The sequence below is a fragment of the Larimichthys crocea genome, chromosome VII (genome assembly GCF_000972845.2).
Source record: "Larimichthys crocea isolate SSNF chromosome VII, L_crocea_2.0, whole genome shotgun sequence".
Classification (NCBI taxonomy): domain Eukaryota; kingdom Metazoa; phylum Chordata; class Actinopteri; family Sciaenidae; genus Larimichthys; species Larimichthys crocea.
In genome coordinates this window covers 25315681-25892396 of record NC_040017.1, presented here as the reverse complement: position 1 = coordinate 25892396, position 576716 = coordinate 25315681, and the positions used below count along the sequence as shown (strand labels likewise).

Here is a 576716-nt window from a genome sequence, read left to right as displayed (position 1 = left end):
CAATCATTTGATGTAGCTAAGGCAAAAACTGTCTTTGCTGCTGCCAACGTTACAAAACTGTCTTTGTTTTTACGTGGCCGAGCTTGTGACAGTACAGCGGCTGTTTGCGGAGGCTGATTGACTTGGGTGCAGTGTATTCTACCAGTCACCTCGGCCTGTCACGTGCATAAACCAAGCTCTGCTATTGACCCCCTCGACTCCGTGTTTGCTGCCTCAAACCCCTCCGAGTGCCCCACACAGCAGTCTCACGCTAAAACTTTCATAGTGTGATACATTTCTGTTTGCTTATTTCTTTATCGTTTGGCCGCTGAATAGACCCGGAGCACCATGTTAAGGTGAAATAAACACTAAATGGTCATTTTGAGTTTTTTTTTTTTTTTTTGGCTCCATGCTTTTAATGTATGCGACCCCTATGGGTGGTTTAAGCGGTTTAGGCAGTGGGTGCAAAGAGGAGCTTTTTTAATGACAAAGCTAATGTGATTATCTGAGTGAGTGTGAGAACGGGGTATTGAGGGCTTAGAGGAGGGGAAATCTGTTGGCAGAGATGAATGTATAAGCCTAATCCTATCTGAAAAGTAAGGAGAAGATGCTTTGGAGCAATTGCAGTGTTTTTTTTTTCACGGTATAAATCTTTGGTTGGACATGTCTGTGGCCCTCCTCATCCATCGACCACCAACTCCTCCCCAGCCTGCAGACAAAAGCCTTAGTAACAGACTCCACACTAGCACAGCTCCCCTCCAACCTCTAAACAAGAAAGCCCAGTTTTCTCTCTCTGCCTCACAAAGAGTGCAGAACAACAGCCACGGCCAACTCTGCTGCTGCTGCCGCTGCAACCATAACAACACGCAGCAAAATTACACAAAAAGCTGAAACTCAAATATTTATCATCCACGCTATTAATTCGGAGAAATAAACTGTGGTCACAAAACAGTCGCGAGGACAGGAAAAACCTTTAAATTTAACTCATTTAGATCGCTGGCTTTAATGAAATGGACGTTTTTTTTGTTTTCCCCTCTCGTGCCAAGATTAGAGCAATAAATTCAAGTTCATTCCAGGGAATTTCATATGCAAATCAGGCGCCACCACTTTTTATGTGGAAAAACACTTTATGGGCCACCAGAAAACAATCTTCAAACCCCGTAAACAACATGGATGTAAGAGAATGAGATATTTAAAAAAGAAATGCTGCTTTTTATCCAAACTGTGATCACAAGTGTTATTAACTCTAATGAATTTTCTTATTAACGTGTTATATTTCCAAGGCGGTGTGCAAGCATCTTGCTCTCGATTCCACTGTGTCTGACCACCAGCTGCTGCACGGTGTAGCTCAAGCAGCAAAGGTCTACTACAACTACACCGGAAGCTCCTCCTGTCTCAACACATCTCAGACCGCAACCGGCAGCCTGGGATTCCTTGGCTGGTATTACCAGGTGCAGTAACGCAGAGCCACGGGATCAGTCTTGTCATGCTGAATAAATCGCCGTACAGATGTGTCGTTGGGCAGCTTTACCTGTCACAGTGAATATGTGTTCAATCCCTCATCCCCCAGGCCTGCACGGAGATGGTGATGCCCATGTGCACAGATGGCGTCCAGGACATGTTTGAACCCGAGGAGTGGAACTTCCAGGCCTTCTCTGATGGATGCAACTTCATGTTTGGTGTCAGGCCACGGGCCGACTGGGCAGGCACGGTCTACGGGGGGAAGGACATCGCCTCTCACAGCAACATCATCTTTAGGTAAACAGGCTTAGGTGGAATATTTGTTTTCTGGGTTTGTCTCATGCGGTGATGGAGCAATTAAAGTGCAGATTCTGACCGGCTTTTATTGCAGACGCATTCAGAGTATCCATCTGTGTAGCCACAGGAGGTAGCCAGAAGTATGTAAAACTCTCAATCCCAAACACTGAGGTGGCTCATATCAGTTCCAATACCAATTAACAGCTTTTGTCAAGTTATAAAATAGTTTGTCAGTCAGAGATTTGAGAGCTGTCAAAGCAATTTCTAAAGAAGTCAAAACATTTGTCAAAACTAGTTTTAATTAAAGGTTAGAGGTTGGCTGATACTGACATACAGCCGCCGTTGTAGCAGCGTTTTCAGTTCACTTAAAAATTAAAGTTTTATTATTTTGCATGGAACATTTCAGGTGTTTTTATTGTTTATGGTTGTTTTTATTTATATTGTACTTTGCTGTCACACCGTGCCTTAATTGAACACCTTTAATATGTCGTATACAAGTATCTAAAGTTTCAGTGCACACTGTCTCTGCTGCTGTATTTCAGTAACGGAGGGCTCGACCCGTGGTCAGCTGGCGGAGTGACTTACAACATATCAAGTTCTCTGGTTTCCATTGTGATTCCCGACGGAGCTCATCACTTGGACCTCCGCTACAGCAATGCCCATGACCCGGCTTCAGTCCGTGCAGCCCGAGAGCTAGAGGTGAAGTATTTTCGAGCTTGGATCAAGCAGGCGGCTCGAGCTGCATCAGCCTAGAAACCAAAATGTTACAGGACAGAGACATTCAGGACTGCAGAGCTTTAACTTGTGTGACGAGGTGCGCTCTCTGTCGTTATACCAAAGTTTGTTTTAATCATCGTATTTTTTTTAACATTAGATTTTCTTTAATTTAAAAATTCCAACATTGCTTTTAATAGTTTCTTTAATAACTTAATTAGACACACTGCATTTCTTCAAACTATGAATTTCCAAGGGCTTGGACACAGAAATGTATTAAACATCTTTCTTTGCTCATGTCATCATCAAAATCATCCTCATTTAGTTTTTCTTGCCATGTAAAGTTTGCCAAAAACTCCATGAAGGCCTCTCTGTCAGTGTCACAGTCTTTAGATATGTTTCTGTATGTTTTGTTTTATAATTACAATTTGGCACCTCTTGAATTTTTTTAGGGTTGTTTGTCTTTCTTGTTGATTAAGCCATTGTTTTCAATCAGGTGTGCATCCTGCAAAATGCTTTTTAACACTTAAATAAGTCTCAGGAGAAAAGTTTGCATCAAATATAAGGAACCTCCAAACAAAAAGAGCAATATTAAACTCGATTGGTTCTTGTTCACAGAATAACGGTGCCTTCCTCGCTCTTTAGGTTTTCTATTCCTGTCTTATACCGCCTACACGTCTTCCAGTGAAACTGATTAAAAAGCTACAAACGATATTGTATTGATATTTTTGGCTTGTGCTGTTGCTCCGTCGAGCAGACTTCTTTGTCATGTGTTAAAGAGACTGAAGCGTTTAAGCAGGAACAATTGCATGTGCTTGAGATTTAATAAAACCCAAATCGGAGGAGGCCAATAAAGCGAGTGGTAGGAGGTTATTGCAGCTACGCCTGCTGACCTCACCCCTGTGGACCAACCTGTGGGATTCCCCCTGGCACGTATTCATTCACTGGCTGCCATTAAAGCTCTAACCTGCGGCACCAAGGCAGCCCACAGACCCCGGTTTGTTCCCCCCTGCCAGTTATATTATTAATACAACTCCTGGGGTGCCGGGGAGGTTGAGAGGGGTTGATGGAAGGTTAAGAGTGAGGCCGGTGAGTGGATGCAGGAGTCGGCTGGGACCAAGAAGTCTTTTGTAGTTCACCGTGAAGTCACAGTTTTTTCTTTTCTTTTTTTTTTTTAAATGTCAAAGCTCCGAATGTGACAAAAACACTTTGACTGGCAACAAAAATGCATCTTTTTAACTTTGTAATCTTCTTTGAACCGCTCTGGTCAATTCTTCTTTTAAAGCAAAAGTTCCCGACATGTCATGACTTTGTGAAGCAGATGGGGGAACATGTCCCGCACTGGTATGTGGGTTGATTTTCTACCGGGAGACACAAAGCCCCCTGACTTCTCGACGTTTTGTCACAGGCTTGACTGGATTTCAGACACCCCGGCAGAAAGAAACATAGCTAAACATGGGGGAGGACCGGGTCTCAGCCACTAAATGCTGTTCTTAAACTTTTCTCAGGACTTTGAGAGGTCATTAATTTTGCCAGCCTTTTCTAAGTCTCTGACACTGGCCATCAATCAAAGGTGTTATTAGTATTCGCTCGACCCCAAACTCTGAGTATGTCCCTGCTCAGACAGGGACCACACACTAGTAGGAAGAGATTAAGCCTGTGAGTGTGTCACATCATGTTGCACCGAGCCGCCCGCTCCCTTTCGGGTTGGGTGCTGCAGAATAAATACATTTTTAAGGACAGAGGGCGTGGTGGTAATAACATCTCAACAATATGGATGCGTGCACTTAACTAAAGTTGCTATTTGTGGGAAACAGCATAATGATTTTCTCCAAATTAAAATTCCCCAAAGCTCCAGGCGTATTGAGTTTCTAGAAAATACAATCGATAGTTTGACCTCAGTGATTAACACTAAAATAAACACTGGCCCGTTATAGGAATTTTAAAAATAACTGCAGAAACAATTAGCCTCACATTTAATGTCCTGAGAGTGGAAACAACTCTAAAGCTCCTCACTTGTGCTCTCAGTTCATATATTTTCTCCAAGCTTCTCTGCCACAGCCCATCCCCTCTCAACCCTCTCAGCCTTTATGCAACAATAGAAACTTGTTTCCGGGATCTGTGCGTCAGGCTCTGTGATGTGAATGACCCACCAGCACAAAAGCCAAAGCTCCTTGACTGGAAAAAAAAAAAAAGAAAGAGGGGATATGGCTGCCATGACTGTGATGATGTCACTTTGCCAAAAAGAGAAGGAAGCAAAATCGGTTTGGGCAGCCGTTAAAAGCTCGGTACTCCAACACGTATCACTGTAAGGACGTAAAATTCTGTATTTCTGAATAAATGCCATGCCTGTGACACTCAGCATTCAGGCTGTGCATGTTCTCATGTGAATTCTTGTTTTCTGGGTCATGACAGAAGGTCTTTCATGGTCAGCTGTACAAACAGAAAGTTTTTTTTGTCTTGTAACCATTTGTTGCTCATAGATTTTCTGCGTTTCTTTTCCCAGGCTTGTGTTGGGCCACACATAATTAGATCAGTGCTATCAGTTTCACTGTCCCCCTTTCTCCTCCGGAAAATTAACATAAGAAAGAATTTTTTAACGGCCTCACTCCCTCGCTGCTTCACACTTTTTCTTTCATCAGCCCGGCTCTTAAATAAGTCACTGCCTCACCTCAGCTTCCACTTTGTGTAAGAGTATTCTTTCAATTATTCAGCTGCAGCATCTTCTGACTTAAAATAAGAATATTAAACGAAGGTCTAATGTGAAGCAGACGTCTGCGTTGTGTGGTAAACAAATCGAAAATGATAACATTAAGTTTTATTTTTATCGCATAGTTAAATAATGCAACACTCCGTGCGCTTAAAAATCACTCGAAATTCCACTTAAATTGGGATAAGTGCTGGCAACGTAACGATCTGGCTCTCGGACACATCCTTCATTGTATTCGCTGCTGGCCAAGAAACTTCCTGTAAATACGTTATTGTTTACAACAGAAGTTTCATACCCAGGATTTCTTAAGGTCAACATTTCTTCTGGCACACTGAGCCTGAACTGCACTTTATTCCCCTTTAATTTAACAGCTCCGGCAGCTTTTCTAGTTAAATCGACTGTTCATTATTGAGACCCATTTTACGAAGGGGCTGTGAGGTGCAATTTAATGAATCTCTGGCACAAAGCTCCCTTTCACTGCCGGGCGAAGAATAGAGGCTATTTAGACCCTGTAGGGCTTTATGTCAAAGGCAGCCCATAATAGTTGTCAGGCCAGGGCAGAAATTCCCACTGGCCTGGGAATGCACTAGAAATCAACTTTTGCCATGAGCAGATTAAGACACAAGCAAAGCAGTTGGGAAGATTCTCCCAAATAGTGGCATCTGTTTGGGCACAAAGATTTTCCCACAGAAAGGAAGCCTTTCTCACTACTGTATAGCCCGTGTGATAGTAAGAGTTGTTTCAGTGCCTAAACGAACAGTAATTAGATTACAAGTTAACTTCCCGGACAGGAAACACGTAAATAAAAGCATGCATACAAAGAGATTTTTTGTATCGCAGCTCTGTTCGGCATAAATAATATATCCATCAGGGTTTTAAAGGCTTTTCTGCCCACTGTTACAGTGATAACATTCAGTTTCGTCGGAGCGGTTTTGGTCCAGAGCACACGTAAACAGTTAAAGCAGAGGGGGAGAGTTCTGATGGAGGTTATTGTCTTCAGCTCAGCAGGGAATTTCAGACAAATCCCTCTTAGATGCAGGTGGTCGGACACAAGCAAAGAGTTAAGTCCTGTGGTCCCTTCGCCCCTCCTCTTTGATGTTCTGACATCATTAGTCCGGCCCCCTGAAAGATCTCCTCGCTTTCCTTAGAGCCCGTCACTTCTACTCTGGAATGTTTACAGGAACTTCATGAGCAGCATCAGGACCAAGTGTTTGTCAGAGGAAAAAAGACATGCTCTGAGGAAACCTTCGGTTCAGGGATCACAGCGGATGCCACAGGTGTAGCCGCTGGGCTCAACAGAGTAATGGCTGTTCAGGCTGCGATCATGAACCCTCAGTTCATGAATTTCTGCTTCCCTGGTTCTGTGATGGAGTACGACATGGAGAAAAGTCTGGATGGGAGTCTCCTCGGTGAGGCAGAAAATGACGAGGACTACAAAGAGACCACTAGGGACTTGCTGAGCTTCATAGACTCAGCCTCCAGCAATATCAAGCTGGCTCTGGACAAGCCGGTAAAATCCAAGAGGAAAGTCAACCACCGGAAGTATCTACAGAAGCAGATCAAGAGGTGCACTGGCATTATAACACCAGGAAACATAGCAGAAGCCCCAGTTAAAAGACAAGGTTCCCCCCTGGCTCAGCCCAGCCCTTTGCAGAGCAAAATTCTACCTAAGCGAGACGGGGTCCAGGCAAACTTACAAAGCAAGAGCTTGGCGGCTCTCTTCAGCCCTGTGAAGGATATAAGGGGTGAAAAAGCCAAGAAACCACCCCTGAGGCATCGCAATCTGCCCCCTTCTTTCTTTACTGAGCCTGCCAACTGCTCCAAAGTCAGCTCCACATCTGGGATGACCCTGAAGGACTTGGAACGAGGAAATCCCGAGGCTGCAGAGTTCTTTGAGCTCTTGGGGCCCGATTACAGCAACATGGTCAGTGACCAGGACCTTTATCAAAGTATGCCTCTCCGGGTTCAGCAAGAGATGGGTGGCCCAGACCCTGCTTCCTACGATTCTCACCATTTAGTTGGTGGTCTCCTCTACTCCGAGCCCTGGACTAGCTGCTCAGGGGCCTCTAAGAAACTAGGGGGGAGTCTGCGTTCAGGCCCGGTCCAGCCTCCTGTCTACTGTCCCTCCTCTGAGGCTACTGGGCCCATAGAGGACCATGCACTGTGCACTTTGGCCTTCCCGAACTTCTTCACAGACTGCTCCATACCTCAGGTCACTTATGATTTAAGTGGTGGTTATAACAGAGCAAATTATTCATCTCTATGAGAAACTAAAAAAAAAACGTTGCTGTGACAAGTTTAACACTAGTCTAAGAGTCTGTGTTTGTTGGATGAAAACATTTAGTGTTGCCACCTCTCAAACTTTTCATAAAACATGTCCAAATCTTTTTAACTAACTGGATCCCGTGTTTCGATTTCTACACTTTTCTGTTTAATGTTGAGTTTGTTTCACGTGTGGACATGATTTTCTTTATCTCAGGCAATTTCAAAATGACATTTTGAATGAGTTACATCTGAATCTGGGTACGCTTCAGTTCTGTCACCATCGTTTGTTCATTTCTCAATGAAGAAATTTCATTCCGTCCTTTTCTATATTTTGCAAAAAGAATACGTAAACATTGCAGATATGGTTGTTGGTTTAGTCCACTAAACATCACTTTTTGCCTAGAAAATTATACCGTAGAACTGTTTGACAGAAACATGCTGCAACAATCTCTCAGCGAGGCACTTTTTCACTCCTGTTAGCGTCGGTTCTGTGTAGAGACATCGAGGGGGAAACTCATTTTGCTGAAATGATGATTACAACCTTGTGTGATGCCATGTTTGTTTCACAACATTTTACAGCTCGGAAATGATTTTCACCTGTATCCATTTGGTTGGAAAAAGCCTTTTAATGTATCTAAGACAAAATAAAGCTGGTCTTTATTACTGTGACAGCAGTGGTGGTTTCATGTTTGATGCTGATTATGGATGTTCATGTGTAATTATCAGAATAGGATACAAGAAGAAGGTGTATTGAGCTGTATTGAGAAATGTAATCACATAAATATTGCAATATGTGAATAAATAAATAAAGATATAAACTCCTGCATCCTCCTAGGGGGCAAATCTAAGCTTTATCTAATTGTTGTAAACACACACATTATGTACAATTCACTAATATATATATACTAATCTAAGTTAGATGAATACTGTAAATATAATTCTGAAGTCCTATAGCAATAAAACATGCAAAGCTCAGGGGGAGATAGTTACGAGTAAGGAAAAACAATTTTATCAGTTTAACACACAGAAGAAAGAATTCAGAGCAGCACGATTATTTTATTTTATGGGACAGAAAGCTGGCTGTGCTGTGGGATTAAAACTAAATAAAGTTCTTAATGTCGTTATTCTTAATTAAATTCTTAACATGTTCTTATTTCTACTGATGAGAAGTGTAAGATTTAAATTAAATGAATCATTTTTTTGGCTACCACATCACTCCACCGGTCCATTTGGTGGCTAAATGTCTAAGTAAAGACTTTGTGTTAATAACTGTTGATGAGTTAAGTTTAAACTTGAAACCTCAGAGAAGAGATTTGAACACCATGACCCTATACGAGCATATTATTATCTCCCTCTGCTGGCTGTTGAAGGTTCGTTCATTCACCTTCTAACATGGAGGCAAACATCATCACTGTGCAGAAATCCTGACTATTGAAGAAATAATCTTGGACGTACAGTGCAGGGAAAAACTATGTTACTTATATTGTATGGGACTGTGGCCTAAAAGATTTAGAGAGTCAGTCAAACTAAATCTGCAAACCACAGCTAATATTGTGTGAAAGCAATGAGAACATATTATAAATGGCACAAAGAGACTTTTCCTGTGATATCCAGCTGTTTCAGGAATATGAACACTTCATGCAACAGTTTCTGCACATGTATGATCTGTCTCAGCTCCTTACACCTTCACATGTTCGCACATTCACGGTGAGATCTGACCAGCAGTCTTCAGGTTTTACCCTCAGCTCAGATGGGGTTTACTGGGAGTTGAGTGCTTTGGGTTGATGCTGGAAAAAAAAAAAAGAGTAATTTTCAGTTTGTTTCCATGATTTATAGCTTACTCTGTCCCTCAATTTTCAATCAAGAAACAATGTAACACGGCAGAGAGGAGGTTTGTCAGTGCTGTGTCCTCGGGCGTGCAAGTGGTCGCTCATCAAACGCACTAGATGGCAGTAATGTTCCACGTCTACCACTCCCTGTTCAGACAAAGAAGGACTTGTATCTGATGTATGAGATTACATATGAAATCGTAACCTTGTGCGGTAACAGCTGAGTGCTTCTTCAGATCTTCACATAAAACAAAAACGTCCTAAATTTAGTAAGATGGAGGGGAATAAATGATTATAAACTTTATTCTCTAGTCTCTCTCAGAGGTGATTTCCACCCACCAGTGTTAGGATTGTTGTTCCTGTAGGTGTATTATATGATGGTGTATATATTCATTATAATATATGCTGTACTCTGTTGTCTTTTTTATTTTATTTCATTATTTTTAAACCTCCAGCTGGCTTTGTTTTGGAAATTGGTCAACACCACCTTATGTCATCCATAGGACAAAAACAATATCTGGCAATTTGCAATACGGCAAACTATACACACAGAAGGCATATGGATTTTCTGTCCCTGAGTTGACACCAGCTGATACATTCAGATTAGGCCCTAGTAACGGAGACACAACTGTATCCTGCTTTGATTTATGGCACGCTGGAGATGCGATGTTTGTCAAAGCGATTAACGAGATCTGTGTCGGCGCAGACCTGAATAACAAGAGCCAGATATCTAGGTAAACTAGATAATGTACAGCAGCTTTTCTCTGGCGTGGTATGTGATGTCCTATAATGTAAAATGATGCGTTGTACTGTATGTGTACACATACTGAATTCAAAAAAACTAAACAAAAACGGTCCAGAAATGAACTCCAGTGCAGAAAAGTTATACATTTTAGAGTTGTTTGCTTCCTCGTGCCATTCTTGAAATTGAGTATCCATCCATTCTTGCCCTCTCTGTGACCTTTCACAGCTAGTCTTCGTCTTGTTAACACCACCAGGGCGGAAACACAGTTACCTTGTGCTATTCACAAGCCTTTGTCGCCTCTCTCAGTGACATGAAACTTTCGTCTGACCTCATGTCAAAGAATAATTTTCACATTATGGAAATAAATAAATGCTATCATGGAAATAATTCACATGTATCCCAGTGAAGGGCGGTCTTACCGTTACCTTGAATCGATTGCTTTGCGGGAAAAATAACATGACTGCAGGTTAATGCTTGGCTCAGTAAAATCAGCTGAAAATTGCTCATGGTATTGCCTGATTATAGTTTATCTGCCTGTAATGATTATGTTAATCTTTGCATATTTTTCCAATATACATGCTAATACAATCTGTCATAACCCAATATTGGTCGATACTTACACCTGTGCTTCAAAGTCCAAATAGTGCCTTACTATTATCAGCTCACGTGGCCAATTCAAAGTCTTCAGATAGATCCTTTATTAACACCAAACTACACTTTAAATAATTAACTTTGGAAATGCTATTTCATCATAAAAAAAAGTCCTTTCAAATATCTCCCGCTGCATGTGTAGAGAGATTTGACCTCACAGTGCATGTCTCATATCTTGTATTGCAAGACTTCAACCAGCAGTTAGTATCAGTGGACATTTGATTTTAGATTAATAATGAATCCCTTTCTTGTCTACAGTAGTCAGATTTACCCCCAAAATACAAATCTGCTTACAGCACAGTATTTCTTTCCATATGAATTTCATGTCTCACCGCTTTCCATTTAAGTCTGCGTTCATTCTGATGCACTGTTTTCCTCCTCGGGATGTTGTGGGTATGCTTGCTTACATCTGTGTGTTTTTGTCAGTGTGATAACAATTGCAAGCTGTGCAGCTGACAAAAGTCTAGATTAAAGACAATACGACTGGAGATTTTTTTTTTTATTTCCAACAAACGGTACCCGTATTGACAGACACAGCTCTCTCATGCAAATCACATTAATAAATATCAGTCTGAAAGTCAATCCCACCCCGGATTTAATAGGTGCAGTCACTCCTGTTTGAATTGAAGAACTTCTTTTACATGGATGGGCAAACCTCGACTATTAAACGGGTCTACGAAAGCTAAATGAAGATGTCACTACAGTCAATTTAATCTGATGTCGAAGCATGTCTGATGATACACTCCAGTGATACTTAAGGATAGAACAATATTTTTTCCTCATGAGGTTGCATGGTGTCGCACTGAACACAAAAAACAGAATGATTAATTGAGTTGAAAGTGGTCTTATGTATTTATTTTTACCTTTATACTCTCTACTGAGTCTCTTTCATCCATCCATCTTCGTGCTGCTTATCTAAGTCAGGGTCATGCTTGGGTGAGCTGAGTGCCTAAGGCGTGTTTTACCCATGCAACTTCTTCAGCTCCCTGTCCTCATAGTTTCTAAAGCTCCATCAAAACCGCAGCTAGGCTTGGATCAGCTAAACAAGAAGCTTTAGCACGCTGAATTATTCCGGCTGTCGTCCCTCTGTGAGCTCCGTGCACCTTCCAAAGAGAGGTGACTCTGACTTCCCACTGAGGTCAGCTCTTATTGATGACCCTCCTCATCCTGTCAATTTCTGTCATTTGTCTCTGCCACTGGGTCGCCATTGAATGCATGTGACCACAGGTGTAGGTCAGCTGGTAATTCAAGAGCCTTGCATTGTGCTTCTTTATTATTCTCCCAATGCAGTGGTCATATTACTGTAGCCAATGCTCCTAAGTGGCAGTCGAAATCAGGTAACACTTATCTGAGAGAGAGTGACTCAGAGAGTGACTACTTTCTGTTGCAAAACTTACTTTGCAGTGACGTTAATTAACATTAGAAGGACAACATCATCTGCAAAACTGCAGCACAGCTTTATGTTAGCGGTTATGTTTGGTTGTTTTCCTTTTCCAGCACTTTGGTATTGGCCTTCTGCAGATAAATTAGCAGTGCAGGAATCCTCCAGACAAAACAAAGGCATACATTCGGCCATTAGATGCATCAGGAAGGTTAATGTTTTATCTTTATTCTTGCCAGATTTTTTAGGGCATTCAGAAAGTAGGGCAGCAGGAGTCAGCACCGAGCACAGAGATACTTTCAAACATAATAAACAATCAATGTATCTTTGAATACAATGCAGTCCAAGCGGCCGTGCACTGCCTGACGCCTCGCCTGAGCGGCTGCAGATAAAACAGATCATTGTTTGTTTTGTTTCTCTGCTGCATTCCGGCGTCGTGTGGCAGCTCTCGGTGTTAAAGGCATAAAAACTCATTTGAACGTCGGCTTGATGTCCATCGAGCCAAATTCCTTCTACATACTTCCACGAGCTACTGACACTGTTTACACGACATCCTCTGCCTGTTCTGTTACACCTTGTACATGCCACTTAAAAAAAAAAAAAAAGCCATTATAGAATAACGTTAAAGAAACATTTCCTCGGCTAATTATAATCCTGAGATGCATTTTACACACAGGAGAGAACACGTAACAGAGTCCTTAGCAGGATGATTGATGATAAAATCACTCTTACAATTATATCGCTCATTAATAACACTGGGTTATTCACATACTCTTCCTGGCTGCCTTTGTTATAATTCTTCTGAGCTTCTGAGTAATGAAACAAGCACTCATTATAATTGGCTGAGGCAAACAAAATGAACAGTGACACTTACTCAGCAACCTCTGACACGTACCCTGCAGCCATATTCAGTTTTAACCAGCGATGAAGTCCATTTACGGCTGCGTCGAATACCTGAGAGCAAACAACTAAACAAAAAAACATTTCCATTATTATCACTAACTGGCTTTAGGTAGGGACAGACTTGAGACACAAGATCTGCTGAGAGCCGGATATGTATAACCTGCATGTGGTAATTTAATGCAACCAAGTCCGCAACTTGCACGCGGCATGATAACACTTCTTTTTTTTGTGAATTCTGCTTGTCTCCATGCAAAGTGAGAACGTGAGTAACATTCTCACCTCAAAATAGACGTTACTCTGTGAAAATCGTCAAAATTGGCTGCCAACGAGGCCTACAGAGCTGTTCACTTCAGGAGCTTTTTGCCCCAATTATCTCTCTATTGAGTGTCTTGACTTATGACTCACAACATCCTGTAAAATAAAAATTTCTCACACAGCTACTGTCAGGTGCAAATGTTCAAGGATGTTAGGGACGGAAAAGGGATTGTGAAGCCTCTATGTCTTTGTATCATACCGAGGGCAGAATCAGATCTAAAGATATAAATGATGTGCCCATCATTTGAAAGAGAATAAGTTGTATTATACCACCTTGCACATCCCTTGAGAAGCATAATAATCTTTAAAAGCAGAGAAAATCCCATTACCTGTCACAGATTTCTTTCCTCATAATTGCTGGAGCCTCCCCTTTGGGAGGGATAGGAGGGTGAAGGACGCCAGACATGCTGATATCAGACTATCTTCAGGAAAAATCTAGGGGACATCTATTTTCGTCTTGTCATTCCCATAGCAAGGTTTGGCCTTTCTCAACCCTTTGAAAAAGGAGTTTTGATATAAAACATTACTGCAATGACACGGCTGCACCATCATCTGATGCTAAAGACCCACAAACCTCCAGGCTGTGTACTAACAACTACCACACTTGTTTGCATGTGTAAAATAGTGTCAGACTTGTCTGCGCGTGACATGACGGGGACAGTTTAAAAAAAGACTTGTTGAAAGATGTCAGTTAGATTTGGTGAACGGTTGAATGGTCACCTATTTTTAAAAGCATCTCTCAATATTGCAGTACGGTACTTTGACCTAGTTAGACTCAAATGGGATTTTATATCTCTAACACACCGATTATACGTGAATATATCTAAAATTTGTGAGTTAAAAATGAACGAGTGGTCATTAAAAGAGCCGATAACCCAAAAGAAGTATAAGATCTTTTTTAGTTTGAGTTTAATATGATCATACAGAGCCCGTAAAGTCATGTAGCGTGAGTTAATATCAGCGACTTCTCTTTAAATAATAAAAGCATCAAACATCTAAAAATACTTTATATGTATGTTTTTCTTAATCATTCCTTTATATGTTTATTACTATTAGACAAGTATACTCATCTCTTGACTGTAGTAACAGTATAGCAATAAGGTGATTTGACAGTACATGGTACTTTTAGAGGTGTATACTCTGACCAGTTTTTAGATATTTGATACTTTTATTATCCAGAGAGAAGGCTCCACAAAATCAACTTCTTTCAGAGCGTTCCTGTGCCAAGTGCACTATGTTTCCTCTTTGCTCTAATCGTCCAAGACTTTCCAGGTATTACCCAAGATATATATGGCACCTGCACAGGAAGACCTCAAGAAAACTTCTTGATCCAAACCCTGAACCATCTCATATGGCTTAATGTGAAGGAGCAGGGCTTCTATTCCAATTTCCTTCTGGATGCCTGCGAGTCTATCCCTGTCTCTAAAACTGAGCCCAGACATCACATGGAGTACTTTGACTACCGGTATCTACAATCTCATCTTCTTCTTCCTGTGGGAGTTGGAGGCTATAACACTTTCACTCAATATTTTTTTTTTACAGCCCACAATGCAAGACATCCACTGGGCCAACACCCAGTGCTGTACGGAGAAGCAAGTCCAACTACATCCACTGTGCTGGCAGTGGCACACATCTCACACCCACACACACAGAAAGAAATGTCCAAAGGAGTGAACCCACACATCACAGAATTTACAGTTAACTACAGCAAGCGAATAACAGGTGAACTTAATCACGTCGGTTCACAAACACTTTCCCCTCAGGAGAAGCATACCCCGTGCCAACATCAGAGACTTGATGTCATGCTCTCTCCGAAGATCACACGGTCCAGACAGTTGTTTGTTGTTTTTGCTCCCCCAGCTCCATTTGTTCAGCTTTACATCTAAGTCAACCCAGTTACAGAGAATTGAAATACCTGGGGTCTTCTTGTCCACTAAAAGGCTCTGGGTTTTTCTTTCCTCCCCTGACAAGACAATAAACAAGATCTGGTTGTAATTGAACAGAAACAAAGAACTGAACCTGTGGAAACTGAACGTGATCATCTGCGAAGCCTCTTTACATTTCATCAAAATATAGCAGAAATCATATTTGAGAATCTTCTCTCTTTCTGAGGTTTAAATTATTTTCTTTATCGTCTATCGGAGCTCATTTCTGTTGTGCGTCTAGCTTTCATCACTTAATCGTCTCATCTTTTTGGATGAATCGACTAATGTCCACAAGATCTTTCAGTCCAGGTGTATCTTTGGATGAGACTGCTTTGTTTGTTTGCCTTGTTATTTCCTCTGCAGCGTGCTGCAGGGTTGAGCGGTGCGATTCTGTGAATGATGGCATGCCCCCATTTTTAATGAACTGTTTATCTTGTGTCTGGTTCCTGGCAACGTTTGATGTTTGCTCATGGAAGAGGAGAGAGACACACAGAGAGAGAGAGAGAGAAGAAATACCCTTCTTGTGACATTTCAAATGTACAGATTCCTGTACACCTTAAAAATAGCAATAAAATATTAAAGAAGGAATGATCTCCAATAATTTATAGGATTCTGACTGCTGAAGACTCGGAGGGTATCAAATTGTGATTTAGTTTCTTCTGTGATCTCGCCTGCCAGTTAGTTCGACTGTCAATGTGAGACTGTGCAGCTCCTTCAGGAAAAGATAATACGATGAAATAAAGTTTACTGATTGTTGAGGAGAAATCAACAGCTGTAATAACTTCTTGTGCCTGCAGGGAAGTCTCGACTGTCTTCACATCTTTTAGTAAATATTTTAATGAGGTTAAAACTGATGTGAAAGATTTTAAATACACAGTATCACAACTTTAATTCAACCTTTTTCAGTTGTATGCAGGGACACAGTTCTTTACCACATAACTAATGTTAACCAATTATGTTTGTTTTAATATTTTGTGCTGTTTAACCCTCATACTACTGACTGTGTCACCCCAGAGCTTTACTTTTTGTCATATCTCACAGATGACTTGTTTCTGTTGGTTTTAAGTGACGCTGTTTAAAAACGACTAATGTAGAGGATCCTAGTCGAAAGCACCCATTCTTGTGTTCATATTTGCCATTTAAGGTACCAGACATTATCGGGTTGGCTCTGTCTGGCAGACACAGATTTTCTCATGTGCTCTGTCAACAAACCTAAACACTTCCTAAGGTAAGATGTTCAAAGTCAGAAAGTCGACATGTTTTCTGATAAAATGACTGATCAGATTAAATGTTTATGTCAGGATATGATATGTAAAATAGTTTTTCTTCAGACGACATTACTGTACAATGCTTTGACATTTTTCTGTGATGGTTGTTTCATATAGTAGTTTATTCTCTGGGTCCTCGGAGACTCTAGCTCGTAGTCCTATGTGAAATATGTTGGTAGCACGAGGGTTAAAGGGAGCCGTGTTTCTTCTGTAAATGTTCAGTCACATTTACTCAGTCATTACTTCCATCCAGAGTTAAAGCAATGAAGTTATAAAGACACGGTGCCTCTTGATGTCCTTGTTCGTTTTTGTGATATGCTAATGTATGCAGATTAAGGGGCCATTAGCATCTTTGTCCCAGGAGATGTCTGCATGTACTGATTGTATTTCTGGGGCCAAAAAATTCATAAAAACCAGCCAAGTTCTTTTTTCTCGTCTGGTAAATTGTTCCATTAGCATTCCCCTAAAAAATAATTCTAGGTTTTCTAAATAAGCAGACAGCCTATTCTCCAGCTATATCAATAATTATTTCTAGCTTCCGACAACACAATTGCACGTTGGAAAGATATGCTTCATGCAGTGCTCCGAGCTGTGTAATCTATTTTCTCTGAGGTGTGAGTAAAAAAAAACCCAACAGGAAATCAACTAATTTCTCTTTCCACCAGGCATTTAACAAGCAGAATTTCCTGCAGGGCACTATAGCATCCTCTCAAAGTTCACCACATATCAAAACAATGCCGCCTCGCAAAGCACGAGAGCAACTCCAAAGCAGATGTGTGCAATAGGTGAAATCGTCTCGAGCAGCTGCATTCAATGCCGGTTCATTGACCATACAAAGACAAATGACTAACAGCTGTGTTACTAGCAGCAGTCACATTCTCAGAAGGTGCGTTTCATTCTCACACTGTATCTCACGTCTGTTTCCCGCTGTCTAACAACAACAAGCAAGCCCATTCGAAACACAGAAACCAATAAACCGAATTGTACATCGCTATCTTAGAGGCTTAGATCACACTGAAACGATCTGGCATCGTATTTCTGAAACGTGTGCTTGCTAATATTAAGTAGAACAGGTTATTTTAGCATCTCACAAAATGTAAATAGTTTAATATTCAATATTATATATATATATATATTTCTTTTCCTGGGTCTTGAGAAGTAACACAAGATATAGAAAATAGTGTTTATCTGTCAGGACAGTTCCCTGATACAGAGCGGTACCTCAAACATTTTTTTTATTTCCTTCTGTCTCTGTTATTGATAGGGCCATTTTGTGCTGAGTCATCTACAGAATTCAGAAACAGTGCTGGAAATCAGCTTGGAAAAGACAAGTAGTTTGACAAACGTGTCAAAGATATATATCTACACCCTGCATATGGATACAGATATGCAGTATATATATATATATATATATATATACATACTGTGAGAACAAAGATGAAATTCATCGTCACCAGTGTGCGAGGTCATGTGTCTTCAAGACAACAACAGAAAACTGTTACAGGGGAAAAGAAAATGTAATAAGAGAAATACAATAGGTCCGATCTGAGGTTATTGTTGTAGTAAAACAACTGCCAGTCGAGACGTGATTCAGGTCTCAGATTTCAGCTCTTTTTTAATATAGTGAATCGAAAACAGATTTTGTAGTAGTTAAACTGGAAAATGAAACTAGTGTCTCATCTCAAACTTTGCAGTTTTTGTTTTGTATGATAAAAAAACGCAACTAACTCTAACGGATGCACAGCTTTACACCCAAAGACCTCACATATGGGTTCAAGGTGTGATGAATATGAAAAAATTGGCTATGAGGAGTAAATTTATACATGCACAGCATCAAGATTATTGACTCATCAATAAACCTTCACCCCGCACCAGTAAATCTGTCAAATGCTCAGTCAAATAAAATCTCAAACCAACAGCGTCTGATCCTCAACATGAGGGCGCATTAATGTGTTCTATTGACATTAACCGAGACGAGCAAATCTGCATACAAATAATGCAAAATTAAAGCCGAGGCCCACCTGCAGCATTCAGATGAAATATTCACATGCAAATATCCAAAACAGAAATGTTTTACTGCCCTGAAAAAACAGAGAATAGTTGAACAGATTACCTAAGATTCTTCTGTACACAATAATAGAATTATTTATGCTAAAGATAATCTTTGCTCATTAAATATTAACTGGGTAGCATCTTGGCTTCATGTGTAACTACTGCTCCAATTCTATCAATCAGGACAAATATCATTAGTATGAGTGTAGTCCTCTGTGACCTTTTCAGATTGCATTATGATAGTGAACAGAGCGAGAAGGTCAGCAAGCGTCCTCTCTGCACTGAAGAGGAGGCATGGTACTATGTGAGCTGCTCTCATTCAGGCTCGAGGAACATGCTGAAGAGGAGAGAACACACAGCACCGCTGACACGCTACAGAAGTTTGTTTTATAAGACACTTTCGAACCTGTTACATGCCAATTAAAGTCGGAAAATGTCAAGACAGACTTTACCTTGTACTGCTGCGTACAAAAAAGTAATGTAGCCTTATATTCAGCCTTCATGAGCATTTATGACTTGTAAAACAAAATTAGAAAAGGTTGAAAATGTTTTATTTCTGTTATAAGAAGAACATCCTCATCCTTAGTCTCATATTTTAATTTCCATGTTTCAGAAATTTTCCATAAGTGAGTGTGAAGGACTGCACAGCTGAAATGATTTCTGATCACTGACAGTTTATTTTCCTGCTTGTTTTTTATTGTTTTTAATGTGCAATTTTACAGTTTAATAGGCTGAAAACGTATCAAGATGGAAATCTGAGCTGTGACTCACCATCATCAGGTTCCAGCACCGATGTTCTGCCAGGTTCTTCTGCCGCACAAACACCTTTAAGTTTGCCGATCTATATCACACGCCGTGAGCTCTGACTCACCTTAGCCACTTAAATTCTAGTCAGGTAAGAGGCTGAACTCGAAACAACTCCGGGTTTTGACCTTATTAATTAATTTCTCTGGGACTCTCTATTGATTGAAAAACAGTGACTGAATAGGCTGCTGGTGTATGTTTGGGCAAATATAATACAAATATGGAAAGAAGAGCCTTGGGCTGTTGAAATGAATTTCAATGTGCCTGTCTATCACTGATACACTCAGAAAAAATGCTGTAACAGCTCGTGTATATGAGTTTTATTTTCTAAAATGATACGCAGAGATAAAAAGAAGACTATATGATGAGGATTATTGCATAGTCATCCCTCCATGTGCTATGTATGTCACCATCAAGTCTATCCCAAGACCCTCAGGCTTGATTCTCATGAAGGCACAGTAGTTAAAGACTGCAAATCAATTAGTACGTCCCAAGAAACCCATTCAGACACGAGCAAACCATTCCAAAATGTGCAGAAAACCAGTTGAGCTGGGTTCAAACCAAAGACCTTCTTGTCACATAACCATCACACATGTTTTTGACACCATCAAGTGTCTAATAACCAAGTTTCCAAAATGTATAATGCCTCTATGGTGAACACAGCTTTATTTTTCACTTTGACCTGCATGTTGATTCATCACAGCACCCGTATAAATCCATGAAGATGATATGTTCCATATAATTGGAATTAAAAATGAAATTTACAGTCAGATGCGATATTTGTTTATTTGACACTCTCTTCCTCAGCCAAGAAAAGCAATTACTGAGATACTGTAAAACGCAGCCATACATCACCGCCATTATTACACCATCTGCAGTGGGACGCCATCTGTTGGCCAAAGACTTAGTAAACAGTATCTGTGCAACTTCTTCATGACCTCGGGAGTGTGTCACATTTGCAGCACCTGCACTCGCCTTTCTTTACAGCATCAGTCATGTTTTTTTTTATTTACGTCTCCATTTGCCGGGATATGCATAATAAAACTCTAAAACTGTTATTTGGGAATATTCACACATAACACCTCGATGCAAAATGTTACATTTATATAGCAGTGAATTAGTGAACTTGCAAGAAAAGCACATTAAGTCGCTGACATTCATGAAACAAACAAAAAAAAAGGATTAACTGTACTGTCATGGCTGTATTCTGGCAGATACAGTCGAAGGTCTTATGGGAGCATATTCCACTGCTGTTAATTTTATTTTGAGACGTTTTTCGCTTGAACCTGAGATTGCTTTTTAAACTGAACCGAGCGTTGCCATCAGATTAATTCCACCAGTGTATAGGATGACTTGGAGATAAATAGTAATTGTATTGGTAAAATGTCAGCCTCATAAAATGAATATTTTCATAATAATAATAAATCCTTTGTGGTGCCTTGTTCTGTACTTGAAAATGTGATAATGTGATATTTGCACATTGACTATTCTCGTATTGTGTAGGTGTTATCATGACATTTAATGTCTCCACTAACAATCAAAGTACAGGCGGTGATAACAGAATAGCACTTGAGGCTTTTTTTTTGGGAGGGGAGGAGGTTGTGTGTGTGTGTGTGTGCTTACCTACCGTTTAATTTTGTAATTAACATACATGGATCTTAAGCTCATCTTAATTGAATTGCGTTGATTTTAATTAAGGGCTATTTTAAAAACTGTAATGAGACACACCGCTATCACTCTTTGTCTGATAAACGCAGGGGGCAGGGCAGGTGAACACGCCTCTCCTTTAATGAAAATCAAGAGATTGCACATCAATAACGTCTGTAAGTAGGAACTCAACTCACACGCTGTATTTCTGTAAAGTATTTCACTGCAGGTGATGTTTGACGTGTAATGAGCTACAGAAATATGATAAAAACCAATAAACATGACTTTGTCCTCCAGGATTTTGCCCGATCCTTTTTTTTCCTCATATCTTTTGCCACTCTTCTATCTTGATGGATAGGAATTATGCAGGTATAGTATACCTGTATTCCACTACATATTTCCAGAAATGGTAATAACAGGAAAGGTGCTTTTGTCACACAGATTTAAATCAAAGTAACAGCCCATTAGTGTTCCCGCACAAACCTCTGCTCCAGGAGGTGGAGACATTATCAGAGACGGACAGTTCCACTTCAATGAATTGTCCAAATACATATGACATTACACGATAATGAGCCACATGCCCCTGAATGTAATCATGGTGATGCACATGCTGTGCAGGCTATAGTAGATGCACTGTAATGCATTGCCACTGTACTGCTTCACCGTATGCTTTGGCAATGAGCAAGCAGGGAACACACACTGTGTAATATCATCTCAATGTCATCCCGGAGATTATCGTGAAATAGCTTTGGAGTTACTGATGAAACTGAAAAGCGTGAACTAATAATAGCATGAAAAAATAATGCTTCATCAACTCGGCAGATGAAAATGAATGATCAAGGGAACAGTCTCTGAGTTTAAATGAGGCCGCGTTACGTTGTTAGATATCGCCAGTTTTCGTGGAGTTCAGTGTGTTATTCTGCGATTGATAAAATGGAGTCTACTATTTTTAGCGAGCCCACTTTCCCTCATCAAGCCTTGTCAGCTTCCACTTCAGCTACTAACTTCACGTGGTTCTTGTAGAACTTCAAACAAGTGAACTTGTTATATTCAATCAAAGGTGTTTTGATGGGTTTAGAGTATAAATATAGTGTGTGATTGCAACCCACTCCAAACATATGGTCCTTTGGCTACACTGCATTCTGGTCTGCTGATGTTACTGTCAAATAGAGAAACTGGCATCTGCCTCATCTTGGATGAACATTGCTGCACAATAGTTAGACCAGGACGAGCCCATGACCCGGGATTCTGAGATTTTCACATTTATGTTTTAGTAAATTTAAAACTCTTTTATTATTAAATGAGAAACAAGACTGAAAAACGTTTTTTTTATATTCTATTATCTTTCTAAAACTGTGAAACACAAGGTTCTCATGGATCGTGGCTGCTGCTGTGATCCTGCACGACGTCCACTACGCATATTATTACTGTCATTATTACTACCATATCTATTACTGTAATAATTTTATCAGTCATTGTAACTGTACAATATGTTTGTGTTGATTTGTTCTGTACACGTCCTGGGAGAGGGATCCCTCCTCTGTGGCTCTTCCTGAGGTTTCTTCCACCTTTTTACCCTGTTAGAGGTTTTTGTGGGCAAGTTTTTCCTCACTCGAACCGAGGGTCTAAGGACAGAGGGTGTCACTCCCTGTACAGATTGTAAAGCCCTCAGAGGCAAATGTACTTTGTGACTTTGGTGCTATACAAATAAAATTGATTTGATTGAGGAGCATAGCAGATCTGTGTCACTACTGAACTCCACTCCACGCTAACCCCCGCCCTCCTATACTTGCACTACTGTCTGTATTTTGCACTGTCTGTACCTTTTGTAAATACTGTAAAAATCTGTACAATACACCTGTATACTTGTTGCACCATTTTGCACTACCTGACCATAATAATACTGTATATACTGTAAAAATTCGTACATCAACACACATAATAGATAATACACATTACTGTTAATACTCTGCATATACTTACTTTATATTCTACTGCTTGTTTGCACTTTTGGTTAGATGCTAATTGCATTTTCGTTACCCTGTACTTGTACGTGTGTAATGACAATAAAGTTGAATCTAATCTAAACTGCAAATATCTCAGTGTAAATTTACATCACATTTTCAGCACCCCCCCCAAAAAAGCGTGTACAATATCTGTGTTTTTAACAGTGTCCTCTGGTCAGAGGTGCCCTTGTATTCTGAACAGCAGAGAGACAGTGGGGAGGACTCGTGGTCTGCTGGTCTTCCCATGCCCTGCTGCTTCCTGCTGCAGGGACTGAGAGATGCTTTGGCATGATGATGATGATGATGATGATGATGATGATGATGATGATGTCTTCGCCATGGTTACTGACTGTTTGGAAAACAAATCTGTTTATTCTCACAAGACTAACACTAAGCCCTCTCGACTTGCTGAGGAAAAATGGAGCCATCGAGAAATTAGACTCGAGGCAAAAAAAATGGTTTATTATGTATTTCAAAAGGTTTGATTATCTAATTTAGTTAAATACTTTAATGCAGTTGATTTACTCAGTGGTACGCTCTAAACAAAAATCGAACGTGAAGTGTTCTTAAAGGCTGTCAAATATTGCACAGTGAGCAAATGCTCGTATACTGACAACAGCTGGAGGAGCTTACGGTAACGATGGGAGCAGACCATGGACCATTTACACTTTGCAGATAACTTAATGAAGCAGATGTGATTGTAAAGGTCCCCCAAAGAGAAAGTAAACTGCAAACAAAAAGTCCAGAGAAATTGAAGAAGATGTGTTTCTGGTGGTTTTATTTATCCAAGTGTAACAGCCCTTTTTTGTGTTGTACAATGCATTTTTTTTTTCAGCGTTTGTCCTTGCTGTAAACAGAAAATGTAAATTAGTTTGTGTTTTATTATAATCTCACACAAATCACATTCATGCTGTGTGTTCCAATTAACAGAAAATCTACAAGCTTTGCTGTCGGCTTGTCCTTCCCTAACGACTTAGCTTTTCTGAGGAATAATCTAGCTCTTGTTCTATAATGTTCTAAAAACAACTTTTATTTAATTCGACATATTGTACTCATATGGTCGTGATTTCCAGCAAACAAAACTTGGCTCGGGAAACACGACAGTCAGAACATTGTTTGCACAGTCTGGGTGAGAGAGTGTGCATGTGTGTGTCCATCTGTCATAACTTGTTCATCGCAGTTCTTTTTGCTTATTGATTTTCTCAATATATCTCTTCAGTTTCATGTTCTGTCTCTTTTCTGCTCCCTTGCCACTGATCGAACTGATTTCCCTGCTGACTTCTCGCTGGCTGCTCTTTTTAGAAACCTCCCCGGCAGCCGATCCTCTGTTTGTTTTGTGTTTATGGTCGCATAATGATGTCAGATCTGTAACATTAGAAAATGCCACTTGTCCATTATGCCAGGAAATCTGTGGAATTTTTACATTAAACCACATTTCATCTCAAAATACACAAACCTATATTATATGCCATTAAGAAAATAATACTTTTTTACCATCATACATTAGTGTTTCTTCTTCAAGATATTGGCTGGCTCATGCTATTCACACACACAGATCTGCTGAGCTACAATTTGGACCACTTGCTTAACCAACTGATTTATAGCATTGCTCTTAGATCTCGCGTCCTCAGTAAATGATTCACTTGCACGTTGCCCTGATACTCCCTAAACAACAATGCGATGCGTCTAATTACAACTCAATTATCCGAATTATCAATGTAGAAAATGTGACAATCTTACGTTTAAGTTTAAACACCCTTCTCAGAGCTTGGCATTTCTGTCACGATCACAGGGTTTGTAATTAAACGGGGTTTGTCTGCTCATGGATCGTTGCTTTCAGCTGATTAAGGAATGATAGAAAAGACTATATAAATCAAAGACAACTAATTAGCTATCCTAACCATTACATCCACTAACAACCGCTGGAGGTGGTTTCTCTTACATAATCAGCGTCATTATTAAGTTGTGTCACTGCAGCTGGTAATGGATCACGTCTGATAGTAGGCCAGCAAAGCATAGTGGGAGAAAAAAAAGCATATTGTGTCATCAAATCTTCTGTTATGTCACATTTGAATGGGATGCAGATACTGGGAGCTTATCAGAGCAGGTAGAAAACAAACGCACAGCTCGTTCCCAAGGGCAAACAGGGGCTGGTTCATTTCAATTACTGAGTCTGGTGAAACACTTGGCTGGCTCGATTCTAATTTGTCTTTATACCAATTAATAAACCTTGACAGCAACATTACATCAAGGTACAAACTATAAGTATGAAGGACATGCTGTTGTTTAATGGTTAAATTACAGAATTCTACATCGACATTATGTGAATGCAAAACAACTCCAACCCCCCCTCCTTGTGTGAGCAACGCTGAGGACACAAAAGCCAGAGAGATAATCCACTAACTGCAAAAAAAATCTGTGGCCATTTGTCTGCATTGAGTAAAGATTGTGCCCTCAAAAGGTTCACCTTCAGAGCGGGGCTATTATGTTTCTCCTGATATGGGGCTGATGCTAATCAGCGTGGATTGTATTTTATGCCTTAAGGCAGGAAAATGTGCTGATGAGAGCCCCACAATAAATGAACCTTATCACCTAATGGCATCTCAGTCCACCCCGCGACTTACTGAAAAAAGCCCTCGCTAAATGTCACGGGCAGGCCGAATGCACATAATTAGGGAGGAATGAATGATCCACAGATGGATTGGTCAGTCATCATTAATGCTGATAGCAAACTCAGGGGTCTCTCTTAGAGAAACACAGATTTCAAATACCGCCCTTCATTTCGGAGCAGCGGAAATATCTTGCTTAATCAGATGTAATGATTAGAAATGTAAACGTACTGGCACAGAGAGGAAACTTGAAAAGTCCAGCCTTGTTAAGATTAATTTATCCTGCATATATTTTGTTGCTCGTGGCTCTAAATCTACAATCTACAACACATAGCAGAGCTTTGATCACATTTCAACACCGGGTAAAAGCACTGATGTCCTGCTGTGTAAGGTAAATGTAGTAAAATGCTACTGCTGCAACATTTAACCTGAATCTTTTAAACAATAAAACGTTGCTGTACTGATTTTTTTCTTCCCTTTAAAACACTGAGCAGCAAAGTAGTTACTAATTGTACACACACCTTAAAGCCAGTGGCATTATTTTAGAGTGCACTGTTCCTGCTTAATGTCACGCTATGTATGTTGTCATTCTTGTTAATAAGTTCATTTGTAGAATGGAGCAATCTCAACTTATGGAGTGGAAATGCTAAGAGAGTAAAGCAGCTGGAGTTGATAAATTGTAATTGCCTTTGACGGAGAGATTGAGGACGCTGTACCTTTGATTAAATGTTGTCTAATTTAATATAATTATCTTTATATGTGTGGAGGGGGAGGAGGAGTTGTAAAAATGAATCATTAAAATTAAATACACAGTGCTACCTGTCCTATACCTGTCCATAGAAATGGATGTGGTTTGCATTTCAGGTGCCTCTATTTGAATTTTAAATTAGTTTATAGAAAGACATCAAAGTTTTATGGCAGTGCTACAAAAGCATGAGCAAAGCAAGCAAAGCATCAGCCACTGTCGCATCTTTGTATTTTATGACATGTCAAAACTTTCTATTCGGAATCACAGATTATGAAAGTGACAAGGGGATGATTGCCAGTGCATTGCAAAGAGGTTGTCCGTGAATTAATCCTGCATGGTGAACACACAAATCTTCACATGCAAATAAAAGCAGGTTTTTTGGCCCTATATGCACGCTGTAATAGAGTTAATCTCCACTTTGTGATATTGGAATTATCACTCTCAACCAACTACTTGAGTGTGCGAGCACTTTTAGGATGGAAACGCCCCGTAGAGCAGGGCTAAGCAGGCAATCACTCATTGTGAGTAACGGCAGAGGTGAAATGTAAGTAAACTCTGTGAATGTGCATGGCCACACAAGTGCCAGATGCTGAGAGCTGTTGCCAACATGGCATGTGAGTGACTCATTAAATCAGAAGAGTGGAATCCATTGGCCTTTCCCTGATGGCTCTGTCGCTCATTCAAACCAGCAGCACTTCTGCCGGAGACTTTCTTCGATCAGGGAAAGCAGCCAGCTGGGACTGTTCCTGATTCATTATTGGCATGGAAAAAAGAGAAAGACTTTAAAAAAAAAAATAGCATTGAGAATAGGACCATGGGGAGGCAGCTATGGTATTAGAGAAAGGAAAACAGTTTCCTGTAAGCAGCAGATTATGAAAACATTAAGCAACAATTACCGTAATGAGAGTTATTGAAGCGGCAAGGTAGCAGACAAGCTGTGTGCATCTGGTTGCTGCATCTGGTTGCAGTGGCAGAGCATCCAAAAGGGCCAGGCGGGAAGGCATTCATTTGTTATAGCCATTCCTTCCCTGTGGATGGAGAAATGGCACGTCAGTAATTGTCGCGTACTCGAAAATGATCTCACAGGCCGGTTGTTGATGCATGCACTGCTATGGCTACTAAGTGCTCTGTCAGAAAATTTTTGAAGATATCATTTAGGCTAAATTGAGGGAATGGCTTTCAGTGGGCAATCCGCGTTCCCCTCCCTCTGTGTTAAAGAGATGAGCACAAGATAGATATCATCAGCTGCCGATAGGACTCGAATCTTCAAAACAAAACAGCCGCAGAGAGCAGCAAAACATAACCAGGCATTAAACCTACGCAGACATCTTCCAAATGATGTAATCCAACTTTATTTTGAGCACGATGTCGGCTGCATTAAAACCACTCTAACTGGAATTTAGTTATCTAATGCACAGCAACAACAAGTGGATTTTCATACAGCTTATGCTTAATACCATAACCCTTGATTTGATAAACTGGCTTATCATCGCTATTGTCATTAGCATTTCAGTGCCTTCCCATCTGTTGATCATCAGGCTCTTCTGAATGATCCTCATCAACATTATACCCCTTATTTTGTGTTGCATCTTCAATCACACATTGCATATGATGATCACAATGAACTGACATTTTGTGCTTTGTTAATTTTGTGCTGCATGTATAGCAACACTTCCAGGTTTGTCACTGGCAATTTAGCGTGCCATATTGAATCCTGCCCTCATTGCACCCAGCGGCACATTTAATCAGGGAGTGGGATTAAGGCCGAGCAGCCCAGCCCAGACGAGACGTACAGTAACGTGACTCTCTACTAGGGGACTCAAGATGGATGTGCTGGGCTATAGTCTGGATGGAACGCCTCTATTGGGCCGTTTGGCCTGGTGGAGCCCATCAATCAGGGCGGCACCAGAGGTCTAGGCTGAGGCTGTGTAATGATGCGAACAGCATGTGGCCAAGCCATCCCTGGCTGCTCAGGTGTAAGGGTCTGCCCTGTCCACCAGTCCCTTCAGCTCCTTCGCCGCTATCATCCATCATATGCTGGCCGGATTCACGGCATGCAACAGATTTCAGTAGGTTTGACAATTTCAGATCGAACTGTAAAAGCTGATTTCGCATCAATTTGTTAGGTATTTTATTATGTCCCAGACCTAGGAGTCAAAAATGCCAACAATTAATCCCTTTTACCCTTTAATAATAATTAATGAGAGTTAGGCTTGCATGACACGCCTTGGTATTTGGATTTCTAATCTCTCAACTGCACAGCAGTGCAGAGGTGAAGACCAGACGGATCACTTTCCCTAATAGCAGTTGTACAGGAAGTTGCCATTAGCCATTTTTTATGTGCCCCATACTTACGTCAGTGTGGACGGTTCAATCTTTCCATAAAGTTCATTAAAGGACATATTTTATTACACATTATGTGCTTTATACCCCTCACACAAACATATTATGCTCCTGGATGAAGGTGGCCTTATGAGTCCCATAAAGCAGGCCTCATGAATATGATTGTAAAAAGCTGCTGCTCAGTATGGACTCAGTGTGAAGGGAAGGTCATTCGGCAGAAAGCATGCGCTACAAAAATGTATGCTTATAAAAGAAGCCTTTGGTGGCGTTTCCAAGCTGCTGAAATACATCTGCTGCAGCCTAATGGACTTCTTTCTCCCCACTGAAAGCGATATCTGGCTTGGATTTCAGTATGTTATGGGACTGAATTAAAGCAAACTCATTCTTTGGTCAAGGATTTGTTTTATGCTGTCATGAGGTGGGAAACGCTCAGCCCCTAAAGGCCCTGAAATTCCATTATAAACACAGTGTGCAATTATTTTTTGGTGCATTGCTATCATAAATTGACTGTGCATGTGACCCCACATGAAGGTAAATGAGAATTGACAAGTATTTATATATATATATGAATATATGAATGTATGAATGCTGGTCTTGTCTTCTGCTTGTTCGTTTAACTGCATCCAAGACCTTTTTGGTATTTGTATTTCCCAAAAATGAAGGATGTTGAATCAACCAAGCACTTTCCATTTTTCTTATGTAATCAATGTGGAATGATTTTTTTTAAAAAGGCAGCGTGTATGAATGGCTGATAATTGCTTTTTGTTCTTCGCCGATGATTACTAGGTTATAGAGGCATGGCAATTTCTGATTAAAACCTCAAATTGGATTTGAAAACTGGAATTTGCAAGGAGGAGCATTTCATGTTATGGATTCTGAATTCTCTTCTTTCTACCCAAATTTCAAGAAATTATTAAGAAGTATGCTTTTTAGAAGGTTTATTAATTTGATATTGATTGTTTCATTTACATGAAGAGGGATTTCACACCCTTCCAGAAATGAATGAGTAATATCCCCTTAAATCCTCGTAAGCCTATAAACCCCCAGAGAATGAATATTTCCTGATAGAGTTGCAGCACCTCCAGTGCCGATTTTTCTATGTCGTATCTCGTTAATCTCATCTGTATTTGGGCATCTAATCAGTGAGACCTTACTGAGTGAGCTTCGTAATTAAAGAATGCATTATTATTATGACTTTAATTACATAACTACGTAACTTTGTTTTAATTAAAAAATACCCGTCCCCAATGGGAGCATAGTTTGACTGGCTTTTGCGTGCAAAGGGTGCAAAAGCAATTTCTTCCCCTAACACAAGCTTGATTATTCTAAAGTTCACCAACCTGGATTTCACAAAGTACTCCATGACCTTGAAAATAAGTGAGTGGCAATGATGGTCTTGTGTCTCTACCTATCACAGCATGCAAATTGCAAAATTGTATGCTCCATTACTGTTTGTGGTCGACTCCAATCTCCTTACAGCGCTTCACATTTCCGATGCTGTGTCGAGGTAACTCTAATCTTAGGGTTAATAGCAGCCTTTTATAAAGGGTGCTGAGGGTGAACGTCCTTTTTGCAAGGGAGAGGGTCAATGTCCAGAAATTATTAAGATGTGTTGCCAAGACATAATGGGGTTCCAGCACATTACATACACCTCTCTATGTCATTAGGTTTTGTCAGGCATAAAAACACTCATTTTACTAATATGGACAAACCATTCTTCATTGGCAAGGTAATGATTAGGGAACTGAGTGCAGCCCAATCAAGTCATCACTGTGTCATGGATGACCAGACTCATTTGCCATGCCACCATAGATGGCACTGTTGCACTGCTGACAGGCTGACTGACAGCACGCTGATGTGCCAGTCATGGAGCACAGATTGTGGTGTCACTCCAGATCTGTGCATTTTGCTGAAAAGCCCTGTGATGCTACATTTGCCGTTAAAACAATTAATGCTGGGAAGATATCGTACAAATAAAAAACATTTTCTTTCTTTTATCTGTGTCTTCAAGAGAGAACATGTGATGTTCTAATATGATGTAATTAGATGGCAGACCACTCGAATGTTTCTGTGATATGATGTGGAAAAAGCAGAAAATGTAAATGTTGAAATGACAGGGACCGAGGCACTTTGTCTTCATTTCCAGTGAAGCATCAGGTGCTTATTTGCTGTGAATTATACGTGGAAATATGAGGTGTCATTCACCTTGACAAGCCTATTTTCTGCCCTGTCATTCCATCTGAGCTCAGTTAAACATAGTTATATACATGCATTTATTATAGCACGCGGCGTGTGTTGATTCAGTCCTCTTTTCTTGGATTTCATTTGTTGAATGTAGAAAAATTATTGTGAGATTCATTGCGGGGAAAAAAAAGTCAAGAAATGTAATTAACATTGGGTTGTTCTATCAAGTCAATATTATTTCCAGATAAAGCGTATCAGTAATATCTTATATTGAGGTCCATGGTGTTTTATAAAACCTAATAATATAAAGCTTGCGGGCACTTATTGTAAAATGTATTAAGACAGTAATTTCCGTTAAATGAACACTATCAGTTTTGACCCTGATTGGTGTAATAACAGATTCATCCAAAACGAGTTTTTAGCTTCCATAGATAAATACTCAGTGTCCTTCTTCGGCTGTGGAGATGAGAATTAGTTTCAAAAGGATATAAAGGCACAACAACAAGCAAGCACACGGCAGGACACACACAGGCCTTCACCAGGGCTGTGGGCCTGTCTGGTGGCTCTCCAATTTAACAGTGATGTTTTAATGAGCCTGGCTCCAAGGGACAGAAATGCTATTCTCATTTGAGCTCCTCGCTGAAGCCCTGAAACACCTGGTACTGAATAAATGCATGGTAATGACATAACTACATACTATAGCCTGCTGACGGAGAAAATCCTCCTGTTATCCCTCACACAGTTTGTCACAACTAAATCGAGCAAACATTACTTTAAACACAACGATTGTAGCGTTGCAGTTTGGTTTGTAAACAAAATAAGAACTGTAAATTGAATATTGATGTAATGACATCATGAAGCGTAATGAATTGCAATGAAAACATGGAGCTACCGTCCCTCTCAGTCTGGGTGGTAAGTATCACCTCCTTACCACAGCCATAACAGGCACATCAAGCAGGCGACTTGGCTCCAGTGCTTTTTTAGAGTATCTCTCCACTCTGATGTGCATGATCACACACAAGTGTGATGTGATGGGAGATCAAGTATGCTTCTTGCTCATACACTGTGAGACTGGCCTCATTAAGGCCAGAAAGTTCTAGTTCGGAGACTTTATCCATGCCACAAAGGGGTCTATGAATCCTCCTCTGAATCACGTCTGCTGGAGCCTGAGCACGACACTGTAAACATCAAAGATATTCTCTGTGCCGAGATGAAGACGCTGACCCGAGGTACCGTCATAAAGCAGCTGTAAGATCAAATCATTTATCGTAAAGAGACAAATATCTGTTGGCCAATTTTCAAACTTTGATATCTTTTGGGTTACTGAGGGCGTGTCTGTCGCTCTAAATGCAGAAACAGAAATGGAGAAAGACCTGTTATGTAATTCAACTCGAAAGCTATTATATGACTCTCGTGTTTTTACAGCCTGTTGAATAAAATGGAAATTCATCAGAGCACCACTCTGTACTATCTATCTATCTATCTATCTATCTATCTATCTATCTATCTATCTATCTATCTATCTATCTATCTATCTATCTATCTATCTATCTATCTATCTGTCTATCTTCCACACTGTTTGTTTTTCCACTAAACTAAATTCAAGAATTTGAATCTATTTTTTAATCCAAATGAAAATCTTCTTATCTTGTATGTTGAAGTGAAATATAAAATAATAATATAATATTACAGATTAAGATTTAAGTTCATTTTTATTTTTATTTTATTGGCTGGTCGTACAGGTGGCGTCACTTCCAGCTGCCATCTTTGTTTGGATTAGGAAAACAGGCGTGCAGGGTGCAAAAAAAAAAAAAAAAAAAAAAAATCATCAAGCATCCAGATGTTTGGATGAGACTTTGAGGATTTTGGAAATATTTTGTTTTATAACATCAGTGCGTGTCGTTAAACGTGAAGGAACAGGTGACGTTGATTTAACGGAGTGAGCTCACCTGACGCCTGCATGATCAGACACAGACACCAGGTGATGCACGGCTGCCAACTTACTGAAACTAAAAACTGTAGTAACTTTAACCTGCTCATATTTTTATATTGCAACTTTTTATATTTCATTTGGCCTCTGTCCTAATACACGTGTGTGTGTGTGTGTGTGTGTGTGTGTGTGTGTGTGCAGGTGATTTCAGAGGATGTGACATTTTGTGTTGATGGATAACATCCTGTCCACTTGCTGAGGTGAGTTTCTGACATGCAAATACATATCCGATACCCTACTGTAATCAGATTACTTCACCACATATCTCACACTAATATAACCGTGTTTAAATTGTATTAATCATTGTAGGTGGGATATATAAAAGCAATGTTCTCAACATCAGCTATGATCATTAAACTCACAAGTTTCATCACAATATGATTTTATATTGATTCTCTGGACAATAATACGATATTGACTGACATCCCATTGAATTTGATTCATGTCAGGTGTCTGTGATTCGAGATGATACCATCGACCCATTTATCACAATCAGGTTCATCCATATCAACTCACAAAGTAACTAAAATATGATCTGACAGTCGTATTACTCAACTCTTCTGGAAGTTTAAATGAGAAACAATCTAATCACCTCCCCCGATCCTCCGTGTATTTGCAGATTAAATATGAAATGGCAGCTGTGATGCTCTTTTTGGAGTTTTAGTTTCTGATGTTGAAGCTGGCGAGCAGGCGGCGTCTGACCTGTGAACGATAACACGAGGGTCAAAGCTGTGTTTCTCTTTCAGTATTTCATCTTGTAACGGCGTTGTTTGCAGATGTGCTTTGCCTGTTGACTCGTGTTTTCTCTGAAATACGTCCACGCTGCTGATTGACTAAATATCCTCCACATCTTTTTCTTGGCTGCTTGCCGGTATCTGCCTGGCACCGGTACTGTTCCGGTGTTTAAGAAGGAGGTGCGTTTGTACGGATTCAGTGACAGAGACGTGCGACGACAACGATGTTTTCGCTTTGCATGAGTGATCCACATTGATGGATCGTTTCACTACCGAGAGTAGAGTTACTCACAGCTGTCACTCTTCTTCCCCCCCCAAAATAATTTCCTTTCATTATAAACTATATTTCAGGTAGCAGTATCAGATCAGATCATTTTCTTTTTTTAATAAGGCTCCCTTGTCTTTTTGACAAAGTCAGCAAAATCTAGATGATGGGGAGTATGGTATAAATAATGTGAATTTATCTGTTACCACATTATGTTGAGGAGAAAAGTGTTAGATTACTGAAAGATCATTTGTCTACTTTATGATTTAGCAATGTGAACCCACTAAATAACTAAAACTAAAGGCAAGGCAAGTTTATTTGTATAGCACAATTCGTACACAAGGCAATTCATAGTGCTTTACAGAGGCAAGGAAAAACATTTGACATTAAGACAAGCAATAGCAATAGAAATAAAAAAATTAAAAAGAGAAGAAAATTTAATTAAAAACATCAGAATGTCATTTAAAATCATTAAAATAGCAAATTTGAAAACAATTTAAAACAATAAGCGAATCACTGGATTATGATTAAAAATTCTTTAAAAGTTCTTCAAAAGAGCTCAGCCATAAGCACGTGAAAATAGAAAAGTTTTTAACCTGGATTTAAAAGTGCTCAGATTTGGGGCTGATTTCAGTCCTGCTGGTAGTTGGCAGTTGTGAGCAGCATAACTGCTAAATGCTGCTTCACCGTGTCTGGTTTGAACTCTGTGCTCCACTATCTGACCTGAGTCAGTAGATCTCAGAGCCCTACTGGGTCTATATTGAACTAACATGTCATTTATGTATTGTGGGCCTAAACCATTCAGTGATTTGTAAACTAGTAGCAGAACTTTAAAATCTATTCTGTGGCTAACTGGGAGCCAGTGTAAAGACTTAAGAACTGGGGAAACTAAAATAAACCACAGATTTGAATTAGATGACGTATCATAAAAGTTTAAGTTCTAGTAAACCCATTTTTATGAAATTCTTAATTCCTTGAAATATGTTAACATACTCTCCCTCAAACAAAATTAATTATTTGCCAAATAAATGCCACATTTCATCATGAACCGATCTCATCTCCCATCAGCTTTTGTTGCCTATGGGTGTAACAACAAACTTCTGATCTATCCGGGCCAAGACGTCCTCTGCAGTCCGATCAGCAACACGCATTTCTGATCATCTCTATAAAGAGATAACTGCATATGAATGCAGATACTAAACTAAATTGTTGCGAGGTGATAGCTGATAGGTTCTGACATTATATTTGAGACAATTTGTTCGGCCTCTTTTGCTCTCCACATGGACTGTTGCACCAAAGCCTTGAGACGCCAACATCTTAGTCCTTCATGTACAGGTTCTGAATTCAAATGCAGATATCTTTTTATAACCAACATTATGTTACACTGCTATTTGGAGGACATGAACATAAAAATAAGGTCCCTTACATTGTAAAGGGGTAGAATCATGTTCTGAGTACAGGATGCCTTTTATATTTTTGTAGTGTCATGATATAAAACTGTAACCATACCGCAGCGTCACATGCTGCACCACTCACCATCACAAGTACAATCTGAACGTGTGGAAAGCGCAGGTGGTCGTCTCAGTGCTTCACAGAATTATTTGAACGTTTTCCTTTTTTTGTAAATTTGGGGGAGGGGGGGATCTCGAATGTCCCTCTCTGAACAAAAGTAATCAAATAAAGTGGGAGTGAGCATATCAATCATCTGGTATGTTTGAAGGACCACGTTTACTGCCAGAACACAAGTCATCATTCATTTTCAGCCAATTCACTTGATGAATAAACAGCCCGGCAGAGTGTTTGGCACCGTTTTTTGCATTTACATAAATCTAATTTCAGGTGAAATATTCAAAGCTCACCTTTACCCCAAGACAGCCTTCAGTTCTCGTGTTGTGACTGGATCAACCATCTCCACTGAGTGCTTAGCAAAGCGGACGACAGGGGGTTGGCAGGCTTTATTTGACTTCTCACGTACGGCGTTACCTTAATTGCTTATCAGCAAGGAAAGTTACAAAACTACAGTGAACAAAAATCGGAGACATTTCTGAGTTTGCAGTGATTTGCATGATTTCCTAAGATAAGTGGTGGTTTTCAAGTCGTTTTTGTGACAGTGCTATGATTATGCATATTTGTCAGAGGGCTACAAATTGGCAAGAAAGGATGGTCGCCGTTTGTTTAACTGCAAGATTTTTGATTTGATCGACTAAATTACCACACCACGTGAGGATATCGTTAAACTCCTGACATGTGAAATTGGTAGACCAGATTTCTATGCGGCTTTGAGTTGCGAATAGATTATTTCTAACTTTCAGTTAGAAGAGGAGAAAGCGTAAAAACTAGAAAGCGGTCAAGAGAGAGTCAGACCTGATGTGGAGTGGGAGCTTAAGTGTGTTCTGTTAACAAAAATGAGACCGCTCATGAAAGTAAGAGCAGGCTGTAGGTGGTAAAAAACGACACCCACTGTATTTCCATCGCATCACAGAGTGCCGCATGGACACCAGCTGCTAAAGAAATATTACAATGAATACATGTATACATGAATACATAGGAGGTGGAGGAAAAGCTATACATCTGAATTTCAGCCTGCCAACAGATAGATCTTCTTTTTATTCATACTCATACTGATGAAAAATAAAAAAGAGCATAGCAGTTTGTTTTTTTTGGTCGTGCAGGATTCTGGATATTGTTGCACTATAGCTCCTTATTAACACATTTCACGCGAAATAAGTGTTGAAATGTTTCTTTGCAGTATACAGAACATCCAAAGGCTTTTTTAATGAGATAGCTGTCAGGCGATCAGAAACTCTGCCACAAGGTAATTGCACATTTTCAGTCGTCAAGATAACAGACTTTAGCGTCTACGTTTGAATCTATCCTCTCTCGCCGTGAAACTGTCTATTAATTCCGACTTAACTGAGTGTGTTTACATCAGCGTGTTGGAATATTTACAAGTTATGATCACAATCACAGAGCCTGGCAACCTAAAAGTGACGAAAATACTTTGAAGGATGACTGATATGGCAATCAAAGGATTGCTTTAACATTAATTGCCGCCATGAGCTCTGCTTTGTGTCTAAGGTTTGCATCGTGTAAAATAGTGTATGTGTTCAACTTGTGCATTAACACTACTGGGGCACCATATTCATTTTAGATTACTCATATTACATGGCTGATTGACCATGACAGGTCCTCTAGCTTTTAGATTATTCCACTATGAGATGAAACTGACATTTTGTCACGCTCCCACAGAGGTTTGTCAGTCTTCCGATTTAACTTTGCATTACTGGCTTCTGATAAATGAAAAGAAACGTCTTCAGTCTCAAAGTCACCTTTGAGCTCTAATAGGGCCAGTTTTGTAGATTGCATGCAAGCCTGTGCTTTCAGACCGGCCGGCTTTATTTTTAGTGCTTGTTTTTGAGCTGGGCGAGTGGCTGTAAGGCACAAACCGGTTGCAGACTTGACTGAGACTCAAATTGTCATTTCGAAAGTGACAAGGTGCTGATTTGCCCGCCTGGCACTGAGCGATTGGACATCACTGTTGACAAATGGGCAGTGGAACAAAACTGGCAGGATGCTAGGGAAGACAAAATGCCTTCAGCCAGAGTTTTTTTTTCTATTTGTTATCACATGTGGACAACAGCTAGTTAAAATTCCTGAATTTACTGATACTATAATCGTTTTGCTGGCAACGGTTTCTGTGTCAAACACACCTCTAGCAAATATTCATCCGCTGTGCTGTTATCGTGTCTCGTCATTGTAAAGCATTTGTAAGATGTGGACTCTTAAAAATGTATATTGTACAGGATATACTGCTGTTCTTGCTTTTACACACTTACAATTATTTCATTTCAGTATTTATTTAAGTCAGTTTTGATGTATATAATGAAGCATTCATAAATAAACATTGCATCTCAAATATTTTAATAACTGTAAGCAGCTACAGCAGCTCCAAAAATGTGTTTTGCAATTAGCAGAAAAGAAAACATATACGGTTTATAATAAGAGTGTGTTAAAGAGAGTGGGTTAAAGATAATAAAGCAAAACTATGATTAAAACGTCATCATAACCTGAATTAAAACACTTCCATACAGGCCAGATAGGTGTAAATATGTATTATTTTATGAATTTACAGGTAAAGTTTTGTGTCAGGAGAGGAGAACAGGGTCATTTGTCCTTAAAGACAGCAGTTGCAAAGAGATGAGATGGAGATTGCCGTCTTTGAAGCACAGTGGGGAGTGCAGTACACTGTGACCTCTGGTGATGAACAAAAACTTAAATTAAGGTTGAGTTTGTAGGATTTTGTTGCATCTTGTGGTGAGGCTGCAGACTGTTGTCCAACTAGATTTTAAAAACTATTTCAGTTTTATTTCTGTCTATTTCTAGTATGAGTTACAAATTCAAGAGGTTTGGTTTGTTGTTATTGGGTTACAATCCCTGTTGTCAGCTGAAATATTGTTTTTACTAAACATACTGAAATGTAAATGATAAATCTTAAACTCCAAATCTTAATCTGCAGCTCACTAAATGTAGATATCACTCCAATAAGCAACCAGTGACATTCACCCAGGCTGAATCAGGCCTGTAGCCCCACCAGACATGACTTTGGCATACTGTGGATATCATCCTGTTGAGAGCTAATGCATTATTCAATCCTTGAGAGTAGGAATAAGAGTAGAACACCCATTCACATCCATTCGCCTAAGGTCTGATCAGATCTCGGTCCCTACTCCGACTTTTCAGAACTAATTCTGCAGACAGAACGTGACTAGGTACCCCACACAGGAAACCCTAACTGGATATATTTTGAAGACTCATCTTGCAGCGGTAATGCATTTCCCCTGTCTCTCTCTGCCTGCCTCTGTGCTTGCAAGAATTCAGTCTAATGAAAAAGGAGAGGAGGAAACATCTGCTGAATTTCCCTGCCTCTGAATCAAAACCAATCCCAGCTATGGCCAGATAAGACTGAACTTATAATTGGATTAAAAGTGAAGCTGCGGTTTGTAAAATATAAACTGTGTATTTTCTGTTACATACTATATTTCTTCTTTATATACAGGCTTATTTGTGTAAGCATTATGACTAATACTGTTGTTGTTAGTTATGAACCTAAACACAGGACTTCAATTTTCTAATGAAGTAAATTCCAATCCAATCATTGTCTGTCACTCGCATTGTTGTCTTGCTGTCAACAGATAATAAGCAGCTGGACCCCGTGCTTTAAATCTGAGGACATTAAGTGCTTCTGACCCACAGTATCTCACCTTAAACTTGTGAGCATGTGGTAGCAGAACAGCTCACACCTCCCATTAGGTGAGAGGTGAGGAACCAATTACCTGCAGATATGTCTCTGGGCCAGAAATATCACTGTCAGCTTGTCACATTGTGAAGAAATGGAGGAAAAAAAGAGAATTTTGACAAGTCGTAAGGTAACATGACAGATTGTATTATCTTTTAGTTTCCTCCCCAGATCTGATGGAACCAGACAGGAGCCATAAGCACAGTATATATGTACTATACTGTAACATCGCTTCACAAACTTCTGTGAAAACCTCTTGATCAATGAATGTTTGTTACTTTCTGTTCAGGTCCGACGCTTCCCTGGAAAAAAGATGCATCTACCGCAGCGGTGTGGATGCTTGGCAACGGGGGGAAATTAAACCAAGGTACTTGACTCTCTTAACACCACATTATCTACTCACAGCACATAATGGTAATAACAGTAATTCACATTTTGGTCACCAGAAAGAAGTTCTAAACACAAGAATGACTTGGCAAATAGTTTCTTACATGCACAACCGGCAAATATTGAGCAATATAGTATTGATTTGGAATATTTCAGGTAATAGTAAGTCCAGTATTAACTCTCCTTTTAGCTCCGGTTTTGCCTCCAGTCACTCCTGAGAGGAATAACTGACTCCTTTGTTACTAAATGTTCACCGGGGTAGTCTTGTCTCTCCGTCTGCTGTTCTGTGTTTAGGATACAATGAATTTTAAGAGCTGAGAACAGCTGCCTGTAGCAGCTACAACCAAAACAACGAGCTTTAAAGATATTGAGTTGCACTCTGGAGCCAGGTGATAATTCTCCATGGGTCCATCACTGCGAGTGCGTACACAATCATATGATCCATTGTTAACGTAGAAACATTGATTATAGCCTCTTTAATGGTTAGAAACACTGAGAAATAACTGATCAAACAAGATTTTATAATAATAAAACATGTCAGATTGAATCTAATAGTGTCACTGATGTCCAGCTATCATTCAGGAAGGAAGTTCTCAGCAGTAGAAGCGGACGCATCATTCCTCTGCTGACAGTAGCTTCAGTAGACCATAAGGCAACACAGACATAAGACATGATACGGTTTGAGTAAGGGATTCGACTCTTACTTTTTCCTCCACTGGAAAAAAAAAAAAAAATGTTGATCTCTTGCTCTCACTGTCACTGTCGCTACTGCTATCACTATCACCACCTACACACAACGCCCACGGCGGAAAGCAACAAGTTCACTGGAAGTCGTCAGCAGTCTGGGAAAATGTACGAGATCACTAACTGAAAGTAAATTACGACAGTTCATCACAAAATAAGTGCTGAAATGCACCGGACATCACAGACTGATGGTATGTAACTGTGTAAGAGTAGCTGCACATGGTTTTATTTTTATAGAGGGCTCGCAAAGGAAACAGGTCAGCCAGACATGGTTGTCCATTTGATAAATCAGTTGCCATGGAGCCTATAAATTCATCCTGCTGAGTCTGACTTAGACCCAATAATTTATTTTTTTCTATTTTACAAAATATTAATACAGCAGCCATGGCTACACCGAAAAGCAATGTCAGGAACGGGCTCATGCTGAACAGCAAATAAAAGCTATAAAGTCAAGAGTCTGTGTGGCCTTGGTGAATACTGAAAATGCTCGCTACTCCCCGCAGGCCCCCCTTTTATTACTGTCAGTGTATTTAAATTATGCCCTGCAGTAAGAGAAAGAGATGACTTCACAGCTGCCTAACAGTGTGTACAATCAATGTAAGTAGTGGTGATCTGCTCAGGTAACCATTTCATTTTCACAGGACATAAACTGATAGCAACAGCTGAGACTGACAACAGGATTTACACCCTGACACTGATATGTACATCAACTTCCCTTGAAAAACGGAATAGACGGATATGTGTCTGCAGCTGTGTGAAATCCACAAGAGGTGCACTTGTATTCCTGCGCTCTTTCTTCAACAGCCGCATATTTGTACACATCTTCGTGACACTTGAAACGAAGCAGATAGGCGTCTTCATAAATGAGACGTTGAAATGAAAACGCTGAGTCCATTCATCTTGTCACTAATGGACAGGACAGCCAATCAAGTCAGTAATGACCCAGTGTCATTGTAATGATGAAACTAATGTAACGTCAGAAAGTACTTAGTCTCTTGTCTTGTATTGTTACTGCGCGTGTGTGTTAATGAGGACGGGCTGTGCTTGGACCTCAAATGTTGGATATCTGCGTCCTGTCAGAGACTAACAGATGTTTTCATAAATCTGTCTCGACTGTTTCACCATACGTATGCAATAATAAAAGCAATTGTTAAAGGAGCCGGATGTAATTTAGCACTAATAAATAATTACTATATTAAGTTTAGGAAACACAAAGCAATATAAACTGAGCGGCAGCGAGAGGACCAGCTTCCTCTCCTTGTGATTTTTACACTGTGTCACCAGGTCAGATTTCACAGAAAATCTGCTGGATGGAATTACACCTGTTAACATGAAGCGAGTGCGTGAACTCAAGGCAAGGAGGCGTGACAGCGTAGTATTGAATGTTGCAGGCAAAGGACAGGCCTTTTGTGCCTTTTCTCCTTTTTCCTCTGCACATAACCCGAGTCTCAAGTCTGAAGTTTGCTTTCTACGTTTCCAATATAATAAAAGGGATTTATCATGTTTAGCGAAAAACATGTGCGGGTCATAAATCTTTACTGACCATACGGCTTATTTGCTATATTTCGTTGTGTGCAAACTGCATGTAGAACGTGTCTTGGTAGGACTTTTTTGGAGCAGGAGTGCACATTGGTTACAGATCTCTACGGTTACATTGAGGAACATGAAGCCGTGAAATGTAACCAATCAGCTCCTGCACTTTCTCTTTGATATCAGTGAAACATTATTCTTCATTAAATCATTCTAAAAGCACAAGGTAAGATGAATATATGCTGCATTTTGAGTTGAAGGAACTAATGCAGTAAGATTTTCCTTTTTCTGTTTGCTTTACCAAGAACAGCAAAGCTACTCATCGTGATTAATATTAACCACAGAGATGGAGAAACTGCACTTATTCGAGTAGTCATCTGCATTGGCTCAAAGTGCTGTATTGCATTAAGCAGTATCTCCCGCTTTTTTAAAAAAAAGGGGGTTTTTGTACAGGGGAGAGCACTCCGCTGTGCTGGCTACAGGATATTAAATGAACAGACTTTTGGTGGTTGTGCAAAATAATGAGTGCTTGAGGCAGGCATATTTTATCATGCACCAGAAGACATCTAGATTTTAGAGAAACTATCTTTCCATCAGTCTTGGTCGATGTCCTGTCATAGTGCATTTTTTAGTTTTACCAAAGTGTCTTTCGGGGATCCTCGAGCTTTGCTGACATAGTTCTTTGTTCAGTGGACTGCTAGATCAAAAAGAGCAGGATGTGGAATAATGCAGCTCCCTGATAGGTGAGCCTTTTAACCTCAACACAATAAAGGGAGGCATCGCAATTCAAAGGGCCGCTCTAGAGTCTGTACACAGTAATCTGTTCAGTCATGCGTCACTGTCACCCACATTCTCTGTGCCATCACATTTCTGTCCTGTCGTAAATACTTCAATCAAAGCGTGTCCCCCCTCGAGGAATAGCACTTTCTTGAACCAAAGCGGGGGCCGGGGCAGTTTCACATTCCAGCCAACAGCTCATCCATCAGATTGAGCAATAATGGCACCTTCTGTGTCCTTATTAAGAACAGTTTTCATAAGGCGCAGAGGACTTGACTTTGTGTGAACAACAACAGTGTATCAAAAGGTTCAGCGCTGCATGACGTGTGTCTGTAAGATCTATGTCAAATGAAAGACAACGTGAACATTGTTTTTTTAAGTGCGGCTCCTGTTGACCGTAGACCGTGCGTATGAAAGCGGACACAGCAGGGTGTGACTTCACCCATTAGTCTGCACTGTAGCTGGCTTGCGGCTTGTGGTCAGTGGCATCTTTTCCGTTCAGAGCAATGACTTTCCAAATAAAGACTGTGTGGGGTGTTTCCTTTCATGAGCTAGAAACATGCCTCAGACCAAAGCGAAGCCTAGCTGACTGAAAAGACTGGTCAACAGCTCCATATTAATATTATTAATAATAATAATAATAATAATAATAATAATACCGTATTTTCTGGACTATAGAGTGCACCTGAATATAAGCCACACCCACTAAGTATTACATATATAAGCCGCAGAGATCCAGGTTGAGAAATTAGATATTTACTGGATACACAGAAAGATTTTGTAGCGTAAATGTTTATTTATATACCTGAACTGATTGTTTCCGAACAGTCCCTGTAACACGGCAGTAAAAGTGTTCACCGTGGATTCATTAACGCCAAGCTTACGTACAGCAGCTCTATTTCCTTCCTGGATAGCCAGATCGACGGCCTTCAACTTAAAAGCTGTGTCATACGAACTTCTTCGTGTGCTTTCCATGATGAGGGGGTGAAAATAATTCGTTGTGCGTGTTGTGTTGCATGTGCTAAATAAAATCTAGCGTGTTCTTCTTTGCGCTGACTTCCCCTGTCTGTCTCGTTTTTGCACTTCCCGTTAGAGCGCCGCGTGGCGGCTGAAGAAAAATCAATAGAAAAGCCGCATGGTTCAAGGTGTGGGAAAAAAAGTAGCGGCTTATAGTCCAGAAAATACGGTAATAATAATAATAATAGTGCTTTTTAAACAACTTTCATGGGGACTTTTTCCAACATGCTTAAGTGAATATTTAATAATTTTTGGCACGACTTGCCTAAATATTTATAAATATAGTTTTTCTATAGTTTTTGGTAGCCATCAGTGGCAGTGCGCTTCACAGTACTCCCTAACTGTTTTGGCCTGGCTTTAGCCCGAGATTGGAAGTAGCCTCTTGCTGCTGGAATCACATTTAGCGGACATAATTTGGGAATATTAATGTTATAGTTACCAGTGATGCGTGGGTCCATGTTTGATCAACCTGCACCGACCGACGTTTTAAACTAACCCGCCCGAACTCGGACCGCAGCAAATAATTGTGAAATATTGTACCCAACCCGCTTCCTGACCCACATTTTAAAAAGTAGTCTATACTTTCTCTACCTCCTGTAGAGCTCGTGGCATCTTCACGCCAGTTATTCAGCCAATAAAGTCTGTGTATTTCACAGAAGATTTTGTCTACTACATAAATTAAAAAACTTTACTTGGCATCTTTATTTCATGACCCGACCGACCGCGACCCGAATATCATTAAAAATATTGTTTGGTGACTCGTGACCGCGGGCGAACGCTTAATTTGGATCAACCCGTGCATCACTGATAGTTACATACAAGTTAAATGCAACATAGAATAACTTGGACCCTTGAATCATAGCTGCACCGTGGCTCAACTTTATTATAAAAGGTTCTGCTTGACAGCGTCAATGCATTATCATTCGGCTCTCGTGTCAGAGCAGGGCGCTACAGATGAATGGCTTTGCATACACCAAAAGGTCATCTTCTCTGAGAAAGGATGGGACAGGACCGGGCAAAACTGCACTTTCAAAAAGAACAAATACAATTATTTGCATAGTCGCACTAAACAAATGAAGGAAGAAATCTTTGTCGACATTGTCAAGAGGAATAAACACACTGTAGGCATTCCTCATCGATTAATACTATGCCCCATAGTTATGTTTTAATTTTTATATCGGCACAATCAGCTGTCCTGGCTTCATTATCTAGAGTGCATGACAAAGATGTCGTACCCAACGTCGCTGCTTAATTCAAGAGACATAAAACTGACAGGATGTCTGCAGAGAAGAGTAGGAGAGACTAGATTGTGATGACGAGCGCTGTGTCAGGAGGAGAAGAAGCATTTGTGTCTCAATCACTCCTCACATTCTTTTTTATCAGGCTGTGCGTCAGCGGGATAACCTCCAAACAAAAGGGGAGTGATAAATCTCAGCGAACATGTGACTCATCGGCGTTTTGCAGCTCCACCGTTAGATCACAGCGTGAGATATGTCTGACCACGCTCAGAAATGATTTCACCCAAGGGTGTTGCTGTCTTGCATTACGCTAAATAGTCACTCCAATCATGTATGGTCATACCTGCTGTTATAGAAAGCATTTCGCAGAAAATAATATGAAGTAATTCAAATATAGTCATATAAACTTAATTTGCTGAGCTTGTAAAATCATAGAGAAAAGCACTTGATGCGTTTATGCTTCATGTTCTGTTGTCCATCCGGCTTTAGTCTTTTATTTGGAAGAGTGGTTGGATTAAAGGATGGAGGTCAGGAGCCTAATAACACATGGACAAAATTCCTTTACCTCAGATGACATTTTAATAAGATTTGCTTGTGCTGTGGCTATGCCCTTATATAAAGTCTACCTGTTTTATCAACAGCACGGTGGTGAGGACGTCACCTCTCCGTTAAGAAGTTTACCCTCACACCCCGATAAAACCAGTATTTGTATAAAACAAACTCCCAAGCTAAAGATTTAAGTAAGTGATTTTCCAATTTATTACACTAACATTAAGTGATCGTTCCCATTACAAACCCGATAGATAATTAATCCACATAAATAATGGAGCCTATCCCTAGGCCAATAATACGTTTCCTCAATCACACTTGATAATCATGCGTAGTCACAACTCGAGGGTACATTTTCTCCCCCCCCCCCCCCCACTGCAGTTAAGTCACTTTTCATTTTCCTCTGGGATTAAGTGGTCGGCAGCTTTATTTACATTGAATATTCTGGACCACTGCGCCGTAACACACATTTTCCGTTTTTACATGAATTTGATCTTTACTAGGTAAACAAGAAAGACTTTGACTTCCCTTGTGGCCTTCATGAGTAGATGGAAAAAAAATGAAGTTAATTAAAGTAAGTAGTCAGTGCTTTCTGTTTGGAAAATGACTTATTGTTTGCTTGTTTTCACGCTTCAGGGAGTCCTTTCTGCAGAGTTCTATATCTACAGACAGATCGGAGCTAAAATAGCTCCAGCGTTTAATGTTTTGTTTTTCCCTTTATACCCATTACATCAAAGTATTGTGATTGTCAGCTAATTCATATGAAAAGATTGTATATTTTCATGTTATCGATAATTACAATCCATTAATTGTTTTTAAAAAATGCAAATAACATAATGCACAAAGTCATTAACCGGTTCAAAGATAGTATGACAGTTTCAAAGAAAGACAAGCAGATGACCTTCGTTGTGTTTATTCACACACAGTTTGATGAAAGAGGTTTCCCATGCTCTGTTAATATCCTCTTTGACTGATAGCTTCACAGAAGACCACAGCTTAGTAAGGCAAAGCCTCTTATTTTCTTGTGAATTGCTTGCTCTGGAATTGATAACCTGCATTAAAATTCATTAGACTGCTAACAACGTAAAAATTTGCATAAATTAGTTTTTTTTTTTTCATCTGTGTTTGACCAGCAGTGCCTGTTTGAATGCAAAAAGCATAGAGGGAAACATTTGCATTTGCATTTTAGGGGGTGTTGCATGAGCTGAGTCTGTTCTTAGGTACAAAAAAAGGGCCATAATATGCAAGGAATACTTCATGACAAGTTAGTTTCCACAGTTTAGTTATGAATGAACTCTTTTGAATGGTGGTGAGGCGTTCAGGAACACGACTGGGTACACAACACGTGATGGAAATGAAACTTGTTTTTTGGAGAGAGAGGTGGAACAATTAATAAAACAAAAGCATAGAATAATAAATCCTTGTAAAAAACTTTTTTCAAACTTGAAAATCAGCCGTGCTGCAAAGTTAACACACTGATGCTACATGCCTCATGAAATTTCCTCTTCCTACAAAACAGTGAATGTTACCAGGGGAGCTGGATCTCACACCGCTCTCTGACTCAGCTCTGCTCTCGATGTAAAATCTCGACATGCATGGATTCAGCTGAAAGGTTGCTATGACCTCAGATATAGTTCATCCTGTTACACTGTTAACATTAATCGTGCGCTGCTATTGAATCATTAGATAACGTGTATCTATTTAACAGTCTGCACTCTTCTTCTTTTACATATTTCATAATCTCATATTTCTTACAAACCATTCTTGAATGACTTCAAATCATACTGCGCTTTTCCCCGTTTTCACGTAGAAACCTGAAATGCAAAATACTTATTTAACTCTTGTTCTAGTGATTATTGTAATGTTGTGAGTGAATAAAGGTCATTTTTATTTATAAGTGAACATGCGGCACATTCAGACTTTATGTGTGACAGAAATCAAACGCCTGTAATAAGAGAATGTTGAGTTCTGCTCACCACGGGTGGCAATAATATATTCTTCCACTTCAGAAATTCCTTATTTGATCTTGCATTTTTCATCCTGCAGCATGAATGGACTGAAAAAATAAATCGTATTCAGGTCACATTCCTCTAGACTGCAGGCATCTGTTAGGGCAGTTTAGCGACCCGTGTCCATATCAACATCATCTTATCATCTGTTTGGGCTCTGCTTGTCTTTAGAGGTGTAGGTGATACACTCTTTTTTTTCGAGGATATTTTTTGTTTAATTGGATGGATGACAGTGGACAAAGAGAGAGATGAGGATGACATGCAATAAAGGTCCCTGTCTTAATTCACATCTAAGACATGACATGGTGGTTACATGACATGTTCCTTTGACAACCAGGCCACCCAGATGTCTCTGTTAGGCTTTCGTTTCAGCAGCAAATTATATTATGTGGCAGGACTTTACTATCTATTAGGCAGCGGGGAAATTATGTCCTCTATTTCACAACACTGACACATACTGCAGTTCAGTGCAGAGGAGCGAGTATAAAAATAGCCTGTGACATCTTATGATCCAGTAAGTTCTGTAAAGTTGGATCTCTTGTTTGCTCCCACGTTTAGTGATTTTTTTTTTTTTTACAGTCAATTTTCGTAATTTTCGGTTCTATTTTTATGAAATAACCTGCAGCGTAAAGATAGCCTCACACAACACCGGTGTTATTACAGCGTCTCAGCTTGTTTACTTGCATCAAATGATTGACACGGTTTAATCCATGCATGCTTAAACCATCTCAAACATGCCCACTTCTGCTGGCAGGAGCTTCTATGCAAAGCTCTCGCACGAGAATTGAAAATGCATATGTAATAAAAATTAATTTTGGACATCATCATTTCTGTGAACAATGAATATGAAACGTCTTGTTTGCCTCTGTATGTATCAGTTCACACTCTGAATAAATTCCCTTATTAATAAAGTAATGTTTTCATTCTTACCCTGCCGTACATATGGACCAAAATTGAGTACTTCTCATTACTTTTGTTAATGGCACTCCAGTACTAATTGAAACAAGTAGTACTGCTGTTCACTTCATGCAGGGCTGTTAATGTTATTTGAGCGGAGCAGAGTGAAGGACGCACACAATCTCTGTGATTAGCGTTCATTATTTTTAAAAGCTGAACAAGCATGTACCAAAGTTTACGTGAATGCTGAGTTTTTTTTAATGTTAGGCAAATGGCTCTGTAATTTTTGCATTTTGTTAATCCTTCATTTTTTAATTTATGAAACACTCCAGCTCCGGCAAATATTTATCTATATTTATCATTTCCTTTTTACAGATTGAAGTGACAGACTTTTTTAGAGTTCGACAACAGCAACAGTGGATTATGACTGACTGCTCTTCTAATGTATATTTTTTCTCTTAATGTATGTTTCTGCATCATACCGTATCAAGTTGTTTCTTTTGTTTGGTCATGTAGCATGCTCAGTAGTATAGTATTTTTCTAAAGAGGGCATTCTGTCAGCCAAATGTCACGCAGTCAAGAGTCTCTCTGTGCTTTTTCATGGGCTAGATGCTTCTTTTTTTTTAATGTAAATTTATTGCAACAACACCTCGAGGTCATTTGAGCAGCTGCTTATGTAAAGTGCAAATGACCCTGCTGATGCAATAAGTATTTACTGAAGCACAGAACCACTAACCGAATTTGCACTCCACTGGAAATGCAATATGTAACAGTTGTCATTTCCAATTACTCAGACTGAGTAGGTGGCAGGTGATTGACCCTGTAAACATATTTTGTGCCTGAAGACGTGTGAAACCAGCCAAAAACAATGATAATGGACGGCTTGCAGTGGTCTGCCTCTGTCTGTGGATGCCTGTGCTGCACTGGAATGATCTGTGCTTGTGCGACCGCACAAGAATCTTAGTTAAATGTATTGTTGTGGGAGATCGTAGCCAATCGTCTGAGAGAGTTATTATAAGAGTAATAATATTAGTAAGTGTGAAAACGTTTTGTGAAAGCAGACCTTCATAACATATGGGAAGGACGAATGAGGTACCAAAAACAGTTTATGTGTTTGGCAACGATGGAGTGTGTCTGTTTTTGGCAGCGAATCACTAGTTTTTTGTTTTGTGCTTTTCAAAAATGAGAAAATGTCGTTTGTGTTTAAGATATTGTAGCATGCAGAGTACATGACTGCAGATCTAAAAGGCCTGCTTCAAGGAATTAGATTAGATTCGAATAAAAAAGAATGATTTCATATCAAATAATGTTGGCCTAATTGGATCATGGTATATCAGTACCCTCAAACCCTTTGTCCATAAAAGACAGACACCAGGCCTGGAATGGATGTAGTTTACTGAAATAAACTGCGATATTTTACAGGAACTGTCGGTTACATTTTTGAGCATCAGTGACCATACATGTTATGTATCATGTTTGTGTTAATTCAACTCAGTTTATGTTCCTGTTGATTATATTTGTTTTCTCTCTGTTTCCACCTTTTGTATCTCTGTCGAGGCATATGTTGTTTGTAGGTGGTTACACATGTCAGATAACGCTGTGGGTGGTGGGTTTCCCAATTTACTATTCTTTTTTTCTTACTGTATTCATAAAACATTACATTTAAATGAAATGAAAGGAATATGATTATGGAAGAATTATCCTATCTTTATTCAGGAGTGTAGATTTTCAGTTTTGAGAGCATGATTTCTGCTTCTCGTGCTCACATTTTTTGCTCGCACTCAGATTTCTGCAGCTTTCTTTTTAAAATATGCGCTTGGACTCAAAAATCACATGCTTGTGCTCACGTTTCTTCTTCTTGGACACACACATTTCGCTCGCACTCAAACGTGTCCTTGTGCACGCTCAGATCTAAAGTCTGCACGCTCAGATCTAAAGTCTGCGTCCTCAGATCAGAACTCTGCGTGCTCAGATCTAAAGTGCTCACACTCAGAACGAGCACGTCCTCTCAGGTTGAGGCGTCCCTCCCTGCACTTAAAATAGTGTGTTTCACCAGCCAATAGGGAGACAGCTAGAGTGTGGACCAATCTTGGGCGCGTTCCTTCTCCGTTTTTGAGCGCTCCGTAGGGGCGGGTATAAGGTCTGTTTGTAAAACTGCTTCTATCTTAAAATACACCGGTTTACCATACTAGCCAGCTATTTGAATCGTCACCTATTTAAGACGCCAGCTTATTTATGTATAATTAATCTTAAGTAATCCTAAAAAGAGTTATCGTAGTTTAGATTTGTTCTAATTTTATATTAGCGGGATATATTTTATATACTATAAATACTCTTAGTAGCATAGCAGTGTTAAGACAGTTGCATGGATAAATACACTGCTATCTATTGCATTTTAAACGGCTGCCGCACTCTTGCTGCATGTCATATTATGATTTTAAATTAATAAATTACTGTTACGGTAATAAAATCCGTGCAACCAGCTGGTTCTCCTATTGAAACTTAATGAATAGGCTGGGCTTTGTGATTAAAAAGGTATAGACAGATTTTTGCCTTATTTTCCTCAGGCGTGCCACTTAGCAAAGCAAAGAGCCTCCAGAAAAGTTGAGGGGGAACCTGTCATTCATTAGAAATCGTATTTATGAAGTTACCTTGCAGTCACTTTGGGCCCTCTGTCACTCTGCTCTACACCGCCTACTGTTTCTCTGTTGTGAGCACGAGGAGAATAAATCTGAGCACGAGGAGGAGAAATCATGCTCTCAAACTGAAAATCTACACTCTTGAATAAAGATAGGATAATTCTACAGTAATCTTATCCATCACGATATTGAAGTGCATGTCCGTGTGCTCCTGTAATCTCTGATCTCCTGCAATCCTTTCGTCCTGTGTGCTCAGACCTGAGCCCTCCTTATAGATAATTTATCAATGGAAGTGCTTCTCGCATCGGCTAAGAGAGTTGTGTCTGTGTGCACGCGAGTAAACGAGTGCATCCTCAGATACTATTGGCTTTCACAAGTTTCCTGATGGCTATCAAGAAACTTGGTGCTCTAATTGGTTTGGATCAGTTACAGCTGACTCTTGGTTGTCATCGAGAAGAAAGGATCAATATTCTAACGCATGCCAAGACGGCGGGTCCAAAGCATTTTGCATGTAAACTGTGCTGCAGATGTGAAGTAAGGCTACGAAAATGAGTTATATGCTCGTCAGATCAACACTTAAATAATATAAATGTCATTCATTAATGAGACAAAAACAAGCTTATTTTTATACCTTTGTGCCGTTTTTAAATATCTATTTTGTTTCCATTTTAATTACTAGTCACATTCATTTCAGGTGAAAAGAACCTAATGTGCTGCAGCACTGGCAGATGTTTGTCATTTAATTAGCATTTCTTGTTAGTGACAGCTCAAGAGGTCACAAATCTCCCCAAACTCCAACAACAAATCAGAAAACAGAAGTTGTCAGATCCTTGAAAGCTCTGGCCTCAGGTTTAAACTAGATGAGGATAATGCAATACAAAACATCAAAGAGGATCCATTATAGGTCATGCAGAAAGATATCAGAACACAACCTTAAATAGAGGATGTTGTAATGGATCACTGTCTGTAAGCAGTCACCTGTGCTTTGCCATTTAGTCCTGTAGCATGCTAGAGATGACTAACCGACAACACATTATGAATCTTTACTGCTGGGATCAAAGCACGGTCACTTTTTAACATAACATAAGCATCGCATCAAGTGGCACTCAGAAGTCATGTGTGCCATGTCACCGGGCCATCAGCAGGTCCAAACAAACACCAATCACATCGCGCCTTTCAAACAAGACAAGCTCATTTGATTTAAGCTGTGGTCTCCTCATATAACTCAACTTTTGCTGGAAGTGCCCAGGTCAAAATATAAACACTGAGGTGACCGAGCCTTTTCCGTTGCCGCCCCCCAGGCTCTGGAATCAGCTCCCCATCGAGATGCGTCTTGTTTCTGACCTGGGCCTCTTTAAATCCAGGCACTTATTTAGGATGGCTTTAAATACCCAGTAGTATGATGACACTTTTATCTTATCTTATTCGATTTTGTTGTATTTTATTGTTTTTATTTTCTTTGTTTTTACTTATTGCTCTCTTTATTTATTATCTGCTGTAAAGCACTTTGGTACACCGAAAGGACTGTTGTAAAGGGCTGTATAAATAAAGTACATTAACATTCACATATACCCATACAGTTCTGACCTGCCGCCTACAAGTGCACAGTTGTCCGTTGATCTTATGTACTTTTTTTTCCAGAATGACGCAGATGTTAGTCACAGATGTTCCACAAAGTCCTTGTGACTAAGGTCGAACAACACAACATGGAAGCAGGAGGAAATATTTAGCATAGTTTCATCGGCGTCCCCAAACATTTCTCAAACACACATGTAGAAACAGAAATGGAGGCATTGTGGATGTATGAGTATCTTACAAATTGAAGCACATGGATGACGCATGACCTGTCAGTGATGTGTTCACATTTTCACACCTTAGTATCTCGGACCAAACACAGTGGATGTGGATGTCTAGCTTTCTCGCTAATAAGGTAAAACATGTAAATTTAAACACATTTTCTCACATTTAATATGAGCTTGGACGCATGTGAGACGACAGACAAATGCGTTCCATGGATTCTTTGAGCGTTCTTTTAATAATGTAATTGTGCGATCGTCAGTTATCTCCTCTAATGAGATAAATATCTGAAAGCAATAAATAATAAGGACGAGTATCACAAGGGAAAGTAACCAACAGTGAATTGTCTGCATGTGAGTGATAATTACTGTTGCAGTGTTTCCCCATTGGACTCCTTACTGTGTGGCACATGCAACAGATGGGAAAGAAAACTGACAACAGGGGATTAATTAAGCCTAATCACATATATTACGTAATATGCACATAAGAAAACGGCATAGCCTACTGTTTTCATTTCCTCGTGACATTACCATGCATATAAACATATTTACAGGAAGGAGAGAATCAGGATCAGTGATGTCCACGCACATTCCCAGAGGTGACTGACTGCAGACAAAGCACAAAGACAGACAGGGCTTCTGTCTGAACTCAATTTATATTTTTGCACATAAACATATTCATTCAGAGTATTTATTCTTGGGTGTAGTGACCTGTTTTTTAACAGGTTTATGTTGCTCCCTTCCCACCGTGTTTGCAGTGTGATGCTTGTAGTGGTCTGCAAATACCAGGCCACATCTTTTTTAAGGTTACATCATGATGAGCTAACATTGCTAAGCAAGCAGATGCCAATTAGGTAACAACAGGTAACAGTGAGTGCAGAATCTGAAATGTGCTGTAGTCCACAGTTTTCATTAGAGACTATGACCGCTGTCGACAGTGAGGTCTGTGGTTTATGTTGAATGGAGGCACTGCTGCAGGAAGGCATCGGCTGTGAGGTTATAGGTTTCACCTCAGACGGCGGTCTGAGTTTGCCTCTGGCGAGAGTCCATCTTTAAATAAATGATAAAAATCAAACCATTGTAAGGACCTTCTTATTTTTTTAGGGGTTTCAGTTCTGAAACATTTGGTCTATGCTGCAAAGCAAATGTTTAAATGCTGAATGCAAACTAAGACAACACTGATTCACAAAAATAATCACCTACCCTTAGACTGACTACTGAACATGACAGACTTGTGTTTGATTTGCTGTTCACTTCAGCAGTACCTCCATTTCAGATCTACTAAGGTTTTTTAAAGTCCGGTGATCCACTGTCTTTAGATTTTCATTTGGACATTCTTGGCTTCTCTCTCAACATTGTTTTTATTGTCAATAGATTATGCAGAGGTATATTCTGTGTCGCCTTCTGCTTTTTTCTTTAGCTATTCACTGTAGTTCTATCTCAACCAATTTGGAAAACAATGATTAATGTCACTGTATTAAAGAGAGAGAGAAGAGAAGAGAGTAATCTTTCATTGATTCCAACGTTTATCTTTCAAATAAAATAAGAGTTTTTCTTTGAATCCTCAGAACTGTGGGTAAACCATTAACTGCTGAAAACCTGAATGACTTCTTGACAGGAAAATGTTCGGTTGTGGCCGACTTTTCTGGGCCAAAACTCTCGTCAATCAAATTGTCAAAGTTCCACTACCCTTCTGTTGGAAAAGTATGACTTTATTGATGACACTGCTTGAAATGTGAATGCAGTTATTGCACTATGTTTTGAATTCTGTTGCTCCAGCTAAAAGTGCAAGAGTCAAGCTGAGGACTTCACAGGCAAACAGACACTTCAAGTGTAAATTGCATGCTTCAGTCTTAAGATGCATGCGTTCAAGAATGCCCTTTTAAAACTGGTACATTCCCTTATCTGAGGTGAGAATGAAAAGCTTTGCTGACATGCTGTTGGCAATACATGAAACTAGCAGCACTGTTAGTACCCGTCCTGAATGTCCAGTGGCAGAGTCAGTATGTTTGTAGGTAGTGGTTTATTTTAACCAACCCCACCAAGCCAAAAACGCAGATACTTCCCGATATGATGTGTTGTATTTACCCTTACTATATTAGTTATGGAAAGTAACTATTAATGTAACAGCAAATAATAATAATCTTGATTTCATGCACTTATTACACACGTTTTAGAATAAATGTGGTCCCTCAGTCCGCCTACAATAAGAATGTGGTTGAAGATTCAGGACTTGGATCAGTCCAAATGCTGAGAGCACAAAGTATTTATTTCCAACAGGTAAATCTTAAATTGGGCATGACGGTGAGGTGACTTCCTCCCAGAATGGCCAGATAATTGACTTTAATGTGTTGTTGAGTCCATGGCAGCAAATTAGAGTTTCAAAACAATTTGACCTTTCCAGAAAACTCCTTTGACACTTAACAGCACATTATTTAAGAGACCATAACATTGTCGTTCATGTGTGACGATGGTATCAAAATAACTTTTGGGAAATTACAATTTTAGTACTTATGCCCTCAACTCTGTCGCATCCAGTTTTCTAATTAATGCTTACATTTGCAACTGAAATAGGCGGCAAACCTCAAGTGGAAGTGGCTGCACTAATGAAAAGAAAAATAAGGCTGCCACATCAACGCTCCAAAGGGGTTCATACTGCCTCTGCAAATTATAGTGTGCCAGTTTCACCATTTTTCATTGATCAACACATAAAAAAAAAGAAGAAAACTTCAGGGCTTTGTTTGTGAGGTTGTAGGGAGCAACAGAGTTCAAAGTTGCTAATTTTTCAAAGCAGAGTTTTTCATTTTTGCACCACTTTTTATGGATTTTTCTATCCTTAGGTTACACGAGGTCACGTGTGATAATAAGACATCAGAGGCTCCTGAACACTTTCTTCCTTCCTGACCTCACCATTGACCTTTGACTTCAGCGATTTCTCCACAACACCACTCAAAACCGAATGCAGGTAGTCCTAGTGCATGATGCATGTTTAATGCCCAATGATTAAAAGTAAACTGGCTTTTACAAATGGCTCTGTTTTGGTTTTCGGACCCACAGTTTTATTGTTTTGTTTCATTCTCACCACTGGCATGATGTTGTGTATGGCTGCAGCAGGCAGCTGTTTCCAGTAAAATGTTAAAATGTTTGACTTGGTTCACAGTGACTCAAGTGCCAAAAATCTATAAAAGTATTAAAAGAAATCATCAAGAAAGAAAAGCAAGCAAACAGCAAGTACAACAAAAGACAACACTGAAATGTGTTTCTCCAGTGATTTAGGATAAAAATGATACATTTTCTGATATTTAGTCAGAAGCTGTAAATCAAAACAAGTCGCTAATCTCGCTAATCAGACCAGCAGGAATACTGTAACATAACTGGTTATTTACAGCTCTTATCTGCAAAGGAGAGACACTTTTATCAGCATCAGGTCAATAAAGTATATTGATGTTGATAAAATCATAGAACTAGTATTTACTAGGGATTGGCGATATGGACAAAAACATTTGTACCGATAATTTCTAGTATTTATAACGGTAGCGATAAAAACTACGATAAATAAACACCAATTCAGCCTAATCTTTTTGACTATAAATCTATCACCAAAATAATAATAAAGGCGAGGGGGAGCTGGTGGTGGGCGTGTCTATATCTGCAGTGAAACAATCAGGAAATAACTTTTTATTTCTCTGATTAATAACAGCTTTATCGAGGCCGGTGCTCGCTCTGTTATTGTTGTCTGTCTGTCTCTCTTTCTTTTTCTCTCGTTCTCTCTCTAATCATCGGACACAAATCAAATTAAACTTCTTCGTGTCATTATATTTTGCTGCGTAAATTGCGAGTCGGACTCAGATTTAGAAGCTGGTGCATGAAATAAACAAAGTGAGATCACACACACAGGTAGATGTTCAGAGTTTAGTCCGTGAATCCATCTGGATAGTCTCTACTTCAGAGACATTTCAGGCTGTCTGTGGAGGTTTGACCGAGTATCTGATTGGCGGCCGGAGCATGAAGAAAGAGCTCCTCGCTGTGAGGAAAGAGCTCCTCACTGTAAGGAAAGAGCTCCTCGCTGTAAGGAAAGAGCTCCTCGCTGTAAGGAAAGAGCTCCTCACTGTGAGAAAAGAGCTCCTCACTGTAAAGAAAGAGCTCCTCACTGTAAGGAAAGAGCTCCTTGCTGTGAGGAAAGAGCTCCTCACTGTAAAGAAAGAGCTCCTCACTGTAAGGAAAGAGCTCCTTGCTGTGAGGAAAGAGCTCCTCGCTGTAAGGAAAGAGCTCCTCGCTGTGGGGAAAGAGCTCCTCGCTGCCCGGCGTATCTGCTCCACCTTCCGCCGTGTTTGTGTGTTGGGCTGCGAGTGTGTCGAGCACATTTATATGTCATCAATGGGAATTTGTCGTTTTCATCGTGGCATGACATATTCTTAACGCTGGGAACGTTTTTGACGATATATCGTGAACGACAACATATCGCACATCCATAGTATTTACAGGAAATGAATAATTTTACTATATTTTATTGAATATTTAGATGATTAATAATGTAATAGAGTTAAACATATCAACAGTATGTATATGAAAATATATATACCAAAACATTTGAACTGTTTTAAAAAAGCAAGGAACTACAGGATCAGGTGTTAGTTGTTGTTTGTGTGTCTGAGATGTGCACTGGAGAGACGTGTTTTTAGTGTAAGCTGAAAGATGAGTGCTGTTTTTAGTGTTGATGGAAGGAAGATTGAAATGTCATAAGAGAGATGGGAGTTGTGAGGAGAGTCTTCGGCACATCCATTGATTACTGGTTACTGCACGCAGAGATGTGCCAAGTGTTCAATTGCTGTAAACTACAGCTCACAATAGCAAGCATACAGGCGGTTAGAGTTTTAGGATTTCAATCCATTTATTCAAGTATACTGAATTTGATAAAATATACAGTGTATCTTAATAAACAGTTTTGGTTATTAATACTTTTGACAGCCTGCCAATGCAGGCAAAGTTCATGACTCATGTTGATGATTTTTGTTATTCCAAACCACATTGTAGACGGTCTTTCATATTTTACATACCGGGTTAATTACTCCAAGTTTTGGCATCGTTGTGTAATCAAGTTGATGGTGTGGGAATACAATATTTATATTATTTGTGTCATTCAGATGTAATGCAGGACTTTGTTCTGATTTAGTATGTTTATATGAGATCTGTTTGAATCTGCTGTAATTAAATAATGTTCAGGTTTGAAGAGCGTGTAAAAACCTTGGCTGTGTACCGCCAAATTAAATGCTCAGCTCTGAATTGGTCCTCGCTTTATTTTGTTTGGAGGACAGTCCATAGCTTTTTCAAGGCTACAGCCCAATTCCAGTGTAAAATGGCAGAATCGTGACAAAAAGCACATTGCCTTTAGCTCCTTTTGCTGCAAGGTTTGGAATGCATTTCAGTTTCTTTTCATTTTTGCTCCGTTGTCTCCTGCTGCCTCAGCCAAGCTGCGTGCACGCCCAATGTACTGTATTATCTCAAGCTGTGAGTGAGATATAATTCTTGACATGACAATGTTGACAAGTTGCCACGTAAGCTTAAACACAAGTTGCAAGTAGGTCATATGCCTCTGATCCGATTCTGTAACCATCTATATAAGAGTTTTAAAAAAGTGTCTGTGTAGTTTTTTTTGCTGTTCACACTAATTAGAAAACACAATGGCATCAAATGTGAGGGCAGTCAATTGCACCGCTTTGCGTTTGCAGCACATTAGGTGGCTCTGCTTATTTTGACATACAGCATCAGATTCTGTACAGCTGGCTCTAAGAGACAAAAAAAAAAAAAAAAACGCTGGTCCAATTAAAAGTAATCATTTTGGCTCACTAGTAAATAGACAACTGGCCAAATTGTAAGGCCGGGGACTTATTAGATGATGGGGCAACCAATTTGGCTGTCACATGGGAGTGTTCAGGATTGGCACATTGGAAGGATCATTAAGGAGCCTCATTGCCTCCTCCTGTAAGAGGGTTGGTCCCCCCTGGTTCCAGGCATTGTTTGGGACAACCTGATTATCATCAGAAATGTTTGTGTCTTTTGTTGGCAGTTGTTGTAGTGTGAAACAGACAATTTGTCATTTTAGGAAAGTCAAGATGGAAATTATTGTTGGATATTGCAAGCTGTCCTCCAAAAACATTGTTTGTGTGTCTATCATAAGCTACAACTATTATTTGGAATTGTTAAAGGTGACATGACTTCACCCTTTGGGGCTAATTCCAGTTCCTACTTTGGTTGTAACGATTGCGACGGTCATTCATTTAGTCGCTTCTTGTTTTAAAGTAGATATCCGAGACTCATGTTTGGTAAAATAATTTCAAAAAGGTTCTTAGATGCAGTCATATTCCTCTCAGACAAACCACAGTTCTCCCTGTAGTTGATCATTCATTGTTATTGCGTCACATGACATTTGTTGTATAATCTCCAGAATTATAGAGGAATCAAATCTGAGGTGTTTAGCATCCTTTTTGTCTAAGACTACAAGATCCACTGGGGTATTACTAACAAAGCTTCATGTGCACAATCTGTCACTATTCACATCATCTCCAACCCTGTGAGACTTCAATCCGCCCACACAATGCCATTTCCCAGCCCCAAAGAATTATATCCATACTCTACAATGCTCATAATCTATTTCATGTGTCACTTTTTATTCCGTATAACTACCTCATGATATGCTGATCGAGTGCACCGTTGGACAGTCATACCGTGATTACAACTGTAGACGAGATGTAGTATGTCATGCTGCCTGGATGCACCTGGTGATTGAATATTGAATGTATAATTATAGAATGCTTTGACTGTACCTCCCCAGCATACTAGACATTTGTGTAGTTCAATATATGAGAGGTCTTGCAGTCCTTGCAGTAACATGATGTATTCATTAAAATACAGAAATGTGAGGTGCCAACAAGAAAAAAACTGTCGTACGTTACTGTTTTTAATTAAAACCACACTTGTGTTTGTCACTAACTCCACCATCGTCATGCAAACAATCATATCTTAGATATAAATATGTTGTAATATTAGAGGTTGTTGTATAAAAGTGCAGAACTAAGATGTATGTAAACTCTCTCTGTAAAGTTTTGGCCACTTAATTATATCTACTGTATAAAATTCTCTGCAACACTAGTTATTCAAAAGAGCTTTGTAGTGCCAGCACACTGTGAATGCAACGTTTGCATGGGGTTCACTGTAGATCTGCAAAAAGATTAATGATATGATAAGTTAGTATTTCAACTCATAAAATATTTATCAATTGGGAACTGGGATCAGTGCTTGTGTTTCATTGTGCGTTCCATTCCTGATCCTACCTTGCAAGGATCCAGGAGATAAAAAGTTGTACATCTTTTTTTTTTGTTAATCTTTTTTTAGTAACACTTTAAAGTCTGTGACAGCCACCATCATGGTGAAGTTATTACTCTGCCAGCATTACAGGATATCAAAAAAATTATTTTTTTGTGTCCAGGTCACATGTCTGCTCTCCCCTGGCACTTGCATGAATAACCTTTTGCAGTTGGCAGATCATGAATAAGTATAAGTTCAATTTAACAGTTCAGTGACCACTAGGGGAATATGGGATTATGAAGTGAATGAAGCCACTGATGGACTAGATTGTTGAATTGTGAAGTCATTATTCCATTATTACAAACATGACTAAATCTGTGTTCGTTACACTTCTACATCTCATGCATGTAGAATACCGTGCTTGTGAATACTCTAAATCCAGGCTCTGTTCATTTGGCACCTCCGGGTTAATGTATTTTTGGACACGTATCCTTTTTGTATTGTTGGAGCCTTGAATGTCCTTCAACTTAGTAGATCCTTTGCTGCTGATGTTCTGTTGGAAAAGGCTGACACGTTGATGAGTTCGGCCTCTTTATCTGTAATGGGTCAGGATGAGCCTAGATGTAACATTAGCACCAACAAGGTCATAGCCACGAGTACAGAGGGGAACTTTCTCGTCATCCGTCATATATACACGCCAGTGCCGCCGAACCATTTCCTGCCATGCTGGTACGCTCGCTCTTAACAGCTGCTGGAAGCTGTGAGAATAGAAAAAAATCTAAAGATTCCTGTCTTCCATAAATATGTAATTTTTATCACTTTTGTTTTCTTATGCCAAGGTGTATGTGTCTACTTCTACTTCACCGCAGACATGCTTTATTTGACTTGGCATAATACTGCAGGAATAAATGAAATGACTTGGCATCAAACTCTAATGTTTCCCTAAGAGCAATAACAGCTTTTGACAAATTCAGTATTGAAGTATTGAATTATTATTCATTGGTAGAAAGGCTGGCTCTCGTACTTCTGCAAGGTTTCCATCCAAAAGAATAGAAGACAATTTGTTAATTAAATAACAAGTGTAATATTTAATATCTAGCTGAATTTATTAGTGGCTGTTTTATAGGCATTGTTACATCATTAATAAGAAGTAGCAGCATGTTCAGGTTTGGTTGCCATCATTTCTCTAGCGCACTAGTAGTTTTATAATAGATTAATTGGTGTATTCGTGCAGCTGTATGAAGAAAAGAACGAACAGAATGTGAAGGATCAAGGGAGGACATTTCTAAATGTATTTCCCTCTGGTCATCTGATGGGGAAAACAGCACAGAGTTTACTCGGGGGCAAAGCTCAGATAAAGATCAAATTTATTCTCCTTTCTCATCTAGATTTGTGTTTGGATAACAAAAGACCAAAAACCTGCTGTGATATTCGATCCTATGCATGACATTATTGGTTGTAAACACATAGAGAGTTTTGCTAACCTATAAACCTGTGAAATAAGATACTTTTGCTTGTGGCAGATTCCAGTTCCTGTAACTTTAGCCAAGCATGATGGGTTTGTCTGCAATCTTTACTGTAATGCGCCTCGCCTACTGTAAACACCAGCTGAAAACATTTGTAGAATTAAGAAATATCTCTTCCCTGATCCCATTAAATCTGCATTTTTCTTTCTGGTCGGATTTATATTTTAATTCCTGACTCCCCCAGTCTACTTGGAAGACTTGTTGGTGTATAGGTAGTAGTTTAAATACCATTTCACACATAAAACACGAAGCAATCTTGTATGGTACTTCTACTTTTGAAGTACCACAGTACCAGCAGTAAAACAGACTTTTCATAGTCCTACCAAAAAGTTTATCTTAGTGTGCTATTGTGAAATAATACACTCCACATGGTTTTATGTTAGTGGATATGTTCATGGAAGTAATTACGTGGGTAATCATCACTCACAGGCATAGACCATAGGCAGAGACATGAAAACAATTCCCCAGTTTTATGTTACACTGCCCGGTAAAACCCTCTGGTAGGACATATGAATAGTCTACTAATAGCCATATACACTGTTGCAGAGTAATTCATCTTGAAGTTATCAGCAATCTGAGTTAGCCTTGTAAGGAATATGAGAATCTATGAATAAACATTTCCAGACAGTCTCATTGGCTGGGAGAATTATTGATTAACAGTTCAAAACAATATTCCCCCTTATGAGAGAAATTGTTACACAGCTATTATAACCGTACATGTTGTGGCTACACATGACTGAGACAAAAATGTGCAGCCAGTCTAACCAGTCAGCTACAATAAAGCCTTCATTTGTTTTTATTCTGCAGCATCCAAACACAAAAGCTGAAAACCACAGTTCAGTGGTGGCAACATTCAATGCTGATCAGCAGCATCAGATGGCCTTGTGATATGGGTAAACACTGTATTTTTTTATTTTAATAATTCATAAGCCTAACTGTAAACAAATCGCTCAAGGCAAACTGGTGATGCATGTTTTAAAATCCCACATGAAGTTAATTTTTTTTACTTTGCATAGTAGATATCTGGCAGAGAGAACCTCTAGCTAATACATGTGTTTTATTGCCAGGGAGATGGAATATTTATTGACCCATCAGTGAATTCAATTGTCTTTCAGGTGTAGAGAAGTCGCGGAGATATTGTTTTGTATCTCCAGTCCCTGTTTGACAGTGCGTAAACAGTGGAAGTGCTGCAAAATTAAATGCCTCGCCAGCCAAAACCAACCAGGTCTGTTCTCATTTCTGCCCGAAAGACCAGCTTCATAATGAGATTAGGAACCTCGGCTTTGGAAGACATCTTGAGTTTCATTTTTATTTATCAATCATGCATGAGGTTGCAGAGATAAGACCAAGGTCAGCAAGGCTCCCTGGCAGTGGGACTCCCATTAATACCACCACACTGATCTGTCTCTCACACTCACGCCAACCGTGCACTACTTTATTGCAGTGGCTGCACGGTGTGAGGCTGAGGCCGTAAACAGACTAACCGCGCCATTACATCTGTGCAGCAGAACCCATTAACATTGAATCCTATTTTTAAGAAAATCTTGCACTAGATGAATATCTTAATTAGATTATTATACCTTAATAATTACAATATTTTTGGGGGTGAAAAACCCCAAACTTGTATAGGCATTTTTGTCAAGGTGGCCCGGTGCAATTTGCAAGATACTTTGTAAACCCTGTAAAATATCACTGCATTATGGATTTCTCAATATATGGCTGTGTGGTATCATTCTTCAGGAAGGGCTGTTCTCTGCCGAAAGGTGCTGTCACGCTAACAGAACAAACATAACAAGGACAGCTCATTGGCTCGATCAGTGTACAGAATGGGGGGACAGTTGGCCTGGCCCAAGTCTTGACAGGTTTTAACCTTCCGCGGAAGGAGGAAGCCCGATGACAGCCTGTCTGAACAGACGGTAATGTGTGCATACATTTAAAATAATATTATTCTCGTGAGAGTGGCAGCAAAGATTGCAAATGTACTGTGAGCCCTGATGATTTTCTCAATGGATTTAACTTCTCACAATACCTTAAGATCGCCTGCCCGCGGAGCTGAAATATGCCACATGCACAGACACTAAATAACTTTGACCATTCATGCAAAACAAGATACGCTCGAGGCAACGCTGTCTGAATTAAGAATTAGAACAACCTCGACTACATTATAATTTAGGGTATATGGCAGTTCTTTGATTGATTTGTTTATTTAGTGGCTTTGAGCTGTGAACCGAAAGCATTAGCACCAGCACTGATAAATCTCACCATGCAGAGTTATGACGTAACACCAAAAAAATAATAAGAAGATAGAGCATGCATCTCCATTCAAGTGACAGGGAATGACCATCACTGGAAACTAACGCTAATGCTGTTTTACACCGATGTCTATAGATACAGTCGTTTTAAACTTGTCCTAAGTATAAGGAGCTGCTTGTCGTCGTGTGTTTGTGTTATTGTACAACACCAAGGTTTTCCACTGTGACAGCAGCTCCATCAGAACTGAGCGAAGTTTCAGAGGTGAGGGCCCTCAATTGAAAGCCAGACCCGTCTCTACCTTTATTCAAGCAATTTCACCACCCGATTGAAGATACCTCCTCTGTTTTCCTGAAAGCTGCAAGGTTTTGCCCGCCATCAATTTCTAAGCCTCTAACACTGTCAATATCTCCGCAAGTCCTCTTCCCCCCCTCAGGTTCTGTTTTCTATCCATCTCCCTCTCTCTTCACCCCCTTTCCATCTCGTATTTGTGCTTTGGAAGTCACTGATGTGTCTGCAACCAACCAAAGACACTGCTGGTGATCGTTCTAAGCCACTGAGAAACAGAAAATCTTGAGATGGATTTTTAGATGTGGCCGAGACTGAGAAAATCGTACTCAGTATTCAGCTGTGACGCGGCAGCAAAGTGACCCTCAGGTACACACAATTATAAGCACATAATAATATGCAAATGCCCTCTGTTGTGCTGCTGAAATGAAGACAGAGCAGAATGTGTAGGCAGAGGGGATAGAGCTGAATGCTGAGATGGGAAGGTGGGCACGCACCAAAGTTTTAATGCAGTTATACTCAAGTAGAAGTATAAATCTGACACATCTGAGCCTTTACCAACCATTTTTTCTTAAAGGGTAACTTTTTTGTGTCCGAGTGACTAATGGGGACGAGTTTCAAACCCACAAAACGGACTACAACACAATCTTTGTGGGCAGTTGTGCGCAGTAGAGGTTTTCCTGGGTCTAAAACTTCCTAAATTGTTGTCCACAAACCAATGGGTGACACAGAAGTTTTACACTTGACTAAAGTCCATCCAGCTTTTTTTTTTTTGTGTTATTCCTCTGTTGCTGATTGAAACCATATGGCGAGTCCACTTGTTATTTCATCTTAAAAGAGCGCTGTGGGAATAAGATCACAGCACAGGGTCACAGCACCCACAGGAACGCCACCAGTCTCCCAGGCTTTGCCGGTTCACCCTCCTCTGCCTCGGCCCTCTCTCTCTCCTCGTCCACTCTTGTCTTGAGCTCTTCATCTGTGTACTCAAATAAATAGCCTGGCTCAAATAAACACGGGTAGTCATCCACATTGCCGAAATCAGCTAAATATTTAGCCATGGCAGTTATTTCTGTAACACTAAGCTACGATTTTTGCACTCAAACACAACATTACTACACTCACTGTTGTCTTCCAAGCTCTCACGAGATCAACAAGACCTCCTCCCTGAGTGAGACTTGGTTAGACACATGAGATCAGGTGAAAGGAACAGACAATGTTTGATTTCTCTGTAATTTTGTTGTCAGACACTTAAAATAATCTGAGCAGGCCAGTGGCATAAACAGGCACTTACTGTACACTGGATTACACTGTAGCCTGTTTCACGGCTGCAGACTGCATCACCCTCGCTCAATACTGGACCAGATTAAAAAAAAATTGATGTCCCTATCAGTCATAAAAACATCGGACAGTAAAGTACAGGTTGAAAAATATCGACGTTAGCCTTTTTGTTGCCATCGTCTAAAGCTTACCCTCCCAAACGAGAACAGCCTTTAATGTGATCACGGCATTTCGAGGAACTTCCAACCACATTTGACACAATGGTCCTGACATTCAGTCATGTCTCTTCACGGATGTCCCTTTTGCTCCTGGCCCTTTAATGTGATATATAAATAGAAATTCTTAAATATGGGCCAACAGTAGATCATCAAGACAAAGGTTGAAAAATCCATTTTCTGTCGCTTAATTACATTTCGCATCTGCTCTCTTGTATTTATTTCTCACTCTTTGTTCTGTGCATGTCTGTGTGGTCAGTCTAATAAACCATGGACTCTCTCCATGACCTGCAAGAACACAAAGTCCTAAATATATTCACAATGATCTATTTTGCATATAAAATAATTAAAAACAAGCTCTTCAATTTAACGTGCCTTTTAACTCCCCGAAGAGTTCTGCAATGCACTCACCGAAAAGAGCACTTCATTCCATGATTTTCATAGACAAGTGCATACTGTAGTATTTTATCCTCTCCGTCGATCAGTGGAGAATTAAAAAGTTTGTAGTAGTAGCCAGACCCAGTCACAGTTTTCCATTCAGTCTCCTTCCCATGTCCATTTTCTAGTTGGTTAATGTAGTCTTTTAATTTATGGATGTAGAACGAGTCCACTGACAGCAGTCTGACAGACTGAGAGTTTACCATATTTAATATAATGTAGCTTACAGGTGATATAGAAAAAGGCAAAAAAATGCAATGCACCATAGACCAAGTGCAAATTAGGTTAATTTACTAGCTAACACTGTGACTGTGTGCCTAGTGTTATGTGCATTTTAGTGCGTGTTATGAATAAAATGTGTCAGAAAAAAGTGTCTGTGACTGATTTAAATATCAGTCATGACAGCAGCAGGTGTTGCTCAACTCAAATGTGTTTGGATACCTGGCTGCAACAAAATCCCCCCCCCTGTTGGAATAGTAAAGTTTAATGTGGCTTGGCTTCTGAAATAACATTATGGTTATGTCGTCTGTACATATTTCATCTGATGGGACAGTGAACTTATTTCAACGTGACATAGGAGGGTGGGAATGTACTGATGACAGGCTGCCAGTCACAGTACTACCTAATATTGCAGCACATTATTATTATTGTTCCCCCAGTGTAGTTTCAGTAAAAAACATGCATACACATCGATACAGTTTTACTTGCAACAGTTTGGGGAATGATGTCATGTCATGTTGTAACTCCAAAGTTTCCAATTTATTTGTTTAATTTAAACATTTAAGTAACATACACCCTGTAGAAAAAATGTTTTTTGACAGCTGTTTGCTTTTCTTGTTCTGAATAAATACAGGGCTGAATAAAGAACAGGGTAGTTAGCATGAGGCGTGATAGCAACCCGAGCTGAAAAGAAAACAGAAGCAGCCTCGCTCACTCCACCCCCCAACCAAAAATACAAGATGACAGCCAGACTACAAAAGCAGATTTTTTGTTATTTATATATTTCCACTTTGGGTTATATTGTCTTCTTCCTGTTTTAATATGTTAAACATAAAACTGCCTCTGATGTTGCATGATTTAAAGAGTCACAGCCTTTTACTCCTCTGATATTTTTCCCCCTCATAATTTAAGATTGTGTTCCTCAGAGGTAGATTTAAACCGTCTTAAATCAGAGCCTTTATTATTCCAGCTGTTGGGGAAAGAGCAGGTTTGGACTGTCTGTCTCCACTGAAATGTTTTCTCAGCTGCTCTCTCTGCATTACACACACACACCTCCCCAGGCAGTGGACAAGAAGCAGGACCTACCCCCCCTCCACCCACCCTCTGTGTCAGGACGAGCCCCCGGTTTCCACCCGCGGGAACCACTCGGATTCAGGAGGCTTAATTCGACTGGTTTAAAGGATGTTGTATTTTCTGTCTGAGGCTAAAACAGCCTTGCACTCTCCTTGTGAGTTTGGTAACCTCCCGACTGACACAGTTTGTTGGGCATGCACCCTCCTCCTGATAGTTTGACCATATCATGCCTTTTTCTCCCCCTTCTTCTTCTTCTTCTTCTTGAGGGTGGAAATGTTTTTGTAACACTATAGGATTTTTCTGAGGAGAAGGGATAACCTCTCCAGGGAATGCGCTTGTGAACTGGTTATATTTTTGTTTTCCTCTGTATTTTTTAAAGCAACACCGCATACAAATGGAAAATTTTTGTTTTTCTAACACCCCAAGTTGCCAAGCTGTCGTAGATATGGGCCATTGTGCGCATGTATTTGTTATGATCACATTATTTATGATCAGAAACTACAGCCAAACATCAGGTGAGTGCAACAACACGAGACATAGCAGCCAGATAATGTTACTGACTAGTCCAACAGCGTCTCTCTTTCAGCCATGTATTTCACAAAGCCAGACTCTTGTCCTTCAGCCTCGTTTGGTCACTCACTCTTTTACTTAGCTTCCTCTGTTCTTCACACTTTTTTGCCACTGCTGTGATGTCCGTCGAGGCTGCTGAGTCCAGCTACATTGTCTGCTTGCCCAGCTCTAGTTCTGGCACAACACTTGCTCTGCTACCCAGGCCTGAAAACCTCCTCCTCCCCTGGTGGCCCCAAATGCCTGTGGTACAAACACTAACACTCCCCTGGTTCTCTGAGCTCACAGTCCGGACAGCTCGGCTAACAAACTGAGCTAACATTAGATAACAGCAGCTACAGTTTACTTTACTGTCCATCAGGAAACGCTGTAAAGTTGAGGCGGAGGGAAAACCAGAAAAATATGATGCAGTTTCACCAAAATCAGTGAAATAGTTGGTGCTGTGTGATGTAAAGCGTTATATACTTATGTACTCATGAGTGTGGGAACGCTATTTTTACCTGATTACACCTCAGTGCAGCTTCAAAATGATCTAAAATCTTTTTTTTTATAGTAGAAATGTTGCTTTAAGCTGTAGGTTAAAGTTATGGCAATACCCAGTTATCAGTAGCAGTGTTGCATCTGTGCACATATTGCCCTAGTGCCAGAATTACATGTCCATTAGCTGTCCAATGGAAGAGATATTTTGGATCAGTGTGAAAGGAAATATCATCCATATCTGATAATATTCCTGTTTTATTTAGTTTTGCAGTCAGAATGCTTCATTCAACTTATCAGCGTTTAAAAAATGCTCTTATCACATGAAGACTATTTCAGTACCTTAATTGGTTACAGCTTGCACACTTATTTTAAAGTTAGATTTGCAGTTCATTTTATGGGCAAGTAATTTACACCTTTAAAAAAAAATATATATATATACGTGACTGTCCTTCCAAATGATTGTGTAATGCCTTCATCAATATCACAGAACATTTATGTTTTCCGAAACCGACAGAAAAAGGTTTGAAAACAATTTCCTGGAGACCAATGAATGCTGGTGATAAAGAGACACCTTGGGAACAGCTGCAATCACTCCACCACACCTGTTTGTAAGAGGATGGCACGACCATCAACCTTTGTAGGCTGTTGTCAGAGGAGAGGGATTGTAATCGTGTTTAGCACATTCACACATAAAAAGATTTAAATTTTCAGCATTTCTGCACACGACGTTCTATGAAACATATCGATAATATCAGAGGGCAGTGGTATAGGTGCACAGTTTTGGTGATATCACTGTTTTAACTTGATTTAAGGGTCAACACGCTCTTGCATCAGTGAAAAAATGTACAATGCTCTCTTCTGTAAAATATTTAAAAGCACTGATAATAACTGAACTAACAAACATCAGAGAAATTATTCACTTTTTTTTTTTTTGCTCTATTTAATATTTCATTTTCCTTCAGAGTGCATATCTAGGGAATCTTCCTTAACTCGCATTCAGTGTGGAGTCACTGAAATGAATTTTTGATTCAAGACATGCATTATGTTGATGTTTGACAGAGTCCTATTCAGGGCACTAAAATTGGACTCGTACAGCAAATGAAAGATAAATAATTATGTTCAAAAAAAGCCACTTTAAATGCAAAAGCAAGATTTGTAAAGGACAAAATCACATTTTCATTGTTGGGAGAAGTAAGAGGTTTTTGTCTGTTTAGACAGTTTGTTCAGACGCGATAGGCTTTTTATCTTTTTACGTCTTGTTCAATCTTTGAAACTTTTTGTGAGGCGTTGAAGGGGAGACGGGAGAAGTCTAGTTGATGAGTTGCCTTTGAAATCAAGATTTCTCTTTTATGAATACATACAATCACCTGTACTTGTAAATCTGAATGTTAATAATCATGGCACGGTGGCTCACATACTTCATTTAACAAGTAGCTTTGCTTACAATACAGCAAGACCCTTGTCATTCACCTTCACTTTTATAACAGCCTTTTCAACGTGGGCTGTGAAAATCAATTCGGACATCATTGGATAAAGTATGAGATTCAGCACAAACCCTCTATTAGAACGGGGAGACTCAACCCAAGTAATGTTTCAAAATTAATAGATGTAAACTACCAAGCAGATTACTGTATTTATTATATTTCATTTATATTTCTAACAATTAGTTCACTCAGAAATCCAAATTTTAGCTCAGAGACCACGATTATTAGCAACTGTCGTAATGAGATCAGAGGTCAGAGACATTATTTTGTTTTATTATTATTACAGCAAGGGACAGAGGAAGGTATTGAAGAGGTGAAGAGGAGGATGTAATTTCAGTGCAGTTCAGAGAGCAACCTACCCTATAATCCAGCGCTCAGGTTTATTACTATGGTGGTCGAAGGACCCTACAATAAGGGATCATTACCCTGTGTTATTCTGGTAGCAATGATAATTATTTTTGTTTCGTTCTAGAGGCCTGAGTCACGAAGGATAGTAGAGCTATTGGGAGACACTTCATTATGCTATTATTTGGCCTCTGCATTAGTATTTCCACCGTCTAGACTGCAAACACAATGTAATCGGGTCTTTTTCCACGAGGTCCCTGTGGCTTTGGAACAGCCTGCTGAAAAAGATCTCACTGGGCAAATTAATATCTTCCTTAAAGTAATTTTTGTTTATGCAGACTAGCTTATTTTTCATAACTTCAGACTGATCTGGCTTGACCTGAATTCTTGTATTATTCTTGTGTATTATTTTACTTACAATGCTGTTTTATTTCACTGCATTCTTTTAGTTTCACTACCATATAATTCACTCATTCTGTTTTAAATGTCTGTGCTTGGTGTTTATTGTCGATGGGGGACAATGCAACATTTTCAAATGTGGCAATTAAACTGTCATAATCCAGCCCATAGGCCGTGACAAAACACAGAATGCCAATAAATAGAAGCTGTTTATTGTAATAAAGGAGATAAACTAAACTTCGGATGTGAGGTGTGTTAGTCAGGGACATCAGTAGCGTCCGTGTGTGTGTGTGCACAGGGCAGGTAAGGTGTTGTGGAGTTAAAAGTCAAACAAAGGCTAAGCAAAGCAAAAAAGGCTGCAGCAGGTGTTGGCAGGGGAAAGAGCGAGCCGTGCTGGAAGCTGGGACTTTTATATCCTGTAGATTTGGTTGGATATTGCAGTCAGCTTGTCTGGCACCTCAAAGGCATCATGGGTAGACCCAGTAACTGACACAGCACATGCACACACAAGCAGACGAAGCAGGGACTGTCACACTACTAGGTGTTGTAGGAGTACAAGTAGTAGCAACAGTAACTGTAGTATAGTATGAGGAGTATACGCTGCACAGGTAGTAATATTAAACTAAATTTCTGTATTAGAGGCAGTAATGGCTTTAGAAGAACCTAGTAGTACTGATGATACTCCTGGAAATGTTGCTGGTAAGAGTTATGGCAATAGAAATAATAGATTTTATCCTGTCGGGGTTTGCTAATAGAGAATGCAGAGGAGGAGAAACACAGTTCAGCAAAATCTACCTTTGTTGTGGTCATACTCAGCATGACTCGGCATTCATTAGGCACCACAACATCATTGCTGCAATCGACATAGGCTGAAGGATGTTACTATAACGCGCCCGAAAGACTCGACAGTATATGAACAACGCATTTCTTACATGTCATCTTCTAAGAGGTTTCTGCCAGGAACATTAATCGCATACCGGCCTCTCTTACAGATGGAGTTACTGAGTTACTTCAGCCCCGTACGGGAGATCGTGCACCCCACATTAAACATACAATGGCCTTGCTGTATTACCAGCAGTGATGACTCCTGGTGTGATTGATCAGACGTGTGGTTCCATTGCTGGAACAGCCTCTGTAACAAGGGTGGTGCGCACGGTGTGTCATGTAAGCTCCCAGCCATTATCTCCCAGCCAGTACAGAAGACCTCGCTGTAACCCAAGCGGCTCTTTTGACCCGAGGCACTCGGCTTGCCAGTGCCCAGCTCCCACTTGGAAATTAGTCACTCTGACAGGTGGGGATGGATGCCTGTGATCTTGGCCGGATTCATACTCTTTCTCACCCCCATCTATCATCACCCACAGCTCCTTTTGTCTCAAACTCCCTCCTTCACTATTCCATTTCTGTTATGGACTGTTTACTCTCTGGACACGATTTGATCACCACTGGTTTTGGCCCATGAAGTAATGAACACAAGAATTTTCAGAGATAGTGTTGTTCCTCGCCGTTATTTGCTATACATCTCTTCCTGTATTTACCTTTGTCCATCCCCAACCACATATAACTCTTATAGGTATCTAACTTTGAGGCTTCTCACAATATTATACCACGATATAATAACACTATGTGAAGCTGCGTGGGAGAAAGATTGTCAGAATCTGAGAGAACCGCCAAAATATATAAGCCAAGTATTCTCTGAACTCCCTAGTATGATGGAGACCGTCTGTTTTGCTTCGTGGTCATCACCAGAAGCGCACTTATGGTGTGCGTGTGTGGGTGCAGTCGTGTGTGTGAAACTGTGAATGCGAGTGGGTGTAAAATGAATCAAGTACAATATGAGTAATCAGTTTATTAATGAGATGTGTTTTTAAGTAGCTGAGAGGGATCTGTCATTTTCTGGCTCAGCACTGTGCAGTGTTCAGGGTGCATTTTTTTCTCCCACCTATGGCAATATTGCTCTTTTGAGACTCACAGTGTGTGGGCTGATCGTAAAGAATCGAGTGTTTCACACCCTCCAAAAAGACTTTTTCCCCTTAACATAGTTGTAATCAATCTGTGCCAAGTAAATACACAAAGTCACACAAATAAGACAGCAATTTCTATAATGTCCACGTATTTACGATTACTTTACTCACATTTATCGAATGCAGCATTTTTTAAATATGTTTTATTTACGTCTTGTTTAAGTTTGCCACACCGACAAAGCAGCCTTAAAGCAATATTCCACCTAGGGCTGCCACAAGCGATTATTTTGATAGTCGACTAATCACCGATTATTTTTTCGATTAGTCGACTAATCGGGTCATATGTAAATTGACTGTCCCGGAGAGGGGCGGGTGGGCAGGCGCTGTAAAGCTCGCGGACGGAGCCTTGAGCCACCTTCGCCCCAGAGTCTTTCCATGCCGACCCAGATCCGCTGACTACTAAATTAGTTGTCGATGATTTTGTTCGTCGACATAATCGTGACTAATCGACTAATCGTGGCAGCCCTAATTACACCCAACATTTATCTGTACACTAAATAATTATTAGTTTGCTACTGTGCTTCACAGATAATGCACATTTTCTCTCGATCATCAGGATCCATGGTGATCCATTGGTCCTCCATTGGACAGCGGTTTCGTCTTCGAAACATACATTTTGGCTGGACTGTTACTTTAGGGCTTGAATGGTAACACGTGAGGCAGAGAAGTCATGCGTTGGGATATGAATGCAGAGGCTCAGCTCAAAAGCTCAAAATCAAATGCTAATGAACTGGCACCATTAAAGACAGAGAACAGATTGCTTCTTTTTCACCAAAGGCCATTTAGAAAAAAGCGTTTTTTTGTTTAATTCACTCGCAGGAGCAATTATCCTAAAAATCTTGCTTTAGAGCGAAAAGAAAAACACTGCAGCTGCCTGGTTTTTAATCACCTGGTCTAGTTAGGAAGATGTAGTGAAAAAGAAAACAGAGGAGCCTAACCCCTTTGACTTAAAGACACCACGGATGCAAAATCTTCCTCTCCCCTCTGTCCTTTTGGTGCGAGGTTCCCTGCATCTTCGACCAATATTCACTTGATCAAAAGACAGTGACTGGCCTCGGAGCAAACTAATATGCTCATTAGCATTGACAAGGGTGCCTGGGAGCAGTTCATGTGCATTAATGAAGTAAAGAACCGAGCCAAACAATCGTACCCAGCTAGCTTTGGAATGCGCAGCCAGCCACACGCGGGACTCCCTAATGACCCGAGGATCTGAACTTGGGCAGAATTCAATAGGCCGTTGTAAAATGGCTTTGTTCAACAGCTCCGTGCTGTTATCATGTATAGCTTATGGTGCTTTTGTAAATCCTGTGAATAATGTTCAACTGCCCCAAGTTGGATTTTATTTTGAAATGCAAACAAATGAAAATAGAACAGACCCCCTCCCCTCCCCATAACTACATGCTGTTCCACTTGCAACGCTAAGAAAACACTGAAAGAAAAAGAAATAAAAAAACAATTTTCCCTGCATATTTAGATACGTTACCCCAGGGATATGTTTAATTTCCATGAATGAATTGCCCCTCACATTTTCCCTCAGTGAAGCAAATGAGTTTTCACTCTTTTTCTTGGGGACAAGGGGTCATTTCATTACATTTTCTATCAACACCATGGATATGCTGTGCTTACATTTTGTGGCTACGATTATTTGTGAATTGATTGACCACTGACATTTCGCAGTTGTTCTCTGTGATGCAAATTTCAACTGCAGGAGATGGCAAAAGGGCATCATTTTCAAAGTATTCACACCTGCCTCCTCCGTCTATGGAACTAGTCCAGGGCGCAGGCTGGCTACGGGGCCATAGCTTGCCATATGACCATTTGAAAGATGACATTTTATCAAGGCCATCTTCACTTGTGAGTATGGGTGAGTGGAGACAGCGTCCAGGTCAATTGTCCCCTGTGTCCATATGTGCTGCAAGGTGTCTGCACTGCCATACAAATTGCACTCTCCCTCTTCCTGTATCGCTCTCTCTCTGTGGCTCTCTCATGAATACATATGCTCACAAAAGCTGTATACATAGAGAGAAAAAAAAAATAGCATAAACAAGGAAGATTACAGCCCAGAAGCAGTGTGCAGGTATCGCCTATTTTCAACCATTTAACAATCCTACTCTGTGCTAAAGAGTTATCTTCTCCTCAAAAATGGGACGTTCCTTATGTTGTTGGAAGCAATCTTAAAGAATACCAACGTGTGTGAGGTGGTGTTTCGACTCAATGGGTGCGTGAAAGAGAAAAAGAAATATAGGCTATGTCAAGGAAAAAAGTCCTCTGCATGCCTCCAGCATCTATTGCTACTAACCACCCTGCGGGGCCTTGTTAGTCAGTAGCTACACCTAAGTGAAAACGGCACGCAACCTAATTTGGAAGACACACAGTGCACTAAATTAGATGCCTCCCTTATTTTTTTTTTTTTAAACCAGTGTTGCTTGAACCAACAAGTTTCATTTGAACTCAAGGTAATGGAAAAGGTCTGAACCAAATGATGGATTTTGGTTCCACCAGGCTGACCTCTGACTGAGGTTATCAGGCATTTGCAAAAAGGCGGCGTTGGTCCAAATTGAAATGAGAGAGCAGAATGGAACTTCCTCTAGCATCATGACCTTTGCTAGCCACTCCATCAGCTGCTCGTCAGCGCAGACTCATTTATCAGGCGCGCAGCTCTCTGAGGAAACTCACAGGTGCTGCCCCCGGATGGGGTCATATGACATGTCGGGTCATCTCACATGATCTTTGCTGGAGGCAGTGAGCGAGTGGGTGGAAACACAGTCTCCACTGGTCAATACGTAATAGAATAGAGCTCTTCTGCATCGGTGCTAATTTGGTACAAAGCCAGTATGATGGGAGCTGCTTTTCTATGTGGATGAAAAAAAGTAGTTTCTCAATAAAAGGATCTTTCAGTTGTTCAAATAAGCTGATTGGATAGTGAAAAGTCCCACCTCCTGACCTTACAGCTCGTCTGGAAACGCATATTATGACACAGCAGAGTTTGCTTTGAAAGTCATGTGAAAGAACAAGAACATACTGCCAGGACAAATTTATTAAACTGCAGGCAATGAAGGAACAGCAGTCAGTTTGTCACAAAGGGGGGATATTGTTTCAGTTTGTAATCTCATATAAAATACTCTACATATAACTGTGTCAGCCTGCCTGCTGACTGAGCATTTTACACTGTTTCTTAAATGAATGCGTCCGACCAAAGTGCACCACAGAATAATGTATTATGCAGGTTTGTAGTAGTGAGAATGGCTGAGCTTTGAATATCTCTGCATACCATCCATAATATTGATCATATATTATATCTGCTCATAGCGTGCTGGAATGTGCTTCTTCCTGGATAATTAAAGGTTAAACTAAAGTACAGTGATTCCTGTCGATGAATATTGAGCGTTTTGTTTTTCTTGAGTTACAGATTTAGTATGGATTCGTATGAATACAGTAAAACACTTAAGAGCTATTGAAATCAGCACCGCAGCATGCAAAAATCTGATCCTTCAATAGATATCTAATATCCAATCGATTGTTTTAAGTTATATTCATCATTCATACAGCGCTCATCCAGTACTCTTTTTAGAATGCTGTATATAAATGTCTGAAAATGTAATCGGACGTTTAACGCTCTGGGAAGAGCAGCACTGGAGGTGGTACATGGATGACCAGGGGAAAAATATGGAGTGATACTACGCTGAATGAATATGACTTGATAAACAAGCGAGCGTTCATTTAATGTTTCATTTAAATTCAACATAAGATGTTTAAACAGAAGCAGTCAAATCATCAGCCAGTTTTACTGAATGTTTCTAAATGTTTCAAGCATTTCTCCTTCATTGTATCATCTTAAGGTCTTTGAATTTCTACATCATCTGCTAATGTCAAACTCTTTATTAAGCTCAGACAATAGAGGACAGAGCTCCGTAATGAGTATTTTTGGCTGCAAGAAATCACTGACACGAATGACAATTAGCCCCTCACAGTTTAAAAGTATCAAGATATAAAAAGTGAAAATGGTAGTTAATCATACTAATCCATTTATTATATCTGCAGCTGGCTGCCTCGTGATGTTTAGGTTTTTCTTGGTGACACTGTATATTAAGTGATTCACACACTTTGTGAGCCACTTGATCTCGAGTGCAGCAAAGACAAGAGTCTCTTAGCCAAACCTTTTATAAAAAAGCTTAATTACTCCACTGAATGCTAACAATGAACATAATGGGGCAAGCTTGAAATTCCACTACACCCAGTCTGTGAGATCAACACTGATCTGGGGTAGTACTAAACGAATTACCAAGAATATATAAAAAGCTAGATTAACAGGGCAAGGACGAAATACCTTGCTTGGTTTCAAAGCATTCTCAAAGGCCATTTATTAAAATGACATACAGGTTAATTACAGGTGAAGAAATGATTCAGATCTTCTATATATTAGACGTGTCTTGGCTGTCTTTGAGTTATAATTCAGTTTTCTGAAAGGAGAGTCGAGTTTTACTTCAAGGTGCAGTTCTTGAAATTGTCAACATCATCAAACAGCTTGCTGATTGGATTGGCTGTAGCTGCTACCTGACTCTCACTTTGTGATTCTCTGTTGCGTAGGCTAATACGTCATGAGAATAACTGAATTTACAAGACATAATCTGCTGTTATACGATGTTCAAGCTGCTTTAGGCAAGACTTAAATGTGAACGTATCCATGTCTTGAAATTACTTTTCCCTGCTGTGTTGCTGGAGGTCAAAAAAATCAGCTGTGAGTCCTTGCAGAACCTCGGCAAAGTCTGAAACATACATGTTTTTTTGTTGTTATTATTAACCTGACACAGTAACTCTTAAGACACCAGCTGGAGTTTGCAGTTGGTGTCTATGGAGACTGTCGTCTAGGTGATGACAGTCAAAGACAGAGTAATTGCTGCTGTTGCTAATTTTAACGTGAAAAGACTCTAAGAATAGAAGCTGGTGATTCAACTATAAACAGACACGAATGTTTACAATTAATATTGAAAGCTCCCTGAAAGCAACGTTGCTTGAAAATATAGGATCTGTGATGATATGCGGTTGATTGGTTGCATTGGATTTTCTTCTTGTCCAATGTTTTGACAGGCAGGGTCGTAGAAATGAGGTGATAATTAATTATTACCTGTCATTTTCTGTCTTTGGATAAAAGCATCATTTTGTAATTTGATTATGAGCCATACAGCTTATTTAATTTTATTTTCAAAAACAACTCGGCCACAATAACAGAATACAGAACTCACAGGTTATGCATTTATTAGGACATGGAGACAAAAGATACACTGACCATGCAGTAATATTTCATGTCAACATCACACCATAGTCGAATGATTTTTGCCTCCTTGCTGTCACTTGCTCCGTCCATACAACCCAGTCTCCTAGAATATAAATATGCATATTACTAAGTTGTTTTCATAATTACATGCTGTCGACAGACATAATCCCTCAAAATGTATTTGCTCTTGCAAATTAGTTGTATATAAACACAATTTCTCGGAGACAGGCCTGTCCCATGACATTAGCTGCTGCATCCTGAGACACATAAATCCCTTTTTTTTTTCACCTTGTTTATCAAACACATCACAAATACTCTCCGGCTCTCCAAAGAAACTTCGGATGCGCAGCTGCTGTGAAAATGTGCGATAGCCAGCAGGCTTTGTAGCAGTTCGGGCTGCTGATGTGACGCTGAAACCAGCCAGACAACGTGGGTCTTGCGTTGGGATCAAAGACAAGACGACCAGGCAGAAGCTAATTAACATGCGCACTTGCCACCAACTGGACAGGGGAGTCTGCCACAGGTGGTCTACGTGTGGCTATTGACAGCGTCGCATGTGAATCACTCAGCATTACAGTTGAGCTGTCAAAATGATGGACGGCCTTCAGATTTTTCCATCATTGTTAAAAAAAAATGTGACGTGACAAATAACGTGTGGCTGCAGTGAATGAATCATGCTCGTAGGGGGGCACCATTCACATAAAATGGTAGAAATGGAATATTATATAAATAACTATGTTTTCATTTTATCTTCAAACTAAGCATTGGCATTTTCTCCACTGTAGTTTCTCCTTAATGCTAGAAAGGACATTATATATGTTATGCATGATTGTGACAAGAAAAATAAATAATCTTTGTTGTGTTGCCGCTCTAGTCTAAACTTTTCTAAGATGTACTGTAAGTTATGTCTTCCTTACATTGCACAAACTTGCCTCGGTATTGTGTTTTTTTGGAATGCATCTGTTCGTATTATGCATGCCGTGTCTACGGTCTGAGGCACCATAACCCATATGTTAGGCTGTGACTCAAATCAACCCCTGTAAAAGTAATGATGGGCGGTTCGTGACACGCATGAAGACTCTGTTACGCGCCGCACTCATTTACAAGGCGAGGAGCTCAGCTCCCCTCTACGCCAGTCATAACTCTGCCATTTTGTGAGGGACGGTGCAGTGGATGAGGTCAGACCACAGACGCTGCTCACTGGCTGATAATAGCTGATGGCTTTGAGTGGTCTTTTAGAGTGAGATCCAAGCAAAAAAAATCCTGATTACATTCATATTCAGACCATACACCATGAACTGATCAAGGGCTTTTTTCTCTAGCTCTGAATTAGGCAGCACTCTGCCTGGAGATTGTCTCTTTCAATTGACTCAACAAGGATCTAGTCTTTCTTTTAAGAAAATTGGATAAGAAAAAAAAAAAGTTTCACTCCTTTATGATGACGTATGTGTAAGTGTCCACCCCTGAGTATATGTAATTTATTGCAAGCTAAGCCTGCTTTATAATTCATCTTTGTGTTGCATCCAGCAGCATATTTGCATGCATCAGTGCATAAGCTGCTGTACTGTTCAAATAGCCTGTTTCTGAAGGTGTCTCTGGTGACATGTTCAGCTATTTTCTGCTTAGGGCCACATATTTAATAAATGTCAGTAGCGGTGAGCTGGTTTAGGCGTTGACTTAATGCACTGCTGAATCTGTAAATTGACCTTAGACCCTGACGCCACACTTCAGCTCATATTAAGACGACGCAGTCAGGGCGCCGAGCTGCAACTTGATTTTGACGGACATGCAGTCGTTATCTCTGTTGGTCGCCACTAATCATATGTTGCCTCCGTGGAGCAATGGCTCGGGTCACGGGGATGACAGAATTTCAAGGACAAAAGCCGGCGTTTCTGTTTCATAAGAATGAGTCAGCCCGTGCGCCTTCACACAAGTTAGTGTGAGCACAATGACACAAGTTGTAATAAGCTGCAACCTTCTAAAGTCAATAAATACATTAATAAAGCGCTTCGATGAAGTGAATCTATCCAGTGTTAATGACTAGTTGACACTCCAAGGTGCTTAAATGTATATGTTACGCTCCACATAATTACACGAGGCTACTGAGAACATCCTACCCTGTGGAAATCATACGTTACCACCTCATTTCACTTTATTATTACTTTATTTAGCTGTATGACCTCTAATTACAGGATTCCCACACATTAATCTAGACATGGACACCCTGCGGGGCAATAGAGACGACAGCTGACCATATGTGTTTCACATGTTTGAAGGAAAACTCCTTCATTCATCACTTCTTCAACCTTCATCTTAGAAAAATCTGTAGCAAAGATTCAGATTGTGATTGTGATTGAAAGAGCAGTTGTTCTAGATTCTGCTGTTTAAATTAAAGAAAAACTCTTAATATATAAGATCCATGCGCGCCGCATAACATAAATCAACCCTATATGTACTTATGCATGAAGGACAAAGCGAGGGCATGTGGGAATGCTCTTGACTGTGACAGCTTCGACGAAAAAGTTGATAATTGGGTTTGCGTAAGGCCATTTGTCTTCAATCAAGAAACTGTCATACGTTTCCCGAGGGGTTAAACAAGTATATGATCACAACAGCAGAAATCAGCATTATTATCACATCATTTCACAGCCGTTTGAAAGCTCACATTTTTTTTTCTCCTATTCTCTTCGCACTGCTATTTTTCCCCTCACCTCCGTGACCATCGCTGACACGAGTTCTCCTGAGGAAAGAGAATGGTCCGATTAGAAATGATTGCCTGCTTGTCCCTATCGCCACGTCTCTGAGACTTTCTCACAACCATTTCACATTATCGTCATTCACTGCAGTGATCCTCTCATCTGCATGGTGGCAGCCCTACTGCCAGCACAAGGACAAGAAATTGGACCTCAGCGGGGAGCTAAATGTGCCTTCAATCTCAACAATCCTTTTAATCTTTCATCAATCATGTGGAAGCAGCTTGGAGCCCTGATCCTATTACAGTTTGAGGGGAATAGTTCAGAATTGACAAGCATAGGAACTGCAGCGAAAGTTTGCCATGCAAGAAAGTTGTGATGGGAGCTGGCTTTTGGCAATTTGACGAGAGAATCCTGAAAACTGGTTTTGCAAAAAATTGAAAGCAAACAAACAAACAATTGGAAGTGGGATTTCACTTGCTGTCAACACAAGGATCTTGAGAGAATATCACAAAAAAAAAAAGAAGAAGAAACTGAATGCTCTAAAAATTGTTTTTTTTTCCAGCTGCACTCAAAGTGGCAGCAGGGCTGAATGAATCCAAACCCTGAACTGGGTTTGAATTTACAAAGTCTGCTTAGGCCAAGTTGCTCCTAAGTGGCCAATTTAGAAATAAAGCTGAAGATTAACGAGTATCACAGCTCAAAGTTTTTCTAATAGTAATTTACCAAACATTTTAGGACCAAACGCGCTCCCAAATCAGGACCAATGAACTGGAAAAGGTGATTTAGAGTAAATGGGGCTGTTCCTATCACAGGGGTGGTGTTGGTGCCGTGCTGCAGTGAGCACTACATCACGCCCCTGCTGCTCCAGGTTTGTATAGCGCAATGTAATTGAGATAATGGTGGTTCTTAGAAATCTTTTATTAGTTTCCGATATTGAACCATGAATATGAATTCTAAATCTAATCAGTAATAAGCGGCAATTGTAAATGTCAAACTTGTCAAAGTATAATTTGCCACTATTCTTAGATGCGTAATGGTTGCACACTTTTGTCCTCTCTTTGAGCGACACATGTGGTCGTGTCTCGGTCTGATGGAAACTGGGTTGTTGTTTTTAACAAAAAAACTGAACTGAGTTTTAAGTTTCCTGCTTATTTATTTATTTTAAGCGTCCTGTGTGATACAATATTTCTTCCAGCTCTTTAATACTGGATCTTCTGTGCAGTTGTTGTGCATCTGTATCATCAGTCTCCTCTTAACGAGTCTTCTTTGTTTCCTTCCTTATAGCCATTAAGCACAGTTGTGTTTATGACACATCGTTTTGGTCTCTGAATTGAAAATGTATTTGCAGCAGGAACAGCATATTGAGCTTATTTTGCTAGTCTGATACTGTTATTGAAATTCTTAAAGCAGCCACCACAGTTTGGACACTAGTACTAATACACTGATACTGAATCTGGCTCATAAAGAAGAGACTATAGGTACTAAGTGATTCAGGGCTTCAGTCATCAAGCTGAAGAAGCAATAAACTGAACATGCACAGAGTACTTAAGCAACATCGGAGCTAATGTATGCACCAAACATTAGTGTCTCCAACGAGATGTAAATATTTAAAAATGGTTTGGTTTGAGCATTCGGAAAAAGAGCAAAGGTGATTTGAGTTCGTTCAGGCTCAGCTAATGGTATAAGCCGCCACTCTTTGTCCTCAAATACGACTGAAAGGACACGAGAGACAAAATATCTAAATCATCTGGGCACAGAGCTGATGTTTTTCAGTCCAGAGTTTATATTTTGCTGTTTTGATTCAGCACTCACTGTGGCGCATAAATTACTATTTCTGAATCTGCACAGACTCAATTATGTGTAATTAGAGACTTTTCTCCATACACCTACACACCTGTCATTTTGATTTGGTCAGATGAAGCATTAGTTAGCTATGTGCAAATTTTTGTGCAAAAATATCTCCAATGTAGCTTGAAGTGCAGTGGAGCGAAAGTTCACGTCCGTCAGTATCTCTCCACGCTTCATAGTGTAACCAATATCAGGAATAAAGGACCCCACACAGAGAATTGTTGTGTTTTCTAATCATTTCCTTTGTTCATTAACAAAGAAATCGGAAACAGAAGACAAGGAGTGGGAGTACAGCATAGCCAAGCGTTCCCTAATTAGGAGTTTTATGGGGCATATAATTTGAGTTATAACACTAAACCTTCATTTAAAAGCAAACACATTTTTTCTTTGAATATTACACAGTGTTGAAGACTACTTAAATGTATTATATGCGAATGCACTATTGCTTTAAATAGTTCATAAGTTATACTGCTACCGCAGATCAAATCATTTTGTCAACAGTTTGATCTGATATTTGATACGTCCACTATCTAATGACAAAGCGATGGATCAGTGTCGCAGTTAAAAACATATTTCTGTGTATGCTGTCTCCATATATACGCAGCATGTTGTAATTACAGCGGTGATTATGAGAGCAGACGACCATGCACATTTACATTACATAACTGTCACTTCTTTGAACAGGTACTATATCTCCATCTGGAGTTTTGATGAGGAGAACAGCTGTACAGCTGTGATATGAATACATTTGTTGTTGAATATATATCCTCACTCTCTTTTTTTTTTGTATGATTTTGAAGCCGAGAGCAACAATTTTATACTTTTAGTGTATGAATTTATTGTAGTCTTAAGTGTCCACCTTGTTTGTTAGGGCTGTAGTTCTGGCTGCCAACAGGACGTCCTCAGATCCAGGTGTAGGACTTCCAATAGACAGTATATTTTGTAGCCATAACTACTGAACTGCTGAAACTAATGGAGATACAGACTTAATTCAAGATCGTAAGGGGATGGCCAAGAAATCAATTAAAAATTAAGTGACAGGAATAATGTTCAGTGTTGGCAGAGGTTTGATCTCTAAGTGCTTTCCAGTTTCTACTGTGGACATTTTATACTTCTTAAATGCAGTGCTGCTTAACATCTCTCTGACAATGGTGTTTTATTCTCTATTTCTTTTATTTATATTTTATTTTCTGTGCTTTTTCTTATTAATCTTTGCTGCTACAGTGACCCAGTTTCACCACAGAGATCATTAAAGCTTCATCTTACGTTGGACAACAGTTGGTTGTTTATCCATCCAGCAACGTCGTCATTCATGTTGGAGACCGGCCAATACGTCCAATATTAACTCTTTTAGTCTTGTCAACACCTTCAGGAAGTATCTGTCCATTTAGCTGCTAGATGTTTCACCATGTTTACCAGCTAGTATATGTGTCCGTCTGCCTTTTATGGATCTGGGCTGTGTAAGTTGAGTTTTAAAGGTTCTTTACTGAAAACATCCTCGTCCTTCCTACAACACTATTTGAGCAGTTAACCAACACAGTGGAGCAGTAATGAACTGTGCAATGTGGGTAATAATTATTTGAAGGTTCGTCACTAAGAAGAACCTCTTTCACAGTGTCAGATTGCTCACACGTTGATGTGATAAAAATAAAGATTAATGACAGGCTGACTGGAGATAGTTTTTGAATTAGTTTAAACAGCAAAGGTCCTGAAAATGTGATTTTGTAATCAGACTAAATTACCTAATTGGAGTTTGGCTGGCTGGATTAAAACGGCACAATTGGTGCGTCATTATATAATTAACATTATAGAACTCCGATTTAAAATATGTGCGCTTGATATCTGATATGCCCCCAATTATGTTTAATGGCTGGATACAGACTACCACGGTGAACTGCAAGATGTAACCTGCATCCATTTATTTTTCACACATGGGGCCACATAAAAAAAAGTGGTGCATGACCAGTGAATTACTGCCTAGCACCTGCAAACATGAGCCTGAATGCAGCTTCTTAAACTGAAACCGGCCCCTCTCCTCCTGTTGCCTGGGTCAACGGCAAATCTCACAGTCCCACAATGACACGACCACAATACCGCGCCAGACTTCAGTTTTACATTTGAAAGCATATTTAACTTTTCACTCATCCATTCACAGCCCCCGTGAGCAGTAAGACGCTGAGCCTGGCCAAGATTAGCTTTTGGCAGACAATGCAGTGAATTAAAGGCCACACATGGCCCCTCTCTTGTTCACTCGGTGACCAAACACACTTCCAGGGCCAGGAACTCTTGACCGGTCTTTTTAACCCACAAGGAGAAACTAGAATTTGGAGATAAGTATATGGCGCTGGATTTTAGGATCAGAACCTGGCAAGACAAAAGTGTTGTCAGAAGGAACACGACAGATGGTCTTTTTCCTCGCTAACCTTGTGTCAGAGGTTTCAGCAGAGACTTGGGCATGTTGTCAGATGCTGAAATCTTTAGCTGTGTGCTGGCACACTTAGGCTGTCTATGAGGACAGAAAGGAAACCTGTTAATATCTCACTGTGTTCATTCACTAGAATAAAACTCAACCAAAGTTTAAATAGAAAAACCTCACAGACGCTGCTGCTCCTTCTTAAATATTGATCAAGAACTCACAAACAAGTTAAACACTTAGAGCTGATTATACTGCTGCTACTATTTACCCTGAACATTTAAACTTGTAACTTAAACAATGTGAATAATTTAAAAATGTACAAATGCCAAAAACCTTCCCAATTAGTTCTTAAAATTCCAAAGAGCATGATTATTATTATTATTATTATTATTATTATTATTATTATTATAGATTTATAGATAGACAGATAGATAGATACATGTAGACAGACAGACAGATAAAAAATCAAAAGTACAGGTAACGTTTTTATCACTTGATATTTTCTGATAATCTGTCGCCAATAACGAGTCTTCAACAACATGCTGCTTATTACCTACTGCATTCATTTAAGAGGATTTCATCAATGAATCATCTACCTGATATTAAAACTTAATCATGCATATATAAATATATGTGTGTGTGTATATATTTTTATATACTTTATTTTAAAGAATAATTTACCACGAGAATTCCTGCTTAATTAAACCACAGGTTAATGATAGATAGATAGATAGATAGATAGATAGATAGATAGATAGATAGATAGATAGATAGATAGATAGATAGATAGTTTAAATGCTTCTTTATTGTCTCTAATTCTCAGTAGTCAATTAAAACAGTTCAGAGTATTCATAAAACAGACCAGAGAGAGTGATTTCACATGGTTCAGCTTCAGTAACACTTCATCACATCATGTGGTAGGACGCAATTACAGTAAACAACACTAACTTAATTTGGATTGATGGCGACTTAATAATTAGTAATATTATGGAATAAGCCAGAAGCAGATTACAGAAAGTCATTTCCATGTACAGACTTAATATTATAACAATATATTATATATTGAGTGGTTAAGTCCTAATTGTGACTGATTATGACCTTATAGCTGGTAATAATTACGCAATAGTAAGTCATAAATTTAATAGGAGGGCATCAGTCATGGTTGTGTTTGGGAGCCCCACTTGTTAGATAAAAATGTAGTTGTGTATTTTCCTCCACATGAAGGACAGGCAGCTTGCAGACAGGCAGACACATGCAGGGACTATAGCGTAGCACCGAAGGGGGCGACCACGCACAGCCGCGCACTCATCCCTGCTCCAAACTCGTAATTGTAAATCGTGAGGGACCACGCAGCCTGTCACTCCCTGAGCATATCGGCTGGCGTTGCCACCTTATATCTCTCTCTCTCTCTCTCTCTCTCACTGCGTGTCCGGGGACTATTTCACATATTTCTCCCGGAGGATTTTTTTTTTTGGTTCAATTAGTAGTGTGTGCGCGTTAATGGGCATCTCGGACGGCTGCCTCTCCCGTCCATGTGTGCCTCTGTGAGCAGCAGCAGCAGCAGCAGCACCTTGGAAGAGCAGAAGGAGGAGGAGGAGGAGGAGGAAGAGGATTTTTTCCCTGCTGTACCGTGTCGTGCAGTGGAAATACACTCGCCTGCTCTGGGTACTATCAAAACGAAAGGGAGGGAAGGAGAAGAAGACGGAGACCAAGTAGAAGCATAAGGGCTTTTTTATTTGTGGTGGTGGTGGGGGGGCACCCCAGACTATTTTTGGTGAATTGTCAACGGGACAGGCCTGCTACATTGGATCTTCAGAATGGTAAGGATCATTTTAGAGATTTCTTTTTTTTGCCAGTGTTGCAGAAAAACAGTCAGCTGCACGCACAGGGTTCATGCAGTAGCGGAGCAAATGCGGAGAACTAATGTAGGTAATGTAGGTATCCGCGATGCGTTTCTCTCTCTGTGCCTTTTCTCCACCGTGTGTTTGAAATCAGTCTGCCCGGCTCCGCCGCATGTTATTCCCCCGGACCAGGGAGCGAGATTAACGGCGCTCCGTGGACGTTGCAGCACGGCAGGCTTATACCTGCTCCTCGGGTTTTTTTTATGCATCGCACTGTGTGAATGTGATCGTTAGGAAAAGGATCAGAAAAGTCCAGTACAGCAGGATCGGGAGCAGGAATGGCTGCAGCGTGCCCTAAATGATGGGAAATAGGCACATAAATAACGCATGAGAAGGACTTGCTCTGTGAATTTAGAGGTGGGTTAAAGTGCTCTGCTGTGTGAGGACTAAATATCTAAATATATGCACTAACCTTGTCTTCTGTGACTAGAATAGGCTGCGAGTTACATTAGAGTAAACGCTGCTGTGGAAGAAATGTACATTTGTTCTGTTATGGGTGGATTTGGACTATAGCACCTTTTCTTTTCTTTTTTTAAACAGGTGAGTCCATATTCAACTTTGTAGTATCCTCTATGTCACAGTGATGGCAGTACCGACCCACTGGATTGTGTCTGTGTCTGGTGGTCTTGTTTTAAATGGAGCAAGGCTTGAAGAGGCTTAGGGGAAAACACATACCTGACATATATATATATATATATATATATTCTATAGGAATAGAATTTGTCCAAGAAATGTAAAACTAATAATAGGTCGTTAACTAATCATGGTCTTATTATTAAAGTGATATCAAATTACATTTTCATTTTCCAGATTAGATTAATTAGGCTCGCTTACATTTTTGTCCTATTATATAAATTTATGAGCCAAAAGAAAAATCTGCATCGTCACATGAGGTCATCATCAAACCAACAAAAGGTGAGGGCGGTAAATTAAGAAAGCTCTTCATTTGACCGTGCTCCAGTTCACAAACATCTCGGGACTGGAGGAGTGAAAGTGTAAGTTGGACCCCTGGGAGTCATTGTTGGGGCCCTACACAAAGCTCAGATCTGCTCTGCGCTCTGATTGGGCAGCTTTTAAACACGCACACACCTCTTTGAGTGTAGTGATGTAGTATAGTACTTGTGCTGGTAGTAGATGTTGGCCATATGCTTCATGCACACTAATATAGAATTCATTCAATCAGAGTTATTGGGAAAAAAATGAAACATTAAAGCAAAGCACATTTAACAGAAACGTCCATTAGTTAGCTATCGAAAAAGTCAACTGGTCCATTTTTATGTTTTTAAAGATTGATTTCAGATTTAGGAAACAAAATACTGCAGCAGTCTCTGTTAGTAGTCAAAGTTTTCCTAGGATGTGCTGCAGACATCAAGAAGATTAAGAAACCACTCTCTCTCTTTCTCTCTCTGTGTGTGGTGGGGATTTTTTTTGCACATAATAGAGCTCACAAGTGTCACCATTGGCCGGAGCTGGAAGCGTGACCTCAGATATTAGAGGTTAAATCCAAGAGAATCCAGGGGCCCGTCGTCCTCCATGGCAAGTGTTTCGTGGAGGCATCAAATGAGAAGTCTGAAGTTGTTAGGTCCCGCCGAGGTTAACCTTTGTAGAACAAGGCTGTATTCTCCCAGTTGTCTTTGTCGTGCTGATGAGCTGCGAGAAGCCGCCTCAGCACTAGTTCTGTGCATGATAAGAGGGGAAACAACCCTCCCTTTGTGATCACAAATGAAAAATCTGTTGCTTGTCTTTTTTTTTTTTCGCCTTTGTTGTGGTCTCATTGTGAACCGAACGCACTGCTATTCTCCCAAACGACAGATTGCTGAAAGAAGGATGACATGTAAGTTGCAGTTGGACCTTGTTATGTTCCATAAACGATTGTTGTGTTTGAACTAACGTTGGCAGCATTCGGGGGGACAGAACGATGACAGAGAGGAAACAATGAAATGCTTCTGTCCCTCTGGAGTTTTCCAAGGGGATATTGTGTATTTCAAGTCATAATTGTTGTGAGAACTGTACGGTCATCTAGGGAGGGGATGGTTGCATTTGAAAGAAGTTGATACTATGAATAGCGAAGAGCGTGTTCTACATGATCATATCTGGCACAGTGGGAAAGATTATGACAATAGAAATTACGTCTTGTTCGTTAAAAATAAGCGGTAATCGTCAACATGTATCTGCTTTGAACTGCCTAAAACATTTCATTTCAATTGAACTCCATGTCACTAAATTCGATATTTACATGTATGTTATACATCATGTTTTCCTGTTAATTTGTCACATACCTGCTTCACAACTTATCAGCACCGAGTGTAACAAAAGGAGAGCTGCGTTCTCCAGCCTGGAGCATTATGTTTAGTCGAAGCTGCAGTCTGTCATCGTGTGATTTATCACACATAGAACTAATGGGTAGCTGTCACAATTACACCACTTTATTGGACATGAAAGCTGGGCGCTGCACCACCCTCTCTTTCTTCTCTCTCTCTCTCACACACACCTATTTTTTCCAAATGTTGACAGGACAGCTCCAGACTTTGTGTGATAAGTTGAGGACACTGCTGAAATCAAAAAGCATGTGGCGTTACTGAGTGAGCAACTGTTGCAAAACCCTTTTTCTTTTGTAAATAATCACATGTTTGCTCCTTAGTACAGCTGCCTCTGATGGTCCATGTATACAAATGTAGGCAACAACCTCAGATTTGTACCGGCAACATTATATCAAATCTGTATTTTGTGCCCTGTATGTTGCGTCACTCTAATTGGACAAGCAGAGAATTGAAGTGGTTTTTGTGGCCATTGTCAACCTGACCTCTGTTCAGTTGTTTGTTTGTAGCACTGTGTGTGTGTGTGTGTTTTTGTGTATTTTGGCATTTTTAGAAAGCTTCGTGGGTTCCTTGTGAGACGGTGAATCAAGAAATTTAAAGTGACAGGCACCTATTTTAAAAGAAAATTTCACACAAAGGACTTTTTGAACAGCTACAGAGTCTGAAAATTATAATGCTGAACCTGTAGTATTCACCTTCGTGTCGTTTGCTCCAAAATAAACATAAATCGGGAACATTTGTACATATATCATTACATATCAAAGGAAATATGTATGTGTGCTGAAACCCCCGAAAACACCCGAGACATTGCTTTTTTGCTTTTTGATGTCGGATAACATTATATATCCATTTGGGTGGATGTCTGTTATCCTGGAGATTCACTCTTTCTCTAAGAGCTGGAATCACACACCTGTTTGCTGCTCTGAAAGTCAGAATCACTCAAACAAAGTACTTCAGGAGTTGAAATTATGCACTTGAGCTTCCAGGCACAGGGTAGTATTTCTCCTCCTGGGCACCCCACAACAGACTCCCCTTTGTGTCCGACATTTCATAGTACGCATGGAGCAATTTTTAAGATGACTCTCCTTGCAGAGGAAGCTAATGACAATCCGCAGGTGTGGTACTCATTATCCTTACATAGTCCACTTTGATATATTCGTGTCTGCAACACAGCAGAGAACATCCTATTCACATTTTTCCTAAAGTCTGTTGTCCTGTCTGTGTCACATTAGATAATTTTGGATCATTTTAGAATATTTAACTCGGAGTAGACTGGAGATGGACATGTCTACAATGAAGGCCATTGTTGGAAGTCCTCCATCAAGTTTTAATCCTGCATGTCGTACGTTAATTATGTAAACAGACCCTCTTATAGGTTATACAGAAGAGCCAGTTTTGTTTCATTTCTTAAGTAAAGTTTTCTACCGGTTGCCAGACTGTGCTGTACTGTGCCTGAGGAACAGAAATATGTTTGTTTCCCCCTCACAACACCTTCAAACAACACCTTCAAACACTTGATTTCATTTGTGAAAGACAGAAAAAAAAAAAGTCAGAGGTTGTTAAAGAAATATAACTTCATTGGCTACAGCTCCTGCCACTGGCTACTTGTAGCTCTATTGCCGGCTTCTCTAGGTGCAAGTGTAAACCTCCTGTAATGTTACTCATTGGTTTGCGGACAACCGTTTTGAAGTCTGGAGTTTGGCGTCTTGGCGTCGTGGATCAAGAAATGACCATATTTAGATGATACGTGGAGCTGGTGCCAGCCTAGTTTTTTGTCTGAAAACATTTGAGCCAAGAAAGCAGCAATGCAGTAACAGAATTGATCTGGATTGCCTAGTTTTTACTAGGTTTTAGTTTCTTGAGCCTCTATTACAGAGTAGGAAAAACTGGCAGAGTGCCTGCTCACAAATGTTCTTGTATTACAGCTAAACAGTACTTTAAAACATATTTTTAAAAACATTTGAAGCAAGATATCAGCAATGCAGTAACATAATCTGGATTCTCTGCCCTGCTGGCCATTAGAAAGAGTACAGACACTTCACTTGTGTAGGTCACATAAAGATGGACATTTCAAAATACTTTATGTGAATGCACGTGATTATAACAACAAGTTGTGTAAAGTAACGGCTAAACGATATTTCTACAGTTGCAAACAAGACGGATAAAAGCTTAACGTGTACGATTTAATGGTCGAGAAGCAGCATCAATAAAAGTATTCATTTCTATCCTTTTTTCAGTTCTCACAAGCAAACACAATATAACCAGCAACGTTCTGAAGAAGGCAAATTGGTTGGAACACATGATATGAGAAAGAAAGAAGAAAAGAAAGCAAGAGGGTCAGTAGTGAAAATGGACTTTAAACATGTGCTTAAAGAAGCTGTAGATACACATAACAAGATTAGTTTAGTTACTCAAGCACCTTGAAATAACTCCAGAATGAAATCAAAGTCCCTTCTCCACAGTCTAAGAAAAACTTCACAAAGCTGGTGCACAGAACACAAACACACAGTGCATCGCTGGTATACAGCAAGACCTTTACATTCGAGCACCCAAAACAAGTCCTATGGGGTGTTTAGTTGTTTTTGAAGGAGGTTTGGAGGTAGAAAGCATAATGGCGCCTTCCACTGACAGTGTCTCGTTCCCACTTTTAAACATGGTTCTGGACCAGTAATGGGATGGGCAGCCATCTCGAGAGGGTCATTAGATCTGATGGTTGCCTTGCACGCTTGTTAACAGCCAAATAATATGAGACCATTTCACAGGACCAGGTGCACTTAGTGGTGCCAACACTCTTCTCCTAGCAGATACCCATATTCTCAGATTATAATGATCCAGCCAAGCACATTCAAGAGTGTCTCCGTAACACTAAGATGCAGTCGGATAGTTTTCTTGACGGGATTTCTGGAATCCAGATATTTATTACAGAAGATGTAAAGCTTGACGAAAAAATAGTAGCAGTGTTGTCTTTGTCTTTTACTACCTCTGAGCACAGCATAAAATGTGGCTGCAGCTAAAAAGCTTCCTTTGTATACAAATATACATGTTTATATGCAAAAGGAAGATGTCTGTTAAAACATATATATCATATATCATATCAATTCTAGCCTGTGGCTGTGATGGTATGATCCCAGCTAATCTGTGTTTGCTTGCACAGTCTCTGTCTCTGTACATCAATGAAAGAGGCATCCGAGGAGGGAGAGCAGATTCACCCGTATTTTACATGCACGACAAAGACATAAATCAAATGTTGATAATCCTGCTACTGTGAATAATGAAAACAGATTTTGCCTAAATGTGCGAGTAAAATGGTAAATGTGCGAGAGACCCGCGGCATCAAATCAACTTAACACCGAAAGTCCAAAAAACGCTTCAGAAATTACACGTCAGAGTGAGCGTCATCAAACAATTTTCTCAAATAGAGCTGATTTGGCATCGCTGGCCTTACAAACCTTTATGTCTGATTGCCCATCACGCACTAAAAACTCTCCAGCGATGGACAGAAATTGAGGCTGACGATTTCCAACTGCTCCCAACTGCTGCTCTCAGACCGACTCTGCCCAAGTGTCGGGTCAATGTGTTACACCACTAGGGTTAAATGCACTGCAGCAAATTGGCCTACTCGCATTGTTGTATGTGTACTGTGGCCTGCTGCAACTAAAAAAAATGTGATGACTGAATCTCAGCTCGTGTCGAACTTGAAAAAGTGACGGGCGTCCTCACGGCGTTTGATTGTCACATTATGATGCCGATTTAGCTGACAGGCTTCACAGTCCTCGCAGCGATCAGACTAACAAAGTGGCATGTTATATTTTCTGCATCTTGGAATCCTCATCAGAACTGGCTCCCCAGTGGCATTTCATCATGACCAGGATAATCTTATGCAAGATAGTGAAACGGCAGTTAATTTGCAGGTAATTAAACCCTAGTGATTTACAGTTGGAAACGCAACATACTGTACAGTAAGGATGCCATGTCAGCATGGCTGTGTAATGTTTTGATAATATTACTACAGCCCTGTCAGGACTTTTCATTGTTTTCAATTAATGTATGACAGTGCAATTTTATACAGTTGTTAGGATTTGAATTTTTAACGTTGTGCATGTGGAATTTATTTATATCACAGCAGTGAGTGGTGGGTTTTATAAATTGCCATCATTCCTTGTTTTCAGCAGTACTCTGAATACTGTTCTCATCACACGTGCACGAGGGAGAAGTTTGCTCGCTTCAGTGCAGAAAGCCTTTCTAACACGTGTTTACAAGGGTTTATTTGAACCCAAACCACGATCTCGTCCTAAACCTAAACACGTAGTTATGGTGCCAATCAAACAGAACAGCAACTTGCAAATAAAAACAATAAACTAAAGTCAAAATAATAAATTAACGTTGGCTGATGGTTTCACATGAGACATAAATACTTTCTGGCAGAAAGCCCTGAAGGCAGCGTCACAGGAACATGGGATGTCTGAAATCTGATCTGTTTTTTTTATTTAGTACGTAACCCTAACAAAATAATAAAGTTGTTTGATTAATTAACTACTTTGTGTTCTTTTTTGCTGTAGGGTTAGTTTTGTTTGATTAACAAAATAAAACCATGTCATATATTCTAGTTATTTAAATCTTTGTAATATTTTGCAATTTAACTTCCCTTATTCAATTTGTAGGTCATTTATTGATTGTAAAAGTACAAACAACATGCAGTGTTCATACAATCATAATACGTTCCTTGCATTGCAAATCAAACAATTGTATGCTGGATAAGAAGGCTTTCAGTAGGTCAAATCATAAAAACATTCCTGTGTGTATTGAAGACATGACTGAGGGAGGCCTGCTAGAATTTGACTCTGCGGTATTACAGAGCATTTGTAAGGTTTAACTTCACAGTGCTTAAGTTCAGTGCAGAATTCCTGTCAGATCTCATGCTAATTTGTTGCTGTGAGTTTTAAGCTGTGATTGCTATGACAGAAGCATTTCTAAAGGATACAAATTAGGGGGCCACATTAAAGGAAAAGGTGCAGGACATTTAGAAGCTTATCATAGTCCCCACTGATTAAGCCCCCTAAGACATTCAAACATTTTCAGATCAGAGTTGTTGTTGTTTTTTTTTGAGTTGGTTGGACCCAATTTCCTGTCAGCATCTGTTAGCACCTTGCTTTCCAAATGGCATTAAAGTAATTTGAATTTCATATGCTTCTAAAAAACTGTAGTGAGAGTTAATAAGGAATGGATCTATTATATGCATTCACTCATGATTCAGTGGAACATTTTTGGGGAGTTGGTAGCTCTCTCCCTCTTACCGAGTTAAACAATTACAGATTTTTTCTTTATCTGAGTGTGCAGCTTGAAGGTGCTGTGAGTTAATTCAGCTCATGAAGCAGTTATTCTCAAAGGTAAGGAAATATGCCTGCTCCCATCCTGGGGGTTTGCTGCCTGTCCCTACCTGAATACTTAAGGAACTGACATAAGAAGGGCGTCTATAAATTTACCCCCCTACTCCAGCCAGCACCACCAAAAATCATGCAACGTCAACATCACAGGATGGTGTGCTCCGTAGCCTCATGAGGACGACTCTGGAAACGTTTATTCGGGTAAAAGAGTGATGAAATAATTTTGCGGCTCGTGTCTGTCTCACTAATCCAAGCAATCAGATAACAGTCTTCACGAAGGAAACCGAAGTGACATGCACGTGGACGTAATCAAAGCGTGATCACTTTGATTATGACCATGTGCACATCGCTTCACCTCAAAGGCTTTACGGCTTTATAAGAAGAAAAAGTGACATGGAGAGATTTATTTTTGTGCTGGATGGTCCTGGGCCAAACTTTTGACTGAAAACTGGCTCAAACTGGCTGAGCTGTGCTCGCAGACATCAGAGCGCTGCCAACAGGGCCTGTTCTTTTCCTCCAACCAGACACCAGGGTGACATCCATGACATGACGTCATGATCGGGCCTCTTTTATTTTTGTTGCTGTCAGTTCCGATTCTCTAACATGTTCTTCTCGATTCTTTTAAAACTAACTGGGCTTCCTCAGTTGTGCAACTTATTAAATCCAGTGTTCCTGCAGAAAACTGTCATATATATATATATTTTTTTTTAGACTTGCTGTGCATCTGCAGGTTTACAGGGGAAGGGGAGCGCTGAAAAGGAGTTGTCAATATATTTTTGCGAGTGTTCGGCAGCAAAGTGGAGCGATAGCACTCGAGGGGGCTGGCCTTAAGCTGTTATTCTATAAATATTAATAAAGCCCAATAGCCTGCCTGGAAGGAAGGTAACAGTTTGCTCGTGTCGCAGACTGGGCTTCACCGTGACAAGTTCTGAAAGGAGTGATGAGATGACAAAGAGGAGGTAAGATGACATTTAGTGACAGGCCTCATTTTTCAAACATGAAATGCCATCACTGGAAAGTGGAAGATGGGTCTGCTGACCTCTCCCTCGCAAAATTCTGACATCGCAAATAATACCTCCAGCGGGTTTTATGTCTTGTTTATTTACCTATTTATTTATTTTTCAGTCACCGCCTTAACAAAGACGTTGACATGAATTATTAGAACATGTCGCTAACACTGATTGATTCACTGATCAGTTCTGAGTGCGGCTGAAAGGAAATGTAAGATTATATTCAAGATGCTTTTGGATGCTCTGCTCTGCAAAGATGCACTTGTTGCATGCAGCATTGCAGCGCTTCACCATGCTAATAGACGTAGAGCATTTGCTTTGTTGCAGTTCTTCCATGATCCATGCAAAGATATTGTTTCCGTGAGAACTGACAACAACAAATTCAAAACCACCCATGAAAGCTGATAGTCCTGTTTGGGCTCCAGTTAGACCACCGTGCAGGCATTTACATCTAACCTACTGAAGTGAGTGAGACGTATCAGGGCCATAATCGGAGCCACAGAATGGTCAGAAACGAGCACATCATTGTATTACAGCACCTCAAAGGTGCTAAATGCAACTTTCGAGGGCCCTAAGTGTCTGTGTTGTTCTTCATTTCTCATCTTTCCTTGGCCAGGTTCCCCCAGCTCATGTCATTCATTTTGACAAGCTGTCCATCTGTCGACTTCCCCATCAGCAGCCCGGCTCACATGTAGCCACTGTACATGGTTTAGTGTGAAAAGTCCTCAAACATCTAATTTAAAGCAAAAAGTCACAGACTCACTGCATAATATGTTTAGTTATTGTTATTTTGCTGAGGACATTCATATTAAAAAGTCTAACTGTTGACGAATGGCTTATTAGTGTTCCTCAAACGTTCTATCACATGGCATATAATTACTGTATACATTTTAAAGACCTAAAATAAATCTACTTGAGGTGCCTCGTTACATTATGGCCTGAAATTGACTTCTTAATAACGCACCACATTTATTAAAAAAGAAAAGACGACAGTCATCACAAGCTGTGCATTAATTAATGACTTACATTTTTTCGATTTACCATTACATCAGTTCATTAGGCTTCAGCCCTGAGAAAACTTCGGTACATTTCCACACTGAGCGGATCTGTTTACGGAGCCCAGCTCTCACCGAACACCAAACAATGAATGCAAATTTAACAAAGCCACACTTAAGGATATTATAATATAATGCTCCATAAAATCAACTTTCAAAATCAGATTTCTTTCCACATTCCTTTCTCACATTAATGCTGATGATCTTTAAAGAGCGTTACCACTATAAACTGCATGCACTCATCATTTAGTCGCCCTTATCCAAAGATTAAATAGTTGCATTTCCGAAACATGGCTTCAATGTGGCGACCATTATGCAAAAGCTTGTTCTCCCAGCTTATTGTACCCACAGAATTTGTCTTAATGGTATTTCACACCAGTGAGGAGATAATTCCTGTGTGGTAAGGTGTAAAATTGAGCAGCTTTGATGTTAAGCGGTCTATTTAAGACTCAAGATGAGGGTGTTAATTAGTTGACAAAAATCTTTTTGGTTTTTATTTATTTATTAATTTTTCCTTAATCCCTCTGGCCTGACATCAGGTTGCTGCATTTCGGTTCAAAGAAAACAGATGATAGTTAACACATGTGTACGTTTTTATTAATAATCAAATCAGAAATACATCATTTTTACTATATTCATGAAGAAATGCATTTCCTGACGTGACTTGGATGTAAAAAGGAAATTGCTCACGTGGCTCTTTGTAACTAGGTTGTGGAGAATGAGTTTCTGGAGTGAGACATTTTTCACAAAGGCATTCACTGTCAAAGGTCTAGCATACTAAAATACTGTAGTACAATATATACCTCTATGCAGTCATCAAGGAGGCACTGTGAGTGGTACAATCTGTGCAGACCAACTATTTGTGGTCCTTTTGTGGATGGTGAAAAAGCTCAGTGAATCATGACAGCTAAATACACAGAAGGTCGAGCTGTGATATTTAAGAGCTCAGGGAATATTTACCTTGACAGGTTGTCTAGACAAGCAATTCCAAATGTGCTCTACAGGAGTACATACAGTACATGCCGCACCTAAATAGACGGGGAGAGCAGTTTTCTGATGGGATCCATGTAAGTGTGCCAGGCCCGACTTTTAGATAGAAAAGAACGGCTTGTACGTCAGTTATAGCGTCGTGTAATACAGTGTTCCATCTTTCTCTCCAGATAGAGATGCAAATGTTATTTTACAGTATATAGAGACAATACATGGTAAGATATCATCGCAGTCGCTGTAAATACATAGGACACAGACCCCATTTACACATGTGAAGCAAAGCAGTTTGAAAATATGGCCACATTGAACGTGGAACCCATTTTCTAGTGTACCCTCTCTCCCTTCTAAAAATTCTCGTGGATCCTCTAATGGCAGATATTCATCAGGCCGGCTCCCAGTACTGAGTCAGGCAGCGTGCAGCCGTGATCACAATGCGGACACAGCACTGCCGTTGTTTCCACTAAAAAAGGACAGCTTACTCGGTGATGTGATGAAGATTACGCTCGTTCAAACTACAATGATTCCCTGCGCTCCTTTCTGTAACTGCTGCGAGTGTCGTCATATTTCATTCTTTGCATTGTTTATTTATCCACCAACACATAAGTATCCAAATATATTGCATAAATATATAAAAACATAACCTACAACAGAATCATATTAAAAGCTTTCCAGTGATTTCGTCATTCGTTTTATATTAAAACGTTTAGAACATCTCAAATAGCTCGGAGGGACTCAGAAAATAACAAGAAAGATGCTACAGAAGTAAGAAGTGGAAATGTAGGAGTAAAAAACACAACTTGACTCCCACATTACGTTGGAGAAAAACAAAACAAAACCAAACAAAGCGACTAAAAAGATGAGTTCTTCCACCACACATGTTGTCAATACATTGTTCAAAGTTATCTACGACATTCACGGAGTTCGTTTGATGGCAAGGAACACATCACGGCTTGGCTCGGCTCCCAAGCGCTGTGTTGTGCGTCACCGCCTGTGCTTGGGATGGAGTGCAAATAGAAGCTGAACTGCAGCCGAAGCGTACGATATCATGCCAGTGGAAAAACAACATTACAGTTGCATATCATCAGCCACTTTCAGACTTCAGCTGCCAAGTTCTGATCTGGGTTGCATGCGAAGGGAGCAATAACGGGAAGCAGTAGTTGCAGAGCCAGACGGAAAAAAATTGGGAGACTTGCCTGTTCCTTAAAAATAAGAATAATACAAGAAAATGTGTCCAGACCTGTTGTTGTTTTTTTTAATGCCAGCTTTTGATGGTTTTCTTGTGACATGTTAACAAACATCTATTAGCTGCCGGCACTGTTGCTTAGTTTTCCCAGATCCAAATTGTCATTAGTTTTGTCAGTTTACAGTTAAAAATAGACATTCAGTTCTGTTCAAACAACATAGTTGCATATTTTGAAATATAAGCAGCTGCTCACAACAACAGTGTTGGTGCAATGTTTGCACATCAGAGTGCCTTTGTGTGTGTCTGTGTGTGTGTGTGTGTGTGTGTGTGTGTGTGTGTGTGTGCGCAACTGAGTAAAAACAAGCGATGAGGAGCAAGAGCGAGACAAACGGAGAAAGGGCAGCTTATAAACTGTTTGTGTCTAATTTGTACCTCGGTGTTGACGACGACATGACAGAGCTGGAGCAGGAGGCAATTCAAACAGGCCTCAGGGTCTTAACCAGCGTTTCTTATTTGGTGGGATTGAATAAAAACACTGTTACTGACAATCAGTGTTTTCCCCTCCCTTTTTTCACTAAATGCATTTACTTCTACTTCTTTCTGGTACTGCAGCATTTTCATCAGCCTTAACGTACACGTGTAATTTATGGAACAAAAATATTGTGCACCACAGTATTTAGTGACAGCGTAGTGATCTGGAAAATATTAAGAAAACACATTTAAAGATGTTGACATTTTGAGAGTTGTGCTGACATCTCCGTCTGTCGTCTCTGCTGAGATGATTTCACAGTGTGCTGTGTCTCAGCGAGCACCCAGGTGTTACAATGCATGAGGGTGATAGCCAGTAAAATAAAGATAGACCTGAATGTTTAGATTGTTTTTATGTGTATATATATATATATGAATTGCACCATGTGCAGCACAGTACTTCACATTGTAATACAGTGCTACAGTACAGCCGGGTGTTGTCAGAGGTTGAACAGACCACAACCCACAGATGTCAGCGCAGTGATGTATATCTGTCATGTTCAGTGTGAAGGTCCTGTTTAGATATGAAGCTAAATCATGCTTAAAGATAAAACTGATAGAGAGTTTCACCACCATTTGTTGCATATCATTTTAAAAATGTTAATATGAATGGAAGCGTTTGGCTTCAGTGGACATCAGGCCTTGAGTATTTCACATTTAATCTGGCATCATTTATTTTTTGGATAAAATCATGCAAACAGTATTTTTTAATATTTTGATTAATTGAATGACCTTTGGGCAGAAAACACTAATAAGCTGAGCGTTGCAGCTGAAGAAAGTTACTGAGCATAGAAACCGTTTGATGGTCCTCTGCACAGGCGTGTGACCTTTTACTCAATAATGCAATGCATTCTTGGATCACAGAGCATATTCTTAATTTCATAGCCAGCTTTGCGTTTTTCAGATATCCTTCTTGCATGTTCAAGTATTTTGTTTGATATGTGGTACATGTGCACCGTTGAATAAGTAATGGGGTTGCCACAGTACACATGCACCCACAGTGTGGATCTGACATGCTCAATGCACTTCAAAACCACCGACTCTCTCTCGAGTGCCCTTAACAGCCTTTTCCAGTTCGAAGCATCTGTTTTAAAGCCGCGCAAAGTATTTTTGTGTAAAACATACATACATGCAACCAATCAGCCTAAATCATAAAGTGGCACTGCAAAATAGAAGAGCCCCCAGCGCCCTCGTATACCAAGAGACTGGTAAATATGAATGATCTGTATGGAGCTTGTATGGATGCACAGGTACAAATATTATCAGTTATCGCTGCCTTTTAGTCCCACCGACGTTTTTTTAGATTTTAGTAATCTAGCTGTCCGACCTGCTCATTATAATGCTTCACTGGTGATGCTGTAATGTAAAATACTGTACGATGAGGTCTCTATAGGTCTTTATATTGAATCTGTTGTTGAAGTCACTCCATATTCAGCTGCTGCTGGTTGGAGGCTTTTCCAGCAGCACAGAGACACGTCTCCTCACATAACATGTCCAACAGAAGCTGATTTGAGAAGTCTGTTGTCAAAATGTCACATTGGAGGTAGACGTGTAAACATTAGCCAGCAGTTCATGCAGCTCCTTTCCTAGAGTACTTGTCTAGGGTCGGTTTAAGGTTAACTAAGTGAAGCAGTTTGAATGTTTTCTCTTTTTTTTGTCCCCTAAATTTTCGAGTACATGATAAAACGAACTGTTTTAATCAGGAGGAAAAGAGTTCTGGCACATCTCTGTCTTTCCCTCTTGCCCACTGTGCCACCCACACACTGCTTCATGTCTCTATTGCTCAGCTTCTCATTGTTCCATGCAGTGTTGTGTAAAATGAACAACTTGGTGGAAATGCTTCTTTGCTTTTTTTGGGCTCATCTGAACACAGGGATTTTTGCATTCCTCTAGTTTTTTCCTGGCTCCGTTCGGATCGTACAGTAATTAGAAGCAAACATGGAACTTATTAGTTATTATGCATGGTCCAACTGGGCTGAAAGCATGGTAAATTTGCTATCCCAGAAAAAAAAAAAGAAGAAGAAGAATGAATGCTCTCAGATTTCATCTGAATAGTGATGGTAATCAATAGCGATGGCTCTGATATATGCAAATAATCATCAAGGCAAAAAATGTCATAGTAATCATTTCGTGATGACATGTTACACAAATAATGAATTATTCCCTTATTTCCATTTCATCACCTGCAAGTAGGTTTTTCCACTTTAAATGTAAAACAGTTGTCAAATAATATAATGTTTCACGAGTCAACCAATGATGCATTTAATGCTTGATATCACCATGAAGTCTTATTTCAATATATCATTGTGACCTGATCTGGAAGACGGAGGCGTTCTCAATTAGGATCTGACCATGAGTGCACATCCAGTATTGTATTTTAATTTGAAGTTCTCTTGAAATGGATATATTAATTGTTGGGGTTATTCATTATTCGTTATTCACATTCATTTTTTTTTTCTTTTTGCATCGGTTTCTTGACTGAAATAACCCAAGGTTAATGTATTCTGAAAAACTTGAATATGTGGCGTACATCCAGAAACAATAAAGACCAGATGGTGCTAAGACGTGCACGTTTTCAAGTCGTTTCACAGCGCCGTATAGATACGATACCCAGGACTTTAGTGTTAAAGCCTGTTAATAAAACAAACTGAACTGCGTGTGAGACAGGAGATGGTATGAAAAGCGTCTGTGCAGACTGTATGCTGCTATGACTCAACGGCATGCATCGCCTGTATTTTCTTTCCAAGCCTTTAGTATTCAGGCCAGCTCTTTTATTGCTGTAAGTGGAGCTCTGCATGTGTATTCGTATGCGCCTGAGCACAGGCAGAAACACTGAAGGAGCTTACGTGATTTAGATCATGACTGGGAAGGCTGCCGTTGTGCTGAGTTAGAAGAATATCATAGTAAAGGAAACTGCTGTGCTATTCTACACCGCTTGACCCATACCGAGGAATTATTTATTGCTGTCACCTGAAAAACTCATAACTCCTGGTTTAGTTATTTATTTTTATTTGTTAACATCAGGTCAAGGACTCTGTGTTGTTCTTTGGGCTTATAACAAAAGAGTTTTTCATTATAATGCAATGCATGGCCAAACTTTGTTTTATCCTGAGTATAAAAAAAACAAGGTTTTAATTTTACCGATCCACAGCGTGTTTTGTGTTTTGTTTTACAAATGTGAGCAGGTAGGCCGAAATAATAAAGACGGCAACTAAACAAAAACTAAATAAAACAAGAGGAAGTTAAATTTTATGTGGGGACCTGACCTCCTTCTGCCAGCCAGGCTTGATGTGATCTGCTCTCATAGGAACTCCTACTTATAAAAGAAGTAGCTTTAATAAGCAGAAGGCTATAAAATCTCCCGCTTATAAAATCAAATCAATCATCTCGGAGAGATTGCTCATCTTTTTCGTACGAGGAGAGTATTATACATTATAAATCAACGGCAGTACTTAAAACATGCTTAAGATAGCTATCTTCCCAAAAAAAAAAAAAAACACACACATTAACATCGGCCTTTCATTCGATCACGTTGCCCTGGAAATGCTTAAAAAACAGAATCTGGATCATGTGAGTCTGGTTTAGCAGTTTGTGGTGCTAAAGAAGATTTGTAGTCATATTAAGTGACAATAAATCATTTTGTAAGCAAAGTATGTAAGTACGCACTGACAACCCAGCACATGTATTGTATATTATATATTACATACAGAGTATACTTAAGATTTAGAGCAATACATCATGCTCCATTATGAGGATTTAGATGTTTTCTCAAGCTTGTGATTTAGCCATAAAATTGGATTTTTACACTAGTGTCTCATCCACTCTGATTTATGTTAATGTCGCCTAATGACAGAGCAAGATAAAAAACATTCGTTATTAATCAGCTGTAGGAAATGTTGGTCTTAAATCATGAGTAGTTGATGTGTGTTTCTTTATTTGACTACAACCCCTATTCAAACAGGGGTATTGATCTCTGATCGTGGTCTTGCCTTCGTTCATCTTGTCATTTTCGTAATGACAGATCTCTCTGGACTCATAAAGTCTGGATCAGCGGATGTAATTTTCATTCTGTTTTCTTGTGATGAAGGTCAAAGACCCAAATGAGCCAGCAAAAATAAAAATATTAACATTGTTCAACTTCATCAAGGTGGCAGAGAGGATGTCGAGTGACTGCTACGTGTGTTGTGGTGGTCGTTGTTGGTGCATGAGTAACAAAGGAAAAGGTTCAACTCTTTAAATTTAATTATCCAGCCAAGATCTTCTCTGAGGCTCCTTTACCTAACACCTGTCTATTGTAGCTAGACAAAACTTGTATGTAAAAATAGATCAGAGTCAGACAATTCATAAAGACTTGACTTTAAAGCATAATGACTGCTAGTCTTGTCTGAACATGGCTGTAGACTAAAGGTTAGATAATGTACGCAGGTTTATGTAACGGTATTTTGCCACACTGTGCTTTTTGAATTAAGGCGGCGCCAGGTGTTCCGTCTGGCTGAAATTGTTTCTATTTCTGTCTGTAGTCTGAGAAATAAAATGTTTGTTTTCAAGCCTTCATTGTAGCTCTGTATTCAAGTTTCGGACCCTATGCCTGCATGCTTCCACGGGAAGGTTTACTTCTAAATGTAAATCAGTGTAATTAAAGTGGCTGGCTAATTTTGAAGGAACCAACAAGCTCATACTGGGACATGACCCAAAACTAATGTTAGTACAATTCTCAGCTGTGGCCTCAACTCTCAAACATTTAAACACAATGCTGAAGACGCTCCATGAATGTAAAAGACGCTTTCAGAGATGCATCATCGGTCAGCGTGTTTCTTCCCTATTTTCTACAGGAGTTAGTAATGAGAGATATCGATGCGCAGCATATCTCAGACATTCAGATGACAGAACGAGTGTGTTTCAGTTTAACGTGAAGCAGCGCGGGGGAGAAAGACGAGGCGTAAACTCTGGGATTCTCTCCTGCTGTCAAGGAGAGGTGAAGCAGCCTCCAATGAGGATTTGAAGGAAACCCCTGCTTGTTTCCAAACTTGTTAAACATAGAGATGGTGTTAACATGCTTTGTTCCAGCACTGCTGCACAACCCCCACCTCCATGCAGACACACACACACACACCCCTCCTCCGCTACCATACCCAAACACCCCCACCCCACCCTTTCGAAGTTGAGTAAACCTGCAGAGGAGCAGTGGAGGGAGCTTGGCCCTGATTTCAGTGCAGTGGAGGAGCCAGGGGGCCCAAGGGACACTCGGGTTACCAGCATCGAATCCTGCAGTATTAGCAGGGCACAGTGAAATAACAGCCTGCCATCTGGAACCTATGTTAAAGCCATCCTAGCCTTGCAGCGTTCAATCACACTGACCTCAATTAAGTGTTATTTGTTCAGTATTTTTATTCACTTCTTCCTTTGCCTCCAGATCTCCCTGTCTCGTGCAGTAATGTATGCCCTAACGCACGGTATCAGATCCAAAGCAGTGGCTAGAATTTAGTTTTTTTTTTTACCAGGTCCTCTGCTCTGTTTGAGCTTTCCCATTAAACTTTAAACAGTCCACCTCATAAGAGGTTTCAGCAGAGACCACCTTAAGTGCAGGGGGATAAAGCTTGTCTTTGTGCTGGAGATGCTGCGTGGTATGCCGGGTTAAGAGTGGGTGTTTTTTTGGTGAGGCTTCATGCTTATGACTCAATGTGGTCTTTCTTGACCCCACTTAAACAGGACACAATGAGCGCGCGTGAGCAGGTCTTTCCTCCTTTGAACCTTGATGCTCTACACTTTCTACACTCGTAACGGGACGATTTGACTACGCCATTCATCATCAGCGCGCTGTGAGAATGTTTCTGGGAACGGCTAACGTCCTCTGAACAGCTACTAAGAAACTTGGCAGATGTAGACTCGATTAATTTAAAGATCAACTTCCCGTTCCATTTTATGAAGTGCTCATTTATCTTTTTCATTCCTCCGGTCGCACTATATTAACTTTTTTTCCAAATGACTGGTTGGACTTAAATTGAAAGATTTTCTCACTGATTGAATGCGAAATATATTTCAAAATGAAAGCTAAAGAAAGAAACTTTTTAACAATTTGTATTTGATGGAAACATCACTGGAAGATGTTTTATTTTAGAAATTAAATTGATACTGGACTGTCATTTATTCTGACTTGATTTGGTTCAATCGAGCCAGATTTGATTATGTGTGAAGTCGTTTTTTTGTGTGTGTTTTGAAACATAACTTGGGACTAAAGCAAAGTTGGTCGCCGATCTGATATGAATTTAAAACATTGTGCACGGTACTCAAACTTTGAATTGGTCTCAGTGGCTACGTTAAGCCTGCAGTTATTACACTTTCAAAAAAAGTCAATTTTAATGGCAGTTCCTTCCCACTTAACTCCTCACAAATTGGATGTGGTCTTGTGTGGCAGTCTTCTTTCAGTAATGGTTTGATTCCTTTACAAGCTAAGCTGAGGTTTGCAGCAGTTTCCGTCCAGCAGATTTCATCCTTTGATAATTTGGATAGGATTGGCAGCATTATGTCTTATTTCGGGTCTATAATCGAATTTTCAATGTGAGGGGATTTATTCTTTGTGTTAGAAAGATGCCATGTAATGTCAAACATCCTGAACAAAACAGGACTAAGGAAAGAGAAAACAGGAAACAGTTTGGATTGTATTTCTATTTTAAGCTCAGTAGTCTACATTTACAGTGACTGATACCCACACTCCTCCTCCTGTTTTCGTCACTCTTTGTTCTTTAGTTTTGTTACTTAAATGATCAGTCTGAAATATCCAAACTTTCATAAAACAAACTGGACGAAAGAAAAGTGAGTAATAGATAATTATGACAAACTAAACCGAAATCTTTCAGTCAGGACTCGGTGCATTCTTAAAATTCAGAGAGAATCAAGAAGAAAATGTGTTTGGAGAAGACACTAAACTGCATCTAATGTAACAGCAGCCTTGGTTGACTGGTGACAGATCTTTTCCATTTTGTGCACGAAGCGATGTCATAAATTAGAATTTTTTTACATTGCAGCAAGCACCAACATTATGCAGAACTTTTCACTAAGGTTTTATCATTCAGATTTCATAGTTTTATGCTTTTCAGGTTTCATACTTTCTCACTCTCATAAAAATTTCATCGTGGCTCCAGAGGTCTGGTTTCTTCTTGATGAAGGCAAAATATGCAAAAAGTGGAGAAAAGAAAAAGAAGCTTAGGGGGGAAGAAATGTTGCTGCTATGCTAATGGCAGGGAGATAACGTGGAGGGGATTATTGGTAGTGTAGTCCATACTAGTTTTAGCCCATGCCCATGAGGAAAAAAGGTATTTTCAACCTGATGCAAGCCATACAGATTTTATTGTATTTTTTTACATTTGAACAGTGTCTATCACCTGCGCCACACTCAAAGCATCTCGGCTTGGTCCGAAAGAAATGAGAGAAACTATCAGGCTCTCTCTTATCTGTATTTACCTTTTGTGATGAGTGAGCACTGGTCAAAAAAAAAAAATGCTTGGCGCTGTGTGTGCCACACTTGTCAGCATGTCACAGTGCTGGTTCGATGCCAAAAGATGTATGCCATGGAGATACAGGCTGCAGAAGTGGCATTTTGAATTCTCTACTAAATATCCCCTGCTATCAGTGACAGGTATCAACAGGAGAGTACGGCTTTAATGGCCGCAGAGACACATCTCGGTGGAATTCCCAAACAGGTGACACAGGGAGCGCTGCGGGTGGCGTTTCAGCATTCTGTCATTTCATAGTGCTTTTTTGTTTGCACAGATTTTCTCTGTGAAGCACAGGGCGTCATAACTACTCCGACATAGATGATGTGTTAAAAAATGTGTAAGTCAGCGGGCGCGAACCTCTCACAGATCCATCAACAATGAATAATTAAGTGTGTTTTATCATTAAAAAAAGAAAAAAAAAGAAAACCTACCTATGATTTTGTTCCTTTGCTTTAATTTAACATCAGCTCAGAAGAGAAACTTTCTCCCGGCCTATGTTGTTAGCATATACTAAACAAGAATTTCAGCTCTGAAAGCAGTTTACCCCGTATCCATTTGGTTAATAGATCCATTAAGGAGCATGGCGCGAGTGGAGTGCGGCTGCTGTGTGGAGCGCAGGATGACGTGTTAATTCTGGGTAATTTATTACCCTGGGTGTCGCTGGGCAAGGAGCTCCTGACAGATCCTGTCTCACTGGGATCGTCCTCAGCCAGGCTTCCACGGGCATCGCCTGCTTAGCAGTGACTCCAGCATGCGGTGCTCACATCCGCTGATGCAAGTATGATGTAAAAGCCTTAGTGCAGGAAAACAACAGCGAGGATGCACATAGTGTGGCATTATATCAGACTGGCAGTCTTTGAAGGTAGGAGGCTAAAAGCACACCTGTGGAGAGAGAGAGGGTAATCAAATTTCCCCCCAGTGTTATGGGCACTTGCTGGCTCTCATATGGTTTTTATTTATGGAAGTATCCTTTTCTGTCTAGGGCCGGGCCTTGATTAGATCATGGATGCTGATTGTGGCCTAGAGCTGTGGTGATCAATCCTAATTTACTTGGAGAATTAAATTTATATATAGGAGGATGCTGTGCCCTGCCCTGATAGATGAAAGGACATTTCCCTCATATGCATCAACAATCAAGATGACAGAAGAAAAAAAAAAAAAAGACATAACACATATCTTGATTTTGTTTTGTGTTTTCATAACATGTAACACGGCGGCCTTCACCGGGGAATAAAAGCTGCATTAACTGTTAGTAGATAAGCTGAAGAAAGGAATTGCACAGGCATTGCATAAGGGTTTTTTTACAAGCCTCAGCACTGTCTAATGTTCAGCCATTGGGATCAGAGAGAGCAGCCCCCTGGTGCCTTAGAGGCAGAGGAAGGGGGATTGTGCAGGTCAACACAACACTGCCAAGCGCTAAGCGTCAGCCATTTCATGTCATAATCAGTTAGGGGCAAATCAACATACTCCAACTCTCAGAGCCTCGGGAAAATCCTCTCTTGCACGGAAAAGATGGCAAAATGAATTTCTCTTTTTGCTCTTTTTAAAAATGTGATGTTATGATTGTGATTATTTTATCTCCGGAAAAAACAAGTGTGTGTGTGTTTACAGTAGGACACTGCAGCAGCCGCGCCTTCTAGACATTACATCTTTACAACCACTTCTGTCATCCAGTCGATGATGAAGCTACAGAGTGATTAGCCCCACCCAGAGGCTGCTGAGATGGGAGATGTGGGAGGTGTGTGGTTGTCAAAGCAGGGCTTGCGGAGATGACTCAGTTAGGCACTTAGAGTAAGATCATTACCATGCAGGAACCCTCTGCCTAGCTTTGCTGTGCGTGCAGCTTTTTTTTTTTTTTTTACTGTTGATATTGAACAGCCGCTGGTTTTATTGTCTCTAACAACACAGTTGTGCCTGCTGCTGCTTGTCGTGCATGGGGTTATCACATGGTTCTCATGTTCGTATCTTCTCAAGTCTGCCATGTTTGCTGATTCATTTTGCAAAGCCCAGCTAGGATCCATATTATTGCTGTTGTGAGGAAATCTAATTAGTCCAGTTTGTTTGATTGATGCTTTTATTTTAAATGAATACTTCCCTCTGTTACCTAGTTTACTTTGATTGCAGTATATACAGTATATATTGTGCTGTATCATTGTGCATCTGATGGACAGTCAAACCGATACATATTTTCATTTCCTGGCAGAAATTATATTTCCTTATAAACTATATATGATGTGATATTTCACATGGAATTGCCAAATGTGAGGATATATAAGAAAAGGAAAGTCTAAAGGAAATTTCTCCAGAGGTAGGAGCTCATGATGGTGATTGTAAGACCTGCAGTCTGTGATCTTTGCAGTCCACCTTGCTGTTACGTGTCATGAGGAAATATCAGCACCCCCATGGTGGAGTTCTTCTGCTCAGGCTGTTCCTTAAGAAGAACACAGTAGTCATTCATTGGCCTTGTCTTCTTAACATGGCACAAAAAGAAAGAAGTGTGGGGTTCCCACCAGGCAGCTTGGTGGTGGTATCCATGAAAGCCTGTGGTCCTGTTTACACCTGGCATTTTTACGTCTTGGGTGTTCTGATCACAAGTACACAGCTCTGAGTAAGACACATTGAGGACGCACCGGGATCTGATCGTTCAGATCTCATTTGGCAGTGTGTATGCAAATGTGTCCCGAGCCGCAGTGAAGGACCGTGTACTCAACTGATGTCCTGTAAGTAGTACACTCCAAACACGCTGTCTGATTTCCATTTGGTTCAATGTTCTGCCAAGATAAGCAGCAGATGTTTGTGAGCACACTGTCTGTTTCAGTTGATTTCACCATTGACTGGAAGGGCACTGGAAGAGCGCAGACCCCCCGCCAAGGTGTTTTGTTTGTGCAGCGATGTTTGTTATTTATTGTTGTGTACGTAGTTGCAACACACTCATTCATTTTAATTATGTCAGGTTTATGTACGCGTTATGGATTCATTTCGCCATAGAAGCCGGCGTTAATTTGTGAGCCTGCGCTGAGATTTGGGTGTCTGCCAAAATTTAATGCTACACCTTTCCACCAAGTCTCATGAAGATCCGTAATCCTGCTGACAGACAAACAAATAGCACCAAAAGCATAAATTCCTTGACAGAGATAATAATCTACTTGGCAGAGCTAACTAGTAATTGAATATCCCCAGATTCCCCTTTTTAAAAAATGCACAATTTTGAGAGTTGTCGAGTGAGGAGAAACTTAATAAAGATCATTTTTAATCATTTGTGCCTTCTTGTAGATTTGGCATTAAATTCAATACAGTAAGTTTCTCCCTCCTTCTAAAAAACATTGTTTCACTCTGTGTCTGCAGCATACCTCATCTGCCATCCAGTATTTAGCAACTAGGTGTTTGAATGAGTGTCATTAAATGTGCCCAATTTAATAAATATAGCAAACTAATCCAATAAAGGCTATTTTTATTTGTCCCCAGACTCCCTTCAAAAGTCACACGGTTTGTCAGTCGTTGAGTTAGGAAACATAAATAAATAAAATCAGCAAATGTATTTCATTAAGTTATTTCTTTTTTTGGTGAAAATCATTGTGTTTTGTTTTTTTTGCCCCGGTGTGTTTGCTGCTGCCGTTAAAGATTAAAAAAACAGCACATTTGGTCTCTGAAAATGGAAATGATGCACATTTGCATGCAGAGTGGGGAAAGTGAGATCTGATCTCAAGTGGTCACTCGAGATGCATGTGGAGAAGCATTCTAATGCCAGGTGTGAAGTGACGTGCTTAGAGCTGTCCACTTGTGATCATATCACCCATGTCAATGCCCCGGCATTAACAGGACCTGCGACTATGATCGCACTCTGAAGAAAGGAAAATGTGTCAGGTGGTCTGATTACAAGTGGACAGCTCTAAATCACATTCATATCCAATATGCTGGAGCCACTTCAGGAGGATTTTAGGAATGCATGGCAGCATGCTGTATGTTGAGTACAGGCTTCATCTGTAGTGAGTTCTTTCTGGCCCACAGAAATGGAAGTAATTCACATGGTTATTTGCATATTGAGCCGGGAAGTGAAATCCAAACACAAGTGGTCACTTGAGACACATTTGAGACAAATTCTGACGCCATGAGTCAACTGAAATTTGTCACCATAGACACAGTCAGAGTCTGTTTTTGATTTGATGAAGCTTTTTAGTTTTTTTGTGTGTGTGTAGGACATTGATTGACAGATTTGTTCATGATTTATTTCTGTCTATGTTTGCATCGATGTCGGTTACAAAAGAAAACACATTTATTTGGAATAAGTGGAATTTTTACGCTTGTATTTCATGTGTTACACAACTAAGCACAATTCATGCACCATCGAGTAAACTGCACGATCATTAGTGGCATTAAGGTGCGATAACATCACTGACTCATTTTGTAAATATTGTATTTTCTAAGAAACTGCAGACATTTAATTTTAGTGTCTGAATGCAGTGTCAATAGCACACGAGTCACCTGCTTTCATTTCTGTAGCGTTAGTACTCTTCAGGGTCTTTTAAATTACCCAGGCAGCTTACTCTCAGGGTTGAATGGAAAACTAATAAAATGCAGGAGAAAAAAAAACAATAAACAATAGCTCTCACCTTATTTTGCATCCTGTTAAGGGGCGACATCAATTGCATGAATACTTGTGAGGCCAATAGAAAACAGGTCTGTACAGTGGAACCAGTTATTCTATAATGAGACCAAAGCAAGTGACATTTGATAAAGCTGTTGGTGATATTAAGCTCTACCAAGGTAAGGACTTTTTTGAGATGCCAAGCCAAGTGGAAGAGCTAGTATTACATTTAAATACAATGAACTATTATTTGAGAGGTGTTTGTTCAGAGTTATGATTAAGCTACAACTGTGTTCAGATCCATTCAGAAATATTTTTAGAGGAAGTAAAAGTTTTAGCTCACCTCCTGGTGTTACACGCACAAAAAAGTTATTAATTAATGGTCTGCTAAAATGTGTTCAGGGGAGTGAGTCATACATTTAGAAATTTAATCATCTGTTCCAAGACTGTTTCTAAATCGCAGAGGACCTTCATTAAAGCTCATAATCTAACCTGAAAGAACTCGGCTGAAGCTGGTCTTAGAACAGAGGTCAAGATGATGTATGTGGAAAAGAGGTGAAACATCTACAGGCTGTCACAGCATAGGCTCAGAATAATAATTTATAATAATAAACTTTTCTGATTCTCTTCCTTACCTCTAAATTTTGGGGTGTTACAGCTTTGTTTTTTACCTGCTAAGACTCTTGTGATATGTGTCTCTTTGCAGACGGTGGAAGTAAATAGATTTTCGCTTGTCGACCTTTTTGTGTGACAGACATCGCTGTCAATAGTTTTCAAAGAGAGTGTCTTATGTAAGGGAAGAAGTTCTAAGTGTTGACGGCATCGTCTGTCGATTTCTCAAAAGGGTGCACCTTTGCTTCTGGAAAGATATTATTTTTAAAAATGTCTTTTCTTAATGCTGTGGGCACCAGAACTTAAATTCCATTCACCTCCATTGTATTCAGTGTTTGTGGCTGAAATCTCACCTGGCATATGAAGTAGACGCAATTTACATGCAGTGAGAAAATGTGTTTTTCACTTGTTTGTTTTTCCGCCGAGCCGACCCTTAAGGCTAGGCAACAGCACATGAAATATTTCTGTTCAGAGCATAATTTATTTGGGTCCCATAGACCTTCCTCAGGCTACAGCTGCAAACCTCAAACATTTGTAACAGTAACTTTGACAGTAGCAAGTTTACAGTAAGTTGATTATTGCTTAGCTGGTATTAGGTTTAGTTTCACCTCGGGACAAACTATAAATCAAACTCAGGTCTAGCTTTGCAGGGTAATGAGCATTAATCGCAGACTAATGAGTGACAGGTCACAACCAGGGTGACCCACGCACTCACCATCCGTGCTTGGGAATAGAAGCACTTCAGCCTGGTGGAGAGGTCCTCCTTCTAAAACTGCAAGAATTTCAAATTGATCTCATTGTTTCCTCAGGGCTTAATCGTGAAGCTTCTGAGTCCAGATGACTTATTTTCTTATATTTCACTTTAGGATGTGTAACCGGATCCTTCCTCACATATTAGCCTTCATGTTCACCTATACTGTAGCGACAAGCCAGCGAAACGCACAGATGTATTTTGTTGTGGTTCAGCAGAAATATTGATAATGGATAAGTGAGCATCTCAGCCTGACATAGCACTGCTAACATTTTGCTGTATTTGGCCAAGGTCAGGGTATACATCAATGCAGCGGAGTGATTGTAAATAGACTGCTTCACCCTGTTATTTACTGGGCTGGTTTAAAGGCATTATTCCATTGCCTGCTCCCTCTGTCAGGACTAAACCTTGAATTGCTTAGAGTGATTAGCAGCAGGGAGTGTGCTGCAGCAGCAGTCCCGGGCTACTTTTGTTTATGTTAAGGCTTTTACGCATTCTGTTTTATTCGCTGGTGGGTTTTGCTTTTGATCCCGGAAGGAGGCGGCCGCTAAGATGCAACCCCCCCCTACCTCCATCCATGCCCTCTCCCCTCCCCAGCTTGCATTAGCACTACAGAATTCATGTCTGTTTGGCAAGCCATTCAGTCCCCCCACCCCTATATACCCAGATCTTTTTTCCTCTATTGAAAACACACCTTTCTGTTGACCGAGGAGGGTTTTCTATAGAGCCCAGGCATGTGAAAGATTTCCAGAATAGAAGTAAGTGGTGCCTGTATGGAGCTTTCCTCGCTCTCAATGGACCTCGTAGACAATGCTCTTGATATCTGCCCAAATTTCCTCTCTGTTGCACGACAGGGCTGCTTTTGTGTGTACAGGTTTGTCTGCAGGGTTGTGAGCTAACTATCACTAATCCTTTGACTACTTGAAAAAAAAACAACAACCCAGAAATACACAAAGAATATATTTTAAAATTGGGTTGGATTTGTTAAAAGATATTATTATTAATGAGTCCAAATGTTTTGTACTAAAAAAAAAAAAGCTCCAAAATTATTATTTTTTGGCTCATGCTCTAAATCTGCAGCCATTTGTCTAAGAAATGTCATCACGAATCAGTAACACATTATGTCTCAATCTTAGTGGTAGTAATTAGTAATAATAGTAAGTAATTAAGTGATTTCACAGACAAGTAATCTGTAATCATCTCATATTATACTCCGAGGGATTTGTCGAACATTGTGCATGTGTGTTACTTTGGCTGTTGCCTGAAAATGTCCAGGATTCTGCATGTGAAACCTACGACATGTAAAGAGCAGCAAGCGGTTAATTATCATGGAAAACAGGGCTGTGTGCAGAGTGAAGGCTAGATTTATATGCAGCAGCACTGAATAGCAACTCTCAGCACACTGCTAATTGTTTGATGGATAGTACAGATCCATTTGCATTTATATTGTACCCCAAACGCCCCCTCCCACGTATTTAGATCCCATATTTAACCAACTCCTGACACTGGAGCAATGGTCACAACGGTCTACCCAGCAAAAACCTCAATGAGTGTTTTAACAGGGGGCTTCTGCAACTGGTTATTCACACTGCGGGTGGTATGTTTTATGGCTTGGTTTGACAGATTTTGTGTGGTGCAAGAGGCTACCATTGCATGAAGATACAAAGTTTTCAGCCTGGTTAAACATTACTTGGTTTTGGGGAGTTAAAAAGTTGCGGGAACAACAATTTTTGAAACTGGTCCAGTATTGAGCAGTTGAGTGTTGCAGCCGGCAGCTACAATGTGTAATCCATCGGGGCACCGCTAATGCACGTCCACTAAAAGTGCATGTTTTGCCACTGACAGGCCTAAATAGTTGTTATTAGTGTCTGACAGGATTATGGATGTTTAAAGACCTTAGATTGTTCAAATAACACTAACCAATTAAAGCAGCTGTAGGCTATCACTTTGTTCTGCGGCGTAAAATTACAGTTTTTTTGTTTTTTTTTTGCGGTGGAGTCTGGTGGCTTTAAACAGAGCTGCTGCAGGACGGCTGCTTTTGATTAAACAAAAAGAATCTTACTATTTAACTAAAGTGTCTGTCTGTGTAGATGTCACCTTGGCCTCGGAGAGAGAGCTTGTGATCGGTATTTTTAACTGTGACAAGGTCAATGAAAATAACTCTTTGTCGCAGCACTTTAGAAATGTCACATCTTGGGTCTAACAGGTTTAAGAGCAGTACCACTGCTTATCTGTGGTGACCAAGATGACGGTTTTAACACAAAATTGCAAAAGGTAAAATTCAGGGAAATAATGGCCTTGGTTTGGAAAACAGGCGGACATAGCTGGCCAGCCTGTGTGTTTAGAATCCAAAGTGTGTATGTGGTTGATGGTTGAGGTGCTTATTTATCTTCTGACACTGGCAGCACTTTTAAGGTTTTCACTGCAGCAGCATAAGCTCTGCCTTCTGTCCGGTATATTAAACTGGTTTTAATCTTTGATCATAGGCTGTGAGATCAGACCCTGTCAAAATCAGACACCAGACGATACGCCTGTGCCTCTGCAGTATATCTACATACACTGTACATATGCTGTCTGTAGCAGTTTGACTCGTAGTCTATATACTGTGCATCCACTTAAGTGTTAATAGACCTTTTCTTGAGCAGCTTCAATTGTTCGTGAACAGAACAACCAACTTTTCTTGGGTGAAAACCGTTCACACCATCACACGTACAGTAAGCTGTGCTACCAAGGTTGTTGAGCTCTTTAGGAAAAGGATCTTTTTGTCGATCACGTTGTTCATAATGTTCCAGTCTGCACACAATACAGAACTCAACATATGCAGCATCACTTCAGTTTACACATTCATAGTTCATGCGACACTTCCTCTGCAGGAACACATATACATTTGCTTTGCACCTACACATGCACCTGACTCTACCATGAGCAACTGTGGACGATGCAATTGAAAAACGTAGCGTGTGCAATTATTTCCAAGGGGGAAAAACAGACCATCCACTGTTTCTTTTGTCCGTCCAGAGAGACCTCAATTGATTTTGGATCATTGCATAGATATGCAGTTAGTTTCTTTTTGGCACTGCGGCTCGAGCTTTAGAGGAACTTTGTCTTTGAAATAAAAGCATGTGATTGTTATCTTTGTTTCGGAGATTTCAATCCATGGCAGTCATTTTTCACTTTTCTAAGCGTGTCTTTGTGAATGCACCCTCATTAACCTTCTCCTTCAGAGTTTCAAGCTTCCACTTTAAAGCGCCCTGTGTCTTAGCATGAGATGATGATATTACTTAAAAATAGTCCTCTTATCACTCTTTGTTTTTAAGCGTTTCTAAATCATCTCGGTTGAATAAAACCTTCAGTTTAATATCTTCACGTACCAGCGCAATAAAATAATACAACAGTGGCATTTTCTTTGTTTTGGCTTCTTCTCCCAGGATTTAGATGTAGACAGATGAACGCGAACAACGCGAGCTTTGCTCTTTGGCGCTGAAGCACAATGATAATGCCAGATGTAGCCTCTTTATGAAGAAGAGCGCTTGTTTACTTTTCACAATTTGCTTTTGTGTGAGAATTCTGACGGTTGTAGTCAAGGTGGACACATTTCTAGGACCCAGATTTGCGTTCTGTATCATCTGTCGTCGTCTATGGCCTGTTGCTTCTTTGTAAAAAGAAGCAACTGGGTTTCCCATGGCCTCAAAGGTACATCTCATTGCATACCAGCCGATTAATAATGAGGAGCAAGGGCTGTTACAGAAGAGAGATGGTCGGAGCAATGAGCCCGGCTCTTTGGAAACAACAAAACAATGCTTTTTAAAGAACATTCTTGAAACTTTTAGAAAGCTGCTTGTTCTATGCTCTCTCACATTTGCATAGCGTCAAGGATCTTGAGCAAAAAGGTAAAAATTAGCAACCCATACAAGCGGCATCTGAAATCTTGGGAGCAGCTGAAGTGCTCTTGCGGCTGCAAAGTGGGAGCATTTTCTCCCCCCCCTCCATGTGGCGGAGGTCCTGGTATTGAGGCCCCAAGTCATTAATCACTAGGATCCTTTCAGCTGTCAATACATACAAAAAGAAACCCCCAAACCCAACAAGAGCGTCTTCAAAAAAAAAGGGATTTTTTTGAGGCCGGGGCAAATATAGTTCACTAAGGATTATTGTTTACTGTTCTGTCCGGTGCAAATCTCATACAGTATTCATAAAGAGCTTATCTTGTGGAAAATCCTTGTCTGAACAACACAGGCATATTGTCACTAAAAAAGTCCTGGATTTGCCAGGAGTAGTTTTTATCTCTTTTTAAAAGAGCTGCACTCGCTTATCCAGTCGCTTGCATCTCATTCTTATAGTAAAATAAGTACGAGCGTATGAGTGAATGGTATCGGAACAGAATCCTGCAGCATTAATGATATGGATTTCAGCTCATGCTGTATAATTAGTGATATATCATCATGTCATTGCAGTTGGAAGAGAAGCCTGGAAATACATTATATCACTCCAATGTATGGCTCACTAATTCTCCGTGTTCAGTAATTGAGTCTCAAGTAAACAGTGGCCAAGCCTTTAATCAAGTTTGTATCCACATTGACATTTGTTAATCCAACTCAATATCTTTAAACCATGTAGTCGCTTTGAATGAGCTGTTCGCAAAGCTTCATCTAAGTGCTGAAATATATTACACGTTAAGTTGTGTAATTTTGCACTAAAACAGCAAAGTCTTTTTTCCTTCTATCTCTCAAGAAATTATGTTTGAATCCATTAAAATACTTCCAAAGCAAGTTTCTTCATATTTTGCTTCAACATTTTAAGGCATGGAAATAAAACGTGGCACATAGCTGGATGCTAAAATTCCCTCTCTCTATTGATCTTATGCTCGGTGCGCTACTTTGACAGTTGGGGTTTTATGTTTCAGATTTTAATCATCTCTGCTGGTTCAGTGTAGTCCTAGATTTGTTTGGCTCCTCAGTTTTCAACTGGTGATGATTTGTAACATATAAACAACACAATTCATGGAAGGACACCTGCCACTTTTACAGATGCTGGAGGCCCAGTATTTCTATGTGGCACATAAAATAGAATATTTGTGGGAGACTTGCGCCGTAAACTTTATAGGTGCAAGATTTGTTGTGCCGTATTTTATTAAATCTAATCCTGGTGGTTCTTCATGCTCTGCCTGTGTGTGCTGAGCCATGCAGACGCTGATATTCGGACACGTGCATTTGCATTTTATTTATTTCCACAGTTCTTTTGCATTTGTGTGTGTGTAGACAGAATCAGATTATACCTTTTGGTGATCATGGTTGCAGGTGATGATGTGTTTTTTGGTTTGTGTTCTTCTTTTACAGAATCACTCAAACTAAACCGGCGTTCTAACCCACATTTGATGTTGAAAATAGTGTGGACGCAGCCATGGAAGTGAAGGAACGTAGACCTTACCGCTCACTCACTGCCCGGCAGGACACCGAGCGCCGTTACACCAGCTCCTCAGCAGACAGCGAGGATGGCAAACCAAACACCAAATCCTACAGCTCCAGTGAAACACTCAAGGCCTTTGACCATGACTCAAGGATGGCCTACGGGACCCGCGTCAAAGAAATGGTTCATCACGAAGTGGACGAGTTCAGCCGGCAAGGTTAGCCTTTATCTGTGCTAATATTAAATGTCATTGATATCAGTATGGTTTATCTACAGAGTGTAGTAAGTTAGCAGTGCACAATGACATGAACATTATGTTAAGGGCACATGATTGCCGGGTCTCAACATATGCATCATTGCTTTTTAATGAGGAGTCTCCTGGTGATTCACATTCAGTCGCTGTGGAGGTCATTCTGCATTGTTTGACGATTACCAGCGGTGGCCAGGGATTTAACCCACCATGCAGGAGTTAAAACCGCATGGAGGACATGCATACCTGCACACATGCATAACTTCACCTGCTCGTTCAGATATACAGTGGTCCCTCCTTTATCGCGGGGGATACGTTCTAAAAATAACCCGCGATAGACGAAATCCGTGAAGTAACCAGCTTTATTTTTAATTAAAAAATGATTATACATGTTTTAAGGCTGTAAAACCCCTAACCACACACTTTTATACACTTTTCTCAGACAGGCATTAACATTTTCTCACATTTCTCTCTTATTTAAACTCTCTCAAAGTTCAAACTTTCGCAGATTTAACAAAAATAAGTATCAATACTGTATTAGCAAATGAAACCAAAGATCAAAACCTGTTTTCAAGCCCAAACATTTTTAACACATTTAATTTTAATCATCAATCTACGAGGTTTGACACATAAGAAATTATTACCAGTAACTCACGTGTATTTCACAGTTCCTCTGACGGTGCCGAACACAATGCGCGTTCATACTGTACAGTACGCTGTAAAAAAAAAGCAAATTTACACTCTGCGAAACAGCGAGGCCGCGTTATAGTGAGGGACAGCTGTACTATCTTCAAAGTTCAGATCAGATGTGATGGCACTGCCTTAAATCCAGCTGAGGCTTAGGTCTGCCATTTCCCTCAAACATTTATATTTTGAATCATCAAGGACACGTCCTCTAGGTGGTGCAGCGAAGGAAATAAACAACCTTTTTAAAAAAAGTTTTTATTTTTCAGCAGTAACAGAATCTAACGCCATCCTCAAACCATCAAGGACTGCTTTACAAGTCTCCTCCTGACTCACGGTGGTAATTCTAATTACCTCGGTGGAGAATTTAGGAGAGAGAAAATTGAGAAGGATGTCTCATTTTTTCCAATATGACATTTAAAGATATAAAGGCTGTTGTCATTTGAAAACTGTCGCTTTCCTATGAACAAAAGACAAAACATCAATTGTGTTTGTTTCAAAGAATGTATCGGATCTGAAAGTGACATAAGTCTGAATTAAAGATGCTATAATCACATAACAATAGGGGCTTTAGATACTAACTGTACCTGTGTCTTCATATAACTCGTGTGAAGGCCAAGATATTACTGTCATCTCTTTCTGCAGTGAATTCAGTTCATTATGTTAAGTGATGCAGTTAGTGACACATTTAATTACCAGTGCTTTGTATTTATTGGCTTGCTGCAGGAGCAGACTTTTCCCTTCGAAACCTTGGCTTTGGAGAGGCCCTGCCGTCCCACGTAGCCACATACAGGACTGACCTGGGGCTGTCGCACCGTGACTACTCAGTCAGCGTGGGCTCAGATGCAGACACAGAGACAGACGGCATCATGTCACCGGAGCATGCGGTCAGATTATGGGGCCGAAGCAACACCAAGTCAGGCCGCAGCTCGTGCCTCTCCAGCAGGGCGAACTCCAATCTTACTCTCACCGACACTGAACACGAGAACACAGAAAACGGTAGGAAAACTTTTCTCTTTCGCTTTTCTCTGTAAGGCCTTTTTAATTTTACACCTCTTTCCGTGTGGATTTGACTTGGCTGTTGAAATGGAACATGACAAACAACAAAAAAAAACACGCTACTATGTTGTGAATGGTACAATCTAAGACCGCACAAGTTTTTGACAATGTTCAACTGGAATGCATACAAGATATGTTGCATTTTTTCTGTCCTTGTAAATGTTTTGGTATGCACGGTTTCAAGTCGGACCAAACTGAACATTTTTATTAAGCTCTTTAAATCTCTGTTTGGCTAAAGACCAACATATTTAGGATCTGACCTCTTGATGAAAAAACAATTACCAGCGTTCCAGTACAGCCAGACGTTTGGCATAACTCTGCTGTTCTTCGTTCCCAGATCGCTTCATTTTTTTTGTGTGTGAATCATGCGTGGACTGGCAGGTTTCTTACTGGAATTAGTGCCAGGAAGTGGGAAGCCATATGTATTATTGAATTCATCTTTTCTGTGGCTTGGTGTTTTCCCCCCAAGGGCCAGATGAGCCCGCGTGCTTGTTCAGAAGGTCACCTGAGCTCAGGGAATATGTAACTATGAGCCATGTCAAGTGCCTGGAAAATGCTAAGAAGATAATAGCAGTCCTGGTGGAAGATACTCTTATTCAGATTGTAGATTAGTGTGCTGTAAAGTAAAGCAGAAATGCCATTTGGAATCTCAGCTCAGTCCCCCCCCCCTCCGGCGCTTATTTGTTGGTAAACTCAGTTACACCGAAGTAATTGCTTACATAGTGTATACACCGAGAGAAAAAGCTCTCGGAGTCGGCTAAATTCAGTGCAGCATGGAGGCAGTACCTGACAGACAGGTTTCCTTTACTCACGTAGCCCCTTTGTGTCTACAGTGCCTAGGTCTTTCTGCATTTGTTTACCTGATTTTCCACCAAAATGGATTCTTCTCCATTTCTTGTAGTGCAGCGCGGTAAAAAATAAAATTTAAGTTCTGTTTCACATTATGCAAAGTTAAACACAAGCCTAAATCATGCATATTAACTGGCAGATTTATGATACTGTTCCCAGGATACCTCGGAGATTGAGGAACTCATCAAGGGCCTAGTGGCAAAATTCTAATTGCCCCTGCACAGCCTTGCAGAGAACCTTGTGAATAGTTTTGCATTTCAGAGTGTGTCACATTATGTATTAGCTTCTTATTATAACTGACAGAAATGACTCTTGGAAGTGGAATCCATTTGCCCGAATGACTCAAGGAGAGAACGTGGCATCCCTCTGCTTGATCATCTCAGATACCAGGGGACTTGAATTGGCTGTATTGTACATAATTAAACAGAATCTCCTCGGATGGCTGCAGGCCAGGGGTTGGTATGCTGGAACATATTCACAGCGCCCCTGTAACTGCAGCATCATGCGCTGTACATACATCTGGGAGACTCAATCGAGATTCTAAGTAGCCTTTTATTCAAAGCACCCAAGCAGAAAGAAGCACTTGTATTCACCATTTAATTCAGTAATGCCTGATAACATACAATTTATATATGGCAAGTTAATTAAAATCCATCGAGCAGGCCTGCTTGTGTGTGCTTTAATCTCTTTAAATCAACAAACCATTTACTCTGCTTTAATGTATTCAAGCTGCTGGGTAGTTCTCCCCCCTCTTCACATGCGACTTACTTGACCCTGGTTTTAATGCATACAAATCAGCGATTTTGGAACAACGTTCTCGACGCTCAAGTGATTCAGAAGCATTCCATATATACTGCAGAATAAAACCCCATTGCTGATAATGATGTGCTATGCTGATTCATATAACATGATGCTAAAATGAGTATGAGTAAAGTTGAGGACTGGATTTCGTTGTTAGGTGAGTGTTGTGGTGACACCTATAGATGTGTGTCCTGTGCATGTTTAGCATTCAGGGTGCATTCATGCGGCGTGTACAGGTATGTGTGCGTCCTACCCAGCATGCCTCTCATCCCTAGGCAGCCCCTTGAGGACACTTCCAGCAGCCAGCGACTGCTGAGTCATTGCACATCCTACAGAGGCTGAACAGCGAGGAGGCCAGCCCAGCCTGCTGGGTTTGGGAGAGGGCTGCTGTTCTTTGGGGTTTTACCCCCATCGCAGCTTATCCAGATGTGTTCTCTAATCCCAACTTTCCCCCACTGTCATGGTTAGACTATTACATTTCTGTAACCATGAGGATCGGCAGTGGCCAGGAAGGCCTGCTGAGGAACTGTTGTTATTCATGTGTTCCATAACCTGCAGAGAAAAATAATTCAGCTAAGGCCTACACAGTTCCTGTTGTTGTATAAAAATGCTCGTGTGACTGACACTGGTATTTTTCTACGGACAAAATGTAATTAGTTCCAGTGGGTGGTTAGTTGTATACTGATTTGTCTTCCCCCGACTCCATTCTCCTGGGAGATCTGTCCTATATTGATTAAGGATATATATACTGTATATATATAGCCGAGCTTTGATCTTGCTCTTAAGGGCAATATAGCAATGCAGTTTGTCAGTTTACGATGTAGTATTATTATTTACTTGTACAGTTTGATTTAAATATTCGTTAAGTATTTTTTTTTTATACAAGTCAATGGCAGAAAATCTCATATGTGTGATATTTAGTTTTTGAGTTTGGAGTTATTTTTTATCATTGCTCATTACTCAAATTCTCGTAGCTGTAGGCGTCGCTTCAGGGTAAAGCCTCTAGGAACAGCAGTGAAATCTGCATTTTGATTCTCGACAGCACACGAGCAAAGACCTCCACACTTCAGAATCACTAAATCAACCCTGGTTTCATTTGAATTAATTAAAACAGCCTTGGCTGTTGGTTAGTTGGATACTACTACTACGAATAATAATATTAATAGTAATTAGTAGCAGTAGTATTAGTTGTAATAGTGTCCTGACGTGGCTTTTAAAGCAGAATGTCACATAAAAACAGCCAGTGATACAAAATTAGCAGCCCAGATGGCAAATGTTATCTCTGTAACCATCGTAACAAAAGTGCTGTATAAGTGAACACAGTATCGATGGATGGACCTGGACCTGGATCCATCTGTGCTTTAAAAGTACTCAATAACATCTTAAGCCTGATTCAGAAACTCTCTCAGGTATCCAGAGAAATGATGCACGGACTGTGTGTGATGCAGTCTTGTTTATTCTCTGGAGTGAGCATTATGATCTTGTGTAAAGAGAACTGCATTACACAAAACGCAATTAACAGAGAAATGATAATTTCCAAGTTTTATTTTGACGACAGAACCGGTTTGATCTTGGAAATTCTGTAAAACTGAAAAGAAGCATGTTTGTTAAAAATGGTATGATTATTATCAAAAATATATTGGTACTGTCTTTTTCATAAGCCTGTAGACTTTATGAAAAGCTTCAAATATTCAGTTTGTCCATGCTTTTTTTTATTGAATTTCAAATAGCCATGTCTTTATCACACCAAGCAAGCATGGGAATAACAGACTTCTGCAGCTCCTGCACTGACTAATGAGTTGAAGTTGCAGAAAGCGGGACTCGGAGATGAATGATGGTCGGGTTTCTTAATTCAATTCTGTTTTTTGTTCTGCATGATTAAATACGAGTCATCAATCAGCATTTTTTTTTTTTTTACCTTCAAAGCACATAGTGGCTAATGTGCTGATGTGATCACGCTTTTAGCCGGAGAAGGAGCAATCTTCATTGATGTGGAGTTTTCAGATGATCACTCTTTTCATGTGGATTCACTATGCACAGCCAGTTTCTGCATTTTCATACAGATTTGTGTGCAGCTGTTTGAAATAAGATTTTTTTTGCTGATAACCTTAAATTTTCATACTGAGATATGAAGCGCCGTACTATTATTCGTGTTAAATTATGATAATGAAGCTGGTCTGCTTTGCACACAATAACACAAATCATAAAATTACTAATAATAACTATGGACTTGTAGCAATACTCCACTCCATATATACTCTCCTCCAAGTTATAATTACTACTACTAATAGTTCTAGAACTGGTAAAAAAAAAAAAAGTATAAGTATGATACGAACTTCTTGCAGTAACTCCACACTGATGACGATTTATTCCTTTGCCACCTGTATCAGATACTTTTGGTGGGATCAAGACTCTGAAGAAACTTTGAACTGTTGAAAGATTGAGGTTAAGAGCTGCAGGGTGGTGCTCAGTTACTGAATCTTTGAACAGAGCATGACTGTCTATGAGGGACAGGTGTTCCTCGTGGAAACATGTCACAGCCCCAAAAGGCTGATGGGCTTTGAAAAGCAAACCTCCCGCAGATTTAAACTTGAGCGGGTAGTGCATCAGCCTGTCCCCCTCACCAAAGGGTGTTTGTTCAGTTCTATTCACTCGTTATTTTTGGCCCAACCCTTGCATAGAAAAGCTTCTAGTGAGAATATTTATTGTCAGGAATTGAATTCTATTAATGGTCCATTTTAGAGTCAGGCAAAGTGAAAACCAGAGTTTGCACAAGTCAAAGAAACATTGTGCTGAAATATCTAAATGAACATTGTTTTGTACACTCCAATCCGGCGTGACTAACACAATAATTTGTTAGCTGGGATTTCTGTGATCATTTTTCACTGGACTATATCAGAGTGACAACAGAGGAATGAAAATAAGGAGTCGCATTACAAACATGCCCTCTGCATAATGCCGCTTTTTCTAACAAGCGGCATTTTCACACTTTGATACAGGCCTCTTAACCTTTGACCTCATAGAATATGCATGCTTAAAATGCTGATGGCCACGCCCCCCCCGAGATGAATAAGCAAATATCTTTGATATCTCAGATGTGTTTAATCTTTGAACTGATTCCCCGGAGCTTTGCTTCCATATCAGGAGCCCGTGGGGGTGAAGTGAAATCAGACGTCCAATTAGACAAAATGTTTCCTGTAGAACAGGCCTGGATTCATTAGGGCATGTTTTACAGCAGTGTGGTAGGACCACAGAGATGGGGTTTCTCATTGTGACCTTGGAGTAGCATATTTGTGCACATACACACACAAACACACACACACACACACACGACAAGGTACGTGCAGAGCAAATAAGGGAGAAGATGTTTTTTTCTACGTGAATATGTGGACAGGAAAATCAATTCATATACGAGAGCTTGTTTTTTTGTTTAAAATGAAATTGATTAAAAAAAAAGAATCCATGCTTTTTATTTTAATGATGTATTTAATATAGCCAATAAAGCCTTTCTTGTTTTAATGGTCATTGTTTTTATACAGAAGCGTTTTATGATTAACATAAAACTGTTTAATGTGATGGTTTTATTTTAGTCGATGAAAAAACAGCATACATTTATAAAAGTATGGCATTAAAAGTTGTGTGCATTCCTCTGGACTGTAACTGTGCACATTGAAACTAGAGTAATTATAAAAAAATTTAAGGACATATTTTGAGCGTGATGGCTTACTTTAAATGTTTTAACAGAATATATGAAGTGATTCTCTTTACCTTGCATCACTGCCCTGTGAGGTTTTTTATGACTGTGATCTGGCTTGTAATTCTCTGTGTGCTACAGAATATTAGTCATATTTCATGCTCACTTACAGTAACCTAAAACTTTATTTTTTTTCTATGTTAATGTCACGTTGCAGGTAGCAACATTAACAATGTGAAAGGCTTGAATTCAGAATTTAAACGAAATACTCAATCTTTTTTATAACAACATAAGTAACAGAGTGAATATCTTTACCTGCTAATTGTTATTGTAACTGTTTGTGATAGTTCATTCTATTATTAATAATTATAAATGTATGCTCTTGCTTTACAAAAATTTGAGGATGCTGCTTCAAATAAAAAGAAAGTAAAACATCCAGAGGTATTAATACAGACGTCTGTGGCATTTGCTAAGTAAAGTATAACCGGCTGTGTTTTTAAAGAACAATTAGAACATTTATACAGTCAGGATCTGTTTTTTACTGCAGACACAAATATAATCACTTTTGTAAAAGAGTGGTGTTTTGATGCATCGTTGCCTTTTGGCATCTGTAATAGAGACACAGAGACTGTGATCGTTTGCTGTGGGGGACAATGTTTTCTGTAATATTGCGATCTGTAATTTCACTGTATCCACATCGAGCACAACATGAGGCGTGTGCTGAAATGGTCACAGGCGTCGCAGCAGCAGCAGCAGCAGAGTATCAGACGAAATGATGCTTCAAAGAAATCACTAGTGGCTTCCCAGCTCACAGCCGTGGTTATTTTCCACCCCCAGTATTTCTTATGAAGTTATTTATTTGTTTACTTTTTTGGCAGAGTCTCTGCTCAGATCATGGATTAGTAGAGATATTCTCTGGCTCATTTGCAGGCTAATTTGCTGGGTCTTAGAGGCCCATGTGGACAGTTTTGGTCTGTTATCTGTGGACTTGCATACCCCGCTCCCTGCCAGTGCCTCTGACAGTCTAAACCAACAGCCCATCAGGGCCCATCTTACCACCAAGGCTCAGGGGCCTCAGTTGCAGCTCAAAGCACGACATGGAGCAGGATGAGCCCTCCTCCATGGAGGATCATCCTAACCAAGTCACACAACTTCTGTCCTGCTATTCTGTAGCAATATCCGTTTTAACGTACACTCAGTCGTCTGTGCTCATGTTATATTCATGTTAGGCTTTAGGAAATGCTCTCGCTGATTAAAATGGAATACAAATAGTCACGTAGATATTTAATATTCTGGATCTATATCAGCGAATATACTAAGCATATCACTGATCTCACCACTTATATAGTGCTGTATAGTTAGGTTCTAAATTAAACATATTTTTAATTTAGAAGGAAAAAAGCTCTGGGATCAGATCAGCACTCAACATCTTACCTTATCTAAATGATCCTGTTTTATTATGCTATTAAACATTGCACTGTATACCAGTCTGTTACAGACAGCTCTGAATGACCAGTTATCTCTAGTGTAAGCAATTAGCAGTTGTTACTGATGCTCAGGAAGCAGAGATCGTAACGTGCTGATGCCCTAGTATGAGATGGAAATAATTAAACTTCCATGCTGAGATTCCTCTCATTAGTGGTCACCTCTCATATGTATAGAGTAAGTCTCTGCAAATCCAGGGGCAAAACTTTCAGAGCAGCAAAACACCAGCTTCTGGTAATGTACATGATTAAACTTCAAGTGACCTTTTAATACTTGTTGGTCCATGTTGTGAGGTTAAAACAAATATTATCTAACATTAAAAAACACATCTTCAGCTGCAGATGATAGACATCCATGACAGTAACCGCAGAACATTTGTGCTTTTTTTTTTTGATCCATGTGGAATACAATCGTCTGTGTGATAACTCGGATGATCGTCTGTATGATTAATTATTTGCAACATTCCCGCTCTTGCTCTCAGGGTCTAGCACTATTAAATATAGAGTTAGTGCACACGTAAGATTTCCACACACATAAAGACCCTGCAACTCCAGAATCTTGTTGTGCTGGACAGCTCAGGTTCTTCCTGGATTATTTTCTGTCCTGGTGAAAGTAGCTCGGCACAGTGAAATTTCACAGCCGGTGCATGTTGAAGAAAATAGCTCAGGACATAAGCTTTAGATTTTTTTTTCCTTCGGCTTTCAGTGGTTCCCCTAAAGTACCGCTGTCACACTGGAAGCACTAGTCTTATCTCAGCTGTATGAATTGCCGGCTTCTGCAGCAGGTCTTCAGACCTCGATGTTTGCACTGTGTGAATTACCAATTTTCTTTTTTTTTTTTTTGCAGAGGCATGCTTCGAGCTTATTTAGATGATTTAAACTTATTGAAAGCTGAGCACTAATAATGGTTTACAGTAGGTGTGACAGTTTGAGCATTTAATTAAGTGCTAATGAGAAATGTAGTCCAGGACTTGCCAGACATATTCCCACACTAAGTTTAGGAACGGATGACAACGGAGTCGGACAACTTAATTCAGGAAACAGAAAATCCATTTACGCCTGTCAGTCAGCTGCCTGATAAACAGTTATTTAAAAAAAAAACATACATTGCTTGTATGACCTGAGAATACAGCTGGTGCACGGCTGTGGCAACAATATTCTAAGTCTTTTGCAGAGATTAACCTGGAAAGTGAGTACAAGAGATTATTTTTTTCCTGACCTTGTTTATATTGGTAAACGGCATTAAAATGATGACCCTGATTTCCCTAAAGTCTGGAAGTAATTTGGACTTTGTGGGAGTTTTTTTCTCTGTATATTTCACCGAGCAAGAAGCTGCAGGTTACAGCTTGTTAGTGTACATCACTAATTGGATGCTTGGCACTTTCGATCCTGGGTCAGACTTTAATTGTTGTGGTTTTTTAATTGTTTTCAGTTGCCACTTTGTAATAGATTGCGTCGTCCTTTTGATGTCGATATTCCCTGAAAGACAGCGAAGATGCCGCACTGAGAAAAAAGCAAAAAAAAGAGGAAGGGCTTGTTACCCTAATGCAACCTTGGACTCAGTCTGTGATGATATATTTTTAGCTAAAATCTCTGTGGTCACCAGTGCACAGCTATAAAACGTGATTTGATTAAGGGTCACAACATGCTGCTAGGCAAGGATGCTTTTCATTCACCTTTATTTAAACAGGACAGTCCAATGAGAGTTGTTGTATGGGCACTCTGTGTACACAAGACAATAAAGCAGAGGTATTACATGTTGCATTTGTAAGAAAAATGGGTATTACAACATAAAAGGCGCATTTCGATTTAAATATGAAAAAGAGAGGTTAAAAATGAAAAAATGTTTATGCACCCTCTGCTTTGCTCACAGAATACACATCCAAGAGATATAGTATGGATATTTTTCATGACATAAAATTCATTTAACAAAGATACATTTGATTGATGTGTAACCGGTAACAATGCAACTCATAACCAGAATGCAATAAACAAAGGGCTGAACGAGGATCAGGATTCTCATAGCTGCTACTGATCAATTTCAATTGATTGGCTTCAATCCTGATCCTGCAGATCAGCTCAGGGTAACAAAATAACAATAAAATTCATGTTCAGAAAGGACAAAAACAGACAAGTAAGAACTGCGTTGACTGAGTTAAGGAGTAATGAGTTCAAAATCCATCTAAACACGTTACAATAAAAACATCATATTGCGGCATGTTGGTGCTCCGGTAAGTATTTTAAAATGATCACGCTGAAGAGTTAATGTTCAGTATCCAGCGGTGGAAAAAACACATTTGAAATTTGCATTTCACGACTAGTTAGAGTGTTAAAGGATAATTCTGGTGTTGTTTTCTATATGCAGCTGCTAGGACTGCATCAGCCCCAGGCAACTTCATTTCTATTCATTGCCTCAGTGGAAATTTGGAATTAAAATTGGCTTACCTAGTTCTGACCAAAGTCTCTACAATTACTTTCTTGGAAAAAGGTGTTTCCTTTCTGCATAAGTGAGCTTTTTTATTTTTATTTTTTATTACATTCTTCTCACTACCATTGTGTTGAACGCATACTTGGATTTCTTTCAAGAAATATAATTAAGAGATGTACCTAAACTGTTGCAAAAATGCTGATACTAGCACAAGCAGAATCTACAGTAATAATAGAATGATAGCACACAGCTTGGCGATGGTATAAAATATATGTTACTTAAACAAAGTGAGGACATTCATCAAAAAGGCACCTCGCTTACAAGAAACACGACTAATTAACTCGTAGCCGGTTGTTTTAAAATTATACTTTGGAAAATACCTTTTTCTATAATTCATTTTTTTAATTCATGAATTCATCATTACATTAAAACAAAATATGATAATTATGGCCAAACAATTGTAATCATAAAGGTCACATCTCCTCCAGTTTCTCTCCAGACCAGAACTTTAAATCGCCCCAATTAGCTGTTTGCAGATTCTGCAGGCTTCTGGTTTCATCCAACAAATATGTTTTCCATTTGAGCTTGTTTGAATTCTTCATAAATATCACGACTTCATACTTTCTGAGCTCACTTTGCCACTTTCTTTTCGGCCTCTGTTCAACAGTTAGTTTCCACCAGCTGGTGTTGTTAGACTTTTGTTGTGACCCAGAGATAAGACTCAGTATCTGCTTAACCTGCAGGACCCATGTCGATGCATGTACACCCGTACAGCCTGAGCAAATGGTTGTACAGTATTCCTCTTGAATTTAGTTTCTTTAATCAGATTCCTCTATCAACCAATAACTCTCTTTTTAATTTCTGTCCAAGCATTATGTTTCCCTTAAAATTCTTGTAACTACTTCTGGTATAAACAAGCCATATTTGCCATGTTGCAACCTCTCTTAAGTTTTACCCTGATATAAATGATATAAGCACTTAGTAACACAAGCCTCTTGGCAGCACGTATATTTTAGATAGCCTTTTGAACTGTCATGCACTCAGTGTGAGCTGGGAGCCACACACAAATCAATTCTTTAACACTGACAGAGAGTGTCTGAAATGAAAAACGGGGCTTTTATCAAGAGCTATCTGGAGATCACGATGGAGGGAAGGAAATAATGTTTTGACAGAGGTAAGCCCCTTTAGCATGAACGCATATATTACTATGATGTTTATGCACACTAAAGCGTGCAGTGTGCAAAAATCGAGCAGAGGTGGCCTCAGCACTCCCGCTCAGTCTGGTAAAAAATTTGATTCCAGAAGAAAGTTTGGAAGATGAAAAGCTTTTCTTTTTTTTTTAAGACAGTGCTTAAGCTCTTTACTGTCTTCTATTGGGGATGTAGATGTTTCTTAAGGGTATACTTTAGAATTTTATTAGGCCAGGCCTAGAGAGCGCTGAGGAATGACAGGATGGGGATGGTGCCATCTTTGTTCAGCAAGGCCCCAGGCAAGCCACATGTAGCCCTAATGAGTCGCTTACAATTTCAGGCTCCGCTTGCTCTCAAACACCAAAAGTAAACTTTTGTCTTTTTTTCCCCCCTTCACTATTCGGGGACCTTAAGAGGATTGTGGGGTCATTATTTATTCATGCCATTGTGTTTATTCACCAGCCTCTGTGTGTGATGGGAGAGGGAATAGAGCAGCTAGTGCAGACGGAGTAAAAGCTGATAATTATCCACTATTAGCATTGTTTTTTCCAGCCACGGTTTAAGTCGGATCAGTCGATGATCGAGCTATGATAGAGGCCCAGAAACATCCATTTAAAGCAGATTACCACGTGCGCGTCTTTGAAGTCCAGAATCCTCTGCAGAGGACTCGGCGAATGGGTGTGGATATAAGCCTGTTTCTACACCGGGCGGAGAAGATACCCTGTCACCGTGTCAGTTAAACACAAGCGTGTTGACCAAGAGATCCTTAAAAAACAGCCGTCACATGCCTGCAGGATGTTGTTAACAGTGAGAGGTGAGATTGGAACCTTTACTTTTTTATCCCAGAACAAAGAAAGCCCCAGGGATGTTTGACTGTGGCTGCATGGAGGGATTTAGCAGTGTCATAACTCGTCAGAGCTAATATTGATTCTAGAAAAAAATCGTGAAGTAAAGAGAAAAAAATATAAATCTTGGAGACTCTGAGGAGTCTTGTTAATGGATCAGTTACTGAATGAAATCCTAATTGTTGAGCATCAGCCACAGTCTTTACGATGGTTCAGCTGGCTTCCACATTCACCTTTCATTACAGCGGTCACCCTGACACAGCCGCTCCTCCTGTTCGTCCTGGCAGTGCAGCAGTAAGAAGGTTTCTCCTTTTCAATTGAGCTTGTTGAGGATTTTCAATTTCACTTTTGCAGTCTGATTCATTCCTCTGTTTGTCGCAGAGAATTTGAAACAGATGGAGTCTTTCAGTTGAATTGCAGGGCACACTGTCTCTGAGAAACAGAGTGGACTGGGATGGATAAGAGTGGCAGAAGCCAGGCGGGGATGGATGTGGGTAAAGGACGGCTGGGGAAGGAGTCTGTGCTTACAGTCGCCCAGAGAGGAAAGACTCCAGTCTCAGCCACTCTGCTCTCTTTTTCATCTTCCTAGGTGATACTCTGGAAAGCCACTGGCATCAGTACTCTGCTGTGTGCTGAGGCTTTTTAAATTTTTTAAAAATCTTAGTTGGATTTTTCCCTTCTCCTCCTTGCAGACGAATATATTAACACTGATTGCATCCTTGAATTGGTATCATTTAAAGAGGCAGAGGTTTGATCTATCTGGAGCCTGTGAACATGTTTATGTTATATCGTGACAGCTGCTAATTTGATCTAAATCACCAATTTTAAACTATTTTTTTAGTGCACAAACTGTTCTGCAGCCCCCACAGTATTAGTATTAACGGGCAGAAATTTGTTTTACTTGTTTTCTGGATTTATTTCAACCGTCCATTTATAATTGGGAATTCATCTTCTCTGTAAGGCTGACAGTATTGTAAGTAATGGATCCTGGGTTTAAAGTGCTGATAGAAGCGTTGTGGGTCAGCCTTAAATGGAATTGTACCGTCTGTGGTAATGCTTTTTTATTACACAAATATAATTTCCATTTTCTCGGTAATGGTCATGTCTATAAAAAAAACTTTTATGGGTATTTACAATTTGTTTTCATCCTTATCATACATTATGCTCACTCTCTGTTATTATGATATTGATTCTGAGCAGGTAAACAGCACCGTCAGTGAAAGTTTTATCATTTTTCCAATGTTGATTCATAAAAGCTCATTTCCCACTTCCTCTGCAAATGTGTCCGTGTGTCTGTTGGTGTGTTCTTGTTGTGTAATATGTGGTAGGGTGTTGAACTATCCCTGCAGAATTAGTTTGCCTGACACATTTATGAAATTGAACCCTATCAACTGGGGGAATTCTCATAATCCCCCAGCGGGCATATGTTTAGCATAACCTTGGATAGATGGTGTCAAATCAACTAATCATTTTTGAGATAAAACACGTGTTTAAGACGCAGTTTATCACTTGCGTTTGCTGCATTAGACTCCAAACCATTCCTCTGAGCTCTTCGCCGTCTCATTTGTTTGTTTGCGTTCATACTGAGACGAGATCACCTGGCAAGTATTCATTTCATAAAAGGCTAGTTATGGCTTCCAGCTGTGCAATAGAAAACAATTATGTCAATTTGGGAATCCTAATAATGCAAAAAAAAAAAAAAAAAACAGAATTAAGCCGTCATGTTTATATTGTGTGGAGAGATCTGATAAGTGTAATTATTACCTGAGCACATACATCAATAACTTAGAAAGAAGCACGTCAAACGTCAAAGTAAACACCAAACTTGATAAATTATCAGACAGTCTTATGAATTTAGCTTCTTTTATAGGATCCTCGGTTGTTTATGACACATTATCTTTCTAAAAAAATGTGAAAATCCATCGTATTAAGATAAGAAGTGTTTAGAATACAGCTGATAATCTTAACTTTTATTTGCCTTTTTTTTAAATTGTATCCATTAATCCTTTAGTTTGATAACAGCAAATCAAATACCTTAAACTTCATGACCAAATAATAATCCCGATGGTTCACAGAGTCCTAATATAGCTTTGAGGTTTGACAGATCTTCACATTTCATAATATACTGCGCTGTATATGTCACCCGTGTATAATCATGTCACGCCGCCCTAGTTGTTGGTCTGTTAGCCAACACTCCCTCCACATTTCATCATGTTACATTGCAAAAACAGCACCACAGGGCTTTATTTCCTTCGGTGACTAAGACGTCGGATTTCTAAGACCGTCACTGACACAAAGGCAAGACTAACGCTGCCTTTTCACAGTCTTTGAAGTTCAAGTCCAAAACCAAGAGCAGTGATATAGTAAGCAAGAGGGCACGTTTAATCAGTCATGGCAAAGCTCAAACACTGCCAGACAGTTAGAAAGAATCAAAAGGGGAATCAGACCTTCTTTCATGGGTTAAGCAGCTCTAAAACCTTTGTATCACACAGCATTTCCAGGACAGCCTGACTGGTTAACATTTGTGTTGCACACTGCACACATGGCCACTATAGCTAAGCAAAAGGACATCATTAGGAATACCGGAAAGGGAATTGATGATGCTCAGGCAATTCAAAAGCTATTAAATATCCAATTAAGGTACCTTGTAGGCTCCATTAATAGACCATTATTTGTTTTAGGTTTGGCACAATAAGCTTATTTATGAACCCCCTTTTTGAGCCTTGAACAGACTTAAAATGCATCCTTAGTGCTTGATAGAAATACTTAGATTTAGTTATTACCACTAAAGAACTACAGAGTGCAGAGTGCTCATGATTCATTATGATTATCTGCCTTGTAAAAATGTTGTTTTGCCCAAGCAGTTACTTAAGGTTTGCATGTAGGATTAACATTAACAATAGTCATGCATTTATAATAAGGCCCTGAGGATGTCACTGTCTCCAGCACTGATTTTTATTCTGTGAACTACATCAAAGTGTCAAGAACACTGAGATATATCTGACCAGTTTAATATGCACAAGAACGCAGAAGTTTGTGTGTGGATTTTTACAGCAGCCTGATGCCGATTGCACAAGATTTAATCAAGGTTACCGGTGGTTCTGGTGTGCATAATTACATACCTGCTGCCTTCAGATGGCTCCAAAGAGAGTTAATCAGCTGAAAGGAAAAGGCCTTCACACATGAAAGCTGTTGTGGCTGACAGATGCTGGTGAGAATCAGACATTAATCTTTAGTATGCCTTCCTGACATCGCTCCTATAATCCATTTTTATTTTTAAATCTGTGCAATTAGATGTCTGCTGATTGAAGAATGCACGTTGAAAGTGAAGCGGACAAGCAAAGCCTACACAAAAGAGCTCTGCCTGATTTTTGGAGAGCGTTGCAGAGGTGCGCCTCTGCTAATTAGTCATGCAAATAGCACAGAAGTCATGTGCAGTAAATGTAGTGCGTGCCGTGTGACTTGGTGTGAGAACACAGGCGCACACCGGCATCACAGGCAACGAGCAAAATCCCACTTGTGCCATGAATGTGCCCACGCGAAGATAAAGATATGACCTCCACATGCAAATACAGCCGGAACAGTTAGAGGAACGGGGCAGATCTGGATAAATGTTCATGAGTGCGGCCCTTGATGGTGACGATAGCAGTCGGTACAAAGTCAACAGCTGAAAATATTACAAAAGCGTTAAACCATCTTGGAGAGGATCCTACTCCACCTACACTGCATGACAGCACTGGTGTCAGGAGCAGATTACGCAACGTTTTAGTGATCTGCTAAAAACAAACCTTTCACACACCCAGGTACGCAGCTGTCCAAGTCAAAGAGGAAACACAGGATTACACATTAATTTAACATTGAACAGAAATGTTGAAATCCTGACTACATAATCCTACACGTACATCATCCCACTTAATGGTTAAATAGAGCCTCGATGCAATCTGCATTTTACTACAGGAGTAGCAGTGCGGTGACGACACTCGGTCCCCGCGGAGAGACTCGTGAGTCACTCCTCTGCGTCCTGTGTGCTCTGTGTGCCACATGGCATCAGTTGATGGCGCAGAAATGTTTTTTCCTTCTCTGTTCATCTGCAAATACACTGCATTTTTTATAGACGCTGCCCCGCAGCTGTAGGCTAGTCCTTGAGCAAACAGATAATTACGGCTGTCACCGCGGAGTCGTACATGTGCTTCACCTTGCTCAGTTTTGTGGGTGTGCAGTACATTTAGCTAAGGTGATCGTAGATCTTATTGGAGGTATGACGATTTTTTTATCTAAGTTAGACAGAGGCAGAATCAGGTTTACAGAGAGATCAGGACTCTCCAGATGAAAGATGTTGACTCTTCTTACTCGATTTTCTTTTCACTCGATTACTTTCTGCCTCTAAATTACATTCTCTATTTACCTGATTTAATTCCCTCTCCCTAAGCCAAAGAAGCCTTCTCAAATAACGACATTTCTTAACATAAATCTTCACGTGTATGCGCGCACGTTGATAATGACTGACTCTGCCTCCTTCTCATGCACAAACTTGATCATTGTCATTAGGCTCGTGGTCTTCACTCCATGACTCTGCATAACCGTCCTTAAATTAACTGACTGCAGTGGGGTGTTGTACACCTTGAACGGTTTGTGCTAAGGTCTCCTGATCTCCTCCTCCACAAATCAGTCAACACATACACACAAGCATGCATAAACAAACAGTGTGATCACAGGTTGTCAGCAAATCCTTTTCTAGTTTGTAACAATTTATTGTTCTTAACGCTTAGCTGATTGACAGAAAATAAATAAAAACAATTTAAAGAATTCATTAATTATTAAGGTCGTTAATGAAGTTGGCTCCGGCTCTTTGAATGTCAGCTTTTCTATCATTGTAAATGGAAAAAATCTTTGAGTTCTGGACTGTTAGACAGACCTAATGAATTGAATTGGATTAATCTGGATTAATGTATAATAGCTATAACTGTAGCTCTTAATGTGTGAGGTTCGGAAGATTTAAGCAGTTGATCTAAAATGATGTATAGTGTGTATTTTTCATGTCTCCCATGGTGGAAATAATTACCCTGCAGTGAAACAATCTCACGTACTACCTCTGCTGCAGTCAGCGAGTGCCCATTAACATTCTCGTGTCACCTCAAAGTTTCCGAGCACAACACAGAACACCTACAGTACTCGCTTATTTATTGTAAGGTTGTAAAAAATATATAAATATATATATATTGATGCATATCCTCCCACATTCGCGTGTTTCAGCTCCCGTCTCTCATCCCAGTACCACATACTGTTGTGTCATCCTTTGAACCGGAGCTTTGATGATTGTTGCCTGAACCACTTTTGTTATGTTTTACAACTTGAACTGTCAAACTCGAAGTATTTTTTTAAACAAACCTTCCAAAAAATGTATCTTATTAAATATGAAATTGCAATTATTTTTTTCACACCTTCATTAAGATCAAAATGTAAAACAGTTTCAGTATTTTGTCCTTGGAGAAGGTGTTTCACTAAACATCCTGACCTGCAGATCACAGCTACCAATTTATTTGTCCGTTCTTTTAATTGGATTGCTAATTAGTTTATCGCAACCTTTAGTGCAGTTCTTGGTGGTCTGTTTTTTTTTTTGCAGTGTGACCAAACCAAAGAGTAAATGGCATTTCCCGAAACTGTCAGGAACTGAAGCAGTAGCACACGGTCCAGGGCCTTCTAAGTAAAGGTTCCCCTTTTGCTGCTGTAATATAGTGAGTGAAGGCAAAGGCAATCAAGTCTGGCAGCCTGAAAAACCTCGCTGGTCATCTCAAGCTTACGGCTTCTCGCCTGCAGAAGCCCTGTCTGACTTTAGGTGCATGAACGGCACTATAGCCGGCATTAATTAAACACATTGAGACAGTAAAACTTCCGTGCACAAGACTAATGGCTGCTGAGCATGACTACCTTGACCTCATTTAGGTTATGACTTTGATCATTTTTAGAGGACTTTAATCTTTTCTTGTCTCATTGATTAATTGTTTCTTTGAGGAAAATGCTGCAATGTTCAGCCTAAAACCCGGTGCAGCTCATTTTTTTGTCTTTCATGTCAGACTTCCAGTCCTGCCTCTAGTCTTTCATACCAGTAGATATTAGTTCAATGAAGACTCCACTGTTCAGCAGCAAAGTGTTGTTGTTGTTGTTGTTTTGACACGAGCTGTAGTGTCTCGATGTATCCGACGGATTCTGGGAATGACTTGTAACAATGCTCTTTTCAGCAGCTCTTCCTCTCCTGGTTGTGCATCGCTGTATATAAGCACAACAGTGTAACGGTCATTAACTCACAGCATGGCCACCGTACCTCTGCACCCATTACGTGCACCGGCATTAGAGAATTGAGAGAGAAATGAAGTGTGCGCTTGTATATCTAAAGCACAAACTGTGACTCTCAGGGGCAGTGGGCATTTGCTGCTTGTGTAGGGCTGTGGCTGATATGTTCGTATAGCACTAATTGTTTCCTAATTAGATGCGAGTCAGTGAGTCGTATTTTAATACTCTTCAGGGATCATTACAGAGCAAGAGGAAATTTATCTCTCCTGATGGATGACAGTGGAGTCAGCAGGATTTTCAACATCAAGACCGACGGACTGACGGGAAGATGGGGGAGAGCTCCAAACTGATGGCTCTGTTCGCTGCAGTCACGTTACTTAAGTAGTCCATTTTCGGCGTGGCGCAGAGCTGCATCAAAAGTTAATCACACATTAATAGGAGCACTGTGGAGATTTAACATTCCATGACAGCATGAGGATTGGAGCCAATAAGCCTTGAAAGGAGAAATTGTATGATATTCGTGTGCAAGAATTGGGTGGCTGCATACAAGGGGCTATAAATAAGCATAACGGTAAATTATTCATATTCTGCTGTTAAGGTGAGTGACCAGTCTTAATCCCTATGGTATTTTATATTACTGACAAGTAGGAAAGCTGAGATGGACACAGAGTACAGAAGGAAGGATTGTTCAGGTTGGATTCATTTCTTGGCTGGCAGGGGTTATATGTGTTTCCACAGGAGGTGGTATTAACAACCCCGACATATCAGGGGGCACATTATTCATGCGCCTCGTGCACAGTGCACAAAACAAGCTGCTCGTGTAGTTTCTGTAGTTTGGAGAAGTGCAGTTAGGTTAGAGAAAATCCAGAACTTAGTATTTATTATAATTTAAAGTATTGTTTTGTTGCGTTTTAGTAAATGTTTCTGACGTGCTTTGAAACTATATAGCCGCTCTGCTTCGACGCGTGCATAAATAACCAAACGAATCAGCTGTTTTGTTTGGGTTATTTTATTTATTCATTCTAATTATAGAGGAATTCTCTCTTTTTGCATTCAACATCCCATAAAGGTGTTCTGTTGTTTTTATTTCTCTAAAGCAGTGCCAGTTTTTTTTTTTTTTGCCTTTTCTATTCTATCTCAAAGTCATCTCACTTGTTTTGTATTGTTCTTCCCAGCCGGGGTGAGGTGGCGGAGACAAAGGCAGATGTGTCCCTGTTTGTTTTTGAAGTGTCAGAGTTAAGTCTTGCTTGTGTGTGTGTGTGTGTGTGTGTGTGTGTGCGTGTGTGTGTTTTGCTCCTATGTGATGTTGCCTGTGTTTGGGTGTGTTTCATTTCCCCCCCATGTGTTGTCTCTGTTTGTGGTCCACAGGTCCTCCGCTGCATTGTTCATCCGCCTCCTCCTCCCCCGTTGAGCAGCTCCCATACCCTCCCCCTTCCATTGCAGCCAATGAGAGCCAGGGAGGGTTGCTAGGTAACTGTGCGGCTCAGCCAGCCCAGGACTCTGACTCTGAGGATGAGTTTGGCCCCAATTCATTCTTAGTTAAAACTGGCTCAGGGAACCTGTATGCTCCTGCCACTGCATCTGCCGATGGTGAGTTGGTTTTCAAACTACTGTTGCTTTCTGGAGGTTAGCCTTCCCCTGCTCCTGGATATGTTGTTGATGTTATAGGTCATGCAGATGGCTATAGGCAAAAATATGTCCCTTTTTTTTATTTTTATTTTTTTTCCCGAGCACCATGAGAGAGAGTTGAAACTTCGAGTCGATATGCAGCCTCAGGAAAACGCGCAGAACTCTCTGAAGCAAGGTCTGCGAAGTTCAGAGTCTCACTCAAACAGATGGACCGTTTTTTTGTTCAGTCGGAGAAATTTGTCACAGATCTTTCTCTTCAGTTCCAGTGCATGCTGGTGGGAGTAACCATCTAAAATCCCTCTATAGAATTTTTCAGAGACATCCGCCTGCATGCCTCCTCCTCCTCCTCCTCACTTCAGAAAGGAAATAAGTAAAAAAATAAAGACGGCGATTTGAGACCAGGTGTAATGTAATCCCTGCTGTATCACCGCAAGGACCGACTGCTTTTGAAGTTACTTTAAAAAACCTTACAGACATCCTGAACAACAGTGTTCTCGAGTTAGATTAGCTTTGAATGCGGTTTCTCGTTAATAAATTCCAGCTTCTTATTATTTTGATCGACTGAAAACTTATACACACTGACAGAATGACGTTTGCACTCCAAGTGCAAACACGGTGTTGACAGCTCACAGAAATTCAGTGACTGTAAAACATGTGCAGTAGTGCAGAGTGTACGCGTTGAATCAACAGTTAACTTGCTCATTTAATCACTGTGAAGAGTTTATCTGGCACGTCACTGTGGACAGAGAATATAGTTTGAACGGTCTATGGGGTAAAATCGCTTTGTTGAGTCTGATATCATATTATGTGTGTGTTGCTACATAACCGCTATAGATTTATAAACCCCTTGTGGATTTGACTTTTTCTTCAAGTCAAGGAAACCAGATTAATTATTGTGGTCGCAAAATATCAGACTCTGAAGTGTGGAGGGTTATATATTCTTGTTTGTAATCCATCAGCATGAAAATATAAAATGTTGTCATTCAAACTCAACGATTTATGCCGCGTATCTCTACATAACTCAACAATTTGCATGCTGAATAGGGTACTTTTTGATATGTGGATGTTGATGCCTTTCAACTACAGCAGCAGCTACTTGCTTATCCCGCTGGCATGGCGAACACAAAACAAAATAAAATGGTCTAAATAATTGATCAAGCTTCCGAGTTAACTACCCAAAGGGTTGAATTACATCAAACTCCAAAGTGCCCCAGCTGCCTGCTCGGAAAGCCGAGTAGAATGAGTTATTAATCCCGTCGCAAATCTCTCTCCCCCTAATTCCACAGTAGCAACACGCTGGTCATCCAGCAGTGACATGACGGTGCTTAAGGGGGACATGGGTGGGAGGGGAATGGCCTTTACCGTGGCAGATTTGTCTCATAACAATGACACTGATTTGCATAGGTGCAGCATTTAGGTTTGGCCTCGGGCTGTCAGTACGGGGTAGGGAAGGACCGAGGAGGAATATCCTCAGCTCGAGTTTCTCCTTTAGTCATCCAGAGGCGTTGTAAGATTCCTTTTAAGTTGCAAAGTGCAACATGTTTCTGTGTTTCTCTTGCTAGTGGGTGCAAAACCTTTTCCCACTTTTTAAACTCAAAAACATAAAAACCAGTTTTCTCTCGATCTCGATGCTCTTCGTTCATGCTGAGGTCCTCTCACCATGCTGTAGTTTCATATGAATAAGTAATAAAGTATCACGATTCTCCTTTGACATCCCTCATTGTTTCATTTCAGATAATATTTGACAGTAAGAACCCAATTACAATCAGAAAGTGAGCAGAAACCAGCGCCTACTGTTTGTTCGCTTAAACCGCTCAGCAAGTCGTCTAAGCCCGCTCTGTGACTTCTAATTACTTCATAAGCTTGCAGATTTTTGTTCAATAAAATCTGAAATCTTTAGTTAAAATTTATTTTGCTTTTTCACTCCAGTGAGCAACACAGTGCATCATCATCATTGACTATTGGCAGCTTAAAAAGTGAATTTTAATGCAGTTGAATAAGTTACATATCGTCTGTATTCTTAGTCCCTGCCTTGATATCTGATTTGTCACTGTATAATATTTCCAGCCCTGAAAGGTTTCATGGCAAATGTAGTATGTAAGTAAATAACTCCATCAATTCAGGCAGCTCTCACCATTTCAGGGAATGAAATGACTTCATTAAGACTTATTCAATGTGTAGTGACACTGTTCCCTTCAGCTACATAAACCTCATCTTCTCAAGGTGACAAAATGAGAGTGAGCCAAACAGGTTGTGTAGAGAGTGGCATACAGAACAGGGCTATGGGCACACAACAGCACAGCCAGTATGATTAAATCAAAGATCACAAATTGCCTGAATTGTCTAATGGAATTTATGGAAAAGGAATTGTAATGTTTTCTGTTTCACGCAGAGGTTTGAGTTCTGAAAAAAGAGAAATGCAATTTAATCTGGAATTAAGCATTCATCTCAGGTTTTCAGTGGGAATTACATGAGCGAAAAAGGTAATTTAAAAGCCACCATGGTAAAAAAAAAATGACTGGAATATCAAATCAGATCTCTTTGACACACAGGTCAGTTATTGAAGAAATATTCAAATTCACAGTTGACACGGTGGCAGGATATATTTGCTTTTTTTTTTCTACTGTCGGTAAACAACCACAGAAAACTATGTATGTCTAAAATAATTGGCTCACGGTGAATCTGTTGCACTGGAAAACAGGTGGCTTTTTATCACTTCAGATTGCATTTGCTCAAGGTCATCTTTGAGCCCACATACAGGACTTAAAATGTTCTGCTGGATTTTGAACAAGTAAACGCTCTCTGCAGCATATCGTTCTTCACATTAGTAGCCTCCAAGGCTGCAGTGTTTTTTCTTGGGAATCCTGTTTTCATTTGGAAGAACATTGAGCCAGGGTTTCTGTAAGACTGACGAGGCTGCTCGCTGAAGCCTGCAGTCCCTTTTGTGAAGCATGTGTTTCACTGTGGCCCTGGGCTTTCTCTTAGGGGCTTCTTCCTGGGGAGACTGCCAGTGGGAGCTCGCTGCCACACTGAGCTGCAAGATCTGAGAGCATGCAACCTCAGAGTATTAGCGTCTCTTAATGCAAAGCAGCATGGGGTCGGGGCGGTGTTGGCTTCAGTGCAGCCGTGGATCCCTGGTGAAAAGGGCCAGCACACCACCACCACCTCACAGCTGACCAAGCAGGAATGCTGAGCCGAGTAGAAGGCTTGGGGACGTGATTGTGTGTGCATTCAAATAAGTATTCATTTGAACTGCTTAATCATTCCCTTGTGTCGGCTAGGATTGGGGGGAAATGTGGTTAAAAGAGGTCATCCAAGAAAGTAATTCATCCGCAGACACCATGAGGAATAAAGATATCTGAGGCTAAATAATAATTTAATGAGAAGCACATGGTACTTGCATGCCATGCCCCTGTTTTTTCCTGAAAATATGATATTCCAGTTTTGAGCTGACATATCAAAAGGAATCGGTTCCTCTTGATGTTGATTTTGAGTTATCAATGAACTGGAGCCAACAGACAATTTGTCCAGTTCCATTCATCTCGCTGTTTGTCAGCGCACCGGGACCATGGATAATGCATTTTGCATACCTACATATCTTCTTTTCATTGACAGAAATTGAGATGCATCACTTTCATTCCATGATAATTGCAGACCATCTGTGCCCTCTAACAAAATCTTCAACATCTTGATGGATATGCAGCAGAGTGACATACAGAGCGGAGCATACATAACCACTTGTCTTGTTCTTTCTGAGGCAGCTCAAAGAATGACAGAAAATCCATTTGATCTTAGAAAGGGAGAGAGGAACATATGCCAGGACCAGTCCTAATGGATTAGGTTGCGAAATGTGGTAAACCACACTTTGAAAAAAAAAAGTATTTAATTTAAATTGCTTTGTCTTATTTTTTAAAAGTTCTTATTCATTGTTTTATGTTTATGTTTCTACGTTGAACTCACTCTCGCAAGGGCTTGCATTACCATTTTTATTACCACGTGTGCATCAAATACATCATATGCAACTTGTTTTTCTAGTCGGATACCTCATTTGGTGTTCTCAGTGAAAGCTGTTGACAGGATGTTATATACTGATACAATTGCAGGATTTTTCTCCTCCAGTTAGTAATGAAGGTGAGCTTATGTTCGGATTCCAGAAGGTCTTTTTCCCCTTATTCCCATAGAGAGAGCCGGTGGAGAGCTGAGCGTTATACCCACCATGTGTTGTTTGTGGTACCTGTTACCTCTCAAATGAGTCCAGGAAAGACAGCTCGTATTCCCGCATGGCTCTTCCCTTCAGACTTTTCTAATGGTGCAGGAAACAGCAGGGCCAGCAGAGAGAACCAGCTTCAGGGATCCTAGAGAGAAGTGCAGCTCCACTGCCTTCATGATAAATTCTGTTTGTGTTTTTATAGACAAATGCTACTCAACTGGAAATTCTGCCCCTGTGATTAGCCATAGGGGCTTTAGCAGTAAGCAAGATTTAATGATTTATCTGTGCGCTGGATAGCTTATGATTAATTCCGTATCGAATAGCTCACAGCTCAGTGCGTTGATCGGGTGTCCGGGGCATGTCATATCACTTTATTTCATCAGGTGTGACCATTAGTGCTGTGGGTTTTATCCACTGTCCTTGTTCAGAAATAGACTCTTCTCCCTGGACACTGCACAGACTGGCAAATTAAGTCCGAGCCCAGTGTTCCTCCATGTAACCAAATGTGGCACAAACGATGCCGCTGACACATTTTTCACACATATATGAACCGATGTAAGTATTTAGAAGGTGCTGCCTGTCAAACTTCGACAGATTTGATTTAACGTTGATTGGTGGAGTGCATGTTTACAGTTACTGAGGTTTATAAATATGCTGTTTGTGCACTGCATACAGATTATTAGACATAGCTTGCACTGATTGCTCCTAACAACTGAAATGCTCTGCACTTACAATAGCTCCCATCTGGTAGCTACGCATCCGCTGAAATATGGATCCAATAAAAATAAAGGCTGGTCTTTTACATATAGATTTATCGCTGTAGTGCCGTGTATTGAATTGTTTCCATGGCTACTGTTGCTGATTTGAGTCAGACTGGACATATACAAGCTGATGTGGAGGGTAAGATTTACAGGAGTACCTATCAGTTGCAGAGTGGCATCATTACTGACAAGTCGATGTCAGTGTGCTATGTTGCAATGCAGTCTAGGAAACAGGATTTTTTTTTCCCCAAGTTATTAATTACAACTTTCTGTATATCTCTCTCTCATGCAGGATAAGTTAATATAACCCTGACAGTTTGTGTTCACTGAAATCACTGACAAGAAAATTGATATGGCTGTTTTGCATTAAAAAGTAGAGCGCTACACAACTTTACCGATAAATAACAACGATAAATACCTAAACTTGTGTCTGTTTATATATTTTAAAGTGTTAGAAATATCTTTTTTTAATGTATTTTTTAGTTGTAATTCTATAGTGAAGCTATTTGACACCTCACAAGTTGGACAGTTGCCTCCCAGCAATTATAACATCTTACCATGAGACAGACGTCCCTGTTATCTCTCAGGGTGGGGGACGAGGTCTTTAGCTAATGAAGTGAAGTTGCCTTAATTACTTGTCGAGAATAGCATCAGGAGGCCTTAACCAGTGTATCCATTTATTAGAAAGAAAAATGAGGAACCGACATTCCCCGACTGAAAGGATATCTTTAGGCTTCTCCTTTGAATGCCATGTGAAAGTTTGGCTATTGTAACAAAGTCCCCCCTTTTCTGTCTCTGATAACAAATGAATCCCCTTTTCTTGCCAATTTCGTTGTGCAAAGCAGGTCAATAGAAAACCATTTATTTTTTCTGTCCTTTGGATAGTAGTGAATAATTCTTGCTGAATCACCACCATCTGTGGGGGTCGTGTTGCTCTGTGCTTTGTCTCATAAACGCGTCTTGTTTTTCCCGTGTTTCTGTTTATTGCCACAAAAATAACAGTGACTACTTACCTGACTGTTGAAGGGTTATTGGTTGGACAAGGACAAACATGCATGCGGCCAGGTAGTGAATTTTAATCGCGATGCGGCGCTTATCTAGTTCTCTTTCTGTAGAAAAGAAAGGTAGCTCCACAATGCATGAAAATGGTGATGGCTTTTATGCAAATAAGCAGGAAAGTCAAGTAGGAGAGTTTAGCAACACTTCTGAGTGGAATGTAAAGCATTTAGAGGGCGACACTCGATACAAGAATCTTTTAAATACTTCACAGTGCTGCACAAATTATAACGCATCAGTACTGTGATGTTTACTTCAGTAAATGAAATAAGAATAAAATATATATAAATAAACATTTGAACTTCTAGCAAAGGCTACATGAAGTAATTAAGCTCGACTTAATCCAGGTACACTGGGAATTTAAATTTAAATGTGGATAATATTGTAATCGAAATTTAATGACATAGCACACAACAAATATTATATATGTCATATTATATAATATATATATTTTTCATAATTCTTTGTACATTATAGAGCTTCTTTAAACTGTTAAAGAGTCCAGTTGCATTTAATTCAGTTGCAAGTTTAATTTAGAATTAATACAAATTCTTTGATAAATGCTCAAAAGAAATTTAAATATGTGAATATCAGACTAGATTTTCACAAATGTATTTCGCAATTACACACTCTGTATTTATAAATTGTATGAAAGCATGAAAGTGACTGGTCTTTAGACAACTAATCCCAGTTATCGTGCTTTTATATGCAGGGAGTGAACTAAATCACAGGAATACCTAACAAAGTTTTGCTATCCTACACTTTGTACTTGCAATAAATAACCTGATATATATATAACGACACACATTGATTCATTTTTGTGTTAATTCCAGAGACAGTAGCATGACTCTTAAAATGTATTGCAAGTACAATCCTCAGAAGAAAAAAAAAAAGTTACCAAGTGTTAGAAGAATTAATTTCTTGTTGCCCCACATTTGCTTGATCGTCAGAGGAAGTAAAGTATTTGTTTACCGAGCAGTAAATGCATTCCAGAGCGCTGATGCATTTGTCCTTGTGATATATTTCTCTGCGTATGTCTGCGCTGTCCCCGTATCGAATTAGCATAACCTTATTAATGGCTTTGGGGATCAGGTACATTACCGAGCACGAGGGAGGTCATCAACAACTGTGTGGTTTTACCTCACACCGGTATATTGTTCATCAGGACTGCGGCGCGCCTCTCTCTCTCTCTCGGTGGCTCAGCTAATTACGAGGGCAGCATTGTGCAAAAGTGTGTTCAGTACGGAACCATCTGTCAGCGCGACAGATGCATGATATAGCGCTCTCTCCAAAATGAAGAAGAAATTAAACGATTTCTGTCAGTGGCTCATCCCGTAAAATATGTGGACTGTGTGGCAGTGAGCCAGGGTTTAAAATCAAGTCTGAAGGGGGAAAATCTGCATTCTCTCCATGTTGTGATGAAACACACAGGATGTAAATAAAAATCTAGATTTCTTTACTATAATGTGTGCACATGCAATGCCATGTGCTTTAAAGGAAGAGACTTAAGGATTAAATGCAGCACACTACATGTTCTTCCCTGCTGGGCCATTCATTAGCACGTCACCTGTGAACACAATGGGCTCTCTTTCCGCTTTCCTAAAATGCCTCGAGCACTGAAGCTTGGTGTCACTTTGTTCTTAGGGCAGCCAGTTTTGTACCTCAGCAGTTTGTTTATCAGTCGATTGACACATGTTGCTGCAGCAGCTTCATGTTCTCGACCCCTAAAAAGAAATCTGAAATGACTCTTTTTTTGACGAGCGTGAGCCGGTGTCGCTTTAATGAAGGAGCTGATTATACAATATAAGCCTTCTGTGTGTCTGTATTCCACTCTGTCTGTTGTAAATTGGCAATTTAGTGTTGTGGATATCTGTGAAATAAAGCAGACTCGCTGCTATAAAGAGAAGCCACTCTTTCAGTCTGTGTAAAGCCACGAGTTCATTGATTGATGAATGGCTCAGCAGATGTGGAAATAAATGGATACACAAGGACATAGGTCTCCTGTCTTGTGAAGTGGAGAGGATATAAAATAGAGCATATACAGTTGATACTGGATGCAATCTGTTTTGTTTTTTATTTTGTAATAGTTTCAAATTCTTTGATATAAAGTGACAACAGAGCTGGTAAAATACTCAAAGAAACTCGTTTTGGCTGCCAAATGTTCTGGAACAGTAGATAACCACTGAAATCACTGAGAAGACACCGCACTCCGATAAGAACGTGCATCTGATAGTGGCAGATTGTCATAAAACAGAAAGCTTGCTTTTTGAAATCTGTTTTAAATCTTGCATTTGCTTCCGTTGAGCTGTGGCAGTAATAAAATATTTTGCACAGAGTGAATCAGGCTATTGTTTATTTAAAAAAGAAAAGAATACACATGCTCAGACTTCCTTTCGTGGTTAAATAAATGTAAAAAAAACAACAAAAGAACCCAAAGAATTGGTCAGTTTTAAGGAGCCAGTGTCTGAGCTGAATAAACAGTCTCTGGTCTCTGCGGGGAGGCAGAGAGCACTCTGATAGAGACCAGTTGGGAGAAATAATAAGCAGAACAGGAGCTCTGCAGCTCCTCAGTGAAACTAGTCTTAAGTTTAGGTTTTAATTTATGAGCTACTGTTGAAATTATGGCAAGTAATTCGTCAATCAGAACTTTGAGGCTCGGGGAGTTAGAATAATGCCATGAGGCTCTTCACACACACACACACGCCTTCACAAACCTTTTGTAAAGTGTGTCTGCAGTAGTTTTAAAACTCTGTGTGAATCTGAGTGTCTTTGATTGTGCTTCCAAATGTAACAAAGTTCTAAAATTGCCTTAAAAAATTAGTGGAATTGTTCTTCTTCTTAAAAAAACGTGTTTTATTTCTTTCAGACGGAGTCTTTCAAAACCACTCTCGGCTGCGAACGCCTCCTCTACCACTCTCCCACTCCCACTCGCCCAATCATCAGCACCATGCAGCCTCCATTAACTCCTTGAACAGAGGCAACTACACACCGCGGAGCAACCCGAGTCCCGCGCCCACAGACAGCTCTGTTCCCCCTGAGGGTCCAGCCAGTGGTCAAGACTCCGGCAGCGCACAGGACAACTGGTTACTCAACAGCAACATCCCCCTGGAAACGAGGTACTGTGCAACTTGTCTCTCTGACAGTGTATAGAGTTGTTGGCATCAGTAAGAGTGAGCTTGAGCCGGTGCCATTGAACACAGCTTTTCATGCTGTCTGCTCCATATTAAATTACCACAGTGCTAACAAGGAGCAAAGCAATAAAATGGAAACTATCCTGCTAAGGGGCAAAGGCCTACATTTGTGATGAACATGATTTTCTGGCAAACAAGAGAAAAGTCAGGTTTTCAGGTCTTCGTCTAATGTTAGTAATCCTAACAGTGGAAGCGACTGAGTTTAAACAGCAGAGTTAATTATAATCGCGGTGGATATGAAGCCGTTCTTGCAAAATTACATTCAGGCTCCCGTGAGCAGATTTCATAGCTCCTCCACTTCAGAATTTTATTTATTTATTATATTAATCAGTATTCACCTCTCTAGCACATTTCTCAATAGGAGGCCCTTGTGTGAAGTAGATCTGTCAAGTGTTATTGTAAAAAAGGGAATATCTGTTGCTATTTCTTTGCCTGGTCTTATTGCAAGGCAGTATGAAATCACGAATAGCAAGTCAAACTATCTCAACCCTCAAAATAGTGTGAGCAGGTCACCTGCTGAGCAGATTCAAATAAAAATGGTGTGGCTTTGATTTTCAAGGAAGTTTAAAAAAGTAATTTTCATATAGATGATTTAATTATGAGAGTTTATAGTAAACATGCCGCCATAAATGAAACAGTTGTTGACATGAGAATAGCTAATAACTAATTTGGCATAGCTACACAACCAGCCATGAACAGAACCACTGTCTCTTCCTTCAGGTTTTTTTTTTTTTTTTTTGCGAGACGGTTCAGTCAACAGGAAAATGAGCACCAATTTCAGCTGGTAGAAGGACAGTTAGTGGTATAATGAATGATTACACATCATCCAGCGCACAAAGTTAATCCCGCACAGGTATTCCCTGTGGAGCAGGAAAACAGATGGTGTGGAGAATGAATCTGCAACAGGCAGAGAGTGCTGCTCAAACGGCATATGTAGCCTTTCTGACCTGTTGCCTTGAAAAAATAGATCAAGCTCTAAAGTTCCAATAATGAAATTGAAAGCATTAATAATACCCGCACAGACGTAGAATTAAAAACATGTCACTTTTACTTAGTTAATAGTATTACCCTGATAAATTCTCATCCTGCTCTGCCACTGGAGAGACGCCAGCAGTTGGTTGGCCCTTTCCAGCCTCACCGTTTTCTGTCTGAGTTTCTGCCAAACATCTCTTTCTCTTCATTAAAAAGTTACATCCTTCCCCGAAACACAAACTTGAGAGACCATGTACAGACCAGGGATCAAAAACAAGGCTTTTCTCTTGTACTACTGAACGTGTTCAGCCTGCCCATTGCATGTGGACAGTTCATTTCTCCATTGCATTGCTGCAGTATTTCCTTATGGAACGCCGCTCTCATAGGGGGGGAGTGCTTTGTGCGAGAAATGAGACATGGCGCCTATAGAAACATTATTTATTATGGAATGAAGTGAGAATGTGTATTTGAAGTGTTGCAACCAGTAAAATGAAAACCCACTGTACCTGAAGATACTATCCAGTGTGAAAACGATGAAGCTTTAGTGAAGTTAAATTAAATAACAGTAGTAAAAAAAAGTGTTTTGTTTGAAATAAGTGTTAGGAACCTTAAGGTTTTTATTTGTAAGTGATGCATTGTTTTCTTCCAATCACAACCTTAAAGGAGCCAGAATACTCTAATGTTTATCAGAGAGGAGCAAGACGCTTGCAGAGAAGGGCAGGGCTCGTACAAAACAAGGTATGGCAGAGCCCAAAAAAGGGGAACGAGAGAGATAGATGTTATTTGTCTCACACCTTTTGTAGAAGTAGTTCCATAAGGGCCTTGGTTTCTTTGTCCCACGCCGTCTTGTCTTGATCTCCATTTGTCAGTTGTTGTTGTTGTTGTTGTTGTTGATGTTGCTTGGTGATCGCATATTGTATTGGCATTTCTGTGTTTACTTGCACGCACATCTCACACTAGCTTCATATCCATCTTTCCACCTGTGTGTAGAAACATAGCAAAGCAGACATTCCTAGAGACTTTACAGGACAACCTCATTGAGATGGACATTCTGGCATCAGCACGCCACGATGCCACGTACAACGACGGGTATGTTGCATGTTTGCTTATCTGGCTCACACTCCTTGTCAGAATCTGCTTTGCCCATAAAAAAAAAAACAATAGTGATGCCTGTGCTATTTTTCCATCAGACATCCTCTGTTTTGAAATGCTGTCAGTCATCAGTGTGTGTCTCCTGGAATATTTGCCGTGTCCGTCCCTTCCCTGTTTAATACAACTAACAATTTGCAGTCACATTGTTGGGTTGTATTGCTTTTGATTAATGTTAAGCATGACCGCTTTATGAAACACAGTTGCCCGATTTATCTCCTATTGCTGGAACAGGATATGTCAGAGATTTGTCCTGATATTTATAAATAAAATATGGTCTCAGTGACTTTCCACATCATACATCGTAACGCGACATTCAATCACGTTCATGTCACTGTCGCTCGGGAGCTTCTTGTAAACTTGTCACTAAAATGGCCTTGACAACAGTGTCGCTGCCACTGACTCTCTGATGAGCTGCTCGTACGGCTCTCGGACATGCAGCTCTACACGTTTTTCTGAGATAGCCAGCCATGTTCTTCAAGGATGAATAAATCTGCTCCATGCTCCATCCTTATATTCCTGTGTCTCTTGTCTGAAAAGCCTCGACACACAGTAACTGGGAATTACTCTTCACCACGCTGGCTTGAATATGTAAACAAGAGCCAGCTGTGGTCTCTAGTCCTGTAAATTAGATTTAATATTGATTCACAGTTTTGACTGAGCACAACCCACTATGCTTTAGTATCCTCACTAATCTATCAGAAGCGTGACTATGGTAACAGTACTGAATGTGCCCGGGAACAGAATTACTTACCTGTGGTTGGGCTTGCACTTGAATAGACAACAGCCTACAGTATCATGATGATAGACATCCCTGGAAAATGTTTGTTCCTGTTAAGACTTACAAGAGAATGTGTTTTTTTTTTTTCCCAGGCACTTCCTGTTCAAACCAGGTGGAACATCACCAATGTATTGCACAACATCACCGGGATACCCTCTGACCTCCAGCACAGTGTACTCACCTCCCCCACGCCCTCTGCCCCGAAACACCTTCTCTCGACCTGCCTTCAGCCTGAAGAAGCCCTACAAGCACTGCAACTGGAAATGTGCTGCTCTCAGTGCCATCCTCATCTCTGTAACACTCCTGTTCCTGTTGGCCTACTTCATTGGTAAGTCACCTCTGATGTTTCTACCCACTAGGGTGGGCGCTCTCTACTTATCCACCTCCCAGCTCCACCCCCCACTTAACCGCAGACACAGAATGAATCCATGCTCCTATTGTGCTCCCTCTATCAGCCGCTTTAATAGTGTTGAATCTGCACTCTCCGCCTTACATGGCATGGTTATATAGGGACTCGCAGATTGACTCCTCGCCCACGCACTATGTCCGAAATAACATTATCATTCACAGATCGGGTTGACTGAATCTGCAGAGATGGGCAGTCTGGTTTTCCAGCTTTTGTGAATAGGTCAGATAGGGAATGAATTAAAAAGACATCAGCCATCACACAAGAGACGACTGAGCATTTAGAATATTCATCAATATTAATCTTATTTGATTTAAAGTGACCACCATACCAGGTCCCAGCTGGGTAACCAGCTGTGATATCTGAGTTATGCTATTAAATCTTTTTGACTTCTGTCATTCCCAAAGGGCAGTATATTTATCTCAGGTGATACAGTCTCTTATTTATTTATGTGTGCTTTATATAAGACTGTATATGTAATTTAAATTTATTAAAATGTAATTTTTTGTTGATTTTCTTCTTGGTCTGCTCAGCTACCCAGTTCATCATTTTTATTTATTTTTATTTATCTTTAATTCTAGTGTTTAAAGCCAATAGCTAAAGATAAATCACTATTGTTAAATCAATCACTCATAGCATGGCAAAATATATGTATGGTTATAAGAGAATATTCACTATAATTACTAACAAATAGGGATATAAGGGAGTTTGCAGCATCCAACAATACTCGTATCATCCACATTAACAGTCCAGTCAGCAGCATGGGGTTTTGGCTGTAGGTCAGAGGTTCAGTGAAAATGTGCAGGTGGTTTCGTCTAGGGGGAAGATTTGAGGAATTTTCGGGTCACAGTTTGTGGGGTATAAATTGAATTAATGCCATTAACTCGGCCACTGTTGGGGGTACGGATTTGGTGAACGAGACCAGAGCTGGGAGGAAGGATAACATGAGGAATATTTTAAAGGATGAGTGACAGGATTTAGGATATACGGTTCCTGTCATGCAGTGAGGGGAGAGAAGGCCGGTCAGGATTAAGTCAAACATGCATGTTCGAGGTCTGGATTTCGTTACATATCACTGTTGCCTCATGTGGCAGTGGCAAGTTTCAAGGGCAGTACCCTTTTGTTAAAGTAATCAATGTTTTGCTTGTTACAAATTGCGTAACTGTGAATTCCTGCTTAACATGTAAATGGTTACACTGTTTTTTTCATTCAGTCCCACGCAGAATTTTTCAGATTTCTTAGAGATAGAAGGATGGTGAGAAGATTGTAATTCATATGCATGAAGTCAATGAAAGAACAGCCAGATCCTTCTGCATGGCCTTCATCAGTGAAATGAATGGATTCTTCATTGAGGGCATTTGTTATAGATATAGACATCGTTTCTGCTTCTCCTTGAGGCAAGAAGAACTAAAATCTGATTATTCATTTTTAGCCATTTAAATAGTTTCATTCAAAATTCAGGACAGTGCTGGATTTGAAATAAAGAATCAGCTGGTTGCTGCTCATTGTGACTATCGACGTATCGAGCAATTTGAAATCAATGTCAGTGGAGGAAGAGGAGCGATGAAGAGTTCTGTTGGGGCTTGTTTTTGGCATCGGCAGTGTGGTTTGGCTGTAGATGTAGAGATACAGTATGTGTCTACAGTTTACTGTTTGTGACTTGGCCGAAAGCCAGAGAGCCCCATCATCCTGATAGTGCTTAATCAGACTGTGTAATTATACCCTGCAAAACTCAAACCATCTCCCGATGCACCACAAGTAAACATGTTGGAGACCAAACCTCACCCTAAGATCGGAATTTCCAATCAAGAACGAGGGCCATGTTTAATTAAAGGCTGATGAGAAAATATATTTAATTTCAAGTGCAATTAATTTTTGAGGCCTGTAATTGGGAACTCCGGGTGAGATTTCTAATGAACCCAATTATGGTTCATCACGACAGATGTTTTGACTTGCAGCATGGTTTTATTTTGTCACATCTTTGTAGATCGGCACATTTTGAAGTGCAAAAAGGTTGAGGGTTCAAGATGGCACTGTTTTCTCGGTGGTCGGCCACTCATTAGCACATTTGTTATATGTTCCTCATTTTAAGGTCGTCGGTATCCTCCTGTGTTCCCTTACATTCACCCTGGTATCTGGCCAAGGACAAAGAGGTTGGGCTTTCACTGGATGATCATCCAACTCTGCAACACAGATTTCACCTGGAAATATGGATCCAATGTGGATCTGAATTGACTTTTCTACAATTATTTAAGGCATTGTTGTAGGGTTGAAATACAGTGGAATATTCTTAATAATCTTTAAGTTCTACTCGCTAGACTAAACTCAACACTGAAGCTGTACAACACATATCAAAGCAAAGCAAAAAATAGCTCTGCTTATGATTCTGTTTCTTTCTTTAGAGAGCAATGTAACACGGGAGTGGTGCTATGTCTCAGGATAACTGTTTGTGAATGCACTTAAGCGAGAAAAGAGCAACTGATGGCTGCCATCTTCAACACCTTTTTAAAAAAAAACATTTTTCAGTCCAGGGTATATAAGAGACTGCTTTATGAGCTGACTTTTTTTTAGAAACCTCTAGATAGTTATCCTTTTTAGAGGCTCACAGTGTGTGATGATTTTGACCAGGAAGATGTGAGAAAAAAGAGTTCTGTGCATGATAACTTCTCTTGATGTGTGCACTAGTTAGAAAGTGTTCTTCAGATCAGAGGATAGAGGCACAGGAATGCTGGCAGATGACCCACAGCAATAAGCGCTGACTTCCTCAGATTGGCTGAGAAGTCTTCCCTACAGTACAGTACTACAGTACCTCTGTTCCCTAATTGGCACATGGCGTGACCCAACTTCCTGCCAAGAGATAAGCGAAAGGAGGGCACAACATGTGCTCAGGAAAAAATGGGCGATGCTACGAAGTTCAGTACTCTTGACAGGTCAGTGGCATCGCTGGAACACAGACACAGCTTGTCTCTGCCTGTAGCCATCTCATTAGAAGTACCTTGTTATTTCTACAACCTGTCTTCATTTTGCAGCCAATTGCAGCAGCCTTCTGTGTGTCATTGCGCGTGTTGTTTGCAATGTTTGAAAAGTGAGCAAAACAAAATCCAGGAGGCTGTCCACTGCCTCAGATCCAATGCTCTGCATATCATAGATACAAAGATGGCATTGAAGTAAATCTTTCTAGATGGGAGGCCTCTTCAACCATTTTCCATTAAGGACCTTAGGGATGGATGGGATAAAAAAAACATGGCTCACAAAGACGTGATTACTAGGACTCTTGGAATGACACCCCGCCTGGTGACTTTGCAACGCTTCTGCCAGCTACATGTGCTGACTCTTTTTTCCAATTTCTATTTAGCCAGTCAATGTAGAGCTACAAATCAAAAGGAATGTCTTTCTGGAGCTCACAAAATGACAAACAAAGCCATCTGTCTCTTCACTGGTTGTCCTCCACTGACACAATCAGCGGACACAGAACAGATGCTGGTATTGTAGCTGAACTTTCATTACCTTACGACATATTTGTATTTATTATTCATATTTGTTTTATTTATAACCTTGGAACCAACCTACTTAGAGAGCTAAATGAAGGAACCAGGCAGGGTGGTGTTTTCTAAAATGTCTGTACTTGATGGAGCTTCCCTTGGGAGCAACCCAATGTATTCCATTCATCAGACACTATAGTTTGTACTCCCATTTGTCACGTTCATATGGTGGTTTCAGTGAATTTGAAGTTAATAGCTGAGTCTGGGCCTAGACAAGTAAGCCCTACTCTTACTCCTTGGGATCACTTATGATTTTGTACTGGAGTGATTTAATATATCTATTGTTTGATGAAGCAACGTAGGGTCTCCAGTTTGGTATTTAACTATTGATAAAGCACTTGTTTTTACCCTGATGAAGCGACAGCAGTGTTGAAACATTGGTCTGTTTGCACTATTAAAGGCTGCGAATCAATCAGTATGCTCCTGTTCTTTTATTATCTGGAGTTTGCTGTCTTTGCTCTCAGAGGCACCTGGTTCTGCCACGCGTTGCTGTAAGATAGATGCACAGAAAATCCATGTTGTGTTTCCATGGAGAAGTGGCCTCAGAAACTGCGTGCAACACATTCCAGTAATAACAACAATAATAATGCAATCATACTTAAGATGACAAGAAAAACAACAAACTATAATTAGTTAGTTAATCTAGTCTGTAGTCTTGCAGTACCAATAAGAGATCTCTAACTCTGGGGATTTCTAATTGCAACGCAGGTGCTCGAACAACAGCAAGAACAGCTCCTAACAAACATATGCCCCTTACTTAATGTACATGACTTAGCTGAAACAATGCTCCACGTCATTGCCTGAAAGATTTTGTACTGGTTCTTCAATGCAGAGTTTTTAACTCTCTAATTTTTCCCCCACCCAGTTTCGTCCCGTCTCTCTTGAGCAAAGGATTAAGAGACTGGCCTGTCAGTCTTACTAGTCTGCTGCTACACTGAAGACAGTTCCTGTGTCTTTTCACTCTGGCTTTGAAGGAATTAAAGTAGATAGAGACTGAAGAGGAGTAGGACTTAAGTGAGGTGATATTAGATGCGCTCACGTCAAGTTATTTTATATAAATCTGTTGATGGACAAACCAGACCACATTCTCTAACCTCGTGGGATGAATTATTCTTTGACTCTTGTTGTTTTTGTTTAGTTTGACTAAAATGTACCTAAATAAATCAAATGCAAATGGGCAACAACTATTTTTTTAAACCAAAAAATAAATAAATAAATGGACAGTGATTATAAGTCACTGAAAGGCTTATTGGTGACATGAAGTAGTTTATGCTCTTAGAAAAATAAAAACATGGCAACACATTTGAAGAAAACAACATTGAGATGACTGGAGAGGTCTTAATCCCAGCTTTGGTCTAAAACTGTCAGATAATTTCACTCTTTATAATTGGATTGCATGGTTATTTACTTGAGGAGCTTAAAAGAACCAGCAAACCAATAAAATAGCTATATTGAGTTTCTGGGCCTTTTCTGCTGACTGTTGACTTCCAAGGTGGCTTTTGCCTTGCTAAGCTCGTCTTGTCCATTCTCTTATTGGTGATCTGTCATGGTCAGCCCCTCCTCCTCTATCCTGCACTCTGCTGCCATTGTTCCAAAGGACATTTCTTTTGTCGACCTTGTAAAATATCAGCAAGCTTCATCCGCTGTGTTCACATTGAAACACCCCTGGTGTCTCCCTGCTGATGTGTTTTTTTTTTCCTTTTGTCCCCTAGTTTTGCAGGGGAATGGAAAGGTAATGGGGTTGGAAAAATGACAGGGCACTGGGGATGGACCATGCCGTTGTTGGTGTGTTGAGACAGATGTTGTCCCACGAGGTCAGGACAGCATTCATCTTCTGGTCTTACTGCTCAGCACTTTTGAAGAAATGCCATTAACCATTAAACCGTGTATTGTTCTTCATCCTGTGGAATTCACTTCCTGTGCCTCACAGCTGTGAGATGGATAATTACCTACAAGATTGTTTCCTCTGGGGGTTACTTCATATTTATTTTAATTTCAATAGAATGCTTTCAAGTACATCAATTCTGAGGTTCTCTTTATGTTTAATATTTCAGCCATGCACCTTTTTGGATTAAACTGGCACCTGCAACCCATGCAGAGACAGATGTACCAGCTGTCAGAGGACAATACAAGTGGCCTACCCTTTCCTACTGATCTGAGCTTGCCACCGCTTGGCAACACAGGCTTGGAAATACCCGACCGCAAGGGAAAAGACGACAGTAAGTGCAATTTTTTAAAATTAAATAATCGTTTAGAAAATGACTAGTCTAAATGACGCTGTGTCGGAAAAGAACAGCATTGCACAAGGAAGAAAGTTTGTCAAATCTTAAAGTTTACGGATGACATTTTGGAGCTCAAGCAACTTTGTTATTATTTCGTCATCCAGTTTCACATTGTGCTCACATTGGTCTCCGTGGTACGCGAAGAGATCTGCATTGTAATCCTATGAAAGTTGTTGTAAGTGGGAAAGCGTTATTTGTTCCTGGAGGGAGAAAATGGGACAGTTTAAGGGACGGAGTATCCAGGGGCTGGAGGGGGATTAGCCACTCTGTCCTCTTCAGAACGGATGTGATCCTTTCATCTCCAAGTCTGGGCTGCCTTTCCTGGCAGCCAAAGAAAGCATGTGCTCACCCAACGGTACCAACTGCTCGACTCGGAGGAAAGTTTGCTCCGTTCCATTCTCGAACAAATGGGCCCAGATTTAACCATGTGATTTGCCACTGGCAGACTACAATAGGTAGAAGATGGGGTCATTACCATATAGATGAATCCAGGAGTTGTCTTTTTCATTTACCAGACAGCAGAAAGTGTGTTTAGCTCACAACAAGCATGACTACAGCTGAGCTCGGACCCTGCATGGCAGGCGTTGCTGATAGGAAATCAATAGCCATAGTTTTCTAAATAAGTCTCATTCTGCAGCGCTGTCACCAGAAACAATGATGAGCTATCTAATGTTTTATCAAGGTAATGCAGATGTAGTGTAGTGTAGTCTTTCCATCAGAGCATTATGTTGTAGTTTAGCTTGCAGTACGACAGCCATTTATTTAACCATGAGGCCTATTATCACTGGTCTCGGCTTATGATTTATTTAAACAGCCTGATGAGTACACCGTTAATGTGCTGCATAAATACAAACACAACCCAACATGTGGAAAATGAGCCTGTGTGTTGTAGCATTATGTAAAGCCCAGATCTGGGAGACGGGGAGTGTGTCCTGTCTACTCTGATAAAACCCATTGCCACTGATGGACTTTTGAGAAGACAGCCATCTGCCGTGCCACGTGTAACCTAAAGCCGTGTCTGCCACCAAGTCCTGGGAGTAGTTTGTATGGACGTCTGCTTTAGTAGACATCCATGCTGAAATTAGCTCATCTACATGGGCAAACAGATGTTGCCATTTCCACAGAGTCCAATATAAGGTGTATTATGGAGCATATGGACAATTTTTGGCAGCGGATGAGCTAGTACCTGAGTGGGCACTAGCATTAGAGATGCCTCTCTACTATAATTACAATTTTCACATTATTACTTTTACTTTAATTATGACTTTATTTTATCACAGTATTGAAGCAGTTATATTTTGTTCCGTATTTTATATGCCGTTACTGCTCCATATGTTCGACCTTTTAAATCATGTTTTTAGAACCTTTCCTTACTGTTTACTTTGACGAACAAGATTTATGAAATGTGCAACAACAACAGCCAGCAAAATGAGCAGAATGAGCAGAATTTGGTCCTCTATTTAATAATAGGATATCGTTTCTGCCAGAGCATATTTCATAATTTCATTTTCAACAGTTACAGAAGAATCAACGCAAAATACTTCAGGATATAAGTCGAATTTTGTTTGAGGAACAGACTGACGTTCAGTCGGATTATTCTTACTTCTACGTTCTCTCTTCCACTAGAACTGGGACTGGATTGCTGGCAGTGGTCGTTCATAACCTTTTTTTTTTCTTCTGGCTGTCAGGGATGTGATTGAATATCTGTGATATGGTCAGACTATCATGCTTCAGCAGACTGACTCCCTCTGCCCTCCACATGCTGGATTAATGGTGTGATCTCTCTGACCGATTTACTTTGTGTGCAATGCAGGCAAATTGGACAGCTTGTTCCCAGATGACAGCTATATAGATATGGGAGAGATTGACGTGGGGCGCAAGGTCGCGCAGCAGATTCCTCCTGGTATCTTCTGGAGGTCCCAGGTCTTCATTGATCATCCCATGTACCTGAAGTTTAATGTATCCCTGAGCAAAGATGCCTTAGTGGGAATCTACGGAAGGAGAGGCCTACCTCCGTCACACACACAGGTGGGGAATATTTGAATGTCACCGACACCCGTTAATTTGCTTTTACAGTTTCTGTCTATTGATTCTACTGTGCTTATTATTTGTATGAAAGGAGAATTTGGAACAATTGTAAATGTGAGACAATTTCCAATCATCTCTGCATAGTGTAAGGATCCAGCTTCTTCTTCCATTCTTCCTCTGCCACAAAATATAAATTGGGAGATTGTTTTAAAAAATCTATCTAACCATGTAGGAGCGTGTCAGGAATACAAACCCATTCATAAATCTCTCTATTGTATTATGAATCACTTTCTTGGTTGCAGAAAGGATTTATGGCAAATTTCTTTCAGGTTCAGTATCATCAATGAATCACACAAAGATATGAGGCTCAGGGGCCAAGAATGGGAGATTTTTCTTTACACTAATTTCCCATCTATGTGCAGCATAGAATCGGATATATCATGTTATTAATCATATCTGACTCTGGTTCACTGGACTTTAGATTTCTGCTGTAAATGGAACTGTAGTTTAACTGATTGTTCCCAGCATGATTTCTGTTTGCATCATTGCAAAATGATTTATTTTCCAGTCAAAGATCATTTTTGTGTCTTTCCTCTGACGTCAGAAGAAATGGTCTGAAGTGGGTTTTTTTTTTTTTTGGAGCTGTGACTGATTACACATAGAGTTGCGGATGAATCAAGATTCCCTTCCTCATGGAGATGAAAATGAAATGTTGTCTCATTGGTATTCATCGAGTCACTGCTAATACCGTCTGAAGCAAATCGTTGCAGATGTTATTTGGTAAACACTGGCTTTAAATTTTTCCCACAGCTTCCCTTTTTTCACTGTAATAGTTTTAAACAAGGCTTTCATATAAGATATGTGGACTAAGAGATTATCGCAGCCCATCCAGCCGCGATGTGCCAAGACTTACTCGAGCTCCCCTCGAATGATGAGTTATTCATGCAGACCAAATGATGCTCTGCTATAAAGAGGGCTGAAAGCACTCAAGTCTCATGTGTCACTCTAATGGCGTGTCTGCGGTCCATCTATCAGTCTTTCTCACTTTTTTGTGTGTCTGTCTGCAGTTTGACTTTGTGGAGCTTCTGGATGGGCGGCGGCTCCTGGCCCAGGACGTCCACGGTCTGGAGGGGCCTGTGGCTATGCAGCGGAGCCTGGTACCCATCACCACACACGACACAGGTTTTATCCAGTACATGGACTCTGGCATCTGGCACTTGGCCATTTACAACGACGGAAAAGAAACCGAAACTGTCTCCTTCCTTACCACTGCCATAGGTGAGTGCCCTGGGCATGACCTGCTGCTCAAACCTGTAATAGCAATCTACATAATCCCTATAATACCAACTAGCAGCACTCCACAGCAAACAGCCCAGGCTGGGGGCATGAGTCAGAGGCAGTTTTTGGCAGGTTTCTATAGCCCAGCAAAGTGCAGGTTAATCAAGGTGAAGTTGAATATTACAAAAATCAGGACATCAGTGCTATCCTGCCATGCCCCTGAGTAGGGCATTGAGAGATCATAATATCCTCATTACCCTGAGTGTCTTCTGAGCGAATCAGGGGTCCAGCTTCTGGGAACCATTTGCATACAATTCAAAGTATGATTGTACCCTCCTGCTAGTGCCATTTTTGATCATGATTTGCTCCAATTTCCATCTACTTTCCATATATCAAAGTAGGGAAGATATTTCTCTCCTCTGACTAACTCTTCGTGGCACGCGGCCGTGTCTCAGACATACGTCCTTCTTCGCAGAGGTGATTCCGTTTTGTACGCTCCTCTTTGTTCTTCCTAAAGCGCCTTTGATTAGCACTGCTGTATCAAGCAAGGTGCGAGAGGGCCCGAGGTGTCGACTTTCGCGGGGATGGCAGCTGGGAGCTGTTCTCACATGCTCTTTAATTAAAAGCTCCTGGGCCAGAGTCCATCTGTGACAGGGGCTGTGCCAGGCAGCAGATCGATGAGGAGCTGTCCTCAACACCAATGTAACACCAAGTGGAGACAGGCAATAGATGCCCCCCCCTTGCTGTGCCAACAACAGCTGTAATTCAATGCTTAATATATGATATGACACAAGGAGGGGGGAGCGTGTTTACTTCAGCTTATTTCTTCTTCACTGGGTGTGCGTGAAGGCCTCCTGCGGTTTGCATCAGAGAAAACAACAACTAGATATGGTATTCTGTGCAACGAATAGGAATGGGGATAGGACGGGGTGGGGCAGAGTTAGTCAGAGCTTAGAGTCCTGCCTCTGTTCGTTTGTATCAGAGCTGATCTGCCCACAGGAGCTCAGAGGGAGGCATAGGGGCCCTTTCTAAAATGGGTCACCAGTTAAGTGCCCTTCAGCAGAAATTGAATCTCACCAACTGCCTGAATTGTATTGAGCCGTGCAGGGATAGGGTTGACCTTCAAATAGAGCAGCCCAGGCATAGAAATATATGTGAACAATATCCAGAACAGGCACATGGAGAGACACGCGCCGCATTGTTTATACGGCACTAACAGGAAAATTATTTTAGTGACAGCGGTCGGAGAAAAAAAAAAGATGTCTAATATTACCATCGGTGAGGCACCTTATGCTCTTCACATCTATTAAATGAGAGGTTTGCTTGTTGAACGTAGCCATGCCACAATACATCTGGGAGGATAGAGCGTCCCTGTCTTTAATCTGTGCTGCTCCTCATTACTTGGCTGTGGCTCCATGGCAATGTGAAACGGGTCCTACTGAATGTTTTTGTATCACAGCCCTCTGGAGCATGAAGCCATTTGTCCCTGCTGCCTGGTTGCCAGACATGCTTCAACCCAGACATGGCGTCCTATACAGGGGGGAGCAAAGCAAAGACCCAGCACCAATGTCTTACTCTATATCCTGTCTCAGCCCTACAGCAGAGGCTTTCTCTGTACACGTCCGCCCATCACTCAAAAGGTGCTGAGCATCTTCTGAGAGCATGGCAAGGTGCTGATTAAACCTGCCTACTGCACGCTAGTCTGTCCTCGCCGACCAGAGAGACCCGCACAATAGTTAGCTCCCCTGATATGAAGGGTAATGAATTTCAATGAAGCTCTGCTTGAATCCATGATTTATGCGTTGGCCTATGTCGAGTGTGTGGCTAAGAGATATTCATGGCCTCCCCTCTGCCTGCTCTCAGAGGAAACAGAGGCGATAGACATGGGGAGTGCGTAGTCTACTAAACTGCGTCAGCATTCAGAACGGGAGCAGTGCAGTTCATGATTACTCAATTAAAGTTTGAGTTTATGGTTTTGTTGTTTTTCGACAAAGAAATACCCATGATAGATAGATAAAGATGACTTTAATTAGAGGCACGTTAATGTCGAACACCTCCCTGCTTAATTTGTCAGTTTGGATCCTTACTTTGTGAACGATAAATTACAATCCTGCTCAGTTTTTTTTTTTTTTTTTTTTGTCCCAATATACACGAGCTACAAGATTCACGCCAGGAATCTTCTGCATAATTGTACTTCTGGGAGGAATTTCTAATGGCCACCCACACACACACACACACACACACACACACACACACACACACACACACACTCACACACACACACACATTGCTGGTTTCGTTAGCTTTGAGCAGAAAAGCTCAGGCTTCCTACCGTAGGTAGATGTTCTGGTTGGAAGCCATCAAACCTCACCAAAATGCTGATTTGCCTCTATCACCCCAGAGGATAGGCTCCCCTGAATCTGCTCACTTACCCAACATGGCAGAAGCCTGCAGCACTGAAAACATCAGCAGCGTTTCTCTCTGCTCGCTGCCTTACCGCTCTCTCTCTTTTCATTCTATCTCTAGCGTGCCTCTATCTCTCTCTCCTTTGTCTTTTTTTTCCCTCTGTCTTGCGTTGCATCCTCAGTGATGATTGACTCTCCAGAGTAAAGGGAAGCTGAATCCATGGCTCACATTTCTAGCCCCCTTTGTGGAGCACAAGAGATTCTTTGTTCAGTAAGTTTTGCCTCAGAGCTTCTGCTGCCTGAAGGCAATGGGCAAGATTGAATATTTTTCAGCACCATTTCAGACTTAATTCAGCGAGCATCATGTTTCAGAGTTCTGCCTGCTGTCGAGCGCCTCGGAGATCAGCGGTCACTCTTATTTCTAATAAAAGCAAGTGTCAGAGCGTGGTAGTAGAAATAATTCTTTTGCCAATTTATTTGATTTGGTTAGAGGGATCGATAGAGGGCATGATGAGAGTGTGCCGATTTGCTCGCGTCACACAAACAAGCTCTCAGTTTGTTAGGAAACAAAGGAAGAAACAGTAATTACACCAGACAAGGCCATTAGCATATGATATTCTCAGAACATGAAAAGGATTGAAGGCAATGTTTGAGTATCACAACACATTTATTGTAATGTGTTACAAGCAGGTACACGGAGCAGTCACATCAAGTCCACATATTTTTGCCAGGACATCTTCATCGGAGCAAATTCATTTCTAAAATATCAGATTTTAATTTGAATGTTCTCCAGTTCAGAATTGATTGTGATTCAAATGTGTTTGTTGTTTTCTTTGTAAAGGTTGCAAATGTCTCACAAGCTACTCTTTTATTTTTATTTTTCAATGACAGTGCAGCATTATATAAAGTCTGTGCTCATGGTGAGGCATCTATTAACCCCGGTGCCTGTGTACAAAGTGTTTGCGGGTCTGTGATAAGTCCAGCTAGATTCAGACAAAGTGCCAAGATTCATTTTGAATATCCCAGTGCAATTTTCATCGTTTCATTTTTATTTCAAACAGAACTGGTGTACAATTTGTTTTCAAAGATAACGTCGAAGACAGCGGAACAATTTAAAGAACACATTAAAGCACAGCTGTAACCAATGACATTTAGCTCTATAAATCATACACACACACTGTGTATATGTGTGTGTGTGTGTGTGTGTGTGTAAACCTTACTAGACTGCAGGTTTTTCCAGCTTGTAGCATTGTGATGAATAGACAAAACAGGAATACAAAGTAGTCTGCCTGGCCTACTCATTGTTTCTGCAGATACATAAAAGCCGACTGAAAATCAGTCCATAAAAGAAAATATGATACAGTAACATTACCCATGGCAGTGGGGAAATGCAGGTTCCTGTGTTGCTGATGCTTCAAATTGCTTGGTTGCAGTGTGCCATAAAAGCGTCAAATTAGGTTTGTCAGGTGATGCATGTCGCTTCATGTCCAGTGCATTCAGCATGTGTGACAGTTTGCAGAAGATCTGAACTTGTTTACTGTTTTGCTGAATTCTTGGGTGGAAATATTATTAGTGTTTTGCAGCGGAGTAGAAACGTTGACAGGATTGCAGCCTGTGCTTATCACTGTCATTAGCAACAGGATAATAATCAACCAAGAGAAAATGAGTGGGAGGAAAATTGTTTTTCAAACCACATTACTCAGAAAAAAGCTCATGATTGCTCTCTTTGCAGATTCTATTGATGACTGTCCAAGTAACTGCTTTGGGAACGGTGACTGTGTTTCTGGAACATGCCACTGCTTTTTAGGATTCAAAGGACCTGACTGTGGGCGAGGTGAGTCACACCCTCATGCCATAATGTCTTTATTGATCGACATCATTTTGATACTAAACGTTTTAGGGTCTGACCAAATTATACTCACTGCCAGAACAAAGCAATTTCAATCATGCAATTACTTTTTATTACACTTCAGACCTTTCTTATTAAATTAGGCAGTCGTACTCCTGATGATTATTTTTTACCTCTGTCTCTCCTGACGGAGATTGTGTTATTGTGTGGCATACAAAAGAACTTGCTGAATAACTGTATAGAGAAGAGAGCTTAAGATTATAGGGCTGAATTTTTTTTCAATTATTGAAACCAAGACTTCATTTATTTCTCGCCAAATTAAAATAACAAAAAACATTAGTTTTGTTTTGGCTGCATCCTTCCATACACTGCCATCTGTTTTCATATGTTGATCAGCACCATATTTCACACTTTTATTCAACTCTTTTATCACCCACACAGCAGCCATTGTGCAGGTAGTAGATATTGGTTTTGTGAGAATTCGTGTCGCGTCTGCCCTGGATGCCAAAGTGCCGTAATCTGTGCCGCATATTGTGCGGAGGAAAGGAAACCTTTTAACATTTTGGTCAGAAGCTCATTGTCGGATCGAGGCTTTAGCACACACTCGCCATTCTTTGAAGCCATGGTTGGAGGGGTCCATTCAAATGGATGTATGCTGTCTGCTCTTTTCAAAAGCTGCCTGTCCAGTGCTATGCAGCGGGAATGGTCAATACCTTAAAGGTCGCTGCATGTGTCACAGCGGCTGGAAGGGCTCCGAGTGTGACGTTCCCACCAACCAGTGCATTGACATCACATGCAGCAGCCATGGGACGTGCATCGTGGGAACCTGTATCTGCAACCCGGGCTACAAAGGGGAAAACTGCGAAGAAGGTGATTGTTTTAATATGTTATGATAATGTATCCTAAATCCTATACGCTAAGGCTGCTGTAACCACCATTTTAGCTTGTTAGTGCCTGACATTTTAAAAGAATACTCATAATGTGAATGGCTATTAAGTCGGCATGGCTTTTTTAACAGTCTATCGAGGTAGTAAAGCGAGGACATCCTCTATGAAGAGCGTTACAGCCATAACACTTCACACTATGCATCCCAGGTGACTTGTGACCTGTATAAATCATGAATATACGGCGTTGCGTTAATCGAAACAGTCCATTTATTGTCTGAATCTCACACACAGAGTCCGATGTTAATCCATTAGGAAGTCCACATTCATGATGCTGGATAAGGCTTGACCAGATAAGATTGAAGGTGCCATTGTGTTTGTCAGCTCTTGAAGGCTCTCATTTCAAGATGAAAAATGGACCCTGGGAGTTTGATAAATGGGGGTTTGTGACATCCATAGGCCCCTATTCTATTTTGGGTGGAGTGCTAGCCATAAGGAGTGGAGGAGAATGTGGACGAGGGCCCTTTAACATTTTTACCTTTCTTCCGTGCGACCTTCAGGCACAATGATTAATTGCCAGGAGAGAGTTTCTTGTCAGTTAGCCTCTGATCTTTGTGCCTTGTGCCCAAACCATCTGCTAAGAGGCGAGAGATCCTGTTTGTCTTACTATAACGGCCTTTATAGCCATTTATGTCATGGTAAAGGGGAACCGCTATGGCGCGGCCTGCTGCTCTCTGTGGCTAGACGTTGCTCCGGCTTGCCGCCCATTTGCCATCTGTGTGTGCTATGCAGACATCGTCTGGTGGAAAGAATGTTGTTATTGTGATTGTTTGCACCCACAACTCTTGTGCTCTTGCAAAGTGAGCAGTCATTTAACAACATGTCAAGAGAAAAGGATGCTATAAGAACAGGCATTAATTTGATATTTGCATACTAATTGAGCTGATACAATGTAACTGATGCAGTGTACAAAAAAAGATGCAGCAGAGGGAAGCCGGTGGAAGGCTTCTGTGAAATAAAATGGAGCAGCTTTCTTGCAGAGGAAGCCTTACTTTTGCCCCAGGCGTTTCCTTACTTTACTCCATTTTCTCCTTTACATTCTGTTAATGTGAGTTTTGGCTTTTGCAGCTTTGAACGACTCATCTCCGTGGCCTTTATTTCAGGAAAAAAAAAACATGCTTTTATTAAGGCACCTTCCCTCTTTGTGATGTATTTTCATTGAGATCATGGGATAGTGCCAGCAGGAGCGTGGGCAGCACCTGTAGGTTGGTGCCATAAGGCTCAGTGTGAATTCGGCTATTCAATTCTTTTGTTTGTAACTCATGTCTCAGGTTTTAGAGAAAGTGTGCCTCCTCATGTTATTTCCTCTCTGTGCATTCACCGAACATGTGCAAAGCTCAGTTGCAGCTGAGCTGCAGTCTACCTGACTTGACAGGCTCAAATAGAAAACGCCAGGTTGCCTCTGTAAGAAGGAAACGGCAGGTGACTGGTGTGTCTGACACTGTCTCTTTGGAACCCTTTTAGTGGATTGCCTGGACCCAACATGCTCAGGCCGAGGGGTATGTGTCCAGGGAGAGTGCCACTGCTTTGTGGGTTGGGGCGGGCCAGGATGTGAGAGCCCAAGGGCCTCCTGCATGGACCAGTGCTCTGGACATGGAGCTTTCCTGGCAGACGCCGGAACCTGCAGCTGTGATCCCAACTGGACAGGCCATGACTGCTCTACAGGTGAGTGCTTCCCTCAGATGAGAGTAAACATTGGCAGGATTCCCTCTCACAGTCCAACACTGATTTAGCTCGGATTGCCTAGTAGGAAAAAAAATCACTGCATAGCTAAATTAAATTACATTAGCCAATTTTTTTTAGGCTTTTAGACTATCAAATACTGTGGGAGGGAGTGTGGAAGCCTCTTACAGGTAGCCGGGTAGACATTCAAATAAAGCATTATATGAAAACAATTTAACAATAAAAGAAATAAAAAGAAAAGATTTCACAGTTTTTACACAGCTGAGTCCAGATGAAACCTCAGTCATACTTGTAGTTATACACCTCTCAGTTATGTAATCTCCTGCACACATCGATACTCCTCACAAATAATAATTACAATCTGTAAGTCTGTGAAAACCTCTCGATAAACAGCAGCAACATGTAATAGCCTTGACATCTCTTGTCGGCGTATCTCCGATAATAATCCCTGCCCTTTTTTTTGCTGGAATTTATTTCACTGCTTGATTCGATATAATTTCGATAATTGCGAGGCTCCTCGCAGAAGTAAACATTTCTGATTATCTTAAAAAGAAAGTGGTTTGTGTAAAAGCCTTCAATTATTCACGTCAGCGATCAGTCGGAGGTCCACAGCTAGCAATCAAACTCCGGTTGATTTTGCTCTAAATGTATTTCTTTCACGAATGGTTTCATCTTCAATCTCCACATGGTTAGCTGGAAACCACAGCAAAGAGGGAAATACGCATAGCAGGGATATTGTCAGCGACATGATCTAATGCCAGTTAATGCTCTTTCTTGAGTTGGGGCTTTCTTCACGTTGGCACAAGGCTCACAGCTGATGATAGCTTTTTTTCTGCTCTGGAGGATTGTTCCCATTGTGTTCATTTTGTCCACGGGGAATGTTCTCTCTTGGTAGTCAAAAATAGTCTGAGCATAAGATACAGTTTTACAGCTGGAATATATACAGTACCTTCTTGGTTGTTCTGAGGATAAAAAAATTTAGGTTTAGCTCTGACAGCAGCCTGACTGCTCAAACATACCAAAGACTTATTTTACTAAAAAAGAAAACCTCAGTGAACTCAGTGGTACATTGTTAAATGTATGTATCTAATGTCAGTGACATGTGGTGTTGGCAGATGTTCTTTTTACTTTAAAGCCAGCTGAAGAAATGCACAATTTTCCACACAAATGCTCATATGAGGCTGTATTTATGATCTATGCAGATAAAAGCTTCAGATAGCTCGGTCTGAACAGGCCTCTGATGTGTTGATGTTGTTTTTACAGTTGCAATCTTCAGCTGCTTTCATTTAGACGCCATCATTTGTATTCACACAAAATATTTCTAAAAAAAAAATGAGCGTAACCTGGATCCACGAATCCTTTTTATATTCCAAGCAGACACAATGACCTATTAGGTAATCCCAGGGATTTTAAGGGGGAAATGGGCAGTTAGTCTGAGTTGGACTCACAGAGAAAAAAGCTCTGTAAATGATGATGAGTTGGCTCTTTATCTGCCTTTATCCTGCTCATTGTGGAGCTTTCTGCGGTCTAATACAACAATAAGCTCGGTAGTGGGGTGTAGCACAGCTTACCAGCCTATAACGTTGCAGACCGGGGGAAGAAAAAGATGGAAAGCTTTCAGTTTATCTTTCAGGATTCTTTAATCCCCTCCCTCCCCAATACTTTTAGGTCACAAACTCATTTTCTCATGTGACTTTGGAACAGTACAACCTGGGTGCACAGTTGGTAGTAATACTGTTACAAGCCATAAAACAATGCCTAGGGTTTTATGTCCTTTAATATGTGTGTTTTTATGCCATTTTTGCTATTCTCCCACCCAGAGGAAAGTTTGTTTACACGGTCCTTTAGTGCAAATGGTAACGGCCATCATGGGGATGGGGGTATTTCTCACTGTGGACTCCTGGCCACGGATAATGAGAGTTTGCCTGCAGGCTGTAATTGCATCTTTATCACGTTAAAGCTTTCTCCTGTGTTCCGAGTGAACAGTTGTCTCACAGTCAGTTTGAGTCTGTTTTTCTCTGACCGGTATGTATTCCTAATAATTCTCAAAAAAGGAAAAGGTTACAGTCAGGTTTTTGGAATTTTTCTTTCAACATATGTTCTGATGAGATCACTCAAGATGTTCATTATGTTTATTATCACCTCCTGTTTAACTGTCAGTAAGAAAAATGATTCTGATGTTTATGTTTACATGCGTGATGACTTATTTGTCTGTGCATGTGTGTGTGTTTAAGTCATAGGGGCCACTGATTCTCATGCTGTGAACATACTCTACCTCAAAATCAAAAAATCAGATGTAAAATTAGCATTTTCATAGTTTAACAAAGTGTTGAGCTGTAATTAGCAGGGAAGAGTGATTTTGTTAAAAGCTTTTTAAGCTGGTAATGTCATGTTATGGTTTGTGGCTGAAAATACCGCTCAAATTGAATTTATAGCGATGACAAAACAGGCAGTGTAAAGGCAGTAATTGACTTATTAAAAGATTTTTACCTCCAGTTTGGTCCCCTGTGGTCATATTTGAATTGGCTTGGCTAATAAGCCAATATGGCTATTGTTCCTCGCCGCCTGTAACTGCTAAGCCTCTTTTTTTTTTCAACCGAACGGTTAATAAAGAGGTTAACATTTCAATGAGATTCGTAATAAATCTGTCAGTGTTTAATTTCTTTGAGCCTTCATCTTGTCATACTCTCCTCCGAGTTCATGAGACGGAGGGTAATGTCCCGGGCTCTATCACAGCCTGTCAGGGAGGTCTTTCAGCTGCCACACAATAGCGCCCAGCCAAGCTTTACTGTGGCTGTCTTCTTCCTTCCATGAATGTACTTCTTCCACTGGTACACTGCACTCAGGTAGAATAAAAACAGCTTATTGACGTCATGTGCCTCGAATCATCCTGTGGAGTCTCATCTCCCGCCTGGAGCCCATGGTGAAACTATGAACCATGCAGGTACCGCAAAAGGAAAACATTTACAGTTTGACCAAAATTGTGGCGCTGATGTTTCCATTCCTACGAGAAGTTCCAGCTGTGTATTTTCTCCTCTTTACCCCCCTTTTGTGGCAGAAAGAGGTGAATTTACAAAGAGGAGAAGAGGCGAGGAGAAGAATAAGTCTTCTAGGGCTGCCACAATCCATGTCTTTTCTTTGTAATGGACTTATTAGATTTTGTATTGTCAAAAAGGAATTGCCCCTTATGAGGTGCAGGAATTTCTTTTCAGCTGCCATCAGACAAGGTAGTGGAGCGTGGCCGCCTTTTCCCGACAATAACTCCTGGATTTGTCTTTTCTTCACCCTTGTTTCCTTGTCCCGTCACTGCCTTGTCTTCCCTTTCCATCCACCCCCCCCTCTTCCTTCCTTTCTGTCTGTATCCCCCCCACTCTCTTTTTTGTCTCTTTCTATGTCCCTGTCTCCCACAGAGATTTGTGCAGCGGACTGTGGTGGCCATGGCATTTGTGTGTCCGGCAGCTGCCGCTGTGACGACGGCTGGATGGGCACTGGGTGTGACCAGAGGGCGTGTCACCCTCGCTGCAACGAACATGGCACTTGCAAGGACGGCAAATGTGAATGCAGTCCGGGCTGGAACGGAGAACACTGCACTATCGGTAGGGTGGGAAGAGGTTTGGGTTTGGGTGTATGTCTGTGTGTGTGTGTTTGGGATGGTTTTTGGGGGGCCAACAAAAGCGTAGGCCGTCCGTTTGCCTGCCTGCGTGTGTGTGTGAAGCGCTGGGTGTGAGGGGAAGGGTCCAGTTGGAGAAGAGAGGGGGAAAGCATGCTTAATTGAATTTGTGCAACTCGGTAAAGCATGAACAGGTTTACTCAAGGATCTGAGGCTTGCCTTCATGCATTTTAATGTGGGAATGTGCTAAGGTGTCCTTTCATTTTACTCATCCTTTCCCTCATCTCTTTCTTTGCTCCCTTTTCATTTACTATTAATTTCAAATGCTGGCATGTGAGTCATTGTGAGCAGGTCAACCACCACTCTTAGCTGTGACACTTCTTCAATACACACTTGCAAAAGATCTTGATATTTTCAAGACCTTGACTGAATGTCAAGAGAGAAGAGCATTTTTAAAAACCTTGGTTCACCTAAACCTAAAAAAAAAAAGTTTTTTTTATTGTGTTGCCAGAAAAAGGTTATCGCATAAACACTGGAATAAATTATTTTCAATGTAACAATGTTTTAGTTTCTGGAGTGCAGTACCACTGTATTAAATATGGACAGTTGTACACATGCATTTGTCATAATTACTTTACCTGTGATCAACAAACATCAAGCAAGTCCAACAACACAAGACACTAGTCCAACAGCAGTCAGCCCAGCTCGCCGTCTGTCTTTCAGCCACGTATTTCACAAAGCGAGACAGCAACTCTCTCCTTTCCTCGTCTTAGCGTCCTCTGTCGTCCTTCTCGCCTATCCCATCATGTCCATTGAGGCTGTTGAGCCCGACTACATCGCCCGCTTGCCCAGCATTTCCCCCTGCGCCCCCCTAACATTGGCTTACAGCAGCTAGTACGCAGCAGTTCACTTCACTGAAACTGCATGAATCGCAGAGTTGATGCGGCGCAGCTGAAGGACATCCGAGGGAAAACTATTTTTCAGTTTGGTGTAAAGCTTTACGTATTTCTTGTGGGAGATCAAACCCAGGCCACAAAGTTATGTAGTGCGAGAACAGACGCACAGGGCACAGCGTGGTTATGATGAGACACTGATACACGTCAGGCTTCAAATTATTTAAAATTGGGATGTAATTTATATTTCTTTTAAAGAATATGCCAGCAGTGGTTCATGGGTGATAAAGTTGGCTCCTTTTATTCTGACAAAGAAGAGAGTAAGAGGCAGAAGGAGCTGACTACACTTTCTAAGTGTAGATCTGTACTTTTAAATGTTTCAGTATGTTGTATTATTGTGTAGTATGTATTTTATAGTACTTCTGGAGCTTTTGTTTGTCATACGGGACGACTGACTGCAGTAATCTGACCACTGCCGGAATGATGGTATGAAGATATTCTTCAGTTATGATGATGGATGTCCTGAGGCTTGACAGTTTTGTAAGACAGTGGTTTTAATGTAGTGGAGCTTCATGATATATGATGTCAGAAAAGTCAAACCTCCTTTAGACATCAGAGGAGATCATCCAGAGGACATGCTATACGATGCCTGCTTTGCAAGATTGCAACTTTACCACTCTGTTCATGTGACGCATCCGTTTTCTCCGCCTCTCTTTCTCTTTGCTTGTCTTCTCTTTCTGTTTTCTTTTTTTTTACACTTCTAGCCTTTAATATTCCAGAGGGAAATATGTTTTCTACGCATTCGCTTGAATGTTGTGGCGTGTAGTTATTGATTAAGATGTGGCAGTTATATAAAATACGATGCATTCTTATAGGCCAAACTACAAAACAGAACAGTATTGTGGTTTATAATGGCAACAAGATCTGTTGACAGTTGACATCTAACATGGTAGCTTACTCATTAACATTCAACGATCCAACCGCTCAAGCATCAGAGAGGATGTGGGGACACAATGGCCGTCTCTTCCCCCCTCTGCCACGGCATTTCAGCGAACAGAAACTCCCACGCGTTTGAGTCAATAGGGAGACGGGACAAAGGTTGAGAACGCTCGTCTTATAGGTGAAAGCTGTATTCCATCTTCAACTAGATGATTTCTTTTCTCACAGTATTCTCATGCATATCTGGGAGCAGAGAGCTGCCTGAGTACAGAGCATTGACTCGGTCTGTGAATGTTTTATATGCTGGCCTTACATTATTGATGGGCCTTTTATAAGTGCCATATTGAGATCCCCACTCCCTCGACAAGAATATTCCTCAGTGTCATCCATTAAGAAGCCAAAGATCTCAATTTAAATCAATTTTCATTATTGAGAGCTCCGCGTTGGCCCTAAGCCTCACGCTGCGGAGCACAGCAGGTCCCGCGGCCTCGCCATCGCTGAAGCCTCTTGGTGACCTCATCGTCTGCAGAGGTGTTTCCGGATTAAAAGCGCTTTTTTGTTGAACATCCTGACCCGCACGATATTGCTAGAGAGATTTAAGGGTGGTAATATGTGCATCAATCACGTTGCTTTTAAAATACTCCCCTGAGATATTCTGCCGATCCCGGCATTTGATAAATGGGGACAGATTGAAATGTTCTTTCTGAACATATCACTTTTTTACTTTATTACTCTCTCTCTCTCTCTCTTCTTTCTCTTTCTCTGTGTTCCACATCCCCCCTGTCTTTTCTCCGTCTCCATCCCTCTCCCTCTGTTGGATCGTATTTGTTGTGTTGCTTGTAACGCATGACTTTGCTTCACGACTGCACTTTTCCTTTTTTTCCTATTTTTTTTATTTATTTATTTACCTTTTGTGATGTAAACTAACACCTTGCCTTGCTGTCTTGTCATGGAAGTGGCACTGTTCAAACCTCCCTTATATGTCCTGTCTTTTATCTCCCAAGCTCACTATCTGGATAAGGTAGTGAAAGGTATGGCATACCTCCTTCCTTCTATTTTGCCCTCCTCCCATTGTACCTCCAGCCAGCATTAACAAATCATGCACACACACCATGCTCTTCCCCTACATTGACATATGCAAACACTATGCACCTCTTGTTGTCCCCAACAACTCATTCTAAAGACCCCCACCTCCCATCAACTTTTTACCATATTGTCAAACAGCAATCTCCACTTAGCACTTTCGCACCTGGTGAGTGAAGTTGTGCAGCGTTCTTTTACACGCTGAATATTTGGTTTGTGTGTGGCCTTGCTTTCTCAATAGGGGGATATTGGGAAAAGGGGCTTCATAACCTGTCCCATGCATTATGGATGAGTGTGCAGCTGTGAGCAGGGCCTGATAGGTGCTGAGGCCGCATCCTCTCTAATTAAAAGAGTTCATGGTCTGGTTGGTGCAGGGCAAACAGGGGGTGGAGGCTCTGCAGCAACCCTGTCTCTCTGCCTCCAGCACCCTCTCTCACTCTCACTGTGTCCTTGGTAATGGACCACCTGGCATGAGAGCGGCTGCCAGAGGAGTCCTTCGAACACTTGCAGCCTCACGTTTGGAGCTGTTTCAGTCAGGCTTGGGCAGGGCTCAGCAGGGGGCTCCTCTCTGAAAGGGGCTGCCAATTAAGTTGAACTGGTGCCAAAAGAGAGCGGATCTTTATTTATCCTTGTAATAAACATTCAGAGCTTACTAATCATCTGTCTCCGCTGGTCTAACCAGAGTTGTTTTGTCCATTTGCTCAATAAAAGGACAGCTAATGCCCAGACGTGTCTCGGAGGCAAGACGCTCTCTAATGGCATTAGCCTTTAACTGTGAGTCCATTTCTTCAGGGACACGAGAAGAGATGGAATTATTTATTTTTCGTACATTTTTTAAATGCGCCATAATTTTCCCCCATTATAAAACAGTCAAACATAGATTCTAAGTGGCCCTTCACAACTCATCGAAAGCCCATGTTTCTCCTCTACAGTATGCGTGGAGAATAAATAAGAATATAATTAAGTATAAAAACAGCTGCAACTGAGAATACACAGTTCCCGGTCGCTCCTGCCATGTTTCATGATTCGTTATGAAAAGGACTTTGAACATGGCTATAATTTTCATTTTAATATTAAATCTGGCTCTCTGTATCAACATGAGATTTTATCATTTATAAAGCATACATGTGCAATAATATGTATAAATGTGGGTTGTTCATTGATCCATGGCTGCATACTGTATTTTATCTGTATTGCAACAACCAGAATCAACTCTGCTAACCATGTGATCTGCAACACAAATCTATTCTTGGTGCTTCTGCCTTTTATCTCCCTAAATACGTATCTCTGTTCCTCATCGCAGTTTTTCCCTTCAGCTGATCTTCGGTACGCGTCACGTACACCGCACCTCTCTCTTCCTTCCTTGGTCTCTCACTCTCCCACTCTTATTCTCCCTGTGTGATGTAAGAGACATTGAGACAGCTGCCCTAGTCTCTTTAGTTGATAAAATGGGTCAGCTTAACATTCTCTCTATCAAGGCAGCTCGCTAACAACACACTGTGACAGACTTGCGTGCGTTTGATATCTCGAGATGTTACCCTCTGCCTCCGCCTCAGCGAGGGGATACGAATCACGAGGTACCAGATAAATTCCAAACAGCCCGTAGAAAAATGGGCGAGATAATCCTCTGATCTATGCCCTTGTGAAGACTTATCCAGAGAGAGAGAGAGAGAGACAGAAGAATGTTTCACCTGTCATTCTGCTTTTAGCTTCCCCGGGGTCACATGCCCAGGAACACAGTTAGTAGCATGCAAAGTTAATGTTGTCGAGCTCAGCCTTGTCCCCTTCCTGCTCTTAATGACAGAACACACACACGACCTGAAGGTATAATCTTATCGATTGGTAAGAAGAGGCTGGAGACAATTTATCAAAAAAAAAAAAAAGAGAAGCAAATAATGATACAGACCTTTATTCAATAATTAATGCAGCTTATTCCTTCCTGCAGAGGGCTTGTAGCTGTAATGCTGTTATTATAATGATGGCCACATTCTGAAAATCACATAAAACGGTGCAATTATGTGCAGGAATGCCAGCATATACACTGCTGCTCTCATTACCAGGGCGTAGTTATATAGATACAGGAGGCCAGTATACTGTAGTAATGAGCGAATATTGATTTAGAAGATCCCACTTATCTGATTTTACTGCAAAGGGATATTAGAAGGCTCACAAAAGGTGTATCAAATGAATGAACATCAGATGAGGGTCATTATAGCCACCCTCACTCATTTGAAATCTTAAAAATGACTTTAGTCTATTGCTGTCGGATAACTACTAGCAATAAACCATCGTCATGAAAAAACACATTGTTCACAAACAATATACAATATTCAAAAACTGTTAAAGCTACAGGTTAAACATGTTTTATTTGATATTCTGTGCCGACCTCTGTCTTTGTCCTTTTTTTTTTTTTTGTTGCGCAGAGGGCTGTCCTGGTTTGTGCAATGGAAATGGTAGGTGCACTCTGGGTAACAATGGCTGGTACTGTGTGTGCCAGCTGGGCTGGAGGGGCACTGGCTGTGACACCTCTATGGAAACTGCCTGCAGTGATGTCAAGGACAACGATGGAGGTAAAATCACAAACAACACAAAGCATCAACAGGGACTCTTAACTAGACATAATTTGACTATAGAATCAACCCGCCTTTTCTTCTTCAGAATATACCGTACCTGATTAATGCTTTCCAGGCTCAGCGGTACTCTTATAACCGGTGAGAATGAGCAATGGTTTTCTGTCAGTCACCTGGACAACAGGTTTTTTATTAAAGAGCAGAGTAGCTGGCCTGAGGCCCCAAGCATGCGCTGGCCCCAGGAGGAAGTCCCTGCTCTGCCCTCTAACTAGCCCCGAGCAGAGCCAGGCACACACACAGAGCCAGCCAGGGGGCTGCACCACTCTTGAGGCCAAGTGGAAAACGTGACTTCCTTTCTTCCAGACCTCATTCTCGGGCTTGAGCTATGCACTAGCATCCCTTATTTATGCAGGGGCTGTTTGTCTCCCCATCACTGTGCAGGGACCGTAGGGCTCTCGCTGGCAAAGACGGGGAGCTGCTGGGGATTTGACTGACTCCTGACAGCAGGGTTTATTTTTATCACCCATCTGGCCAGATAGGCCCGTGAAAGGGTAGGGAGTCCAATGACCCACTTCAGCAAAGTAAAGTGCATTGCACAGCAGCTCTTTTCTGTCTTGTTTTATTTCATCTAAATCGCAGATAGAGAACCACGAACCATAAATGTTCTCCAGGTGCATAACATGGCTCCAAACATGTAGTAAAACAACGGTCAAAACAAATAATGCCCCGATGACTCAATGTATACGCTTAGTTTCTTTTGCCAGGTGTGTGTCCAGGCTGTTGTTTAATGAGAGGGTGTGTGTGACTTGTTTGACCTTGTCAGATGGCCTGGTGGACTGCATGGATCCAGACTGCTGTCTGCAGGCAACCTGCCACACCACCTCTCTCTGTGTGGGCTCACCGGACCCCCTGGACATCATCCAAGAGACACAGATGTCCTCTGCACAGAGCAACCTGCAGACTTTCTATGACCGGGTGCACTTCCTGGTGGGCAGGGACAGCACCCACATCATCCCCGGTGCCAGCCCCTTCGACGGAAAGTAAGTGACTTCCATTACTCCCACAGAACACCACCCAGAGCAACGTTCTTTGAAAGGACAAAAGCTATTATATTCTCCAAGGGATTTCTGACATCAATATTAAATTGAATTCTCTTTTTTTTTTGCATCATCATTTGTTTTCATGCCTCAGTTTCTTGGAAGACCATACTTGTTCGGCTGAGTCAGTTAAATTAGTAATTGCTGGATTGAATGTGTTTTACAATTTAATTCAGCTGCTCGAGACACTTGACTTTCATTGTCTACAATGGCTCTGCTCAATACCATTGGATTTAACAGTGATCTAGTCTGAATTTGCATTAAAAGCTAACGTGACTTTATATGTTATTCAAGTAATGACATTCCAGGGGCAGGCACAAATCAATCAGTGGCTTTTCTGCTTTACATTATTAATGTAGGCCAGTGCAATTACAATGCCATGGTTATTGCACCGACAGATCTTGGCACAACGTGAATCCTTTGCTTTTTTAAAGCCAGAGCAAAATGTCTGTGTGAGGGAGGCAACGGAGGCTGAAATGGGCAGGGACTGGTGGTGTGCAAAGCTGGAAGGATGATAGACAGATGATGATGGACGAACACAGAATGTGGCAAAAAAAAAAAAAAGCAAGGAGCATTCCCTGGCACGAAAGGCATCTCATATTCATGTATTGTGATTACTTTTACTGTAATCCATCTGAGGCCCACTCCCAGAGGCAGAGCTTACGACACCCCAGCCATGGAATCTGAGATGCTTTCATATCAGGCAGGATGGCTGTCAAAGTCCCATAAGATTCCCCCATGCCTCTCGTTTCCTTTGTCTCCTTCTCTTTTCATCTTTAATCGCTTGTGAAGCTGTGTCACCTTATTTGCATCCCACTTGCTTGTGGATCTCTCTCATCTTTGGCGTTCTGTATACTCCCGTGAACCAACAAGATGGTAATCCAAACAAAATAAACAAAGAATAAAAACGAGTTGAGAATATTTCAAATTTCAAATTTTTTGTTAAAATGTCAAAAATCAAACAAATTCAGTTTGTTTTTTATTTGAAAGTTGGTATTTGAGGCTTTTTTACTTGTTTATTTTTTGTAGTTTTTTTAATGATGGCAGAGCGTTGTGGTTTCAGGCATCCCTATTTTTAGTCCTGCAGAGCTGTTGCTTTGTTCTTGAAAGGAAAATCGATTTCAAAAGTGTTCTGAAGCCGGATCATTTCCTTTAGCATAATTTGCAGCACAACACATCTTAGCATTCTCTACATCGTCTATGTCTACACCTTATTCAGCATGTTGCTCTTTTGTTCCTTTCGTAGTTACCTGCATATGATCAGAAATCAGTAGGCCCCTGGTTTGCAGTTAGAAAAACGAATAAAATCATATGACCTACATCACCTGTCATAAAACTCTGCCTGTTTCTGAAACTGTGGCAGTGTCTGCCAGTACTCGAGAAAAGCACTCGTAACATACTTTGTGACATTTTCCCTCATTGACATTTTTCTGGCTTTCAAGAACCACTCAACATTTTGCAGTTCTTCACCGGACAGAGGAAGAGGCGTAGAGAGCTGACTAATACTCTTGTCTCTCTCTCTCACAAGAAGATGCAGCCATAAATAAGTAAAGTCAAGAATCCAGAGATGAGCTGCAAGATTGGAGGCCTCGGCTCACCTAAAAATATCATTGATAATCTATTATTCATGCTTGGTATTCATTCCCCACCCACTGACAGATATGAGCAGTTATGACAGGGGGCTCTGGGCTTCAGATGAGCCTTACAGGCACGATCTCAGCATCCTCTTGATATCCCTGCCCTGGTCACTTGATCATCTCTTTATTGATCCATTAACCACTTCCTTATGCTGGTAGACATGTTGGACTGCTATTTCTGATGTTACCCACCACAAAAAGCTGCAAAGGTGCCACTGAATAAAGTATCTGCCACTGCATAAAACGTCTCGACTCTCCACCACGACACATAATACAAGAGACTGCCAAGGCCCAGCAGTGGATGCGGACCAGAATAATAAACAGGGACTTTGTCCATGGAACAGTTTGGGCAAAGATTGATAGCTGGCTTATAATAGCAAGGCAGAAGCTATTCGCTTCGTTTACAGGCTTGCGCTTTTATTCTTTTATTTATAACTCCCTTTATTAGCATTAGGCCATTAGTGTCAGAAAAGCTCTTGTTTGTTTTGTTCTCAGTGCGCTCTATCCCTTTTAGCAGCATTATATATTTGAAGAGCTAAAAATTTACATTGACATCTCCTCATTTTACGCTCTTCAGCATCCATGGGAGCACATAGGCGGGGAAAGAGAGGGCTGCAGTGACATGCTTTTATTTGCACCAAGGTTTACCCTATAATCAAGTCATTTGCGTGGGTAATGATGTTTTTGTTGCGTCTGTGGTGATGGTACCATTTATTAGCCCCGCTCATTGAAAATTCTCTATACTTAAGTCTGGTATGCATTTTTTTTAAGCTATAGAGTAGTCTAGTTTCTTTATTTCACCCTAGTAAAGAGGTATTTTCCAATTTTTGAGAGTGGCAGCTGTATGTTTTTACCAAAGGTTTCGTTAAAAGTCACGATGAGGGGAGCCAGCGTCATGTGTTAAAATCCCTTACATGACAGTCCACCCAAAGTTTCTGTAATACGCCTTCTTTAAAGAAGGTAAACCAGAGATGATTTCTGCTGAGGCCATGGGCCTCACCTGTTTATTTATCACGTCCTGACTTTGCCCTCTGTGGATGATGTATGATAAACTGGAGGTTGGAGATATTGTGAAGTCCCTTTTGACTTTGTGAATCCTCTTGGACTAGTGAAATCTCGTGTGGAGAGGGAAGTTTCTGGAGCGAATGCGTCATGCTTCCTTTGCTGCTCTTTCTTTCTTTCTCTTCTCTTGTATTTGATGTCAATATTTAAATCATTTGTCTTGACAGCGAGGAATCATCTCCCCATGTGGTTCACAGAGGCAGGGAGGAGATAGTTCCACTTTCACAGCTCCATCTGAAGAAAATGTGGATGATTGCCTCTTCAAACAAGACTCTAAAATAAACTGTCAGCATGAATGATTAATCGGAGACAGCCAGGCCAGTGCTGGGTTAACTTTAGTAGTAATTCTATGTAAATGCATCCAGTTAGATCTTTGGGTATGGGCCCAAGGATTCAGAGCAGTATCTCCTTGCTTGTTTACAGTGCAGTGGTGGACAGCCAAGGTCTTCTGAAGGGGACACGGCCTAATTAACATAAAACTGGGTTCCTGGGGACCAGGATAGTGTGGGGTGAATGATCTTGCCTCTGGTAAGGACATGTTGAGGGCAGCTACTAACACACTAGTGTTAATTGTTTCCAGTACGTGGCAGTGTTTAAGACCCAAATGTATTAAAAATAGCCATGGTCTAATGAAGAAGTGGCAGTGAGGCATTTGTTAGGGGATTTTTTGCAAACGACTACAGAAACGATGGCTGACCATGAGTTGGGCCTCGCTAATGACGAGGGCAGAACTCGACGAGGGAAGCGCGATACAGCACCTCATCAGTTCAGTAAGATTAGGAGGTGAATTTGGATGACTTCCCGCTATTGATTGGTGGGGACTGATGATCAGATCTAATTTATGCAGCTTCTGGAGACCTGATGTCAGTCTGGAAATCTGTCGAGGTCTTGATAACCAGCCAAGCAAGTCTTGCAATCTCCAGTCTTATTATTCCGCTCTCTTGTATTTTGTAATGGAAAAGATAAATCCCCCTTTTTTAATTAGAGCAAAAGCAAAGTAAAGCTTCCTTATCTCATTATCCTTCCATCCTGGGTAGCAAACCCTCAGAGACACCCTAGAAGGTGTCGGGTTGTTCTGTGTGTGTTATTGCTGTTTGCTTTTATGGTGTACAGTATTTCATTCATCTATACCTACTGTATATTTTTTCAACCTCAGTGTGAGGTTGAAAAACCCATCCTCTTTGCATACATGAGGTGAAAATATTATATAATCCAATACAATCATTATTATTTTTGGATTGTATTTGTTTGTATGCCTGTATGTAGGCCAACGTACGTAACTGTTGGTTTTTCTCACTCCCGTGCAGCCATGCTTGTGTCATTCGTGGACAAGTAGTGACCTCGGACAGTACACCGCTGGTTGGAGTCAACATCAGTTTCATCAACAACCCGTCCTTTGGCTATACAATCACTCGGCAGGATGGAAGGTAAGAGTCCTCTCTATATGTTGACACACACTCACAGAAACAAGGGATGCAATGCAAATGCCACTAACAGCCACCTAAATATTATATACAGAGATGTGACAATGATATTTATATTATTGTTTATTTATTGTCAAATTGTGTTGTTTAGCTGTGTTGAATTCTAACGATGGAAGGAAAAAAACACAGTTGCCACTGCAAACTGTGCCACCATTGATCTGCTTCGTGCTTTCATTTGGTCCAATTTTGGAGTTCTCGGCTCAATTCCCAGAGAAATCAAACAAAGCCCTTCTGGTACACTCATAAGTTATGCTTCAGTAGCAGCAGGGAGGGGAAAGAATAAAATATGCCAATTCAAAGCAGCACACTGGGGCTATGAAACATAGTGCAGATGGACATTATTTATTTGACAATGGAAGATTTAGAGAATTAAGTGAGGCATTTAAGTTTAGGCCACAGACCTGCAATTAATTTGCTTCGCATTTGTCTCCTCTCTGGTTTTAGCTGAATAATAATTCTTTTGCCATCTATATCATGGGTGGAAAATATCCTAACCTTAATTGGATGTTTTAAATCTATGTCCATAAATTAATTACCGATATCGTCCTCAGACATTTCCACATATACTCTGCCCCTATGAGAGACATGAAACCTTGTCAATAAATGCATCGTGTAGCTTGTTGTTGGCGTTGCATTGGACTACAAGGAGAACCCCTTTGGAGAAAGATTAACTGTTGAAGTGTTCGACTAAAACAAGTGGGAAAAAAGTCTTGAGTTTTCTGTTTGGCTTTCTCTGAGCGACTTTGTGCCAGCTGCTTTGCCACCAGGAGAGTTTCTCAGAGAAATCCAGACAAAAACCTCTGACTGTTTTCAATGTGTTTTTTGGAGTGAAATGGAAAAGCCCTGAGAGAAGAACTTTGGATAATACTGTGTCTATAATGTCGGTCCTTTTCTAAATATGGTTTTTGGATCAGATTGCAAACAGATGCAGCACGCGCTCAAAACATACAATCCCCCTGTTGCCTCATAGTAGTCAGTTAGTAAGACCTTGGGGCAAAGCAAGGCCCTCTACCACAGCACAGCACGAATTGGTGTTTGCTCTCCAAGCCCTACTTCCTCCTCAGTCACTGACGCTTAAGGCCCACATCTTAGCCACCAGCTTGATCTTGATCATTCTTGCTCCTCCTCCTTCCTTCCATCTTCTTGTCAGTCTCCACTTCTACCTAGTATTACAAAAATCTCTCATCTCCACCTCATCATCTTCACCATCCTGACTTATTTCATCTACTCTCCATCCCTTCACGCTCTTCCTCTTCCAATCTCTCACTACCCTTAAGCCTTTCCTTTCTGGGCACCGCTCTTTCGCTTATTTCCTGCATTTTCCTTGAGCCCAGGTCTCATGTCCTTTCCACTGCACTGGCTTCCCTCATCTCTATCCTTTTCCCATTTATGCGTGTCCCATTTTTCTTATGCATCACTCCGTTTTTTCTTTGCAAAGGGTCTATACTCTTTTTCTCCCTTCCAGCATATGTGTAAATACTACTCCATCTCCCAGGTCCCCCTGTAAACATGCCCAGTCTCCTGCAACTCCCCTGCAATCACTGTAAACTGGCTCAGTGCAGCGTGAAATCAGAAATGCACCTGTTCAGCCACTTAGAAATGGGGGAAAGCTGTCTCAACTCATTTTTATGATATGTTCTTTATTGTCCAGGGGCTTAGTTTTTTAAATTACCTTTCCCACTATCTTGAAAAGTTTTCTGGCCTAAACAAAAGAGGTTAGTTTAGTTTCTTTACAGCTGTGTAGCCATTTTCTGACTGGCTGAGCATTGAGACACACCTGTTCCCTTTCATGCTTTTCTCCGATAATGAGTAAACTGCTGACATGAATTCCCCCTCATTGCATTATTAGGTGCTCGTGAGGGTCGCTATAGGAGCTATTCCTCCTACTGTCCCACAGTGAGACTGTATAAAGGCCACATCTCATTATTATTGCTGCTATTATAATACATTATTAATATTTTTTTTTGTGATTGAAAGAGGACACTAATGTGTTACTACATAAAATGTACAAATGAATAACAAACTAATGACTGAGGATCTAACTAATTAGTGAGGAACATACATAAAGTGAACACCACACCTATTACCTGAGCACGTACAGAAGTTTTTGCTGTGTCCTTGATTCATTTTAACATCAAGTAGGTGATGGCATATAATTTGTGACACGCCAAGTTCGTTGGCAGGGTTAACTCTTTGAGCTTGATGCATTTCCTGAGGGCATAAGCAAGCAGGGCTGTTGTAGGTAGCTTAATAAGTTCTGTCACATGGCTTAAGGCTGGTGTCATGATTGATAACAGCCAGCGAATCCCTTCATCGATTCGCCATGCAGCCCATGAGTATCTGTCCAGAAGTGTTTTGGGCGTGCGTAGCCGGAGCCTGCCAGGTGTCATGAAGACTGACCAGCTGCAGCTGTATGGCTACTGATGGATCACAGCAGCACAAGGGTACCACTATCACAGCCCCCCATCTGCTCTGCAGCCTCCGTACTCCTGGACGAACTCACTCTACTCACATCCAGCCAAGGGCAAAACACCAAGGGTGGAACAGACCTTTGTTTATCACCACAGCCAATCAGATGTTTACCCTCAAGGGAAGTTAGAATGAGCAGATTCTTTATTTAGTAGTTTAAACCAAGAGGGAGGTTACCTGGTTTAGAGGCCACTATTTGGACCTACTTTTTTACCTGTAATTTGGAAAACATGCTTCCCATGTGAGGATGAGGCCCTATCCCAAAGGGCCGTAGGTGACCAGCTGCTAATTAGCTCCAGGAGAGAAATGACAAGAGCTGCAGTGCAGGTGCAGACATGCTGTTGTCACCATGCAGCAGTCGGAGTTGATGAAAATCACCCAGAGTGCAGCCTGTTTACTAAGACCCACTCAGGTCAGACCAGAGGCAAAGGCCCTTAAATGCAACAGTGGATGGGATTGCATTGCGGGGCTTTTAGACTGATGTTAGAGTGGACAGCCTTCATCTCGGGGATCGATAGAGAAACAGCGGCTGCCTCCATCCTGCAGCACAAATCCCCCTCTCTCTCTCTCTCACATATAAATGTGAGCACAGGAGCAGTGCATTATGCATGTGGGTGAAACAGTCACCCCAGAATTTACTATTTCACATTCCTCAAATACAATCTACAGATTGTAACGTTAATTAAGAGATGTGCTTTTAACATTGTCGTTCTATTGTATTTACAGCCTGTGTGTGTCTGAAAGATAATGCTAAATAGTAAACAGTCTGAATTATTAAAACATGAATTTGTTACTGTTTGATCAACACTTAATTAGAAAATGCTCATTATATTCACAGTAAATTGTGGCATGGTTTAATCCCCGACACACAACAGATTACATGCTTTGCTAATAGGGATTTTCACAGTATTTATTTAAAATGTGTCATTTTTGTCTTCACTGTATGTGTGTCAACATTCATCCTCGCTGACATTGTGCACGTCTGTGTTCCAGTTTTGACTTGGTGACCAACGGGGGCATAGCCATAGCCTTGCACTTTGAGCGCGCTCCATTCATCACCCAGGAGCACACTCTGTGGTTGCCATGGGGACGCTTCTTTGTCATGGATACCATCGTCATGCGGCACGAGGAGAATGACATCCCTAGCTGTGACCTCAGCAGCTTTACCAGGCCCAGCCCAGTGGTGTCCCCGGCACCGCTCACTGCATTTGCTGGCTCGTGCTCCGAAAGGCGGACAGTGGTACCTGAAATCCAGGTGATTCCTTGGAAGCTCTTCACTGCCCTGAAGGTTGTGAACTGCAAATAATTCATGCTACACATCTGGGAGAGACTCTGAAGACTATTCATCAAGTACAAGTGTAATAGTAACTCTGGCTCATGGCAGTGCTGTGATTTTATCTCTCTGGTGTAATTGGTCTGCGGGAACTTGTGCGATTTACAACGTGCATTGTATTGTCTGGCTGCAGAGTGATGATGATTACCTCGCACACAGAAAACAGCCTGGGCATTTTTAATTTCTCCTGGGTTGCAGTCTCCCAGGTTAAACATACAAGAACTCGCTTTCATATTTCACGACTGTATACACAGTATTTTGATATGTGTCTGCACATATATGTGTCATGTTGGTGCAAGCACACACTTACAGTATATGAGCCTGTGTGTGCAGGTGAATGTGTGTGTATGTCTAGCAGGCATCTCTGTGCCCTTCTCTAATTACTGTGTCTCCCACTTTGCCACATAAGATTTATGGCATATCAGTGAAATTAGTATGCAGTCCCGTCTATTTATAGCAGCCTTCGTCTTTGCTATTCCTTGAGCTGTAAGAGCACTACACAGGGACATCATCTACTTTACACTTGTCCTTATAAAACAGAATTCTGATCAATTAGCCGAGCATGGCTACGCTCTGTGAACATTAAAAAAGAGACACATCGTGCTGTAAGTGACGCGTCCTCTGATCAATGTCACTTTGAGTAGCTGTTTTAATTGTTACTTTACGTCTTGTTCCGATGTGAAGACAGGCCACAAGAGGTGACGCAATTAGAGCACAGAGGAGTTGGTCAACCAGACCAGCGGTGTCGACCCTTGATCCTAGTTGTGAACACCGTACAATGTCGTATCGTCAAGAGGTTACAGGTCTGAGCACAGTGGAAATTTCCTAAGGCTGCTGTTGTCTCTAGCTAAACTAACTTTTATTACTCCATATATTATCAGACTGTGCAAGCACAGAGCCCAAGGGCACTCCTTTGACGGCACTGTCATATGGATTGCAGGAAAGACTGTTGTCCTAATGAAGGGCTTGCTATTATTAAATCAATTATGAAATATACTCAGCGGATTACATAATGAAGAAATCCTTCATTGAATTCCCCGTAACACATGAATACAACTGGTCTTTAATTGATGTTTCCAATTTTCCCAGGGGTCCATATATGGTTAGAGGCAAGGCTATGAAAAATATGTGACAGAATTTATTGTGGCCACTGACCAAAGGGATGACAAATTGATAATCGGCGTGAATTAAAGGACACGCAGAGGCATGTTATTGATCCTCCCATAAACACTGAAGAAAAAAGAATTCTAATCTTTTTAATATTTACAATTCCTGTCAGCTGGTTTGAGGATTTATGCGTGCTGTCTGTCATTAATAAGCTTTATTTGTTGTCCACAGTCTCTGCAGGAGGAAGTGCCTATACCGGGGACTGATATGAAACTCGGCTATTTAAGCAGCAGGACCCCAGGTTACAAGTCAATATTGAGGGTGACCCTCACCCATTCCACAATCCCTTTCAACTTAATGAAGGTTCACCTCATGGTGGCTGTGGAGGGCAGACTGTTCAGAAAGTGGTTTCCAGCATCTCCAAACCTCTCGTATGACTTTGTGTGGGACAAGGCTGATGTCTACAGCCAGAAGGTCTATGGCTTGTCTGAAGCTTTTGGTAAGTGATCAAGTATATATTGCAAATAATGCACATTGTGTTTGTGGTTCACTAATTCCAGTTTTATCTTTGCGTCTTTCTTTAGTATCTGTTGGTTTTGAGTATGAATCATGTCCAGACCTTATTCTCTGGGAGAAGAGGACTGCTGTTCTGCAGGGCTATGAAACCACTGCCTCCAAACTGGGAGGATGGACTATAGACAAGCACCATGCTTTGAATATCCAGAGCGGTGAGTCAGCTCTTAAACCCTGTTTTTCAGCCCTTCATTCATTCATTGAAACGCCTACTCAAAAGATAAAGATAGATATTTTTTTTCACAGATTTGTATCACAAGAAATCTTAAATTTTAACACATTTTTTTATTCCATTGTAATTTTTTATATTATCATAGTGAGATAAAAAGACCCGTGTGCCACTGTAGTTGTTTTAAGATTTGTGTCAGTGATGGAAAAAAGAAGACAACAGAGTGCAGATCACAAATCTCAAAACAACTTTTTAATTTAATTTACAAGCATCTCTACCAAAGTATTTTTTAAATTAAATTAAATCTTATTCAACTCAGTAATCAAATTAGTTTTTTAAGATAGAAACATGGTTGTGTTGTAAATCTTTAGTAAGCTGCTCCTCATCACATCTTATACATTTCATTCTGAATGTGCCCAAGAGTGCAGATAAGTACCACCGTGTCCAACCAGTGCTTTAGATGATGCTTTTAGTGCAACACTGAATTGTCTTCCCTGCCTGCAACATTTTGAGGCTTTTTCAATTCAGCGGTGTCACATAGCTTCAGATAGATCTGACTTTTTTTTATTACCGCTGTCCATTTTTAGGTGAGGGGGGTCAATTTTCTTATTGCCAGCAAATTACTCCTGAAAGGCAGGAGTAGGAAGGAAGAGGGAAAAACTTTTGGGCAGCGCCTGTCACTAGCTCGGCTTCACAGTCTGTTTGTGGCTGAAAGGGCTCATCAGAGGAGATGGGGCATACTTACATGAAAAATGCTCAGGAAGGTGTCACTTTGATCTGTCACACTAAACCTGCTGAGACTTGCTGAGTCTGAGTGTGCAGTCCGGAGGACGGAGAGAGCTGCACCTTGTCCCCTCACTACCACCTCTGCCAGTTCCTCTACCCAAACCTCCCCTTTGGCACCTCCATGTCTTGTTCATGCCCAGCATTTTTAGAATCATCCCTAATTTAATTGCTGTCAGTCTGCTACTCCCAGCAGCAGCAGCCCTCAAGATTAAATCACATCCCAGGAAGGGGAATGCTTGGCTGATCTTTTTCTGATAGACCAAATGTTGTGCTGCTCAAAGAACTCAGGTCACCAAGCACCATCAGATGCAGGAAAAACTACCACAGACACGCAGATGCTGAATTTCAAATATGATTACATTGATTTGGACGGAGAAGCATCTTTACATTAACATATTTGAACATTTTCCAAGAATATATAGGCAGGCTAATAGAAACATACTGTGCATGTTTGTGTGGACGCATGCCTGAATGCCTGCATATAAACTGTACGGCTCTATTTTTTGTTCATGCTCAGAGTCGGTGGAGGTAGAAAGGCGAGCACAATACCATCTTTAATCAGGGCAAGTCAATTTTTTGTGTGGCTGTGCCTGTGTGGTAATTTTCTAGCTCCAAGAGATTCGATTTGTGCCAAGGGCTTTTTGGTCCACATCTTGGCATGAAATGGTGCCTGTGTTTCCATCCGCTAAGACCCCCTCTTACTGCAAACACAGGCACACAGAGCCATTTTCAGGGCTTCAGTTGGCAGAGGTGCCAAACCCACATCAAATTCATATCTGTGTTGACTTCCACTCTCTCTTAAAATTGTCATCTAATAATTTGATATTGCATTCGGCGAACCTGGAACCACTAGTTCCCATTTTAATCCTTTTGCTCACCACTTAAGTGCACTTCACATTATTACGCACACGTCAAGCAGCATGGGCATCTTAATTAATTGTTTAAATCTTCTGACATGGAATTTGCAAACAAATTTATACAGCCCTGCACGCACACTACTCACCAGACTGGAATGTTATTTGGTCCTGGGTCCTTCAAAGATATAACAACATTTTTATTTCAGCAAAGCTGCAAACTGTATTTCATCTGTATAATCAAATGAGAATTTATGTTGCGCCAACGGGATTAGCAGTGAAGCAAATGCAATGATGTGAATTGGATGAATAGTTTGCAGAAGTGGGATTAATATATGCCTGTAAACATACCTTAATATGACTAACTGGGTGCAAATTTTGTAATCAATCACTGTGGTAAAAAGTAGAGTCGAGTAACTTATAATAAAAACACATTTCAGATTCATGCAGTTAGTATACAACTGCATGAATAAGATTTCCTGCAAGATAGATAGATAGATAGATAGATAGATAGATAGATAGATAGATAGATACTTTATTGTCCTTTATAGGAAATTTGTTTCCACAGCCTGTACGTGCCCTTCATACATATATACATGCATAAATACAAGATATGTTGAGACACCGCGACATAGCAACAAGAATATATAAATTAATATAAATATAAATATATAGCAGAGGGTAGAAAGCTCCTGCCATAGCGAGCACGTTCTGCAGGTCAGGGTCCTGTATCTGCGTCGCGATGGTAGCAGTATGAATGATGAGTTGAGGGGGTGTCCGGGGTCGTGCGCTACACTGAGAGCTCTGCGTGCAATGGCTGCATTGTTGAGGTCTGAGAGATTAGGGGTGGGGAGACCAATGATTTTGGAGGCGTGGTGTGTGATGCGTTTTTTTTGCAATTTTTTATATATTCACTTCCTTGCCTGCTAGAAAACAGTCTGCTGTCAGTGAAGATTAGAGAAGCTGTTTTACCTGCCTGTTGTTTAAGCCCAAACCTCTGGTTGACCACACCGTTCCATTTTTGTTCACATCAAATTTCAGGAAATTAGAGCCGGTCTTCAAACTCTGCTCATCCTAAACAGGTTGCAGGTGTTACTTGTTTATCTCCTTTGACCTCATCAGGTATTCTTCACATGGGCAATGGGGAGAACGTCTTCATCTCCCAGCAGCCTCCTGTAATCGGCAGCGTGATGGGGAACGGGCGCAGGCGCAGCATCTCCTGCCCCAGCTGTAACGGCCTGGCTGACGGAAACAAGCTGCTGGCCCCTGTGGCTCTAGCCTGTGGCTCAGATGGAAGTCTGTACGTGGGCGACTTCAACTACGTGAGGAGGATTTTCACCACTGGGAACGTCACCAGCGTCCTGGAGCTCAGGTAACGGACGAGTAGCCTACTAACATTCGCTCAGGACCATGAGCTCAGACGAGCTTGCACACAGGTCATAAACCACTGAGGTCGATTGAGATAGACAAAAATGCCCTAAAGGCCCAGGATTGATGGTCCTGCCTCTCTCATCCACCTGTATCAGCTGGTGTTTGGCCCTGATATGGGCTGAAGAGGATGTAATGAGGTCTTAACAGAAGTTATAGGACAAGATTAATTTCATGTGTTAATGTCAGCAAAGACAGGTTGGTGTAGATAAGAAAAATAATGTTTTGTCATGATTCTCTTCTAATTATTTCTGTCCACTAACAACTGGGGTTTTTTCTTTTTTATTCTATCTACTAACAACTAACATTTCCTCCCTTCTCTCCCTCTTTCATTTCCTGCTGCTTTTGGCAAACAGAAATAAAGACTTCAGGCATAGGTAAGAAATACAGCATTTGCTTAAATTAATAAAGAAAGGGATACAGTCCAAGTAATTTGATGTTGAAGTGACCTTTTAAGCCCATTTCAGACATGCACATGCGAGCAGCTAGAAGATTATATCTTAAGACCGACTGCCGGCATAATTTTCATCTTCATAAAGCTGTGGATTTACTGGTTTAACTACGTCTCCTGAGTTTCCTTCTATCTCTGGATTCATTGCTTTGTTTGCATCTATATGCGGATTGACAGCGGAGCTCAAATTACATTGTCCAATATACCACAATTGATATTGTTACCCCCAAAACATGTTTGAAGTATTGAGTGATCTAGTTGAATGCTTTTTTAAATAGATTTCTTTAATTAGAATGGTTGTAACTTGATATTTGTCAAAGAATCTCAATATTTCAGAGTGAGATATTGAACCAGGTGTATTAGGTACACCTTGTTCCATCCATTGCAATCTAACATAACCATACTGCAAGATATCCAACACATTATTTTCAGTTTTCTTGACAGTGTCAGAGAGGTGTTAAGCAGTTCTATAGTCACTAGGAGACTGTATTTATGATACTTTTGAATTGAAAGTAAATGAGATGTAATTATTATATCAACATTATAACGTATATGCAATCAAATAAACGCCTCTGACAGTGTCAATAGAACAACCTTAGATGATGTTTTATAAATGTTTTATTCATGTCGCCTAATAAGAAGTGGCTTAACATCCAAAAAATATTTTTTTTAAAGATACAGAGATTTTCCTTGGCAGGTGGCGGTGAGGGAAATCTCTGTGTACTGTCTTTAGATACCACGTCTCAGGCAAAGGGCTATTGATCGATTTTCTATCAGAGGGTCATGACTTCAGCTGGGAACATGTAGTCAAACTGGGGATGAAAAGCCAAAATGATGGCCGGTCTCTGGCCTCTATTTTCCAGAATGACCACATTACTAAAACAACACAAAAGCTCTCTATTGCTTTTTTTCTGTCTCTCTGTCTTTTCTCAGTCCTAATATCTCAAATGTCTTTGTGTGGAACAAAAATGTTAACATGCGTACGCACACTAACTTAAAAAAACGAAATAAATGTCAAAGCTCTGTCCTTTTGGGCTCGATACTCCACAAATACATTTGCATATTAAGAGGTGCTTTCTCCATCAAAACACAGCATGTGTCTGTATAAAATGGGTGGCTGCCTCCTGTTCATGTGCGAGCTCGCGTCAGGATTGGGAGGTGGGTGATCTCACTATAGTGTGTTCATTGACCCCCTACTAAGGATGTCCCCATCCACTCCAACCACGCTCGTTCCATTGCCGTGCCAGCATGCAGCAAAATCCAATTATCTTCTACAAACTAGATGTTGTCAGTGAATATAGATGGAGTATGTGGCCATAGCCCAAGGTCAGGGAACAACGCCTCATAGTTTCGAACACACACAGTGGGGGACCAACACTGTTCTACATGCAACTGAGAGCTGATAAGGTATCAGCTGATTGCACATGGGAGATAGAATGCAAAGTGAAATCCACTTATTGAAGCTTGCAACTGACCTACTCGGAGACAGCAGTTGTTTTTTCTAAGCTGTACCTGGAATATACTGTAGATCAAAATATCAGTCAACTCGGTCAGTAGGCTGACTTGTGACATGTGCGCCCGAGGTTTTCTGCAGTGTCCTGTCACCACTGATTCATTGAAGGTCAATTGTCATTTAAAATTATGTCCTGGAGTTGACAATTCCACAGACCCCACTGGTCTTTCTTCTTGTTGTATTATAAAAATATAAGCTTTGGCGCTGTCAAGCCCGACCATAAGCCCTAAAAGAGGCCTCAAGGTTATAGTTGAAATTCTGTCTTAATCCACTTTGAATGATGTCCTGCTGACAGGTTTCTCCATAATGCTTATCAGGTCTGGCAGAATTGTGCTGTACCCTGCCACGATAACCCTGGTCATCTTAAAGTTGGTGCTAACCACTGCACTGTTAGGCTCATTACAAATTCCTTGTTTTGTCTGACAAATATTCCAAAAACTAAGATGCTTCATTTTCAATAACTTGAGTCTATTTTCAGCAGGAAAATAAAGCAAATGATCACATTTGTGAAGCTGAAACCAACAAACGTTTTGCACATTTGCTCGATAAAAGTTTAAAAGATTTATTGGGTTAATAGATGAGACAAACTGTTGTTGATAAATGATCTTACGATCAACTAATAGAACTAATTGAAAGGGATCGGTCGGCTGTAGAGGAAGGGGCCTCTTGTTCAAGTACCATCTGTGCCATGTGCTGTATTTATGGGAGCACAGACAAGTCTGTCAGATCTGTCAGTCAAATCTGCCACTTCTCGAGATCGGTCCTGCCTATAGTGTCTGCCATCGAGTAGTATATAGTGCCATTGGGCTTCGGTCTGGTTCGTTACAATCTGTCATCGTTTGATTTTACTGCAGACGATCATGTGTTTATTATAAGCAGCCGCAGACTTTCAATGGGAACAGTCCACTCTGTCACTTCATTTGTACTACTACCAAGTTGTCTAGTCATCTGGTGTTTCCTGACACCTATCCTGTCTCGAGTATGCCAAAAGCTTGCACACGTCCCGCCACAGCAGGATTGGTTATATTTGATTCTATTGTCTGTCTGTCAGGTTGGGCACCTCCTGCGGATGTGAAGGATTACTTTGTTGACTTGGTTGGAAGTATAATAGGATATATTTTTTCTGCGCGAGAGTCTCCGGTTGATGGATGCAGAGTGTCTTTCGATTGCTGCTTCAGCTATGCATTTGTATGTCTGTGGAAAGATTACCAAGGGAAACGGAAAACATATTGTTTGTACTTTTTCGAGCATTAACCAGCCTGCTACTACTGTATAGACACTGTGGTTTTATATTGCTGTTTTCAGATGATATTATAGAGATTTCTTGGGTCAGGGAGTAATTAGGATTTCTGTCAAAGGATCCAATGTACCCCACTGTCTGAGTCCCACTAGACCCTGGTTTCTATTTATCTTCCTAAGTGTGGATCCCTCCAGCATTACAAATATCTCAGTAAAGTGAAAGAAACCATACGTCTGTATCTATACAGTTTTTTTCATATATGTCTACTACTTTACTACACGTATATTAGACAAGTGGAGTTTCCACTCTCTTTTGACGACAGGGATTTCTAACCAAGCCGACTGTATTGTAGATCAGTTCTAAGCTCCACCATTATGTCACGTTTAATCTCATTCTATTTTGCCATGTTTAATCTCGTTCTATTTTTCTTTTTCCATGTCCTTGGTTTAAACTGTAATTGTGCCCAATTGACTCTCTAAATGGCTTTTGAATCCATTTTAATTGTATTACACAATGTTTCTTATTGAAAGCACTGTAGCCCTTCCAGCTTTATTGACTTGGGCTTCTTCCTTTCTGTTCCTTTCTCTCAGCAACAGCCCCGCTCATAAATACTACCTGGCCACCAGTCCAGTGAATGGCGCCGTGTACCTTTCGGACACCAGCAGCAGGAAGGTGTTCAAGGTGAAGTCGCTGAATGTTGTGAAAGATGTGGCCAAGAATCTGGAACTGGTGGCGGGCACTGGTGACCAGTGTCTCCCATATGATGACACTCGATGTGGGGATGGAGGAAAGGCCATTGAGGCCACTCTCACTAACCCGAGAGGTACTGTATGGATGTTATTATAATCAATGTAATGTGTAGGGTCGTGCTTCCTCTTTTCTTTGCAAGTAGATTAGATTGCTGGATAATTGAAGATAGAAGTCCAGGAGCTAGATCAATACTCTCTTGTTGTCATGCATTAAAATCCCTTCTCTTACCTCCATCACTAACTACATACATGTAGCTTATCAGCTTCAGTTATTTTGAAGCTTAAAGTTTATTTTTTTACATCCTGCCTCTCCAGGTTTGCAGAGGTCTTATTTTTCTCGTTGCTTCCATACTTGGATGGTGCATTAGTGAAATGTGAAATGGTAAATGGACTGTACTTACATAGCGCCTTTCTAGTCTTCCGACCACTCAAAGCGCTTTACAATACGTATCTCATTCACCCGTTCACACACATTCGTACACTGATGGCATTGGCTGCCATGCAAGGTGCCAACTGCTCGTCAGTTTGAGGAGCTAACCATTCATACGCATTCACACACCGATGGCACAGCCTTCGGGAGCAATTTGGGGTTCAGTATCTTGCCCAAGGATACCTCGACATGCAGACTGGAGGAGATCGAACCGCCGATCTTCTGATTAGTGGACGACTACGTGTTCATCGCTGCTTAAATATTGTTTGACAGACCCTGAAGTAATATAAAAATACAGATATCTGCAAACTTAGTATTCTCAGTTGCTTTTTTGTTTCAGGCTCAGAGCATTAGAGAAAGAGACTGCATTGATGAGATTTCTGTTGTGATTTAATCGATACATATAGTGCTCTTCATTTATTTTGATGTTTCTATTGTTTTCCATTATTGATTTAAAAAATCAATCTTCACATTAGTTTTCATTGCCATGATTAGTCTTTAATTTTTATTGCAGTGAATAGAGCTTAATTGTCATTTAGTGGCGCTCTGTCCTCACATTAAGTCACAGATAAAGAAAATAACTGATGGCTATTTCCCTCTTTCTCTGCAGGTATTACGGTGGATAAGTACGGCGTAATCTTTTTTGTGGATGGGACCATGATTCGCAGGATTGATCAGAATGGTATCATCTCTACGCTTCTGGGCTTCAATGACCTGACCTCTGCCCGACCTCTCAGCTGTGATGCTGTGATGGACATCTCTCAGGTATGACCTCTCTGACCTGGGCAGCCGGCATGCGTCTTCCTGTCTCTCAACATACCCAAGTCTCCTTGAATAACCCTGGTCATCCCCATGTGAGCTTTTCTTTCTGTAGCTGGGAGCTCTTAGCCTGGATCTAGTGGTCCTTGGTCTAGTTTTGATCCACATTTGTTTACTGGCTGCATGATGCCGGTTTTTAGATTCACAGGACTTGCAACGGATACTAAGGTAGAGAAAGGCAATACGCCTACAGGCATTTAGTATTCTGTTGAGACCCTGCTTTCACTCTGCACTTTTCAGACAGAATACTGTTTTCCTGTGTTGACTTAAGCCCATGTCAGTAAAGTTTCAGAACCTGTTATTTGTCTGGAATCGAGGCTGATGACTGAAATAGAAATATTACTCAAAAAGAGAAAGTTTGCTATGCAGCAAAAAACAAAATAACACAATATGAATAAAAAAAATACAAAATACAATAAAGACTAGAAGAGAATAGAATAGAAACCAGATCAAGTGTGATTAACCTAGAGGCAGCTGCTGGCATATTTGAGTTACATGTGTTTATTGTAATATCTACATTTTGTCTATCTAAAATCCATCTCTGTGATCTGAGAGGAGGATGTTGAATTCATCAAACCAAGGCTGTTCTGAATTTGCTGAGATGGATTTCATTGGTTATGGATTTGGGAAAACAGCCCTAAACACAGCTGTAGTGAATTATACAAATTTTAATAATTTCATGGTTAATAAGCAAATAAACAAACAAAACAAAAAAGAAAAATAATGAAAACTGAGCAGTTAAAGCGTCTAGACTGGGGAAACTTGCAGGAATATGAATAAACAGAGCTATGCTGAAACCAGTGTAATCCTGCACTGTTGTCCAGGGAGTTTTTATGTCTGTGTCAAGTGGCTACACAGCCCCAAGTGCAAACGGGCCTTTGACCTATAGCTGTAGGGGAGTGATGAGGATAACCTATGACCTCACTGGCTCTCAATGCATGCACACATGTTCACTGGTGCACGCAAACACATGTACACACACATATGTACCAGACAGGACACATCCCCCAGGCAAGGACACTGGACGGAGGTCACATCAGTCTCTAGCTCAGCGATGACCCTTTAGAGGTGACGACACAGACTTTTTGCATTCGCATGGCTGGTTTTTCCTGACATTATAATTTTCAACCCAAATAGTTCCCTAAATCACTAAACATGTTTTATGTATGCTCAAAAAAAAATCACTGAATAATCCATGTGTTTATGTTAATTATGAAATACCTGTAACCTTTACACAGCAACGGGAACAATACAAGCATCTCCAAATTAAGAACGGACATTTTTATGCACAAAGATAAAGCAGTGTACCCTCTTTAATTATTTATAGTTATTAATTATTCCGTCAGTGACAGGACCTGCTATGATCTTGTGGTAAATGACATTTTGCACTGTTCCACGCATCAGACAGATGAGCTGTACAAGATTATCTCATCATAACTACATGCAATGAAACAGCCATCTTCAGGATGAGCCCAGAGCTCCATCAGATCGTTATTTGGTTAAAGTCCAAACTCTGCATATCACACATTCAACAACATGTTCCACTGATCAGCGAAATGAAAAATGTTGACTGTGGCCGGTCTGAAATATTATTAATATGATCAGCTCTGCACGCATGTTTTCTTCAGTCAATGGGCTGATCCCAACACGAACGGAGAGCTGCGTTTACATGTGTCACCATGTGCATGAAACCAGAGCTTACAGGTGGCGCAGCATGAGAGCGCGTGCCACACAGCCTACAGCTGTCTGCCTCACTGTGCGCTGGTGAGCAATGACTTATACTGTTTACTGACAGTGATTAACTTGTTTTTTGATGTTGTCCGGTACTCTCTGGCTCAGCTATCCAGAGGAAACAGTTCCCTCTGAGCTTCCAGCTGCTGCTCCAAAACACACCTGGTTAACCTGCCTGCATAATCAGTTTATATGATGATTCATTTTTAAAGTTTGAGATGAATCTATCCCCCCAAAAAAAACTCCTGGTGCCTTCCTAACATAGTAAAATGAAATTTCTGTTATACATATGCAAATGGAGAAATGAATTTATCTTAAATAGTTGTGCTGATTTCAAGGTGACCCATTTATCGTTATTGTGTTTTTATTTTTGACTTCAGATTAAAGTGACTTTATCTGCTTCTGGATAATAGGCCTACAATGAGCTGAAACCGTCACTGACACATAATGTTCAGTTGTGATAAAGTTTTCATGGTAAACTATCAATAGATCAGCAGTCAAGTCCAGCAGCCTCCGTCTTTAGGAGTGCATCATAATTCATCTGTCTGTCCAAGGTGCTGATCCTGGGACCCCCGGACCTGTCAGTCACTATAACTACTCTGAGAAGATGCAGTCTTGGTGGATGAGATGGTTTCTCACTTAAAAATCAGTATTATTTAAGAGTGTTTTGCGAAAAGTGGGCGTCCACTCCAGCATTTTCATTTATACCTTCGCCATCCTTTGCTGTTTTGAATGTGCACCTGTCAACTGGACAAAGACACACTGAACACAATAATGTTACCTCTTAAATACACACTTAGTAACTGCACCCTACTTAACTCTAAGTATCACAAGCCTGTGTAATTCAAGCATCAGTTAAGATTATTAAATGATGCTAAGATATCTGACATCAGACTGTATTAGGTTATAATATCATCTGAGCTAATTCATATAAGCAGGGTTCCCACGGGTGCTTGAATTCCTTGAAAATGCTTGAATTTCAATTCAGTGTTTTCAAGGTTGTGAAAATGCTTGAATTTTTTGTGAAGTGCTTGAAAATGCTTGAAATTTGTGTGATGTCTATCTCAATAAACCAAGAGAAAACAAAAATGTTTCCTAAGCGGCTACGCGCTTGATCCGATGCCTTTACATGCAGAACTCAGTTATCATACTCGCTTGGTGTTCTGCCAAGAAATACACCGCTCACAAGCTGAGAATACAAGCCAATTCACAATTAGTTAAAAATCAAAACAGTCAATCTACCACCATATGAAATAATGCTAATTAGACCCATATTATTATGCCATACAGTGGCACCGCTGCGCTTCCCATGACCATCATGGCAATCACAACTAGTAGGCTACCTATTTAAAGGTGCTGGAAAAATTGAAAAACTGGTGCTTGAAGGTGCTTGAAAAGTGCTTGAATTTGTTCATGAAAAAGGTGTGGGAACCCTGTATAAGGCAACACGCCTTATAACAGTGCAATAACAGTGCATGCTGCAAACACTTCACCACTTTCTGTCTTCAGTAAGCCCTGAACCAACAGTATTAACATGCATTTTAATATTTAACTGTTTGTACATGCAACTCAGCATTATGTAATTGATTTTAATGTATGACAGACAGTCAGATGGTTGTTTTAGGCCAAAACATCATCTGGTTTAATATACTGCATTTCAAAAAATGGGATGCAGTGGAAAAATATTGAGGTGTTCAAGCCCCTCAGCAGCTAAAGAGCTGGAGCTTTTGTAATACCTGTTTATTTAGATGCTACCTGAAGGTGTTTTGTAATTTTAGAGAGCGCTCTGTGTGTGTGTGCGCACCTCCTCCAATGAAAGTATAGCAAAATGTGTCTTTTGTCTTGGAGCTGGAATTTGACAAAAAAAAGCCTGATGTTCTGACATTGCCCTGCACGAGGAGGCAACCTAGTTAACGGCAACTGCTACTGTACCCTTTTTTTATAAAGTGGTGGCACCGTGGCTTTGTCTGAGAAAGAGACAGAGCTCGAAATAAGTAATAAATGTACATGATTATTAAATCAAAAACACAAATTAATAATTCAAGAGCACACGTTAAATTTAGACAACAAATTAGGATTTTTACTCCGTGACTCCTGATAATTTATAATGCAATTATTGCGTTGGGCGTGTTGTCTGCAGGATCTATAATTGTTTTAGTTTCACTCCCATGAAAAGAGCTTTAATGATAAAGTTTGATTGATGTCTGCTTCATGTGCATGCACTAGCTTGTTACTTGGCCCATCGTGTATGTTATCAAGTACGACTAGCAAACAGGTCCTGAGGGGGCCTCTGATGCCAGTGGAGAGAAGCTTTTTTTGTGCTGAAATGATGTATTCAGTGGAGGAAGCAAAGCCTCCAGCTGCCCATTTCCAGCCCCGGGGGAACTCCATCGCCCTCATGACCCGTGTTTGCTGCTCCCTTACCCTCCCTCCTCCCATGCACACACACACACACACACACACACACAGTCACCTATAGATGCTCACCACCCCAGATCCACAGCAGTGAGGACACGAGCAGACTGACTGCAGCTCTACAACGATGACAAATCGCACAAGCACTACCAGAGACACTCAGACAGTAAAAAGCATCCATTAAAAATTCATCCAGGGCACATTGCTTCCTACTTCAAACACTCCCCAATCCCTCACTTTAAGACCAGAGTTTCTCTGGAGAAAGCTCATCACAGTGGTCATTACTTTTGCTGTACCTCACCTGTTCCAGGCAGAAAATAATGTCAAATTTCTCTTTCTCCTCTGATGAGGTCATTGTTGTCTTGCCATGCCATCTGTGCAGTGAGCGTACTGCAGCAAAATTCACTCTTAATTCCCGCGCTGTAACCTTTCCCTTTTTTTTATATATATAACTTTTTATTATCCTGCAAAAGGGCTGGAGTTTGACCTCGTAAGAATGCATTAATTTGTTTACACCAAGGCCTTAAGTCCTTGGTGTTTCAGAAATCTGTTCCTTTTTCTTTTTCAAGTCCTGAAAATCTTCTCTGAGTCTCTGCTGAGTTCAAACCTAAACTTAGAGAAACTTAAAGGAAAACCACGTATTAAAACAAGATGACTTGAACATATTTCAAAAGGAGTTCCAGAAATCTTTATCAAGGCTCTGACTGTGACATTCAATTCAAATCTGAGAGGGACTTCAAATGATGACATCCTACTCCCATGCATCATGCTGGCACGAGCAAAGAGTTAAGGGATTGCTAATGGAAGTGACATAATGGTTCTTCAAATACATTTAAAAATACTTATGTGTTGGGTTCTTGAAAAGCCGTGGCTCGCTTCCTTGGCTGATGAGCGCATTCTGGGCTCTTTGCTAGTGGAGGCTGCGTCAGGCGGGCACCTTCTGACAGCTGCCCTGCTGTCTAAAGGGGATGGTATGATCGGGTTACAGCATATGGGACAGCAGCTCGGGAAATATCCCCTCATCAGTCAGAGTGGCGTGAAAACCTCCTTACAGGCAGCTCCCCCGAGCCGCTCCACACTCTGGCTCATGAAATATTTAACCACCAGTGTTGACAAGAAATAGGTTTTAAGAAATTGAAAGTCTCCCCTTCATTCCCCAAGTAAATGCATTTTCTGCTCACTGAGAGACGACATGTATCCACCCCTGTTTGTCTCCTGTTTGTTGTATGTGGCCCAAGATATGTCCTATTATACCGTATAAACCTCTTCGGTTTATGGGATGTGAGCTGCGTGCTGATGCACAAATCTGTTCAATCAAAGGTGGACAAGTGCTCTGCTTGTCTGGGATTCAAGAACATAACCAATGCCAAGAGTGTAGAAACATCTAAGTAATCATCTCCACAGAGTCCCCTATCAGTGTTATATTCATTATTCTGTCAGCATTGCCCTTTAAATTAGAAAGTTCATCACCGATAGCAGGTAAATAATATGGTCGCAACCTGCTGCTAATGCTGAGTAACACGTCAAAAGACCTTTTCCCACATTTATTCCTGTTTCTTTTAGCTTATTACCCACTTGACTCACCTAAGCATACAAATTTCTTTTTAAAAACATAATTCCAGTGGATGAAATAGTGGTCAAGGTAACACTGTAATTTATGTCATGTTAAAATACACGACCTGATGCTTGGGGGGATTTTTTATTTTTTTTTGTTCTCGGTTCTAGTGATAAAAGTTTGTGTAATTTTCATTTCCAGGTCATTATGACAAATTAGTCAACCATGGTAACAGCTACGTGGATTCATTCACCTTCCCATTTCCCCAGTTGTAGGACAAAGTATCCAAAACAATGCTAAGGCAGCTCTCGTATAATAGGTTGCCTAAAACCTGAACCTGTCTTTGTATTTTGGCCCAGGTTTTAATCAGTCTCCTTTGTTGGTGCTCCAAGGCTTCTATTGAAATATGGCACTTCATATTATGTTCCTAAGAGATCCCCCTGGGATCCTAAGTGAGAGGGAGACCAGTAAATTGGATGAATCCAATCATTCCAATTTGTTAAAAGGCTGATACATTGTTAGCAGAACAATAAGTCATAATTTAGGAGGCCAGAGGCAGGCTAGGCTTTCATTCGGTAAGTGTGCTCCAGTTTCTTTTTCAAGGACTCATGTGATCTCTTGTCATTACAAAATTAATAACCCAAAGCAAGGAAAAACAGTGACTCGGTAGAGGTGAAGCACGCAGAAGCTCAGTCCTTAGGTGTCCAGACTTCTCATGATCAATTGCGCTGTGCTTTTTTTCAGTTAATCTGATCATTTGAATGATCTCTCCTCATTCTGCCCTTCCTCTCCACTATTGTTTTTATCTTTGATCTTAAAAAAAATCATGGTTTTTTTTTGCGTTTCCCCTTTTAACGGTACACCAGCTGCTATTTTCCTCCTTATCAGATAATAAATCGTTCAAAAAAATGCTTTTGCTTCTAGAGTAGGCTATGAGATAGCCCACCTTTTTCACAGCAGCATATCTTTTTTTGAGAGCCGTTTTCAATGATTCTTCCCTTGAGGGACTGTTTTCCTCTGATAAAGTGAAAAGTGTGTGGATCAATAAGAATGTGGTCTGTTTTTTTGTGACCTGAGGCTGTATTCTTGGTCTGTTTTTTCCTCTCTTAGGTGCGGCTTGAGTGGCCCACAGACCTGGCGGTGAGTCCCATGGACAACTCCCTGTACGTCCTGGACAACAATGTAGTACTCCAGATTTCAGAAAACCATCAAGTCCGTATTGTAGCAGGCCGGCCCATGCATTGCCAAGTGCCTGGGATTGACCATTTCCTCATGAGCAAAGTGGCCATCCATGCCACACTAGAGTCCGCCAATGCCCTAGCTGTGTCCCACAATGGCGTTTTGTACATCGCTGAGTCGGATGAAAAGAAAATAAACAGAGTACGACAGGTGTCCACCAATGGAGAGATATCCCTGGTTGCAGGGGCACCGAGTGGCTGTGACTGCAAGAACGATGCCAACTGTGATTGTTACTCTGGAGATGAAGGCTATGCCAAAGATGCCAAGCTCAATGCGCCCTCTTCTTTGGCAGTGTGTCCAGATGGAGAGCTTTATATTGCAGATCTGGGTAACATTCGTATCCGCTATGTGCGCAAAAACAAGCCCTATCTGAATCCCCTCAGCATGTATGAGGTGTCCTCTCCCATTAATGATGAACTCTACCTGTTTGATTCTAACGGCAGCCACATTTTCACACAAAGCCTGACTACGGGAGACCACCTGTACAATCTGACCTACACAGGATCAGGAGATCTGAGCACCATCACCGATAAAAACAAAAACACAGTGATCATCCGACGGGACACGACAGGATTGCCTCTGTGGTTGATGGTCCCCGATGGACAGACATTCTGGTTCACCATTGGCACCAACAGCGCCCTTAAAACTGTTGGTGCCCAGGGTCAAGAACTAGCTGTAATGACCTACCACGGAAGCTCTGGACTTCTAGCAACGAAGACGAATGAAAATGGATGGACAACCTTCTTTGAGTAAGTAATATTAAGAAACAGTTTCCAAACACCTAGAGTCTAGATTCCAGTTGAGCTTATTATAGATTACCACTTTGCCCCAGAGAGCAACTAAATAGATCTGTTAAATCTCTTTTCTCCAATGTACAATATTCAAATAATTTCTGGAAGATCCAAAATGGAAGCTCTGTATTTCTGGTAGCACTAAATCTTAAATCTTTAGAGTTGAAGATATCTGTGACATCTGAGTTTAGTATTTTGGCACACCTTCTTATACCCTGATGTCTATGTCACTCAGAATACCTGTTGAAGTATAATAAAGAGAGTATAATCCTATTTGCTGTTATCACACCAAATAGGATTACTGCATGATATGTTACTCATCTGCACCCTTGCTTGCAGTTACAGACTGTAGACCATCACTTGTTCAGAGTTGTGAGGTACAGGAACAACATATATCTGCTGGAAAGCACATTTTACCTGTAGGACTGTGACATACCTGGCAACATAAGCATAATAGAATAGCCAGAGGTAATAATTGATTGAGGCAAACCACACATTGTGGAGGAACAATTGAAAACACTCCAACATGCTGCAGGATTTCATGTTCTTGTAACTTCTGCAGAGCAATCTGTCCCTTAGGTTAATACAGTGTACCAAGGGATACTGTGTTAACTGGATGTCATTCCCAAAAAAGTGTGATTAAGCAGATTGGCTGGTCAGACATCTGTTACACCTCGCTGGAGGAATATAACACTCTGACACATAATAATCAGATGCTCTGTTTAATCTGAGCGGACGTTTATCACCTGTGTTTGATTCGGTCGTCACCTGAGACGGTTGCACGGGCATTTCTCAAGGTAGCGTGAATTGCCTACGGCTTCAACAAATCCAGTGGGTGGTTGGAATTCTGAATTATTTCTCTTTGACTTTCTGTAAAGTGGCTGTTGTTATAGCAACATCAGGATTAACAATAGTCTACTACCTATTATGTAAAGGAAAGAGGGAGATTTTAAAGCACCACTGACAGAAACGTCTCACCTATACTTGAAAATCCAGAACATAGTGCAGCATTTTCAGGATGTTTTTAATGATGTATTATTAAATAATGTCACGTAAGAAATCAGGATACTGTGGCGTGTGTACATACTACAGAATTTCATCATTGTTAATGTGCATTCAGTCATCATCAGCTCGAGTAACAACGTATGCAAACATAAAACAATCAAATTGATTTCCAGTGGAATGAACTGCTTACTGATAAAACTCATCACTTGTTACACAAAAAAATCATTACCTAATTTTCTTCTTTTAAATAACAAACAGCTGTAATCATTTATTAAACAACAGAGTATTTTAAAAGGACAAAATAATATGGTTGTATCATAAATATTAAATATTAGTGTTTCAACCTGTAGTACATACAGGTTACATATATGAAGGATAAAATTATTAAAATAAATGATTCTATTTATTGTTTTTCTTTGTCAAATCAAACAATGACTTCATAATTACCAACAAGCAAGTCACATCATCCGTGTTTCGTTTAGACTCCGTAAAGAGCGTTTGTTGTTTTTCTTGAATAATTAGCTTTGAAGGTTACTCCAGCACCTGAGGGTCAGAAACATAATTTGCTGCCATCAGAATTGAAAAGGAGCCTCCATTTATCTCCGCTCAACAAAGCGGCTTTACCCATATTAATTAATGCATGCTTGTGTTAATGCACAATGCGTCCTATAGCCTGTGGATTAAAATCAATTTGGATGATGCAGAAACAAAAACAAAGCACTGATTTAAGTGCAGAAGACTTTGCTATATGGTCCTTCTGTTTTGACCCTTGGCAGTATCATCTGCTCTGACATTTAGTGTATACGCAGATGTTTTGGTAACCTTCTAATGTTTTAATGTACTGATAAGTGCTTATGCTCAAGGGTTACTGTAAATCTATTAAATCATGTAGCATTCTGGAGGATGCCTAATCGTTCTCGTATCCTCGAATGAACAGCCAAGTAATTCTTTATTGTATTGTTTATTATCTTATTCCACTTAGTAACAAATGTATTTTAGCCACTGGGTGCAAGCAGATCTTATTCGGTTGATTTAATACATCAACTAAATCATGTAAAAGAACCGTTAATGAAGCAGAAGCGGTGGCATGGCTGCTGCATTTATATCTCCAGTCAACAGTCACATGAATTCAAGTCAAGTTCTCAGGCAGCAAAAATATGAGAATAACTCATAAAACTGAGGTTAGGTATGCTGGAGGGGACGCTGATACGATGTGTCCGGCCTGTTGTTGGACCCCAGCGTGAAAGGTCATGGAGCTAGCATGTGACACAGAGGTGATGCGATCCGAATGGACTTTTTGCCATTCAGGGGGAAAAGCAGTCCTCTCCTTCTGCTGAGCACCCTGCCCCCGCATGCCCCTCTTGTCCAGAGAAAGCAAGCTAATAGGCAGCTGAGTTGAAGCGGGCAAGAGCCATTAGAGCTCAGCGGTGAAGCCTGAGGCATGGCTCTAGCTCGAGGCTTTAATTGAGACGGAGAGAGTTTGGGTCAGTGATCAAGCTGGGGCATGCAGCGTCACTCCAGAATGAGATTTCAGTCTTGTGGACAGAGGTGAAGGCAAACAGCTTATTCAACTCGTTCGGTGAATTGAACAGTTAAAAGCAGTACAGTGTAGATAGCGTGTAACTTCTAATGCCTTCGCTGCAAAAACTTTTATTCTAGGATGAACACGAGGGGCAATCTTGCTGATAAAATACGAGCGGTATCAAAAGAAATCAAATGCTTTAGATATAAATTACTCTGCTACTTAGTATTTCCTGAAGTGAAATACTTGGGTTGAAATGCATCTGTGAATCCCAGTCCCTAGTACAGTTGAGATCAGATAACATTTATCTCTGGGAGATGATTCCTCTCCCACTCTTCCTTTCCATATTGGATATTTGAGATGGCAGCGCTGAGGAAATATCCGTAAACCAGCACCCGCCATCTCATTTATTAGAGGCTTTATTATGGCAGGCAGCAACATTGAAGAGGGCTTTCCAATCTGTATTCAGCGCGCAGATAAAAGTCTTCATTCTAAGTAATGCGCCGTTCGCTCACTCCCATTCTGGAACACTGGCAATCTGAAAGATTTCAAATTGTTCTATGCTGATGCGCTCTCTGAAAGAAATGAAACAATCTGGCCACTCATGTTCCTCAATGTGATGAACTGACTGATTTGTAGGCCGGGGAGACGCTGCATCTCTCCGAGGAGTCGCACCTCAGCGCTCCTATTTCACAGACTGTATAATGAGATTATGTGATATCACTAATCTTTTAAGCTAATAAGCAGTTTTCCAAATGTGGAAAAGGTGTGAGCTTTGTCGTCTTTGTCGGGCCATGACAGTTTTTCCTTGTCAGTTGTTGTTTTTTTAAAATCTATTGTGTGCTTACAAAGAGAACCATCCATATTCACGTCCTATTGGAGGAGCTAGAAGAGTCCAAACTTGTTTAGCTCACTGGTGCACGCTCTTTCATTTCATGAAGCCAACATCGCACTTTTTGTCCAAGTTGTTTTGATGGTTGCCTGTGCGGTGATTAAAGCTGATAGTTTTTAGTTTTATTACCCCGGGCTGCCAACATCGATGGATTTGCCGCTGTGTTTACTGCCTGTGTTGACACATTTGCACAATTTGTGACACCAAGAGGGAAATATCGGACTCAACCCAAAAAAAACTCCCAATTCCTACTCGTAATTATCACTACAACAGTTTATCCCAGACAGCAACTCATAATCACAGTGAATCTGAGACGACATTAGTCACATTTATGTACCTACATGCATTTATGCATACCTGACCTGCATTTATGATTGTGATTGCATCCTTATGATTTGACAAATCTCTCTTTAAAATGTTCATGCCACAGCACTGTTTAGGATTCTGCTCTAGTTACTCTTTTACACATTCTCAGATGACATATACCCTCCTTGCCTTGGTTCATATCAGTGTCTTTCTTTGTAGGTATGACAGTTACGGGCGTCTGACTAACGTCACTTACCCTACGGGTCGAGTGAGCAGCTACCGTACAGACGCCGACAGCTCAGTCCGCATCCAGACAGAGGGCTCCAACAAAGAGGAGATCACCGTCACCACCAACCTGTCAGCCTCTGGCACCTTCTACACACTCATGCAGGGTGAGTGTCTTTTACTATAGCTCACAAGTGGAGCATGTGACAGTGTAATGATTTAACTTTGCTTCAATAACAAAAACCTGAAGTAAAGGTTACTGTTAATATTTAAAAGAGGATCTTCCAGCACTACATTTTGCCCACTCTTATTTTTATTTGTTATAATGTGTAAGTATATCCATGGACACCTCTTTGATGAGACCTTGCCTTCAGGAATCGCGTTTAGTTCACTGTTTTGCTATCCGTGAACAACTCTGTTGCCACATGAGACGCCCGTGCAGCAGTGACAAATTATGAAAATCACAAAGAATGTCAGAAAATGTCAGAATCCTCATCTTGTGGTGGAAAAGAGGTTTATCTGTCCTTCTGGTTCTGTAAGCTGTTGTAGAGATTTGTGTAGAATGACAAGGCAAACCAGCGTCAGGAAAAGGATCAGACGATAAGTGACTCAGAGACTTTTGGCGAGGCCTGGTTGGATTCAGCCTGAAGGACTAATGTGGGCTGTCGCCATGTGGGCTGAGCGACAGTTTGACTATGACTGGCTCAGAAGGTAGTTCCAATGAAATCTGTGGATTATCCTAAATAACTAAGCCATTGTTGCAATGCGGAGCTTACCCACTGTGTTATTTGTTGGTCCTCCTCTGTTGTTTTAATAAAAATGTGTAGTTCACGTCCAATTTGGAGAACGGAAGCATCTATTGACTTTCTGTCAGGAAACATAATTTATAAAACACAATTCTGGTGGCTCTATGAGATCCGCAAGGTTTAGGACATTTAGTGAGGGAGATAAAGGCAGAGGGCGGACTTGATGTTGTGACTTTGTCCACCTGATTTGTCTTGCACATCCAAAATTCTGATATCCTGTTTAGTACCCGACCAATTGCTTCATCGATTATCCCGTTGATAGCTTTGAACTTTCTGGACCTACTTCAATTTTTTCTTTTGCCTCCCGAACCCCCTCGCACATCCACAGACACACCCCAGACCTGGACGTGTCCTCCACCCTCTGGCCTTACTGAGTCGCTACAAAACAGTGTCTGAAACAGAAGATGATAATCTCTGGTTTCTTGCTGTTGCTCAGTGGACTGGTCACCTCCGCAGTGTGACCTTGTCTTAGACATCTGCTTGTGAGAAGAGCGGCGCCAGGAGCTCTGCTGTTAATTAATTCACTATTGTCTGCTTTGTAAGCTTGCGAGTGGGCGATCGCATAACACACGAATGCACCACCTTCAAGCTTTCTGTGTGGTCATCTGTTGTGTTTGTGTTAATAACAGATATCAAATATCAAGTACCGAATACACAAGTCAGATAAAAAAGTAAAAAATAATAAAAAACAATGAAATAAAGTCATGAAAACAGATACTGTATGCATATGTAAATAATGTGGACATATTGTGTATCGCAGACACGTAGTGCGACGTTTTTATTCGTAAAACGTGCTCATTTGTAATCGCTTAAAACAAAAGCAGTAATGGAGCTGTGCGTCTCACCATCATTTTCAGTTATCAGATTACTGTACAGTGTTTCAGAACGTCAGTGCGAGGCTGCTGTATGAACTGTATGCACGCATTAGCATGAACTTTCCAATTCAGCAATATTTCCAGCCTCCTCTGGCCTCAGAGGCCTTTTTGGTAGGCTCAGCCCCAGAGGCCTTTGGTCATCCCCTGAAGTGTCTGTATGATGGAGAGAGGTAAAGGCCAGTGCAAGGTCAGCCCTGCCTCCTCTGTCCATTTCTCTTGTCTCAGCAACACAACACATCCTGTGGCACTCGCTGTGTAAATGAAGAACATCTTTAAAACGGGATCTTTAGGGTTGTTCTCTGTACGAAATAAAGAAATCATCAACACACGTTAACGTGAGAAAACTACGGTGTATGTTTTGATTTTTTTTTCTGTTAAATGAAGTCAACTAATTAATGTAATGTTTGACAAGCCATTAATTTTCTACTGTTCTTAATGAGAATAATATTCATACTGGTCCCTGTCAGCCGACTGACAGGAGGCAAGAAGGAGGCATTCTCTGATGAATGTACATGAAATGCTCGGTGGAAACATTAGTCACTGGTCTGGAGCTGGAACACAGGCTGTCATCACCTAGGGACTGTAACAGACAGGCTCAGATTTATCCCCTTGTGAACGGGCGTGTGTGTGTGTGTGTGTGTGTGTGTGTGTGTGTGTGTGTTCACCCTCCTGCCTTCTCTGTGGCCACAGGCAAGCTACCAGCTTTGATAGTTTTCATTCCCCCCATATCCTCGAGGCTGCTGCAACAGCTGTAAAACTTTACTTTACTGGCGCTGTGAAACCTCTCACTATTGATCTTTGTTGTCACAGCCCCAACATTATCGCAGGGCTTCAGTTAAATACTGCTGCTAAAGGCTTTCTTTTTGCTGAGCAGCCATTTTAGGTCATTATGTTTGTGCCTCGCTGAGATGAATATTAGATTTAGTCCTCTTACATCAGCTACAAGAAGCTCTGATTGTTTCTCTTCTTCTAATCTTAATCATAATCGTTTTCCCCTATGCCCCCTCTACATCTTCAGATCAAGTTCGGAACAGCTATTTCATTGGTCTGGATGGCTCACTGCGGCTAGTGTTGGCCAATGGTATGGAGGTGTCTTTGCACACCGAGCCCCACCTGCTGGCCGGCACGGTCATCCCCACAGTCAGCAAGAGGAATGTAACCCTGGCAATCGACAACGGTCTTAACCTGGTGGAGTGGAGACAGAGGAAGGAGCAGGCCCGTGGACAGGTCACCGTGTATGGACGTAGATTAAGGGTAAGCATGCTCATGTGGTGCACAGGATCCTTCTCGCTGAATTTGAACTGCTTCCTTTCTGTCTCACTGTGCAGTTTATCCATGACTGACAGACACACCTCGGTGTGAGTCTGAGAGCTACATTCAGATCGACATAAGCACTATGTCAAAAAAAAAACAAACAGCAGAGGCTGGGACCCCTTCACTTGCACAGCAGGCCTTCAAAAGGAGTAACTTCACTCAACTTTTGCCAAAATACAGCGCAGCGCCATCCGACAACAGGCCGCTTACGTGCACTCGTTCCTTGTAACACGAACAGCACAGTGCTATTGTTTATCTTGCAATCACTGAGACAATTGGGAAATCGTGCCTCGCTATGCACTATTTTTGGATTTGATAGGCCTTCAGACACATGGATGTAATCCTGAAACTTCCTGGATCACATGCAGTCTTCTCACACTCACTTTTAGCAGCATGCCCACACTGATACATTCAGCATTCATTCAATATAGGTACATTATTGATACAGAGCAGTCATCCAATGGTGTGAACAGTCCCTTCCCCTCTTCCACCCATATCTTAGCCACCCCACAGTCTCTATTCAAACTCCACACCTCACATTTTACTACTGGAGCTCTGCTTCCTGAGACGCAGACATCATCACGTTAAGGACTTTGCTTTGTTGATTCTTGCTGTGCACAGTTCATGCATTACAATATCACAAAAATAGGCTAACCACTGATGGACGCTGAGTGAGTGAGTGAGTGAGTGAGGAGGGATGCTGAAACCAATACTTCCTCAGTACATTGGGCTATCATTTACTTGATTGCGGTTGGGCCAGCAAGCCAGATTTTCCTCTGTTTTTCAAACATGTTTAATTTAGAGTCATCATTAAGTCACAGAACAGCTGGATCGATACAGATTTATCGATCCAGATATTACAGAGATCTTTTCATCCCCAAAATTGATGCACCTTTTCAAATTCCCAGACCATGTCTAAGAAAAGTTAGTTTTGGACTGAACGTGACCTAAGTAAACTAGATTATGTGCACCTTGATTATGATTTATTATACAGTATTTTTCATACTGGTGCCCCAGTATCTCACCTGGCTGAATCCTTACCACAGCAGCGCAGGTTTCAGTCCCAACCTGCAGCCCCCTTTTGCTGCATCTTATCCAGTCATGTGACTGCGTGAATGACCTCAGGAAGCTAACCTTTGCAAAGAAGACATAGTTACACACAGAATATCAACAGGTCCCCCTCATAATGAGATAAACACCCAGTGTTTGACCGTATGTATCTAGGAAATTACTATTAACACAGGGAGCAAATGTATCCTCAGTGATTGGCATGTATCGTTTCCCAAGGCTTTGTGAGGCAATAACAACTTTCGTTAAGTTGTCTTCCAAAATCTCTGGGAGGCAACACAGCTAATGGGGAGGTGCCACTTTGTCTGTCATTGGCTGTTCATTTAATGGCCCTGTCGTCCCTCTGGAAGCGAAAGCTTCTAATGTATGTTATAGACAATGGCCCCAGGGGTGAGATAGGAAATGGGAGCAGCCTAATGGCAAGAACAGAGGGCATGAGCAGAGCTGGAATCATCGAGCGACCTTGAGTGGCATGTCAAGTGATATTACGTGGGTGGCTGAATGAGTGTGTGGCAGTGAAGGCGGGGGGGACATGAGAAACAGAATGTGTAATACTCTGACTGCATGTCATTTCTTGTGTAAGGACGACAAAGATGATAAAAGTGTGTGTTTGAATTGTTGCTTTCTGTGTTCTGTTTTGTTCTGACTGTTTGTGTGTTACACTGTGGACAAACAATGCGTGTGTGTTCTGTTGTGCTTTTCATGTCATAAGACTAAACGGGTCAGTGATGGTCCTCAGGTTTACCCCATCCACAGTGACACGTGCCGCCCGGGATTACCCCTCCCAGCCGTGCTGCAGACGCAAAAAGCCTCCTCTTAGATTGAGTAGTGTGTAAATGTACAGTAATGACAGAACCCTTGTGGCTGGAAGCACTTCAGTGTGGAATTAAAAAGCCAATATACACTATCTGTATTTGCATTTTAGTATCATCATCTTGTCTTAATAATTTGGGGCGGTTTGTTCAAAAGACAAGTCAAACCATAGAATTAGTTTTCTTTGATTGCAATGTGAGAATAAACATCATGGACGCTATTGAAGAAAAACAAGTAATGGTTGAATTAATCATGAGAACCGATGAAAGGCATTTTCACTTGTGAAACAACAGATTGAGACTGTCATTTGACACAAAAGTCGTTGATATTGATTGAGAGATCAGATGTTCCTGTAATAGTTGATGTGGAGGGCAGTTTAAAATGTAACACTGTAGGCCTAATGTACTATAATATCCTCTCTTCTGTTTCTACACATCGACGGCCTTTGAGAATTTCCTTTTTCGAAGCAATGTCCAATTTAAAATAATTCCCCTTGAGTGGGTTTCCATTCTCTTGGGATCTTGGGATCTCTTCTGTAAGAGGTTTTTTCCACCCTGTTGAGTCTTCGCGGACCAGATCCTGGCATCAGGGACTTTCTTTCTTATACTTAATTTCTTGTTGGAAGCAATCTCAGTACAATCAGACTCTGAAACACTGTTTCACACTGTTTCACTCTTTGATATGCAAACAAAACACTGTCTAAGTGCTGTAGTAATTTCACTTTTGTCAGTGCAGTTTAATGTGGGCCCACCCCACCCCTTGTTTTTAGTCCCTAGATCTATTGTAGGACCCCTCTCATCAGTCTTGGGGCTCAAATTGCTCGTGCCTCCTTACACCTTCATGGAATCTGTTGCTTTTAGTGTAAAGTAATCCTCTCAATTAGGTATCAGTGACATTAATTGCCTCTGGTGTAATTGTCCCTTCACAGATGAGAGACCTAAGCATGCTTTTCTCAACGTGAGACTGAAAAAGTGAGGCTTCTCAGCAAGCCCCCTGCGACCTGCTCTGTGGCATGTGTCTGGAAAGTAGCCAGAAGTGTCTGTCTGAGTCGAGATGTTTTTTTAAGCTTTGCCAAAGCGTTTTAGCAAGATAAAAGGTAGCACATCTGTAGATAAACTGTGCACATTAATATGAAAGAAGGTGTTAAATATTACAGAATCAGTAGTTTAAATTAATGCCATCTCCATGACAACATTTTCTAAGACCTTTTGTGGAGATTTGCTTTTACCTCCAACTTACAGTAAGGCCCTTTTCTCCCCTTTGATTTGATTTGAGTTTCTCTGTAGCTTTTGCTTACAAAGACTGCTGACTGAGAAACATAATGTTAGGGCTATAGGTTGATCTTCTCGGATGCAGCACTGGCACTGCCTCCTAAACGAGCCTGGCAGTGGGTTCGACTCTACCGACCTGAACACGGCCTTAAAGATTACACACTTCAGAGCAATGTCTTTCTGCTCTGATCGCAGTGAAGCAAAGGGTCACTGTGTGCATCCTCGTGCATTCAGGAGAGGCAAAAAAAAAGAAAAGTGAAGTATCATTTAAACAATGTCGCACAAGGGAAGAATTGATTTTTTTCTCCTCTTTTCCAATTTACGGAATTGGCTAAATAAAAATGAAAGTCATCCTCGTCTGGTAATTCCTTTCAGTAAGCAGCGAAAATGAATTTAATGATCAATGTGGCTCTAATGTTTCTTGCATGAATAGGCATACTCCCACCAAGACTCTGCTGAATCTTTACACAAACAAAGAAATATGGTAATTCTTATAATTTCATCACTTCAATAGCTCCTGCAGTCCTGAGATATAGCTTCTCTGTTGTAATTAAAAGCTGTGAAAAGAAGAATATAAAATAATCACTTTGTGATTAAACCTCAAAAGGTTCCACCTCAGAAGGCGGTGCATCATTTTCAAAGTTCCAAACATGTTTATTCCCTCTCGATGGATTTGCTGTGGTGAAATTAAATGTCTCTGCTTCCTCTTCTGTAGGTTCATAACAGGAACTTGCTGTCGCTGGATTTTGATCGAATCACCAGGACTGAAAAGGTCTACGATGATCACAGAAAGTTCACATTACGGATCCACTACGATCATGCTGGGCGGCCCACTCTGTGGGCACCAAGCAGTCGTCTGAATGGAGTCAATGTCACCTATTCCTCCGGAGGGCATGTGGCGGGTATCCAAAGAGGCACCATGTCTGTACGCATGGAGTATGACCAGAATGGCAGAATCACCTCCCAGATATTCGCTGATGGGAAATCGTGGACCTACACTTACCTTGAGAAGGTACGGATTGTCTTTGTAGTGATTATTAAATGGTTTTAAAATAACGACAGGGACATGTTGTACGGAGATATTATGGAGGTATGTTTTTGTCAGAACCTCAACAGGAGATTTTAGACTCAAGTTAAAAGTTAACTTGTAATACTGCGGCAGTGTTTGTGCTGCATTATCAGACTTCGGCACAGATATCAGCAGAAATGTAATTAAAACCTGTCTGGTGCACCGTAGACATTATACTTTGTTACCAAAGTCTGACAGCAAAGCTCAACCTGAAATAGTTTGATGATTGAACAGAGTGAAATGTCACTTTCTACTCACGTAATTGAAGGCAAGCTTCTTGAGGAGAAAGTAAAGAGCTGTGATTCTCCAGCTTAGATATGTAATATGAAAATGGCAGCCAGTCACCTTGTTAACAGTCTATGGTCTGTTTTTCAGCGACATCCAAGTGCTGAGATGCTGGCAGCCTGTTGTGACAGCCTTAGAACTGTTTAAAGACGTCGTTTAATGGTGCAAGAAGGGTGCAATTGGAAATTGTTTCCCTCAGACTGTGTGGATCAGAAGATCCCGCAAATAAGAAACAAGAAGCAGCCTGTTTGTGAAATCATATCTTAAAGACATCTTAATGTCACAGGAATATCAACAACTGGGCTTTCAAGCTGGAAATTAGATTTGGTCTTGCATGTATAATACGTTATTGCTTTTAACTTTTTGTTCATAAAGCACTGGCTATTTTATTAATCATACCCAGTTTAAATCTTATTTTATGATACCATGTGTTTATGCAAAAGGGAAATATATCAAATATATTCACGATCAGATATCATTATCAGATTATCAGATATATTTATTTGTGACTAAAAGCAATCTTACTCAACTCAAAGAGCGTTTCCTATTCTCTTTACAGTCCATGGTACTGCTGCTCTACAGCCAGAGGCAGTATATCTTTGAATTTGACAAAAATGACCGACTATCGTCTGTGACAATGCCCAACGTGGGACGGCAGATCCTAGAGACCTCCCGCTCCATTGGCTACTACAGAAACACCTACCGGCCTCCTGAAGGTAACGCTTCAGTGCTCCAGGACTACAGTGAGGATGGCCAGTTGCTGCAGACCACCTACCTGGGCACAGGCCGCAGGGTCATTTACAAATACGGCAAGCTTGCCAAACTGCTGGAGATTCTCTACGATACCACACGCATCGGTTTCTCCTATGATGAAGTAGCCGGCATGCTGAAGACGGTCAACCTGCAGAGCGAGGGCTTTACCTGCACCATCCGCTATCGACAGATCGGCCCTCTGATAGACAGACAGATCTTCAGATTCAGTGAAGAAGGCATGGTCAACGCCAGATTTGACTACGTCTACGACAACAGTTTCCGAGTCACTAGCATGCAGGCTGTCATCAATGAAACGCCGCTGCCGATTGACTTGTATCGCTACGACGACGTGTCTGGCAAGACAGAGCAGTTTGGCAAATTTGGAGTAATCTATTACGACATCAATCAAATTATCACCACAGCCGTGATGACCCACACCAAACACTTTGATGCCTATGGCCGGGTGAAGGAGGTCCAATATGAGATCTTCCGCTCGCTCATGTACTGGATGATGGTGCAGTATGACAACATGGGGCGAGTGGTGGCTAAGGAGCTAAAGGTTGGGCCTTATGCCAACACCACGCGCTACACATACGAGTATGACGCCGACGGTCAACTTCAGGTGGTCTCCATTAACGACAAGCCTCTGTGGAGGTACAGCTATGACCTAAACGGCAACTTACACCTTCTCAGCCCTGGAAACAGTGTGCGCCTCACGCCATTACGCTACGATATCAGAGATCGCATCACCCGCTTGGGAGATGTTCAGTACAGGATGGATGAGGACGGTTTCCTCAAGCAGCGGGGGAATGACTACTTTGACTACAACTCAGCGGGCCTGCTGGTTAAGGTGTACAACAAAGTGAGTGGTTGGAGCATCAAATACCGTTACGATGGCTTGGGCAGGAGGGTGTCCAGCAGAAGCAGCATGGGCCACCACCTGCAGTTCTTCTACGCTGACTTATCCAGCCCCACTCGAGTCACCCATATGTACAATCACTCCAGCTCTGAGATTACTTCGTTGTACTATGACCTACAGGGACATCTTTTCGCCATGGAGCTAAGCAGCGGGGATGAGTTTTATGTGGCCTGTGATAACATAGGCACGCCTCTGGCTGTGTTTAGTGGCTCAGGCCTCATGATCAAGCAGATCCTCCATACGGCGTTCGGAGAGGTTTACCTTGATACCAACCCCAGCCTCCAGCTCATAATTGGCTACCAGGGAGGCCTGTATGAACCTCTCAGCAGACTGGTCCACATGGGCAGACGAGACTATGATGTTCTTGCCGGACGCTGGACGACACCTGACCATGAGATCTGGAAACGCCTCAACAGCAACCACATTGTGCCATTCAACCTGTACATGTTCAAGAACAACAATCCTCTCAGCAACAACGAGGAGATAAAGTGCTACATGACTGGTAAGTTAACTTAACAAACTTGTGTTTTACAGAGATGAGAGGACCCGATGAGAGAAAATCCCTCCTTTATAGAGGAAAAGGGAAAAAAATATTGTATTGCAAAGTCTGAAAAAGTCAAGAGAAACTTCAATCCACGGCAAAGGTGCTGCAGACCTGTCAAGATTTGGCATTTTAAGTCTGTAGTCAGTGTGCTTGATACAGAAAAGATTTTCTGTGAAGTATTTCTCTAACAACGATTATCGTATCGGCTGAAAAAAAATCCATATCGTGCATCTCTAAATCATAATAAATGATTTTAATTGTTTACAGGTGAGTAACTCTATATAGCAGTTAGCAGATGTAAAGTCCCACTAGAGCAATCAATGATGTATATAACTTATTTATGATGCTAAGACCGCACCTACTGTATGTGAAACTGTTGTTGCCTGCATTTCAGGTTTCTCTGTCAAATTTTGTGTTTTTTTTTATTCTAAACAAGCTGCAAATGGAAGAACAGATCCTGCCAAAATTAAATTGAAAAGCAGTGTGCTACAGAGGCTTTTAAGAGCTTCCTCACCGGGACACTGAGGTTGTTTTTCAGCTCCCGCGTGTGCACGTTTATGTGCACGTGTATGTGCAGGTATACGTATGTGCATGCTTTTGTGCGTGTGCCCAGGTGCTATCGCTTTGAAAGTGCTCATAGGGAGCAGTGCTGTACAGCAAAGCCCCCTTCTGTTGTTGAACACTCAGGTCCCTTCCCAGAAATATCACATCGTTTTTTGTGTTGCTTTGTGGTAGGGAGGAGGTAAATGGCAGTGAAAGCACCCCGGTGGACAAGGAGAGCACAATGGATCCATAGAAACCTTAGCCAGGGCCAGTTGTATCAACCTCTTTGGCTGGAAAGAAAACAACACTGTTAAGGATACTCGGTGAATGCTCTGTGCTTAAACCAGTCTGCTTCAGCCAGATCTCATTCACAAATAGGAGATTTAATTATATATATTAAACTTACTTGATAATGCTTATGTTGGCTGTGTATTAATACATTTTTATCCTTCATTGATTCACCTATAGACAATACTGAATCATCACTTTTTGTTCAGGTAGAGTCGAGGCTTCTGTTTCTTTCTGTTCAACAAAGCCGTTTAGCCAGCTGCCAAACAGAAAGACGTTCAGCTTCACAGTCCACCATTAGGGGCTGACTGGCATTTGAATGCTAAGCAGACTGTTAGATATACTGTAGTGGGGCTGCCTCAATTGTGATTGATGGCGCTGACATTTCCGTTCCTTTCACTAAATTATCAGGGTCCTTTCATTGTCCTCAAACAAATTCTTATTTAAAAAAGCTTTGTCAGGTGCCACAATGTGGCAGTGCCAGTCTGTGACAAACTTGCACCCCCCCACCCCCCCAAGTGTCACAGCAATGATCCTGCTGTCCATAACAAACACATCGAATGGGGCAAGAAACAAATGGCTCGGATTGAACAGGCGTTTGCTCCCGGTCATGTCTGTGATATTCAGAATTAATGACAACTTATCACAAGGTATGGCAGCAGCACCTTATAACCACAGCTCCGGTGGCTGCTATTAGAAGAACCACATCATCGTGATTGCATGGATTTAAATCCCAGACACGTCACTTTCCCCTTTTTCAGTGTCTCGTTAGAAAAAAAAATATATTACAGAAGAACCCGCTGAGTCTTCAAAATAATCTCGTGTCGAAGTCTGGGCCGCTTTGAAATGACATGAAATTACAGTATATAATTATCAGCACAGCAGACGCTCTCGGATGCCGCTTGACGTTTCTGGGACCCAGCTGTGTGTCATTAGTGTGGCACCTGCAGGAGTGGACGTGAATCATTGCCGCCATCTCGAGTGTTTATTATAGCTTGTCCACTTTCACAAACAAATCAAGTGCTCAGACTGAGCGAGGAGTATTTCAAGGAGACAGGCACTTGACCGCAGAATGTCAACTGTTAAAATTGAACAAATCAATTCTTAGTGTTTTTTATGGTTTTCTCCGGAGACACAAGTTATTGTCGATGGCAGGACATGTAAATCACCGTTTCGCTGTTTTCCTCCCTTCTTCTGCAGACGTCAACAGCTGGTTGGTGACCTTCGGCTTCCAGCTGTACAACGTCATCCCTGGCTATCGCAAACCCAGCACAGAATCCATGGAGCCGTCCTACGAGCTGGTCCGCACGCAGATAAAGACACAGGAATGGGACAGCACCAAGGTAAACCCGTCACTCACCTATCCCACCACAGTTCACCTTCTTCAACCTCTGCTCTCGTCCTCTCCAACATCATTAGCAAATAGACATGCTCAGTGTAGCCAGACTCCCAGAGGAGCTGCCAGCTATCAGGCCAAAACACAGCCCAGTGAGCCAGGTCCCTGCCCCTAGTCCTCATCTTGGGGAATGGGGTCAGGCTAAACGGCTCTTGTAATTGTCCTGCCATTAGGGAAATTCACTCTCCATTCCCTCCACCACCGGCCATTGATTTCATCTCAGTCTTACACCGTTAGCCAAGGTCTGAGAAGTAGTAGACATGCTCTGATTCCCGCGTTTATCAGCCCCTTTTAAGATGCCTCCAACTCAACTGAATTATTGAAGAGGCCACTGTTGTCTTGGGTTTGGTTACAGCTAGACTAGTGAATGCCACCCAACAGGAGGCCAGGATTCATGTTGAGTGACACTTTTGCTGCAACCTTAACACAGTGGGTATTTGTTCTTTTAAAAAAAATGTAACCCCTGAGAGCTACTGAGATGAGACAATACAAAGCTGTCTAACTCTGTGACCTCTGATCTGCCCAACTAACTATAATATGCAGAGAGAAAGCAGTGATGGTGTAATACCATGTACTGCTGGATTTTATATGCTTAAGATTTCAAAGCATTTATACCAGTGGTTCTTAACCTGGGTTCGATCGAACCCTAGGGGTTCGGTGAGTCGGTCTCAGGGGTTCGGTGGAGCCTCCGCCCTGGAATTTTTTATACCATTTGTTACAACATATCTTTGTGAGCAATCGTTTTCGAGGATGCTGGACATAAAAACTAAGAAAAGGAACAGACTTTGCTGTGAAAATGACATGAGACTGGCACTTGCCAAGGTGAAGCCACGCATATCTGAACTGGTCTCTCAAAGGCAACAGCAGAAGTCACACTGAGGTAAGTTGTTGTGAGTTCATGCACTGTGTTGGTTTTGTTATTTGAACAAGGTGATGTTAATGCACGGTTCATTTTGTGCACCAGTAAAAAAAATCATATTTTCTTTTTTACTAAAGAAGGGTTCGGTACCTCCAACAAGGTTAAGAACCACTGATTTATACAAATACAAATTAAAGAGGCATGCAGCATATTAACTGTCAGCATATTAGTATCCATTCAACTGTTTGTTACTAAAAATAGCATGTGAATAAATTCCCACACTGGCGGCTCATGTGCATTTAAAATCATGAAAGGAATTTGAGTCTGACTCGAGGCATTCCAGCACACCATGATCAATTACACATGATATGCAACAGCCATGAATCCACACTGTTATTTTACATGTTATATACAAAGTGTAATAGCAGGAATCCCATTTGTGTCCTCATGTAGCGTAGACTGATTTTTGAGGGTTACTGTCAAAGCGCCCTGGGACTGAATCTGACTGACTGCACGCTTGCTTGGCACTACCACTGAGAATTTCTGAGCTCTACCCAAGGTAGCAATCTACAAAGGAGCTGCAACAGAGGAAATATCTAATTGAATCCCCAAAATGATTTCCATTTCAAATATCTGAGAGATAGATGTGATGGAATAGCGTTGCAGATTAAAAAGAATAAATCAGCAGACACAGTCGCAACCCCTGACTAAACCGGTCGTCACTCCCAGACCTCACGATTTGATCAATATTTTCAAATGTCAGAAAACCATTTATCAACTGGCAATTTCAGCCTTTTTAATAAGTTTAATTGCTCTCTTTATGATTCAGTATTCTGTTTTTAACCATAATTTTAGAGGAGGTAACTCCGCCACAGCAAGCCAAGCCAAGTTGCATTGGCCAGTCTTCATAGAAGCAGGACTTTCATTATGCTGAGATTAAATTACACGTAATGCTATTTTCAGTTTGTTTGTTTGTTTATTTCACTCAAAAGCATTAAACAGGAGTACAGCCATCTAATTAATAATGTGATTAAAAGCTAATTTTTCATCAACACACCCAGCCTTTTAAGTATATATTCAAGAATACCCATGACACGCTGTAGAAATCACGTAATGAAGGCTTTAAATAGATACTTAGTCTAGATTTGAAGGTTTTCCTTGTGTTTGCGAGGGAGCTCTTCCTTCAGCACACCTCCAGAGTATGCAATGTAAATGATATGTACAGAAAGATTGAGATAATTAGTCCCGTGTATGAGACGAGGCAGTAATATTCTTATCTATTCCTGCTTCAAAATTTGTTCTATGAGCTGGTAAATATCATGTTGATCCTCACTGCAGATAGTCACACCAGCCTAATTAAATGCACGGTTCTTTGAAGCATAAATATAGCTTTAAAACTACATGTGGCATGTGCTGTGCACTTGGCATTTTATTTTATTTTTATATCATACAGGAGAAAAAAGTATGCCTGCCTTTCTATCTCTTTTCATTTAAGCCCCTATTTCGCCATGCTGCTGAATCCACACACAGATTGAAAAATGCCGTGAGGGGCCAGACAGATGAGGTTTGTGCTGCACAAGGCTTGATCTCTCATTCTGGGTTGTGCTGGAGGCTGATTGCGCCCCATGCTATGTGAATGATGCTTCTCTGGGAGTGTCCCGTGAGGCTGTTTCAGTGAAGTGGAGGACATTGCCCCCTTTCCCCCCTCCGCCTCTGGGACAGCTGACCGGGTCACGCTGTTGGCACGGTAAACAAACATGGAGTGGCATGGTGTGAAGTGTCCCCCCAGGCCATCTCTCCCGTGAGGCCCAGCTCCCCCCTCCCTCTTGCGGAGGATTTGATGCGGTGTCACGTCAGAGAGCAGGCAGATATGCCGGTCACTGCAGAATGCTCCACACTTCGTCAGCCCCACCCAATCCTCCAGCCTCTAGCCACCCTTTAACGGAGACAGAATTAGAAACTGTCAGGAGAACTTTGGATGAAACTGGTTGACAAAGACTCCTAAGGACGCTCACAGCCTCTTATCTTGGGTGATGGCAAGAAGGCGCAGTGTTTGAGAGCCTTTTTGTTGCTACTCGGATGCATTCGGGCAAACGTCTAACTGTGTCTTGGCCAGCTTCCATTTCATATCACTCTCCACATTTTAACATCTTTCTTTCTTCCTGAGGAATATCTCTTGTCAAGTAGCATTAGGACAAAGTATTAATTTTGGCTGAAGGGGAATGTGGTATCTATACACAAAGCTTTGATCCCTTAAGGAATAACATATACACGAGTTACCAACTGATTCCTGTTTCATATTTGGCGCAGCATGGCTGTCAGAAGACAGTAATTTCACCCTTTTTCAAAATATCATGCCTGTCACAAATGATCAGAGAGATTTGCATTTGCTGACAAACACCTCTACCCTTCCCCGACTGTGTGCGACGCATCCACAGCTTCAAAGAATCTCTGTTTGCCATTGATAATGGATTTTAAACAATTACATCATTATTTATATATAGTACTAATTTAATAAATAGGAATGTCGGATCAATGCTGTGTTTTCTAGAGCACCTGTGAGATTTTATTTTGAGACCTTTCATTTGATCAGTTTGACGACACCGTTGGCGTTCTTATTCCAGACCCCCAGAAAATAATGTTCGGTAAAACTTTGATCATCTAGTTCTTAGAGGAAATGTGTTCAGCTTGGATGCTCATAGATGTTGCTGCATATGTTATACCCAGATCATGTTTTATTTTAGTTCTTTTGTTTAAAGTCTTGATTTCCATCAATTAAGACATGTATATTTTATAAAAAGGTGTCAAATCATCCTCATTCAGTCGTCTACGTTTACAGGAGAAAAGCATTGAGCTGAAAGTGTTTGAAGTGTTAATAATGAAGTATGAATCTTTGAAAATGGGACAAAGCAGACAGTGTTGCTTATTACCTACACAGAGGAGGGTAAATCCAAGGTGTAAGGCAATCAGAAACTGTGTATAAAATATCAAGTCTTCAAACAAGCGATTGACTGACGTTGTGTAAATTCATTTCTTTCTCAGAGAACAAACAATAAGAATGTTACTGTCTATGTAGACGCTGCGGGGGCTGTCTGACTAAACAGTGTTGTCTTTGTTTTGCAGTCTTTGCTGGGCGTTCAGTGTGAAGTTCAGAGGCAGCTGAAGGCTTTTGTGAGGCTGGAGCGTTTTGGACAGATCTACAGAGCCAAAAGTGCCGGATGTCCTCAGACAGAGGACAAGAAGATCTTTGCCTCCGGTGGCTCCATCTTCGGCAAGGGGGTGAAATTTGCCATCCGAGATGGTCGCATCAGCACGGACATCATCAGCTTAGCCAACGAGGATGGGCGCCGCATGGCTGCGGTTCTGAATGACGCCTTCTACCTTGAAGACCTTCACTTCACTATTGCTGGAATGGACACCCACTACTTTGTCAAACTGGGCTCAGTGGAGGGAGACCTGGCCCTCATTGGCATGACAGTGGGCCGGCGTACACTAGAGACTGGCGTTAATGTGACGGTGTCTCAGGTCAACAGTGTTCTCAATGGCAGGACTAGGCGCATTACTGACATCCAGCTACAATACGGCGCGCTGTGTCTGAATACACGTTACGGCAGCAGTGTGGATGAGGAAAAAGCTCGCGTGTTGGAGCTGGCCAGGCAGAGAGCTGTCGCCCAGGCTTGGGCCCGGGAGCGCCAGAGACTGAGGGACGGAGAGGAGGGCTCGCGAACCTGGACTGAAGGAGAGAAACAACAGCTCCTGGGTTCAGGGAAGGTGCAGGGCTACGACGGTTACTATGTGGTTTCAGTTGACCAGTATCCTGAGCTGGCAGACAGTGTCAACAACATTCATTTCATGAGACAGAGCGAAATGGGGCGAAGGTGACATGAACACGAGGCTCTGGAGTGACGGACTCAGATGTAGGACATGGGACTTCTTGCCAAAGACAGTTGTGTACATGACCACTTTTTTTTTTTTTCTTTGACTGTGCTCAACTTGGTTTTTAATATACTGTAAAAAAAACAAAAAAAAAAAAAACATGGTTGCAATCAGTTGCACTGTATTAATAGAAGAGTGCCCTTCTCCTTTTGAAGATTCTTTAACAGTCTTTGCCCTCCAAGTGCGACTGCTAGAGGATGAAAATCTGCGATGTCTGTGACTTATTTTTGTGACTCCATTTCCTCGTTTCCTTTTGGTGATTCTGTTCAAAGGAATCCAAGAGGAGTATTGGTAATGCATTATGTTCACTGGCTCACTCTGCTGCCAGACTTGCAGATTGTTATTCACAAGCTTGCTCCATTCTGCCTTTTTCTGCGCCTCAGCCAAGGAGATTCCTTCTCTTTTAATCACTTCTTTTTTATACTTGAAACCCTCATAGCCCCAGTCATCCATAAATGATGAGAGATTTCTGTCGGGAGGTAGAGTCCTTCATCAGAACCCCAGCTGAACTTGTCAAAGCACCTTCATTTGTGTGATGTCTTGTAATTTTTTAAGAGGATACTCATCTGTGGTCTTAGCTTGGAAGGCTTCAATGCACCCTGACTGTGCATGTCGACGGCCTTTCTTTATGAACTACAAAATTAGCAAAACTGCATAATCAAGCTTAAAGTGTATGGTAAAGCCAACAAAGGGATATGAGGTCACTTTTTTTTATTTTAGTGTGTATTTTATTTTTTATCTGTATTTTATTTTTATTTTTTTCCGAGGAAGAAAATGAAAACATAGAATAAATTGCTCTATGCTCCTTTTTATTTGACTGTGGTCAAACAACTCGATTATGAAAATAGTGAAGAGCCAATCCTGTAAGAAAATACTGTGGAATTAATGTCTGTATTAAACAACAAAAGGTATTTTACAGGAATGGTTTTTGAATTACATTTTAGTTTTGTTTTATAAATAGCTATATGAATTAACAGTATAACAAATGTGAATTTAAAAAAAAATGTGAACTATTGTCCCTTTTATTGTTAATTGTTGTACTTGAACAATACATAAGGGTGTTTCAACACATGGAATAAACTATGAAAGGTGGTTTAGTTCAATCAATTACTGTGTTTTTCATTAGACAGACTACATGTTACTGATTGCATATGAAGCAGGCAGTGTTTGTTTATCAGTGAGCTTAAGTCAGTATTCCTCACCAGTGTCCGATCAAATGAAGCTCGGGATGAAATATTTTTAAAAGGTGAGCCTACGAAGATGGTTAAAGAAACCGTTCTCATGAGTGATACATACTACATTAACATACCGGCTGCTGAGATAGATAGGCTTTGCATTGTGTTGTGGGTGAGATGAAAGATACAAATTGCCTTTGCCCTAAGGGCTGCCCGCAGGTCAGCATCGAAAGTGCTTTCATTCTCCAGAATAGGGCTCCACTCGGTCCCTCGGCTGGCTGAAATGCATTAGACCTGCAGGTGTACTAGTTCCCGTTTACAGACTAAAGGTCGTCTATACACGCCAACCTTGGAAATAACCCACGTGGACACATTCTAGCTCCCATATGTCCGTATCCTCCTCAGTGGAGACTGCAAAGGACAATTCTGCTCATTTGAAAATGTCACTATGTGAAAAACTCAAGAGGAGTCAAGACTATTTTGGAAATTGTGACATTGATTTGACTTCTGGTACTTTTCTGAACTATGCCAAGCCACTACACACTCTTGACTTTCTTATCATTTTCCATCCAAATATGAACTTTGTTTGTGTGTGTAGGGGTGGTGGGAGCATGATTGAGTGTCTCAATCTGTACAAACGTTAAAGCAAACAGTACAGTTATTATTTTTCTTTTCTGCTGTTGGTTGTGACGTTTTGTTTCCGAAAAGAAAAAAAAAATGTATGTTCAACATTATATGAATGAAGGATATTTGCATTGTGGAATATTGCACTGAGAACTGTTGCGTCATTAGACTGTATCTTTTTCTAAAGTTCTGGACTCATTTTGAGTTTTGGTTTGTTCTCAACACTGTGTTTTTAGCGCTTCTCTTTGACCGTGTAAATATCAAAACATCAAAGTAAGCTGTAAATAAAATGCAAATGTAGATACCTCTTAGAGCTACATCAGTGACCCTGTGTAGTCTTAAGGTAGGAAAAAAAATAAAGGGAATATTTTGTGTTTATTTTTTGTGGATTTCTTTTTATATATACTCTATATTATATAGGGGATGGCTGTGGCTTGGAGGTAGAGCGGGTCGTCCACTAATCAGATGACCGGCGGTTCGATCCCCTCCATTCTGCGTGTCCTTGGGCAAGATACTGAACCCCAAATTGCTCCTGAAGGCTGCGCCATCGGTGTGTTAACGTGAATGAATGGTAAACTCCTCAAACTGATGAGCAATTGGCACCTTGCATGGCAGCCAGTGCCATCAGTGTATGCATGTGTGTGAATGAGCATACAGTCCATTTACCATTATATATACATATATTACATGTAACATTGTGTTACAGACAGGTTTGACTGCTCATCTGCATATTTAGTATATTATACATACATTAATTCTCACCCTGTACGCATTTTAAGACTTTAATGAGATTAATTTGATGCAATATGATAATGCAGTATTGCACCATGTGCGATTATTTAGTTAAACGTGCATTAACACCTGTTTAAACCTCAAATCTATTTAATTGTCACACGGACATAACATGTGGCTGGATCAGCAGCACATAAAATATAGACAATTAATAAAAGCATCTACAGTAAATGCACTTCACCGGCCTAAGACATGCAATCGACAAGGGATGCTGTGCAAAACCTGACTATTAATTAACCTGTCAAAGTTGAAGACCAATCCTTTGATGCTGCAAAAGTCACCAGGAGACTGTGTGTTTTTAAACTTGATAACTTTGTTGAAACAAGTGGAGCTCAGGGTCTAATCCTGTTAGCAGGCGGGGTGGCTCGGGAGTTTGCTGCCAGTATGTGGTGACGACGAGGGAGCCGCTGGAACATTTACACTCACTGCAGGCAGAGCCCAGGAGCTCGGCGCCTTGAAGAAAAACGCAATGTTTTACCTAAGCAGACAGCTCTGCTGTTTGTTCTTCTCCACTTGCCATTGATGTGAGAGGAATATACTACTGATATCTCTGCATGATGGACAAGCATCATAGGAAACTATCACACTCTAGTGTTTGCTTTAGATAGTTTGACTACTAAAGTTTTTTTTTGCACGGTAAATTTCAGATCTGTGGCTCTCGTCTTCCCTGAGACAGCCTGATCCTCTCGCCCCACATGACTCCTGTAAAGAGGATTTCTTTACAGGGAACAGAAAGTCCTGCTAGCAGAGAGCCTGTGCAGAATGAATTCAGGTGCAGAGAGGCAAAATGTCCTTTAGCCTGGAGGACTGTAAGTCTTTTGGTAGAATCATAATAACAATAAGTTCACCTCAGACCCTCTTGCAGAGAGGAAGTTACCAACATGCATGCTGATGACAAAAGAGGGAGTTTTATATGTAACTGATAATTAGAATCAGATCTAAGATCTAGTTTTTGATCTATTTTGTAACAATGCATCAGCACACAAAAGCACAAGATCCAAATAAATTACCTAATTAATCAGGTCCAAATGACATGTTATTCGTGGATAAATACTATATCATAATATAGGTATACGTATAATACTGTAATCTTTTTTGCCTTGAGAACAAACTGTACTGTGATGCTGAGAGTTTGCACATTCTGTGGCACCGTGCTCCATCACAGAGAGGCTGCAAATGCAAGGAGAGGGTGAGGAGAACAGTATGTGCCAGAAAGTGTTGAAAATAATAGCTGAATCACTGGTATTGATGAACGACCTTATTAAAATCTCACAAATTTGCCGTTGTCATTCGTGCCATGGGGGTAGTGAAAATCTTTCTTATTGCACTTTTAATTGATTAAAGCAACACATCACGGTGGCTACAAATAATAAATGATCTTTTTAATCCTAGCACGATTTGTACAACACACAAAACAGACCAGTTTTAAACTGGATACACAAAAAGATATCCATGTCACATAAATCAGACAAAGTTGAAGATAAATCTTTTTCCTCTCTTGTTGTTTTATTATGTTGCTTTTCTTCTTTTTTTCTCCAGACAGCTGGTTCTGCAGGAGTTGGTTTCAGAGTTCAGTCGGAGTTTGACAGCTGCACTATTCCTGGTGCAGCCGAAGCTCTGAAATTGATCCCATATTCACTTAACACCTATCATTACATTCAAATTTGACTAACCCCTTCCAGATATTTATGTGAGAGGAGAGAAGAAAATCCTGCTTTTAGCCTGATTTCACAACTATGACAGGCGATGGAAGGTGAAACTTTCCTCTGAAAACCATGCATGGACTATTTCCTATTACCTGTGCTGAGTCTGATGCGAAGAGATATCTTCACATTGCTTTCACACTCCATCTGTTTCCTCTCACTGATAATTTGAACACTCTGAGCCCCGAGTGTAGGATAAACACTGGCAAAGGTATTTGCTGTTAAAATCAGCAAAAGGTTGATTCCTGCTGAGGCCCAGCCATCCGTTCCCTCTATGAATCCTGTATGTAGTCCGAAAATAACTGCTAAAACCAAACCTGTTGTCTCTCGTTTTTCTCTGTCAGTCCCAGGTACTGTAATTACGCGACAGTCATTTTCCTGAAGATCGGTGATGTAGTTGACAAAAAGCCTCACCTTGCCACGCTGTTTTGCAGATTCAAAGAATTCTACAAGCTACAATCTCACAGCCTGGCTACACTTGTTCAAGTTTTCCCAACAGCCATAAAATAAACGGGTCTTATGATGGTCTACATCTGCTGTGTAGCCTGATAACACCTTATGCCTGAATGGATAGAACAGCCTCAGATTCTGCCTTTAATCATTCAGGTCCGCATTCCCCTCTGTACTGGTTATGCAAATGGTGGACAAATCGTAAAAGCTAATGGGGCAAGGGATGGTAAACCAACTGGCCATAGAGAAGCGAGGCTGAATTTTCCTCAAGGTTTAGGTCTCATTTGGATGCCCACCATGATGACAAAACACAGCAGCAGCAACAACAGAGGCTCTCAGTAAAGTGCAAGCTTCGGAAATGAAACTGAGGGGATGGTTTCCGAAGTGTCATATTTCTGCGGGTCATAGAAAGGCCAGCGTTGCCTCTCATACAACTGACCTGCAAAGGGAAATTGGAAAATGTGCAGCACTGGCACCTTAAGCAGTACAATGCTGCATGCTCGTAATATGAGAGGCATTATTTTCCAAAAAATGAGACTTAAGAGCTGTATGAGAGTGGCCGCACAGCCCCGTTGTAGAACAACATAGCCTATAGACAGTTTTGACCTCTGTGCTCGTATAGGAGTGACTCATTACCTGGCTTTCATTGTTGAAATCTGTTTCACTGAGATAAACATCGGCAAGATGATCAATAATCTGTGAAGTGGAGCCACGTGAAAGCTGGATTCACAAATTCACAGTCTCTAGTTTCTTACCGGAAGTTCTGCAAACTGCCGACTGTGTCAACAAGCGGGGTCACAATTTGTTTTTGTTTTTGACCTTTTTTGACAAGCATCACAAAAACACAAAGACGTTGATTTGCATGTCCTTGAAAAACAACTTCTGTGAGCTATAAATTCATGTAACCCGGTTGTGTGCTTTTCATTATTTTCTCCATGGTTACCTCAGCTTGTGCCACTGAGAAATATGACAGTTTAGTCTCTTCTCACTCTGATCTCTGTGGATTATGTTGGAATTGACGCTGTAAGAAATTAATCCTGTCAGCACAAGGTGAAATTCTTTTCTTGCTTTTTATCAGAAATACATACTGTGTGTGTATGTGTGCACTCGATGTGCACTCGACGTGCACTGGACTCCAGCAGGGTCTTGATGGTCTTGGTGGACTCACTGGAGGCGTAAGCCGCAGCTGCAGCTGCCGTCTCCCATCACATTTCTCCTGACAGGTGTGAACAAAGGACCCAGAGAAATGTCACTGCAGCATTTTTAAGTCACTTGGACACCGCTTGCATTCAGGAATAAAACTGCCTTTGCACATTATGCAAATCATATTGACAGCATATCTAATGCTTTTATTAGGCTAATTATGCCTAAGGTCAGATTGGTGCATAGCAAAGGATCCGCACCTATTCAAACCAAGAATCTGGAAGCGTTTGGGCTTACTGAAAGGTTAGCTAATGCTTAATGTCTTAGGACAGCTTATCATGTCGCACTTTATGTCCATGAAATAAGGTGTTATTGATTTCCGTCTGCGACATGAGCAGCAGTCAGGAGCCTGTCACTCTTCAGTGTTTAGTAATGACAGAAGGGCTGAATAGCAAAGATATGAAAAGATGTGTTTCAGTAAATTTAGGAAACTATTTTTTTCCTGCGGCCTGTATAACACAAGATGTTTTTAATCATCTATCATGTGAAAACGTGATGTTGAAAAGGACGATGATGATGATCACAGACAAAGGCACTGTAAGGTTCGTCCTCAGTGGAGATACTCTGTTCTCAGGGTTGAAACAAGGCAGGTATACTGTATATTTAATAGACTTGAGCTGCTGGAAAGTATTTAGCAGCGGGCAACATTAAAAATATATAAAGCAGAAGAAAGAGGTTTTGTATTTTTTTGAATTAGTCAGCCTTCCTCAGGTCAAAAGGTTAAACTGATGTGAAGCCGTTGAAGCTTTCTCCCTTTAGAGTTTTTAATGCTATTTCGTTAGTTAGGACGAGCGTCATGTGGGGTGATTTGATTCGTCTGACAACTGGTTATGAACATTTGGTGAAGGAATAGTTGAGATCAGTTTGCACTAAGCCTGACTCAGTTGCAAATTTTGCAGTGGTGGGAGTTTTGGATGTGTGACAGTCAGTGAAGTGCACAGACGAAACAGAAAATCAAACTGTAGCCGAAGTCTTAGACTGCCTAAGTCTGTCATGTTACCTGTCTTAATGGCTAAAATTGTAGAATTTATGACATTCCTTCCTTTGCCAGGAGACGCTGACAGTATATAGTGACGAAAAACTGTGTAATGTGTAAAAATGCGGAAAGGGCATTTTTACACCCAAGACAAAATGGATGAGGGCGGTCCCCCCCCCCATCCTCACGGTGCAGGGCAAAGTCCCCAAAGTGCTCATTGCCACAGGCATATTCTTATTTCCACTACTTAGACACAATATCTATCTGGTGTCTCACAGATGTTTAACAACAGGCTTGCCAACCTGATTGTCACTTTTGGCAAGGGCATGCTGTACTAACTTCTTGAAATAGAATAAGAATAAATAAACATCGGTGTACTTTTTGGAGAAACATAAATATCAGAGGTAGTCTGTACTCTGCGGTTGATATTGTTTTCCATTTTCATGCCAAATCCATGTCATTCAGTCAGAATGATGCCCCTCTTACAAAGACCACAGAAGTATATAGTACAGACTGTGTTTCCTTTGTCTTTCTTTGAATCTGCTTCTGTGTGTGTGGGTTTTTTTTTTTTCAGTTTGAGCCTGAAGTCAGTCTGACAGAATTATTTTGGTTACAGAACCTTTTGGGCCCATTACGAATACTATTATGTAGATCAGCCTTGGGGAATTTATTTCCACGTTGTGCATTTGGATTGTGACACGCTTGGCCTCTCATTTCATTTACCCATACAAATAAGCCTGCCAGTCTAAATGCTTTCAAGTTGTGGAGATTTTTTTTTAGCACATTTCACTGGGAGACTTGTTTTCCTTCATAATCTTTTTCTTTAAATGTAGAACTGATAACATTGCTGACCTCACCTCCCCACAACACCCCTCTTCCACGGACAGACATGCACTCACTGACACACACCACCACACCACTGGCCAAGCATGAAAACACAATGACTATCACTGTCAGGGAAAAAAAAATGTTTTTAACCTCAGGTTTTCATAGTCATTTCCTATTTGAAAAAATCTTCCTGGAAAATCTTGAATGCTGCTGTTGTGTGATAAACTAAACATCATTTAGATATAAAACAGGAAGACAAAAGACAGACATGTACAAAAAACCCTTTTCTTGCACGACTCAGACTTCTATGATCCTTTTTGGCTTATGTAGAGTTTTTATACACTGTTGTTCTACATGTGCAAATTCATTGTTTATTGCCAAGAAACCTCAGACAAGTACATGTGCGTGCACTGGAGCAGAATTAGATTATAATTCTATTGCACGCTCCTCAGCTTTCACCGCTACCCTCTATGCGGCTCCTATACTGCACTCGCAAGCATGAAAAACACTATATTTATCTTTCCAAGACACTGTACAATACCGCTGGTTTTTAGCACCAACTAAGCCACAGAAAAGAAAGAAATCAGTAAAAGCTCTCAGTTTTGATAAGTGTTGTCCAGGTGCAGCAAAAACAGTTTTTACTCAGGCAGGATGATGCTGTCAAAAATAATAATCATGCATGGAATGCATAAAAAAATCCCAAAAGGACGGAAGACGGCGTCTTTCAAGAGTAGGCTGACAGAACGAGGGCAACTATATTATGAAATAAATTAATAAATAAACAAAAAACTTTTCAGGCATTTCAAAAATACAATTTGAGCTCGAGAAAGAGATAGACCAGAAAACCACGTTTGCCAAAACACACAAGACACCAGCTCTTTTCATCATGACATAATATTTCCAGAGTAGTGCAGCTACAGCGCCAACTCCCAGTTTACACGGCATGTGTTTTTATCAAATAAAGAAATATATATTTCAGTCTTGGCATGAATGGGAATTGACTGCATGAATAAACCAGATACACAAATCAGATACAGCTGATGAACAATGTTGTGTTGTAACAATAAAAAGAGTTAAAATTAAATATTCTCTTCTCTTGGTGTACTTTGGTGTGATCTTTCATTATTTTCACAGAATTCACACTTTCTTTGTGCTGTTGACATGAAAAGACAGACCCTTAATTTTGAGGGATAGTTCAGGCAGGTCTTAATTGTTCTATAATTAACACAACAGCATATGGGTGCAGGCCATTGTTTTTCATAAATACACTGAAAAATAGAGAATACTTCGGTTGAATACCCACATCTTCAGTCTGATGCAGTGAGTGAGTGTAACTCAAAAGCCCACATGGAAACCCAGGACATTACCATTTATTGTTTGGCTAATTAGAGGGTAGTTGGTGTGTCTGGATAAACTAAAGTAATTAGTCATAGATTTATGGTGGGACGTCTGCTGAGACAGCAGCTGCTGACTCCTACTATAAGGGATTATTGCCTTTGTAAAGAAGCAGAAGAAGAGGAGACCTCTGAATGTAAGGAGCTCTCTAATGTGAGCCAATAAAATATATAATTTCAGATATCTCTAAAGCAGGACAGTAGGACGCAACAAGGACAGGCGGATGCGTTCCAGTGTGAGAAGTGTTATAACACAGTAGAACATTATCTAACTTTTCAACTGCCCTTGACAAAGACACTGAAGTGCCCCAGGGGTATCACACCAGTTACTCCAGCACTCTGACCTTTATGATTAAATGTTCATGTCTCGGATATTCTTGCCTACAGAAGAGTGGATGTCAGACTGAACCTGCTAAAGTTTCCCCAAAATTACACCGTATGCCACGGCTAATTAAAAGTTATTTTTTGTTCTACTGCAATAATGTTTTGTTATCGGGGATGAAACCAGTTATCATTCACTTATCATCAGGTCGTCCCTGCTTCAACAGGGGAGGTAAATGAAATAAATCAGCAGGGGAAGGACACATTAATGATAGGGCTGTGGAGGAATGCTCCCACACGAAGAGTAAAGAACAGCTCTGACTGCTGCTTTGTAGTTTGCTGCTTGTGTATTGTTGATCATTTTACCGGGATTCGTGAAATAGGACCTTGTGTCCGCGCTGCAAACAAAGTGCTTGTTGAACAAAAAGGCACTCGGTAGAGTAAAACACTGATAATGTTTAAAGCTTGCTGTTAATTACCAATTGGTATCTTATATTTGACGTGACAGTAATCGATCAGGGGGTTACCGATAAAAGAACAACAATGAATAGAAATGAATCTCCTAGTTTTACAACAGACAAAGCAAACACACACAGTGAATGGTTGTATATATACATATATAGAGAGCTCTCTGGAGGAGATAATAACGATGGTGCAGACAAGGTAAACTCTGCAACTTTATAGCACTTTGCAGCAATGTTAGGCAGCCAAAAATGTCCTGAAAGGGTTGTAAAATCTCTGGGAGCTACAGGTAATAAAGATGTTCAAAGCCTCCTCTCAGTGGTGCATATCCAGACTGACAGGTGTTTTCTACTCAGTATATTTTTTCTAATATTTCATCATGACAACATGTAATCGGACAAATGTGCAACCAAATGCTGGATGATGTAAGTAAGCCCACAGAGGCGATCTCGTACGAAAATAAATTCCATATTTATCCGAGGTGACCTAGATATAACAAGAATTCCTGCATTGCATCTAGAGTTAACATTTCAGGATCATTTGTGCGAATGATACTGTAAATGGGGATAAGGAAGCTTCATCCTTATTGGAAGTTAAATTAAAGAACCCGGGGAAATGAAGCAAAGCCCACACTGTATCCTCCTAAAGCCGGCTCTGACAAGTGCCGTTAAAGAGCAAAGTGTGGATGGGAATGAATCGTTTCATTTGACTGTGGGTGAGATGTGATGAGGTACAATATTTTGATATTACCTCTCTGCTTTTCTATTTTTCATCATCTGTTTTTGGCCATCTCAGGAGAGCCTTGTCTCCGACTACCTCCAGTGGAAGAAAAGAAATGGTTCACGCAGTTAACTGTTGTGACATTTTTAAGGTTAAAGTTCCTGTGATGTAGTTAATCGAATCTGTCAGTGTTCTTCTATGTTTGGATCTGTAGTCGTGATGAGTAAAATCATAAAATATGTTCGTCTAACATGCAGTAATCATCAGTCTTATGATTGTTTCTTAAAATATACTGAATGTTGGGCGCTGATTTGACAGTGCAACAATATCTCACAGAAAGCATTGCTGTAAGTCACACAACAAGAAGCAGCCATGTGACACACTGCAGTGCAAGAACAATAGTCTAATCAGAGATTTGACTTCTTCTTCACTTACCTTCAGCCAGAGAGCAAATTATATGGAAGCTCGAGTGCAGAGAGAAGATTCCACTCCACGGGAACAATTGATATTTGAAATCATGGACGGAAATGTTGTTGGTATCTTTAGTCTTGCTGTTGTTTTTTTTATGATACACTTTAAACACTTATAGACTGTACAATGGAGTAAAAACACAATGCATAAACGGAAAAGATAAATATGATAATTAAAGCTGTACCTCAAGGGGACAACGGCAGTTACTTTTCTTAAATAGGTGTCGTTTATTCTCGTCTTATCTAGGAGAGACAGCATCAAACCTGATGTCAAGCTGTTCTCATTTTCCTTTTTATTGTGTTCTGCACTTCTACAGAGCACTCTGCAAGTTTCACTGTATAAATCAGGACTGCAACTTCTAATTAAAATTTAGAAAAATTCCCAATAACTCTAAAACCCAAGCTTATGGGATAATACAGAAATGCTAAGGAGCAGCAACTGTTTTTTTTCCCCTTTATAAATTGCATAAACACATATATATTTTCTGTTAATTGGCTTATTCATTATCAAATGCACTGATTTGATTTTTACAGATATGAAACTGACCCCGTGACGGCTGAATGCCGAAAGTCCAGAGCACTGTTGATGCACAAACACAATTTTCTGGTAGCAACTGGAGAGCTGCAGGTGAAGCAGTGCAGCAGTCCAGATTTCTTTCAGTAAGGTTTGTTAGTTCCTTTTGATTTGTGTTTGGCCCGACCTGTCACCCAAACCCATTCCCTGAAATCACATCACTGTAATGGTCTAATCAGCACTTAACGAGCCATGTTACATAAAATCAATGCACCCCCTCCGTTTGAGAATGCAGAATATTTGGAGGGGCTGATGAAGGGCTCGTGGAAGGGGCAGGAGATGCTGTCGATATGTTGCATTCTGGGACAGGCAATGCCTGCTGAGAGCAGAGGATGCACTTGCCCTTTAAGTTCAGTGATCCTCATGAGATCCAAGCTTTTACAGCAAAATCCTTTGTTTTGCTGACTAATCGTGTATTGATTTTAACAAGTTGTTAAGCCCAAATAAGGTTGTCAGGCCACTGCCAAACAACTCCTCTACCTGTAGAGGCTCCAAGAACAGAGAGCTATGTATCTCCCATTAGGGCTAGCATTTGACTTCTCTTCTTGATTTATTATATGGGCAGTGCAAACAGGATAGCGTTTTACTTTGGGGTGTTTTTCTTAACTGTGCAACATTTTTATCCAGACGGCAGAACTACTGTTTTCACCTTGTTTCATGCATACATTGCCTTGTGGTTTGTGTGGGAGGATGTGTGTCTGTAGAAATATAAATACATGCGACAGCCATCACTCCCACGTGCAAGTTGTCTCAGAATGTGTCGAGCCTGCAAAATAAGGGGAAATTACAAATGAAGTTACAGCTAAACACTGGGGGTACCGCAACCTTGCTGTTCTTATTGACGCGTGGAAAACTGTTTCTGGATGCAACCAGAATTCACTGTTGCGTTGGGCTATCTCCTGCCAATGAAAGCCAGCAGGTCCTTTGCATTTTTCTTGATAGAACTGCAGAGAGAACATAACAATGCCAGCTTGTTTCCATTTCAGTAGACCTTGGAGCTGCAAATGAATAATATATTTGAGGTAACTCAGGGGTAAATGAATAAATCTACATTAGGTGTGGATTTGGAAGGAGAGGAAAATGTCATAGAGCCACAGCACTACCCTGTGGTAGAGGAAGATATTTCACATGAGGAAGGAAGGGAAAGCAGATTTCAACAGTATATTACTCAAACTCATATGATTAATTTTGACACATTTCCTAATTTTTTGTTCATTAATTTAGATTGTATTGTTGGATCTTGGTTGTTTCTTAGCAGCAAATCAAAGACAGCCTTCTCCTGATTAGTGGCTTCAATAGTTCTGACAGACACCATGCTTCAACTTTTCTCTAAAGACACAGAAACGTGTAGAGATGCAGACGTACATGACCTTAACAAATTGCTATTATTTTTTGCACTCTGTCAATGATTCGGAAAATAGAATCGTTCTGCTCCCCCATTAAGATGAGACCATGTGCATAATTGCTCCATCCATGCTGGAGATAATTAATATCAATGACCCTGCCGACTTTTCAAATGCATCATGTTGGGTTTAATGATGATGTGTCATAAGCAGCCGGAGGTGGAGACATCCAGCCCTGTGTTCACAGGCAGACCCAGACCAGGGGCTCCAGAGCTGACAGGCGAGACCAGGTGAATAATTGTCTATGGCATCTTATTACATTGCTGGCATGATCTGATTTACTTCAGCAGCAAATGGTGGGAATAGACCCAGTGTCGTTGTGGGTATTGGATTAACGAGGTTTACGCACAAATGGACCTCACACTGACGGCAGATACATCATGCAAGATTAAAGAGGATTTCCATGTGGCTGTGATAGCTGCTCTGCTCTGCTTCATTACACCATTGAATCACTCCACATGTGCAACATGCTTTATGGTTGAAAATATATTTTACATGTCTTCATGGATGTAGAAATAACCTTGGTTGATGGCTTTTGTATGGAAATATTGACTATTCCTATTCACTATGAATGTACCTGCATGATTATTATGTGAAAATTAAACTTAGCTTGAACTTGGCCAGTGCTTTTGAAGAGAGATTTGAGCATCGGGTGATTTTATAACAAATTCATCCATTTTTATTTACTGCTCATAGACAGTGGCTGTAATTTAAAATTTAAATAAAGTATTTGCACAGTTGTATTTAGATAAAAGGTACAATTAGAAGTGAGTAATCTACTTAAAAACTGCAAGTACTGCATGTTTGTCTACTTATGGAAACAGATTTAAATTACTTCTAGTTTTAACCTCTTGTGCATTAACTTCCTGTGCAATAACCTTACCTGTGTGTCACGAGCAATAACCTCATGTGCAATAATTGTATAATTGCTTTCGCCATTTGCCATGCAAATACAAGCAAGATGCAGCATTCACTTTTTTACCCCTCTGTTTTCTTTGTACAGCATCTATATTCTATTTCTGCATTTGTGTTTATACTGTGTTTTTATCTTTGTCTATACTATTACCTACTATGACCAGCACCTCGTTGAAGCCCCCTGTAATTTTGTTGTGCCTACAGTAACGTCTGTTGTACAATGACAATAAGAGCTTTCTATTCTATTCTATTCTATTCTATTCTATGCTATTCTATTCTATTCTATTCTATTCTATTCTATTCTATTCTATTCCATTCTATTCTATGCTATTCTATTCTATTCTATTCTATTCTATTCTATTCTATGCTATTCTATTTTATTTTTTTCCATTCTATGCTATTCTATTCTATTCTATTCTATTCCATTCCATTCTATGCTATTCTATTCTATTCTATTCTATTCTATTCCATTCCATTCCATTCTATTCTATTCTATTCTATTCTATTCTAATGACATTATCTGCATACTGCTCTTGTCTTAATAATTCTTAGATATTTATCCATAATCTCTAAAAGAAAGAAAATTGCATTAATAGTGAGATTGTAATCATATTTTTTAATCATTTCCATGCATTGAAGCTCTTCTTTAAAAAAACTACAACTCCCTAGAGCAGTCAAAGGTCCGCTGTAAGATCCCGACAGCTGATTGGTTTGTTGAAATCCACGTGACCAAAGTGACCCAAACAGGAAGTGTTACTGTCAGCGAGCGACAACGTGAAAGTCAAAACAATGTGATTTATAGTTTAATTATTATTATTATAAAGAGGATTAAACGTGTTCGTGTCTCTGACATGTCTGTGTGTGTCTGGTCTGCGCTGTGTCACCATGTTCGCTGCAGCTCATCGACTCGTGTTGTCTCATGTTCGTCGTTATTGTCAGAAGACTCCGATCAAACCGATCAAACTGAGAATATCTGAAGCTGCTTCAGGAGCCGAGCTGGGAGCTGAAGTCAAAGTGCAGGTGACGATTTATCACTCGATGTTTTCTGATAATATGTCGCTAATAACGAGCCTTCAACACCATGCTGCTTATTACATACTGTATTTATTTAAGAGGATTTCATCAATGAATCAGCTACCTCATATTACTAACCTTAATAATGCATGTATAAATATATGTTTATTATATACTTAGCTATACTTTATTTTAAAGAATAATTTACCACGAAAATTCCTGCTTAATTAAACCACAGGTTAATGATAGATAGATAGATAGATAGATAGATAGATAGATAGATAGATAGATAGACAAGTCAACTTTATTGTCAATGCTGCTACATGTACAGGACATACAGAGAAATGAAATTTCGTTCGGTGCAAACAGCATAAATATGAAATATAAAATATAAAAAAATATAAAATAAATATATATACAAGCTAAAAGACATCTGTGTGGCCATATAACAGAATGATCAGTATAAATATAAATGTATACGTGTGGCAGTATGGACAGGATTTACAGTATACACAGTGAGGTCTATCACAAATGAAATATGTAACAGTGGCTGTGCACAGTGCGACTTCGGTTTGCAAGTATTGCAGTTTGTAAAAGTGGCAGGTGCCGTTTGGTTTGTGCATTGGGGGGGTCAGCAGTGTCCATAGATAGATAGATACTTTATTGATCAGCATGCAAACATACATTAGAATTAACCTACAACACAGGAGCCATATGTTATAATGAACCTGAGATACATCTAATTTTAAATATGTACAGAGAAATTAAACATTTGTAGCAAAATGAATGGACTATGTTATACAAATCTCCCCCAAATATGTTACCTGGATCCTAACCAGTGCATCATGTACCATGATGATACTACATAAGTTTCCACACTTTGCTTTTCACATGATTTCAAATATAACTGTATATTGACATTGTGCATTTATCTGATATCTTATTAAGACAGAATGAGGAGGAAGATTCTTAAATGGCCAACATCTGGGTTTATGAACATTGTACACAAACAAAAAGATGATATATAAGAAGATATAAGGAGCAGCTGATTGTACTGTGGTTCTGTGTTGCAGGGATGGGTTCGCTCTTGTAGACCTCAGAAGACAAATCTCTTTCTCCACGTGAACGACGGGAGCTGTTTGCAGTCACTGCAAATCGTCGCCAGTTCAGAGCTGAACGATCCGTAAGAACTTCGGTTTTATTCCCTGTAGATAATCTTTCTTAAAATAAAATAAAATACTTCCTCTCCTTTAAGGTTGCTCACATTTGGTAGTGCTGTTGAGGTCACGGGCATTCTTAAGAAAAGTCCACACCAGAAGCAGTCAGTCGAACTGGAAGCAGACCAGATCCATGTAATCGGAGAATGTAACCCTGTGGTAAGGCAAACAGTGATCAGCATCCCACACACATTTCACTGACTCACTGTGCTGTAACCAGCGTGGTCACTGTGTAGAAAATGTAATTTAAGTTTGTTTTCTTTTTTTTTCTTTCAGGATTTTCCCTTGAAAGTCAAGGAGAGACACAGCTTTGAATATCTTCGCCAGTTTCCTCATCTCAGGTGTAGAACAAACGCCTTTAGTTCCCTGCTGAGAATACGAAGTGAGGCCACTACAGCAATGCACTCATATTTCAAGGTCAGAACATCAGCGGAGGAGGGTTTTTTATTATTTTTTTATTTAACAGAATGCAGGGCAAGAGTTTTTGTGTTTCTTATATTGTTTCTTTTATTTTTTTATTCCAGGAAAATGGCTTTGTGCAGATTCACACCCCAGTCATCACCTCAAATGACTGTGAAGGAGCAGGGGAGCTCTTTCAAGTTGAGGTACGGCTTTGTTAAGGAATATTCTTCCGTGAACATAACCTGAGAATCCAGTATGTCGATGGTTTAGATGTGACGCCACCTTCAGTATGTTACTGTCAATGCTCGGATTAACGACATTGTTTGAAAACCTTTACCACAGGCACCAAGCACAGGGAATGAAGAAGACGAGAACTTTTTCTCAGTCCCAGCCTACCTGACTGTGTCCGGTCAGCTTCATTTAGAGGTGATGTCAGGGTGAGATGAACTTATATGAAGTTTTTTTATATCCGTCTTTGTATGTTCTGCCTCAGAGACAGACATTTCTAATTATGCCTTGTCACTCATACTCTTCCAGCGCCTTTTCTAAAGTCTACACATTTGGGCCAACCTTTCGTGCAGAGAACTCCCAGACCAGACGCCACCTGGCTGAGTTTTACATGGTGGAGGCCGAGATCTCCTTCACAGAGTCCTTAGAGGATCTCACCAAGGTACACTCTGTCATTGTTCCCAAATACAGCATAGCTCGATGATATCAATCAAAGGAGCACGTTGAAGTCCTCCTGTGCAAACAATAGATTGATTTCTAACATTGCTGCTTTTCATAGCTGTGGGGAGGATCACCTTGTCCAGAGAAGGAGAGATGAAGTAGCCTTAAAGCAGTTTGATAACCTTTTGATAAAGAGCAGTCGTCACAGATTTTCAAACATGAGCAGCTCGTCACTTCCGTTCCTTTATATCGAAGTTCATATTTCACACTTACCTTATGTGACTTTTACATTTGCCCTTGTGCACAGTCGCTCAGGACAGCTTTAATTATTAAACTGGGCCCGCTTCTTAGGTCATGGAGGACATGTTCAGATCTGCCACGGAGCATGTCTTGGCACACTGTGCAGAGGATGTGGATTTGTTTCACAAGCATGTGACTCCTGGACACAGGGTGAGTCCTGAAGGACACTTATTTAACTTTGCTACATAACCTGACTCCTCATAACAAGCAGCCACAGCTGCACCTGACTTCATTATTGTCTCAACTTACATGTTTTTTTTTTTCTGTCGTATTCATGCACTCTTAAGGAAACTGTAGATTCTATGCTGAAGAAGAGCTTCCCTGTGTAAGTCTGTATTTCTCTGAACATGGCATATAAAATTAAATCAAATGTTGAAGGCCTTGAATGAATGATACTAGCTCAATCTACTTTTAGGATTACCTACAGTGAGGCTATAAACATCCTGAACCGGAGCTCTGAGAAATTTGCCTTCCCGACGCACGTAAGTGCCGATGGTTTTATTTATTTACTTCTTAATAGAGCAGACTTGATATCTACCTCTACTGCACATTTCCTACCAACATTATCACTGCACAGAGCTCCACATTGACTCCAGCTCTTCTTTTCGACAGTGGGGTTGTGACCTTCAGACAGAACACGAGAAGTACCTGGTGAAACATTGCGGCAACATTCCGGTCTTTGTCACTGATTATCCTTATGATCTGAAGCCGTTTTATGCAAGAGACAACGAGGACCATCCGGAGCATACAGTAAGATGAAGTTACACTGTTAAAAAAATGCTGAGTGAATCAGTGACTTAGCCACTCAGTTCCTTCCTTGTAACGTCAGTTGGGTTATCACAGTAATTTGCATATCCGAGCTGACTCCGACTGGCGTTTGTGTGCAGGCAGCTGCGGTGGACCTTCTTGTGCCAGGAGTTGGAGAGCTCTGTGGGGGCTCACTGAGAGAGGAGAGGCTGGATCTGCTGAGGGCTCGGCTGGAGGAGTAAGAGCACTTCCTCTGGGAGTATTAGAAGGCCCACATATAATAATATATTTAGACAACGGTTGTCATATCTGCTTAGTTGCTTTACATTTGTTTGCTTTATCATTAATGGAGATCAAGCGTAATCCCAGTGTCACTGTGGGATAGCTGGCTTGTTGCTGTGGTTAAAATCAGAGGCAGTGTTCTGTGCAACCTTCCCCACTTCACTTTTTTGCATTCTCGCACCTCATAAGACAACAACGTGCAGAAAGTTAGGGATTTTAGATGTAAACACACAAAATGACTTTCCCACGACTCACCACATTCATCATTCATTTGACGTTTATATTGCATACACACTAATGTATATTCTGTGGCATAATATTATCATTTCTATAAAAGAAGAATTAGAATAATGGATTTATTGTACAAAGTAAATAAAATGTAATTGCAGATTTTACTTTCAGTAGCTGTGGGGAAGACGAAACATTGGTGGGGAACAATACTGACTGCTGTTTTAACCCTAGTATGTACGGCACATGTCCTTCGACTAGGCAAGGAAAGTTAGTTTTGTTATATCCTCATGTATTGATAATATATGAAAATGATGCTGAGGCAATGGGAGAGTTTATTGGAGGTCTCTTGTTCATGTTTTGAAAAGCTCTTACATTCACTATCACACTTTTCCAGGGTTGGACTAGAAGACATCTACAGCTGGTAAGAACACATCTACATTCACAACACGTTAAAAGAAACATCCTCACGTAGCAGCAGAGTTGTTATGACATTTTTTTATTTGTTTGCAGGTATCTGGATTTGAGGCGTTTTGGCTCGGCCCCTCACGGTGGCTTTGGATTGGGATTTGAGCGATATTTGCAATGCATACTTGGTGTGGACAACATAAAAGATGTGATTCCTTTCCCAAGATTTTCCCATTCTTGCCTTCTATAAAACAGTTTGAACTATTTTTTTGTGAGGTCTGTCTGACAAACATTAAATAAATATGTATAATAAACAACAGTGTTTTGATTTTTGTTGGTATATTACGGTTTAAAAACCTTTTTTATCTCATATGCAAACAGCGATCTTTGATAAATGAGATGATACATTCTCTTTGTCAAAGTGGAGTTTGATTTTAATCTCTCTTCAGCTTTGCATGGCTCTCCTACAATATCTGATCCATCTCCTTATCTTCTATTACTTCTCAGAAAAGTGTTTAATTACTAATATTTAACTGTCAAGTATTTCAAATTTCCACAAGATGGTGCTTTTTCCCATTTCACCCAATCAATAAAATGTGACTCTTACACTCAGTGACAGTAACAGCAGCTTTCGACTGTACATTTTATATTAGATTTTATTTTATACATTTTCATAAAACACATAAACCTTTCAAAGATCTCTGTTTGCTCTGACTGAGCTGTCCTTGGTGTGGCACACACACACACACACACAGACACGTTTGGTTGAATGATGTGAAATCAGATCCGTATTTGAAATAAAACAGAATGACTTACTATTCCTGTGAACAAACAGTGTGTTACAAATCCATCGACCCTCCATTATTTGAACTGGTTTGGTAATCTTGACGCTACTTTCTGTCCAGCGCTTCTCCCATCCTGTTCATCCCAGCGCAGCAGCCCATCCCTCTCTTTGCTCGGTAGGCGTGGTATGAGTTGGGAAAACAAACTGCAGACAGCCTACGGTACTTCCTCACCCTGCATCAGTTGAGTTTCCCCGCGGCTCCTCGTCAGCTCGCCGTGCGTAATTCCCCACGAGTCGATTTGCGCCTTTTCTTTCTTTCCAACTGGGGAGGTTTTGCGCCGGTTATTGCGCACGGTGCCACCAGGAGCGGCTGGCAACATCACCGACCAGCACTACTTTGATTTTTCTATCAAATGGGGGGAGCAGACTGCACCAGTGGGAGCCAAACGCCGACAGCACTTTGAACGGGCAACCCTTCAGGAGCCGTCATGTACTAGTGACAGACGGCAGTTGTAGAGCAAGAAGAAACAACAGACAGTGACAAACATGAGCGGCGGAGAGATCCTCTTCCAAGGCTGGCTGAGAAAGTCACCACCAGAGAAAAAGCTGAGGAGATATGTGAGTAAATGACTCCTGGTTTACTTTCCCTGTGTTTATGTGTGGCTGGTGCAGGAGAAAGCGTTTTTCTTTTCTGCTCTGTGTTTGGTTCATGTGCGCCTCTGATAAGTGGTGTCAAACATTTCCAAGTCCAATTGTAGCAGGTGCATCCCACTACCATCTGGACCTCTCCTCTCTTTCCCCTACAGGAGGCACCACATGTTGTTCTTGGTTCTGAAACACAGTCTCAGTCCATGAGAATGTAAAAATTTATGTTTTATATGGTTTTACATGGGGGGTGGGCACCCATTGTGGGGTCCTAGGAGGTAAGCCTCTGTAATACCCGACAGCTGTCTATAATTTGGGCTGAATAGCTGTCAGACACAAACACAAACTGCCATTTGGCTTTATCCGATCCATGATGAGGTAATGTCTAATTAAGCATTGATGTGACCAGTTTTTATCTTGGCCAAGCCGACTAATGTCACAACAATAGTGATAACTCCACAGCATTAGAGCGTGCCTTGATAAAGGCTTTGTAAAGCCAAAGCCACCAGTTCTCTTCTGGGTGTGCTGGGCAGGGGGGAATGGCTGCAAATCAGATAATGGGATTTATGGAGGCAGATAGAACCATGAGACAATCTCCTATAAATACAGCTGTCCACTGTTTATGTATGGTGTTGCATTACCAGGCCTCTCCATGTTCCTACTAGCTGACTTTGCCATGATGTCATCCCTCTGTTTCATCTGGAAATCCATCCTTGAATGTCTTCAAATGGACCCCCCCCCCCCCCCTCTCTCTCTCTCTTGTCCTGTCATTTCCTCATTGTCTTCCACTTAAAGCTGGCTAATGTTTACACAGAGACCACCATGGTCAGTATGGAACAGCAGCTGCAATGGTACAGAGGGGAAAAAAAAAACTTGCTTAGTTCATAGCTGTATAACTGTATAAACAACATGAGAAACACAAGGCATAATAGAGCTATCATGATGGCCTTCCTCAGGCAGAAAGAGCAGGGAACAGCCTCTCGGGTCTTCTCACCCTGTTTCTCACCCTGAGCAATAACCTATAAACAACTGCACACACACACACAGTCTGAGCCAGAAAACAGTGTCATGAGATGGAGTGTCCAGAACAGGCAGACTTGTGAATGCGATAATCTGTCCATCTGAAATTCCTTCCACTTAAAGTCAGGCTATGGACAATCGGGGCCATTTACTCACTCAGTATTGCTATCATCTGACATAGCTGACGTCCTAATGTAGAGGGATATTTTCAGATACTACTCTCACATACTCTTACAGACATTCCAGCCTGGAGGTGTGTTGTGTTTCTCCGAGCACACGGTGGCAACTTTAATCGGTGATTATACCGGAATGAGTTGAGGAGGTGTAAGGAATGTATTGTTTCTGAGCTGTAACTGACGTGTGAAATGCCACAACAGTTTGGACTGTTACGCCTCTTTTTTAAGGACATTATCGGCAACAATGAAAGGTGTTTTTAATCCTTAACACCCTGTCAATATTCCACTTGTTTCTACTACAAAGTCCTCCCTAAGCCAGATGAGGCCTGTTTTTGTTAATAAGTAGTTAGTTGTTTGAACCGATTGTTCATTGCATTAAAATAGTCCCACTGTGACCTTCCAGCAAGACAGTTTCTGAAGATGTACGCGCACAGCTTTGTGTTGTTAAATGTAGCGTGGAATTCAGTGCAAGCATTAGGAGAGAGAGTAAAAAACTGGTACTACCACTGCAGGACTGACATGCAAATCATATGCAAAATCAGGGATCCGAACACTCGTGGCAGTTGAAGCCTGGATGGAACCGGTAGTTAAGACAGGAGACAACATGTTTTTTTTTTACCTCAGTAATAAGCATGACTAGTCCTGGTTACACGTTTGCTAATTGTTTACAAATGGGATTAACTCTCAGCTGTGACACACTCTGTCTACAAAAGCCTCTTGCTGTGCAAACACATGATGAGCATAAAACTTTGTGTGTGTCCCCCTCAAACATGTGACCACGCCGCTGCAGACGTGTGCAGTCACTTTTCACACGTGCTGCATCTCCACAAGGAAAACAGTTACAGCGCTGTAATGTCTCAGAGCTGCCGGATGAATCACTTGCTTAGGTCTGTCTCTTCTCGGAGGGGTGGGGGCTGATCGAGACTCCAGAGGTGGGCAGTGTTTTCAGGGGTAGGTGGGAGTGGCCTGTTTGCTTTTGTTGAACAATGTCCAGAACAAGCAGAAGGAACATGAAAACAACTGACTAATCCAGCACTTGCTCAGTACCTCTTGCATAGTTCTGTTGAGGTTATTTTACTCATCAGTACTCATCAGTCAGTGGTCAGACAATATGCTTCATCATGTCTGATACATTAACCCCCCAAACAGTCTTTTATTTGTAGCTGCTGCTGCTTAGGCAACAACTTATCACCTATCTACTCGAGATGCTTAAAAATACATTTGTTGACGATAGTTTATCTTCCTTGACTTCTAATAAACAAAGAAAAGAAAATCTTTGGTCTGCTTTTTAATCTCTTTATCGTCCCCCCTAGACTGGTACTGGCCTCTTGTGACTGAATGTTGACATATGCATAATAATACATCATCTAAATGAATCATGCACATATGCATTGTACTTTGCATGCACCATATGAATCATGCATGGGACGCGTCATAGTGTAAACAACAGAATTCCTGTTCTCAGGTCGGGATCAAGCCGCTGTTGGCTAAACCCTCCCATCAGCCCCGTTGTTTTATCTGACATCACAAACATGTCTGTTCACATACAGTAAAGCATTGCCACATTCCAGACAGATCATATTGGCAAGGCGACAGCAGCAGCTCCTGCTTTCTCCCCGCTGCCAGTTTCTCAGGACTTTACCGTCTTGCCCTTGTGGATGGTACACGACAGGAGAGAGGAAGAGAGGTGGGGCGAGTCAGTGAGTTTTCAAGGCAGACCCAGCAGAGCGGTGACTGCCTGTGGTCCCACTGTCAGCTGCCGGGTCTGCTGTTGTTTTGCAGAGGGGCTTTGGGAAGTCCTTGCCCTCAGAGGTCAACGGAGAACGCCTCCCAGTTCCTGCTTTGACAGACACCCAGCGCTCACACAGACATTTTCCTTGTTCCACTTTATGTGTGGGACCTCAAATGGGCCTTTCCCCAGAAGCTACAAAACTGGGGTGCCTTTATGTGACTGCAGTATCAAAGTCAGATTAGTTTATCATTGTTAGATATGTTCGCTTAAAGGGATCCTTGTGATTGGCACAGGCTAGAATCTATGATCATTTTCATTGTTGGTGAATCTGTTGATTATTTCAAAGTCAAACTAACCACCAAAGTGCCTCACCGAGGTTAATGATCTCTTTTAATCTCCTTTATTTATCATTCTGTAGTGTAAAACGTATGTATATACATGTGTACGTCCATATTAAGAAGCTGGAAACAGGACATTTGGCAGTTTATTAGTTAGAAAACTATTATTTTCATACTTCATTTTCTTTTCCATAAGGTTTGTATTCTTTTCAACAGTACGCAGTACAATCGTAAATAAATGAATGCATGAAAGTGACAATCGTTCACATAGTTATTCTTACTTATGTACTTATTATACTCAACTTTTTCTCCTGCAAACCCAAGTACATCCTTTCATCCGTTCTTCCCATGGTGGCCTTGTCTGAACCTTTGTCATAATATCCTGTCCTTTGCCATGAACTCTGGTTTAGCCTGAGTGTTTTCTGTCCAAAACTTAATTATTACACCAATAGCAGATGCCAGACTTCCGTTGGATGGTACCTACAGGAAGTGTTGTGACAGAGGTCCCATGACAGGGAAAGAGATTAAATTGGTCTGTGAGTATGTAAATGTATTTCCATCTATCTCTATCAGCTGAGCTTAAAATACTGCTGTTCTGAAGGAAATTAGATCCCATTGATTTTTCTCTTTGTGATTTGGGCCAGCAGTGAGAATGTTTGAACTTATTTGCTGACCTCTCAGAAAGTACACTATCATCATGGCAGTGATGGTTTAATTTAATGGAGTTTAAAATAAGAAATGAGTCAGACTAGAACAACAGGGATCACAAACAGCTGACCAACTTCTTGGACTGATCCATGAGACCATGAACAGATGTTTGGTCTGACATATTCAAGCAATAGTTTGATGATATTTTTTGAATATAACAGCAGCCACCGATCACAGATACAGTATGTGATACGTTATACATCTCAAGAGAGAAATCCAGTTTCTGTACTGTTGATTAGAACCAAACACAGTCATGTACTACTAGTTCTCACATGTGCTAGTAGCTTACATGTCATATGACTGTCATTAGACTAGCCTTCTGAAGAAAATGAGCTTTGCAGTTGCAATGTGAGTCAGTAGAAATGCCTTTTGGCAGCATAGGAAGACCTAAAGCTGAGAAACGGTAATATAAGTTTCATGAATAAAAACTAAAATGGTTAAAAGTCTGAATACCAGTACTGTGCTTTTTAGTTCTTAAAATAAACATACATTTAACTATCGAATACACAATGGATTACTACAATGCTAGACTCCTACACAAGTGCTATATATGTAGGTTGCAGTAACCAACAACACGATGACTAATATCTAATTTGAAGTATTTTGGTATCGGAAGAAGAACGTGATGTTCTTATAGCATATATATAGATAGATAGTGATATTTATAGGCAGTAAACTGGCTGTTTTCTTCCTGTTTTTGGGAGGTAGAACTTTTTTAAACCTAAAAATGATTTTGCTGCATCATATGTTGTGTAACTATTTTTGAAGTCCATTACACACCACATGATAAGCCTTTAAACACACATACAAAAAAAAAGAAACATTTGTATGGAAATGTATAAACAGATTTACAGTTTATAGGCCAATATATTCAACAGTGCATTGGTGTGAGGCCTAAAATATTTAATCTATCTATCACATCAACAGAACATCAGACTTATTGGTAATTATCCAGTTTATATGAGAAAACAACTTGCAATTTTTAGGGGAATCAAATTTGACAGTCTTGTGATGACAGTCAGAATAATCCAAAGAAGCTTTTGGGACCCATCTGCTGCAGAAATAAATACAAGAACAAAGTTGTTTGACCAGGTGATTAACAGGTGATGTAAGGCAAGAATAACAAGACGCACATGGTAGAATTACAATGAAATCGCCTTGGCACAAATTACCGCACAGCTCTGGATATCAGCCAAGATTTCGGTCATGCGCATCCCTTTACAATATATTAAACACACTTTAAACACAGTGTCTACTACACATTGCTTCTAACTGGAGAGTTGACAGCCACCTTGTTTTTTTTTGATTGTTTGCATTGTGAAATCTATTTAACATGCTGAAATCGGGGGCGATGGGCTGACGTGTTGTTTCGTGTGAAAAATATCTTGCTGCAATAGTTTGTAGGAGTTGTATGTGTAATCGAAGCGCCATGTGGCTGAGGTTGTGGTAGACGTTGGTATATTAGTCAATATAAAAAAACAGCTACAAGCGCACACATGTTGTGTCAGTGATTAATAACTAGATTCAGGAAACAGTGATGCAGTGGAAAAAAGTGTTTATGTGCTAGATTTTTATCTGTTGTCTAGGTAATCATGAAACCCCCTGACAAGTAGCCAAGCTTATGAAATTGAATTACTTCTCTGTAATCTAAATTTAGTTTGGGACTGTGAAACTATTGATTGTACCACTGTTTTTTTTTATCAACCTTACATAGATTAGTGATTTATTTTTATTTTTTCTTCTGAAGCTCCAGACAGTAATGACTCATTGCAGTTTAGGAACTGAAATGTCCTTCTTCCTAGAGGTTCACAGCCCCTAAACATAGGCAGCAGAGTAATCTGGATGTTATGATCTGATTTAATATCATGAATCCTCTAATGATCATTTTAATACATCACTTTGATTGTTTCAGTCTTAAATGAACAGCTTAGCTGAATCCTAATTTGGTTTATTTGGCTATTTTATTGTGCCAAAGTTCTCAATGACTGCATGGCAAGTGACGGTGACAGTGATACTACACGGAAAGAGAGTGTTGACGTTGAGGGCTGACAAAATTGAATTACATTTAGCTGTAACTGAGTGATACTGTGTATGCTGGTGTGCTCCAGCTACATGATTTTGCTGATGTCATGCATGATATCATACAAGACCCTGAATGCATCACCAGTGGCTCACTGTAATGATGCATACCGGTGCGTAGTCATAGGCACTTTGACGTTTGAGCTGGAGGTGCTGAGGTCAGACTTCCCCTCGTATGGAAATGTTTCTACTCCGTGGTACGGCATCAGAGAAACCAAGAGATGCTCACGGCACGTTGCTCTTCCACAAACGTGTATGAGCCGCGAGCAGATGGCGGAGGCAAGGGAAGTGACACAAAGAGTTCTGATTAAAGATAATGCTCCCCGTTAGTCAAACTGTCAAGGCGTTCTCATGCTAAATAAGCCCAGCCTTTTGCTGATACGGAGACATGGCGAGAGATTACTCATTTTTCTAATGATGGAAGTGTTCAACTGCAAATTGAGGCTCATTATATCACACTGAGAGCTTTTGAGAGGTTGTTTTTCATAGGATGTGCTGCGGATTTCGCAGATCGTTGCTCCCGCGAAGCGAGTGAATGAGGACTGTAGGTACCGAATGCAGCATCCCTCTTCATCATCATCACACCTGTAGGATGGAGCTTTCCATCACAGTCATAGGACGCCTTTGTGTGCGGAGTCATATTTTCTGTAACATCATGAAAGCTGAATCACCTCGTCCTCGATTCCACACGCGCACTAAAGGGGGCTTCAAAGCTGATGTCTTGCTTAAAAGGAGAATGTGAACTTGGCAGTTCCACACGAGGGAAACATCATGAGTTAAGTGTTCCCACCCTCGAGAGGACCCCTGTCTGTCTTTTCACTCCATGGCTAACCTCCCACCTTCTTTATTAACACACAAGAATTTATGGGCTTGTTTGGATCTTATCTGGATGTGTTATGTCTTGCAGCTGCCGGCCTTGCAAGGTCAGTGTTTTAACTATTGGAGAAACCTGAGCAGTTTGATTTAAATTGCAACGGTGCTCCAATGCATCCGTTAGACTTGCCTGTAGTTTTATGCTTGCAGCAATTCTGTTCAACATCTTTTTCATGTTTACTTCTCTGGATATATACGGATGGGGACAAAGTGGTGTCCAATCCAGGAGCATCTGGATTTCTTCACCGCACAGACAGATAATGGGCTGGAGCTGCTGAAAATGCAAAATGTCTACGTATTGTTGGCACACTGTTGGACTCCTGTGTTGTTTGTGACCTGGATTTATTGGAAATGCTCCAGAAACGTGTGTTATAAACTTTGTCTGGGACAGCTGTCTGCTTAACATCTCGCTTAGAGCAGAGATATGGAGCCCTGTGTAAACTTTAGTACATCCAAGGAACCCCACACTCACATTTTTGGTTTATTTAAACTCATTGTTACGTAAACTGATGTCACATAGGTAAATACAGATACGTGACACCTGTCATGCACCGAAAACTATCCACTATCCACCTCTTAAAAACAGAGCAGCTTCATGTTCTGTCATGAGAAAGCTCGGAAGATATTACAGTGTAAATCTGAAATGTGTTTTTGTACTGTGTGAATATCCAGGCAATATTCCTTAAACGTAACTGGATTGCATTCCCTCGCCGATACGCCCATCTGTTCCTGGAATGTGGGCTGACGTGTGACCCGCTATTGATTAGGACCAGATAATCAGGGCTCTGTTGTCATTGTCTGCTGCGAACCCATCCAGCTTTGTCCCCTATCACCATTAACCAGAATCACAAGTGTTTAGGCATTCACTCACACAATAATGGCCATTATATCAGTCCCACCTTTTAATGCATTCATTCCACAGTGGATCTTGCTGCTGTTATTTTGTCGAAAAAGATGAAATCTAATCGTATTCAGGCACCAGAGGGGACAAGAAGAACAGGAGACACTGGGAAGCTTGGGAACAGCCTTCACATGGAATACACAGGGTGAATACATTACTGGGGACATTTTTTTACATAGAGCTTCCAGATACATGAAAGCTCATACTGAACTTGGGCCGCTCCTTATTGGCTGAAATTGGATACTACCAACCCCCACCCTTAATTTTCCCCATGCTCCATCCCATCCCTTAGAAGCCCACCAGTGGGAACATTGATGGGATCCCTCTCAACTCACCTTTTACCATAATTAAGCAGTAATGGCCCAGCGCCAGCGCATTTTTAATGCAGTCTCATCGCGGTGTGTATGTGTGTGTATTGCTCACAGATGTGCCCGCCACTCAGAGTCGCAAGAGGTAAAATCTGCCCTGCCTGAACACATGACCTTTTTACAAAAGCTGGTAATAGATGAGAAAATGTACACAAGCGAGGTGGGTTATGAGGCTCTGCTGCAGCTCCACGGTGCCGGTGTTTGTGCAGCTGTGTAGTGTGTATATTGCAGCGGCAGGTAAAGCAGAGGAGGCAAAGTCAAAGACGAGTCAGAGACAACAACAACCTGCTGTCTCCTCCCCTCCTGCTTTTAATAGGAGGAGAGGTAAACAAGACCATTCTAACCTTTAACTTGGATAACATGCGTGTTTAGTTTGGATGTTTGCTCATGTACATTTAAAAACATGCGGATTGATGCTTATCAGCCAGACTGTTGACACAGCCTACTACTACACACACATACACACACACTATGTATTGCTCTATTGCTGTAAAAGGCACACCTTGGATAATTGTTTAAGCCATAACCATTTTCTGAGTTCATTAGTCTGTGTTACTAGGACAGCGGAGTAATGAGTTGCGTTCAAAAACACGAGACCGGGCTTGTTTTTACAATGTTGGATTAGATACGTGCAAATACACTAAATGATTGCCGCGACTTATCAGTTATCGCTGTGTTTTTATCTCCTAAAATCTGGTATAAAGCCTTTAGAGAACTATCAACACATACCAGACAATTGTTATCCCTTCTTATTTCTCCGAACAGTCCGTCGGAGTGTATTTTCGTATGAATTTGTTTGTTTTCCCACAGTATCATTGTTTTGCAGCCGGCCAAAAATAGAGCAAAAACATGTCCACTTATCAACATGCAAAGAAACAAAAGAAATTGGCAAGACAAACCAGTTTTGATCCTATTTTTAGGAGTAAACTCACCCCAAAGATTGTTTTGTGCGGTTTTTGTTATTAGATGTTTTCCTTCCCAGTTATCTAAAATAGATGCAGACGTGTTATGCTTTGTACTCTCACTGTAGTCTCTCTGTATCTGTAGCTGGCTACTATCAGCACAGGACAAATGAAACTATACTGGAAGAAGGTAAGATCAAGCCTTTATGGGATGATTGAATAAGACCGGAGGGACTAGACGCTGTGCGTTCATAGATACGGATGGCTGCTCTTCTTCTTGGAGAGCTTTAAGAGCTGGCACGTCTAGAGTCGAGGCCCTTTATAATCCAAAGATTTTATAACTTAAATCTATTCCCACTAACAGAACGTTTTTGGTTTGGACTCTATGTGGTTTGACCTTTATTTGACTTTGCTCTCTTGGATCTGTGGAAAGAGCAGAACATGATGAACAAATGCATTACAACATGTCCCCGTGTGGTTTTCTGTATAGTTCGCAGACAATGATTTAACTCTTTGATATCGTGTTAGTTTAGGGTGTGATTAGTGGCCTGGCTCTCTCAGTGGTCCAGCAGGACTGTCCAGTCCAGTTGTTAACAAGGGCAGTGTGTCTCGGCTTGAGCCCCCTTTTTTCCCGAACAGCGACGCAGCTTAAACTAAAGCCATGAGGGGGAGGGGAACATTGGAGAGCTGGGAGAGTTCAGCCTAGTTTTACAGCTTCAGCCCTCACTTCCCAGCGCTTCAACAGTGATCGATGGGCTTAGACATGCTCTGTAGGACAGGCGGTGGGTGGGTTAGCTCATTTTGTTATGTCCTCCTCCCCCATGATTTACTTTGCCAGGGAAGTTTGCTCAAATTTGAAAGAGTGCATGAGAGATAGAGATAGAGAGAGAGAGCGAGGGAGAAGCTGCATTGCCAGTTGTGAGGCTGATTCAAAAACTGAATGCACCGAAGATGATTTAAGGCAATATTTCTGCGAGCAGCTTAACAGAAAAAGTGTGACAAAGGGAAACATCATTCAACTGCCTCATTCAGACAAAGCTGTAAATTATTTTTGTTCTGAATTAGGCAGCAAATGCTTTTCCTGTGGAAAATACTCATTCTATTTTTAGCATGATAAGGCCTTCTGAATGAGTCGTGTTTCCTCCATGGTTGAGAGCTGTTGCTGTCCCTGGGTTAATATGCTGGCCGCAGCTAAAGGATGGGTCGTACTGACCTATCGAAACTGGGCAGCGCTCCAGGTCTCAATTAAGTGATGCTCTGTCTTTCCAGAAAAGGCAATAATATTTAAATGGGGCTTGCAAGAGTTATAGGGATTTCTCTCTGAACGTAGAGGGTGATGGCACTGAACCAAAGAGCATTCTGGATTTGGAAAAAGAAACAAAAGTCTGTTTGGTCTTTAGGAGGAGCGCGATGACTGTACTGCGTTTTCATGAAATAAGGAAGTTGGCGCTCTCATGGAATCTTTTAGATGGAAACTTGAGGAGTAACTCACTCCTGCTCTTCCAGCGCAATCTGCATTAGTAAACATTCATAACACCCTCCCATATTGAGAAATGACCTCATGCATACAGTAATTCATGCAACTGCGCAACTTATTTGATCGTGCTGAAACCTTTTCTTTTTTTTTTCTGCTTCCTGAGACGAGGAGCAAGCGCTAAGATGCACACGGCAGAGTGACTCTACTATCAACACCATTATGGCCGTACCGCCTCCAGCTTTTATCAGTGTATCAATCTGACAGAAAATAAAATGAAAAAGTCTTATATACCCCCAATACCTCAGGAGTGCTTCAGCTACACTCCGACGATAAGATCACAATCTGCACTTCCTGGAAAAAAAAAAAAAAAGAGAGAAAGAAAACACGTCGCCGCCTCTTCTCACCTGTGTCGACTTCTCCGAGGAGAAATGAACAAAACTGCAGCTTTCAGACGCCTTATTAAGATTTTCTTCGCTACAGTTTAGTCTCTAAAGCACCACGCACTATGCTGATATTTATTTATTTATTTAAAAATAAGAGAGCTTCCACGCTCTTCGATTGATTTCATTGATGCAGAAGCACCACAGCGATGACCACTGAGCAGAATGCAGATTGCAGCTTTATGTAAAGTCAGAAACACCCTGAATTTTCAATGCAGACATGTCGCAGTAAGAAAGATGCCTCTGGTTTATGTGTCCCGGTGTCTCAGTAAGCCATGACAGTGTGCTATGTACCAAGACACTGAAACCGGCTCACTCAGCCGTCATTCATCTCAGAGGAAATTTTAGCATGCATGTTTCCAAAAGATTAGGAATACCCATAAAAGCGACAGTCCATTTTCCAGCGTGTGTTTGTGCGTATGGTGTCTATGCCTGGTTTAGCCTTGCGGCAGTGTCTGTGTTGATGGAGGGAGAGAGAGAGAGGGGGCCTGCAGGATCCTGTGTGTCAGCAGCCTGCATGTGAGAGACATTGCCTGGCGGAAGTGCATCACTGGCAGATGTCCAAAAGCCCCCTCAACCCCCGCTTTGCTCCCCCTTTCCCTTCCTGGTCTATCTTCCTCTTTTGTCTCTGAGCACAGAGAACACAGAGGCCCTTTAAGACAGCCACTGGTAAACACATATGGAGCTGTTGTAATCAAGGCCACTGTTCTTCCTCTATGCTGACAAACACAACAATGGTGTTATTGGTGTGAAACCGACTCGTTCCATTGTCGCTCTCTTGCTCTTGCATCATAACTGCCTGAATTGTTGGAGCGTGTACTTCTGCCGCCTTTCATGTGGTTTATTACAAGATATATTTATTTACACACTCCCAAGGAAACTGCAGCTCCAGTGACATGAGCGTATACATATGTAGCTCGATTTCGATTGGTCCAGATCGATGTCAGTCACTGGTGGGAGGGGTCTGCAGTCTTGTAATGAAGTTGTCATGGAGGAGCTCTGCTTCTCTCTTAGCTCAGAGGGATATCAGCACAGGAAATACGTTGGGAGGGGGGTAAACACCTGCTGCCTCCCCCCCACAGCCTCCAACACACAGGCAAACCACACACAACCACATGCGTGCTAAAGCACGGTAACCTACTCTAGTAAACAGACTTTTAGTTTCTCTGAAGTTAACTTCACAACCGTCCAGCTGTTGAACCCGTTGCCAAGGCTACCTTCTGCATCATGCATAGTAAGAAATCAAACTGAATCTGTATGATTACAGTATATATAATTGATTATCAAACATGCAGATGACCTCTGTGTTGCTTAAACATAAAAAATATATTCAATAATATTAAATCTTTCTCTGTCAACACACACGTGTGATTTGGCTTCATTGGCTCACAAGTTTTCTTTTATGTACTGAGCTCATGTTCTTACCTTTCAATCTCTTTTCCCAGGCATGGAAGAAACGCTGGTTCATACTTCGCAGTGGCCGTATGAGCGGTGACCCCGATGTTCTGGAGTACTATAAGAACGACCACTCCAAGAAACCCATCCGGGTCATCGACCTGCACTGCTGCGAGCAGGTGGATGCTGGCCTGACCTTTAAGAGGAAGGAGTTCCAGGACAGCTTTGTGTTTGACATCAAGACCTCAGATCGCACTTTTTATCTTGTAGCTGAGACTGAGGAGGAGATGAACAAGTGGGTCCGCTCTATCTGCCAACTGTGTGGATTCAACCAGTCAGACGACAACCACGGTAGGCGACCCTGACCTGTCCTTGCTGTTCTGCCACTCTTTCTATTCATCTCTCAGTCATCTTCCTTTTCACCTTTACCCTTTGTAATTTGTTAATTAGGCCAAAGTTGATTGATTAATTAAATGATTGATTAAAACAGCTCAAAGTTAATTGAGTAATATATTTTTTATTTATATCCATCTTTGTTTTGGGTTTGTTCTGCTGTCGCTACTATCTCAAATTTTAAACGATTAGTTCATACAGTAGAAAATCATGCTTCTAGTATTATTATATTTAGTGCTGAAATGATTATTCAAGTACTGAATTTGTCGACCAACAAAGAATAATAAACAATATTTGATAATGATTAATTAATCATTAATTGAAAGTATTTTTTCAAGCAAAACTTGCCAAAGACTTGTTGACTTTGCTTCTCAAACATGAGCGGTTGCATGTTTTCTCTGTTTTCTCATTGTAACTTCGGAGAAAACATGCATACAGAGACATCACTATAAGCTTTTGGTAACGGTGATTAGCATTTTTGATGATTTCCTGAATTAATAGAATGTGTTTTGAAGTTGAACAGTACAAAACAAAATGAGCAACAACAACAAAAAAAACAGCTTGCATCTTAGTTTTCACAAACATTCAGCAGCAGAGGTCCGGCCACATGATATCATTGGCAATTGTGTTTTTTTTTCCATCCTTTTTTTTTTTCTATCCGAGGGAGTGGAATAAGAACATCACTGCCAAATAAATGGACACAGTGTCTGAGAGTGTTATGGATTTTTTTTTTCCTCGTCTGTTTTGTTAAAGAAAGGGTTCCTGTATTCAGGAGAATGGAAATTCTTATTCTGGATATGAGCCTATAAAAGATAGTAGATTCTCAGTTATGTGTTGTTGTTGTTGTTTTTTTTGCTGTAGTTTCTGTTTTAGATCTTTTGTGTAGAATGGTTTCATTATGGGGGCTACAGAAAAAATAAAAAAGAAGAATGAATGGCACCATAAAGATTTGCTAATGATAACATTTTTATGCAGTAATGTTTTTATGTAAAACGGCTTCTGTCTGGCACACAGAAGAGCACCTTACATTTGAGCCATAGATTTGCTTTAATTACCTCAATTACACTCTGCTATGATCTCTTGGCATTAAAAAAAAACCCATAACTACAGTACTACAAAGTGAAAATTAAATATAATAATACAAACGCCTCCTAATTTCTCCTTCTGAGCAACAGTGGGTTAGATCTTCACCCAGTACGCATGAACTCTTATGAATCATAAAATATTCTACTGTTTTAAGCTCATGATATCTGAGGGTGGAGTGGAATTGATGCATCTTGCTGCCACAAAAGAGAAAGTAGCCACAAGAGTTTGTGCACACACACACACACACTCCTCTCATATTCTTACTTTTACCCATCCAGATTGGACTCATGCTGTTGTTTTCCCACCATCTGGCAGCTGGTGGACGTTAATCTTTTGTGCACATGGTTGATCATCTGTGACATGCAACATGTCCAGGTGTGGAATAAAACCAGCTGTGGAGAGTAGAATAATGCTCACATCATGAGGGGGATCCCCCTGGTCCAAGTTCAATAATTAGCGAGGTCCTGTTATGAATCTCAAACTGTATCAACTGTAGCCAGCAGGGTGTGGCTGGGAGAACGGATTGGGTTAGTGAGTGAGTTTATGTCATAGCAGCTGCATTAGTGATTGCAGTCCGTTTAGTACAAACATCACACCAGGCTGTTTTTTTGCTCATGTAACCGTTCACTGAAATGCTTAGTTCCTGTTTCTGAGAAAAATCCTCAGAAACTGTTAGTCCTCTGTCTTCATACAAATGCATTTTCCATACTCTATTTCAGTAAGTGGCAAATTATGAGTCGTTATCAGAATTTGTCTGCCTTCTTTCTTTGACAAACCACTTTAAGCTTCTTCCAAGCAAAATCATAATTCTCAGAGTTATTTATGCCGGCAGGCTGATAGTTTTCATATAAACTCTGACTGATTTTGACAGTTATACAAAACAAACACCCTCTTTAAGTGTTTTAGCGCTTAAGATAGGCGTGGAAAGTTTATGCAACTTGTACTTCTCGAAACTATAAAAGTCTCATATACTCAAAGTAGTAAGTAGTAGTAGTAGTAAAGACAATTCAGGGGCTGCCCCCCTTCTTTCACTTATCTGCTCTCTTTCTCTGTCTTAAACTGACACACACACACAAACACACACACGCACAAATCTTAAGATCACACATGTACGTTGCTTGTCAAAGCAAATTTGCATAAGAGGCTTATAAGTCACTTCCAAGCAATAAGTTGTTGTCTTCTATGTAGATCCATCCCACTGTTCCTCTGAATAACTCCTGCCTGCTCCCTTGTGTGGTATCGGGTTGTTGTCAGTGTAGCAGTGGAAATAAATACTCACCTCCTCTGAACTGTTTTCATCAACACTGGCCTAGTGAAGAGTGAGCTAGTGCTCTATAGGGTTTTTTTTTTTTTTTTTTCACAATTGGAAAACTAATCAGACGGGTGGTTATACGTACGTGTTGTTGGAAAGGAAAAACACATCTTGTTACATAAGCGTGTCATCATCTTTTTTTTTTTTTTTATGTATGTAGCCTATAGTGTTTTCAGCTTAATAAATTGAGGGATTCATTAATTAGCAAACTTGTTGTTGATCAGATTTCTACTCAACAACTCAAGTAACTACTTGTGTGTGTTGCCCAAAAGCAATTTATCAAAGTAGTTAGTGCCTGTGTAAGAAAAGCAAAGAAAGCTTCCTGGTTCCCACAGCCACATGGAAACCAGTTCCATTTTCGAAAACACCGTCGTCATGGAAAATGCTTTTGCCCAATCCAGTCGCAGAAACCACCTGTCCATGAGAAGGTGTGTTGAAGCTGATGCGTGTGTGTGTGTGTGTGTGAGCGTAAGAAAAAGAAGTTGAGCGTGTGAGAGAAGTACGCTTCCTGCTTTGCATCAGTCTTCCTCCCACAGTATCTTTTGATCTTGATCTTTAAGCTTGTGAATGCACAGCGCTCATGGAGCTGAGCCATGGTTTCACACCAGAAACACATTTAACTGTTGTTAAATGCACCGAGCTTTCATCAGCTGATGCAGAATCTTGTACCCGTGAGTTTTTGTGACTATACTTTGCTGACGTGACTCAGGTGGATTGTAATCGGAGCTGTTCACAAACATCTTTTAATAAGATATTTTTTGTGGGTTTTCCTCCTGGCAAACAGCTGCAGGTCTGAGCTGGTGTGTCACCTAACAGACTGGGAATTCCCTCTCTAAAAGAAAACAAACCAGGTTCGGGGGGGGAAAAAAAAACCTAAGAAAGTAGTTCCTCTTATGCAAATTACACAAGACAGAGACAAACATTAGAAGTACGAGTACCAGGTTATGCAAATAGCATGCGTGTTTTCATACAGAGCCACAGAGACGGCTCAGAAGGTGTCTGAGATTCATTCATTCATTCGTTCATGCGCTCTGCAGCCATGTTACATACTGTATGCAGCGTCCTTTTCGTTGTTTTAATGCATCTGCAGTGCCAATGGAAAGTGTGTGTGTCTCTTTGAGATTTTGGCAGTATCAGTTGCATAGAAACCTTGATCTGAACTTACCTTTTGTTAGTCAGAGCTGGCCTCTGCTGCCAGTTGTGAGCCGCCTCTCAGGACTATGAGGAAGGTTGGCCAAGGGCAGCGCACGGCACATTGTTACTCAACTCTTAAAAGTAACTGTCTTTTATTGCATCTCAATTTGTTTCTGTTTCTTTCACACACGCAATTTATCACACATTGTCACACTCCCACACACACGGTGACCATTAACGCTTCTATTTCACCCTGCAGTACCTATATTTACAGTATTTTAGATATGTGTGCTTTTGGTTTTGTGTATAAAAACTGTGATTCAAGATATTTTAAATGTACATACATGCAGATATAATACATAAACATATGCACACTCCCTCTCCTTTGACTTCTCCCTCTCTCTATACATGCACATGCCTTTTCCCTTCCTACAAAGTGCCCTTCGTCTGCATTGATTTTTGTTGAAATAATGAGACTCCATGGCACTGGAAGGTCAGGTTTCTGCTGCCACAGGAGTTGTCTGAGGACGGTTTGCTTTTGCTGCCACTGCCGTGCATCCCACGATACTACTAGCAGCATCTGAAGTCACTGCTGGAAACCAGAGACTTGAGAATACACTGTGCACACCCATCATCAAAATCATCGAAGTAAAAGAGGCGAGATTTCTGTCTGTAAAAAAGAGAAATCTTATTAAGACATTCAAATGTGTGCAAAATCTGATTTAGTGATGCATTCTGGCAACCAAAAGCAAGACTTTTCAAGAGAGGCAGTTGTATCAGGACCTCCGACTGCCTTACACAGACATGTATGCACGAGTTACATGTTTTTCTAGTTCTCATAATCTGTTGATGGGTGTTAGCGCTGTTGTTATCAGATGACGGCTGGCTGTGTGGCGTGTGTCTGCACTGAGGGAGACCCACCCCTGAGCACAATCTAATGAATGGAACATCATCTCGTCAATCACGGGCTTTGTTCTGCTCTCTCCCAGCTGTTTGAACTCTGAGATGAGGATAATCTCAACTAAGGGATGAGGTTTTTACTTGTCAGCAGTTCTCTTTTCATTTTTTTTGTTCTCTCTTTTTTGCACGATGGCTTCCACTGTGTTTTGTTTTCCTCCTCTTCATTTTGTCTTGTTTTGTTTCCCTAGCTTTCCCTTGGAAAATAAATAAAAAGTCAGTATTATTTTTCAGTTTAACTGTTGCCCTTAAGATTATATGAAGTGGAAAAAAAAAAAAAAAGAATAACTACTAAATCAGCAATTCCAACAGCAGCCTCAGCAGTTTTTTGTCAAATAGACATTGAAAAGAGATTAGATTTATTCCAACTTTCACAGCGAGCTCACATTAAATCTTCTGTGTGGAGCCAGATTGATGATTTGTTGACTGCAGATGTACGTATGAGTATGACTTCAGAATGTGTCTCGGTGAAATTAATCCTAAATGTCATGGTGACCGTGACCTTGCCATCAAGGTTTCCAAAACAATGAGAATGTTACGGTTGGGGAAAACGAACCCTGTTTGCTCATTCTTGCGTAAGAAAGGCAGAGCTTTGTACAAAATGACAAAAGAGGAACCTGCTTGAACGATAGTAAAGTTGTGGTTTCGTTGTCCCTTCAATAAGTGGCTGTAAGAAAGGTCGGTTAAAATGTGACCAGTGTTGGCAACACACAAACCTCCTTTGGCAAGAGAAGTATTTCACTAAATGCAACAAACTAAAAGCATCTAAGCATTTGTATAACATTGTAAAAATCAAACTAATTTTAAGAATTTCTTTTTGAGTATTATTAGATAGAAATGCTCGAATATCAGACTTCTGATTTTTGGTGATTTTACTTATACATGGATCACAATATCTCACCCACAATCCTTGTTCATCTTGGAATATCTGTGATCCATTATTCATTTGGTTAATAATCTTTGTGGATTTATGTGTACAGATTCTGGTTGGTATGTGTAGTCATTTTTCATCTCTAAGTTGACATCAGCTCAGTTGTTCAAATGACAGATTTAGTACCGGCCCGTGGCAAAGCCAATCACCCTAATTGGCATCTCCCACCCAGTCTTTGGTCATATGGAAACTGCAAATGGATGATTTTCTTATGGGTTTTTTTCATTGGTCAACTGTTTATATGCAACTCAGCTGGTGTAGGTAGATGTTTATACCTGCCTTCGTCTTGTAATCACTAATTTGGAGTCTAATCTGCTTTCTGTCATGCAGATAGCCTTCCCTCTTCTGTCACACTGTAATACATCCACTCTAATTGGCAGGCTGGTCGGGACGGAGCTGGAAGACGTTTCTGTGGGCAGCTGTTTACACATCTACAGCACGGCTGTATTTGCAAAGTGGAGGACACTGTGCTTTTTTATCAATTAGTTATATGATATATATATTATCAGACTAAAACGCAAAATGACCACGATAAAGGAAAATGATAACCTGAGCCAAATGTGTATGAACACAGCCAAAGGGAATATATTCAGCCCTGAATGTATCCACCCTCAAAAACACACGTAGGTTCATTGGAGTGATTGTATAGAGCGTCCTGACTAATTTACTACAGTGTATATTGTATACAAGTATCATATTTTCGATTCATAGAGATGCTGCTAGAGAATTAGAGGTCCAGTGTGTAAGATTTAGGAAGATCTGTTGTTCGTTTTGTCATTGGTTTTATAATAACCTGAAAATAAAAGTTGTGTTTTTGCAGAAGGAGCGCCCAGATCCATGTTGTACCACCATGTTTCTAGGGTAGCCCAGGGCCTTTGTGCTTTTTTGCCGTCACTGTAGGTTCTCCTGCATGCTTGGTAAGGGGATGGTGAGGTGAGGGGTATTCAGTTGCTTGCCTCACTGCTATAGACCACTAAATCCTACACACTGCTCCTTTTAGGGCCAATCTCTAATCCATTGGTCCCAACAAGCCTGAGCCTTTTTAGGTGATTGATCAGTCCAGTGTTTTGAGCCAAATTGATGTCGCGGTGCGGTTGAGGGGCGGAACTCACATGATGCCGTGGAGCAGGCAGGCACAGGGGCGTAATGTGATCAGGGAGTGCTCCTGTGTGTCTGCTCTGCTTAATACTCTTCTGAACTGTTTTTTTTTTTTTCGAGGGGAGGATGAAACAGCCATGTCACTTTGTTCACTTCAGACTGACTAGCAGAGAGCGAGCGAGAGAGAGAGACGCCATTTTCCCTCTTCCTGTTGAGTCTCTCAGTGCAACAGCTCTCCTCAGTGTCTACCTAACCCATCTCTGCCGCCGCTAGCTTCGTCTTCATTCACTTATGTCAGAGCTCCCAACCCCCCAACTAACCACACATGCAAATGGACCCCACTATGTGGCCACCTGGGACCCAGTGTTGCTTTTAAGACCTACTGGTCCAGCAGATCTATGCAGCACAACAAATGATGTATCTATATACATGGAAGCTGTGAAAGAAACAACAACAGTTTAACACACAAGCTGATGCTTGTTTCCAGGTTGGCTTACACTGAGTGAGCAGGTAGATGCCTTTTGACCTCTGTGTCACATTACGGCCTCCCCCATCACCAGGTCACCCTTACATATCTGAGATTATGACATTGTAGCCCGGAGCCTCCGCCCTGAGGCTATAATTTTAAATCCAATCTCATATGAAACCATTAAGGAAAAAGCATTTTTTCTTGTACTCAAATTAGAGGCAGGTGGACACCATGTGGATGATTATCTTTTCTGGAATATTTAAGGAATGATCGCATTCCTGATTTAAAAGCCTGCAACTGCTGTATTGGGAAAATTCAAACGCTTCCTCTTCCTTCATGTTACCATCAGATGCCCTTTCAATTCAATAGGTCAGTGGTATTTTCTATTTTTATATCTCATTCCAGATTAGATTATCATATGTCCTCGTCTAATTCTGGCCGGACTGAGAGGAAATGAGCACCCTACAAAGACGTTCTTGTCCTTAGTGATCCAAGCAGGGTTCTAATTTTGGCCCCCTGAGACCAGCAGCCGGCTTCTATTAGATTATAGCCACAGAGCAGATGAGACAGTAGGTGATGTATTATAGAGGATAATTGGAAAATTGCTCATGAACTTAGGTGCTCTTTGACCCAGAATAGCCATATGTCGTTCACCAACCAAAAGGGTCTTTTTAATGCATTGCTGTTGATATTCTTATGTTTGTCTCAAGCCGGGGGAATGTCGTGGGAAGAAACTCTTTGTCTCTTTTAACTGTCTTGTTTGATGTCAAGACTCCAGCTCAGCCTCAGAGAAAACCGTTTCTGGTAATGAAATCGGAGCTCGTAACTCAAAAAGCTTTATTTTACTTGTAGCAGTCACTCCCAGTTTTATTACTTTTCTTTGTAAGATGTAGTATTATAAATTACTTCTCACTTTGGTTATTAACATTTTACCACCTTACATTGAGTGTCACAGTACATTAGCCAGTGGAAGAAATATTAGTACAAGCACCTAAGGGGAAAGTTTTTTTTTTTAAATTTATTTTATTTTCTCCTCTTTTCTCTATTTTTGTGTTGTGGTGATGGAATTGCTTCCCAGTGGTAACATACATCATCAGAGCCATTAGTGTCAGTGATGAGCCATGCAGGCTATTCCATCAGCGGACTGGACAAGTCGTCTTTTTTCTCCTTCTGATTCTGACAGTCATGTGCGGCGGTTAATCAAAAATCATTCAGGGCACGCTGAAGAACATGCTTCTCCACGCACAGGCTTATAACACATTATTAAGATTACATTTTAAGTTTTGTTGTGTCCTCTGCGTTTAAGTCCGTGTGTGTTTTTTTTTTTCCATGTAACTCTCCTCTCGGGCGGCGGGAGGAACTGTCTCTCTACAACAAATCAATATATCTACCCATGTTAGTGGGCCTAGTACTCACCGCACTGTATGAAAGCTTTTACAAAGCTTTTTGTGGAGAAAGGAGATGATGCCTAACCAGTCTAGGGAGAGTGGAATGGCTAAGAACAATGGGGTAATTGAGGATTATTGGGGGGAGTCCCTGCCTGTGTGGCTGTGGGCATGAGCACATCTCACTGATGTCCACTGGCCTGGAGACCCCACAGCAGAGGCCTTTTTTTCCCCCCTCAGGCATGGATGTGACCTCATTCAGCTAACTGGGCTCCAGAATTACCCCCACCCTCCAACCATCCCACATGCATACGCACATGCTCACACACCACATTTGTGTGTTTTCTGTTTTTCACAGTGTCTGCGGTCCCTCTGTATGGTCAGCTCACATTGTGACTCACAGAACATTGCCCTCTTCTTAAAGGGCAGTTTGATCCATAACATACTTTGTAAAGGTCTTGGTAAAGGAGGGGTGGAATGGTGGACGATAGACAAGATGCTTGTGTGTCTGTTGGAAACGAGTGAAAAGCAAGAGAGTCAGAGTCGTTTTTGATCTTAACTAAATTTAATCAGTTAGGGGTTTAAGTCTTTTGTTCAACCTAAAATGCAAATAAAACTTCCACTGGTTCCACTTAAAGATGAGAAGGTTTTCTGTTTTTTCTTTATATCCTTTTAATATCTTCACCTTAATCTTTTGGATATTGTTAATCTACTACGACTAACATGTAGATTTTTCACATTTTTTTAACATTATATAGACTAAACAATTATTTGATTAATCAAAAAGAATCCATAAATGAATCCACCATCAAATAATTATTATTATCTGCATCCCCAATTAGTTTTTCTTGTGTAAATAAGCTCTTGCAAAATGCATTTTCTGTTCAGTGGAAAAGAGATTAATATCAGCAAAAGATGATTGGTGGAGCTTTTTTTTTTTTTCTCCCTCTCTCCCATCAGCTAGTGTTGCACACAGCACCATGGGTCGATGGATCAGTGGGCCGCCCACTCTCTACTCCTACAGCTCAGTGTGCGCCTCCTCATTTTGGCCTCCTGCCTAGTCTATTTGCAGCATCCCCATCTCAGATTTGTCTTTTCTTTGTAGCCTTTCGATGCAGATATCAAGGATGTCACACAGAGACCATGTTGTCCACGTAGTCCCACTGTGCAAAACAATGGTCAACTCAATAAAAATTTAAAGAAAGTACATTGACCCTGGTTTAAAAGAATAACACGGATAAAAAAAACAACAGAAGGATACTGTTTTCTCCCCTCCCTCGAGACAGATCTCTCATCTCTATTGATTAGTGAACAGACTGAAAGCTACTGAATACAAGACTCCATGCAAGGCAAGGTCATGTAAAGGCTTAAACCCCTCAAATGAATTACACACTGGCCTTTGACTTCAAGGTTTGTGACAACAAAAGGAAAATGTAATTTGGCTGATTGTTACTTTCTGTAGCATAAAAATTGCACAACATGTCCAATCTGTGGAAAACTGCTTTTAAAATCTCAAGAAAAAAAGCCGAAGGGGGCTTTTGGAAAAAGAACATATTTTGGGTTAAACAATCAATAACTCCAATTTCTCCTGTCTGCAGATGGTAGGTTACACCATATGCCCCGTTCTGTTGGAGCAGATGTCACCGGCTCAATGGCTCCTCTGACCGGAGAACGCAAGTCCTCTGCCCCCATCCACTCCAGCCAGCCAGTCCTCTTCACCTTTGACGTGCCTGTGCGCCACTCACACCATAGCTCCCTGCCCAACAGTGCACCCCAGGACTACCTCCTGCTACACCAGTGCATGAGCAGGAAGACAGAGAGTGCACGGTAAAGGTCATGACCCTCAGGCGTCCTGTGTCAGGTTTCCTGTTATCTGTTAGTGCAGGTCAACATACAGGTTTACGGCGTTTCCTCAGTTTAGAAGCCCCTCAGGGTTAGAACTACTGTTATGATCTGAATGCTTTTTCTGTATGTGAAGTACATATGTAAGTGTGTGTGTGTTGGCACTGTGTATAATACAATCTACTGTAGGTACAAGTGCTTTGACTGAGAAAGTGCCAATAATAATAATAATACTATTTCAGTGAAGTGAATAATCTACAATGTGTAGTAGATAATCTTGAATAAATGTTTCTGTGAACATGGCAGATAATTCAAAATCCAGAAACTATGAAAAAGACAGTATTGTTATTCAAATAATTTACTTACTTTACTTTACTTACTAAAATACAATAGGGTGGGGGGCAGATGATATCTATATAAATTCACAATGTATTTGTATTTTGTTATATTCATTTAGTATTTAAAAAATATGAAATATGAGAAAATTGTATTTCATCACATTAATGAAAAAATAATAATTAATAAATCTAATATTGCCATAAAGCAGACTAATGATCAAATAATTGGTTGATCATTTAAACACTAAAACAATAAAAATATGCAAGTCGAATGAAGAGCGGTGAATAGTTAATAGCACCTGTTTATAAAGAAGCATTCACTCCTGTCTTGGCTATATGCTAAGACTCAGAACAAAAGAACCAAGTGTTTATATTAAACGCACTTCTGAGATTTCCATTAACATTCACCTCAGCTCCTGCTGCCATCATGCCTGCTTCCAAGAATCAAAAGGCAGCTTTAATAATGATGCCATTCAGCAGATAGCCTCGGCACAGTAGATGATCAATGAGGTTGAGGCTGCAATTCATCACTCCTATAGGTTTAGACTCACTCAGGGTGGAACTGCCCTCTCAGCCACACGATTTGCACATAAATCTGCTGTGTTGGACCTCTGCGAAACCCAGGAAATCAAAGCTCACAATCCATCTCATCAGCTTTATGCAGAGATTTCTGTCGCTTTCCCACTAGCTTCTGCTCCGTGGGTCTGCTAATTAAGACAGGCATCTGGCGGTGGGGTATGATTCACGTCAGAATGAAACTCCACTGGTCTGATAACCAATGGTATGAGGTAATCTGTGTAAAAAAAAAGTCCCCCATGCAGCCAGAATGATGGAAGGCAGAGTGATGAACCAAATTATTGATTGATGATTGAAGTCCTGAGGAAGAAGAATTGATGCAACACAGTGTGCCATCTGACATGAAAAAGAAATGAAGTCACAGAGAGCAAAAATGTTACGTCAATATTAATTGTATTACTTTGACGCATGACTCGTTTGAAATTCTTCCATTTATAATCAAGATTGAACATAAACCATTAGATACCCGCAGTGTAGCTACTCACAAATGTATAGACACTTAAGAGAGAGATTAGTAGAGACATACAGAAACGGCTCATTGAGGAAATCGTATCATTGCATTGACCAACTAAAGCCGGGCTATTGGTCAGCTAACTGGCTAGAAACGTCTAAGCTGTAGGACTGCTCTAGTTGGCACTCAAGGTCAAGGCCCTACAAAGGAGCCAGAATAAATGAGGCATGTCCCCAGGGTGCCTAACTGAGGCTGAGAAACTGTGGGAAAGTCATAGCATTCTCCCACTTAACATGGATATCCTCCCTCTGTCAGCGGGCTGGAAACACTTCAACAAATCAACTTTTTTTTTTAAAGGAAATGTTAAAAATACCAAAACTGAATTCATACACTATTGCTGCATAAAGGTGCTCTGGCACAAATGGCAAGGTGTGTTTTTTTTTTATTTTTTATGTGTGCTGAGGCCAATAGTTTCCTCTGAAGATCTACAGTGCCATCTAGTGGCTATTTGGGTGATTACATTGAAATGCTGCTGGGCACAATAAAGATTTAATGTGTGCGTATATGTTTTTCTTTGTTGATTTCTCAGGAGTGCCAGTTTCTCCCAGTCCACACGAAGCAACCTGTTTATGGGGAGCGACTCTGCAGTGCAGAAACTCTCCCATGGCTTTTCCCACTGTCTGAATGGCATGGGTGCTCAGTTGCACGGCTTCTACAGCCTTCCCAAGCCAGGAAAACACCAGTTACCGGTGCACGATGACTCCTCCCAGGAGGCCTGTTACGTACTTCCTCGAGGTTACAGCACTGAGGCTCCGGCTCACAGCGGTCTAGGCGAGCCTGACCTGGAGAATGAAGAGGTTTACACCTTCAAAACGCCCTGCAACACCCTCGCCACCATGCACAGCAATGAGCGTCCAACTGACAATTACGACCTTCCTACGCCACCTGGCTCCTTCTACCAGATCCCTCGGACGTTTGATAAGAATCACAATGCCTTGACACCCTCAAGCTCTGAGTCCTCCTGTGCTCCTCCTCCGAGGCCCCCTAAACCTAGCCAGGGGTCAGAGGGGCAGTGGGGGAGTCCTCATTCAGTAGGAAGCCAGAACGGAGAAATGACGTCTGCAGTGTCCGTTATCCCGCGCAGGAATACTCTCCCTGCTGTCGAGAACATCAGGCTGCACAGAGGTACACTGAATGCAATTAGTGCTTTAACTGCTTTCCTAATAGGTTCCTCCTGAACGCTGCTTGTTTCTTTAAACAGGAGAGTCCAGACTTTTTTTTCCCTTGGAGGACCAAAACTGAAACTTGATGGTGGGCCATCGGCCAAAAAGCAAATCCCTATTTTATTGTATTGTAGTGTTTAAATGCCAAGTGGTACTGGGGTCCTGAGTTCCCTTTAAAGAACTGGTTACACTGCAGACATTTAGACATGCCGGAAACTCACAAGTGTATTAATGATAGCTGTAGGACCACATCCTGGTCCTGCTATTGTGCGTGTTGGGTCACTGTCACTGTTAATGGAACTGAACTCTTATTTCTCACACCTGTGTTTTCCAAAATATCTGCTGTGCAACCAGTCTGACTGAATTTTTCTCATAATTTTATCTCATAAAAATAAAATGGCATGATCAGCAATTATAATTCTTTTTTTTAGTTAATTCTATTTTTTCCCCCACTAGAAACATCTGGCACGCTAAATCAAACCTTAGCCTGATGTTCACCTCGCTAAGCACACAGCCCTGGTTTAAACACAACCTCAGCTGACTCATACAGATCTTTTGAAATCGTGCATTTCACCTGTTTCCTGTTTTTCAAATGCAAGTCTGACTTGATCAGTCCATTCTCTTGTGGTATTGCAGTGACTTTGTGCTTCCTCTTCCTCCCCCTCTTTCGCTCGCTCTTTCCCTCTTCCTCTATCTCTCATTTTACTGATTTAACGCTAGCAGCTGAGCAGAAACAAATGGGCCAGTCTAGCAGACACTGTTCTGTTGAGACGCTAATGAAATTCAAGCCATACAGGCTGCTCCAGAATGCCTCGTTCCAGGCTGATAAGCATTGAAAAAAACAAAAAAAAAAACACTTGCAGACACAATGCACTGCCTCTTATTACGCTGTGTTCTCTGCTTTGTCAAGCTCATGCTCAGGCCTCGTATACCTAGTGACAGGAATTGACCTGTAACCCTTGTTAGTGAGGATACAGGCTGTTCATACACCTGTGCTGCAAAGACTAATTATAACCCAGTGAAGCATTTAATAAAATGTCACTCAAGTTCTGTTTGTTTCATTAGAAACAAGAGCTCGTTCCCTGAAATGTCAGACATTTGTGTTTAAATTGGCCTCTCTTGCAGCGATCATTAGTACAATATTTGACTCAGTGTAGGTTTGTCATTGTTCTGTTTGACTTAAGGTGTGCCCTTTTTGCTTTAAGAGTTTATGGCAGTGGTAAATATTGATTTCACCCACACATACTTCTTACCCCTGAACACAGGCTCCTCCTTTGAAACGAACAGCCATCACCGTCCCATCCATTTCAACAACTCAGGCCAGTCTGTGGAGTCTGTCAATGATGGTTTCAGCTCCTACCTGGTGAGTCACTATCTCCATTTACAACTGCACTCCCTCCTCAGACAGATCCAGAAAACCATAAACTGCAGAAACAGAAAATGTATTTCTACTATATTTACTTCAGTTGAGTGCTGCAGTTCCCCTGCAGTATTAAGCCCAGCAAGTAAGATAGTCATGTGCCCGCTGTCTCTTTTGACACCAGAGAACCAAAGCCCCTCTGACTCGCTCAGACAGCGGCAACTCGGATGACAACTATGTGCCCATGAATCCTGGCTCCTCGCCACTCAGTGCTGCCCAGGCTGACAGTCCTAAGAATATCTACATCCCTATGAGCCCTGGGCCACATCACTTTGATTTCCCAGGATTCTCTGCAACATTACCTGCCCGTAAAGGGAGCAGTGCTTCCCTGTGTCACCGGCCCAGCCGTCTCAGTGATGTCACGCCGCCACCCATCAACCGCAACCTCAAACCTAACAGGAAATGTGAGTTTTTGACAGTAAAGTTCGGACTGATTTTAAAGCGATGGTTTTCATTTCTTTTTAATTGCCAGTTTTGGCTTCCAATCAGCCACAAAGTCCGCATTGTTAATTGTTTTTTTCAAAGACAATGACTTATGTTGACAGTGTCTGGTCTTGTTTTCCACAGCAAAGCCAACACCTCTTGATTTGAAGAACAATGGGATCATTGATGAGCTGCCATTTAAGAGCCCAGTCACCATGTCCTGGACACGGCCCATGTGAGTCTCATATAAATCATTCAAGCTAGGTTACCCAAGGCCACTCATGCACACACACATACACACACAGTTTGATTGTACAGATTGGTGCTGTATTTTGTTTCTGCCTGAGGTCAGAAGGTAGAAGCACTCACAGTCCTGTCTGCTTTGCTTCAGGCCTGCTATGAACTCCGTGTCCTCCCAGCATTGTCGACCCATTTCTACACAAAGCATCACCAGCACCGACTCTGCAGACAGCGAGGAGAATTATGTGGCTATGGTGAGTCCCAATAGCTGGAGGGGAGATCAGGAGAACACATTGTGTTCTTTGTTTTAATGATCCACTTGTTTGTGTGATATGCTTACTCACTGCGCCCTGTGTGAGTGAAACCTCCCTCCTGTCCCCATTAGCAGAACCCAGCGTCTACCTCCCCAGCCGTGAGTGGCACCAGCAGCCCGGCCCCCAGAAAGTGTGGCAATGTGGACTACCTAGCACTGGACTTCCAGCCTGGGTCACCGAGCCCACACCGAAAAGTAAATAGATGATTTTGTAGATTTTATTTCTAAATAGAATATTTTTTTTCGACCCTACTGCAGTCTGCCCTCAGGCCAGAATCTCACTCCTGCCTTATTTATGGTTCCACAGCCCTCTACATCCTCTGTGACCTCCGATGAGAAGGTGGACTATGTGCAAGTCGACAAGGAGAAGACCCAGGCACTGCAAAGCACCATGCAGGAGTGGACCGATGTGCGGCAGTCTACTGAACCTGCCAAGGGGGTCAAGTCCTGACACTGACCTGTACAAAAAAAATGACAAAAAAAAAACAAAACAAGATTCCAATCTTAAGTCAAGCATCTCCAGTATCATGTCTCTATCATTACTATGAATACTGGTTGGGCTTGTTTAAGATTGAAATATTTGGACAATAAGCCATAACCTATCCTATGCCTGTTCTCTGTGATTTAACCGCACTGCTAACATGCAGGATATCAGGCCATACAGGTGGAGTGCCCTGCCAAAGCTCTTCATTCAGACTGTTAGGACAGTGTATGGACAATTGATAATGTGTATGAAAATATCATCCTTACTCATCAATCCATCCTTTATAAATTGCGAGTGTTTCATCAAAGCTGTCCCCTTTGCAACAGTCAAACATTTTTTTTTTTTTTTTAATTTTTTTTTTGCAACTAGCACGAAATTTACCCAATCGCTGCCATTTTAAAAGAGTAGCAGAGGCTAACTGGTCGATAACCATATTAATATACTGTAAGAGTATGCTTACTGATCTCAGGAATGCCAAGATGCACTCCAATTTTGGCATGCAGGCAGACTCTCTCTTTTCACTTCAATCTGTCATTTGTGCTGAGTCTTGCAGAAGCAGTGAAGAGATTATTTTCACTGCGGGCAATCATTTCAGCTTAGCCGTGCATGTCTGGTAAGGAGGAGGGGGGAAAAAAATACAGCCTTACAAATACGCAAAGGCCTGTGTCAGAAGCCCTAATGATAACAGTACATGGCTGTTGCCTCAGTTTCAATTAAGTATGAGCCTAAACCATATTTAAAAGCTGTCAGGTTGGATGGCGGGCCAATTAATTCAATTCAGGTACAAAGTCAGTAACATCCAAATGTACAGATTGAAGAAAAACAAGGCAGACAAGAAGAAAAAGCATCTTCTATATTTGTAGGTTTGACTTTAGTGGTCAATTCACTTCAGGTAATCTAATACATTTCATTGTAAATGTGCACTGACCAACAAAATTATTGAGTTGGGAGGAAGTAAAGAAATAAAGCAGGAGGTGTACTTTCCAAGGAGTTCAGATATCCTCTCTCTCTCTTTCTGTGTCTCTTCCTCTCTCTCCATCTCTCTAGAGACCTTAAATACGAGCTAAGCAGAAGGAGAATAGCATATTTATGTTTTCTGGAATCCAACCATTCACTGATGTATGTCTTCGGTCTTTTGATATGCCGCACACTACAGCTATGTCTCTGAAGAGTAATTGTTTCCTGTATGTAAATTATTAATAGAATGACATATTTGCAGTGCATCTTGTTGACTGTTAGAAATTTGATGCACTTGTCTGAGACAAAAAAAGTGCACTACAGTAATGTAACATTGTGCTTTTTTTCTTGCAAAGGCAACCCGCCACAATGAAGATATGCCAGTGATCATAGTCACTTAAAAACAGTTGAGGAAAGAATGTTTTTTTTAATTTTTAATTTCCTAAACTCTTCTAATTGTTTAATTTGCCTTATATTTCATTTCAGTTTTTCGACTGTAAATTTTGCCTTGGAGAAATTTCATTATTCACAATATTATTCAAGTAAGAGCCATATTGTATTTAGGACAACTGAATGATCAGTTTCAACTTAAGTCCAGTATTTCATTGTGGGCTGGAACCACTGAAGGGTGAATCCCAAATTGATCTTAATATGAATAGTGTGGACATGCAGTGCTTAGATGGTATTATTGATTATTTCATTAAGACTCACTTCTTAATGTTTTTCTACCATTTTTACTGCTTTTTGTATTCTTTTTATCATTATTTTCTACTGATGAGTGTAAGCAAGTTATATCCACAAGGATGGGGTCAAGCTAAATTAAGCTAAGTTTGTTGCAGTGTGTATTTTATTCCTTTTTTTTTTTAAATTCCCATTTTTGTTTTTTTTGTTTTTTTTATCTATACATGAAATGGGGAGACTGGCAGTTTGAGTTGCACTGGCAAAAGCCCTTCCCGGGTGAACTGTGATTCACAAAGAGCAAGAGAGCGAGAGAGAATGAAAATACTGAAGAAAAAGCCTGTCTCCCTGTCAGTCTCTGAAGTGAAATGGATGTGTAATTTATTATCTAGAGAGACCCATTGTAAGCAGAAGAGCCGTGTATGTGTTGTGGTAGATTGTGAGTTTTAGTATGTTAAATGACAGCCTGACAGGGTGAGATTGAAAACACTGCTCAGATCTACTGTCAGACTGTCACTGGGTTGACGTACTGTACTAGTAGAGATCATTTTTTTTAACCACTGTTGCTACTACTGTAAAGCATTTGCAGATTGCTTGTGTGTTAATTTATTAATTTATTGTGCGTTTTGCAGTTGATAATTGTAAAAAAAAAAAAAAAAACAAACAAACAAACAAGGAAACCTTCTCTCTACTAACATTGATGTATGCAAACTGTCTTGATTTTGTGAAGCAATATGACAAACGATGCCAGTGTGATGGTAATGTGGTACAGTTCATTTGGGATACACAAGAATACAAGACTTTGTTATTCCTGTATTATGGTAGACTTAAACTGTGGACATAGAATAAATCAAGAAGTGAAAGTTTGGTGCGAAGGGTTCCTCTTTAAACCAAAACAGTGTTTTCTGGCAGTCGCCGTACCATTACTCATCTCTCACCCACACATTCTTAATTGGTGCTGTAATGCACAGAAGTTGAATGTCTGCTGCCCCCTGTTGTGTAGGACAGCGGCTGCATTCATTGCATCAAAGAAGTATTAGATGAGAATTTACTGTTGCTTAAGTTTAGGCTTCAACTCTTTTGGGTTTTTTAAAGCTGATTCACATACCAGTGGCTGTATATTAAAAAGTCTTTTCATACCAGAAACATACAAATATGCAGTGCCTCCCGTATATTTTGATTCTGAGTACGGTGGAAAGGTGACCAACACTGCATTTTTACTTTAATTGGAAAATTATACATTTAATATATTATTACTTATAAATAAATGCCTCTAAGATCTCTTGAGCTCATGCACTTGTTAAATGAATGTCATTGTGTTTTGTGATATAATTAGCATTTTCCAATGCCCCATGAGTAATCTGCCATTTCCCCTCAAAGAAAATGACACGCTGACTAGAAATGTTTAGCCAACCAAGACCCTAATGACCGATTAGATGACTAACCAACCAGAAGAGGCAGCTAAAAAATAAAAATGTGCGATGAAAAGAACATTTCTTTGCTATAACCCTCTTGCAGACTGAAGAGATTACTCCATATTTTACATTCCAGAGACGTCAAATGTTTAACTTTTGTGGAGGGCAATGCAATGACATCACTGAACTTGTAGCTCAAGTGGATTTTTACTATTCTTGCAGCACTTCTGCTATAAATAATAAATCTACAACTGTAAGGTGTTTTTATGTACGGCTGCAGGCTGTGGTTAGAGCAACAGCCGTTATCATGCCCATGTGTTCATGATGTCTGATGTTTGTGATAATGTGACTTTTTTTTTTGGGTTAAAGCAGATTAGCAGGTTGTTTACAGTTCTTTAGAGTCTTAACGGTCTTCCATAATGCAGGGCTGTGTTGGTGCATGTGTGGCCTAATACAGCAGAGTAATCCTCATTATTAATGTAATAAACAAGAAAGTACAAGCCCGATTAATAATGAGGGAATGAATGCTAGCAATATGAAACATAACAGGGCTCTCGTGTCATAACTGATAACTACGATTAACAAAACAGCTATAAAAACACAAACTTCTTTTCTTTAATGCAACCTCATAACACTTTATATAACAGGTCACCTCCTCCATATCATCTACACACACAACAGGTAAGTTTTTTCTTCTGGTTATTTTCACAGTGGGGGCACTTAAAGGATTTCTGGAGCCTGTCTGCACTGGCGTTGCTATGGTGATTAATTGGCTTGTGCATTGCCAAAGCACTTTCTGCAATTATTACACTTTTTTAATTGCTTTTTCTAAAAACAAGGAGCAACAAGGAGAGTTAGTGTTTCACAAGACTGCTGTCTTCTGTCTTCTTTGGCTCTCTCTCTCTCTCTGTGTGGACTTTGCATCTACTCCCGTGTACGTGTGGTTTTCCTCTGGATGCTTCAGTTTCCTTCTGCTTTACAGAAACATACATCCTGTCTCTTTGGCTGTCTGTAACCCTTAATGTGCTGACATTCAGTGCACGTCTTCATCCAGGCCTATACGTGGTAAGTCTGCAACCCACCTATGACTTAATTTAAATGGAAACAAATGTAGTGAATTACCATGAGAGGGAATATAATTTAGGAAAAACCATCTGAATTTAATTTATCTTACAGTTTACATAGATTTACAGCCACACTCCTTAGTTTGCAGTAAATAGAGGACCTCATTTGGACACTATACATACGAGCAAGTCGAAAGCCAATCAGCACTTTTAAGTGGTTAATTGGTACTTTGGCTCATTAAGCTTGTCCACTGGCTCCCTCCAGGGAGTTGTTTTGCGATAAGAGTTGTCTCTGGCTGCAAAGGAGTCAGTTAATACGCTTTATATGTGTGCCCTCATTATATAATAAGAGAGTATTGAGTGTTTTTCATGTGTAACTTTACTGGCGTGCCAACAGTAAGCGGTCACTGACCCACAGCTGTAACGTGATATCACAGACGGTCCTTTTGTTTGTTTGTTCCTGTAAGAATCTGATATTGTTGTGATATCTTAGACTTTACTATAACCACATGGAAACTTTCTCAGTTCTTAGTTTGTTTACTCCTTTTGAGATTAATTCTAGGCCTAAATGTGTAACTGGTGTTGTTTTGATACCCATATACAGTTTTACACGCTCTTTTCGGTGTAAGTAATTGAGTGTGTAGTGTGCATGCAAACCATTGAAGTGTCTGCTGTATTAAGAGATCACAACCACCATAAATAAACCATAAATATTTTTATTCTATGGCTTTGCATGAGCGTTAACGCACATTAATGAGATCCTCCATGCCTTGCAGGACAGTTCACCCTGCGCTCCACTAGAGTGTGCGTTTGGACCCCTCTACATCCATATGAGTGTATCATGTCAAAAGAGGAATGTTCATACAATGAGGGTCTGTGTATTGTAGTTCCGCTATTGCCTCGGTGCACCACACGGACAAACGATTGTCAATGGACTATGTGAGACGGATCTCAAATCGGTTTACGCAACGGGTTCCTGCGCTTCGGCTGCGTGGTTGTTTTTTTTTTGGACTTGTAATTTGCAACCAGATCCGCTTTTTATCCGAATGGAAAGAGAAAGGACTCATTTCCAAACAAAATGCCGTGAGTCTTGAAGTTTAGTGGCTTTTGTGTGTTTGTAGATTCTCCTATGTTGGCGACCAGTCGCTCACTTTGAATTTATAGTTGGCAGTCGTACTCTTTTTATTTTATTTTTATGACTATACGAGTGTGGCACATTTAGGATAAAGTAGTGTGCCAGAGATGTAGGCTACTCATCGATGAAACCGAAGTTGTGCGTGCTATGGTTTTGAATCATCCAAGGGATTCATACTGAATATAATTCATCTGTGAGCAGAGGTCGTGTCGTTAAGCAAGAGCGGATTCATTCCAGCTGTGAACCCACGAGTCTTTCGTGTTTTATAAATCATTTCAGTTTTAATTTCAAGCTGACACAGTAACGTCCCCGAGGAAGAAATCACTAATACAATTCTGTAGCTTTGGGACTTTTTAATGCCTCCGGGGAACATGGTATGAGTTTATACTGACCTTATCTCACTTTATATGTTTGTATGCTCTTTTTAATCCTTTTATAATATTATCACATTCCCAATCAGTCCGGCGAAATAATTGTGGATCATATCTTTGGAAAAAATCTCATCGTCCTTTTCTCAAGTGACTTTGTGCGTGCAGTCTTTTTCTTTCCACATGGGATCATAGCTGAGTCCATACGTCTTGTTTTCTTCCATGCCCGTACTGTGGTCCATTATAAGCTCAGTGGACCTCAGTCTCGATAAACTTGTCGGGGACCTGCGGGCATGGGAGAAGCGACCCCTGCTCAGTCTGCTGCAGGGGCATTCGTACCCATGTTGGGTGTCGGTTTAGGAACTATGCCCGGTGGGGTCGGCAACGGGCCGACTGTGGCCACCTCCAGAGGCTCCGCGGTGCCACAGCTTCACAACGCCATAGTTGAGCGTTTGCGCGCCCGTATAGAACTGTGCAGGAGACACCACTCCACCTGCGAGAACCGCTACCAGAGGGGTCAGGCCGAGACCTCGGACCGGGAGCACGAGAATACGCTTCATCTGCTCAACATAGTCCACCAGGGGCCTGGGAACCGAAAGACAAAGGGCAGCCGGGGATCGAACCAACAACCTCCAGAGTACAGCAGAGCCAACGGAGAGCAGAAGGGCTCAGAGGGCGAGCAGAAGATTTCCACGCGCATAGCGGTGAGTTTTTGGCCCCAGTTGGTGATGGTGGTGCTAATGAAGAATGAATGAATGATGATGATGATGATGACTATGGTAAAGCCTGTGGTAATGACATGATGGTGATGATGATGAGGATGGTAGTGATTTGACTGCGAGTAGTGAGTTCAAGGACACCAAAACTCAAAACCATGAGGTGCCAATCTGCTGATCAGCAAATCAACAAACAGTTGAGGCAGTTTCCAACCAAATCTAGACCAAACGGCACAACAGTCGGGAAATGTTTTAAAAATAAGAGCCATAAACTGTAGGTTATCTGGTTTTGCTGATTAAAGGGGCCCTTGTAGTAGATGGGATGATCACAGGATCACAAAGCTTGTTTGCAAAGCAATCCATTCAGAGGAAATAGTTTTGGGGTCATTGGGCCATGGGCATGTTTTGCATTTACTGCAAACATTGTCAGCATCTCTACCGTGTAGCCGATCCAAACAGAGGGATGCAGAATGTGTTCTGTGGCTTGTTTAACCCATTTAATATGCACCGTTATCTCATTTCGCTGTTCAGATAATTCAGTTTCCTTTATGTGTCACATGAATTAATAAATTCTCAAGAGGATGCTACCTGTCATTGAACAGGGTTTTCGCAAAGCGAGATTTTCTTTTGTTTGTTTGTGCGTTCAGTGAAAGAGCTGTATGGCCTTATTTTATTTTCAGAAGTTTCAAGGCTTGTTTTGTCAGTGTTGCGAATCTTCACAGTAAGGGATATTGAGAAACGGGGCTCGCAAACAACACAGCGAAGGGGAAACTTAACTGTGAAACAGCAGGGTTTTTCTGTGTGCCTGCAAGTGCTGATAGGACTGACTTCCTGTATGGCATCTGTTAAGGGCACAGCCAGTGAGATGTGAGATTTATTTTGTTGTTTTCTTTCATTGGGCATGAGGGAGTTCAGCATCTACGACTATGAATTATTTCCCAAGCAGTGTTTCAATAAAATGTCAACAGGGTGAAAGCTTGCAGATGTTCCTGCTGCAGATTTGCTTGAGATGCTGGATGGAAAAATAAACAATGTAATATTTTTTTCCAGTAAAGCCATAAAAGGCCAGCGATGATTGTTCTGTCAGTTCATTTGTTGTCATCGCCGGCAATGTGCACAGATTAGCCTCCACTACATGTCATGCAATTGTGTTAGTTTAGCCTTCATCAAGACTCGCACATACATGAAAAGTATATTCTCCATGATTTATAGTGCTAATATAAAGTGCAGTACAGAGGTGAAACATGACAGGAGGCAACACCATGGATTACATCGACTGTCTAAAAGAGGTCAGGGAACATCATCATGTACTGTTTCATTTTTACCGATGTTGACTCTGGAGTCGTGTGCTCTACATAAAAACTGATGAGTGCAGCAAGTCGGTGAGGAGGAAATGAAGTCCTGGCGCACATGTTTTTATCAACCCTGAGGTTAATATGTTTTTCACAACTCATGATGATTGGATGAAGCAGAACAGCAGCCATAGCAAAAAAAAAAAAAAAAAATCCCCCATATACACTCATACTGCATCTGTCTAGCAGGGTTTTCTTGAATTTATTCAAATCAAGTAAAGTGCAGAATATCACTTTCACTCAACGACTTAAATGATGTATTTTGTGAATAATCTCCGGCTATAAAAAAGTGTACAACTTGTGTTTCGGATATTTACTGGGGTGCAGTAGTTCACCATACTACATTCTTCTGAATTAAAAAGTAATGCTTCTACAATGGCCACATCTGTGCCTGTTATTGACTGTTCACATTGGAATTTGCGATGGAAATGTACACCAAGTGAGGGGCAAACAACACAATGGATTATGACTGGCTGGGAGTGCAGAGTGAGCAGCACTTAACAACGGTGCTCATTGAGACCAGATTAACAAAGGATATTCTTTTAGATGAAATTGGAGAAATGGGGAAGAAGAGATGAGAGCTTACTTTTCCGATGACTCGGAAAATGATTTTCTATAATGGTTGCATGAACTCATGAAGCTTTTAGATATTCATATTTTAGTTTTTTTTCCCCCAATCTTTCCCTTCATACCTGTATCAGTAAATGCATTCAGCACAGAAATAGGTCAGAGTAGAGCTTACAAAACACTATCCCTGTATTACAATGTACAGACATTCAGTTTCATCAGATCAGGATCCAGCAGCCATCTCACATTGTCTATCAGCGACACAGATAGTGAGTACACAAACTGAAGGCTTAACAAACTGTGATACAGCCCCGCTGCATGTAACATGCCACGCATTGTCATGCCCTATTATCATGTGTTTAACAAATGGCTCACTAAGCACCTTCTTGAAAGATGTGCTGGCCATGAAACTGTTTGAGACACAAGGCCCCCATATAAATGTTTAGAGCCACTGAATACATTTCCTGCACATGTTTACTTTAAGTCAAACAGGCCTTGAAAAAGCAGTAGGCGAGGGGATGCCTGGTGATTAACAGTCCTGTGTGTACTGGGAGGATTTTGTTATTTCCCAGTCTTGTTCTAGTGACAGATCTGCGAACTACAGGCCCGGGAGCAGCATGCACTCATAGAGAAAGTGTTGTGTACGCTGATGTATTTACTCGTCGTGTTTGCCCACTTGTGACTCTTTGTGTCCACCACATGGCAGCAGCTCTTTTTTTTAAAAAAGCCAGAGTTTGAGACATCCTGGTCATCTAGTGCTTTAATACAAACCACAAAACCGCAATGTTCCCCAGTTCTAATCTGGTTCAAGAACCTTTGTTTTCATTTGAAGCTCCTCTCTGCATGTTTCCTGTCACTATTAGCTGTAAGTTACCCAATAAAGGCACGATGCCAAGCTTTGTCTTAATTTGGCACAGTTGCAGCACCGTGAACAAAAGGTCAAAATTGGGAACTGTCGTCAAAACGGGTCACAGAATAAATCCAAGGAGTTGCTGATTTAAGGATAAAAAAATGTCTTTCAAATTTAGTTTGTTTTTATTCCCTTTGATACTTTAATCATCCAGACTTAGAAATGTTTAAAAATAAAATGAGAGTAGTGATAAGGAGTCACATATTGACATAGCATCATTTTAAAGGAACAGAACACTACCCCCAATTGCACACATACAATTTTTGCATGACACATTTTTTCGATTTCCATTTCAAGTACATTTTGTTCAGCCAACGTGACATGAATGCTGAACCAGAACAATCACTCATCCTATAACACATTGTCTTTGAGGTAACTACAACTACCGGTTGACTAGTGGACTGACATCTCACTCAAATAGCATAAGGAAAAAGAAATTCATTGTACTCTCCTGTGGTCATGTATGATGGATGAAGTGTAGTGTGTGCATGAGTAGTGTAGGGTGGGGTGTGCACTGTAAGTGCTTCCTGGCATACCCTGTTTGGCTGTTGAACTGCCTGAATCAGAGCTGCCGGTGGTCTGATCTCAGCCTGGCTCGGCAGTGATGTGAAACAATTAGCCCAGGTCCATGGGGGCCACCCACAGTGAAGCCCACAGCTTTACCCAACCCTGTGGATGCAGCAGTGATCCATGTTCATCCCACAAAACACTTCCATGTTGTCATGGGAAGGCTAAAGTTTTTCTTTAGTAGCTGGCTGTCAGTTGGTCTTGAATGCTGAATTGCATTAAGTCCCCGTTAGAGAGGACTGAAATCGCTTGCGGGTGCTGTTTATTGACAGCATGACTATACCGTAAGCCTGATGTGATTAAGCTTGTCTCATTGTGTAGACTGCAGCTATGAGATGAGTCGAGCATCTCATAGTGGTCTGATTAAAAGACATTAAGATAGGCCTCCATATACTGTAGTAAAGCCATCTGTTAATCTCCTCCTTCTATTTGGGATTAGTGCCCATTCGAAGATATGGTTTGAACACGGCTATAGTCAATCCACTTCTACTTATGCAAAGTGCCTTTTTTTGTGTGGAATGTGTGTTTAAAATGTCCTTTAAATGTGAGTTATTGTAATAAAACACCTCCGTTTAGATTGCTGTAAATGTGTTTTCAGATATATTAATTATAATTTGAAGTAGTCAAAAGGTCGACAAAACTGGATGAGAGTTTAATACAGCTTTGTACAAATACTGCAAACATATCAGTTTGAGTTAATATAAATACACTATCTCCCGTTCATGATATTCACTGGCATGATAGATGAGTACCTAAATGTGACTGAAGTTAATGTCATTTGAGGATGAGTATTTCCAGATTCATTTCAGACAGTAAGATGTTTTCCAAGGTGGATTTTATGTCTCCTCTGTCCATAAATCCCTGTGTTTTGTCTTCTAATTGACAACACATAAACATGAAGGAACCATCAATACATTTTTCTCAGAAAAAAAAAAACATGACAGCGGCTTCTTTACTGATCACACATCAACCAGATTTACTGACTTGCCGTATGTCATAAAAGTTAGGACCATGTAACATTATGTTCTGAATGTTCTACAGTCGTATCTGAAGGCAGTTCATAAATTTTTAGCACCGAGTAGATCTACGTAAGCACAGCTTGTCTTTTAAGGACGGGGGGGAGTGGTAGGTTAATATCACACACAAGGCTAATACTGTGGCTTGTCAGTTTCCAGAAAATTACTGCCTCTGGAGGACATTTGCTTGGACAGTATGTTGATTCTGACTTAGTTAATAGCTACTGTATCATCTTCTGGCTAAATCGTGCATGAAATGAATGTCTGTATCCCCCAGTAAACACAGTTTTATGATAACATCAGCGTACATGCATTCTAAACATCTTAGCTAGACATAAATTTTGTGATCGTGATTGCTATGTCCTCGAGGGAAAGCAGGGTACAAGCTTCAACAAGCTTTTCTTCTGATAGCCAAACCCAGACATCAGATTTTTAAGTGGCACAAAACTAAGTTCACTGATGACTGACATTTCTCAGCGGAGCTTTATTTTCCAATCCGACTGCATTCACTAAAGATATTATAGAGGCTTAATTTTCAATCTTGCAGCTTGTAATATTATTCAATGTCATCGTGGCATGAGTCAGATCGTCAGCAAAACATTCATTCTTGTATGATGATGTATGTCAAATTAAATTGACATAATTGGTTGTCCAAGAGATTTTTTTATTTTTATTTTAAGCAATCACTGTAATGTTGTTTCTCAATGCCTCTAGGAGCTCAAACTATGCACTGTCCATGACTTTCCAGTCATGTTGTTGACTACCCAGCTCCAAACAATGTTGTTAATGCCAAAAAAACATGTATCACTTCCTGTGTTCCAGTGGATTTTCCCCAGAAAGGACCTATGAGACACTGGGCGCATGTACACTAAAAGCTTCTATCAGCCTATGATGGAGAACAGTAAGAATGTCAGATAACTTAAAGGACTTGTTTTATACAGATTAAAATGGTATGATATGATATACACAGCAAAACACGGCGATGGTGGAATTAGAAATGAGTCTTTGTTGATTGTGCAGTATCAGACATTCATAACCGTCCCTGTGTGACTCAATTATAGCGTCCTTATCCCACTCCCTTTTGTGTGCATTGTTATCTGTCAGTAACATTTCCTTAGAAATTGAAAATTGAAAATCTAAGCACTTAGAGGTGGAAAGAGTTTGGTAAGGTACATCTCCTTTGTGAAGAGAGCCGGCTTGGACTGGAACTGTATTAAATCCACATAATAGTTGTACTTTTTGGATTTTTTTTTTTTAAACTTGATCTTCAGTTGTTATTAAGTTGATGTTGTTAATGTAACATTATTGTCATATTTCTATTGGGCGATTGCATTTAATGCTATCTCAGTAGAAAGATGAAGTAAATCCACTATAATTTGTCTTAAAAAAGACAAGGCTCAGCAAATGTGGTGTCATGCAGCAGCAGCAGCAGCAGCAGCAGCAGCAACGTGTTCGAAATAGTACTCGGTGAATCTGGGACATCTCTGTACCTGGCACGATTTGCATTGCCTTCTCCTCCTTAAAATGAGCACACTTTCATTCTTTTCTGGACTAATTTAGATGTTGTTAACAAATACCATGCTACCAAAAAACACACACATATAAAAAACAAAAAAAAAAATGACAAAGACAAAGAAGAACACATGAATCAGGGAAGACGGAAATTTCCAGACACCCAGCAGGGCAGTGAGGATGTGTGTCAAATCAAAGGAATCCATGGATCATCTGTTATACAGTATTTCTTGTATTGGCATCTTAAGATCCCCCCCTCCATCCTCCTTCCCTCTTCCCACTCCCCCACTCAACCACCCTCCCACTCGTGTCGCGCACACACACACACACACACACACACACACACACACACACCCTCCGCCCTGCCGCACACGCTTCATGTTTTATTCAGCAGCCTATGGGAAGGCTGTATGAGTCTTTGAAGAGTGCTGCCAAAATCATGTAGTAGAGCCATCTCATCCTCAGTCTTAAAGGGATGATACAATATAAGTGTGTGTACATGCTCAGAGGAACATAGATCGTCCAGGTGGGCGAGGTCTGCTCTGCTGCTGTATGAGGTATACAACAGTTTGGCCTTTGGGGTAAATTTAGCCTCCAGTTGAACTGGTTCAACTGCCAGTCTGGGGTTAAAAGCCTTTCCTCTATAGGTTTCTGGTTGTTGTCCCTGGCTATGATCCACGGCCTCTAGCAAAGCTTGCAAGGTAACAGCTTTACCTTCAAACATCATGTTAACATTGAAGAAAGTACATGATCAGCATCAACCTTGTAGCATCTCCTCCCTAGTGGTGCGGGTTGTGTTGTTTTTTTGTGTGTCCACTTTGCTTATTTGCACTCAGTGTGGATAAAAGGTCACGTATATGTGATTGGAATCGTTGATTCTCACGTGAAAAAACAAATATAATGTGTCTAGTGCTGAAACAATTAATAGATGAATCATACATGGATATCTAAAACTCTAACCTGCAATCTGTGTTAGGTTCACCAAATATAAGAGTTCCAAAAACGTCCTTGTTGATTGTCCAACGGCAAATTAGGCTGCGCAATAGACTCTTGCGAATATGCACGGATACTTGTTTCATGTTTTGAATATGAATTACCCCGCTATTCAGTTTTTCATCCAAGTGAACATTTCACTGGGTTGAAATACCTCAATTCCCAAGAGGTTTGGATTAGAGAGTCTCCACTGTATCCCTTTGTTACTGATTTGTGCTTTCAGCATGCTTCCCCATTGTTGCCAGCAGTTTGTTTGAATTTTGAGCATTATGTGGTCCTCAAGACACAAAAAAATATCATCTGTCCACTTGAAGTCGATGGGGAATTTCAGGATGACTAATATATTAGTGCTCCATTGTAGCTATTAAACCCATTTGACTGAGGAAACATGTTTGTTCGCGGCTTTTCATCATCTGGAATTTAGACATAAAAATATATGTGAAGCTTGGGGCCATCACTTAGCAATAAAGGGGCCGCGTTTATGTACATCTATATATTCAGAGGGGGCCATGTAGAGGTATCCGCTCATGCCTGATGCCGATTTCTTCTGCTGAGAGAGCTCTTTGAGGTTTGTCAGGTTTTTCCTGCTTGACTTAATTGAAGAGAGGGCAGGATTGTGTGCGAGGAAAAAGAGGGAAGGGGGGGGAGTGGGAGGGTAGTGCCTTGGAGTGTCTTTCCGCGAGTGCTTTGCAACCCAGTGCTGAAACTGGAACCCTGTGGGAACAAGCATGTTCAGGTGTATTTTATGTGCAGTGCGTGGAAGGTGAACTGAGGGGACAAGTTGCATGCAAAATCAAACACAAATGGTGCTTTGGAGTCTTGTTTACGACAAAGCCTATCCAGAGTATAGACATGGTTCAACCCAGTTTTAATGGTTTGTGTTCATTTTTAGCTTTAAGTTGAGCAGCACCTTGACGATTATGACAGTTTTGTTTTAGAGCTGACAGCTGTGCGATGTTTGGATAAACAGCTTGTTTGGAGCTTATCTATAACTGTTCTCACACTTATCTGACAATCAGCCACCTGATATGTCAGAGTTTCCTGGACTTGTTGTAGCTGCTGTTGTAAACAGATCTGATTATCACAGTTGCCACTGGAGAACTGGGTGTGGATGTCAACTTATGTGTTACCATGTTAACATGACTCTGTCCTCACCTTGCTCAAATTCTTTACTCCAGCCTTACACGGCGTTATAGGCTCACAACAATATCTATTTATCAGACAAAACCATTTGAAGCCCACGAGTAATCAGCCATCTCACTCTTCTGCTGAGGAACAATCGGGTTCTGAGCAAAGCAGCTTTATTTGCAGGACTTCAAACAGCCTATTCTCCTCAGGGTCATTACCCCGCTCAGGAAATGAGAAAGTGGGCTCCTGATGTCACTGGCAAACCCCTTTGCACAGAATACCGGGTTAAACTGGGAGGGGGAGGGGAGGGCCTTGCTAGATCAGAGTTCAGACATGTTTACATTACAGCTCAGGATATTTCTCAGAGCCCGGCCAAGCTGCTGAAGTTCCCAGGCTCCAGAGTTGCGGAGTGCTGAAAAGAGGCACAAGCATTCACTTTTTCTTCTCTTGTCTCCCTCCCGCTCCTGTTCACTGGGGTCTAAGTCATAGTTCAACTCCATTTGCATCGTGGTAATGTTCTGTTCTTTGCTACAGTTGTGCTTTGGGGAATATATAAAAATGTGAAAGTCACATACATAGTTGACATAGACAGTGTTGCATGTTTGAAATAAGTTTGCTGACATTGTTTAATAAATGAACGTCACGACCTTATATACATCATTACAGTTTTTGTCTCGAGTCCTTTTCTTCATCTTGTTTTCTTCTGAAGAAAACATATGACATGCTAACCCCTCTCTCAATAACAATAACAACGCATGGCCAAACACACAAGGTGAATGTTGTCCTATCTTTAAACATACCGAGCCAGTATTGGTTATTTAATATCAGATCCTTTCAGAGTTGTCGGCTTGATAGAGATTCAGGGATTTTTTTAGATAGCTGACAAGTTAAATCATTGCGGAGCAATGTGGCAAGATTTTATCTAGAAGCGTCATGGATGATACTACTGCATCACCCTGCTTTATGGAGCTGCCAACTGATTTAAACCACATAATTAGTTTGGGTTTCAGTGGAGACTTTAAAGGATTTCATTACATGTTGGATCTTATTTTCATAGTTCTGGCCATTGCTTGCATCATTTCCTTTGATAACAAAAGAATTGCCGATATCTGGAAATGTGACAACATGACTAAAAAGGAGTCAGACTGGGAAAGAAATATGAGACATCAGGCAGGTTAACATGAGGTTCAGCCCAGGTTAGCCAACTTATTGGGAGGCGAAAACAACTATTAAGATTATTACCCAAACTGTTGTAAACATCCATCACAATTTAAAATGGACCCACTTTACATGCCTTAATTGTGTGCACACAGATTTCCTGTGCAAAAGTGATTATTAACAACATTATGGGTGGCTTCACTTTTGGCTTTACCTCCAAATAAAGTAGCGGCTAATCTAAACTGGCTCGTCATCAGTCAGATTATTTGACCGTTTGTTATTATCCAAGAGAAGTTCAGCAGTATTATAAACATGTTGTTATAATAAAGTTATAATAAACTCTCTATGCTAGTAATTTCAGAGGCTTTCTCACACTTAGTGTCGAAATCTCACTAGACTACTAAATCCTTAACATACTTGGGCATGAATGAAGCAATGAATCAATCACAATATTTTGGTTATCAACTGCTTACAAAATATGATTGGTACTGTGTCAGCCTTCAAAATCCCACAACTTACAGTTTTACATTTTCAGACAGCTAGACCAGCTTGTCTAGAGCATCGGTTACAGGTCTAGAGGAGGAACATAGATGGTCTTGTTTCTTGCCTCAGCTCTGCCAATAAGGCTGAGAAGTGGCAGCTGGAATGTTTGTGTTAGTGCTGTGCTGTGGTGAGGTGTCACGGTGCTGAGCTATGCTCTGGCGCCTGCTCTCTCTCCACCTTGCCTAGAGGCACACAGACACTGCTGTTGCATCTACAGCACACACGAGAGGTGAAACCAGGGGAGGATCTCTGGTCTTTATCTGCCCTATCGAATCATCTGCAATTTGGTTTTAACAGGACGCAGGCCTGTGGTGACAGAGGAGCTGCATGGATCGGTGGCTATATTAGTCTAATTTGTTAGTTATGGTATATATTGGAAAGCTATCTACTTAGTTATGTTAAGATTTGGTTTTGATTGTAATGATTTTCATTTCAGCTCCTGCTGAGCTGTAAAATGAAATTGCTTTATTTTAAAAAATCCATTAACATTTTTTTTTACATAATAACAAGTCCCTACCTGCAGATTTTGCAGTACAGCATCTTGAATGGAAGAACAACAGAAGTTACTGTAATTCAAAGGAGGCAAACTTCCATACTCACTCGCTGTAACTTTTGTGTATCGCAAAAGTCGAAGATGATCAAACCCAGTTCCACAAACAGCTGATTCTGAAATGTAATGAAACAGGAATAATGTTTCACGATGTAAACACTATGTGAGAGAAACCTGCTTTCCTACCATGAAAGAATTACATGAAAGGGTAATAAACACTCACACTGAAGTCGTGTAAGTCATTTATGGAGGCTAGTGGATCACCCATGCCATGTAGTAGTAATAGATACTGTCTTTTTGAAATGTGTCCATTTTATTGTTGTTGTCGTCACTTTGTCAGAGGTTTTAGTCAGAGGTCTTTACTATTGTTATTTCGAGGCTGCAGTTTGTGGTGAATTGCATCACAGTGTACTGGGGTTTCTATGGCGATTCAGTGTATTTTAAGCTTAAAGATAAGAGAAAAGAGAACCATAATAAAAAGGGAAATTCAGGGAAGGGATTCCTAATATATCCGTAAGGGCTTTCATTTTCACCTTCTTCCTCTCCTTGAAAGGTCTCTGCACACTCTCACGGTGTTATATAAAGGGTTCCTAATTCTCTTAAATTATTGTTTGTGCCCCTTTAAGTTTTTTACTCTTGTGCAAAATATGTTTAATCCACCTGGTAAAGGCAGGTGGTGAATGAGTATTAAACAATCAAGGAGGTAAATCCTATAATAACAAGGGGGCTGCTTTTTAAACGGGTAAGGTAAATACAAATAAGGCACAATATCTTTATAAAACATGTGTAAGCATTTAGAATATCACAAAACAAATGTGTAGCCAGTTTGTCCTTAAACCAAGGGGCATGAGTGGTCTACCCTAGAATCAACTGATTAAATGTATGCAAGTGAAGTGGACCCTTAAAACAAGCTGACATCATAACAGACTATATCTGGCCTAAGGAGGGGAGGTATGTGTTAGGTCAAGTGCTGCCCCCCATTGAGCATTAATCAATTCATTTTTTTCAACACTTTTCCTTTTCTTTAATGATTAAGAACTTCTGCAACAGAGCTAGAAGAAGTACTTATAGTACTAATACCAGTGTAGAAATACTGTGTAGTAAGTACAAACCCTGCATTCAAACCTTTATTTAAGTACAAGTGCAAACATGATGACATGGAAATGGAATTAAAGTACCAAAAGTAAAAATACTAATTACGCAGAATGGCCCATATCAGAATACACATTATATTATTGGATTATAATTATCGATGCATTATTCTTTTCATCACTTTAATGCTGCAGCTGGTTTAAGTGAGGCTCATTTGAATTATTTTATGTATTATTTGGTAGTTTATGAATTTCCTCTGAGGATTATTAAGGTTTTATCTTTATCTATATTAATACATCATTTGATTGATTAATATCTGCAAATATCTGTACTGGAGTATTAAGTAGCAGAAAATGGAAAAGTATTAGAGCACCTGAGTATGCAGCACAAAGAACCTGCTGAATTATGTAAAGTGTGTAAAATGAATATATATATGTTATATTACATTTTGCGACCAATTAATCATGCTCTGTAAATACATAGTCAGGAAGGAATAGCTCCTGTAATAAGACCCCTTTACATTTATGTGGGTTGACTTGTTCTTTTAAATTGGTGGCAAACGGTCATTAAAGCATGTAAAGGCGCATTCTCCTGTCCTGCTGCTTACAGAGAAAAACTGTGATGCTGCATTCTTTTCATAGCTGTTAGTGAGAAAGTGGGGTTATTATGTGTGCGTATGCATGATAACAAGAAGGAGAAAGAGAGTGAAGAGAACATTCCTTTCTCACTCCCACTCTCCACCACCACACCCCCATTGCTACTCACTGCCACCCCACCCCCAGTTTCCTTCCTGTGCTTTTTTTAGAGTCTATTGGATGTTTTTCCCACATCCGGCAACAAAGCCAGCCTTTTTATGCCATAACCTAACAGCATGGTGTTCTGTGGTTCTGCTACACACAGGCATGGACAAATGTGATAAATTAATTGAAGCCCACTCTTTTCCTAACTTCACGTCCTCCTCCACTTGACAGACTGCTTAGATGTTCTGGGTTCTCGAAAGTGTCTCCTTGAAGTGCTGAAATAGTTTCTATCATGTAATTTGGAATATTTTCAGTGTCCTGTAACAATAACAGATACTTACTAATACTGAGATATCTGATGTTAATAGCACTAAATAGAAATTTAAGACTGCAGGATTTACATTAATATGATTTAGATTAGTTTTCATGTAAATTAACTAAACATCAGGTCGTCTTGAAATCTTTTTTCTTTGTTTCAAAAATAAAAATATGTTCATTTAAGAGTGAGAGAGTGGTGATTTTTTCTCTTTAGATATTAGACTTAAACAACTTAGTGGAACTAGTTTGTAATTCCCAAGCTCACTCACTCACTCGCATTTAGTCGGCTGCAGATTCACATTGCTCATGTTGTTGAGTGTTTGGGAAGGTATGAAGGAAAAAGGTAGTAACGGCAGTAGCTGTTAATCTAAAGTGTCGTGCAGAAAAAAAATGTTTTTCTAGGCCCGGGGATGTTTTGCAAATATAAAACCTTCATGGTTTCAAACTTTATAATAATAATAATGATTGACCTTGTTTGTAGTTCAAGGTGTCCAGTCAGCAGTTTCTTGTCCGTCAGTCTATGTGGAAAATAATTTTTGGCCACAGGGGATGTTTGTGTTGCAGAACCACGATTAGGGGACAAATTGGCAGCAAGGCTGAGCAGAAGCTCTCTTAATAAATTTATGAGGTTGTTGCAATTTCAACACATGCACCACCTACAGGCAATCAGTGTAAAACTGCAGGGCCAGATCTGCGGGTCTGAAACTGATCTTGTGGATTATAAGGTTGGTTTCATGTGCTTTACACCAGTGACACTGTTTATTTGTTAGCCATAGATTTGTTTTTACAGTTTTTATACATTTAGACACATGGTCTTTCATTGGTCACATGAATGGGCCACTAACCACCAGAATATAAAATACTTAAATCTAAAACCTAATGCTCTTTTCAACTTTTCAAAGCACTAATTAAAATATGGACACTCGTGTTTATCTGTGTTTGTCCTCATTGTCATTCCCAGTGAATTAATTCCCTTGGTAAGAGGGAATTTTCCCCTCTACAGTATTATGCTGCCTTGGCTGAGTTTGAATCACCAAGCTCATCTGTTTTGCCTGAAGTAGTCAAAGCAAGGGGGAAAAAAACAGCTGTCTAGTCAGTGAAGGGGTGCCTTGCCAGTTGAGCTGTGAAATCCACACAAGCAAGCAGGATAATCTCTTCCACCCAGGCCAAATATCATATCCTGGGATGGAAATGCAGATAGTTCCATGTACAGAACCTTGACCTAACAGGGTGTAATTTAATGCGACAGCGGCATAATGTATAATGTGGTATCCCAAATGTCATCACATTGGCAGTAAAGGTAGATTTTTTTGAATGGCATTTCTCCCAGCAGCATCACAGAGGTAACGTTGCATTATATAAGCTTACATTGGCACGGGTTTGTGCTATTGTGTCACAAATGACATGAGGGATGATTCGTGGATGGATTTATCAGCGTGTTTGCTATGACTCAAGACTCAAGTAATACTACTTGGGGATCTTGCGTAGAGTAGACTGGAAGTTAGGGAATGATTAACTTGTATTTCCACTTCCCACTCCAATTCCTCCAACTTGCACTATCGCCGTGATCTGCCAGTTTGTCTCCCATACGACAGCGGTTATGTTAATTGCTGCTTCACAGCCCACTCCTCCAGAATAATCTGAGGAAGCATGGTCAGATCTTGTGCTTCCTTCTTTAGCATATGCCGTGACGATATGGCTGTGAGTTCCTCTGAGCAGTTGTCTTTACAGTTGTGTAATACCAAGCATACACTAGTACAAGCTAAACATTTCTATTACTAAAATGTTCTTAGTGGAACTCAGTTGATGTGGTTGTGTAGATGTATTTTGGATTTAATTAACCACTGGCAAAAGTTTTTCCATGTTTATTTGATCATTGTTTTTTAAAATTGTCTTGATCAGCACAAATCCTCTTAATCACTTTCAAATCACATCGGTTGCTTGGTGTTTCCCCCTAACTTCGCTTTGAATGAATGTCAGTGATCGCATCATGGGAAAGTTTTTTTTTTCCTACTTGGACAGATTACCTGCGAGCACACTGTGACTCTCTCTCTCCCTCTCTCTCTCTCTCACTAGCTGCGACATGTAAAAAGACCTAAAGAACTGGTTCACAAGGCCCACTTAAACACACACAAGAGCTGCCTGCCTGCATGCACAAACTTGCTCAGAGACAGAGACTCTACTGCAACCTTGAACTCTCCCTGCCACTGTGGGAGCCACCACTAGCACAGACAGCGGCGAGCTCGGTACCTGCAGGGCTTTATGGAAAGGCACTTTAGGCATTTATTGGATTTAAATGTTTTATATTCTACACATTTTTCCACTGTACATGAAAGTCATTTAAAATTGGGGCTTATGTTCTTAAATGCTAAAATGTTCAGATGGTAACAAATCAAATGAAATCAAAAAATCTAACTTTGAGCAGTAGGGGGGAAGAAATGAGACTAGTCTTGACAAAGTTAATGTGATTAGTGAATAGTTACATAATATTCACTCCCCTTGCAACTCAGCTTTGGTCTCCACCATGCAGCGAGTTAATCAGAGCCTTCCTTTTCCTGCTGCTGCTGGACCACAGGGTTGATGACAGCGAGGAGACAGAAACAATTTAAAAAAGAGGCTAAAAAGCTCCATGGAGCTGCAGAGTTGGGTGATAATTCTCTGTGGGTTTGTCATTAAGAGCAATTCCTTTCACATCATGATTTAATCCAACGTTAGGTTAGTTTATTATGATTTTTATGTAATGCTCAGAGATTTGCAAAAATGATTTTAACATATGTTGTTAACGGACTTGGTATTTGGGCTCAAATCAGACAGTTACCTCATAGCAACATTTGGAGCCAGCAGAGTATCTAATGCAGCTATTAATTTACTGCTCTACCTGAAGATTCCCATGGGTTTCATTTTTTATGGCAGTCAAACTCCATCCCACCAGTCTTAAGAGTTAAAAAAAACCATTTTCTTTATTAAGGCAAACAGCTGTGAATTAAACTAATTTGTTTGTTTTTTTATGGGTGGTGGTATCTAACTAATATCTAAGATACATCAGTATCATGTGATGTTTTGTTTTTTGTCCTTCTGGGAAATGTCAGGCTGATGATAAATTTTTAGAGGTCACATATTTTCTGCACCATGATCCCCCCCCAATGTTCCCCCCACCGCACGCACTTTTTCCTTGGTTGGAGTCTGTGAGAGCTCTGCAGTGTTTTCTGTGTCCGTCTCTGCCTGCGCCGGTCTACACAGACCTTATTTGGAATGTCAGAACTGATAGGAGTGGGAGTCAAACAAAGCTTCCCACTCATTTATTTTTTCTTCTTACTTTCTCGCTGCAGCAGTCCCCTTTTCAAACCGAACTAGCAGAGGATTGTTTTATAGAATCAGTGCAGATTAGTATGACTGCCCGCCTGTCCTAATGCATGCGTGTAATTTAAGTGAAAAGCTGAAAGAGATGACAAAACTCAACAAGTATACCCTTTTCAACTAGTGGAGCTTTCTCCATTGAAGCGGTTTAAAACACTAAATGTGTTTCCCCCTCTCTAAAAGCATGAGGCTTATCAAGACCTGGCTGAGTGAAGCAGCATTAGCACAGCATTAACCACTCAGCCCAGGTTTCCCACGGGATATAAAATGGATCCTTGTTTCACTGGGAAATCGCCACAGCAATGTTGCTAAAGAGCACTTTGCTGCAATCACATCAGATATTGACAAACATTGTTTCCTGATTTGGAACAGCGGTCTCTGTGCTTAAAAGGGGAGCATCAAGGAATTCATAATCTAAACAGCTCATAAGTACTAAATATGGTACGGTTAAAGATCTATAGTTACTGCCTCGCATTAACTAGTGAAGCCGGATGATGGTTTTCTTTCTAGTGGCCAGAGATATGACTGGAATGGCTCAGGAGTGTGTTGCTCAACTCAGCAGTGGCACTGTTGGCTCTCACCGTGCTGCAGCTGCATGCTGAAGAGCAGCCAGATGTTTGAGATGGTGAAATGAGCCTAGCGAGCAGGAAACGGCTCTGCATGCCATAGGAATCGTCTTTGAAAACAGGAAGGGAACTTGTTCCCTGCTTATGGGCCCTTTCCTGTGGCATGACCGGAGGCAGGCCTTGTGTTTGACGGTTGCTGGGAAAAAGGTACTTGTGGTTGTAAGGCTGTGGTCTTTTAAAAGTACAAACATTCTAGGAAAGCTTTAGTACTGTTCAACAAGGGATTTGTTTTCAGAGCAAACTAGAAGCTGAAATAATCTTCTGCTATCTCATGTGGCGTCATGATAAGATTAGTTTCACCTCTGCACAACATTATAGAATAAAAAGATAATTGGAATCTAATGCCAAACCAATCTAATATAATAAACCAAGTAAGTTATTTCATAAATAAAAAGATGCTTCATGCTCATATTGACCTCATATTGATTATTTCATACTCGTAAGTGTTTGCTGCTGACAATCCTTTAACCTTTTGATTTATGTTAACCTTCCAACGCCCTCGAGCAGTTTCCCAGCCTGAAAAGTGTCTCTCGCATTTAAGCAGGCACGGGTGCACATATACCAATCTGAAGAAACATGTCATCATGGTAGATGCATCATCTCCTTTCATTTTTTGGTGCGCAGCATGCATTTAGATGTGGATCGGAATAGCGAGAGCTGATAGAGGGTGTTTCCAGCACATAGGGTGTTGGACCAATGAGAATTTAAGCCTGTGTTACCACTAAATTAAACCCTTTGCGCTACAATAGCAGCTTAGCCTATATGTGGTTGGCAGGCAGGAGCTGTATGGTTATCTGTGACTAGCTCTGGGCTTGTTAAATGGTGGGATGTCTTCCTGTCCATCGCCTTGCTCTCTTTTACAGTGACTAAGTGAGGACAAAAGGTGGCAGATGTCTTTAATAGGAAAAAATGATGTTGTGACCACAGTGCGAGATCGGGATGTGGAAATTATTTTCTAACTATTATGACCAGTTAATCCTGAAGTTTCCCATTTTAAATCCTTTATTGAAGGGATCCTTACTGCATACTGCATGGGATTGCTCCTGAGTCCACGGAGCCCTCAGTCCTTCTCAGTAAAATGTCTCTGTGGTTAAGAATGACATGTAGATGAGAGGCGACAGCAGTGTCAGGAGCTCTGTGAGCCACATGGCCATGGGTGATGTGATGTGACGGCTTGTCACTGCGATGTTGGTGACCTATGGTATGTCTGCAGTGGCGTGGCCTGGCTGGTGCCACGGCGATGCCTTGACAGAGTCTGTCTTCCCCCTCCCACACACACACACACACACACACACACGGCCCGTGTATGTTCTCAGGATCACTATCCTTCCATCCTGAGAATCTGAGGGCGAGGAACCACAGCTCTTGAACTTTTCTGTCACTTTTTTTTTTTTTTTACTTTTTTAAGCGCCCCCACGTATTTTCTTTGGGGTCCACACATATTTTCCTTATTCTCCTTTAGCCTTTGTGATATCACATTAAACTCCTGAGCTCGGTTCTGAACAAAGGGCACGCCAAAGCAAGGACTGATTGGAATGCAGGCTTTTTAATCTGTGCATTTGGATAATGGAGAGCCGATATTTGAATGGGAAGTGTCTCCGACAGTATTTTTCTGTGTGCAAGCTGCCTTTTATTAAAATAGCAAGTTTCTCCATGGAATGTTGGAGCTGGGCTACATTAACTGTTAAAAAAACCTGCCTTCAGTAAACATAATGGATGATTTCTCTTCAAAGGAGCTCTTATCATCTCTTCCCATTTCCCAGAGGCTGCCACAAAGCTGCTTCTCTCTCTCTCTCTTTTTTTTTTTTTTTTTTTTTTTTTTTTTTTTTTTGCTGCCGCTGCTGCTGCTCATCCTTCTCTCCTGCCTGCTCTCTGGAGGGCAGCCTCAATCTAATACAACTGTGTCAGGAAGTGTGGGGATGCAAAGTGCTGATGAGCCAAAAGTAGCCCACCTCTGCAGTGTGCTGCTTCGTCCCAACACGCGGCAGCCTGATTAGGGAAGCACACCATGAACCTGTGCTCACATCCCAGTGCAACCTAATGGCACATGCCCTGTAGAAACATAATAAACATGTTTCTTATGCTGAGAAATTAGATTTTACACACCAAGCATTAAAAAAAAAATAGATTTCATAATTTATGTGTGAAATGGGATCAAGCCTACTCATGTTATCATTTTATCAGCTGCTAATTTATACACCAAAACATACAGAAATTGTTTTAATGCAATGCGAAAAGTAGCTGGCAAGATTTCCAAGAGCTCTCTAATTTGTCGTCTACATCTTGCTTCAGTAGATATCTGGTTCAGTATTTCCTGCTGGATTGTCAGAACCACACACCATATATAGTGGTGTGCCATCATTTTTTTAAGATATAAATTCAGTTATAATTGCTTGTTGCTGCCTCAGTGCACCCTTCAAACTTATAATTTCCTATTTCCTAGTGTTTAAATTCCATATATATGAATCTTGAAACCGTAAAACAGCTTAAACTCAAACCGTAAATGCTAAAATCTTGGTTGGTTATCCTGGAACATGTCAAATAGATTGAGCACACTTTGCTGTAACCTGAACTGTGCTGAATAAAAACAAACCACGATTAAGTAACAAACAGGGATTAGAGAAAGAAAACAGTTCACAGGAAAGACAAAAACCGAATCCAAGAGCTCCCCTGACTTGATTTGACTAAAACCATTAAATACCTCGTGAATGTTCACACATACTCAAGCCTCAGCTACTTTGCCTTCCTTTAAATAATAAAGATTTTCAGGTTATCCAGTATGTTCTATTCAATTTCTCTGGATATAGTATCATGGCTTACAGCTTTAGACAGCTAGTAGAAACCCTGTAATTAAACTGAGCCCTCTACACTTTCTCAGCATTCTGCAAGTAGATAGCTGAATTCTGTATGACAGCTGATCATTGGCACTGGTCTTAGGGCTCTTGTTTCTTATCTGGCAATAAACGAGCTGAAATCCCCTCTTGCAACAGTATGCAACCTGCAGAACCGCATAAATATTATGTCTCCCTAGGAACACAATAGTCGTATTTATTCCTTTATTTTGGGACTGTTTTTTCCATGTCAAATGCCGAGAGGAAGGTTTCTAACTCTCACAGGAGCGGATTGCAACATGTTTCAGGGCTCTGGTGAATAGATTAAAGGCTGGTGAGCTTGATCCTTTGTTGAGCAGCGCTCTCATACTCAAAGACAAACACAAAGTCTTCGAACACTCTCAAACCTGAATGCTTCAAGCATGCATGGCTCTAAAGACCGGGCCACTGGATTGACAGATGATAGCAGGAGGCCTGGTGTTGTGTCCCTGTGATGACACACCCGGAGCCCCATCCATAGTGCTCAACATCACTACACTGCTCAGCTTGACACACGAGCTACCAGCCCTCCAGCTCCCAGGAATAGATAGCTTCTGTTGACAGGACCAAGGTCAGGTTCCTCACTGCCACAGTCAAAGGGCATTAATATGCACAGTGAAAAGGTTACATTCAAAAATTAAATGCATTCTTGCTTCACTTATTAAAATTATTTCCTTGGGAATTGTGTCCCAGAGTAGTACAGTTAAAGTCAATATCAAATCTTGATCACTCAGTGTATATTGTGATCTTTTCTGTTTGAATGAGAGATTTTCTAACTTCTAGCAAAAAATATTCTCGTCATAAATGTCATGAATGATTGTTCAGTGACGCTCAGTAACCTAGACCTTGACAATAAGTGAATTACATTTGCCAGCACAGAAAACGAAGCAGTTATGCTTTCATCTCTGAGATGATCAGTATATAATACATACGTTTAAGCCTCTCATGCAGCAGGAGTCATTTTCAAAGTGATTCAGAGCTTCTAAGCTCATTAAATGTTAATCAAAAAATCTATTTTCAGATCACTTGGAGATCTGTCATGAGGATTTCAGGCCAGCTAGGAGGCCACTGCTTCTGAGTACTGAGCACTGAGTGAACAGGACGGTCCTTTATTTCTTGATCTCAGTAAAAAAAGCTTGGGTAGTTGTTTTTTTACTCCAATGAAGGTAATAGGATGCGCATATGACAGTGATCTAGTAACCTTGACAAGTTCAAAAGCTTCAGTTTTGAATTTCAACTAAACCAAGAACTGAAGAACTGCTCTTAACTAGAGTCCATTTTTAAATGGCACAGAGGCAGCAGTGAGGCAACCCTGTCTCACAATGGCTTTTTTGCAACACATCCACTTTCCTTTCCATTATTCATGATGTGTTTTCTCAGACAGTGCCTTGAACCATGAGGAGTACTCCTGTCTGTCTTCTCTAGAAAGAGCCCTGTGGAACGAGAGAAAGTGTGCATGAGCCGCACACAAGGAAGGTCTGTTTTCATCTGCATTTGGAGAAAAACAGATGTCCGGCAGTCTGAGAGGCACAATGTCTAATAGTCTGCATCTCAGCGAAGATGGCAAAGGGAGCTGGTGAATGAGACATACTGTAGATGAACTTATGGAACATTTCCAAGTTAAAATTGTATGTGTCTCTGTAATCCTCTGTATTAACTCGGCATCATGCAGCCAGACTGTCATTACATCATCCGACGTCTTTCTCTGTAGTCTCTGTCAAGAACTTTTTCTACTGAGGTTTATTTTTGTGACAAAGTCTATTTCACTTCAAAACAGTTGCTTGTTTTTCTTCTTCTATGTGAAGGCTGAATTACAGCACCCTTACAGGACCGTACTACTTGTTATTATTTATTGATAGTTCATTAATTAACTATTAATAGTTAATGTAAAACTACTCTGCCCCAGTATGGGCAGTTGGATTGTCTCTACACATAGCAGTCTGATTATAATATTGGCTGACTGACATGTTCTGGCTCTAATTATTATCACATTATAATACAGTGGCAAACAGGGATTATTTTGAAAAATGACTGTTGCTGCAGCAACATTCTGACATATGAGAGATATCTGTTACACTTTCAGATTGCAGGGTGTTCGTGAATGCACCAACAAGAATTTTTTGAAATCGGGCTGTGCCTCCAGCTGCAGTATTAGGCTGACATATACAACATGTTGTTGTCAAAAAAATAAAGGTAACAAATTGGCCACTCAGCTTTCTTTTTGTCCTAATCTGAACTCTGTGGGGTTTTTTTTTTCCTAGCTTTACACCAACATCGTTGTCATGGAGCTCAAGCAAGTTTCAAGTTGATTTTCCTACCGTACTTAAATAAACTAAACGGTTACTTGAAAATCAGTATCTGCAATCACACGTTTGAAAATGTTTCTGCTTACTAAGCTAAAGGCAAAGCCACTGGTATGATCTTCTCAATACAATTGATCATTCCTCTTTCATTCAATATGTTAAAGTGCACACACGCACACGTATTAGCTTCATTAAAGGAGGCTTGGTGAGTCAGATATCTCTGCCTTGATTAAAATGTGAAGATGTATCTCTGAGCAATTGTTACGAGTGTTAGCAGTAGTAATACAGACACGAACAGAGTGGAAATGTAGTGAACTGCAGGATTCACTCCAAACCCTCAGGCTATGAATCATCTTAATCTAATGTGTGCCAGCAGGTGGAAATGACTCAAATTTGTTCCCACAGTGAAATATGCAGCACTCTGATACTCCTCTCAGGTTGGTGTACAACCAGAGCCATTTTGTTTCCATGCAGGCACCACATTAAAAGATGGTCATTTTTTTAATGTGTACACAGCAGTGTGCCTGAGATCACCAGTGGATGGATAATTTCTTTCTCAATGAATTGTTGTTAATGACTCATAGGGCATGTGATGGAAAAAAAAAATCCTAAAAAAAATATATATTTTGTTGACGTGACAGTATCTGTTCCTGAAAACAAAACAAAACAAAAAAAAACACTGTGTTAGGTTTTTTATGCTTCAGTTTTATGGAGTGTTACCGAGCGGTTAGAGTGGTGAGTCATGGGTATGTGCTTATTACCTTAAATGAAGACTTGCATGTGGAAAGGACAAAAGAAAGTCTTTCTGCACCAGCGTGTTAAGCAGAATCTCGGGCATAAAGGAAAGGAAACTCTGCGAGGCTATCTAATGAAGCACAATGGAAGAAAATATAATGTATGCAAATGAGGGAAACAAAGACTCTATTCTTCTCTCTGCTGCGTGTCAACTGTATCAGATTCCTATCTTCTCAGCCAATCCACTAAACTCAAACTACAATTATCAAAACATCTTCCGAAATTTTCTGTTTGCCTCATCGCTGCATTGTTATAAATAAAACTATATATATATAAAAGATTTGTATGTTTTATCTGAACGTATCAGCTTGATCTTACAAAATAATGAAACTGGATGATGTATGTCTAAAGAATTTAGGATGTCGTCACTGTGGTATAATCAAAAGTTATTCCACTGAGTCAAAACAGTCTATTAATAAAAGTAATCTTCCTAAATTTCACAAGTTAGTCAAGTGTACAGCGTCTACAGGCCTCGGAGCAAATTGTGAAATTGGATTAATTTACATGGTGATACTTTGAGCTTGAAGTAGAATTTAATGCAGCCACCCTCAGAACTATCACCATGATTTACATTGGCTCGCAAGACAGTTTTTGAATCAAGTGGAATAATTAAAGTCTTGTAAGGAAAATGTTTTCTTTAGGGTTAGTCTTCTATTGAAATTCAAACTCCATTACCATGTAGGAGAAACACTAGTAAATAATAAATGAATTAAATGAAGGTGGGGTAGGTAACAAGTGAACTCTTTTCTGAATCTTTTTTTTTTCTGTTTTGCAGCTTCAAGGATCTCTGCGAAGGAAGATCGAGGGACATGCACCGGGGCACGCACCAAAGCAGAATGGGCTCTCCTGCGTATTCTCTGGATCAGACTTTAAACGGGTCCGTGTTGATACCGGAGCTCTGGGACACGGGCCCTGCAACCATAACCTAACCCAGTCTCATTCTCTGCAAGGATCCACAACAATGGGAATGCAGAGGAAGAATTACATGATGCCCCACGGAGTGGGGTCAGATATATTCAACATGACCCTGAAAGAAATGAAAAAAGAGCCCATTGAGATCCAGTCTTGTGGCCAGTCAAACGCAGAGATGATTTTTGACTTCAAAGACGAAGGTGGGGGTCAGATTGACCCAGAGCTCCAGGATCTTTTTGATGAGCTGACAAAGACAGTGCCAACGCTAAATGACCTGGAGTTTGAGAAGATGCTGAAACAGGATGATACATTCGGTTTGGATCTAGGCCGGCCAAGCTCAGCAGGAGCAGCTGCCACTTTGTGTTCCCCGATGGAGAGGCCGATAAAGATGGAGCACTCCCCAGATTTTGGCCAGGTTCATTGTGGTTCACCGCAGCTCCGACCAGCTTCAGCAGGACCCTCTTTCACGTTAACCAGCACCTCTTCTACCGCCACGTCACAGAAAGCTAATACTCAGGCCGGGCAGCCCAGAGCCATGCCCTGCTGGCCAGAAATATCCCACGCAGAACAGCTGAAGCAGATGGCAGCAAACCAGCAGCAGCCAAGCTCTCTGCTCCATCACCACCACCAAACACCACCTGCAGGATTGTCCAGCTGGACTCCTGCCATGAGTACCCACTCCTCCACCAGCTCCTTCCCCCAGGACAAAGTCCCCAGCCCAGCCCCGCTTAGCCAGCAGAGGATTGCCTCTCAGAGTAAAGGGATCAACAACTGCCTCTTTAAGTCAAATGGCCACAATGGGTCCCATCATTTGGACATGAAGGTTCTTAGCACCAAGCCCACGTTGCACTTCAGCCCCAAAGCGCCCCATTCTGCTAGCCAGCCGATGCCGACCATAGCAAGCTCAGTGAACAAGATTCCAGCCCAGCAGCAGCAGCAGCAGCAGCAGCAGCAGCAGCAGCAGCAGTCGCCATCGACCATCCAGAATCAGCCACATTCAGCTCTCCACTTCCAGAACCAACCCATCTCCACATCAGGGGCGCTCTGTCTGCAACCCAAGTCTGTTCCTGCAGGTCTGCCGTTCAAACTGTCTCAGCAGCGACAGGTAAGGCTCTTTAAATCCTTTTTACATTTACATACTGTATTACTGTATATCTACCATCATGCATGTGATCATATGACATGTATGAGTCTGCACAGTGATAATGCAATGAAATGATGGCCATGTTTAGTTAATGGCAATAAGAATAATTTATAGTGCATCACTTAAATGTACAACGTCGACTAATCACAGTGTATCCTGTAGAGTTACATAACCTAAATGTTTCATTTCTTCTATGATCTTATTTATTTTTCAGGAGATGTTGGAATGTCTGGCTTGTGTATCTTATTACACTCTCTATACAAAGTCAATATTAGCATTTTTCCTGCTGAAGATATAGTGACATGATACACAGCAGTCAAACTCGCTCTCTTTTTCATCAGTCAGTCCCCTCGGTTTTTCTCTCGGCAGCCAACCAACCTGCCGTCTGAAACAGCAGCAATGCAATGCTGTTTGTTTTTGGGACTTTATTGTCATTGTTCCAGCTGCTGTCTGTGCCTTTGCTGCTGTCGCGACTCCTTTTTGAATATGTATTTCCCCCTGAAAGTGTTTTGACGATGACACAGATTGCCAGAGCATGGTAGATTAACATGCAGGACTTCTAATTTCTCTGCTTGTCATGGTGGCTCCCCGTCAGGGCACAGATATGCACAGCGGGATTTGCTAATTGGAGGTTGTTAGCTACAAGGGACAAGTGGTGGAAAATGACAGTAATCTGCTTAGCCTGGTGCCGGAGGTTGAATCACTGATTTGTTATGATTGGGGAGATTTAGACCGTCCCCTCTTTCATTTTTGCACTAACAGTATCTGTAGCTGTCTTTGTGTGAAATGATAATGCGAGCCACACAAGAGAGCTCTCATAACCTCTACAGATCAAGGGGAAGTGCTTGAGTGACTGGGAGAGAGAAAGAGAGAGAGAGAGAGAGGGAGGGAGGGATTTATACAGACATTGAAGTAAACAAGGTAGGATGACAAATACATCATCACACATAATAGAACCTGTTTTACCACTATATTATAAAACCATTTACACTCTAAACAGATCGGGTTTTTATTATCGGAAGCTTCCGAAGACTGTGTGAGGCAGAAATATACAAAATCTTTAAAATGAGTGAATAACAAACATTTTTTCAGGACTCCAAATGTCCCTGTTTCACAACATGCCGGATATTTTCTATATACACAATACACAAATTAAAATTGTTATCAGGCCTACTGGTTTTGTCAGAATTAGTATTTACATTAGCATAATTATTAGCAGTACTGATAAAAAAAGTAATAATATTTCCAAAGCATGTTTAAAACAAATTATAAGCAATAGAAATTAAAAATTAAAGTCATGAGAAAGAAGTGGAAAAGCTAGATATCAAGTAATGAAGAAGCCTTAAGTGTACTCTGATGAATGATTAAAAAAAACACATTTTTCCAAAGCGCAGTGCAAGTGAAAGTAAAAGCTCAGTCACCTCCCGTCTTTAAAATGCTGAGGAGGACAATGCGGCTGTGCTGTGGAGTTCATCAGAGGTGAAGGTTTTGTGAGACAACTTTCCCCAAGGACGTCGCGTTTTAATGCGCAGTTTGTTTGAATAGATGAAATATGCAAACACGAGGCGGAAGGATGTGATAGCGTAGGGATTGTTGAGGAGAAACAAGAACCGCTGTATGTGTTTAGAAAAGGCTGATGATGGTGTTTGTCTTCTGCAGTCGGCACGGACAGGGTTAAAAGTCCAGCTAATGAGGAAGGGGCAGCTCACAGAGAGGAGGAAAAAAGAGTGGAGCCTCTTCCCACAGTGAATTGAATTAGTAATGCCAGAGAAATAAAGGTCCTGAAAGAGTGCCCTGATCCCCCTGTGTAACACTAGCAACTAGCAGTGGGCTTCCTCCCACTGAGTGAAGCTGCAGACCTCTTTAGCAGCCAGAGATGTGAGCTTTGCTGCTTGTTTGAAGCTACAGTTTAATAATCAGCTGCTGAGTCAAACATGTCAAAATTCAAACCCACCGCTCTCTCTCTCTCTCTTTCTCTTTCTCTCGCTATGCGGTCACCCACAAAAAAGACTTTGCTCACTGTAAGTATGAATACATTCTCTGGCAGCATACAGTAGAGGACACTAATGCATTATGAAACCTGAGTTGCTGTGGTTGGTGGGCAGTGCTATTTCAAGGGCAAAATGTAGTGTTGCTGTCTGGTCTGTGCCGTGTTGTGTCTTTAAGGTAAAGAAAGACATTTTTTGGAAATAAATAGCTAACGCAAAAACAATCCTGGTGATCTTTGATGTTTATTATCTCTGAAATAAAATGAATATTATTTTTCGCACTGTTGAAAGCTCATTGGTTTTCATGGAATAAATCCATACGGGTGCAGAAAGGACTATTTTAAGGGTATAATGAAACTAAATTGATTTTCTAGCACAAACTGAGGTGTGTTTAAGCTATTCACGCGTCTCTGAATTTCATTTTCACAATGGGAGTTGGACCTGATACTTTAAGTCCTCCTTTCACAGTCTTACCTTATTGTATATTTGACTTTCAGTCTATTTATGGCTAATGTATGTTTGTATTTTTTTATTATATTTAAACATTTGCATTCAGATTTCACATTTACAATATCTCACTGACTTGTACTTCTGCTCAGCATAAAACAACACCGTTATTTGAAGCCAAGGCAGACATTTGGCAGCAGTTTTGTCATCTCAATGATTAACTTCAGCCACTGATTTCCATTTAAATACTACACGAGCACTTGTATCTTGCTTCTTGCGGAATAGACTGCTCTCCTTACTGAAAAGGCCTAAGCCTAAATTACAACTACAACTGAAGATAAAGGTTTGTTTGCAGTAAATAATGACTCCTCAACTGTTGTTGACGGTCTTGTGGCACCACATCCCTCAGTTAGGATAAGAGTGGGGCCACAGGGGCTTAGCCTACCAGGTCACTCCAGCAGTGCTGTGAAGGGAGTGCTTGTTTCCTGGGAAAGGGAGCTGCAGCCAAGTCCAGATGCCGAGGTGCTCCCCAGGGACAGCGTCATGAGTCCAGACTGGAGGAAGTGCAGTGTGAGAGCCGGCAAAGGCTGGGCCTGGATCACTGTCAGCTGCCTGCACTGCCGCAGGATGGGAGACTAAATCACTCTGCTCCTTCTCTGAGGCCGGAGCCACATGTGGTATTCATTTACAACAAGCTTGTGAAGAATGAGTGGGGGGGGGGGGGGGGGGGGGGGGCATGGAAAACAGCTTTATGACACATCAGGATGACAGAGAGGATTACTCAGTTGTACATGCTAAAACACCCCTCATTGGGTTTTTGCTTACAACAAAGATGGAACAAGCCGTCTCCGGCGTACCTCTACAAGGGAAAATGTGTGTGATGGTCATAGTTTCTCACAGTCTCGATAACTGGATACAGTGAATCAAAACCAGTGATTCTGCTTTCTAGAGTAACAGGAGAAACCACTGTTTTGATGTTTTAGTGCCTGCGTAACCTCATTGCCATGCTTGATTTGCTGTGTGGGCTGAACTCAGGCAGAGAAGGCGAATATTAGCTCTCGAAATGGCTTGTGACTCCTGATGAGTTTCAACTTCCCTTATTCTCTGATCCTGCCTCGTTAGTTTCAGCCCCATTCATTATAATTCTCACACTCACACACACACACTTACGCATACTTCCTTCTTTTTTTCTGTTTTTCTCTTGGGGACCACAAAGTCACCACCCTGTAGAGATCCATCCTCTGCAAGGAATCTGTCCTCTAAGTAATAGCTTCTGTTGAACGCAATGTTGGATTTCTAATCCATTTCACCCTGGGAAAACATTTTAAGTCAACACAATGACTGACATTGTATACACAGCGCTATGTTGACTTGGATTTGGTGCACATTAACCTCTTTCATGACAAATGCTTGCACTCGGTTGAGGCTTGAGCACAGTCAGAGTGTCGCTGTGTGCACAAGAAAGACAGGTTTTACTTGGAGTACTTAGATGGTCTGCACAGCTGCCTAAAAAAGCTAAAAAAAAAAAAAAAAAGCATTGCAAGGACATGTAACATCTCAAACACCCACGGTGGTGAAAGCTTATCTACAAAAGCACACGTTTGGGACAAGACTTCAAACAAAAAAAAAAGCTAGTTTGGATATATCAATTTCATTTGAGTGCTGCCGACTACAACAGTTTAATCAGTGTGATAGTGTCAGGAGCCAAATGGGTTTCTAGTGGATGGAATGCCTTCTTGCCAAACACAACACAGTGATCAGTAAAGGAGAGCTTATTAAATGGAGGTAGTCATGGTGCTGGCGCTTAACTCCCCATTGGCACACATTTCCTGCTGTCTCAGGGATTCTTTCCACTCTCTTTAGACACAATTATCAAGGGAGAAGCAGGCCTTGAGGAGGGCTCGCACTCCCCCTTACAAAAAAAAAAAAAAAAAAAAAAAAAAAGCCTCTCTCCAAGTCTCCCTTTTTCATCTGCAGAGGGAGTAGCCTTGACCACATTCTGGAGCTTGAATAGCATCTTTGAAACAGATATAATATCTTGTAGAGTCTTGCCCTCTAGTGGCAAAATCACATTATTGCATTGTTTTGTTTATTCTTCCACAGCGCTTGGCTCCAATATTCAGACACTTAACAGAGAAGACTGTTTAAATATTAAAAAGTTGCACTAATGTAAAACCATAATGTGTGTCTTTGTCTAAGGGTGTCCCTCCTGGTCCAAGGTTGCCGACTAATGGAAGCTTAGGAGTCATGTCGGCCCAGTCTCAGCCACGGCTGCCAGCACCCAACAACCAGCAGAAGGGCCCGGCCAAAACTCAGGCCATGCCGAGACAGCTTACCCAACAACAGCACACCATTAACAATTCAGTAAGCTACAGCTTAAATCATCCAGCTTTCCAATCAAGCTTATTTATTAATCGCACAATCAATATTCACAACTTTGTTTTTCATTTTTTAGGACAAAGACAGTGCACACGATCAGTTCAATCGTCATCTCACAAGGCCTCCACCTGATTACAAGCAGTCAAGAAGCATGGTGGGAGTTCAGCAAGGAAACATCTTCACAGGTATTGTTCATTTCTGATAAGTCACAAATGATTTCAATGCAAAGGACAAGCGGCATTAATCAGATTTTTTTTGGTATCTCTTTAGGTCAAAACTCCTCCCAGTCTTCCAGCAGTGGCCCTGAGAATGACCTACAGGCCATGTCTTGTCACCTCCCAGGTAGGTCTGGTTCAAAGATGAGTCCTTCACCAGCGGACCGCAGATTTGGGATCGGGGCCGACTGTCATCCGAGTTCCTGCATCGGCCAGTTCCAGCAGCATAACAATCAGAATCGAATCGGACCCAGTCAAAACAAAGCCAGGTTCCTGGGGCCAAACGCGCACGGAAATTCGTTTGGGATGAACAATGTAGCAGGTGTACAACACCCGAGACCGACAGCTGACCTGCATCCCTCAGGGGTACCAGGACAGGGTCTCGGAGGCTTGATGAAAAATGTCAACATGGGCTGGGGCTCAGCCAACAAGCAAGTGACAGCTGGACTCAATGTTAGGCGGCTACCCAATCCACTACAGTCTCAGGGTGCGCAACTGGACATGCCAAACCTCCCATACCAACAGAGACACATTGGCCCTCCCAACCAAGTAGCACCAGACATCGGGATGATCCCTCATAACCCTTCGATAAGAGACACAGGCCCAAGACCAAGCCAGCCAATGATGGGATCTCCATCAGCAGCAGTGGGAAACCTGAACCAGGCCTCTCCTGAACAGAGGGTACCAGCAGGCAACTTTGCAGAGCCCAGTCCCAGCTCTAACAACTACCAGAATAACCGGGCCAACCGTCTGACCTTTGACTTCCTCCCCGAGGGAGACAACACGGTTCCAGGGATCAACACGGACTCAGACTTCATAGACTCTCTGCTTAAGTCTGGCTCTGGGAATGATGATTGGATGAAAGATATAAATTTGGATGAGATCTTGGGCAGTCACTCATGAATTTGAGTCACAGATTACTAAAAAAAAAAAAAAAAAAAAAAAAAGACCCACAGCTCAAACTATAGAGGGAATGGATGTAAGATGTAAGGGGTAACATTTTTTAAATAATGTTAAAATGGAATTTTATAAACTCATATTATTTGTTATCCAAGTATACTGTATTGTTTTGTATTGTATTTACTGTGAAAGGAATCTGTGTTCTGTCCTTAGTGCTCGGCATATTTTATTCCTGGTATATTGGCCAAGAAACTGCTTTTTCTTTGCAGTCACCGTTTTCGTGGTCTCTCTGTCATACTCATGCTGTAGTGCTGTCGCATAGGATGAAATACCAAATTCACACTGTGAAAAGAAAACATTGCTGTGTTGCTTTCAAGTTCATCTTGATATTCCGAGTTAAGTTTCTAAATCTGCATCCACTATTTAGCATGATATGGTATTTACCTTAAGAAGCTTTGCTACCATACACACAGAAAACCTTACCACAACCAGACGATTTCTTACTTATCGTTCAAGCTTTTTTTTTTTTTCATCTGTGGTAGTTTTTGATGCAATTTAAATAATGTAACCATTAGTTTTTATTTCCTGTGATATTTAATAATTATTGGGATAGTAATGATACATTATAATACATGTAATTAATCAAATTGGTTTGAATAAATGAATAAATAAAAAGTGTTGTTTATTTCCTTTAATTGAAGATTTGGTTTGCAAAGACAAAAACGGGTTTCTTAAAATATAGACTTGTTATTGTAATTGCTTGATATAGTCTTCTGAGTCCAGACATGATTACTTAATAGTGACCACAGATAGATTCAAAGATTTCAGCTGAATATAATTAATATAATGACATCTGACTAAATTAATTTGTATGCAAACAGTTTTAAAATTCCCTCATCCATTGTTTATAGCACGTATGTTCATTCTAAGATATCACTAATAAAGAAATCAGCATTTTAATGAAAATGTTCTACATTTAATGTGAACCATATGAATGATGTTGTTTTCTTGTTATTCTGGGCATTAGGTGCTAAAATATGTTGGAGTATCTTTTTTTTAATGTGTTTTATGTTTGTTTGCAAAAAGTTTAGAGTTGGTTCAAACGATATTTGACATCTCTGAATGAAACAATTAATGTAGCATTTAAAACACTGCAGATTCATCTCACTGGCTTTACAAAGCAATAAAGAATAATATACAAATAATTTCCATAAAGAAAAAAAAGATCGTCATTATATTTTCTCTCAGATTTCAGAGTGAGATCTGGAGACAAAGATGTTTCCTCCCTCTTCCACATTGTATCTTTGTCCTTCACGTTTGTAGTCCATGTGAGTAAAAGGACTACAATCCCCATGATAGTGTGTCAGGTATACACAGATGTTTCGCATTGGGTCTAATCACAGGAATGTCAAAGTGTCTCCTAGTTTGGTTTGCCTTGAGTGCCCGGAAAAGGGTTTATGTTAGATTAATGTTAGAGTAATGTTAGATTAATGTTAGATTAATGTTAGAGTAATGTTAGAAAGCAGATCCAGGTACGTTTCTGCATGCACGTGTCGTCCCTCCAGCACAGACAGGTAAGCCCAGCGGTCAATGTTGTTGAAGATATAGCACATTTAACATTAACATGTTTTTGTAAAGTAACACCGACTCCAATCCAAATCCAATAAATATACAGTCTGCCGTCTGTTCACTACACACAGCTTTGAAACTGCATATACTAATTTTAGTTAAAGATTTATTTTGAAAGTACTAACCAGAAGTGCCCATGTGTTGTTATTGTATCTGCCTTGACGCTTGTGTAGCGCGACTGTAGTTTCTCGCTGTGGCCACTAGAGGGCGCACAGAGGCCACGTTAACCTGAGTTAACATTAATGACTCAGTGCGCACACACCTCTGATTAATGACAGTGACTAATAAACTTACTGGAAGTGTTCACACGTACAGATACTCAGATACTAGTTTGACTAATTTGACGCTCGCAGTTCCAGTTTAGTCCACAAACCATGGACACTAACTAACAGAATATAACGAGACACTGCTGCTTTACACTGCTTATACTTTATAAAACATTTTTCTTTATACAGCTTACACCTACTGTCAGCCCCTTTCAAAAGCTGGATGGATACACCCATGACCAATGCCTGGCAATTAACGATAGACAGACAGACAGACAGACAGACGATCGATCGATCCGAAGGAAATGCAAACATACATTAGATATAACCTATAACACAGGAGCCGTACGTTAAAATGAACCTGAGATAAAATTAAACATGCACAGAGGAATGAAACATGTGTAGCAAAATTAAACATTTGCATAGGATTTGAAAATGTGCAGAGGAATTAAACATTTACGGACAAGATAAATATATAACTGTAAGAAGTGCTAAACATCTATAAAAACTATATAGAACAAAAAGTAGAAAGTGACTGTAGAAATGACAGACAGACAGACAGACAGACAGACAGACAGACAGACAGACAGACAGACAGACAGAAAGAAAGAAAGAAAGAAAGAAAGAAAGAAAGAAAGAAAGAGAAAAAAAAATTAGGTCGTCATAACAGTCCGGTATATTTGAATACTATAAAAATACAATAAAATAAAAATATAAAAGCACAGAATGGAACAAGGACACTTATATGTATATTTTATTTTATTTTGTAAATGTTAACGTTAGTTAAGGCTTTAGTTTGAAAGTGTTTACCGGAAGTATTGGTGACTAAAACGGTGCTGCAGTTCCTCTTAATCACCACGAGAGGGCAGCGTTTGTCGACCACGCGTCTGTTACCGGTGCAGGTGAAAAGGTGACACACGTAACACCTGGTAGGAGACACGTAGGAGCGTCACACACACACACACACACACACACACACACACACACACACACACACACACACACACACACACACACACTCTAACGTGTGCTTAAGACGTTTATATCAGAGGTGTAATACTGCCCCCAGTGGCCATGAAGGTAAACTACAATACCTAAGAATCACTTCCGGTGGAAAATTTTCAAAATAAAACGTCTTTTCCTTCTGGTCATGATATTTGTATCTGTATCACAGATAAACTAATATTATTGTTAATTTGACTTAGAATGCATTTCTGCACCTGCTTGGACTTTTAATCTATTTATTTACAACATATAAAATGTGTATTTGCATTATTTAATGAAGAAGTTACAGATTTATTCTGCTGAATCACTTGTATATAGTTGTATTCTGTTTGTCAGTGTCGCTTTTTTATATTTTATTTTCACCTTTGGTTCCATTTTATTCTTGTTTTTAGCTTTATTCATTTCTATCTGTGTTCAAGTGACAGACAAACGTTAAAGCTACACAGCTTCTCCTTCTGATAGAGTATGGCACAGATAAACTTCTGCATATTTAGAAATCATTAAAAAATAAATAAAAAAACATGACCACACAAGGCAAATGTTACCACAAAGTATATACTTTATTTCAGGCCAATTTCAAAGTATCATATGAAGCAAGATATAATGTAACAGAATTTATTGTTCTAAAACACATGCACATATCTATCAAAAAAAAAAAAAAAAGAACAGATCATTACTGAATATAAATTCATTTCATGTGCATTTAGAAAAACTCTAAATACAAAATCCTTTAACTTGTGTGATTAGTTCTACTGCTACAATGACAGTCAACAGCTAAAATATGCTCCGACAGTTACACACTAAGTAAGCATAAAATCAGGTTTGTGTGACAAAAAAAATGTGTCATTGCATCAAAATGAAAACTCTGTTGCCGTGCAATACAAGCACTGTCGTGTACCACTCATTTAGTTGCATTGTTCTCACCAACACTGTTTATCCATCTTAAATCCATCATCAACACATGATTTAATGATCAATAAAATCAAAACTAAAAGAGGTTTCTCACACAGAATAAAAGATTGTTCATGTTCTCTGATCTAAAAAAAAAAAAAAAAAATTGTTCCATGAAGTTAATGCTACCAATTAAGTATTGCTTGGCAACAGAATCAGTGTGACATCCTGCAAGTCCTCGACCGAGGAGGGCAGGCTGATTATTCAAAGGGTACTGCAGTAATGCAAAGATGTAGTCATGCTGTAAACATAAAAAAAAAAACTTAATTATGAAAGAATTGTCTGTGTTTCCACTGTGGCTGTAGCAGTTTCTTACTCAGAGAGAATGTAAACATGTGAGCGTATCTAGAAAAAAAAAAAACTTTCTCTGTTCTGAAGCCTCATCTTCAATCTCAGGGTTAGTCACTCAAAAACAACCATCTCGTCTAAAAAAAAAACGAAAGAATCTCTCAGCTAGACCTATTCAGAGTGTCCGTTAACACTTAAAAAAAAAAAAAAAAAACCTACATCATTTTCTCATTAGCTTATACAGTGTGTTCATTACAGAGGCTGATTTAAAACAAATCATACCGTTTCTGGACTCTGTGAAAATGGAAGCAAAAAAAAAAAAAAAAAGTGTGTTGGCGCCATTACAAAAAAAACAAAAAAAAAAAACATCTTTGGAATCCGCCACAACAATTCCTGACTGAGATAATAACTGATTGTTTCTTGATTATTTCACAAAATAAAAACAAAAAAACATATTTCAAACAATCCGTGTTAACTCACCGACGTCAGTCAGTCAAACCCTGGCCTTCTACGCTTACCCCTCGACGTGACTCTTAAACCTGCTTCAACTTGTCCCGGCTGTAGTCTCCAAACCCCTTCTTTCTTTCAAAAACACACGGCACAGCATCGAGCCGAGGGGTTTCGGCTCCCTCCTCAAGGAAGACACTTTCAAACTTTGTAACTCTTGTACGTCGTCACAAGGTTTTTTTTTAAAAATTGATCAAAAGAGCTATAGTTTCTGTTTAGCCAAGAGATCTGCCTTTTTCTTTTTTTTTGGTTAATGTTCAGGAAAGATAGTAAAAAGCTGCATGTGATCAACAAATAAACAATAACACTAATATGTATATAGTAAATCAGAGACAAGAAGAGAATCAGCTAAATGGTTTAAAAAAAAAAAAAAAGCCAAGACTGAATCAATCTGTGTCTCGGCGGACTTCATCGTTTTGAAGTGACGTGCTGCGATAACGGTCGACCCTGTTAAAAATGGATTAATTCATCTATGAAAGAAGTTTAAAAACAAGCAAAAAAAAATGCCTTTTTTTGATCTAAGCTATCATACATATGTAGTAACCTAAAAAATAAAAGAATAGTAAAAAGATAAAACAAAGAATGAATTTATGAATTATGCTCGGATAAGACTGAGATACAAAGAAGCTCGGGTTTTAAAAAAAAAACCCAACCAGAAATCCCTAAATCCCCTTTATAATGTGTTTATAAAACAAATACACTTTTGATTATTGAACAGTGGATAGAGGAAAGTGTGGTAGATGTATATGATGCAGCCTTATTGCTGCATCGCAGAAACTTAGTAATTGTTCGTTTTGCTCGCGTCTGAAAAAAATACAACTGAAGGCACTTGATCTATCAAAGGTTTAACTTAGACTTGCTGGCACAGCCAAGCAGCAATGTAGTCGGTCCCCAGGCTCCAACCCCCAACCCCCCTAAGCAAAGCCAACATGTCCAAACTGGGCCTCACATTACCTTTACTCCAAATCAGTATTGTTCTTTATGCTTCAAATACATCATTTTTGGTTTCTCAGGCTCGTTGAAAAAAAACAAACAACAAAAGAAAGAATAAAAAACATACAAGGCCAAATATAAAGCTACTTAAGCTAGATGCAATCGTCCCAGATACAGTTAAGTAGTGCTGCTTCACAATATATTGCAAGAAAAAAAAAAAAAAAAAGAGGCACCAGAGAACTCCAGGCGATAACTGATGATGGCAGTCCTTGCAAAGAGAGTACATGCACCCGCCCCGCCCGACCGTGGGGGGAGACCAGGGGAAGGAGCGACCCCTGCTCTAGGTAAAGATGCCCTAGATTCACTGACAGACCTGTGAAAGATTTGGGGACCCTTGCGTAATTGTCTGTTCATGGGCCAGCCTTGAAGACACAGACAAAATAAAAAGGAGATAACACACCAGTGAAAAGAACAGAACAATACTGCCTCAAAAAAGGAGGTTGGCCTTACACGCCGGAGACAGAGACAGAAGTCCAGAGACGCTCGCTGAAATGTCTTGTAAGAAGCATCTATGAATCCTTCACAGATCAGAGCAGGCAGCAGTTCAGAGTGTAGGCAGAGAAGGAAGGAGCGCCCTGCTCGGATATCTTCTATAACCATGTGAGGAAGCTCTCCTTGTCGATCCTGGTAGCTGCCAGCACAGACTCCATGTCGTTGAGGATGTCGGAGCTCAGGGCCTCCTGCAGACTGGGCATCAGCTCCTCGCCCTCCACCGCCATGCTCTCGCTCTCGAGGGTGCCCAGGTCCACGTCCGTCCCCGGGATAGCGTCCAGGTAGTCGGGGAAACGGCTGGGCTGTGTTGCCATGGAGGGTTGAAGAGGGTCCCCTAATGAACAGGAAAACAAACGGTTTGACTAAGTAAACTAGAGAATGGCCGATAATAGATTCATAATTTGGTCTATAAAAAGGTCAAAAGCTCAAAATATATTTATGTAATATAAAACAGATTTAGGAGGCTGGAAACCGACTTCAGCATGAAAAACTTTGACTCGATTATGTCAGCCGGCTCATCATTACAGCTCTTCGCCACATTCCTCACTGTAGTCATGAGCATTAGATTTCACACCGTAGAAAGAAATGTATAAATAAGCCAAGACGGCTGAATTCAGTTAATTAAAATGTAAACACGCTCCGGCTGGAGATGATTTTTCCTTTTACCCCACAGGAACGCGATGTTGCGTCAGAACGTATTAGCATTAAACACAGACAGTTCGTCAGCGTCTTAACTGAGCAGAGAGACGTTACAGCCCACGCTGTCTCACCTGTGTCCATCTCATCCACGCTGTTGAGGAAGTCGTCTGGCGTGCGAGGGACGCTGTAGCTGCTCATACTCAAGCCGCTGTCTGTGCTCTCATCCCTGGAGTGATAGGTCCCGCTGAAAATACAGAAATCTGGGTCATAAACATGATTTTTTAATCAAAGCGGAGGACATAAAAAAGCTTTTTTTTGTCTGAGCGGAAACTGTAGGCTGACCTTCACTTAACTCTACTTTAAACTGAACTACGTGAATCTAATTAACGGATCCAACAAAGCAAACGCGCTCGGTTATTAAAAGCACACAGGCTGAAAAGTAACAGTGTGGCCTTAATTCCCTCGGGGGGGTGGGGGGGCTTTCTGCATACATCCACGTCTCACCACTTCTGTCTATTTGAATGACTATGGCAACTAATCCACAGCGACACAGACAAGAGCAAATTTCACTTTTTTTTCTTCTTCCCCGGCCTCTATTGCAGAATACAGGAGAAAAAAAAAAAGAGCAGCGACGAACGGGGCAACAGAGAGACAAAGAGGCAGAGAGAAGACATTTGACAAGCCTATACTAATTAGCAGAGGAAAAATATGTAGGCAGAGTATGGCAGAGGCAGGATGAATGAGGCCATTGTAAGAGCAGGGGAGTGCAGGCAACAGGGGGAGGAGGGGAGATTAGGTTGGCCTGTCTACTGACTGGACCACATGTTCTCATGGCCTGCTTGCTATTCAGCTCTTTCCTCATTTCGTCGGCTCGCAGGAGAGCTGGAACGCCGAGGAATTACGTCCCAGAGAGGAAGCTCCTACTTCCTACTCGCAGCTGTTTTTCCATCCAGTCTGACTCCATCACTCTGTCTTTTGAATAACGTGTGGTTTTCTATACGTTTTCACAGGTTTTACCCGAACGTTCCGGTTCTGATCATCTTATATTGCTGCAGTCGGACACCAGAGGTCATCATTGTGCAGTTAACTCCAGCAACAGGCCTGCTGCTGCTGCTGGTCTGAATGACTCATTACCATGTGAAGAAGGTTAAGCCCACAGACTGCCCCTACTGTTTTTTACTACTTGTGTAACTCTCGGGGCAGCTCTCACCAGAGCTCGAACTCAAACAGCCCGAGCACACAGATCCACTCAAACAGGATACATTAAGTCTGACAAGCTGAACCAGAACGGGAGCTCTTTTCGCCAAGTGACGTCAATCAGTGCATCAGAGGAACATTTCCTCCATTTTCTCCCCACAGGACACACCTGGCTTTTTTTTTATTTTTATGAAACCAACCTGTTGAGGAATGGGTCGGAGCTGTTGGCAGTCATGGTCCGGGCATCTTGGGCCATAGGGGAGGACACAGGGTTCGTGCTGCCATCTTGATCCATGCTTGTAGGCAGCTGATTCCTCAGAGCAAGCTCCTGTGGACCGACAACAACAAAAAAAACAATATGAGTAACACAATCAACCCCACCCCTAAACCTCAGCAGCTAATTATACACAGCTCCGGCTTCACGAAAACATGTCAGAAGCGCCTTTATGCTGCTGCTCTGCTGTCACTGCATAAAATGTTAAATTAAGCACACACTGCCAACATGGTGCGCTCCCATTTCTCCCCATACACGGTGTCGGATTACACGAAGGGGGCGACCACAGTTGGAGACAATTGTTTTCTACACATGCTGCATCAGATAAGGGCGAGGATATGAAGTCATGTTCTTTTTTTTTCACCTCCTTCCCCTTCATGACTTGACCGGTGTCACCGTTTCAGCGAGGCAGCCAATAGGGATGTGCTTCTTTTTTTTTTTTTGGTAAGGATTTAAAACACGCTGCTGGACACCCCTAAGTAGCTGCTCGAAGCTTTTAATGGCTGCGGTTGAGGAGAAATGGACACAATGTTCCCTGAGGCAGAAAGTTGTTTTTATTTCAGCAGAACCTGACGAAGTTTTCCTCCTCAAACAATGATTTTTATCCCAGAATCTCATGCACACACACACACACACGCGGTCTGGTTTAGATTATGAAGGCAGTGCACTATAAACAACCTTTACGCTTTTATTTGCTCTCTTTTTGCACATGAATGAGCAGCGCCGGCACTCTTGACTGTCACCCAGCAAGTCATATACATCGCCACCCGTTCTTCCTCATTACTTCTTGCCATGTGCAATACGTTCGGGTGTGGCAAGTACTGCCCTAAGGCTGAACTCACTACACAAGCACGGTTGCACAATTTCCTACTATAATCATACTACTATATTTGCAAACAAAGTAAGAAGAAGATACACTTTATTAATCCCTTTAGAGGACAGTCATCTTTTATGCCGTCTGTATTTCAAACATGTTGTACTTGTAGTCGCTCTTCAAATGTATACAGTCTGGTCTGCAAACCCATCTAATGTTTTCATTCAATAACTAATTCTTTATCTGTTACTACGTATACACGCACACAGCTCAGGAGACGGGAAACAGAAAGTGCATGTACTGAAATAAACTCTTTAGACTTTACAAAGCTAGAAAACAACAGAAGTCTGTGGTAACCAGGTTCGTCTTCGTCCTTTCTCCCATTATGGAAACGAGAGTCCTCCCTCACACGACGGTTCAGACAGCTGACGATAACCAGGTTACCGAGGCGCACGGTGCAAATGCTCCGAGGACTTTTAAGGACAGTCCAAAATGTCTTCTCTGCAGCCGGCTGCATGCACACACACACACACACTCAGGTCACTTCCTACACTGTGAACTTTAAAAACAACCCACGGTAAACAAAGTCACCAGCACCCTCATTCATAATCATAAAGCTCTGTTTCTGGTGTTATGACACAGCCTTGAGTAAACTACTGGACTCTGCAGAACCACCCTGTGTGGGCGGCTCGGTGACACATCACCGTTAGGAAGTGATAAAATCGCCGCACATGACTCATGGGACTTCAGTGCAGGGTGGTGAGACAATAAAGACGGATCAAAGGGGCTTAAGATTCACCAGTATACATAGGAATGATGACTAATACTTCACGCCTATTCACGTGTACATCAAATAGTGAGCACAGTTAAAGGTCGATATGTCTACACTGATGGACACACCGACTTTGCGGCCTTCTTGATACAGGTCATCGGTTCCTCCATGGAGGACACTTGTAATTCCTGACCTGTGGTCTCTGTCGAAGCAGCTCCTGTTGCTTCAGTCTCAGCCTTTCCTTCTCGATCTGCTGCAGTCTCATCTGATTGTTGCCTCCCACAACTGCGCTGTGGATGCTGGGAGGCAGCGGACCTCCCTGTTTAACTGGAGCACTCTGGGTAATCCTCTGCTGGTTCAGAGCTGCAAAAGAGACAAAAAAAAAAGAGTTCAGATCAGTCACCACTGTCAGTATAATGCAGCACAACATTTTAAACTTTAAATTCCAGCTGTGTAGATGCTGATTGCAACCTTGTCACTTCACTCTCTCCTCCCTAGTATAAAAGGAGAAGCTACAGTGGTTGTGAAACTAAAGAAATAAAAACAATTATCAGGTGATTGTATACTTGTAAATATGTACAGCTTTTCTAATAATGTAAAAAAAAAAACAATGCATAATCCGTATATGATCTCCAGCAGATTATAAATACAGTCTTTGCAACTACACCTTTTAACGCTTGGCTGAATTTCCGGCTGCATAACAAGACCGACAACTTGAGCGCTTTCTTTCTTTTCTACGGGCCGCACTTGTAAAAAAAGAGCGGAGCCAGTGCAGCAGGTTGTGTAGGACAAGGGAAGTCTCGACCCAGGTTTTCCACCCAGTATCTGAAACAACCACTATTCCTGTAAGACCTGATCCCCTCCCACACACTGACTAAAGACAGGCTTTGTTAGTTGTGCGTTTGTACATTGCATCAGTTATGACTTATCCTTTCATTGTGCGTTTTTGTTTCCTTCTAAACAAATCACAGATTATCCCTCATGACTGACTGCCTGCTTCCTCTGGCCCTGATGGGTTCACTTCAGCCGACTCAACGAGTGCCGATCAGAAAAAGTGATTTCAAATAGCCTCACATCGGGTTCTGTTAAGTTTAGTTTCGCCCAGCGAATGTAATTACATCATCCGTTAACAAGTCTGTTCCATGTTAACAATATCAGAACACGTGTATTGAAAACAACAGCTGTCCCCCAGTGAAATCTTTGTTATTCTTAACTCCAGGCAGGGTGGATCTAATAAACATGAGTATAAAAGCAGCAATCTATGTATGCAAAGTAGGTCACACGTTTTATCACTGTAGCAGAGAAAGGGAAGCAAATGTGCTTGACCACAAGGGGTGTAACAGTAACGCAACCAATGAGGAGTGCTGTTTGCTTATGCGCTTGAAGCAGCAACCAAAACAAAGCCCTGACGGGGGGACAATTTTCATGCAGGGCTGCCTCTGGTCCTGCCCGCCCCGGCACCTTTCTCATCACCATTCAATCACTGTCTGTTTACACTATCTCAGGAGCTGAATGAACCGTGGCTCAGGGCTCTCCCTGGGAAGCTCAGGAGGCCCCGCCCTGCCTCCCGTCTACCCTTTCCCTCCCTCCCACCCTTCTCTGTGCACGCTGCCTCCCCCAACAACCCCACCCCAGCCCAGCACATGCACACAAACAGAGCCATGGAGCCGCCTCCTCTCTCTCTCTCTCTCTCTGTCTCTTGCACACATCAACCGAAGCAATGGGAGAGTGTTGGTTCTCTCTGCTTCTTATCTTTGGCAGATACTGAAGTCTTTTGTGGCTGAATCACTCCACCATCAGGGCACCATCAGCTGTTCTCGAGGCAGAGGTGCTACACATAGGGCCATGTCGGCAGCTGCAGATTTGTTAAAGCCCCGAGCTTTGAGGAAGAGCACGTATTAAAAACTGAGGGGAGGCAAATGGGGAAAGATTTACCGACACACAGGTTGCACAATTAAGGAAATATTCTGGTTTCGAATAACTTTGGTCTTTATTTTTGACCATTTTTTTTCCAAAAGGATAATCACATTGTACTCGTCTATGTTTCAACAAGTCAGACAGGTTGGGGACCGACAACCTGACAGCCAAATCTATTTGGAAAAGAAAACAAAAAGGAAAATTACAAGTGTAATTGTAAACTTCCAAAGTTTACAGAGTGCCAGATTCAACTTTGACCTATCCAACTTTTCCACAGTAAAACGTTTACAACTCTCTGATCGTGTGCCAGCTCCGTCTTTTTGTGCCCGGACTGAATTCATTGTATCGGTCCTGCCATGTTCCCAGCTGTAAGCCATGTTATCACAGCTTACAGAAACCAAACTACGTGACTAACACCCAAGTTGATATTCTTTTAAAAGATGTGAGTGCAGTCTTACAGCCGTCAAGGACTCCCCTCACAGACCAAACATCTAACAGTAACCAATGTTACTGCAGGAACTACGCACAAACAATGAGCATATCGAAGCAGGGGAGTTACATCTGTGGGTGAGATAGGAGCGAAGGACAGGTTCAGTTCAGGGCCAGTGTGATAGCATAAAAAAAAAGGAGGCCAGAAGACGGTGTGTGTGTGTGTGTGTGTGTGTGTGTGTGTGTGTGTGTGTGTGTGTGTGTGTGTCTTTGCAGAGGTGGTTGAAGTCAGCAGCACATACTGGTGGTGATAGCCAGCCAGGCAGATAAGAGACAAGTTAATGCTGTCTGCCTTTTGTCTTTTTCACGCACCCCTGCAACACAACGAGCCAGCAACACAGCCTCTTATCAGACCATCACGCTGGAAGGCGTGTTACACCACAAGATCACCTGGAGCAGGTAGAGCTCGAGCTGAGGGTGTGTTGCCAGCTGTGGGAAGTTCTCTATGTGACCAGGGTACAGCACCTTTGAAGGCTTTGTAAATATTTGTCTGCTGTCAATTTAACAAGTTTTAAAAAGAAAAAAAGAATGGCGTCCCGGGGAAGGTGTTGCGTTTCTAGCATCGAGATAAGCGGAGTGGAGAAACAGTCTGGATGTGATAGAAACGGTTTTATCATCTTGTACAACAGTAAAGTCTGAGTGAGGCCAGCCGTGTGTTGACCTGACTGAATAACAAGTAGATGGAAAACATTGAGTCAGTCAGGAAATATCAACAGTGCAGGGCAGCCTGTATGGGAATGATTTAACTTTATAACATTTATATATTTACCAGTTAATTAAAGTCAATCAGTTTACTATTTAAAAACGTATTGATGAAACTAAAATGAAAATATGAAATGTGATGTTTTTTGTTTTTTTTTAATCCAGTAGCTCCAATAAGTCTGTTAAAGCAAGCTGAGCGGGTTATCCAAAATAAACATGACGACGTTTTTTTTTTTAAAACAACAAGTTGCTATTGAGTTTTGCCAAAAGTAATTTCTCAATTTTTCCCTAATGGAGTGGCCCAGCAGCTGCACTGTCCACAGAACATCCAACTATGAAGTGACCCTGTCTCATCACACTATGATTATCACACAGCGATGACATCACTCATAAAACTTAAAAAAAGAGAAAAACAAAAACATTCAAACTCCCACAGGAAAGCAGCCTGTCTGTGCACCCAGCTATCCTACCATGTTTCCCCCTTGCTGTTCATCCAGAGCAGCACGTACAGAAAACATATCCACGCAGGCCAGCCCCCCTTTTGAACTCAGCCACGGTTGCACTCATGGCTCATTCGTTGTTCACCACCTCCTTGGATCTTAAAAAGAGGATGCATGCTTATCCCGTCGGCATTTTCCCTCTGTTCCTTCGTTTTTCTTTCCTCCCCTTTCGCCTAGCCTCTCCCTGCCCCCCACCTCCCCTCTCACATTGGAGTTCTTTGACTGAAAAGGTCTGGAACAGATTAAGAGTTGGACCACAGAATAAAGAGGCCTGGCAGAGATTCAAGTCTGTCTGGAGCTGGAGCAGAATGGGGCTGTGCCTGCACTGGGCCTCACGCAGGGGAAAGCCAGCCGGCAACAACCCTCAGTTAAAGGCACTCTGCTGCTTTTCTTCTCAAAGCTCAAATTAGCCTCCATTATCAAAGCAGCTGGCTTATGATTGGAGACCTACATAGCAGCAGTGCAGAAGTTTTCTGAAGCCCATTTCTGTGCACAAATAATAAACTACAAAACAATAAACTCAGCTTCTCCCTTCAAGCCTCGCTTATGAAATATCAACTACTTTAAAAGCGTTTAAAACATTTTAAAAGGATCAAAAAGAAACAAAAAGCAGCAGACTGAGCAACATTAAAAGGTATAAATGAACTTTCAGAATTAATAATTACAGAAAAGATTTGATCTGATGTGGAACAAAATGACGTTTGATGGCACATCACGAGTTAACGTGGACTCTCTCTCCCTCTCCCTCGCTCCCAGGGGCCCAGCAGCCTTGTGTGTTCAAGACTTATAAATCTTCAAAGAAGTTTGCCGATCACAGCCGCCATCTCTCCCCAGCTGCCTCGCTCCCCTTACAACTCTGTTTTGAACTCTCCTGCCTGCCTCCAGAGCGGGGGACACGCGATTGCTTACAGACAAACTGTCCTTTAAGTGGCCCGGGCACGATAAATAGCAACACTAACGTTTAACAGGATAACAGCCCGCGTGCTGATTCGCACATGTTGGCCTTTGTGAACCGGGGCGAGCTTCCTTGTGAGGGGGGAACGCTGCTGTAACGAAGGGATGGCACCTGAAGCGTAAATGAGTCAGAGTGACATAAGCAGGAACCTTCATCTCTGGAAGTCTGAAAGGATTAGCTCATTCCCATGGCCACAGAGAAATCTCAAACACATATACCTGGTCCTGTCATTAACTCACCAACCCTGGCCACCACACACTGAAAGCCAACTGTCAAACTTTAGCTCGGCCTGGGGGGGGGGGGGATTAATGACCAACTCAGCTGTTGCTCCAACACTAAAATGGCCGACAAAAGGTTAGGTGCGGATTTGATGGCGGGGGTTTGGTGAAATCTGTTTTCAACAGCCAATGGAAAGACTAGTCACTCCAAAACAATGTTGTGGGGTGAAGAGAACAATGAATCATACAAAACGGAACTATTACAATAAGAGTTACATGTTTTACGGATTAGCCAGGGAGGTTTCTACTGGAGAAAGTAAATCTGCGATCACAAAAAACCAAATGTTTCAGAAAGTCTTCACGGCAGAGGTAGTTTCCTGGTTTAAATATAACTTTAAAGTAGCTTCTTAACTGAATGACTTGGACGATGTGTTACTTTCATCGAGATCTATACCAAACTTTCTACAGCTAACTCACCAAAGCGTGGGTCAAGTCGTGGGTCAAGCCAGGATGTGGTCTTGTTCTTGTGGTTGATGTAGTAAATTTCACCCTCTGATGTAATAGCTTGTTCCCAGCCATCAGGGAGAGGACCTGAGGGGTGATGTGCAAAGGTAATGTTGGAGAGATGCTGGTGGTTCACGCAGTGCTCACATTTTTTTCTTTATTGACATGATTGCACGACATATAGCACAGCTTCACTATCATCACCTGATGTGCACATTATTTTTTAATCTTGAGAATGTGATAAAACTTTTGTCCCCCCGTCATTGAAAACAGTTATTTATTGTGCTTTTTTACGTGCTCGTAGGTTATCCAGAGCAGTGACGATTCGAGAATACAGAGTCTTCACCTGTGCAACTCTGTAATCTGTGAGTCACGGAGCTCCCAAACATGTCAGACAGGACCTGTCACGTTCTACCTCAGTCTTACCTCACCTAGGGCAAATTCCAGCTGTATGGACAGAACTGAGGTACACAGTCTCAGTGACATGTAAGAACTAGACTAGACTGCTCCTGGCTTCTACTGTATGTTGCATGGAAGTAAGAGAATGTCCAGAAATAACTTGTAATGCTGAAAAACCCAGAATGTGATGAACATTATCTGTAATGCACGTCATGTGCCGCTTCTATAGTCAAACTAAAATCTGACAAATTCAAATATATACACACCACTAGCTGGGTTCATCAGGTTCTGTTGCTGGACTGGCACAGAACTGGCCGGGGCGGCCTGGTTCATCTGGAGCAGGGCCTTGCGAGGATCCTGCCAAGTGGTGGTCTGATCGATGTGGCTGTAAGGAGACAAGATAGCCAAAAAACGTAAGTCAGAAGAATTACCATCAGTGTTGCTTCCAACAGTAATCAGCAGCAAGTTCAAACCAGGGGCAATATCAACACAAAACAGCAAGTCACATACAGGAACTGATGAGTCAGAGCAGTTCCAACAAGCTCTTTGATGAACACTCTGAATCTTAACTCCTGCTTTCTGTAAACGATGACTGTTACAGGAAGCCAAATTCAGCTGTGTCTGTTTTGACCTGGCATGAACCACAATTTAATAAAGGCTCACAAGGATTTCATTCTCATCTGGACTGGACTGGGATCTTTTGCAGGATAATTTGTTCATCAGAATAAAACTGCACCTTGTTCTGAATTAAAACCGAAGCCCTAAGAGTAGACAACTAAAAACAAATCAAGTCAAACATCTGTTATCTGTCGTAGGTAAGCTGGACACTTCTTACAAATGTTTTTTTTAAAAATAATAATTAAAGAAGAGGCCATCATTGGTTTTAAAACAACTATTGTAACGTCAGACAATGTTGCTCCATCTATTTTATGGCTCGTCTTTGCCGGGACAGGAGTGGGGCCGGGGGAGGGGGCATTGTGTTGCATTCTGTGAAGGCATTGATAATTAGTGCTTTGTTGGTACTTGTTGCTTGATTAAGATGGAAAGCTAATACAGGAAGCCCTCCTCTCCCGAGCAGGACCCTCTCTATTGAGGGAGGGTCAGTCCCAGGGCTCAACGCAGGGGGTCCTTTTTCCTGGAAGTGGCTTGGACACTGTGGAGTGTCAGGGGCTTTAACAAATCTGGCGCCACATTTACAAAGCTTTCACCTGCTTGACAAAGGCACAGACTGAGCTACGACCTAAAACCCCACTATTCACTTGTTCTTTTTTTTTTTTTTTTTTTTTTTTTTTGAAACATCCCATTTAAAAAGAGACCCCCCTCACCTCAAACAAATAGGCACCAAACTCCAGTAGTTTGTTTATGCAACGCCTCGACTCTTATATATTGCAGCAGTGGCTGAATTATTTCAATACCCATGACAAAAACAAAAGAGTTTGTTGGTAATTCAATTAAATACAACCCTCGGCAACCTATCTATTGCACCCTGCGATATTCATGTTATGGATCTGTTCTTCCACCCACTCAGATTCTTTACAACTCGCTGTTAATTTGATCCCAAACTGCCATTAGCCCAGATTTTGGAACAGCTGGGTGAAGTGAGTGATTCAGAGAGTTTCTCTTGGCCTCTGCGGTAATCCCAGCCTGCCTGTCTGCGCTCTATCCCAGGCCAGAGAGCGAGAGGGCCTGACTCAGCACTCCTCCCCCCCACACAATGCAACCCATTTTGAAGCCCCCTCTTGTTTATGCTTTACTGATCAAAGGAGCTGCCAAATCCCCCTACCGAACCCTCCCCCCCAGCCCTCACACACACACACACACACACACACAAACACCACAAACCAAGCAAAATAGCTGGAACTGCTCAGATTGGAGGGGCCCCTTGAGAAAGAGGGGTCACAGGGAGCGGGGTGAGACAACTACAGAAAAGGAAAAAAAAGAAAAAGAAGAGTGAAAGAGGAAAAAAAAACATCTACGGAAGCAGTCCCTCTGAATTCCATTGGCTGCATGAGTTGCTGTGGTCCTGTTACACGCCGAGCGCCCGCCCTACCCCCTTCGCAGTCTTCTTCCCACTCTGGAAACTATGACATTTATTATAGAGGGGAGGGGAGAACAGGGGAGGAGACTGGGAGAGGAGCTCTGGGATAAGGGAAGGGAGGGCTTATCGTAAATGAGAGGCCTGCACATCCTGGTACACCAATGCCGAGCTGAAAGGCTACAACTGGAAAACACTGATGGAAATATACAACCACAAAGCCTCCGAGATCTCTGATTATGAATTCTTCTGCACTCCCCTTAACTCGTGCTTCTCTTAGCACAGATGAAAGTACAAATATTGAATATTCTATCAGACCCTAGCTCAGGAGGCTGTAGCTCAAAATCAATCAAAACAGATGTAAACAAAGCTCGGGTTCAAAACGGAGGCGATTATAAATCGATAAGCCTGTGATAAAACCCACAGTGTGAGAGCTTCCAAGTCAGCACTGCACTGTATTCAATGTGTGAACTCAGAGAACTGGTAAATGAGTTACCAAGAGCCAGTAATTCATCACCGGGTTTTAAAACTAAAAGATAATCCATTCACTTAACCTGCCCCGAACCCTATATGGTCAGGGCTATACACCGCTTCCTGTAGGCGAAACATAAAACAAAACAATGTCATGGCAACTGTTGGGACGGCTGGAGGCCACCAGTTGCTGTTAGGAATTGCTGATGATCCGCAACCTCCACGGTCACAACTGCTCGGTGTTGTCTTTACATGTTTCTGACACCACGGCAAGCTCAGCAGGACAGCCACCGCACCCTCCCCCAACCCTGCATCCCTTAAGGGCAGGGCAGTGGACACAGCCGAGCAAACTGCTTGTGGATCAGGCCTCGTCCACACAAATGCAATTACATCAAGAGAGAGTTGTTGTCCAAACTGACATGCCAAAACCCAAAGATGACACATGGAGTAAATATATCTTTTGAGTCTGAAGAGCGTGACTTCGGACAGCTGAGTGGATTGTAGGAGTGGTAACATTCCTGCTGCCGTTAAAACTTCACAGCATTAGAATCTGCTGAATTTAAAACCGGCCAATGACTTCATAAAAAAGGAGCAAACCACAAACTTTAACAGCCACCCGTCAAACCTTGAGCGATAAAACAGCAGCTCTATACCATTTCTGTCAAGCGGTTTCCACAATCTTCAATGTGTTGTTCACAAACAAGGCATGAATGGGATGGCACCTTCGAATAAAAACTAAGAAACCTATAGTGGATGACTGGCACAGGCGGCGAAAAACAATTGTGGACATAGTTTCAATCTTGATCTGTTGTGAATCACCAAAAAACAAAACATAACCCATCATTAGCTCCTTCAGGGGAAACTGTCAGGTACTGCAGCAAAGGAGTGCAGTGTGGTTTAAACATGACCCATTATCAAGGCGCTTGCCTTCAGTGTGGAGCTTTACTGGCTAATTTTTGCTCAAGCTGTCATCATGGTTGACTGTGGCTACAGCAGAGCACAGAGTAGGACTCTTGATCCACCCAGGCACTTGACATCTCCTTGACTGATGGCCCAATTATCAAGGTGGCGTTTATTGTGCCAGCGTTATTTATAATGTGTCTCGCTGAGGAGGAAGGAGGGGAACCTTTCACATAAAGGCTAAACTTGACTTTGCTATACTAAAAAGATCATTCGAGCTAGAAGGACTGCGGATTCAGATTTGAAGAACAACAACGTCCTTAAAGAGATCCACGTGAAGAAGCCTGAATGCTGCACTTGTTGTTTATGCCTCATCTGATTACAGCAGTATGACAAACTTCCTAACACACAGATCGCCTGTTTACACCCATGAAAAACTGTGGCGTTTACATCTGGCTTTGAGGAGAACGTTCTGACCGAAAATAGTCCGCTCTGTGGTTTAAATGTCTCCGAATAAGCTCCGCTACCTGCCAAAACAGCAGATCAAAGCTAGATTTGAGGCCAGATTGACTGTTTGTTCCACTGAAATTGTCTCTGAGAGCCAGATGTCAAAAAAGCTGCGTTTCTCTCTGGTGTAAAACAGGGGAGTGAAGCTATGGGGAGTGCTGCAATAATGAAACACGCCCCACAGCTGAGTTGTCAAATGTTAAAAATGGGATCCTCAGGCCACAGTGGCTCCACCCAGGGAGTATATGCTGGGAAGGTGGTTGAAGCACTGAGGGAGGCCAGATGTAATCAGACCTCTAAGATGAGGATGACCACCTCCACTCTGGTTGACTGGGGATGCCTGGCTGCCTCTCTATCAGCAGGACATCATCAAGAGAGATTATTGGGGCAACCCCTGTGACCCTATTGTGGCTTTAAGTTTCCCTTTGAAGCAGGGTTCGTATCATCATAGGTCCTAACGAAGCAACTAATTCACAAAGTACCAGGACTGAGTGTAGCTTAGGAGGTTCAGTTTTACTGCTAATTGAAAAAAGACTAATTGATTTAGAAAGTGCCAAGCGAGATTAACCAGTCAGGTTTTTACATGTAAACAACAAACAAAGCTAATTGTGTTGACTGCACTACGTAACCACTGAATTTTATTTGAATTATCAATGAATAAATATATACATTTACTGAAAAACAGGCGTTCCTTTATTTCATTATTTAAGTGCTATTGGATTGCCGTAAGGCGCTATAGTTGGAGTCAATTCGGGAACTCTAAACCCCACCTGAGAGGGTCCACGTCTCAGATACTACATCTCTGTGGAGATGGCCTCAGTGACAGTGGAGGCATTGATGTCTGGAACAGAGGTGTTACATCAAGACTTTGGTAAACACTAGCCTGACTTTCTCACAGTCCCATTTGTGTACTGAGCTGACAGGCCCCAGTTGAACAGGAAGGGCCTTGTCTGTGTGTGGTCAATAAACCAAAAGTTTGTCAAACACAAAGTTGCTCCAAATGAGGACTTCACGCAGCCCCAGCCCCGTCTTCCCAGCACCATTTGTGACTGACTGACCGAGCGGCCTCGGGTTCCAGTTTCAGTTTGACATCCAATTTATCACTTGAACCTTTTAGCAGAGTTAAAGCAAATTAGATAACAGAACAGTTGATACTGAAAACATTGGAGGTATTACACAGAATATATTGTTTACATAAGATTCTGAGTATGTGACGCTATAAAACTGAAATCCACGTTAGATAACGGACAGGCAGTCGACACTGCTGTGATACTAAATGTTTACAACAAATGTGGTGTGGAGTTACGAAGCAGGCCAGGTGACTGACAGCTTCATTTTACACGGCAGTGACGCTCATTAGGCAAACAATCTCAGCATTTGTGAGAGTGGATTGTTTATTGTATTATTCAAATACACACCGAGCGTATGTTTACACATGAAAATATCACTACTACTATTTTACTTCACAGCGATACTGATAACCGCATGGACGTTGATGATTCACTGCTAGTTTTTCCTGTCACTCATTGGGAAAGTTTTTAAATCGTTTCTGTTTTGCATGAGCTAAATATTACTAAAGGACGTGTAATCGTCTGCTGGAAATCCCGACATAATCTCATAGTCCAAAATCAGCAGTACACAGATAGACGGCACACAATGAGAGCAGAAGGTCCAAGTAAACACTTTGATCTTTCCTGCTCTAATAGGGGGGTCTCTCTGAATTGTGTTTAGTGCAACAGATGTTCAGGAAACCTCAGACAGTGCACGCTGGAGCTGGACTGTTAGGAGTCTGTTCAGTGTTCCTGGTTAACCAGGAGTGTGTAGCTTTATAGTGTAAAAACAACAAAGTTAGTAATGTCCGATAATAGAGTACAAAGGGTAAAAATTAACTTATCTGGTCACAGTGAATAATCATTTATGATTATGGAGTTAAATATGGAAAGAGACATTCTGGTTGTGGGAAACCGCGCTCATTAAAACTGTTTAAAATCCAATTGAGAAAAGACAAGTGTCCATCAACACATAGCTCTACCTGCCCCTGAGGGCAGACAATAGCTGCCCCCCCCCCAAAGCTTCCCTCTGCTTAGGGCTGACTTCCCACGGACTAAAAGCTCATTCAAAGCTGCATTTAATAAGCGCCCGGAAACAGTGATTACCCCTCCTAGTTTACCGGTGTGTCTAAATTAGAAACCCTCATTAGTTTATGACCCAGCCCTGGAGACCGGCCCTGCCCCCGGCCCAACACCAAGCAAGGTGACCCAACCTCCTCGCCCCTGCTGTCATAAATCAAAGGCCACAGCAAACTGCTGGAAGAAAAGAGGAGGAAAGGTCAACAGACTGTGTTGACGTTCTCCCAGTCCTCTCTCAGATTAAGTTTTTTCAAGTGGAGATTCTAGCAGGAGATTGCTCATACGTGTGGATTTACGTTTAAGCACAATATACTAATTGAATCAGCACGAAGCGCCAGGCAGAAGAGGCCGCACTGAAGCTGTCAACGCTGTTACACTTGCACGAGGTCAAGCACTTTATTGCCAACTAGAACTCCTCACCCGACGAGAGCTGAATATTTCAGACGCGATGAACATGGTAAAACTCTTGAGAAAGCCACTGCACGCTCTCACCGCCGTCTTTAAAACTTCATGTCGACCATTTGTCTATTTTGGGACGGCTCACATGAGTCTCAACAGGCCTGTGGTCTGAATAAAGATCACTGTTTCACTGCAAGGACAAAGGGAGGGCCGGAGTTTCTCTCGGCCTCTCTTCTAGTCATCTCCACATGGCTGCCATTTAACTCCATTGACACAAAAGAGGCACCATCACAGCGCCACGGCTCCATTCATACCAAAAACGGAGCCTGGCTTTTAAAAAGGGAGTGGGGACATCGGCATCCAAGGGGCTGCTGTGATTCACAGAGGCCGATCATTCCCAACTGTAACTCCCAGTGAACTAGTGAAGCACAGAGGAGGAAAGAGGAACTAAATCTTTTTTTTTTAAACTTTCACCCTGGGTTGATATATCTCTAAGGACAACAGCGGTCACCTGAGTGAAATGTGAGCCCCTACTCTCTGCTCGGCTCTGCTAGCTGCTGACGGGCTCCCCACCCCCACCCGTCCACCCACACACAGTGTCTCTCACTCGGCTTCACTCCTTCTGCAACACGTCTCGGTCAGACAACCCGTTTATAAATAGGGGAGTGTCTTTTCCAGCAGCTCTGCTGAGGCCGCCTGTATTCCAGATCAAATATCTGCACTTTGATGTGCGCTGTGTGGAAGACGTCTCCGCGAGTTTCCCTTCCTCGAACACAAACACTCGCTCTGGTTGTACGACACGCCAGATCTTTACAGCGCCACTGAAATGTTTTTCAAGGTCCTAAGTTTACATTGGTTTTGATAGTAAGCGAGGCGTAAGACACATGAGCAGAGACTCACTGTAATCTTAAAACTTTGTGAATATTTAACCATTTATATTGAAGACAATGTTTTCTAGAGTTAAATCGTGAACATAGAGGATAAGATGAGTTTTCTTTTTCAAATCACAATTTTAAGTTTCGGGTAATAGTTTGTGGTTTTGTATCAAGTCTCATCTCACTGCTGGAATTGTAGATTCTGTGTCCCACAAAGTTTTCCAATCAATAAATCACAGATAGTAATTTATCTATCGATAATCATGCAATCGTTATACAACAAGGAGACAAAATTATAGTTCCAGTTTTAATAATTGATTCCTGCAAGCAGCAACAAAACTTCATACGTAACAAATGTTGAAACTGGAAGTTGGAGAAGATTAAAGTCTGGTTTGGAAAACCCAATTCAGCTCAGTGACTTTCTAAACAACTGCAGCCATCCTGGGAGTGTATGAGTGCAGAGTTTTCTCTCTCCTACCCCCCCCTCCAGTCCTTTTGTACGATTTTAGAAGAGTCTCCTCAAAACGGACCAGATGTTCTCCAGATGTGAGACCTTAAAACATCTGGTACTGAAAGCTCTTTTTTTTTTTTTTGATCCCAAGTAAATTTGAGGCTATCATGTTTGTTCAGACCCCGTGTCAGGAGTAATATTTACTAGAACATTTTGCATTTGATAGGAGAAAGCTTGGCGACTGTCAAATCAACACGAGCCGCCGAGCGTTTCATAACTAGAACATTTCACAATGGGCAGATTATCTTAACATAAATTGTTGACAAGGACGTCACTTTTATGAATAATTCAAAACATGTTTTCACAGAGCTGCGCAGAATGAGAGCAGATTAATAAACACGCAAGAATAAAAAGGAAAAACCCCCACAATCCAAAAGTTACCGATAAACTCGGTGAGCGACCTGACATAGCTCTGGTATACCTGCTGCCTACGATTTAAAAAGCTGACTTTGGTTCATTAATGTGGAAGAGATCTGCTGGTTAGCAGATGAGTTTTGCAAAGCTGTCTGTCCTTTGCTGTCTGGGACAGCTACAATGATCCATTGTTTCTACTGAAACCTGAGACCAAGAAAAGGAACACTACATACAGCAGCAGTCCCTCAAAAGACTTCTCTTGTTTGCAGGGGCCACCAAATTTAATAACCTACAATTTAACTATTGCAATTGTCTGTTTTTTGAGCACAATGGCAACCACTGTGCACTGTATCAGATTTGCACATTATTGGCAGCATAATGTACACAGAACAGAGCTGTAGTATGAGAGTCCAATCTCGAGACCACTTCTCTGGTAACTTGGACTTGTCTCGGACGTCTCAGCTACAAATTTTCCCTTCTTTTTCTAAATATTGTAAAATTTTCAGCCTGGCATTGTAATGCGTCATAAGCTGCACACTGAAGGGTTCAGTTACATCTCTGTGGAACTTTAAGAAGACACGATTATTATTTTTTATGTATATACCGAATGAGAGTGACTAATTTTGTTTTTTTTGTCTCGATAAGGCAAAAACAAACAAACAAAAACAAACAAAAACACTTTTTGCCAGCATACTTACTTGAGGAAGTATCGCTGCCCTGAGGCAGTCTTGGCCATCTCCCAGCCCGGGGGCAGGGGCATGTCATCTGGAATCTCATAAGAAGATTGACGGAGATGTTGAGGGGAGGCACCTGCTGGGGGCATGCCAGACAGAGAGCCACCAGAAACAGCTCCCAACTGCAGGGAGGCTGGGGACGAGTGCGCACGGACGTGGTGGGGTGTGAGTGCTCCGCCACTCCCAGCATCAGTGCTGGCCTGTTTGGGTTTGAGGAGAAGGGGTGTGAATAATAAAAAGATAAAACAATAAAATCATTTGAAATAATGAGATTTCATTTAGGGGCCTCTTAATTACCATCTTATATTGTTGTGAAGAGAAGCTTCTCTAAAACCTGAGTTTGTTTGTTAGTCTCACTAGTTTTATGTCATAATAATAAATGATTGTTCGATCTGCTGGGACATTTTACAAATGTCACAACAAATCTAGTATACAGGCATAAAATAATAACTAGTGAACACACAAACAGCATAAATGGACTTCATTACCCTGATTTAACATTTCAGTCACTGCTCATAATATAGATTACAGATAATAATCCCTCCACGTGTATGTTAACAAGTTATTTTCTTGTGCATGTGCACACACGTTTTGAGTGTTTGGTTTTAAGGATGGTGGAGAGCCAGAGGAGAGCGCAGATTCTGCTCCTGAACGCATGCGCACAACTCCACAGAGACCACAAGCAACAGTTGTGGGGGGGGACGGCAGGGGGAGGAGGAGGAGGAGGAGAGGGGGAGGGGGGAACAGGACGGATTCAACAATCGTATTTTTTTTTTTTTTTATCTTTAATTTTCTAAAATCACCATTACACAAACAAGTTGACAAAACTATTTTTGGAGACTGTCTTTGTTTATTTCTACAGCGAACGCTGCTCACATATAAACACACACACAGCCATGAAAACAACCAAAACAACTACACCAAAGTGCAAGTTAACTCGTCCTGTGGAGCTCCAGCAAATCTGACAACTCACTTTATGTGTAATAATATTTCCTTAAGTTGTTTAGATTGATTTGTTTTTAGGCAGAATAAAGCAAAACCACTGAAAACAAACTAAAGATTTCAGGAAACTTTTGGTTACTCTGGAACTTTTACGCACAGGCCTCACGGGTCTTTTTGTGTGAGATTTCTTTTTTAAATCAGTGTTTTTGTAACTTGTTGGGAAATTTGAATCAGATTTGTTGAAAGAGCTCAGGGTGGATTAACGTTCAGTTAGTGCAAATAATAAAATAATATATTATATCCTACATTTAAAGATCTGACTACAAACAGCCTCTCATGGCACAGTGATCAGTGATCCTAAAGGTTTTTAACAAGTCCAAAGTATGATAAAGTAACTCCAGCAGTCACACAGTGGAGCGTTAGGCCTGAACCCCCACAGGATGGGCCTGCTTTTCTCGTGATTTCTGGGAAGGGGCAGAGGAGAGACAGGGCGGGCTTACTTGTCTGGAATGGGACTTTGGTTCAGGAGGTTTGAAGAAGGAGTCTGGCAGCTTCCTCATCCTCATGGGTACGGATGGGGGGACGATAGTGTTCTTCGGGTTCATCACGGCGTTGAAAAGCGCCTCCAGGTCGGTCTCGGAGTCGCCCCGTACATGGACGATTTGGTGTCCGGCAGGAGGGTTATGCTGGCTCGGATCCATTGTCCCAAAACAAGTCAGTGCGAACTTTTTGAGTCCGAAAGTTTCGCGTTAAAGGAGAGAAACTCACAAAAAAAAAAAAAAAGAAGTTTGAGACAATCCCAAACTTTTTTTTTCTCTCTCCACACAGCAGGAAAGCAGGAAATATCTGTGGCACTCAGAAAAACTTCTCCCGAGTCATTCTAAAGAGACTTCACTTTATTCCAAAGTGTGTTAGCTGTCGAAGTCTGCAGTGAAACACAGCGTTTTCCTGCTGGTTCTTGCTGGCATACTTGTGAATGTAACAAAGCGCATATCTACTCCACACTGGAATCTATGTTGTTGTCCCCGGCCCCAACTTTTCCAAAAAAAAAAAAAAAAAAAAAAACTCGCAGCCACAAAAGACGAAAAAAAAAAAACACAACAAACGCTTCGCTGGAGAGTCCCACCTTCTCTGCTCTGCGGCCAAGCTGAAGCTCTAAGCGAATATTCTGACAAGAAAGCTTCAGAGTCCGCAGAACAAATCTCCGTAGCGCACTTTCTAGAAAAAAAAAAAAAGTTTTGCTCCAGTCGGGACTAAACTTTGGGCAGGACATCAAACTTTATGACTCATGGGATGTCTGCTCAGAGGCGGAGCTTGGCCTTAATTGGGACAGTGTTTAAAGGTACAGTCTGTGTAGCCCAGGGGCCCCGAGAGGGTTCAGGGGCCTCCACACTTATTTATGGCAAAGTTTACATCAAAACATGAACTCTTAATTAATATATCTGCACTGAAATTATCCAAATTGGTTAAAATGCATCAAACATTTTAATGTTAAAAACCTCAAAGCTCCATTTGGCAGGATTGTGAAAGTCTTCATAGGACATTTGACTTTTGTTATTGTTTATTTAATAACAGATAGGAAACTGAACGTCATGCAAATGAATGAGATCATCTGAGCAACAATTGTTGAATCAAACTATTTCTTATTTTTTGCTGGCGACCGCTTGAATACTACTAAAGGAACCCCTGCTGATCCTTGATTTTTCCAGCTGGAGCCCATTTGGGAAAACATTGAATTATGGCTCGTTTGCATCCCAAAATGTGAAAAAATGTGCCAGAGTGTTAAGTAAATGGAAAACACACAATAAAAATGTAAGTTTCATAACTTGTTTACCTCGGGTTTAGACCTCCCAAAATACACAGGTGGAAAAATCGACTAAACACAGAAATCTGACAAAACAATTGAATTATTTTATGTTTTTATGAGTTATTTAAAGTTCTTACTCTTGTAATATTATGTAGCCTATGCCTAAAATATTTATATATTGTGGTGTTGGATGATGACGCAAAATAAATGTTTACAACTCGACGATTTTAACAATAATTCCAAACCACACTTTCTCTCATCGGCATGTATAATGGTCCTATTTCTGTCTCTTTTCTTTTTTTTTACAGTGCTCATGAAAAGTAGATCCACGCAGTTCCCACAATTGTTATGCTAATGAGGCCCCTCTTCCATTGAGAAATCATTTTGTCAAGATCCACTCTCTTTGGATACAGAGGCTCTGTTTCAACTCTTTTTCCCATACATGCACTGAATGAATGATTATGAAGCCCTATTAAATACCCGCAGACACTGTAAAGCCCCGATGAACAGATTAAAGAGCTTCTCTCTGCCAGTCACACACATGCTCATGTTTCTAAACAGATGCAAGTTTAGTTTGTTCAATTATTATTATTTATTAAAATGAGAAACTTTGAGAAAAACTTTAAGATAAATAAAATTGTGTATGTGCAACAGTTGTTGTTTATATTTATTACAGTTTTTAATGTTTCACTTTAAGCCTCCTTACATAAATATATCATTCACACCACAATCTGTCTGTGCAATACTATACTATATTTCTGATTTATGAATGACATATTCTGTGCACACATGCTGCCAGTCAAGAGATGTCCATTGTTCGGGTGAAAGTGGTCATTTTCACATCATTGTAACGCACTCAGACACATTAAAGAGATGGACTGCAGTGTCCCGGCAGCCCTGAGGGGGGGGGACCACCCACTTGGAAGAGTTTGGTCACTTTTTGTCAACACCTCTTCATCCTTAGAAAAAGCGACTCAGTCTCTCTGCGGTTTAATTGGATGCTGCAGAAAAAAAATCAGCAGAAATGATTTGATGTGCTGCATTTTCACCGAATCAGTCTGAGGTCATGGAAGACAGACCCGGCTATATCAGTGCTCCCATGTTTAAAACGCTTTGGTCTGGTGTTATTATCGGATGTGGTGACGCACTGTGTTGCTACAGGCAGCTGAGCAGAAGGGAGCGCCTCCTACAGTCTTTAATGGGTACAGACAGTCTGTGGGTGTAGATCATAGACTCTCACAGGCAAATCTGTGTGTCTGCCTTCCCTTTTAAAGTACAGAATACAGTCAGGACCACAGAAGAAATGTCAGTGTGTGTTTTTCTTTTAGTATTTGTATCACATTTTTTTCCTATAAATAAAATCTTGTTTTTTGTCCATGCATTTATACAATAAAGTGTGTTTTGCCAGTGTATATTGTTTTATGGCAGAGTATAAACACACCAACCAGTTTTTAAAATGTTGTTTCAATACTGACATCAATACGCAAATGAGCTGTAATCTACTATCTAGCCAGTGTAATCTTTTTTTCATCCAGTTATTCAGTTTTTGCAGAAAGCGAGCCAGACCAGAGCAGACAGTCATTCACTGCACGTTAAATTGGCTGTAACAAAACATGTGAAAATACTCGTGAGATTAAGCCTCACAACGGACCAAAGCACAAGCTCGAACTTGCATCTGTGGAAACGTCTTCCCTTGTTTCCAGCACTCTCGCCCTCTCTTGTTGAGTTTCTGGGTGTTGTGCTGGTTAAAGCTTAAATGTCATTAAGCCTTAATGACTCTGAACATTAACGGCGGTAGGCCAAAGGGAACAGATTTCAGACACGACCTGCAGCAGAGAACTCAATGCTGTGCAGATGAACTCTTATACTGTGATTTGTTTATCTGTGCATTCACATTTATTCACTCACTGATACAAGTGAAGGGAGTGTAATTAATGAACGGGACTTACTTTAATATTGTTCTTTTATATAAATGTATACATTGTTCTGAAATGCAGTTGATGAAAGGAAAGGCTAATACGAGCCCAGGCATTCGGTTGCTTCTTTACATTTTTGATTCATATTTCTGAGAAATAAGTTAAATATTAACGTTGACCCATCCAGATAAAGTGTCAGTGTTTTTCCTCTCTAATGACCTTTTGTCTTTTGGGATAGAAGTGACCTCAAATAATCACAAGGCTCTCTCTTTACTACATAATGTCCTGGCACACAACCCCTCAAAGGGTTTGTGTCGCTGTAGGCATCATTACACACCAAAGCTGAGAATATGTTCACTCTGTGTGTCTGTTTTCAGTGTTGGTATAAGATAACAAGATGATGCATGACTCTACATGGCAATGAGACGCCACAGTCACATCATTGTTTACAGCTATGCATGCATAGAATCAGAAACCAGCAGTTAAACCAAAAAAAAAAAAAAAAAAGTTTCATTACTGAAGGGAGCCTGAGTCTTTAAACAAGCCGGGACTTCCTCCACCTCTTGGAGCAAGTCCTAACAGGCTGACTAATGGGCAAAACCAGACATGCTGGTGAAGGAGGACCAACTGAACTCACATCACAATCCCTGCAGCTTTTTTCCCTTCATGAATCTAACAATCTAACATTTTATTTATTATTTAGATGGCTCAAATCAAATAAATGTCAACTGATATTACTCTAATTTAAGTCACATTTAAATGGCACTTAAAGCAAGAGTAAATTTCAGGGTAGATGCAACAGAAGGCTGGAAGCCCTCTGGCAGAGGCTCGCCTTGTTGAGCGAGTAGGTCGAGTCTACTACACAATACATAATCATCAAAGAAAGACAAACGTTCAACATTGCAGCATTTCTCTCTAGTGCATTTAGTGACTGTGCTAAGCATCACTGAGGAAATAATGCCAAAAAACACTGAAGCCAGTTTATCAGTAGGCTGAAGTTTAATTCAGTTCCCCAGGCATATGCTCTCAAAATTGTTTCCATCAAATTACTATAGAAAATAAATACAGTGTAAGACAGCTTTGAAAACAAAGTTTTATACAAATCCAGGGTGAACGTTTTGCAGTCGTCGTGTGTCATTTTTCATTTGTCGAATAAAAACAAACTGAAGCTCATTTTCATAGGCACATAGGAATTAGACTACTTAATAGCAAGTGGCTCAACAAGAGCTCAACAGTTTTTTGGAAACGAAATGAAACGAAATGAAATGGCAAAAATACAAAAACTAATTTCAACCCTTAAAGATTCAGTTTGGTCTCATTTTTGCTGATCTGTTTTCTTGCCTGTAGATCTTAAAGTTACTCCAGTGGGCATATTTAGTTTTAAAAGGAGATAAAACTCATTTTATTAAATACTAATAATGGTTATTCAGCATGACAGCTTTAATGCACTGATGGGAGAGAAGACCACGGTGGAGACCACACATGCTTTAAGTCAGAATTTCCTCTGGTATCGAGAGTGGTTGTTAGCTGAGGATGCACGGTTCTTGTGTTGGCTTGTTACTTTCGCTTCCCTTGTCTGAAAAGAGTGGAAGAAGGTAAGTAATAAAACAGTCACCTTACGTGCTGAGACAAGCAATGACTCCCTCAGAAATCCATACTTACAGAGGGTCCATCCACAAGTACGAGGCCACGTGTGCCAGCACTACCCCCCATATGTTCCTGCACACCTATGAACAGTAACAAACAGGTCGGAGTGGTTATTCTGCAATGAAACGACAAATCTAATACTTTTTCTGTCATATGCACAGAACAATTTAGTCAGTTAGTTACAGCCTGCGATAATTACAAAGCTCTCACAGAACAGTTGGTGGTTGAGTCTGTCCAGAGAGAGGAGGATTTTCTGCTCTTCCAAGGAAATGGTGGTGAGTCCCTGCTGCTGGCTCCGCCGCTGCACCGACCCAGACCTCTGTGTTTGGACTGTCTCCATGACAGCCACAATATCCCTTTCTTCCAGTAGGCCTTCAGCGTGTCCTTCAGCCAGGTGTAACTGGGCTGCACTCTCAAAACCTTGGAGTCACAACAAAGGCATGCATATTCACCTGTTTCCACTTTACTTTTGTTGTTGTTTTTCATGAATTTATGTGCATATACAGCTGCGCAGTTGTCTGATGTCCGTGTTGTACTGGGTGAATGATTTCCACTCAGACTATTCATTTTACTCTCACGTTTTACTCCTAAGAACTTTTTGGTTATACATCAAATGAAATCAAATCTTACGAAATGTTGAACTTTACAGGTATTTTTGTAATTCTGCTGTATATCGGAATGAACCATTTGTTTGAACTCTTAGAGAAACTAAAACACAGACACACAGTGAATACAATACCTCCACCTGGAAAGGCCATTTCATAGGGACTGGAAAACGGTCTGAAGGCCTCTGCAGTTTGTTTTGTTGGCTAGGCATAATGAAATAAACACATTTAAGTCTTAGATTAACTTAAATAATTATTATGTAACCGCAAAATTCTAGGTGCACAAGCACAATAACAGGTAGAGCAACAAAAACATTACGCTTCAACGCTTATATATTGTAAAACACTGACAACTCAAGTCCATCCGGAAAGACTCGTCTCGAGAGGCATAAATTGTTGCGTCTAGTCAGTTTTACCGACACTAAGGACAAGCATGAAAGGGACTGCAAAACTCATTCAACAAGTTCAAACACACACACATCCATTTACTGATGTTTAGTAATTATTCACACTCTTCCTCCCCACAGGCCAACTGCATGCGTCTACCTGAGAGGGCTGAGGAACCCTTCTGTTCCCTGAGCCAGGAGACTGTTTGCTCTGCTCCACACAGGGTTTCCTCACACCTCGCCCACTCTCCAAGGCCTGCCTTTTGAGCTTGTTTTTTTCTGAAAGAAGACGTATGACATTATTAAAATAACATCAAAAACATAAATGCATGAACAGAAATGACAGCGTTAACTGCTATCTACAGATTATACATAATAAAATAATGTGCATCAATAAATACGGCTGAAAACCACAACAGGTAACGACAGGTTGTGAATAAGATCCGTATGCATGCAGCACATTTCCAAATGAAGTGTTATAGAATAAATGGAGCAAAATGAGCACATTAAAAGATAGTTATAATATTGTTGTTGACTCAGAGGTTAGAGAAATTTAGAAAGCAGATAGGCATTGTGCTTTACATGTTGTTGTCTCTTTGTCCTGCTAAAAATTATATTGCAAGTAAAATTGAACATTATGTCTTTTGTCTTATACTGTGCAGGTCAACCTGGATCTGGATCTGTACATTCTTATTAGTATTCTTTGGTGCACTGGGATATTGTGGTTTATATCCAAGGTTTGATCTCGAGGCAGGCCATTGTGAAATTACTGGATTCCTTTTTCTCAAGATAAGTAACCAGGACTTCACTCACTTTTTTAAAATCAAAACAAAAAGATGATGCAAAAAGAAGAGTATGTCAGCTATTACAGGGATCAGTTTCATTAGATTAGTAATACACAAATAGTGGTAAACACTACACACCAGAGGAGACATGGCTCATTGATGCATATTATGAAAAATAGCTTTCAAGTGAAAAAGGATCTCTTGGGAATCTTCTACAACTTGGCAGCGCATTTCAATCTGCCAGTCACACAGGCATAAGGCAGCTCATTCTTTTTTCTTTTAATGTGATTATAAGTGAGGACAGATAAAAGAAAAAAGGTTCAAAGGGTCACTGGGATTGTAATCGTATAAGGCAAAAAGCATGAAAAGGAATCAGTACTGTAGCCAGTAATCAGATTGATACCTTGAAATCTGAAGTTAGATAGCTCATGCATAGAAACAAATAAGCTCAAGAGAAACAGCATGAATATCTGACTGATACGTCTTCGCATACACAAACCCAGCCTAAGCCTTGTGGGTTGTTGTCAGCCAAAATATACATTACCGTCCTTGGTGGCCAGAGCACTGCGGACACCATGCCAGAGCTGTGAGATCTCTTCATCTGTGGGAGTGCAATCTAAACAGAGGCCCTTTTCTCTGTACACCATCCCTCTTCTCTGACTGCAGCCCTGAGTTTCCTGATGACCCGAGCTGGGCGTGCCCTTCGTGTTCCCCTCTGAGACAGGGCAGGTATACGAGGGTGGCAGTGGTGTATACATAACAGTACTATCTGTTCTGATTACATGATGTGTGTAAGGTGAGAGAAAGCCTTCTGAGTTGTTCATGTGCAGGGCCTGCTCTGCAGCCGGAGCTTGTTTACAGATGACACTTGCGTGATCCATGCCATATGGAGTCTTAGCGTTGTCCGGCGTCTTCTCTTCCACTGACTCCATCCTTGGAGGTGGGTGGGGCACTATGATCTTCCCTTGGGTTTTGGCAATCTGACTCACCTCGGTGGCAGATTGAGGTCGTATGACAGTGCCCTTTCTAGCCCGAGAGGAAACAGTACCCGCTCCAGCTCTGGTAGAGCGCTCTCTCCGAGGGACCTTGGGGCCGCCGGTCCTGGTGCTGCTGCACGGCACCTTGACCTCGTCTGCTTGTTCCTGGGGCAAGGCGACTTGAACCCCAACATCTGCCCACGCTTGCTTTGTAAAGTGATAACCAGTGGAGGCTGTGGGGGTCATGCTGGGTCCAGGCTTGGAAGCCCCCGAGACTGTAGTGAGACTTAGCTGGTGGTCCTCCAAGTTATTATTTGACTGACAAAGACTGAACGCCTTGCTTTTCATCTGTTTCATTATGTCCTGTTTCTTGTCCTCTTTTTCCACATGCACCTCATCGAACCAGCGCAGCTTCTTTTTGACTGTGTTGACCTCCACATCTTTGGTTTTCGCCCTGGTCAGTTCAACACTATCTCTGATCGCTAAGGCGACTTGTTTCGCAAAAATCAAATGTCCTGAGCCGTACAGACGCGTGGTATCGCCTGCCATATATTTGGACTGTTTCTTAAGAATTCCTTTAATGAACCTGACTTCACATACTGAATGGGATGCCCCCACTGAAACAGGCAATTTTTGCACTTCCTCCTCGGGGCACTTAAGGCACTTAAAAGCGTCTGAGTGAATGTTTGACAAGCATGCGTGTTGCAGCAACGCTGTATTTATGGGCTTCTCAGTTTTGGTCTCCGAGTTGAAAACCTTATTGAGGTTGTTTATGGAAGCACTGGGCTCTTTCTGGGATGACAGAGAGTGGATTTCTTTTCCTGTTTGCTGAAGGGTTCCTTCTTGTGAGGCATTATCTGTCGTGCTATCGTTCAACACAATATTTGGCTTTGGGGGAGCCCCATACAAAACGTCTTTGCTGTTGCCATTTTTGGCATGCAAAAGGATTTCTGTAGCTGAGGGATGTTTTAATTGTTTGTCATCGTAGACCCTCTGCTGCCTGAGATCCAACAGAGCCTCTTGTTTAGGACATGAAGGCTGTAGTGCTGTGTTGCTGGGAGAAACTCCATTTTTAATGATGGTGTTGTCATTGGGACTATTTTGTGGAGAGTTTACCTCAAAGTGCTCCGGGTCTCCACTAATAATTTCACAAAGAGTTAATAAGTTGCAGTTGTGTAGAGCGGGCTGGGTCTCTGTTTGAGGCGTTTGCTCAACAGATGTGAACCCCCAAGAAGTTTTAGAAGCGTGCGTCTCATTGTTGGGCCCTTCGGAGTCATCTTGTTTTTCCTGCTTAGGTTCATGCAGTTTTCTTGACTGGGATAAGTTGTCACCAAGACGCATCATCGCTGAGAAAGACGTTAGATCTGATGTCGGATACAAATAATGTAGCTTTCTCAGGTCTGGATGGGACTTCTCTGAGTCACGAAAGAAGGACGAATAAGAACACTGTCGATTCTTTGTGTTGTGGTCGGGGTCCTCATCGTCCAAACTGTCCTTACTCGAAAGGCTTTCAGAATTACGGCAGTCAGACAGTTGGTTGGTCTGAAATAAGGGAACAAAAGAGGCGATGAGTAATAATATGAATCACATTTTTGTGTTGGAACATTGGATCTATAATAAAGAAATAATGGGTAACCCTTTATTTGGATAGTTCACCTACAGCATTTGAAACATCTCAACATTATTAAAACGTTTCTCATATTACACCACAAAAAATATGTGTAGAGGGAGAGTGTGGTAAAGAAATATTGAGGGCTATGATGATGATACATCAAATATTTGAATTGTTCCTGACCAACACTAGAGTAAAAGAGCTTTGGATCCTAAACTCTATGTTGTATTTGCCTTTTATACTTTAATAATTTAAGACCATGCTGAAAACGTTGTGTTCATGTGTAAACAAACAAAGGGTGAGCCAAGGACGGTCATGAGATCTCTTCACTTTTTTGGGGTCATTTTAAATTAATGACAGTGACAGTTTACTACAAAGCTGAGCTGATAGCACAGCAGTGACAAGACAACAGCTGGTAAAATGTCATGTGAAGCTAAGAAAGTTTGAAATAAAATACAACTGCATAAACTGGATATACCCGGAAACAAGGTTTGGTACAAATTCCCTTCCCTTTGGAACTAAATCAATTTGAAGATCAGGTGTGACAGAACAATTTTCCAAAGAGAAATCTGATACTTCATGCAGATGTCAGTACTTTTCTTTGTGCTTGGTCAAGCATATCAATCCATGTCTCGCACTGGAAAGCATTCGCCTCTCTCTGCCTCCGTCATTGAAGGAGGCAGAGATTTTTTTAACAAAAGCAAATCAAGATTTTATGTTACAAATAAAATGATTTCTAAAAACAACTCACACACACTTCTCACCAGATGGTGCTCATGTTTGTGGCAACCAAGAGGCCTATTCCTGGTGCAGGAAAGGACTTCTGCACACTGCTGCACTCTAGTGGTCTACTTGTGCAGGATGAGTTACAAAAACAGGCCTTTGAACTATGCATATGTGTCCAGTGATTAAGCTCACCAATTCACTTAGTCTATCAACATTGTTAGTATCTGAAATGCAGTTTCTGTAAAAGTATACAGCACATAAAGTGCAACATGTGGTGTTTCTATCAAGATATGAGAATAAAGGAATAAATGTAGAAAAAACGAATGAACAGATAGAAAATTAAAGTGGCTGTAGATATTTTTATAATAAAGTAACGGTTGAAAATGGGAAAGAAGTTGCCTCTATAGAATTATCTTTTAAAACTGCAGCTCACGTTGGCTGTACAGAGCTATACGTGAGTGTCAGCTCATTATTTAGCTGTCCATTTTGCTTTGTAACTGCTGGAAGTGCGGATAAAAAAGTCATATGGGTATGTCAGTGTTCTGTTCATACCCATATATTATACCTATATATGTCACTCGGGGTGTGGATGGGTGATACATGGTATGATACATTATTTATGTAGAGCTGTGAGTTGACTGTACATACTACAGCAAAAGCAAGACTGCATACAAAATAGCTGACTGAATCTCAGCTGATTTTGATGATTCAGAACTCACTGCAGATGTTTTTATTTTTTATTTTATTTTCATCAATAGATGAATTTTTGCTTAGTTGATAAGAGAATTTAGAATTTTTGATAAGTGAATGAAATTAATCAGTGATTTCATTTCATTTCAGCTACTTCTTTAACTTGTCTTGCCATTTGTCGTAGTTCAAATAAACTGCACTCCTCCTTATCTGACCATGTTAATGGTTCTTTCAAGACAGGAATAGCCAGACTTCTTCAAGTAGCTCCAAGTAGACTCTGCTCCTATCCTTTTTGGGTGATTTCTATGTTTAGAAGATAGTAAGTAAGTACCAAGTACAAGAAAGTTGCACTTTACGTCATCAATAATAAAGACTGCTTGATAAACCGCAGTCCAGTTTTAGAACAGGTCACAGGATAGAGTAACAATGGTCAGTCTGTTGACAGTATTCAGTATCCAATGGTGTGTATATGAGCACCAAAACAGCAGCTTACAGGATAATGGAGAAAGATGAAATTATATTTTGGAATAAAAATGTTAATATTGTAACGTGAAAATCTTTGAGATGGCCAGCGAAACATCTAGTTTCCTGGACATTCAAATGAAATATCATAACATACCTGTGGACTGTGATCCTGCTGCTTCTCTTGTGTCTTTTCAGTTTGCTGACTGTTCCTGAGGGAAGTCATGCTCTGCTCCTGAAGCAGTTTAGTGTAGGCCTCCACAGCAGAGAGCACTTGGTGGTGGGAGGATTTAGAAACTGTGGGAGGCTTTGGAGATGGAGTGCAGCTTCTTTAAGGGAAATATAAATAAAATGCGTGACTTCTCCAGGTAAACATAACATGTAAATCTGAATTCATGAACATAAATATTACCAAAATCTGAGTCAGCAGTGACAGGGGTATTTTCAGAACCTTTTCCTACCTGCTTAGGTTAGAGTTGCTGGACAAGAAAGAGGACTGCCGGCTGTACGAACTCAAGGTGTCTTGAATTTGAGAGAGTGCATCTTCAATATTTGGGACATTTCTTCTAAAAGCTAAATAAAGAACATAGAGAAAAGCAGAAGTGTGTAAAGCCACGTTATGTCTATTTCTATTTAATAAGAGGCATATGTGAGATACTACATGACTGACGTTGTCTGTATCTCTGAGAAGGAGGTAAATGGGCTCTTTGGAAGCGTTCGGTCGCATCCTGTACTCGCTGTCTGCGTTGCTGTAGGACGTTCTGTCTCAGCCGTTGCTCCTGCACGTCCCACTGTTTCCGTCTTTCCTCCAGAGCCCTGAGCCATAAAAAAAAAAAAAAAAAAAAAAAAGAACAGCAGGAGCATGAACCCGAGGAACATTTTAATTGATTAAATGTAGGCTGGTCATGTTTAAGGTACAGAAACCTGAGTCTGTTCCTCGAGGTATGTTTTCAACTTTGTCATTAATAAATTAAAGCCAACCACTCACTGCTGCTGAGTTCACAGAGGGAGCCAATAATAAAATCAGCAGGGTCAATCAAGTTCAGTTTAGTTTTTTTAAAACGGTAATCAACGTCAACAAGAGCAGCGTGGATTTTTAAACAACGTTGAGAACCAGAACAGAACAAGTAGTTCTATTAAAAGTTAATCTTTATTATCTTATATTTATTATCAGTTAATATTATTTATAAATGCTTCCTACTGGAGCTGCAGTTTGGAAGTCCTATGTTTTGAATAACACTGAATTAAATTTGGGACTAACAGGGTAACACACTCATGCACCATGAAGCGGTGTTACACGAATCCTTATAATTAAATCATCCAAACTTGTGTCTAATTACTCTGCCTTGTTTACACCGACATGCAAGGGAGCAAGTAAATATTGGTGCTGCTTTCCAAACACAATCTATGAATATTTATAAGCAATAAGGTATGCAAGCAAGCAGTCATTTATATCTGAGCTTAGTTGCATTTTGAGTTATACATGTATAATGTCTGTAGGAGTGTGATATGAAGTGACACAGCTGTTTGCTGTTTTCTAAGATGGAACAAAACAAGTTACATTTCATGTAATGTCATCCACCTGCTTCCATTGTCCATGTTTAAGAAATAATAAACTGTAAAACCATAACCTGCTCCTTTGAGCTCTTAGTTTAAAAACAGGAGGACTGTTGAACATTTAGAGGGTTATTAATATCTTGGATCTGATCCTCATATTCTAGCCATAGCTGTCGGAGAGGTGATGCTTCAGTCACTGCTCTGGCCCACAGTTACCCTGCTCTGGCACAACAGATCTATTTCCAGGTCTCGACTACAAAATCCTGCCAACGCAATCCATCCCTCAGCGGTGCTAATCCGAGGACAGACCCATAAGCTGTCCAAGGAGGCGCACATACTGTACGCTAGGAAAGCAGCATCTGCTTCCAGGAAGAAATGGAAGATGCTGCTTGTGATACCAAGAAGAAATGGATCTTCTCCAAAGGTGTGGGCTGCAGAATGTGAACCGTAGTTTGAACTGAGAGGACGCATCCTATTAATGCTGCAATAAAAACAAAAACAATGCTTCATTATTGAAAACTGACTTCCTGCGTCGGTTGGTTTCCAGGGAGAACTTGCGAGCTCTGGCTCTGCATAACTTCTGCTCTTCCACCAAAAGTTCTCTCTCCTCTTGAAGGCCTCCATCAGCTCCCAACCTTGCATTTCTGGAGGTGGACAGCTAAGGAAAAGGTTATTTGAAAAGGTTAGAAGAGCGTTTTGATCTTCCCCCGGCTGACTGATTTAAATCTATATCATAACGCCTGTGTGATGCATCAAATCATTCATAAATCTAACCCTAGACTATGTGTGCTGGTTCCGGTTTGCGTTCCTCGGGATGTATATGCTACCAGAAATAAACATCTAATCACTGGGAAGAAAGAAAGAAGACTAAAAAGTACCAGCTTGTCTCTTACATGCAGGGGACCGCAGATCTGGAATGAGCTCGATGAGAGTTAAATGGTGAAATCCATCTCCACCTTCAAGAAAAAGCTGAAAATTAAACTGATTAATTCTTATATATAGAGCTGCAACCTCTGATAAAGCTACTGTTAGTATGTACGGGGACCTGATTCACACACAGGTGCAAGGGCGCCGTATAGGGGGGAAAAGTTTAATAGGTAAACACCAATATAAAATTATGAAACCATCATCATTAAGTATTTCAAATATAATAATGACATTAATTATCTCTTTGTCTTTACGTGTTTTGGGCAGAAAAAGTTAAATAACATTAATCTTGCATCAAACAGTGAACTGCACTGCAGACTGTATGCAGACTTGCATGCATGTACAAATCACCAGCAGTGAATATTGTGCTAGTGTTGAACTACAAGACACAAAACAGTTGCAAGCCTTTGATTAGAGTTATGCAAAGCTTTTGATGAGATAGTTAGGTCCTAGAGATGTGGGGACAACAGCTGCACAGAGGGGGCCCAATTTATTTATTTTCTTGTCATGGGGCTGCACAGGTATATAATCTTATTTTCTTTTTAAGATAAGTTTAAATAATGACAATTACTGAAAGAAAGAAAGAAAGAAAGAAAGAAAGAAAGAAAGAAAGAAAGAAAGAAAGAAAGAAAGAAAGCAGTGTCATGGCACCTGAATGCAACCTTTGACATGAGTAAATAAAAATATACTGAAGTTATATTATTATAGGCTGTTTGAATACAGGTGTGGACGTGGAGGTCTATGCACATTTCTACAGGATAAATAACTGAACGTTTGCAGGATACGAGTGGTAGAAGAAGTTGTCTTGCAGAGTCTGCATCCTCCGGGGCTGCTGGTCACACGTTCACTTTCACTTTCAGCTCCCCCCAGACAAGATTCGTCCTTCAACCATTTTCAGGGCGAAGATACAGAGAAAACGTGAGAATCCACATCGCAGCTGCTGATCCAGGAGGAAGATAAATAAGACAAATAATCCGGATGAAGTGTCCCTTCCCTGGCTGTTTCCGTCTCTGTGTACAGTCTCTCCATGATAGCAACCGAGGACGCAGCTCCTTGACAACCGGGCGCCGTGTCCAGCAGGGGGCGCATGCGGCCTTCAGGTACACCTGAAACTGTCGGAATATTTAGTGATCAACAACAGAAACTAGAGACACAATGAGTGATGCTGTTAGGTTCAAAAGGTGTGTGATGTGTTTTTGACTGATCGAAGTGTTTATTTCGAATATGCAAACAAAAACAAAAATAAAAATAAGGCAAAACTTTTAAACATAGACACACATATTCATATAAAAGGAGTGAGAAGAAGAATAACTTATAAACTCCCACCCCTTCTCTTGAACTAATGAGTGACAATTGTTATGCCCCAGTCTAGGGGCCTAGAGCATAACAAGAAGTAGGTACCTCAATCTTCCCCGAGTCCCAAGTAGCCACTTACACAAGTTTAGGAACAAACGAAAAAAGGTTTATTTACAAAGGTAAACTTCTCAAAAAACTATAACTAAGGTATCAACTTCAGGGTGGACCCAGGCCAAAACAACAACCAAAACAAACTATCTTGAAAATAAATCATTTTACTCAGAAAATCAAAATCACAATAAACTTACCTCCCTAAACTAACAAAACAGGAGAAAACACGATCAAACAAAATGGCAGTCCACCCCTACTCTTCAAACAAAAAGCTAATTCTAAGGTCATACAGACAGTTCTGCAAAAGTACATGAGGCAAAAGTTGGGAGAGGAGGAAATGGTGTCCACCTGGCAGCCGCCATCTTGGCTCCTTTTAACTTTGGGGCTTTCAGGCACAGCCAATCACAAGCCAGGACCGGAAAATTACTGCACCAATCGCCTCCTGGGGATGGCACATCCTATTTGCATATGAAATAGACACAAGCACAGGGCACACAACGAAAACATACACAGACTACTAACAAACATGACCACAGTCATAACACAATGCTTCCTTGCAACTTGTTTAAATATTCCTGATACTTATAGATACATAGAATATATCCATGACTTTGTATTACAAAAACAAAAAAACAAAATAAAACCTGCATATACACTTAATACAACCTGCATATACACTTAATAAAACCTGCATGTAGACTTAATACAACCTGCATATACACTAAATAAAACCTGCATATACACTTAATACAACCTGCATATACACTTAATAAAACCTGCATATACACTTAATACAACCTGCATATACACTTTAATTTTACAGGCAGTGAGATAATAACCAATCATTAATGATTGCATGAAGCTTTTATTTTGTTTGTTGATTCATAACGACTAAAAAAACAATAGTAATGGTCTGGTAGTGGTAGAAGCTGATCAGATTTAACATCCAGTAACCATGTGCATTTACTTACATTTTTTTTATTTCTCCTATTTTCTCAAGATAGAACATCTTTGGTCATAAATGAAGTTTCATCCAATCTTCTCCTTAAATGACTAGGACTGATGTGAATGTTACTGTATCTGTCCACATTGTCACAGTGCACATGTTAAACTAAACAAAAAAGAAAAAGCATTATTCCCTGTTGACTTTTGTTTAGTTTGAACCTATTTGCATTGTTTATATGCCTCCCATAAATCATATCCTAAAGGTGTGTCTTTATTATTACCTTTTACATTTGATGGCACGGTGAGTTAAGAGGATTTAGGAAAAATATGCTTTCCCCTGATTGTTTATGCTCTTCTATGAGCAGGGGGCCACTGCATCAAATCTATTTTCGGTGTGTCAGACACCATATAGGAGCATTAGTGTCGCTATTGCCTGCAGCTTGCACACTGACAATTACTATAGTTCTTAAGAAAATAATCCCTTAGCCTTGCGCCTCCGTTTATGGCACAACGAGAGAGGTCAATGCAATTCGGATGTGCTCAAATCCTCCATTAGTTTGACAAAGGGCTTTAATAAAAGGTGCTTTGCTTTTCGGGCTTACCGGTCACAGTTATGGAAAAATCAAGGAAACTAAACTTACAGACAGTTGTATAATCTCCAAAACAGCTCCCAAATGTATTCAACACATGCACATACCCTATGTTATAATAGTCACCTTAAAAGCTGCTAAAAAAAAACGCCCAGTGGGCGTGGAGAGGCAGCACCGTCAGCATCCAGTCCCAAGGTGGGACGCAGGGTGAGTCAGTCTGACAGGTGGTCAGGCATACCTACGTGAGTTGCTGAGCTCGTCGCCTTTGGCTGTAGTTCTGGGTCGTAAGGACTTGATGAAGTCAAAGTGAAGTCATTTAGGATATCTGTCTTCTGAGAGGTGAGTGGACGATCCTGTTATATTGTTGTAGACACAGAGAAAGAGAGAGAGAGAGAGAAGATACTGCAGGTAATGAAATTCTGCTTGCTATTTCTGAAAACAATTGAGAAATGTTCGTGTTTGGTAAAGCTTTTAAAGGAAAAAGGCTCCAGGCCCGTGATGATGTATTTAAAATGAGCTACAGTTTGAGACTCTTGCTCAGTGATTTCATCCTGCAGAGTCCCATCTTCTGTCATGAATAAAGGGAGTTACTAAAAATATCAATATGCACACAGACCACCTAATGAAGTTAATTATAGGAAATCTTATCCATCACATGCTTCATTAAAGTCATGTTTCTGCCATGCCACAATAGTGTTTGTTTTCTTATTTTGCTTTTTCATCTCCCATAAGAACAGTTACCTGTCACAGTGACGAAGAGCAGCAGGACAAGAATAAATTCAACCAAGTAAATCCACATGGAGCAGCTACTTATGCCATTTGAAGCCAAAAAAAATAAGTCCAACCATATTCATCACCACGCAAATTCAATTTTAGTTGGGATTTATTTAGACCAGATGCAAAAGATGAATTCTGACCATATTCAAACGGAGAAAGTGGCAGTAGAGATTCTGAATAGTGTGGTTGTTTAGTTGTGTTAAAATGTTATTAGCTCTAATTATGATTGAATGAAGGGACTTTGTCATCTATCATTATATGTGCTGAATCAATTAGCTTGATATAACCACATTATCCTAATATAGTTACTGGACAGAAAGTAGATTTACTTGTTTGACATATAAGATAATCAGTACTTGAAATAGTCACTGTCATATGGTAGTATGGAAACAGTCTAACAAACGTCAAACTTGAATCAGTGAATAAAAGTTTAGCACTGGACTAACTATCAAACACTTGTTGTATAATAATGCAGAAATGCAAAATAAATTTGTCCAACTGTTAGGCAGCGGCTAAGTGGATGGACAGTGCCAGTCCGTGAAATGAAGGAGAGCAGATGATGAGTCTGCGGGTGGTGTCACACATGTAGTGAGAGTAATAATTCAGCTGAGACCAGCTGTCCATTGCACCCTGTTGTCCATTCACTTCTTAGGTCATTGCTTTCTCATCCCCAGGGCCTTTTTTTTGTAAACATAGATAGAGTTGCTACTAAAATTAATGTGTCTGCTTAGTAAAAAATCAACAGTAAGTCTTCAGATAAGTTAATCATTATCATCCCAAATATGTTTACATGTGTTTAGGTGGAGCAATGAAGGCAGAGCCATAATTCTGCGTCAGGTCATGGCCAAAGCCCGGAGACAAGCTTTACGGGGAGCTGGTTACCTGTCTCGTGCTCAATCCTCCTCCTGCCTTTCCATGACAGAGGAACTTTTCTTAGAAGCTGCAGAATATGGAAACATTCCTGAAGTGAGGCGAATGCTAGAGGAGCTCCATGACCTCAATGTCAACTGTGTGAACTACATGGGCCAGAATGCATTGCAGCTGGCAGTTGCCAATGAGCATTTAGACGTAACTAAGCTCCTACTTGGGAAGAAAGACCTTGCTAGAATAGGAGATGCTTTGCTGTTAGCCATCAGTAAAGGCTACATCCGTATTGTTGAGGCCATACTGAGTCATCAGGCGTTCGCAGACGGTCAGAGGCTGACTAACAGCCCCAGCCAGGCAGAGACACACGATGACTTCTTTGCATACGATGAGGATGGCACACGTTTCTCTCACGACATCACTCCCATCATCCTGGCTTCCCAGTGCCACGAGTATGAAATCGTCCATATACTTCTTATAAAGGGGGCCCGTATAGAGCGTCCCCATGACTACTTCTGCCAGTGTAGGATGTGCAATGAGCAGCAGAGGCATGATTCATTCAGTCATTCACAATCGCGCATCAATGCGTATAAAGGTCTGGCCAGTCCAGCATACCTGTCCCTCTCCAATGAAGACCCCGTGATGGCGGCTCTGGAACTGGGCAATGAGCTTGCAGTTCTGGCCAACATTGAGAAGGAGTTCAAGGTATCGTATTTAACTTTTTGTACCTGCTCTGATGTCAGAGGTATACATAAAAGTACAAGAATAAGATGTTGCCCTGTCTGTTACAGAATGATTACAAGAAGCTGTCCATGCAGTGTAAAGACTTTGTGGTGGGGCTTCTGGATTTGTGTCGAAACACAGAGGAAGTGAAGGCCATCTTAAACGGGGACATTGAATCGTGTCAAAGAGCCGAGACCTTAAACAGACAAAACCTCATCAGGTTAAAACTCGCAATAAAATATGAAGTTAAAAAGGTAAGCGTGGCGATAGGATTTGAAATTGATGTGCTTGTTTTCATATTAAATCTTTTTGCATATAAATAATAATTCTCCCTCCCTTTCTATCTCTGTCACACACACACACACACACACACACAGTTTGTGGCACATCCAAACTGCCAACAGCAACTCCTCTCCATCTGGTATGAGAACTTGTCTGGACTACGTCAGCAAACCACAGCAGTTAAACTCCTTCTTGTCCTCGGTGTAGCTTTTGGGTTGCCTGTCCTGGCCTTTATGTACTGGATAGCTCCATCGAGCAAGGTTAGTTACGGAAAGTCATACGTTGTTTTAATTTAATATTTTGCATTTACTGTATTGACCTTTCTTTTAGGAAGCATTTTAATAGAGCTACAGGGAGAGTGAATGTTGGACTTGCATTTGACTCCAATGTGTGCAAATATTATATTCTGTGAGAGGTTCTTCACATATATTAATGTTAACCTTTGTTCTGTTTGCCACCCCATGACTTGTGTCAGTTAGGGAAACTCATGTGTGGACCGTTCCTGAAGTTTGTGGCCCATGCAGCTTCCTTTATGATATTTCTTTGCCTACTGGTCCTGAACGCAGCAGACCGGTTTGGAGGAACGTCGCTGCTGCCAAACATGACCATCCACGATCACCCGTCGCAACTGTTCCGCATGAAGACCACCCCCTTCACCTGGATGGAGATTCTTATCATATCCTGGGTCATAGGTCATGAGTACAAACACACACACACACACACACTCTCTGCATCCCTTCCACACTATATTTTTATCATGTTATTTTATTCCCCTTCCATCTTCCTGACACTCAGTCTCGTCTATGCCTCATAAGTCAAGCTCCCACACTTTTACAATTACATCATCCACGCAGGGTCAAGGATATTACAAGTCATTGAGGAGTTATAAATCCTCAAACATCTATCATGCCGGGAAATTGCATGTACAGATAATTATGTATTCGTGCCACATGTGCCATAATAAATCAAACTGGTAATGACTTCCCAAAGATGGAAATGTCAAGGTGACACTTTCACTTAGCTCTACAGGCGAGCTATAGTGCATTGGTAAATCCTTATGTGATCTGATTTTCAATTGAAGCCTTTTAAGAGACACAGCCCGTCAACCTAATGTGTGTTTTCTTTCCTACAGGGAAGATCTGGGAAGAATGTAAAGATATTTGGTCGCAGGACATCCGGGAATACATTTCAGAACCCTGGAACCTTCTCGACTTTAGCATTTTGGCCATTTTTATGACCTCTTTCATCACCCGATTAATGGCTTTCTGGCACGCATATTCTGCCCAATGTTATGTTGACCAGCACTATACTGACCTGTCCAACATGACCTTGCCCTTTGAGATACAGTATTTCCAGCTCGGTAAGTGTTGACCAAAGGATTCAAGTATATACTATATATATATATGTTTTTAAACATACAAAAAAAAACTTAAATGTTGTTATTGAAGAGAATTTTCTGGCTTAGACTTAAATTTTAGGTTGCATATGGATATACATTTTATCTGATAGACAGCTATTTAAAGATTTTTTTTTTTCTAGAACAGGAAATCCATAAAAGTAACCAAGCTCTCTTTTGAATCAGTCGATTTTATGAATAATCCATCGGCAAAATAGTCAGGCTATAATGAATTCTATACACAAAGTGAATCAATAAAGTGAACGTTGACTGAATTAATGCTATCACATTTGTTTGCTTTCAGCTCGAAGCAACTGGATGCCCTCAGACCCGCAGCTGATCTCTGAAGGCCTCTATGCGATTGCAGTCGTGCTCAGTTTTTCTCGCATCGCATACATTCTGCCTGCCAATGAGAGCTTCGGGCCTTTGCAGATCTCTCTGGGAAGGACAGTTAAAGACATTTTTAAGTTCATGGTGATTTTCATAACCGTTTTTGTGGCTTTCATGGTGGGAATGTTCAATCTGTACTCGTACTACCTTGGAGCCAAGTACAACGATGCCTTCACAACGTGAGTGTTGACTGTAAACTGTTGCGTTACCACAGTTCATCTGGAAAATGGCTAGTCCCTTTGGATACGATCTGTGTTAAATTGATATGATGGTTTAATTCCTATCTCTCCTTTCCTTCCAGGCTCGAAGAGAGTTTCAAAACGTTATTTTGGGCCATCTTTGGCTTGTCCGAAGTGAAATCAGTGGTTATTAACATCGACCACAAGTTCATTGAGAATATTGGCTATGTTCTGTACGGGGTGTACAACATCATCATGGTGATTGTCCTGCTAAATATGCTCATTGCCATGTTCAACAGCTCCTTCCAAGAGATTGAGGTATGTTTCATTTCTGTGTCTTGCATCATAAAGCCTTTAGAACTTAATTTGACAAACTCTTCAATACATATTCTGGTTATTTACTGCTGATGTATGCCAGGGTTGTTTGAGTTTGGTTAACGCAATAATACAATAGATTTAATTCTCTGAGTATTCTCCTATTGCTCATCGAATGTTTCCCCCTTCCTCTTGCGTTTCTGTTTAACCGTTTTCTTTTGGTTGCTGCAGGGTGACGCTGATGTTGAGTGGAAGTTTGCCAGGGCTAAGCTCTGGTTCTCGTATTTTGGGCATGGTGGCACACTGCCTGTGCCCTTCAATCTCATCCCCAGCCCCGCATCTGTTGCTTCCCTCTTGCTGGGAATTAGGGAACTTCTCTGGGATGCACCTCAAGGCCAAAGCAAAGAAAATTCAAGTGATGAGATGGAGCTTAATAAGGTGAGGCATCAGCCGCTGACACAGATTATATTTCAAATGTTACTGTTCTACAGGGCCCTCTTGTGTCACATTTAAAAGTTGCAGGTGTGAGTGGATCCTTTAAAAGTAAGTTTAAATAAGTTTGAATAGTGTGTCTTCTCTTTTGTCTTGGTTTTATCGTAGCTGAGGCAACAAGAAGATCTGAGTGTGGAAGAATCACCAAAGCATCACCAAGTAAAGCAGTTTTCAGTGCTTAATAAAGAGATAAAATTGTATTTCCTAAGTAAAGTTTTAGTCAGTTTGACATGCTAATATAAATAATATAATGTTAGTGACTCAACCTGTTGCCTCATATCTAGAGGACACATTCAGGTACTCAGAAAGAGACTTGCTGTATGTTCATGTAAGCGTCACTCTAAAGTTAAAACCATACATCAAGCATGGTTACTGAAACAAGTCGGCAGCTGCTCTTCTTCAGCTCCTTCAGCTCCTTCTGTCCTTTATTACAGAAGATAATGAATCGCCTCATCAAAAGATACATCTTAAAAGCACAGAGAGACAAAGACAACGACGAAGTGAACGAAGGTGAGTTCAGCAGGTCTTTTCATGTCTGGATCACCAAATTCCTCCAAGATCTCGTTTGATGCTGTTTCACCTACTCTCCATGCACAGGTGAACTGAAAGAGATCAAACAGGACATCTCCAGCCTCCGCTATGAGCTACTCGAAAGGGGGAACCATGACAAGGAGACGCTGGCAAAGCTCATCAAGCAGTTGGGAGAAGCCGTGCATGTTGAGCAGAGAGAATAGCAGAAGAATGAACTAACTATACTTTCTTAAACAACGTCAATATTAGAGACATATTTACTGGACACACTGCACTTCAGTCAGGGCGACATTATAAGCTGAAAAAAAGATATTCTGTATTTTAAATATAAGAAAATTGTAGATTTTTCCCACATAATGTAGATTTATCACTTTGGAAGTACTCGTATGTGTACAGTTAATCACATGGTCGCACCAATGGTGTATTTCTCTTGTTTCATAAGCTCTGTTATACTAATATGCACCACTGACTGCTAACATACGATGGTGCTGCCTGTTACCAAGGTTTCATTCAGAGCCGATATTTCCATCTGGAGTAGAAAATCAGTTCAGGTAAAGCGAGGAAACACTTTTTGGATGTGTCAGTGAATGGTCCATAAATCATCATAAAAACAGATGAAAGCTTGTTGGTAATAATCCGAGTTTCTGTGAATCTTATTTCTTAACAATAGAAGACATTTTTTATTTTATTTTTAATGTTGTGTATCATTAAAACATTGATCACTTAAGCATAGTGTTTAATGAATATCATTAAATGATTATCTTCGCCTCATGGGCTCCAGAGGGTTTATGGGTTTTTTTTTTCTGCAGTAATTGTTGCAGCAGATGCTGTTGTGCTCTCTCACGCTTGCTGTGAAGCAAGACAAATGTCTGAGAACAGTCTGACCTGTCACTTAGACAAACAGCTCACCTCCAGCTAAAGTCAGGCCTGGAGAGTAGAAGCCAGCCATCACCAGACTTTAGCTGTCAGGTCCTGAAAAGAGATACTGTGGAGCATTTATATCATAGAAGGTGACAGACATTATTACAACATCAGCACTGATCAAATAACCACAAATAATTGCACTGTGAGCATATAATGAGGCCCATTAAAAGACATTAGCAACATGAGAAAGTATCAGATGATGGGATTACACAAGAATCAAAAGCTTTTTGGTGGTCACCGTGAACCATGAGCACAGATTACAGCCTTGTCTGAAAACTAGGCCATTACAGCATTTGTGGAACACACGTAGATATGCATGTGAAACAGTTATCTAAGAATTATGTAGTCGCGGCATGAGAAACCCCTCTGATATCTGACAGATGACGCAGGAAAGAGGGCCAAGGCCTGCGTGTACATCATAACTACATGCATCAGCAACATCCACACTCAACTGATTAACTTGAATAGTAAACCCTCTCTGTTGTCTGATTAGAATAAGAGACATGAAAATGACAGTAGATGAGTACAAAGGAGGCGAGGGTGGAATATAGAAATATAGAAGACCAGCATACAGAGAACACGTTCACTTCATCAAGTGGTCTTCATTTGACCAAGCACACAAAACAGGTTTAGAACTTGTTTTCTAACAGACCTTACATAACACTCCATTAACTTCTCCTGTCACTTCTAGTAACTTGGATGATGTCTCAAAGTGTTACATAAAACTTCAAAGCACAAACTGGACAAATGTGATTTTCCTGTCTGATTATAAAAATATCATGCAGTCCTGCTCCGGAAGAGATACAACAGGATTTATGTGCAAACAGGAGATGAAGACAAAATATTAGATAAACTTAATGGATGAGTGTTGGTCTCATCTTCCAAAGGCGTCTCATTGTTTGCATATTTGTTGAAAAAAAGGGTGGAGACTAAAGACTGAAATAAAAGTGATCCATGGTCGATTCCCTTCATTGGCTGGCCATTACACTGCAGGTCTGCTGTTATAGGTGGTGTTAGTCCATACATTTCTCTGATTGTTTCTACATCCTTTGGAGGATTTAGCCTGAAAACTCTGTGAGCAGGAAAAAGAACAAACATTTATCTTTCAAACATGGCACCCAGAATCAGAAAAAGGAAATATTTGTGATTTACCCAAATATTCCAAGTCTTTACTTTCATTTCATTTCATCCCTCATCGTTAGAAGTTGGTTTTCTTTTTTGTTTTCTGAGCAGCTGTTACACTGAATGGAATAGACTCTTATGTACTGAAAGAAAGACGAAGCCACAGCCTTCCTCGGCAAAGGGGGAGGATTACAGGAAAGTCTCTGAGGCACAGTTTATCACACATCTCCAGCATTCGGGCGCACTCCAGGCTGCAGTGCGCGTCGCAGTTCAGATGGAAAATAAAATAAACGGAAGGATGAGCAACATTAATACTTCTAACGCTGATTCCACCGACGCAAGGGTAAACGAGCTGATTGAAGCTGGGTACAGTAATACCAAACTGCCCAACGAGGCACCGTCTCTAACCTGCATGTCCTCTTCTGTGCGTAATTTTGGAAACGCTGGCACACTTATCCACGGTCTGAATCTAAGTGGCGATGGCGCAGTTTTCAAAGACTGTAATATAGATGGCTCACTCGATGCAAAATGCAATTTCTATGACCGTAGCAGTGAATATCTCAAGTGTGACAGTGTGCCATGGGGAGATTTTGTAAATGTGGCCTCTTCCGAAAGTTTGCATGGCGCAACTTTGAGTCTCTCCTCAGCACCTGGAGCGTGTAAGTTCATCAAAGACGAAAAGGAGCCTTCTGTAATTATGGACACCCCTTGTCCCAACTTTGATCCATCATCGGAGATGCCTGCTCTCGACACCTGCTGTGACACCGACACTAAGCAGCAGTTAGGGCTTGGTGACGGGGAGTCGACAAGCTTCATGCCAACCACTGTGGGTCCTCGACCGAGTCTGGAGGGATCTCCAAACTTTCTGATCGACCTGAACCAGCCGGAGCAACTACCGGCGCTGAGCCAGGAGAGGACTGACTCCAGGTGTGGTTTGTCGGGGAAAGCTGTCATCAGCTTTGATGCCAACAGGCACACAGCCACGCAACTGACGATGTACAAGAACGAGGCTCCCCGTTGGCAGGTGCAGATGTCTCCAGCTGAGTCTCAGTACTGGTGCCAGTCCACAGGGGTGACAGAAGACCCGTTCACACACAGCGGCTATGATGGGATCCAGAGCCAAACCCTGTCCCAGAGGAACCCATCACCTTTCTCCGCATTCCCGGGGTAATTAGTTAATTACTTGATACATTTACCACAAAATCACTGTGGAGATGGAAATATGAAGTAATCAATACTGAGAACTTTGAATGTATACTTGTGTGACAGAGTTAAACGATGGAAAGCAGATAAAAGTTTGGACAGATCATACTCCCACATAATATAATAGGTATATATTTATGTGATGTGTTAGGATCAGTTCTTTTGAAGTGTGAATTAATTATTTGAATCACTCAGGATGTTTCTTAGTTTGGAAAAAAAACAAACTTTTGTCTGATAATGTCACTTTGGGGCAATGGACACAAATCAGCTTTCATTCTTATCTCTCAAACACAGAAAGAGGCATCAGATAAACTTTAAATTCACTCAAGAGTCGAACAAGCCACTCATTCACATTTTTAGTTAAAGAAATATTTAGTTCTTGCCTTTAATCAAATTAAAGATCACTCAGATGATTTATCTTCTTTTTTCATACCCGCTCACCATCATGTCAGAAGTTTAAAAGTGGGATTAAGTTTTAAAATGAGCGTGTTTTGATTTAAGATAAATATTTTTATATCAATTTAGCTCAATCAATGTATGTTTTTTATTTCTTCATCCAGTATGCCACCTCAGAGAATGTGCGTGATCTGTGGGGATGAGGCATCTGGTTGCCACTACGGAGTTTTAACCTGCGGGAGCTGTAAAGTCTTTTTTAAAAGAGCAGTTGAAGGTGAGTAAAGAAAACTTTTGTCCTACTTGTGAAAATGATCAGCTGTAATTTGTAAGTAAAAAAAAAAAAAAAAAGAAGTTGGACTTCTGTCAATAATGTCTAAACCAGAAAAATCTTGTATTGTGATTGATGATGAAACGCCTAAATCATCAGCTACAGGAGACAGTCGAACTGCTTTTTGAAATATCCTTTAACATCTGGTCCATTGTTGCCGGATCAAACATGCATGATTTATACGTTTTATTACAACTGTCTCTCTGGTTTTCAGCTCCCTATAATCTACATGGGAACAGTGTGTCTTTTCCTGTGTTCTCTTGGTGCATGTGTCATTTCATGCTCACTATTATAACTATGTTCCTTTATACATGCTGTGTAATGTATGCCGTTTGCAAATACACTTAACTCATTTGTTTCTTTGCTGTTTATTAGTCGACATTGTTCCTGACAAACAAACTTAAAAACATGAAAAATTACACTAAACACTAAAGTTACCATGTCAAGCTCGACTGGCCTTCTATGGAAGTCATTTAAGGTCATTAACAACAGTATCACATTGACCAGTGTTCACTGTGTCCTTCGTCTTGAACTTGTTTTTCTTGTTATCTTGTAAGGAGAGATATGTAAGAGCCACTATGTCTCACCACGGCCGTGTCACTCTGTCCTCACAGCCTTGCTTCTATCTAATTTCCTTCTTTAGATTTCTCACTGTGCAGTGTGAGTAGCCGCGCTAATAGCCAAGAGGCCTTCCACGCTTTCTACTTATTACGTGGCTCTCATCTCGTCTCTACGTATTTGAAGCGCTCTTAAAATTGCGTGAATTATCTGTTCCTTTTTTATTCAACAGGCCATCATAGCTATCTCTGCGCTGGGCGAAATGACTGCATCGTGGACAAAATCCGGAGGAAAAATTGCCCCGCATGTCGCCTCAGAAAGTGCTATCAAGCGGGAATGATGCTGGGAGGTATAATACGGTTGAATTTCTTTTTTTGCAAGTGCTGAGGCAGAAATGAAACTGATGTAATGCCAAGTCAGACTTTGATGTTAAAAGTGCTCAAAACCAAAAAGACAATACTTACAGTAATTAAAATGTAACCTCTGCTTTCAGAGGTATTGAACCTACCAAACTGTGAATTTCCTTTGCATATGAAAAACACTGACTCACTGCTGTGTTACAGGCACAAACTGTGCTCTTTGTCATCAAATCTAACCAGGCCTTGTAATCGTGTCACAGGCAGGAAGCTGAAACGGTTTGGAGCCTTGAAAGCCTTGGGTTTGCCCCCGTCCCTGATGTTCCAGTCCCACTTGGCCATGTCCAGTGACAACCAGGCCTTGACCACCATGTCTTGCATACCAGGTGTCCGTGAGGTGCAACTCTCCCAGCAGATCCTCAACATCCTGGAAAACATCGAACCAGATGTTGTGTACGCTGGTCATGACAGCACACAGCCCGATGTTTCCCATCTCCTGCTCAACAGTCTCAACAGACTGTGTGAGAAACAGCTGCTGTGGATTGTCAAGTGGTCCAAGTGTCTGCCAGGTAACCACTCTCTGAAACCCAGGGTCGCCATGGAGATCCACTGGCAAACCCCGCCGGAGGTCTCGAGATAGAGGGATTTGTAATGATACGAATATTGGATACGAGAAGTTATTAAGTTAAATGAAGGGATTAGAATTCTGAGTTGTCAGAGAAAATATTAATTTTCAAAATTTCAAATTGAATCAGACATGATTTTTCTTGATATTTTTAAAAATAATTTAATTTAGATTAAGATATACTTTATTCATCCCACCACAGGGAAATGTACTTGTTACAGCAGCAAAGGAAAGTGTAGCTTACACTACAGAAGTATTTGGCTTATTTTTTATTTATTATTTAGCAGATTTAGCTTCACAGAAATGAATTAATTGAGGAGATACAGGCCCGCTGTAAGTTTTCTTACACTCCTTAAAATCAAAAAGGCCTTGGGGTGGGCTTTGGGGACCCCTCACTGGGGTCTGACCCTTAGGTCGGGAACAGTATTAGCGAAGACACAGTGTGCTTGTGCTCTAAAGAAAAAACACAGCTGAGAAATGAAACGTTCTGTAATATATCTTTCTAAGGGTTTCGTAATCTTCACATCACTGATCAGATGACCCTCATCCAGTACTCATGGATGAACCTGATGGTCTTCTCTCTTGGCTGGCGCTCCTTTCAGAATGTCACCCGTGAATACTTGTACTTTGCACCTGATCTGGTCCTTAGTCAGTAAGTAACCATTATCGCAAAAAACAATTAAAGTCAACAATGATTTATAATTAAGAGGTATAGAGTGATACATATTCACATTTCAGAAACAATAACCATTTCACGTTTTTGTCTGTCAGGGAGCAAATGAGGAGATCTCCGATTTATGACCTCTGCCTGGCGATACAGTTTATTCCTCAGGAGTTTGCGAATCTTCAAGTTTCCCGTGAGGAGTTCCTCTGCATGAAAGCCATAATATTACTCAACACAGGTAAAAAAAAACAGTCCACTCTTCTGTTGACCTTTTCTTTTGAATTAACTACTTAAAGTAGACAGTGTTGCAAAGAGAGATCTGCAGCTTTGATGACCATCTACTGTAGAGCTACACAACAAAGGTGGTGTTGTGCAGGGTGGCTGGACCTTGACATGAAATATGTAGCAGCTTCTATCAAGTCATAGTTCCACACGGACTGAAAAACATGTTTTTTAATCCTCTTCATTCTCAGTGCCTCTTGAGGGACTAAAAAGCCAGGGAGCATTTGAGGAGATGAGACAAAACTACATCCGGGAGCTGACCAAGGCCATCCACATGAAGGAGAAGAGCTTGATGGCCAGCTCACAGCGGTTCTACCACCTCACCAAGCTGATGGACGCCATGCACGATGTAGGATCCCTCATAGATTACAACAGCATTCCTCTCACTGCTACTTTAACGAGTACCAAGACAAATATGAATGTCTCTTTTCGTCACAGATTGTGAAGAAGGTCAACCTGTTCTGTCTGAGCACCTTCATCCAGGCAGAAACCATGAGAGTGGAGTTTCCAGAGATGATGTCGGAGGTCATTGCCTCCCAGCTTCCCAAGGTCCTGGCAGGCATGGTGAGGCCCCTCTTATTCCACACCAAGTGATGACGCCAGCACAGACATCGCAACTCTGCAGTGACTGGATTACTGACCCTTCATTTATGGGATTTTTCATAGCCTCCGCTTTTGTAGTCCGTCATCTATTCTTTGCCAAATTGCATCTAATGGTCTTTAGCTCTTTTACTTACGTGAGGTTAAACAGAATGAACATGTTCCTTAAACATAGAACTATCTTGACTATTATGAATTCAGAGGCATCAATCAATAAAGCACCTCTGTGTAATTCTGGTGGCCTTCCCATCCTACAACTTGTGTACAAGATGGTACTTATTAGCTGATATACAGTCCACTAGAGATGCTGATATTTTTGTACTGAAGAAAACTACAAACAGTGACATTTTATTCTTAATAATTGAGAAATGCAGGAGACAGGAACCACTTAAACTAATAAAATTCTTTTAGTGTGAGCAGCAGAGTTGACTCACTGCACCGGGAGAAACTGGAACATTAACTGTCTTTAAGGAATGTGTAATACAACAGCCAAAAAAAAGACCACTGTGTGCTTAGGTGATTTACAAATAACTCAATTAGCACAGATGCCGACCAGGCTGCAAAATGCCCTAAATGTGTTATTTCCATAATTGAATGTGTTTAAAAAAAATGTCAAAACACAAACAATTACGGATTCTAATGGAATGACTCTGACAGGTTTTAATTAAAGAGAAGTTTCTGGATCAGTTACAGAAGTGAAAAACAATAAATCGTCTTCTCCGTGGCACATGGTCATATCAACCTGACCTAAAACAAGTTGTTACTATGTTGCTAATTGCTGAGCTGTACAGTTAACAATCAAGAAATGGGACCAAAAATAAAACTTATGGTGGATATAATGAAATGTGCAATAAAAGCAAATGGATAGGAAGGAACCTACGTCATGCTAGAAATGTATTTTCTTAGTCTAATCCTGGCTTTTCTTTTTAGTGAACAACAGGAGACGGCTGTATTTTACCCACCAGCAGTTCATAAACTTACAATAAATTCTCACTATTCAGCTTGATTTACAGGCTTTTGAGTTTCCTTCCGCAATGAGCACAAGTTGAACTCTTTAAACCGTGACAAAGGATTTGGACCACAGGTCTTATAAATCACACTGTTTATTTATAGACAAGTTTATGACTGTCAAGACACAGTAGATGATTGCAAGGAAACAAGCTTGCCATATAAAAAAAAAAAAAAAAAAGCCAAATGTTACATATTCAGGATATTGATATCATTTCCGTGATACGGCCGTGCGAATTCAGATTGTAAGGGAGTATTATCCCAGCATCAACGTTCAAGGCCATCTTGCATTCTTAAACATGTAAAATGGAAAAGAACATCCTGATCTTGGCAAGTGCAAGATCTCAAATGCCTTTCCAAAAACATTTTCAGTCACCAGACAAAGTCTTATTTAGGAGTAATTTTTCAGTTTATAATAACTGAGGGAGTGAAAGAAATTATTTTGTTCTTCTATCTTTTTTTTTCACTGAAGTGAGCTTTTTTTTTAGATAATTATGGACTTTGTACTTTTGAAATGTTGTGACAGTAACAGAAAATTAAATATTAAATGGAATCTGTAACATAATATAATCTGATACATGTTTCGTTGACATTACTAGTACACCAGTGTACCAGTGACTACAGTACCACACCAGGCATTAAAGGTGAACGCTCCACCACATGAACATAGCATTCATGACATTAAAAAAAAAAACACATTTTTACATACAGCATATATTTGAAGCGATAATTTATAGTAATAAAAAGTTAAAAAGAAGTTAATATTTTTGATTAGCATCTACAGAAGAACTCACGAGTATTAATGTACAATACAGTACCGTGTAGCTAAACAGAAAGTGCACAGCAGCAGGGAGCAGGTTCAGTGGATGAACAATGATCACAGGCCATAAACATGAAAAGTTAAGGTGCAAACCCATTATGCTTTTTTGTTCTATTAAATTCTAATAGATTAGATTTCAAATCACAGTTTGTTCGATGACGGTTACTATTGTTTATGAAGCTACAGGTCTCCGTGTTACGTTGATATAATGGGAAGGTAAAAGATAATATATTTCTGAGAATAAATCTTGTGAAATGGGATGTGACTGTTTTGTGATTCTGTAGGCGTATACTGGGATTAAAAACATCAGTGCAGTCCATGGGTTATACATTTACATCTAACATTAATCTCACACCTATTTCTTCCTAACCTCTGAATCTCTGCAGATTCCCCCTATCGTTTCACAATTCACAGAAAAGGAGGTACTTTTTTTAAAAACTTAGTTAAAGCAACTTGCCGCGCTGCTTGACATCTGCAGAAAGAGTGCAGAACATGCAGTTACCGGGAACAACCAGCCAACCGCATTGTGTATCATTGTTTTCCATGGATACCATGAAAAAGATGTTTACCAGCTTGTTAGAGGAAGACGACATAATTCTCAGGGATTAAGCCTGTTCTTCCTTCGTATGTCGCTTGGAGCCAGCCTGGCTCGACAGAGGGGTAGACTACACGAAGAGAAGAAAGAGAAACAGTGTAAGCTGATTAGAATCACTGAGCCTGTGTTTGGTTACATTATTTTTCAGAGTTAGTGAACAGCAGCAAAAAAAAAAAGCTAGAAATAAATAAAAAAAACACATTAGGCAGAAAAATAAACACTCGAGGACAACTCTAGGTCAAACTGCTCTTTAAAGTCAGTCCCTGAGGAAGATTTAAGCAGGCTTGAAAGCAGCAATGCCTTGCTTAATCACACACAGTGTAAACTATGAGAAAAAAAACAACAAGATTAATCATTGCTGAAATGCACCATTTTAAAACAGCTTTAAAAAAAATATCCTAGCAGTGATATGCTGAAAAGGAGGAGAAATGGTCTGTTAATGCAGGGAGCAATAAAAGTACTCTGCCTGCTGGTAAGTGGTAGGGAGCGTTTGTTGACGTTTTTACGTTTGGCTGCTGGCTCTGCTGGCTTCGATAACAGGGAACAGGCACCGGTGCCTTCCATCACTAGGTTACAGTGACCTGTCTGCACTGGTTGAGGGCCAAGTCATCTCTTCATGGAACAAGCAAGAGGCAATAAAATATCCCGAGGCTGTTTGGATTTTAGCAATGCACATGGGGGTGTCACGCTATGGGCAAATTATTTTATGTTTCTGCATAACACTGTGAACTAGACAAACCGTTGCTGTGCGCGGCCAATACACAACACACTGTGTGTGTGTACACTGTCCAATACTCAATCATCCCCCACGCAAGCAGGCATGTGAGCACTTCTGCAGCAAAGTAACAAGTCAGCCGAAGCGTGTAATGTTTGCCTTGTGCTGTCTCTGCTCACCATTTGAGAAGTGTGCCCCCTGGGGGAAGCTGAGCTCGTGGCTGTGCTCTGCCTCACAGGAATACATCGCCTTGGCATCTCTACAAAGACAGAAAAAAGGCAATGTCATGGCAGATTTAAAGGAGATGAGACTGGAATTATTGGATGTAGATGGTGTTAGATGTTTTACAGCACCTTCCGACTGGAACAGACTGGGCGTTAGAGGCATTTTCAAAAAGCAGTGCTCTGGCAGCAACCCTGGAAAAACAGGAAAATAAAAAGAGGTCAGTCCACTTGACTGTATCAAGGATAAAATAAACAGCTGGAACCAAAGTGTGTGGCAGAGAAAGATAAGTCCTGGGATCAGATCATCAGAATAAATAATCAATAACTCTGTAATTTATATCACTGACTATGAAATCTGCAGTGTTGCCTCAGAAATAAACAAGTCTGTCCACTTTCTCTCAGCCCAGCCAGCGTTCCTCATTGTTCAGAATGAGGTGAAAGGCGTAACGACAATACGGGAGGTTTCCTTCCTCTGGGTGGACTCAGCTCCAGCATGGCGCGGAATTGAATTAAACCATATAACAAGGCTGTACTTGACCTTGCACGTAACAACCTCAGAGTCAAGGGGACGGCGGAGCCTAGGGGCAAGCAGGGTGGGTGCCATACAAGGAAGCTACTTGAGAGACTGTGTGACTGGCTTTCTCAGACATGACAAGTCAAACAATCTATTTGTCCCGAGAGGACGGGTGCAGACTGCTGCTGGGTCACATCAACCCCAGAGCAGACAGAGCATAATTAAACCCAGCTCTCCCACCAGAGAGGAAAAGACATAAATCTCCCAACACATACTCATCTAATCTTAGAGACCTCTCAATGCTCAGTGCTCAGACGTTGGAGGAGGCTGATGACGCAGAGGGGAGAGACAGAGAAAGGGAGGAAGACTGAAAGAAATCTAGCTACTTAAACTGCTCTTAAATCGAAGCCAACTGTTTAATTGATTATTCAAAGAACAATTCCAGCGCCGTGTTTTAATGATTAAAATGTCCACAAGATGAGATTTCATAAGTGGCATTTCACTGGATTTTAAAACGAGCATTTCAAAACCCATTACACTGAGCCAGGTCTTTGGTAGCCGTTGCTGACTGAGGTGTCCATCCTGCGGCGGGTCACTTGCTTTGGTGGAAGGTCTGGGTTCTCAGCAGGCTTTAAACTCTCCTTCAGATCCAGTGTTGACAGACTTTGGACGGATCCAGAGCAGCTCCTGCGGCCTTGAAGGAGACACACAAATAATAAATTCTGTCTCTGTGTAAATGACACAAAGACACTAAAATTTTATACTGAGACAGATCACAGCACAGAAAGTAACCCCGGAGGCCTGTAGATAATATTTTAACACTGCTGTGTATATATGCTCAAGGGGTCGTTGTCTCTTTTTCAAAGTATTAAGCAGGAATAACTTATGACAACAAAACTATTCAGCTTGTGAATTTTGTCGTGAAAATGACACTTTCATGAGGTTTCCTTTCCACTTCATCACTGCAAAGGAAACAATATCAAAGATCTGATGACAGGCCAGTTAAACTGGTATTACTTTATGATTCGATTATCCTACCTTCAGATGAATGCAGTGATTTCATGGAGGGAGCAGGTGAGCGGTTCAGCAGTGGCGGCCTGAGGTTAGCGAGGCAGTGGGGGGCTTTTTTAGGGGCAGGAGACAACCTAGGTGTGATGCTGACTGAGGACAGGCTGAGAGCGTCCTCTGACTCTCCATCTGTACGCCCTGCTGCATCCTCCCTGGAGCTGGACTCTGGGCTGCTGATACATACGGCGCTCCTGGGGCCATTTGAGAGCTGTGATGGCGTTCGGCAGAGGTCCAGGAGCGATTTGTCCTTGACCTGAGCGGTGGAAGCAGTTTTGGAGCAGCTATTCTGCTCAGAGGAGTGGGAGGACAAAGACTCCATGCTGCCCATGGGGGTGCTGCTTGGACTGCTGCTAAAAGTGTCACCTATGCAGGGACCAGAGAAGAGGCATACAAGGCTCTCATTAAAACCTGCTGAGGAGTGAGGAAGAGATTTTTATAACTTTAGGACTTAACTTAATGCATTTGGAAGCATTATACTAGTTTTACATTTGAAAATATTCAGCAAATATAAGGTGAATATCTCTAGAAATGACAGAAATGTGGTCAGAGAGTGTGTGCAGATGTCTGATAGATATTAAAGACCACCAACAGGCTTTGGGAAATTGTGGTGTGATGACCTGTGGCGGTAATCACTGCTTTGGTACTCACTTTCTGCATCTGCCAGGCACAGTGTTGGGGTGTAGAGGCTGCGGGGCTTCCTGGGACCCGTGGACAGACAGATGGCCCTACTCCTCCGAGAGCCAGGCCGGCTCTGGGGTTGGGGCAGAGGTACATTTGGATCTGGAGGCTGGTGAAAGACCTGTAGGTCCAGAAAGGAGCACTGAGTACTGTGTATTTCAAACCAATACAGACCAATATTTAAATTTGTGTTTTGAAATTGTCACTCGCTATCCAAAGACAAGGTATGGTGAACTGCAACGAACAAACTAAGACTTAAAATGACAACGTCCAGTGCCAAACAATAACCTTGATGAAGTTCTCGATAAGTATCTCCACCACAATGTTCTGGAACTTGATGTTCATCATGGCGGCCACAGTTTCCTCTTGCGAGCGCATCAGCGTGGGCCCAAAGATGACACCCAGGTTGGATACGGTCATCAGGTTTGACTCACTTTGTGTGGAAACTCTGGAGGAAGAAGACAGGGGGTGTTTCTGTTGGGTGTTTCTGCTGAAACACGCACAATGCAAACCTAACCATGGTGTGACAGTTTTAGTCTTTACCAGATACTGACAGGTTTAGAGACAGTTATGAATCCATTAAGGTGTCCCTGAACTGTGAAGTCAATTTAATCAGTCTCGGCAATTTTGATCTCCTTTCATAGAGCTGTGTTTTTTTTTTTTTAAGGCTGTGTAACTGATTTGCTACAGGTACACGTACGTGACGAGGTGTTTTATTAGCAGCTCCAGCATTTCCTTGTTCCTCTCCGGCAGTTTATGAACCAAAGCATGGACAGCACACACCCTGTAGTTCTGGTCATCTGACTCTGAGGAAAGGCAAATGGATATAAAATGATCAAGAGGCTCGTATACCTGCACAGAAAACACGAAGCTGCCAATTATCGACTTTTGACACTATATCTAGAGGTGCAGAAATGAGTAAATGAGCACATATTAAAGCAATTTAACTTCTCAATTTGAAACGAGAGCTATGTGATGCATACGGAAAGAAGGCATTACATGAGATGGAAACTATTTAATGAGTTCAATCTTTACTCATTTGATTTCCCTCCTGTCAGGGCCTGGATGTAGAGCCCACGAAGCTATCTCATTTTAAATGTAGTTTAAACTCATTTCCCCGTTTAAACAGTCAGGTAGAATTTCACAATCTGTTAAAACTAATTCGACCGGGTCAAAATAAATCTAAAAATATGGAATATTCTGCCATCTTCTGACACAAACACAATTCATCCATACACGCCTTTTTATAAAAACAACATCTGACCATGCTCTGCCAACCTCAGAGTGTCTCTTTCACGTATGATAATCAAAGGAAACGGAGCGCAGTTGGTAAAATATCTATTATATTACAGCTGTGGGTAACTTTTCATAACTTACTGGCAGCCATGATAAAATCTTTGTGGAGCTTGAAGGTCATTAGAGGCTCGGAGAGACATCTGGTGAATAAAAAAGAACAGTTACTATTTATGTGAGTGAACATAGGTCTTTTGAATGCAGCCACCAGCTTTTGTGAGACACTGGCAGTGCTGAATGTGTGACTAACACCAGGGAGGTTTTGAAAGAGGCATTATGGAGGTAATGATGATTCCTGACAGCTAAAAGACACACAGCTTGTGGGGCGAGCTGACCTGAGGTAATTCTTCAGACCACTGGTGATAGTTTTGTTGTCCCACGTCTCTGGATCCAGGTCCATATCCACAGGTGCCTTGGATGCTATTGGAAACACATTTGATTTATTTTTTTTTAGCACCACGATGACTAATCTGTAAACTGACAAACAAATACATCTTGACATGACCTGACAGAATGCTTTAAATGAGCGCTAAAAACACTTTTCTTGTGTAAGGGCCGCTGAAATGTGTGTTGTCTCGCAGAGATCAACCCTCACAAGAGTCTCGCATAAATCATCCAGACACTTCCTGTTCAAATGTATGAATTGCATGCAAACTGGATTACCTTGGGTCATCTAATAAATGAAATGACAAAGTAAAATGAGGCCAGGCGGCTGTTACACCGTCACACCACAAGGAGGACCTCTTCCCTCACTCTGCAGGGTCACTTCATGCTCGCCAAAGCTCTAGATTTCACTCAAGATGGCTGTAAAAGCTGTTCATACAGTAAAATTCAAAAGCTATGGCAAGAACAAAAAACTGTCATTCAGGCATTTGGAAATGACAGAACTATTTATTTCTGTTGGTTTTGTTATGTGGCATTAAATACCGCACATATAGTGCAAAGAAATGCTCTGAGGACTTAAAAAGATTGCAATTTAAAGTTTAATAAACACTAATAATACTGTCTGTGGTCCATTTGAAAAAAAGATTTCATCAGTAATTTCAAATCATACTGAGCTATGAGTGGGAAAATGTGTTTTTTTTTTCTGATTTGAAGGCTACTCACAAAAGACTGTGGTCATCAGTTTCTGCACTTTGGAGTTGACCCCTCCGATTCTGTACAGCCCCATTGTGTTTATGCCTGCACGACAATGAAAAAAGGAAATTAAAAAAGTGGAAACAAGAAATACAGAGTGGAATATAATACCAAGGAATACAATGTGTTGTCCTGTCCACTAATGAATGAAGCACATTGTTATTCATAATCACAGCCGGGCTTTACTCCGAGTCATCCGACGAATGAAAGCTGAAAGATTTCCACGGCTCACCTCTCATCTCCACCAGGTCGATGCACTTCCTCACAAAGTTAAAGCCTGCCTCATTAAGAAATGCTGTAACACAACAGGAGAATAAAAGGTTGACATGTCAATTAGCATTGGTTAACCACACATCATGCAGGAATAATAAGCTCTCCCTTATGCTTGCGCTCTAACTAATAAGATACAACTGCTGTGCTGGAAGGCTCTTCTATGTCAGCTGAGTAGGTGTATGTCAAGAAATTGTGCTGATGAGCAGGGATAGCTATAGGTAACAAGGAATGTGTTTGATATGTGTGTGTGTTACAAAGCACACTGTATGTATTTCAATGATGAAAGGGCTTTGGGAAGATAAACACACTTACTCTCTTCCTTTTTGCTTAATATAGCTGGCAGGTTGTAAATCTAGAGAAAGCAGAAAACAAAAAAACATGATTAAGTTAAGGAACCCTCTCCCTGAAAGAAGAAGAGATTTATTCCACACAGTTTTCCCAGTGAGCGGGAAAAAGCAAAAAGCGGACTGTCCTATTATTAGCACAAGTGGACGGTGAGGTCATGCTTTCTTACAAAGGGCTTAAGCCGAACCCACCAGAAGAGGGTGCCGGTGAACACTAATTCAGTTTTGGTATTGTTTTCTTGTCAAAACATCCAGCCAGCACAAAATTAATATTTCAAAACCAAAACAGGCAGTTCCTCACCGGCTCCTTGCCATCCATGGCCTCCAGCCACAATCTTCTGTTGGACTCTGACAGTGCCTGCAGTGTCATAACGCCATGCCTGGAAATATATCAGAGAAAAGCTGTTCTCAGTCTGATCTCACTGCATCGGGCCCCCCTGAACAGACCATGTTTACATTGGCTGAGACCACTATAAAAGGACTAGTGTGACTAAAATAGTTCATGTGCAAAATGCTTGACTTCAAACTGTGCCCCCGGTTGGCTCGGTGCTTTTACATTCCACTCCCAATTAAATATTACATGTGCTTAATATTAGAGTGATACATTTTATTGCACCCGACATGCATACACCGCCACCTCATCTGTGTTATGTAGCACAGCAGTTGTTGTGTCTCATGTCTCCCTGTGCACTTCAAAGCTTGAAACTGGTCTGAGCATTATCTGTAGTTACTACACAGCACTGCTACAGGGCACAGTAACCCACTGATAACATTATGTGATGATACCGGCAAACAAAAACAAACCGCACCCAGTAGTGATAGTTAGTACTAGCATGGAGCCATGTCAAGTTGCATGTGTTGTTATTAATGTCAGCCAAATCTGTTCGTTTTACATTTAACTTCCAGGGGTGCCTCGCCATGCAGATAGTTTAGAATTCATTTGACCTGGTTTTGAGATAGTTAACTCGGATATGCCTTCACCCAAAAACATTTGTAATGAGAATCATCCACATCTCTTTCCTGTTTATCTAGTTCACAGTTCGTCAGTCTTTGTGGAAGTACTGTCGCTGCTCCAGTGAAACCTGTTGACAGTTTGGTCTGCAGATTATCCAAACATTCAATTGTTGCTGAATTTTTTGAAATAACATTTTTCATTGCTCTGAGCACAAATGAAATTCTGTTCAAATATATTTAACTGGAACATTTCACATCGTCATCCCTGGGCTAATGAGTTGAAATGCTTAATTTAGTTTGACGATTTGTCATTTAGACTTGTTTTGTTGTAACAGGTTTTGGAAGAGAAGACAATATTTTGACTGAGATGTAAAATAATCTGTACTGAAATCGTATGCTTGACTTCCACAACTGTACTTTTGGTGTGCAAGAACTATTGGGGTGCATGCAGACATTTCGGAGAAGAACATCCATCTGTTATCTAGAACCACTTATCCTCATCAGGGTCACACGGGGAGGCTGGAGAGCGAGAGGTGGGCTACACCCAGCTCATCACAGGGCTATCTTAAGAACATGGCAAATAAAATCAAACTATCTGCATGGCTAAATACCCCCTTTAGTAATGTGGGTGAACCGACCCGAATGAGGCTCTGAGATAGTTGGCCTGATTCTGGCCGGAGTATAGATGTAACAGCATGTTTTATTGTAATGAGGATGAATGGATGAGCTTGAAGCTGACTGGAGCTTGGCCCACATTGTCCTTGTGGTTGGAACAAGCACCTTGGGGCATCGCTGTTTATGATAAATGAGTTGTCCTGCAAATAAACTGCAGTTATTGTCCGTGCTCAGCAACACTCACCAAGGCTGAGTGGTACTGGCTCCTTGCTGGTGCAAAAAAAAATAATGCATAGTGATGAGCTAACTCTATATTCTAAAATAAACATCACGACGAGCTCTCATAAGGTATGACTTCAAATCAATTTAGCGACTGTTAATCAGCAGGCAGCCAGTCTGAAGGTGATTTTGTGCAACTCCTGATCATATCCAATCGTACAGCATTAAATACAAATCAGTTATGAATGCTCCAATACAGCTAAAGATATCAAAACGATTATGTGATTCTCAGAATAATATAAATCAATATGTTACTTGAGGAACTGCAGACAAGTCCAAATAATTTGTGTCTGTGTCCTTTAGCCCGTATTGACCAACAGATGTCTGATTTAGTGACGTGGTAAAGAAGGCAGGAGTAATTTATTAGAAGGCTGAGTGAATGATATGATTAGCAGCACACATGCAGCACATGCAACTGCTCTGAAAGGGCAGCATTGGTCAGTTCACATACCGGACTTTACAGAAAAACTGAAGTGGCCTGAAAAGAGTTCCACGACAGATGTCATTTCTACATTGACATGAACACAGAGAAAAGACGGAATGGGGTTTTAAAAAATAGAGTAAATATGGATGTCGTGGACATACAACAAACAAAAGCTTGGGAGAGAGAGAGAGAGAGAGGACTTGATGAACATGCAGGACACAAACAGAGCTGAAAACATCTAACACTGGTAAACAACAGGGAGTCTTTGAAGATGTTAATCAAACCTGAACAGCTCTAGCAATGCTGAGTACTCCCATGATAATCTGGGTTAATTGCCAGTATGAATTGGGTTCAATAAAAAAACTCAAGATGTATGAGACAAAACATCGCACATGCGTTTCATTAATCTTTAAATGTTAGTTGTAAAAAAAAAAAAAAAAAGGAAACTTCTGTGTGATTTTACAAATAATTCCATGTTGGTGACTTCAGCTTTGATAGACAGCTAATGTTAAACGTTGACATATAATGTCTTCCTTTAAATGCTGTCCTGACTCGTGATGACAGAGAAATCTGCTAGAGGTGGTGGTAATGGTATTATATGGCTTATTTCATGTATGTTTTTCAGTCTAATGTAAGTGCTAAGACATCTTTGGGAACGTGTAGATGATTCACAGAGACACAGACCTCTCCACCACTTCGATATCAAAGCAAAAGCGCTTGTCGATGGAATCGGTTTTCCTCCGAATGCAGGACTTGAGCTTGAACGTCTCTGGCTGGTTTAGGACAAGACCATTCTAAAAATAAAAACACACCGTACTTTAATAAACAGAAGTCTAAAAACAGTGATATGACCATCCTATTAAAAAATGCAAAACGGCAGTCAGTTCATCTAAATAATTACAACTTGGTTGTTTGAGCTGTTTGAAGTCTCACAAAGTTCTCAGTGATTTGTAAGGAGAAATTCTTGTAAATGAAATGAATCAGTTGATTGTCTTACTTACTTCCCCAGTTAAAAGTTGATTTTTATTTCACAAGTTGTTTCTTGGATTTTGTTATCAACCATTTTTGGCTGCCTCGAGTTAACAAGTTTTTGTTTTCTGTGCCCAATTCGCAGATCTGTCATCTTGACTTTTCTCTCTTTTTTCCCTCTAGGGGGGAGACGTTCTTATAAGCCTCAGGGGGCTTTCTTTGTTTTACCCACACAGATTATACTTCCTCCTTTCCTTCCTTTTCTCAGCTTTTACCATTTGTATGCACACAGAACTGAGCTAAACTAACAGAAACTAAATCAAACAATAAGAAAAGATCAACTTAAACTAATCTACCTGTTTCCCGGCTGACTTATTTTCAGTGTTGCACATGGTGAAGGTGTTGCTGCCTTTCTCATATGTGCAGTAGTGACGTGTCCAAGTGCATCCCAGAGGACCTAGGACAGAAAAATAAACACACGGGAAAATGGCAGACGGCCAAAATATTTTTCTCTGAGTCACAGAGCTTCTTCTGAAAATCTATTTTGCAATTAAATAAATCAAAAGTTGTTTATCACTGCTGATAAAACTCTACTCTCTAGTTGGGTATCTCCCCCCTTGTTCGAGAGCACATCAAAGTGAATCGGTAAACAGGATGAATTATGAGCTCTTGTGAGAGGATCCCTTCTGCAGAGGCCTGGGAGAACTTAAGACCTGTTTATGGTGATGGATGTCGAAAAATGCACTTATAAGTGGAAGGGGATGGGGGGGCTGGCTAGACGGCTGGCTACAGAGACTCACGTTTCTCCTGGACGTACAGGAAGCCTTCCATCGTCCACTGGCCTGGGGGTTTATAGTCTTGATCTGCAGACCTTATCCTCTTCATCAGCTTCTCCACTTCCTGCTTGGTGCTAACAAAGTTGTTCCGTGTCTGTGCCGAAAATGCCGGATTGGATTATAATCACATTAACAGAGGATTTTGTGTAATGGCAATTTCTCATGTCAAAAATAATAATATAATATTTTTTTTTTCCGAAACCAAGACTGAAATAAATAAAAAGGAGGACCATCAGACATCTTGACTGCTTCATATTTGTGCAGCTGCACGAGAACACCTGGGGAAAAGAATAACAGAAAACTCTGGCAAACCATTTGGAAATAGAATCTAATTCAGATATGTTTAATTTATAACAGAAGATTGCACTAGAGTTGATCCAAAATTAGGATGGAGGATCAGTTGGTAAAAGCTCCCAGGAATCCTCTTTCTGGAGTCCAAAGGGTCAGAATGAGGCCGTTTCATTTCCCCTACTGGAGAGATGCTGAGACAGTCTCACCTTCTCCAGCTCCTATTAGAGCTCTCTGCATCTGAGACATGGAGAGGGGGTTACGGAGTAGAAATTGTCAGAGCAATGGGCCTGACATTGTGGGTCAGAGAAAAAATTTGGCCCTCAGGCTACAAGTGGTGAGGTCATGGTGATAGAAGGAGGGGCCATGGCAGTAGCTGTAGTTTTACTCCTCCAGCTCTAACTTTCTTTTGACACAGTACCATTAAATGGCCTGCAGTAAACTGCCTGCAATACAACACTCTGAAAATATTGATCCTCTGTGCAGCAAAGAATCTCATTTAATCACACAGCTATCCATTTGTGAAAACTCCGCTTGTTATGTTGGGGTATGATAAGCTGCAGAATCTGATTATGTGGCTGGTTGCCTTTGTGTACAACCCCTGAGGTGTTGAGACTTACGTTCTGTAGGTTGAACTGGAGCTGCTGTTTGTATGGCTCGAATTCATGAGCCAGCTCATATCCTTCATGGTAGAATGTAAACAAGCCCTGAAGAAATGCCAGGAGCTGGAGAGAGAGAATATTTAAGGGTAATTTACTGAATTAATAGACAATATAGAGTCTGATTACAAATCCACACCACAGGGCACGTTTTAAAAAGGTGCATTGCAAAATAAAACGCCCGTTGCGAGCATTAAAAACAATAATCCCTGTTATAATCACACAATTATCATCTAGTCTTTTTAAAACATAGAAAATCTGGTCTGTAGTGATTTTTTTCATCCATGGATTTAATTATAATCCTGTTGCCTAAAAAGTAAACAATTGTGCTAAAACTATGAGTATAATGTACATATTACATTGTCAATTCAAATCTAATTAACTTCTTATTAAACAGAACTGTACTATGCAAAAAAAAAAGAATTAACAAACCTGACAAAACTGAATATTTTATGTCTAAGCCAAAGAAGGAAAGTTTCACAAAGTTGCAGCTCTTTATGGTCGACGGATAGTGATCTGATTTTCTGTTTAACGCACAAACATCCTTAACCATTGTGTGTGGGGAAAAGAAAAAGCACTGGCAGTATTGTTGGAGGAAAAAACTGATCTCATCTCTAGCATGGAGGGTCCTACAAACATAGAGCTGCTCTCGTTCAAGTCCTCAGACACAACCACTGATTTTATTTCGAGGATGAGGCTTGCCATATCAAAATGTTCAAGGATGAACAATCTTATCTGTGCCCAGATTCATCACAGGCAAGGTTGAGCCCTGTCATTTCTCCCACCGCTACCTGGAGATTTACATTTCTGGCCTGGCATTCTGGGTGACCTGCCAGTGAATGTAAACAGATGTGAGTGCGGGCTTTTAAAAGCCACTTAGCTCCCATCTCACGTTCCCAGACATTTAACACCTAAAGAACTTAATGCTGGCGTGGTAACTTCTCCGTTAAAGACGTTAGAATTGACACTGAGGTGGAGGCCTTGTTTTGTTTGACAAGAAACACTTCTATCTAATTTTGCTCACTCCTTTTCTTAAATGGATGGACTATATAACTGAGAATTTGTGATGCAGACGGCATATATACCTGTGAGAGATGTATAATTGAGCCTGTCTTTACTCAGGAAGGGACAACAGACATTTAAAAGCCACTTTCATTAGCAGTGAGTACAAAGAACGTGTGCTATTTTGAGTACACGCCACTTAAACTAATCCTTTACTGTAACTACATATATAGAGAAAAAAGGCAAAGCAATCTTCTTCATGCATTCATCACTAACTGAGCACAGAAATATGGAAAACTGATTGACTTGTCTTACCGGCTCAACAAACTCAAATTTCTTTTTTTCTTGCACTTCCTGTATTTTGAAAACGTACTCGAGGGACGCGTCATAAAAGAGATGTCTCTCCTTATCAATCTGCGTGTCAGCCTGAGGATGAGCAAACAAATCAGGGTTAGTGCCGTAACAAAGACAGGGGGGGGGGGGGGGGGTCAGACACTGTGTGGACAGAGAGTTAATGCTTACATCACCACCTGGAAACAGTGTGTGCTTAAAGAAGTAATGGGCAAACAAGGGGTGCTTTATTTTTAGGAGACACTCAGACGAACCATAAAACAGCATTATTCAAAGACATGTTGGGGATCAAACTGAAATTTGTTTTGGTTCTTACCTCCTGGAGATATGCTTCCTTCTTTTTGGATGACAGGTTGAGGTGTCTCTCAAGCAGGGAGTAGTATTTCTCTGTTTCCTTATCGAATTTCTTCTTACCCTCCTGAAAAAAAAACAAGGTCCACAAAACAAAAAAGAAAAGGCTTAAACATTACCCAAAACGTGTCATGCATTCCTGATGTGGATGTGTATGATTGAACTGCCACTAGGTGGAGGTGTCACTACATTTACACAAGGCATTTGCCACATGTCATTTAGAAAGGTCCTCGATTATTACAGGTCATAAAAGTGGCATATGACCATGTAATGACAAGTGGACAATGTCGGCGTGGTCAATAAGGGCTGTGTATTATCAATAGGGCTTCTGAGAAATATACGCTATTATTCTCACAGCAGGAGACAAGTTCACAGCAAAATACATAATACTGTAAATCATCAATAGCATGATGCATTTGGCACTGTGGCAGGCAGGGCTGGCTGGATGCTGTTTGCATTTTCCTTCCTGGTTACGCTCCACCTTGCAAAGACAAGTCAAGCTCTGTAGTCACGAGTGCCAAGATTTAGACAGAGTATCCCAGAAGGCTCCGAGGAAGGAACAGGAAATGGGCTCTTCATGCCAGATGCCCATCTATAAAGCATATGGACTAAGAGATTGAACATTTCACCCAAAAAAAAAAAAAAGATTCACTTCGCGGACCCTAATCAAACTCTGCCCGAGCAGAGAGAACCTGTCTGTGTGTGCGACGGCATTCGAGTGTCTCATCTCCGAGTCTGACCTCTAAACTGAGTTTTGCCCACTTAATGCCCATCTCGCTATGCAAACATTCATAAAGGGGTGAGAGGAGGGACCCGAATAAAGTGTGAGGAAATGGCTAATGTAACCAGATCCAGCTTGTTTGTTTTCATTCCCATGGCCCTGAAATTTAGCAAGTCTAATCTAGTAGCTACTGATATGACCTAGAACAGTGTTCTGCCTCAGCAACCGCCCCACAGCAGTTAAGCACACTGGAGGAATTTACCACAAGATACAGTAACCCCTGCTACATAACGGTTACAAGTACAGCACGAAAAAAAAAAAAAATCAATAGATAATTTCATATCGTAGCTTCTTATTTCCATCTTTCCTGTCATGTCTGACCCAGGAATGATCTTCTTCAGGAAGAAAATCAATTGTTTATACGCTCATGAGTTGGAAACAAAGAGAAACAGGTGGATAAAATAAAGAAAAATAAAAGATATGATTAAATATGATGTCACGCTGACAGGACATACATTTCCCTTAAGGATTTTTGTCAGAGAACATTGTGACCACTGTTGACGTGACTTTATTTTGTGGGAGAATACCAACACACACACCTAGACACACACACAGAAGGGATCGTATTAAATTAAGAGCTTCAGGTTTAGCTGAGCCCTGCAGTCACAGCAGGAATCTCCCAGCAATGCTGACCAGTGTGAGCATGCCTTTAAAACTCAACTCGCTAAAGAAACCTCCTCCGTACGTCTGGACTAACTCTTTCACACTTACAGAGCTGGAGAGTGACTCAGAGCCGCAGTGAGTCTGCGAGGCAGAGTCAGCCTGATTAAGTCACCCAAAGTGTCCTGCTTTGTTTTGATCCAGGCAGGACGTGTATAAACTGGTGCTGCTTTAATCATATCCTAGCAGAACACCAGGTGTTTGTTGGTTTGCCTTATGCAATGAGCGCGTCCCCACCCTCCTCTCGCTCATCCTCCCCCTCGATATGTTTGTGCAATCAGAGTGGAATACGAGTGATTTAAATTGCAAAGAGAGAGAGAGGGAGGTGGGGGCAGTGCAGGCAAAAGCCTTTGAAGCCCAACACGTGGTGGCACAGGACATAGATGTGGATAGATATATACCCTGAAGCACACAAGTTTCTGACACAAACTAATGCCAGCGCCCCAGAGTAATCAGCTGGCTGAGAATGGATAAAGCCAAAGCACTTCCCAACACTCGCAAAACACACATGAACCTACCACTTGGGAGATTTTCTCATCTGATTGCTTTGTTCGTCCTCATGAATAAATCAGACGCAGGAAGAAAATATTCTCATGCAGATTCCTCTGTAGTGGAATTTTTCTAACTGGCAAATCTCATGTTGCTGTTAAAAGTGCTTTTAAAGCCAGCTGTAGTATGTGCCAGTCTGCTAATTGCTAACGTAATGTGTTGCAGGGAGGAAAAAAACTGCACGCGGCTTCTCTTCTGGTCAGGCGTTTTTTCGTTCTGCTAAAGAAAGGATGCTGAGAGCGAGCATGGAAGACGGCAGGAGGAATATCCGGACGCTGGCCGTACATCGCCGGTTTTGACACCGGCCCTAACGAGCCTCAGGGCCATCATTTCTGAGCCGCTCATCACCATGGTAACAGATGTAAGCAGCAAGGGAGGTCGGATGTGTCTGTGTCTGTGTGTGTGTGTGTGTGTGTGTGTGTGTGTCTGTGTGTATATAGAGGAAAGAACCCCAGATATCAGACACATCTACACTTCCTCACTCCCGTCCAACGCCCTCAAATAATACAAACATCAATGGCCAACAGCGCGTCACATGCTGCAGATTTCACCACACGGTCCATTTTTAAATGGATTCTCTGAGCGGCGACGATGAAAGGGAGAACTCTGAAAGCGATCTCTATGAGCTCATTAGAGAAATCTAATTTGAGCATGGGTCCAGAATGGCGATTAAATAGCAATGGCCAGGTTATTTTGATGCTCCACTGCACATGAGCTGGTCTTGTTTCCACAGGGGAGGCAGAGGGAACACAACGTTTCAGCCTGAGTTCAGTTGCTTTGCTGCAAAGCCAAGCCAAAAAAAATGTCTCCCCTCTCTACCTGAAATCCCACTTCCCGAGGAGACATCACAGACAGCAAGAAGTCGGCCAATTAACACGAAATAATTACAAACATCTGCTTCTGAAGAGTTGAAAAACAAATACCCAGACTTCTAAATAGATTAGATTTAGTGAGTGTGTGTGTGTGTGTGTGTGAGGCAAACTGCAAAGCTTTGGTTAAAAGATAAAGTTTAAGCAGTTCATCACTCTTTCTGACACATGATGTCATAAATCAAAAGTAATAAAAATAAAAGCACAAATGCTGCGTGTACTGGACACGCTTTTTCCTTATTCTGTGTTTTCTTTGTATCTCGTCCGAGAACAAGTATTAAAGGTGGAATCAGCGATTCTGGAGAAAGATATTGCTGATATTTGAAATTTTTTGGGCTTATTCCCACTGCCCCTTTCCCTCCTTTTACGCTCCTCTTCTCCCTGCCCTGCGCGTGAATATGAACGCCCCTGTCACGGATTGGCTGGAACGCTGTTGTGTGGCTTGGTCCGAGCTACTTTGTTTGTTTCCCATTTACAGAGCCAGGGCTGTGTACAAACACTGCACACACAGAACGGACAGCTAACGGACCGTGAGGAGATATATGCTGAATTCGATAAAAAAGTGTAATGGATTAGAATCGCTGACTGGCCCAAGTGTGAGTCTGGACTACTGCTTCGAAACCTCGGGTTTGGCATTATGATCTTTTTTGGAACCAGGAGTGATCATATTCAGATTACAGCAAGATTGTATCTATTCATTTTTCATCAGCGCTGCGTAGGTTGACAGTTGGATCTGAGTTTGATGTGTTGCACGGGATTGCCTCACTAATAACCCAAGGGCACACTACTGTGGTGGAATCTTGTCAATCATAAAGGTGCATACCCTACTTTGTCATCCATTTTCCTCAGAATGGAACCGTGATTTACAAAATAAAGATTATGCTGTCTTGAAACTATCAACAGACACCATAAACCCATTAGGAAACAGTTTACCAATATAATAAATCAAGTGAGAAGCAGGGTCATCGTCTCATAAGGCTAAATATCAATGGAAATCAATGGAGTGCGTCCCTGCTGGCCATTAGAAAGAATGCACTTTTCATGCACTTCTGCGTTGGCTTCTCTTTGAAGACCCAAAAGCTCAGTACAATATTTATTATACAGTCTTATGACTGAACCTTTAGACTGCAAGGAGAGAGGGAGAATAGTTGGTACCTTCATAAGATCTGACTTCAAAAAGGTTCTTTATTGTTATATGGTGAAAAAGTCTTTTGACACGCTCTGTATGAATATACTATACATATCTATACTGTATCCTATAGGGATGCCTGAGGCTTCTCACTGTTATGACGAACCTAAACATTGCTAACTTGACTTGTTAAGACTCATTCTGTCCTGCACTGAGGACCTTGCTCACACTATCCTAATTATGTTAAAGCTAACAGGAAGTTATTTAATGTCAGCTTTGAGGTTATCTCCTAATTAATCCAGATATTTTTTTTAAAGGAAGTCAGTTAAGAGTTTGTTTTGTTATGCATTGCAATGCTCAGTCTGCAATCTAATGCTCAAGTCTTGTGTTTATTTGTGAAGATCATTTTCACAATAATTCTTCTTTATTAAACCCAAAGACAGTGAAGACTGACAGGAGGTTCACTACAGAAAAGGAAATGACCGGAAACATAAAGTCAGCCCTGTGTTTAGTGTTGCTTTGGGCTCCAGAGAACAGTGAATGCACTGGAAGAAAATACAATAAAGCTACAAGCTGTTATGTCAGTACATTCGAACGCGGCCCATAACAGATACTGTCGAGTTAGAAAAAAGATCAGAATGAAAATATCCTCCGAAAAATGTATGACAACGTAAAAACAGAAATCCACGATTTCTCAATTAAAAACTGCCAGGAATACTGAGACGACAAAACAGAGAGATTTGTTATCCTGAAGATTATGTGAACAGATGTAAACAACTGACACAACATGTTGTTTTTCATCTCACTGTGCATTCATTATTTCAAAATAACACATGATAAAAATAACGCATACCGCTGAATCATAATACTTGCAGTGGCAATTTACTTGTAATTTAATTATGTGTGATGCTGATGTTTATATATAAAATGTAATAGGCAGGAGGCTGATACAGTCACAATGGAGTGAGGCCCACAGCTGAAGGACCGCCTTGTAAAATTCTGGTGATCAAGAGAAAAAGTTATTACTTAGTCAAAAATTGTTTTAGAGTGTAGGGCACAGTGAAACGTGATGGGACAGACATGAGAATAACAGAAAGAAATACATTTCATTTGCATTACTTTACTTTTGTTTTTGTTGCAAGTTTTAATGTCATCTGCGGTATTGTTATGCAACAGGATTTGCATATCCCAGGACACCATTTCCATCTGTGGTAATCTGAGCTTTTAGGCGACTTCGGATTTTCATCATGATCAATTATATCAAAGACTCAAAGGTTTCTTACCGTTAAGTAGAAGAGCAGGCTTCCAGCCAAATGCATGAAACACGTAGCTCAAGGTCTACCAACCTACCACGACATCTCAAGGTTAATCAAATAATATACTCTACATATTTGTAAAGGTTTTAATGTCAAGTATATTCCCAAGCCACTCTAAATTGATCATTTTACTCCACAGTGTCTTGTTTAGCATATTTTGGGATTTCATAGTATGAATGCTAATGTCGTTTCTGCCTCTGGAGAGCATAAGTAGCCAAGAATCATCTCATGTCTGTGTGTGCACCCTTTGTAGGATGAGGACAGCTCAAATTATCAGTGACCATCTGACTCCCATCTGGGTCTGTTTGCACTGATTTCTCACACTCAGCGAGTACAGGACCCCTATAGTGCCCTTAATGTTGACAATCCTTGAAGGCAATATAATATTTTCAAAATTTCAGGAATGCCACCCACTACTTGGGTACCCGCTGGTAATTTCTTGAGAAAGTATCCCTGGGGTCTGTTTAAATTTCAAGACCCTAAAAAAACTAAAAATCTGACAACCAACAAACACACACACGCAAATAATGTGGAGCCAGCTTTGGGCAGTTTATCTGCAATAATTCTCAGTTTGTGGGAAAAAAAACAGCCGGTCAATGTGAGAGTTCAAGCCGTGTTAAAGGTCTGAGTTGTAGATCAGTTAGCAATTTAGTGGATGAACAGAAGGGCTGACTGTGCTGACACAGTGACAGGAAACCGTACACACACACACACACATACCGAAACTAGGACAGATTTTCATTCCTTATTTCAGTTCTGAAAGTATTGTTCCTTGTTGGGGAAAGTTAACTTTCAGCTCACAAAAAAATGTATCTGAAACTTTCAGTTCTACATCTCGGTTTTGGCAGCCAAAACATATGGCCAATCTGTGTTCCAGTTAAAATACATGACTGTTTGGACTCTTGTGGCTTTCTTAATGTGTATTTGTTATACGCTGCGCAAAGTTTGAGGGTTTCTTATTCCAAAACATTTGGTTCAGCCTTGTGTGAAGCAGACTGTGCCTAATATGTCCTGTAGTGCTGCAGTCAATCTGCTGGTGTGTTATGGCCACGGAAGTGTTGTGCTTGTGCCTAAGAAGCTGATACACTGGTACGTAACCTCAGTGGGATTACTCACAGTATACCCAAATAAGGCAAGAGCTCCCAGTTTGTCCATCTGACGTTCTCAGACATGAAGCGCAGTAACTGGAAGGGTCAGACAGCCTGCAGATCTTTCCAGATTCTCAGAACAGTGGAAAGTTGCTCAGCCACTCGTGATGCCTGCCTTTTATCTCACTCTAGTTGGGCTAATGTCCAGTGGGGGATGGGCCGTAGGAGGAGAGAGCCATTAGGAGGAAGTGGTCGGAGGAAAAGAAGAGGTAGTGGGAGTGACAGGGGCTGTGGCTTTTAAGAAAACCATTTTATAAACATAGAGACTCAGCGCAATAACACTGTGATGGGGAGAGAGCGAGAGAAAGAGATGGCAGCAAAATGTGCCATTTCATTACAGTAGATACATGTGATGGTTGAGGCATGAAGTGACAATGGTTATTAGTCTGGCCAGTAAAATGGAGAGTGATTGATGTTCACGCCTCGTGCAATAGTGCAATAGTTCCTTTACATTGCAGGTTGGATTGTGAAGACGCCAATGAAGTACAAGAAAATGACTTCTTTCTTTTGCAGAGCAGTGGTTGTCATGTCCTGCAAAATAAATCAAAATGGGTGAGTCTAACTTTGAGGCTGGAATGTCCCTCGGAGGGGTTAGGGCTTGTGTAAAGATGTGCAAATGATTCACAGAGTGGAGTGTAGAGTTAGCAGTGGGCTTGCAAACTCGGTGGGAGATCTGTGCAAAGGCTCGAGTTCTACCGGCTTGTTCATGTGTGATCTCACTCAGGGAATGACCACAAACAAGCTGCCGCGCTTTCATTTTATGCCTTTGCGTTGGCCAGGAATGAAAGTATGGCTTGTAGCAACAAGCCCACACTTGTTCTTTGCGGTCAACTCCGGCTTCAACAAACACATCCACTGTGGGATCAGGATGCCTCCAAGCAACACTCACACTGATATCAATCCTCTGGATCCAATAGGTTAGGGAGGAATTACATTTAACCCCATTACAGTAATCTGATTTTAAAAATGGTAGATGTAATATATTAGATACTATACATTTACAGTAATCAGATTATAAATGCATTAAGGATGTATCTTTTAAGAGAGACTGTGACAAACATTTTAAAGCATTTTAAATACGTAGTTTGTAAGATATAATTTGTGACGAATTATTCTTGAAAATAACTCCCACAGCTCTATTTGGGAATAACATATTTGCCAAAGACAATAACTGAGTAACTAATGATCTTAATATCTTTTAATATCACTGACATATTTATTTATACCCCCATGAGTCTGATTAAGCTCAAGCCTTAGCAGAGTCACGTCTGACTTTTAATTAATGATTTACACACTGTAGGGGAGATGAAGAGGGTGAGGACGAGAGGCGACGCCGTCAGAACAAATGAAGTATTCTCCACTGTTCATAAGCTAATTGCACGCGGAGGTGGTCTCTTACCTTCGCAGCACCGATTTGTTCCTTCCGAAACTTTTCCAGGGGAGTAATCAACACGTCGTCGGCATTCTGAATCTGAAATGAGACATGCAGAAAACACAAGAGACAGACAGATGTCAGAATCAGTCATAAGACTCGACTGTAACTTTATGAACGCCTAAATAAATGTGCCGGAAAGTGCACGACACACAGGAAATGATAGCGCTGAGAATTATCCGGCTCCGAGTCAAATGGAGACGCATTGAATCTAAACACAAGTGGAGGAGAGACCAATCATATTCATTAATATCTCTTAAGCCGCTGACAATGAACAATGTGTCACTGTGAGGAAGCCAAAATGAGTACAGCAGAGATAGGAGATAGAGCTCTCAACAATGGGCTCGGGCTAGATAGAAGAAAATGGAGACTTTTTTATGCGAGCTGTGAAGCACCAGTATTGTCAGACCTCGCTGAAATATGACACAGCAGAGCAGATGAGGGAGCTTTACAACGGCAGCCTGTGATGCATTTTAATGTTTGAGCTACCACATATTGGTGACCTCTCCCACGTCATGGCCGGTGTAAAAAGGTCTCTCCTGGAGCCTCTTCCTTCTCGTCCCAGACAGAAACAGATAAGGAGAGATGTATTGTGCCAATTACATTCTGCGCTCAATCCTTGCGAGTGAGCGTTTTGGAAAGGTGCCATTAAGGTGCTACTGAATTTTCCCCGTGTATGGGCCACCGAGATCAGATGACATCAGGCTGTCGGGGGCCGCTCTACGGGAGCCACTGTCACAAATGACATGGCTCTTTGGTTGATTTAAGGTGTTATTCTGTGTGGTGAGTGTATGTGATAAACTAAGGGCTGAGCTCTGTAATACATCTGTGATACGGACACTAATTTAGAGGTGTCGGCTCAGATGGACTATCAGCACCCCAGCCACAGTCCCCTGAACACACACTGTCTCAGGATAGAGTTTTTGTTTTGAACCATTAATCACGGCGCATTTTCATTGTCCCAAAATAACCCTGTCGGCTCCATCAGCCAACCTGAACGAGCGACTTCAAAAAGAGGCTGCAATCTCTCTGAGCCCGCAGCGCCGCCTTTCACATGCACTGTCGTAAGCTCGCAGTGCAGATTTGTAGCTTTGTTGTAATAATGTAATTACACCCTGCTGCCCGAGATCCTTCAGATACAGACACATGTTCACATTATTCTGTTCTCTATAGAATAAACATTTACAGCGAGCAGTATACTGACATTTCACATTATGATTCATGATTACAATGATCATTTCGTGCCATTACCGACAGGTGCAGGGTTACATAAATATCATTTGCGCATTTAGTGAAACTGTACACACTTAATTCTGACAATTATCATTCATCTAGTAGAAAAACCAAATATCTGGAACATGTATTCACTGCTGCATGCTTGTAAATGTATTAATGGATTTACTTATTGACTGTTGGTCACACTAAATAATCATTAATGGAAAAAATAATGAATGAAGCATTAAGTGCAACCCTACAGTAGTGAGTGTTAAATGGGCTCGATGGCCTGACAGTCTCCTCGCACAGTTTCAGGGTGTATGCTGAACATACACAGAATAAAAAAGAAGAAGAACATTTGAAATAATCAGTTGCTTGTGATAAATTGGAACGCACACAGGATTCGCTTCCCGTTCATTCATTCACTATCACTAGATGTGTTTTAAAAGCACTGACTTATATGGAAGAAGAGTGCTTCTGTAAGATAAACCGAGGCAATCTGGTTACAAGTGACACCCTATTAGGAGAGTAGAGGACATTTGGCGGTCATCAAACATAGCTGTTATAATCCTCCAATCATACTGGAGTCGAAGTCATCGTGTTATCTACTGTGTCAACAAGGAGAATTATACTACTCTGCCAGTGAGATAATGTCATTTCCACTGCCTTGCCTCCCAGGCTTTTAGTCCAATTGAGCCTGCAGTATTACTTATGTAGATTTCTAATACCATCAGTTTTTTTCATTTTCAGTTTAATGTACAGGACAATTAAATATAGAGCGCTGTACACGTTTTAAATTATGGTGTAATATTTAGAACTGAATGAAAGCAGGAAGAAAAATGATTCTTGTTTTCAGGATGTTGCCTGAAACCAGAATGTGTGCAACATTTGGACCACAGTCACTCATAAATTGACACTTCACAGGTCAATCTGTCAGAAAGCCTGTGGCAATTAGCACAAATTCTCTCCAAGCCAATGCAGAATCTGGACAAACAAGATTGAAATCTCTCTAAATTCTGACATGCTGATTACAGATTAGTTGTGATTATTAATTCCCGATAAGCTTATTCAGATATTCATAGTTCGAAACGGGCCAACTTATTTAAAAACTCAATGGATTACTTTCAGGCTGGCATTGTGCCGAATGCCCTCAGCAACAGCCTCTCTAAACAGGATTAAATCCATATGAGCGAGCACAGTGTGATGCTTGAAAGGATGCAATAGCGCTAAGCAATTTCATTACCAGATAGGGGGAGGAATGTCAATGTGTGCTGTATCTCCCTTCCTTTTGCTTCTGCCAGTCCAAATATCAAGTGGATCAAAAGTCTTGCTCTGGGGTTAATTTGCAGAGACAGATCAGAAAGCCACCAAGGCCAGACTAAATTCAATAGTGCACAGTATACTAATTGAAATTTTTCAATAAATCTATTATTTCTTCAGAACCTTTTTTTTGCACATCTTTCTCAACACATAGAGTTTATTCTGTCTTTTTCACAGTGTGCACAAAAAAGCATAACTCACCGAGAAGCTTGCTTAAGCTCTTTGGGTGTGTTGGCTCACGAAACATTCTTGGACAAGGCCATGTTCTTTGTCCTGCAAATGTTTACGCTGTAAGGTATGCTGTGTTTCAGATCTACTGGACGGATTTCAGTGGTTATTACAACAATAGGTGTAGGCTGTATGTGTGACATTCACTCCAGGGGATGTGTTTGTGAATTTCTGTTGATAGATGCATATAGGCTATAATCAGCGTGGCATTAAATTGCTCTGTCTCACTGGTTACAAGAAGTCTATAACTGGGTAATAAATAACCGTTGTCCCATTTGGTTTTGACAATGTCCTCACAATAATCAGCCAGCTTAATACACCTGAAGCCCTGCTTCTTCACTGCAAATCAACTTAATGTCTTTGTATGAGAGCACACACACAAACACACGCGCATTGGGCTTGAAGAGGTGCCATAAAAGCTTGCTCTCTCACCATGTTGCACTATCATTAACAATCAAATGGAACAGCATTTTTTTTTTCCTCTTTTTCTTTGGCTGCAAGCAATTTCACTCACATGCAATATCCAAGCAAACACGGACCCAGGAAGGAAAGTGAGTTCTGAAAAAAAGGCAACCGGGCTCTGACAAGTGAGTCTTTAATCGGCCTGTGCTTGCTGGTTAAAATCTACCAATTATGACAATTTAGTAAAAAGCCTCTGACAGAAATGGGTCAGAAATCACAGACATGTTTTTACTCAAGAGAAAAATATTAAGATTTGCCTAGTTATGATTAAAAAATAAGGGCATCGTGATTTCAATATATCGTATTATTTTCTATGTGTATCCAACTTAGCACGATCATGTTCATGGTATATTCATAAAAATAACTATATCATTAAGCAGGCTTCTGGCCAGTATTGATTTGTTTTAGTGTGTGTAGGTTTTCGAAGTAGATGTGATAAGAAGTCAAGAGGTGGCAAAACGGCAGCATGCAGAGAAAAATCGAGAATTTCTACATGTGATGGCCTGATGTGTAACAAGTTATTGATCCCAGAACAGTAAAAAAAAACCCTGTAAACTACACTATTCTTAAGGAGAATGTAATTTTCTCCATCTGTTTAAAGTTAATCAGGAATATTCTTATGACTGTTCCCACCTTAAGACCATAAAGAGGACTCCTGGTGATTAATATTAATTCACTGATTTAACTATGCATGCTGAAAGTGGCCTTGGTTCCTGAAAGTGATCACAGTTTCCTGTTAGGCCCTCACCTAAGTTTAGCTGTCATGTGTAAATGATCAACTAAAACACGGCTGATTTAAATATACCATTGTGTCAATTTATGAAGCGTTAAATCCAGCAGTGAGGCGTCGACATGTGAAGCTGAGGAATGTTAATAAGTGCTGCTGGTAAGAGCTCCTGAGCGGGATAACATGGGTGTGTTTTCCTCGTGTGAAAAAGAGCGTCGGACATCTGCGTGTCTTTGTCTTGACTCGTATTACACCTGATGGTAGCCAGCAGCATCAAATAAAAAGCAACACTCGCACCAATAACCACAATGACGGCAGCAGCAACCAAAAGGAATTAGCCTCAACTCATTAAAGTAGGTGTAAGCAAAGCCCCCGCAACCTAATTAATGTGTTAAATGCATAATAAACATTATTGCCCTCATCATCATGATGGAATAAAACGTCCCATTTCATGCTGACGGTGTGATATGACCTTTATTAAAAGAGGGAGTGCGATAGCGGTGTGCTTCAGTCGCTTCTATCTGCAGATTGTTTTGGAGGGAGGTGTGTGTGTGTGTTTGTGTGTCTGAGTGTGTGCATGTGTGTGTGAGTGTGGCAGGGGGTAACAATCTCGTTGCAGAGCTAAATCTTCATCTGGTGCAGCAGTGGCACCTGCAGCAACCTGAGAAATCATCCTCCCCTAACTTTTATGAGCTATGAAATAAAAACAAACCTTCTGCAGACAGAGTCACAGAGCGGTGTGCGAGTAGATGTGACACATTTGCCCTCCGCATTTCATCAGAGAGTAAGCTTTTAAGCAAGGATATGAGGCAGACACTGAAAGGGAGACAGTAGCTGGCGTGCCTGGTCCCAGGAGGATTTTCTGTTGTTTGTTTTAAGTACAGTTTGGTTGCCTCTGATATATATAGGAACGTTTGCTGATACCAGAGTTTGAAGTTGTTGTTGAGTAGCTGTCATTGTGTGTTTATCCCCGTGTATTAACCTGCTTTCGCCAAATGAGGAGACAAACAGACAATCTGTTTTCTTTATCCGGAGATTTGAAGTAAAGTAGAAAAAAGTTTGAGCCATGAAAATCAACATTTTATGTTTGTCAACTCATGAAAATACAAAGCTAACATCAGGAATGTCCAATTATTGATTTTACATTGTTATTATCTATTTAATTTGAATGAGCTAATGTTAGTCCCTGAATTAAAAGACCTGTCAGTCAGTTTTTTGGTGACGCAATGCTTGTAATCCCGTGTTTATGCATTTAAACAATGATACAAAGTTATTTTTTGGTTGTCTTATAGTTCAACTTGTGTTATCCTGCACCGTTAAACTTGAAGCACATCACATTAGATATGTAGTTGGCAGCAACTTAAAAATAGTATAATTTACTTGTGATGTCAAAACGGGACGCTTTGCTGTCAGTCAGTCAGTCAGTCAGTCAGTTGCATGTCAGTAGGCCAGGTTAAGTTTAGAGAGCCTTTGCAAAAGTACAGCTGTCCCCGCGCTGCACTCTCAGTGCACTGAAACTAAACATTTACAACACCAACCCAACTGTCATCGTAAAAAATTCAATTGGATCCTAAAAAATGTAGATAGCTGTCAGTAAGTTAGTAAAGCTTGGCAGGCCGAGTTTACTGAGAACCCAGAGTGAGCGACATCATTTGTCTGCTGAAGTAACATAGATATTTAAGCACCATATTTCATGTATTAATTAATGTATGGCTGGTGAACCTTCAGGCTGATATATCGGAACATTTCAGCACGCCTGGGCTCTGTGGGATCCAGTCCCTCCTTAGCAAAAGACGAGTGACAGGAAATACATTATGTCAGCAAACAGCTCATTCTGGTGACTGTCTAAATGCCTTCTTTGCTTTCCAAGCTTTCCAAGAAACAGCTGTCTCCAGCCTGACGGTTTACATCAGAAGAGGAAAAATGCTTTCCATCAGAGGAATCTGTGACCCTGCTTTACTGAGATGACACATAACAAGCAGAAAGCAGAAAGGGTGAGAACGGCGAGAAGAAGAAGAAGAAAAGGAGTCAGTCTGCAGTGCAGCATGAACAGGCTTTAAATCTGTCACATCCATCAAGCTCCATCAAGGTTTGCTTTACAGGTCCGTCTCAGCCAGCACGCGATATCTGGAGAAGTCTGTGTTGCTCACTTTGTTGAAATAACTAAAAATCTGTAGGATGGAAGGTGTTTTGTTCCTTTGCCCGAGGTGCTTGTCATGTTTAACAAATTGTTTGCTGCATGAAAATAAAATCAGAGTTATACGGGAATTAGATTGTTATACGCCGAGGTAGGATAAATAGATAAAAGCATCTCCTTTACGCTTCACTGAGCTGCTACTGAAAGAAACCCAAGGCTTGAACTGACAGAACAAACTATATGTAAGCTGAAACTCATTACATGTAAAACATCTGTTCTCTTTGTATAAAGGTTACATTCATTTATATATCGTGAACCACAAGAGAAAAAAAAAAACATGGTTTATATATAGTATTTCTTATCTGTGCTGTGTGTGGAGAAAACTGAGCCGTCTCTGGTTAACTTTAATATTTTGACTCTCAGTGTACAAACATGGGATTGAGGTGAATAATGATACACACGGTTATATCTTGGCTCAGGCTAACTGAGGCTCATTTTATCTGCGGGGTGAAGAGCACAAAGGTTTGATACTGTCCATTCCAAATAACTTTCAGACTTTCATTAAACGAGCCACCATGGATGTTGCTAAGAACAATGAGTGCCTTTATTTCACTGTTGTTTCAGGGTCAACGGGACATTCCTCAGTTCACAGGCCCGGCACACAAGTTACCCACAGAGCGGAGTTACTGTACTGTTAAATCCCGAGAAAACAGCAGCGGCATGAGACAGAGACAGAGACGCACTTCATACCATTTGGTTTCGGTTCTGTGGCATACAAATTACGTGCAATTGTACATGTTTAAAAGGCTGTCGAAGAAAATGTAAACCAAAAGGAAAACTCTCAACATGGGAAATAAATGCAGCGCTGTGCAGAAAATCAGTGCTTAGTGGGACTGTTGTTGTTCATCTCATGGTGGAGCAGGAAAAGGAGAACAGAAGATGCATCTCAGTATCACTTAGAGAATAAAGGATGCGTCAGCTTGTTGAATACAGCCAGCAAACTCCTGATGCTTTCCCAGCTTGATTCTTCTAAAACTAGATATGCATTTCACATCATTTATATCTACTAGAAGCATAAATGAGTTGAGTTGAATGCATTATCATAAAATGTTATATGTTTGCCTATTTTCAATGTGTCACATGTGGCTCGAATAATTGAGCAAGTCAAACAAATGTCCTCAGCTGACATTACTGTCTTTCAGAGGCTGAGAGCATGAAACCAGAAGAATTGAGGCATCTAAAATTAGTACCAACCACGTCAAGCTTGTCAGGAGTGAGGCTATATGATGCTCCAAAGTTCAGCTAAATTTTAGTGATGGAAAAAGTCTCATTTTCAAAAGAGGTCCTTTAAAACTCTCACCTTAAGATACCTGCATTAATATGCGTCGCCACGAGTCTTCCCACTTTTTTCCTATGCTGCAGTTTGTGTAATGTATTTGAATAGTTCTGCATGCCGGCGTGCCCAAACAGTATTGGGATTGTATGAACTGGGTATGACTGGAATGCTGACACGAGTCCAATTCTATTTATTTGTGATGTTTGTCTCCATATTAGACATTTCATTGTAGAAACTCAGCCTCACTGTATAAAATGATCGCTCAGATCTTACAGAAAGTTTCTGATGTCAAACGAGAGCATGATTTCTTCAGAGTTTCTTGATGTGAAAATTTGGACATTTTTTTTTAAATCAATGTTACAGTAACAAATGGTATCAACCTAAAAATGGCTGCTACAACTTACCATCATATACTTGAATTATAATGTTTGAAGCCCATACATACAATATTCAAAGAGGTGGCCAAAGAAAATACAATGTTTATTATATATTTATGACTAGAAAATAAAATTATCTTCAGTTTTCCAGCCTTCAGTTGATCTATACCATTTCTGTGTGGTATACTGTTGACCTGCAATCTCCCCCTTAATGTCCCCTATACTCCCCTAAAAAAAGACAATAAACAGATAGATAGCGCTGCTCATGGTTACAAATCTTTTAAAGTGCAATAAGGACTAGCTGAGGTTTTATTTCGGTGAAAATACTTGAACACGGCCTGGATAAATCGGTAACTTTCACTGAAACAATAACACAAGATCACATTAAAAGAGCAGCAGAGGGAAGAAAAGGCTCACCATTTAGAAATACCTATAAGCTGACACTATAAATGAGATTTCTGACAATTTTATTTGGTTTTTCATGAATATTTTACATTTTCACATGTTTTTTTTGTTTGTTTGTTTTTTAAAAATTGAAGACAGTTTTATTTTTAAGCACGACACATTCATCAAAATAAATCTAATTCAGCGTAATTGTTTGAAAGTCAGGTTTATTCTATGATTCCAGCTGTAAAAAAGCCTCACCTGATTTTTTTTCAAAAATAACAACAACAACAACAGGAAGACACAATCTGTTTTCCACTGCAGCCACAAAAGACTCGCTCCCGGGGGGTTATGATCACCACTCCAAAAGCCACAACATCAGGGCACTGCCCTTCCACTCCTAAATGCCGTCCGCGCTCAGCAGTGCTGAACCTTCTCAACCCATGCAGAACTTGAACCACTTTCACTCTTTTTATGCCGCTGAAAGGGTTATCAGCAGGGGAATTATTCCGGGGGAATCTTCTTCAAAAAGATAGCATTTGTGAAATCTTTCCGTGGAATAACACACTTGGGTAGTTGGTAAGCCAATCACAAAGTGCACAAGCAAAAAGATTTCAGGCCTGGCCACCCGCCAAGCCAACAGACAATAAAACGCTTCAAGCTTGACAAGGCCTGCAGAAATGAGGCTACTGGTATGAGTCTATCCTATGCAGCAGATGCACCTTTGACATACAGTACGCTAGTTAACATTCCACAAAGGACGGGGCGCTCGATTGGAGACATACAGGTTTCCTCTTCATCTGCTTTGAAATGTCTGGGTTTCAGTGACTCTTATCAGTCTGTGTGCCCCTCTATTTTTAGTACACCGATTCAGTCCAGATGTGAAATGGGAGCAAGGGGGATGGGGGATCTGTTTTTTTATGTCAGGATCTGCTACTGAAAGTTTACACCCGCTCAGTGTGAGTGTGACAAGTTTCTCTTTACCAATGCGTGGCTATGACTGCCGCATCTGTCTGCCGTAATCTAATAGCACTAACAAACCTTACAAATAGAAGCACCATCTGGCAGCTATTGTGGTTTAAGTATAGCAGACAGTTTAGTCTCAACTGGTATAATGCACAATATTTCATGTTTTGAGGATGGTTTACTTCCCTTGTTTAGAGGAATTGCATACATTCGGTGAACATGTGTTGGTCCGAGATGTGCTAATTGAGTTCTGCAGACCAACTGTTTTCATTTTACACAAAGGCCAGAATGAAACCTTCTGGTCATCAGTGCTTTTCTGCTTTTCTCACCCAACCAGATGCTCACACACACATCACCACCACAGCACTGATCTGGAAAACATTTAAGGAATTTCCTCTTTGTGCTGTCTCATGTGACAGTTAGTGAAATAAAAGGTGTTCTGTGCAAAGCACAGCGCTTTGAAAAATAAGCTTTTTGTCTGTTTATAACCCAATAGCTGAATATGGGTGCTTGGCACCTCTACCCCTGACAACACACACATACCTCATGTCTGCATTGTTGCTCGTATGCTGTCATCCCTGATTTTCTATCTTTGTAGCTCAATACGAGATACACTGCCTGCTGTAATAAGGTACGTCAGAAATCAGAAGCAGGTACAAACCTGAACTTCACTGCAGAACTAACTATTCACTTTCAAAATAAATGTCAAACAGAAAAAAATGAAAATAAAAGCAGACTCAGAAGTTACTTTGTCGCGTCTCTATTCGGTGTTGCGACACTGCGGAGCTCGACTGCATCTTTATCAAGTCTAATGAACGCTGTGTGGGAGTGACTGTTAGTCAAATACATGAATACAAGTCATGAAAGGGAAAGTCATCTCCACAGATTGCTCTATATTCTCCTATTCCTCGTGGAACCTAAACAATTTGTGCCCGCCGACGTGTCTTTCATAGTAAAACAATGAATTATGTAACAGCTGGAGAAATATATATATATCAATTTTATGTTTGGTAGGATCAAATAGGCTATTATCCCAGCCTGTACACTTTAAAAAGAGGTTGAATTTTTGATTGCTGCAGCTGTGGTGCAACTTTAATGGGGGCAGATTAGAATATGCTCACTTGGGTTTATGACTACTTAATGAGAACTACTGTATTCCCTTCGCATTTATTCTACAAAACGGTCACGATTAAAAGACAGATCTGACAGTATTTATCAGACCATTCACAAGCGCTCGTGAATTGCTGCCGGAGAATTTTTGATGAATCTGCTGGATAGAGGAAAAAAGGCACCTAGGGCGGTCGGTAGCGTAGTGGGTTAAGCGGCCGCCCCGTGTGTGGAGGCTATAGTCCTCACTGCAGCTGGCCCCGGTTCGAATCCCGAATCGGACGGCTAATTTACTGCGTGTCACTCCCCCTCTCTCTGCCCCCTGCTTCCTGTCTATCTTCAGCTGTCCTATCAATAAAAGGCATAAAAGGCCAAAAAAAAAAAAAAAAAAGGCACCCGACACCCCCGGGTTTTATTAGTGAAACTTGATTTATCGTAGTTCTGAGATATGTGAAAATTATAGTGCACGCACACATCTGTAATTAGAAAGGTTATTCCCATCACGTCATACATGGGGTGAGGAATTCGAAAACAATAGGAACAGGTCTTGGAAATAAAATATATAATGGAAAAAAAGAACGCAGAACTAAAGGAGTATAGTAGTTAGCTATCTTAGTTTGTATGTGGCAGCTGTGGTATGGTGGAACACAAATATATTCTTCTAAACTGTTTCTTTGTTTTTAGTGACAGACCTGTGAAATGAGCCAGGCTGCACATCTGGATAGAGTTTCTGATTTTCAGTTTGATGGATGTTTAAGGGCAACTGATGCAGTTTTCAATGCTGACTCTATGTTTATTTGGCCTATAGAAGACATAAAAAAAGCATTTTTAATTATTTATGACAGAGATCAATTTATGCCAAAGTGGCACTGTTGTGAAAACTGTGAATGAGGAAACCGAAACTGAGACAGGCTTGATGTAAGTCACGGTCCTGGCAACCTGCCCACAGATCACCAAGCTTTGTCTACACCTCCTGTATCTGTAAATGAGCTTCAAAACGAACGCCGTACCTGCACAGCTTATTACGCATTGTCAGTCACAGTTGTAGACTGTGTAAGGTGAGTCATCAGCAGTTTACAGTTCATTTATAGGAGCAGCAAAGAAAAAAGAAAAAGAAGAAGGTTAGTTTCACTTTAAAGTAAGCAGCACCTCAGAATCCTGCTAATAAAGTTTTTAACATCAGCGGTATTTTAAAATTCTATGTTTTCATATGATATTAGTTACATTGCTGGCATCTGTATCCAGAGAGATTTAAAGTACTTGCAAGAGGAGAAAGAATAAGCATTGCTTCCTGCATCGCCGACATCAATATCAACCTACAGCTCAAAGCGTAGGGATCAGAGCCGTGTTTCTGGCATATTCCTGTGATCTGATGAGACAGAAGACTGCTAGGTGAAGAGGAAGGAGATGATGCAAAGAGGGTGCTTTTCAAGCAAGTAGAGAGAGATACAGTATATGAGGAGGGGTGTGTGTGTGTGTGCTATGAATAGGTTTTTACTTATTAAATCTATCACAACTGAATGAAGTACTGCACCCTATAGCCTCCGTGACTAGTCATAGCTGCTTTGATTGATTAAGTTTATTTCCATTACTTTGCAATTGCACATGCTGTTGTTGTCCTACACTTTTCGTCCTACTCAGCTGCAGTGTCATTTAATTTCTGTTATCCAGTTCAGCTGTGTCTCTGCTTGTCACCTTGATTTGTTTTCTTTGCACCCTTAAAAAAAACATCTGCATTAATATGAATTTATCGTCCTGTATTTCAATCATTTGTGCATACAAACGCTGTAAATACATCAAGCTACAAAGCAGCGTTCCCTCTTTGTGCCGTCCACATTTCTTATCCAAAAAAACATGCAACGCATTCTTCTTTGTGCCAAGCACTCAAAATACATAAAGGCCGTTTTAGTGTGTAAGTCAGCGTGCCCACATCTTCCTCTGATCATCCTCGACAGCCATCAAATGACCACCACTACTCCGCAAAGACGGAGGGCACAACCGTATGCCAGATCCTAGGCACCAGGGGAGAGAGGGGACAGCGAGAGCCGACCAGGCCTGTGTCGCACTGTGTTTACTGGCGAGGATGTCACACCCTGTTTCTGTATCCAGGGCGATCTGATAAATGTGTTGTAATCTGATAAACGCGTTGTTATCCACATTCTGACAGAACTCCACATTCCTTTGCTACTGTATTACACACCAGCGACATAATGAAAACCTCTGGGAATCCAAAACGTAAATTGTCACGTATGTCTCTTTGATTAAAAACATTTCGCCGCCTAGCATGTGATCCGAGCAGTAACAGTCACAGCACGGTCTTGTGATAGAAATTAACAGAAAATTGGATGAGACATCAATGTCTCACACAAACACTGCCCCAAACAAATCATTTGTCTCAATTTACAATGACTGAGTTTAACAGCATCACATAAAAACAAGTTCTCGGGTATCTACCTGTATGCTTTGTTTCCAACGATCTAATATTTTATGCTCCAAACTGCTTTTTAAGAAATCCTCCAGGAGGCTTTTAATGCGATCCGGATGCTTCACATCCATCAGGTTATTTAGTTTGTTTGCTGTATTTCATGCTGCAGGCTAAAACACAAACTGACTAATCGTGGTTTTTTGAATTTCAAATACTAAAGACCCAAAAGAAGATGATTGCAGCGTTGTTCAGGGATCAGAAACAAAGGATAAAGTAATCATACAATGACTAATTGAATAAAACAGAAATGTTATTTCCTTCCTGGAGAAAATATCATCAAGCTCTGGCGTCTCTGCTAAATTAGCAATACATTACTTGACCAGGCTGCATCATCTACAGCAATTATTAGATTATTAATACCACTTACAAGGATCAGAGCTTCAGAAATACAAAAAAAAAACACACTCTACGGGCGATATGAATTTATGAACAGTGCCCTTATGGTTGTCAAATTCATTAGGATGACACAAGATTCCATAAAGCTACATGGTCTGCACAGAGGTGACCCACATCTTCAAAGGGCAACTCTTTCCATCATAAAATGTAGCTGCACTTTGAATGTCAGGAGGAAAATGCTCACATTGACTCACATCAATTTGACTTTACATTAACATCTATGGGATGCTCCTGTGTTTTAGCACCTACTACTAGTCAATACAATGGATAGTCATGCAGAGTTATATCTGTGCATCCATGAACTACTGTGTGAGAACTTGAGTAGTTCAATATCCTTAGAAATACCTTAAACGTGTTTGTGTTTATCCTGAAAGGACCATCTGTGCTCTCCATTGAAATAAATCTTCCTGGTTTCAAACACTTAGACTGAAAAAAGTTTGTAGTCTGCTCCTTCATGGAGAACGGCGTCTTAATGAAAATGTCTCAGGTAGTTACAAACCTATGACTGCAGTCCTGCAGCTGCTCTCATTTGCATATCAAACTTTGTAAATCAGATGCACAGCCGAGGTATGTGGACTAAAGTAAGTCCTGCCTCGAGGCACCTCTCAGCACCACCCTCCAAAATGTCTCTTTTAACAAATCCTTAGTTTTACTGCACAAACGGAGCAACGCAGTGATGAAAGAAAGACGTGGAGGGAACTATGAAGCTGGAAAGACAAAACGTCAGAACATGTCAAAGAGGAATTAAATGTAAATGGAATTTTTTGAAGCTTTTTAAAACTAAAACAAGTATACAAGAAAATAAATACAAAAGTTTCGGATTATATCAATAGTAGTAGTATGGGCATTGCATGTTCTGATGTCCTGTATTCTGAACCTGGTTTTCTCTTTCACTTCCAACTACTGTGACTTTGACACACTTTGAGGAATATTGAGGTCATTCCATCCTCTTTGTATTTCAATAGAGCACAGAAGTTTTTTCACAGCAGAAGAAAGTGACTGACTGGCGTACAAACAAAGTGGCAGAACCCACGGACAGCTCAGAACAGAAACGAAGGCTGAACACCTGCAGATTACTTCTTTTCACGAGACGTCTCTACTCCGTACCATCCAAATCAATACCACATTTTTTATGTGCTAAAGCCAGGCAAGCTTTTTTTACAAAATCATCTATTTAAAAAGAAAATGGAGTTCTTACCAGGCGTCTCCTTTCCTCTTCAACAGTGTTCAACAGCTGGGAGAACTCTTTGAATGACTGGGCTGAAAGACAAAGAAACATCGTTTCTACAATGCCATATTAGAAGGTGAAACACTTATACATCAATGCATGATATGACGATGCACAATATGTTCACAATTTTGATTAAACGTACTGATCCACTATGTCTTTCTATTCAGATAAAAAAAAAAAAAAAAGGATATCTTAACGCAGCGGCTCAGTCGTTAAACGTCAGATGTTCCTGGCCCCCCACAAGCAGTGTAGCACGGTGCTAAAAAGTTTATTTGCACTGCGGCTTCAGAGCTTTCAGTGCTGCACATTTTAAAACCCAATAAAATCATGCAGCTGTCCAATTTAGAACCAAGACTAGCAGTAAAAAACAATACTTCAATTGAATGGAACCCACTGATTGCTTCCCTTTATTTTCTTTCACTGCTAGGCTTTACAATATGCCGTCACGTGTACGACAGACTGATGTGGTGGTGTAAGATATGTTCACACCATCTGGGCTTTACTTCACTGGCTTATATTATACTCTGAAGGGCCAGATGAACTCAGCAAATAATACATCGAATCTTATCTGCGAGAGAATTGTGCCTTGATAGCTTCACAGCTTCATTAAATAGAGGGCCAGATACAGCGTGGCCTCTGTTGGTCAGCCCCTGTGTCACCCTGTGTCCAGCCATTTAGCAGCGGTCTAGCTGCTCTGCTTGCCAACACAGTAACATCATTATCAGCCACGACAGGCTGGCATGGAGACCCATGCATCATCTTAGACACTTTGGTCCATTTACACACCAAAGCTTTTAAAGACCATGGAGCAATGATTTTGTGCCAGTGATCCTGCAGGCGGGCTGGCTGGCCTCCTATTAACGCCACTAGCTCCTTTATCAACAGCGCAAACCTCTCAGGGGGTAAAGGGCGCAGCTGGAACCGTTGATGGGACAAGATTAGACTCTAAAGAAAGGAAATGGGAGTCAAAGTGAGGTTACAGCTTGCATATGATTCACTGGTAAATGGAGGGAAGGCAATAGACCTAATGAATCAGTGGATGGAATCAAATTTACTACCTCAAGAGAGGAGGAAAGGGGAAGATGAGCTTATGTGAAAATAAAGAAAGACATTTACTGCACGCTACAAGATGATTTTTTTTATTTCTGAGCAGGTTTACGGGCTCAAACGTTGCCTTTTCTGCTTGATATTTAATGTTTTGTTCAGGTTATGGACCACATCCGAGTTGTTCCACCTTGGAACAGCTCTCAGAGACTAAAGGATTGACCTTCTGAGAGAAGGGCATGTAACTTTTTCGAAAAATTTAAATTTCTATAGCCACATCAATCTTTTGGCCCCATTGATTCCTAGATAACTGGCGTGGAATGTGAATGTCACTGCAGGAAGTCATGGAGTGAAATCAATAAAAGGTCAGGTGAACCCGTCTGGCAGCACATACAGGTTTCCTGATGTTACGTGGGGAAGTTGGGAGCATCAAAGTGAACCACAGCAATACTGCATCAAGATTGTGGCTGGCATTCACGCAAGGGTCTAGCTATGTCAATCAGAAAGCTCAGTTTCATTGATGACTAGAGATTGATTTCAACAGGTCGTTTCATTTTTTTTCAAATAGTAATCATGGCCTTTTCTATCTGAGATGGTGAGTGAACGCTGGTATAGAAAACGATGAAATCACTTCTCTTTAAGAAGATATTGAACACTAAGAGTCAATCGCAAAATAACACATTTATTCCCATTAACAGGCAGGAAATTGAGTGTTGGTCATGCAAGGAATTTCATATCCGATTATGTCGTGTTAAGTTATTTCAATTTCATTGTTATTTGTGCCAATGCTGTATCCCCGGTGGTCTTGATTAAAAGCCTCCCAAGTGAGTTTACCATTGTGTCTGTATTACACAGTCAATAAAATGTTTCAAAACAGGTGCCTGCTGCTCTGTCATCTGAGCCACAGGCATGGCCAAACCGCTGGCTTTTACTGTGCCAGCGATTTGCACAGTAAATACACAGCAGGTCCAGCTACATAACAGGTGGGCAGCTAAAATATCCATTCTTCAATCTGCGATCAACACCTTTTCTTGATTGAAGCCCGGGAAAATGGGTGTATTGCCTCAAATTAAAGCATGCTTGATCCTAATGGGGCTTGAATTCGGTGTGGATTTTCCAATAAGCATAATTGGTGTCCTGCACCCCTGCCTATCATCGAGAAGCTGCAGCTTTGGGAAGGAGAAAAAAAGGGAAGAATGACTGTTCATTACGCATTCAGATGAACATTACAGCCTCATGTAGAGGAGGTCGATATCCAGTCTAGCCCTCACAGATGGACAGTAATTCAGTAGTCTCCAGCTCCACAGAGCGACGGACTCAAGCTGGGGATAATGAGCAGTGAAAAAAGAAGAGAAAGAAGAGGCCAGACTGGGAGTCCTGCCCATTAGAGCCGGAGAGGCGCACTGCACAGCTGCTTTCATATTCCTGTTGGAGGCTTGGAGGTTCGCACCTCCATTAATCTCTGACACTGATCACAATTAGTCCCTTTGATCTCGTGTAGGCTTAAAAAGATACAGGGGAAACATCATAAGCAAATCAATAGCATTAATTATACATGCATCTCAGACAACTTTAAGATCCATGCTCAAAGCTAAATCCCAGTCCAAGATTTTGCAGAGTATGTTCAATTCAGTCTGAAAACAGATTTTCCATTTTCCTTTAACAACTTTTTACTGGTGTAAAATCGCTCAAATATAATAATATCATATTTTGAGTACTTGGTCCTCAACCAGAGGACGTTAGCTCTTCTGATTTGTGTAAGTGCTGCAGCCAATTGTGTTCGAGTATCTCCAGAGAGAATCCTTACAGAAATGTCAGGAAGGTTTTGCACTGAGGTGACAATCTGACTAATTGGGATGAGCAAAGAGAAAGGAAGATCTCCAAAGAGAGGGAGATGAGTCCTCCTGGACCTGGCCAGACTGAACTTACCAATGTTCACCTCATCGTCTGTCTCTGCATCACCTATGCACTCAAACTGGAACTCCTGCAGGGACTGGGAGAACTTCTGGACAGCAGCAGAAAGATCTGCAAGAACAGAGAGACTGAGCATCACACAAATGAATGAAACACAAATCCAGCACAGTGGGCCATGCCTCAGAAGTCATTCGGTTATATCAGCATGTCAAGGTATATTGACAAGCAGGGAGCAGGGTAATTAGAAAGATAAAGTAAAAAGTCCAAGCTCAATACGATGTCACAGTTCAAATTATACACCAGCGTATATGTAGATGTGGTACTTCCAGTATACATAAACACATTGTTAGGTTTGCTATTTGTTATAGTCACAACAGAAACAAAATACTGGAACTTAAGAAGAGCACTGCTTGACAACTTCTCGGAGCAGAAGAGCTAAAGGATGCACTTTCATGATCTGCTGACTGTCCAATTCCATGCCCAGTGACATTCATACAATAGCAGTTTTGTGTTGTGACTGCAATATCTGCTTTATTTACTTCATCACTTGTCCATTGATCATAATACTCAGATCTGTCCAGAAAAATTAAGCCCAGCTGAGCTGCCTAACCTTTCTGTCAGAGATGATATAGTGCACACACAGAGTTGAAATCCTGAGAAAAATTCCACCTTTGGACACTCTCAAACGACTAGATATAAATTTCTGCTGTTTACCACATTCCAGGGGTTTTAGCTGTGATGAAAAGCTGTCCTTATTTTCTTCGGAGTGACATTTGACAGCCTCCAGAGAACAGGTTTATGCATTTTGCGTTCCAACTTTCCAGCTGGGAAAAAAAACAACCAAAAAGTGTGTCCTGCCTTTTATTTAAACATCCACTGGTGATGTCAGTGGAAAATTTGGTATCTCTAAGTCTCATAAGTATTTTTCCACTTGTAAATTTGCATTTGACAATCGAAAAGGTCCGGTGTGTATGATTTACGGGTCTCTATTTACAGAATGTGGCAGAAGTGGAATGTAATATGCATAATTATGTTTTCATTCGTGTCTAATCGGCTGAAAATAAGAATGATTATGTATTTTACCTCAGAATGAGCCCTTTATATCCCACACTGCCTGCAGTGTTGAACCACCATGCATCTACAGTACATTTAAATGGAGTAAAAAACTGGCTCTGGAAAGTAAAGTTTCTCCTTTACACTAGGAAGGAGGGTGAGGCAAGGGGTTGCAATCAGTAAGCTACTAAATCCTACACACTGGCACTTTAAATAGAACTATACTCTAACAATACTACACGACTATACTATAGCAGTGTGTGACATATTTCACATTTGTTCAGCCCCATGGTGCTCATGAGCCTGCTAAAAGTTGAAATCAGTCCAAGCTTATTCACAAACCTTCAATGTGGCAATCAGGACCAAATCATTGCACCATAGTTACTGAATTGATCCCAAGATTCAAAATCAGAATTGATTCAAGCTACTGAATATATTCAATAAAGTTATACAAGTTCAAGTTTTTATGTGGTCTCGTACCTTTGACTTATCAGCAATGAGCCAGAACTGGCAAAGAGTAATGGCCCAAAGTTACATGTCCATTCGAGAATTAGCCTAAAAATGAAAAGTCTATGGAAGTAAAACACCAAAATACAAAAAAAAACAACAACTAGGTTTTCATTTCCTGAACCCTGCCCAGTCCACTTCACTATTATCCACAGAATAAAACAAACAAAACAACAAAATGGGCCCATAAATGTCAGACACCTTACCGTGACCTGCACTTACCAGTTTTTCCCTTTTCTCTCAGCTTAAAAATATTATGCGATCCAATAAATATATAAAATATATCTAATACATTTTCGTGCTTTTATCTTTTATATAATTAAGTTGTAATGATACATTTTTCACAACTTTATGTGGAGAAACAAAAACTTAAACTCCCCAATTAGGCAACATCAACACATTACTGCTGAACATTTTCAGGTCCCATTTCTAATTATTGAACATATGTACATATATCATGGCATGAATTTTGATCTATTCTCTGGATTTTAAAGGAAATAAAGACAAAAATAATCACAACTCGAATAAGACATTGAGTAGTGACTCATGAAAACATACACCCATACAATATTCAGTATACATATCTAATTATCTGCATGCTAAAAAAAACACACAAGTGATGAGAGGGTCTGATTTCAGTCAGACTCAAAAGAAAATGTGAACGTGTCGGAAGGGAAAGCAATTAAGCTGCATTTTAATGCGACGGGCTAACTGCAATGCTGACCTGCAAATGGCTGGCCGAGTGCATGAATCACTTTTTATTTTTTTTATTATGCAACAGATTTCAATTTGTTTCATACCCCGGTTATATAAAGGTTAGTGTGTGGGTCTGCTGTGTTAGCACTGTGAGTATATTCTTGCTGAGGTGACGGTAACCTATGTTTACAAGTACTTTAAAGAGTGGGATGAAGCTTTTGCGTGTAATAGAGGCTTTTAACATTTCACAATCCAGCCGAATTTATAATTAGAAGTAAAACAAGATGGAGATTTGAAAATACTCTGACATTTTAGCTGTCAGCCCACACAGTTTGAAATGTACACATTTTATCATATCTGTTGTTGACAGCGACTCACTAATTTCTTCTCTCAGCAGCGGTCATGTCTTTAGTTAAAAAAACTGTGAGCTTTACAGACTCTGCCTGGAAAGTAGGAAAATGCACGTATCATATAAAGTAAATATCGTGTGATTGAAGACAGCAGAGGAAATGGAGGTTGAGGTTGCAAGTCTGAATTTAAACTGCAGTAACTTGCTTGCAATAATTACTTCTGAATGGATAGGACACATTCTTTTCATACTGTTAAGAAGGATCCCATGAGCAGTATGAAAAGTATCAAAAGGGGATGTTATTGGTAGTATTCAACCAAAGATCTAATTTTTTCCAAAGAAATGAAATTTAAATGTCGTCCATGCTGGCAGAGGGAAGCCTCGTCTGTGGCTCTTCTTGAGGTTTCTACCATCTTTTCCTCGTTAAAAGGTTTTTCAGGGAGTTTTTCCTCAGTCGAATCGAGGGTCTGAGGACAGAGAGGCGCGCTATACGGGTGTAAAGCCCCCTGAAGCAATTTGGAATTTGTGATTTTAGACTGTACGAATAAATATGACTCGACTTGAACGGATATTTAGTTGATTATTTCAACTGTAATATCAACTATGATACTAAGAGTTTAAAGCTTTATTACTTTATAACATTAAAGTTTGACATTTTTAATAGAATCTTGTATTTTGGATGTAATGTTTGACAGCTCATAAGAGACATGCAGCTTCTTCTGTACCACTACCAGAGAATCTACCAGGTACAAACCGGACTTAAAGGCCCACAAAAATCAATGCTCTCATCTCGACAAGAGCATAAATTGCTTGGAGAGCCTGATACAAAAGAATCATGTGACATTTGTCAGTGAGTGTCTTTTCTTTTCTTTATTTTAGGTATCTGTAGGAACAAATTACTCTGACTAGACCATAGATTGAAAGGCTCCTAAAGACACCCTACCCTGAGCGCCACCGAGTGGAACTTTTCCACTGGATGTATTGTGTTAGTGATGTGCTCCCATCATTCCTGCCTTCATTCTAAAGCTGCTGATTTGAGATCAATACCCAGCTACAGTTGTTGTCGGATGTACTCACAGGACCGTCAATAACAGATGATCTCTTAGCTCTGACATCCAGACAGGCCCCATCCTCTAAAGCACAAACTTTGTAGCCATCAAGTGATTGCATAGTTTCAGCAAAAATAGGCAAAAAAAGGAAATATGTGCACATAAAACATACACCAAAATCATCATGATCATCTGCTTGTAATAATATTCAAGTACCAGCATTCAGTGTACAGTGATCTAAACCTGTAGTCGATCAATTAGTCTTGTTTATTTATTCTTATACTTACTTTATTCGTTCCTGATTGAAACAAGATTAGTTTTCCCATTTTTACACCATTTACCTTCATTACACAACTTTCTTGTATTATTAATAATGTATTATTATTATTATTAATGTATTGTACAACATGTAACATGTGGGAATAAATGGTATCCGATATTGAGGAAAAATTTCATTACCATTTTCCCAGCTACAGCTCTCATTTGAAAGCACCTCTGAGTTGAGGGCTCATGGGAGATGCGGTTGTGACAGCAGCTGCTGGGGCAGAAGCTTGGCCAAAAGTGGGACTACACGACAATTATAGATCGAGATTTTATGATTATGGTTTAAGGAAAAATCCTTGAACCTCAATTTATTTCACGAAACGACCGATCAAATCACATGAAATTTTTTTTGTTCAGATCTTCTTTTTTTTTTTGCTGTTTTATTAAAAATGAAAGGAGGGAACGAAGGGCCTGCTCTTCTGCAGGTGGTATGCCCTTGAGGGGAATACAAGCTGTTTGGCTGAGCATTGAAAGTATAAATGGTGCAATGCTCTTTTCCTGCTTTGCTGCACTGAAAGCCCAAGTTTTAACTGGCTGCTATTTCACTGATTGCAAGTGACAGAAACAATCTCTACCTGAGCCTCGTTTTAAACTGAGGTTAATAGTATAATTCGTTAATCGCTGCATCCCTAAGTGGGACGGTATTTATTACCACAACAAGCCTTAGCTAGTTACTCACTCACCTCATTTGGAGAAGCAAGGGAACTGATGATGAGACGTTAATGCCCTCTGTAATATATGTCAGGACTAACGCAGTGGCCAAGCTCACTGCTCATTCTCTGCAGCTGCATCCACCTATGCATGCTGCTCGCTTTAAATTATGCTTCATAGGAAGACGGCAAAAATCAAGAGTTATGTATATGTTGGTTAATTACAGGTGAAGCGACTGACAGAACTGAACTGTGCACAGCAAACATCCAAATGTTGCCGTGTCCTCAGCAGAAAAGCTGATTGCCTACAGACTTAAATGTTTCTGCATCTCCACTCTCCACAATTAAGAGTGAAGTACAGTGTATGATTTCAGTTTGACACAAGCAGAACTTAAGAAAATGGGTTGCCTCGATGATTACATTCGCTCGTAACATCCTGCGCCGCTTTACCTCAAGTGAACATATGCATGAATAAATATTTACCATATTTTAATTAGGGTAATTCTCATGGGAGACCTGGCACAACTATTTTGTCTTTATTTTCTATTTATATGCATTATTTACGAGGTTTGGGATTCACCACTAATGATTTGGGCCCTCTGCTCATTAAAAGAGAAACCAACTCACTTTAAGTGATCACAAGATAGAGTAGCAAAGATAAATGGAAAGAGAATTGGTACAAAAGGAAGATAAATGAACGGATTAAATTTTTAAACCCTTGGCGAGAAGTAAAAAGGTATAATCAGTGCAACACATTCCAGGTTGGACACTTTAAACCTTTACAATGCAAACAGAGACCCTCTGCTTTCACATGGCCTTTCATCAGTTTGAATTCAGTTCAAATCAAATCACTTCATTCGTCCCAGGGGTGCAATCAGTCGTAGATAACGAGAGTACGAGCGGCACGATTAACAAGTAACACAAAGCAGGACAAAATTAAAACAACATGTGAAAATCACACGTAAGATACATCGCAGCGTTGCTGATTTAGGCTCATGCATTGTATGGCACACAGTGCAAAAACACACCATGCACACTCATGAGTCATTTCATGTCAGTTTGGTTTGGCAATAACACTGTGCTGTAACAACATTAAATTATAGTAAACTAGATAAAATTGTGCAAATATATTAAAAAGCTTCACTAATTAACTCTAAGTTAAGACACTTTACGTGTCAATACAGGTGATACAATGCCTGGGGTTAGAAACACCTTTAAAAAAGGTGATAACGGTGCTGTACAGGGACATACAGCAGCAGGCCAGATTAGTTTCCATTCTAGAAGAGAGGGAGAAAATAAGCAAGAAGAGACAGAACGAAAGAGGCACCTTTTGTGGAGAGGAAGTACAGACTTCATGGTGCCCGAGATATTTCATCTTACTGCTCTGCATCTCCTCTGACAGGAGCAGGAATTTGGTGCGTATCACACACTGAGTGTGTGTGCCTGGTGGAAAAAGAGCTGTGCTGTTCAGGGGAGTAATAAAAATGGAAGAAGCGTAACTTTGATAAGGTTCTGAAGAATCTGGAGATGTTATTCATCACACTGAAAAAGAAAAAAGGGGGAGAAAGAATGACCTGTTTTTCAAACGGTGACTAATTAATACAGTATTTATGCCTCCGCCTCAAATTAGTGCTCTCTAATTTTATTACACCGAGCAAACGTTTTATCTTTCCCTGCATGCGGTTTTCACCGTGTGTGACCTGATGATTCTTCACCCAGCAGGCGTTGCACAAAGACGGAGCAGAAAGAACAATAGTTCCACCCTCCTGTGCAGGTTTGAAATTAAAAGAGAAGAGCTTTGACCAGCTGGGCCAAGACCTGACTATAGGAGCACCCATACCAGTTAGTGCATAGTGTGTGAGGTGTGAGATGTTTGTCAGTCATCACACAGCAGAGCCCCCCCATGGGTATGCCCTTTATCCCGTCTCCAGGGCAACCACATACTACTGAATCCCATCTGCTGACAAAACTCAGACAACACTGCAGGAAAGTCTGCGCTCTGCTTGCAAATATTGCAAATTGCACGCTTGCCTCAGTAGCTAGTACGCCGTGAGTTATAATTTAAGGACATGCAGAAATTTTGCAATTTAGATTTTCACAGTTGTGGTGTGATGACTTCAACAAACCAATGTCATTATGAGGAACAGTGTGTCTGTCATACAGGCAACATATCAAGATTTTTCTTTCATTTCCCAGCTCTGCTCATATTTTGGCTCAATCAGCTAAAATTACACTGATGCTTCACGGCGCCATTTATTTACTGTTGCCTCAATGTATAATCAGCAACTTTCTACATGTTATCAAACGTGGTGTAACATATAAAAATGCAACGTTATTGCATTAATATGAATATAGCTAGTATCACAGAACACTATCTAACCCTAAACAAACAAGTTTTTGTCCAGTCGGAAGTCAAATATTAAAAATTCTGCATCTCAGAAAAGCACTCCAGAGCTTACACTAAGCTGAATTTGTCTATTAATTGATCCATGTTTAAATATAATGTGAGAAAACTCCTCCCTGGGACAACAAGGCATTTTGACCGACATTGAAAAACTTTTGGACTATAAAATATCTACGACTCATTTCTCATTTGACAAACAAAATTAATTTCTAGTGGAAATGTTCAGATATCTGTAACTTAATTACAACCTGTCAACTTTTACCTATTTAAACTTAATTACAGACGTAATTCAATTCTGATGTGTTAAAATTCCAGGTTGACATATCAATTATGTAATTTCGACCAGCTGTCATTTGAATTAATTATCTACAACTCGAAATATCAATGTTGTTGTTGTTGTTGTTGTTGTTGTAGATAGCTGATGTCGTTTTGACATTGTACACATGTCAGATTTGAATCCTACAGATCTGGGATTCAGTTTTGACAAGTCAAAATGACATAATTCATATGTAGGCTTGGAAATCCTGTTGACTGTCACATGCGAGAACATCAGTGTACTGCAGCAGTGTGTTATGTGACTGACATACTCATCACAACACTAATTGCCAAGCAGCATCCTTGTTGTGATTCCACTCCTCTGAATACTCTTAGGGCTTTTAATAAAGTGCTTTAGCACAAATTAGAGCAGAAAAAGCTTTTAAACCTCAAGTCATGGGCAGAAATGTCTTCCATTAAAAGCTACAATTTGCACAGTAAAGAATTCATCTTCAGCTTCTGCTAAATAGCGACATATTTACACTTTCCACTGAAATGACTCTGAGTGCACTCGCTGTATTTTCTGCTTAATATAATACTTTACACTAAATATAACACAAGGCACATGCCCAGAATTGACTATACATCTTTTATTGAGGGAACAACGGCATCCTGCAACAATGCTTCTTTGGTAGAGACAGTAGTACACAGTCTGCCTGTACATCAGCATCGCAGTGAGAAACACCGCAGCCACTTTATCTTGTCAGCGAGACGCAGACGATTTCAGATGAAAAAGGTCTTCAAAGGCGAGCGCCTCTATGCGCCCCGCTTAACGAGAGACAGGGAGATCACTTTGATGCAACAGTAGGGTGCATTGTGCCACTTTGATTCCATTTGGAGGGATTGTAACGGGGGGGAGTGGCCCTTCAGGTAAAGGCCTCTTCCACCTGCTTACTATTACGTTCGCCTGTCAGTCGCCCAGCAGGGGGAAGGAGAATAGCTGTGCGAGAAGAGCCAACCAGACAGGCGCTCGCACTCCCAGAGCATACCGAACATTTCCCACCGCCAACCGCTGCCTGAAACAAAGCCTTATCTAACAACTCCACGCTCGCTGCTGTAGAAGCAGGCAGCGGCTTTAAGTGGCAGTTGGTCAACCTGAAAACTAATTCTAAAGTGACAGGGAGGGTTTTAATACGGCTGAATAAAACATGAACAGAAGAGACTTGAGAACACGGTCTCAGTGCAGTGATACAGCACATATACAGTATGCTTCACAATTAAAATGGCTGTTGGCGATGCCATTAAACACTTTTCACACCAGAGATTAAGAAAACAAGAGCAGGGCAGCCTGCTTTGGTAATGCCAAGCCAACTACGTCTCTGTTATATTAATGGAAAACAACATGTGTGCTGAATATTGGCTGGTTAATTATATCAACAGGTCTAACAATGCAGTGGTAACCGATGATCAGAATATGACAGGAAGAGACTTTTTACACTACCCCTGTCTAAATTGTTGAAAATAATTGAAGAGATGAAAGATACTGACCCAGGTTCTTTGATATGAGGCTGATGCAATGCTACAACCTATTCTGAAGCTCTGAAAAAAAAAAAAATATATATATATATCAGAGTTATTAGCCCTGCAATTCCACCGGAACGAACAAAAAAAAAAAAGGCGAGCCAAGCCAGCCCCCCACCATTTATCACCAAGTCTGCAGCCTTTAGACTGAGCCGAGAGGTTTTCTTTCACAAGACACACAGACAATATGTCTGACACAAGTTCTGACAAAGATGAACTCGCCTCTGAAAATAAAGCAGGCAGAAAAATAAGCAGAATTTGTTGTAATAGTTGGCATCGTCAATAAGGTATTACAAAACAGGCCTTCGAGCAAATAGCCTACAATTAGCCAAGAACGTGCTTCTAAGAGGTGTGCGAAACTAATTTAAAACCCCCCATTGTCCAAACACTTTCAGACAAAACTTGGCAACCCGTGGGGCTACGCGCTGGAGACTTTCTAAGGTGCCATCCAAAGTCTTAGTTTAGCGTCTGCGTAGGCTAAAGCGACATGAAAATCCATCTTTTTATCACACAACCTTTGGGTCCATCACAAGAATGTATACCACACTGATAATGTTTACCAGCCATGTCTGGATGAGCAGGTAACTAATCGTGTGTTTGCCAAAGCTACATTACTGCAAAATCATTTGACTAAGTCAGAGTCATTTCATGTTAATATACTAAAACTGCATTTTTTTGGGAGATGCAGTACTTCTTAACAGACTTTGCTTTCATCATCCTCTAATAATACTGAGCCTGGAAAACACAGGATTTCATCTACAATGAGAAAAAAAAGACAATAAACAATAACCATGTCTAGTCATAGAGATAGAGTGAATTATTAATGTTGTGGAGGAGAGACACAAATATATCACCTTATCATATTCAGTCTGGAGAAGCAACAAAAAAGCATCAGCGTGCAAAGCCAGGCAGCTGAAAGCACGAGAGTGGTGTGCTCGGTGTGACAATCACTTTGACTGACAGTGGAGCAACAGAGTACTTCAGAACAGGCCTCAATCTGGAGTCGAACACATTTCCCTGCGTCAGTCTGAGGGGAAACAGCTTTTAGGAATACAATGTCTAATCCTTTTATCAAAATCTGTCCACAAAAACACAGTGAGCTGCGCTCACAGCTTCGCCCAGCTTTTATTGCTAAACAAGTCACATAATGTACTCCTCTATTTCATTTTCATTACATGAGTTTAAATTCATCAAAGCAGTCAAAGCAACGCATTAGAAATTGTATAATCCTGCAATAGTTACAGCCACAGTCTAACACACACACACACACACACACTCTGAAGCAGAATGATGTCCGGCCAAATGCTATCTGAGGGAGGATGGGGGATGGTTATACAAGCATGTTTACAGGACATTTCCTGTGGCTGAGCCTTGGGAGCATCATCTGTCCTCAGACAAACAAATACTTGGAGTTCCCAAAGCTGGAAGATTTTGTGACATCATTTTTTAACAACAACAACAAAAAAAAAAGTACATCTCCATTTAATAAAAATAACTACTCCCTAATTATAGATATATTAAGTTGTGTAAAGACCTCAGAATTATGCGGGCACACTCAGAACAAGCAAAGATGCTGTTTACAGACTTACTAAATACTGTAATTTTTATAATAACAACAGCCATGCGTGTCAGCCATTCATTACTGCATGTATCCCAGGGAGGAAGCGTCACTGTAGCTGGTGAACAGGCGTGGGCATGGGGTGGTGGCAGACACACACAGTCAGCTAACATAATAATGGGCTGTCTTCTAGACACGGCGAATCTTCATGTATTTTTAAAAGCTGATTAAATGCTTTCTCGGATTCATGAGTCTTCTAAAACCATTCTTATGGACAGGTTTTAAGAACTGTGAACTTTAAATACGAGAAATATTTCAGTTCCAGGCATAAACCGCAGATATCTGGTGGTCTTGAAGTATGTGCAGGAACAAGCAGTCAGCCCATTGCTACATATTTGTACAAATTATGAGAGAAGGACACAAGCAATGTCCCCAAAGCCTACCCGAGTCTGAGTGGCTCTCCGAGGATTCCCACACTGCAGCACTGCGAACAGCTTTGTCATGTGTTTCATTCACATTTATCAGTGTGATCGATATAGTATATGTTCTATAGGAAGAATGTAATATACCACACAAGTTGTGGCCACCTGGAACAGCTTTAGACTCTGCCGTCTGTAGAAAATATGGATGGCGCATCTGTGACATCACCCACGGCCCGGCTGAATGGATGTTGTTCTCTGAATCGAATGACCCGCTGTCTTGTAGCCACTCTCAGGCCAGAAGCTCAAACACAAGCTACTAGAAGCCATGGGTTGAGTGTAAAATTAGAGAGTGGTGGTTGAAAAACATCGAGTGAATAAAAAAGGTCTCTGATTTCATTATAGGAAGCTGGCCAGTCAATCCACAGTACAAGGACATACAGTCCATGACAACAGTGGCATCCCCACGGTGCTCTGATGAAAAACAATGAGATGTTATGATATATAAAAATAATTGATGAGGTACAGGGTATAATGACTCCACTGCCGTGTCTGTTATTTTGTATCTTGTGTGTTCACATTGTCATCTATATTTATTTTTTTTACTTTTTCAGTTGAATCCACGGTTTTGTCTGTTTCACCACCTGCAGCGGGTTTGTAGCACAAAGCAGATTTATCATGTGCTGTGACACTGTTTTAACAAAGACCAGCTTCCAATCAGAAATAAGAATTTTCCATGGCAACAGCAACACTATCAGTAACAAAGGGAGATTATCTACTAACACGAACCATGAACCTCCTGACAAAAATGAATTTTTTTTGGAAGCCTTGATCTAAAAAAAAGTGGATGCTTATTTTGGGAAATGTGTTTGCTTTCTCGTAGATAGTTAAATGTGATTAATATGATACGAAGCCACAACCAGCAGCTTGTCATCTGAGCTTAGTGTACTGTACATTGCAACAAAAATCAGCCTACCACAACCTCTGAAGCTCCCAAATCAACACGTTTTTTTTCTCTTGTTTATTTAATCAGTACGAAAACCCAAGTGTAAAAACCACGTCGGAGTTTTATGTGTAGGTTATGTGTCGGACCATTTCATGTCCACTCACGTCTTGGAGTGTTGTTATCACTGTGAGTTTGCCAGGCAGAGAGTTCAAGAAGTTAATGAGCCTGGCCAAGAAAATAGTCCCACGCATAACGCCCTGTTGCACTGCATCTTGACATTTTTAGACTTAACAAATGAGATCTCAAAGATGAATAAATTTTAGAGATGCTGCTAGATGAATTTTGTTACCATTGTACAGTGTTTCTCCTGGTTTCCAGTCTTTGTTCTAAGCCAAGCAGCTGCTTGCTGTAACTTCATATTTATCGTATAGACTAAGAATGGTTATGTTTTTCCACATTTAATTCTCGACTATAGCCAACTTCTCATTGAAGGCACTTCCACATTTGCATCATTTGACCTAAAACTTCAAATCAACAAAAGACAACTGGACTAACTGAGATTTCAGGCATCCTACATTCTGCACATTCTGTCGTGAAGGAACCAGACAGATTTCAGGTGTGCAATATTGGCTCCATTGATGCCTGGCTACATGCCCAAGAGCTTTGTATATAAACTTACCTAGCATGTCTACAATGCATTCTTACATGCCTCGTGTCTGTGGTTTCTTCCACCCTACTCACAGAGGGATAATTAGTGCTTTTAGTGTATTCAATTACTGCGGTCAAGTGGACGGATTAATAAAAGTCAGCAGTTGTTATTTACACCAGGTGTGAACAGTCAGTGTCAACCTCAGATAGTAGTAAGACAGCGTATTTAAGGCATCTGTACAGAGATGTTACTTGCACCTGGAACTAATCATCCACACCAACAAATAACTAAATGTAGTGGAAAATTTAGACCAAAATACTCATCAACGTTAATACACTATCACGAAGACTGATGATATGATTAAGACTGCAATGGTTTCTCTTTTATTACCATGTTTACATTCATGAATTCGTTCCATAAAGCCAAGTTTGATGCTACCTTCCTTTACCTTGCAAAGGTTAGCCACATTTGGCTTTATTACACAGTTAAACCTACAAAGAAGTAACTAAGAAACAAAACAACATTTCTAACCACACTTCTCCCTGTAGCTACACACATGTTAGAAACTCTGCTCAAAGCAGTTTCAGTAACTCTTTCACAGGTAATGTATTAACATGAAAGTCAACCTTGGCTCAGTGGGCCTCAGTCATGCAGACAGCACATGTGAAAGCCGGTGAATTATGGTATACTACTCAATTTCGAAACATGAGATGATTACTAAAAAGTGCTCCATTAAAGGTCTTCCAGTAATGTCACCACTGATGGTGGGTCATAAAGGGTCATAAACCTCTACGGCGTCCTAAGTTAAAGAGCATCAATAATTTACTTCCGTCTCTTCGCTCTTGCTCCTCCCCTGACTGAAACTGGGCTTTCCAGTTAAAGGACTGTTTCACTCATTAGTACAAAGAAAGGACAAACATAACCCTGAATAACCTCCTATAGCTGGTTGAACTGTGGCTAAACTGTTGGGATGTTTACTGGAATAGTTCACATATTGAGTTTCATCACCAGATGGTTTCAATTCCTCCAATTGAAGTTCATTTTTCAAGAGATATGGAACATCCAATTGGGGCTTGGCTTTGCAGTTTCCCTGCATTTACAGACCAATCGAAGCAAATCAAAGTCTCCCTTCGTTTGCTGCATTGTACGACCTGCAGCATTAAGGTTTTGTTTGGTATTAAACCGCCTGGACCTTTGACATCCTGTCACTGAGTATCCTGACTGCCATGAATAAACCATTCAGTGGGGAATTTCTGTCCACCTGAAGTGCCCTGCCACTGACAGAACAGTTTTCCTGCAAAAAAAGGTTTGAAATAGGTTTGGCCTTCTGCTGACCCTCAGCTATAGTAGAATTCTTTCAAATACAGTAGTAAGCCATGATGATCCAAATGTTAAGGGCTCCTTGCTGGTTTTGTTGACATCAAATAGAAACCTATAGAAACATGGAATTGAAACAGTGTCAAAAAAAAAAGCCCAGCATCTCACAAAAGCTGCTGTACGTCAAGCTGTTGAAAGCCCCTTTGGTTAACCAGGGTGCCTGAAACTAAATAACTTTATATTACTCTGTAGTCCTCTCAAAATGTGAGATGCAATTGCCAATCTTGGGATATTACGCTAAATATAATGATAAATCATCACAAGGACATAACATTCATTTGTTTCTAACTTTATTTTTTAACTTGCACAGCGGCTTTGTTTTATCTCAACTCAGCACAGTGCTCACTACACAATAGGCCTGTACAATACAAAAAAAATCTTGGCTTACACTCCGATGGTACGTATACTCCATCTTGCACGAATATTTCTGGCACAAAAGCATAGATGTGCATACACAGACTGATAATGTTCAGATTTAAGTAGCTCTATTTAGAGAATATGGCAAAACAGATGCTCCTGAGTGCACCGTGTTGAGCCACTATGTCTCCACAGTAGCCCAGAACAGACAAACTAATCACTGGTTTTTATACAGGGCCTTTCACACATTTCGTAGTTTCGCAGTTTCTCCTTTACGCTAGAAAGGAGGGGGTCAAACGAGGGGGCTGCAATCTGCAACTACACCACTAGATGTCACTAAATCCCACAAACTGGTCCTTTAATGCAAAAATAAGTCTGTTTTTGTAGCTCTGACTCTCTCAGTATGCCTGGTAGGTAGTATTTCATCTTCAATGTAAGTGACTGACCTGTCAGCCAAAAGCAACAGACATGAGCAGCGCATGTATACAGTGTGTGTAGGAATGCTGATGGGGAGAGTGAAAGCATGAAGACGTTGATGCTTTCTCAGTGAAGGGTGACAAAATATTATCGCTCCGAGTGATGGGTTAGTGAGTGCACTACGAGACACTGCTGAGGCCTTTCCCCATCATATTCCAAAGCCAGCTATTTTCCATATTTATTAGGCCTATATTTCTAATCTTTCTCCATTTCACAGACACACTCCTGGCAGTTGACAGACCAAACTCCCGTCCCTACAGGGATCCAGCGGAACAGGAAGTCCACTTTAAATCAGCACAGAGGAATTTGAGATTGAACTAGGAATCTGAGAGGACAATGACCCGTGACAAATAGCTCTCATTCATGCAAGACATTAAAGACAGTCTTTGTTTTTCCACTCTCTTCTAATAGATGACTTGAAAGCCCTTGAGGGTGGAAGCATCTTTCATTAATGGACTTTAAGTTCAAGTGAATCCCGGCTGTGTGCTCTGATCTGCATATGTCTGGCTGTGGCCTCATAGATTAGGTGAAAAAACCTTCAGAGTCTTTACTCTTTACTCCAGGCTGTGTTAGACAAGCCCATGCATGCATGCAGCACAGCCGGGGAGGCAGACACAAAGGCAAACAAACGTCCTGGAGTTACAACAACCTCGGAATAATGAATTATGTGTGTTTTTGAAGAAAAAAAAAAACAAAGATTTAAAGCTTACCACCAAGCAATATAAATGTTTCCTTATGGCAGAGCACAGGGTTACCCAGCCCCCGGTGGCTTGGGTTCACACAGCAGACTTAAAACACGCTGCAATGAACGCATCCTTTAATTACATGTCGCCTGTGGCGTTCAGGTAACCTAGTTACACTTAGAAAAAGATTATTTCTGGGCCCATAGGAGTGAAAGAAAAAAAAAGAAGTGGGGGGCCACGTTAAGGCTACTTACTCTTGAGCGCATTGATGAGCATATTCCCATCCTTGATGAGATCTTTGATGAACTTATTCGTCCGTTCAACCTCGATTTCGTGGCATTTGATTCGCTCCCTGAAGTCCGGACTGTCCAGGAAAGAGTCACTGAACTCCAAAGTGGGGAGTCCCATTGTGCCTCAACGACGAGAGTTTGTTTCAAACAGCGCAGCTCTCTATGGAGGAGCTTTCACTGATCATCCCGGAGTCCCCCACACCAACCCCCCTAGAAAAAACTTTTCCTGCTCCGCTCAGTCAGTTCCTCACTTCCGCTTTGATTTTCTTTTTTCGGGCTACCTTTCATAAAAGTAGCGGTCGTGTGACTCCTGCTGGTTCGTTTTTGGATAACTTACAGCACTTTCTGTCAACTGGGGTTTCACAGTCTGCGTCGGCCTGCTTTGTCCAAAGTAAACACAATGTATATGAAATGTGCATTGCATATAAAGAAAAGCAAAAATCAAAATCAAATAAAATCCACATTCCACTGTTTGCCCTACACATACATTCAGGTAATCCTAAAGCGGGTCACCTCTGCACAAGGATGATCCAAGAGCTCTAAAGCTTTATTCTATCATTCCAGTTTTTCCTGACTTTTTCCCAATTATTATGAGTTCATATCATCTTGCTATGTTTTATACTCATGTTTGCCATGTGTTTTAATTTAAAGTGTTACATAATCACTCTTCACTTTAAAGGACATGGACACGTTTCTTCATAAATACTGCTCAGGTAAGATGATGATTAAAGTCAAAAACACAGTCCATCATTTCATAATAAAAGGTTTTAATCTTTACCTTCTATTGTACAATATAACACAGTCAGATTTACATATGCAAAGGTTTTGCAGCACGTTTTCATGTTATAATGGCTGCTTCTTACAGTAGTTTATTCTTGGGTTCCTCAAGGTCTCCATAGTCTGCGTCGGCCTGCTTTGTCCAAAGTAAACACACTGTATATGAAATGTGCATTTCATATGAATAAAAGCAAAAAAAATCAAATAAAATCCACGTTTGCCCTACACATACATTCAGGTAATCCTAAAGCTGAAGCAGGTCCTGCTGCAAGGTGGGTCACCTCTGCACAAGGATGATCCAAGAGCTCTAAAGCTTTATTCTATCATTCCAGTTTTTCCTGACTTTGCCAATTATTATGACTTCATATCATCTTTCTATGTTTTATACCCATGTTTGCCATGTGTTTTAATTTAAAGTGTTACATAATCACTCTGTCAGTTACTTTAAAGGACATGGACACATGTCTTCATACATACTGCTCAGGTAAGATGATGATCAAAGTCAAAAACACAGTTCATCATTTCATAATAAAAGGTTTTAATCTTTATGTTCTATTGTACAATATAACACAGTCAGATTTACATATGCAAAGGTTTTGCAGTACACTTTCATGTTATAATGGCTGCTTCTTACAGTAGTTTATTCTTGGGTTCCTCAAGGTCTCCAGTCAGTAGTTAAATATGTTGGTCGGTTATAAAACCAGAAGCTAATATATATGCACATATTATATTTATTATTTCTCTGGCCAGCCTTGAGTCAGCATCAATATGCTGGTGTCCATGTGCGTCCACCGTTTGGACGATGCCTTGATGAAAGTTATTTTAAATGTGTGTGCCCAGTATGCTGCTGTATATTCTTGGCAGGCAAATTAGTTTCTGCGTCACATCCAAACTCAGCTATGCAAACAGATGAACTCCTTCACAAGAATTAACTCTGCTAATCATTACTTAGCCCACACTTATTATTGAAATTATTTTTGTCTATGTTACACTCCATTTTTTTTAATCTTATTATTACACCGTCTGAGCTGTGACTCAGACGCATCTTATTCTGGATAAATTATGCCACTGGACTTACTTTTCGTGAACTGTACACTGTCTAGAAATGATTGGTGACAATGCATCATGCTGGAATTAGAGAGGGTTTGAGGAGAGGGATCTGAATTAATACCTTGGTAAATGGAAGTAATTAAACAAGAGCCTAATTGGAGTCAGGGGAATTTGTCACATGCATGCAATAGAGAAGGATAGGGATAATGATGTCACACTTAAAATGACTGTCTTGGTAGAAATGAAGCAGAGGCTCTGTCAGCAGTGGCAGTAAGTCTTTTGGATGACTCTTTCTACTTCTGGTGTTAGAGACTTTATCTTCTAGCAAAGTGTAAAAACAATCTCCATGGAGAGGCCAAAGTTGCAGCACTGGCTAGAGCCTACACACACACACACAAGTGAAATCACATTAATTATTGAATGCTTCGCTATCAAAAGCAGACCATAAGCTCTGGAAGCTTGCCTTGTAGCCTTCTTCCTTGATAACTAACTAGCAACCTTTCCTAATAAGATACCTGCTTTGGCTGTAGCAGAGAGATAAATCACCGGCGACAGATAACCTTCCTGGGCAGTGTCATGTGGCTGCAGCAGAGTTGTTAGTGTGTGTTAGCGTCATATTCCAGCAAGAGCCAGCAGCATTTTCTAAACAGATAACAATACATTTCCCTTTGTTAATAATGTACCGTATTCATGAACTATATATAAATCATGTTAGGATGCTTCATCTGATCACGTACAAATAATTTAAGCAGCATGTGGAGAATATTTTATCAGAGCTTTAACGAGCAAATCCTGCCTGGAAAAAAAGGGCCTTTAAAAGTCTGCTTCCCGTGTCTCCTATAACTGAATGAGACAGGTCTACAGCTCCACAATTTTGATGTCCAGCATAGAGATAGAATATAACTAGGAAGTTTCCTGAGATGTAAGACAGGACCATCAATCCACAGGGATGATGCTTTAATATAATGATTCTCACTGAAGACCAGACAACAAAAGGCTGGATCTGATGAGCACAAAGGAGATACATTACAGTACATAGGTGTACAATTTAAGGTCACACTGCTCTGATGATTATCTGCATTCTTTGATGAAATAACCTATCACTATCTGGTTGTATTTTCTTTCCACATTTGTCGTTTATGGGTTTGTTCTGACTCTGTGCCGCACATAATCACAATGCCTTAGGTAAGGCAGGAACAGGCTGCAGCTGTGAGGATGTGCAGCTGGAACAAAGACTGAGCTCTGGCTTGCTTCTGAGAAAATAAGCAACAGCGGCTGCATCTGTCTCCTTACACATGTGCATTCACAGTGAAGAAATCACAAGTCAGCTAATGAAACTGAATGAGAGACGAAAGTGATTCATTAGGAGGTGTATCCCTCATTGTGGTCACTAGTAAAATCATATTAAAGTTGCATGTGACAAAGCTGGCCAGGGAGCCCGGTATGCCTGGGGATATGTGGTTATTGCATCTGGGATAATGTCCTTACATGTATTATCCGACCGTGGGAGAAGCAGTGCTTCAGTGATCAGGTAATTCTCTGAAAATAAAGCTAAATATGATGCGCACGTTTGCAGATTTTTCAAGAACTATGCATGGAAGTTGTCTAAAATATCGCCCTGACAACACACCAGTAGAGCCTTGTGAACGAGTGGGTAGCCGCATGATGCATGGCTAATTGCAATCTAAAATAGCCGCCTGTAGAGTCTTTGAGGGAAATTTGGTTTAATTAAGATGCTGCTGAATGGAAAACCATGTCCCTGTACTCCTCTCTCATAGAGGCATTCACATATTCATATTAGTCATGCAAAGACAAGTCCACCGAGAGGCAGTGCATGTGACTTCCTTTGTCTCTGCGCCTATGGAGACCAACCAGGTACCATGAAGAAACTGCCTGGGAGCACACACGGGGTTTTCTGCACACGCTAAGTGAGTGAGACATCTTTCACATATCGTACACGTGGGGGGAAAAAATTAGATATGAGACGCACATCTTCCCACATTCTCAGTCTCTCTGGCCTGATGGAGAATCGGCAGCACAACTGGAAGAAGACGGCTTGGATTTCACAACAGATATTTAGAATCGATGCAGAATGAGCATTGATTAACTCTGCAAAGACTTGTACACAAGTCGGGGAACTTCTGATCAGATTTCCTCAGATATCATAATGCATTACACAGCGGGGCAATCAGTGCATGTGGGAAGATGTCTGGTCTGCCCATGGTGGTGGTGGTGGTGGTGGGAGGGGTTGTTAGTCCCGAACATGCCCTCGTCAATTCCAGCTCTCGTGCCATCATTCCTGTAGCAGCCGCCCTCAGGGGTGCAGTTTATTACATCGACACAGTGAGCAGAGAAACGTGATACATTAGTGTAACTGTTGCTGCTCGTTAATTGCTGTGTGCACGCTGCAGTACTGAACTGGGTTACTGGGTGAAAGATGATAACTCAGAGATGGACTACAAAAAAAAAAAAAATATATATATATATATATGTTTCTGCTCAATGCACAGCTCTCAATTTTCTCTGTGAAAGTGCAGAGATGATAGAGTTTAAGATGTCACACTTGACATGTGTATTACTGGTTGGGATGCGGATGACAATTCTGACCAGAGGAAAACATTTCACATGACATTCAATCAGTGTCAGCCGTAGCTACACAATGTAGGGCAGCGTCACACCGGAATGAATTCAATGCAATAGCGCCGTGTTAATTATGCATTCAAGACAAACGGATGTGTCGTAAAAAAAAAAAAAAAAACAGGATTAGATAACTAGACTTCTTGCGATGGCAATTACCTCCAAATAATATGAGCTGTTTTCCCCAATTAACAATTGACACTGCCATGCATACTTTTCATTTAAATCAGGTATTAAGGTAATTGCACAATTTCCGCGTGGCACTCAGCTTAGTTCCAGAGGAGAGCTTTTGAGAACAAGACCTGTCACTGTTTTCCCAGCTCATGATTAATGACCCTAATTTAGAAGGTTTTTTTAATCCAATCATGCTCTGACATTTCCTATCAGATGAGTCCTTCCTCACTCTTTCTGTTGTTTACCTCCTGACAGTGCAATCTGTGCAAAGTGGCAAGTGCCAGGCTCTTGTTTATGACTCCAATGTCCAGATGACGTTTGAGCAGTTATGCGTGATTACCTGCTCTTTACAGAAAGAGGCATCTCTAAAGCATGTGAGTGTCCACAGGGATTCCATTTATTGCTTTTCACTGCACAGTGAAAATTGGTATGGTAAGCTTTTTTTTTTTTTTTTTTTTTTGCTGGAAATGCCACAGCCACATATGAGTCGAGTCTGGTGTCAAGCAAAGGACACCTCCTCTGTAAAACGGTTGAGCTGAAGAGAGTAAATGCGATCCAGCACACATGAAAGCCTCGTCTGTGTCTCTGCATCTGTAGCTTTTGACTTACAAATCTTCTCAGTGCGGCTCAGAGGGGTTGTCCTCAGGAGCAAAACAGTTTTATTTTTTGTCTCAATGACCTTCATAAGGTGATACCTGTCCAGCCAGACCCCAAGCGCATATTTAAGTCTGCGTGATAAATTACAAGTGCTGCTCTATCAGCAAGCAGTTGGTGTGCATTGGCTTTTAATTTGGAGCAGCAGAAAATTCAAAAAGAGGCCTCTCAACTCAGCGTGCCCCTGTTGAGCCAAATTAACTCTTTTGCACCTTCATGTGTTGACCCCAGACTGTGAGGGTGTTTTTGTATAAGTGTACCAAATGTAAAAAATTAAATCTGTGAGGCCGAGATTAGTGTTTAAGAGCTACTACACTTTAGAGAAGCCTTTGTTCTTATTTTTTTAAAAACAGATGTAGGATGCAGGTTGCCACTTCAAATGCTTTTGATTTTCTCTGAATCTCAGAAGATACTTTGATTCCATTTTAGCTCAAAGTAGAATATTTCACATCTAATACATCGCTGAAAAATGAGTGCTCCACTTCTCTTCATGGCACTGAAACGGATTATTTCCACTCTGCCCTTTGACCATGAAAAACATGATTCTGTTTGGAAGAGAGCGAAAAAGCCAAATTGAAATTTGTGTACTAAAATATGAAAATGTGCCTCTGCCATACAGTGTTTTCTTATTTTCACCTCTTTACTCTTTTCAAACGAGATGAAATCACACAAGTCTTCTGAGCTGCTTTATTTGCACATGCTGGTTTATTAGTTTTAAAAATAACAATTTCAAAGAACCGTGGTTAAAAAACCATCCGCACGCAATAACTGATGTAATTCATTGGACAATTCATTTGAACCATCTGGGATTTAATAGCAAAGGATCCAGTCGGTATCTTAGTCCTAACAGAAAACAACAGATTGCATGTAAAATTGGATCATCCTCTCTTGCAGCTTATTCCTTCTGGACATCGTGTTTTTGACAGGATATCTTTTATGGGTGCCATTTCTGTTTGAAATGATGCCATGGCTTTTCTGTCTTTTTTTTTTTTCTCATCAAATACTGAGCTTTAGAAGCGTTTTCCAAATGACTTGATATTGAAAGAAGTTTGGTGAACTGTTTTCCCTCCAAAAAGGAATACAAGCCAGCAATTTGACCATAATTTTTCACATGAATAAAATAATCAGAACTTCATCTGTTTTTTTTTTTTTGTGAGAATTCAGATTTGAAACTTTTTGAGACTCGTTTTAAAGGACCAGTGTGTGATATCTAGTTGCATCTAGAAATGTAGATGCTGATTGCAACCCCCTCACCTCAGCCTCTTCTTCTTAGTTTGAAGGAGAAACAGCAGAGGCCACAAAATGCATGAAAAATTCTAATAAATTCTGTATTAATACAGTTTATGTTCCAGGTATGCATTTATATGAAAAACAACATTCCAGAGCAAAAGTAACCACAAAATGTATCTTTGCAGATCCAACGTGACCGTCACAGTTAGAAACTGTGGGTGATCAGATAAAGCAACCTCAAATGATGTTGTTTGTAAGGTCTGGGTTCTGTTCAGTTCTTTGCAGAACAAGCCTTTCCTTGACTGGTTTATTAGTATTCCTCAAGCAGACCTGAGAAAGCTGTTGAGACGCTCTTGATCAGATAAATCAGTATTAAGGGTTTTCATCAGAGAGAGAATTACACAGGTCCTCCAGTGCTTCAGACGCTTCCTCAGGGACGCTGAATTATAATTTTACATTCTTCAAAAAGTTTTCCAATCATCTTCCCTTCTCATGGTTAAATTTAAAGCCCATTAGTTTTATGTCACCAAGTTTCTTTATCCAATATATTTCTTGCTGCTGACAGAGAGAAAAGGGGCCAAAGAGATTAACTTCCACAGAGCATGCTAAAAGAGAAATCAAGCAAACAGTCCTTAAGAAATTCAAAACTGCACCACTACGATACTGTTCACAGAGGCAAAGATGAGGTATTACGTTTCTCAGTCAAGCAATATAATGAAGCACGTGCAGTTAGTGAGCAGGTACAGTATGTGTGGCAACACTGACTGGCTGAAACTTTGAGTATACGATTCTATACGATAAACTTCTACTGTGACGTCACAGAAAAACCTACATAGAAAAAGACTTTTTATGTGAATGGCACACCGAAGGCCACATTCAGTAACTGACACAGAAGCAATCTTTGGCCATTAGCGATCCAACAAAAAGTTCTTTGGAGTTGAGGTAGAATAACTGTTATTAGTCTGTTTCAAGTTTGAAGAAAATCTCAGTGGGTCGAGGTAAGCTCGCTCAGAAGAGATCAGTATTTCTTGCAGAGGAATGTGCTTTGGAGGAAAGGCTTAATAACTACGTAGCTTTCAATTTTAAAAGGCACACAAATACATGCCTCGGCTGTTTGTGATTGACTGATAAAAGCTTTTGTTTGCTCTCTCTGGGATCCCTATAGCTTTGAGCCAGGTAATTGAAAAGGAAAAAACAGTCTTTGTGTGGGTCATACTTACAAAAAAGAATCCACACAACTAAACGCATGAAAAGGAAAAGAACACCAGTCTTTACTGTTTTTTTTCTGTTAAACACAGATATTAATATAGCCTACCCTCTTGTGTTACAATGCTCCCAAATTAACTTTTTCACAGTCCATCAGTGCGGTGCATAGAATATCATCTGACAGGTTAAATGCTGCCACAGAGCAGAAATAAAGGCTAAATCCTGAGCATTGGCACACATGAGAGACAACAAATCCATAACACTACCCACCCTCATCAGCAGTTACATAATCCTGGATGGGCTCAATAGACCGATGCCTCACAGACCATATTCAATGTGCTGCATCTCAGCTTTGCCTTTCAATCAAGCTACTTTGGGCGTTTTGTAATGAGACACAGAAACAAGGAATTTAATGGCAGTAGTTATGCTGCTTTCCAAGTGCTTGTTTCTACTGACACAACAAAAATGAAAAGAACAAAAATGAAAAGACAGAACATTTAATACCCATATTTTTTCATCACATTTTCTAAAACATAAGGTAGATCTCTGTAGGCACACTAAAGCACCAGTAAGGCTGTAAAAAAAGCCCCAAAATAAAATTGTTGGATGCAAATAAAACATATCGTAGAGACGTAAATGTTTACTATTTACTATTTTTAGATCTACAGCATAAAGTGATACTATGTGAGGCGGCTGTGGCTCAGGAGGTAGAGCAGTTCATCCTCTAATCAGATGCTTGATCCCCGGCTCCTCCAGTCTGCATGTGGAAGTGTCCTTGGGCAAGACACTGAACCCTAAATTGCTCCCCAAGGCTGCACCATCGGTGTGTGAATGCGTATGATTCCCTTCTCTGTAAGTCACTTTGGATAAAAGCATCAGCTAAATGACTAAATGTAAAATGTAAACTTTCCACTGTATCCAAAAATGAAAATTACAGGATAAATGGCATGTTTAATTTCCCTACAATATTCCACAGAGCCCATGACGTCATAGACATCATCACTGATGATCTGAAATGTAGTTCAACACATAAAGAAAAGTCACAAAGTCAGAAAAATGATTCAGTAATCAGTAATTCAGTATTATCCAATGATGCAATGTAACTCATTTACTCAAGTAAAAAAATTAAGGTACTTGTACTTTACTTGAGTAGAACCTATTTCCATTTTAATGTCAGACTTCTCTTCCTCAGAGGCATAAATATTGTACTTTCTTTCTGATAAAATGACAAAAAAAAGTTGTGGTCTGAGACGATTCTCCTACTTTTAACACTGTACACTTTTGAAATCCTCCTGGATTAGCTGGAAAATGTGTCGTCACAAAGCCGAAAACAGGCTGTTCTTCTGAGCTCATGAAAAGCTGACTTTGTAGTGACGCTTGGTTCAAACAGGACAGCGACAAACAAACACAATGGTCTTATAGAATATGATGCATTGCTCAAGAACAAACCACCCAAACTTGACATGAAGTAGTTGAAATGAGTTCAACCTTAAACACATGATAAGAGTATTATCGTAGTGTTGTGCTGGCATTTTCTATCGTGGACAATATCTACCTACATACAGATACCTTGGTCACTGGTCACACCAGAACAAGTAGCTTTTCTTTGCTCAGTGATTGATGTCTTCCACTGTGAGAAGGTTGTGATGTGTCTGTTTATGTCTCTCTAACGTCGAGCCGAGGCTGACAAGGACAAAGTGGTAAAGTAGAAATTCAGCTTTCCAAGGCACTAAAATGAACTGAGGATGGATCCCAATGGCTATCCAGGTCATTGTAATCTATGTCTATAGCACATTCCTGTAGGATTAAATGGGAATCCATCCAAGAGACGCTGACCGCACTCAGCACTGACGAAGAGACACAGTTAATTGATACAAAATTCATAATGCGACAGAAAGTCTCACAATATCGCCCAAAAAATAATATAATTCCAAACAATATATTGCTGAAACAGCAGATTCAATATGTTATGAAATTAGCATATCCATTATCATTTGAGAACATACTGTAATTTCATACGGCACCATTTATAACATTAAGTCAATCCACTGTTTAATATCTGGAAATTAAGAGCTTGCCCTAGAGATAAACAGGCAGCTGTAACAACCCCTGAATTTATAACCACGTTGGGTTTTGGTACATTAATTAAATCAGTTTGTTATCCAAGCAGGCATAACTTTAGTAAACCAGGCACCAAGTGACATTTGGACCCAGCCATTTCTCAATGTTGTCCAAATCATTTTCCCCAAAATGGGCAAACAAAACCGTATTCCCACATTTGTCATCACGGCACCTCACTTTGCAGCAGCTGCTGCTCACAAATGTCAAGTTATTATTTTCCACCGCTCCAACATTATGCGGAACATTGCAAAAGATGTCTGCGAGCCTACGTCCGAGGGCCAGGTGAGGTCAGAACTAATGACTGTCTTGAGTGTCGGCAAAGGCGGCTTCAGAACTGTCATCCCTCTCTTCACCAGAATGTCCTTACACAAGCACAAAGCTGGTAAATAAGCAACAAGCAGCAGAGACTGCAGTTGACAGAAGCTCAATAATCCAAGGTCAAGGCATTTAACAGACAAAGACAAAAGGCTTATCTGGCCACTTTTCGTTTGCCTCACATCACCAGTAATGCCAGTCAAACCAATTGAGTGACAGCTCCCCCCCTTTTAAAGATTTATGCTAATCTGAAAGGTTGCATGAGCTCACCCAGTCGGCTGTTGTTAGGGTGTCAGGCTTCATGAGCACATCGGGACAAAAGATGCAAAACAATTAGACAACGCAGAAAGATTGATATAACTTCAGTGTTCAACATGTTGCTGTTTACATGCTGTGCACAGACGGACGCACCATCAATATCTCACTTTCAAGCCGTGTGTCTGGTTTTATCCTTTACTCGAAAGGAGATTATACTCTTAGCTTGCACGTGTCAAGTGACTGGATGGGCAGCATTACCAAACAGCTCTCACTATTAAATGTGAGGTATTGTCGGAGGGGAGGGGAGATCTGCTATTTTGATGCTCAGGTGTGACAAATCCCTCTGTGGATTTGTCGTAAACAGCTGCAGATTCTAAACAGGCTGCCCGGAGAGGGATGTGACACAGCTGAATGATACAAAACAATCAAGTCATGTGATTTGAAATGATTATTTACCCCTTCTGGACATCGTGGTATGAGTTACTTTCAACAGATGAAACAATGAAACGTCTCATGCTTCAATTTACAGCATGATGCACCATATTCGCTCTGACAGCAGCTCGGCTGGAAACAACAACAACAACCGAATTTCAGTTTTATTCTAAAAGTGCATCCGTCTTAACGTGCGCTCATTTGTCTTAACACAAGCTCATCCATCTTAACATGCGCTCACGAATGCTATCCAAATCATTAATATCGTGCATGTATTCAGCAGCAGATAATGCAGTTACATATTTTCATGGTTTAGTCTACATTTAGTGATTGTTAAATCTTTAAAGATTTTGAGATGGTAATGTATTTTTGCAGACGAAAAGAGACTATTCAGGCAGACAGCTTCTGCTTCTGCATTCATTAGACAGTCCAGAGTACAGCAACATGAAGCCTGAGACAGAGAGGGTAATGTAAAAAAATTCCCTTGCCAGATTCAGTCACCGCACACTGAAGGTTGATGGTACATTCCTAACACATTTGTTATATGCCCACTGAATTACTACATTTTTAATGTTATTCTTAGGATTTTTTTCTAGAAATATTCCAACATTCAAAGTATAACAAAACCTCTTTGTTGGATTTCAGACCCCTGCATGCTGTTGCTTTAGTTTTCTACACGTTTCTCAGCTTTTATTTGTGATCCTGGAAAAAAGTTATAAATAGCTGCTGAGGACAGGATTTGTCTGTTAGCACAGGGTTCATTAGTATGCACAGCATGAATGATAAACCAAGTGTGGATTTCAACAGGACCCAGTGGAAATGCTAAGCATGTTAGAACATCGTGCTAGAGCTGCAAACTTGCTGCACAGTTTTCCAACGCTGCAAGGAGATGTCGTCTAGACTTCGTAGTCTTTTTGCCTGGAGAAATATAGGTGAGGTGATCAAGCCACTGCCTGTAGAGTTTAGTCTGACTGAAGATGCATTATCATTTAAAATCACCTCTGTGCATGCATGCATTGTGCATTTATTAATCAGGTCATATCTCCAAGTTGGTCTCATTTTACTTCGCTTTTCTTTCTTCTTCTGTCTAAGATGTTTATGCCAAAATGTGTGTAGATATACAGCTGTCACTGCTGTCTGTGCAAAGTGACTCATAGACATGTCAGTGTTCCTGCCAGAGGATCAAGGCCTCAGGGGCCGTCCAGTGGGAGACCACTTGAGCTGCGGCTTACATGCACAAACTGCCATTTCAGAAAGACTGAAACCGGGGGCTGCATGTCATTGTTTTCATGACGGCCCTGATCTGAGGCTTCTAGTGGTCTTCCATTGTTTGAGTAACCACAAAGAGCGCTTTTGTGTGGAAATGCTAAACTGAGATTAGCTCCAGCAGTCTAGCAGGCTACATGGAGCCTCAGAAGAGCTTGCAGTAATCACACAGTTGCTCCGATGGTGTGGAAAGCCCTGTAACTGAACCACTTAAAAGAAACTGTACAGCTGCTCTAAAAGAAAAAAAACCCAAAGGAAATCTCAGAAGATTATCCACCAATTGCACAAGTTAAGACATCCAGCAGGATATTCAAAAACCCATATTACATTGATTTTATGCCAGTGCACAACACAGTAAACATATCAGGGGCTCTATTGATTTCAGTGCTTCTGTTTTTGCAGGATAAATGGACGTTTTTTATTTCAAGTATGTTCATGCAAAGTTTCAGTTCTATTCACCTCCAGGATCCTCAACATAGGTTGAAAAATGCCACGTTAGCTGCATATTATTACAGTCATCTATCAGTACATGAGGCTGATGCTGCCATGCAGTGCCTTTACAATCATTTCAGTTTCACTGCAGTGTGATTTAGATTTTCCTAACAAAAAGAGGATATCCATAAATCACATTTCTATGTGCAGTCAAATTGTTTTTTTTCTTTTTCCAAGTATGATAAGAATTGTCTTGTAGTTAAAATAGATAAATGGTCTCTCAACAACATGCTCATCTTCTCCTGTGCAGCGTCAAACATGTGTGCGTCTCATTTACTGCGCAGAGTTTGCACGCTGTGATGTGTGACGATCTGGCACAGACAGCATCCACCATTATTTGATGATTTATTATAATTCTGTCAGTATGGGCATCTGCTTTGTTTTCAGATCTTTACTTTTCAGCTCCCTGTGGCTCTTTCCTGTCGTGTATTTTTGCCTACACTTTGTCACAGCCATAAAGGAGCTGTCTAACATGCTGATTGGTCTCCGAGACAACGTTAATCAAGGAGCCCTCTCTGCAGTAAAGACCTTGATGTCCAGTCCACCTGAACAGACACTACAGCCATCTGTGGCACATCTCAGCCCCTGTGTAATGCATTTTCAAAATTAATTTGAGTTCTGTTTTCCTCTGCACAGGAAAATCGGTCTGACTAATCTACCATCCGGGGAAACGGATCTGCACATGTGACATGCTGGTCTGAATGAAGGGTAAAGTGCACTGCTCTTGAGAGCAATTTCCTCATTTGAGCTTTAAGTCAATAAGGTCAAACATAGGACATTAATCACCGGAGTAAAAAAAAAGAAGAAGAAAATCTCTACATCGCAGTACAAAGAGAAGTGGCTCTCAGCTCAACCTATGAGCGTAGACCTAGATTTCCAGCCTACAGCTCATTAAATCTGAATTGAATTTCTTTTCAGTTGCTCGTGTTGCAGATCTGTATTCACCTCGGGTGATAAACCTCTTCTGGCTACCAATTAAGCGAAAACATTTACATGCACAGCCCAATTTAAATGCACCACCATCAGAGCAGACATGCTCAATCACCTCCAAGCCTGTCTCATTCATCATGCTCTTACTTACAGCTGCAATCTCCTTCCATATTGATTCTGCAGCACGTGGGAATACCTGTTTTCACTCAGCAGTCTGGGAGGACATTGCAGCTCGACTGGGACTACCCCTCAGGTTGCTGTTGGGCGTTTGATGGTGTGCAACTGTCATACAGGGAAGACGTACTGACAACACCCTGTGTAAGACATCAGAGGTGAATGATTTAAGCCTTGAGCGTATTGGCAGTCTGTACGGTAACGACGCTGGCATTGATTCTACAAGTATCATTGTTGTATCCACCCTTTAGATGTTGGTTGCCTGCAGGGCATTTGAGATGTACGCCGACATGACCTGCTGTAGCCAGGTAGTTTATACTGTGAAGTATTCCTCTGGTGAAAGAGAATGAAGTTTGGATGCAGGGTTGTAGACTTTTAAAAGGTTAGTTCATCCGAATTACAAGTTTTTTTTCCTCACTTAGCCTTGTTCTGGGTTTCCAGAGGTTTCACGATGCAGTGTGTTTCTGTGAGCAGTGAAAAGTCAATGCACAGACACGGTATCCCAGATAGTGAACCTCACTGCACACAGTTTTCATAAGGAATATTTCTTCAGTAGAAAGAGGTTCCAGTAAAAACTGTTCCCATCAAGGCCTGTGGATTATCCAGAGTAACCCACACTGATGTTGAAATTCTGAATACTGCACCACCGCAAATGTATTCCAAACTTTCACTGTATTGTGGTTGAAGCAGGAATTTCACAGACATCTCAACACTTCTGCACATAAACTCTCTACATGGCAATTTATTAACTTTTGTATGGAATCGTTTAGTCTTGTTCTGTACTGTAGTCAGCAAATTTGCCATGCTTCTTAGCTTGGAAAACCATGGTGGTTTCTGCATGTTTTACACTCTTTGTTTTCATTTTTCTTTTTAACTGATTATATTATGATATGAAGATTTCTGTCCCTTGATATTTTTGTGTATTCGTGGCACAGAAACAACTCAAACAACGGCATGAACGGAAGCTGGACAATATCCGAAACAACAGACTAGGCATGAGCAGGATCATTTTGTTGTTGTTGTAATCTGTGTAACGTGAACCTTCAAACAGTTGTTTTAATAATAATAATCAAGCCTTAATCTATGACAATGGTTAAATGTGTAGGCGTTTTATATTCTGTTGCAAATTAAATCAAATAAAAATCACATATCAATGACCTTTTATACCTGCATATAGTATGTTTCCACACTAACATAATGCGGGCACACTAATGCCTTCAGATAAGCAGAAAAAGGAGTTCTTTAATCTGATTTTTGCCTTTTAGGTTCTACAGTGTTCAACCTCATGTGCACGGATACTCCTTCCTTTCATCCTTCTCATGGCATCGATTTCCATCTTATTAGCGTCTCCAGTCCTTCTGAATAACAGGATACAATAAGCTAATCTTTTTATAACAAATCCTAGCTGTAAGGAGTCTTAGTAGCTAATTGAAATCATAATTGAATAGAGCGAATACACACTGTTCCTGTTGAGGTTTTTTTTTTTAAATAAAAACTGAGATCGGATTTAACGAGTGGTTTATGCTCTACGCAGTACGTTCCATGCAGTGTGCCAGATAATACATTTTGATTTGATACATCGTGAACAAAAGAGTGAATTTTTTTTAAACGCTCGTACAGCGGCATCCTTACCAAAACACTCAGTGTGCATTAAACGTCAGAATGAAATGACGCAGCTGTTGTTACTTAACAAATTCCCTTTGAATAATGAGGCACATTTCAGCCCAGCTAAAATAAGTGTGTGAAAGGGCTCCAGCTTCACTCTTTATATATGTCTTTATTATTTATCAGTCATGGAAATTCTCAGATCTGTTCTACTGCAGAGGGGCAAATACGGGGTTTTTCTGATAATCCATCCAATTTAAACTCGGAGAAGAGTGGCAAAAAGCAGCAAGGAAAAGAGAGGAGGAGTGTGGTCTCTTTACTGTTTTATTACTTAGTTTCACTTTGAAGGAACCCTCAGATTGCCTCAACTGATCCAGGTTTTACTGTGGCCTGCCACCCAGGGAATCTTTAAATCAGGTAATATGTCAGCCCCATGAAAGGTTCGCTGCACCTAGCTTTACTGTAAAGTAGGCAATGAAGCTGTAAAAGGCCAAGCGATGAACTGGATGCTCCCTTGCACAGACGGGCTCCAGACCAAGGATAAACCCAGCATTTACCTTTCTCTCCTTGCTCAATGGAGAATGGAAGGCGGGGGCTGCGGCAAGGTCTTAACGACAGGTCAGAACAGTTCAATCCAGTGCATTAAAGGAACTGATGAGACTTTGATTCATCTGAATCTAAAGCAATGAATAAAACATTAGGTATTACCTTCAGATCCACTTGTTACCAAGATCTTAAAAACTGAATATAATCAAGAGAAAGAAAACGCTGAAGCTGGACTGATTCAGTAGAATTTATAGACAACAGGGAATCTCTGAGCGGTATTTGTAGTCACACATCCAGCTGTACAAGCTCACAGGTGCACTATTAAAGTCTGAACGAGGGGGTCTCATTTCCCGTAGAAAAATGGTTACCTTTTGAAAAAAAAGGAGACAAAGGCAGCATCTTTCTCTCCCCTTGAGACGAGTGAGCCCACCAGGCAACCCAGACACAATTAGATGTGACCATCTGCACCCTGCATTCCCTGACGTTCAGATAGGTGTCATGCCATGTTTTGTTTTTTTTCACAGATGCTGAACCTTCTCACAGTCTCTGTGTTAAAAGTGGAAAGCTTCTCTTTCTTTCCCCATTTAAGAAATAACCCAGTTGATATATGAGCTGCTTCAAAGCTGCAATACAATATTTTTGCTTCTTCTTGTAGTAAAGGTTTAATGCTATTCAGTTCTAGGGATGGGAATCGAGAACCGGTTCTTGTTGAGAACCGGTTCCGTGTGTTTCAATTCCATGGAATCGTTTGGCAGTTTAACGATTCTCTTATCGATTCCAAAAAGCACGAATTACGTCACGTAACTTCCGCAAGAAGTTACGCACGCTCGATTCCAGCAAGCACGACAAATTACGCCACGTAACTTACGGAAGTTTCGCACGTGCAGTGCAATCAGTAGTAAACAATGGCACCAACGCTCCAAAGTTTGCCTGAATTTTACCAAAAAAGATGGCAAGAGGGCGACTTAGAATCATTGCAAAGTGGAGATAACAGCGTCGGGAGGGAACACGGCGAACATGCAGAAACATTTGCGCACACAACGTGCAATATTTTTAAATGAATGTCGTGTTTTTGACACGCTTCGGACTGGAGATGAATCTCAACCTAGCAGCAGCGGCAGCAGCCAGGCTGTGACCACCTCTGCGGTTACTACGGAAGGTAAATAACACACTGACTACCATGTTAGCGCCATGTGCTTCTTTGTAAAACATGCTGTAACAGTTAATGTTAAACGTGTGTATTTGCCACAGTTACACATCGTTACTAGGCTGTGAGCCTCTTTTGACCTCGCTGTTGGTTTTGTAAGGTCGTGATACTTCTAACTAAACAAAGCTGATGCTGATCAAACTGTTTGTTCTCCTTTTTTCCCCAAATGAGAATCGATAAGAGAATCGATAAAGAATCGAATCGTTAAGCAGAATCGATAATGGAATGGTAATCTCAAAATTCTTATCAATTCCCATCCCTATTCAGTTCTTAAACTTCCTTAAAACAATGTTGACCTGAGTCTCAGGATGGTAATGCATCTGGTCAGTTTGTCAGTCCAACACTTGGATGGATGGATGGATGGATGAGCCAATTTTTTCACAGATGAAAACAAACATTTCAAAAGTCACCATCATGATGTAGTTACTTCGGCATCTGTTTTATCTGTTTATTGCAATCAAATCACAGTAAAATCCATTTATTTTGGGCTCATACCACTGTATTGTTAATCATTGGGTTCAGCAGTTCGTAGTTACTTGCATGGATAAACACACATGACCCTGCTGTCATGTTGTAAACACTTGGCATTCATAAGAGTTTTGATAATAAGACGGGCAGTGCCATTGCATCGAGGGCGAGAGGAGGTCAAATGCTGCCCCCTATATTTTTAGAGCATGTGCCAAGGAATTACACATTCCCCTGAACAGCAGGTCAAAATTTACACTTGTGGAGTTTTCCTGTAACCAAACAAAAGTCATGTTTAGTGCAGTGAGCGTAGTGAGTGTGTCCAATGCATTTCCTTTCTGAGAAAACATTTGAAGAGCCAATGTTTTGAACATTTTAAATCCTGTATTGTTTACATCCTTGTTGACTAGCTCGCAGCCTTCTTCTTCCCTGCTGGTGTTGGCTCATTTCTCTGGCGCGTTACCAGAGAGGACGTCACACGCTTTTGAACAGCTCCATAGGCTACAGGTTACATATAATTTCATTACAAAATAGCTCTATTATGAATGGTTGAATTCCCATCAGCCCCAGTTGTATTTTAGTGTTAACATTTTAATGTCAGACAGATCAGGCTGCCAGTCAGTCAGACCACAATAGATATGAGCAAACCCATGAACCAATGATAAAAAATTCTAACCACAATCAGAGCAAAGTGAATTCAGCCACACTGCAAACACAAGCTGAAACCTCTGGAAACCCAGAACAAGGCTAAGTGGGGAAAAAAAATTTGTAATTCGGATGAACTAACCTTTTAAAAGTCTACAACCCTGCATCCAAACTTCATTCTCTTTCACCAGAGGAATACTTCACAGTATAATACTTTCTTTTCTATAGCGAAGAATAATACTGCAGGTTTAGTTTCCAAAAGTTTGGTGGGTGAACTTTGAGAAGCTTTTTTTGGGGGGGGGCTGTTTAAGCTTAAATCCTTTGCCCAATCCCGGCAGTCAAAAATCTGCATTGATTAGCAGAAACTCACGCTGAGTTATAGCTTAACCAAGGCTTGAGGTAAAAAGTTTCCACCACCTCCCACCAATTAACTTTTGTATATAAGTACTACTGGAGATGTGACCTGAAGTAGCCTGTAGTCGCAGTGCAGTCAGCCCCGTATGATGGATGTCCTGGACGTCTCACTGTTTGATAGATGGTGTTTTGTTGATGATTCGGCCGGACATGACATTCAGCTAATACTCTAACTCAGTGGTTCTCAACCTTTTAGAGTCATGACCGCCCAGAATGATCAGGTTGGTGTCTGCGACGCCCCCGCCTGCCTGTCTGTCTGCCCAAGACTGTTCAGGGATTGCTGTGATATCACACACATCATCACCAATGCTTTGCTCACAGGCAGAATAACTAGTGTTTTTAGATTTATTGAAATAACAGCAGCTTCACAGCCGACATGTTTGCTTTAGGCCTAAAAGTAATTGTTATAGGAATTTTCAAATGAGCCTTCAATAAGAAAGACTGGATTCAAAGTATCAAAATTAAGTTGAATTTATTCTTGCATTATAAGCCTTTTTAATTTCCTCTGATAGTTTCCCTAATTTAAATGTAGCCTCTCTGGACTTCTTCTATTTATACATGAACCTGAACTTTACCTTACCCTGCCAGCTTTAGCAGCAAAATCATATTAGAGAAGTGAGAACAGAACGTCACGTCACGTACACATCATATGATTCAAAACATCTGAAACACAGTATAAACCTACTTTTTATAACAGTAATAGATAGAAATGTATTACTACGGTAATGGGACTGTTAATATCTATAAAAACAGAATGTGCAGCCTATGGTATATGGTGTTTTTGACTTCTTGTCTCCTGTTATTAAAAAGTTATATTTTTAATAATATATAGTATTTTATATTTTATTTTCCAACCCCCAAGTTGAGGACCACTGCTCTAACCAAGTCTTAAACCAGGCGTGGCCTGCTGAGGCACACTATGATAAATTGAATGAGTCTCCACTCTTCCTCCCAACACTTGCATAAAACTTGTCATGTACATTACTGCCCCGAAGATGTGCACCCATCTTATTTCATCAGACAGAAACTGTTTTCTGCGACCCCACGACCTTTAACCTCCATCAAGTAGAAGTTTGGTCAAACTCTTCAGTCATCTACAATACTGCCTATGAAAGCAGGCGGGGATAATAAGGTCTTGGCACTGAGCTTTCTGCTTTCTTACTTAACCTTTAAATCTCCCTGCGCAGCCTTCATCCTGCTATATACATCGCACTTAGATTATCCCCAGATTTACAAATCCATCCCATTATATTTCCTAACACAATGGGTCTGAAGAAAAGCAGCTCGGACCTCCAAATTGGATCACCACCTTCACCAATCTGCAGGAGTTTGGCTGAATACCAAGATCTATATAAACAAATCACCTCATGTGACTCCTGATATGATTTACACCTGCAGTGGAAATTCTTGGAAATGCTGATATCTCGTGAACAGCATAACACGCCACACCATGTGGAAATAGCTGCAGTTAGATACGTGGACAAACATTTCGCCATAGCAGGTCGTTTAGTATTCCAGATGAATACCAACACAACAGCGTAATGCATTCCAACCCCATTGCCTTGCAATATCTGTAAGCTTTCTGAGGCTTATAATATTTATTTTTTGGTTGAGACTATGTCAGAGCACTATTCACCTCAATAGAAACAGAGCTTTGAAGAAATGGAGCTGTACAATGCATCCCATTACTACATTTCATTATTACATTTGGCAAATGTTTGGGAGTAGAACAACACATGGCCTGAACTAGGGGTGGAAAGTTTAATCAACAGGATTTGTCTTCTCTTCTTTTCTCTCTTTTCTTCTCAGATTTACTCTTAAATGCGTCTCCTTAATGAGGCTTCTCAGCAGGGCACTTTTACTTCAATTTCTTATGAGGGAGGATTCACAGTAAATCAAATTAGCTGGTGTATCTTAAGAAGGTTCCCTCTAATAGTACACCATCTGCCATCACACAGGCAGGAGCAGATATTTTGAAAAAAGAAAGAAACTGTGCAACTACTGAATGTTTCGTTTTAAAGGCTGTGATGGAGAATGTGAATTTCAAAACTATGATTTTAAAACTAATGTGCCCATCCTCAATCATCTTATCAGGACTAAAGGATATTCTTTATTTTCTTTCAAACAGTCTTGCACAGACAACAACAGAACATTGCTGAGCTTTTCACAAATGTGTTGTCAATAGTGCAGCCAACATGAGCAATTTGCCCTGACAGTGGAGCTGCAGGAAAGGCCACTGGGTTCCTTACAATCACCCGGGTTCCCTCCTGTGGGAGTATGAATGTAGCCAGCAAATATCAGTAAAAGTTTGCGAGCTACATAACAACATTTTATGCTTGTAAAGTGGACAGCCTGAGGGTGGAGCAAAAAAATAAATAAATGAGAGGTTCATCACAATTGTACTCGCTGCAAAACTTCTACACTACATTTTTCCTTGCTGTGATGCCACAGACAAAGTCAGAGTATTTTTCTTTTTTGCCAAACTGAACAATTGTTGTCAAGATATTCTAACCAAGATGCCTTGAACTGTTGATCAAAGTATTGAATGGGCAAGCAACCAACCGGCATAACTGTCCAGCAACTAGTGGGGCAACACGGGAGAATAATAGTTTGATAAATAAATTGTTGGTGCTATGAGAGTACTGTACACAAACAGACCAAAAAAAAAAACAAAAACACAGTGTCTGACAGTGCAGCTGGTTTTAGAGGTCAATTAGCACAGAAGGCTTCACATCACATCACAAGATTTTAATTATGCTATAAGACAATTAACCAGACATACATCGGTAGAGAATAATGAATTGAGAACACTTAATTAAAGCTTATTGAGAAAAATTGCAGACAAAACTGAATTAGGGTGAAGCCACAATTATGTTTTTTTTAATTCAATGGAATCTGTGGGTGGTCGTGAAGAAGACATTTCCCAAAACACACAGACACGCCGCGCTATTGCACCATTTTACTTCTTCAATCTTTGAGAGACATTTTTTTTTCTCATTTGGCAATAATCAGCATAATATCACCAGCTTCACAGTCCCTGACAAACCTGTTTGTTTTTTTTTTTTGTTACTTCTGTCTTATTTACAGTATCAGCTGACGAAAAACTTGATAATTGTGCCCCGAAACTGTGTGATGTAACACAGCTGATGGTAAATGCGCATCGAGTCTCACACAAAACATCAAACGTGAGACAGAAAAACGATACCTCGCACAGGAAGTCTCTTACTGTATGATGTTACAGTTTACCTCTTGCTGTCGCAGCAGCATCTGTTGGAGGGCTCTACTCTTCTGGCAATTTCATGATGAGTGTTAAACTGTGACCCATCTGAAAAGCAAAGTCACAGCTCGGCTTAGTCACAGAGCAAACACTCCAAAAGCGTTGCCACTGAGACAATTTAATACTTGACTTTGTAAGTTTTAGAAGGCTAGTTACAGGCCGAGTATTGACTGATACTTGCTGGCATATTGTATTTCAACTTTTTGTTTTGGTACAGATACTCGGTCACTAATAGTTTAGTTTTCAGAGAGTGTGCTCTCAGAATGAAGAGGAAAGAAAGTGTTTTATTTTACTGTCCGCTAATGGTGAATAGGGCATGGAATGTAAACTCAGAAAATTTTATATTCATTGCCGTGGCGTTGGATAAAGAGGAGAAATGTGTCCTTCAGCTAACAGCGACTGTCCGTCCTGCTGAAGTGTCCTTCGAACTGGAGATGTTGAAGCTTCAGGGTTGCTGTTACATTATGTGCGTTGCTAACCCTATGAAGGAAAGAGGATTATGTTAAAGTGTTGTGTGACTCCCTGAGCCTAAAACATATACTGATCTGACTCTTTCCCGAAAAACTAAAAGAGTCAGATCAGAAAAAAATATCCAAATATTAGACTAATGGCAGTAAATGGGTGCTGCTTTATATTCTAGTCGGTAAGGCATAATGAAAATTATTTTTCTTGTACAAAATGTATTTGCATGTAAAACTGACTCTTTGTTGATCTCAAGCAATATGCTGTATATTAAAATTATCTAACACAGCTCAAAAAGTACAGTATATCCCAGCAAACGCTCACGTGTGCATGCACGTACACATACACATACACACTGACATTAACCTAAGGGGAGTTCATGTTTTAATTGCTGACACTATAGCTTCTGGCTCTCTGAACCAAATGGGTCCCCTTGCAGGATACATAATCCATTATCATAAATCAGATGCGCCAACACAGACAGGTGCTGCATGAATAATTAAAGGTCGGTACATTAGCACTTGTGTGGAGGTATGTGTTTGAGCCGACGTCATTGAACAGGCTAAAAGCACCACAAAAACCCCTCCATCCACATTAAACAGCTTAATGCTTTGCACTAGTGACGGGATTGATGTACAAGTTAGAAAGAGGAGACCAACCTCACCATCCTCCCCCTCTGAATGTAACCAAAACAGAGAGGCCTGAAAGAAGAGGAGGTATCTATGGGATACTGCTCCGAGCGGTGTTCGTCCTCTGTTTTGCTGTGTGGTCCTATCTCTTGTGGTTGAGCTGGTACCCTTGTCTGAACCTGAGCGGGTGAGCCAGGTTACTCTGACTCTGTAATGGAGAGTCCAGGGAGCTGGAGGCAGAGCAAGCAAAAGGTCTGCTCAAGCAAGCAGGCTTTAGGACTACAGATCTCCATTCTAACATTAATTACACTTGAGGCAAATTCATTTGGATTTCTGCCCAGCGAGAGATAAGCTTTTACTGCAGACAAGGCAAGAGGGGAGCCAGAGAGGAGGGTGAGATATTCTTGATTCTGCCCTATTTGGCTCTGCAGTGGTTCTTTTATCACAGAAAGTTTTGCAGCCTCTAATGCCACGTGTGTGGAATTCAATCAACCCAGACTTTACATAGCACTTTAGAAAGATGACTCAAAGTGTGCAGAACTGAGAGACGGTTTAAGAGTTGCAGAAGCAATATAGAAATGTATAGAAAGCATCATAGTAAATTTGTATTTTTAACTTTTATTACCTGTTAATTGTTGCTATTTATCAAGCAAAAATAGCAAACATTCTTCTGTGTCCACCCTCTCAATTAAAGAAATTTGATGGTTTTAATGGATTACTTTAATTTAATTGGATCCTGGACTGCTGATCAAGATGTCCCCTTGGGGTTTGGGAAACATTGTATGGACAAAATGATTAATTGCTTCAATATAAAAATCAATCAATAATGAAAATAAATTATTTGCATCCCAGTCGTCATTAATATATCTTTTTTTTCTCTCTCGAAATGTTAGAAATTACAAACAACAAGCATTTAAAAAATATACATCACATTTATTTGTACTGATACCAAGAGTCCGTACAGAGTTGTCTTTGTCTATTGATGTGTTTGGGCACTACAGGAAAGCACCTGTTTCCTACTTCCATACATCCAACAGTCAACAAACTGTATCACCAAGCATTGCTTAATCACTACCAAAAACAGAGAGTTTGACAGAGCTGACACACACCACTGTGTTTTTTTTTTCTCTAAAGGTAACACAATGTACAAAAAGCAAGTCTGGAAATATTAAGATTCTTGGTTTCCATAAAAAACTTTTTTTTTCTCCTCAATGTGTGAATAAGAAAACAATGCACTTATCTCTACTGAGCTTCTGCTGCATTGCTTGTTAGGCAGCCAAGGGGTAAATTGATGCAGATAAGTAATGAAAAGAAACAGGCCGGCTGATCCCTGTATTACTACCACAGCAGCTTTCGAGGAATTGTTCACGCTCTGTAGAGACCCAGAGCTGTAGGAGCCGTCTGGAAGTGGTTAGATGCCAGTCAATGAGTGGAACACATGATGTTAAAGTAAATGATTAAACAAATCTTTCCACACAACGTACGATACAGTACAACACTACTGCGATGTTGGAAAGTACTGTGCAAATCAAATGTCCGGGGCCTCAAAAAGAAACAGGGAACTTAAAAAGGATGAACTCTGAAGAGCTGCATGTTAACTGGCAGACTAAACCCCCCTTTGGCAGGCCTCGGGCCTTCCGGGATGGGTAAGGCCAAAGCAAGCAGGCAGTCAGAGGGAATAAGGGAGCAGAAGACTGGTGGCTCCCTCCGTGAAAATGAGGATGGCACAGTGGCCTCACCAGGAAGCTGAAGGCACCAGAAGAACCAGGACCAGTGCTGTCCATGTTAGGCTCTGTGGCAGGCAGTGCACCGAGCACTGGTTGCTTTTTGCTCGAACACCTAAGAGAGAGGGTGGGGCAGACAGAGAGAGAGAGAAAGTCAATACTGATGAAAACAAAGATGCTAAACAAAATGCCGGAAAGGCATTCATTTTTAATGCTAAATAACTCCATTGATCTTTTGAATGAATTGGTCTCAAGGAGTTTGGCCCAAGGAACAAAGTCTTATTTGCTAAAGGAAGACAAAGGACAGTGAAGGAGAACGAATACGAGCGAGGAAACAACAACAATCCATTGCCCTGAGAAGCTGGCTGGTCACGCCACACTCAGGGCTGCAAACTTTCAGTTCGTCCTGTTGCTTAGAAGTTAATTGGCTGTGCAAGAGTAGGAAGGCTTGTGTGGGCGAGGTAATTAAAAGAGTATTAGCCAAAGAAAACTTGGCTCGCACAACAGCTGTGGTGACTCAATTAAGGGCAGAACATAACATTGCTACACAAAAAAAAAAAAGAGCAGGCTGTGCATAGAGACTGGATTCCAGAGGTCATGTATTATTGGAGTGTGTGATTGAGAAGGGAGGTGGACCAACTAACTTACCAGAGGAGGTGACCACCCGAACTTGGGAGCTAACCGCTCCCTCTCCCCCTTCGCTGAGGGCGCGCACCTCAATGATATAGGTGCCTCCTTCTGGCAGGGAGAGCATGGTGGAAGGGTTAATGGTTCTTGTCACCTGGTTGTGGCCCCTGCCCTCCTGTTTGAGTAACACCTGCAGGACATGAAAGTCCCCCATTTTAATCAACATTACAAATGATGAGCGACTCTTGGTAAATACAAGGTTCTTCAAATAAGAAAATTACAGTGACTGCATGCAGGCAGGTGTTAGATTTAAGGAAAAAAAAGTGTATACTAATAATGGCAAGTTGAAGGTAACTATGACAATTACAAATACAGTTGTCCCTCGCTATAACACGGTTCACCTTTCGCGGCCTCGCTGTTTTGCGGATTTTTTTGTGTGTAATTTTGCTTTTTTTTTACAGCGTACTGTACAGTATGAACGCGCATTGTGTTCTGCGTCCTGATTGGCTAAGGGAGTACTGTACAAAATGCGTTGTATGTTCTGCACCAGGACAAAGAGGCACCGTCAGAAGAACTGTGAAATACGGTTTCATTTACTAATACAGTGTTGTACTTATTTTTGTTAAATCTGTGAAAGTTTGAACTTTGAGAGTGTTTAAATAAGAGAGAAATGTGAGAAAATGTTAATGCCTGTCTGAGAAAAGTGTAGAAAAGTGTGTGGTTAGGGGTTTTACAGCCTTAAAACATGTATAATAATTGTAATAAATAAAGCTGATTACTTCGTGGATATTGTCTATTGCGGGTTATTTTTAGAACGTATCCCCCGCGATAAACGAGGGACCACTGTATTGAAGAAAGTTCTGTATGTGTCGTTATGAAATGGTCTCAAGAGACTGATCATTACCATGTACCCGATGACATCGGATTCATTGTCTTTTGCCTTCACTGGGTCCCAGCTTAAAGACACGTTGTTGCCCTCTTGAATCCACATGAGGTTGGTTGGTGGCTGAGCAGGAGCTAAAGGAGAGAACGCAACACGTTCCAACCAACTAGGTCAATTACTACACTTTTTATAAGGGGATTTAGGGCAAACTTAACAGGTAGCCTCTATTCCATATATAGTATTACTGTATGTGATTAGTGTCAGTGCTGTACTCACGGGCTTTCCTGGTCCTGGCTGTGACAGGAGCAGTGGCAGGACCCTGGCCGATGCTGTTGAAGCCTTTTACCGTGATGAGATATAGACTGTTGCCCTCTAGTCCTGTCAGGACCATGGAGGTTTCGTTTTTCACAGTTCTTTGTTTTTTCCCTGACTCTTCTTGCTCCATGTCTTTCCAGTAGCTGACCTTTTAACAGAAATGAATGACTTTGAAAAAAATATACTGCTCCCAAACCTGTACTTAGGTTTGTGCGAAATGTCAGACACTGTATGTAAATGTACAAGTCACGCGCACCTCATATGCTCTTGGTCTTCCGGGGCCAGGATTGGGAGGTTTCCAAGTGACCCGGATTTCTGATGAAGAAATGCTGTAAGCTTTCACATCAGACGGTGCTTCCCTCGGCTCTGAAGTGAAACAAGTCAAAACGGTGACAATCATTAAAATGCAGAGAACTACTCCCTCTTTATGCATCCACAGACACCAACTCACCGCCCTCAGCAGAGTGGATGACGACAACTTTGCTAAAGGGTCCATCTCCCTTATTGTTGTACACTCCAACCTTCACTTCGAATGGAGTAAGGGGAGGGAAAGTCTCGTCTCGGTATTTGTATGTCGTAGAGTCTGCTGAAGTCACCATCTTCTCCTTCCAGCCTCTGGTTCCGTTGGCACGAAATGCAACGATATACCCAAAGCCCTCACCATTTTGGAACTCCTCAGAAACAGGCTGAACACATTGGAGAGAGAGAGAGACACACACAGACAATCATCCAGGAGTGTCTCTCACTGTGATCAAGTACAACAGGCCAGCACTTTAGCTCTGTGACTGAAGGTGCAATATTTGCACACTCTCATTTGAACAGTTTCTTCTGAGCAAGCAAGGCTCTCATCGAACAAGACTTTTTCCTCTATAGCAGTCCCGCTTTCAATTTATTAGCCATTTACAGTAACTGTCTGCCAGTGTTAATAAAGATGCAGTCAGTCTTGAGTAATGGAAACAAATCATATCTGGCTCAGTTGTGCCCATTATGTAGCTATTTATCTTTCCGTGTTTGACAGGAGGATTTTGGGACACAGGTTTTGTGTGCTGGCTTCAATCGCCTACTTATCTATGGTTTTCCTGAAGTGGTGAAACTGGGAGCTGTCTTCCACAGCTGCTCCATGCTTAATCAAATCAAATGCCAATTTATTAAGTGAGCTGGAATTTAATTAAAATGTGAGCTGCAGGGATTAAATCTTTCTAAATTTAATAAATGACAAACACCTGTACACCTGTTCTTGGCAACAAAATGTGCTCGTGCTGTAATGTTTTGATTTGCATAGGCTTCGGAGTAATATTGTCCCCTGAAGGCATCGTGCAAATTAGCCATCTAGTCTACGGAGGGATTGGTTGTGGATGAAGATGTAGTTCACATTTCATTCAACGACCAATCATCATGACTGCCTAATTACAGGGATGATCAGTGAAAAAGAATTAGCTTGCATCAAGGTTATTATCGAAGCTGGCAACGCCTTTAAAGAGATGCCAAGGAATATGGGTCTTTAAAAAAACGGCATGAACAAATGAGCTAGTTAAGTCTAGGAACACTTGTGGGTCCGGGAATTGAGATAGTCACTGTGTGGACACAGTGAGAAGGCTGACACAACTGAGGTAAGTCTTGTGGATGAAATTGCGTGGGCATGCTGGGCTCAGTGACGGTGACTGTGGGGGCAACGCTAATGGCCCTCCCAATAGCTCCCCGAGAAAAAGCAGTCTCTCACCGTCGACTCTAATGAGACGGCTGAATGAAGCGGCGGAGACTGTTTAGTCATTCATCCTGCTTAATAACCCTGCCCACCATGGCCGTCCAGGCTCTGACAACTCTCCACAGATGATTGGAGAGGCAGATCTACCACGCGCTCACATGCCTCGACTGCCAAAAAGGGCTTACATTCCTGCTCCGTCTCCTTTAATATCCATCTCCATTGATCACTGACAAAGTCCTGATTTATTTCCAAAAGCATTTAGCAGAAACAAGAAGATACAGGGCAGAGCTAAAATGACTTAAAATACCAAGCACCAAAAGGAGGACACTGCAAGCGGAGTGCCTCAGCCCAGTCCTGTGATGCTCTTGAAAGCTGACAGACTCATTGAGGGGTGACCAATTATCGTATCCCACAATGGGTGGAGAGGGAAGAGTGTTTTTTAAGAAGCACTTTCATTTTTCACCATTGGTTGCTCTGTACTTCAGGAGTGAACTGATCTGATTGCAAGAATGTCTGAATAAAAACATATGAGCGGACTAAATAATGCTCACACTCACTTTTACGCTGAAGAAACAAATTGTTTTAATCGTGGAGGTCTGTAACTGAAAAGCTGCCAATATATATTTTCTCATCAAAGGAATCTGGGTAAGAAGCATTTTCTGTAATTACCCAAAAGCATGCATAGCCTGAATGGACTCTTTATTAGGGTTTTACGTCTTACCAAGCACTAATCATGGTTTTGTGTAACTTTAAGTATCCCCCTTTATTGTTCTTCTAACACGGGGTCCTGTATTTATTTGTAAGGAGGTCATCATTGTGTTACACTTGCTAATCTAATGACACTCTCGAGTTATAAATAGAGAATGGTCTACTAGCAAACACCATCCCATCTGGAATGGACATTATCCCCCATAATGTGCCACCGAGGGGCACTTCTCCTCATGTGAAGGTTATCTTCCCAGTGGCAGTTGGGCTCCCATACTTAATAAGTACAAGAATAACTGTCAGTTGCTTCCACATCTGTTCACCGTTCCCATGTTAATATATCCTTCAACTGATCTCCATTGCAAATTCTCAGCTTTGCTCATAGTAATTCTGCACATGCTGTGCCCTGGACCTGTGTGAGAGCCAAGCTGTCCACTTGGAAACAAACTAATATCCCTTTTTTACTTATTGCATTTTGTACAACCATTGTCAAGACTGAGATTACAAACAGATATTCATAAACGTCTGTGGATTTACTGGGAGTGACTCTGAGATTCAAGGTTAATCATCATTGTGCCTCTCTGATGGGACCAAATTTAAAATTCACAACATCTTAATCACCTGCCCGGCTGATGCAGCTCTGTGTATTACACGGCCCAGCTGGCCTTCTTTTAGCTTTGTCAGCAAATGCTGGAAGTGTGACCAAGTTTTGCCCTCAAACTCTAAGACCCTGGATGGTTAAACAAATTTCTAACAGAATAAAGGGGGACCCTGTTTAAAATGTAATGAGCTGTGATCCTGGGGTTGTGCTGTTGTTAATCATGAAGTGGGACTTTTTCCCCCTCCTGCTTGTAATGACAACCTGCACACAAGATCTAACAGGAGAGCAAGTGGCTGATAATAAAAACACTATTCATGTGTGGTGTTAAATATCTCTGCAAACAGCATCCATGGATAATCTATAAATATGTCAATAGTCATTACATACAGTCAGTAAATCAAGTCAATTGAGGTTATTATTTCATTTGAATAGGCTTCATTTCTTATGTTAATACTTGTATTGGATTATTTGCTGCTTCCACAACTCTATTTCCCTCGGGACTAATATAGTTCAATGTTTAGGACATATACACATCCTTTTTACAATAACCACTCCTGTGAAAAAAAAAACATCCAGCTCTAGTGGACTGAAGCACTTCCCCGTCTGATTTGTTCCTTTGCTGGAACAGCCGAATGCTTTCTGCAGGCTCCACCTGCAGATGGGTAAAGCATGTCTTTCCTTTCAAATGGAAAAAAAAAAAGGTCATTCTCCCCTAATGATGGGCACTCACCTGAGACCCCTTGCAGCTCACAAGACACTACAACCTCCACCTTTGTGGTATCCCACAGGATGTAACACGCATCTCTCTTGCCTTTTTCTATATGAAGGGTCATGGCTTCCTGGGAGTTCAGTGCTTCCACACCTGAGTTATTTTTTTTACCTTTGTCTCTACAGCTGTGGGGCTGAAAAGGACTGCTACAGTAGATACATTACAGCCCTGCTACAGTTACTGAGTGTATGCTCCCTTTTTTCAGCTGCATCTCTTCTTCAAGTGCTTTTTCGAGTTTAGAACAATTAATACAGCAGCATGTTAAGACTTGAAAAGAAATGCTGACTAAAGCCATTCAGTAATGACTTTAATTAAACTGCAACTGGATTTCTTCTTCCACCCTTTTCCCCTTTAAAAAGGTTTTTTTGAGGAAGTTTTTCCACACTCGAACCGAGGGTCTAAGGACAGAGAGTGTCACTCCATGTACAGATTGTAAAGCCCTCCGAGGCAAATGATTTGCAAAATTGAATTTTGATTCACCAAGCTGTGTTAAATGGAACAATTCAGAAAGTTGCTAACACTGCTTAAAATTTCCTCTGAAACTTGACCTCATTGACTCATAGACAATACACTGTTTATGAACTTTTATATATTGATTTATGGGCTTTTGTTCACGGTGTTACTTTTGGTTGTTTTGGGAATTCGTTTTTTTTGGATTTTATTTATTTGGTTTGGGTATGATAATGAACTGTCAATTGTTACAAATACTCTAGAAACTAGTTGTTGTTACCTACTGTTTAAATGTATTCATTTGTTTTTTGTTAAAGCAACATTGTGTAGAATTGGTATTGTGATTTAGCGCCCCCTGTGTGTGGTTTGTTACAATTATTATTGTGATTATGATCAAAAACTAACGAGCTGACAACTTTGCAGACAGCCAAACATCAAGCAAATGCAACAACAGCAGACATTACTGACTAGTCCAACAGCAGTCAGCCCAGCTCGGCGTCTGTCTTCCAACTTTTTATTTCACCAAGCTCTTGCCAACGACTAAAAGTCAGTCCCAGATTTCTTCCTTGCACAGCTTCTTGCCTGGTCACTCTCTTTTTCTCATCTTCGCATCCTCCATTGTCCTCTTCGGTCTCTTTGCCTCTGTCATTGTGTCCATAGAGGCTGCTAAGCCTGGTTACATTGCCTGCTTGCTCATCTCTGGTTCTGGCATGGCACTGGCTCCACTCAGCATTTCCCCATGCCATGGGCCTGAAAACTTTCTCTTCCCAGTGGTCCAAAATGTCTGTGGTAACAAGACTTCCCTGGTGCTCGGAGCTCATAGTCCATAGAGCCCTGCTAACAAAGTGACTAGCATTATCTAACAGCAGTTATACCTCACAGCAGTTTAATTCACTGTCCATCAGGACACAGAGACGTGATGTGGAGCAACTGGACTGGAGGTCTTCAGGTTTTCTACCAGAAACATTTTCTCCATAAAATATGATCCAGTTTTACCAAAACGAGTTAAATAGTTGGTGATGTGAAGCGCTGTGTTCTTCTTTGACACCATTCAGCCGATTACACGTCAGTGTGGCATCAAAATGATTTAAATCTGTTCTGCTAGAAAAGTTACACAATGTTGCTTTAAACTGCAAAAGATAAACTAAGATTAAAATGCACCGTGGGAAAAAGGGAAGACAAAGTAGAAGTTGTCTGAGCTCACATGATGCCAATCTGATATATGCTCACTTACATCCTTTAAATACTCCAGCAGCTCCCTCAGTACATCTGGCCTTGTGCATTTTAAGAACATCTCCAGACTCCTCTCATCATTTTCTCACTTGAACTGCTGAAACTTTCCTCTATGTTTTAATTAGATCCCACTTTGATGGTTCTGGGAATAGGATGGCAAGCTAACACGGGTCCCCAGCACACGCTGAGTGAAACTGCAGCTACTCGTCATATCTCACCTCGAGTGAATGCAACTGGCTGTAAACTAATGCAATCATCTGTATATCTTCAAATCATTAGACCGTTCCTTTCAAGGAACCACAAGGACCACCGTCGTCCATCAAGCATGCTTTATCCCTCTTGATAATGCGTGACAAGTATTCCCAGGCAACAAAAAGTTTTTAATGATTGGTAGTATGCAGCAGCAGCCTCTACGCGATTATTAAGCCACATTCACATGCAGGATTTATAACTCAGTGACACTCACACACACAACCCCTAAGAGAACGATGCCAAAGCTGTAGTTTGGATGGACGTTTAAACTGAACCTTGGCTTGTCTGTTTATTTCTTGGATTAAAACACTGATTCCCAACCTGCAGGCAACAGCAAGTTTCCTCAACATAAAGATTTATTATTGCATTTATAATCTTGGTGAGTCACACCTCCTCAAGTCATATTGTGAATATTTACACCCTACAGGTTTCTTTCCATATTTAAATCATGTAAAAAAAATTCTAAGAATAATTATCATTCTGTACTTTTCTGTCCAGGATTTTTAATACTGCAGGCGCTGCTCTGTAGAGGGTCACAAAGGTCACAAGCAAGGAAAGGTTGAGAGACGCTGGCTCATAAGATCAAGATGTTAGTTAAATTAAAAATAAACTCACACAATGAAAAATGATATTACTTTTATCTTTATTTTAGTACATGCTTTAAGAGTTCTGCGTGATGATTAATATTCCCGACGACGTCTGTCTCACACGTAAAAGCTTCAGAATTCACAGATGAGGTATTTACTGACTGATTTTATGTCGTACAGACCTAAAATCAGACATCTAACCAAAAAACCCTGAAGTGCAGAACTGTTCACTCATGTTTCATGACTCATTCCTGCGGCACCCTATCACCAAGCAAATAGTGATGTTATTTGGGCTAAAGAAGTCATGAGATTTTGTCTAACACAGTTCTGGTTAGTCATGCACTTTGCTGGAAAACAGAACTTGGAGTACATCTTTTTTTTTTTTTTTTAATTAGAAGAAAGCATCTTTAGCAAACCTTGATCTGATGAGTGGACTTACCGTGGATTTTGCTTTTTAATTAGAGTATAAATGTTAGGAAAAGGTAGTTAAATGTTGTAAAAGGTCTCACATTCAAAATCCTCAAATTATACTGAAAACTTTAGTGAATTCTTAATTATAATTTGGAATTTAAATTCCAGTTTAACTAATGCACGACCTGTGGCAGTTTGTGCATCAGTTGCTTTAGAAACCAAGAGAATGTTCTGTTAAGAGAGCATCTTGAATTTCAATTACCCAGCACCTGGATATATTTATTATTTATCAGATATACAGTATATTATATATACGTAGATACATAGCGTATACTTGCAGAGGAGTTTGGAAAACATTGCACAGTTTGTCATCTCGTTGACATTCCCACGTACAACAGGAAACTGCAAATATTATTTTTAAGTGAGAGCAGACTAAATAAAAGCTTCCATTAACCCATGTTTATTCAACACAAATCTGAGTTTGCTTAACTGAAGCAGCAGACCCTCTGTGGCATTTGCGATTTTGCACATGCTGTAACACTCAGAAGGAATTTGGCAGAGGACCTACCTCCCACGAGATGACCAGTTCATGCCTGCGGCCATTCCCACCACTGACGTTGGCTGGTGCCACTGACGGGACTGTTGGAAACAAAAAGGTTAACCCTGCATCGCTGACCCAACACTCCAAACACACTTCAACATGTTTTTTTTTTTTAAAACAGAACAAAAATACAGAAAAATTATTCAGATAGCAGTCCATGTTCTTAAAGGCTCTTAAATCTGAGATACATTTATATTTATCTAGATTTATCATAATGATGTGAGTCAACTGATCATAACTGAAAACGATGTGTTTAAAAACATTACAAACATAACAGTAAACAAACCTTTAACAGCATCAGAAAAACAATATATATAATATCAATATAAGTTATTAAAAACACCTGTCAATCAAAGTGAGAGCAATAGCAGGTTTCAGCGCTGCGTTTTGAATTGTGTACCCTTTCGTTGACATTTGGATCACGGATTACAACTTTAAGGATGGATTTGTTGATGCAGTAATTAGTCTGGTAATTGCGCTGAAGAGATAGGACAGATTGAATAAGCCACTTCCAAAATGACCAATGACCTTTTGGTAATTATTACATTTTATAGATGAGAAATGAGCAGTTAGTGAAGCGGCACTCTTCATCCAGCTTGCCTCAGTCAATTTTTTTTTTGCCCACCATAAATAGTGTATTCTGCTGTGTCTTTGCCTCGGGGCATCACGGGACTGGCTTGCTTTAGCAGAAACACTGAACTTGTTGAAATTCATGTAAGCAGATTATTTTCAACTTCTTGCCCAATTAAAACTGAGTAAATCAACAATGGGAATATAACGTGGTCATGAAGGGCACCAGCTACTGTAAGCTCTCTGGCTGCAATAAATCATCATCTGGAATGTGCAGCCAGTATATTATAATAAGTTCCTGGACGAGGTGATTATGTCTGTCAAAATGTGGTGTATATCCAGCATTAACAGCTTAGAGGATTTACCCGCTTCTTTAGTCCTAACTCCTCTCGAAGGTGCACTGGGATCTCCGGTCCCGATCGCATTGATGGCCACCACCCTGAACTCATATTCCACCCAGGGGTTGAGCTCCACAGCCATGGCTGACTCCATGTCTCCTGTCACTGGGTCCGGGTCTGCAGACAAAGAGTGTTGCTAATCAAGACAAGCACCACATAACAGCTCCCGCACTTTTGTGCAGATTACACGCAATATGTAAAACATACATGCTTTAAGAGCCAGTGTTGAGCATTAAGGGTGTTTAAGAGTGTGACGAGTGTAAAATCACACAGCGTTTGATACAAAGTCTCCCAGAAGGACATTGTGGGACAATGATGCTTAACATACAGGCGAAGCAATCATTTTTTTTATTGCTGAACATTTGCGCAGGAGTATTTTGTGCTTGCCAAAGCAGTCACCTGACCTCAATCAACCGACGGAGCAGCTGTTTCACTGCTTAAGGCCAGACTGAAACCAGCAAGAAGTGAAGACGGCTGGCAGAGCGTCGCCAGGGAAGACACCGAGTGTCTGCTGACGTCTGTAGCCTCCAGGCAGTCATTAACAGCAAGGATTAAATATGACGACTTCATATGAGGACTTCAAGTCTGTGTCAACTTGTCTAATTACTTTCTGTTCCCTAAAAATCGGGGGGATAATTCGGAGAATTTGTACGTCTGTGTGAAAGCTGCGAGTTGACACTTTAACCTCACAGCCATTGTTTCGTTTCAAATCCAGTATGCTGCTGCACAGAGCCAAAAAACAAAATGTTTCCATCAACTGCACAGTATTACACCTCCCCTCCAGATTCACTGTGACTCGGAATATTTTTACACCAGGTGGAGACGAAACACAGTTTACTGTAACCCGGTTTTGATGTCTGAACTCGGTAGTACGACTCATTACAAGCTGATTTCAAGCTGATTTTCACAGTGTCTGCGTTGGACCTGGAGAGCTGAGTAATTATAAATCGCATCCTGAGACTGAAGTCAACCTTTATGAACATGTTTTTTAAACTGAATTACAAGCAGCTCACACGACACGCGACTAATCTAGTTTCTCCAGGGCTGTCGTAATCAAACTCTGCCAATATTGACCAACAACAAACAAACACTGACTGAAAGCATATCCGTGTCACGAATGAACCATAGGTCTTTCTCTGTGCTAACTAAGGTAACATTCGCTGAAGCAGTGGAGCTTCTTATCGTCCAATAGCAGCTCACGATGAGAACACTCTGTCAAGCAAGCTGCTCTTCAAACACGAGCTGATAACTGTGTTTGCAAGGAGAGTGAGCTAAAAGCCCAATCCCCTTCATGGTAATCTTAACAGGTTCAACACTGACAGTAGATCACTGACTCCTAATTGTGCTTTATCAAATTAAATGTGGTTGAACAGACATGATGTGAGAGGAGTGTATACAAAGTATGATTTATATATCTGTGGGGATGAATCATTATCGCACCTCAAACCCTGCTATTATTATCACACGCCGTATTAAGATGGATTACACACAATGCTCGCAAAGCCTTCCATCGTTTAACGCTAAGTGATAGTAATTGATGGTTTTTCTGTCAAGGTACAGAAAGAAGAACCTAATTCACTTTGAAGTAGTTAGAGTGCATTTAAACTAAATGAACATGGATAAGTCTTATAATCTATGCCCAAAAGGTTAATTTCCTACCAAATGCTGATATGACACCGAATAAAATCCAAAGCACATTTGATATTAGCTTAAATGACTCTTTGCAAAGTTCTTCTGAACAACAGCCAAGTTCAGACAATAAAACAACAGTTGGAAAGCGAACTGCTTCAGCAGGGATCTGAGAAGAAGGTCTTAGGCGGGGTGTAGCAGTGTAAGTCACTTGATCCATGAGTTTCTGGAGGAGATTTCGAAAGGCTGATTCTGCTAATGTATGAAAAGTAATTATGTCTCTGGAAACCGGTAACCTTGCACTAGTTGAGGTGATTCACCGGCTCTATACATGACTTTGGGCAGGATTAAGTCCTTTATATATGGCCCCATATTAACCTTACAAATCTAGATACTGCAGTTTTCTCCTTATTGATTACCTGTTTTGACGGTTTGCCAGCCTAATGAAAATGGGCTGCGGGCCTGTAAATTATAGGTGCTGATAGGGCTGTGGTTGTCCAGGCCACGAGTCCAGGACAGGGTGGCTGTGGTATCTGTGATCTCCTCCACTATTACCACTCCAGGTGGTCCAGGAGGACCTGGTGGAAAGAAGTTTAGGACAGAGATTGAATTACATGTTTGAACAGCTGAACCAAAAAACCTTTAAGCTGGTCCACATCGGGATATCTTCATCAAGCATTGTTGCTATCAGATACACTAATGGATGCATCTATGTACACATTAAGAAGGATGTGCAGCTGTATGCATATGAAGACAATCAATCAATTCTGCTTTAAGCTTTGCACAAACAAACCACAGACACAAACAGAACGGATACTATTCTGAATCAGGATTCGGGCTCATACAGATCTGCTGCAAACGATTTCATGCTGATTAAGGGGTATTGAAGATTTCTTTTTTGTGGGGTTACGAGGGCAGTTCGCCTGTACTGCTGAGCACGACTGTGTGGTAGACCTTCCCATGTTTTAACGCAGCTGAACATATGTTTACCTCGGTCTTCAGAAGTAAGTGTAATCTGCAAGTGCAGCAAACGTCTAAGGACTCAAGGGGGAACAGCTGTAAATGAAAGGCTGGCAGCTGGTGCGCTCAATGAAAACCAATGTACTGTGTCCCCAAAAAGTACCCATTATAAGGTTGGACTGAAAGGTGCATTTGCATTTCAGGACATTAAGATGCATTTTGCGTCACCATGGCAACACCTCCCCTGCATTAGTGATTAATGTGAAATGGTCACTAAATACATCAAATACTATAGTGGTGATGGGTGAAGTTAATGTCATGAATGCTTCTGTGCAAAATATATCAAATGATTCATAAAAATAACCTAAAAAGTCTGTGATTGTCTCCGGTTTTATCACAAAAATATGCACAGTTTGCTTGGAATCATTCATTCAAACAGCATCATTTTGTCATAAATGTATCATCAGCTACTATACATAATGATTTAGTTATGACTGACTGAAATCAGAACCACGCCCGGTCAAAAACAGACCAAGAACTGTCTGGATAATAACATTAACGTCATGAGCAACAATCACAAGCAGCCACAGAATGTGATCACTAGACATCGCAGCCAATCGGTTGAACAGAACATATTAAACCCGTTCATGCAGACAGACCGTCTGCCCAGCAATAGTCACAGTGGCCATTAAAACTTAGTCAAAATGGTCAGATGGGGGGTAATAATGTGGAAATAGTCAACTGTCTCCAACAGGAGCAAATTTCCAAAGTCTGATGTAATTAACCACCCAAAGTAAGCAACTTCCAAAAAATCTGCAGCACGCGTAACAAATTGTGAGATAGTTTTTGAGATTCGCAGAAAACATTCCAGCTTGTAAAACTGATTCAGTTTAAGAAAATACAAGACATCAGACTGAGAGATAAGATCACCTCGAACAAGAAGTTCAGCCTCTGAAAACACGGTGTCAGCGCTGGTCTGGGCTCTGCACCCATACTTCCCAGCATGCTTCAACAAGATGCTCCTAATCATCAGGTCCACTGTCGAAGACTGCTGCAATTGGGAAAGAAGATGTTTTTTTTAGAAGTTAGGTATTAAAGGAGCCTAAATGTGCCCTACACACACACACACACACACAAAAGTGTGATTCCTTTACATCTTGTAGAGGCTCATGTGGCTGTTCCTGTTTAATTCAGGTGCTCGCTTGCTGCTACATTCTTCAGCTACCCGTATTTTCTCTTCTGAAATGAGAAATGCCTAAGGCAAGACTGGGAATAATTCAAGGTCTACAGGCAGCTGTTTAGCACAAAACCTGATTAAAATTACAAACCATGCATCAGCCAGGAATCTGTTGTGCCTGTAAAGGATTGTCACTGCAAATACTTTCTCTCTAGAGCATGGGCAGTAGCAGAGGATCTATCTGGACAGATGTGATTTTAACACCCACTGTTGATAAAGACATGACATAGGAGTGACATAAAAAGGACTCCCTACTCTCTAACAAATGTGTTTTTCAACTTCATTTTATGGTTTAGACACTAATGGGTTTTTTTTTATATTGTAAAGAGGGGAAATGTAAGATGCTGCTTTGTGCAAGTATTAAACTGGAAACACCAAGCCTCAAAGTGTTCAAGTGCTCAAGATAACCAGTGAAACATCTGAAGGTGATTATGTTTCAAATGATGCATCTCAAAAGAATTAATTAACCAGTTTGGACATTTAGCATAATTATGTTATCCTGCAGTAACTTTCCAATAGTTTCTCTGTTTAAATCTCTACAACTCAGGTGAACCAACTAGTGTCATACATCTATATGCAACATGGAAACTGAACCTTATAATGAGGAACAAGTGAAATGTGGAGGTTATAAAGGGTGAAAAGGTGAAGGTGCAATGGCAACGTTAACAACGCGACCTTGATGTTGAACCGAGGCAAAGGTTAAATGCCTCTTTATTTGTGTGCATTTTGTTTTTGCTGTCAGAATTTATAACATCTTCCTCCGAGGGTCTTTGACCCTTGTATCTCTTGGCCTACTCTCGACGACTGAACAGGCAGACTGACAGACAAGCAGGCAAACAAACAAACAGAAGGAATCAAGCCGGTCTGTCTGCAGATGCACAGAACCACAGGACAAGCCTGCCGACACACTTTTGAAATGGTTGCATTTGCAGACTACCTGATTAGCTTCAGGCAGTAAAACTACTTAGTTAGGTTGAGGAACAGATTATGGTTTGGTCATAATAAGTCTTTTAATCCAGGAAGTTATCTGAGCGGGTGTGTCGGGTAGTCTGTATGACTGCAGATAGACGCTTTTACAAATGAATCATCTGGAGCCTGAAAGATGACGGTAGTGCATGTTACATGTCTACACAAGCATTATTGCACATTAAGAAACAGAAATACGAATTTTCTTCATTATATTTTCATTCACTTTAACCCTTATTGCCTTTCAAAGCTAGTATGAGTCAGTCTACATTTCTGTTTTCATTTTCAAAAAAAAAAGATACAATTTCACACGGGCAATTTATCACAACTGACTTGACTCTGATGACGTGGTTGTGTGATTCAGTGCAGGCCTTCGATGATGTGCAAAGGTGTTTGACTGATTTGTTGTGCAGGTATAACAAGTGTTTGATGCAACGGAAATGGAAACAACAAAATGACCTGAACTTCAGCTGGTGAAGCCACAAGATCAAGTCAGTGAAATGAAAAAACAGAAATAGTTTACACTGAACACATGAACAATTACACAGACAGACAGACAGACAGGTAGAGAGAGACAGATAGGAGGCATAACCAATATGATAAATTTGCTCTTAGTCTTACTTTGGCTCTTACTCGTGCTCTTACTGTTTGGATGTATTCAAAGTGGCCGCCATCCTGTTGAAAGTTGATTGGTTTTTGGTTGAAGAACCACTGGAAAGCCACATCCAGCGACGTATCGTGTGTCGCTTTGCAGCTCAGCACCACGCTCTCCCCCACAGTCACTTCCACTCTGCTCGGGCTGAGCTCCACGCGCATGGCATCTGGAAGCACAAAGCTGCTACACTGTCACCTCAGGCTAACCCAAAGCCAGCGTCAAGCAGCTGCATTTGACCGTGATCATCAGGAACCGAAACCCTAACTTGAGCAAAAACACTCACCTTAAGTCGGATAAATATCCTGGCTTGGCTCTGGTCTAGACTGTGCACAGTGCATCTATGAGACAGAAGCCTTTACACTATTAAAGTGTGTCCTTGTAATATGATTCTTGAATGTGAGAGCCCTTGGTTCACGGTTGAGCAAACACAATAAATTTCCTAGCGCCCGAGCAAAGGTGGGGGGGAAAAATGACATTGGGGACTGTTTACTGGTGGCCGACTTGTGCTAATTTGGCAGAAAATAGAGGCCCCCAGGGCATCACTTACCTTTTACCCACAGTATGGCAGTCATCTCTGCCGAGCCCAACTGATTCTCTGCCCGGCACACATAGTTCCCCTCATCCGCTCGGCTGGAGTTAACAATTCTCAGAGTGTTGTTCCGTAACAACATAATCCTGCGAGAAAGGACACAAAAATCAATACTGGTATGAGAAACAAATTCACGTACGAACAGTTGCACTACAAGTTCAGGCATGAGGTTACATGTTTGTGGTTGTGTCGGGTTACAGGAATAACAATATTCACTGGGGATGCGAACAGTTAAAACCAGCCCAGCCCAGATATTCTTAAAATAAATCATCCGCTGGAGATTTTCATGGAAAACACGAAAGTACAATTGTGTTTACAGCAAGTAAGTTATTATCACTGAATCGAAGGACAAAAAACATCTGACAGTAAGTTGTTTGTGTGAGGAAAAAGCTCAGAGGACTGGGGGGGGATGTGAAGTCAAGAGCGGTGTTTGTGTTTGTGGTGTAACCTTCAACGAGGGAACATGAAAATAAACCCTATTCAGTAAAGATCAATCGACAATTTGAATGCGTTAATGAATCAGATATGCAGATAGCGCTAAGTAGCCCCTATCTTCACCAGGATTAAACACAGATGCTATTAGAGATACACATAAAGATAATGGGGACAACTTTTCAGTAAAAACAGTATTGCTGTCAGGAACAAAGAAAGACAATATTCCACTTTGAATTTGGGCACAATGGCGCTCTCTGTATCTGATCTCGTGCCTTTGAAAGAACACAAGGCTGCCCGTTGGAGTAATTACTGTACAATTTGAAAGTCATTAAAAGTACATTTCACTGCACAAAAAGTAAAATAGATGTCAATGATTCTTTGTTATTCAGTATTTTCACAAAGAAGCCCACCTGACAAACCTTTCATATTGCTCCTTTCAATGAATCTAAAAGCTGTCAAACCTCGATGTGCATATCAGCGAGCCGTCCTCCAGGGAAACTCAAGTGTAACAGAGAGAAACAACAACACCGCGGCTGCATTCATAAGTAGCCCCTTATCCAGCTGAAGGACACTAGCAATATGGTATTAACATACTTCACTCTGGCTTGTAAATAACAGCTTGAAAATTAGGTGCATGACATCAGATAGTAGCTATAGGATGTTACAACACTGGGAGCAGGTGCGTGAGCAGATGGCTTCAGAGCATGCACCACGTTAAACTATAGTATTGTGAATTATGTTGAGCTCTTTCCTCGGTGTTTAGTACAAATGCATTTTATTCAAATATAAAGCACATTTGATTCTAGCATGGCCTACAGAATAAAAAAAAAAGAAAAATTTAAATTAGAAAATAAATTTAATCCCAAATCAAACTATTGGTGGTGTGAGGCATTCCCATCCTTTAATTTAATTCATATTGTTTGGCATTTATATTTACAACGCTGAGCTCTTTCATCATGGGGCGAGTCGATTGAAATTGGCAAAGAGAAACTCATGAAGGCGTGACAAAATCTTGCCACACGTAGACAATTCAGAAGCAATCTGCAGCCAGGAGACATTTTTCAAATTAGGGAGGAAATTCACATTCGACAAGGACACCGAGGCATAAAAGGACAAGATAGGGACTGTTGGGTATACAGAATATGCAAATCATTTCAAGCATAGGACATTTAAAGGAAACATTAGACCATCACAAACCTGAGCATCTGATATATATTTTTTAATCTGAAGCGAGGGGAGGAAATGAAATAGACTGCTAAAGAATATACACATGTAATCAGTGACGTGAAACACATGATTAAACGCTGCCAAATTTTTAGAAAAACACAAAAGAGTCTGTGGGTTTCATTTGAGTCTGCCACATACTTCCAAACTAATGGGATTAATACTTTCTATTTAAGAGACAAAAGCACGGAACATTAGCGGAAATCCATGTTAATTACAAACCTTCATTAAGTCAGCACAGCTGTCAATGCCAGATAAACGTGAAGCTGTTTCGATTCCTCCCCTGTTCTACCAAGAATAGAGCGTCTTTCCATCCATAAACTCTTTACTTTACTATAGGTAATGACAGAAAATCCTTTCAGGAGTCACCCTGGCCGAGACCTGAACACACATGGCTCCTCTTGTTTATTTCAGCTTTTTTCAGATAGACATCAACCCTTTCACAAGGTTGATCTCCAGCTGAGCAGTCACCCCTAAAACACACTTTGTTACCACAGTTAATTTATTCTCTATAGTATTATTAAATTGCAAAAAAAAAGAAAAAAAACCACAACAACATCCCATTAGAGTGTCAAACTCTAATTGGATTTCGATTTCATGAAAGCACTATCTATGGCAGCTTAAAAGGGATCGGAGAAAAGTTACAATTACAGAACGTAGAAATTCTTTGGGATTATGAAGAAAAATCGACTACATGCAGATACAAAGCCGGCACTTAACAGTGAACGATAGGGGAGAGATTAATTAACTCCTGTGCCAATATTTTTTGTAAAAAGTTTCTGCCCTCTTAAGACATGGCTTTATCTGAAGATAGAAACAATATCAAGGTGTTTGAACAGGTATGAATCCGCCTGTGGTGTACGCCGACAACACTGGAAAATAGATTTGCAAGGTTTTGACAAATACCTCAAAGGCTTTATCAGATCCAGACAGGCCGGGGTCATTAATCACCATTTTAGGGCAACACACTCAGTAACTTATCCCCATCCATCAGTTCAACTGAAGCCAGTTCTTTCATAGAAAATAGACAGAATTACCTCTGAGAACACATTTTATTTAATGGCAAATGAAATCCTTTGCAAATCTGCAACAAGCTCTGAAATTACAGCGTTAAACTAATCCCTGAATACATTTTTTTTTCTTTCTCCCATCCACCTAGAGGCACAAAGATTTGTCGCTGCCTGTTTGAAGGAGCAGCACACTGAGGATCTGATTATCAACTGGCTGCCCTTGCTGCGAGGCTGTTGAACAGACTGCTGAATCTTGGCTGATAAATAAAAGGTCCTGTTCTCTCACTCAAAACTTGGGGATGCTCAGCAGTGACTGATAATTTCAACGGTGTCACTCAGTCTGATTGATGGACCCTCGCTCCTGCTCAGCTCCCCCCCTCTAGGTGCAACAGAGAGATGTTTCTCATAAAAGATGATGCATCAAACTGCATGTGAATTCCAAATGCAATTGTACGGTCCAAATTGTCAGCATCCCTGAGAAGGAGGTGGGGCTGAGGATGAGTCTCCAGAGCTTTGCCAGTACCTAAGGTGTTTTATTTTAGCAGTGACACTTAATTTCAGTTACAGTAATGAAACTGTGATGTGTTACAACAAGACATGTATACAATTCCTCACGGGCCTGAGCCTGAGTGATAACACATGCATTTATTCCATGAAACTAAGACGAAAAACAATATAAAGATATTGAGGGAGACAAACTTTTTATGACTTCATGCATATTTTACAAAGCAATTAACTTTCTTTCGTAATATTCCATTCAGATGCTATTAATAAAACCAGAGCTGCAGTTAATCTGCTCCTGTCTGCATGAAAATCTCAAATTTAACAGCAAAAAATAATCTTCCTAAAAGTGTCAAATATTTTATGGGTTTCCTCCCAGACACTCAAACACACCATTCAACATATTGCTATTTTGGATGCACAATGAAGAGCTTAGGGCAGGTCATTACCTCGCTGATGGTTCAAGGCACGTAATGATTTTGTCTGAGTTTTAATTCTTTGACTTTTCAGCATCACAAATCGTACCTGTACAGAGGAACCGAGATGTTTGAGACATTTCTCCTCAGATGTCTATTTATCTCTTTAATATCTCCGCTTATGTTAGATCATTGCAGACGATGTTTCAAATCAATGATCCAGAAAAAGCTTTATGGCAACAATGTGACGGAGTGAGTCAGACATAAAAACAAACTAGATGTTTCAGTTTTAAATAAACGATGCATGTTGCTATGAATTCAGTCTGTGTTGTTTTAGAGAGAGTCTGCTTCAGGTCAGACTAAGGTTTTGACTTGATGACCTCAGTCTGTGGACCCACATGCCCCGTCTCTGCATAGGAAAACACCTGTGCTACTGAAGTGTCCTTGCTGGATCTCTCTTTGAGCGCTCGCAAGCTGCATGTAAATGGGAAGAAACTAAAACTGTGTTTTTATCATTTCAACCTAAAACTGACCGATCACTTGTATTTGAGTGACTCACGATGCTTCAAAAAAAAGTCCTTCTGTACCTTTTATTTAGCTGAATCCTTCTGTCTCCTCTCTTCCATGTTATCCTCGGTTTGGGCGACGCTCTGGGTTTGCATTCCAGTGATACATCTTTTCCAAGTGTGGCAATGACCCGTATGGGATTGTGGACAAACACCGGTGCAGACGCTGTGGAAGAACAAACACAGAACATTTAAAGGTGTATTTAAAAAAAAGAAATACTGGAGTCACATCACATATATCTCAAGTTGTTATCACATCAAAACACATTTTGTGTTGAACTCTGACATGTATAATCACTGATCTATCTTTAGATCAAACACTGCAGATAAAAAAGGGGCTTATAGTAATTTCATTTTTGGGGTTGAGGCAGCTTGTCGTCGCCTCTGTGCTGGAAAATGACACCGATGCGCCTGTCATGTTGCTGCATATCTGCTAACACAACTTGACTAACTTGTTTCTGTGAGTTTGTTTCTTTCTGCCCGCGAGTTTTAAAGAAAATGCAGCTTCACTCATTGTGTTGGAGCTAAAATGTAACGGCCGTTTCGCCTCTTCAACTGTGGCATTTCAGAGTAATAATTTTTTTTTAAATGCTACAGGGTTCGGACTGACACATCATGACTCATCATGAATGTTGCTTGATCAAAATGCTAATCAGATTTGACACATGAAGTATTACAAAACATGCTTCTATACATGCAGTGGTGTAAGTGTGCTTACATTTTATTTTTATTATATCATACTTAGTCTTAATTCTGCAAATTCAGTGCCCACTACTGCGATATAAATATGCATTGTGTTGTGCGGTCTAATTACTAAATGACTGTCATCATGCTAATCATGACATGGTTGGATGATTTGTATTGCTTTAATGAAAATTGTTTTTAACCCAGATTTAACCTGGCTGCCTGACTGAATAATAAACACACAATATAAACATTTCTTAACAATTATGAATTAGTTAAGAGTATGAATTAAGCAGTAATGTTCTAAATAAGGCTTCGGGCTTGAGGTGGTGCTGGTATGCAGCTGCGTTACACATCAAGGCCATCTACAGGCTGCAAGGCTTTGTCAGCTTTGATTATTCAGATCCTGAGTGATGCTTTATAGGTGACATTATATGCAATGACAATTCAATCTCATCTGTAGCTACGGGCTGACCCCTCTCCCCGCTGCACACTTGTGTCTTTGTGCCTGAGTAGCTGCTTGAGTGGCAGAGGTCCCTCTAGACACGGAAAGTAGCAGAAAACAGAGCAGTTGCTGTGTGTATTTGTTTTAATCAAAATAAGAGCAGGCCTGCAGCTGGTGGCAGCCCAGTACCCTTATTGCTTCACCCGCCACCCTCCCACAAGAGCTGGATCTGGGACAAGATCACAGGCATGAGGGCAGCCGCTGCCCCCATGTAGCCTCCAGTGATCGCTCATCTGCAGGCTGTTATTAGCCGTGTAATCTGTCCTGATAGTGTTTGCTTGTGGACATCTCCGCAGAGCACAGGTCACTGGGAAGAGATGCCTGGGGGGTATAGTTATGAAAACATTCATCACCAGCCTCCAAATATCATCATTGTGACTGTGACTCTAAGGAAGGCTCAAGCACATCTTCTCCAGCTCGGATAAAGCTCGTACAAATCTAGAGGGATTCTGAAAACACAGTGAATTTAGATAAACTAAACATTGTTTTTTTTTTATGAAAGATTTTAAACTGATGAACATTTTATAGATTTTCCACAAAAAAAACAAAACAAACTTTGTTCATTTGCCGCAAGATTTTTAAAATGCCACAGATTCCCCTTCAAAAAAGGGCATGCCACACAGACAGTAAATCAAACTGTCCCTCGGGGAAACACGAAAGGGGAACGGGTATCACCAGATGTGTCCCGGTATGGAAGATGACAAGGAGAAAATAGTGCATCAACACAGAGCAGTGGACAGCCATTCAGGATGACTGCCTGGAGCCTCCAGTCTGAAGAACACAGTTTCCTCGGCTTTTACTGTCCTCGCATTTCGTACACGTGATGCACGTTTCGCTACATACAAAGAATGATATCCGTTGAATTATTAATAATTGATTATCAAATAGCAATGACTGATAAATACCTGATGAAAGTCACGCCCAAAGTGAAGGTTTGTTTTTCTCTAAGTAATGGGGATGGTGATGTAGGCTGAGCTTTGATGACAAACGATAGAGTGGAGATAAGAACCTAATGGAGTCATTAAACTCCATCAAAGAAAACCACTGATGTCTCTCTCTTATGGTGTTTGCTCCCATTAGTATAAATCTATACCTGCAAGTCATTGCTTTTCATTCTCTCAGAATAATGTAGGACTGTTCTCTCCACAACTTGACGGATGCAGACACATCATTGAATATAAGCATATAGGGTCCTTCTTTTATTCATGCCACCCACTGCCCGGGTTAAATCAGGGACCATTGATTGGCAATCAGCACATCTCACAGTTCAGTGTTCTCCACTTGCATTTCAATCTCCCTTACCTATCACCTGGTACCTTATTTAGATTTACCCTGCCTGCTTTGTAGAGTAGGAAGAAGACCTGACCAGAATGAAGTTGCCACATAAAATGAATGCAGTGTTTTAATCTCATTTCAATTATAAACCAAACATGTAACTACCTAAAATCTTGAGTTCGGCGTTAGAGTAGATGGCCCCATATTTATTTTCTGCAACACACTGGTACATCCCTGAGTCCGTCTGCTGCACTTTGTGAATGGTCACTTCTCCGTTCACGATTTCGACCTGACCCTGGAACAAGAAAAAAAGCATAAAGGAATGTCATATCGAAATGTAGATATCCCATCCATGATAATGCCAGACATAGTGGAGTGCAGTTTCACGGGAATAACTCAGATGTTTCATGGTAATCAACAAAAGGAGAGGGCACTGTATTGTAAGGTAAGTACCTGGGATGTCAAGGGCAAACCATTACGAAGCCAGCGGTAGGTGGGTCGGGGCCTCCCTATGGCCTTGCACTCCCATTGGAGCTTCTCTCCACTATCCATCTGAGTATCATTAATCATTCTGACCCACTGAGGAGGGGCTTGAAGATAGGAAAAAAAAAAGATTTAAGAATAAGTAATATATCCTTGAAAGTATGGTCACCTGTTCTTGTATGAGGAGAGACATGCACAAACACAGTCAGCACACACTGTAAGAGCTTGCATGTAAGTCAGCAGATACACTGTATGCACTCCCTTAATGCTATACGGTATTCACAGAAGGACACACTTGAAAAGAAAGTTGTCTTTTTGCCATTTCACGTAAAAATCCTTGAATCCTTGAAAACTCTGACTTGTGACTTGACTCATTGCTCCCGTACTTCTGCACTGCACTTATAAGAGATAACTCATAAATCCTGCTGTCCACTACTCAGACATCTTCTTCTCCTGATCCTGTTCATGCCCTTTAACCCCGAAGAACTGAAGGAAAATGAAAATGCACACCTACACTACTCTAACGATGTTCTGGCTTTGAGGCAGACATTAAAGAAAGAAGGAGACTGGTTTAAAATGGAAACACCCACGGCTTGTTTATAGAACTGAGATTATATACTGCAGTGAAACCAACAAACACCACCAACCAGGCAAATCCCTGATTGCAGGAACTCCCCTTTCAATAAATTTCATTAAATTATTAATATTCTGAGTATACTGTTTTTAAATATTAACACAGAATGCAGAGGAGATTTTCACTGCTTTAGCCCAGAGTTGTCAGAGAGGAAAGCCATCCTCTGATCTCTGGTCTGAGTGCAGACCACGTTCATGCATTGCACTGCATGGCTGGCCCATGGCGTGGGCAAACTGCCTTTCCTGGGGGCCCTTAACCATGAAGCTCTTTCTCCTTTTCTTTTTTTCCCCCCATAGCTTGCTTGCTTATGTTTCCAAGGCTGCATCCACAGTTCCTGTCCAGCTCTCCATGCTACAAAGCATCTCTGTCACAACTCGAGATCTGAGCTCCGTATAGGCTGTATGTATTTTCTTTTCATCTCGTAGTCTCTTTTCATTTACTATATGGAATCTCATACTGTAGAGAATGTGTTTTTCTTCTCTTTCTTTTTTTTTACATTTACAAGGATTATAAAATTTACAAGGACCTTTTACTGTTTCTGGATCATTCTGCCAGGCTTGTAAAGGGGAAGGAATGTTAATTAGTTACTAACCTCAGCTTTTTTTCTCCGTTTTATTTGAATCTCCTTTATTTGTACTCTTTGCTCTAGGTGTTTACACTCAAATGAGACATTTATGAATGCATGCGGTGACACCAATACATATGTAAATATATAAACACCAAGTTGCACTGAGCATTTAAAGAAAACGGTGCATAAAATAACAAAATGCAACATGCGACCTGCAATCGACGACCCATTTCTGTAGCTACATATCTTTGGACAAGTCAAATAGTTATTGATATGATACATTATTCATATTATTGAGTGTATCGTATGACCCGCCTTGGCAGACCCAAACAATGCACATTGCATACTAGTGTATTCCTTGGACAGTGTTTGCAGAAAGCAGGAAAACCCTCCATTGAGCTGTGTCACCTTCAGAAAGATGCAGAGCACGTTTCTTTTCTATTCTTTGCATATGGTCCCTTCAGTAGAAAGCGTTTTTTTTTGTCTGGTTTGATTGAATGATTATGGCCAGGAAGGTCTTTCTCACAAAGAAAGTTCAAACTACCATCTGACCTGTGTAGATTACATTTAGCGTGAGGCTGCTACAAATTAGGCTCCCTATTCTCCTTGTGATGTCAACAGAATGGAGGTTGCCAAGAAGTGAGGGGCCTTGGAAATGTGTCCTACCAAGGCTGAGGCAGTCCATTATCTTGGTCCTGTGCACACGGCACAGACAGAGAGAAATGGGGGGACACAGTTTTACAAGTTTATGATCATGGGCAAAAGTAGTAATTCAGCACTTTTACTTGGTTAGAAAACTAAAAGTTAGGTACTGAGGTATGTCCTGAAACTGACATAGAGAAAAAAAAAAATATATTCAATGTTTCTAGTTGATATTTTGGAGATGCAAGTCAAATAATAATTGTAGTCTATACATCGGCTGGTATTCCCATTAACTGATTGTTCTATAATTAATGTGTCATCCTATTTAAATAATTTATTCCCATCTGTTAGCTGAAATTACAAAAATAATTCAGAAACAAGCGTGCACAGTTATTAATGGAAATTGATGTCCAAAGCCAAAGATGTGACTACTAGACAAACAAACAACAGAAAACAACAACAACTGAGATCATCAGATCATATTTTTCTGAATCTCTAATAAAAGACAAAGAACAAACAAAACAGCCTATTAAAAAAAAAACAAAAGAAAACTAAGCAGGCAGGTAGTTCAGAACATCTGAACTCGAAACGAAACACACGTTTCTTCTCTCACCTAAACAGCTAATTTGTTGGAGGTGTTGGACACTTGTTCTTGAAATATCTCTCTTGGATTTATAATTGCTCCTTGGACTGCTTAACAAATTCACAGGGACAAGAGCTGCTCCCCAGCTATTAATCTGAGCATACTGTTACTAAGAGTATGTCAAGAAAAGAAAAAAAAAAACCTTTGAAACTCTGCGGAAGCTTATGAATTGAATGGTTGTTCAGCCGGTTATGTTTAGCCCAACGTTACTGGAACACTTCTGCTCTTATATAATGTTACACGGCTGTAATGCACAAGACGAACAATTGAACAGAGAACAAGAGCGCGCTCAGACTCACTGTAGACCTGTAGATGTCCTTTGAAAGCAGTGCCTCCTCTCGGATTCTCAGCTTTGCATTCATAAGTGCCCGAATCCTCCAGCTGAATGTTGGGAATCTCCAGCACGGCCTGGGACTTACGGAGTCTTGCTTTTTTGGGGATGTTGCCATTTATCTTCCTCCATGTGATTGTTGGCACTGGACTACGAGGAGAGAATACAAGTATTTTATGCTCAACAGTACAGTATGAAAAAAACAAAACAACAGCAGTATCAGTATAAGGTGTGAGCTGCAATGATGCAGTTTGCTATTGATAAAAAAATAACAACAACATTAAGAGAGATGACCTTGATAGATTTACTGTCACTGTTACAAGATTCTCTCTGGCTTGCCCGTGTGAAAGAACGTTGTGAAATCTACTTTATGGAGATAGAAAACACTGGTAATAGCACTGAAGTAGAGATCCCAGAAGTCCTTCATTGACACACCATAATGAGTACTCAATGTTATTTCTAGTCTACATGACCTTTTGACCAGTTGTCATATATTTACAGTAGCACATTAACACACATCAGACACCAGGTTTCCAAGGGACATGAACAATATTCAAATCGTGCTATCACAACAGCCAGAGAGATTTTTATGATTAGTGTTCAAGAAATGTCATCTATCCCTGTTTATTCATGGCTTGCCCTATAGATGCTTGTGATAGATGGCTCTCGCATGCAGAGACAGAATGTGTTACTATGTGCTCAGTACCCGTAGTGCTCTTGTATGACAACTAGATTTGACAGGTGTCTGAAAGATGGAAATGTGACACCATACAAACCTCCAGTGAACCCATCAATCATTTAGTGAGGACGGAAATGTTACATCCCAGAGTTTTTTTTTTTTTTTTATATCTGTTCTAAATTCACAAGGACATTGAAGTGCTCTTGGCAGAAATGGACTCATATTAGGATTCAGAGCATGGTTTGTATTAAACAAAGAATTCTTTTCTCAAAGTGTTTTCTTTTTTTTGGACAGGTGTTTTGTGTCACTTTTTTTTTTTTTAGACTCAGACATTTTCTTTTACTTTGTATTGTTGAATATATTCATGGCCTTAACACGTGCATTCACGTTTCTTCATATTAGAATCAGATAAATAACAAGCTTGGGAAGCTAGGGAAACATTAAACTACAATAAACTACTATGTATCTGTTTTTAAGGGTCTGAAAAATATTCATTTTGCAGTATCTTTGATCTCCATGTAAAATGTGGAAAAACATATTAGTTCCTTAATATGATGACACATGCAGAGACAATATTGTCACTTGAATTGATATTTATGTAACATGCATTTCAGCTAATCCTTGACTAATCTCTATGAACAGATATCTGCATATGAATGCAGAATCTGCAGGCAAGGGTCCAAGATTTTGGCAACGGAAGCGTTCTAGTTTCTGTTTATAGGCCAAAGTAGTGTTGACCAATCACGTCCGAGCGTGGCTGTGGTCGGCCTGCAGGTAAACAATCTCTACTGAGAGCAAAAGAGGCTGCACTGACCGAAATACAATCTAGAAATGCATCAGCTATTGTCTGACGGCGGCTTAGTTTGTTATTAGCTTTTTTAACAAGCGTATCTGCATTTGTATGCAGATATCTGTTTATAGAGATAAGCTGAAACGTGTCTCTCTCACCATTCCCACATGGACTGGCTACACCAGAAGCCCAAAAAAAAAATATAGGCAGTTGCCTCCGGATAGCCGATGACTTCTGAGATTGATTACTTACAAATAATATAATTCACCATATCTCCCCATCTGCAGCATAGAATATATTTTAACAGTATGTTGAATCAACTCCAAATATTGTCACATACAGTACGGATACTAGGGGCAAAATCTGGAACCTGAGGCAAAATCAAATATCTGTGGTTTAATGGGAGACCATTTGTTAGTACTTGGCATTCTCATTTCAGTGCCCCTGTGGGGGGTAAAAACAACATAAACAAATACTAGCAACAACCAGAGATTGAATCAGTACTCATGAATATAGCATGCAGTTGTTATGAAGCTGTTCTTTATATGTTATTGATGGTGAATCCTGTTAGAGACCTTCTGCTCTATCTAAACTCTCGACTAGTCAGAGAACAGAGCAAATCTATAGAGACCTTGGGGGGGCTGGAACATGAGGGTGAATCTTCCCGAGTCAGTGGCAGGATTTCTCTTTGGAGGCTGAATAATGAGCACTAGGCCTGTACAGTATGTGTTCACAGGACTGGGGGTGGGCAGCAGGGAATAGACTTAGTTTAGAAACTCTGCCTGTCAGTGTCTTCGGTATGAAACCGTTGGCATTTACTCCTGAACTCTGAAGCTCTGGTCCTGTCCATTTTATCAAAGTGTACAAACTGAGTATTTCATACCCTTACACCGTGAATGTGTTACACACAGTGGAGTTTATGCAAGGTGCTACAGTTTTCAATTTAAGAATGTGCCCATAGGCAAGCTTTGTAGATTACATCTTAATTAACAGCCCACACAATTGCTGTGCCCTCATCTGGGCTGCTTCCGTAATAAAGGTTGAAAATTAAATATAATACCAAAATATAGTGGAGAATTGGTTTGCTTCAGACCATTAAGATCTAGATATTATCCCACTATTTAACTCGTGCTAAGCGTTCGGTTTCTTTGTCTCTCTAAGACATTCTCCACTGGAGAGAATCAAACTGCAACACAAAGCCATGTTTTACCTGCACGATCTCTGTCTTTCAAAAACATTAACCACAGCACCAGGAGTGCAAAATGTGATATTAAAAGGCACTATCTGTCACCGCTGACAATGTGGACCATGTGCTCCTGTGTAGCTCAATGAGGAAAGTAACTACAAGGGTTTCGAGAGTTTGCTTCCCTCTGGGGTCACTGAAACTAAAAGTATATCCTCTACTCTGAGGCAATTTGGATGAAAGCTTCCACCACATGCCACATATTATATTTTAAGTGGAAACGAGTGGGAGAGTGTGTAACCCATCAAATGTACAAGGCTTTTTGAACTACAATGAACTTCGTACTCAAACATCCGTTGAGATGAGCGGCATTGCACTTTGCAGAGTTTCTCGTGAATAAAAATGTGAAGCCACGCAGGGTTTTAAATTAAATTTGTGCTGTTCGAAAATCTATTCTTAGTATATCATCATCGTGCTTTATTTTAAAAAATGGCTGTAAAAAGAGTTTTATATCAGTCAAGAATTCCTTCAATTAGCAAATTGCATGTTTTATTTTTAGCATAATGTACAATGTTAAGCAGCCGGTAAAGGCTCTTTGTTTAACAAGTAAATCTTGCAGTTTGTTGGCTTCAGATTTTGACACAGAGAACATCGCCAGGAAGCTGGAAGTCAGACAAACCAGCAAACGAATTGACGGTTAAGACGATGACAATCAACAGCGCCACGTTTTGTTTCAAACCAAGCTCTTTATTTGGTTTGCGGCTCTGCTTACGAGCTAATGAGCTTTCTTTTATTAAAGTAACTCTGGTATACAACTATTGACAGCTCTCGTGTAATCCAGGAAAATGCCTGTTGAGCCTCATTAGGCAAATATAATTTGTTTGAATAAGTCCTGTTCACATAAAAGATGTGTTAAGCCTATTAGTGCTAATGGAAAAAAAGTTCTAATGAAGCCAATATTTTTATGTATATGAAGTAACTTAAAACAGAGGCACCGTTATGCTTATACGATAGTAAACAATGGCTATTTTTTCTAGCCCTAACCATCAAACACACAAGTTACAAAATCATAATTCAAAATCTTATATAAAGAATAAAAATAATTCTAGAAAGCTCCTGAGAGTTATTAAGAGGACTCACTTCATTGTCTCGTTGTTCTCTTTGCCCTTGACTGTAGCCTACAAAGTGCTGCCACATCAGACAGACAATCACATCAAGGAGCTTCGACATTCACACACAAAGAGCTTTCCTGTCCCGACTTAGCTATTGGTGCCATCATAAATATTGATCAACAGGAGAACAAAACCCATTTTGACTTCATTTTCAGTGCTATATAAAGATTGGCATTTCTTAATAGGGTGCATTGATAAATCATTCATCTGTACGTAAAAGGCTAAGTCACTGGGATCACTGTCTGAGTGAAAGCCATCAAACACAAATTACTTCATTGAGGAAAGCACAGGGCGAGGACTCGAGCTGTTTGGCTGCTCTACAAGCATCCAAAAACCCTCGCTTAGCTTGAATAAAAAATCCGAGGGGCGTGAGATTATAATGCAGTGTCTATATATTTAGGAAATGACTCACCATAATGTGGATAATTAATTAAAATCAAGGTAAACAATTATAAAAGGTCCTTAGTCATCTGTAGATTATAGACTGTTTGCACTTAAGATAGAAGTCAGCGATGAATAATTCATGCTGCATAACTCTAAACAAAATCCAGAAGTGATGATACGAGATGATTCTGTACAATGAAAATTACTTTCAAAGTAAAACACTTCAACCTTGGTTTGTACGCGACTCGAAATGTTTTGTTTTTATTTATTTAATTTTAAAAATAAATGCGACTTTCATTTTTCCATCACAATCACTTTGAGGAAAAAACAATTCAATTTCAAAAACGTTTGAATTTAAAAAGGCAATAATCTTGTAAACCACGTAGGCAGCTGTGCTAACTTTAGTAACTGCTGTAAGTGGTTGAGATTTTAGTCTCTCTGGACAAAGGTAGAATTTCCCTCCTGGCAGACAACTATTACCAGCTTCATTTTTTTTGTTCAGACATACAACCTTGGCTTTCTACATTCATAACAGACCCTGAAAGCACCCAGGAAACACAGATACATTAGGGCTCTCAATTATGAGAACACATGGGTCCCTAGGGCTGAATTCCCTATTCAGTCTTCCCCCCCGTGCGCTAACATGCCATCTAACAGCCGAGCTACGATGCTGCACTTCTCTACACTCACTTAACATCCTGCCTGAAGACAAGACATGCCTGGTTCCCATTCAGGTAATGGAATAATGTAATTTAAAGAAGAGAGAAAAACAAAAGGAGTATCATCATAAGGGATCTCACAGGAGCAAAGCAGTGATAGGCTGTGCTTTGCCGTTCCTGGTGATTAATATGATGATACTGCTGTAATAAACATCAACCTATATTTGCGCAGTATGTCCTTGTTTACTTACTTCCCAAGAGCAAAGCACTCCAGTCTGACTGTCACTCCTTTGGCAGCCAGAACAGATGTAGGGAAATGCACTTCAATTTTGGGCTCATATTCACCCATGACACCTGGAAAAGGTTAAGAAAGAAGAATCGCAGACATTAGAACCAAGCAGATTGACACAGATACTTACATTTCCCATCATCCTCATAGTTTCCTGCAGCGTGCTGCACAGTGATTTAAAGTTATAGAGATGCTCGTCTCTTATTGCCTCGGTGCCTGTTTTATGAGCATGTAAGCAACAACTGAAAAATAAATAAATACAAAATACACAAATCTCACGGTGTACAGGTGTGGCACCGCACATTATGCGCACCTTCTTCCAACTATCCGCCTCCGCTTTATACGCTGTCTATTAAGAGTGTTTGTGATGCTGATTTGGATCAAATACAGAACAACTGAATAATTAAATGTGTTATCGCTACAAAAAACAGTACAAGATAAGCCAAGTTTAAACACAATACGTTATATTTAATATTTTTATGTCAGTCAAATTCAGTTGGAAATACAGTCCTAATTCTGCAGAGAATACAGAAGCGTACTACATTTACCAACAAATAACAGTCCTGAAGAATTAGTAATCCGCTCTGCAGTTCTACAAACACACTATGTGAAGGACACAGGTGATAATGTGTTATCAGTCTTGCTAAGTGCCACTGTGAATAACACCTCTGGTCGAAGTCACAGCCAGAGGACACGATTTCTTTGTTTATTCTTCTGTATGTTTAGACCGTCATTTATATCCATTTGCCCGAACAATATGTTGGACGGCATTGGGCAAATTTGAAGGAACAAAGGGAAACACCTTCATCTGGGATCTAATTACTATTATCTGTCTTATTAAATGGGAGTTTGCGTTATGAATATTGCATGAGCGTCTTACCCTTTACAGACAAATGTTACATGCACAACACACCGGCCGTTGCATGTGAGCAGCACCTCTGATAGACACACTGCTAACCCCGGCGCCTGCATAAAATTCACAACAAAACATATCGGGGCATATGCAGCGGCGTTCCACGTGCGCTGTAACGTCCATGATCAGTAAGACAAATGACCGGCATGACATTTGAGAAACCATAATTACACCTCCTACGTGTACCTGACACTTTTTATGTGATAAAATGAGTGCTGCAAAAGAGGACTGGGGTTATTGAATTGTGGCCCGCTATGAATGGAAAAGGAGTTTTATGATATTTGTTCCAAAGAACTTTTCAATTTCAATCTCATTCTCAACATTTATGGCTCCAAAGCAGCCCTTCACATATAATGAATTTGCCATATTTCATTGGCTCATGCCATAGTATATGCAATATCGTATTCAGTCTCAGTGGCTAGACCTGAAAGAAGTAATGTCTCGGCTTGGTGTGCTAAAACATTACCAGCCCTCATTTGTAGCTTTATATTTTATGTTCCAGTTACATTTATTAATCATATGAAAATTTCATTTTCCTGTTGTGCTTTGTGCTTCTGCGAAACACTTTCAAAGTATGATGCCTGTCTTAAAATTTACTGGGACTGTGAGCGTATGGCGTTGAAAAAGAAAAAGTGTTTGATTAGCTCTCTAATCCGGTGATGGATGGCCGTCTGAGAAGCGGTAATGTGGGGGAACTTTTGAAACTTTGATAAGAAAACAGAAATTATAACAAACATTACATAACTTCAAAAATAAACTGGAGGTTTTTATGTTTATACAAATGAATGCTTTACACAGTTTTATTAATGACGAATAAATGTACACATTTAAATCATTTATAACAGGCTAATAACACCGCCCTCTTATTTCTCCATCTCCATGCACTTGAATTAGTCGGATTCTTGGACAGCTGGACTCTTCTCCCTGATTGTAATTGGATTGTCACACCCCCACTGTAGTACTCATGGAGGAGCTTGCCCTAAAGGCATCGGTCCTCCATCTATACCGCATTAGCAATGCAGCCATGTTTTATACAAGGAACATGATTCACATTGTACAAAATGCTGTAATATACCAGACGATCGCTGATAATGTGACTTTAATTATTGATTTTGGGTGATTAGATTCTTTCTTGGGGCTGAGGCAGTAATTTCACATGAGGGGCAATGAAAATGTCATGTTTACAATTGCTGTCTTCAATAAACCCGATACGTTCAAATAGATTTAATAGGAATGACATTTTCTATTCCATAGCCTTAGAAAGAACCACTCCAGACCACTGTGTGCAACTCTACAACTATACGACTCTTTACTACAACACAGCGTATTAACAGACAGCTTGTTGGCGCACTCTTTAAAGCAGAACGTGTCGAGTTGTTTTGACCACATCACTAAACATATGTTGGCTAGTAGAAAATCATGCAGACATCCAATATGGCTGAGGGCCTGAGGTCTTCAATAACAATATATCCTGCATAGAAAACATGTCCATATGGAAACAACATGTCTGCAAATATTATGTTTCACTGATATAACAGTGAGTCAGTGTGTAATGATATAACAACAATATCCACCAGTACTGCAGTCCTACTGGGAGCTTTACCTCTAAAAACAATGGCTAAAAGCCCAATTCATAGTTTACTGCTGTCGACAAACCGAAAGTTTATTTCTCAGATTTTGTTCCTGTTCAGTGTTACTACATGTATTAAACCCAATCCACTTTATATATATATCTATATAAATAGCACGATTTTAGCAAACATAGGGCTTCCAAAGTGCTGCACAACAAGATAGAACACAATAAAAAACACAACAAAACATGAAGTAGAAAATAGAAAGATAGAAAACAATAAAAATAAAATAAAATGAATAAAAAGCACTACCCGCACAAGATAAAATAAATAAAACAGACATAAATAAATAAGTAAATAACAATATGCATGTATACACATAAAATCAACACTCTACATGGTGTTAAAAGCCAAAGACAAGAGGTGAGTTTTAAAGGAGGCCTGTCTAATGTGCAGCGGCAATTCGTTCTGTAGAAAATGACCCGCGGGTTTGAAAATGACAAGTTTGTTATCGCCTACAGTTGAAATAAGAATACGATAAACAGTTACCTCAGAAATTGAGGCACATTTAGGGTTCAAGCCCTTTTCAAGGTAAAAATGAACATTAAAAAGCATCACCAAATCCAAACCGTTACCTACAATGCAAATAATGCCTTTAAATCCACAGGAGTCCACGCGTACTGTTACTTTATTTTAACCAGCTTCATATTGACTTTGATTGCATGTTTTGACCGTGATTTTTAGCTACTGTATGATTGACAAGTGTTCACGCCAGGAGACAACAAACAAATCCACCAACATGTTTAGTGTTAAATTGGTTTGCATGAGTCATTGTGCAGATAAAACACCAAACGTGCGTATATTCTTAAGCTCCAAAACATAAGGTTTAAGGCATTTTCCAATCTTTCAAGACTTTGCACTAACCCTGTTGTAATCATCCGGTATTCTTAAGATAGCTTAAGTGAATGTGAGTCACATCGCTATAAATAAAACTGTGTGCAAACATAAAGTAAACATGATCCCTGCTGTACTGTGAACCTATAGGATCCTTTAATCAAAAGAATGTTAGCTGAGAGATTTTAGATCCAAGAGATGGATGAAAAACAAAACAACAAAAAAACATGTTCTGTGCTTTGATCCAGATGCATTTCAAACTTACTGCTATCCACAGTAATACTATGCACTCGCTTCTGTTCAAACCAAACAGATAAATCAAAGGAAGTGTGTTTGTGGGATGATCCGTGGACTAATGCACTGTTTTTAAAACAGACACAGAGTTCAGTGCTTAGCCCGGCCCTGCTCAAGGTGGATTGTGATTTGCCGATCAATGGCTTCCAGCGGGGTATAATGGAGCCCAGATGCTTGTTTTGATTAAGAGAGTCATGGTTTTGGAGCAGACAGTTGTGAGCTGAGCAGAGATCCAGCTTGAACTGTCTACTGTGTAATAATCGCTCACTTTTACTGAGGCACAGATTGCGGTGTCTGATTGGTCGAATTCCAATGACTGAGGGGTGAACACAACACGGGAACATTTGGGTGTCTGCTGTGAGGTGTGCCAATGCAATTTTCATCATTTTAGACCCAAATTCACAATATAGAAGGCTGCTGAACATCACGAGATGTGCAGAGCAAGCCATGCCAAGACATTCTTTGGCATAATGGACCTACAGCTGCAGAAATCTGATTTGGCCATGCTGTGTTGCAAGTGACAGCGCTGTCCTTCATGCCCACATGTCAAAGCCACCTATCACGACATAGATGCTGCAAAGGAAAAAATGAACAACAAGAAAATCTCGCTGCTCCTTTATCCGACAATCAAGCATAATACAACGCTGACAGCAGACTGACCACACGCCTGTCTGACTGTGTTATGCATCTTGGTTAACAAGAGACACAAACCAATTTAGCATGGTTACGTGCTAAGTGTTATGCATGTCTCTAAGGGGCCATTTCATACAAGGTTATGCAAATAACAGAGTAGGATTCTTGCTGGAAGGGATGTAATCCTTCAGAGGTAAATTCGTGTTGCAACATTTGGAACAAACCTGGTTCCGAGGCACAGAGGCCCTTTCACGACTTCACTGGGGATACAATTCTCGGTGGCTCTTTGAAACCTTGACAATGACAGGCACCTGAGTGTAGTGATGGACGTTTCTCTGTGTAGTCAGACGTAAAAAGCCTGTAGGTGAAATCCACACCTGAACCCAACAAACAGGCTCCACAGCATGGCTCCTGAGAGGCTAGTATAAAAGAGCGAAATCCCATCCACAGCAAGGGCCATTGATTTAGTTAATTTTATGCTGGAAAATGATTTCCCTGATGGCCAGTTTCACCAAAGAACATTGTGAGTGAAGAAGGCTCCCCACGCTAATGTTAAAGCATTGCTCACTATCTATTTACGGTGTGTATGGAATTCATAACACCCTCCACTAACATGAGGCTCAGTGGAAAGCAGAAGACCGCCCAACTTTTATTAACCTATCTGAACTGGAAATGTTTCTCCCAACGTTGTATTATTATTATAACATAATAAAATGCACCAGCAGAATATAAAATATGCTTTTAGATCATCCGAGCCAAACAAGTTCAGAGGGGGAGGAAGTACCGCAATAGATTTAAAAATAGATAAATTAAATACAAATCAAAACCGTTTTACACTTTCAAATGAACAGTGAGAAGATTCTGCAATACTTCCCGCGTGCTTTATCCAATGAAATCCATTCAGTTTGTCCTCCTAGGGCATTCATACAAATCAGGGCCTATCATGTGTGAGAGGTGCTATAAATCTGAGAGGCTCACCGTCGGTTTTCAGTGTTAGAGGTGTCGGAGGGCTCAGAACCCGCGCATTCGTCACTGTGTTCTTCACCAGACAGATGTAGCTTCCTACGTCAGAGGGCTGCACCTTCGAGATGTACAGGTTCCCCGTGTCCTGGGAGATGAAGCGCCGGCTGTCCTCGGCAACAAATGAGGGGAACTCATTAAACACCCAGCTGTAGATGATCTCTATAAAAGCAAGCGGAGAACACAGAGATCATTTGACTTAATGTTTCCAGCAGTCCTCTATGCCCCCTGCCAGAATCCATCCTGGGCATTGAACGTATCTCTTGTGATCTAGAGAAAACTCTGTAAACCCTGTCTTAGATTAAAAAAAAAACTTCGACTTCTTTCACAACATTATCTTCTTTTTATGCTATCAATAATTGTAGAATAGCAATAGGTGGTAAAAACACTTCAAACAGAATAATATATGAGTTATTCATTTTTTTGCCAATTAAGCTTGTAGCATGGCAAAGAATTACCGAAGTGCAGAAAAAAGGTTTCTCTGGTCTTTCTGCATTAAAGAGCAAGATGTCACTGTAAAAGAAATGTGCATCTGATCTGATCTTGCTGTGCTTTGAGATACAATTGGAATTTGTCACATGTTACCAAATAATAACGTATAAACAGTAAGAGTGCTTGTTTGTTTATGTCTGTTTTATTGTAAGTCTCTATGTCTATATGAATTTGGACCACGGACAGGGACCGCAAATTAGTTACGGCTTGATGTTTTGATTTGAGTTTTACATACTCTGCATCGGTTGCATTTTATTTGAATGTAACAAAGCCTTTATGTATTGTCCCTGTCAAATAAATGAATAAAATAATGCTAATAATAATAAAAAAATGCCATCACTGTTAATCGTTGCTCAACATCTGAAACAATAATAATTAAAGTAATGACTATGGGATTTGTACAGCAGCAAAGGATCAGCTTGCTCAACAGCATAAAACAAGTGCTTGGCTGTACAAAGTCCAGAAAAAGAATACTGAAGCCCCTGAAGATGGGAAAATAATAATTAAATGGGGCCTTAATGAGCTGTTATTTGCAGCGGGGTCATTTCAATTAATTGGTGATATCATCAAAAAGATTCCAGGATGGACTGAATCCAGCGAGCCTGGTGGTGTGCGCACAAAAATAGGGTTTTTCTGTACTGTTCAGCTAATAATCTTTGAAATATTATGAAGCTATTTGCATCTAGGTTGAATCTTTTATGTTTTATTCATAAATATCAGTGTGTAATAGTGTAGGATAAAAGTCCTGATTCCTGGCAGGCTTGGCAGCACAGATGTGCTTATGTTTAGTATTCTTTACGACGCACGCTGATACACAAATTAAATTGTGCAAAAAGAAACATTACACAGTTGCTTAGAACAAAATATGGGGCTCTGTGGGGGAAAAAAGCCAGAAAAAAGCCAGAAATAGTCGCCAAAGTGACCCTGGAAAGGAATGAGTGTGTAATAAAACGGATGGGTGGATTGATGGATGGATGGATGCGATGTGACTATGATGAACATGGAACAGATCCTGACAGCGCGCTGTTTGCTTTATCTCGATTGTTCTAAACATTTAGATCCATCATGGTATTAAAAAAAGATGAATCCATTCAACATTGTATATACTTTCTATTATATATTCTACCAATGCCTTCTGAAAGATTCAAACTCAATTTGATGTGAACTTTAAAGTTAGTGGCTGCAATAAAGTAGAAAATTTAAATGCAGAATATTTTATGTCAACAGATTTATTTCAGCATCGTTTGCTTAATTAACTGAGAGGACAGCGGGGGAAGACTACAACACGAACTCCACCAAATTAATTTAGCACTTCATATATTGCTGATTTAAGACATAATACAGTGTAACAGACAATAATCTTTGCTTTAAAGACTCTGAGCTGCAGCAGGTTTTATTCGAAAGGTCATCATACTTGAGCTTCATAAAGGTAAAACACTATTTACCAAAGACACATAAAAACTGATCACAAGTGCTCAAATCCATGAAATAGAAAATAATAAACTTTTCACATCTCACTGATTCCAAATTATGTTCAGTCATGATACCTATCTCATTTAAGTGGCACTTTAATGTCCTTGAATTCCCACCACAACCAATTTAACCCAAACATTGTTTAACACTCCCCCTATACAATCTGCATTTCAACAGTGACACGCTCTGACTCACCGAGGCATTCATCACGCCGGCAAATTTTATGGCTCTGGCATTTTTGAAAATTATTTTTTAGTTGCTTGAGATCATTTTTCATTCCATGTCAGGTATGTTGACGAAATAAATTTTAATCTCAGTGCGTATTTGAGCATAATGTGTAAACATGAAAAATAAAGGCTCGACAGCCCGATGAGGCCGCCCATTGTCCAGGCTGCCATTTACTATTTAAATGTGAGGTGGATTAAGATGTCTATAGAGATAAAGAACATTAAAACTGTTAAGACATTTTTCACAGTTTTAGATGAGCTGCTTTAAATTACATTTTTCATTTAACCAAGGTTCCCCCGCTTATTTCACTGTGGTTACAACTTCTTGCCAAAGAAATACAGTGAAAGAAAAGACCAAAACCTTTGATAGAAAGCAGATGGCAGATAGTTTTATGTTTTTTATGTCTTTTCTTATTTGTTAACCGTCTTCGGTTCATAACTGCTGAGTGGACAACCTCTGTAACAATGAATTAAAGGCTGTCATCCAGACAACCAAAACAAGAGTGCAAAGATTAAATCATTAAAATGACTCACAGCGTTTCACCACACATGACTTTTGATATTGAGGTTATGTAATGAGATCAAAATCTCATTGTTTCGGATTGCACTTTAACAGTTGAGCGATTATTCATATAACATATTCCGTATCGATCCGCTCGGTCAATCTAATAGAAGCGTTGCGAGGCGAGGGTCTTGCTGTATGTCATCATGACTAAAACCTGGGTCAATTTTACAGCTTACAGCAGCAAGACTGTAACAAACCTTAAATGACAGAAAATCATTACTTCCATTATACTGATCTCCCTCCAAACGTCATCTCCAGTGTTTGAGTCTAATTTTACGTCAATCACACTTTTCCCCATTAGAGGAAAAAAAAAAACCTGCGTGCAAAAAACAGAGCGTGCATGTTCGGCGGTTTGACCTGTGAAAGCAGCGTGAGAAATTACATGACCTGAAGCAAAGGCAACACGTTTGCTGTGATTGATGGAGGACCTTAAGGATGAGAATCGTCTGCACTGCACTTTAATCTGTCAATCATTACGCGTCGTTAATCATTAATTGTCTCTTTTTTTAATCAGCTATTCTGTCACTGACTCTCTTGTTGCTGCCGTCATGTCATTCAAAACGGCAACCAGAACTGGAAGCGGGTGCTGAAGAGCACTTGGCAAGCGTTCCCATGGGTGCAGTGCAGCAGTACGACAGAGCTGATGCAAACAGAAAGCCTGGATGATTCATGGCTCACATAAGAGCGTACACGAGAGGACAACCGCAGAGAGGGATATTCAGATGCCATTAAAGAGCGGTGTCTATGCTCTGCCTATGTAATATAATTGGGTGTGTAACATTTCTTTTCATTTCTAATGATCCAGCAAATTCGATCTAGAAGAATCTGTGCCCAGGCTCTGCTGTCGTCATGACTTACCACATCATTTCAACATCATGGATGGATGGATGGATGGAGAACACGGGTACAAAAACCAACCATCAAAATTCAATGCAACATAAATAAATAATGGGAACATTCATTTATCTCGGCTTTGGTAATAACAGGGAACTTGTTGCGGTGAGTTTAGTAACAACCTCAAACATTTTTCTTATGTTCGTGACTGAAGGTCTAAACTCTTACCTGGTGAATGAGCTGGAGGGGTACACATAAGTACCACACCTTGGCCTTCACGCACAGAAACTCCACCTCTGGCCTTCCCACTGAATGCACTGAGATCTGGAACAGCAAAAAACAATCTTTCTCAGAGAGCAGAGTAAAATATACCATACGAGAAGGTTAAAACAGGTCGTAATATCCCCGCAGACAAGCTTCAACTTCTTTATAGATTTAGTAAAATAAACATGAATACATCCACGATGAATTCTGAACTGATAGCACAAGGATAAAGCTTTCATCCTTTGTTTGATTCCCAGTGGAGGCACCTCGAGTTTACATTCACACGCGATTATGTTCGCGGCTTGAAGGAGTAACTCCTACCGTGATTAACCTTAACAACGCTTCAGCAATGGTTGGGGTTAAGCAGCTACAGGTACTTGATTAAGGTTTGTCAAAGATCATCATCATGTTCAAAATAGCCAGCGTTAATTGTGGGTCTCTGCCATCAAACGATTTATAGGAATAAAGAGAAAAGAAAACCTTCAACTGTGATTCTGTGAAGTGGTATCGAGAGCTGAATTATTGCTGACTGAATTAAGTTCAGATGTTTGCTCAGTTAACATTTGATTTTTGATCATCATCATGTTTATTAGATTAAATTCTCCTCATGATATTGGTATGACATAACTTTTTCTTAACAAAACTCCTTTACTGACATTATTTTAAATGCACTGCAGCAGTTTTCCACCTTTCTGTGAAAGTAAAACAATCCCAGAACTGCAGCCTTCTAGAACCTGAAACTGCCTGCCTAATTTCTAGTTGAGGCGATGCCAAAATGTGAAAACCAAGCGACAGGCTTGCTGACCCAGGGCGGGTCTCTGTGCCTCCACCACTTTCCTTTCATCACTTTGAGGGGCACTGTTTACCATTACCCTGGAACCGTTGGATAATTATGCCTCCGAGTGACTTGTGAAATCTGGACTTCTTCCAAATTTCTGGCACATTTAATAATGATCACGGTTCGTGGCTTTCATCTTAGAAATGTAGCACAAAGTCAATTTCCTGTCAAAGTAAAACATTTTTAATTTTTCAAAACATCAGTGTGGTCTTCTCATTAAAGCACCGGTCACGTAACTTTCATTTAAATTCAAAAGAAAAGAGATGGAGAACAACTGTCCACAACAAAAGGTTAATTGGAATATCAACAAAAAAATATGTGATAAATAGAAATAGAAACTATTTCAAAAAAGTATAGAGGAAGACTTATGATTAATATTTCATGTGCTATGCTGCCATGCCGACCACTTCCTGTGTTTAAAACAAGGCAGATTCACACACACACTTCAGCTCAGCTCCAAAACAACAACAACAACAACAAAACTAATATTTCTGAAATGCAGATGACAGCGTGCACTTTCTCTTGGCTCCCAATGCTATCTAAAAAGAACTATGAGTGATTGGACCTTGATCGATTTCCCGCAGATTGCGCTGTCACTTCTAGGTTAGGTCCCTCCATTCAGACTGGGCGCTGCTGGCTTGTCGTGATGTGATTTTTATATTGGACTTGCTACTTTTTTGATTAGAATTGTCTTGGACTGCAATGCTAGCGAAACTCAATCCCATTATCTTGGCCCATTTTCTATGTGCGACGAGTGTTGATTTATTTGGGCTAACAACCTGCTGCCACCAGAGTATAAGGGCTGGAGAACCACTGATTGGCACCGTTTTCACTATTGATTCACCAGCAGCTGTCAAGACCTGGTCTTCGTGTCAGTGTAGCTACCTTGTACCTTTGTTTACTCTTGAATTCAAACATCAATCTTAAGTTATGATGCACATAGACGACAGAGAGGCGAAATAGATTTTCCATCTACTGATTAAGAGGGAAAGCGCTGAAATTAATGGGTAGGTAACTGAATAAACAACATATAGATGGAAAGACCTAGTGTCTAAGCTTGACGGATGGTTTGGTGGTGGTTTTTGCATCTAACTGCTGATGTGCAGCAGCAGTAATTACTGACCTACAACACAACTGTTGTACTTGGCAGGAACCAGCAGATATTTCTTTCATTGTGATTTCTTTCCCTTGAATTATGCAGCCAGGGTGGAAACACACGTCTTCTTAGATGTCTTGCTTGATCTAATGTAGTTTTCATCTTTATATACTCTCTTATATACAACCAATATGAGACTATATATAAGACTCATATAACCGACTGCTATATGATGATAACAATTCAACCTACACAATATATCCGGTATAAGAGGCCCATTAAAACAGCCAATAACTGGGGAGGTCTTTCCTGGGAAACATCTCAAGGCACATTATACATTTTGTATTTCAGGCTACAGCACCACTGTTTGTTTGGAATAAATAAGTCATGGTTAGCAGTAATAGCCACCATGACGGAGAGAGGAGAAAAATAAGAGAGCCACCCATAACCAGGTGCACTGTTCGATTGCCAAGTGCGACGTGGAATACAGAAGCACCACAGCAATGATCACTTCACATGTAAAAATAAAAGCAACAAAGACCGAGCTGATGTTTCAGTCATTCAAAAAATAAGACACCATTGTTTGGAAGCAAATGAGATGAGCTTCAGATGAAACTCTTACTGACCCATTGTTTCCCTTTGCAAACTACGGTGATGTAAGTGAATCAATATTAATGACTTTTTAAATAATGTAATAACAGCACGGTCATTAAAGCACACTCAAAAATTACAAGTCAACATATGTCCATATAAATGTTTAAAATCTAAAAATGAAATCTGCAGCAAGCTCAGGAGTCAGGTGCTCAATGCAAATCAGTTATTTCAAGATCAGTATGAACTCAATCAATGAGCATTAACGGCTGATCATTTCAGATTTGTAGAACATTTTCAGAGTGGAGTGTGCATGTGGCTCCTCCAGTGCTCAAGTCAAAGCATCCCGTTAATTTCATTACTACTGTACTGCTCAGAGTGGCTCGATACCTGAGCCTCAGCCAGGCTCACGTCTGCAGAGGGAGAGGAACTCTTTGGGGAGAAAGATCAGAGGCCTCCTTTCTGCCTGCTGCCTTCAAAGTCACGGCTGAAAAACAGCCCAAGTGTGAGTTCAGCAGCTCAGAATTTCAAAACAAAGAGAGAAAAAAGCATCCTACTGAAACATCTTTGGAGCAGAGTACACGACCAGTGGACAGAATATAGAGAATCTTGACTGAACCTTTCCTCCTGCACTCTGGCTGGTCCACTCTACCTCTCTGCTGGCTCCACTGCATGAAACAGAGCTGTGCTCAGTTCACCAGCTTGACTTAACAACCCTCTGGACCAGAAAGTAAAGTGGACTGCTGCACAGATGCGTAATTTCAACCTTTGCTGGACGCAGAGAAATTAATTCAAGGACTTAGTGTACTTTGCTTGAAATAATAGCAGGGAGTATGTAGTGCTCCCCATCTGAAAACAGAATTACAAGATGCCTGCTGACCGTATGTGATGTGTGAATGCACGACAAAAGAATTCAGTCGACCTGTTCGATTTAGTAGAGTAGTAAAAACAAGTAAAAGTAAAGCTTACGTGCAAAAGAACTGTTTTCGTGTGTTTGAACTCGTTAAAGCAGCCGACAACTGTGTCAATGCGTGAAAATGTGCACTGCCAACATGAAAAGGGGAGAAAAAGTTGAGCTCCACGCTGAGTGATAAATACCCACCATTTGTTATGCCGAGAGAGAGAGGGAAGGTTCTGCATCCAAATGTGTGCTGCAGGGCACCTCTCTTTGTTTCTGTGGCTAGCCTTTTGAAGGGTGGCTTTTTAAAAGAAATGTAGACTATTACTATGCCGCTGAATATTTGTGGTGCATGAAGCCGAAGGAACAGTCGCAGAAATGTGTCACTTCCTACAGCAAAACGCCACGGATGGAATTTAATTTAAATCCGGCCGTGGGATGAAATGGCCACACAGTTGAGCTTTCATGTCAAGTTAAGCTTCTTTAGGAAACGACCAGAGCGTTTGCTTACACTCACGTAGATTACGTAATGGAACACGTCAGTGTTTCTTTAACTATATGATGATACTATGATGTGTTCACTCACAGATTCACACGCATGGACGCAAAACAACAGTTGGCGAGATGTGGGATTTTGTTGCTGACTCAATAGTACAAGTGAGACAACCACACATAGGCCGTCATGGTGCAAGGCTCTATGTGAACTTGATGTGCGAGGTCCGTCTCATTGACATGCATGTGCATGAATCACAGTCATACGCACAAAGCTATACTAGTTCCACAAACATAAATACAAATATGTAGCTTGCTCTTACGTCTGCTGCAGGCTACAATACGGCAATTATCCGTATTATTCTTATTATTACTATTATTATGACAGCGACCACAGACTTGAGGCCCTGTGCAGTCAGACATTTCACAGCCAATCTGACGGTTCTGGACATGTTTATTCAATGAGTGATACTTTTAAGGCTGAAGCTCCAAACCCTGAGGCTGCAGACAAATTATACGACTGTACTGAACTGCAAGGGAAGGCTGTGATTTGGCCAAAAAGAGAATTTTATTGGATTATAAGCAATTTTTTTGCTGTAATACCTAGAACCCGGCACAGCCTGTCCACGTTGCATTTTCCCATGGTACACCCTATCATGTCCCTAACACCAGGATACACACTAACCTGTCTGTTATTGCAACTAGGAAATCCAATTTTGTGCAAAGGTGTCATGGGTGAAGCTGATATGTGACAACAAGTGGCCATCAACTCAGTCGACGCACCTGCCAATCAAACACGCATGACCCAAAACATACCTGCTGCTACTTCACTGTATTCTGATTTTATTTGGAGCCAGAATCATGTGGCCATTACAGGGGGGGGTTTATTTTTATTTTAAGGCGCTACACTGAGATATTTGTGCAGTCGTGTTGGTTGCTGTGATGTCATTCTTTCCGAGCATTAGGTCGGAGCTTAAACCATTTGAAGACAGTAAAACAGTGCAGACGCGGTTGTGTTTCGCTCGGCTCTAAACGAGCAACTGTCGTTAGTTAAGCGTCTACAAAAAGTGAAACCTCAGCAGATGAAATGCACAACAAATACGATACAAAACACCACACTGATGCCAAGGAACAAAAAACTTTGGCAGAATACTAGAATCTTAATCTCATAGTGCCGCCGTTAAGCTGATGGATAAATGCACAGTATTTATGCAGGACTAAAAATAGCTGTCCACTTCGCAGCTTGAAGCTTAGACTAATAAATGAGTGCCTACATGTTACATTGCTCATTCTCAGGCGAGTTAAAGCTTGTTTTTTGTCACACGCTGGTTCGACACTCAAGTCGAGAGAGGGGGAGGAAAAGATCTGGACAGTTGAGAGGACAGATGAGGGTACATGTTGAGGTACAGCTTCGGTCCCTCTGAAACTAGCAGCACTTCTTTTTTCTTTTTTTTGAAGCGTGTCTGTGCTTTACCATCTGGGCATTTGTGCCTGCCAACGCAGTCAGGCTTATATTTAATTTATGACAGGTCTTCTTCTGATTTCTCTTCACTTTTTTTGATGTACATGAAACAAAGCAGTCAAAAAAAAACAACATGGCTCTGTTGACTCGCAGGAACAGAACGCCTTTTTTTCTTTTTTCCTGTCTGCATAATTTCAGGTTAATCCAGCCATTTGTTTCCAATTTGTATCCTCAATTCAGACAACTGTAAGACACATGAATCCATGTACTATACTTTCTAGCAACAGCTCGGTGAGTGAGACCGGTAATATCCCCGTAGACATGCCAATAAGGCTATTAAGGTCATTGCTCCCGAGGAAACTGTAGAGAAAACTAACAGTACATTTTCCTCTGAGCATAGTGCCCCGGGTCTCTCCGTGTGTGCTGTCTTAGCCTGTGATGATGTTTTGGAGTTAGTCCAGGGGATTACTGGGGGAAGAAATGTGCTTTTTGCTCTCATTTACCATTGAGACATGGCATTTGAGGGCACACACCCTGTTAGCAGAGCAACTCAACAGTATCAGATGGAGCCGGTGGGAACTAAACCCAGCATCTGAACCTTACTGTAGACAGCGCAGTGTTTATTTACCCCTGGAACCAAATAGGTTTATCTCGACTCTGAGACAAAGAGCTTGAAGCTAATTATTTGCTGCGCGTGAGAGCCGTGTTCTTCACCCCCCTGGAGCCTGACAGACAAAAATGCACAATTTTTTTTACATAAAGACACAGAGCTACATGCTGATACATAGAATACATCATATATTATTAGGCCATGTGTCTGCAGAGGCGTCTGAATGAATGAATAAAAAGTATACTCACATGCAAACTGTAAAAGTGCGTCCCGACTTAGAACGGTCCCGAAGCTGTTCTCTGCTTTACACTGGTACTTCCCATAGTCAGTGATCTCACTTGCATTAGTAATAATTAGATTTCCATCAATGAAGCTGTAGCGATAATCTGCCTCTGCATCCACCTCTGTCCGATTGATGTACCAGCTGAAAAACAACACAAGAAGAAGAAGAAGGGTACATTTTGAAAAATGCGAGCTAATGAGCTGTGAAAGTAGGACTGCAATTAGGAGGGCAGACAGATATGTGTCACACCTGTATGTGGGTGGTGGATTCCCCCGCGCCTCACAGTGCATCACCACTTTCTTTTCATCAGAATCCAAAGGAAAAATAACATCGTCTGGCTCCTGGATGAAAACGGGCCCAAACTCTTCACTCTCTATGAGACAAAGAAGAGATAAAGACTTAGATGTCTGCAATTATAACAATGTGAGCGCCGCTCACTTTTTAACATTCACTTACTTTTTCTATCATTCCCCAGCCCAGTTAAAGTGCATTTCCTAGCTCAATCACAAAACAAAACAGACTGTAAGTGTAACCAGCATGACATTCTGCAGAGGACAAAAGATTTTCTGACAGGTAAAGGTGCCATTATGAAGAGTGTTTTAGTGATCCTGGAGAGAGAAAATGAGTTCTGAAGTCCGAAGTGTGATCATACAGTTAACCTGGTTGGAAAAGATTCATGTGGTGAAAACGACACATTTAGAAAATGTCAAGACAAAGCGCATCATGTTCAAACAATGGGACCCAGAGGTACACAACAACGTTAGATGAGTGATTGAACTCATCCACTAACACACTTGTTAGTGCATTTGCAACAGCGCACTATTTATCATCTCCTCTCACTGATCTATTTCTGACCTTTTGCAGAATCATTTTCACCACCCTGCCACTGAAACTAGGCAATGTTTTTTTATTTGTCAGGGAAGGAATGTTACAACAACAGAATCTTTCCCTTTTCTGTCAGTCCTCCAGCATTGTTTACCATCCTCCTAACAGTCTGTGGCAGGCTTCTATTTTCTTCCATAACAAGCTCTACGAGCAAAATTACAAGAAATAAAACAAGTGTATGGCGAAAAATGTTTGATCCATCTGGGATTCATACATCTGTAAATCCTGACTGTATGTCGCCGTTATGTTTGGGCATGAATATGGTATTACACAACTGCAATCAATCTAATGAATGTAATATAATAAAGAAAACACTGTATACATGACAACAACACAGAAAGCAATTAGCTAAAAATACACAACACTATAGAGAGGCTTTTTTTCCTTGCAGCTCATGTCACAGCATTAGTGCTGCATCCCAAAGGTTTAGAAATGTGACATTTAGACCATCATTTGGCACATGGCGGAGACCGCCTTTCGCTGTGCCATATGTAGTGTGCACAGGGACTGCTACCACACTTGTATTTATTTTTGTGGCTGGATGGGTGTGATACATTATCAGGAGTTGGTAATGACCACAGCCATGAGAAGTGGAGAGGTGCGTGCACGCTGGCATCAGAGCCCACTTTTCTTCTGATGAAGATTAATCATGCCACTGCCCAGATAAACGATGACAGATGATCTCTATAAATCACTGACAACATCACTCAATGTGTTCCATCAATATGTATTAAAACATCATTGTCAGAAGTGTAAATATATCACAGGAAAAAACTTTAAACTCCACAGTAACACTATTAGATTAGACAAGCAAACAGGCCCAGGGCAATTCCACATAACCAATAACCCAATAAACAACTTTATAATAAATATATTTTTTAGATTAGAATAGATTTGAGAATCAAAAGAATGAGATTACCTTCATGTATAGCAACAATTATTTCATTTTCATGTGATGCAGCGCAATTATGTTACAATATATTGTAATGAAATGAATTTAAAACGTAACATTGAGATATTACTTGTGTTTTCACACTGAACTCTTGGGATTATGTTTATATAATGTACAATTTGTGAAATGCTATTTCAATGCCTACAAGTAGAAGCCCCCATAGAGAGAGCTTGGAGCTCAATCATTGGTAAGTACATTCAGTGGGCGTTAAAAAAAAAAAAAAAGCACAAAGGGCTAAATTCCACAAACATGAGAGGTCCTGTATGTCTGACTATGTACGGTATTTAATAACTTAACGCTGCGCTTGGGACAAATGATTTCTTTTGGCTCTCAGGTGGCCGTCTAGAGCAGCTTCCTGAGGGACGCTATTCAAATTGTGAGTACAATGGAAGGGACAGATGTCAAGAGATTCCTTTGGTCGTATCGACGTCTAAGTATCCATAGGCGACCGTATTAAAAGATAAAATGCTACCCCCGGATTCTTGTACACCATTTCAAGAATATTCTGGCTCAAAGTCATCGAGCTCCAAAATCTGAGTCTTGGATTCTGAATTCATTGTGCACACTGAAAATAACAGAGGTGATAGAGTAGTACCTTATGGCCTCACGCCTCTATTGAAAATGGTCAGTTCTGACACGTTGCCATTAGAGTGTTTCTCATGAAAGATTTGAACTCACCTCAGCACAAACGTGCCCACATATGGATACGCTGCTGCTGGTGTATTTTCTGCATGACAGTCCCTGTTGCAATTCTTTTCTATTCCTTCAGAGTGCTCTACACTTTGATCTGGCTTACTGTTAACACAGAAGTGATGCATTTATACTAGAGGGCTTTCGAGGTGTATTGCATCAGACTACAAATGACGGCTGAATCTTGTGTTCTCTCAAGATAATGAATTCATGGAGACGGTAAACAAAGTATACAGATAGTTAGTGATGTGCTCTTTGTGACGGCACAACACAGCAGCAGCTGAATCTTACAGCTCTGTGACTTTATATTGAGCATTTATGCTTTGGTGGCGTTGCATTTGATCAGGTATGTATATGATGCGAGCATGCAAGTCACCGGTTTTGAGTACTTCTCACTATTTAGTAAGGATGAGGACAAAAAAAATAAATATAAAAGAATCATGGCTTTTTTCTCGGGGTATGTATAATCTTCCCGACCCTTTGTCAGCAATTTACTGCTCTGCAGGGAAATAAAGAGCGTTTGAAATAATACCCTAATCAGTGGAGGAAAATGAATCAATATTAAGTTGCAAACCTAGCTGTGCATATAAAACAAAGCAATCGAAAGCTTGCAGTGTTACTAGCGCTACAAAATGGCACCAGATCACCATATTTCTTTACATAGCTCTCCACCCTTACAGTATGCTCCACCTGCCCCCATTTAACTTGTGGAGTGGAGCATGAAGTATGATCAAATTATTCCAAAGTCAAATGAAACAATACAGTTTTTGATACTCAGGAACAAGTAAGAACATAGACTACAGGCAGTCATTAAGAAATATATATAATTTAATATGATGCTTTTTTAATTTATGTTACATTTTCCAATTCATTTCTGTCCCACAAAATCAGGCGATGAAGATTAAACTGGGCTACGGTTCAGATAATGTTTACCTGATTTGGGCGTAAGCCTAAACAGCCTCAAATTTGGCACTTTACCCTCAAAATTATTGTTTGTCAGTGTGATGGTGCACAAAGCCAACACAACATTGTCCTCTCTGACTGCACTGTAGTACTTGAGTACAGTTGAACGGGTTTAAAGTCAATAAATAATATATAATATACCGCAGAGAGGCATAAAAAGCCTGTGCTCTTTGCATTGGATGTAGACTGATGTAAAGCTAATTTATAAATGTACAATGTGGAGCAAAACATCTAGCCATCGTTAATTATTAATTATTATTGTAGTGAATGCATAATAATGCAATTAGAGTTGTCCAGACATGTAAATAAATGCAGTCAGCAAAGTTAATGTTACTTCTTTTTTTAGTAGACCTAGTTCATTAATTATTATTAGAGCCTGGTCCACACATAGGATACATTTTTGTGACCATTATTTTGAAGAGTCGAATTAAAAAATTGAAAAAAAAAAAAGTTCTGGTGCTTGAGGACATAATGGTCTGTGTGTATATGAAACACACACACATACAGAAGCATGGAAGTAGTTTAAATCATTCAACTTCAAGTGCCATGGCCGTCTGTCAGTCACACATCCAAAAAAAAAAGCAATATCTCCTTTAAGCCACGAAAGGTGCATTACTTTTTTGGCATCCATTTCATCCACTGAACATCAATCCAGTGCAATGGTATAATGCTCTTGTCACCACTGACAACGGAGAGGCATTACTCTCACCTTGGTTATAGAAATGTAAGTCATTTTATGACTACATAGTGATAATGCTGTCAGAAAGTAAAAAAGACAGAACGATAGGCAGAAAAGCGCAAAGAAAGAAAACACAGAAAGAGACGACACGAAGGCAAAAAGAAACGGAATGATTGCTATTGTTGTTTTCTGCCTGCTTTCAGTGTGACTAACTCCTCACTATCCTTTTGCCAATTCAGCAGCTACTTCATATTTCCATTAATGAAGCACTCCAGATGCGATAAGCACGATGTAATTAATCATATATCAAAGCATCATGTGTCGTTACATCCGCTAGAATTATTCATACTGTAAGTCAGGAAGTGACCCATGTAGATTTATGACAGCGTGCTTCAATGCTGTGTTTGGGATATTAAATCTTCCCTTCTGACAAAGATATCCATCATATCTATAGCTTCTATAGTGACAGGAACACAGAGAGAGCTGGATATTGCAATGATCCCACTTCAATTTCACAAAGGGCATAACCTCGGTCACTGCAGACCATGCACAGTGATGATGGATAGGTGAGATTCATTTTCAGACCAGATCTAAACAGGCAGGAAGCCTTCACACATCAAGTGTGACCAGATATGTGAGACAGTTGCAGAGATAGCAGAGTGCATTCACACCAATCATGTTTGGAGAGGTTTATTCAAACATATCTGCAGTGTCCTCCTTTTTTATATTAGATCATTTAGGCAGGTGAGAACAATGTGAACTCATGTGGCACGTCCTGTTCACACAATGGTCAGAGCTGAGGATAAAATACAGACTAATAACTGGAAATGACACAGAAACGCTCTCTTGGCAGAAGATGCTGACATTTGATAGTGAGCAAAAACATCCTACAGATAATAATATTCAGCTTCCCTTCCTGTTTTCTTAACAAATGAACACCACAGTCGTAGTGTACACAAGTGTTCATTATGCTTGGCTTAAGCTGTGAATCAATTCTACGCAAGAGAAGTTTTTAAATTGGACCAAATAATGAACTATTTATGAGGTTATTTGACTTTATTGTGCCGTTTGTAAGTGCGACTGTGAATTTTAAGAAAACCAAAAAGCAAAAAACTTTTCCACTTCTGGTCGAGACAAGAGCAAACAAACTGTAGGTTTGACTGCACCATTAGTTTTACCTTCACTCCTGTAGTCCTCCTGAGAGCTGAGCAGACTCAGGGCTGACAGGGGGTGACTGGAGAAAGCAGGCCAGTCAGGAGTCACCAGCCCACCACTGTGGTGTTGTCGAGGTCTGCTCCGCGAGTTGAGCACTGACGAGCTGTCCGGTTTCATTCGTAATACTGCTGCATATGATATCGGCCGCGCTGCGACAGCTCTTGCAAAGTCTGAAAAAAAAAACAGCGAAGAGTTACATCATCTATAGTCATGACTGGATAAATATGGATAAATATTTGGACATGTATCTTAAATCAGAGAGAAAGATAAATGCAAATGTCAAACTTTAAGGTTTAAAGAATCTCAAAGCGTCTTGTCTGATTATACGCCGTGCTCGTCACGACGTCAATCTGACTCTAGTTCCACGGTTTCTTTCGTCTCTCCTGCCTCGCTGCATACTGCCTCACCTTCTCGCTCTCTCTCTGTTCCTGCCTTTTCCAATCACCTGCAAACCTGTTTCCCTCTTCCCCCATTAGCCTTGCAGCAAATATACCAGCCCATTCCTATTCATTCTCCACCAGATCATCTTATTCACTTTCAACTTAGCAGTCCAGGCAGGAAGCAGGCAAGCAGAGATGATGATCTCTGCCCACCTGTTTCCTGCCTGCATGGACCCCCATCCTCCCCTTGACTGTCTGGAATTGACTTTCTCCTGATTCTGACCATGAGTAAAGCTGAACTTTTACCTTTACCGGGTCTCTGAGTCGTACCTTTGGGTCCAAACCTAATAATACCGAGCTGTTACCGTAACCTCTGTAATCTATAACACTATTCTCCGTACTATCGTTCTCCTCTATTAAAACAGATAAGCTCCAGTCAGTTTCCAATGCTGCTGTATGAGGAATAATCTGCAACAAACTAGTTTTCTGCAGGGTAGAAATGTTGCTGAACAGAAACAAAGAAAAGAAAAGAGTAGAGACAGCAAGATAAGGTGTCATGATTCAGAGACAGCTCTGAATGAAATAGCTTGCAAAACCTAGAAGGCATTTCTCCAGTCTGCAGAAAATACATGTACTGTAGAGAAACATGGGCATAGTATTCATGATGTAATAGATTTCGGAATAAATTTCCACATTTAGGAAACAAGGTGTAGATTTGGAGCTCTGAAGCCTGAGCGAGACTTTATCTATTCCTCTTTATGTCTTAATATCCACTTAATGGAGCAATAATTTTCCAAATCACTACCAAGACACCTGTTAAGAAGCGAAATTACTGATAAAGACTCCTTGTCACTGTGAATGTGAAAACTCTTTTATTCTGTATTACTGCAACGATCGTTCCCTTTTGACTTTCATGCAGTCTGGAGCATCTAGAATATAGCCGCAAGTAGTATAAAGCCCTGATGCATCACCAGATACTATAGATACTCTTTACAGGTTTATTTTGGAAATCACTGTCATCAAAGTCTCAAATAGAATAAACTGTGTAAGAGAACAGGAGAGAAACTGTTATCTTTAAAAGGGAAAGTTCGTGAAGGTTCAGATTAACCTGAATCCTTTGAAAAGTAAACTCCTTCTACTACTTCTGATGAATTAACTTCTGCTTTACGTCACGTAATGTTTCAGCGTCTTGTATTTTATGATCTTATAAAGGCAACAACTCAAGATGACAAACACAATTACCGCCCCTATGACAGCTGATCACTGATACATATGTTCCAAAGCAACGACACAATACAGCTAAAACTGCGGCTTAAACGTCCCGCTGATACGGAACCGCTGCCGTCCAGATACAGCGCTTCAAGAAAAAATGCAAAAGACCAGACGCTCAGCGAGAGTCTAATCAGAGCTCTGTAAAGAGGGGTGGGAGTGTTTTGCACTACATGATAAAGTGCTATGAAGGAACTGAACAAAACTGAGAAATAATTACGTGCCCTTGGGGACTTGTCAGCTGTAAAAATACTATCTACAAATGGAGAGCGGGCAATTACTGTAATACATATTATGGAGAGAAGCAGAATATGGAACTGTATTTGAAATTAAAAAGGTATCGGGAGTTAAAAAATTGATAAGCAAAGTAATTAGTAGCTGGTTCGTAATGAGTTAAAAAAATTATCCAATTGAGGTGTAAGCCACATTTCCACTGCCGATGCACATGGCTGGCTTAACAATGCACAGCGTTCCACCATTTCTTTTGACAGCTGGTTGCTTAAAAACCATATTAACTACAAGTAGTAAGACTGAAACAAGCACACCTATTGCAAACTTAATCATAAAATATGTTATATTTAATGCACCATACTAATTATCTTAAACATAAAAGATCCTCAGTAATGCTTTTGCTGGACAATTTTAGTTTCCTAAAAAAATCTAATTGGTCAGAAAATGCCACCGTGTTCACTGATTTTTAGAACATTTCATGACCAGACAGCCAGAACTTGTTTCTCACTCAATTCCATGCGTGAGTTGTCATTGAATAAAAAAAAGAGGAAATAGTTCCAGCGGTACAGGCTCGACAATTTTATCAGACAGAAATATACAGCTGTTACGTGACTGAGACCAAACTGTCAGCAGTGGCAGGCTGGACTTTAGTCACTTTGTTCCATACATGTATATATATATATATATATATATATATATGACTTGGCACAGCCCAGTATCTCTCTGAGTGACAGCTGTGCTGTGACAGTCGTAGTTTGGATGAGAAAATCAGCGAGTGATGACAAGGAAACAGCTTGTTATAGAATAAGTTGATGCTGTTAAAAGATGACAGCTGCACTGACTTCATTTGGTCAAGGTTCAAAATACTGTCAAAGAGAAAAAAAAAAGGCTTGTATCACTTACTAAGTGGGAGATGTAAACATGCCATAGCTTCTCAAGCAAATTGGCAGTCTGTCATGATAATAAATGATAATGTAGTAAACGCTAATTCGTAATTATTTGCAATTAATAATGCGGTGCTACTGTAACAAATGGAATTTAAAGACCGACATGTATCAGGGAGATACGCAGAGTCGGTCAGGAATTATTTTGCAATTCAATCACAGCACCATGAATCAAAATGAAATTGGTAGACACCTGCAGATTCCTGTCCCTAAGCAATACCGGATGAAAAGAAAAGAGTGAATTGGACAAAAGAGTAGTGGATCACACAGAGAACTGGCAATGACACACTGGGATTCAAATTCTTCTCCCTGCAGTGTTGAAAACAAACTCTCACTGCAGACCGAGACCAGGCCAAAGCCATAAAGAATTCCACAGGAGTGTTTATCACTTTGCATATGTGACACAGTCGGCTGTTGAGAGCACAGGATTTCAGCATAGTGATCAGACGGTTTGAGGCCGAGCTATTATGTTCTGTTATATGAACACGGCTTTGTGGTGAGGTTGTCACGATTCTGACATATTCAGTTAGTCAAATCAACCTGTCTGACATTGATTTGACTCAATGATCATTTTGAAGGCTGCATTTCTGTGCCGCTTAAGTCTAGCGCACAATATTGAAACCTATTTCTAATATTTTTCCCATCCCATAATAGTGTCTGCGGAAAGTGGAATGTGTTATATATTGGATTGTAATTGATGTAGCTAGGTACCCCTTAAGTAATGAACAATGCAAGGCAAGGCTGACTCTGACTAAAGAAAGTGGAAGGCAGATCTGGGTGCTTTCTTTGGATCTCTTCTTTTCAGAGCATCATGAAACAGGTTGTATTCTGTCAGTAAAAGCCTATGCATACTGCAAAACTGTTCCGTCAAATGAAATTTATTCCAAGAGAACAACACTGCAGGATGGTGCTAAATACTGACAAATACAGCATAGTGAGAAAAAAAAAGTCTCTTTTGTTTGTCTGACTACTGAAGCCGACAGGCACTTGCTCTTGTCAGCTGTCACCTTCATCTGATAAAAGCAATGACCCTTGCAGATCCCACTGATCCCTATCTTCCACAGGGGTGCAAAATCGGAAACACTCATTGTTGTTGAAAGGGCTGCACCTGCTGCATTTCAGGGAGCTCCGGAGCAATGCCATCGGTGATCGTTTCAGGTCTTAACACTACCTCCATGATAACATCGCCAAAGGACACAATGGCCATTTTATAGTTGAACAAAGAACGAGAAGCCAAACGTTTCTGTTTCCTTGTCCTTACTATAATAGGATATGTTAGACTCTGGAGATCATCTTTGGATATATATTGTAAGGTAAGCATTAAATAAAGTCTTAATTATCACACGGTATGACTAACTGAGGAGACTTGGGACGTGACGTGCAAAGAAACCAGCATCAGAGGTGAAGGTGAGGCTAAGGAAAAATGACATGTCTCAAGAGAACAAAGGGAAGACCTGGGGAAACAGTGAGAAACTTATCTACTTGTGTTAAGTCACTGGGTTGGCACAGCAACGGAGACTTTGTGTGAGTCTGTTCTGCAGCCTCTGGACTGCAGTGTGAAAAATTAATTAGAATAACATACAGTAAGTAGGTGAGACGCTCATGAGGGCTCAAGTAGACGGACATGATTAGCCATAGCCTGTAAGATTAATGAAGACCTTCACAGGGAGATTATATTGACTGAAGCTGATTATGCTTGAGACCATTTATTCAGCTGAATATCATTACAGATAGAACAATCCATACATCATATGCAACCTCACCTCACCTCCTATCACAGTGGACTGCTCACTAAAAACCCCGTCTTTTCCCCTGATCCTTGGTGAATGGAAACTGTGTGAGCTGCTTCAACCTTGAGTAACAATGTAAGCGCGGACTGCAGTAATGTTGCATGAGGTATGGGATTATGTTGTCATGCTCCTTAATGGAAAGCATGGAAGTCTCTGTCCAGCACACTCTGTTACTGATATTCTCTAATATTTATTTAATGCCAGCACTGGAGGTACAACAAATTCTGCAGTGACACGACACAAAATCAGATGTAATACACATTTTCTGTTTCTGAAATATTAAGCAAATGACGACAAACTTTTTTTAATTGGCTTCAGACTGTGTGACAAATGATAGCAAGACTCTGATTCATAAACTTTGGCATCAGGACACAGGCTCATTGTATGTACTTGTGTACTCTGAAATGCCAAATTTAAAACCCCCCAGGTACTGATTATAGTGTTGATCACTGAGTACACACAAAAAAAAGCTCGACTGCCAAGACTTGAATGTTTGCCCAACTTCACATGCTTACAGAAATCAACAATGACTTTTTATTCTTTCGTTTCTTTTCCTCATTCCTGGGCTCAAGTTGTGAGTGTAGGAGAGACTGTCACAACTCAGGTTTTCTTGCCAACTGGAGAAAGTCCATCAGTCCCTGATGGTGGGTTCATAAATAGATCCCAGAGTTTGTATATTTGTATTCATAAAGTTAATACTCTGCAGAATGACTTACTCTGTACACCGTGTTCTTTAGTTTAGGGGGATGTTGGGACATTAAAAATCACAGTTAACCTGCCTGGCTTTTAAAAAAAAAGCTTCATATTTTAACCATTATTTATCAAAGTGTACAATCACCGCAATATATTCATTGTGTGGTCCAGCTCTGTGCATGCAAATACTCTAAATCCATTTATGCAACCGTATTTCTGGTGCATGACTGTTTTGCCCTTGGTGAAAATGACTTCATGCATCACTTATACAGCGCTACACATCTATATTCCCTGCAAGCCACTTCTAATATTGAGATACCTCAGTGTAAGCAGAGAAACAGTGGAATTACTATTCCACACTTAACACTCCAAGCAACATTGTATTTCAATCAGAAGTAGACTGAGGGGAAGCACCAGACCTCATGCCTGCCTGGCCCAATTTTAAACATGAGACACGTCTGATTGTGCTGCCCTCTCTGCTTCTGCGTGATATACCGTGGAGACAGGTACAGAGGAAAATAAAGCGGAACATGGGAACTATTGTTTTAAAAAGCAAACATTCTCAGAATATTCAGAGACAAACAGTAGGTCAATAATCCATTATACCAGCCATCATGTCAAAAGTATCACAATATACAAAGACCGCATCACACCCCTGGGAGTGGCTGCTCGTAGCTCCTGCTGCTAATAATATTGAAAACCAGTTTGAAGCGCAGCACTCTTACCAAAATGTGACATATTTCTGACTCAAGCATACTGAGCTCTCAGTGCTGTTTTGACTAAAATGGAAAAGCACTATGTTTATGGATTTTCTTTGTTACCTAGGGTCCAACATTAGTGCAGTAATTCTTGGATGAAATGAACAACTCTGCAACAACATTGTGGTGTCTTTTTTTTAGTTTTACACATTTAAAAAAATCGATACCATGATGATCTCAGCACTGCATACAAAATGCGCAACACTGATTTGACTGATTCTGGTCCAGTTATTGACAAAGCAGGGCATAGGTGTTAATGTGTGGATGGATGATGGCAGGAAATGCAAGCTCCTTCACAAGATCTGATAAAAGTCGACTGAGAGTCATCCCTCCAAAATAAACAAACAGGGATGAGTTTGGAAAATGTCTCTCAAGGCCAAAGAAACAAAGAAAGCAGACAAAAGGAAAGACCTGCCACTGCTTGTTATCAGACAACAATAGGACAAGCCTTAGGACAATACTGAATTATGGTGAGCGTCTTCTCTGAGATTTTTACGTGATGCCCATAAAACTTGTGGTGCATCGCTTGGCTCACTCATTCAGTGCAAATACAAGAATTTACAGAGGAGGAAACACACCAGAATTATACAAATGGAGAACATGGAGTGATGCAGTACAGAAAATATGAATTCATCAATGTGGGCAACATATTTCATATAGGATATGGATAGGACATGTTCAAAGAAATCTGATTATTTGATTTTCTATCAAATAAGAAATATATATATTACAGACCAAACCAGAATGGTTTCATATTGAAAGTGCCAAATATAACACAGCAAATTGATCATGTGCGTGAAAGGGAAAATGTTTTCTCTTGGAGGAAATACATGTAGTTTTATTCCTCATTTAAACGGCAAGTTCGTTACGGCTACAGAGTGTGTGTGTGCTTCAAAACTTATTTGTCTGCTGTGCTTTAACACAGCAGGGCCGCCGTATAAAAGTGGTAATTTTGGTCATGCATATATGCAAATGTGAAAGCAGTGAGACAATAATTCAATGTGCAATAGAATTATTATTTTAAGACATCATCGTTGCTGAAAGGTTAATGACTTGCAGTCGAAGAATTTGCATAATGTCACATTTGATTGAGTGTAAAAACATGAACAGCACTCCCAGAAGAGTCTTTCCTTCGCTGCAATTCATTCAGATACACAGTGATTTTATCAGCTCATATTACATCAGAACCTGGAATCTTTTAATTACTCATGAAAATCTGGATTTAACCCAATAGCTGAAATAACAATTTTGGTTTAGACAAAATCTCCTCTCTGAAATGTAAAAGGTGGACAAGTCAATCTCATAGTAAAGCCACGCAAAGGTTTCTGGTCAATGTAGTTACAGAGGGCTGAGATTACATTTAATGAACAAGCAGAGCAAATTCTGTCAACTATACAGCCGAGGTACCATGAAAGCAAATCCACAGATCAAAAATCAATAGACAGAATTGACTCAACTGAAACAAATTAACTGCACAAGCCACTAAGTCCCAGTTTATAACCTAGCTGATAAACTAGCAGAAGTCTTTCTAAACAGATAACTTCCAGATTTTCAACAGCTTCATTTCTAAGGTGTCCTTCTGTTATTTACAGTAAGAATATGAAGGTTAGGTTCCAGTTCAGAAAATCAGATTTAGATGTTCAATTCTATTTTTTTCAGTCTAACAACAATTTAATTCTCTTCTTTGTCATCTATGATTTAAAAAACCCATCAGATTTGCAGACAGTGAGAGAAGGTAGAGGCGTACATCCTGCTCATAGTTAAATTATACAATCCCAGCTCGTCGCCGAGCGTCTCTCCTGCTGGGCTACTGACAACGCTGTCAGTCACGGTGGACGGCAGCCGGTTAAAAGAGGTTGTACCACCGCCTGGTTCAAAAGTGGTTCAGTCGGCTCCACTGACAATCATCGCTGGAGCAGAGACCTCACCTGCCTCACGCTGTCCGACGTGACGCTGCACTTAAGTCATGATAGTTTTGTGTTTTGTGGTTATTTTTGGCTCTCAAAAGTTTACAGCATGCTCTGTGGACTGGTGACTAAAATGAGATTTTTGGAGCCACCATAAAAAGTAGATTTAATTGTAATGATATAATAGATTATTATCATTGTGTGTGTTACAGTTAGAAATAAGGCTAGGATAGAGTTGGGTTGATATTAACAATGTGGTTTGGGTGCCTGAGAGAACTATCTGCATCTTGTTACCACCTATACAAACAGCAATGATACATACGTTTATGAAATACTGACATTAATACTTAACAGTACTGTGGGTCTTTTCATAGTCTAGTCCCACATTAGACCTTGGTATACCAGAGTGTTGACTTTTCATTAAGTTTTTCCATTTCTTTGTTCATGATCTTTGTATTGAGAACAAGTCCTAGTCTAGTCTTGACCTTCACTGTGATCTCACATAAAGCACACAGACACCCATGACAGATGAGACATTTCTGTGGGATCTCACAAGTGTTTGTGTTGTTCTCAAAGGCTCTCAGCACTTGTTTGTGGCTTTGTGGCTATTCTGCATTCGAGATTTTCTTTTTCATCATCTTTGACTGTGTATAATTCTGAGTCATTCTTCAGTCCGAATGACTTGGACTGACTGAATATCTTTATACAGATAATGGTCTGAAGCGTTTTATTCAAAAGAGCAAAATGCACGACTGTGCCAGAATAATAGCTCATGAATGTTTAAACATGCAAAAAATGAACCAACATTATGAGAATGTGAAAGGGTAACAGCTATGGCATCGATGCCAACAAATCATCTTAAATTAAACCAGCTAACCAGCTAGCTTTGATACCTCTAGAGGCAACAGTGAGTGTCTCGTCTGGCCTCAGTCCAACATGAGGAGGAAGAATTAGAGAACGAGGTGGAGCAGAGGAGCAAAGTAAGCAGAGATCAGGAATAGCTTCACGATGAACTACATTAGCTAAGGAAACAAGCACTTCAAAAGTTGTTTGCTTGCCATGTTGGAGGCACACAAGAAAAAAATATGAATTTAATTTAATCAAACTGTGTCATCGCATTGCAGGTGGGAGTAGGTGAAATATTGCCCCCTATATTTCTGGAGCATGTGACCGGGAGTTACAAATGACTCCTTAGAACAAACTATAAAATGCTGACCAAAAATAAAAATATCTTTTCTTACTTTTCTTAAAGTCCTTGGATCACTGTCAGGGTGGGAGCACTGAAAGTGACAAAAAGATAATGAAGGTGTCTTTTGTTTCCCTTGAGGAATTTCACTTTACTCCATCATCCCATGATCTACTTCAAGAACCGCACAGGACCCAGAGGCTGAGTTTCCAGCACTGCAATTTTCTTAAGTGTGCCAATATCCACCAGACTATCCTCCGCTGTCTCTCTGAAAGGAGCAAGACCTGTTCGGCGTGCCTACATTTAAAGCAGGGGCGACATTAGCTAGACATGACACCGCAGACAAGGCGGAGATGTCAGCGCGAGCGGGGATGATAAAGAAAGTTTGGGGTTATTTAAGTTTCTTGTTTTATCAGTGATGCTGCAGATATCTTTATTCTTTCGGCTGTGGTTTTTGTTTCATGACCCGTCACTCTGCACGGTGTTGTGATCGTTTCTTTGTTTGATTTTCTACATTTTTGTGAGATATCATTTCTTACAGACAGAACGCTTCATTGTAGTTTCCTACACCGATAATAAATAATAATATCGAGTTGCTTTGCCTAACCGTTTCTACTACTTTTTCCTATGTATCCCCATAGTGCTCTTGAATTACTTTCACAAACTCCAGAGGGAGGATTTACTCTTCAAAGACAACGGTTTAAAATTCTCAAGATTCATTAGACTACAAAGATTATGTAAGTGCTTATGCAAATACAACTACAGAGCCATATTACCTTTGGCATAAATTTAGAAGATAATCCATATAGTACTATACACAGTACACTATCCGTTAAAGGCTGACATGTGGTTCACTAACTCACTAACGCTAATTTCTCACTGTACAATCTCACGGTTCCCTGATGTGTCACTCCAAATCAGCTTTGCTGTTATGTTTATATATTGCACTGTTGCTCGTTAGCCTGTCTGTGCGAGCATATACACTTACAACCCGATGGTGCGAGCTGCAACAGTGTACAATAAATTAGCTATCAAGTAGCCTGTGTGAATAAAAACACCTTATTTACACTGTCTTTAATGTAAAAACACCTTACAGACCACCATCGAGGGAATAAATCATCTTAACACGTTTGCCTACAAAAACAGCTCTCGAGAAAATAATTATTACCTTTTGCAATAGCAATGAAATTCAAGAGACTTAGATGGAAATGAATTCTGTGAACACCAAGGCAAGCATCTTTAAAGTCACTGACTCAAAGAGCAGCGGTGTGACAGTGTTAGAGATTACACAGAACTAGAGTTATAATGAATAAGCTTAATTCTACTTCAGACTGGTTTTGCCCTTTAATAGACTTTACACGCTGCAGTAGAGCCAAAGCCTGACGCCTGTGGTGACATCGACCAGACAGTTCAGGTCATAAACCTGTGGCATGCAAAATGTCATCTTTCAAAAGTCTTCCTTGTATTTGCAGCACTTTTAAATGTTGAACTTTAGAGACATATATCTGTACACGCGCAGATGCAGTATTGCGTGGTTATCCTACCCTTCGGCGTCTCCTCTAAAAACGTCCCCAGAGACGAGGATCAAAAGTTAAGAAACACTGAAACACTTGTTTCCATTTAATAGTATGGTTTAACGAGCACAGGAGTGAGGTCAGCGCCGTGCGTTTGACTCCCAGAAACGAAGCTCGGAGAGAGCCACAGAGTGCATGAACCCTGCTCTGCTGGGTTGAAAGAGCCATTAAAAAGGGTAGGATCCATTAGACTGGCATAAGCATGCTGTGGACTGAGCAAGGGAAACACTCTATCTGGACCTTAAAATTGTGCACTTACTGCTAATCACAACTGTAAAGACACGCCACCAGAAAGCTGGGTGGGTGGAGCAGAGCCCTGCCATGCTGAGGTTTGATTCCTACTGTGTGACTAAAGCGCTGCAGATGATTTAAAGTTGTTTGGCAAACACGCCCACTAAATGGAGCTTTTGTTACAAGGGAAAACATTCGCAGTTAATATTTGTCATGCCAATCAACCCTGCTATTCAAATAATGTTCTGCAAAGAAGACTCTGAAACTAAATAAGTTAATGTGGGCTTATCACTGGCTGACGATTTTTTTTTTCCATGAATTCCTCCTGTCTGCATCCACCATAGACCTTTGCTGAAAAGGTGTGGAAAACCCTATCGAATATCTCTGAACTCTGAAGCCGAACGGAATATGAATGCTCAGTGAGCCATGGCATCTTCTCTTCTTTCCAGATTTAAGTGCAAAATGTATAATTTTCAAAGATGTGGATTCACTCTCTCCGAGTATGAAAAGACACAAACCTCCTCTCAGCATCCATAAATGATGATTTTTCACAGCTGCTGTCACATTAGTAGTAGATCTCATTGCGTACAAATATTAGTGCTTAAGAAGATTTCTTGTTAGTGTTACCAATGAGAGAAATACAAGAATCTTGCATTTTGTGTTTCCAATGAACACCACTGCCTCATGTTGTAAAGATGTTGATCTGGCCAGCATGCACATTTGTTTTGGAATTGAATGAAAGAAAGGTGCAACTAACAGATGTGATTTTTTTGAGAAGGGTAAAAGATATCAATATTCCCTCCTGGTGTAATGTCATAAAAAAAATAAGCCAGCAAGATGGCTCGGTAGCGAGGAAAACATTAAATGTTAAGCCAGTTGTATAACAGTAATGGCAGCTGTGACCTATGCCTCTGTACCAAACAGAAGACCAGCTTTGAATCCTTTCAAAACCTGCAATTCTCTTTATCTGTTGAATGACTGGTCAAGGTGACTCTCCTTCACTTTTTTGGGTTCATTGATCGCCCCTTTTCTTTTTCTCTTTGCCCATTCGGCGCCAGAATCAACCATGAAACAAAATTTAACATCCAAAATAAAACTCTCTCCGTCCAAAAATCAGTTTCCTTTTAGCTGGTTCAGACACTATTCACTGTGAAACACTGGCAACGTATAAACACCAGTCTGCCATCAATTGTTTCATCTGATCTCGACCCAATACGGGAACAGGCGAGAATGTATAATAACTACAGGATCAATCTTCTTGCCAATGGCCTCGTCTGCTTGTGTCTGTAATTTAAAAAGGAGTTTAGAGTTTCATAACCAGTCGCAAACTCCTTGTCGCCGCTTTGATATTCCTACCTGAAAGGCCACTGATGACAGACAGGAGGAGAAATGGTTTCCATGGTGACCCCATACTTGTTGAAGAGGGTCCCTTCTGCAGGAATGTTAGCAGGTCTGCTTCTTCATTAAAGCTGTGCCTAGAGAGAGAGAGAGAGAGAGAGAGAGAGAGAGAGAGAGAGAGAGAGAGAGAGAGAGAGAGAGAGGTTAAACCACTGGTTATCACGTCCATCCAGAGGTGCACTGCAGAAATATACAACTGTCAAATCACTGTGCCAATCTCACTAAATGATGTGTTTGCATTTGGATCAATAAAGGGCTGTGTGTTTGTGTGTGTCTATAACAGGTGTGCCTGTTCTTGCCTTCTTATATCATTTCATTCTCAGACTATCGGTTGTGTTGTTCAGGTGTAGTGCTGGCATATGATATATAGCCCCATTTGACTGGTGCAGCGATCCATATTACGGCAAGAACACCTCAACAAAGTAAAGACAAACAGCCCATCAATACTTCAAGACACGGAGGTCAGTTAATGCAGAAAATTACAGGAACTTTGAACGCGTCTTCAATTACAGTTGCACGAAACCCGATGATGAGTCTGGCTCTCATGAGAACGACATCAGGAAAAGGAAGACCAGGAGTTATCTCTGCTACAGTGGATAAGTTCATTACAGTTCCCAGCCTCAGAAATAGCCAATTAAGAGCACCTCAGATTAGAGCACACATAAACGCTTCACAGAGTTCAAGTAGCAGACACATCTTTACATCAACTGATCAACCGTTCAGAGGAGACTGCGTCAATCGGGTCTTCATGGTCAAACGGCTGCAAAGAAACCTCCGGCTGAGGGAGACCAAGAAAAAAAAAAAAAAAGAGTTGCTCGGGCCAAGAAACACAAAGAATAAAAACTTGAGGGAAAATGTTTGCGAATTCTGCGATTTTCAGTTCTTAACACCAGGTCTTTGTGAGATGCAGAGAAGGTGAATTAATGGTATCAGCATGTGTGGTTCCCACCCTGAAGCCTGAAGCCCCTGGTGACACAAACATAACCAGGATGCCAGCATGGCTGTTCAGCATTCACATGCTATCCCATCTAATTTGATCCTAATGGGACCGTCATTCGTTTTTTTTTTAACAGGACAACGATCCATAACACACCTCCAGGCTATGTGAGGGATATTTGATCAAGAAGGAGAGTGATGGACTGCTGCATCATATGACCCTGCCTCCTGCCGCAATTACTGGTGCTATATATATACACAAATGTAACATAAGCAATGGTGTTGTTACTGTTACTGTATGTTGTCAGTTCCTATCACTTCCTGGACTCTGACACGCTCTAATTTCCTTTCCCGTCTATCACAGTTTTTAAAAGTTCCCCTCGTGTGACAAAACTGTTTCAGGTGTCTTTGCTGTAAACACATATAATAATGATGATAATAACAAAAGCCAGTATTCAGTTGCATAGCTGATTTGCAGAGTTTGCTCCTTTTTCTTAATGAAAACAAATGTTGCCTAGATATACTGTATACATTTGAAGACATTCAAATACTACAAACACACAAATACGTTTTCTCATGTTCAGTGTCAAAATGCCACGCACAGTATACGCTCCAAGTACAAAGCGCGACTTGTTTGTGAATAGACAAAGTTCTTTGAGGAGTCTGAGGAATGTGTTGCTGCTGCTGTGAATTAATTGACATTCCCTAAATTAATAGTCACCCACATGAGCATTTAAACACATCAAGGTGTCTTAAATATAATTAGAAAAGGTGAAACTTGTAATCAAGCATCCTAACATCATACTGAACGTACTGTATATATCAAAGCACCTTTTTAAAGTTTGTGATTCTTCCCAGCTTGTTAAAGCATTGTTATTGGTGTTACATTCATCTGCATGTTAATTAGCCTTGCACTTTAAATTAGAATACATGTTAAACCTCCTCACCATGTGAAGCTCTTTGAAAAGGGAGGAGATGATTCATGCACACATTCTGACAACAGCATGAGCTACCTGCGCAGCAACAAGGATCGTCTTATCCTGATTTTCATAAACTGTACTCTGACAATCACTTTACCGGATCTGTTTTTCTTTTCGCTCTTCCTGTTGTTTGCCTTGTTGAGCTGTAGCTTTTTTCAGCTTCTATTGCAGCCTGTGTTTGTGCTCTACTTTTACTGTAATTGACGTGTCGTACACCTTCACTATTGTTCTGAACATGTTTCTTCATACTTCACACCGACTACAGATTAAAAAAACAGCGTCTTTGCTGATTCTTTCCTAACCGTAGTGTTTCATAAATACATAAATAAAGAAAAGGGGCGCCTATATAATATTTCCACTGCCTTCTCTGTAACAGTCTTTCAGTGGTTGAGTACCAACAAGAAATGTGTCAACATTAATGAAATAAATGAATGCGTGTGTGTCAGTGCGTCATGATTTTTGCTGCTGTAAATCTTCAATAGTATCTTTATACATTAAGCATGAAAACAACAAACACTGATATTCTAGGGAATTGTGTAAAACGCTGCACCTGCGCTTATAGACAGTGCTAATTGGATACATTTCAGATGTGTAGGCCTACAGCACAAAGAGAGTGAGATCTGGTGACCTTGTTATTCTCCCTCAGTACCATTAATACCCACAGTATTTCTCTGCGTCTTTGTCAACACGTTCAGATGGATTCTCCTTGTCTTTGTTTCTCTCTCTCTCTCTCTCTCTCTCTCTCTTCCTCTCTAATCTCGCTAACCGGCTCTCTCATCTTCATTTAAAGTTGTCTGTCATTTAGATCGTTAATGCAGTGGCGCAGACAGCTCTGAGGTTGAGGGAAGCATGTCCAGATCCAGCAGGAGTCGTCTCACATTCATCATTTATGCCTCCTTGTCTCTCTGACTCACCTCATTTGCTCCCAGAATGCATCAGCGGTAGTACTAGTGGGTTAAACAATTAGTGACTTAGCAATTAAGCTATCTGTTATTTAGAGACAGAGAGAAAGAAAAAGAAAAACACAATGATCCATTTCCCTTCGTGTGATAAAAGCTGTTTTTTGGTCTTTTTGAAGGTTGTTTGCTGTATTTAAGCCTCTCTCTCTCTCTCTACAACTAAGTGCCCCCCTGCGTTTTAACTTTAAAAACTTAAAATGCAGGGGGACACTTTATTTGGCTATTTCTTAGTTTTCACCGCCTTTGCTCACCGACACAAAGAATCCAACAGCCGAAGGTCTGCCGTCTAGACAGCTGTCTGCACAGGCTTGTAAAAAACTGCTCTCCTTTTTGAGAAAAGGTTCTCACCCTCCTTCACCTCACGACGACCTTGCTTTCATCTTACTTGCATAGAGCGGCATAAAAATAGAACATATACAGTACAAGAGCAGTGTGATACAACACGAGCGGAAGCCTACTGCATACATTAAAATGCACACATCACCCAGGAAAGGAAGCCTCTGCTGTCCTCTGTTTTCAGGTCTTTATTCTCGGCTACATGGTTCAGCTTGTTGTCATACAAACCCCTGAGTACGTGTTGGACTAAACAAGTTCCTCATCAGGTAACCTGGTAACTGGAGTCCGAAGCACGTCTCTACCTACCGAAATCCAGGAGCTCCCCTGATTGATCATAGAATAGAAGACAGAGTTCTTCCAGGACCATATTCATACCAATCCGAATATTTTCATAAAACTCTGCAAACTCTGAAAGACCAAAATCATTCCACCTGAGGCAGTACCAAAAAATCTGAAATCCTGAAAGTTTGGACTTTTCATGTCAGAGTGTAATCTAAAAAAAAAAAAAACTAGAGCAAATTCCAAAAGGCAACATTTCGATGAAGATGAACGTTCATATGACAGCCGTGTTAGAAAAGCTAACAACAAAATGGAGTGAGTTCTGACTAATGCTCATCGGCTTGTTGCATTTTCTTTTTCCTCCAGTTTGAAATAGCTTCACTCCTGTTGTAGCTAAGAGAATAGCCCTGGGACAAGGACATGATCCCTCATCAGCTCAACACTGTGTTTAGAAATCTTTGGTGACAGATTTTCACCATTTCAATTTTTGGTGACAAATTTATGTGGAGCAGACATTTGTACAAATTAATGCGTAGCCCTCGAGTGCCAAACATCCTCATTGTCCTGTATTTGAACTGAACACTTCGATCAGTCTGCTGTTGAAGCTCACACACAAGCAAGGTGCATGTGAATGTCATATTTACAACTGAGGAAATAATAAGCATCAGATTAATACTGGTATCAAAGGACACTCTTGTATACTGGATAGTATTGAGAATCAAATAATGTTATCCACATTATAGTGTCATTTAAAAGTTACAAAAATAAAGTGTAACTGCTCGTCAGTCATAAAGTCGTGATTACAACACATGCAGATGAATGACAAAACAGTGAGATCATGCATTGTCATTAAAAATACTACATCTTCAGTCACCTGTGTTACAGTAACTTTGTTTTAGGATCTCTTGTCTACTGTCAAGTATTTATGATTCTCAGAGAACACTGGTCCCTTGTGTATATCGAATAAAGTTGGTCTGCACTCAGACAACCTAAAGTTCACCTTACCTGACTGCTCAGCGTCTCACAGAACTCTGCCAGACATGTCATTTGTGGACTCAGCTTTCACTTTCCAGTCAACCATATACTTTATACGGGAGAAAATAAATTGGTAGAATCATTTTTGATTCACAAAAAGACAAGCCCACAGAGAAGATATAGGCTTTAGAGCATAGTGGCATGACAAAAGTTGGCTCAATCAGGCAGGAAACATAAAATAAATGACAGGAAATGACAAACACAACCCACCAAATAACTGGGAAAATCTCCTAATTTAAATATCCTCCAAAGAGATATCATGTGGCAACTCTTCCACCTTTGTTACGAATGCATACAGACTGTAGTGCAGACTTGCTCGCCGCAGTCACTGTTTCCAGAGAGGAATCATATCTGAGAGATTTCTGTTTGCTTTGGAAAGAAAGAATCTCCTCTGTTTAGTCTTCCATGAAGTTGTGTACAAAAGCAACACAATAACCTTTCACTGGGGCTGAACGATTAATTAAAACATTACCAAAATGTAATATTCAAATAGCAGGAGCTGCAATGTTTTGACAGGGAAGGTTAAATGTGTGACAAAACAGCATCATGATGAAGTACTGTAGGACTGCAGTGATACCCTGACCTCTCGTTCTCCAGATGTAAGAAACATGTTTGTTTGGTACGGACCCCGACAAATGTCACATTATCAAGATTGAATAGCTTTTTAAGTGAAAATAAAAATTGCGACGCATTAACCAATTATAACATCTGTCTAAATAATCACAATCTGATTTTTTTACCATATCGTGCAGCCCTACTTTTCACTACAGTACCCTGAAACATTCCCAGGTGTGTGCTATTTACAATCGGGGGCTGTGGAGATGAATTCTGCCACACTCCTGTCCAGGCGACCACAGCCCAGCCAGATGGTTATTAATGAGGTAGAGCGCAGGGTGCAACAAGGTGCACTCACAGTTCTGAATGCAATGCCTCTTCTTGGTCTCATGGCTGCGTATCCACAGGGTGTGCTACACATGAAACAGACATCATTTGTCAGGCTGAGGTTGGACAAACTAAGTCACAAACATCGCCTGATAACATTGCTACCACGGTAGCTGCACTCTTATCATTTGGAGAGGTATTAATGTGTCATTTCAAGACAATACAAGACAGTGAAATGTGCATCTGACAGTAAAAAGCTGTCACCGAGTTGTGGTACACGTACGTGCTGGTGTATTGTTGGGGAAATTCACACAACTTCTTCTGGATTATTCAACAATTTGTGTGTTTGTCTGTGCTTAAGGTGCCACAGATGTGACCTTTTCATGTCTATTTTTAACAAAGAGACTAAAAGCAACAAAGGTTGAGTCATGAAGGCAAGTGGAGGACAAATGTCATACCCAGATCCTGATTGTTGCCATCGTTCTCACACCACCTCGTCTCACTTTGTCACCAATTTTAATTAGCATAGATCTTGTGCATCAAAGAAAGCAGCGCCATCCTAGAGTACTGCACCTGTTACCGACAACACACACACACACAGTGTCAAATTACAGCAAATTCAGGAATCAAGTAGACAAAGTGTTGTCATTAAGGGAATTTGGTGTTATCAGATGTTTCTCTCCCTTTTTTGTATTTAATTTTAAAAAAAGACGTGTATTTACATAAAATACACAAAGTAAACGAATGATCAAACAACACGAGGTTAGCTTCGCGCTTCCTCTTCTTCCACCCACTGTGTAATCTGTACTAATAACAATAATAAGTGGTAGAGGAAGTACTGATTACAGTAGTCACAGTTCTGGTAGCCTCTCTAATGGCACCGATAGAATCGGCACAAGGAGCTAGCAGAGGCAGTCTCCTCAGCAATCATTTGAATATAACAATCCGAAAAATATTTGTAAAGAGGCAGCGCGTGAACGCCACTTCACTGCAATCTGAGATACTTATCTCTGCTGCACTTCATTGATTTGTGGATATTGTGACATGGACACTTAAAGACACAAGTGTATAGTTTGTCCGAGACAAACTCCTTTAGCATTTGCTCCACTGATATGAATACTAGCAGTATTTTCAGGTAGATCTAAAACGCTGTAATGCAGTGCAAGTGTTGGAATTAAGGAGTTAATTGGGCATGCACAAATGTAGGATAAGATAAATTAGACTATATTCTATGTGGGCACAGCCCTGGAACAAACCAGACGCATGCAAGTGCAGCAGAGTTCATTTGAAGAGCCAAATATACCTTGACCTACTTCAAAAGCTTCACTTCACTTGGACCTGGACAATGCGGGCTCTCTCTTTCCCCTTGCTCACATATACTTTCATCTGTAAATGGGCATGGCTGTTGTACATGTCCTCGTGTTCAAACAAGAGCTGGAGTGGATTTTAGCCTTTACGTTACGCTGCCAACCGCAGACCGGTTAGACTTATAACTCTTCCTCTGTGGCATTTCAGGGTAGTCATTATTGTGTAGCAGCCGCTTCCTGTGAGAGCTCGATGTGATGTGACAAATACAATCATTTTAAAATGGTGATGGAGTCATAATTACAGGTTTTGTATGTAAATATTTTTGTTTCTCATATAATATGATTATTATTGTTGTATTTATTGTTGTGAACATGTCAGTCGAACTACTACTATAAACTCAAATCTCTGTTTGAAGTCATATACTGATGTATTTCTCTGAAATAAAAAAAAGTGATATGAATTGTGTTTTTTTTTATGTGTAGCTGAAAACAGACGGCAAACATTGCTCACACATATTTGTGCATTTCAGCCTACACAGACCAATAAGCTCTTTAGAATGAGTCTCGTTACACACACCGGAGGTTTTAATCCGAGTGCAAGGGGATGAAGTTAAAACATGATAATACGGGGATTACGCTCCCCGCGGTTTCTCTCCTTTGACCAAAACAAACCTTTTGTTAATAGGACATCTTTTCTAGATTAGCCTGAAGCTGAAGTCAGGTCACAGCAAACTCTTAAAAATAACTAATACGAGGGTCCAGGTGCAGGAAGGATAATGGTGAATGTTGGAGAAATGGGTTTTGGTTTTGGAATTTCAGAAGAAATATGGGTGAAGTAAACACTTCTCCTCCCTTCATACCACTGAGAATGCCCATGAGCTCTTTACCTCCATTGGTGCCAATTGAACGACACAGTGGCCAGCAGTAAAACGCCACTTAAACTGTGAGACTATAAAGCCACTGCACAAACATAAAGAACACACCAAACATACTAGATTTAAAAAGGGGTTAAAAACAGAATTTAAGCCAGTCTTCGTTTGTTGAGGCGGGTGGTCTATCATTTGTCAACCCCCTCAGTTGGTCAAGTCTCCACTCCATCACTTGTTACTCATCTTGATGAGCTGTGTGGTTAGAAACCTGACAGCATGCAGCCTGAGGGTGAGGTAAACAGCATCTACAAAGCCATCAAAGGTGTTGCAGCAGGTGGCGAATGCAGCCAACGCAGCCAATCTGTGAACAATGTCAGTGTTCACCTAAATCGGGTCCTCTCTGCTCCACATTTATACATTCTGCTCTGTCATGTCTTTTAGATTCTCTCCATTGTTCTCGAAGCCATGGCCAACACACTCCTTCACTGTGCCCAGAACACAAACGCGTTCCAAGAAACTGAAATGCAACCAACATCGCTGCGAAGCCAATTTCAGGCAAACAGTGGGATGTGACATTAATTTGATGCATAATCCTTTTGTTGCAAAATGTTACATGTGATGTAATACTGCTTTGCAGATTTTCACTCATTTTTTTATTTTTTCAACAGTTTGCTTATGTCTGACTGAGGCCGAGCTTATCAATTAAATATGCCACAATCTCCATGTCAACTCAACTTTCATTACTTTTTCATTATACCCACAGCATACCAACGTCACTGCCTCCAGCTATTAAAAACATACCAATGCCACACAAAGCTGCACTGGGATTAGATCGACCTGTGGGAGTCCTGCGTCTACTGTACTGAACAACAAAGACCCGATTCTGAAAGCAGAATCTAAACAGAATGTCCTGAAGCTGCTGTGTACCCTACACTTAGCAGAGAAATGGGAATGACTCATTCCATATTTAATGTCATGTTCATATGTTGCTATTCTTAGCTCCTTTTTTTTGTTTTGTCTAGTGAGGAGGTAAAAGAGGAAATCCAGATTATGGTAAAGGTGTGCAACAAAGAACAGTAAAGACGTATACGCCTCTGTATCCCAGAGTTTTTAAATCTGGTCTCTGTGGTAACATTCCCACATTGGCACACCAATATAGATGTGTTTCATATCAAATGACAATGATTGGTTCGCCAGAGCTGCAATGGAGAGCAAAGGGAGAGACAAACGATCCACACTGCAGGTGGTTGAGAACCTAAGCCACCAAATACGACCAAAAACCTAGTGTGTCAAGTGTGTGTGAAACCCATCAAGTATGTGTGAACATGGTTCATTCCCAGCTCAGTTGAGCATTAAAATGATTTTTAAATTTGATCTGATTTGACCTAACTGAAAAGACTGCTAGTGTTCTTTTTTCCACTGAGGCAACTGAACACAAGGAAGAGCTCATCATGAAATTCAGGTTTGGAAAAATACCGTTCAGCAAAGTGTCACGCTCGGCACATAGAGACACGTATTTCTTTCTGATTTGGCTCTGATCTGCATATATAATCTGTATGTGTATACCATTGAGATGCATCTTTAACAACAACAACCAGAACATCTGGATGCAACATGCATTTAATAAGCTGAAACTTTTCTATTAGTAGTCAGCACCAGAAACAGGTTTTCACATATAAGGAATTTGTCTTGTTTTTTTGGTCCATAACAAACGTTAAGATAAAAAATAGAAGTTAAAAAAAGTGTATTTAATTACCACATAAAACATGTTGGGGATATGCTGTACTGCACTGTACCAACCTCTGGTATATGCATGAAAATCAAGTCCTCTCTTTTTTAAAAAAAATACTGGAAACAAACTGCAAATGCTGTATTTACTATGTGGTCCAGTGCTATCGGTGGTGTTAATGTCAAAGACAACAAAGCAGAACTAAATGAACATCTGTGTGTGCGTGTGTGTGTGTGTGTGAACCAGGTAAAAACCTGATCAACGTCAGCCCTCGTTGCTTTTACATAATCATACACACTCATTTGACTTTTGAAGTATCCACATGAGCCAAGGACAACTACTAATGTAGCTAAAAATACCGAGCATGCTTCGGTTGTCAGAGGACATTCACCAACAAAAAGAGAATGTGTACCCTAAAATGACTTTTGTTTTATGATTTATAATAGACTAAAGCTATCATTAAGATTGTCACAATAAAACCGGTATTGGTGTTATGTATTAACACGTGATAATATCATGTAAATAATCCAGTGGCTCTTAAATTTGTGGTTCATACTTTTTTTTATACTTTTGTAAGGTGACATACAAAATTAAAATTAATTACTTAATCGAGCTCACATCGTTATTGTGAACTCTTTGAGCCATGATAACGGTGTAGTGAAGATCTGATCTAATGAGAATGATTTAATTTACCGACCACTTAAAGGTCGGTAAATGTTGTTTAAACATGTTTTTAAGTTGTATATATCTGTCATATTGCCCTCCAGCATAATAACGTGAATATGAATAGTCTGTCCTTGAAAAGCAGACAGTCAGACTGTAGTGATGATGTCATCTACAGACAAATCCTGGAGCTGCTTCGTAGACAGTGAATAATGAAACAACTCCCGGGACGCTATGACAGCACCCATGGTGATTTTACTGGGACATATTCTGAATCACAGCTGAAAGCCCTACATTCAAGTAAAACTCATTTGGATGCAATATCTGAAACGGAAATTCTCTGAGCCCAACAGCGCCGTTCATTAATTCAATCTCGCTGGATCAACTCCAAAAAGGTCACCTGGTGACATCATGATTCAAGTCTTGATGCTCACATTTACAGCTCGCAGAGAGGCACTCTGTTTGTGGAGAGTGAATACGCTGTCCAAAATAATAAGTTATGTTAATAATGGCATGATTTTAGAGATACTGAATAGCTGCTTTTCAACAATCATTTACACCCTATTCACTCCTCAGCCTGACATTGATCAGAAAGATATAACCAGCAAGTCTAACAAGAGCAACACGAGTGTTCCTGATCAGTGTGTTATTGTCTTTGATGAGGTCTACATGCATGCAGTGTCGAAATGAAACAAAGGCAGCTATCAGCATTCCCAAGACACATGACATCCACTCATTTAAACCCACAGTGTGAAGACACATCATGCCACTTCTAGCTATATTCAATTTATTAGAATAGGGTCATTGATGGTTATCCAGATGGGTAATGGAAATCTAATCGGGGTAAACACTCGCTGCTTTCAATTGGTGTATTCATGTATCTGCTCACTGCTGCTTTTAATGTTTAACCGTCCATTCAGCCTGAAAGGGTGTGTAGATGTTTGTGTCAAATGGCGCCCTAAACCCTCCACAAGTGGAGTTAAAGTGTAAGCTGGTATTTTTGGTGGCCTTGCATTAAGTCATCACTACAAGAAAACCCACAAAACTTTAGCCCTGAAAACGTTACTCAAACACCCTCAGACTATTTAGTGAGAGTTAGTACAAATCCACCGCCATCTCCCACACAGAGACAGAAGAGACAATGTTGTTGTGCCCACGCTTCACAGAGAATGGCTCGCATGGATAAATAAAAATTAAATGTAATTGTCACACAATGCATAAGGAATTCCTGAGGATGAGTGCATATTTTCTAACTCCGGCCTCCATACCTGACATTCAACTGACTGTGTCAGTCGAGGCAAGCGATGTGTGAATGTGGTTTCCTATTCATTATTTGAACAGTTTATCCGTCTTTGTCTCCTTCGTCACAAGCGACATCCCAGAAACCACTGACCCGATTTTGACAAAACTTGGCTGAGTGATGTGTCTTCTTAAAAAAACAGCACTTCACAAAAATACAACGATTTGCCTAAGGGGCCCCACACACAGCAAATAAGTGAAATCATATCTCGGCTTTTGTTTGACTTACCATCATGAATTTTTGCAGAGATGCAAATCATCATGAGAGACGTCCCCGCGCTGACACAGCCGATTATTTTTTTTTTCCAGATTGTAGAAACAAAGTGGCAAATGCTGCGTGGCAGCATTTACTTGTTGTTGTTGTTTTTTTATTAGACAACAAAGCAGTTTCATATTAGACGAACATCACAAGTTCATGTCATGATCATTTAGACCAGAGCTAATCTGCCACAAGGTCGAATTGCTTAAGAAGACTATACTATATTGTTGTTTGGCTCCGAAATACACGTGACTAAAGGCTTGAGTGAGTGAATGAATGAACGTGGAGATGCATTGTGGAAATTATACTTATTTTTCTGAGGACATCTCATGCTCTTTATCATTTATTTCTAAATGGATGGTTCATAATTTATGGACATTTTCTCCTTGAACGTAGGAACGTTAAAGGTTACTATGCAATAGTTTTACTGGTCCGGTTCACTTGAGATCAAATTGGGCGTTATGTGGCCTATGAACTAAAATGAGTTTGACACTCTTGATTTACACTCTGCCTTTAGCAGCAAATAATTTCACTTTTCTAAAAAAAGTGCTGTTCCATCGTGCCGTTAGAGGTCTAAGTGAATTCATGACAAACTGAGAATTAAGCTCCCATGCTCACTGATGACACCCTCCTGTTACCTTCAACAGATTTTTTAAAAAGGCATATGATTAATACTCTGTGATTAAGTAGTGTAGACAAAGCCATTCTCTACAGTGTGTCCTGACTTCAGCAGGTCTCCTGACGAGCAATTATCTCTTCTGTACGTTTTGTTCATCCTTTCTACCACCTAGTAGAGCTGTCTCAAGTCTCTCGCTGCCACTTTTCACCCCTCAATGGTTTTAATTGTCCTGATGACCTCAATCAAAAGACAATTACCAAAAGGGAAGAGCAGCACAGACAATTATTGTCTTCACCACAAGACAGAGCATACCTGAATGGAGCTCCCACCTTTCAGTGGTAAAATTACATGCGCAGGCAGTGATGGCTGTCGAGATGAAAAAAAATGAGCGTGAAGTATGTGCCTGAAATGCTTATGTATCCACAGAGAGGTGAATCTGAAAAGACACCGGCACATCAAAGCCAAACGAGCAAGGTGTTACTGTTTGAAGTGGCACGCATACATGAAGTTATGTGGAGGAATTCAGGGCAAGCCAAGATGAGTCAGAAAATAGGTTAAGAGGGAAAGAAAGAGGAGACGTTTAATATCACTGAAGCAAATTTTCTCAGAAGTCGGAAATGATCCGAAACTCACAGTCTGGCAATTATTGATTTTGCAGATTGTCATTGCAGTAAAAATGAGGCATACCTCCATAAACCTATATCATTATGAACTGCATTGTGTGACATTATTGAAATCCATCATTGTTTCCAGAATCAATGGAGGGATGCACACTGAGGCTGGTGGAATGACAGCCATTCTTCCTGGGAGGAAGGTGTTTATCTTCTCTGCAGCAGTCGAGGGATCATGGAAAGGGCAAAGTGTTATTTTGTGTGTTTATAAAGAGATGGACAAATCCATGCGGGTGAAAAATTCAAGATCAAGCAACAACTACATCCCTGCCAAGTTAGAAACATTTCAAATGTCACCTGTCTTGTCATCACACCATTACGTTCACACACTCATCTCTGCCATCTAATCTTTGGACACCAATAAAATCACATACCAGCCAAACACACACAATATCCTAAAATATAAACAAGTGATTTATTCCGGGTTTATGCACCCTTTCACACTCACCCCCCTCTTCCGAACACTGCATTTTATAAATAACTACAGTGTCATGTCATTTCAATGTTGGATTCATTGCAGCGGCTATCTGGGGAATTACACTGACCTGAGCTAGAGATGGTTGCCAGGGGAGCTCGCACCATCAGGAAGGTTGAGAAGAGGCATAAAAATGATGTATCTACCTGCTTCACCATGGCTCATAAATCCAAGTGTTGTCTTCACCGTTTAAAGAGAGCCAAGCCAGTGAACATGTTTTTCTTTTTTTAATATATATACATATATAGACTAAAAACATAAATTATACTGCATATACTGTGTGCACATGTTTATGCGCATTTGAGCCCGCAGTGTCAGATTCATGATGCGAGAAAATTCATATATTTATATATTCGTTGACGAGTTATACACAAGGACACACACGGTGAAAGTGCATGTGAGGTCAAGATTAGTTATAGCAGCATTGGTAATAATGAAAGTTAGAGTGATTGAGCTGCAAAAGCTTAAACAGTATAGATTTTAGCAGAGCAACATCTGTCAATTTACTTTTTTTTTTTTTTTTACATATAATGCTCTTGTGATCTGTGAAAAAGCTAATAAATAGATGTAATATTATTTCTACTAAAAATAAATTTACAGAATTAAAAATAAATAAATCTTAGAGCCGATCAATAAACCTTAGATGAAAAGTTTCTTTTGACTGTGGTTGAGTCACGCTGGTACACCCAACCCACTCCATTTTATTGTGGCAGGGCAGCATTGTGCTTTCCTGCAGTTATGCCCTCTTTAAAAGCAAACGCAGACAGATAACAACATTCCCACCAAATATCAGCGCTCTGTTATTGTACAGATTTGTCATTGAAATAAGTTGAATCTCTGTGTTCGCGTTCACGGAAATGCCTACCTATTGTTTGCATGGCGTACAGTAAATCAGCTTAGTCATCTCTGCCATTGTGTTTTGCACTCAACTGAGTGTTGTTCCTTTCACTAAAAAAAATCATCTTTAGTCAAGTACTGTATAAACACTTCTTACAAACACGTGTTGCTTGTTGAAAGCTCAGTAAATATCAGACACGATTTGCATTTTGTTCTTTGACCAACTTACGCAATTAAAGTTAATTAACTACATAAAGCTTCATTTCAGTGACTGCAGACACTGCGTGACATTAAACAAAATGAAACCACAGTACTGCTTAAGAACTCTGGAAAGGTTACAGCCTTAAAAAGTTTTTTTTCCAAGGAGTAAAGCTGCAGCTGCGATGCTGGACAAAAACACCTGCCTATCATTTGCAGTATTGCTCAATAGAAGTCAAATTGATCTCACCAATCATTAACGTGTAGTTTAAACTCTCACTCATGGCTGAGTATGATTGCTCTGTTGGTGAAATTGTTTATTTGTGAGGTATAGAGGTCAATCTTGGATCCACAGGGGCTGTGCCTTCATAAGTCATCCTTCTACAAAGGTGCCTGTCATAGGGCATCCCTTCCCAGGTGTTAAGGTCAAAGCCGCATTTGCTCAGGCGGGATCTAAGCTTATCATTCTTCTTGTTTCTCTCCCCAGGTTGCTTGTTTAGGGCCTGTTACTAGAGATGGGAGTTGTTGTTCCAGGGTTTTTTGATGTATTTGCTGTAAATAGTCCAGCTATCAGCAATAGAGGAGTGAGGACAGAACTATTGCTTGTTAGACAGGAGTTTGGTCTGGATGATTACGCCTCAGCCTTGCGAAAACCCCACTGGAGCATTTTATTCTTTGTTGTATCTCAGCATTAACGCCTGCCATGGTAGACAGGAGTCTGCCAAGATATAGTAAATGATCCACATCTTTGAGCGTTCAATGTTCCTTTGGGTGTAAGTTGTTGGAGGATAGATTCCCAAGACCTGGCAAGCCCTTGCAAATACATGTAGTCTGGTCTGATGGTCTGCCGCAGAGTGGGCAAAGAAAGTGTCATCATCTGCATACTGGAGTTTCATTATATCAGTGAAAAGAACTTTGCTTTTAGCCTTTAAAGACATAAAGTTGAAGAGCTTATCATCGGCCCTACAGAGGACTTGGACATCATCAGGTGGAGGAATATTTCAATGTAAATGGAAATCTATTGTATGTAACTGTGCCCCCCCACCCCAATATCTACTCATTAAGGAGCAGTTTCAGAACCACCGTTACTGTAGGAGTAGTGTAGTAGCAAAAATGAAGTCTTTGAAATAAGTTGAAGACAAGCTGACACTTGAGCCAGGTGAACAAATGCAGCCAATATAAAAAAAGGTGTCACAGATGTTAAACTAGTTAAAGGATTAGACAGGCAGTCTGAAGAGTGAGCAAGAGATAAGAGTCCATCTGACACGGCCTTATTCTTCTGAGATGTCACTTTTGTGGATGGCAGATTATTTTATTAGATTCTGTGACACTGCAAAAGCAGACTGCAGAGTGGCAACTGCAACCGAATGACACGAGTTCACCTCCAGCAATCGACATCAGAGCCGAGTCGAGGAGCCAACTTCTGCCTGGTTCACTGGATCCTTGACTTATTTTTAAATTAAATCACTAATCGAGTGTTAACTGGCAATTCATTCGTTTCATTTTGATTGTTGGTTTTGATTAAGACCAGCATTTTGATCTTTCTAACTGGAATCACAACATCAACCTCATCAATCGATGTGTTTGAATCAGAATCAGAGAGCTCAGTCACAGATGGGTGAAGCATTTCATCAGAACGTTCAGCTGCGGGTTAAACCTTTCTCAGTCTGATCGCAAAATTTGTAAATCTTGTCATGTCAATGTTCTCCAGAAATCTTGGTCTCTCTCTCTTTGTGCACGCTCATCCACTTGAGTTTGAGGATGCGCCACTCACACTTGTATTGTTTGTCATTGATGAGAGCTGTCTCCCACTCCTCAGAGCGGTGCATCTTTCCTGAGGGATCTTTGAACATGCGATATTTACTAGATTTGGTGAGATAAACAGGATGCTCGACTTCTGTTTATCTTTCCGTTTTAACTCCATCAGAAGTATATTCTGATAAAACTCTGGCTTCAGTTAAGAAAAATAAATGTAAGTTCAAAAACATCGTCAACATCATCAAACAGGCTCTTATTGACCATTTTTTCTCCAGCTTATGAAACGCATAAACAAAGTAAACGTTTAGAGTTTTGCATGTAACGTCCAACTGATTGATTATATTCAGAAAAAGCCAAATACTCGAGCAGATTAAGAAATATGAGAGCATCCCCACAAGGACACTTTACATGCAACACCAGCTCAACACATGTTCAAACGTAAAGATAACAGGTCCTCACGTTTGTTGCTCATAGCAGTTACTGACTAACTCCTTTCTACTATTAAACTAGGTGGAACATTATTCCAGCTTTTTTATTATATGGCATATTACTCCAGCTTATCTAAAATTAGGTTGGACAGTTTGAGTTTTTTACCCCCTCGAAAAAGAATCACAGACAAAAATGTGTCGCTAAATTACAGAAGAAGCAGAAAATAGAAAAAAAAAAGCAGCTGTGTGCAGAAACTAGCGAGGGAAGGCTGGTAATGGTTGACCCACTGTGATGTTTGAATGCTGTTAATAGAAACTACAACATTGACATTCCTGCACCTGCTTCGCAGTAAAAGCCAGACTCATTCCTGTCTCCACATGGATGCGTGGCTGTGCTATTTGTTGTTCTCAACGTCATGTGTTGAATCTAGTTCTGCAATTTCCTCTGCTGTAAGAAGAAGTAATGAACAAACACTGCACCTTGTCACCCTAGAATTCCCACCTATACCATCCATCTAGATGACAATAAGCTAATGGGACAGCTGACCCTTCTCATAAGAAAATCGAAATCAGCATCTAAGGAACTGCTCAAAACGTCGGAGACCACATCCGAATGCTTCAAACAGCCAGTTCAGCTCACACAGCACAAGGCTCTAACAAAACCATGTGATATTAAAGATTTAAGGCTATCTATTGACAGATATCTACACAGGGAGCGGGTCCTCCTCCATGGAGTCCGTCATTTTGAAACACTTGTTTCTACAGCAGCCCAGAGGGAACAAACTAAACACCGGCTCTACATACGACCTTTCACAGCCACTGTAGTTTCTCCCTCATGCTTGAACCGAGAGGGAGAGGTGGCAGCTCTTCAGTTGGTTGCAGTCTGAAACGTCACCACTAGATGCCACAAAATTCTACACACTGGACCTTTAAATTTTTAATTTCAGTGATGTATGTATTCATTCATAATGAGGACGTCTGCACTGTGTACAGCAAACTGTTTACATATTTCAGTTTTCATAGACCTCACTGTGCACACAGTAAATACTGTAAATTCTGCCCATACTGCCATATTTATATTCATAATAATGATTCTGTTTACACTGTGCCATATTTCCGCATGGATGTCTTTCGGCTTGTATATATTTTTAGATTTGTATATTTTAATTTGATATTTTTTTACATCTTTTACTTATATTTTATATTTCATGTTTATGCTGTTTGGGATAAGAGGGAAATGAAATTTCAATACTCTGTATGTCCTGCACATGTAGTGGCATTGACAATAAAGTTGACTTGACTTGACAGTTGGTGATAGTATGTCATCTCAACAACACGCTCTACATGTTGGGATCCTAATCCTTCTAAAATCTGACTAAACTTTGTGTGAAGATTCTGCTTTTAAAGTTTATCAGTTGACGGGGCCGACTGGTCATGCAACGTGGTAAATTACTATATATGCCCAATAAAATATCTAGTTTGCAGATCATGAAATGTAGCCAGGTATGAATTATATTTTGCAGTTGCTAAATTGTTTTTTCCTCGCCACAAACACATTATTACACCTACTGTATGCCAAAGGGCACAGCTCATAATAATATTATATCATATTATTTTAAAGTCTTAGAGAATTTCATTCCTGATTCTGGAGAGTAAATAAATTAATGAATCAATAAATGGTGATTTTAAAATGATGACAAAACATTGCTCTGCTGCAGGCAGTGGCTGATTAATACAAAATAACACATCAGCCCAGATGTATCCATCTGTGTTTACTCAGCTCTGCCTTTTGAACAACTTAAGTGTCGGGTTAAGAAGAGGCTATTTCAATCTGTGTGAATATGGATATGTGCTATATAAAGAATTATATAGATCACATTTACATACAGAATATTTCAAGCACCTACTTTACATCTGTGCATAAGCAGAATGAAGTTTTGCAGAATCATACGTTTGGCCATTTTAGGCTGCTGCAGAAACACTCGCAGCAGCTTTGAGCACCTGAAGCGCTGCAGCTTGAATTTTTCCCTTTTTCCACTGAAAACAACAGAGCACGGGCTCAGTGTGGTACACAATTGTACTTTAAATGAGCTCTGCTGTAATTGAGATTTAATGAGTATGTGATCTGGCACATGAGGGGACTATCTTAAGGCGCATTGTTGGATCTCTACAGCTCAGGTCAGCACAGTTTAACACATGCATGAGTGTCGGGCTGTTAACAACAAAAATGACTCTCGGCTTGAAATGAATTCATCTGAATCCAGCAAAAGAGGTAAGGTAGGAATTATGTTTTACTCCGTGAAGTAATGCTGCATGTGTATTGGCACCGATGGTGCAGCACTAACTGGATGGATACAAAGCAAAAGAAACAATGTGTTGTTGCACAGAACAATGTAATGGCAGATTGGCTAGCTGCAATGCAAAACTCAATGATAATGTCTCAATTAAAACAAAAAATCACAGCTATCAGTGCCTTTGTGCCCAAGGTTTCTTTCTGGTAACAGCACGTTAGAATAACGAATAAAAACAACGCTGTCAGCTAGTGAACTGCAGAACTCTCAAACACTGCCTGCTGGAAATGCTCTGCAAATGTTACAAAATCTTACTAATACATCCAAATATGACATGTTTACCTCTGTATCACTGATGTCTACAGAGGTATCACTCCTTTCCAAAAATCCATTAAACAGCCAAACAGCAGATCTACAAATCGAGATATCCCCCCGATGACATGAAGGCAAAGAGGAGAAAGTGAAAAAAAAACACAGATGGTCTTTTAAAAGTCTTTGCTTTGATCTGTGATTTAGCCAAAGATGCTTTTAATTCATGATTCGGATTATGCTGATATCTGACTGAATGCAGACAATTAAGGTAAGAAGCAGAGCAGCACATATGAGTGGCAGTCTGGAAAAAGAAAACCAACTATTAGATTTGTGGTGAAGTGAAGGTCGTAGCCATAATGTGACCTGATTTCTCCTGCACAAATCAAGGGGCACGGGTTGCTATGGTAACTTTAGTATAGGCCATAGAATTAAAGCGATTTGTAAAAGTGCTTTTGGAAAAAAGTGCATACTTGTTTCATTGTCTAAAAAATTGCTTCCGTAGAAATGATCCAGCGATAGTGTTGTGACAGAAGAAGGTATCTTTAACGTGTGGTCACAGCTGGAAAACGGAGCACAACAGCACTGAAATGTAGATATGAGTTTCTATATCACACGCTCATTCCCAGTGCAATTCTGTCCTGTCCCACGGCACACATACGCGGCAATGATGTATAGATATAATTAATTTTCAATTTATTTGAATGTGATCTCCACTGTCTGGCTCCCTAGGTGACCAAGTGTCTTCATTTCGTCAATGGAGAGCACAGTGACGCTACTTACTGGTTGACATTAGCGACTGAACTGGGGATTTCTGTTCCACGTAATCTCTTAAATCCATGATGATTAAACCCAAATTATAGATAATTGTTTAGATAAATTTGACGACGGCACACACAGAGAAGTGTGTGTATAATGAAATGAAATAAACAGATTGCAAAAATTGGTTTCCACTCGTTCAAAGTGCGTTTTACAAAAACATTAAGCTGATAACGAAAAGGCAACATCGTCAACATGGCTTAAAGAAATTAACTTTTCCTCTGGTTGTGATAAAAACAGACGAAAATGATTTGACCTAGTGCAGTGTGTCAGATTTACTGAACACAGAACAGTGTAACAATATTTCCATTAGTGTATAATCATCTTAAAATAAAAAAAATGTTGTTTTCATTACCTACAGATCTAGAGTAGGAGTGGGTCCTCCTCACAACACCACATTTCTACAGTAGCCCAACATGGACAAACCTAACAGTGGCTCAAGTCTGGTTTTATAAGAGTTCTAACACAGAGGATGGTGAGGCGAGCAGTATTCAGCTGGTAGTGAAGATAACTCATAGATGCCACTTCATCCTACACAAATTAAAAAAATACAGGTTTTACTCAAAGGATATAGTTTGTGTGAATGTATCAATGAAACAGACAGAATATTATTATTATTATATTTAATATTTGCATAAATATTCATGTACTATATGCCAGTGTCAAGTGTATGATCATAGGCTGACATTACAGCAATGCCACCAACAACCGTCTTCTACTTTTACATGCAAGTCAGAGGATTTAGGGTAGCTGGTATTGCTAAGGCGAGTACCATTATATTTTTAGCCATATACGTTTTATAATAAGCACTGTGGAGTTTCTGACCTCTCACAGCACGATGGAGAAGGTTTTCTATTAGTGGGTGTTGTATTCATCTCGTGCACACGCGTGTGCTCACATGTATGCGAGTTGCTGCTAATGGTTTTATGCGTAGCCACTGATCAACGGGGACGCTAACAGGTTAAGATATGCTGCAATGCACCAGCAAAGGCAGGGAAGGAGATGACTGCAAGCTCGTAAAAATGGATGTAAACAATGCTGAATTTAAAATATGGCTTAGTCAACACCCATTTCATTTCCATCCATCTATCCATCCATAGCCGCTCAACCTTTGCAGGGTCGCAGGGAGCTGGAGATGATCCCAGATGACATTGGGCAAGAGGCGGGCTGCACCCTGGACAGGTCGGCCAGTTCATCACATAAAGACGAGCAATCCTTCATGCTCACATTCATTCACTCCCACACGCAATTTAGAGTCACCAATTAACCTATTAACCTGCATGCTTCTGGACTGTGGGAGGAGACCAGAGTACCCGTAGAAAAACCCGTGCAAGCCTGGAAGAACGTGCAGTTTTATTAAAACTATTAAAGTAACGGATAACGAGATGGTATGTGAATAAAAATAAATTAAAAAAAGAGCCCTGAAATTCACATCATAATTATTTTCACTTTGAAAAACAACTAATTAAACTAACTAGATACAGTTGATTTGTGTGTGTGTGTGTGTGTGTGTGTGTGTGTGTGTGTGTTCCAGACCAGTACAGTAATTAATCATCTACTTTAAAATAAGAGTTTTAAAAAAAACAAACCTCCAGTTGTTGACTAATTAGAAGCTGCTTATCAAAGGCTCAAATGAGAATTCAGTCTGTCAGGTGAGACACTCTACAGCTGTATTACGTGAATATTTTGAAGCAATGACATAAATGTTTTGCTATTTTAATTGTGTGAGGCTGCATTTGGATATTTCAATTCCGCATATCCGCTAACAACATTGCTCTGTGAGCCCTCGTTGTCACATCTCCCATTAATCTCTCATTATATTAACTATTACATTTATTGATCCAGCAGACGGCTGCAAAATGAGACAATTGAGTAGCCTCTCACCTGCTGCTCACAGGTTGCTTATCTTATCATTTTATTAAGAGCTAATCGTTTCGAAGAGATGCTACGGGGAAGGCTGAACGTTGACTTGTGAATTAAAATGTCAACCGTGCGAATAAATTACCACACATCGGAATAATGCCAGCATGAAATAATTAAAATCAGAGAAACACCAACACCTCCGATTTGTTTTTTTGTTTTTTTTCCTCCAGGAACATTTTCTTAATTCACTGCAGCCATGATTTTACCCACATCAACATGCCAGCTGATGTCAACAAACAAAAAAAATCAAACATCAGCACTCACCACTCAATAGTATCTTTGACTAAAAGCTTCAGAGTGCGACGTTCTCTCTTTTATTTTGTGCAAAATGCACCAGTGCGTCTGTCTTATCCCGATGCCTAATGAAGCTTCACATCATCCTAATATCTGGAGGACATTTTACCGGTGTTAAGTCCTACATTTGTTAAAGCGTGCATTTCTGTATGCTGAATGAGATGCAGTTTCCTGGTTAATATTCCCAGCTCACATTCAAGTTGGCCATTCACATCCGCATATAGTTAATGTATGAGATCAAGATTTTCATCGCCAAGTCGCTGGCAGTATACATGAAATCACTACGCTTCAATCATTATCCATTCATATGAGTACTGTTATGTCTCCTAACAGAACGATATTGAGGAAATTATGCCAAATCTGCCTCACTTGGGTAGAATAAATCCAGTGTTTGTCACGAGACAATGAACAGGGAGCTACTGCACGAGTACAGCTAAGCACAGCAGCCCCTGTTAGCTGTATTCTGACAGATACCTCCATACACATTTCATCTCTCGGGAGAAAGGAGGCATGAGAGTGGAACGTAGCAACTCATCATGAGCCTGCAGGATGCATGGCTTAGTACTGTATGAAAGGTGACCCTAAAACACTCCTCCTCCTCCACAGCACTGCTGTCTTCTTTTCAGAAATACCCACTGGGTTGCAAGAGATGTCACAGTGCATCCTCACCATGAGTTAGTGGACAGTAAGAAGGCCTAAACTTAAAAAAAACTAAAAAAAAAACTGAAACAAAACAACAACAACAGAGACGTGTTGAATCAGATTTCGACCTCAGGGGTTATTTTCATGGATTCAAAAAGCTTTTTAGTTCTGAACCTTTACACTCCAAATAGCATGTATGCAGTAAAAATAAAGCAAAGATTGGAAAAAAGCATTTTTAACAGCTTGCTACATGAGCAGCAAACTAAATCTTACTCAGGATGCTTCCGCGCTTACAATCTAACTTATATAATAAAGAAACATATAACACAAACCAATCTGTGTCACGTCAGGTGAAAATGAAAAGGCTAATAAAAAAAAATTAAGGATTTAAGAGATAAGATTAATTATTGAAAACGTAATCTAGCGAGGATATTGCGTGTTATTTGTTTTAGGACATGCTTTTTATAAAAAGAGGCAGAGAAGCAATTTCACATTAATGAGCCAGCAAACAGGACGGTTAACCAGCGGGGCCTGAAGACATTTTCATTAGGGTTGAAGATCAAAATATTTAGAAAAAAAGGTAATTCTACATAATTAGATATAACAAATGTTACATGGAAATTCAATAAACTCGACGTGCTGTTGATTTTGAGGTGCTGTTGATCCCTGGCCAGAGATACTCTGCATGTGAGGTTTGACTTGTTAAGACGGCACAGAAATGGACTTGTAAAGAAAGGTTTGGACTCCAATGAATATTAAGAGGGGCAAAAAAAACCCCAACTAATTCTTTACGGGATCAATGCAGTGTCTGAGGTAATGAAAAACAGAAATAAATGCAGAGTACAAAAGAGACTGCAAGTGAGATGTTGCTGCTGCAAAAACAAGTTCAACCAAAGACCGTGTCCTTTTTATCCCATTTACTCTCTGCCACACAGTATTGCTTGCAAATGCAAAAATAATCAAGTCATGCAACAAGAGGGATCATATTTCCACCGTCAATCACAATAGATATTTTTTCACTTTCTTCAACCTGAAGGTCAAAAGTGTGTCGGTGGTTTCAGTTAATCTTTCCGTCCGTACTATCAGCACGATGCAGATTTCGCCTCAGAACCTTTATTTGGCCGAATTTGACTCCCCTGAAAATCACATAGCCCATTTTTACACCTTCATCTCACTAATCTGTCTCGGGCATGAGATTGTTAGACATTTAGAAGATAAAAAATCAAAGAGTGTTGTGCTTCATCATGGCCCTGGAAGATAAGGCCCTTTACTGTCACATAAAATCAGGAGCTGCCTGCTGAAAAAAAAAAACACTCCATCCTCGGGCTATTCCCCACCATCACCATCATCTCTGCTCTCTCCATAGCGTCTCAACAAATACTCTGTGTTCACTTCACTGACAAACTATTTCCAAATCAACCACCACCTATTTTCACACGAGTAATGTGACTCAAGTAGAAAGTGTGCCGGTGTGAACATTTTAACAGCGCAGGTGAAAGGTTCGCTTTGTTGCCTCAATAACTGCTAAATCTTAATATCTGAACAAATGAGTGCCACACGTTTTTTTAATTCAGGGGTGTGTGTTTTTTTTTTCTACGTTTCAAACGTGACTCACACTGCCTCATCCCATACATGCAATTAATAACCTCCAACATCTTCAACACCTATTTGAAGCAGTTTGCCGGAGGCTATCTGCAGGTGACTCGCTCAAAGTTAACACAATGAGGACAGTGCAAAGACAAACAGATAACTGTATAATTAACCAACCTGAGGCTGTGGGACAGCCAAACAACTTATTTCAGCCATTTAGATCGGCTGCTGAGAACCAAAGGGAATGCAGGCGGCGCAGGAACAAGAGGGAAGAGCCACACACGCGGACGCTGTCATGTCACTTAATGTTAATTAACACATGTACACACTTGTCACAGACTTATTGAACAATCCGATAGCTGACAGTGTTTCCTATAAGAAGACCGTAATCAAATTAACAGTGTTTATTCTGTGGTTCACACGCATGACAACATCAGCGTGCCTTAAGATTGTCTGCTTGACTCATTGGACATCAAGTCTAAGTCATTCATAACAGTGACAAGTGGAGGAGGGTGATGAAAGTCAGTCTTTTTCTCACGCAGATGCTTCTAAGCAATTATATAAATTAAGTTGTCAGATGGATCCTGAGGGACGTTTGTCTTCCAGGCTCTGCAAGACCAGTGGGTCTCTCCTACCCGACAAAATGCGAGATAGGGAGGGAGCCAAGGAAGGGACCGCCTCTGTCAAGATCACCAACAGCTCCTTATAGAAAACAATTTCTTTAATTTAACAAATGCATGTCATCTCGTATCTTAGCAGGGAAGGATGCCCAGGACCTACATGCTTAGTCACTGCTGTGGTTTGAGAACAAAATTACAACATTTTGTTCTGTGGACACTGAAAAAAAACATGTTTACAGATGTCTGGATACACAACACACACACACACACACACACACACACACACACACACACACACACACACACACACACACGTCCTTGTCACCGTAGAGAAAAAGCACAGCTCTGTAGTACACACTCAGTCCATACAGCCTGTGCAGTGACTCTCTCTGAAAATATCAGCTTGCTGAGCACAAAGTGTGATCTGCAAGACATTTTTGTCCATCTTCACTTTATTAGTCTCTGATTTGTCAGTGGAAATAGGACTCCCTTGGGTGCCATTGTCTTGGCGAGACAGTTGCTGTCCCTAGCCTCTTTCTTGTCACCGCTGGTATGATTTTTTTTATTTTTTCCAAGTGTCTCGAGGGTGTCTTGCCTTCACCAGAGCTGTCATTTTCAATTAGCCATACTCTAAATACATTTCTGTTGGCTCACGTCAATAATCATTTCACTTAAGAAGGTGGGACAGCTGTAACTTCAGGACATATTCCATTTCCATCAAAGCCGATCTGCTAATTTGCATCTCATCTCACACCTGGCCCCGAGTGGATATACAAACATTTTAAAGCATGTATTGCAAGCAAATAAAGTGATTTACATCCGATAAGGATACGGGTAACCTCTAATCTGAGCCAAGTCAAACAGGCACAGCTGTTCATTCCCTACATCTATTCCCCCGACATGCAGGTGAGACTACATTTGATTAGGACTGAGTCTGGCCACTCTTTGACTGCGCGTCCCTCAGTGAGGGTGAGATGAACCATTTTCAGATGATCCCAGGAAATTAAACGCAGCGGCGGAGTGGTCTGGTATGACAATCGTTTAAGCACATTAGGGCTCATGAAATATATATCCGGATTAACATTATGGCAAATTATAGCCCATTTGAAATCACAAGCATGACTTGACGTTAGGCTTCCATCATTAAGCCTTAATGGATGCTGTATAACACTAACAGGAAACGATGGCAGCATTAGACTGTGGAGGTCACATGACTTAGCAGTCATACAGGTAACATCTGAAGATATAAGACGTGAAATTTAGTATTTTTTACACCTTCACGACCTCCAAACAGTGAAATGATTTACTTGTTGGCCTCAGTAGAAAGTAAACAGAGCGGTTTGTGTGCGGAAACAAAAAGAGCCAAGTGATTTTTCGCTGAATCGTCTAGATATATTTTTTACATCGTTGCAAAATTGAATATTGATTGCAGCCATGTTGCAAACGATAGAATGCAACTACAGTACAGCGTGTGTGACATAACAGTTGAAGATGGATGTGCTCAACTCACGATCCATCAAAAAGGATGTGAATGAAATTGTGCTTGAAGCAAAAAAAATGAAAAAAGACTGAGTAGACTACTTTTCTTTATGCATATCCACACACACACACACACACACACACACTGCAACTCAACCAGGGGGTCAGGACCCGCTGCATGCATCACTAAGAAATTTTGAGTCAAAGAATAGCAACAAAAAAAAAACAAGAGAAAATTATCTTTCTCTCCTCCCTCTCATTTGTCTTCCTGAGCCACATGTTTGAAACGTTCCTCTGTCACGTTGTCTGACTCTCTTTGCATCAGTAATGTTTCCATCAGCAGAGTTTTCAAAGCAGCACCGCCACGTTTGAACATCATTTGTGTCAAACTCTGGAGTGACTGACTGAAAGACGCAAAAAAAAAAAAAAAACTAGTTCCTGTATTTTTAGAAACTAGTCCAAAAAGGTTCACGGTTTAAATCTCTGCCAGTCTTCAATATTGTAATGACATACTTAGTGACACTAAATTAGAGACTAGTTGTGTTACTCAGTGTCTCTGAATGGACCAAAAAAATAAAAAATGAAGAGGAGCCAAAGCAGCAGGGGGATTTACTGACAGAAGACACACTTCAAAAGGTTGTATTTTTCCTTTGGCAGACTCTGTAGTGTCTGCCAGCTCTTGACTAATTGCTGTCATTGAAAAGAAAGTCACACATACTTCAAGACAAAACTGGAAATAATACTCCTAATTGAATAATGGCTTAATAATACCCCGTGCTCATCCTCCAAACACAGCCCTGGAATAAAAAAAAAGAAAAATCCAAATCAATAAGATCAAACAAGAAGTGTGCACAGCCTGCAGCCACAATGCACAACCCAACTGTCACCAGCAGCCAGGCGATAGTATTATACTAAACATCCAACCGCAGAGAAGCCACAAAATTAGACTTTGGGAAATTTGCATATCTCTGATTAGATAATTCCTGTGGGTCTACTTGTGTTTGCAGCCTCCTGCTCTGCTAACCTAAAGATGCACTCCCTCCCTCCCCAAAAAACAAAAACAGGGACCTGCCTCTGCCCTTCCCTCACAGGAGCTCTTTCCTTTCACAAATATCATCGGGGGGGTTTTGTCTGAGCTCCAATCAAAAGCACCTCGACCCCACTTGAGTGTAAATACATTTCAAAAGCAGCTCTTGTTTCGTGACCGTGGTGAGGGGTTCAGATTTATTCCAACTTCCCCCCCGAGGCATAATAATAAAACACTTGACACTTCATGGTGTGTTTTTGTGCATATTTTGATTCAACAGCTCACAATCTGACTCCAAATCAGTGATTTAGAAAAAAACAAAAAAAAAACAGAAGTTATTATAAGGAGGGAATAAAGCATCCTGAAGGGCGGGAGGTTAGGAACTTATGTCGATAGATGACACCATCCCAAAGTGTCCAGCTCCTCCTCTGAGGTGATTTTATCAACATTATTATCATTCTCAGCAGAACTTGTCTCTCTCTGGACAACCTGCGTTCACTCATAGCGCCGGAGCTCCATTACAAGCCGAGCAGAAACACACAGAAACGCGTAAGACGCACAGTTTACTCACTGAATATAAAAAAGTCTTTCCTCGTCGCACTTTTTTCTTTCCTCTCCCGGATGATAGCGCCTGTGCTGACCGCCGTATAGCGCCTCTCCTTCCCGATCCAAACCGCGGAATGGCAGCAGTATTGGGAATATATCAAGTCCAGGTCCTCGTCTCTATCTGGTTAACCAGCGTAAACAGTACATCCTCAAGTAAAAAAAGAATGAAAGAAAAAAAGAGAGAGAGAGAGCAGTGGATGGATGTGATTCTCCACCCTCAAGCGCCAAACCTTCTCTTCCACTTCAGGGAGCTTTGTGCCGGAGCTGTGCGTCGTGGTGGACGGAGGTTCTGGTTTGGTCTCCCCCTCTCAGTCAGTCTCCACCGCTGCAGCCGGCAGGCTCTCTCTGCAGCGCAGCATCCCGTCTCACTGGTGCTGAGGAGAAAGAAAAAAAAAAAAGGTGGCCCCTCAGTTTAGTTACAAGGAGTGGCATCGGCATCAGTGTGTGCCACTGAGGCGAGTTAACCTGGTTAAAACATGCTGCTGAAAATGTTCAAGTTGGCTCAAAGAAAGGAGTAAAAAAAGCAACCTGTGCAGAGAGAGGTGCACACATTACAAATTATTCACATGCATATTTAAAAAGACATTCAAACCCGTTTTACGCAGGTTACCAACGTGGACACATGCACAGATTTATTTATCAATCACCTTACATGCAGAGTATCTTTTTCAAATATTTAAATACTTTATTATTACTGGTAAAAAAAAATATGTAGCTAACCTAATGTGTGTAATATTTGGCACAATGAGAGTTTTCAGTGCCATCCAGTGGCCACACTCTGTAACTACATCTCTGCTAGTTTAGACATTTTTTATTTGGAAAAGTAGGCTACTATGATATTATGTCTGATTTAACACTGATGTTGAGATCAGAGCATCAATACTAAAGTATACAGTGCAGCCCTCCACTGACAAGACATTAAAACACATGAAAACTCTGAAAATTCAAATGTTTCTGGAGCTGATGATGGAGCCGTCGCTCCTTTACACATCTCTGTAAAGAGACCTCTAGCTACTGAATATTAATATCAGATGATGCTGAAGCGTTAGCCTCTTGGTTGTTAATTTCCATTAATTAATTGTAGAAAAAATAAAGCAATAAAAAAACAAACCAAAAAAAAAAAACGCAGATTAATCAGGCTGGAGTTAGGAAACTTCAGCCCACTCTCCAGCACAGTAGGTGGCGGTAATGCCGTCCACCATTAAACCTGCTTAATACCTGCTTTGCAATCAGCAGCCTCTGAGCCAGCTGAACTTTATTTTGACACATAAGACGTTGGAAAAAAAAAAGTCCTGATGTCAAAGAGACTGTTACTGTGCCGTCAGGTTAAATCATTTCTTTCAAAACTTTCTAAATAGTGGACAAAATCATGCACTGTGGAAAAGGAGAGATTAAACTGCTCAGCTAGTCTTGCACTTGTCTCGTGTATATTTTCAGTTTAACTCTACAAACGGGCATTTGTTAGTCTGGCGTTGACAAGTCGAGGTTTAGTGCCTTGTCCAAGGATTTTTTTTGACAGGACGAGTGTCTATTGATGGTCACGACTGGCTGTAGATCCATGCAGTCTTTGTGAATCAATAGGCCACTTTGCTACCTCATTGAGCTTCAGAGTCAGATTGGGTTGGTCCATCCATGGAAGGGACTTTAGGTTGAATCTTAAGACCATCGGTCCAGTTGTCTTTGTTCTTCCATTTACAGCGAACATGATGTCTTTCAGGGGAGCTGATCTCTTATTCAATCTTATTCTCAGGATTCATTTTAGAAACCACAGGTAACAAAAGAACGATGAGTGGAAATAAAAAAGGTGAACATAAAGGCGAGTAACCACATTCTGATGAACGCAAACGTAAGAAAACTGTTTATTATTATTATTATTAAATTAGTTATTCGCACTGTGAAATGAATGTCATAAAATTATGTTGGTCTAATTAAGGATGAGATAAAGCAGAACTAAAACTCGGTTTATGAAACCATCTCTCTAAATTTTATTATTGTACATTTATTAATCGTGTTTTATTTTCTGCATTCAGAAAAAAATAAAGTGTACTGTTATGTGTGTAATGCAGCAGCGCCCCTGCCCTCCTAAAGGAACATTAATGGTACTAGACTGGAGAGTATAGATTAGTTCCTTCTGTTTCACATATCCATTACATAGCTCATATTGCCACCCTCTGCTGTGAGTGTTTGACTGACAATAACAGCCTATCTCTACCCCCCATCATTAATTAAACAGGACCCGTGACTGAGTGCTCTTCCTATTGCACAACTGATCCATTCCAATGCTTGTAGCTCTTATCGGCTCTCAGATGCCATGTCTTTAAAAGCACTACTTTAAGGGTCCTTTTTGCAGCTTTGCTTGTTGGCACCGATATCATTCGGAGAGCTTTGCCTATAGTAAGTAGAGCCTGCAAAATATATTTCAGAGGAAAGCATATTATTTCTCATGTCTGTTACCTTAAGCTTAGTAGTTTAGGACTCTGCCACCCACAGTCTTGAATAATGTTTCAGATTCACAGGATATGGTGCATTCTATTTGTCTTGTTCAACTACAAGGCAGTAAACTGTTCAGCGCTTTTGTTTCAACAGGGTAAAAGCTGTACTATTATCTCTAATGCAGTAGCATTTATTCAGCAGAGCAGTCATGAAGCAAAAATCACAATCAGTCACAATACTAATAATCAGCCTCAATCATGAACACAGCCTGTGCTGTCTCAAACGCTGCATGTTTTCGATCTACACTCATATTTTTTTTTTGGGGGGGGGGGCTTTACAATGCGAGAAAAACAACAGTCTTGGTTCAGTCTTTGCTGCTTCAGGGACCAGATTAGCAGTTTCCTGCAGTTGATGGTGCGTCAGGTGCGCATAAGATAAGGAAGGTCAATGTGTAATTAAAGTAAAGATAAAGCAGAAACATGCCTCCTAAAGCTTCATGTTAAAAAGCGCCACTAATCAGCAGAGTTCGTTAACCAGGCAACAGGAACACGTTGGCAGGCCTGAGCGCATCTCTTGCGGCCATCTTTTTAAATGCAAATCTGCCATATTGCCTGTGAGAACACACCGATTTTGTTTTTTTTGTTATGATCACACTGCAGGCTTTGGACTGTTATTGTGACACTTGCAGCTGACAAAATGAAATGCTGGGAACAAAAAGTGATGCAGATATCTCAAGGTGCTAAACCTGAATGCTCTGTAGATGTCACAACAACTCATTTGCAATTAGTTGTTACACAATGGTGGCATAAATATGAGTAAAGGACACATTTAGCCAACCTACTCAGTTTCATCCCGTTAACCTTTGTCTGATGTGGCTCTTCCGTCTTCTCTTGAACATTTCCGGACACTTCTAACTAACTGCAAACATGTTTTTCATATGAAATATAATTACAGCCAAGGATGATGCTTCAAGTTTGACGGTTAGAGTTTAGTGAAGTCTACCCTGGATGTTCAGTAAAACTGTCTGAGATGCAGAAAATGACGACGTGTTATTGGTGGTAAGAATCCCGCAAATAATTAGAGAGGCGGGGCTTCGCAGAAAGAAAAGGATTCGAAATACGGGCTTGACATCAAGCGGAAAGTGATGGGATGAGTTGTAGGGCAGGACGCTGTTAAGACAAACTTTATATGATATTGGCGGGTCAAATCTATGACATCAGAAACAAATTTCCTCCCTGACGTAACCCGTAAACCCGTCGTTTTTCTAGTGGCCGCACTAGAAAAAGATCAAACCTGTGAAAGCCAGCTTTATGGTGGACTTCATCATTCATCAGTGATGTACCCTGGAAGGGTTTCAAATGTTCTCCTTTATAATTAAGATGCAAGAAAGCCAGACTAAGTGACGGCAGCCAGTCCCATGAGTTAGAGTAGTGTCTTGCAGGAATCAACAGCATGGCCTGAACACCTGTCTGATCAGTCATATCACTTGGCAGAACCTGTTCACTACATAATCTTCCTTCACTCAAGTCTGTCTCTTCTTCTGTCGGCGCGGGAATGAACACTTTCACACTTCTAACGATGCAAGTATCTGACATCTGCGGTCTGCAAGGTGGTGTGTGATGTTGCAGCTGACTGAAACCTAATTTCCCAAGGAAAGGCTAAGGAGATGGCAATCCTCAGCATTTGAGCCAACACAGCACTATCCACGAAGAAAACGTCTTAATTTATCTTCATTACAGACCCCGGCTCGAGCTGTGTTGTGCTACACTGCTCTCCACTCCACCACTGCTCAGGCTGCTGCACCAACTTCTGAGTCAAACGCGGGCGATAGTATATTTTGGTACAATCTAATGAGATGTATCTTTATATATGATATTTCTGTTGAATGAATATGATGATGATATTTCCCAGTTTCTTTCCCACAGGCCATCCACTGTGTTTAACAGTTAACACCAGACACACAGTGTCAGGAACACTCACACTACGAATCTCCAACATCCACTGTGCTTGTAAATTATTTATTCTCGCCGTCCAAATTCAGTTTTGTTCTCTAAAATATGTAAATATCATCACTCGCACACAATCTACTCATACTGCTCACACTGTATATATTGTCACATTCACCTACCTCATGTACATAAAGCAACCTGCTACATAAATGTTTATTTTAGTATCCTTTGCACCCTGCACCACTGCAATATTGTCATAGATAGATAGATAGATAGATAGATAGATAGATAGATAGATAGATAGATAGATAGATAGATAGATAGATAGATAGATAGATAGATAGATATTTATATCTGTACATAGTAGCTTTTTGTTTACCGTGCCTATAGCTGTGGATGTAACATAAAACCACAGTCAAATTCCTTGTGTGTGGACACACTTTAAATATGGGAGCCTCTATTTATACTGTATTTGTGCATGTGCAGTATATTTGCACATGTTTTATTTGTGAGTATGAGCCCGCTGCCGTATAAATGTCAGAAAAGCATAAAGGTATACTAGTACAGATGGTGAGTTACATTAACATGCTTAGCAAATTTAAGCAATTTATATTTATTGCTCAGCAGATGCTGACTAGATAGAGGTGGTAAATTATAATTTGGTTGGTAGACTGATTCTTTTCATTATTGGTAGCACCAACATCTGCTGCGTAGAGTGTTTATGCATGCGAGTGGCTGCATAAAGTCACACTGACGGATGAAAGACTTAAAGTCTATTTAAAGTAAGTATAAAAAAAAAAAAAACAGCAACAACAACAGGAATCAGAGCAACGTTTGAATTAATTAAACATATCAAACCTGTCAGCCAGTTGAAGACGTAGTTACAGTCACAGAGAAAAGGATGCTTTGTTTTCATTTTCAGACTCTGAACACGGAAAACATTGAACTTTGTAAAGTAAATCCATTACCTGAAGGTCATTTTTACTTCAGCGCCACAGAGTTTGGACATATTTAGAATATTAATCAAATATATAATGCAGTGTTTGAGTATCAATATTCATTTTGAGAGCAAAATATTAGTATATCAAGATATACTTACAGTCTTTCTGCATCTTATTCTCTTCTTATGTGATCAAACGTGACTTGTTCCAAAGAAGAAAGTCAATACTTGCACGCACTTATCACCTCTGGATTTATTCATGAGAAGCTGTCACAGATTTAGATGTATCAGACATAAAGTAACACATTGCTCAAGTGCAGTAATTGCATGATAGTTCACAGCTTTGCTGGAGGCGTGTCCATGATCACATACCACAGCTTGCCCACATTCCCCTCAGCTGCACAGCACACAAACGCTAAAGCGCCCCACATTTGATTTGATTTGATTTATATATATTATATACTCCTCTCAATGGCCGCCCTGTTGAAACATCAAGACACCAAAACATCTCTGCTGACAGACCTGAGTGGAAGCCTGGAGTTGTGTGATGACAGCTGTGTGGACATTTCAAGGACTTAGACAAGAAACTAAAACTCGATCAAAACTGCTCAGAGGAGGGTCAGAGGTCGTTGAGCAGGAGCTGGTGGACAGCCGGAGGAAATCCAAGGAGGATGTTCACATCTGAGGCCAGACTCCATTTTTGAGCAGAGACAACATTATTATCTCCTGGTGTTTAGACATTTTATACTTAGGTCACACATGACAGCTGAGCATCTGCCCATCGGCTGAAAGCTCAAAAAAACAAAAAAAAAACAGCCAGTGGGCCTTGAGTCACTATTATTTTGTCACATAATACAGCATGTTTCCTTTCATGAAAGGGTAACATAAACTATATTGTCATCTCATACACTTTGTCTCTTGTCAGGATTGGAAAACAGTACAGTACAACTGTGGGTTTGATATGTGGTGGCCGGATCTCCCTTAATGAGAAGAACAGCAGGACGGAGTCAGATAACTCTCTTAAGCAGCTTCATCAGCTGCACAACAATAACATGCCCGTGTTCCCATCTCACATGAGGCTGAGTGAACCAATCAAAAACTACCAAGACGAAAGTAACAAACTGTACAAACCATACGTTAAATTTATAAATACAAGGTATATCTTAGCTGATCTTATTGGTATAATTAAATCAACAACTACAACATGTATTTATAAGATGAAGATGATGAGATGAAGGCTCTCTTTCGAGGAATTACAAGAAAATAAATAAGAACATGCACACAGATTTCATTTAATGAATTAATTCATTTATTTATTGATTTAATTTCCGCACAGACTGCTCTGATACAGTCAGGCAGCTATTTTCAATGAAAAACTCAATACCTGCTCAGAAACGAATAGCAGACAGGTCGAGACATAACAGAACAGAACATATGAAAACATTTGGATCTACAGAAACAGATATTTTCCTCTGTAGTTGGTAGAGACCAAAAACATCTGCTAATGTTGCTCTGTATCTGCTGGATGTCTATAAGCAAGTATGCTAATATCCCGGCCTTATCTACTTTAAAAGGTATTATGTCAGTATTTATGTTTTTAAGCTGCCCCCAAGTGGAACGAAATCTGCTGCTGCAGGTTTAAATAAAGTTGAATTCAGCATTTTTATATAGTTGGATCATATTCATAATCACGTTTTCCACGTTATCTGATCGAAAATGTGTTTTCAACACATTTAAAGCATTAGAGAAAATATCTGTGGTAACGCCTCTTGTAATATAAAATGCATTTTAGCCACAGAATCAGAGAATCTGACTCAGAGTTCAACGTCTCGAATAAGCCCACACTCGGCTTCCTCACTGAAATGTTGTCGAAGCCATCCAGCTGCCTCAGCGTCCAATAGATCCACCTGCAGAGAATGTGAGATTGTCTGCTGTCTCCCTGCAGAAATACAGAATGCGTTTGTCAGTGCTTGTGCCAGCAGAACGCTTGTATCTCAAATCGCCCCCATCAGAATCATCTAGTGCAGATAGTCACTCTGGTGCTGTCTATGCTGCTGAAATAACACACTCCGACTCCATTCAGCTGTGATTGGAAATAACAATCATAATTACCACAGCGTAATCATATCCCTCAGCAATGACTGTCACCAGAGAAATACCATTACTCTAATGTCATAACAAATCAGCTGGTTTCAAGAACAGGAGCCAGAAAAAGAAGAGGGAGGGGAGGTTGGACTCTATAATTGGAAAAGGTTCAGTATCAAGTGTCGTGTAATTTCATGCAATTCCAGAAAAGCTGTGTCAGAATCCTTTTGATTGGATGTGGTTGGGGTTTAAAATACCAAAGCCAAAAAAGAAAAATTACATACGCAGGAATGAAGTCGAGGCAAACAAGTGGATGCTGCCATTCATCCTCTGCCTCTACTCTTTGTGGGAGGATTCCTCATCTCCCATGTGGCGGCCCATTTGTCCTGGAGTAATTCATTACCTGTTCACTCAGTAGTGACAACACCTCAATTCCATCTGGCTCTGCTGTCTCCTGGGGGCCCGGCAGCCCTAGAATAATAAGGACATCCACCAGGAAACATATTTGCTCACCTATTACCTCAGTAACTACGTAATGATTGATTCCTTGTTGGATTATCCATGTGTCATGGCACAACCAAGAGGCTCTTTAATGAGAGCTTACTCTTGCTGTGACTCCATTCCAAATCGCAGATGATAAACCAAGCGCACACACCAAAGAATATGTGACAGCCATTGTCGAAGTCATGTGAGAGGCGAGTGTTTTTTTACGGAGACAAGTATATCAGTCAAGTAGTCTCACCTCTGTTTTCAAAGGCTGAAGGCAATGCAAAAAATTGGCTGTGTGCCCGAGAGCCTGAACAATAAAAATGGTGTCCCTACAGACAAAAAACCAGTGAGAAAACTGACCAATTTCTCACAAGGGGTGCAGAAAAACACACAAACAAGTGCCATAATTGCTGCTTTGAAATCACTCGTCCTTAAACAGAGAGAGAGCGAGCGAGCTGTTTCACCTCCTCCAAATTTATTCGTCCAGTTTTACCGGAGCTGCATGAAATTTTACACCAAATGACACAGATTCCTTCAAAAGAAGAAAATACCGAAGCCATAATGTTTCTATTATGTAAGATCAATAATAACAGCACAGCAGCACAAACCCAAGGACACATTGATATTTAACAGGGTTGCAGCACTGTCATAACCCAATTGATGGGGGGCTACCTCAGGAGTTGTGTTCCAACCACCCACTGCAGGATGCACCCACCCAGTGGTATCACTTCAGAAGCGAGCAGCTGCGCCTGGCAGCTGGACACATGTTGTCATCCTTTCCCTGCAGGAATTGCTCAGGAAAAGCTCTCTGTATTCCTAGAGCTAAGACTTTGAATCCATGCTCGATCACAGCGACGTCTCTGTTCAAGGGCTGGAAAAACATAAATTGCCAGGCATGACCCTAATTTATGCCGCCGACAGCCATGACGTTTCCTATGGTGCCGATCACTTCGCATTTAGCTTTTAGCCGTATGACTGATGCGTTCACCTCATGTGATTGCCACCGGATGTAACAGTGGAATAAGCTCCTGATCACCAAAATGGCAATAATTTTTTTTGCAAGCGTCAAGGAATCTTTCAGGCAACCATCCAGCCAAATTTCTATCTGTCCCACAGTATCTATCGATCTATCTGCCGTTAGCACGGTTTATTGCGGTCTACAAGGCGTCATTAGTGTTTGAATTTGCCTTCCGTCCTCCCCCTCTGTTTCACACGTCGACATCGCACACAGACGTGGCACATTTTGCTCTTACGATCGCGCGTCTGGGATCTGTTCCAGCTTGGCTAAAATTGATTAATAGTGGCTTTAATTCCACAGAATGCTGACTGCAGACTCTGCAACTTGTGTGTGTTGAAACATGCTCCTTCCAGTCTCATCATCAAGATGTGTGTTTTGGAGAAGTTAATGAATAAGTCATTAGGAGTTGACTATGATTGATGCGTTAGAAACAAACGCGCCACGATCGGCTGCTGCCGGATTCAGCGCGGAGTCCAGACAAACTGCAGGTGAACCAACTGCTGGATCAAGCAGACGGCACATCCATTCCACCATATGTGCATTGTCTTCCTGATGACAGACTATTCATATGTGGTTTGCTCTTTAAACATGCTTTTCTTCGCTGTGCCTCGTGGGATCTCTCATTGGATGAGGCAGTGAAGCTCGGGGTCCCTTTACAGAGAGTTGATGTATTGCTTTCCGAAATCTCACATCCTTGTTTTGGAGCAAAAGTTGTGATTAGCTCGCTGATGGAAGACAAAGTTGTCATTACTTATAGTCAGGTCTTCAGAGGCAGCATGTTGAGTACAAGCAGGGATTCCTTCTGTATTTTGCTATCATGGAAAAGCCTCAACTTAAAGGGCTTGATGATGGGGAATTTCAACCTTCCCATGAAACTGAAAATGGAATAAACTGGATGCGTCTTCGGATGATAATGTGAACTGGAAACAAAATAAAAAAACTGCACAAAAGAGAAGCTGAACAGTAACATGTCGCAAATCTTGCATATTTGTATATTTGTGCATGTATAAAAAAAACATGTTTTATATTCGCCGTCACTTCAGAAGACACTTTGGCTGATTTAAAATACCCACTAGACTGTAGGGGCTCCAGAAACGTGTCTTATAGTAATGCAACCTCAACATTCTGCCCTCCCCAGGCTATAATACAGCAGAGGAAGGTAATAAGCTGCTCTAAAGACAAGAATTCATGCAGAGACAAGCTGTTGAAATAGCTCTAAGTTGCATTACCACCCGACCCTTCAGCAAAACAATTTCAAATGAATAAGTGCAGTGTAAAACATAAACTCATATAATTCCACCCATGCTTTTTAAAGTGCCATATAAAAAGGATGCCGAGAAGTAGAACGGAGAGCAGTCTGCAGTCATTACAGATGATTACGCTATACCTGGGTGATGTAAGCTAAACATAAGGACTTTAAAGGCTGCAGCTAGAAATCCCCAAACAAATTCTTTTAACACAAAACACCAGTTTGTCCTTAAAACGGTTCCCTTGAGCCTTCAGTGCTAATCTCACCACACCGTGTGGTTGCACTGGGCAGCTTCCAGATGTTGCTGCATGTGGCGCTGGTTGAAATGAGTGCCTGCGTGTTTAGAAACCCTTCTCTGAAGGAGTAAAGGTGTATTTAAACTGCATTTAGGAACATAGAGAGATTTATGGGCACAGATTCACAGTGGTATGTGTTCATGTTACTCTCATATTGATTTGACGTGAAGAATCAGGAGATAAACATACATTTTTCAGAATTTGATGTTGAAATTGAACTCAGTATGAAAAAGCTCAAATGAAAACCCTCATGCTCGATCAATATTAAAAAAAAAAAGTAAATATCTCCTCTTAACATGTTTTAAAACATAAAGAAAATACTCTGCTATGGATAAAATCCTTCCTGATATGGCTTTTTGTTTCGGCAAACCTTAAAATTACATCTACACTGTCTCCAGATTTTATGAACATGCTTGTTCATGTCAGTAGTTTAATGGCTGCATGATGTCTCCTGTCTAAATCACTCTTGTACGTGCACGTCTTAACCTCAGATTTAAGGTGAGCACAGGGAAGCTTTCCCTCTCAGCAGATAAATGTGTCTGCACGGTGAAAGTCATCCAAGTGGAGTAACAATAAGCACATTTTTGGTGGACTTTAAACTTCCCCTCATGGAGAGAAAACGATATTTGTAATCCTCAGCCAATGCAATAGTTCAGCATCAGAAATAAATAAATGTATTTGCAGCTGACACTAGCCGTATTCATGTGGAAAGTCTTAGTAAATAATATAGTCTACTAGGAGAGGGTCAGGGAAAGTGACTCCTTATGAACTTCCACATTACTACACACTCAACTCACTGTAGACTGTTTAATTACAGCACTTGTCTGAGTCATGGCTCTGCAGCTCAGTGGAGATCCAGGGGTAAATTTCAGGCCTTTGCAGAGAGACGAAGGGAGACCCTGAGCTGCTGAGCTTTAAGCTGCATCAACACTTAGCTGTATTGATATATAAGAAGAAGGAAAAAAAACATACTGCAGCTGGAGATGGGTTGTTGCTCCGTGGTGTAGCCACACAAGCTAAATTGGTGCTAATTCAAGTGTATCCACAGCTCTCTGGCAGAGCTCATGGTGGCCTTCAATTGTCACAAATAAGGAAATCACACCTTCTGAATAGAGAGTAGTAATTAGCTAATTAGCAGATACCCAACAGATCTTCAGATTCAGGTCCAACAGATTTGAAACTGCCTGGGCCGGGCTACAATATACACCTCGGTTGAAGGATATATATAAATATGAGATTTGAAAACATTAATTAGCAGCTAACGGCTATTTGTTATGTAGAGAAGAACTGGCATCCTGAGCGGAGGATGACGTCACGCTCCCTCTGTGTGTGTGTTCTGCTCTGTGATTTGTTTAAACAGCCGGGGCAGCCGTCCCTGCATCCCTCTTGTGAAACTGTTGGCTTTGAGGACAGCGACCGAAATGGACATTTGTTTTCTCGTCTGCCGTTAGGATGTTGCAATGATCTGCAAGGTAATAGCACTGTTTTTGTCAGCGGAGTCTGGTGGTAAGCGATGTTTAGTCTGTTTCTGGTTAAACAAAAAGGATCTTAGTCTATGACAAGAAGGTCTCTCTCTGTTGGGATAATTGTCTTCATAAAAAACAAGCCAAACATGAAGTGGATTTGGATTATGTTGCATATTTTCACGTCCTATTGAGGGTTTATTTGAACTAAATCAGGTTTGGTGATTGTGGGTGGTATTTTTTCTATCCATCCATCAATTTTCAGTAAGCTGCAGAAAAATATGATCATTATAATATTTATTATGTAACATTGTTTTGAATCCACAGCGGCGTGCGTGTGTACCTGTCTGAGGTCGCTGCAGTCAAAGCAGAATTCTTCAGGGATGTTTGCGACTGGCTGACACGAGGACCCAAATAGCTGCCTTGATTCAGGTTTGTGGTTTCCTCAGATTATCGAGCGGCTCCTGATCTTAACTTACATGTTATTGTTCGGCTTCCTTCTCTTCTGCTCGACCAGCTACCATTCGCTTCTCCTCCTGCCATGGAAACCTTCTTTATGGGGCTCAAAGGGAATTATTCACAGTCTCCTCAGGCTCTGACAAGGTCGTGGGCTTTCTGTCTCCCCTCTGTCTTGGCTTCTGTTCTGAACCATAATTGATTAGGTTAAGCAGCAAGAGAGGGAAGGTCACGCCTGCAGCGGGTGATCTGGAGCACTCAACAGCACGCGTGGCCACAGACACATGCTCTCCATCACCCAGAGACAACCGCGGCGTGGACGGGATGAACCACACCTTTGAAATGGATTAGCTCACAACAAGATCTATTTAGTTGCAAGATGCTACGAGAATTTTACATGCTCAAAACCATCAGATCATATATCAGAGGCAAAGTGCCTACTGGTGTTTCAGCGCTCTATAATGAGGACTTTGATTTTAGAAATGCAAAAACTTTCATTTTGGCTTCCTGAATCCTGTCAGAGAGGTCACACATTAGTGCACAAAGAAAATCTCAAAGTAAAATCTAACAAGAACATTGTTCCTGGAAGAAGATGGGATAAAAAGAAAGGATGCTGAGCTCAATTTGTGCAGCCTGGGTGCGTCTGAATCAGCTCGGCTTCATTAGTCAGACTAGAATTGTTCTTGAAGGACATAAAACTCACCGAATCGGGAGGCGGGCATGATGTGGGTAAGTAAATCTCTGGGAAGATCTGTGTGGGTTTTTTTTCTCCCTGCATTGGAATCAGTCAGCCAACACAGCAAATCCAAAAGCAGCAGCTGCTGGGCCAGGTTGATACTATTCAGACTGAAATCCCCCCAAAAAAATCAAAAACTGACAATGTTCACATCGAGGCACAAAATTGTTGAATTTTTGTCTTCAAATACGAAGCAATCCCTCCAAAATGATTTGTTTGACATGTTTATTTCTCTTCTCTGATCGTGTTCGTGAGGAGATTTCTGAGTCGGTATGGAGATTCACAGACAGAGCGAGATTTCCTTTTCAACACGAGGCGATAAAAAACTAAATCACATATTTTTTATGCTAACCATGGGAGTTGATTCTGGGGGAGAAATTGCATTTCTTCTCCGTCCTCAGCTATTCACATCGCAGATGAAAACAACTCCACCTTGTTGTAAAGGTAAATAAAGGATGACGAGGGTTTCAGACCAAAGGTTGCTTGACATTCCTTTGTTGTCTCTCTGCATAGTCAAGAGGAGCAAAGCCGTGGAAAATTTCCATGGTGCAACTGCTGTTCAACATATACCGTCCGCTTTTATTCACAAACAGCTTGCTTGCAAACAGGTTGTTATGTTCTGCACGGGAAGCCCGACGCGGCTGCAAACTGCAAATTGAAAGTAGCCAGAAGATTGATTGATTCAGACACATTTTGATTTCCCAACGAAACAGACAATTTAAAGGATCAGTTCAAGTAAATCTGTAAAAAAACAAAACAAAACAAGACACAGTTCCTCACTTGCTGCTAAAATGTATGTAGCCCTGCAGTTATTTCTGATTCATTTGCCAGTTTTTGTTGCTCCGTAAAGACAGTCTCTTTTACCCAATGTACAACGAGTGAATTTCATTTGCGGCGTTCAGAGAAATTAAAAAATATAATAAATGATAATACGATGAAAAGAAATTCAGCTGGGGAAAACAGACCCCCATCCACCCCCAACACACACACACATCTTTCCATAATTGGGTAGTAGCAACACTAAAAATATTGTCCCCAGAGCGCAGGATGATACAGAAGGGATGTGATGTTCCACTGAATCGCAGGCATTTAGCACTTTATCATTTAACTGATTAATTGCCCATTCACCCGAATGCAGCTGCTGTTTTCTAATGTGCTCTGACTGACCAGTGATCATTGTGACTCAGAGTCAAGACGTATGAAATACTGCAGGAACAGCTGCATGCCAATGAGCAGCAGTGCACGGCTTGGAGAGAGGCAGGCCGGAGCAATGATGAGGCCATCCCCTCGTGAATAAATTGGTGCTGACTTTGTGAGGGCCTTGAAGGAAGGGACAGAGAATGGAATGAGAATGCGGCGTTGCTGTTGCTGCGGGATAATATTCACACGAGATGAGACGCGATGGTAATGTCAGGTGAAGGAGGCAGGGAAGCTTCATGAAACCTTTGTAAGGGTGAAGGGCAGACGACCCCAGTCAATGGCATCGCGGCGAAAGGAGAGGAAGATCTTATTCAAGCGGCGACGTCAAACTGACACAACACTGAGAAAAAACACTGCAGGCCGTTGCTTCGTGTCATCATGCTGTCTTTGCAGGATGCAAAACAGAAGCTTGACAATAAAAATAAGTCAGAAAAGTGCGTGCAGCCCAACGTTCTAACACTCCTGTAATTTCTTGCTTTTGTTCCTCTTGACAGCGTACCACTAAAGACCGTGCCTTTATTCTTATTAAAGGGCAAAGCCTGATTTGAATATGCATAAACAGCTCATTCTGTAGACCTCTGTGTTTCAATGCATTAATAAAACACAATGTTTTTTTTTTTGTTTTGTTTTTTTAAATGAACGCAGCAGTAAAAAAATGCAATAAAAGTGTATGACTTTCTGAAGGAGGTCATTAAAATTTGAGGGAATAATAAATCCTTTTAGAGAAAGCACACTCCGAAATGTGCAGAGACGAAGTTGAGCAATTAAATTATTTAGACCTCCCACAGCGAGGAATGGTGCTAATTAGCATTGGACTACTTCAGCATGATGAGATGAGCCGGTATCGCACACACAGGTGCAATTGTCACTTTGTTTTTTTGGGGGGGAATAATGAAGGAGGTGACTCTTGTTTCAAGGGCTTGTTACTTATTGTACAGAGATCTGTTCGAGAAAGTCAGACCCGCTGTCTGAAAGGTCACATACACAAAATATCAGTCGTATGCGTGATCTTCACTGAGCTACATTTTCAGGTGGAGTGACGAGATTCTTTTGGAAACCATTCGTTTAATTAATCCCTCCAAAGACAAACATTAAGTAAAACAAATTAGCTGACAAACAGAGCATTTTGCTAATGAATTGCGAATTAAAAAGCTATTTGATGGGCTATGACAGGAGGTATTCGACCGCACATATCTGCCTCTGCCATATTTCGGAGTGTTGTGAGTAATCCTGTCATGGTGCGTTTCTGGGTGTAGGAGTGTGACAGTGTTAGTGGGGAGGGGTGGTGTTGGAGGAGGGGGTTGCTAGGGGGTCTGAGCGAGGAGCACACAGCTTGTTACCCAGACATGAGGATGAGCGACCGGCTGCACGGAGAGGAAGAGAAGCTCCCTACCAGGGAGTGATAGCGGCGTGCGCAGGGACAGCATGATAAATGAGGGTGGAAACCTGCAGGAGGTCATAAATCAATATCTCCTCTTTCCTCCTCTCTTTTAAGGTGGATACTCCCATACACATCTGCTTGTCCCGTCTTATTTTAGAGATGATGGAGAAACACCCTGAAGTAAGACAGTGATATCCCTGAACCTAACCTCTGGGCAGATGTTAACCATTCCACTTCCTTTACTGTACAATATCGCAGCTTTTCAGCAAAGCAAAACAAACAAATGAAGTCATCCTCGGGGGGGTCCTAAACGACTGAGTGCTCTACCACTAAATCCATTGGTCTGCCTCCATAAATGATTCATCAAATGGTTTGTAGCTCATTTTAGAGCTGTTGTGTCTGCCGAGCAAAGACTTGAGAGCATTAATCCCATCCCCATTCAGCGTTCTTCTTTACAACAGCACATTGCTGAATAAACACAGTCTGCAACACCTTGCAGTTATTCATACAGCATAATATACATATTTATTGGGAGGGATTATTCAGAATGAAAATGTCTTGTCTTTACACTGAAGTCAGGTAGCTAACAGTTAGATCACAACCACACCCCAACCCTACATTTGTGTCCTCCTCCTCGATATCCAGAGTCCAGAGTCCTGGACAGTTCACTGACCTCAACATCAACTGTTCTCACTAACAAGGAAGCTGTGTTCATGTTTAAACTATTCCATAAGTGGTATCTAATTTATTAAAAATAAATCTACATGTCTTCACGATGTTGTTTTTCATTCCACACCAGGATTAAGTAACCGTGCCTTGTCAATCAGTAGTTAATGGTATTTCTTGCCTTCTTAATGCGTTTGAGACCCGGGCTGCAGCTGAATTATCGAAATAATAATGTCCTGTGTTCTTTCCTTGAACACATTTCCTTGACCTCCATGGAAAAACATCATGAGGTCAAGGAAAGACGGGAAAGAGAATTCATGCGGACTGAAGAAAATCCAACTGCATCCACACGAGGCTGCATAGCAATGCAGCGATGGATGTGATTGACAGGTTCAGGTGTACGGTGTTCAGAAGATGGACTACAAATATGAATCTTAGATACTTCTCCGCCTGCGTTCATACCACATTGTATCATGAAGGTTATACAAATGTGGACAACCCCGGCAATGAAAATATTGGAATATTGGATAGCAGGCACAAAGGTGAAATTAAATAGTCATAATATTTAGATCATGCTCACCTCGTTGTAAAAGTAAAAAATGGAAAATGTTTGTTAAGCAGTGGTAACGTAGACTTCTTAATCTGCAGGCGTGCTGGAGATCAGTCTAATGTTTTTGTGGTCAGAATAACTTTATAGATCTAGTTATTAACAATAATTTACAATAATGTGAGAATATTTTGCACTACAAGACAGCAACGTGTCAAAGCAGTCACAGGCGATGAAGAGGAACATACAGCGTCTGAACAACACGTACGGTTCATCAGAGTTTATAATAATCCAGCACAGTGAGGATACAGGCCAGGTTTCATAGAGGAGACGAGTGTATATAACGAGGATCTGTCTGTCACTGTTAACTGCACTGATGAACCACAGTACTGTGGAGTAACATCCCACTGACTCATCCACCAGATCTTTCTCTTTCTCTCTCTCTCTGCTACAAGTCTAGATCACATTTTTTTTTTTTATCAAGTGATGGTTTTTATAACACTTGGTTGTGAATGGTTCGTCCCTTTTTGTTGCTGCCGCAGGAAATTGTGGGCCGACATTATCTCCTATCCTTTCATAAAGGATGGTCCATTGTATCCTATGCTAAAGGAGATAAGGAGGGAAGCAATAAAGCGCCTTTTCTTAGTACTTAGAGAACTTGAACAGCTCTTATCAAGATCCGTCCCAAGCAAAAAAAAAGTATTTGACCACTTTGATCACTGTTGATCAGTTGCGTTATTCAGAGGTAGTGTTGGCATACAATAAATAGCCCTATTGCACTACCGTGGTAATCCGTATGATAGCAAGAACTGATCAACTAAGTAAAGAGAAACACTCAGTTCAATCAATCATTGTTGAACTGCTGCAAACAAAGTAGACCAACAAGAAGAAGAATTTCCTGGGACAAGAAAAGCAAAGAATGGACATGAAACCAGTGGAAATCTGTCTGTTTGATGAACTGCTGAAGGCGAACAGGTGGTGTCTGCATGTGTGGTTCCCACCATGAGATATATGACGGTGTGGAGGTGCTTTGTAACCAGCACGGCTACCGTAGGATTCTACAGCGACGTGGCATTTAAATGTTTTATTAATCAGTCATCAGCTTAGTGATATCATCTTTCTGAGGTGTACATATAGACACATGTATCAAATGTTAATTGTGTGATGTGAAGGTCCACGATAAGTTTTCTTAAAAGGTAAAACAGGTCAATAAAAGAACAACAGAGGAGTCCCTTGAATATGAAATACCGATGAGACGAGCTGTGTCGAGTGTGACCCATCTCTGCCTTGTATCAGGTTGCATGAGAAGAGTGGCACAGCGGGGGTTAACCTGCATGCAGCAGGATGTGGGCCTGATTGATTGACAGCTCATAAAAGGGGGTAAAGCAGGCGTGCACCCTTCTCCTCTGACCAGCAGCAGCACACTGAGCCTCTTTGATGATGTGAGGGGCCTGACTGTGTGGAAATAGAAACCATTTAATATCATCATCACCATAGTTACATGAACACGAGTTATTCAAACCATTTCACATGAATGGATCCTGCTCTTGTGCACACACACACACACACACACACACACACACACACGCTAGAGTCAGTGCATATCATTTTACACACTGTAGAAACTCAGATACAGCTGTGTCAAATAAAACCGCACGAGAAAATATCTTTTTAATTTCGATACCACTGTGCTTCGAGTCCAGTTGAAAATATTTCCGAGTACTGCTTCTCGAAAAAAGACATTTGGCCGAGCCCATCTCGTCCACAGAGAAGACATCTGCTTTAGCGCTTCCTCCTTTATTGACTTGTGTGTATCAGGACTTCCCATGAGTATCGAGCAAACAGAGTGGCCTGCAGAGAGCTGTCTCTCATCATCTCCTGGCTCTTTACTCTCCTTGACAGCATCTACTGGCAAATATTTGAGTTGCGATAAGTTTCACATTACCGGTGGGGATCTAAATTTGTTGGAGGAAATAGCACGGCCACCTTCTTCATTTGGAAGCCGAAATTGAGCTGAAACATCCAAGCATCGCTGGACAAGTGTTCACCACAGGCTGCTATGGGGCTTATGCATTTGGTGGTAAGAATAAAGACATAACGTCGTCAGTTCATTGATTTGGTTTTTGATTATAAAACCATCATTATCACCACGACAGTAGGTGAAAGAGCGTGTGACAAGTTATTGCTTTATTTTTGCAGCGTAGGTTATTACGCTGCATAAATAATCATCCGAGCAGAACTATTTTTTACTTACACCTGTTGGGAGGAACTCTCAGTGGAGAGCTCAAAAAGAGACAAAAATAAAAGTTTGAGGCGGCACCAAAGGAGACAGTCAATGAAGCGTGAAGAAAACATACCCAAGGTTCAAAATGTTAATGAAGCCCAAGGTTGTTCGGGGAAGAGAAGTTTAAGTTCTGACAAGGCGTAATAACTTATTAATATGAATCTAACGTGAAAAAAAACTCTCCTCAGTGGAATAAACGAGGCCCAAAAACATCAAACAAGTGTCGACAGTAAATTGCTGATATCAAATTATAAACACACAGAAAAAAAAAACACTTTCACTCTCGCACCCATTTATATTTGCAGAACAAAGCACTCTCCAAATCTTTAAGAAAACAAAATTCAGCAGCAGAAATGGCTTTTCATTCAACTGTTAAAAGCCCAGACTGTTTTTTATCCAGTACAGTATATCAATATCGAGATTAAGCTCGGGAAAGAAAGAAAAGGGATAGAAACACGGAACAGCAGGAGGTCTGCTTGCGGTTCACAGCAATCAATATACGTATCAGTGGGCTCCTTCCAACTGCTGACCGACATCAAAGAGACCGACTGTCGGGGGCTTCTGGTCTCACGCAATGCAAATTACGCTGTGAAGAGTGCTGGAAACGAAGTGGGGATGTGTGAGTAGCAGAGCGTTGTTCCCATGTGTTCGAATGCGTCCCTAATAATGTGCATACAGTGCGCACACGTGACTCCAGTAATCCAGCATATTCGAATATTTGCCTCCCTGTTTAGGTTTTTTTTGGGGTGAGATCATTCAGCAGGGGTTGAGCAAAAGTTGGCTATTTGGTTTGGCCCAACCGGCTCTGTAGATCTAATACCTCAGGGGGCTTGCAGATTACTTTTCAGCATTAATAACCCGCAGCTCTGAGGATAAGTCTTCACCTTCGCACTAGTCATACCTCTCCTTTCTCCTCTAAAGAAAGCAATAGCTCAGAGAATTGCAGAATGCATCCCGCTAATGCTACTTTCCGATGGTCAATCAATTCTGTGCACAACAGGACCAAACACTGCTCTAATTGTGTTTGTATAAGATCTGTTTGGCATCACACTGGAAAACAGTGCTGAACCACCCACTTCCACTTCACTGAGCAAGAAAATAGGGCCTCAGTTATGTTGGCAGGGGAGGATAAATCTGCCACTCCTTGGGAACCTCTATTGGACTGCAAATGTTACCACTCGTGCACTTATCAAAAGAGCATTTTATGATTAATAACTTCTCTGTTGGCTGGAAGAACAATTGTCATAATATTTATTCACCTTATATTTATTGAGATGCACATCCACACACATCATTTTTGCTCATGCTACTGGCAGCAATCGTTCTATGGACTGACAGCAGAGAAATGAGTTGTCAAAACAAGAGTAATACTTCAAGTCCGTGTAAAACATCTCAACTATAGTGCATATGTTACGACCTCCATAAAGCATGGCTCAAACAGGAGGTCCGGAAACTTATAAAACTCCAGACCGAGGTAAAAACTAATCATTTATTTTATAAGACGATGACAAGAAACTCTACATGAGGTGGCAAGGAACCAAAAAAAAAACGAGGAATAAGAAGGTGCCACTTCAAGTGTGTTATTACACTGAGAGCGTCCAAACACTGAAAGTGTTCTGACTTTACATAACCAAAGAAAGACCTGAAAAGAGAAGTGTCTCTGGATTCAGCATAAGTGGATACTTCTTTTTGATATCTGTAAGCCTCGCCACAAACATGGTGCATGCATGCATGCAAAAAAAAAAAAAAACTCCCCTAATCAAACAGACGTGACACAATTTGTTATCATCTTCACATGACCAGTGACATTTGTGTATGCCCACAGTAAAAGGTAATTTTTATTATCTTTACTTTCAACTGCTGTATTCCACATCTGCACTGATGTTTGAAGTCTTTTTTGCTACTGTTGTTAATCAGTGTCAGTGACACCATATAACCACGTAACACAGTTTAAAGATCAGATGAACTGCATCAAAAACATGAAAAAATTAAATTCTGCATATGACATTTTTCAGTTATTATGATATTCAGGTATCATCTGGATGTATGAACACTCTTTTGTTTTCTTTGCAACATTCTTTGTGCTTTAAATAAACTGACCCAAGGAAAAGAAATGTTTAATGTTTGTAAAGCTCGTGCCACATTTTCTCTAATTAAGATGCTCAGTAGTTCTGAAAAGGTGCAGCAGCACAGTTGTTTGTCTTAAAAGCTTGTAAATTTTCATTTCCCCAGTAACCTTCATAAGAGGGGTTGAGTGTTTTCTGGAGATACATTTTATATCAAAATTGCATTTGCATGAACTCGAACGCAGCAGCGGCAGATTTGGAAAGCAGAGTGGAGCGCCGCTACGCTGCTAACAAAAAGATGAATCATGACTCTGTAATAAAAACATTCAGTTATGCAACGTCTTGAGTAATTTAGGAATAATAAGTATTAGGCCGTGTTGTTAAAAGCTAATAAAATGTTCTGAAATTAAAAATGTTTTCCGCTTACTCTCAATTCACTGATGTGCTGTGAAATTATGCGAACTGTTAACACTTGCCGTTATGATTGCTCATATGTACAGTTTAATGGATTTCTTCATATTTTGAACTCTCACAGCTCGTCCTTTATCAAAGTGGCTCTCTTATTAGTTTAAAGTGTATTTAAACTCTGTGCACTCCCGAGCGTTGTAAGTCCTTTTTTAGATAATAATTAATCATGCTGGACTCCCACTATCTCAATATTGCAATTAAGGAAACAAATGCCTGTGTGTAAACCAATAATGACCAACATAAGCAGCATCAAATTCAATAACACAAGCAGTCACCATCCATCACATCTTGGTGCTCGTGTGATTTGTTGTTATTTTTTAAACTGACAGTAGATAGATCAGGAGTCACGAGCTGCAGCTTCATCTTTCAATAGATGAAAAAAAAGGAAATAGACTAACCAAAACCATTTTGAACTACCTGTACGCCTGATATTACAAACGTTACAAATGTTTGCATGTTATATGGACCAATGTTGGTCATAAAGACACATTTTACTTTGTGTAAGCAGTAAAGTGTTGGAAGACACACATGTATACATCAAATGCAGTGGATGTCACATGGTCAAAAGATACTATGAGACAAAGTTTGCATGTCATACTGTACCTGGTGTAACTAATTTCCTTCATTAAGCTTCGACCCTATTTAGGGGTCTCCGTAATTTAGCATGCAAGATATCAGGACCTAGACAATAGTATGGTATGCGGCCATTAACGATCACCTGTGTGTGTCCTCCGTGAGGAAGGCCCATGGGATCAGTTCTATTACTGAAGTTTTGACTCACGTTACCTTTCAAATATTATGTGAGAGTACTGTGTCATAGAGAAAACTCTAACTTTTGTTAGGATCACTAGGTACCAAGGGCGTAGGTTTGGCGTCAACATCGGCGAGGACACAACAACCCACTGTTGTCAAGGAGCCGGGGAGTGCTGAGATAAAGAGTCAGAGTGCAGAGTGCTTCACAATCAAACAATACATTTATTAATCAGAGTGTTCACATAAGAGCGTACGCGTTTTTCAAATTTATGAATGGTCCTCTGTCAAAATCAGCCGAGGGATGCACATAGAAACAGCTGCAGCTCTCTGTCTCTCTCTGAACAAGCTCAAATATTGGAAGTGACATGTCCCTACCGTCCATGTGCAAACCCATGCCTGGTAGAATTTCATCTACTGTATTATCATTTGACATGCTTTTTTTTCCAGCATTTTTTATGTGCTCGTGAAGAAATATGTGAAAACTCCTGGAGGGGAGGCCATAAAGGTTAGTACAGACATTCATGTTCCACAGAGGATTAATCTTAATGCTATTCCTCTGACTTTTCATTGACCAACAGGTCAAAATTCCCATCTGGTCAGCACCTCGGTTCATGACATGATGTGTCTAAAACTAATGACGGTGGCCAATGTGTCTTGTTAGGGATAGAACCTAAGTGCAGACAGTAGCAGGCAGACTGGATCAGTTCAATGATTTATTTACAAAAAAAAAAAAAGGTCTAAAGACTCACAGGACCATGAAGCAGGCAAGGGTCAAAACCAGAGAAGGCAGTCTAGACAGGCAAACAATGCCTAGGGGACATGCGAAGAAATCCAAAGAGACAAGGTGAAAAAACAGGCAGGTAACAGACTTCAAAATGCAAATTAAAGAGGCCAGTAAAAAAAATAAATAAAAGAGCATAATGATGCACACACACTCAATCCTTCGACGGATCATATTCATTTTTTTTCTAGGGAAAGCAGGAAATCCAGACCCAGATGTCATCTTGAAAATGGATGATCTGAAAGCAAAGCGGTGGTCCGGTGCATGCATATGCATGGATTCTGTGTGTCTGCGTGATAAGGTACATGGTAATTTTGAGACCGCTGCACGGAGAGAGTGGAAAAGGGGGCTGGTTAAATATCTGCAGGGCTGATGAGGGAAGAAGTGTGTAGCTGGGTGGGGCGGTCAGGTGATGGGGAAAGGAGGAAAAGTCTGAGGGCATCTGGGGGATGGATGAATGGAAAATGGTAACAAAGGGACCTGGGGAATATGGAATATGGCTGGAGAGGAGGGACAGAGTTTTGTATTTTGTCATCAACATTAGACAGATTATAATTTTAATAACCTGATGATGGCACTGTGGTGGATAGACAGACATGTTGCTAGCATGGATGGAAAAGTTTATATTATAACGCTCGAACATGACATATGACATTTGTCCTCCATAAAATGCAGCACCTTTGTTCTACCATTAAAGATGTTGACACCTGGAGCTGATGCAACGGTTCTTCAGGCTCTCACACCTTTCCATATCACGGTCTGGACACTGGAGGCAGGTAAAGGAGTTGAAAGAGTGGCCCAGCAGCAAAGAGTGGGAGTCCTATGTGGGTGTGAGTTTTGACACCTATTAACACATAGAGTGGGAGTCTACATTCTTTGCAGCAGAGAAGGTATATAGACCTCGGCAGCATGTAAGGAACGCCTCAGGGCCTGATGGAGTTTCACCTGACGTCCTCCCTGCACCAATCAGCCGCACCATAATAAATGATGTTCTTACCTATTTAAGTCACCTTTACTCCCCATGGTACCTCCTTCACTTCGTCATAGACCCAAACTGATTTGAATGACACCTCATTCTTTCTCTGTATATTTGATATTAAGTTTTGCATTCACTGTCAGTCACTGCAATGTCCTTGAGGTTTAACAAACATTTCACAATGCATTTCCTTCCCCATCAAACAAATCATCTCAAACCTGTCTTGTTTACATCCTAGCAGTTCTTCTTCTCTACCTTTTTCTGGTGCATTGTTGCATTATTTGGCTCATTATCCCCCCCTGCAGGAAAGTGCAATAAGATGAAACCATTGGTAGGAATGTTCCTGTGTTCCTAGCCTGCATGCACGTGAACAAGCAAAGCTTAAAAATCATTGTTGCCAAGCGATATTAGTGGTCAATCCACACGGTACTTTCAACACACCATTCCTAGAAATGCTGTAGCAGTAACTGATCTACAAACTCAGTACTGTTCCTGTGTTTTGATCAAATCTCTGTGAAATGCATTTAAGAACTTTTGAGATAAGTGTTGACCTTCACAGGGCCCCATCTGGCACCACGGTCAGAGAAACAACGTCAGTCCTTTTCAGTCCCCCATGATGCCGGACTGTGATCGGCTGTCAAAGTTCTGTGGCTCTATAGAGGGCGAGCGTCGGTTCAATGAGGACTGTGACCATGACCTTTGTGTTTCTACATTTATTGTGGGTTGTGTTTTTATCTTGTTTCTTTTAAAGGTTCTGGAGGACTGGGCTGTGTAAGCGCTGACATAGATAGTTTATGGATGAATAAATGAATCTAAAATGTCAATGTCAGTGAATATGAGGTGCTAAAGCTGCAGCGATACTAAAACCAATGTCTGAAAACTTTATGCCAGCTGCAAAACTTAATACACGCCCTTGCATCCTTTCTATTGATCGTTGTCCCCAAACAAGTTCATGAGCATTTTTGTTAAATTAAAAGTAATTTTCGTTCCGAAGATCAGCATTGTCTGTTTCGAGTGGAATCGAAAGAAAAAACAAATAAAGTCAAGTTGCTGTTTTACGGTTTAAAGAAAAAGTGAATTAAATCCCCACATGTTTTTTTCATAAAGCCTATGTTTTGTGAGGAGGCCTATGAATAAATGTATACTAAAACAACAGCTGCATGTAGTGAAATAGGAAAGCACATCATTCAAAAAAACTTTTGGACTCTTCACTTGGGTTTGCCTTTTTTTCCTTTTCCCAGTTGGACCTCAGATTGAAATACCTTCACTCCGGCTCTCTCCATTAGTCTGCAGTGAATTGCTTACCTCTTAAGTCTCAATCAAAAGTGTAGGTATTGCTCAGGAAAGAACAGCCAAACAGATGTTTGTGGCACGTCAGCAAATCCCTGCTTATACAGCGATCACTCATGACAGCATCACAGCTTTTTTAAGTCACTGGCGATAAATGTAGCTTGAAATTGCGATGTCTTTTTTTTCCACCCCCAATGGAACAAGTGTTTGAAAATCAGCGACTGTGAAAGTAGACAGACACATTATCCAGAGAATGACTGACAGGCCTCATGACACATTGTTGCTTCCACATTTCATTCAAACTCCGCAGAGTGCGGAGGGCATTTTTTTTATGATGATACAGATACAATCCCCTGCTCTGTTTTGACATCTAGAGATAATAACATTACCAAAGAGTTTTCAGTAACCTTTATTTTTCTGATTGTGTAAGATCTCATAAGGATTACAGATTTAACTGACATTTAGCAAAGGTTAGGCTATGAGTCAAGGGATCAGGTGTGTTTGTCATTTGTCACTACCACTCATTGTAAATTTGGACATTTTGTTCATTTTACTTATGATCAGAAACCGGCGAGTCCACATTTTTGCTAACACAGCCAAGCGAGTGTAACAACACAAGATATAGCAGCCAGACTTTCAGTTTTTTTTTATTTCACAAGGCTCTTGGCAACAACTAACCCAGTTTGAAATTTACTTTTGTGTAGCTTTGTCCCCTTCGATCTCTTTGCTTCTGCCCCTGCTGAGCCTGATTATGTTGCCTGTTCGCCTGCCTCCGTTTCTGGCACGGTAACACTGACGCTCTCTGTCAACATCTCCCCGCATCCGAGGCCCTAAAAGATTTCCACGCCCCCATGGTGGTCCAAAGCTCCGTGCGCTACCGGTGTAAACACCAACACTCCACTGGTGCTCTGAGCTCACGGTGCTGGCGGCTAAGAGCAAACTACCTAACAACTACTTTACTGTCCATCACGAAACTTCTAACTAGCACAGCAGAGGGTTTTGCAAGTCTTTAATCATAAATCAAAAATTGGACGTATCAAATTTTTTATCAAAAAAGTTTAAAGGGATCTTTAAATTCATCTTGTGGGAACCATGAATGTCTGTACAATACTTTAAATACAATATTTGAGACATGATGTCAACCCTGTGGTGATGCTGGAGAATATTTTTAGAGTTGTTTATTAGTGGTTTTGAGTTTGTAGACATCCATGGTTAACAGTAACAGTGAGATGTTTTCTCATTACAGTGAAGGCGTGATATCACAACAATTTCTAATGCATGACATGAAACAATGCTACATGTTTTCTTCCACTCTGAAGAACATGCACAGTTCTGTCCCTGTGCTTTCGGTGTAAAATGGTTTAATTGGACTGTGCACCGTTACACATTTTTTTGATTCACTTTCACTTGGTAATTCCATTGATATTTTGTGGCCGCCTCTTGCACAGTTCAATCGAGTGAATTTCACGCCATCGTAATGAGAAAAGCAGCATTTAGATTTACCGACTGAGAATACACATGTGATTGCACATGTTCGTGAGTGCCGTGAAAACGGAGGCACGTAATTGGTTCGGCGTAAACACAGGGGTCTGGACACGTGTCCCTTCCAGGAGTTTTTTAAACCCCGCAGGACTTTCAAGAGCACTGGAAGAGCATATGCTGCCCACAGCATGTATAATGACCCCCATCAAAGCCATCAATAACCATAATGGTCACCCAGACATTTATGTTACAGTTACTGGGATGAGGAATGAGGCATTTAAGTCAGAGGGCAACCTTTGAACGCTCTGGTTTTAAAACGAGTCCTGTTAAGTTTTCATGATTTTGTTAGAGAAATACCAAATGATGGAAAAAGATAACAGTAATGATCTTTTGCAAATAACAGCAATTTCATGAAGATGACATTTAATGAGTAAATTTAAAGATAAATTCCTTACAGGCAGGCAGCCGCAATATTGGACTCTAATGTCGTTAACAGAGCAGCTCCTCACTTTCCAGCTCCAACGCTCCGAACTAACACGATTGGAAACATTTTGAAAAAAGATTATTTTTTAATCATGCAATAATTCTGAATTCAGACGCTAAAACAGTCTAACTGCATATCTCGGCATGTCTTTCAGTTCTCGAGCTGCCTCTCAGTAAAAAATAAATCAAACTTTAATTTCTACATTGACCGTCTCTGATCATATATGCACATGAATGCAGAGAGAGTTTTGCATTTTCGTTTTTTAAGATATGAATTCCTGAATAATCATTTGTTACTTTGGATATAAATTTTCATTCCTCCAAACTTTTATTTATTTATTTATTTTTTAAAACATATTTTATCCATCTTTCCACTTTAAAACAACTTGTAGGTTTCACATTCATCACACACACATCTAAATATTAATATGTATCTAATATGTTCACCTAATTATCATTTGTCACTATTAGTTCATTAATTTTACCGAAGTGACGCTCTTTTTATTTCTCTCTTTTCTGCCCGTGAGTGAATGAGAATTAATGTGAATAACCGAGCATGCAGCGGTACATGAATATTGATAAACTTAAAGAACCAAAATGTGCATTGTCATCGATTAGTCTTCAAGAAGTCTGCTGAATAAAACATGCTGTTAATAAAACTGTGATGTATGGGTGAAAAAAAGGTTTGTGCATCTCAAACTGCAAATCATATTTAACATCAAACTGTCTCTGTTCGAGCTGATGCATTAGTGTTGGCTCTTTTACAGTGAAACCATTCTGTTCATTAATAATCAAAAACAATATAAATCAAAGTATGAAAACTATTTTAACAATTCATCAACAAAGCGCAGTTCGTGAAAATGTACACGATCAGCTGAACTAGAGTTATCCACCAAACACTTTGTATTCAAATATGAAAACTGCTCACTCACTGCTGAACATTCTTTTCTGCTCAGTGAGACATAAACATAATCAGAGCTGCCCAAATAGAAGAAAAGCTCAAGCTGTGAGCTTCACCTCTGCGATAATTCTCATACATTTCTTGTTGCTTTTAACTATTGTCTTCTCAAAATACTTTTAAGTCATTGATGTTCCATGTTGTTGGTCCTTAAAAATCTGAGAATAATCTTAAAAACATTTAATAAATGCACTCCAGTTCCATTTCCGCATCTGAAATTCACTGTGCCATGTTTGTGCTAAAACTTCGGATGTGTGCTGCAATCTAAAATAAAGCTCTGCTGAGCTGAGCTTTGCTTCAGCATTCAGCTCCGAGTATTATCAGTGTTAGAGCTCCACATGATTTTTTTCCCGTTTGCCAGTTAAATGTTTTCACCTGTTGCTGTTCAGCGGTGGACTGAAACTACGTTTGAGCAATCAGTGTCTTATGAGGCCGCATTATGTGTTCATTATTGGTTTGTTGATCTGGTTGGTTAAAGTTCGTCTGGGACAGACGGTGATAGACGGATACCTGCCAATTTTTTTTTTTTTTTTTGAAAGTGTCTGCCCCGTTTCAGGTTCCAACGACGACTCCCCAGATGCTTTTGTGCAACAAACCATCTGGCACAGTCAGGTTACTACTGAGACGCAGCAGACAGCATCACACCTCCCCTTCCCGACACCACACAAATAAAGCGATATGTAAAGCGAATAAAGTGAAGCGATAAACGTCATGTACCAGCTGTGTCACAGTGCATCTCAAAATAATACATTTTCAGACATTTAGATTTTTAAAAAAATTGTGCCTGAGAATGTGATTTCCAAGGAGCTTTCCACATTCATAACAATAAAGCTTCCAGCAGTGAGGGCTGTCATTATTTCGCCCACAGCAGAGGATTCAGCAGGTACAGGCCTGTCAGATTCTGACCACAGTGCCTCAGTGGTGGGAGCTGGAAACCCGATACTGGGGCAAATGGTGTAAACACATGTAGAGCTCGTATGCACTTTTTTTGTACCTTCTGTTACCGACAGTCTCCAAGCTCGGAGCATCTTAGCTGAGACAGAAACTTGTCTGAAATACTACAAGCGTGTCAGTGGAGTACTGCCATCACCACTCTGAGGCAAGGTGACCAGACCAGCTCTGCATGAACAGATACGAGCTCCTGTTAGCTACGAGGCTGGAAGTCTAATCACAGTTGCCGGTTCTGTAACTCGGCACGGCCTCTTCTTAATGTTCTGCTGTTTCCTGAATCTGTGCCACCGGGAATGAGATATGTGTTTGGAGGAGTTAATCATGTATCTTGAGTTGGATGGATTCCCAAGTATCCTTTTCCTGGATTCACGCTGCTCCCTGATAGACATGGACTCAAAAAAAGATAAATAAAAATTGCACACCTGAATTGCACGCATGTTCCAAATTGAGAATCTGCTCCCTAATTGTCGTGTTGACGTGCTCGGGTGTACAGACTGTCACCACATTTAAATTAGAAGATAGAAAAATATGTACTCCCAAGGAATTATTAGTTTGTTTTCAACATGGTTTCACTGTAAGTGTGACAATTCTGTGTCTATCGAGACCACACTTAGTATCCATCATTATATTTTACATATTTATAACAGTTAAAATAACTTCTATACAGTGCAGAAGCATTTGCAATATGAAAACTGAACTGGGTTCTGCTTAAAGCTGAAATGTGTAATGTTTTAATTACCTACAGAGTATGACAGTCAAGTGTTATAGTCTGTACTCACATATATATAACTGAGACAACTGAGTCACAACTTTCCAGCTGACAATTGAGTTGCCACCTAACATCGCCCCAGTATAAATAATATATTTATGTCCCTGTTATGGTTAGACATTTATACTGCAAAATAACAAAAGCCTGACAGATGTTTCATCATCTTTGAGTCAGTACTGAAGGCTCATGTGGGGACAGTGAGGAGCATGACATGGCTCCTTACCTCTAACTAGCAGTAAAAAGAGCCGGTAATGCTGAGTGCACACAGCTCCGAGTGGAACTCTGTGCCAACGTTTGGCCATGGAGCAGCAGCACGGACGAGCACAGGGAGACAGAGATGTGATTCTCAAAGGACACCAGCGAAAGTACACTTCCCTTTAATTGTGGTTTCATGCCCACAGCTTCAGTTCCAGTTTGTGGGGCTGATGAGGACACCAGTGGGTTTTCCTGTCTGCAGTCTTTCCTAAGCAGGGTGGCGAGCCTGTGGCTAAGAAGTGACTGTGACCAAGCAGTGGCTCACAAACCTGGATTTCTATCATCCTTTAGAGGTTACACAGACAGATTTTCCCCTCTTATGTCCTCTTTTCTCTTTGGACGTGATTGTTCCCGCTGCTATAAATACACTTCGAGAATCTTTTATTCTCTATTTCCGAGGTGCGAAGCTTAGGTGACACAATAGTTGTTCTTGGGACAATCCCTAAGCCTTGAGCACAAGCCTGAACTGTAAACACCACGGAGCTGCAGCGCAGCGGGTAAAGCTCGCCAGCAACCTGGCTAGCATGTCGAATAAGAGAAACAGCAAACACAGTGCAACTGAAGGTAATCTGCAGCCATCAGGGAGACGCAATCCAGAATCGAATTAACAGGTTCCACTGCTACTGTCATCATTTTATCATTCATTGTAATTCATTGTCATTTTAATTGCACAATATGTTCGTGTTGATTTGTTCTGTACACATGACATCTATTGCACGTCTGTCCGTCCTGGGAGAGGGATCCCTCCTCTGTGGCTCTTCCTGAGGTTTCTTCCACATTTTTTCCCTGTTAAAGGTTTTTTGTGTCACTCGAACCGAGGGTCTAAGGACAGAGGGTGTCACTCCCTGTACAGATTGTAAAGCCCTCTGAAGCAAATGTACTTTGTGACTTTGGGCTATACAAATAAAATCTGATTTGATTTGATTTACTAAAAAGCTGCCATTGTGTTTAGGGCCCTGGCTGGCATCCTTGACTTGTTTGGAGAAGAGAACTGATGTGAAGGCAGACTGTCTTGGAGCTACACATCTGCAGTATTTTCTACTTCAGCTTCAATTTGATAAAGAAAGTACTGAAGTGCTAAAAAGTTAAAAACATAAATAACAATAACAGCCATCTTCTTTTCTGTTCTCCCTTTTTAAAATCTATATTTATTAGAGCCACTTTCTTTTTTCCCATATTCTGTTTGAATGGAGGGATGGTGAAGTGAGATAATACCGGCTTTGTTTTGGGTGACTGAGTTGTCGCTTTCAGATCTCACAGATTTCGTGACATTAAAATGTCTCAGTGACACAGAAAACAGCGTCCTTTGAAATAATCCCTTTTCTGCGCTGGCTTGAAATAAAAAAAAAAAACACCTTGAAAGACTTTGATGTCAATTAGGCTCGTCCTGGTTGCCTGTTGCGTAACATAAATCCTGTAACAACTATGGGATTTCTTTGATTTTCCGAGGTGAACGCTGGCCAAAAGTTTCAACTTTTAAAACCTGATGAGCCAAAGACTATTTTTTTTTTATAGAATGTTTTCATTACAGTCAGTCGGTACAGAGAAACGCTCGGGTGGAAGTGCCGCAGGTCATTTAATTCCTCACCGGTGAATGTTTTCAGGCCATGTCTTCTCTAATGAACACCAGCCCAGACAGACTGTATAAAGATATTCAAGATGTTTAGCAGTGTAATGTGAGTTTATGTTGTGATGCCAATGTTTTCCCCCGGCGTTGTTCTGCAAATAGGCAGGACATTCATACTTTTATGATTCATTTTTCATTTCCTCTGTCACTGAAATAAAGAGTTTTATTTTTGCAGATACACGCACACTGGATGGATGCTGTGATTACATCGGATGGAATTGTTAGTCGTTCAGACATATTGTATGTGATACCTTCACCAAACATCAAAACCTCGCTGGCATCAGCAAACCTGAAGACTCCAAATGTGTTGAATCGCACTTTCTATTTTTAGTTGTGGGCTCTGGATCAGGCTCTTAATGTTCAGTGGAACATGAATGATCTCTTTGTAGAAGACGGTTTAACCCCATTTGGCATTGAGCCTGAATGACACACAGTTAGTATAATGAAACTGGAGCTTTGGGCGTGTGAGGATGTTTATGCCTGTTTTTGTATGTGTGTGTGCGCGTGTGTGTTTTAACATCTTTGTGTATATCTCTAAGCCTCTGTTGTGTGTGTATGAATGCGTTTGCATACAGTCTAGCCTCGGGTCAGGCTGGGCTGGAAGCCAGCAACATCTGCAGGGGTCTTGTGAGAGTGCTGCATGGAGGAGCAGCTGAAGATACCTGATCAGTGTGATGGATGCCTGTGAGCGTCGTGTGCAGGCCGACATGCACACCTGCCGCCTGTGCCCCACTTATTGAATCCATGAATCAATTTAATGAGCGGAGGACGGGGTCAGGACTTCAATAAACACCCCGGCAAGCTTTCAAATTTAATGTCTGCCCAATGAATGATACTGTATGTTCAACAAACGGCCGTTGCGAAGCACTTCCACCGTGAATTGGAAATGAGTTGTGAAGCAATCGCTCTGTACAATGCGTGCTGTTGACTGGATAAGTTTCACAGCTTGTGCATAAACATTTGCAGCGTTGCAAATGAGTTTAAACTATGAGCAAAGTGTTTAGTTGTATGCCCGCGTGTGCATCGGGGTAAAAGAGTGAGCTTTGAGAAAGGGAATCAGACATCTTCCATTGGTAATCAATACTGCAGCAGTGACCTGAGCATTTGCTCTGTGATTCATCCCATTTAGAGCTACAGGGTTGGCTGTCTGACAGAGACAACTCCATGATTTCCCTCCGGGTTTGGCCAAGGCAAATCCCCCGTTTTACGTGCTCGCTCCTGCATCTACATGATTCCTAATGTCATCATGCCGCCTCCAGCTGTAAATCCTCGAAAACTGCCTGAAAGTCGACGGGCTGCTTTGTGGTAAAATCAGCGGGATATGCTGTGGAACTGGTCCACCTCTTTAGCTACTTATGTTCGCATGATATAACCCACATTTCATCTTTCAGCGGTATTCCAGGGTAAAACAATCACTGTCAACCTCCTGATCTGTACATGCTGTGATTATAAACTTACTTTCCCCTCCACTGATTTAACCACAAGCGCGATTCCAGTCACGAGGTCACCCGACGCGCAGAGGACGCGACGGAAAGGACGAATGTTCTCTGCTGTTCAGACGTCTGTGGCGGCAGCAGCAGCATCCCAATAGTGAATAAATTTTTCTTCATCCACTGGGGACGCAAGGGCTAATGGAGCATGAGAGTGGCAGTTCCCCCGGAGTTGTGTAGCTGAGTCACGCCCCCGTTTGGAGAGGAGCTGCAGGCAATGGTTGTATGAGACCAAGACCAAGGGGCCATGCTGCGAGTCCGAGCCAATTCAGGGGTAAACATCAGTGGCAGTAATTGGAGAACAGCACAGCGGGGAATTTCATACATTCCTGATCCGTGTGGCTCAGCGGAGAATATCCTGACTGTGGTCCTTTAGAGTTGAGAAGGAGTGATTGTCTGCACGCCAAAGATCTTTTCACTTCCTGTAGAGAATGTGTTGAACTCCCCATGATACATCGTCTGCATATGTTTTATAAGGTCAAGATTTAATTGATTAAACGAGCACAGAACTCAGCAGTTCAGAAGAATTTCTTGGGATGGAGATGCTGAGTGCGTTTTACCGCGGGGCTTGTTCATGTGAATACAGATGTAGATAAAGAGCTTGTTTGCTGCAAACAAACCAAGCTGTTGCTGTCCATCACTTTTTTTTTTCCTAATTTAGTGGTGCTCCACTGGAGCTATTAGCACTGTTTTTGTAATTAGATTGGATCAATATCATTAGTCATCCATTACAGGTGTCTGAGGAAGTCCTTTTCAATCCATCCGTCTGGCTTTGCTTTCTTCTTTTTTCGCAGGAGTTCTCTGTGTTTGGAAACAAAATAAAATATCAGACGCTAAAGTGGCTCTGAGAGCACTTAAGAAAACGCACAAATAGACGACAAATATCGTCATTTAGAAAAAAAATGCTGCAAAGAAAATACAACAAATTCAGAAAATGCTGCGAGTCGCACAGAGGACTGTTTCCAGGGGAAACTAAAAAGTAATGCGCACAGTTGGAACAGGGTTGTTGCGACTCAACTGTAAATGCTGTGCTGGAGAATGAACTATCGCTCTTTAGGAAAACGCTCGTTGTCTCTAGTTATCTTAGCGACCTCCGGCATTTCTGCATGTGGTCGCGTTTCATTTATCTCCAGAGGTCTCTCTAAATGCTGCACACGTGTCAAATTTGTGAAGATGCTTCCTTAATTTGCTTCTATGTTTTCTCTATTTGAGTGTGTCAAGCTCTCTGGGACACTGCAAGATACCCCTGAATATTTCCTTTGTGAAACTCATAATGTTGCGTTTTTTGTTGAGGCTCTTTCACAGAGATGTGCCCACTTTATGGTAATTTCCAAGCCACAGTTTATGCTGTTATCATCTTTTTTTTTTTTTTTTTTTGGTAATGTGTTATGCTGTGGAGCTGGAGGTGGGAGACACAATAACACAAAAACCTTACAATATAATGCATACTGTATGCATAACCACAGAGAGCGCAGCAGTCACGACCAGGACTGACACAAAAAAATGCCGTAAACGCAACATATGTTTCATTTGTGCTTTTAGTGCGATAGCATCAAAACATGTGAACACACACACACACACACACACACACACACACACACACACACCTCTGAGGTGCTTTACTGAAGTTGTTAGGAAAGTACAAGGTTAGCGGTGGGAGTGACATCCTGTGGTTCCACTGAGGTCTGTTATCAGTGTCTGCTTCTTATCACTCAGCCCCACAACAGCAGAGACACACAGAGACTTATTTTAGCTGCGCCACATGAAAAGAAATTATCTTCATCAATGTCTGTGGCATGACATTCCGCTGTGTTTTTTTTTTTTTTTTCTGCGGGGCCGCAGATAAAAAATTTATGCATTACAGACAAGCGGAAGCAGAAACTGAGAGTAAATAAGTGACAAATGATTTGTGTGCAGATACTTGCATACAGCACCAGATCCGGGAGGTGTTTGACTAAGTAACATCGTCACCATCAGCATATTTTTGTGTCGCTCTTCTACTGTAAGATTAATGTTTTGCAATGGTAACATTACTTCGTGCTGGTAAACAGGACAAGCCTTATTAACAGTCTGTCATCCGAGTTATTTTCCAGACGCCACAGAAAAGCATTATACGAAGAGACACAAACAGTGTTTTCAGTGCTAAGAAGACATTTTAATGTCACAAAATCTGAGAACTGACAGCGGCATCTCCAACAAAGCCATTACCATACTGCCGAACCGCATTTAGACATTATTTGTGCGCTCAGTGATGAGGCCTTTGTCGACATAATGTGCCACATTCAGACTGTGATATTTTTGTTTGTTTGGGTGGTTGCTGTCTCAGGTTAGGTGATTGCAGAAGTCATAAATTCTTGCCGTTACTCTGCAGTCAGTCTACAACTTGCCGTCTGTCTGAATTTGTGCAACGTCACCGGAAATGAGATGTTGGCGTCCAGCCTGCGGGAACTGTGAGCAAATGATGACAATTGTTGTTCAATCTACTATACTACTATCTATTCTGCAGCTCCCTTTTAGCTCATTGTTTTGGTATTTCAGTGCATTCACAGTATGATTTCGGTTTCATCACTCTCATTACTCCCTAAGGTATAAGAATATCACATTTATATTCATCAGGTGGAGACATGACTCCAACATAACCACACATACAGTGCATGTACAGTACCAGGTGCAATAATGTATATGGGATGATAAAACAATACAGACACAAAGTTTCCTTACAGCTTCTTCACTGCTTTGTGCTCGCCAGACTTTTTAAGATGTCAAACACAGACAGATGCCAGTCTGACAAATATCAAATAAACGCACATATGCATTCACACTCACGTACAACCAGACAACTCCCAGTGAATATCACGCTGGCGGAGAATCGACAAAATGTGGAGGTTGGGGCGAAGATTTGCACTTTGTATTTTTCTCACACGTGTGTAGATTTACATGAGAGCATTTGCTCTGTGCATGTGAAGGAGGATTTCTGCATTCCCTTTGAATGTGCACGTTATACATATAAAAGTTCCTCCTGCGGGGACGAGACAGAGCTGATAAATTGCTTCAGTGCACTTTATTATTTAACTTGTTCACAACAAGCTTTTTCTTTTTTACTACTTTCATGAATTTTATATGATCTATCATTTATTATGCCTGTATATTGGACATGAAATGACTCGCCACTGAAAGCTTCCCCCACACTGTGTCCTCCCTTTTCTTAGTAGTTATTAGCCCCTGACATGACCAAAACAAGCCGAATGAAATGTCTCATTTACAATTTTTGAGATTTTGTCATTCTTCAGCATATTCTCCATTAATGATGCGAAATGACACAAAGTACGCTGCCCTGGGGGGAACCTACACAGACTTCATTACAAGGTACTTTTAATTAGTCTTTGTAATTAAACGCGGGATATTGGGCGCAGAAAGGCTGGAAGCGAAATTAATATGCCCATAAACATTTGCATGTTCATTGGTCAGGGTCAGCAAACCGTCTCCTTTTTTTTTTTTACTCGGCGAGGTTCGACAAGAGGCTGGAGAGTTGAACTGCAGAGGGATTTAAAAGAAAATGTGCATGACACCCTCTTAATTAAATGGGACGGGAGGGAGGGGAGGAGGTATAATGAGAAAGTGAAAACTAGGTGTGAAGTTTGCTATCAACATTTTCTCTCCTATTTTTGGACGACCATATGCTACAATATGTCGTCCAGACGGGGCTCGTAAGATAATACTCACCCAAAGGCATATACTATTAAATGTATCCTGCAGCTGTGAGGTAATTTGCAATGTCAGGTTAAAGAGACTTTAGCGCCTTAAGTTGATAGAGATGGTTTATAGTTTTAATGAGTTTAAAATACCTTTTTTTAATTCGGCAAAAAAAAGAGAATTCCCAGAAAACACACGTCACATGTCA

General features: G+C 40.7%; 12 protein-coding genes across 36 annotated transcripts in view; 8 read left to right on the top strand and 4 right to left on the bottom strand.

Annotated features, from left to right (window-relative positions):
• Positions 1-3163, top strand: part of prcp (prolylcarboxypeptidase (angiotensinase C)) — a 9868-nt gene extending 6705 nt beyond the window's left edge. Inside the window, exons 7-9 of the mRNA XM_010739725.3 lie at positions 1263-1430; positions 1550-1737; positions 2280-3163. Coding sequence (XP_010738027.2) covers positions 1263-1430; positions 1550-1737; positions 2280-2490 — 567 coding nt within the window. The 3' untranslated portion in view covers positions 2491-3163. The remainder of the gene's footprint in view (positions 1-1262; positions 1431-1549; positions 1738-2279) is intronic.
• A 139-nt stretch (positions 3164-3302) lies between these two features.
• On the top strand, positions 3303-8092 carry fam181b (family with sequence similarity 181 member B). Its single transcript, XM_019273022.2, has one exon. It carries the CDS (start codon positions 6465-6467, stop codon positions 7425-7427), a length of 963 nt encoding a protein of 320 aa, XP_019128567.1. The 5' UTR covers positions 3303-6464; the 3' UTR covers positions 7428-8092.
• Positions 8093-32653: 24561 nt separating this feature from the next.
• Positions 32654-226119, top strand: tenm4 (teneurin transmembrane protein 4). Of its 12 annotated transcripts, none has more exons than XM_027280597.1 (34): positions 32654-32817; positions 32978-33026; positions 39411-39488; positions 117975-118261; positions 119705-119977; positions 138988-139209; positions 148142-148391; positions 150102-150176; positions 150429-150527; positions 151461-151696; positions 157371-157535; positions 159412-159626; positions 160694-160904; positions 165042-165143; positions 165834-166028; positions 167567-167767; positions 171196-171381; positions 176734-176880; positions 177704-177920; positions 181984-182103; positions 185623-185884; positions 187301-187568; positions 187654-187797; positions 190574-190823; positions 191236-191256; positions 194674-194906; positions 195873-196027; positions 202893-203770; positions 207757-207929; positions 210462-210697; positions 214625-214921; positions 215823-217437; positions 219511-219653; positions 223689-226119. In XM_027280597.1, the coding sequence occupies exons 4-34, from the start codon at positions 118039-118041 to the stop codon at positions 224445-224447; spliced, it is 8571 nt and encodes a 2856-aa protein (XP_027136398.1). In that variant the 5' UTR covers positions 32654-32817; positions 32978-33026; positions 39411-39488; positions 117975-118038; the 3' UTR covers positions 224448-226119. The 12 variants fall into 12 exon arrangements, with proteins under 12 accessions (XP_027136398.1, XP_027136396.1, XP_027136404.1 ...); XM_027280595.1 differs by having other exon boundaries at positions 32968-33026; XM_027280596.1 differs by having other exon boundaries at positions 32656-32756; positions 32968-33026.
• A 13208-nt stretch (positions 226120-239327) lies between these two features.
• Positions 239328-244082, top strand: nars2 (asparaginyl-tRNA synthetase 2, mitochondrial). Its single transcript, XM_019273010.2, has 14 exons — positions 239328-239531; positions 240599-240708; positions 240781-240901; positions 241019-241159; positions 241267-241347; positions 241487-241581; positions 241682-241814; positions 242165-242263; positions 242401-242438; positions 242529-242595; positions 242726-242863; positions 243001-243098; positions 243768-243794; positions 243884-244082. Exons 1-14 carry the CDS (start codon positions 239397-239399, stop codon positions 244026-244028), a joined length of 1428 nt encoding a protein of 475 aa, XP_019128555.1. The 5' UTR covers positions 239328-239396; the 3' UTR covers positions 244029-244082.
• A 582-nt stretch (positions 244083-244664) lies between these two features.
• gab2 (GRB2-associated binding protein 2) lies at positions 244665-276480 on the top strand. 3 transcript variants are annotated; one of them, XM_019273009.2, is made up of 10 exons: positions 244665-245180; positions 257667-257967; positions 267980-268208; positions 270178-270773; positions 272077-272174; positions 272356-272635; positions 272799-272889; positions 273046-273148; positions 273283-273402; positions 273515-276480. In XM_019273009.2, the coding sequence occupies exons 1-10, from the start codon at positions 245109-245111 to the stop codon at positions 273656-273658; spliced, it is 2034 nt and encodes a 677-aa protein (XP_019128554.1). In that variant the 5' UTR covers positions 244665-245108; the 3' UTR covers positions 273659-276480. The 3 variants fall into 3 exon arrangements, with proteins under 3 accessions (XP_019128554.1, XP_010738021.1, XP_010738022.1); XM_010739719.3 differs by having other exon boundaries at positions 244676-245180; positions 273280-273402; XM_010739720.3 differs by lacking the exon at positions 244665-245180 and adding an exon at positions 257229-257455 and having other exon boundaries at positions 273280-273402.
• Positions 276481-278709: 2229 nt separating this feature from the next.
• Positions 278710-311081, top strand: maml2 (mastermind like transcriptional coactivator 2). Its single transcript, XM_010739718.3, has 5 exons — positions 278710-280012; positions 303197-304438; positions 309112-309276; positions 309368-309476; positions 309562-311081. The coding sequence occupies exons 1-5, from the start codon at positions 279602-279604 to the stop codon at positions 310407-310409; spliced, it is 2775 nt and encodes a 924-aa protein (XP_010738020.2). The 5' UTR covers positions 278710-279601; the 3' UTR covers positions 310410-311081.
• Positions 311082-313847: 2766 nt separating this feature from the next.
• On the bottom strand, positions 313848-337082 carry yap1 (Yes1 associated transcriptional regulator). The gene is made up of 8 exons (XM_010739717.3): positions 336275-337082; positions 334797-335032; positions 326184-326302; positions 325492-325605; positions 320427-320596; positions 318574-318701; positions 317308-317420; positions 313848-316871 (listed from the first exon to the last, which is right to left on the bottom strand). The coding sequence occupies exons 1-8, from the start codon at positions 336473-336475 to the stop codon at positions 316636-316638; spliced, it is 1317 nt and encodes a 438-aa protein (XP_010738019.1). The 5' UTR covers positions 336476-337082; the 3' UTR covers positions 313848-316635.
• Positions 337083-340749: 3667 nt separating this feature from the next.
• Positions 340750-350975, bottom strand: cep126 (centrosomal protein 126). The gene is made up of 11 exons (XM_010739737.3): positions 350657-350975; positions 349469-349588; positions 348058-348203; positions 347849-347960; positions 347545-347716; positions 343465-345439; positions 342296-342414; positions 341884-341953; positions 341355-341564; positions 341160-341224; positions 340750-341073 (listed from the first exon to the last, which is right to left on the bottom strand). The coding sequence occupies exons 1-11, from the start codon at positions 350689-350691 to the stop codon at positions 340990-340992; spliced, it is 3108 nt and encodes a 1035-aa protein (XP_010738039.2). The 5' UTR covers positions 350692-350975; the 3' UTR covers positions 340750-340989.
• trpc6b (transient receptor potential cation channel, subfamily C, member 6b) lies at positions 350523-359519 on the top strand. Of its 2 annotated transcripts, none has more exons than XM_027280208.1 (12): positions 350523-350544; positions 354391-355159; positions 355246-355431; positions 355555-355719; positions 355935-356151; positions 356592-356819; positions 357160-357424; positions 357547-357742; positions 357971-358177; positions 358340-358390; positions 358666-358741; positions 358829-359519. In XM_027280208.1, the coding sequence occupies exons 2-12, from the start codon at positions 354431-354433 to the stop codon at positions 358963-358965; spliced, it is 2457 nt and encodes an 818-aa protein (XP_027136009.1). In that variant the 5' UTR covers positions 350523-350544; positions 354391-354430; the 3' UTR covers positions 358966-359519. The 2 variants fall into 2 exon arrangements, with proteins under 2 accessions (XP_027136009.1, XP_019128544.1); XM_019272999.2 differs by lacking the exon at positions 350523-350544 and adding an exon at positions 353047-353152.
• Positions 359520-360709: 1190 nt separating this feature from the next.
• pgr (progesterone receptor) lies at positions 360710-367009 on the top strand. Its single transcript, XM_010739714.3, has 8 exons — positions 360710-361975; positions 362572-362681; positions 363526-363642; positions 363913-364218; positions 364782-364926; positions 365046-365176; positions 365412-365569; positions 365659-367009. The coding sequence occupies exons 1-8, from the start codon at positions 361083-361085 to the stop codon at positions 365812-365814; spliced, it is 2016 nt and encodes a 671-aa protein (XP_010738016.2). The 5' UTR covers positions 360710-361082; the 3' UTR covers positions 365815-367009.
• A 274-nt stretch (positions 367010-367283) lies between these two features.
• Positions 367284-422291, bottom strand: arhgap42b (Rho GTPase activating protein 42b). 5 transcript variants are annotated; one of them, XM_019272996.2, is made up of 25 exons: positions 422019-422291; positions 406446-406541; positions 403440-403501; positions 389069-389140; positions 381183-381284; positions 380831-380941; positions 379475-379579; positions 378531-378660; positions 378087-378187; positions 377446-377555; positions 376789-376845; positions 374791-374869; positions 374458-374497; positions 374105-374167; positions 373843-373917; positions 373071-373155; positions 372820-372878; positions 372143-372248; positions 371731-371890; positions 371413-371563; positions 370735-371139; positions 370297-370390; positions 369312-369374; positions 369138-369217; positions 367284-368313 (listed from the first exon to the last, which is right to left on the bottom strand). In XM_019272996.2, exons 1-25 carry the CDS (start codon positions 422170-422172, stop codon positions 368225-368227), a joined length of 2649 nt encoding a protein of 882 aa, XP_019128541.1. In that variant the 5' UTR covers positions 422173-422291; the 3' UTR covers positions 367284-368224. The 5 variants fall into 5 exon arrangements, with proteins under 5 accessions (XP_019128541.1, XP_010738017.2, XP_019128539.1 ...); XM_010739715.3 differs by having other exon boundaries at positions 370234-370390; positions 370735-371127; XM_019272994.2 differs by having other exon boundaries at positions 370234-370390; positions 422019-422290.
• A 24048-nt stretch (positions 422292-446339) lies between these two features.
• cntn5 (contactin 5) lies at positions 446340-544882 on the bottom strand. Of its 7 annotated transcripts, XM_027280965.1 has the most exons (26): positions 544756-544882; positions 539505-539648; positions 539240-539395; positions 511114-511232; positions 498758-498964; positions 493660-493783; positions 493376-493551; positions 487105-487200; positions 483244-483447; positions 477923-478025; positions 472773-472954; positions 469957-470093; positions 469669-469798; positions 467061-467205; positions 462846-462973; positions 462265-462464; positions 460371-460491; positions 458900-459058; positions 456819-456968; positions 455851-455921; positions 449021-449255; positions 448826-448935; positions 448531-448717; positions 448276-448388; positions 447393-447561; positions 446340-446859 (listed from the first exon to the last, which is right to left on the bottom strand). In XM_027280965.1, the coding sequence occupies exons 4-26, from the start codon at positions 511166-511168 to the stop codon at positions 446756-446758; spliced, it is 3306 nt and encodes a 1101-aa protein (XP_027136766.1). In that variant the 5' UTR covers positions 511169-511232; positions 539240-539395; positions 539505-539648; positions 544756-544882; the 3' UTR covers positions 446340-446755. The 7 variants fall into 7 exon arrangements, with proteins under 7 accessions (XP_027136766.1, XP_019128470.1, XP_019128471.1 ...); XM_019272925.2 differs by having other exon boundaries at positions 539240-539648; XM_019272926.2 differs by having other exon boundaries at positions 462277-462464; positions 539240-539648.
• Between the last annotated feature and the right edge of the window lie 31834 nt (positions 544883-576716).

Coding starts and splice junctions, on each gene's coding strand:
- gab2 (XM_010739719.3), top strand. CDS start 245,109: ATGAGCGGCGGAGAGATCCTCTTCCAAGGCTGGCTGAGAAAGTCACCA. Junction 272,636..272,798: donor CCTCAAACCTAACAGGAAAT/GTGAGTTTTTGA, acceptor TGTTTTCCACAG/CAAAGCCAACACCTCTTGAT. Junction 272,890..273,045: donor ATGTCCTGGACACGGCCCAT/GTGAGTCTCATA, acceptor GCTTTGCTTCAG/GCCTGCTATGAACTCCGTGT.
- arhgap42b (XM_019272994.2), bottom strand. CDS start 422,172: ATGGGACTCCCCACTTTGGAGTTCAGTGACTCTTTCCTGGACAGTCCG. Junction 381,285..389,068: donor AACAAATCGGTGCTGCGAAG/GTAAGAGACCAC, acceptor TTTTTTTTTCAG/GAGGGTAAGAAGAAATTCGA. Junction 369,218..369,311: donor CAGTCTGTTCCAGTCGGAAG/GTGCTGTAAAAC, acceptor CTGTCTTTGTAG/AGATGCCAAGGCGATGTATT.
- nars2 (XM_019273010.2), top strand. CDS start 239,397: ATGTTCGCTGCAGCTCATCGACTCGTGTTGTCTCATGTTCGTCGTTAT. Junction 240,902..241,018: donor TCGGAGAATGTAACCCTGTG/GTAAGGCAAACA, acceptor TTTTTCTTTCAG/GATTTTCCCTTGAAAGTCAA. Junction 242,439..242,528: donor CTGAAGAAGAGCTTCCCTGT/GTAAGTCTGTAT, acceptor ATCTACTTTTAG/GATTACCTACAGTGAGGCTA.
- yap1 (XM_010739717.3), bottom strand. CDS start 336,475: ATGGATCCGAGCCAGCATAACCCTCCTGCCGGACACCAAATCGTCCAT. Junction 320,597..325,491: donor ACGACTTGACCCACGCTTTG/GTGAGTTAGCTG, acceptor TCTCTTTTGCAG/CTCTGAACCAGCAGAGGATT. Junction 318,702..320,426: donor TGCTTCGACAGAGACCACAG/GTCAGGAATTAC, acceptor GTCGGTCCACAG/GAGCTTGCTCTGAGGAATCA.
- cep126 (XM_010739737.3), bottom strand. CDS start 350,691: ATGCAGACTCTGCAAGACAACTTCTTCTACCACTC. Junction 349,589..350,656: donor GACAACTTCTTCTACCACTC/GTATCCTGCAAA, acceptor GTCCACCTCCAG/AAATGCAAGGTTGGGAGCTG. Junction 341,565..341,883: donor AATGGCCTTTCCAGGTGGAG/GTATTGTATTCA, acceptor TGTGACTCCAAG/GTTTTGAGAGTGCAGCCCAG.
- maml2 (XM_010739718.3), top strand. CDS start 279,602: ATGGGAGAAGCGACCCCTGCTCAGTCTGCTGCAGGGGCATTCGTACCC. Junction 280,013..303,196: donor AGATTTCCACGCGCATAGCG/GTGAGTTTTTGG, acceptor TCTGTTTTGCAG/CTTCAAGGATCTCTGCGAAG. Junction 304,439..309,111: donor AACTGTCTCAGCAGCGACAG/GTAAGGCTCTTT, acceptor TCTTTGTCTAAG/GGTGTCCCTCCTGGTCCAAG.
- tenm4 (XM_027280597.1), top strand. CDS start 118,039: ATGGAAGTGAAGGAACGTAGACCTTACCGCTCACTCACTGCCCGGCAG. Junction 118,262..119,704: donor GGACGAGTTCAGCCGGCAAG/GTTAGCCTTTAT, acceptor GGCTTGCTGCAG/GAGCAGACTTTTCCCTTCGA. Junction 217,438..219,510: donor GATAAAGTGCTACATGACTG/GTAAGTTAACTT, acceptor CTTCTTCTGCAG/ACGTCAACAGCTGGTTGGTG.
- pgr (XM_010739714.3), top strand. CDS start 361,083: ATGGAAAATAAAATAAACGGAAGGATGAGCAACATTAATACTTCTAAC. Junction 362,682..363,525: donor TTTTAAAAGAGCAGTTGAAG/GTGAGTAAAGAA, acceptor TTTATTCAACAG/GCCATCATAGCTATCTCTGC. Junction 363,643..363,912: donor AGCGGGAATGATGCTGGGAG/GTATAATACGGT, acceptor ATCGTGTCACAG/GCAGGAAGCTGAAACGGTTT.
- trpc6b (XM_027280208.1), top strand. CDS start 354,431: ATGGCCAAAGCCCGGAGACAAGCTTTACGGGGAGCTGGTTACCTGTCT. Junction 355,432..355,554: donor TAAAATATGAAGTTAAAAAG/GTAAGCGTGGCG, acceptor ACACACACACAG/TTTGTGGCACATCCAAACTG. Junction 355,720..355,934: donor GGATAGCTCCATCGAGCAAG/GTTAGTTACGGA, acceptor GACTTGTGTCAG/TTAGGGAAACTCATGTGTGG.
- cntn5 (XM_019272925.2), bottom strand. CDS start 511,168: ATGGGGTCACCATGGAAACCATTTCTCCTCCTGTCTGTCATCAGTGGC. Junction 469,799..469,956: donor GTTTGCCCTTGACATCCCAG/GTACTTACCTTA, acceptor TTCTTGTTCCAG/GGTCAGGTCGAAATCGTGAA. Junction 446,860..447,392: donor TCGGGTGGTCACCTCCTCTG/GTAAGTTAGTTG, acceptor CCTCTCTCTTAG/GTGTTCGAGCAAAAAGCAAC.
- fam181b (XM_019273022.2), top strand. CDS start 6,465: ATGGCTGTTCAGGCTGCGATCATGAACCCTCAGTTCATGAATTTCTGC.